This window comes from Prinia subflava, chromosome 7, assembly GCF_021018805.1.
Source record: "Prinia subflava isolate CZ2003 ecotype Zambia chromosome 7, Cam_Psub_1.2, whole genome shotgun sequence".
NCBI classification, from domain to species: domain Eukaryota; kingdom Metazoa; phylum Chordata; class Aves; order Passeriformes; family Cisticolidae; genus Prinia; species Prinia subflava.
The window spans coordinates 767,254-1,226,068 of record NC_086253.1 but is presented as its reverse complement, the minus strand read 5'-3'; the positions used below and the strand labels follow the sequence as shown (position 1 = coordinate 1,226,068).

The following is a 458,815-nucleotide window of genomic DNA, read 5'->3' as shown; positions in this document are numbered from 1 at the left end:
CAGGAATGAAAAACCTCCGGGATATGTCAGGAATGGGGAGCAAACAGAGACGCTCTGCGGCATTCCCTGAAAAAATAAAAAATAGGGATAATAAACCAAGATCTCCTTTCAAATCCACCCCCGGCTGGTTGGGAAAACATTTGTGTTTGTTTTATCCCGCGGTGGCAGAGATAAGGATCGGGGACAGGGATAATTTTCAAGGAATGTGTTCCTAATAATCAGTTGATATTTAAACATGCGATAACTGTCCTATTAAACCCCCTTCCCACGGGATTTATTGGATAAGGATTTTCCCGGGCTGCCATTCCTGGTTTTCGAGGATTATCAAAGCCATCCCCAAGATTAGCGAGGGGTTTTACCATTCCCGCATTCCCCTCATTAATCCATAAAAAATCTGCTTCCAATGATCAGCTCTGGATAAGCAATCGTGGCTTTATGGGTTTGGAATTCCCGTGGGAATTGCAAACCTGGAAGAGCTCCTGCCGGGAGATTCCAGGTGGAAGGGAAGGTTGGGATTGTCCTGCTCACCTGGTCGGGTCACCCCGCTGCTGTCGGGAATTTGGTGTCACGGCAGAACGGGATACAAATGGATGGAGAGAGAAGGACTGACAGGACACAGGGAACGGCTTCCACTGGGAAAGGGAAGGGAGGGATGGGATCCTGGGAAGGAATTCCTTGGGCTGGAATTCCCAGGAGAAGCTGTGGCTGCCCCTGGATCCCTGGCAGTGTCCAAGGCTAGGCTGGATCCACCTGGGATGGTGAGAGGTTTCCCTGCCCATGGAATGGGATGGGAACAGGAGGATCCTTAGGGTCCCTTCAATCCAAGCCATTCCAATATTCCCTGACACTGCAAGAGCAGCAAAGTGGGATTATCCCTGTGCAGAGCCCCGCTGGCAGGACAGGGGGAAGCCAGGAGAGCAGGAAAGGCCGGAATTCCACGGGAAGCCAGGAGAGCCACCCGGGGCTGTGTTCCTGATGAATCCAACCCCACTCAGAACAGAAATGATGGAATTCAGCAGAATTCCAGGGCAGAACCGGAGTTTTCACAGCCCAGACTCCGGGACTGACTTTCCCAATGATATTTCCCACTGGAATCCCTTGGGATCAATAATTTCCCGGCAATCCGTGAGCTGAGTGCCACAGCCACGGGTTAATTGCAATTAAGTCTCCACACTGGCGGCTCCCTCCGCCACCTCCAGGCCTCTGGAATTTGCTGCTGGCCCCGCTGGGATATGAATCATCCTCTGGAAATCCTCTGGTGGAATCGGTGTGGCTGGAGTTATCCAGGGAGAATCCATAGGGAATATCCTTGGGCAGGCTGGAGGGACCCGCTGTCCCTGCGTCCTCCCCCTGGGATTCCCAGGGAATTTTAGGGATCCAGGTTTTCCGGTCGGAGAGGTCAAAGCCAGGCCTTTCATCCCAGCTCAGCTGCAGTCGGAATCATCAGCTCCATCCTCAAAAGGAATAAAGGAGATCTCCAGACTCTGGCTCAGGAATATCTGGGACTTTTCCCAGGAATAGGAGCAGAGACAAATTTCAATCCTGGTGACAATTCCATGGCTCCCATGGGATCCATCTGCAATCCCAGCCACAACCCCCACATCCTTCACCCCGGGATTCCCAGGTTTTATGGGTTTTTTTCCCCTGAGTTTTCTGGGAAGACAGATTATCTGGGAACACCAGACCTTCCTCTCTGGATCAGCCTCAGTTTTGTCAGGATTTTTTCCATGGTTTTTTGGGATTGTTGGAAGATTTTTGCTGGAGATCCTGGGATTCTTCCGGCGTCACTTTGAACCCAAAATTCCTGTGCCTGGCAGCTTTCCCAGGGAAATCACATTCCCGCCTGGATTTCTCCTGTGGGAAACTCAGGAATGCCCTTGGCTTTCACAAATTCCTTTTTGCGCCAGCCATGGATTTTCCTGCTTTTCCATGCACTTGTGCAATCCCAAATCCAAGTCCGAAGGCTTTCTGCTCCCAGGCCTGTTTGGAAAGAGGGATGAAACATTCCCAGAGTTGCTGGATGCTCCGGGAAAGAAAATTTTCCCTTTCTCTTCCCATGGTTTGGGAAAAAAGGCTTGGAGCATTTTCCCAGGGATCAGCACTTTCCCAGGGTTCATTCCTAGGATAAATGATCCATTTTAGGATCCCAAGGAATTTTGTCCACTTGGACAAGCGAAGCCAGGAGCTCATCCGAGCCCGGCAACCTGGAAAACTCCTCTTGGAATTATTCCCAAATAATTGTTATAAACCACCAACAGTTTCTTTCTGCAGTCGGGACAACTCAAGATTTCCACTTTTTTTCCGGAATAAAAGGCAAAAGGCACTTTTTGATGGAGCACCAGGGTGACCTTTCCCAGAAAATCGACCCTGGGCAGCTCCGGTGACATTTCCAAAGCACAAAGCTCCAAGAAATCCATGGGGAGAGGAGCTGGAGTGACGCTGATTCCTTCGGAAGGGCCCTGGATCACCGGAGGCTCTTCCCGGTGACAGAGCTCTTCGTCACCTGCTCCTTTCCCAATTTTTTTGGCAGATTTTTTTTCCTCCAGATCTGCAGAAAAGAGAAGAAACTTGGGAAAACAAATGTTTGGGAGGGAGGTGGGATTTTTTTTTTAAAGGAAAATAGGATTCCCTAAGGTTGAGAAGCCTTTTCATGGCAAGAGACATTTCCGGCTTCCAGGGAAAGGTTTGGAGCATTTTCCAGTGGGAATTTTCTCCAATGGGGGTGCCTGGGGTCAGTTTTCCCGTCGATATCCATCCGTATCCAAGAAAGACTTGGAACTGAACGCTCCGGCCTCGTCGGGTGTCAGGAAATCCTGACTGTCAAATAAATCCCGGGAATAATTATTTTCCTTTAAAATTATTTATATTTGAAATTAAAGAAAGGAGGGATGAACGGATTCCGACGGCTCTTGGAATCCGTTGAAGGCAACTCCGCAACCACCGCGAGAACAGAGGCTCCATTGTAATTCCCGACAAATCCCGGCCCGGGAGCCAAAAGCAACAAACAGGATGTCAGGGAATGGATGTGGAAAGGAACCATGGAAATTGGCGGGAGAAACAGCCGGAGAACGACGGGAAGGGAGGCTTCGGGGTGAACTTTTTTGTTGGGAAGCAGGAAAAATGAGGAAAAAACTCCATCGTTTTTGGCTGGATTTGGAGCGGTTCTTGTGTAAGGAAGACTAAAAAATGTGGAATATTTTTTTTTTGTCTGAAAATGCCCTTGCTGGATTTTTGGGAATTCCAGTGATGGAGAGATCCCTGCTGGAGACACACCATGTCCCGTGCTGGTCCCCATCCCATTTTTCCAATGAAATTCCATGCAAAGAGAAGGAGATGAAGCACCTCCGGTTCTTCTCCTGGATGGCTGTTCCTGAAAAGGGCAGGAAAAATGGGAACGGAGGCAATCCCACCCTCATTCCGTGTTTAATTCCAGCTGGGAGCCTTGGCCGTGACGAGGTTTTATTCCAGCAGGACAGTCCCAAAAAGAGGGAATATTCCAGCCGGGAGGTTTAGGTTGGATATTAGGGAATATTTCTTCATGGAAAAGGTTGTGAAGCATCGGAAAAGGATCCCAGGGCAGAGCTGGAGCCCTCATTCCCGGGTATAAATCCATGGAATCCATGGATGTAAATCCACGTGGAAGTGGCACTTGGGGACACGGATCATTGGTGGCCTTGGACACAATCCTGGAGGGTTTTTCCATCCTTAACCATTCCATAATTCCAGGATCATGGAACCAAATCTTTACCTTGGACCAGCACAGAGGGTTTGGTGTCTCTTTAATTCCTGGTTTTCCCACCTCTTCTTCTCCCTAAAAAGCTGGTCGGTCTTTCCAGGAATATTCCACAGGATTTCATGGGTGAATCCCAAACTGCTGCGGGTTCCAGCTCCATCCTGGGGACAGAAAAAATCATGGAGTAAAGAAAAAGCTGGAAATGCTGGAAAAGCTGGAAAAGCAGGAAAAGCTGGAAAAGCAGGAAAAGCTTGAAAAGCAGGAAAAGCTGGAAAAGAGAACTTTTTCTTGGACACAAGGAAGGACACAGCCAAAGTCAATCCCGAGGGAATATTTCAAGGAAAACCAAGGTGATTTCTGTCATCTCAACCGGTAAAATATGGATTTTTTTTCCCCGTGCGAGCCAGGAGTTCATCCCAAAGGATATTTAGGCCACTTTTCCAAGGTTTCTCAGCTCTTCAGGGGTTTATGGGGAGTGAATAAAAATCAGGAATGAAGGAAAACCTCATTCGAGGAATGGGAGAAATCCTTTTTGGGCCTCTTGGATGAGGAACAGCTTTTCCAGGAGAAACCTTCCCCCAAAACTTAAATGGATTTTTTTAAAGGAACAAAATCCCAGAAATCAAGGGATTATTACAAAAACCAGGATACTTTTGTTAAAACAAACCCATTTCATCCCAATTGTTTGTTCCTTATTTATTCCTCTTTGGGAAAGGGGAACAGATTTAGTGAAGAATTCCAGGCTTTTCCAAGGTCTATCCCATAGGGAACCAGGGGAAGCTCTGGGGGGTCACTCCTCTGCAAAGGGGCTCAACTCCATGGAAAATATCCCGTCTCCATGGAATTCAAAACCTTTGGAATAACGAAAGGGATCATTTGGTCCTGAGGGAATGAAATTCCCCGGGATGAGGGAACTGAGCACTTCCAAGGAGCTCAAAAATCCTTCCAAAAATACAGCCCTGACCCCAAACTGGTGAAAATCATGGAAAAACCTCTGGGATTGGAGGTTTTACCCAAACTTTCCCTCCCTGGAATTCCGGGATGATCAATCTCACTGCTCCTTTGATTTCTGGATAACAGGGATAAATCGGGAATGGCATCCGAAATTCCTCCTGCTTCACGTCTTCCCACGGGATGGCTGCAGACAGGATAACTGGAATTAAATCCTCCTCTTGCCATTGGAATCACAGCCTGGAATCCCACCTGGAATCTATGGATAACAGCACGGAGATGCCTCAAGTGGGGGCTAATCCATCTCATTCCCGGCTCCTTTATTCCATTGGTTCATCCCGCTCTCTATCCAGGCTCGGGGCTTTATTTTTAGCTCCTGTGGAAAGCTCTGCTTTCTTTTCCTCACTGCTCCCACATGAAAGTCGGAATTCCGGCCTTATCCGCTTCCAGCCTGGGCTGCTCTTGGATTTTTGAGGGGCATTTGTCCCTCTCCTTTGTCTCCCACTTGAGTAATTCCTTCCAAATCTTCCCAAAGCAGAAGCATTCCCAGCTTGCTCTTTCCTTGGAAAAGGAAAAATCCCAACAATTCCAGTGTTATCCACGGAGTTGGAATTTTGAGGGGCACTTTTCCCTCTTCTTCATCTCCTGCTTTATCTCCTGAGTAATTCCTTCCAAATCTTTCCAAATCCTCCCAAAGCAGAAACATTCCCAGCTCGCTCTTTCCTTGGAGAAGGAAAAATCCCCAAAATTCCAGCATTATCCATGCAGTTGGAATTTTGAGGGTATTTTTCCCTCTTCTTCATCTCCTGCTTTATCTCCTGAGTAATTCCTGCCAAATCTTTGCAAATCCTCCCAAAGCGGAAGCATTCCCGGCTTGCTCTTTCCTTGGAAAAGGAAAAATCCCAAAAATTCAGTGTTATCCATGTCCAGCTTGGGATGCAGTTGGATTTTTGAGGGGCATTTTTCCTTTTCCTTTTTCTCCCAGTTGAGAAATTCCTTCCAAATCTCCCAAAGTGGAAGCATTCCCGGCTCGCTCTTTCCTTGGAAAAGGAAAAAATCCCAAAAAATCCAGCATTATCCATGGAGTTGGATTTTTGAGGGCCATTTTTCCCTTTCCTTGTCTCCCAGTTGAGGAATTTCTCCCAGTTGAGAAATTCCTTCCCAATCCTCCTGAAATGGAAGCACTTCCGGCTCGCTCTTTCCTTGGAAAAGGGAAAATCCCAACAATTCCAGCGTGGAATCCGGCTGGATCCAACCCCAGGCGCTCCAAGGAAACCAACCCACGTCGCACGAGGGAAAACACGGAGAACATCCCCGTTTGGGGGTGGGAACCTCCCCAAACTCCCCTTTCCCCAAAAATCCCGGAGCTCCGTGGGAGGCACGGCACATTCCCGCCGCTCCGGGCTGGGATCCTGATATATTCCTGGATATTTTTTTTTCCCTGGATTTCGGGACAGGGTTCAGGCAGGGGCCAAGGCCTGGATGTGTCAGAATGAGGGATGGCCTTGGGGGTCACCTCTCCTCTGGGCTCCGACGCCGCTTTTCCGTAGGCTGGGAAATTAAGAGGTGGGAAGGAGATTTATTCGTCCCCCCGGCCCCGTAGCTCCTTGTTAGGTTAAATTCCCTGATTTCCGGCTACAAAAGCGCTTGTTAAAATAATCTCCCTGGAAAAATTCCTCCGGGAGCGCTCCGTCTTCCCCGGCCCAGCGCTCCCGGGGAACGGGAAGGGCGCGAGGCGTGAGGGATCAGTGCAAAATCAAATTCCCAGGGAATTTTGGGAATTCGGCTGCTTCCGGGTGTTTCGTGCGGGATTCCAGGATCCCTGCTCCATGCGTCCTGTTTCTCTTTTGTCCTTTTTTATTCCTGCCCTCCCAGGCTTTTCCACAGGTGATTCCCATTAATTTTTTCCCTGGCTTGGCTCTGTCCTCTGTCCACAGCTTCCACCGGGATTGTCCCAAAAGGGCAGCAGGAAAATCCATGTGCTCAGCATCCCCTTTTTCCAGGCTATCAGGTCCCAAAATGTCTTTCATCCACCCTCTCATCCCTCAGACCCCAGTGGGAATTCTGAGCCCAATCAGCGACAAATCCCAAAACTGAGGATTCCTCCCTACATCTCCTCATCCCAGTCTTCTGCCAGCCCCATTCCCAAATCCTTCATCTTCTTCCCATTTTTCCACCCTCCTTGGTTCCATTTTCTTCCCACAAATCCCCCCCAAACTGAACTTGCTCCTGGGATTTTCCACATTCCTCATCCTGCTCTCCCTCCATCCCAAAGTTCTGGCCCCGTTCCCAGGTCCCAATCCAGACTCAGCCCCGGGAAGCTCCGTGAGGCAGACAGGACCTGAGAGCCCAGCCAGGATTAGCTCAGCCTCTCCACATTCCCAGGAAATCAGGGATCCACCGGTGCCTCGGGATGGGAGCGGCACAGAAGGGCCTGGATTGGGATCTCTGCCTTTCAACAGTCCAGACTTTTCCATGCTTTTCATGGGATCATGGAATGGTTTGGGTTGGAAAGAGCTTAAAGATGATCCCGTTCCACCCCATCCATGGCAGGGACACCTCCCACATTCCCAGGGGAATCCAAATCCATCAAACCTGGCCTTGGGCACTGCCAGGGATCCAGGACAGCCACAGCAAAGCTGGGAATTCCAGCCCAGCCCCTCCCCACCCTCCCAGGCAGCAATTCCTGCACAAGATCCCAGCCCAATCTCCCCTTTCCCAGTGGGAGCCATTCCCTGTGTCCTGTCCCTGCATCCCTTGTCCCCAGTCCCTCTGCAGCTCTCCTGGAGCCCCTGCAGGCCCTGCCAGGGGCTGGCAGCTCTCCCTGGAGCCTTCCCTTCTCCAGGGGAACATTCCCAGCTCTCCCAGAGCAGAGAGGCTCCAGAATCCTGGAATGGTTTGTATTGGGAGTGACCCTAAATCCCATCCCATTCCCACCACATCCATGGGTGCCTTCCATTACCCCAGGTTGTTCTAAATCCCATCCTTGGGCACTTCCCGGGATCCAGGGATGAGGAAGGAGCTCCTCGGGATTTCGGTGAGGCCACACGAACCCATCACTCCCCACCTTTCATTCTCCCCTTCCCTTTCCCCGCAGCCCCTTCCCAAAGTCCTGCCATCCCCTCGGGATGCCGGAACCAACCCCTCCCTCGTTTCCCAAACAAAACCCCAAAAAACCGGCGGCTCGGACAAAGCTCCCATTGTGTGCCTGGATTATCCCGGCTGCCGGAGCAGGGGGAAGAAATAAAATAATAAATAAATAAATAAATAAATAAAAACCGGGAATGCCGGAGGATGCTCCCGGAGCCGGGAGGGAGCATAGGGCGCACCCCGAGCGGAGCCCGCGGGGTCCCCGGGGAGCGGAGGGTGAGGAGCGGCCGGAGCTCTCCAGACGTTACCTCAGCCCCGCTCCTTCCCCGCGCCCCGGGGCCGCTCCCGGCGGGTCCTGCCGTGAGTCACGGCCCGCGCTCCCGACACGGAAAACCGGCTTTTCCTCCTTTCCTTTCCTTTCCTTTCCTTTCCTTTCCTTTCCTTTCCTTTCCTTTCCTTTCCTTTCCTTTCCTTTCCTTTCTTCCTTTCCTTTCCTTTCCTTTTCCTTTCCTTTCCTTTCCTTTCCTTTCCTTTCCTTTCCTTTCCTTTCCTTTCCTTTCCTTTCCTTTTCCTTTCCTTTCCTTTCCTTTCCTTTCCTTTCCTTTCCTTTCCTTTCCTTTCCTTTCCTTTCCTTTCTTCCCTTCCCTTCCCTTCCCTTCCCTTCCCTTCCCTTCCCTTCCCTTCCCTTCCCGCACCTTCCCGCACCTTCCCGCACCTTCCCGCACCTTCCCGCACCTTCCCGCACCTTCCCGCACCTTCCCGCACCTTCCCTTCCCTTCCCTTCCCGCACCTTCCCGCACCTTCCCGCACCTTCCCGCACCTTCCCGCACCTTCCCTTCCCTTCCCGCACCTTCCCTTCCCTTCCCTTCCCTTCCCTTCCCTTCCCTTCCCTTCCCTTCCCTTCCCTTCCCTTCCCTTCCCTTCCCTTCCCTTCCCTTCCCTTCCCTTCCCTTCCCTTCCCTTCCCTTCCCTTCCCTTCCCTTCCCTTCCCTTCCCTTCCCTTCCCTTCCCTTCCCTTCCCTTCCCTTCCCTTCCCTTCCCTTTGTTTTTTCCTTTTTCTTTCCTTTTCTTTCCTTTCCTTTCTTCTCCTTTTACCCTCCTTTTCTCCCCCTTATCTCCCCCCTTTGCCCTTTTCCTCCCCCTTTTCTCCTCTCAAATCCCATCCCCACCTCCCTCCATGGGGACAATTCCCAGGATTCCCGAGCCCCCCAGTAAAATGGAAATGGAAATGGAAATGGAAATGGAAATGGAAATGGAAATAGGAGCTCCCCGTGCCTCCTTCCTCACCACTGCCAATCCTTGGAAAAGGATCGGGAATTTCGCCCCGAGTGTGTTTTTCCAAGCTGAAGAGGCGAAGGCTGTGGAGAAGGATCCATTAAGGAATTTAATCTTTCCCTGAGGTCCTGTGGTTTGGGAAGAAGGAGGAATTCTCTGTCTTCTGGATGGATCAGGGTTGTTTTTTTCCTGTCCCAGCACGAAAAATTTAGGAACAAGCCCAGGATTTGCCTCCAGCTTTCCCTCTGGATATTTTCTCATTGTTCACATGCCCAATGAGCATCCATCAGGCTTTGTCATTCCAATCCATGTTTTCACCAGGAAAAACCGCAAATAAAAAACTCCAGCTCCCCCCCCAGTCTTCCCCCTCCGTTATTTAAACCAAAATAAATCAGATTTTGGTGCTGAAAACGGCAGGTTTGGGGCGGTCATCTCCCACGGAGAGCCTGAGTGGTTCCTCTGCTCCGCTGATTTTGGGATGAATCCTTCTTTTCCTTCATCCCTTGGAGGGATGAGCTGCCCGGCATCCTTTAAAGCAACATCTCTTTGCAGCCACAGCTCCAAACAATTCCTAAATCCTTCCACATTCCCGATGGGAATGGGGCAGCTCCCAGAGCTCCCCAGAACCTTCCTCCTCCAAGGATAAACCTGGCGGGAATTCTGGGCCTGGCGTTGCAAACAGCCTCCCTGAAGCTCCCAAAAAAGCAGGAATTCCTTATGGAAACCACCCCGAGCCTTTCCCAAATCCGCAGCGGTCTCGAACCGGGCGGCTCGGAAGGATCCGTCGGAATCACGGGCGCTTCCAAGAGGAACCGTTGGGAAGGGCGCCAGGAGCACAGCCTGCTCCGTTTATCCCGGTTTCCCTCGCCAGTGAGGGTGGCCCGGGGGGGACAGGAGGCCCCAGGAGGGGCTGGCGCCGCCCCAAATCCCAGATTTTCCAAAGGATTCCACAGAGAGGAACTTTCCATGGTCAAGTGGGTCAAGGAAGGGCACGTTCTGGGAAAAATGGACACATCCTCGGAAAAATGGGAATGTCCTGGGAAAAATGGGCACATTCTGGGGAAAATGGGCATGTCCTGGGAAAAATGGGCACATCCTGGGGAAAATGGGCACATCCTTGGAAAAGTGGGAACGTTCTGGGAAAAATGGCGAATCCGGGCTTGGGATTTTCCATCTTTGGAAAGGTGATGGATGAGGAGCTCTGAGCAGTTTTGTTCTCCCTGGTGGAGAATGGGGAAATCCTACAAAAAACTCTAAAAAAAGCAGCCGGGGCAAAACATCAACACCTCTGAGGTGGCCGTGCTCCGGGAGATCCCAAATCCCGGGAATTTGGGGTGTTTTTGAGGATCTGTCCCGATTGGATCCCACCAATCCCCTCACCCTACGGATCGGCACTAAAGGAGGGGAGAAGCCCCCGGCACTGCCAGCTTTGATGGTTTTATTGGAAATTCACAATTTTCCCACGTCCTTTCCATAAAATCCCAGCTGTTGGGTTCAGGGGATGGTGAGAAAAACCTCAGGGTTTGGAAAAGAAGGAAAAGGAGGAAAAAAAATGTCAAAAGAAGAGGAGGGGAAAATCGTGATTGGAACAGGAAAAAATCTGAAATTAATTTTTTCACGCTCCAAATCTGGAAGAAAAATAGGAGCTAAATCTGGGAATTCTGGAGGCAATCTCGGGATTGGGAGAGGGTCCTTTGGGTGAATCATCCCATTCCAAGGGCAGGGACGCCTCCCACAGTCCCAGGATGATCAGGAAGCGCAGGGGAATTTTGGGATGCCGCTCATCCCGGCTCCAGGGACAACAACATTCCCAGAGGGGTGGAGACACGGAGACTTCCAAGTTTATCCCCTTCCTGCCAAAGCCCTTTGGGATTTGCTGGAAACCTGGAGCGAGGGGAGGGGCCGGCGGCCTCGGCAGGTGGCGCTCCTGCCCTGACTAACGCTGGCAATTAGCAAATTAACCTAATTAGGCGGGGGTTGGGGCCCCACCGAGCAGGAACTTCCCTTTCAGCCAAGGGAATTCTGGAGGGAAGGGAGGGATGTTCCAAAGGCGATCCAAAGCAAACACCGAGGGATTCCCCTCCCTCACCATTGGGAAGTCGCTCTGGGATGACACATCCCACCCCAGGCTCACTGCTGGTCCCATGGTTGGCCCATTTGGAGCCCTGCTCCATCCCAGATTTCCTGCAGTAGAATCCCAAAATTTGGTTCCTTTAAGCCAGTGACTTCCTGTGCAGTGATCCCATGGTTTCCCCATTCAGATCCCTACCCAATCCCAGATTTCCCACAGCAGAATTCCAAAGTTTGGTTCTCTTAAAGCAGTGAATTGTGGTGCAGTGATCCCACAGTTGGCCTGTTTGGATCCCTGCTCCATCCCAGATTTCCAGAACCAGAATCCCAAAGTTTGGTTCCTCTAAGTCATTGAATTCCTGTGCAGGGATCCCATGGTTTCCCTGTTCAGATCCCTACTCAATCCCAGATTTCCAGCAGCAGAATCCCAAAGTTTAGTTCCTTTAAGTCACTGAATTGTGGTGCAGTGACACCACCACAGCCTGAGCTGGTGCCCTCAGGGAGGTTCCCCATTCCAGGATTCCCTGGAATTTTGTACCCTGGCAGTCCATGCACCCCCTCCCATGTTGGATTTTGGGCTGGGATCTTCCCATTGGATACCACAGAGCGGGATCCGGCACTGCAGGGCCCATCCCTGGTGCCCTTTCCCGGCTCGTTCCCCTTGTCCCTCACTCATTCCCGCCTGGCATTCCCAGAAAATGGGATCAGCTGATAAGGAATTCACTCAGGAGCTTGGTGTGGAATGGCAGGGAATGGTTGGAGCCCCGGGAATGAGCTGGGAATGGGCTCATGGAGGGGGAGGGTACAAAATCCCAGTGCCCCGTTTTGGGTACAGGGCTGGTGCCCATTCCCAGGTCATTCCTGCTGCTTCCACACCAGACTCCGGAGTGAATTCCTCGGGAGCTGATCCCACTGTCCTGGCCTCCAGGCAGGGGTGGATGAGGGACAAGGGGAATGTAGGATCCCCGGGAAAGATCCCAGCCCCAAATCCACCCTGGGAATGGACTGGGAGGACACAAAATCCCAGGAAATGCCTTGGTGCCCGTTCCAGCTCATTCCCGGTGGTTCCAACCATCTCCTTCCATCCCACACCAAGCTGCTGAGGGAATTTCCCATTAGCTGAGCCCGTTGTCCCAGAATTCCAGGTGGGAATTGCTGAGGGATAAGGAGACACAAAGAACTGGGCTGCTACTCCAGTGCTCTGATCCCAAAGGAATATTCCCTGTGCCTCAACAGTTGATCTCATTGTCCCAGAATTCCAGGTGGGAATTGCTGAGGGATAAAGGGTCACAGAGAGCTGGGCTGCTGCTGCAGCACTCTAATCCCAAAGGAATATTCCCCATTCTCTGATCCCATGGTCCCAAAATTCCAGGTGGGAACAGGTGAGGGTCACAGAGAGTTGGGCTGCTGCCCCAGCGCTCTGATCCCAAAGGAACATTCCCCATTAGCTGACCCCATTGTCCCAGAATTCCAGGTGGGAATGGGTGAGGGATAAAGGGTCACAGAGAGCTGGGCTGCTGCCCCAGCCCTGTGATCCCAAAGGAACTGCCCCCATTCCCCATCCAGGAGCTGGGAACCATCCCGCCCTGGAGACCCGGCAGGGAAGGGCACGTCCCCGTGCCCTCGGCAATGTCCCCGTGTCCCTCTTCCCCCCCTCGCGCTCCTCCTCCTCCTCCTCCACGCGCACTTGGAGGCGAGCTCCTAATGGCTCGCTGTTAATTAGCGTGAACTCTGCGTGCCCCGCGAGCACGCCCTTGCCTTTGTCAGCTAATTGGCCGGGCTCTCTCATCTATTATGTAAATAGCCCCGGTCTCCGCGGCGCGGTGTCGCAACGCTCCGCATTCCTGGGAGCCTGCGCTCCCGGTTCGTGGAATTGCGCTCCCGGCCCCGGGCGAAAACAGCAGCGGCAACAACAACAAAATAATAATAATAAAATAAAATAAAAAAAAAGCAGGCGAGCCTTTGGCTGGGCTTTGGGAGGCTCCAGAAATGAGTTCCAGAAGAAAGTGTTCCGGGCGGGAGTTCAGGGCATGGGCAGCGGGAGGAGGCAGCGGGAAAAGCTGGATAATCCCGGCCTTGCGTCACCTCCCGCGGCCCCACGCGCGCAGGTAGGGCTGGGAGCGAGCCCGGAGCTCGTCCCGTGTCACATCCCCGGGAAGGAGGGAGGGAGGAGCCGCTCTGCCCTTCCCTTCCCTTCCCTTCCCTTCCCTTCCCTTCCCTTCCCTTCCCTTCCCTTCCCTTCCCTTCCCTTCCCTTCCCTTCCCTTCCCTTCCCTTCCCTTCCCTTCCCGCCGGGCACTGCTGGGTCACACCTGGAATTCCGTGTCTGGTTTTGGGTCACTGCATTCGGGAGCTGGAGGGGCCGGAGCGTGGAAGGGATCTGGGAAGGGGCTGGAGAATTCCCGAGGGAGCTGGGAAGGGGCTGGAGAATTCCCGAGGGAGCTGGGAAGGGGCTGGAGAATTCCTGAGGGAGCTGGGAAGGGGCTGGAGAATTCCTGAGGGAGCTGGGAAGGGGCTGGAGAATTCCTGAGGGAGCTGGGAAGGGGCTGGAGAATTCCTGAGGGAGCTGGGAAGGGGTTGGAGAATTCCTGAGGGAGCTGGGAAGGGGCTGGAGAATTCCTGAGGGAGCTGGGAAGGGGCTGAGCCTGGAGAAAAGGAGGCTCAGGGGGACCTTGTGGCTCTGCACAAGTCCCTGAAAGATTGGAACCAGGTGGGAGTCGGGATCTGCTCCCAGGGAATAACAGGAAAAGAGGGAACGGCCTCAGGCTGGGCCAGGGGAGGCTCAGGTTGGACAGCAGCAGGAATTTCCTCCTGGAAAGGGCGGTCAGGGATTGGAATTGCCCAGGGAGGTTTGGAGTGCCCATCCCTGGAGGTGTTCATGGAATTCCTGGATGTGGCCCTCAGTGCTAAGGTGGGGATCGGGCACAGCTCGGACTGGGTGATCCTGGAGGGATTTTCCAGCCTTTTTGGTCCCGCTGCAAGGACTGTGCCTGGTGTCCCTCCTGTCCTGGGATGAGCAGAGCTCCTCGCCCAATTCCAAGGTCCCTCACAGCCTCATCCATGGAAGCTGCAGGTTTTTAAGGAAAGCTTGGCGAGGCTGGGAATTGTTGGTGTGACAGACCAGCCAAGGACTCCCTTCCCACCCAGCCCGGGAGACGCCACAGCAGGAGGAGGCTCCATCCCACGCCAAGAGCAGGGAGGAGCCGAACGATTCCCAAAGGAGATCCACGGGCCTGGATTTTTCCAAAGCCAACAAATTTTGGGGTTGGGGATGGTCTAAACGGGTTTTTTCCAGCGACCCATGTCCTGCAAAGAGGACAGTTTGGGATGGGAACCCGAAATGTCCCGGCCAAGCCATGAACGAGGTGGGTCCTTGGAATATCAGCCAATATTTTCCATGAGGGAGCAAAGGAGAGGGAGGAAAACTTCCAGAGGATATTTATTCCACAGACAGGCAGAGCTGTAAAACAAATGAGCAAAGTCCCTGCTCCGATAAATCCACTTAGAAATCCAAACCCAGTAGCAACAGGATAATTTATGTCCCACGGAGAGAGGTCCAGGGGAAGATTGATGAAGTCTCTTATTCGGGCCATAAATCAGATTCCATTAATGGAACCCATCCACAAATTTATAAACACAGCCCGGAGCCCAGGCCGGCCCTTCGGCTCCCGGGAAGGAGGGACTGGAGCAAAAAGGGGGCTCTGATCCATAAACTCCTTCCTGATAAATCCAGGAAGACAATCTGTGGAAAGATAGCGGGGCTGGATTTATGGCACCTGAACGGGAGCCAGGCGGGAGTAAATCTTGTGTGCCGGCAGAAATAAATCTGGGAACGTTCTCCTCTTCTCCCCTGTCCACTCGCAAATCCACGAGCGTTCCCAGCTCCTCTCTGCTTCGGCCTTCCTGCCTCCAGGCCCGGGAATGCCAGGAGTTACGGGATCATGGAATGGGTTGGGTTGGAAGGAACCTTAAGGATCAGACAATCCCAGCCCCATTCCATAGGCAGGGACACTTCCACCATCCCAGGTGGATCCGAGCCCAGTGTCCAACCTGGCCTCGGGCACTGCCAGGGATCCAGGGGCAGCAAATCTGGGAATTCCAGCCCCTCCCCACCCTCCTGGACAGGAATTCCTTCCCAATATCCCATCTCTCCCTGCCCTCTTTCAGTTTAAAACGCATTTTTGGGACAGGGCAGTAGAAAATAGGGCCAAACCATTTTTTTTTTGGAGCAATCCCTGCATTCCTGAAGTCCATTTAATGTCAGGCTCTCAGTGCAAAACCCCAAAAATCTGAGGAATTTTATCCAGGACCAGGATACTCGTCAGCACTGCCTCCTTATTGGGAATGTATCCCAAGGTGCTACAAGCCCCAGCGTCCAACCTGGCCTTGGACAATTCCATGGATTTGGCAGCCACAGCTTCTCTGTGCAGCCACATTCAGCAGATCCAGAGCCCTTCCGCCCTTCCCAGGGCAAGGGAAGATGTCTGAATCCATTAAATCCATTGGAATTCCTCGCCCATTCCCCACAACTCCCCTTTGCCCGTGTTGAGCAAGAGGCTGCAGCTCTGCTGGATCCAAAAACAGAATTCCAGCGTGTTCCACCAGGCAGGGAACATTCCCTGAGGAGCTGCTGCTGGCTTTGCCATCCCTTTTCCAAGCCCAGCTTGCAGCCGCTCCACGGATTCCTCTGGAATGGGGCGCATTGAGAAACGATTTTGGCCTCCAATGGGAACTCAGTTGGGATTTGTCTGGAATTCAATCCCGACGGGACACACGGGATCAGCTCCTGCCTCTCCCCAGGGATAAAAATCCCTGCGTTCCTTTGTGGGTGCCGCTCTCCGGGACACCAAAGGCAAATTCCGACAGCAGGATCGTCCCAAAGTGGGGGAGCTCGGGAGTGAGGAGTGGGAATTAAAATCTCCTTTGTGCGGGAATTTCGTCACCAAATCCCTGCCTGCCTTTCCCAGCTTGAAATCCATCGGGAATTGTCTGAAGCGCTTGGATGAGGTGCCCTCAGTTGGGCTTGGAATTCTGGGGGCGTTACCTGGGATCCAGGCGAGGGAATTCCACAAACAGTCAGAAAAATTAGCTGGGATTAAAATTTGATTTTTTTTTTTCCCCAGATCTTGGTGGAGCTGTGTGAAATTCCCTTTATTCCAAGGGAAATTTTCCATTATCTTCCCCATCCCCCTCAAAAAAAGGTCGATGTATTTTGGGAGACAAGCCTTGAAATTTTAATCTCTTTTAAATTTTTTAGGTTTTCTTTTTAAATTTTAAATTTTATTTCTAAATATTTTAAACACATCAACTAAAATAGAGAAGGGCATGAGGGAAGGAAATAGTGGGATAATGATGGAAAATCCATCCCTTTTATCATGGAATGGTTTGGGAAAGGACCTTTCTATTTTTAAAAAAGATCGTTGAAATATTTTAATCCTCATATTATTATGGAATGATGTTAAAATATTTATAATGATAAATATTGTTATTAAATAATAATAAAATAACAAAACTGCAGCAATGAAAATCTGTCCTTTTCCAAGAGATCCACGAATTTTCCACTCATTGTTCCTCATGGATTAAAAAGAGGTGGATTAAAGCCAAATTTGGGTTCTGAGAGGACTTTTAAAGCTCTGGGATGAAGCAACCGTGGCTCCTTCCAGATCTCAGACCTGATTATGGAAGATTATCCCAAAATTGAGGATTATCCAAAGCCAGGCTTAATCCCTGCCCTGATTTTGGAGGGATATCAGAGACTCCATCCCAGAAAAACTCTGCAACATCTCAGCCTTTCCCAACTTTCCTCAGCTCATCCAGGAGCTGCCTCCTTTCCCCCCTCCGGCATCTCCCAGCTCTCCCATTCCCCGTTTCTGGGTTTATTCCTGGATTTTGGGTGGTTTTCAGTCAATCCCTCACAGCCGTCCCAGGGCCAGGAGAATTCCCAGGATCTGGCAGGGTCAGGGATGGGATGAGGGCAGGGCTGACCTCTTGGGCTCAGGGAAGCTCATCCAGCGGCGGAATTCCAGCTCTGGAATCTTTGGGCCTGGAGAAACCAAGGCCACTCTCAGGGTGTGGAGAGAGGAGGCTGGGAAGCACCGAAATCCTGGGAATGGCGGAATTGTTTCGGTTGGAAAAGCCCTCTGAGGTCACGGAATCCAAGCAGCACAGCCACCACCGAGCCCTGTCCCCAAGTGCCACATCCACAGGGATTTCAAATCCCACCAGGAATGGGGGCTCCAAACCTCCCAGGGCAATTCCAAGGCCTGACCATCCTTTCCATGAAGGAATTTTCCCAATATCCACCCTGAGCCGCTCCCTCTTGTCCTGTTGTTCCCTGGGAGCGGATCCCGACTCCCACCTGGCTCCAAACTTTCAGGGAGCCACAAGGTCCCCCCTGAGCCTCCTTTGCTCCAGGCTCAGCCCCTTCCCAGCTCCCTCGGGAATTCTCCAGCCCCTTCCCAGCTCCGTCAGGAATTCTCCAGCCCCTTCCCATCTCCCTCAGGAATTCTCCAGCCCCTTCCCAGCTCCCTCAGGAATTCTCCAGCCCCTTCCCAGCTCCCTCAGGAATTCTCCAGCCCCTTCCCAGCTCCCTTCCCTTCCCTGGACACGCTCCAGCCCCTCCAGGGCTCTCTTGGCACCCAAAATTGTCCCCAGGATTTGGGACGTGGCCTGGCCACAGCTGCTGTGACCCTTTGGGGTCACCAAAGGTTGGTGCAGGTGGGTCCCACCCAAGGGAAAGCACAAAAAAATGGGATTTCTGCTCCATTCCAGGAACAGAAATCCCTTTTTTTTTTTTTTTTCTTTTGGGATGTGTTTTCCAAGATTCATGGGAAGCATCTGCTCTCCCTGATGTTTCTGCTTTGCTGGAGGCAGGCACCAAATTCCCTGTTTTCCATCCCAAAAATGTCCCTCTGACTTTCATCCATGGAGACAGCTCCTTCCGAAAGGACAAAGAAACTTCGGGACACCTCAGAAATCCAAGTGTGAGGAGCAGCTGGAGCTGGTTTTAGTTTTTATGTATCCCAGGATTGTAGTTGGGAATTCCTGGAGAAATTGGGGCTTGGGATTAAATCTTTACAGTCTTTTCCCAAATCATTCCATGGTAAAAATGATGGGGGGTTCCATTATTTCTTCCCCTTATCAATTCCTTTTTTTTTTTTTTTTTTTTTTCTCTGTTTTAGTTGATGTGTTTAAAACATTCAGAAAGCCAAAATCACGGAATAATGGAATTGTTTTAGTTGGAAAAGCCGTGGCCACCCCCTTGTCCCCGATGGAGGGACAGATCCTGTCCTCAGCTCCGGGCAGAGGCTTGGGCACAGTCGGAGCTCAGGAATTTTCTCTGATATCCTTTGGAAAGGTTTGTGTTGGAAAAGTTGGGAAATGGAAGAGCTGTTCACAAATCTGAGCAATGGGGAAGGTTGGAAGTGAGTTAAGAGCTGTAATTTTTAAAAAGAAATTATCCTCAAATATTAAATATTATTTATTCGTCCTCATTAAAAACACATTATCCTCAAACATTAATATTATTTGTCTTAACAGATAGGATTGGAACCATTTCTGGGTGAACACAACAGAAAAAACCTGTCTTAATGAATTAAAATATTATTTTAGATTTTATTTAAATTGGAAAATTAATCCCAGAAAATCCCGGTGCTTTGACCTTCAAGGGTTATCTCAATAAACCTGGAATGGCTGATTTTGGCCAAAAGTTAAGATGAAATTTGGGACCCTGAACCCCAGCAAGAAATGAGACAAAAATTTGGCCCTAATTAAAAAAAAAAAAAAAAAAAAAAAAAAAAAAAAAAAAAAAAAAAGGTAGCCAAGACTTTAATAGAAATAATAAATTCATAGAAGAAATAATAAAAAATAAAAATTAAAATGAAATAATATATTATCTATAATGATATATGATATGATACAATACATAATATTAATAATATTATATAATTAATAAGTATATAATATTAAGTAATTAATAATATTATTGTATATGTGATATATACAATAATACAATATAATACAATGCAATACAATGCAATACAATATAATTCAATAAAAATTAATACAATATAACATAATATAATGTGAAATAATACAACATAACAAAATACATTGTTTTATATTGTGTTACATTGTATTATAATATATTGTATTATATACAATAATATAATAAATTAATAAAATGAAAATATAGATGTATAAATTAATATAAATAACAGTAAGAGGCCGTGTGGCAATTCCCCTCCCGGGTGTTGCTCCCGTGGCTGCCGTGACCCAGCCAAACATTTTTCCATGACCCAACGCCCGTTTCCCAACCATTATCCAGAGGAAAACGCAAATTTCCGGAGGGAATTTCGCAATCCTGGCAGGGAGGTCGAGCAGGGCCAGGGCAGTTTGGGAGGTGGGGACTGGGCACAGAATCCTCTCCGGATTGCGCTGAGGCGGCCAAGGACAAGTTCGGACTCCTTAGGGAAGGCGGCGGAGTCTGGGAAGCTCAGGAAAGCTCGGGATTAAGAGCAGATAAGGCGGGTCCAGATCCTCGTGGACAGCGGGAATTTCCTGCCCTGGAGTGGCTGGAGCGAGGACAAAGCCCTCGGAGGTGGAACAGGGACGAGTTTTAAACCCTGGGACAGATGGGGTTTGGGGGAATTCCACCCTGGAGTCCGGGATATCTCCGAGGACAAATTGTCCTGAGAAAAAATTCAGCTGAGCTGTTCTGGATCCTCTCCGGGCTTGGAGCTGGATTTGCCTCTGGAGGAGGGGGAATTTTTGGGTTTGGAAGGGTTTCCTGGTGCCTGCAGGAATCGGTGGTGTGAGTCCGAAATCCAGTTTAACCAGCGGAAGGGTCCTGGGAGAACTTCTCGGGGATTTTGGGAATTCCGTAGGATGAACGTTCTCTTAGAACCATGGAATATCCTGAGCGGGAAAGGACCCACAGGGATCTTGGATCCAACTCCTTCCCTGCCCAGGATGATCCCAACAATCCCATCCTGTCCATGGGAGCATTGTCCAAACATTCCCAGAGCTCTGGCAGCCTCGGGAATGTGCCCATTCCCTGGAAATGGAATGTTCCAGTGCCCCAGCACCCTCTGGATGAGGAATCTTTTCCTGATATCCAACCTAAACCTCCCCTGGTGCAGCTCCAGCTGTTTCTCCCTGGAAAATTCAGAGTTTCCGACTCTTTTTTTTTTTAAGGAATGTTTTCCTTGAGAAGCTCCAAGCATCCAAGTGTTCTTCCCCTTTTTCCGCTGCATTTTTTTCCCAATATATCAATGTCCTATTTTCTCTTCCCAAAAAGGTGAAGCCCTTTTTGGCTGGGCCTATCCCAGGAAATGATCCATAAAATTTCCATGCTGGAAATGAATTTTCCCCCATCGTGAAGCCCAGGGCAGGAGATCTCCCAATTTTTTGGGCTCTCGGGGTTGTTTGGGATTGTTCCCTGCTGGGATCCAGAGGGAAACAAATCCAGAGGATTGGGAGCCTCCTCACAATGAGCATTAGGATTTGTCATCTGATTCCTGAGGGATTCATTCAGGGATTGAATTTTAAAAAGTGGGGAAAAAAATCACCCTGGATTGACCTGGATCCATTTCTCAGTCATGAACAGGCAGAGGCACCTCCAGGAATCTTTTCTTGAGGAAAAAAATCACCGTTTTTCTGGGATTTTGTGCTTTTTGGGTCAGGCCCTCGGCTGGTTTCCAGTGCCAGGAAATTTTCCAGCTTTTCACCAGCTGGGATTCAGGCCAAGGATGTGGAGTCGCTCCCTGCCCGCCTGTGCTGGTGGAAAAGAGCAGCTTTGAGGATGGATCTGAACTCCTGCAGGTGCTTAAAAAGGAAAAAAATTGGGATATTCCCTCTCCCTGGAGCCTCCAGATTCCGGATTCGTGTGGAGACAGCGGGGAAAAAGCGGATCTATGGTTACGGTGGGACAAATCCGGGGAAAGGTCACGTTCAAAGGTGAATTATTTGGGAAATTTTTGTTAATTATTTCCACTTTTTCCAGTGGCAGGAATCATCCCATCATTCCTGTCCCGTTTTCTGGCACAACTCGGACGGTGGCTGGTCCTCAGCAGAGCAGCCGAAAATCTGGGATGCAGCATCTCCTTCCCCCAAAGCCTGGATGGGAATCTTGAAGGAAAATGGAATTTTTTGCAGCTCCACCCGAGTTCCTCAGGGTTTTCTGACTTCCCGAGGGATGATCCTGGAGCTTTGGCTGTTCCCAGGAAAGCACCTGGATCCACTGGATGTGTAGGAATTAACTTGTGATTTACACCCATTTTTGGGGTGGTGGGCCCTGATTTTCACAACCTCAAATCAGCGAGAAGTGGAGATGTGGGGCTTAAAATGTGAATTTTACAGGAAAGAGTCCAAGAAAAAGCCCGAAAATAAATGAGCAGATGAATTCTGACAGTTCAGGACCTGCTGGAAGATCCGAGGGCTCAAGGGCTCCTCGTCCAGGAACTCTTGAAATGCCAGATCTGCTCACTGTCATTCCTGCTCCTGCTATTTCGGGATACGTGCAAAGATCAGGGAAAAAAAAGGTCAGAAGAACAAGGACGGTTCTGAAGCGCTGCTGGAGCTGGGGCAGAGCAGCTCCAGGGGATCCAATCCCGCATCAGGAGCAACAGGATTGTCCTGGGAGGCCTCCATGGGATCTGTCCTGGCTGGGACAGGATTTGGGATGAACATCTGCTCCCAGAGATCCCAAAAAAACCACGGCAGGGCTTCCATTTCCGGCATTCCTTCAGCTTCACCCTCCAATTCCATGGGCAGGGACACCTCCCACATTCCCAGGTGGATCCAACCTGGCCCTGGGCACTGCCAGGGATCCAGGGGCAGCCACAGCAAAGCTGGGAATTCCAGCCCAGCCCCTCCCCACCCTCCCAGGCAGCAATTCCTGCACAAGATCCCAGCCCAATCTCCCCTTTCCCAGTGGGAGCCATTCCCTGTGTCCTGTCCCTCCATCCCTTGTCCCCAGTCCCTCTGCAGCTCTCCTGGAGCCCCTGCAGGCCCTGCCAGGGGCTGGCAGCTCTCCCTGGAGCCTTCCCTTCTCCAGGGGAACATTCCCAGCTCTCCCAGCCTGGCTCCAGAGCAGAGGGGCTCCAGCCCTGCAGCAGCTCCGCGGCTCCTCTGGGCTCTCTCCATGCCCAAATCCCTCTTTTTTCAGGGAAGTTTTCCTTGTAGCTCAGCACGGCCGTGTCAGACCTCCCTGGAAGCCCTCACCCTTAAATTTGGGGGATGGAAAGGACTTTTCCAGGTCATCCAGAGCTGGGAACATCCCTTTGCCTTGGGGTCCTCCCCACCAGGCCTTGGCCACCTCTGCCAAGGTTCAGGAGATGATTCCTGGTTTCTCCTTCCTGGAGCTGCTCTGCCTCCTCCGCACGGAGCAGACACAACTTCCTTGGTCCCATTCCCAGAGCAGCAACTGCTGCCTCTGGCTCGGCTTCAAAGAGGCTCCGTAGGTGCTAAAATCCCACGGAGCCGGCAGGGATCGGAGCCCAGAACGGATTTTTTTTTAGAGCTGGGTCTCTGTCTCTGCTCTGAGGCTCTGTCTTGTTGCTCCTGGCGCTGGTGGGAGGCTCTGAAGGCTCCGAGATCAGGGGGATTTTTTTTGGGGAAAAAAAAGAGATAAGAGGCTCTGTGTGTTGTGTCTCCCAGCTGGTTAACCAGGCTCCAAGCAGGCTCCATGGAATTGCTGTGGCTTTTCCTGCCCGGAGAGAGGCCGGGTCACCGAGATGATCCTCGTTTGATTTCTTTCCCGTGTCGCTCCTCGGATGAGGATGGAAAACTCATTTTTCCAGTTGTAGGGAGGGATCTGGCGATGGAAAAGTGGCTCTGCTTCATCACCAGATCTTCCCTTCTTTTTGGGGGGGGTCAGTCTTCAGGAGAACGAGCTCTTGGTCTGGCACAGGGATGAGTGAATTCCAGGAATTCCCTGCCAGGAGGGGACAGCCGGGGGGGTCGGGCTCTGCTCCAGGAACAGGGACAGGAGGAGAGGGAACGGCCTCAGGCTGGGCCAGGGGAGGCTCGGGGGGGACAGCAGCAGGAATTTCCCCATGGAAAGGGGGGTCAGGAATGCAAAGTGCCCAGGGAGGTTTGGAGTGCCCATCCCTGGAGGTGTCCAGGGAATTCCTGGGGGTGGCACTCAGTGCCAAGGTGGGGATCGGGCATGGCTCAGACTCGGTGACCTTGGAGATCTATTCCAACCCCAATGATTCCATGAACCAGCTGAGCTCCCACACGTTGTTCCCGGGACATCCTGGCCTCCAAGATCCATCTTGTCTTCTTCATGTCCTCATTCCAGGGCAGCAGGAAAGGAGCAGTGGGGTTTGAAGGATCCCAGCCCCAGGTACATCCCATCCTGAGGGAACAGCGCCTGGACACCAATCCCGGGTTGCTGAGACAACCTTGCTGTGGGAGGTCTTCTCAGAAAGGAGAGATCAGGATTTAGAGCTGAGTTTAGAGCTGGGTTTAGGTCTAGTAAAGACCCGGTTTTAGATTTGAGCAGCCTGGTTTAGTGGAAGGTGTCCCTGCCCATCGCAGGAGTTTGGGATGAGCTTTAAGGTCCCTCCCAAGCCAAACCATTCCACGATTTTTATTTCAAGGTCACGGCCTTGTTCAGAAACCTTGCCACAAATTAAGTGGGAAAAAACTTTCATAATTTATTCTCCCCTCACTCTGAAAAACAGTTCGCTAATTTTATTTTCTTTATTTTTTTTCTTCTGCCAGCAACACAAACAAGGAGGGTTTGAGGGGACCGGGGAAGGGATGGACCAGGGAACAGCAGCAAGGAAAAGGTGAGGGAAGCAGCAGGAGCTGCCGTGCCCCAAGCAGAGCCTTGGAACCCTGCCCATCTCTGAGTAACACATCCTGAGTTATTTATTCCTCCCCGGAACCAGGACCTCCCGCGGGAGCCTCCACGGGAAAGATTTGCAGGAATTCTGGATACCTTTGCCCTGCCAGTGCTGGGAGTCCATCCCATGGAGGGCTTGGCTTGGGCTCCTCCAGGTCCCTCGTGGGTCCCTGTTAGAATGAATTCCCTTTTTTTTCCCCCTGTTTTAAATCCAAAGGGCCTGGAACACCTGAGGTCGGGTGCGGAGCTGATTTTCCAGCCCGCTGGGAGGGTGTGGGGAGGGGTTTGCCAGGCTTGGATGGAGATGGAGGATGGAGAGATCCAAACCTGGGAGAGACTCATCCACGGGGAGGAACATCTGGAGCCAAACACCCTCCCAGCTGTGCCTGGCTTCATCCCACAGGATGCTCATCCCATTCAGAGAGGAAGGAAGAAGCTGGTGGAGACGGGATGATGAGGACCGTGACCTGGGGTGGGGTTGCTGAGCCGTGGGTGGTGGAGATGGTGGTGGTGGATGGTTTGGATGGTGGTGGTGGACGGTTTGAGCATTCCAGAGGACATCTGGACCTGGCAGGGATCCCAGGGGACTGTCCCAAACCTGGGGATGAGCCCCGTGGTGGGGCTGGACGCCCCCACCAGCCCAGCCGCAAACAAACCGCAAATGCTCCATCTGACACTGCCAGGGTTTCCAGATGCTGAGGAGATTCCAAACGGGGATTTTCCCAACCTTTGCCACCTCAGACCACAAATCCTGGCCAGTATTTTTCAGCACAGGGTGAGTGCGGTCTCCCCTAGGACCTTCCAAATGGTTCCTCTGATTCAATTCCCCTGGAACTTTCTCTAGGATCTTCCAAATTGTTCATCGTGTTAAATTCCCAGAGAACTTTTCCTAGGATCTCCCAAGCTTCTTCTTGGATGCTTCCTCTTGTTAAATCCCCCTGGATCTTTTCCTAGGATCTTCCAAGTGGTTCCTCTGATTAAATTCCCCTGGATGTTTTCCTAGGATGTTCCAAACTGCTCCTGGAATGGTTCCCCTCGTGAAATTCCCTTAGAACATTTCCTAGGATCTTCCAAACCCTGCTCGGATGGATCCAGGGAGATGAACCTGCTGAGGAGAGGGACCCGAGCCAACAGCTGGGCAGAGGAAGGGTGCACACGTGCCTGGGAGAGGGAGAGGGCTTGGGAATGCGATCCCGATGCCGTGATAGTGTCCCCGTGGGAGACGGATTGGTCCGGGGGTGTGAGAAAGGAATATTTGGGAGCGTGTGGGTGTGAGGTGTGTGTGAGACTGTGCCTGCCTTTCCCTCCCCACACTCCGAGAACCTTTTTGGGGTGTCCGCACAGGCCCCAGCTCCCAAAATAATCCACTAATCCCAAAAAATTCCTGGTGCCCAGGTGTGTTTGGGGTATCCTAAGCCCTTTCCTCACTCCTCTTGCCATCTTCTGAGGAATGGAGAAGTGGAATGTCTCCAGTCTCTCCTCCACCACTTCCCATCACGCTCCCAGAAAGCCACGGAAGAGGCAACAGAACATCCGTGGGCAGGAGGTGACGTCACAAATGCCTGGAGAAGAGCGGGATCTTCCCAATATTTGTGTCATCGTGACAGGCGTGATCACTTCCCCCTTCCAGAGCGCTCCTAAACCTACGGAGCCCGGGATTCCAAGGCGAGGGCAGCACGCGGGGCACGGAAACCCTTTTGATCCCAAAAATGCCGGCATCCCTGCAGGGGGATCGGGATCCTCCAGCTGCCAGCAGTTCCCCTCGCCAGCCCCAGCAGGTGGAAAACGCGGGCTCAGGTCCCTTTTCCCTCCGGAAAGGGCCGAGCCACATCTCCCGCCTGGAGCCGCGTGGTGGCAGGTGCCTCCTTGCACCCTTTTTTTCTCCCTATTTTGGGAAAGCTGTCCCGCCTGGCAGAGGGAAAACCGGGATTCAGTGGGGTCAGCAAGAAAGAACAAGCAAGGCTGGCTGTGTTGGCACTCCGGGAAATCCACCTGGGAGCCGGTGGAGCGGCCGGAGCTCCAGCTCCCGCTCCAAGGGCTGTTGATGTTTGGAAAACGAAACAACCCCTGGTGCTGGCGGCTGGAATTCAGGTCTCCCCACTCCCAGGGGAGTGTCCCGATCCCAGGGCTCTGGAGTCATGCTCACTCTTGCCCTCTGGAGCTTCAGGCTTGGATTTGATGGATTTTTTTGTTTGTTTCCCTTGATGAGGAGTTTCTCCCCCCAAAAAAGGGGGGAGTGAGCACCTCTCCAGCTCTGCTGTCAGGAAGGGCAGGCAGGATTTGGAGGATGGGGTTTTTTTCCAGATCCTGGGAATGCTGGCTGGCATTTCAGCTGTTGTTCTGGAAGGGCTTGCAGGAGTTTTGCCTCTTATTCCCATTATGGGAATCTGCCAGATGTGAAGCACTCACGGACCAGGCCTTGGTGGTGCCACCAGGCAGGGACACCTCTGACCGTGTCCCGGTGCTTTGGGGTTGGGAATTTTCACTAAAAATGGTGATTTTCCCTGTGGATTTTGGTGCCCCCGGGGTGACACAGCAGGTGAGCCAGGGTGTGAGAGTGAAATCTTGGACACCCGTGGATAAACACGCCGGATTTGGCCGTGCAGACCCTCGTGGGGGAGTGTTCTTCACCGTGATTTATCCTGGCAGTCTCCAAAGGCAGCCAGCCTCCGGAGAGGCCCCTCGGAAAGCAGCGGGGCCTGAAGCCTGGCAGGAAAATCCACCAGACAGGAAAGCTTTGATATTCCTGGCGTTGGGAATGGCGAGCAAGGAGAGGCTCTTGCACAACTCCCACTGAGCTTGGTGCTCCCACATCCCCCTCCCGTTTATAAAACCTTTACAGCCGACCCCAAATCCCTTAGGATCTCTCTCCTGCCAGCTCTGTGCTCCCCCTCTGGAATCCCGGAGGGTCCCCAGCTCCGGCGATCCCCCAAATCCTGGTTGGGTCCCGAGCGTTGAGTCGGTGCCTGTGGGCAAATCACTTCCACCTCTGTAGGCTCTGGCTGTAAACCGAGGTTAATAACCCCAAATTACCAACCTGTGAGAATTAATGAGCTCAGCCCGGCTCGGCCCTTTGAAGGCAGGAGGCATTACAGGAGCGCCGGGCCATTATTGCCGAGTGTGGTTTTAATCTCGGCCTAGTTTCACTTACAAATTGGAGTTCTGCTCCCTTTGGACTGCGCGGCACTAATTAGACAGGGGAAGGGAGGAAATAAAGGTTTCCAGTGTTGGAAACCAGTTAATTTTAGGGTGCTTTGCTTTAATTGCGTCTGCAAAGACATTGGGAAAACGTGTAATGAGCTGAGAACGCTTGAACTCGGCTTTTATTGGTCCCTAAACTCTTGCTTCTGCTAAGTCACAAAATGCCAGTAAAAGAGTGGGGAACTCGACCTTTCTTTTATTTTCTTTTTTATTTGAGGGAGGGGGGAACGCGAGGTGAAATAATCCCTCCTCATCCCGTTTCACGCCGCCCTCCTCCTCCATAAATCCCGGAGCACTCCACAAAAGCGGGCACAGCGCTCTCCCCTCCCCTTTGGGAAACACGGAGCAGAGGGAGGTGCTGGGATTTGCCCAGGGTCACGTAAACGAGGCTTTGGCTCCGTGAGAAACACGTGGCAATTTAGGAAAACAGGTGGAAAACACCCCGTGGACACTTACCTCACTTTCGGGCTTGTTTTCACTTCAGCCAGCTCCGATCGATTTAAGCTGGGTTTGGGTTTAAAGCGGAGCTTTGCCGTGGTTTGTTGGACTGGGATCTGCCTGGCTCCGGCACAGGGAGGATGTGGAGCTGCTGGAGAAATCCAGAGGAGGCACCAGTGGGATTAGAGAGATGGAGCAGCTCTGCTGGGAGGAAAGGCTGGGAGAGCTGGGAATGTTCACCCTGGAGAGGAGAAGCTCTGGGGTGACCTCAGTGTGGCCTTGCAGGGCCTGAAGGAGCCGCAGGAAAAATGGAGAGAGACTTTGGACAAGGGATGGAGGGACAGGACACGGGGAATGGCTTCCCACTGTCAGAGGGCAGGGATGGGTGGGAGATCAGCAGGGAATTCTTCCCTGTGAGGGTGGGGAATAAAACCAGGAAACCCCAGGTGGAGCCTTTGGAGAAAGTGCCTGAAACAGCAGGATTGGGAGGGCTGTGGTTTGGTTTGGTTTGGTTTGGTTTGGTGTGTTTTGGTTTGGTGTGTTTTGGTTTGGTGTGTTTTGGTTTGGTGTGTTTTGGTTTGGTTTGGTGTGGTTTGGTTTGTTTTGGTTTGGTGTGTTTTGGTTTGGTTTGGTGTGTTTTGGTTTGGTGTGGTTGGTTTGGTTTGGTTTGGTTTGGTTTGGTGTGGTTTGGTTTGGTGTGGTTTGGTTTGGTGTGGTTTGGTTTGGTTTGGTGTGTTTTGGTGTGTTTTGGTGTGTTTTGGGTTGGTTTGGTGTGGTTTGGTGTGGTGTGGTTTGGTTTGGTGTGGTTTGGTTTGGTGTGGTTTGGTTTGGTGTGGTGTGGTTTGGTTTGGTGTGCTTTGGTTTGGTTTGAGGAGGTTTTGGGGATGAATTAGGGGCTGGAAAAGTGGTGTTTGTGGTTCTGGGCCCTGGCCGAGGGCTGGGAGCATTGGAGAGCCGTGGCCGTCCTCCCTCAGGCTCCAGAAAGGTTTGGGAACACCTCTGGAATCTGACTGTTGGACCAGTTTGACTGGGAGCTGCTTGGAGACGACGGTTTGGCTGTGGCAAAGGTGAAGAAGGGAAGGTTTTAGGGTAATTTATAGGAATTTGGGGATCCAGAGGATCTGGGATTTCTTTCCAGCTCTTCAGAGACTCCTGAGTGACCAGAGCGAGTTTGTCAGGTGTAAAGAGGGATCATGGAATGGGTTGGGTTGGGAGGGCCCTTAAAGCTCATCCAGCCCTTGCCATGGGACCCTTTCCACTATCCCAGGTGGATCCGAGCCCTGTCCAGCCTGGCCTTGGACACTCCCAGGGATTCAGGGACATCGCGTCCTTCACAGGATTTGCACAGAAATGAAGCAAAGTGAAGACGTCTTCAGATCTGCCCTTGCCTCTCCTTGTCCTCTGCGGGTCTCCCTTTGGGGTGGGGAATTCCCAGTCTGGCTCTCCTGGGATAACCCTGATGTCCCACGGTCCTTCCGGGGGGGACGGGACGTTGTCCTGGGAGACCTCGGCTGCTTTATGGCACCACCCTCACTCTCAGTTCTGATATTTCATAACTTCCAGCTGAAGGTTCAGCAGAGGTTCAGGGACGTTTCCGAAGCAGCTCCAGCTTTCCGTGTGTGGGAAGTGCGGTCACTTCATGGGAACGGTCATTTTGTCAGGCTTTTCTGGGAAAGCTGCCTTGCCTTTGGTCCTGAGACAAAGATCTTAGTGTTAGATCTTAGACACTTTTTATGTTTTGGGTTGTGTTAGAAATTAATTTCATTTTTAAGGCACCCAGAGCAGATCCTGAGGAGAATTCCACAGCTTGTTCCACATGGAGAAGGGAAAATTCCAGGGAATCCTCATAACCCCTGGCAGGGCCTGGAGGGGCTCCAGGAGAGCTGCAGAGGGACTGGGGACAAGGGATGCAGGGACAGGACACAGGGAATGGCTCCCACTGGGAAAGGGGAGATTGGGCTGGGATCTTGTGCAGGAATTGCTGCCTGGGAGGGTGGGGAGGGGCTGGGCTGGAATTCCCAGCTTTGCTGTGGCTGCCCCTGGATCCCTGGCAGTGCCCAAGGCCAGGCTGGACACTGGGGCTTGGATCCACCTGGGACAGTGGGAGGTGTCCCTGTCATGGCAGGGAGTGGCACTGGATGAATTTTGAATTCCCTTCCCACCCAACCCATTCCAGGATTCAGGAATTGCGGCCACCTGAGAGCCAAGCACTCAGCTTCGGGAAATCCCAGCAGTCCGTGCACTTCCAAGCGGTGCCATCCACCTTCTCCTTGGCTTTGGGAAGCCCGGGAAGGGCGCTCAGCCCCGCGGCAGCCCCGGGGCTCGTCGGGGCGGCCCCGCGGCTCTCGGTACCATGGACAGCGCTGGCGCCACTCGCGGGGACCCGCCGGGTCCCGGCCCCGGCCCGGAGCTCCTGGGGTCCCGTTGTCCCCCCTCTGCTTTGTGCCCGCCGCTCTTCGGAGGTTTTCTCGCAGGGATAGCTTTGTTTTTCCTGGATTAGCTATGGAAAATCCATTAAATCCACCTGGATTTCAGGGGGCAGGGTGGGTATCTGCACACCTGACATTGGCACGGGAGGGATTCTCTGTCTGCCGCAGGAAAAAAGGAGTTTTTACTTCAAAAGAAGGGATTTTTGACATCTTTAAATCCCCTAGGATTTAGTGTCCCTGTATCCCTGCAAGGTTGTGGAATGTGAGGAGGAAAAATCCATAACAAGAGGTATTTTTGGGAAAGGGGGTTCAGCTCAGCCAGGGAATCTATGGCTGCCCCTGGATCCCTGGAAGTGTCCACGGCCAGGCTGGACAATGCTTGGAGCAGCCTGGGATAGAGGAAGGAATCCCTGCCCATGGAATGGGCTGGAAGGAGGAGATCTGCAAGGTCTCTCCAACCCAAACTATTTTAGAACTCTACAGCTGCTTTCTGGAGGTGGGAATGTCCCAGGAATTCCCACTCTAAAGGTTTCAGGATGGGTCATGGAGCTGGTCCTGGGAGCAGAGGGAGGTTCCCTTCCCTGGAATCCCCTCGGCTCACCGGGACAAAGGAGTGCTGGGAGCAGATCCGTGACACCTCTCAGGTCCAACCGCTGTAATTTAATGTACAGAACAGCTCCACCTTTGAGCCCGGGGAGCAGAGAGTGGCTGGAGATTTAAACCCGGCTTAGCAGAGAGCACAAAAGGGCTTAACCTGCAAAAAAAGGGAGCTCGTTGCAAAATCTCCGGTGAGGATCCCACCTCCGAGCGCTGTTCTGCTCCAGCTGGGGTCGGGACACGGCTGCTGAGTGCAGGGAATTGAGGACATCAAAGCAGCAGCTCTGCGTCACCCAGGAGCGCTGGAATTCCTGAGGAACTCGTTCGGCTTCTCGGGAACGCGGGAGGGACTAAAGAGGCGCCAGGTCCTCAGCGATGCTGGGAGGTCACCCAGATCTCACCTGACAGGTTTTAAGCTGTAGATCTGGGATGAGTTGGACTTTTAACACCGGGCAGGCACTTGGCCACTCTGTGCTGCTGGGGGGGGAGTTTCCCGGGGGAATCAGATTTAAAGGGAAATTTGCGGATTTAAAGGGAAAATCAGCATCCGGAAATCAGTGGTTGTGGGATCTGATGGTTTGCCATGACCAAAATCCTGCTCCTGGCCACAGCAGCCTTGTCTGCGGCTTTAGTCAGGGTGGAGAGTTGGTTCTAAGGCCGAGGATGTCCATGGGGCATGGGCAAGGTGATTTTGGGATGTGTCAAGGCAGTGGATCAGGCACTGGAAGGATGTAGAGCCATGGAATTGTTTGTGGTGGAAGGGACCTTAAATCCCACTCAAACCCACCCCCATCCATGGGCAGGGACAATCCCACTGTCCCAGAGTGCTCCAAGCCCCAGTGTCCAACCTGGCCTTGGGCACTGCCAGGGATCCAGGGGCAGCCACAGCAAAGCTGGGAATTCCGGCCCAGCCCCTCCCCACCCTCCCAGCCAGGAATTCCTTCCCAGATCCCGTCTCAACCATCCCATCTCTGTCAGTGGGATGCCATTCCCCCTCATCCCACCTCTACAATTCCTGGCAAAGAGCCCCTCTCCATCTTCCCTGGAGGCCCCTCCAGATCCTGGGAGGACATCAATAAATATTTATTCCATATTTTGGGAATGCCTGGATGTTCCATCAATGACCATGTGGAACGTCCTAATTCCAGCTCTAGTGGGCGGTGTCCCTGCCCGTGGCAGGGGATGATCTTCAAGGTCCCTTCCATCCCAAACCATTCCATGATTCCCTGCTCATGGCCTTACTCTGGAGCTGTTTGGAGCTGGACAAACACAACCTCCTCGTTCTGAGGGGTTTGTCATCCACAGGGGCACAGAAGGGCTGGAATTTGGATTATTCCCGTTCTCCCTTGGGAAGTAATTTAGGGTTTGAAATATCCAAACCAAGGCATGGAAGAGGAGAATGAGTCGGATCTCCTGATCTGTCGGAATCCAGGACCCTCTGGATTAGGACAAGCAGAGCAGTCCAGCCCTCCTGAGCCGTGCATCGGTCCTGGATGTTGGGAGAAGATGGTCCCGGAGAGATTTCCTTCCCTGGATGGTGGGGCAGGGGTGAGAGGGGAGGTGGCAATTCTGGGATGGACGAATTCTCGGATTCTCCAATCCTCTGGAGCTGAGGGAACGGGCAGGGATTTGCCCAGGAGGACAGCAGGGAAAAGAGATGTGGAAAACCCTAAACCAGGAGGATCTCGGGCTTTCCGTGGAAGATTCTCCCATCACCTCCTTGCCGAGGAGTCTCCCAATTCCTCCCAATCCATCGGCTGCTCTTCCGAGGTTCCAGAGCTTTCCTTGGGTCCCACCAGGATGAGGCAATCCTGGATCCGCCACCTCCGTGGGACGTTGGGGACAGGCTCCCGGCGTGCCCGGACACGTCGCCCCAAAACTGTTCCTCCGTGCGAGTTTCCCACAGCCAGCGGAATTCCTGGCAGGAGCCACACCTGCTGCGAACTGGTTTAACACCAGTTTGTTAAACGGGAGAAGCCGATGGGGACTGGAACCCGCTGGAAAACGCCCGGCCCAGCCCAACCCGAACATCTGCACCCCGGGCAAAAGTTCCCTCCGAGGAGAAGGTGACAAATGTCACCTCCAGCCCTCCCAAGGGCCCGTTCCATGCTGGCGACCCACAGGAGGAATCCCACGGAGAATCCCAGTGCTGGCTTGAGGAGCTCTGCAGGAAGGGGATGAAAATTATTCCTCACTGGAAATCTGGGATCAATCCAGGCTCTGAAGCCCCTCTGGATGACTTGGGTGGGTTTGGGGTTTTTTGGCCGTGTTTTCCTGGCAACAAATCCGCCCTCCTCGTTTTTCACTCGGAACAAGTTTTTCCAGGTCTGGAAGTGTCCCAAGTGAGAGGATAAAAAAAAAAAAAAATCTCTCTCATCTTCTTAAAGGCTCCTGGGAACACCTTTGAGAGGTTTTAATGTCATTTATGCTGAGCCTGAAAACAAAACCTGGGCTGGTTTTGGTTTTAAACCAAGCCTGAAATTTAGGGGCAATAAGATTGAAGAGAAATGGGAATTCAAGGTTTAAAATCTTCCTCTCAAAAAATGGTTTTACCCCATAGGATCAAAAACATTTCTGATGATGGGTTGGGAAAATAGAATTAAATAAATGACACTTTCCTTGTCCCCTTTTCCTGGTCTGCTTTTTCCTGCTTAATTCTTCAATTTTCGATGAATTTTTTAGATTAAATTCCGATCTTTTGCAAAGGTTAAATTTTAAGAATTGGAATTAAGGATTCACTTCCACTTCTCCCTGTGGTCTCCACGAAGTTATCTTCCTTTATGGATTTTTCCTCTTGAAAAATGGAAGAGGTCAGGTTATTTGGGGTTGTTTTTAATCCTTTTGGCCACAGAGCAGAAGAATCAGGTGCTGGTGCCATTTGGGGTCTGGATTCGGACCGGTCTGGATTTGGATTGGTTGGGATGGTTGAGTTGCACAAGATCAGATTTAAATTTATGCTTTGAAGGGGTTAAAATGCACAAAGCCAAATTTCAGGTTTCCTGAACTGCCTGCTTGAGTTTTTTTAAATTATTCTCATTATTTATCGAAACAGAAGACAGAAAATGTGTGCATTTTTCTCTTCCACGTCTCCGGGGATTTTCCCCCTCCCTCCCAACCTGTTCCAGCCCCTCCTCGTCCATCCTGATATCAGCATTGCCGGCTGCTCCTCCTTTATTTATCCGGAACACAGAAATTCCCAGTCCAACCCAAACTTTGTCTATTTTTGTCTCCCACGTGACACCACAGGTGTCAAATCCCCGGAGTCAGCAGAGGCAGGACAGTGGAAGGGAGAGATCCATGCAGGGACAGGACACAGGGAATGGCTCCCACTGGGAAAGGGGAGATTGGGCTGGGATCTTGTGCAGGAATTGCTGCCTGGGAGGGTGGGGAGGGGCTGGGCTGGAATTCCCAGCTTTGCTGTGGCTGCCCCTGGATCCCTGGCAGTGCCCAAGGCCAGGCTGGATGGACTTGGATCCTCCTGGGATCATGGATGGTGTCTATGCCCATGGATGGGGTTGGAATGGGATGGGATTTAGGGATCTTCCCTCCCAACCCGATCCATTCCATGATAATTCTGTGATCACGCACTGCTCCCTCTGTGATCTCCATCAGGATTCCTTAGGCTGTGGGTGGCCAAAAGCTGGGAGAAGGCAGCCAGGGAATGTTTGTCCTGTGCTTGTCCTGCACCATCCCCTCCTAGTTTGGAAGAAGCTTAAATTCCAGCACTAACCGAAAAAAAGATGGAGTTCTTCAGAAAAGATGGAAAAGGAGTTCTCCTGGAGGAATGAGCAGACACGGCAGGGAATGGGACAATTCCCCATCCTGCATCCCAACAAACCCTCAGCCACTCGAGCTGGGGCGAATCCCGCTGCTCCCCTTCCTTGGCTCCCTTCGCCTTTGCCAAGAGCTTCCCTCCATGGTCTTGGGGTGGGATTTTCCACCTTCTTTTCCCCTTGGGAGATGAAGGAGGACTTTGGGATGCTCCATCTGGGAACAGGCCCTTGGCTGGCCTGGATTCTCCCTCACCTCCTCCCACCTGTGCCGTTGAAACTCTCCCAGACTTTGGCCTGGGGCCACCCGAAACCTCAGAGTGGCAAAACAGCGGAAAACTCCCGAGTGGAATCCCACGGGAATGAAAGGGAGGGGTCCAGAGCCGTGCAGGGCAAGGCACGGAGATCTGGAATGAGGATTTGGGATGCAGGTTTTGGCATAAGCTCCCAGAATTCTGCGGGATGCTGGATTTTAGGGAAACGGGAGAAAGTTCCGAGGCTGGGAGCTGCGGCTGCTGGAGCCACCTGCGTGTGCAGGGTTGGGGCTTGCTCAGATCCAGCTGCTGGGCTGAGTCACATTCCCAGGTGAGTCCCCTGAGCCAGCTGGGAATCTTCCCTTCCCGGTGTGCAGCTGGATCGGGAATGTGTCACTGCTGAACCCCCCTGCAGGTGAGCGCTCAGCCCTGGGCTTCACCTGTCCCAGGAAGAGGAGTCATCCCAGGATTTGAGAAACTTGGCATTGCCCAGGGGGGTTTGTGTCCTGAAGAAAACCCCTGGAATTCCGGAGTTGGTGCCAGGAGGGCTGGATACCAATATTCCCACTCCACGTGGAGTAAACCCCGCCTCCCACCACACTGGATCTGAGAATTTGAGTCGGGTTCAGCGTGGTCGTGTCCATGATCTGCCCATCAGGAATATCATTCCATGGAAACACCGGAGAGGGATTTTTGAGGTGGAGATGTTTGGATAAGCAGGGAAAGGACTTGTGGAACTTAAGCCAGGCCTCACTCCTGGCCCATCCCAGAGGACTTGGGAATGGTCCTTGCACCACCCAAGGAGCTCTGAGTTGGGTAAAACCCCCTGGGGGGATCAGATTTAATCATTCCTGGATTCACCTCCCTGTCTTTTCCGTGACCCTTCGGAATTCCAGCTCGCCCTGGCTCTGACTCATCCCTGTCTGAGCTGTGCCTGAAACTGGGTCAGGCTGGGACAGAGCTCCCCACGTTGTTTTCCCTCCTCCGGGCTTTCAGTGGGGAAAAACCTGGATTTGGGTGGGGAAAAACCTGGATTTAGGGTCAAAACCCAGGGATTTTTAACTGGAATTGGGATCCCAGAAAATAATCTGAGGTTTAAGAGCAAACAGGAATCCTGCTGGTGCTGGGGCAAGGGAGGAGAGGATGGAGAAGAGAAAGAATCGTGGAATGGTTTGGGATGGGATGGATCTTAAAGCCTCTGCTGTTCCAGCCTCATCCACAGGCAAGGACAGCTCCCACTGTCCCAGGTGGATCCAGCCTGGCCTTGGGCACTGCCAGGGATCCAGGGGCAGCCACAGCAAAGCTGGGAATTCCAGCCCAGCCCCTCCCCACCCTCCCAGGCAGCAATTCCTGCACAAGATCCCAGCCCAATCTCCCCTTTCCCAGTGGGAGCCATTCCCTGTGTCCTGTCCCTCCATCCCTTGTCCCCAGTCTCTCTCCATCTTTCCCATCATTTCCCTTCAGGTCCTGGCAGGTCACAATCCCCTCACCACCCAGGGCTCTCTGAGTGGGGTCTTTGCAGCTAAACTGGGGCTCCCAGGATTTCGGGAATGTGCTGGGACAGAGAAAAAGCCCCTCTGGATCTGAGACCTCCGGAAAATTCCAGAGCTCCCTGGGAACTTTGCTGGCTCCTGGTGCCATCAGCGGGGAGAGGACAACAAGGGTGGTTTTAAATGGGAAAAAAAAAAGAAAAAAAAAAAAAAAAGAGGTTGGTTTGGAATAAATGAAGAATAATTTCTTTCCAGTGAGGGTAGGTGTGTCCCGTGAGTGCCTCAGCAGCAGCAGCAGCAGCAGCGGCACTGGGGATGTTTTTGGGGGCTCCTCTGTGTGTGTGTTCTCAAAGCGCTACATTTTCATTCTATTTTTGGACATCTTTATTCTATTTTTGGACATTTTTATTCTATTTTCGGATGTTTTTATTCTATTTTCGGCCAATCACGCACATACGTGGATTTTCTACACCCTTGCCGGACCAATCCTAAGCTCACAATGGATTTACGAAGGCAAATGCGAATTCTTACAAAATTTTTGCAAATTTTTATTCCCCTCGTTTTTTCCCCACCTCTCTTTGATGGTTCCTTGCAAAGCTCAGGGTGGGTTTGGCCGCTCTCGAAACGCCGGCGGTGCCAAAATCCCAAATTTGCATCCCTGGGATGCGTGGAAGTGTCAGAGAGAGTTTGGGAGGTTTGGGCGATGCTCAGGAACTGGGGGGGATTTTTGGGGTGTCCTGGGCAGGGATGGATTTGATTGGAAGGATATTCTGCCGTGGATCATCCTTTATTGGGATTTTCTTCTGTGGATCATTCTTTTTCAGGATATTTTTCTGTGGATCACTCTTTATTAGGGTATTTTTCTCAGGATTATCATTTATTAGGATAATCTTCTGTGGATCATCCTTTTATAGGATATTTTGCTGTAGATCACTCTTTATTAGGGTATTTTTCTGTGGATTATCCTTTTATAGGATAATCTTCTGTGGATCATCCTTTTATAGGATATTTTTCTATGGATCATCCTTTATTAGGATATTTTTCTATGGATTATCCTTTATTAGGATATTCCTCTGTGGATCATTCTTTATTGGGGTATTTATCTATGGATCATCCTTTATTAGGATATTTTCTATGGATCATCCTTTATTAGGATATTTTTCTGTGGATCATCCTTTTATAGGGTGTTTTGATATGGATCATCCTTTTTCAGGGTATTTTTCTGTGGATCGTCCTTTATTAGGATATTTTTAAGTGGATCATCATTTTATAGGATTTTCTATATGATTTTCTTTCTATTTTTCTTTTTATAGGATTTTATAGGATTTTCTTTCTATTTTTCCATGGACTATCCTTTATTAAAGTATTTTTCTGTGGATCATCCTTTTATAGGATATTTTTCAATGGATCATCCTTTTTCAGGATATTTTTCTGTGGCTCACTCTTTATTAGGGTATTTTTCTGTGGATCATCCTTTATTAGGATTTTCTTCTGTGGATCATCCTTTATTGGGATATTCTTCTGTGGATCATTCTTTATTATGGTATTTATCTATGGATCATCCTTTATAGGATATTTTTCTATGGATTATCCTTTATTAGGATATTTTTCTGTGGATCACTATTAGGGTATTTTTCTGTGGATCATCCTTTTATGGGATATCCTTCTCTGAACCATCCTTTTTTAGGATATTTTTCTGTGGAATATCCTTTTATAGGATAATTTTCTATGGATCATCTTTTATCAGGCTATTTTCTGCGGACCCTCCTTTATTGGGGTATTTTTCTATGGATCATCCTTTAATAGGATATTTTTCCATGGACCATCCTTTATTAAAGTATTTTTCTGTGGATCATCCTTTTATATGATATTTTTCCATGGATCATCTTTTTTCAGGATATTTTTCTGTGGCTCACTCTTTATTAGGGTACTTTTCTGAGGATTATCTGTTTATAGGATAATCTTCTGTGGATCGTCCTTTTATAGGATATTCTTCTATGAATCCTCCTTTATTGGGATATTCCTCTGTGGATCGTTCTTTGTTGGGATATTCCTCTGTGGATCATTCTTTATTGGGGTATTTATCTATGGATCATCCTTTTTTAGGATATTTTCTATGGATTATCCTTTATTAGGGTATTTTTCTGTGGATCGTCCTTTATTTGGATATTTTTCTATGGATCATCCTTTATTAGGATATTTTTAAGTGGATCATCATTTTATAGGATTTTCTATATGATTTTCTTCCTATTTTTCCATGGACTATCCTTTATTAAAGTATTTTTCTATGGACCATCCTTTTTTAGGATATTTTTCAATGGATCATCCTTTTTCAGGGTATTTTTCTATGGACCATCCTTTATTAGGATATTCTTCTGTGGATCATCCTTTTTCAGGATATTTTTCCGTGGCTCAATCTTTATTAGGTTATTTTTCTGTGGATTATCCTTTTCTAGGATAATCTTCTGTGGATCATCCTTTTATAGGATATTTTTCCATGGATCATCCTTTATTAGGATTTTCTTCTGTGGATCTTCCTTTATTAGGATATTCCTCTGTGGATCATTCTTTATTATGGTATTTATCTATGGATTATCCTTTATTAGGATATTTTTCTGTGGATCACTATTAGGGTATTTTTCTGTGGATCATCCTTTTATGGGATATCCTTCTCTGAACCATCCTTTTTTAGGATATTTTTCTGTGGATCATCCTTTTATAGGATAATTCTCTATGGATCATCTTTTATCAGGCTATTTTCTGCGGACCCTCCTTTATTGGGGTATTTTTCTATGGATCATCCTTTAATAGGATATTTTTCTATGGATCATCCTTTATTAAAGTATTTTTCTGTGGACAATCCTTTTATAGGATATTTTTCAATGGATCATCCTTTTTCAGGATATTTTTCTGTGGATCACTCTTTATTAGGTTATTTTTCTGTGGATCATCCTTTTATAGGATATTTTTCTATGGATCCTCCTTTATTAGGATATTTTTAAGTGGATCATCATTTTATAGGATTTTCTATATGATTTTCTTTCTATTTTTCTTTTTATAGGATTTTATAGGATTTTCTTTCTATTTTTCCATGGACTATCCTTTATTAAAGTATTTTTCTATGGACCATCCTTTTTTAGGATATTTTTCCATGGATCATCCTTTTTCAGGATATTTTTCTGTGGATCACTCTTTATTAGGTTATTTTTCTGTGGATTATCCCTTTCTAGGATAATCTTCTGTGGATCATTCTTTTATAGGATATTTTTCTATGGATCATCCTTTATTAGGATTTTTTTTTATGGATCTTCCTTTGTTGGGATATTCCTCTGTGGATCATTCTTTATTGGGGTATTTATCTATGGACCATCCTTTATTAGGATATTTTTCTATGGATTATCCTTTATTAGGATATTTTTCTATGGATTATCCTTTATTAGGATATTTTTCTGTGGATCACTATTAGGGTATTTTTCTGTGGATCATCCTTTTATGGGATATCCTTCTCTGAACCATCCTTTTATAGGATATTTTTCTGTGGAATATCCTTTTATAGGATAATTCTCTATGGATTATATTTTTTCAGGGTATTTTTCTGTGGACCATCCTTTATTAGGATATTTTTCTATGGATCATCCTTTTTTAGGATATTTTTCTGTGGAATATCCTTTTATAGGATATTTTTCCATGGATCATCTTTTTTCAGGATTTTCTTCTGTGCATGATCCTTTTTCAGGATATTTTTCTGTGGCTCACTCTTTATTAGGTTATTTTTCTGAGGATTATCCTTTTATAGGATAATCTTCTGTGGATCATCCTTTTATAGGATATTTTTCTATGAATCCTCCTTTATTAGGATATTCCTCTGTGGATCGTTCTTTATTGGGGTATTTATCTATGGATCATCCTTTTATAGGATATTTTCTATGGATTATCCTTTATTAGGGTATTTTTCTGTGGATCATCCTTTATTTGGATATTTTTCTATGGATCATCCTTTATTAGGATATTTTTAAGTGGATCATCATTTTATAGGATTTTCTATATGATTTTCTTTCTATTTTTCCATGGACCATCCTTTATTAAAGTATTTTTCTGTGGACCATCCTTTTTTAGGATATTTTTCAATGGATCATCCTTTTTCAGGATATTTTTCTGTGGATCAATCTTTATTAGGATATTTTTCTGTGGAATATCCTTTTATAGGATATTTTTCCATGGATCATCTTTTTTCAGGGTATTCTTCTATGGATCATCCTTTTCCAGGATATTCCTCTGTGGATCATCCTTTATTAGGGTATTTTTCTATGGATTATCCTTTTTTAGGATAATCTTCTCTGCATTATCCTTTTTTTAGGATTTTCTTCTGTGGATCATCCTTTATTAGGGTATTTATCTATGGATCATCCTTTTTCAGGATATTTTTTTGTGGATCATCCTTTATTGGGATTTTCTTATGTGTATCATCTTTTATTACGGTATTTTTCTGTGGCTCATCCTTTTTTAGGATATTTTTCAATGGATCATCCTTTTTCAGGATATTTTTCTGTGGCTCACTCTTTATTAGGGTACTTTTCTGAGGATTATCGTTTATTAGGATAATCTTCTGTGGATCATCCTTTTATAGGATATTTTTCCCTGGATCATCTTTTATCAGGCTATTTTTCTACGGACCATCCTTTATTGGGGTGTTTTTCTATGGGTCATCCTTAATTAGGACATTTTTCCATGGACCATCCTTTTTTAAAGTATTTTTCCGTGGATCATCCTTTTTCAGGATATTTTTCTGTGGATCATTCTCAGTCCCCATCCCTGGGGGTGTCCAAGGAATTCCTGGATGTGGCACCCGGGGCTCCGGGCTGGGGTCAAGGGCCCAGCTGGGACTCGAGGATCTTGGAATTCTCTTCCGACCTCAGCGATCCTGGGATGGTGCCAAATGGGATTTTAGGGGAAATTGTTCCCTGTGAGGGTGGGGAGACCCCGCAATGGAATTCCCAGATTTGCTGCGGCTGCCCCTGGATCCCTGGAAGCGCCCAGGGACAGCGGGAGGAGTCCCCAGTCCTCATCCCCTGGGATGAGGCTGGAATGGGATGAGCTCCAACTCCCTTCCAGCCCAAACCATCCGGGAATTCCGGGATTCTCCCAATTCCTCAGCTGCAGCTCCTCTCTTCACTTCAGAGCAGCAAATAATTAAAATGTTATTATTGTTAATATTAATAATAATATATTATGATTATATTTAATAATAATAACAATAATAACAATAATAATAATAATAATAATAATAATAATAACCACTATAACAACCCAGACCTGACTCCACTGGTGGCACTCGGCCTCTCCCTACGGCTCGGATTTTATTCCCTGTGCCTTCGTGCTGGGAAAAAAACCCCAAAAAATAAAATAAAATAAAATAAAATAAAATAAAATAAAATAAAATAAAATAAAATAAAATAAAATAAAATAAAATAAAATAAAATAAAATAAAATAAAAATAAACCCACCAAACAAAAAAAAAACCTCAAAAAAACCCCAAAACAGACAAAAAAACCCACAAAAAACCCCCACAAAAAACCAAACAACAACAACAAAAAAAAAAAAAAAAAACAACAAAACACCAACAACAAAAAAACACAAAAACAAACAAACAAAACAACAACAGCAACAACAAAACCCCAACCAAAGGAAAACCTCGGGAGCCGTGTGGGGTTTTTTGGATTTCTGTCAGCAAAGGGAAGGAACGGAGCCAGCGCGGCCCCACCCGCCCGTAAATCTTTCATCCCCCGGGAGAGGAAGCACCGACACATCGGATTTGTGAGTCCCGGGCCGGAGCGGGGCCGCGCTCCTGATTCCAGAAAATTTTGGGAATTTGGGGAAGGTCAGGGAGGAGAGGCCGAGCCCGAGTCCCTTTGTCACCGCCCGGGTTTTGTCTGTCACGTAGGGCATCCTGTATAAGGTGAATTAACTCGAAAGCTCTTTGCTTAATTAGGTGAAAACGCCTAATTTGTTAATGCCTCCATATTCAGGTTTCAGGGAAAAGCAGGGAAAGAGAGGGAGGCTGGATTAAAGAGAAAGGAGGAGTCTGGAAATTAATCTTTGGTCCCTCGCACAACATAAATTTATTTATCATTTAGATAATAAATAGTGGTAAAAGCATTTGTGAAAGTTTTCTGATCCTGTTGTTCTTTCCCTTCCCTTTCAGTTATCCTCAGTTTTCCCTCAGTTACCGGATACACGTCAGGGATACAGCATTGTTGAAGTTGTTTCTTTCCCTCAAAAGTGTCCCTAAATCCCCGATTTTCTGGTTTTTGGGGATTTCTGTCCTGCGGTGCTGGTGCAGGGAGCAACTGAGAAATGAGGATGGGGCTGGGATTCAGGGAATCATGGAATGGGTTGGGTGGGAAGGATCTTAGGGATTATTTTATTGCACCCCACCCATGGCAGGGACAGCTCCCACCATCCCAGGTGGATCCAGCCTGGCCCTGGGCACTGCCAGGGATCCAGGGGCAGCCACAGCAAAGCTGGGAATTCCAGCCCAGCCCCTCCCCACCCTCCCAGGCAGGAATTCTTTCCTAAAATCCAACCTAAATCTTCCCCCCTGAGCTCAAAGCCCTCTCCCCTGGTCTGATCCTTAGGAAAAATCCCTCTCCAGCACGCACCGAACACAAAGGGATGACAGAGGGGGTTTGGGGGCACAGGGAGGTGGCAGAGGGGGTTTGGGAAGAGGGGAAGGGATCTCCAGCCCCTCTCCTTGGGAAAATCCCCGTGCTGCAGACAGGGAAGGCAAATCCCGGCTGTCCGTCCCTAAATCCACCTTCCTTCCTGCTCCTGGTGGTTTTGGGGGGTCTGTCCCCACATCCACCCTCCTCCCAACTCGTGGTGATTTTGGGGTGTCCATCACTAAATACACCCTTCTCTCAGCTTTTTGTATTTTTGGGGAGCCCATCCCTAAATCCACCTTTCCCTTGGGTTTTTGTACTTTAGGGGAGCCTGTCCCTAAATCCACTTTTCCCTCAGGTTTTTGTATTTTTGGGGTGTCCATTCCTCAATCCACCTTTCCTCCTGCTTTTGGTGTTTTTGGGGTGTCCATCCCTAAATCCACCTTTCTCTCGGATTTTGGTGGTTTTGGGGTGTCCCTTCTCCCAACTTTTGGTGGGTTTTTTTGTTTGTTTGTTTGTTTTGGTTTGGTTTTTTTGTTTTGTTTTTTTTGGGGGAGCCTATCCCTAAATCCACCCTTCTCCCAGCTTTTGGTGGTTTTGGGGTGTCCATCCCTAAATCCACCCTTCTCTCCGATTTTGGTAGTTTTGGGGTGTCCCTTTTCCCAGCTTTTGGGTTTTTTAGGGTGTCCATCCCTCAATCCACCTTTCCTCCTGCTTTTGGTGGTTTTGGGGTGTCCATCCCTAAATCCACCCTTCTCTCCGATTTTGGTGGTTTTGGGGTGTCCCTTCTCTCAGATTTTGTTGATTTTGGTGTGTCCATCCCTAAATCCACCCTTCTCTCCGATTTTGGTGGTTTTGGGGTGTCCCTTCTCCCAGCTTTTGGTATTTTTGGGGAGCCAATCCCTAAATCCACCCTTCTGTCCGATTTTGGTGGTTTTAGGGTGTCCCTTCTCCCAGCTTTTGGTGTTTTTGGGGAGCCAATCCCTAAATCCACCTTTCTCTCGGATTTTGGTGTTTTGGGGTGTCCCTTCTCCCACCTTTTGGTGTTTTTTGGGAGCCGCTCGCGGGCGCAGGAGGGCGGGCAGGTGAGGAAGGAGCCGCAGGTGGCACCGCGGATAAACAGAGCAATTAAAACTTTTACTTTTCCCTTCCGTAAGCGGCAGCCGAGCCGAGGCCGGGCTGGAATGCGGCTCCCGATTCCTGTTCCTTAATGAGCTCGGGGGCGGAGGTTTGCCGGAGCTGTCCTTGGAATGACGATTCCCACCTTTTCCCCGGGATAAACATCGCGGCCGCTCCTGGCAGCGCGGTGCCTTTGATCTGCGGGAGGGTTGGGAGCTGCCAGATAAGAAAGGAGATAACGAGAGGCGATCCCGGGGAAGGGCAGGACCCGCGGGGCTGCGGCCGTGACTCGGCTCTGACCTCCCGGCCCGGACTGCTCCGCCTTGTCCTTGATCCCGGCCGCTGGAAGCAGCCTGGAATGGTCCCGAGGGTCTGCTGGGATCTGCTCAGGGCATCCAGGAATTTCGGGATGGTTTGGGTGGGAAGGGATCGTAAAAATCCCACCCCATCCATGGGCAGGGACACCTCCCACATTCCCAGGTGGATCCAGCCTGGCCTTGGGCACTGCCAGGGATCCAGGGGCAGCCACAGCAAAGCTGGGAATTCCAGCCCAGCCCCTCCCCACCCTCCCAGGCAGCAATTCCTGCACAAGATCCCAGCCCAATCTCCCCTTTCCCAGTGGAAGCCGTTCCCTGCCATTCCAAACTCCCAGCCCATCCCGGGATGTCCCCACTGCCGGGGCTCCTCCGTGGCCACACAGAGGAGCCGCCGGAGCGGTGACAGAGCTGTGACATCCCTGCCCTGGTGCCACCAGGTTCCTGCTGCTGCCATTCCCATCCTCTCCTGCTCCCTGTCCTGCCTGGAACCGGCTCGGCCACTGTCACACCCCCGCCACGAACCAGGGGCCACAATGTCACCGGCCCCGAGGGAAGGAGGGCAAGGACAGGGTGACCCCAATGAGCCAAACCCTGGCGCTGCTCCAGGGAGCCTCCCTGCCACAGCCACATCCCACGGCCTGTGCTGCCCTGGATCCCAGGAGAGTCCAGGGCAGGGTTGGACTTTGGGGCTTGGAGCACCCCGGGATGGTGGGAGGTGTTGGGGATGGAATGGGATGGGCTGGGAGGTCCCTTCCAACAAAAACTGTTGCACCTGGAGAAGGGAAAATTCCAGGGAATGCTCAGAGTCCCTGCAGGGGCTCCAGGAGAGCTGCAGAGGGACAGGACACAGGGAATGGCTGCCACTGGGAAAGGGGAGACTGGGCTGGGATCTTGTGCAGGAATTGCTGCCTGGGAGGGTGGGGAGGGGCTGGGCTGGAATTCCCAGCTTTGCTGTGGCTGCCCCTGGATCCCTGGCAGTGCCCAAGGCCAGGCTGGATCCATCTGGGACAGTGGGAGGTGTTGGGGTTGGAATGAAATAATCTTTGAGGTCCTTCCCGCCAAAGCCATTCCATGTTTCCTTGTCTGTGGATGCTCCCACACCCTGCACTGAGCACCAGGTTTGGTGTTTTCCCCTGAATTTGAGGGATTGAAGCTGGAGTGGTTCCTCTTTTCCTTCTGGATTAATGCCAGGACCGGGGATAATGAATAGGAATTTAATCCTAAATTAATTTCTGTGTCTGATGTCCATGAAGTGTCTAAATAACAAAACTGGGAATTATTTCTTGGATTTACAGACTCTGGGCTGTTTCTCCTTTTGGGAGACACCTGAAGAGAAGCAGAGCTGTCACCCCATCCCAGGGCCAGAAAATTCCCAAAAAAGAGGGAAAAAATCAGCTCCTTCCACAGAAATCTTTGGGTTTCCTCCAGCTCCTTCCTCTCCCAGGCGTGGGATCTGAAAATCTGGGAACGGGCTAGGATCTGCATCCTTCAAAGGTAAAAAATATCCCAGGGAAGGTTGGGAAGAGCCAAGAGCAGCCCCAAATTTTTTTCTCTGCTGGGGATTTTTGAGGTGGGCCAGGGCCCCTCCTGACATTCCTGGTCCGTGTCCCCTTCAGGTCCTGGAAGGTCACAGTTAGGTAACCCTGGAGCTTCTCCAGGATGAACATTCCCAATTCTCACAGTCCTTCCTTCTCCTTCTCCTTTTCCTTCTCCTTTTCCTTCTCCTTTTCCTTCTCCTTTTCCTTCTCCTTTTCCTTCTCCTTTTCCTTCTCCTTCTCCTTCTCCTTCTCCTTCTCCTTCTCCTTCTCCTTCTCCTTCTCCTTCTCCTTCTCCTTCTCCTTCTCCTTCTCCTTCTCCTTCTCCTTCTCCTTCTCCTTCTCCTTCTCCTTCTCCTTCTCCTTCTCCTTCTCCTTCTCCTTCTCCTTCTCCTTCTCCTTCTCCTTCTCCTTCTCCTTCTCCTTCTCCTTCTCCTTCTCCTTCTTATCCTTTCCCAGAAAAATCCAGGAATTGAGACTCCAGGATAGTCCCGAGCCTGGGTTTATTTTTAAACCTCTCCTTAATCCCTCCTTGCACATCTGGAAGAGCAAATTTGACTCAGGGAGGAACTAACGGAGGAAAGTTGGCAGGAAAAACTCCCGGCTGGAAATCAACCCCTGGGAACTGGGAATAAATGAGGGAAATTGGGAATGTGTGCCCAGACAGGTCCTAAAAGGAAGAGGAACAAGAGGAGGATCTGACAAATTGTTCACTAATAATTCAGAATAATTCAGAATAATTCAGAATAATTAGGAATAATTCCAGCAGTGTTGTTTGCTCTTTGCTCCAGGGACTGGGCTTGCAGTCTAAATTTAATAATATTTTTAGGTTTTTAAATAACGTTTTATTGGTTTCTATTATATATTATATGTTTTATTGTTTTATTTATTTATTTATTTAAAAAATCCATCAGTATTTATAAATTTATTATTATATTTCTAGTATTTCTATTTTATCTAGAATATATTTTATGGTATTATTTAATTTTAATTATTGCATTTCTATTGTTTCTATTATTCATGTTTTATATCTAATATTAATTTATTATATATTATCTAATGTATATTTATTATATCTTATTACGTTTTTATTTTCTATTATTTCTAGTTTATATCCAATGTATTTAATATATTGTTCTTTATAGCTTTATTATTTTATATTATTTTCCATTATTTATATTTTATATGGCATATATAAATGTATATTATTAATATCTATAAAAATAAAATATTCATGTATTATAATATATATTTATAGAGAATATCAATATCTATTTATATTGTATATAACTAGATAATATATAAATATATTCTTTTTTATGTTTATATGATTTATATTATTTCTATTTTATATCTAATATATTTTATATATGATCAGTTTTAATTTTACTATTTGATTTATATTATTTTATGTATTCTATATAGAATATAGAATATCTATACATTATTATTCATATTTCTATTTCCATTATCTTATTCCTGCTATTTATTTATATTTTTAATATCTATCTTATTCTATCACTTACATTTTATATCTATTATGTAAATTATATATATTATTCTATTTTGTTATCTTGTTAATAATATTTTACTATTTCTGTTACATTTGATATATAATTTTATTTTCATATTATATTTGTAGACATATCATTTTATTTTTATATGTTATGTATTTTAATATATTTTTATTTCTTATTTTTATAATTTCATTCCTGTCATTTCATTCCTTCAGCCCCTTTAATATTCCAAGGGCCTGAAATATGAATTTTTTTTTTTTTTTTGGGATGAGGGTGATTTTCCAAGGATCAAGGAGCCGCAGGAGCCGGAGATAAGGATCAGAGTGACTCGGGCAGGGTGTGGGAGGCGGCTCCAGCCTTAATCTCGGCCTCTGTGAGTCAGACCCAGCCTCTGCCCAGGTCAGGTTAGGCCTGAATTTAAACCCAGCCTGGGCCAGGGGTACCCGAGGGTGTCCAAGCCGTGTTTAGGTCCTGGAATTCTGTGCTGGATCAGGACTTCCAAAGCTTTCTTCCAGTTAATGAAGGGAAAATAAGGAAGGGAAATTCCATGACCTTCACTGCAAACCCCATTCCAGGAACATCCCCGTCCCCATCCTGCTGCAGTTTTGTGTCCTGAACCAAAATCCCTCTTATCCCATGGAATGCTGGAGCCACTGATCCCAGGATTCTGGAGCCCCTCTGCTCTGGAGCCAGGCTGGGAGAGCTGGGAATGTTCCCCTGGAGAAGGGAAAATCCAGGGAATCCTCAAAACCCCTTCCAGGGCCTGCAGGGGCTCCAGGAGAGCTGCAGAGGGACTGGGGACAAGGCCTGCAGGGACAGGACACAGGGAATGGCTCCCACTGGGAAAGGGGAGATTGGGCTGGGATCTTGTGCAGGAATTGCTGCCTGGGAGGGTGGGGAGGGGCTGGGCTGGAATTCCCAGCTTTGCTGTGGCTGTCCCTGGATCCCTGGCAGTGCCCAAGGCCAGGCTGGATCCACCTGGGAATGTGGGAGGTGTCCCTGTCCATGGCAGGGATGAGATGGGATTTAAGCTCTCTTCCTACCCAATCCATGCCTTTATGTCAAGATCTCTGTGGCCAAGAAAAGCCAAAAAAAAAAAAAAAAAAGAAAAAAAAAAGAAAAAAAAAAAAAAAGGAGTTAGGGTTAGGTTCACTTCACCTGAACCAGGAATTCCACTGTGTTGACTTCAGGGCTGCTCCCATCCCTTCTCTTCCCCCTTTTCCCCTGGATCGCTCCTCCTGGAGCAGCACAGGGCTTCCTTTGGGTGACACTGGAGAATCCCTGGACGAGGTGAAACCCCGAGCGTGGCCACCTCTGCCGTCATTCCAAGGGAGGATTTTGCAATCCAAGAGTGGGTGTGGGATCCCTGGCCCGGCTCCAGCTCTGCCGATCCCATGGAAGCCTGGAAAAGAGGAACCCCAAATCCAAGCAACACCCCCCACCCCCTACTCTTGCAATTTGGGATGTGCCCAGTCATTTTCTGGAGCCTCTGCACTGTTGATTTTTTAGGAGGGGATGAGGTGATTATCCAAGCGAGATAAAAATTATGGGTGGATATCCCAGCGGTTTTTTTGGGATTTGTGCCGTTGTGAGCGATGGGAGGATGGATAAGCCGGGCTTTGCTGAGCTCCTGGCCCTGCAAATCCCCACAGTTGTTTGTGTGGAGCTCTGGGATCAAAGCCGCTCCGTAAATGGGAGTTATTAATAATCCTAATTATCGGATGTCACAGAATTGGTGCTGGGTGTTTTCCCATTAAAAAATAAAAGGAGAGGGATGGACCCCTTCCACCTTTTCCACGGGAATATTAATTTCATTTATAAAACAATATTAAGGAGTTGCCTGAAGGAGCCTGGAATTTGGGGCTGTTCCTGGGGATTTTATCTTGACGTGGAAACAAATCCCAAAGTCAAAGGGGAGAATTTTCAGGAGCTGGAATTTAATCACCATTCCTGACGTTTGCGTTGCCCCTTTTATTTATCCCGATGGGTCACAAATCATTCTCCAGAGCGGAGGAAGGAGTGGAGGGACGGGGGTGCTCCCATCCCGCTTGGATGGGGTGGAATTCGGGAATCGCCCCGTGCCAGCGGAGTGAAGCAACAGCTCTCTTGGGAGGTGAGGTCATGGGATGGCAGGAACCAGGGCTGGGAAAAGGCTCCTGAAGGAATTTGCCGCATCCCTCTCCCCCTACGTGCTCGTGGCTCTGTCCTGAGCCGTGTCCGGACTAGTCGGGAACATCCCGGGGGAGCGGGAGGAACGTCTCCAAACGAAACTGCAGCGGCAGGCGGGAGCAGACGGAGGAGCTGAGGCCCAGCCGGGAGCGGGAATGTTCCTCCTGGGAAAAAATAAAAAAATGGAATCTCCAGGCTGCCAGGCTTGGGATGAGCCTCCAGCAGCAGAAGTGTTAAATCCCAGGATCCTTCAGGTCGGAAAACCCCGCTAGGATCGAGTCCAACACAGCCAGATCCGCCACGGGCTTTTCCTGCAGGTTTCCTCCTCAGATCCCGGCCCATCCCGTGATTTTTTCCATGTGGAAGCAGCGCTGGCAGAGCGGCTGTGAATTCCAGGGGGAGCAGGAATGCTGGAGGATGCACGTGCACCTCAGGGAACAGCGTCCACCAGCCTGGAACGAGCGTTGCTCCCACGAGGGTCACTCCAGGCCAGGGAAGCGGGATGGGATCGGAGATCCACGGCGGGAAGGAAACGTCTCCCGTGGAAGCACCGTCCTCGGAAAATCGTTCAAAGCAGGGCTGGAAAAGTGGATTCCAGCATGGAAAACTGTCCCGTGTTGTGTGTGCAGGGGGTGGGAGAGCCACCTGGAGCCCCCAAAATCCGGGATGTGCCACGCTGGGAAGTGCTGGGGGATTTTCAAACCAAATTTCTGTGTCCATGGAGAATTCCTCGCCCTTTTTGGCCTCTGGAATGTCACAGAGGCAGAAAATCCAAAGTGCTGCTGTTCCCTTTGTCCCCAGATTCCCAGCAAAACCCCAGCCAGGCCTTTCCCTGGACAAATCCTCCTGTTCTCCCTCACCCTTTCCCTTGGCTAAACCCTCCCTGGTTTCAGTGGCTGTTCCCTCCTTTTTCCCTCAATTCCAAAGGATTTTTTTGCCCCTGTGATGAATCAACTCCTCAAGATCCACATGGGATCACCTCAGGGTGACCCTTTGGCAATCTGGGAATGAAATTTGGTGGTCTCCTGGATAAATCTTCCCATTATTCCCTTGGCTAAACCCTCCCGGCCTCAGTGGCTGTTCCCTCCTTTTTCCCTCAATTCCAAAGGAATTTTTTCCCCTGGGATGAGCCAACTCCTCAGGCTCCATTTGGGATCACCTCAGGGTGACCCTTTGGCAATCCGGGAATGAAGCTCAGTTTTTTCCTGGATAAATCTTCCCATTCTTCCCTTGGCTAAACTCTCCCTGGTTTCACTGGCTGTTCCCTCCTTTTCCCCTAAATTCCAAAGGAATTTTTTGCCCCTGGGATGAGCCAACTCCTCAGGCTCCATTTGGGATCACCTCAGGGTGACCCTTCAGCGATCCGGGAACGCAACGCTGTGTCCGGGCGGGATGGGAGGGAATCAGCTGGCCAACGCCAGATTTTTTGGGAACGCCACCTCGCCCTGGGCACACCCACTTTTTTCCAGGATCGACCTTCCCACCCGGGAATGTCGAGGGCGCGATGGCTGGCGCGGCGGGGCCCTCATTTTCCAGACAATTACGGGGAAGCGGCGTCCGCCACGTTCCCGCCCCGCTCCTTTGATGCCGGGAGATTTCCCGGTCCCTAATGACAGGACACAGAGCCGGGGTGGGGGGAAGATCCTCACCCTCTGGAATCAGCCCCCATTCCCTCATTCCTTTCCCCCTGTGTTTATGGATAGGGTTTGATCCCCTCCCCGCAGCTGCCGGAGCTGTTTTGAGCCTCGTTACCCGGGGGCCGTAATTAAGGCACCCTCGTTAATTATCTCAGGGGACACTCCTTTGGCAATTACAAGCTGGAGACCAACGATGGCTGCTCTCATTATCCAAAGGCTTGGGAGATGTTCAGCAGGATCTGCTGGGTGCTTGGGATTTGCTTTTTCCGTAGCTAAAACCACTTTTTTCCTTCCATATTTTGTGGTTTTTAGGGATGGATCAAAGCTAATCCTGCGTCTCTTTTTCTTTTCCCTGTGAGCAGCCAGGTGGAAAAGTCCATTGATTTTAGAGGATCCATTGGTTTTCAGTGGATCCCTCATCACCTCCATGGATTTTTTGTCTGTCCATGGATTTTAGTAATGGATTTAGTCCCTTTCCCTTTCCCTTTCCCTTTCCCTTTCCCTTTCCCTTTCCCTTTCCCTTTCCCTTTCCCTTTCCCTTTTTAAATTATTTTACTTTTTTATTTTATTTTATTTTATTTTATTTTATTTTATTTTATTTTATTTTATTTTATTTTATTTTATTTTATTTTATTTTATTTTATTTTATTTTATTTTATTTTATTTTATTTTATTTTATTTTGTTCTGTTTTACTCTGTTTTATTTTATTGTATTTTTTTGTTCTATGTTATGTTATGCTATTGTCTTGTATTATTTTACTTTATTTTACTTTATTTTACTTTATTTTATTTTATATTATTTTATTTTACATTTTTTCCAGTTCGCAGCATAACTGGCTCAGGGTTATTCCCTCACGAGCAGCTGTGGTGCCCTCACACTCCCAGAGGAGTTTTCAGGTCCACTCCGGAGCCACATTCCAAGGGCTGAGGGAAGAGAGGGAACCTTGAGTTCATGTCCGTGTGTGTTTGTGGAGCATGGAGCAGTCTGGACTTCCCGGACATCATCCTGGAGAAATCCACCCTGGATGAGCTAGGATGGGACAATCGGCGTTGATCCTACAGGCAGGAGTGGGATGGAGACCCTGGGAGAGACTGGAATTGTGAAGATTTTCCAGCAGGGCTTCTTCGGGAGGCTTCCGAGTTAATCCCTGTCCTCCAGATGGGATGAAACCTCTGGAAAACCCCAACAGGACCCTGCTGGCTCCATCCCGTGGAGCTCGATCCCAAAACCCAGGCGGGATCCTCCTCCTTGGACACTGCTGGAGCCAAGCTGGTGATCCTTGGGAGGGCTGAGCTGGAACAGGCTGGGCAGAGCTGGAGAATGAAGCAGAGATTTATTGAAAGGCCTTTAGGACACACCTTGGGCAGGACAAGAGCCTGGGCAGGGCTGCACCCAAGGTGGACCCAAAATGGTCACAAAATGGACACAAAATGGACACAAAATGGACACAAAATGGTCACAAAATGGACACAAAATGGACACAAAATGGACACAAAATGGACACAAAATGGTCACAAAATGGACACAAAATGGTCACAAAATGGTCACAAAATGGACACAAAATGGACACAAAATGGACACAAAATGGTCACAAAATGGACACAAAATGGTCACAAAATGGTCACAAAATGGACACAAAATGGGCACAAAATGGGCACAAAATGGGCACAAAATGGTCACAAAATGGGCACAAAATGGGCACAAAATGGGCACAAAATGGACACAAAATGGGCACAAAATGGTCACAAAATGGGCACAAAATGGACACAAAATGGACACAAAATGGGCACAGAATGGGCACAGAATGGGCACAAAATGGTCACAAAATGGTCACAAAATGGACACAAAATGGTCACAAAATGGTCACAAAATGGACACAAAATGGACACAAAATGGGCACAAAATGGGCACAAAATGGTCACACTCTCACGAGGTCTCACCCTTTGATCAGTTTTGGTCCATTTGCACTTTGGGGTTTCACTGTCCCATTGCAGCCCCAGGTGATGCAGTCCCATCCTTCCTGTTCCTCCCTCAGCCCCCCCTGTTTGTGCTTTTTGCCCTGCACACTTGTCCCAGCTGTCCTGGGTGTGCAGCAGGAGAAGGATTTGTTTTGTGTCCCTGCTGTGTGCAGAGCTGAGTGAGCCTGAGTGTGAGCTCAGAGCTGCCCCTGGGCACCACAGGGAATGCAGGGGAGGGAAAAGTGAAGGCATCAGTGGAAGAAATCATAGAAAATCTTGGTGGGAAGGACCAAGGATCATCCAGTTGGGAGCAATCCTTCCTTCCCAGGAGAATCCGTTTTTCCCTGGGTCTCCTCACTTGTTTTGTGGTGTTATCCCTGGAAAATTCTTGTGTTGGGTTTGGAGATTATCCAAAACAATCCAGAGCTTTTCTCGCCTGGGGATTTAGGCCAGGAGAAGACCCTGGGTGAGTCTTTGATTTTAAGGGATCCCCTGGCTGTAGGAAAAATTCCTGGATGCACCAGCTCCACCCCACTGATGGGAACTGTGGACATGGAACATGAAGATCTTTCCATGTTTTCTCTCCCAACGTGCAAATCCACTCTTTGGGAATATTGTAAGTGAGGGGAATTTGGGGTGGAAGTCACCGATTGTCCGTGTTGGGGGGTCAGACCCATTCCCAGAAATTTATCAGATATTTATCTTTTATTCACTGCGCCTCCGAGGGACTCTGGGGTTTTCCAGCAGGTTCCTGCTTTTCTTGGGAGTTGTGTTGGATGTCCGGGTTGTTTGGCTGCGTATTCCCAGATTTTGGGTCGAGCTTGGGGTCTCTCGGGCAGTCACGCAGGGTTTTCCTGGCATTCCTTGGGGTTTAGGGCTCCATGATTTGTTTATCCCAGAAATCACCAGCCCGTGACTTTCTGTGCCCCGGAGCCCTCCTGGGATTAGGGAATGTCATTCCAGGAGGATAAATGGTGCCTTGCTTAACCCTTGCAGGGACAACACAACAGTTCAGGGTTCCTCAACTTTCTGAAAAAGTTTTGGGAATTCCCGCTGGGAATTCCCATAAATCCCCAGCATCTCTTCCCTCCTCAGAACGTGAGCCACGGGCGGTGCTTTAACCAAGCCTCTTCCACCATCCTATCGCTCCAGGAGGGGGAACAGCCGGGAAGGAACCTGCTCCAGCATCCCGCGTTTCGGGGAGGCCGCGGTTGGATCGGACGTTGTTTGGGAAGCTCATTGATTCCAGGTGCGGAGCCACCGAGGGAGGCGGCCCCTCCCAGGAACAATTCCAGCTTAATCCAAAGCAGGACGCTGGGTTTGGATGGGCCGTAATTGCTCTAATTTGGGCAAGATGGGACTCGCTCGGCTCTCAAATCAAAAAGGAGGCTTCGCGTTTCATCCAGACATGACTCCGGTCATCCCAGCGCTCTCAAATCCATGAGTTGTTGATTTGGGATATAAACAAGGGGTGGGTTTGAAACAAACACGAGGGGAAAAGACGGAGTTTCTCAAACCACCCAAACTCCTAAAATTCCCTCTCAGGACAAATGGATTTCATCCTTTGACTGAGAGGAATTGCAGTAGGTTTTCATCTATAAACATATTCCCGTAATTGAATTTCAGGAGGGGAATAAAATCTCAGGCAGGAAAATTCCGCAATTTCATTTGGGTTTTGTTTCGTTCCTCTGACCTTAAGAAAGAAACGGAATTAATTACCCCAAGCAGCTGAAATTATGGGCCTGGATTTAATATGTTTATGTATTTTATTTGTGTATTTTATTTATGTGTTTATTTTATTCTGCTGCAGGTCAAATATACCCCGAGGGAATGGGCGGCCCAGAGCTGGAGAAAGGATCCCTCAGGATCCCTGCGGCCTCCTTGCCTCGACAGCCGTCATTCCTTGGCCTGGGATTTTCAGCCCCGTGTCCTGCTCTGCATTCCTGGGGCGATTCCTTGCAGGGAGAGGTGGGAAATGGGGGGGATATCCCGTTTTTTTTTCCCTTTCCTCCTGTCGTCCTTGACCTGGCACCGCGTCCTGCCCTTTCTCCCGCACGGATTGCCCAACTCTGGCGTGGCTTCGCCTCCCACGCCCCGCGCCTCCACACCCCTTTCATCACAATTCCACACCTCCTCCACTTCCCCGGGCTCCCACCCCAGCCGGAGCCAGGAGCTCTCCTTGTTTTTCACCCCTTTCCCCGCATTCCTCGCTCGCTGCATGTTTGGGACAACTCTTACTTCACCTGCCCTGCCTTGACTTGTGGCTTCCTCTCGGCACTGAAATCCCTTCCCACCCCTGCCAACACCTCTGGAAAAGCCATCCATCATGGAATTGTGGGGTGGCTTGGACTGGGATAGCCTTCCTGCCCGTGGAATGGGATGGGATTTAAGGTCCCTTCCCACCCAAACCAGTCTGGGATTCTGGGAAGGACACTCAGGATGATCGCCCCAGAATTAAACCCGAGGTGATCCTGGATCCAAGGAAACGAAACAAGTGCAGCACCAGGGATGGGGAAACGGAGCAGGATCACTGCAGCCAGGCTGTCCAGGGAAGGGGGAATTGAGGCACTATCCTTGCTCTGTCCTGGTTGGAATGTGGGTCCAGGAAAGCTCCCAGGTGACAGCCCCATCCCAGCAGAGCCTTTGTGTGAACCCCACCTTCCCCAGATCCATGAAAACCTCATCTGGATCCAGAGGCAGAGCCCCAGCGGGGCTGGGCTTCGGAAAAACAACAACAGAACAACCCCAAATCCTGATGGAGCACGGAAGAAAGCACAGGCGGGCTGGAAAAGGGCACGAGAGGGAGGGTGGGGTCACTCTCCACCTTCCCCAGGGCTTGGAGCACCCCTCAAATCCTTCCAGAGCCAGGGACTCCACATGGAGCCCAGGCCTTGGCAGAGGAGAGAGGTTTGATGGAGTCCCACACCTGAGGGCAGAGGGAATTTGTTTATTTGGAAACAAAAGTTGTTTTTCCCAATTTATTGGGGTTGTTTTGTTTTAGCCTCTGGGCCCTTCCAGTCCAGGCCAAGTCAGGGAGCAGGATTGGATTTATCCCTGCTGGGATTTAACCCTGCTTCTGCTGCTTCCTGGCAAGTGCAGGAGAAATAAAGGTCTTTTTCCATGGATTAAACCCAGAAAAGGCTCCTTAGGGTGCTGTCAAATCCTGCCAGCAGGGGATTCCCTGGAAAAAGAGGAGAAATCCAGAGGAAAGGGCGAATGTGCAAGGCCTGGTTCCTTCCCCCCAAAAAAAACCCCTGGATTGAGGCAAAGCCTCATCCTGCATGGCACAGACCGGGAAGGTTTCCAGGTGTCTCCAGAGCTTGGGATTTTGTATTTGTGTGGCCTCATTCTCTCTTTCACATCATCCCAGAGAAAAGAGGGAAAAAGGATGGGGATGGATCCGTGTTCCAGGCAGGAAAAGTGCTGAGCTTTCCCCTGGAGGATGCATGGATTTATTTGTTTTAATAATGTTACCAAATCCTTCCTTCCTTCCTTCCTTCCTTCCTTCCTTCCTTCCTTCCTTCCTTCCTTCCTTCCTTCCTTCCTTCCTTCCTTCCTTCCTTCCTTCCTTCCTTCCTTCCTTCCTTCCTTCCTTCCTTCCTTCCTTCCTTCCTTCCTTCCTTCCTTCCTTCCTTCCTTCCTTCCTTCCTTCCTTCCTTCCTTCCTTCCTTCCTTCCTTCCTTCCTTCCTTCCTTCCTTCCTTCCTTCCTTCCTTCCTTCCTTCCTTCCTTCCTTCCTTCCTTCCTTCCTTCCTTCCTTCCTTCCTTCCTTCCTTCCTTCCTTCCTTCCTTCCTTCCTTCCTTCCTTCCTTCCTTCCTTCCTGTCATCGATCCATCCATCCATCCATCCATCACAGAGGATTCCCAAAAAAAGGAAAGGAATTTGGAATATTCTCAAAAAAATTCATTTGGTTCTGGGAATTACGTCTTGAAAGGGAAGCAAAAAAATTCCATGAGCATCCCGAGGGCAATTCCATCACCTGATCTTCCACACTCGCAGCAGGTTCATGAGCCTGCAAAGCAAGGCCTGGGCTTGAGCTTAAAATTTCTGGGAGCCAAAGGCTGAGGGAAGAGGGAGATCCAGGTAAACATCCAGGATTTGTAGCTCCCTGTGTCTAAGGAGCTGAAAATCCAGGGAAAGTTTTGTCACAGCATTCAGTTTTCCAGGGACATCAAATTTGCTGCGCCAAGTCAGGAACCAGAGGAACTTCATCCGTGCAGGGGCTTTTTTTGGGACTCGCTCCAAGGAAATACCAAATCCCTCATGGAAAATCAAAAAATCAGATCATTGAGCAACAGATCCCTTGGATGAGCACCCCAAAACAGCCCTGGAAAACATTCCTGGCTGGAATGCCGAGCTTTTGGCTTATCATGCTGCTTTTTCATGGATCTGCCTCGTGACCTGGATTCCATTTGTCCCATCAGCTTGGGACATGGGAGAAGAAGGTGAGGAGAGGCCGAGTTCCAAGGCCAGAATCAAAGGAATTCTTTCCGAGGAAGGGCTCTCCGTGGCGCTGCTTCCAGGTCGGAGTCTCACTCCATCCCAGGGTTTCAGGAAAAGGGGGGGAACCCTGGGAAATGCTCTCATTCCAGAGGTGACCAGAGGGATGCAATGTTTTTTTCCTTTTTTTTCTCCTGTAGTTTCCAGTTTGTCACCAGGAGAACACAGAGGAGACCTGGAAAGGTGCATGGAAAGGCGACGTTCCATGGAAAAGCTGGATGCAGCGCAAATCCCGTGTCCAGGCAAGGCTAAGCCTTGCTCAATCCTTCGGGAATGTCAGTGTTCCTCTTCTCCCAGGTTTCACCCAGTCTCTGGATCCGGGATATGGCCACGAGACCAAAGGGCCGCGATTCCTGCGGCGATTCCCAGCGTGGGCGGAGCACGGGGACACAGGGAATGCCAAGGACGAAGGGATTTGTTAACGGTGCCTTTGAGCTGTTTTTCCTATCGAAACACGGAGACGAAAAGCTACAAATGATCGGGAATTCCGCCAAGGGGTTGCACAACCAGCGCTGAGGCAACGAGGCCGAGAGCGCGGCTCCGCTGGGCGGGAATCGCTCCCGACCGGAAGGACTCCGGGCCCTCCCAGAAAATGTGGTGGAGTGAATTCCAACTGTCACTCCAGGTGACAATTCACCGGGAAGAGGAGCCACCGGGATATTTTTGGAAGAGAACCTGGGACACAGGTCCCTCCAGGAGCCAGCTGGTTGCTCCATTGAGCTGGAATTGCATCCAGAACGGAACGGAAGGGAGGGAAGTGTTTTAATCCGTGAGATTTTTCAGTCTGGGAGGTGCAGGAGGCTCCCGAGAACCTTCTGGAAATGCTGGAGGGGTTAAATCCAGTCCGGCCTTTAGGTCACTGTGGAGGACAAAATAAAATTATAAATATCATTTTTATAAACTATAATTATAAATAAAATATAAATAAAATATTTAAAATATAATGATAGTTAAAATGTTATATTTGTAAATAATAATGAATACAATTATATAATATAAAAATATAAAAACATATAAGCATAAATATATATAATATTTACTTTATTTTTTCCAAGGAGAACCCTTTCCATGACCTCGGATAACTCTGGGCCTGCAGGAGAACTTCCTAAAGGAGCTGGGACCGGAACAGAAAATCATGGAATATTTGCATGGATCCATCCCTCTGGCAAAGCCCAACTCCTGGCCCAGCTCAAGGACACTTTTCCACAGAATTGTCTTTGTTTCTCCACGTCTGACCTCACAAACTCTTCTTCCCTATTTATTTTTTTTTTTCCCAATTTTCCCTCTCCTCTTGTGCCTTCCCGTTTTTCCCTTCATGTCACCAGCATGAAACAGCTCCGGGCTGGATTGAAAGAGCCGAGAAGCGGCAAGGAATCAAGAGGGATAATGGGAAGAAAGGCTCAACGGCTCTCCCGGGATTTCTCAGGGTTTCTCTCCAACTGTTTTCCGCGGAGTCGAAAGTTCAACCTCCCATTTGCTGGAAAGAAAAGGGGGAAAAAAAAGAAATTAAAAAAAAAAAATTAAAAAAACAAAAGGAGAGAAAGAAAGAGGACAAGCCGTGATGTGGGAATCTTTGGCCTGGGATGAAGATGGAAGGCGCCACTCGGAAAAGCGGAGCTCTTCCAATGAGATCCAGATGTTCCTCGTGTTCCTAAACACATCCAGGCCGTTTCCAATTAGCCTGGAATTAGAGCAATAATGGGAAACAAAACAGGGGCGGTGCTTGGGGTTGTTTTCCCTCGCTCTGCTCCGCGTCCTTCCCTCTCTGCCCCAGCTGGATCGGGAACGTTTCTCCCGCTGCCATCTCCCAGTCCCGGTCATCCCGTATTCCTCTTGTCCCTCCTTTCCTCATTTTCCTGGGACAACAGGATTTGGTCTACAAGTCCCAAGTCCAAGCTTGATGAGAACGGCTCGTTCTGCTCGTTTTCTGCTCGTTAGGAGCTCCTGGATAACGACGATTTCATGGAATTTGGGCGATTTGTTTGGTTTTTTCCAAACCAAGCCTTGACCAAAAGGTTTTTTCTCTGCTGTTGGATTCCTCATTAAGGCAAAAAATAGGGAGGGATTTGTCCCCAAATACTGGATTTTTGGAATTCCTGATTAGGGCAAAAACCAGATGGATTTGTCCCTAAATACTGGATTTTTTGGGATTCCTCATTAGGGCAAAAACCAGATGGATTTGTCCCTAAATACTGGATTTTTTGGAATTCCTCATTAGGGCAAAAACCAGATGGATTTGTCCCTAAATACTGGATTTTTTGGGATTCCTCATTAGGGCAAAAACCAGATGGATTTGTCCCCAAATACTGGATTTTTTGGGATTCCTCATTAGGGCAAAAACCAGATGGATGTGTCCCCAAATATTGGATTTTTTGGGATTCCTCATCAGGGCAAGAAAGAGGGAGGGATTTGTCTCCCAATACTGGAATTTGGAATCAGAAGTTGCCCTGAACATCTTTGTTTCCTCAATTTTTTTTTTTTTCCCAAAGAAGTCAGGGATTTTGTTGAGGGGTTTTGGGTGCTCCAAGACAAGTTAAGAGCAAAACCAAATTAAAAGTATCCCAAATCCAGCCCCTCTTTCCCAGCTTCCCCCCTTCCCTTTGGTAAGTCTGTATTTTAAGCCTTTTCCTTGGATTTTTTAGTGAAAGTTCCATGCCCAAGGCAGGGAATTGGAAGGAGATGATCCTCAAAGCCCCTCCCAGCCCAAATCCTTCCATGATTCCGAGATTTTATGATTTTATAGTCAGCAAATCGTTAAATTTGTTAATTAATGAAAAAGAAATCATGTGAGGTAAGTAAATAATACCAAACAAAATAATAAAATAATAAATAATAAGGATAAACAATAGAATAAAACTGAAATTAAAATAAAATATAAAAAATAAAATATAAACATTAAAATATAAAAAATAATAAAAATAAATAATAAAAATTGAAATAAATAATAAGGCAATTTGAACAAAAATTGACTACAATTTGAATTAAAATTAAAAAAAAATTAAATAAAATTTAAACAAAGTATAAATAAAATTTAGAAAATAAATAATAATAAAAAAAAATTAGGAGACAAATAAATAAAATATCATTACCACATAATGAAAACTAAATAATAAATGATAAATAATAAATATTTGAGGGTTTGGGACAGTCCTGGCAGGGCTCAGGTGGGAAAGGTCTGAGCATCCCTAAAGCCCTGCTCAGCCTCCAGCTGCTCCAGGTGGCTCTTCCCAAATCCCAGGGGAGCAATTCCTGGACAAGGGGTCAAGCGCATGGAGGAAACCACTGGGAGCTGGAGGCCAGGAATTCCAGACCCCCTCGGTCTCTTGGAAAATCCAAAGGAATTGTCCCAACCTGTCAGGACAAGGGGCAAGCAGAGGGTCCCACATGAGGTGAGGAGCTCTCCCAGATTATTCCCACCCTTGGGAATGTGCACAGAGATGTGGGGAGGGGGCAGAGCTGGGAACAGCAAGAAAGGGAAGTGGAGCCGTCGAGTTGATTTCCTCTCCATGGAATGTTGCATGGGAATGATGGGAGCACAGCCCATTCCTGAGACGGAGAAGGGTTGGGAATTTTCTGCCGGAAACCTGGGATGAGGGCAGGGGATGGCAGGGCAGGATTCTGCCTCCCAGAGCAAGCCAGGACCCCTTCCATTTCCAGAACGAGAATTCCCTCCCCTCCAGCCCCCTGGATTGGGCAGGATATCACAAACCACGTGAAACCCTTCAAATCCCACACGGAGAACATTCCCGGCCTGTTTTCCACGGCTCTTTCCATGTGGCCACATCCATTCCCCTTTCCTGTGTTCCTCAGCCATGCACTGAGGGCAGGCACCTTCTGAAATCCTCATTTTTCTTCCCTCCCGTTCCCGCAGGGGGGATCCAGCAGGAAGCTCCCTGCTGAGCATCTCCGGCCTTCCCAATCCCGACCCTCATTTATCAGGAGCTCAATCCCTTTTTTTTTTTCCCTTTCTCTCCTTCCAAAGTCCATTTACGGGAACCCGCAGCCTCCACATGGACATTGTTCCTCCTTTCTTTTTGGAGCTTCCTTTATTCCCCTGGAGAATGTTCCAGGAGACAGATGAATAAAATAAAACAAATGGATTCTGGATTGTTTACTTTTATTTTTCCTTTTTTTAGCTGCAATTTGTGTGTTTTAATTAAGGAAAGGGAACCAAACAATGGAATCATCCCATCAGCTCCTAAGTGTGCTGGATGGGATGTTCCTTGTGGGGAACATGGGGAGAGGCCTCCTCAAAGGAACAAACAGGAAAACTCCCTGGGGAAGCCACTTCCATGAAATCATCCCAGTTTGTCCCGGTGCGGCCCGGAACGCTCAGGTCCGGCTCCATCCCGATCCCGCGATCCTGAGGAGCTCGGGAGGGTTTATTCCCTCCAGGATGAGGCACCTGGACATGCTCCAGCCTCCAGCTGGCCCCGATCCGGGCGGCTCCTCGTTGGAACCCTGGATGCTGAGAATATCAAACTTTGACAGGTGGTGACCCTCAGGAGGGCACTGAGCCCGTGGGAACGGCTTCCAAAGCTGAGAGATTGCTGGAGTCCAGGGCACGTGGAGAATTAATTAAATTAATTAATTAATTAATTAATTAAATTAATTAAAGCGACCCTGGCTGGGACCCCAGGAAGGCGCTGCCTTTGACCTCGGTCCATGGGAAAAACCTCCAACACTCAGAGATGAACCACGAACAACAAAGGTTTGAAATAAATAGGAGTTCAGTTTGTCACGGGGTGAAAATGTGAACTTTTGGGTTTTTAGAATGGAAGTTGATGATAGCAAGAGGGAGCACCTTCTCCAAGGCACAGGAATTCCTCCTGTGCTGCTGGAGGGGACTTCCATGGGGCAGACCCGATTCCAGGTGTGGATAAAAGCTTGGGAGTCAGGAGATCCTTCCTGAGCTCCTGCACAGCCCTGGGTGGGACACAGAGGGGCTGGAGCGTGTCCAGGGAAGGGAAGGGAGCTGGGAAGGGGCAGGAGAATTCCTGAGGGAGCTGGGAAGGGGCTGGAGAATTCCTGAGGGAGCTGGGAAGGGGCTGAGCCTGGAGAAAAGGAGGCTCAGGGGGACCTGGTGGCTCTGCACAAATCCCTGAAAGGTTGGAACATTTGGAGTTGGGATCTGCTCCCAAAGAATGAGAGGAAAAGAGGGAACGGCCTCAGGCTGGGCCAGGGGAGGCTCAGGGTGGACAGCAGCAGGAATTTCCTCATGGAAAGGGCGGTCAGGCCTTGGAATTGCCCAGGGAGGTTTGGAATGCGCATCCCTGGAGGTGTCCAAGGAATTTCTGGATGTGGCTCTCAGTGCCAAGGTGGGGATCGGGCACAGCTCGGACTCGATAATCTTGGAGGGATTTTCCAGCCTCATCAATTCCATGATTAGGACAATCCTCCCCTGGCTCCCACGGGGATTCCCAGCTGGGCTGCAAATCCACACCTCCCAAACTCTTCCAGGTCAGTTCAGAGCCACAGCCATGGACAAGACCAAAGCTGCTCCCGCGGGCTCTGGAGCAATCCCCAGCGGCTCCGTCTTTGTGATGAGCAAGGGGAACTGTGGCTTTTTTATCTCCTTTTCCTGTTAGAGCCGGGATTAAACACTCTAAAGACGGATTTTGTGATCAGACTCAGATGTTTATTAATTCTTATCTATGTCACAGTCTCACAGGCTGTGAGTTCTGGCTAAAAAAGGGAAAAAAGGCTCCTGGCTCTTTCTCTGCAAGGCCTTTTAACCATAAACTGTTCAATTATGAAATGACACCTAAATTATTTTACTTTTAACCCAATAACCAAACACCCCTGGCCTGCAATGTGGATTTTTCTATCCAATTACAAAACACCACCCAGACCTGTGAAGGAGAAGGTGAAAAAGCAGGACTGGCCTCTGCCCTAAACCCTCCATCTTGCTTTATGTATATTATTTTATTCTAAACCCTTAAACTCTGAGTTTCCCACCCTGTGACATCACACACTGCTATCCAAACTCCACCCCCACAATCCCAGCGCTGTCACTCAATTTTGGGAGCCTTTTCCAGCCCTCAGGTCAGTGCAGTGTTTGCCTGGGGGTCAGTGCCTGGCAGCACAGCAAGCCTGGAATTCCCAGTGTCCAGGGTTCCAGCAGAGAATCCCAGTTCCCTCCATCCCTGCTGTTCAACCCTCCCGTCCGGAGCAGCGGGGGGCTGCTCTCGGATCTCACCCCCAGCCTGTCACACCGCGGCAGCCCAAGGGGGAAAAGCGACCTTTGGAGCTCCGCGGGAGCCGAGGAGCCGCTCCCGACCCCACTTCCCACCCAGCCCCTCATCCCGGCCACATTCCCGTCAGGATCGGAGACCGGGGCTGGCGTGAGAAGGGCGGGCAGGGCGCGCACAAAGCCTCGCCTAACCCGCCTGGAGTTTAAGGCTGGCCTTGAGCGGGGAGTGATCCCGAACAGGAGAGGTGGCGGGGGGAGATTCCAGGCTGGAATCCAGCTGCTGGTGCGGGAAAGGGTCAGCGCTGACTGTGGTTTTTATAAATTACCAAAAATCCCTGGGTTTTAGAGGGAGAGACGGGAGGATGGAAACGAGCCTCGTTCCCCAGCTAAACTCTCCTGGAGGTGACTTTGGGATGGGGATGAGGTGAAGTCCCGGAATTTTCCAGAGGTGGGGTTTGTCCCTTGGATCCCCCCTTTTCCCAACAACAACAAATCGGGAGAGGCTTTTGTTCCTTTTAAAACAGAAAAAACAGATTTTCTGCTCCACCCTTAATCCTTGGGATGTGTTTAAAGTTCAGTTTGCCCTTTGGTAGGCATCAAAAGAATCCAGATTATTAATTTGCGTTTTGATGTGGGAGATCCGGGCCCAACTGTGCTGACAGATCCAGGAATATCCTGGAATAACCGGGTCTGTCTGGGATCTTGCAGCGTGGAAACAAACTGAAGGAAAGGAGGAAAATGGTGGAAGTTTCTCTGGAAATTTCCTGTTGTCATCTTTAGGAAAAAGCATCTCTCTTGGGTAGATCCATGTGGGAGCCAAGCCCACCCTGATTCCCAGGATTCAGCCCCAAGCTCATATCCAGCTTCTCACAGCCCTGTGGCCGGGAAGAAGCAGGTGGAGATTTTTGGAGAAGGGCGTCAAGCTTGGCCTCTTCCATCCCTTGGAATTCTCTTTGCACCACAAAATCCACGGATTCTCCATCAGTTTTCAACTAACCTGGCACAGGATGCCCAGAGATGTGGATTTCCCACCCTTGGAAGTGTCCAAGGTCAGGCTGCACAGGGCTTGGAGCACCCTGGGATAGTGGAAGATTCCCATGGGAGGGCTGGAGTGAGGTGATCTCCAAGGTCCTTTCCAACCCAATCCCATTCTGGAATTCTTGGTTTAAAAGTCCCGTGCCCAAATTTTTTCCTGCCTTGGTTAGAAAAAGGGTTTGGAGGGACAGTGGCTTTTCTCAAGGATAAACGGAGTTGCTTGGGGCCTTTTTAAAAGTAATTTTCCAGCTGCAAAACATATTCCAAGGAAAGTTTAAAAGAGGGATCCCCAACACATGCTGCTCCTCGGAATGTGAATAAACCGGGAATGAACTTCCCGACTCAAACACCGCCCAGCACAGGTGGACCCAGGAAGAGAATCCGGCCTTTCCCAACCACCTCCTGATTGAGGGACCGTGATCAGCCCTCGTTAACCCCTATGCCCCAGCCCGGCCTAATTAATCCATTGGAAAAATTCCCGGCACCTCCTCAGAGAGTTCGGCTTGTGGCTCACCCCGGGGGAGCAGGAAGAGGAGAGAAAAGAAGGACAAATTCCAAATTAAATCCATCAAGGAGAACAAAACCTCAAGAGGACTCCCCAGCCAAACATTCCCGAAGTCCTGTTCCCGCTGGGAATTCTTTCCTGTTGCCCCCGATTTACAAGGGACATATGGAGGGTTGTTTACGCTCTGCTCCTGGTTTGTGTTCCTCCAGAAAGGAGGAATTCCTCCAGTGGGATTTGATTGCTTTCCTGTATCCCTCTCTCCCCCCACCCTCCGGGATCTGGTTTCGCTTAATGCGCCCAGAAGTTTCCGGAACAAAACAGCTCCTTGGATTTTTTATTTTTTTTCCCCTCTCTTTTTAATGGCTGAACAAAAAGTCGGCTCCTTTTTCCAGGAGGGTTCAGGCTGAGTCCCACTGTGTGGATCCGTGATTCCAGACTCTTCCCTCTTTCCAGGGAAGCGGCCATGGCTTCACGTGGGTGAAGAGCTCCAGCTACAAGCACCAGCCCGGAACATCCCGATGGAAACCAATCCCACCCATTCCTTCAGGAATTTTGGGTTCTCCAAGCCGAGCAGGACTCCTGGTCTTTTACTCCTGCTCCACAGATTCCAAAACTTCTGTAGAACAAGGTAGAAATCCAAAGGAATATTGTTCATGTAAGGAAAAAAAGAGGAATGTTTTTTGCTTTCCAAAAGATCCACACCACAGCTGAAGCTCCTCCAGGATTCCCTGAAATTCAGGTTGCATTCCTGTCCATGGATGATCCATGATCAAACTGTCCACCCAGCTTATTCCTTAAATTCCCAGACACAGAGGACTTACAGGTGTGAATTCCAATGCTGTTCCCATAGGATTTGCATCCCAGGCTGGATCCCAGGTTGCTCCAAGCCCCATCCAGCCTGGCCTTGGACACTTCCAGGGATGGAGATTTCACAGCATGGATGATCCATGAAAAATTCCTGGCTTTTGCCAAGGGGATTCCAAGGAGCAATGAAACTGGAAAATGTCATGGATTATGGAAAACATTTTCACTTTATGAAATTTTGGGATCCCTGCTCCAGGTCAGAGAAACCAAGGGCATGCAGGGTTATGATTCCAAGGCCTTTTCCATGTGTTTGGCTCCTCACAACACAGGAAAACACCCGGAAACCTCAGCTTAGCTGAGCCAGACTTACCTGGCAAGGAACAGATCCATTTTCACATGGATTTTCCCCAAATAGGACACCACGACGGTAAACGCGATCCCAGAACCACCCCTCAATCCCCAGGTGCAAAATCTTCCACTTTGGACACGTTTGTCTATAAAGCTGCAAATTTTTATGGGAAAAAGAAAAAGAAAAAAAAGGAAAAAAAAAAAAAAAAAAAAAAAAGAGGCTTTTTGGGGTGGTTCAATCCCTGGATACACCTTGGTAAGGGAGAGGGAAAAGCATCCCGTCCATCCCCGGATATCATCCCGCTCTCCAGGTGGGAATTCCCCAACAGAGGCCTTATTTTGTTATCAGAGTTCTTATCTGGTGAGTTTGAGGCTTTGGGAATGTGATAAATCCGTGGGATCAGACATTCCAGCAGAGCCAGTAAAACACCGGATTCCAGGCCAGGTAACACTCAAGTCCTACCTGTGGAAAAAAAAAACCCAAAACAACAGGGAATGGCTGAAAAAAGGGATAAAATCCCACTGAAATTTAGGGCAGATTGGCTCCTTTTAGAAAGGGGCAGCCTGAGAATTCAGAATTCATTTAAATACAGAACAACAAGGATGGAATTGCATCCCTTGGCTTGTCTGGTTTTTATTTACCCTCCCTCCCTTGGAAAAGGATCCCAGAGAAAAAAAAAAAACAAACCAAAAACAGGGAAACGAGCCCGATAAATGGACCATCAAGAGGAATAATTAGTGCAGATAGGAAAATTAAATCGAGGCAGGCACTAATCAGCTGCTCCCGCTGCAAGGAGGAGGCTGGGAAAGGAATTCAGTTCTTGGAGGAGCCTCCGAGGCAGAGCGGAAAGTCAGAATCCAGCTGGGCAGAAATCGGAGCGAGTCTGGGACAGGTGGGATTGGTTAGGGAAGGGCTCCCTCCCAGCCCGCCTCTCCCCCTCCCATTCTCCTCCCGGTTTTCCCTCCTGGTTGGAAGCTCCGGGAGCGGGGAAGGGAAAAAAATGTCCCCCTCCAAGCTGGTGAGGCTGATCCAGCTGGGAGCGGCCCTGAGGAACGCCCAGCTCCAGAGGGATCCTAATCCTGATCCTAATCCTGATCCCAATCCCAATCCCAATCCCAATCCAAATCCCAATCCAAATCCAAATCCAAATCCAAATCCAAATCCAAATCCAAATCCAAATCCAAATCCAAATCCAAATCCTTCACTTCTGTGGGGATCTCAGCACCCTCAGAAGGCCGATCCCAATCCCACTCCCATTCCTTCCCATTCCTTCAGTTCTGGCCTCACTTTCCAGACCCCTGATCCCAATCCCGATCCCAATCCTTCACTTCAGACAGGAATCCAGCACCCCCAGAAGGTTTATCCTGATCCCAATCCCTCAGTGCTGGCCTTCCTTAGGAGAGGGGAACTCGGCATACCCAGAGCCCTGATCCCAATCCCAATCCTGATTCCAATCCCAATCCGGATCCCAATCCCCATCCTGATCCCAACCCCAATCCCAATCCTTCCATTCTGAGGGGAATTCAGCACCCCCAGAGCCCCATTCCCAATCCCAATCCCAATCCCATTCCTTTGGTTCTGGCCTCACAAGGAGAGGGGAATTCAGCATTCCCAGAGCCCCGATCCCATTCCCAATCCCAATCCCTCCGTGCTGGCCTCATTAGGAGAGGGGAACTCAGCATCCCCAGAGCCCTGATCCCAACCCCAATCCTTCACTTCTGAGGGCCAGTGCTCATAAATCGGGAATTCCTACAATCCCTCTCCTTCCTAAGGAAAGATAACCTGGCTCCAAGGGAAAAAAAGGAGCCTGGAGAAAAGCTCCATAGAGCTTTTATTTTAGAGAGGATTTTTCTTTTCTAAATTCAAAGCTTTCCATAGAAAAATCCAATTCCTACCCAAAACAGCGTTGACTCCCTCAGATTTATGGATTGGATGAGGGGTGGGATTTTTTGGAGTGCTCCTAATATTGGTGGGAACAGCAAATGGGATTTCCCAAGGGAAGGGCAGGGGTTTATTTTTCTCTCAGTTTTTGGAACTTTTAAGGTGTTTTTTTTATTTAATATTAATATTCTGGGAATGTTTTTCTTCATCAGGGCATTCCTGATATATTCCAGAATAATCTGAAGGAATGGAAGGGGTTAGGGATTATATTTAGGCATGGAATGAAGGGCAGGAAAAAAGTGACCAATTTAAAAATCAAAATAAGCCAGAGGATTTCAAATCAAAATATTCCAAATTTGTCAGGTTTTTGCAAAGAAAACAAATCCAGTTATTCCTGCTGTGGGATTGGCAATTCTTCCCAGGATTGTCATGGAATGAGATAAAGAAACACACACAGGGTGGCGTTTCTAATGCAAACCATTCCATGATTCCATGATTCCATGATTCCATGATTCCATGATTCCATGATTCCATGATTCCATGGTTCCATGGTTCCATGGTTCTATGATTCCATGGTTCCATGTTTCCATGATTCCATGATTCCGTGTTTGGAAAAAGTGGTTCCCCAAAGGAATTTCCAATTCCAAGCACAGAGGAGCTCTGAGCCATCCCAAGACTTTCTCCTGCAATCTCCAACCTCCCACCTTTTCCCAAAGCATCCACGAGTTGTTTTCCAAGCCATTCTGGGATTTAGGAATGACTTGTGCAGTGAACAGTCCTAGAAAAAAAGGAACTGGGATAATCCCTTCCAATCCCAAATCCCAGTTTTCACTTGGAGAAGGAGCTTCAGCACCAATCCTTCCCTGAAATCAGATCTTGGGAAGGAATTCCTGGCTGGGCTGGAATTCCCAGATTTGCTGTGGCTGCCACTGGATCACTGGCAGTGCCCAAGGCCAGGTTGGATCCCTCTGGGACAGTGGGAATTGTCCCTTCCCATGGATGGTGTTGGAATTAGATGGGATTTGAGATCCCTTCCACCTCAACAATTCCACGATTTTCTGCTCCCAGAAAATCAAGGATCTCACTCCATCTTTCCATCTTTCAGTCCTTCAGAATTCCATGAGCGGAGTCCAGCCCCTTCTTTGAAACTGCCCCTGCTTTCCCTATTTTCCACTGTCAGCCTTCCAAAACACCCAAAAATCCCAAAAAGAAGAGATTCAACAACGCAAGAAAGAACACGCCCCGAGTTTAACACAATTCCTGAACAGAAAATCCCAGAATTCCACGGATGGGTGACTCCATCCCCCCAAAAAATCAAACGTGGCCCCGACGGAGTCAACAAACCTGGGAATCATCCCGGGGCCAAACGAGGAATCAGTCCAAGTCGAAAAGATCAGGAAAAGGAGCTCAAGGTTTGGGATCTGCCTCGAAAGCTCCGGCCTTTCCTACATCGATATTCCTGAGCAGTCAGGAGGAGATCCAGGATCATCCCGGGGTTTCCAGACGCAGCCGAGGAAAAAGGAGAGGAAATCCGCGCTGCCGCGGGAGAAAACCACAAGAGAAGCTCCGGATGTCTCAGTCATTCCCTGAGCAAATATCGGGAGCCAAAATATTCAGGGATTGGGTTCAAACCTGGCCGAGGGGGGTGAGTATTCCAAACATTTTCAGCTTTCCTGGGATAAACGGTGTCTGCAGAGGGAGGAGGGAATTTAGGGAAATTGGGACACCCCTGGCTCGGGTCAGCACCAGGAGCTGGATCCTGGCACAGCACAGGAGATTGGGGATGAACAATTCATTCACTGAGGGGGGAAAACAAAAAGTCTTCAAAAAATTCCAGGTTTTGGGCCCACCAGAAATATTTGCAGACTCAGGGAATATTTTCCACCCAAAGCCTGAAAATATTTTAAGGAATCGGGGTTTGTTTAGATTTATCTTTCCTATTTTTTCACTGCAACGCCTCAGCTTGAAACAGAATTTTGGGGCTAAACCTGAGTTTTAGCAGACTGAGCTTAAGGATGATCCCATCTCCCTGTGAACGTTGTGGGTCATATTTGCAATATGCGTTTATAACACCTGGGGCCTCGTCACTGCTGGAGCCGCTCCCGAAGGGCTCCTGGAGCAGGGAAAAGAAAATCATGGAGCGCCGGGTGAGGGTTTTGGTGGATTTGGTGCCAAAGGGACCAAAGTTTGTCCCAGTGCCAGGGAAAGGCCCCGTGGCACCAATTCCCGCCCGGCTCCTCCGGGAGCAGAGGCCTCTGGAGCCCCGATCCAGCGGAGGGTGAGTCAGGCACCGGCAGCGCATTCCAGGGATATTTGCCAGGTTTATTCCCTGCTCCTTCCCTTCCCCAACCCCTCCCCTTTCCCTGCCTTGGTGAGTAACCAAATCCTTCAATCCGTGCCTCTGGCACAGCCTGGATTTGGCAGGAAGCTGCTCAGGTGAGGCAGAGCTTTGACCTTTCCGTGCCTTTCCCGAGCTTTTTCTCCTGGAATATTTCAGATCAAGCCAGGAAACCTCCCGAGCGTGTGATCCAGCTCTTCCCTCATCCACATTTTGGACATCTCCCACATTTTGGATCCAGTCACGTGATTTATTTGGAGGATTTTGAGGACACAACGTTGTGATCCATAAATTCCAAGCAGAAACCTCTAAATAATGAAAAAAGAGATTTTTTTTTTCCCAAGTGTGGAAGTCAGGGAAGGTTTCAGATCCATTTTCAAAGTATCCACATTCCGGACACCGATAAAATCCTTGGGTATCTCAGTGCCATTATTGCTCTGGAAAGGAATATCCCATGGTCCAGGAAAAGAATATCCCGGGAGCATCAGCAAGCTTGGGATCTGCACAGCCAGGACACAAAGGGAAAAGAGAGGAAGTGGATGAAATTCTTGGAATGAAGGGCAGCCCAGAGAAGGATTGGGAATTGTCGCTGTGCAGCATCCCAGGAGCAAAACTCCATATCCCCACGGGATTGTAGGTGAGGTTATTCCAGAAGTATTTTTAGAGGGATAACTGATGCCTTCAGGGGCACTTCAAATCCACCCCTGAAGGGGGTGACGTTACCTGGACACAATTCCCTCCTCTGACAAGGAAAAATCCCAGGAATGTGAAGTGTGTGTGTGGTGGGGGGGTGGTTTCACAGAAACCTCTCAAGGATCTGCAGCTTCCTCCTCACCCTCCATTAAAAAAAGGGGGAAAAACACAGAAAGAAGAATTTTCCCAACCATGAAGTCATCGAAGCTCCTTGTTCAGGGTTTAAGGAATGTGGAATATTTACTGGCAGGGCAGGGATCATCCAAAAATGGAAGGAGCCCATTAATTACAGCAGTAAATGTAATTAATCCAGAGTTTCCTTAAGGTGCTTTTGAAAAGTATTCCCTTCTCCCTAAAAAGAGGCTCCAGAAGGGAATTTTGGCACCTGGCAGGAAAACAACCAAGGAGACACTTCCAAAATCCAGCTCCTCACTTGGGCTGGAGAAGAGAAATGCAGGGAAGGCACCGAGGTCATCAGAACAATTCCCAAAGTTCTGAGCACTGGGAGACACTCGGAAGGAGAGGGAGAGGAAAGGGAAAGAGAAGAGGGAATGGCAAAGTTTTCCTCTAGAAGGATCCAGCAGGGACTGATCAACACCAGGATAACAGATCCAGGCTCCTTGGCCTCACAGAATTCCAAGACTTTTCCTCCTTCCTAGTCCAGGAACTGCAGCCTAAAAGGCCTCATATTCCTAAATCCACTTGGGGCTGGGGAGGTCTCAACCAGGAGATTTTAACTGAATTTTGAAGGAAAACCCCACAAGGATCCAGGTTCCTTGGCCTCTGCAGAATCCCAAGATTTTTTGCTCCTTCTTTATCCTGAAAAGGCCTCACACCCCTAAACTGATGCGGTGCTGAGGGGTTTCAACCAGGAGATTTTAACCGGATTTTGAGGGAAAACACCACAAGGATCCAACAGGGATTGTCCAACACCCGGATAACAGATCCCGGCTCCTTGGCCTCGCAGAATTCCATGATTTTTCCTCCTTCCTAATCCAGGAACTGCATCCTAAAAGGCCTCACACTGCTAAATCCACGTGGAGCTGGGATCACCCAGGAGGGGTAAAATTTTAAGCTGGATTTTGAGGGAAAGCTCTGCAAGGATCCAGCAGGGATGGTTCAGCGTGGAACCAGGAAAACAGATCCCGGCTCTGCCCCTCAATCCCAGCCCCAGAGGGAAGAGGAGGCCCAGGTGTCCCTCCAGGACAGACACAGCCCCAGGCTGTGACTTCTGGAACTGCTCCCCAGCGAGGAGGAACCTCCGGCTCACTCCAACCGTGACAAGAGGAAAAATATCCGGCTTTTCCAAAGGGATGAAAGGCTCAAGGGATTATGGCCCAGCCTCCCGCTGCCTTTCAGAGCCGCTGAGCCGTGCGGGGATCGCTGTCAGCTGTGTTGGTTTAGTCAGGAGGCACAACAAAGCAGCCCGGCCTCCACCTCCAGGGAGGATTCCCGGATTCCCAAAAACCCGGCTCCCACCCGGGCCCACGGAGGTGGCGAACAAAAGAGGAGGAACCCTTTCAACTTTTGACCCTGCCGAGGGCTCGTGGCACGGGGCTGAGTCAGGGGCAGCTCCCGGTGCCACGCGTGCCTCTGCGCTTCGTCACCTCCTGCCACTGCTTGTCCCGGGTTCCTGGGAAGTTTGGCCCGTGGATGTGTCAGTCCTGCCCTGGCAGGAAATAAATTAAAGCCCTCAAGTCCCAAGGCCAAGTCTTATCTGTGGTGTCGGTCCACAGGGTGAGAGCAGATTTGGTAAATCCCAGAGAAGTTGCTGTGGATGCCCCTGGATCCCCTGGAGTGTCCAAGGCCAGGCTGGACATTGGGGCTTGGATCCACCTGGGATAGGGGAAGTGTTCCTGCCCATGGATGGGATTGGAATGAGGCCACTCAAACCATTCCAGGGTTCTGGAGTACCTCTGCTCTGCAGCCAGGCTGGGAGAGCTGGGAATGTTCCCCGGGAGAAGGGAAAAATCCAGGGAATCCTCAGAGTCCCTGAAGGGGTTCCAGGAGAGCTGCGGAGGGACTGGGGACAAGGGATGGAGGGACAGGACACAGGGAATGGCTCCCACTGGGAAAGGGGAGATTGGGCTGGGATCTTGTGCAGGAATTGCTGCCTGGGAGGGTGGGGAGGGGCTGGGCTGGAATTCCCAGATTTGCTGGGGCTGCCCCTGGATCCCTGGCAGTGCCCAAGGCCAGGCTTGGCACTGGGGCTTGGATCCACCTGGGATTGGGGAAGGCTTTTAGTGGAAGGGGTTGGAACGAGACGAGATTTAAGGTTCCTTCCGAACCATCCCATGATTTTGTGTTTCCAGCTTTTCCAAGCCTCCCAGGGAACCTCCAAGGAGCCCAATTCCATTCTTTATCACAACAACAATTTTATGTGGCGATCAGGCCATGTTTATGTTGAATTTTGGGTCACCCAGAGTCCAAGAGGGGCAGAAGAAAACCCTGAAAACACTTCCCAGCACTGACCGAGGTCAGGGGACACGGGAAGAGTCCCAAACCTCCCCTGAATGGACTCTGAAGGCTGCAAAGCTGCGGCTTATCCCAAAATCTCCCCGAAGCCGGTTTTGCTTCAGCTGCACTTTTGGTGTTTGGTGGTGTCTGGTCCCAGAACGTTGCCAAAGCTGCCTTTGAAGTGGAGCTGAGACAAGAAGCCCTGAGTCACCTCCCGAGGGACCTCCGGGGCGAGTGACATCTGCCAGGCTTAATCCCGACCTCGGGAACAATGGGGTGACTCACAAAGCTGAACTTTGCCTCACTCGCAGATTAGCCCCGGCCACCTCCTCGGAGATCCCAAACATCAGGGAGTTCCTGCCTCAGGGATGATTCAGAGCCAAGATTAAGGCGGGAGAAAGCCCCAAGCCAAGCGGAATTGTTGGCCAAGCTGAGCTCAGCAGGAAGGGTTTGCCTGGGCTCCAGGATCCCATTATCCCCCCATTCCCAGCCCTCGGGAGCTTTCCATGGAGGTGGAAAGGGCAGGAAGGAGCAGCAGGGCGTGGTGGGAGCTCACATGAGATAAGAGGAACTCGGAACCCTCTCCGTGAATCACACAAGGAAGCCGAGCCCTTCTGACCTCTGAAGCAAGCTCTGCTAATCCGAGCCTAAGAGCCAGCTCCATCCTGGGCCAGGCCCCTCCTGATTCACCCACAACGAACCCCTGGTTTTGATCAATATTTTCCAGAGAAACACTGGAAAAAAAGGAGTTCCTGGAGAATTTCAATCTTCTCTGACGAGCAACAAAAGGGAACAGGGCCCAAACCTTCCATGAATCCGAATTTCCAAGTGTTTCCCTCTTACAGCAAAAATTCCAACTTCCTCAAAGGCAAATTAAAAATAATTTACTCAACATTTTCATCCTTTGCGTGGAAAATAAAACCCCTCACACAGCACAAAAAAATCTCTATCCTTACCTCCATCAGCTGCTGCCATCACCCCATCCCTGACTCAGCTCTCCTGTATTGAAAAAAAAAACCAACCCACACAGCTGCAAACAAATTCATTCTTTCTTAATAAATCCCTTTAAAAGCAAGGCTGCTCATGCCCCACATTAATTAATTGCACCCAAGGTCTGCCCTAATTAGCTGCTGCTAATGAGACAGTCTCACCTGTCAGAGCTTTACCTGCGAGGAAGGGACACCTGGAAGCAAAAAGCTCAGCACAATCCAGCTGGGACCTGCTCGTCCTGTTCCACACCTCCTGATCCAGAGGGATTCGCTCCGTGTAATTCAGTTTGTGGGGAGGAGAAGTTGTTATTCCCCTGACAATTCCTTGGGATGGCAGGGCTGGAAAACTGTCACCAGGAAATGGCAGCGGATGTGACTTGGTGGCAGTGGCCAGGGGGAAAAAGTTATCCTCTTCTTTTTAAGGAATCACTCCTTGGCCACTCCCTTCTTTCCCTGCATCCAGGCTCCTTAAAATTCCAGTTTTCCTGGTGAAACAGCTGAGCTGGCTGCACTCAGCCTATCCCGAGGATCTGGAAGTGCCTCGAGCTCCGAGTTGCTCCAGCCGGGTGAATTTTACGGTCCCGGTGAGGTCATTCCCAAATCCCTGCGCCGCAGAGGTGATTCCCGCTGCCTCCTCCTTTTCTTGTCAGCCAAAAAAAGGACCCACAAAATCAGCACAAATCATCAATACGATCAATAATGCAACTGGAACGTTCTCCACAAAAAAATAAAATCCCCGGAGGTCCTTGGGTGGCAGGATCCACAAGGCTTGGAAATTCTTGGAGATGAAGGAATTATTGGGGTTGGAAAAGCCCTCCAAGGCCAGATGTGGCCGGTCCCCTCCTCATCCCCAGCCCAGAGCTCTGGGTGCCACATCCAGGCATTCCTTGGACATGGATGGATCTGTCCTACTGCCTTTGGATGTCAACTCCAGCCTAGATCCTTCTTTCTGAAGGTTGATCCATGCTCACAGCACTCCAGGAGTCATCCGGAATCCCTAAGGAACAAGGGACAGAAGGAGAGGAAGCAGTCCTGGGTTGGGCCCAGGGAGGTTCAGGTTGGAGATTGGGATTTTTTATTTTATTTTTTTCCTCAGAGAAAGGGTTTTCCAACACTGGAACAATCCCAGGGAAGTGATGGACTCACCGTGTATGGAAGTGTCTAAAAAAATGTGGGAATGCGGCACTCGAGGATGTGGGCTGGTGGTGACCCTCAGAGATCTTCTCCATGATTCTGTATTTGGAATAAGGAGACACAGACAGAGATCATCGCTGGCCTGAGGCACATGGAATCATGGAATCATGGAATGGTTTGGGTGGGAAGAGACCTTAAATCCCATCCCATTCCAACCCCATCCATGGGCAGGGACACCTCCCACTGTCCCAGAGGGATCCAACCTGGCCTTGGGCACTGCCAGGAATCCAGGGGCAGCCACAGCAAAGCTGGGAATTCCAGCCCAGCCCCTCCCCACCCTCCCAGGCAGCAATTCCTGCACAAGATCTGGACCCAAAGCTCCCGTTTTTCAGTTTGGAGCCATTCCCACTCATCCCACCGCATGGATCACGCTCCACACAACCCCTCCAGCCTGGGATTCCCATCCAGAGCCTTCAATCCGTGACCCTGCTTGTGTCAGGCCACCCCAAGGACGAGGAGCAGGGACAGGAAAACCTTGGGAATCGCTGACCCTTGGCTCCAGGTGAATCCATTCTCCCGCAGGAGCCTCCAACCACCTCACACAGCCCTGTGGATCCATGGAATGCAGCACGTTCCCTCCCTGGATTTTTGGATAATCCCCAGATTTTCCCGCTTTCTCCCTGCCTGTGACTCCGTAGCCTCAGCCCCAGCTCAGCCCCCACGGAACCACAGCAGAACAACCTGTGGCCACCCCAGTCCCCTCCTCCCTTCCCGGGAGCTCTGGATTCTATTCCCGGCTTCCCTGGGGGAACAAACAGTGGTGGCCGTCGGGTTTGTTTTAGGGTTTGCTGGAATTTCCTGGGGCTGGAGCGGGGTTAACCACGGCCAGCTCTTTGTGGCCGTGTCCTCAGCGTTCCCCATTGTTCCCTGCTAAGGTGGCGGGGCCTGGTTTCCTTGGAAGGCCGGGATGTTGCTTGGCATTCCCGGCCGGGCGCTCCACGGTGACGGAGAGGAGGAAGGAGAAGGAGCAGCCCTTCCTTTTTTAGGCCTGTGGCTTTGAGAGAGGGCCCGGAGTCACCGAGAGGTCACCCCGAGCTGGCTGAGACGGGGCCTTGGGGACAGCAGGAGGCTGGAGCCGGCTCCCTGCTTCCACAGCATTCCCTGGAGAGCCTCGCCGAAAAACGCCCGGAATCTCCCTCCTCTGCCTCCCTCCACCGGGGTGTTCCGAAGGGCTTTTCCCCCGAGGAAACATGGAGAAAGCCTTTCCATAAAAAGCTTTTCCCTGCTGGGGCGCGTCCGTGCTGTGTCCCGACCTTTTGCTACTGGAAAAGCGGAATTTCCCGGGCCCTGCCAAGAGCCCGTCCCTGTCGCGGCTCCCTGGTGGGAGGACACGGATCCTCCCCGGCCCCGCTCCGCCGGCGGAGTGGAGCTGAGCTCATCCTCGTGGGCTCGGATTTGTGCCTGCAGGGGAGGGAAGGAGCCGAGCACGACTCCGTTGGCTCCACCAGGTTATTCCAGCGGGAATTGTGTGATCCAGGGCACGGCAGGCCAGACAAGGAATGAGGGGATCTGGCTGCTGGGTTAAACCTTGGGATGGTTCGTTGGGAAGGGACTGCAAATCCCATCGCATTCCACCCCCTGGATACCTCCTGCTGTCCCTGGTTGCTGAAAAATTGGCTGGGAAGGAATTCCATGGAATCGTTGAAAAGTTTGGAAAAGAATTTAAAGTTCACTCAGTGCCACCTGTGCCATGGGCAGGGACACCATCCCCTATCCCAGGTGGATCCAAGCCCCAGTGTCCAACCTGGCCTTGGGCACTGCCAGGGATCCAGGGGCAGCCACAGCAAATCTGGGAATTCCAGCCCAGCCCCTCCCCACGCTCCCAGGCAGGAATTCCTTCCCAAGATCCCAAGATCCTCAGAGCAAAGCTCCTCCTGACATCTGCTCTGATTTTCATGATTTTAATCAGATCTGACTTTCATTTCAATGTTATCCCCCTCCCCTTCCCCAAAATCCACCATCACGGAATCTCCACATTCCTGGCTGGGGGGACAAGGGGCCTCTGCCGCAGCAGGCTCAGTCGAAACTCCACCTGTTGGGAACAACATCTGGGGAATATTTGGGTGCCAGGCCCAGGGATCTCTGGCTCTGTTGTCAGCAGGATCCGCAGGACTGCGAAAGAGGGAGTGTCACAACCCCGAGGCATGGCCAGTGGGGAAAGGGACCCTCCAAAAAACCAAAATCCCTCCAACAAAGTCCCAGAGCCCCCCAAACCAGCCGGGAGTGCAGGTTCTCCCTCCCAGGGGACACCACCAAAACCAAACCTCGCTTTAAAATCCTTTTCCCTTTCTGCTGCCGGGCCGGGCGCTGCTGTGTCCCACCCCTGGGAAGAGGCAGGGAGGATTCCTGCGGCTCGGCCAGGCCACGATCCTGGATAAAAATGGCTCTGGAAGCGAAGGGTGTGAGTCACCCGTCCCAGGGTCCGGCGGTGGCCAGGCCTGGCCCGGAACGAGCTGTTGACACCGCTGGGAAATGACTGCGAGCGAGAGCAGCCTCCTGTCTCTGCCTCCAGCACCCCTGACCTCGCCTTGGGATGTGCCTGCGGGACACATGAATCCCATTATTTCCCCCTAAAACCGCCCCTCGAGGGCCTCATTCCGCTGTCAGCCTCCACGCCCCTCTGCCCGGCTTCCCAAAAAAAACCCAACGGGGATAAATCCCGTTAAACGTCCCCCCAGCAGCAGGGCAGCTCGTTACCCCTGTGGTTAATTAACTCCTGGGGTGCTCAGCCAGGGAAGGTGCGACAAGGACAGAGGGGACCCCCCTGTGGGGGGAGGTTGGGCTTGGAGTCTTCTCCTGAGGAGTGGAGGTGCCCTGAGGTCCTTTTGGATCCTGTGGATTCCTCCTGAGGGAAAAGGAAAGGGAATAAAGAAGGGCTTGGGAAAGAGGAGTGGGAAAAGCGCCGGGTTCCAGTGCTGCAGAGAGGAGGAGGAGGAGAAGGGATCCGAGGAGGCGCCTCCTGCTCAGACCCAGCCCCAGGAGCTGCCACAACTCCACAGAAAACTGGGAAAAAAGGAAAAACAACAACAACAACCAAAAAACACCAAACACCAAAAAACCCACAAAAAACCAAAAAACAAAACAAAACAAAAACCCCCAAAAAACCCAAAAAACAAACCTGCCCTGTTTTGTTGGCTCCCCCGACAAAGCCTTTCCCCTGCCTGCTCCCAGAACGTTCCCAGTTGTCCCAGTCTGCTCCAGTTCTGCCCTCCGGAGCAGCTTTGGGCACTCCGAGTGCTGCCTCTGGCCAGGGCTGGAAATCATCCTTGGATTTGGGCAGGGAAGCAGGGCTGGAGCGCCCTGGGAAGGAGCCAGGCTGAACTTCAGGAATTTGGGTCAAGGCAGGGCTTGACTCGAGCTCCAGACAAGCTGAGTGTCCAAAACTTCCTGGGCAGCTCAGCCCCAGGGCCGGGAATTTGTTGGGAAGGGTTGGGAAGAGCAGCTCAGCCCCCCTGAAGGCACAGCTCCATCAGGAAGGAGGGAATTCCCAGGAAGGAGCTTCCAGCTGTCCCTGTCCCTGGGTGGGGAGGTCTGGATGTCCCATTCCTGCTTCTCCCACTCTCCAGAGCTTCGCTTTTCATGGAAAACACGCCAGGAGGAGAAATTCAGCCCTGAGCTGTCCAGGAACATCCAGAGCTTTGCCACTGGGATATTCACGCGTCACCTGAGCATTTCCCAGTTCCAGCAGCTCGTTCCCAGTTCCAAACTCCTCATTTTCTGGTCCTAACAGCCCATTCCCTGTTCCAAACTGCCCATTTTCCGGTTCCAAGAGCTCAAACCCATTCTAAACTCCCCATTTCCCAGTTCCAAGTCTCATTCCCAGCTCCAAATTCATCTTCCCATTCCAAAAGCTCAAGTCCACTTCCAAACTCCTCATTTTGCAGCTCCAGCAGCTCATTCCCAGTTCCAAATCCCCCATTTCCCAGTTCCAATAGCTCATTCCCAGTTCCAATCGCTCATTCCCAGTTCCAAGCCCGCATTTTCCAGTTCCAACAGCTCAAACCCATCCTAATCCCCCCATTTTCCATCTCCAGCACCTCATTTCCAATTCCAACGCCCTCAATTCCCAGTTCCAATAGCTCATTCCCAGTTCCAAGCTCCCATTTTCCAGTTCCAGCAGTTCATTCCCAATTCTAATTCCCCCCCATTTTCCATCTCCAGCAGCTCATTCCCAATTCCAAACTCCTCCCTGTGCCGGAGACGTGGCCAAGCTGTGCCACAGCCAAGCAAGGGACGATTCTTTGTCACCCCGGAGCCACAAGTGACATCAGCAGGGACATCACCGACCCCTGGATGCCACCACCCCCAGGGACCATATTCAGGCCCCACTTCCACCTAAAAAAATGGGGAAAAAAGGGAAAAAATGGAAAAGAAGAATTTTAATAAAAGGAAAAAAAAGGGATGGGGAAAACAAAATAAAAATTCTGGAGTGTGAGCTGGCAGTGACCTGTAAAAAAAAAGTCCCATCCAAACTTTCCCATCGAGCCCTGGAAATTTATTCCCTATCAAAGAACAGGAGGGATGTATCCCATTCAGAGGAGAGGCTGGAGCAGGGAAGAATTCCGTGGCTGCTCCTGTGGTGGATTTGTTCCCATTTGCTCCCTTCCTTTCCAACCCCGATTCACCCAATCCCTGTCCAGTGCCAAAAAAAAGAAATAAAAAAGGATAAAAGTCGTGGAGGAGGGAGGGGAATCTCCAATTTGTGGGAACTGCTGGTGCTGAAGTGGGAATGCAGGGAGGGGTTCGGATTTTCCCAGGCTTGGAGCTCGGAATTCTATTTTTACAGAGCACGGGAGAAAGAGGGGGAGAGGGATTAAAGCCGTGTAAAAGCAGGAAATCAATGGAAATGTCACCGGTTTCGGGAGCTGTTATTATTATTTATTATTTGAATCCTGTTAATTCCTTGGGGGATGCACAGTAGCTGGAACACCGGGACAAAAAAATGGGGAAAAAAAAAAACCCAAAAGAGCTCAGAAGGAATTCTGGGACACCAATGGGGTTTCCTGGTTTTTTTTTGCCTCAACGAGGTGGAAATTGCAGTGGAGGGATTTAAAAAATGGGTGAAATCACCCTGGAATTCTGCAGGGAATATCCTGGACACCGCTCACCTGAGCTGGGGATCCATGGAATCACGGAATGGAATTGGCAAAGCTGGAAAAGCCCCCAAGATGATCAAACCCAACCTTTGATCCAACACCACCCCATCAATCCAACCCCAGCAGTAAATGCCACGTCCAGGCGTTATTGGGGGAATTTGGAGTCCTGGAAATTTCCCGGAGCGCCCAGAAAATCCCTGGATTTGCCACAAATGCTCAGAGGAGCGGAAATGTAAATGGGAATGCTGCGAATTCTCCCCCCAAAAATCCTTCCCTGCGGAGGATTTGGGCTTCAGGAGGGATTTGGAGTGCACCAGGTTCTCATGGAGAGCCCAAAGGCAAACCCACGGCTCAGATCTTCCCATGGGAAAGCGGGATGGGCAGGGATAGAGCCGGAATCCATCCATAAATCCATGATCGGGGTTGATCCAAAATTCCAGCTAAACCCTCCCCTTGTGTGCAGGCCCAGCCGGCGGCAGACGATGAAGGAAGACCTAAAAGCTGGAAAACCACAGAGTTTTCCCATTTTCCAGCCTTTTGCTCATGTGACCACACCAAACCCCCTCCCCGGACGTGATCCGGATCCATTCCATAATTCCTGACCCAAGCTCCTCGTGCCAGAAGGAATTTCCTGAATCCCACAACTCCTCTTTCCTTGGAAATTCGCTTCTGTCCACTTTATCCCAAATCAAAGATTCCCAGGGTGACTCTGGGCACTGCAAAAAAATCCTGGGAAGGCCAAATAAATGTCAGGGAAAGGAGGGAGGAAGAGGAGTTATCTGGGATACAGTTTTCCCTTTGTTTCCAGGGAAAAAGGGGAAGAAAACTCCCATTTTTTGGCCATCAGCTGGATGAGAAGGTCAGCGCTTGATCCATTCTTTATCCTCATCTCTATGACGTGGGAATTGTCCTCCTTCATCCCAAATCAGGGCCAGGCTCAGATAAACACCACATCCTGACATTCATGGAATCATGGAATGGTTTGAGTGGGAAAGGACTGGAAAATTCAACCCATTCCCACCTCATCCCATGGCAGGGTCACCTCCCTCTATCCCAGGCTGCTCCAGCCCCAGTGTCCAGCCTGGCCTTGGGCACTGCCAGGGATCCAGGGGCAGCCACAGCAAATCCGGGAATTCCAGCCCAGCCCCTTCCCACCCTCCCGGGGAACAATTCCTTCCCAAAATCCCATCTAAATCCATCCTCTTCCAGCTTGGAGCCATTCCCACTTGTCCTATCACTCTGTGCCCACGGATGTGTCTGTGCCAGGAAGAAGAGAAGTTTCCTGGGAAGAGCAGAAGAAAAATCCCACTTTTTTCACTCCTTGCTCCTGCCAGATTATCCAGGAGTTCCACGGGAGCTCGAATCCATCTGCTCCACTCCAGTGGGTGGGAGAGGAACAACACAGGCTTGGATCCAGCCCCTGGAATGGGGTCTCCATCTGGGAGAGCTCCCAGGATTTTTGCTCTTGGCAGCAGCAGCAGCTCCCACTGGGAGCTGATGTTATCCCACCTCCTCCTGCCTCCCAGCTGGATCCTGGGAGCAAAGCGGAATTCGGGATGTGCCAGCTTGGCCGGGCTGGAGTAAATATTCCTGGGGCTGTGTTTGAGACTGGGGCTGGATTTGGTGTTGGAAACACAGGGATGGTTCCGTTGTTTTTCACAGATCCAGGATCTTTCCTGCTCCTCATCCCAGTGAGGGGGCCGGGAAGGGAGCAGGAGCCACAGCCATGACCACAGGGATATTCCAGAACATGGAATGCCAGCAGATAAACCTGGGGGGAAAAGAAGGAATGTGGGGCACATTCCAAGGGATACCATTTTGTCTTCCCAGGTTGTCAATTTTGGGATGGACCCTGATTTTCCCAGGGATGGGCAAACACCTGCTGGGATGAGAAGCTAGGAATGAAATCCTTGTTTTGTTTTTTAATGTGGACTTTCCTTTCCTTTCCTTTCCTTTCCTTTCCTTTCCTTTCCTTTCCTTTCCTTTCCTTTCCTTTCCTTTCCTTTCCTTTCCTTTCCTTTCCTTTCCTTTCCTTTCCTTTCCTTTCCCCCCTGAGTTTTCCCACCTTTTCCCTCCTGATTCCCTTCCCCATCCCGCTGTGGACTAATTCCCAGTGGAGGTTAAACCATTCCATGGGTGTTTCCCAGGGCTCCTTTTCATCCCAGCTTTCCTTCCTCCATCCTGCTCCCTCAGCATTTCCCGAATTCCCACCGTCTGGATCCGGGAGCCAATTCCTTGGAGGCAGGAGGAGATGGGAATAAAGATGGGATGTGCACAAAGGAGAAATTCCTTGCTGAGTCAGGGCCTGGGCAGCAAGAATAGATAGGAATAAAAAAAACGGTTTTTTTTTTTTAGGAAAATGTTTGTCTCCCTATTTTTAGGAGAGGCCGTTGTTTCCCTATTTTTAAACCAGGCTGAAGGAGCAAAATGAGAGGTTTTGCTCTAAATCCGAGGAGGAATTTTGGGATGGGTTGAGCTGCAAAAAAAAGCTGCAGTTTTGGGACAAAGCTGGTTCAGCTACGTGAGCTTTGCCATGATTTAAAGCATTCCGCACTCGGAATTCCTATGAAAGGAAACTCAGGATTGCTCCAGAAATGGGGAATTTCTTCTGCTCAAACTCAGAATTCCTATGAAGGGAGCTCAGGATTGCTCCAGAAATGGGGAATTTCATCTGCCCAAAGTCAGAATTCCTATGAAGGGAGCTCAGGGTTGCTCCAGAAATGGGGAATTTCTTCTTCTGCTCAAGGCCTCAAGCCTTTCTCCACTCACAGCCATATGGGAAGATGATGGAATATCCTGATGGGAAGAATCAGGAATCACAAGGATCATGGATCCAACTCCTTCCCTGCACGAGCACCCCAAAATCCCACCCTGGGCACCCCTGGGAGTGGGATCCAAACGCTTCTGGAAGCTCTGGCAGATTCCCTGGGGAGCATAAAGGCTTTGGAAAGCTCAGGAAAGGAACAATTCCAGATCTCCAGAGCTGGGATCACCCTCGGCTCCTTGGTGTTTCATTCATCCATGGGGAAAGCAAGGATTTGGAGCGGCCCAGGATGGTTTGGGCGTGCTGAAAACCTGTTTTTCATGGAATCACAGGGTGGGATGGTTTGGGATTGGAGGGACCTTAAATCCCATCCTATTCCACCCCATCCATGGGCAGGGACACCTCCCAGTATCCCAGGCTGATCCAAGCCCCAGTGTCCAACCTGGCCTTGGGCACTGCCAGGGATGGGAATCCACAAAACCTCTCCCTAACTTTGTTCTTCCTACTTTTTAAGGAAATCTTGGGAATTTCTTTAAGGAAATCTTTAAGGAATTTCTCGGCCCTGGATTAGCAAACCCTTCAAAACAGCCAGAGAAAGCAAGATGAGCACCTCAGGACAGAGGGCACAGAAAGAAAATTCCTTTGATTTTAGGCAGCAAAAGGATCCCGAGGGAAATGGGAAAGGGAGTCTGGGATTTTTTTCCGCCAGGACACGGCCAGGCTGTGCCATCTGACAGGGAATTCTTGGGTTCCTTTATCCCTGCTTTTCCCGGGCCCAACCCTTCCTCCTCATCTCCCAGTGTCCCTCCACGACAGTGACAAAAATAACCCCGGCAGGACATCGCTCCTTGGCTGTTCCCAGTGCCTGCATTCCATGGAATATTTGGATGACACGAGCCAGGTCTCACAGGGAACACCAAATCCCCGTTTCCACCCCCGGAAAAAAAAAAAAGAAAAAAAGAGGGATTTTCCCATAAATAAAGTTTTTCTGTCAAGCTCCTCCTCGGGGGATTCGACGTGCTCCTGGTCACCTCGGAATTCTTGGAGAGGAGTCCAAGTGGGACAAAATGAAACGGCTGGAAGGATGGACTTATGAGGAGAAAAGCTGGAGGAGCTAAATATGGAGAGTTTGGCTGGAAAACAGGGAAGGAGGACAACTGTCTGCGGATGGACAGAAATATCCGGGAGAGGGAGGAACTGCTTGGGTCAGACCGGCTGGGGAATAACCAGGAATCCCAGAATGGGATTGAGAAATGGAAAATGAGCGCTGGCCGGCAGGGGAAACATTCCAACCTCCTGGATTGGGGAACATCTGCTCTTCCCCCGGGGCTGGGGTGGGAATCCTGCTCCTGGAGGCGTTTGGAAATGGTCTGGAGCGCTTTTGGTAATCATCCTCGGGGCAGGGATGGGTTGGGTCCGGGCAGGACGCACTACGCGACCGCGGGAAGGGGCTCAGGGAGCAGGGGCTGCCCAAATCCGGGAAAATCCATGCAATTCCATGAGTTTTGGACTCGTGGAATGGCAGAATGGTTTGGGTTGGAAGGGAATTTAGGGATCATCTCATCCCATTACGGACGCCTCCCTCTGTCCCAGGTTGCTCCAAGCTTTTTCCAGTCTGGCCTTGGACTCTTCCAGGTGTGGAGCATCCACAACTCCTTGGGATATCAGGATTGCTCTCCATGCTGGCGGTCGCTCCATGAGGGTGTGGAAAACGAATTGCTTCCCTTCTCTCCGAGGCCCCTGGAAGTGAGGGAATATTCAGATATAAAGCTGGGAATTTTGGGGAACAGCAATAGGAATTTTCACCACCAGGATTCTTCTGTGCTCAGAGTTTGGACAAGGAAGTCATCCCAATTCCTGAAAAAATGTGGGAATAGCATCAGGGATCTTCATTATCAGGGAGATTCTGACATCTGGGATGCACCGTGGATTATCCCACCTGGAGGCCTGGCCTGAGGTTGAAACGGGCCCTAAAAAGTCATTTATGGCCTCAAAATCCCTGCCAAGGGCCTGGAGCATCCCGGAGAAATGAATCCAAACAGGAAACAAAAGTGAATAAAAAAAATCAATGGCAAAAGCTGGGGAAAAAAACCAAACCAAAGTAAAATAGGAATAAAATAGGAATAAGGATAAAATAAAGTAAAATAAAAATAAAATAAAGGTAAAATAAATTGAAAATAGGAAAAAAAAAAACCAGGAATAAAATAGAATTAGGAAAACTGAAAAGAGGAAAACATAAAAGAGGAAAACAATAAAAAAGGAGAAAAATAAAATAGTAAAAAAATAAAAAGAGGCAAAATAAAAAAAGATGAAATAATAGGAAAAAAGGCAGAAATAGGGGGAAATAAAATATAGGAACAAATAAAAAAGAGGAAAAAAGAGGAAAAATTGAATAAAACATAATAGGAATAAAATAAAATAAAAACTAAAAGAAGGGATCCCCACTGATGTGAGTAGAGCCCATTTTCATCCTTTCCTTGAAGATCTCCCTCCAATCCCTCCTGCTGACAGCAATCCTTGGCCTCAAGGGTTGTGGCAGATACAGACAGCTTGGAATTCCGGAATCCTGGAATAATCCGGGCTGGAAGGGACCTCCAGCTCATCCTCGTGCTCCAAGTGGTGTCAGATCACACAGGGCTTTTCCAGGCTGATCCCGAAGGTCTCCAAGGATCCCCTTGTGCCCTCCTCACCCTCCCCAGCACCTTCTCCAGGCCCCACCACCCTCCACAGTTCGGGAGTACTTGGCTGTACTGGGAGAGCCCCAAACCGGGCACATTCCCAGGAGGAAATCCAAAAAATGCCCTGTAAAAGAGGTTTGAGGATTAGAGTCAGGAACATCTCCAAAGTGCAGCTCTCCTCGAAAGCAGAGGAGAATCGTCGGGATAAGCAGGGAGAGAAGGACATGGAGCCCACCAGGGAATGGATTCTCCCAGTTCCCTGCAAGGTTTCCACCCAAAATGGAGAATGATGGGAATAATCATAGACAGAAGGCCTTGGAGCTCCCCAGGGAATGGATTCTCCCAGTTCCCTGAAAGGTGTCCACCTAAAATGGAGAATGATGGGAATAATCATGGAGGGAAGGTCTTGGAGCCCACCAGGGAATGGATTTTCCCAGTTCCCTGAAAGGTGTCCACCTAAAATGGAGAATGATGGGAATAATCATGGAGGGAAGGCCTTGGAGCCCACCAGGGCTGGATTTTTCCAGTTTCCTGTGAAGTTTCCACCCAAAATGGAGAATGATGGGAATAATCATGGAGTGAGTTCCCTTGGAGCCTACCAGGGAATGGATTCTCCCAGTTCCCTGTGGAGTTTCCACCTAAAATGGAGAATGATGGGAATAATCATAGACAGAAGGCCTTGGAGCCCCCCAGGGAATGGATTCTCCCAGTTTCCTGTGAAGTTTCCACCCAAAATGGAGAATTATGGGAATAATCATGGAGAATTATCATGGAGAGAAGGCCTTGGAGCCCCCCAGGGAATGGATTTTCCCACTCCATCCTTTCTTCTCCTTGTGGGAGAGTGAACTCTTTTCTCCGTTACAATATGGGGAGTAAAACAGAAGTGGATTTTTAATTGGAATCATTTACTATATTTACATCTGAGTTAAGTTATATTTTAGTATTCTGTTAATAATAAGATTAATTTCTGTGTGGTTTAGTTTAAGTATAGGCTAAGTATAGCTCAGCTGAATTGTGCTATTTTAAGTTCTGTTAAGTTCAGGCCCTGTTAAGTTTAAGTTACTTTTAAGTTTTGATAGGTTTAAGTTTTATAAAGTTTAGATGACATTAAGTCTATATCATACTAATTTAAGGTTTTACTCCATGTAAGTTTTATGAAGTTCATATAATTTAAAATTCTTTCTGCCGAAATTTGCTTAGGTATCGTTTGATTTTTAAATTATTCTAAGTTCTGTTAAAATATACTCATCTTATTTGCAAATTTAGTTATTTTTAGAGGCAAGACACTCCAACTGAAGCAGCTGTGATGAAATATCAGTGAAATATTGTTTGTGGATGGAGGAAGGTGCAGTGGGACCGTGGGGGGACCTTCCCACCACTCTGGAATTCCAAATGACCTGGAGACGTTGGGGTTTGCTCTGCACACGACAAAACATTCCTGCCTTGGGGTTCCTCCTGCTGCTCATCCCTTTTGGGGTTATCCAGCCTCAGCTTCCATCCCACGTTGCCATCCAGGAGGGCACCAGAGCAGGATCAAAATCCAACCAAATCCAGAAAAAAAAATTAATGAAATAAGGGGTTTTTTCAGGTGTTTTGGCCAATTTTTCTCCCTCCTGGAACCAGTTCCACCCCTCACCGGGACCAACCTTCTTCTGTCCTACACCAATGCCCCGCTCCTGGGTGTGGATCCCAAGATTTTGCCCCCTCCTTCCTCACCAGGACCAACCTTCTCCTCCTGTCCCACACCACTGCCCCGCTCCTGGGTGTGGATCCCAAGATTTTGCCCCCTCCTTCCTCACCAGGACCAACCTTCTCCTCCTGTCCCACACCACTGCCCCGCTCCTGGGTGTGGATCCCAAGATTTTGCCTGCTCCAGGAGCAGGTTCTCCTCCTCTTTTCCCCAGTCCCCTTCTGCACACTCGCAGCAAATCCCTCTGCACTCATCTCCCCTCCAGACTAAACAATCCCGGCTCTTTCCATCCTCCCGTGGAGGTCGTATTTTCCGGGCCTCGGATCGTTCCTGCTGCTCTCCCCTGGACCTGCTCCAGCTGGCCTCGGCCTCCCTTGGAATGCCTCGTCCCGGACTTTTGGGCTCCAGCTGAAGCCTTTTGGGATTCCTCAGCTCAGAGTTCGCGGCCCGGCCCGTCAGAGAGGGAGATTGAAGTCCCTGAGCCTGGATCTGGTTCCGAATCCGCGTCTCCTCCGTGCTTGGGATGGCGCTGCCGTTCCCACCAGGGACCATGGGGAATGCAAATATCCCAAAGGCTCCAAGGTTTGAGAGCCGACCCTGGACACGCGGGAAAAAGATGGAGCAGAAACTCTTCTCAAAGGTCCTCAAAGGGTAGCACACCTGGGGAATTCCCAGCTCCGTGTGCAGGATCGGAGGAGGAGGATGGGAATTCTGCTGTACCCAAATATCCCTCTTTTTACCTGGGAAGGAGGGGATAAAACAAAGGGAAATGAGTTTAAACTGACAGAGGAGAGAATTAGATGGGATCTGGGAAGGAATTCTTCCCAGTGAGGGTGGGGAGGGGCTGGGCTGGAATTCCCAGATTTCCCTGGATCCCTGGCAGTGTCCAAGGCTGGGTTGGACACTGGGGCTTGGATCTACCTGGGATGGTGGGAGGTGTCCCTGCCCATGGATGGGGTGGCAATGGGTGGGCTATAAGGTCCCTTTCCATGCAAACCATTCCAGGATTCTGGAGCCAGGCTGGGAGAGCTGGGAATGTTCCCCTGGAGAAGGGAAGGCTCCAGGGAGAGCTGCCAGCCCCTGGCAGGGCCTGCAGGGGCTCCAGGAGAGCTGCAGAGGGACTGGGGACAAGGGATGGAGGGACAGGACACAGGGAATGGCTCCCACTGGGAAAGGGGAGATTGGGCTGGGATCTTGGGCAGGAATTGCTGCCTGGGAGGGTGGGGAGGGGCTGGGCTGGAATTCCCAGCTTTGCTGTGGCTGCCCCTGGATCCCTGGCAGTGCCCAAGGCCAGGCTGGATCCACCTGGGATGATGGGAGATGTCCCTGCCATGGCTGGGGTGGCACTGGATCGTCCCATCCATCCCAAACCATTCCATGATTTTATGGTGTTCCCAACATCTCATCACTCCTCTGTTTTGCTGCCAGGCCCGGCAGCTGCAGCTCCATCTGGGAACCTGGAAAAGGAGTCCAAAATCCCATCAATCCAACCCCAAAGATGTTCCCGCTTCCCTTCATCCATAACAAGATTTGTCCTTGCTCAAAGAAAAACTGATTCCCAAAAAAAAAATCTCCATTTATTAACGGAACCAAATTGACACTAATTAATGATTAACCACTAATTAAAGATTAACCACGTTAGAGCCCCTCCAGGACTCAATGAAATGCAAGAGGGAACAAAGAGCTCCAAGGATGAACATGGAGATTGCTGTCAAATCCTTTCAGCCCCCTTCATTCCAAGTGTTTCACAGGAGAATTCCAGGCAGACGCATTTTCTACCCTGGCAGAGCATCCCTACTTAATCCTATTTCTTATTAAAGCAAATAATTAATTGGCTGCAAAACCCAATTCAATTTGTCTGTCCTTTTCTCTCCCCATTACAAATTAGCAGGTCCCAAAATGCTTTTTTTTGGTTTATTTATAATTAAGAGCTGCTAAATCCTCGGCTGTTTTGGCAGTTCATAATTCCGGCTGCGTATCCCTGTAATTTCAGTGCTATTCCAGTCTCCTTGCTTTCATTCCCTGCTTTTTATTCCATGTTTTTTTATTCTGTGCTTTTTATTCCCTTGCTCTTATTCCGTGAAAATGGAGGAATGCAGGGACAAGGAGGAATGAAAAGTAATTTTAGGATAACCCCAAGCCTTCCACACCCCATTCCTGATGGGATGATCCCAAAGATGACCTGGCTGGAGTCATCTCCGTGTGACACTGCCTGGATATTCCCTGTAGGAATCACCCTCTCCACCTCCTTCCTTTCCCTTTTATCCACGTCCAGCTCATGTCTCCCACTCCCTTTTCCATGGATTCATTGGAGAAATCCATCCTTTCCTGATCCCAGCTGGAGTTTGCAGAGAGCTACGACACAGACAGGGGTTCTCAGTGAGCCGCCCATTATCCAGGCATGGAATAACCTCCCATTCCCTCACCTGGAATGATCCAGGAGATCCTTGGAGCATTTCCTGGCCCAGCTCTGGATCCCGTGCTGGGGCAATTCCAGGAGTTTTCTCACCAGCTCTGCCCAGCTCTCGAGGCGGGATCAGGAATCCCATTGGCATTCCCATCCTCACTCCATGCACGCCTTCCCCTCCGATTCCTCCTGTGTGGGGGAAGATGAAAATTTAGCAGGAAAGTTTCACAGACACGAATGTTCAGCAGAAGGTTCTCTGGGAATGAAGGAGAGTTTTGACACAGAAAAATAAAAGATGTTCAAGTTCGGGATTGCTGAGTTAATTGTTGCTCAGCAAAGGTCGAGATGAGTTGGAAGGAGGTTTTGTGGCTGGAGCAAAGGATGCGTTCACCACAAACAAAGGAGTTTTTACCAAGCAGAAATAGGTCTTAAAAAGCAAAAGATACCATAGATTAAAAAAAAAAAAAAAATTAGCAAGTGGAAATAAAGTCTAAGGGTTTTCCACTGCAAGAAAACAGAAAATGGACCTTGAGTTTAAACTGTACCACAATATGGCAATGACAGAGTTGCGTGTGATGGTGGTTGGTTTTTATGGATTAAGATGTTCAACAAAAAAACCCTGTAATAATAATAATAATAATAGTAATAGTAATAATAATAATAATAATAATAATAATAATAATGCCTTGTAACCAGAGCTAACAGGGCTCCAGGCTTGCCTAAGCTGGAGCTGGCAGCCTTAGGCCGGGCTCTGTCACCTGCTGTGACCCAGGGCTGCCACAGCAAGTGGCGTTTGGGGAAGGAGCTGTCCTATGAACTTAGGCCAAGCCTAACCACCTTTCTGGATAAATGGAAGGGGCTGGAATGGGATCTTGGAATTTTGTCTTCCCAAAACTCCGTAGAGTGTGACTCACGAGCATCCTGAAGGGGAACGATGCAATTCCCAGCCTTTGGAGCGAGCCCTGGGAAGGCCGTGCCAAGGTTTTAATGGCAGAGGTGGTTTCACCGGGATAGCCCTGCCTCCGAACGAACCCCGCGCCTTTTCCCAGCCACTGGAGACAGGCTGGCAATTCCAGGCAATGATCCCACCGGGAGCCAGATGTCTGAGCCAGATTAGGTGATTCAGCTGCTGGAGGGCCTGGAGAAGGCAGCCGGGACCAGACACCCGGCTGGAATTTGGGTAAAGTTATCCCAGGTGGCACCGCTCCGCCCCACAAATCCCGTGTTTCTCCTGATGTGTCAGCACTCCCCACCCCTCTCCAGAGGATTTCCCAAGGAATTCCGTGGTGTCTCCTCTCCCTGCCCATCCAGGTTTTCCATGCTGGAGGAGCACAAGGATTCCTTGGGCAAAGTTTGCACTGTGGACACAGAAAACTCCAGGAAAAGTCCTGCTCCTAAATTAAGTCATAAATTATGGCAGCACTCAGAGGAAGGTGAGGCAGCTCCAGCCAAAAAAAAAAAAGCAGGAAAACATTCCCAGCCTGTTGTAGAACAAGGTGCTGGGAATCCACAACCATTGTGCTCATCTGTACGAGGCAACACTAGGATTTTATCAGTAAAACTTGGGATTGGGGATCATTTTGGAGCTGAAAATGGTTTTCCCCCTCTGCCTTTCCCCAAAAAACGTGATTTCTCAAAAAAAAAAAAAAAAAAAAAAAAAAAATCTCTTTCTGCTCTCCTTTTATCACCAAAATCCCAATAAAACCCTGGAGTGCCAAAGAAGAATGGAAGGAGATCAGCACCATTTTAACAATTACAAACCACGGAACAATGAACACCCCATGGATTTGGAGCTAAAGGATCTTTGAGGTCCTTCCCAATCCCATCCATTCCGGGGTTCTCCAAAACAAAACCCACCGAAAAGAAGAGTTTTGGGCACTTCCCTGCCAACATTTTCAGGAAAACCAAAGAAGGGCAGAATTTCTTTGCTCAGGCACAGAATCCATGGAAAGCCTCATTTCCAACTCTTTCAGCCCTCAGGGAATTCCATAATCCACCCTTTCCAGCCTCAAGGAATTCAAAAGCCATCCCGTCCAGGCCCAATGAAATCCCAAAGCCATCCTCTCGAGCCCAAAGGAATTCCGATACCCATCCTTTCCAGCTCTCACAGAATTCCAAAAAGAATCCTTTCCACCCTCAAGGAATTCCAAAAGCCAACCTCTCAAACCCCAGTGAAATCCAAAATCCAGCCTTTTCCAACCCCAGTGAAATCCCAAATCCAGCCTTTACCAACCCAAATGAATTCCGAAAGCCAACCTCTCAAACCCCAATGAAATCCAAAATCCAGCCTTTTCCAACCCCAGTGAAATCCAAAATCCAGCCTTTTCCAACCCCAAATGAATTCCAAAAGCCAACCTCTCAAACTCCAGTGAAATCCCAAATCCAGCCTTTTCCAACCCCAAATGAATTCCAAAAGCTGTCCTTTCCTTCCTCAAGTAGTCCCGAAGCCATTCCAGCCCCCAAACCATCCTTTCAAACCCCATCTCGGGGAGAAAAAGGTGAGGCAGATTCAAAAATCTCTCTCCTAAGCACTGAGCAGAAAAATTTGGAAAAACTGGGAATTTCCATCCCACTGCTGAGGCCATCCTCTTCCCAGACATCCCTTGGTTACAAGGTCACCCCAAAAAACTTGCCAAGGGCGTTGTCCAGCTCTCCATGGATAACCTGGCACGTGCCAGGAGCAGAATCCCCACGGAGCTCGTTCAGGAACGACTGGGACAATTCCTCAGGATTCCATTTGGGAAATCAAACCCATGAATGGCTCCTCTTCCAGCCCTGGCCGAGGCCGTGGTTTTCCATGGAGCAGGGAGGAGGCGCAGCCCTTTGGAATGGTCTCGGAGGGTGGGAATTCATCCGGGTTTGTTTTCCCAAGGCACAAATCCTTTTAAGTCACGGGTCCTGGGAGGGGCGGGGGGGACGGGGAGGGTTTGGGGTTATTTTTGGTCAGAGAGGAACAGCTCCAAAGTCATTCCAATCCCATTAAGTGAGTGCTTGGAAAGCCAAATCCCTTTGGGCTTTTCCACTCGGTGACACTTGGAGGAAGCAGAGGGAAGAAAAGGGTGTCCCCCCCCCTGCTCCGGATATTCCCTTCAATCCCACCATTCCAAATCCTGCCCCGGGATCCTCAGAGCCCACAGCACTTTGGGAAATCTGAGGGAATTTGCTCTTTTTTGGAGTTTAATGAAAGAACGGATAAGGGATCCCCTCAGCTGGACATTCCCTCACCTCCCTAAATCCAGCTGGGAGCACGGTGGGAATCCATCCACTCCCCTTCCCTGGTGGGACACATTCCAGGGCTGTGGAGGCGGGGCAGGGAGCAAGGATCCGATCCAGGTCTGAACTCCCACCTTCCCCATCACAAACCTCAGGAATGTTCTCCCTCAAAACGGGGCTCTCCTTGGATGCTTTGAGGAGACTGATCCAAACTCTGGCTGCTCCCAACAAACCCCCTTTCCATGGATCCTGAGGGAATGATTTCCATAACCACACCCGTAAATGGTGGCTCCACTGGAAACCGCCTCCCTCCAGGTGTGTCCCGTTTCTTATGGAGCAGCTTCCACTGACCTTGGGAGCTGGAACAGCTTCATGGAGACTCCATGGGGCATCAGGCAGGGACTGGGACATCTCCGACCCCACAGCGGGATTTGTCCCCTGGGGAGTGCTCAGCAGCTGGAGCTGGTGGTTCCCAAATATTCACTGGGATAAGCTCTTCTCCATGGGATGAGTTTGTATCCCAGCCTTCCTCCTCCTGCAGGGAGTCAAGGGTGGGGAAAAGCCGAGGGATGCAGTCAGAAAAGAAGCCAAATATTGGATCACCATTACCTTGGAAAACCGGTCTGGCGTAAGATCATGGAATCATGGAATGGTTTGGGTGGGAAAAGGCCTTAAATCCCACCCAGTGCCACCCCTGCCATGGCAGGGACAGCTCCCACTGCCCCAGGTGGATCCAACCTGGCCTTGGGCACTGCCAGGGATCCAGGGGCAGCCACAGCAAAGCTGGGAATTCCAGCCCAGCCCCTCCCCACCCTCCCAGGCAGCAATTCCTGCACAAGATCCCAGCCCAATCTCCCCTTTCCCAGTGGGAGCCATTCCCTGTGTCCTGTCCCTCCATCCCTTGTCCCCAGTCCCTCTGCAGCTCTCCTGGAGCCCCTGTAGGGACTCTGAGGATTCCCTGGATTTTTCCCTTCTCCAGGGGAACATTCCCAACTCTCCCAGCCTGGCTCCAGAGCAGAGGGGCTCCGGAATCCGGGAATTTGGATGGAAAGGGGCCTTAAAGCCCAGCCAGTGCCACCTCCTGCCACGTTCACAGACACCTCCCACCATCCCAGGTTGCTCCAAACCTGCCCAGCCTGGCCCTGGACACTTTCCTGGACTGGTGAGTTTTTGGGAGGCTTTCTTATAGCAGCAGTGGAGAAGAAAGGGAAAAAAAAAAAAAAAAAAACCCTAATTATTTTTTTAATTAAAATTAAAAATAAGCCACAATGCCAGCCTCAAAACATTTTTTTTTTATCATCTTTCTTTGAAGGCTTATCCATGAAAATAAATGGGAGAATCTTTCCCAAACCAATCCTCATGGTTTTTTGGGCCAAGCTGATGTAAATCGGGGGAAAGTGGGATAACAAAGAGGAAAGACAATTTTGATTTCCGTCATTATTTCAACGGCTACAAGAGCACCAAAAACCCCTCACATCCAAAGAGTCCGACCTCCAACCAAACCAGGTATCCCTGCTCCAACGAGAACTCCCAGATAATTCATGGAATTCGCTTCCCAGAGCCTCCCAACCGGTTTTAAACACCTGGGGCACCCCTGGACCGAACGACCTCAGCTTTGTTTCCTGGGTGATTCAACACCCAACAGCTCCCCAGGGAAAACATGGAAAACACAACCTATGGAAGCTCCAATGGAAGCTGAGGGACAGGGAGAGATCCTGGCCTCTCTTCCCAATTATTTTTATTTTTCCCAAGCTGTGGGGCTTGAGGAAAAACCCTCATGGGAGCATTTCCACTGCCAGGGAGATTCATTCATCCCGTCACCTCCCAGCCAGGTCTCCCCGGAATTCCCGGGAAAGCTCCCGGCAGTCGATTCCCATTTTTCCCAGGTTTTTTCCTGATAATTGCTCGGTGAATGACCCCTTGTTGGGGCCGCCATGGCCGGGAGGCCCTTCCACACGTGTGGAGCCCGCACTTCCTGACATCTGGTTCCAATCCAGCTCCTGCTGCCGGAGCTCCAGCGCCTCTTACCTGGGCAAAGGTACCGGGGAGCCGGAGTCGCCCCCGGAATTCCCTCCGCAGCCGCTCTCCCCGCCAAACTCATCCCTCACCCCAAATCCGTCACTCCAGACCTGGCGTTTCAGGCTCTGCGCCTCCTTTCTGCAGCTGTGTCTTCTCTTGGAAGCGGAAAAATTGATTAAAATTAATGAATGATCGATTTAATTAGGGTTTTGGCGCCTATTTTCTTTCCATCCCCCCTGGATTAACAGGATCTCCTGGATCCGAGCAGGATCCAACACCCTCCATGCAGAGGCACCAGCAAAGCCTCGAACAAGAAAAATCTGGGAATTTTGGGGACTTTAATCCCATCCATCAGCTCCAAACAGCCTGGAGACGTTTGAGGGATTCAGAAATTCAGAATTCACAATTCTGAATTTCTGAATTCCTCAATCACTGACTTGGAAGATCAGATCCATCCACGTGTCCCAGGATGGGATCCGTGCTTTTCCCGAGCCCAGGGAAGCACACACAGGAAGGCAGGGAACCAAAATCAGGGCGGTTTTTCCACAAAAACATCCTTTCTTCTGTTTTTTCCCACCTCGACCCAATCTAAAACAAATTCCAGCTGCTCCTCCTACCCCGTTGACTCCATTTTTTTCAGCCATGACCTAAAATTCCCATATTTTCTGCTGTTCGGTGTGTGAAGGAATCACAAACCCGATTCCCTCTCCCGCTGCTCCTTCTGCTGACCCATCTGCTCCTCCTGTTTAGCCTCGGGTGCCACCTCCCACATTCCCAGTGGGAATTCCTCCAGAGGAAATCCGTGGCCTGCCGAGCTGAGCTTTGATCCTCAGCTGCCAAAAATTCCCATGAATAGGAAAATGTGATCCCTGCAACCCCCGGAACCAGCGCAGGACTCCGGGTCCTGGAAGGTGGAATCCCCCAGTTCTCCAAGAGGGATTTTCCCACCCCAGTGGAGCCCAAAATGACTCCCAGCTCCAGGGCAAGGGGATGTTCCCATTATCCAGAGCTGTGGTGGTCACAGGTTTATCCCAAATTTTCCATGGAGCTACTCAGCCACTGTGGAATTCTGAAGAAGGCAGCTCTGGGAAGCGGGGCTGGAGCTGGGATTGTTCCTGGAAAGCTCAGAGCCATCCTGCCTCTCACTCGAACCTGGATTTTCTGGGAAGTGCCTTTGCCACCTCATTCCCAGCCTGCCACTGTCGGGATAACCTTGGCAAAGCCCCAGCTGGGCTCAGTTTTTCCACCTGGACACTCGGGATAATTGCAAAGCCCCTTTCTCTAACAAGGTGTTTCCAAATTCCCAGGGAAGAGGCCCCATGGAATTGCACAGCCCCTGAATTTTGGGGGATTTTGGAGATTCATTGGATGCCAAATCCCAAACCCTGCCCAGGAAAATGAGGTGTTGGAGAACCGGGAGGGGGTTTCAAGTTTTTCCTCCTTTTTTAATGGCTGGATTTCCTCAGTGCCTGCAGAACCCAAACTGCCCCTGGAATTTCTGTTCGGGCTCCTCTGGATCCCATCCAATCACAGCCTCTGGAAGTGGTGCTAAGGAACATCCCGGAGCTCCGAGTGCGGATCCTGCTGTTCCAGGTCAGAGCCTGGGCCGGGATCAGATGGAAAGGTGGATGTTGTGACTCAGCCCAAATCCCAGCTCTGCCTCCTGCGCCAGGAGAGACTTTCCCAGGAAGGAAAAGGGTGGGGTGGAAGCAGGGACCTGGATTTACCCAGCGGAGAGAGGGAAGAGAGGAAGGGAAGAGAAACCTCCAGGTCCAGCCTGTGAATGGAAAAACTTCCCAAACAACGCTGGGAGTTGCCTGCTGCGATAATCACAGCCAGAATTGAGTTTTTCCAAGGAACCGGAGGGGATTTTTGCAGCTGGACGAGCTCCTGCATCCCTGAATCCCCGCGCGCTCTCCCGGCCAGCACGGATCCCTTCAGGAAGCATCTCCCGGGCACGTCCGCATCCAGCGCCGCTCCCGGGCTGACTCACGCCCATCCCACAGGGCGGAAAACCGCCGGGAATGCTGCGGGCGCCCTTTGGCACAGCTGGCTCCGGCCGCTGCCCCAGTGCCCCGCTGCCCTCGGGGCGCGGCTGCGGCAGCGCGCGGCTATTTTGGGATGCCGGGATGGGGGGAGCCAGGCCAGGGCTGTTTCCCTTGGATACGGGATGGGCTGAGCCCGGAGTCGGGACCTGCAGAGGGCAGCAAGGCAGCACGGCCGCGGGATGTGCGGGATCCCGGTGCCCGGCACCGGAGCCCGGCTCCAGGAGCTCTTGGATGGGGGCGATCGGGATCCAGCTGCATCCCAAAAAGCCGTGTCCAGCCTCGCGTGCTCCCTTCCCAGCGGCTCCCTCGGGATCAGCTGGGATGGGGCCGGGCAGCCCCCGCTCCCTCGCATTTGGATTTGCAGCAGCGACAAAATTCATCCCACTGGGAAACATCCTAAGAATTCCTCTCCCCACGCCCGGCATCGCATGGATACCTTGGGGAGGTCTCTTCCCAAAAAATGGAGTGTGGGATGGGGGGATCCTGCTGCTGACCCAGGGTCGGGCTCCTCTCCCAGCCCCAGCACGCCACACCAGGACCCTCAGCCCGGGCACAAACATTCCCAAAGCAGACGTGGGACAGATGGAAATTCCCTTCCAGGCACTGTCCTGGGATTTATCAGCGCAGGAGGGCGGGAAGACCTTGGAATGGAATTCCCAGATTTGCCGTGGCTGTCCCTGGATCCCCGGCAGTGCCCAAGGCCAGGTTGGACATTGGGGCTTGGATCCACCTGGGATGGTAGGAGGTGTCCCCGGGTGGGAATGGGATGGGATTTAAGGTCCCTCCAATCCAAACCTTTCCATGATTCCACAACTCCTCTGGAGAATCCAATGTACAAGCACTGCTCTGGAGGGACCCACAGGAATTCTGTCAGCAGGATCCATTCTCTGGCTGCATCCTCACACCTGGAGCAGGAACATCCCAAAGGGCATTTCTGGGAGCCACGATGACATTCCCGATGCAGCTCCAGGCAGGATGTTGGAGCATCCCTGGAAGTCTCTGCACAGAATTTCAGAGGGTACACAGAGGCTCTGGAAACCCTGGCTGGGAATGGGCTGGAATGTTCCGTAATTCCCTGAGGTCATCCCTGCATGGGGGAAGTGGGATTGGGCCACCCAGAGAAGGACCAGATCCTGCAAACACCTCAGACTTGGGGATAATGTCATGGAATTGTGGAATGGGTTGGGTTATAAAGGACCTTAAAGATCCCGTTCCATGGGCAGGGAGACTTCCCCCTGTCCCAGGTGGATCCAAGCCCCGGTGTCCAACCTGGCCCTGGGCACTGCCAGGGATCCAGGGGCAGCCACAGCAAAGCTGGGAATTCCAGCCCAGCCCCTCCCCACCCTCCCAGGCAGCAATTCCTGCCCAAGATCCCAGCCCAACCTCCCCTTTCCCAGTGGGAGCCATTCCCTGTGTCCTGTCCCTCCATCCCTTGTCCCCAGTCCCTCTGCAGCTCTCCTGGAGCCCCTGCAGGCCCTGCCAAATCCTGTCACCCTGAATTAATTGATCCCAAGGGGCTTCCCCATCAATCAATCTCCCCCACCTCCAGCAGCAGGACGGCTCTGGGGACTCTCTGGATCCATTTTTCCTGCTTTTCCATGGACAGACACTGGTTAATTTTCTGGGAGTAACCTGATCCATCGATTTCCTCGCTCCAGATTTGTCCAGAGGCCCCTTTCCCGCCCCATGGAGTGCATCCACCCAGGGATGAGTGTCCAGCAGAGGAAATGTTCTGCTTTATTAATAGAGGCAATAACGGCTTAATGAGCTCCTGCAAAAGCCATTCCGGTGCTCCTGGGTTTAAACAAACTCCGGCAGGAGAGGCTCGGGCTGAGCCAGAGGCGGAGCTTTGGAATGGGAATGGCCGGAGTGTCCGGGAGCCCAGGACACCCACGACATCCTCCCCTGGGACTGGGATGGGGCTTTGTGGTCAAAGCCCGGCCCTCGGAGCGAGCCAGGCTTAACCCACAGAGCTGCCAGTCCTGCTTCCCAATCCCTCCTTTCCAATCCCTCCCCAATCCCTCGCTTTTCCGGCTTTTTCCCTCCTTCCCAAGCACCTTCCAGGCCACGGCACCGGGAGGGAAAATCCTGCTCCAGATGGATTGTCCCTTCCTGGGCAGATGGGGCGGTCACTGCAGGTCCCTTCCACTCCGGGTTATCCGATGATTCCTCCAAAATCGAATTTTTTGGGAGCTGCTCCCCTTTCCTGTCTCTCCTGCTGAGTTCCGAGCTATTCCCTAACTTTGTACGGATGAGCTCCACTGTTTTCCCGGGATCAGGGGTGGATCTGTTCTAACCCAACACAAATGTGCATTTATGTGGAAAAACGCTTCTTCCACACAGGAATTGTGTGGGATGCACACAATCCTACCTGGATTTACCTATGGAATAATCCTGGTGCTCCTCCAGGCCAGGCCCTCCTAAGCAGCTCCTAGACCCGGCCCAAGGCTTAGCCAGGAAAAGTTTCCATCTCTACCTCCCCTCTATTTTCCAACCTTTCATGGAATAATTTGGGTTGGAAGGAGATTATCTGGTCCAGCCTCCAAGTACACAGAATCCCAGGATCACTGAGGTTGGAAAATCCCAACTCATTCCATGTTTTTATGGGGATGATTCCATGAAAACCTCAGCAACCACCACCAGCCTCACAGGGATGTTGTACCCTAACTCTTCATTCCCTAATTTTGGGTGACTTCACTGCAGATTATTCCCAAAAAAACCCCACACAAATTCACTGAGACCTCAGCCATGGCCTCCGATCTTCCCTGACCCTCCCTTTCCCAGGTTTTTCCATGCAAACCTTTATCATTTGTGTTTCATCACATCAAAATTCCCACATCAGCTGCTGAATAAACGATCAGGAGATGCTCCAAGTCAGGGTTTTGGTGTAATCATCTCTCATAAAGGGAAATTTGCATTTGTAGCCTGGGATGAAATCAAAATCCTTCATTCCAAGCACAGAAGGAGACCTTGAACAGGGAACACTTGCCAGAAATCCATTTGCTATTCCAGCACTTTACATCCCGTTCGCTGTCACAATTTATCATTTTTAAAAGTCCAGATCAAACACCAAGGCCATCCAGGTACTCTGAATTATTATCCCAACACTTTGGAAGATTTATTGGGATTTATTTTAGGGTTTCAGCCAGTTTTTCCCAGGACGCCAATGAGGAATTGGATGCACGGAGAATTCCAAGCTCCTTTCACCCCAGGAGTCGAAAACTGGGGGGAGTGAATCCTCCATGGAATGGTTTGGGTGGAAAGGGACCCTAAGGATCATCCCATTCCCACCCCATCCATGGGCAGGGACAGCTCCCACTATCCCAGGGGAATCCAAATCCATCCAGCCTGGCCTTGGGCACTGCCAGGGATCCAGGGACAGCCACAGCAAATCTGGGAATTCCAGCCCAGCCCCTCCCCACCCTCCCAGGCAGCAATTCCTGCACAAGATCCCAGCCCAATCTCCCCTTTCCCAGTGGGAGCCATTCCCTGTGTCCTGTCCCTGCAGGCCTTGTCCCCAGTCCCTCTGCAGCTCTCCTGGAGCCCCTGCAGACCCTGCCAGGGGTTTTGAGGATTTCCTGGATTTTTCCCTTCCCTTCTAGAATGTTCTGTTTTATTCTGTTCCAACGCACCTTCCATGTTTTAATTTCAGCCAAGACTGGAGCACGGGGTCCACCAGGGCACCTAAAATACTCTGGAGAAAAACGATGCCAAGAAACCCCTGGAAATCCACCCCTTTCTCCCATCCCTCTCCTTGCAATAATTCCTGTAAATGTTATTTAAGGACACTGCAAGATTTTTAGCTCAACTTTCAGCTGAGCTCTACCTTGGAGAGGGCTGAGCCTGGAGATGTTCAGGTTAAATCCACATTTCAGGAGGACGCGAGGCTGCTCCAGAACCCCAATTCGTTTTGCAGGAGCCAAAATTCCCTTTTTGCGTTCAGAAGAAGGAAAAAAAAAAAAAAAAAAAAAAAAAAAAAAAAAAAAAAAGAGAGAGGGGGAAAAGGGAAAAAGAAAAATTCCCTGGATGCATTCACACACCTTTTCTTTGCTCTGACACGCAACCTTTCAAAAAAAAGAAACTTTCCGAGAGTTCAGCTCGAGTTAAAACCGAGGGAGTAACGTGAGCCCCGGCGCTGGCGCCGAGCGGAAAGAACACGGAGTGCGAGGGATGCAGCGGCTCCCGGGAGGCCGTCCCGACAAAAAACCTCTCCCTGCCGCTGGAGAGGGGCGGGAACGCCTCATCCCGCTCCAGGGAGAGGGGCAGGAACGCCTCATCCCGCTCCAGGGAGAGGGGCAGGAACGCCTCATCCCGCTCCAGGGAGAGGGGCAGGAACGCCTCATCCCGCTCCAGGAGAGGGGCAGGAACGCCTCATCCCGCTCCAGGGAGAGGGGCAGGAACGCCTCATCCCGCTCCAGGGAGAGGGGCAGGAACGCCTCATCCCGCTCCAGGAGAGGGGCGGGAACGCCTCATCCCGCTCCAGGAGAGGGGCAGGAATCCCTCATCCCGCTCCAGGAGAGGGGCGGGAATCCCTCATCCCGCTCCAGGAGAGGGGCGGGAATCCCTCATCCCGCTCCAGGAGAGGGGCGGGAACGCCTCATCCCGCTCCAGGAGAGGGGCGGGAACGCCTCATCCCGCTCCAGGAGAGGGGCGGGAACGCCTCATCCCGCTCCAGGAGAGGGGCGGGAACGCCTCATCCCGCTCCAGGAGAGGGGCGGGAACGCCTCATCCCGCTCCAGGAGAGGGGCGGGAACGCCTCATCCCGCTCCAGGGAGAGGGGCGGGAACGCCTCATCCCGCTCCAGGAGAGGGGCAGGAACGCCTCATCCCGCTCCTGCAGCTCCTGAGAGCCGTGAGGGACCCGTAAATTAAAAACAAAAACCCGAGCAGAGGGAGAGGAGGATCCCAAAAGGAAAGAACCTTCCCTGCTCCAGGGATGACAGGAAGGACCGGGAGGGGGCACCTGGGGCTGGGAAGGGGACAGGAACATGAACGGGACACAGGGGGGATTTTTGGGACAGGAGCAGTGATGAGCACAGCCCAAGGGTGATTTTGGGAGAGGAACACCCATAAACACAACCCAGGGGGGATTTTGGGACAGGAGCAACCGTGAACAAAATCCAAGGGTGATTTTTGGGAGAGGAACACCCATAAACACAACCCAGGGGTGATTTTTTGGACAGGAACAGCCATGAACACAACCCAGGGGTGATTTTTTGGACAGGAACAGCCATGGGCACAACCTACGGGGGATTTTGGGACAGGAGCAGACATGGGCACAACCCAGGGGTGATTTTTTGGGAGAGGAACACCCATAAACACAACCCAAGGGGGATTTTTGGACAGGAACAGCCATGAACAAAACCCAGGGGTGATTTTTGAGACAGCAGCACCCATAAACACAACCCAGTGGCAGCTTTAGGACAGGAACACCCATGAACACAACTCAGAGGTGATTTTTAGACAGGAGCAGACATAGGCATAACCCAGGGGGGATTTTTGGGAGAGGAACACCCATAAACATGACCCAAGGGGGATTTTTGGACAGGAACAGCCATGAACACAACCCAGGGGTGGCTTTGGGACAGGAGCACCCATGAGCACAACCCAAGGGGATTTTTTGGACAGGAGCACCCATGAACAAAATCCAAGGGTGATTTTTGGGAGAGGAACACCCATGAACACAACCCAGGGGTGATTTTTGGGACAGGAACAGCCATGAACACAACCCAGGGGTGGCTTTGGGACAGGAACAGCCATGAACACAACCCAGGGGTGATTTTGGGACAGGAACATCATTGAACACAACCCAGGGGTGGCTTTCAGACAGGAACAGCCACGAGCACAACCCAGGGATGGCTTTTGGCCACAGCCAGGACAGAGCCTGCAGAATCCTCCTCAGCAGGACACATCCCAAAGCAGGAAAAGAGCGGCCACAAAGCTCTGAAGGGAGGGAGAGCAGCCTCGGAGCCTCGGGCCGCTCCGCAGGGACCCGGGCCGGGGTTTCACGGTCACGTTTTCCAGCCAAGGCTCCGCTCGTTCCCGCAGCCCTCACTCGCCTGTGGATGTCACCGCTGGAAGCAGCATCCTGTCCTCCAGCGCTCCCGGCGCGGCGCGGGCTCCATCAGGGCGCTATTTATGGGCCAGAGAGGAAGGAGACAGCAGCCAATTACTTCGCTAATTGCCTAATTACCCTAAGCGCTCCCGGCCCGCCCCGTCTCCTGCTGCAGCTGCAGCTCGCACCCGCAGCTCGTCCTGGCACATCCCATCCAGAGCTCCCGAAAACACCGACGGGGTAAAGAGCTGGGAGCAGCTCCAGCTCCCAGAAAACGCCAGGATGTGGATTTATGGATTTGCCGGGGAGCTGGAGTCAGCCGGTCCCTCTGGAACCCGAACCGGAGGCGATGGGAGGGTGGGGACACCCCTGGCTGCTCCCGCGGCACCTGCGGGGTCATTCCCGCCCCGGGCATCGTGTCCTGCCCCGGGCATCGTGTCCTGTCCCGGGGATCGTGTCCTGCCCTGGGAATCATCTCCTGCCCCCGGGAATCATCTCCTGCCCCGGGAATCATCTCCTGTCCCGGGAATCATCTCCTGCCCTGGGAATCATCTCCTGCCCCGGGGATCATCTCCTGTCCCGGGAATCATCTCCTGTCCCGGGGATCGTGTCCTGCCCCGGGAATCATCTCCTGCCCCGGGGATCGTGTCCTGCCCCGGGAATCATCTCCTGCCCCTGGGAATCGTGTCCTGCCCCGGGAATCGTGTCCTGCCCAGAAACGCGAGTTTATTTTTAAATAAAGAGAGGATTTTTGAGCCCCTTGAAGACAGGAGCCTGCGTTAGTGAGTGAGAAGGAGACCCAGTGCCCGGTTCGTAGTTCGGTGATGTTGCCTTTTGCAGAGTTAGTTAAATTCCAGGCATGACAAAAGTGATGGAACCTTGCTAGGAATTCCTGGAGAGGACTGACAGAGCTGTTTGGATCCACTTCAGCCAGGGTTCCCCTTGGTCCGGGTCCTCAGGACCACGTCCAATCTCCAGAGATGGAGACTCCAAACATCTTCCACTTGATCCTAGTTTTGGCCATCCTCCCCATTAAAAAATTTTATTTTATTTTATTTTATTTTATTTTATTTTATTTTATTTTATTTTATTTTATTTTATTTTATTTTATTTTGGAATTCCCTGTATTTGGATCCATACCAGCCAGGGTTCACCTTGGTCCGGGTCCTCAGGACTGCATCCAATCTCCAGGGGTGGGGACTCCAAACCTCTCCCACTTGATCCCCATTTTGGCCATTCTCCCCATAAAAATATTTTTTTATTTTATTTTTTTGTATTGAATTTTTATTGAATTTCCTGTATTTGGATCCACATCAGCCAGGGTTCACCTTGGACACATGGCTCAGTTCCATGTCCAGTTTCCAGGGATGGAGGCTCCAAACCTCTCCCACCTGATCCAAATTTTTACCATCTTTCCCATAAAAAAGATTTTTTAAATTTTTTTTAATTTAATTTAATTTAATTTAATTTAATTTTATTTTGGAATTCCTTGTATTTGGATCCACATCAGCCAGGGTTCCCCTTGGTCTGAGTCCTCAGGACTGCATCCAATCTCCAGGGGTGGAGACTCCAAACCTCTCCCACTTGATCCAAATTTGGACCATCCCTTCCCATAAAAAGATTGTATTTTATTGTATTTTATTGCTTGCCTTTTTTTTTTTTGTTTGTTTTTTTGTTTTTTTTGTTTTTTTTTTTGTGGAATTCCCTGTATTTGGATCCGTACCACCCGGGGTTCACCTTGGTCTGGATCCTCAGGACCATCTCCAGTCTCCAGATGTGGAGACTCCAAACTTCTGGACATCTTCATCCAACACTCGACCCTGCCCCCTATAAAAACAATCAATCTCACATTTTTTATTGTATTTTGCAGTGGAATTTCCTGTGTTGGGGTCCTGTTCAGCCGGGATTCACTTTGGACAGGCAGCTCAGGGAATTCCCAGCCTCTGGACATCCTGATCCCTCAACCTGACCATCATCCCCGTAATTTATTTTATTTTAAGGTGGAATTCCCTCTATTTGGGCCCAAATCAACCTGGGTTCACCTTGGCCATGGGGCTGGATCCCACTTTATGGAATGCTCCAATTCCCAGGATGGTTGTCCCTGGAACCCCTTCAAAGGAGCAGCAGCTGCAACACGAGACCAAAACTTGGGAGCTCCAGCCCTTTTTTATTCCGGAATTCTAGAAAGGAGCCACAGGGATGGTTTTTCGTTCTGTTCTGTTTTATTTTGGGATCACAAAATACACAACATTCATTTTAATATGGGACACAGAATATTCTGTACATATTAAAACCCACGTGACTGCAACACAACCTCACACGGCACCAGTTCCCCAACGAAAAAACCCCACAAGTGCTTTTTTCCTTTTTTTTTTTTAATATTAAAAACAAATAGGATAAAACATTAATATTTTTTTCCCAGACGACGTTTACAATAAAGAGGAAAAAAAAAATCATATTTTTACTAAATAACAAATATTTAACAGCACAACTTTATCCTAAATATCTATTTTTGAATTATAACAAAAATAGCACTTATAATAGTTTATAAAGACAGACCAAAAAAAAAAAATTTGTGTATAAAATAATATTATAGCAAATTGGACTGTGCTAATTAAAAAAAAAAAAATCTGAGATTCAAAGTGCTTTATTCTGCAAACCCACTGCAGCAACTTTATTTTTTTAGTCAAGTTATATTAGTTAGGACTGGAACAACAAAGCCTGGCTTACTTCAGCCTGGATTAAATACTCCCCCACACAAACACTGTATATCCACGGGATGTAAATGGAATTTCAGGGACGGCTGCAGCTCCCATTCCCATCAAAACTCACTCCAGAGCAGGTTTGGTTCTCACTTTGGAACAACATTGGAAGTGAAAATAAAAATGTCAGGGATTCCCTGGTTCCCCGTGAAAAGAGGGACTGAGCCCTTCCAGAAAAGTCTGTCCGAGGGGTTTTGCTGGTCTGTCCAGGGGATTTGGCTTTAGCCAGACCTTCCATCCTGGCTGTCCATGCCCCTCTCCAGCTTTTCCCTTTCCCAGCCCATCCCCAAGAACAGATCCCGGATGGAAATGGGGGCACCCTGCAGCTCGCCCTCATTCCGTCCCCATTCCCAAATCCTACAAAAACCACGGACACCCCTCTGTGCCTGGCGCCTCTCCCCGGGGGTTTGCCCTGGGAGACTCCCCCTTCCCACCACGTCCAGGTTTGTGTTCTCCTTTGGGATTTGGATTCCCACCAAGCTCCTTTTACCACTGGGAGAGTTTTCTCTCCATCAGAGGGAACAAGGGAACGCCTGGAATCCCAGCAGGGCCTGAGCTAGCGGCGTTCCGTTTAAAAATTCCAGGCTGGAAAACTCTGAGCCTCTGCTCCAGGGCTCCTGAGACCTTCCTTTGGGAGGAACTTCCAGATCTCCTTTAGGGTTTGGCATGTTGGTCGCCACCCGGAAACAAGGCCGGGATCGGAACGGGAATCGGGAATCCCAGAAGATCGGGAGTTTTATCCCAGCTCCAATCAAGCCGTGCACCCCGGTGGGGAGGGATCACATCCCCTGGGATGCTCCGGGGGGGATTTTTTGGCAGCTTGGCTGACGGCATTCCAACCTCAAGCGCTTCCCTTGGCTCCAAACCCGCCTCCCTCCTCCTTGCCCGCGCCTCCGCTCGCTCCACACTTCCCGCCACCTTCCCAAAGGGGCAAAAGCACGACCTGCAAATCCACCTGGTGAGCCACACCTGCCCCTGCTCCTTCCCCCTGCCAAGCTCTCGCACTTCTCCGGACCCCTTCGGAGCTGAAAGCCAAGCTGCCCACCCCGTCTCCGTTCCCGGCCTCCTGGCGCTGCATTTTCCACCTCGGAGGGTTGGGATGGGACGGGAGCGGGGCTGGATGGGCTGGAAGGGCTGCCCCGGGTCACGGAGGGATCTCCCAAGCCGGTGTTTGGCTCCGGTTTGAAGCCGACGCCTGCCCAGGGGCTCGGGGAGCTTTTGCTCCACACCCTCCTGACACAACCCCCCGAATCTCCAACCCCACCCAGGAGCCTCTTGCATGCAAAAAACCCCAAAATAAAATAACCCCCCCAGCAAAGGGAGGGCAAGATACCTCTGGGTGGCTTGTGCTGGAGAGCAATTCTTCTGGGATGAGGGGTGGAAGCCGACACGGAGCCCTCTCCTTGCTGCTGAGCTCTCCAAAAATCCCCAAACACGAGACAAACAAACGCGCGCGTTGGCTGAACTCGAGAGATCACCTTTAATGCGAACGCCTCTGGCAGGAGCAGCCCCGGCGCCCCCCGAGCCGGGCTGGGGCTCAGGGGATGGTGCCAGCACCTCGTGGGGACAGCGAGGGCACCAAAATGTCCCCAGAGCCGTGTGTCCGTGCCCAGGGCTGGCGAGGAGGTGCTCATGGGCCGTGTAGCAGCAGCAGGAATCTCAAGGAGAGAGGAAAAAAAGGGCATCCCCTCCCCAGAGCCCCAAAACATCTTGGAAAATGCAAATCTGCCTCTCCCCCTGAGGCCTCGGGGATGACTCAGCCCCCGGGCAAGACACCACAGGAGGGTTTTTTTGGGAAGTAAAATGACCCCTCCTCCTCCTCCAGCCTGCCCCGGTGCCAGCGGGAGAGGGGCTGGGAATGGGCAGCGTCGTCTCCCCCAGGCCAAGGAAAGGCTCCAACGCCCTGGAACAAACAACTCAACCAAAGAAATGAAAAAAAATTTTAAAAAAACAAAACCAAAAAAAAACCACCTCAAAAAAACCATGAAAACACTGTTATCACCAGCTAATTTAACACTGTTAAAATAAAAGGTCAGAGGTCACCCCCGAGCTGCCCCGGGACACCAGACCTCAGATCCTCGGCTGATGCCCAAGCCTTTCCCGCAGTCGGGCCTTCTCCTCCTGGCAGCAGAAGTGTTTTATAGATATTTATATATATATATTTATAATATTTAGATACTGTGTATGGTCAGCCATCCCAGCTCGACTCAGCTTTTGTGGATTTTCCTCCTTCCCAACGGAACCAGACGACAACGCCGACGCCCCGACCTTCTCCGCGTCCCGCGGGAAGAGCAAAACGCTTCCGGCAGCTTCCCTGCTGGAAAAGCAGTCCCGATCCGGAGGTGAGCGCCGCGGAGAAGCTCCTCCTCACCCCTCTCTCCTCCCCTCCTGTCCATCCCCTCGCCCCCACCCCACCCCTGCGTCCCCCGGCCGCCCGTCCCTGGCGCCGCCGGCGCGGGCTCTACACGGTGGCGCCCAGCATGGCGTCTGTGCCCGTCAGGATCTCGTTCTGGTTGGAATCCAGTCCGAAGAACTTGACCTTGAGTCCGTCAACCGGGTGGACCACGGGCACCAGGGTGATCCTGGGGAAAGTCCTGGTGGCGAGCTCGAAGCGGCTGGTGCTGGCCAGCTCGATGGCCAGCGCCTTGAGGAAGAGCTTGGCCAGGTGCTTGCCCAGACAGGTCCGTACGCCTCCTCCGAAGGGGAGGTAGTGGAACCTGCCGTCCTTGTCCTCGCTCCGGCCCTGCCCGAAGCGGTCGGGGTCGAAGACGTCCACGTCCTTGAAGACGGGCGCGGTGTCGTGGGTGTCCCGGATGCTGTACATCACGCTCCAGCCCTTGGGGATCTGGAAACCCTGCGGAGAGGCGGGGAGGGCAGGAGGGAGGAACAGAGCGGGTCAGTCCTGCTGGAGAGGGATGGGGAGCAGGGGATGGGATAAAGGGATTCTGTTTCCACAGAATCGCGGAACGGTTTGGGACGGGAGGGACCCTGAACTCATCCTGTCCCACCCCCTGCCAAGGGCAGGGACACCTTCCACTGCCCCGGGGTGCTCCAAGCCCCATCCAACCTTGGACACTTCCAGGGATGTTTGATTCCACAAACAATCCAGTTTGGGTTGTGCCAGGCCGCACCACCCTCACGGTTTTCCTTGCTTATTCCCATTTCTTTTGGGTTTATCCCTTAAAGCGTGATGCAGATTTAAAGGAAAACCAGACAGCACAAAGAGATGCCAATCCTGGCTGTATTCCTCCCTCTATCCCAAGGATTCCCATCCATTTCCTCGCTGGCAGGAGCTGCCCACCAGGAACCCCGTGGTGCTGAGCAGCTTCTCCCGCGCCGTGCCCCACACATCCGCCAGCCCTTCCCAGAGCATCCCAGAGGATCCCACAGCATCCCACACCCCGCTGCCTGTCAGCACCACACACCCAACACCCACGTCGGGGCCCGGGCGATGAGAAATGGGGTGGATTTATCATCCCCTGAGCACTTTAAAAGGTCTCTGACTCAAACCGCTGCATTAGGAGGATTTACAGTGACAAGGCAGCTCCCGAGACTTTGTTTTGCTGGGAGGAAATTCCAGCCGTGGCGGTGACTAATCCAGCTGTCATCCGGCAGCCTGGAGATGCCCTTTGCCATAAACCTTTCCCCTGTCACACCCCAGCTCAGAATCTGGCGTCACTGTCACGAGCTGGCCTTTGAAGCATCACACCCGTCTGCTCTCTGACAGCCCCGGCGCATCCCTTGCTGCACATCCCATCCCTGCTGCAGCTGGAGCACATCCCATTGCCGGAATCACAGGATTGATTAGGCTGGAGAAGCCTTTGAGATCATCGGGTCCGAGCTGGGACCCAGCGCCGCCTCATCCCTTCAGCCGCGGCACCGAGCGCCACATCCAGGCTCAGACCCCTCCAGGGACGGTGACTCCACCACCTCGCTGGGTCCAATGTCCAACCATTCCTTCTGGGAAGGATTTTTTTCCCCTAACATCCAGCCTAAACCTCCCCTAGCGCAGCTTAAGGCTGCATCCCTTTGTCCCTTTGGTTGCCTGGGAGAAGGACTTAACTAGGCAGGACTTGGTTTCTCCCCTCGGAGGTCTCCTCTAAGCCAGGCTCAGGCGGGCCGGGCTGTTTTTGGGGAGCTCAGGGGCGCAGCACTACTCACGTCCAGCTCGAAGGTCTGCAGCACGGTGCGGTATCCGCCGGAGATGGGCGTGAAGAGCCGCAGCACCTCCTTGATGACGCAGTCCAGGTACTGCAGGCCGCTGATGTTGTCCAGGCGCAGGGAGCCCTCGCAGATGCAGCCGTTGTGCAGGATCCCTTTGCTCCGCAGCTCCTCGCGCAGCTTCTCCAGCACCCGCGGGTGTTTGAGCAGCTGCATGATCAGGGAGGTGCTGGCGCTGGCCGTGGTGGCGTAGGCGGCGAAGATGAGCTCCAGGGTGCCGTCCTGGGGGGCAGGAGGGGAGCGGGGGTGAGCACAGGGGGTGGGGCAGAGGGGACGCCGGCCTCAGCACCTCAGGGCACCATGGGGTGTTCTCCAGCCCAAATGTTTTCCAGCCAGGCCTTGGAGTCGTGGAGTGGTGGGGGTTGGATGGAACTCAAAGATCACCTTGTTCCAACCGCAGGGACAGCTCCCGCTATCCCAGGTGGATCCAAGCCCCAGTGTCCAACCTGGCCTTGGGCACTGCCAGGGATCCAGGGGCAGCCACAGCAAAGCTGGGAATTCCAGCCCAGCCCTCCCCACCCTCCCAGGCAGCAATTCCTGCACAAGATCCCAGCCCAATCTCCCCTTTCCCAGTGGGAGCCATTCCCTGTGTCCTGTCCCTGCAGGCCTTGTCCCCAGTCCCTCTGCAGCTCTCCCAGAGCCCCTGCAGGCCCTGCCAGGGGCTGGCAGCTCTCCCTGGAGCCTTCCCTTCTCCAGGGGAACATTCGCAGCTCCCCCAGCCTGGCTCCAGAGCAGAGGGGCTCCAGAATCCCGGAAGAGTTTGGGTGGGAAGGGGCTTTAAGGATCATCTCATCCCACCCCATCCCATGTTCAGGGAGATCTCCCACTATCCCAGGTGGATCCAAGCTCCAGTGTCCAACCTGGCCTTGGGCACTGCCAGGGGTGGAGCAGCCACAGCTTCTCCCCAAAACAGCTGCTCCAAAGTTTAGGATGCAAAGGGGCCAAGTGACCTGAGGGAGGATCACATCACAAAGCTGGGAGAGGGAAAAGTGGAATGTGGCCTACACAGGGAGATATTGGAGGGAGATGGATCCTCCTGGGTGATTTCCCACCCACCAGGGTGGATGAGGGAAATCCAGGCAGAGTTTGTGTCCCTCATTAATGGCCTTGGACACTTCCAGGGATGGGGCAGACACAGCTCGGTCACATTTAGCTGGAAGGTCACTCCTTGGACAGGAGATTCACACAGAACCTGAGGATCAGACAAAATCCCCAGGAGAGGCTCCTGGCATGGCCACGACCCAGCTGCAGGTCAGAACCTGCTGAGGGGCTCCTGTGCCCTGCAAAGGAGCACCAGGAAAAGTGGAAGGACCAAGGGATGCAGCTGATCGAGGCTTCTGTTGTGACCAGGGAGGTTCAGGCTGGACACCAGGAAAGATTTTTTTCCTGGAAGAGGGATCAAGCATTGGAGAGGCTGCCTGGGACAGTGACAGAGTCACCATCCCTGAAAGCGTTCAAAGACCGAGAGGATGTGGAATTCTGTGGTGTGGTTTGGTGGGGATGAACGTTGGATTCAATGATCCTGGAAATCCCTTTTCCAATCTTAACGATTCCATGGAATGCTTTGCAGAAAGGGCTGGGCACAACCAGGAAATCAATGAAGCAACTGGTTTGGATCCACCACACAGCACATGGTGGTGCTCCAGCTCTCACCGCTCACCTCACGTGTGCCCCAAAAATTCCTCCTTGGAGCATCCCACACTTTTCCCTTCCGGAAGGCCCTGCCCCAGGCAGAACAATCCCAGGGCGGCCCTGGGGAAGAGCTTTACCTTCAGCTCCTGCATGGTCAGCTCCTTGCCGTGCTCCTTCCCGCTCTCTATCAGGATGTCCAGGGCGTCGGCGTAGTCCTTGCCCTGCGTGTTCTGCAGCTTCTCCTGGATGGCTTTTTCTAGCCCCTTCTGCAGCGTCTCCCGGGCCCGGATTCCCTGTGGAGCAGGGAAAGTGCTCAGACCACACCAGCAGCACCTTGCCCATCCCAGGGGCCGCAGACGTGCTCGGGACAGGTCCGAGCCATAAAAGCAGAGGCTCAAAGAGGGGTGTGAAGATGCTGGAGGTGTCCCCTGGGCGGGAGGAGTAAAGCCAGAGTGGGGGAGATCACAGGAGGAGTAATCAACACCTAGGTGTAAATGATGGGTCTGGGCTGGGAGCCCCTGTCCGGCACCGGTTCCACAGCCCCCAGCTCCTCCTGGGATGCATGGAAATCCCTGGGAAAGTTGTCTCACAAAGGAAAGCCCATTCATCCCAAAGAATCCTCTTCCCGAGCAATTTGATCACCTGGTCCCAGTAAAGCAATTCCTACGGGAGTGCAGCTGCTGGGGGCTAACCTGAGACACACTGGGAGTGATTCCGGGCTCCAAGGGGATGGAATCATTCCCGTGGGCAAATAGCAGTAAAAAAACCTCAATACTGCAGAGGTATCATAAAAGGTAAATTTTGAGCCCCCATATTTCTGTTATCAAAATTCCCAGTGGGAAAAAAAATGGTTTTATGTCTGGTTTTTGTTGTGTTTTCATTTCGCGTCATTGATCAGAAAAACTGGAATACTCCAGGAATTAGAAGGACCTGTTTAATTTTGGGAATTAAAAGGATCTGGTTTAGTTCTTGGAATTACAAGGACCTGTTTCACTCCAAGGCCAGGAGGGAATTAAAAGGAGAAAGGCCTCATGAACTAAAAAATACAGGAAAATTGCCAAAGGAGGAAAACTGTGAATTAAACCTCGGCAGGCTCTGACTATTTTCTGTTGTCAAACCCCTCCAATAATCACCAAGGACCGGATTTCCCTCTCGGTCTCCTCCACCAAATCAGGAATCACGGCCCAGAACAGACTCCTCGAGGTCAGAGGCTGAGAAACCCCGCTGAGAGCTGGGAGAGGAGCGGATTAATCACCGCCCGTTAATGAACGTGGAGAACCCGAGCCCAGGCTCACCCTCCTGTAGCCGCTGAAGGGCAGGTCCACGGGCAGGGAGAAGACGTTCTCCACGAACTGCTGGTAGACCTCGAAGAGGCGGCCGAGCTCCTCGTCGGGGATGCGGAAGCCCAGCAGGACGCGGATGGCCATGCGGAACGTCAGCTTCTGCGCCTCGTGGTACACGTTGATGGGCTCGGGGTCGCTGCTCCACGCCCGCAGCGTGTCCTTGATCACCAGCTGGATCTTGGGCAGGTAACTCTCCAGAGCCTCGTGGCTGAAAATCTTGGAGAAAACCTACAGGGAAAAGCAACGGGGAGAGGTTTCTGCCGTGGCCCCGACAGCCTTGGTGTTCTCCGGGGTCATCGCATGTCCCGCAGGGAATTGTCACAATTCCCAACTCTTCATCCAGAGGCACCAATTCCTAAAAAAAAGCTGCCAGGAGCACCGGCTCCTCCCGGGATTCCCGCCATGGCCATCACAAGTGACGGGAATAACGGAGCAAAGCAGGGACGGGAGGAATTCCTTCACCCCATGTGTGGCAGGAGGGACAGGGGCAGCTTCCCATGTCCAAAGGATCCCAGTTCCGTTCATCCCATGGTCTGGATGTCACTAATGCACCTTTTCCGCAGGGATTCTCCAGTGTCCAACACAGACTAACACGATGGGAAAACACAACCCTCCCAAAGGGAAGCACCGACAATTCCTCCCACCTCTCCACCACCTTTTCTTCTTTTTTTTTTTTTTTTTAATGGATGCAAAATGAAGCAAAATGATTATTTTGGATCCTTTAGGACCTCTGTGGAATCTGGCTGAACTCCGGCGGGGGTTCAAGCGGGGAAGAGCCTCTGCACGTACGCAGAGGCCGCGATCGCCCTCGGCTCATTTCCTTGGGAAACCAGGGGGAAAAAAAATTCCTGATGTCAGCAGCCAGCGTTAATTTAAGCTCTGCGAGTAAACAGTGAGCAGGACTGGGCCTCCCCAGGTCCCCCACGCTAACGGCTCCTTACTCCAATTTTTTTCCTCCAATTTGGGCCCGGGCCCGCTCCGAGGAGCTCAGCAATGCCAGGAATGTCCCTTCCCGGCACAGCAGCGCTTTCATTCGGCATTCCCGCCGCATCCCTCCCCTGGAAAAGGCGGGGGGGAAAGCGCTGTTTGTTTATTTTTTATTAACCTACACACACGCACGGGGCAAGGACGCACACGCACCGCAGGCCTCCAGGAAAATCCAATTAAACCAGGATTCCAAGGGGGGAGCAGCGCGCCGGAGCCTCCACCGGTGGCCGCTTCCCGGCGGGAATGGAGGCGAGGTGGGGGGGCTGCCAGGCTATCAACCCGCCGAGAGGGGAGCGAAATCAAAGCCGCCCCCTCTTTTCCATGAGCGCCGGGCTCGCCGGAGCTGTAAATGTGAGAATTTCCTCCGCAGTCAGCACTCCAAGGGAAAGGTAATATTTTCCTGGCTGCGACCCCTCATTGCTAATGGCCGGCGTTCCCCGGGAGTTTGTTTGGTGAAAAAACACCTCTGTCCCCTCGCAGCTCCACAGGAGCCGCCTCGCAGCGCCCCGGGTCGAGCCCCGAGCAGAACTCGGCACGCGGCGGGGCCCGGCGCGGAGCTCCCCGTGGAAATCCGGGATGGATGGATGGATGGATGGATGGATGGATGGATGGGGAAGAGAATCCGAGCAGCCCAGCCTGGGGACAGGGAGCCATCCCTGGATGGCCGCACGGAGCCGAGGCATGAATGAATGAGAGGAGGAATCAATGAATGAATGAATGAACAGCAGGGAGCGGGAGCACGGCGAGGGCGCGGGACGGGGCGGCGGCGGCCGCCTCCTGCCTGCATCCAGAGCCGCTCCGGAGCCTGGAGAGGCAGCGACCTGCAGGCATTTTCTGCCGGGAAAAGCAGCTGCCCAGGAAAAAAAGGGCAGGAAAAGCTGGAGGGGATAAAGCCGAGACCCTCGGCTGCGTGGGGAAGGCGGGAAGGGGATGGGGAAGGTGGGAAGGGGAAGGGATGGTTGCTTTGTCCAGGAACAGGACACCAGGGTTTGATGCAGAGCCAGCACCCATGAGCTCTTGCACAGGGGTGGGACAAGGCCACCTGGGCGGCGCCGGCAAAGGGACACTGCTGTCTCCCCACCCAGCTCTCACCTGCCCTTCATCCATGCTGAGGAGCTCACAATAAGGACAGAGGCTCCCGGTGAATTTCCAAAACAGTTTCCATGCCTCAGTTTCCCCAGCTGGAAGCAGGGGCAATGAGGGGACAAGCTCTGCTTTGGAGCACCAGGTCTACATCCCTGCTTGGAGCCACCATCCCAATGGAGGCGGCCTTTGGGGGCTCCAGGCCTCGTCCTTCCCGAAGTACCTGGGGACCCCCTGCTCCCTGCAGAAAGGACACGGTCCCAGACGTGCCTCTGCTCCCAAAACAGCTGCCGTGGTGTGCGGGGCTGGATCCACACCCCTGGATCAAGCCAGGCTCCCAAGAGGAAAGATCCTGTCCCAAGGATTGGTGCGAACAGCCGGGAGGATCCTTGGGAAGACAAAACCGAATCCCTGTGGGACCAACACCAACCTGCCCAGCCTGACTAGGGGGAGCAGTAAGCGCTGGGGGATGAAGGGGATTTTTTTTCCTTTCCTTTCTCTGGAGCTTTTGGAGCTCTCCTGGTTCCAGGAGGCTCCTCCAGCTGGCTGCTCCCTGGAGCTCCCAACCACGTCCCGAGCCCCGGCCGCGCTGCTCCGTCCCGGCCGCCGCCGCGCTCGCACCACCTAATCCCACATGTCAGCAGATCCTTCCCCGGCCAGACACAAGTCTGGATCCCCTTCCAGTCACCTCCAGCTCAACCCTGCATCTTTCCAGTTGATTAAAAAGGAGGAGAAGGCAGCCAACTTTCCCCGACGAACCCCGGCGCGTCCCGAGCCTAAAATTCCTGCGCCCTCTAGTGAAGTCGAGCCGAGCGGCTCGGCTGCTCCAGGAGCGAATCCAGGCACAGCCGAGGAGAATCAGGGCAAGGAAAAGCTGTTCCAGAGCTGCCAAGAGGAAAAATCATCTCTAGGCTCGGCTTTGTTAACCCTGAGGTGCCACAGCCTGGGAATTTGCTCCGTCCAAGGGTGTTCATTTCCTCCACACACCCACACCGACGGGGATCCCACCACCCAGCGAGCCTGGCTGGAACCTTCCCACTCCGCCCAGCATGGAAAAAGGATATTTCAGGATTTATGGTTTTCCAAAGGCAGAAAATGCCGTCCTGGTGCCTCGGCTCCAGATCCATGTGGCAGCAAAGTGCCCCCAGTCCCAGCTGGAGAACGCCCCAGCCCCATCCTTAAACCACGGCCAAGGAGAGGGAATGTGAGGGAATTCTGTGAGCTCCAGCAGTGACTCCATGCGTGGCTGGGGTGTGGAGGGCCATGTTTTCCATGGATTTCTCCTTCCCACTCCAAGCCCCCGCGCCAATCCCTGCCTTTTGCCATCCACGATCTGCAGCGCCCTCGCTCCCACCTGGAACATCCTCCCAAAAGGGGGAACGGAGCTTTCCCTTCCTCCCTCCAGGAGGAGAATTTCAATTTTGGGATCAGCCACCTGCATCCCAATCCAGCCTAGAGCCGCTGGCCCGGCCAAAGCGAGGCGGGATGAGCCTGGAAATGTTTTCAGGAACCACTTTGGCACCTGCCAGAGGTTTGGCAGACGGGATACATTGGGAAGCATCCCGTCTCAGCCTGGATTTGTCCTAGTTCTCCCCACATTTCCAAAGACCAGGCTGTTTGTCCCAGGCCTGTCCCATCACCACGTTATCCCAGATCTCTGCCTCCCTCCAGAGCCCATTCCCATGCTCCAGCAGGATTGTAAACCGGAATATTTTTGGAGATGGTTCATGGGCAAGAGGCTGTCCTGGTACTGGGAATGTGAACAAAGGGAAAACACAGCAAAAAAGTTGGGAAGGCGCCACAAAAGGAGAGAAAATTCCAAAAAATCCCACTCCTGCCCGGACACTGAGGTCTGTTTGTAAAAGGTTCTGCCTTTGCACACAGCAAAGAACTGAATTCCTTTTCTCCCCTCTTTTCCCTGGAAAATGGAGCACACGGAAGGCTCCATCCTGGAGGAATCCAGGCTCCCCAACCTCCAACAGGAGTCTGGGAACAGGAGCTGGAGCTAAAAGGAATGATGTGCCTTTGCTAGAGGCGGTTGTGCTCAAATTCGAATGATTCTCAACAAATCTGCTGGAAAAAATGGAAGGATCACTTCAGATCCTTGGGTGGTGCACGCACCTTCGAGGGTTGTCCCTACCCCTGATTTTTTCCATGTTTAAAAAAACCCAAAAAGGATTATGAGAAACTCCAGCATTTCCAGTCAAGTTCAGAATAAAATTCTGCCCAAGATCTGCATTTCCCAACTCAAAAATCTCCACTTTCAAGAATCTCTCCTACAAATCCCCCACATGGCAGGGGAGACCTTCAATCCCAAACCCTTTAAGTCCTTGCAAGGCCTTGCTTTCGATCCCAAACTCTCCAAGGTTTTCCTTTCAATCCCAAACCCTCCAAGGCCTTGCTTTTGATCCCAAACTCTTTAAGGCCGTGCTCTCAATCCCAAACACTCCAAGGCTTTCCTTTCAATCCCCAAACCTTTAAGGCTGAGAGGTTAAAGGGGCTGTGGGGGAGAGCCAGGACCAAGCAGGACCCGCCTCAGCCTCCCAAAAATTCCCTTCCCAGTGAAATTCCATCAAGAAATTTCAGCCTCTCAGCTGAATTTATGGGGATGCCAAAAGGCACCGGGATCTGTGGGCTTTGGGATGCTGCTCCAAGCGTCCTCTCCCTGCTTATTTAGGGAGAAAAAGGAGGATGAAATCCACCTTGCGCTCCTCAAGGAGGGAGAACAATCCCACATCCATGGATGTCACCACAAAGAAATGGGAGCTGTGTCCGGAGAAAAGGGATCAGGAAGGTGGGATCAGCTGGCCAGGATCCAGCTGGGATCCCTGGGGATGGAGCTGTGGGGAAGGAGAATCCCACAAACCCACCAGGCTCACATTCCTGAGGGAATCATGGAATGGTTTGGGTGGGAAGAGACCTTGAAGCCCATCTAATTCCAGCCCCTGGGATGGGTCATCCCGGCTGGTGCTGGATCACTGCCCGGGGTGTGGATGGGAGAGTTTCCCTGGAGATGAGGAGGAGGAGGAGAAAAGCCTTCCCAGGCAACAGGGGAAGGGAAATATCGGGAGAAAAATCCAGGTTTTACTGACCTGATGCATTTCCCTGGAGCACAGAGAGAGGACGAAAGGGAAGGATCCCTATGGATTTAAGTGACCTAGAGACAAAGCCAGACTTAAGAAGAAACCAGTCCCTGGTCCTGTCAAGAATTCCAGAAACTGGGAACAGAGCAGAGCAAGAGGCTCAGGAGGGGATGAGCGGGGAATTCCCGATCTGTGGTGTGGCCACCTCATCCCAAAGGAATAAAAAACCCCTCCAGAGCAGGCACAGTCTCATGGCAAGAATAAGGGAAAAAAGCCTGGAAAATGGATTCCTCCAAGGAAATCCTGAGGATGGCAAGACCTCCATGGGATGAGCAAACACCTGAGGAGCTCCTGGTGAGGATTAAAGCTCCTCCAGGGAGGAGGTGACAAGGGCTGAGGTGACACCACAAGGTGACCCCAACTTAAGGCCACCCCCTAAGGAGAAGGGAGCTGGAGAACCAGAGAGATACTCCATGGAAAAAGATTCCACCTGGGAAGGGATGGAGAGCTCCGTTATGGACAGAGGGATAAATGGAATGTTACAAACCACAGCTGAGGAGGTTCCTTGGAAGGATGGAGGAGGATGGACGGAAGAAACAAAGGTTCAGGATGGATCCTGACTCCCTGACATTCCCGGGATTCGCTCCTGGTCCCTCTGGAAGTGGAGCCTGGATTGCAATTCCACCCAGCTCACAGCACTGAGGGGGGGCTTTACCTTCTCCGTGCCTCCCAGAACACCCAAAACCTCCCACCCTGGATGGCCCAGGAAGGTGGAAAATCCACTTTTGGGAATGTTCAGCTCCCGGGTTATCCCACAGCCGCAATCCTGCTCCACCAGCACGGCAGGCTCGGAGCTCGCGGGGAGTTTTGGGGTGAAATCCCCCCAGATCTGTGGTTTAGGTTTAGGAGCTCCTCCATTTGCCTTTTTTTCCTTTAATCTCTTGGAATCACTCTGGATTTACACCCCTGGAGATGACAGCACCGCTCGGTCTAAAGTCAAGGAGCCAACCCAGCCCTGGAATTCTTCCCCCGGCACCAGAGCAGGAGCCATCCTCCATCCATGGAAGGTTTTCCCTGCTCCAGAGGTTTTTGCCCATGGATTGAGGCTCCCAGGGCATGGAGAAGGGGCTGGAATTCAGCCGATTTGATGGAATTTTGGGAGCTGGCTCCGATGGATTGGGATGGTTTCTTTTCCACCGTGGGCACACGGAATATGCTGGGAGGGTTGGACAGATGTGGAAAAAAAATCCTAAAAACCCTAAAAAAACCCCTCTTAACCACCGCGGTCCGGGTTTTTTTGTAGGAAAAGTCCATCCCTGCCACCTCGCATCCCTCCTTCCTCCTCCAGCCCTCTCCCCCATCCCGACCCTTCCCTCCCCCCCAGCCCAGCCCACAGCAGCTGGTTTATATTTGGCCGTAAATTTACGGCCCCCTTTGTGTTCTTAATCCCCTCCAAAGCGGTTCGAAAGCCTCGGACCCTTCCACTCCGTGCTAATGAGCTCAGCACTTGCGTGCCTCGGAGGCAGAGCGTTAATTGCGGTGTGTTAATGAGCGGCCGAGCTCCGGACCCTGAGACAAACCAGGGCCGTCCCTGCTGGAATCTCTGGGTGTCTCCCCAGCAATCCCATGGATTGCTTGTGGTTTATCCCGCCTTTGCCTTTCTGTTGTTGTTGGTTTTTGAGCCGGCTGTGCCTATTTTGGGATGGCTCGGCCTGAGCCCGGCGCTCTCCTGGGTGATCCCAAGGAAAGGCTGATCCCACCTTTCCCGAGCGGATCCTGCACCGGGAATCTCCTTCCTGGCCCTGGGTGCTGCTCAGCCTTGACCTAAGCCCTAAAGGCCGTGTCCTGGTCATTCCCAATTCCCATTTCCTTCTCCACCGGGATCCCTTGCAGGCACAGCAGCGCTGAATTCCAGCTTCCCGCTGGGATTCGATCCCATAAAAGCAGGGACTGCAGGATCCCTAAGGTCAGGTTTGTTTTGCTCTCCCTACAGCTCCTCTCACCCCGCAATCAACACTCCCAAAACCTTTCAAGGGCGGGAATGGGAATTAAAGAGGTCACCAAGGACAAGACGGGATCGGATGGGACAAGGATGGAGGGAAGAGCCAGGGTGGGACAGGGAATGGCGGAGGTGGCGCCCTTGGGTGGCCAAAACACCACCCAAGGATGGGGAAACCACCACGGAGCAGGAGCTCCCATCAACCCTTCCCAGGGAGTTCCAGCAGGAGCTCCAATCCCGAGGGATGATATTCATCCGTCTTGGCATGGGCAGGGACAGGGATCAGCCACCAAAATCCCGGAGCAAAGACCCTGCTCAGGCTCTGGGGTCGCTCCTGTGAGGAACCCCGAGGAGATTCCAGACAAAAATTCCACTGTGGAGCTCCAGCTCCAGCAGGGGTGGCCCAGATCCTTCTCCTGCATCAACACAAACTCCATGATCCAGCCTGGCCGGGATAAATATCCCAGAAAAATGGGAAAGGAGTTTGGAGCTGCTTTCATTTACTCCTTGTACGCTGCTCTGATCACCCAGCTCTGCCTGAGGACATCTGCAATGAAGCCATTCCTTAATGCAGGAATTTTCCCTGTTCCCAGCCCTCCATCCCGCCCGACATCCCTGCTCCGGGCTGACTCCATAGCTGGAGGTTCATTTCCTAAAGCAGGGAAGTTTTCCTCCCTTTGTGGGAATTTCCAATGCCAGTGGCATCTGCAATGGAGCCATTCCCTGCCTCACATCCCTGCTCCAAGCTGATTCCATATCCTGGGATTCCCTCTCTGTAACTGCAGGGGGTTCATTTCCCAAAACAGGGAGGTTTCCTCCCATTTGTGGGAATTTTGACAGGGGAAATTTGGTAAATCTGGGGTGGGAAAAAGCAGGGAGCTTCCCCAGGGTGAGGATTGGGGTCCCTCTGAGCACCTCCTGCATCCCAGAATCCTTCACCAGCACCTACAGGATCAACGTTTCCGGATATTCTATATGGAATAGGATAACGAATCCATAAAGATCCCAAAAAACAGCTGGGACAGGGAACAGGGAAGAGAGAAGAGCTCCAACATCTCAATCATCCCACCCAAGCATCCCCTGGCGGATCCAGCCGCCGATCCCGGAGCTCCACCAGGGAGCTAAAATTCCTTGGAAAGCTCCACCGAGCAGCTGATCCCTGGCACGATCCCAGAACCCTCCTGCAAGAACATGTTGGGTTTGGAGCTCATCCTCACATCCCGGTGACAATCTGGAGAGCACGGATCGCCTGCCAGGGAGTGCTGGAAGAGGAGCTGGAAATAAACCCAGCTGCGTGGGGTTTTGGGGGGATGAGGGGGATTTATGGCCATGGGCAAGGGCTGGAGGTGATCCCGAGTGGTTGGGAGGGCAGCAGGGGTGGGTTCCACACTCCGCTTTCCCCAATTTTGGACAAAATCCTGTGCCAGGTGAGGAATTCCACCTCAGCTTCTGGCAAGATCAGGGAATTGAAAAGGAATGAGAGAAGGCTTGAGCTCGGAGGTGAAGCAAACCCCAAAATCTGGGAGGTCACCAGAAAACCCCACCACGCTCCAAACCCCATCATCGTCCACCTGAAAGATTTCCCGGGAATTCCTCTCTCCACGGAGCTTCCAAGTGCTCCAAACCTTTTCACGAACCTCTCAAGAGCGGCACCCTCACTGCGGGAATCCCCGGAAACCGGGGGATTCTCTGGAAAATTCTGCCTTTTCCGAGCTCCTTCCTTGGTTCTCTGGTGGTCAAGAAGAGAAATCAGGCTCGGTTTAAGATTTAAGCCCTGCCTAGCTCCAAATCCTTTCTCCCCAGAGCTCTGCGAGTTTCAGGGTGGGGAGACTTGAAAGCTGGACAACAAAAGCTCGGGTTTAGCAAAAGCTCGGGTTTAACCAAAGCTCGGGTTTAACCAAAGCTCGGGTTTACCGCGCTCCGAGGAGGCCGCACCTGACGGGAAGAGCTCTTATCTGCTCATCGGGATCCTGATAAGAGCAGCACGATCGATTCTCACCCCATTAGAGGCGGGCTCAGCTTATCTCCGTGCGCAGCTGGGGATGCGGCCTTAGGGAGGAGAGGATTCCCAAAATCGGGACCAGCCCAGGGCGGGTGCTCAGCTCCCAAAAGGCAGCGATTAGCAGGAGATGGAGTGAAGAAATCGGGCTAAAACTCTCGAATTCCAGAGCCGAGCCCCCTGGACTCCGCCTGGAGCGGATGAAAGAGAAAGCTCAAAGTGAGGATTAGCTCCAGGAGTATCCCAGATCCTGGGAAAGGAGTTTGTGGGAGCTCAGGGAGGACCGAGGAGTGGGAGAAGGAGCCGGGGTCGTCCTGGGACAGGGTTTTGTGGGAATACCTGAGCTCGAGAGGCTTTTGGCCACCCCTGATGCAGGAATTGGGATTTAGGAGTTAATTGGGATTTAGGAATGAATTAGGATCCTTGTCAGAATCACAAGTGATGCCAAAAATCTTGGAATTGTGGAATGGCTTGAGTTGGAAGGGGCCTTGAGGATCATCAATTCCCCTCCCTGTCATGGCCAGGGACAGCTCCACTGTCCCAGGGTGCTCCAAACCTCATCCCAGCCCTGGATATTTCCAGGGATCCAGGGGCAGCCACAGCAAATCTGGGAATTCCAGCCCAGCCCCTCCCCTCCCTCACAAGGAACAATTCCTTCCTAACACCCAACATCTCATCAGGATGCAAAGAGGGATTTTGAGGAGCACAGCGGAGACCTTTAGGACTCAGAACATCCCAAGAGCTTCGGGTTTCAGAGCTCAGGGTTGGCCACATGGTTTTTCCCAGTAGGAAAAATCCGGGAGTGAGGAGGAGAGAGGAAACCTCTGCCGGGTTTGTGCGGCTGGCACCGCTCCTGGCGGGGCTGGCACTGCCCCACCCGGCCACGGTGCCAATCCCAAACCCAGCAGGATCCCACAGAGGCCGGGCCTCCCTTCTCCATGACCCCATAACCCACAGGGATCCCACAGAGGCCGGACCTCCCTTTTCCATGACCCCATAACCCACAGGGATCCCACAGAGGCCGGGCCTCCCTTTTCCATGACCCCATAACCCACAGGGATCCCACAGAGGCCGGGCCTCCCTTCTCCATGACCCCAGAACCCACAGGGATCCCACAGAGGCTGGGCCTCCCTTTTCCATGACCCCATAACCCACACTCCTCCATGCCCGCTCCCGAGGCCGGAATTCCGAGGTTTTACCCGGGCCATAGCAAGGAAAGGGCACTGGAGAGGAGGAAAAAATAATCCAGAGGTGCAGGAGGGTGAAAGGAGCAGGGAATGGGCACGGAGACACCTTCAGATCTCTGCCTGATCCCGCTTAACCTTCTCTGGATAGGGATAAAACCCTTCCCTGGATAGGGAACAAATCTTCCCTGGACAGGGAATAAAAACCCTTCCCTGGATAGGGAATAAAATCTTCCCTGCATAGGGAATAAACCCCTCCCTGGATAGGGATAAAACCCCTCCCTGGATAGGGATAAAACCCATCCCTGGATAGGGAACAAACCTTCCCTGTCCAGGGAACAAACCCCCTCCCTGGACAGGGATAAAACCCTCCCTGGACAGGGAATAAACAGGAGCCAAGGCTGCCGCCGAGGAAAACGCATCATTCCCGAATCCCTGCACTTCTCCTGCCACCAATTCCCCTCCTGGATGGAGGCAGCCCCATCGCTATTCCCCTTCCTTGGAAAAATATCAGCATTTTTAAGGAAAAACCCCCAAAACTGGAGGGACTGGGTTGGTCCTGGTCCGGGGCAGGGACAGACACAGCGTTTTTGGTGGTGTCACTCCTAAAAATTGTGACTAATGGGTGTCATGTGCTGCTTGTTTTCCCGTCATCTCCCCCAGGAGAGAAGAGGGAAGGGATTTTTGGAGGTTTGGAAAGGATTTCACAGCCTCCAAAATAGGAAGAGCTGCTGGAGCCAGGGCCTGGCCTCGGGGCAGGGATGGGGACGGCCTGGTGTCCCCAGCAGTGCCACCAGCTCTGTCCTCACACGGCAGCCCTGGGGGGGGACACTCCCCCTGCATCCCAAACCATTCCCAGCCCGGATCCAGCCGGGAAAGAGCCGGGCCCCTGAGGGTGGGGTGTGACAGCCACGCCAGCACTGCCACCAGCCCCGCGGCGGGGGGGACACGGGGACAGTCCCCAGCTCTGTGGGGGCTCGGCACCCCCGAGCCAGGCTGGGGCTCTGAGGGGGGCGGGGGGTGTCACCCCAGGGTGACACAAAGGGGTCTCAGCACCCCACACTGTCCCTGGGGTGTCACCTCAGGGTGACACAAAGGGGTCTCAGCACCCTAACCAGGCTGATTTGGGGGTTCTAAGGGCGGTGTCACCTCAGGGTGACATAAAAGGGTCTCAATGCCCCCAAATCAGGGTGATTTAAGGGTTTTAAGGGGGAGGTGTCACCTCAGGGTGACACAAAAGGGTCTCAGCACCCCCAGATTGGCTGATCTGGGGGTGTCACCTCAGGGGGACACAGAAGGGTCTCAGCTCACCCCAAACCAGGCTGATCTGGGGGTGTCACCTCAGGGTGACATAGAAAGGGTCTTAACACCCCAAACTGGCCGCCCCAGGGGTGTCACCCCAGGGTGACAGAAAGGGGTCTCAGCACCCTAAACCAGGCTAACCTGGGGGTCCTAAGGGCGGTGTCACCTCAGGGTGACACAAAGGGGTCTCAGCCCACCCCCAGCCTCTGCCTCGGCCCAGCAGCCCCACCCTCATCCCAAATTCCCTGAAATCCGAGGAAGTTCTCAGCACCACGAGACCCCTCCAAGAAAAGCCCCTCGGGGTGTCCCTGCAGCTGGGGGGTGACACAGCCCGCGGGGTCCCCCCGGTGCCATCGCCCTTCTCAGAGCCCTCCACGGCGCCCCTGTCACGCGTGTCCCCATCGCGGGGGGGGCTCGGGGTGACACGCGTGTCCCCACCCCCCCCAGCCCATCCCGATGCACCTCGGAAATTCCTCAAGGGATCAGCGACACCTCCCACGTGCGGGGGGGAGTGGGAAAGGGGATAAAAGGGGGGGGAAAGGGAGTAAAAGGGGAAAAAAGGTAATAAAATGGAAAAAAAAAAGGGAAAAAAAAGGGAATAAAGTGAAAAGAAAAGGAATAAATTGGACAAAAAAGGAATAAAGTGAAAAAAAGGAGAATAAAGTTTTAAAAAAGGGAATAAAGTGAAAAAAAAGGAGGAATAAAATGAAAAAAAAAAGGAGGAATAAAATTTTTAAAAGGGGGAATAAAATTTTTAAAAGGGGGAATAAAATGAAAAAAAGGGGGAATAAAATGAAAAAAAAGGAGGAATAAAATGAAAAAAAGGGGGAATAAAATGAGATAAAAGGGAATAAAATGAGAAAAAAAGGAATAAAATATGGAAAAAATGGGAATAAAATGAAAGAAAGGGGTAAAAAAGCGGGGAAAAGAGGGGCCACCGACCTTCCTCTTGTGGCGGTGGATGTCGCCGATGGAGTTGGCCACGGTGTTGGGGCCCAGCAGCATCCGCGTGCTCCGCGGCCACTCGGTGCTCACCAGGTGGTGCTCCCCCATCAAGATCTTGCGCACGTTCTCCGCGCCCGTCACCCGCACCAGCGGCCGCCCCAGCAAGTGCGTCTTGAACACGTTCCCGTACTTCTCCCGCCGCGAGGACTGGAAGCAGGAGCCCTGCGGGGGGACCCGGACGGGTTGGGAGGGTCGGGGGGATGTGGGGGGGTCGGAATTTGGGGGTGTCGTGGGGGGTCAACCCCCGTGTCCAGCCCGCAGCACCGGCGGGGGTCGGTGCCTTCCTCCCCCCCTTCCTCCTCCCTTTACCTCCCCTGTCAATTTTAAACATATTCTGATTTTTTTCTCATTTTCCCCCCTCTCCTTCACACCTCCCCCCTTTTTCTCCCCCTCGCTTTTTCTCCCCCTCGCTTTTTTCTCCCCTCGCTTTTTTTCCCCCCTTTTATTTCCCCCTCCCTCCCCGCTCGGGCTGATTTTACTCGAAGGCGGCAGCAGCGCTCCGCCTAAGTAAATCTCCAGATTTCAGGGACTTTAATAACTTTCCCACATGCTCCAGGGGCTTTTGTCGGCGGAGAGGCGGCCGGAGCCGCAGCAATAGCGAGGGAGGGGGGTCCCCACCCCCCAAAAAAACCCCCCTGGCGAGCGGGGAGAGGCGCAGCGAGCGCCGCGGCCGCGCCGGCGGGCTGGGAGCGCGGGTGTTTATTTTGAAACAAAAGCGCGGTTGTGAGGTTCAGATGTTCAGGTGACCCTGTTTCTTGATCTGCGTAAATATAATTAAAGTCCTTTTTGTGGCATTAATAAAGAGTTATTTGTACACCATTTCCAGGGCAGCACAAAGAGCACCTTTATGCGGCGCAAGTTGCGAATGGAGTCCAATTTATACAAAATTTTTGTATTTTTAGCCCTGGACTCTGTTTGGACGGAGCCTGTGGAAAAGCGAGAAACCCTTTTCTGGTCCCCCTGTAAAAATCTGATAAATTTCTTTAAAAAATAAAGCCCTATTGAGAGCGTGCCGTTAACCCCTTCGGCGCCGGGGGGCGGCCGGCGGAGCGGGGCCGCCGTGGCGGGGCTTCCCCGGGGCCGGCGGGGGGAGGACACCGGGGGACGCCGCCGCTGTCCCCGCCGGGACCGGGCTGTCCTGCCCCGCCGCCGGCCGCGGCGCTGAAGGGCGGGAGCATCCTCCTTTGATTATTATAATTATTATTTTTATTTTTTTTTCCCCGCTGCTGGGAGGAGAGAGGGGGAAACCCTGGCGCGGCTTCTCCTCGGGGGTTCCCTCCCGGGATGCTGCGAGCTCCGGGGTGCCCCGAGCACGTCTGGAGGCTCCCCCCGGAGAGCCGGGCACCCCCCGCTCCCTCCCGGCCGCCTCCTGCCTCTCCTCCGCTCGGATTTTCCCCCCTTTTCCCCGGAATTTTTTGGCAGCCGCCCCCGGCCCCGCGGCGCGGGGGGATCCCGCTCCGCCCGCCGCTTGTCGGGCGTTTAGCGAGGTTAATCCCGGGTTAATCTCCCCATTACCTCGGCGGGCTTCCCCCGCCGCGGGAGCCGCGCCGGGAGCGGCCCCGGCAGCGCGGAAGGGCCGGGACGGAGCCGCGGCTCGGGGGGGACGCGAGCGGCGGAGCCCCCGCATCCACCCCGGGCCGCCTCCGCCCGCCGCCCGGCGCGACGGATTTCGGGGGGTTTTGGCAAGAAATGAGGCGGAGGAGAGGAGGAGGAGGAGGAGGAGGAGGGGGCTGGCAGCCCAGGGGCGATGCCGAGCGCGGGCAGCCCCAGCCCGGCCGCGCTCCCGCGGTGCCCCCGCGGCCGCTCCCCGGCTCCGGCTCTCCCTCCCCGGCTCGCCGAGAAGCCGCATGATGCAATCGGAAGGGAAAGAAGACGGGAGGGAAGGAAAAAAACCAAAAAACAAAACAACCGAAAAAGGTAAAGCGAGAAAAAGCCCTAAAAACACCCTAAAAAAAAAAAAAAACAACCCTATTAAAAAAAATGCAAAAGCGCGGTCGCGCCCCAGCTCGCAGCGAGGAGCGGGGAATCCTCCTTACCTGCAGGAGCCAGTGGAAGGTCTCTCCGATTAAAGGGAATCCCATGGAGCCTTTGGGGATTGGTAGCTTGCAGGATTTGTCGCGGGTGGCAGCCCAGCGGAGCTGCCACAGCTGTTGGGACACGGCCAGCAGCAAAGTCAGCGACACCAGGCACGCGGCGAGGGTAGCCAGTGCCGAGACGAGATCAAAACTTGCAAAAAGCATATTTGGAAAGAAGGGAGGAGGAGGAGGGTGGGGAGAGAGAAACAGCCCCTTGACAGGCGCCGCGCTCGCACCCACACACACGCGCGGGGAGAGGGGCGAGCGCGGAGCGCCCGCTCGGCGCCGCCTGGGGGGTCCTGGGGCGAGGGGGGCCCCGGCTCGCCCCCCTGGGCGCCGGCAGGTTGGGGGAAAAGAGGGGGAAAAGGAGGGTTTGGAGAAAAAAAATCGGGGAGGGGGAAAGGCTGTGGGTGCTGTGCCCCTCGCTGCGAAGTTTGGGCTTGTTTGGGGTAAACTTGACAGAGTGACACGGAGGGGAAAAAAGCACCACGAGAGGGGAAAGAGGGGGGGGAAAAAAAGGGGGAAAGCGGCGCCCCCCCAAAAATGGGGTGGGGGTGAGCGAGGAGGGAAAAAGGAGAGGGGGAAAAAATCGGAAAAAAAAAATAATAAAATCCTGGAGTGGCGGAAAAGAAAAAAAAAAAAAAGACCCCAAAAAGTCCAACTGCAGATGCTCTGGCGCTCGCTCGCTCGGAAGGCAAAGCCACACACACCAGAAGGAGAAAAAAAGAAAAAAAAGAAAAAAGAAAAAAAAAAGAAAAAAAGGGGAAAAAAGGTAAAAAATGAGAGGGGGAAAAAAGGAGCGAGATTTAAAAAAAAAAAAAGTTCAAAAAATCTTAAAATAATTCAGCCACGAGCTGGAGAGATGGAAGAATTAAATAGCTGTATATATGTATCTACACACACGCAGCGAGCCGGTTCGGTTTATAGCTCTATCTCTACATATATATAAATATCTCCCTATAAATACAGATCTCTCGCGACGCCGCTTATTTGGGAGCCCCAGACTTTTCACCAGACTTCTGTAAAGGAGGAGAGGAAGAAAAAAAAAAAAGAAGAAGAAGAAGGAAAAAAAAAAAAAAAAAAAAGAGGGAGGCAGGGCTGCTGGGCAAAGCCCCTCTGCACTGTTCGCTTTGAGGCAAAAGAAAGTCAAATGTGTGTTTATATAGAGGCGGGGAAGCCGGGGCTGGGCCGGCCGCCAGCGCCGCTGCTCCCCCCGCGCCCCCACCCGCACTTCAGAGGCTCGGGGGGGCCGGGCCGGCCCGGGGGACGCGGCGCTGGAGCGTGCGAGCCCTGGCGCGGAGCCCGCGGCTCGGTCACGCCGCTCTGCTCGGCCTCATCCTCCTCCTCCTCCTCCTCTTTCTCCTCCTCTTCTCCTCCTCCTCCTCCTCCCGCCGCCGCCGCCGCTCCTTCCCCGCCGCCGGCCTGCGGAGAGACGAGCGCGGCTCAGCCCCGCCGGAGCCGCACCGAGCACCGGGAGCCTCCCCAGCCCCTCCGCGACCCCCCGAACCCGGGATCGGCCCCCGATGTTCCCTCCGCCATCGTTTTCCAAACCCCCCCTCCCTCCATCCACGGTGTTTGATCCCATTGGGATTGTCTCCCCCAGTACCGAATCCGTGATCGTTTCCCCCTTTGCCACAAGCCCCCGGTGTTTGATCCTTGATTTTTTCCCCCATTATTTAATCCTTGGGGTCCTCCCCCCCCCCGATTATTTAATCCTTGATTTCGCACTCATTATTTAATCTTTGACTTTTCCCCCCCCCATTATTTAATCCTTGATTTCCCCCCCCATTATTTAATCCTTGATTTGTGTGCCCCCCAATATTAAACCCTCGATTCCCCCCCATTTTTAATCCTTGATTTATTCCCCCCAATATTAAACCCTCGATTTCCCCCCCATTTTTAATCCCTGATTTATTCCCCCCAATATTAAACCCTCGATTCCCCCCCATTATTTAATCCTTGATTTATCCACCCCCCAGTATTAACCCCTCGATTCCCCCCATTATTTAATCCTTGATTTAACCCCCATTATTTGTTCCCCGATTTGTCCCCCCCAATATTAAACCCTCGATTCCCCCCCATTATTTAATCCCTGATTTGTCCCCCCCAATATTAAACCCTCGATTTCCCCCCATTATTTTATCCCTGATTTGTGCCCCCCTCCACACCCCCAATATTTAACCCTCGATCATTTTCTCCCTGCAAAAATCCCCCCCATTATTTAACCCCTTGATCACCCCCCTCCCTCACCACAACCCCTCCAGTATTTAATTTTTGGTTATTTTCCCTATAACAGGGTGACCCCCCCCGCCAATATTTCATCATTGATTATCCCCCCAGTATTTCATCATTGATTATCCCCCCAATATTTCACCCTCGGTCATTTTGCCCTGGCAAAAATCCCCCCCTCCCCATTATTTAACCCTTGATCGTTCCCCCCTCACCACGACCCCCCCCCCCAATATTTAACCCTGACTCCCCCTCATGATGGTGGCCCCAAATTTAACCCTCAATCGTTTCCTCCCAGATTTAACCCTCGATCATTTCCCCCCATTTTTAGCCCCTGATATTCCCCCCCAGTGATCTCCCCCACATTTAACCCTTCGTGGGTGACTCCCACCGCCCCACCCCATATTTAACCCCAATTCCCTCCCAAGGATTCTCTCTCCCAACGATCCCCCCCTCCAATATTTAACCCTTAACGCTGCCCCTGGCAAAAAATTTCTTCCCCACGAGAGTTTCCTCAATTAATTCCCCCCTTTTGATGACTCTCTCCCCTAATTTATCCCTTAATTATTTTCCCCTGTCCGTGATTTCCCTCTCTGCCCCCACCCAGGTGCAGATTTACCCCCAAACCTGACATTAATTCACCCCAAGCATTGATTTCCCCCCCAATAATTCCTCCCCATTGATGTTCCCCTTCCAAAATTTCCTCCTGGGAATAATTTCCCTCCTCCCTTGATGATCCTGACCTCCCTCTCCTTTTCCCTGCCATTATTTCCCTGATTTCCCCCATTACAGAATTGCCCCCACCAGGATTTGGCGGTTTTGCTCTATTTTAAAAATTATTTTTATTTTATTTTATTTATTTTATTTTATATTATATTTTATTTTATATTTTATTTTATATTTTATTGGGGGGGGGTGGGTTTTCCTGCTCCCCCTCCCCGCTGCTCCCCAGGCCAGGCTGGGTCACGCCGCTTTTTCCAGGGGCGTCCCCACAGTCCAGGAGGCTCCAACCCTCCAAAATTCCCGCTTTCCCCCCTCCCCGGGATGGCAGCAGGTACCGGGCCCGCCGGCTCGCAGCCGCTTTGGCCGAGCATTTGCTTCACATTACAGGAAAAACAAAAGTTCTTTGAGTTCCCCCTTCTCCCTCGCCCCCTCCCCGCCCCTCCCCGGCGGGGTCCGCTCTGTTCCCGGTGGGAGCGCAGGGACGCGGGGCGCGGGTGTCCCCTCTCCCCATTTTTGGGGTCACCCCGAGGGGAGCCGGCCTGGACCCCCTTCCCGGGGGCGGGATCCCCCCGGGACATCCCGGAGCGGCAGCAGCGATCCCGATTCCCGCATCCTTGGATCCCCAGCCCCGCCACCCCTCCCCTATTCCCGGTTTATCCCTGTCCGGAGACCCCCCCCCAATCTCATCCCGCTGGGATTCCCGTCTCCACCGCGGCTCATCCCGCCCGAGGGTTCCTCCTGGTGCCCCCCGGGGTGGGATCCCCCTTTGGAGCGGGGATTCCTTCCCGGGCTGGCGCATCCCGGGCCGGAGCCCCCCGAGCCGGGCGGGCCCCGCGCCGCCCCCGCCCCGCCGCGCTCACTCCCGGCCCGACCGCCCCACCCGGTGGCGGCCGCGGGAACTGCAGGAGGCGGCAGGTGGAGGTGGCACTGTCCCCTCCCTGTCCCCTCCCCGTCCCGCCCCCTGGGCTCGGCCCCAGCCGCTTCTCCAGAGCATCTTCCCGAAACACCTTCCCCCAAACCCCTGCCCAAAGGATCTTCCTGGATCTCTCACCCAGATCTCCCCATCCCAAAAAACTCCCCCAAAAATCCTTCCTGAAAAACCTTCCTCAAAAAAACCTTCCTGAAAAACCTTCCCCCAAACCCCCTCCCAAAAAAACCTTCCTCAAAAATCTTCCCCCAAAGCGTCTTCCTGAATCTCTCACCCAAATCTCCCCATCCCAAAAAACTCCCCCAAAAATCCTTCCTGGAAAACCTTTCCCAAAAAAAACTTCCTGAAAAACCTTCCCCTAAACCCATTCCCAAAGGATCTTCCTGGATCTCTCACCCAGATCTCCCCATCCCAAAAAACTTCCCCAAAAACCTTCCTGAAAAACCTTCCCCCAAACCCCTGCCCAAAAAATCCTTCCTGAAAAACTTTCCTGAAAAACATTCCCCCAAAACCATTCCCAAAGGATCTTCCTGGATCTCTCACCCAGATCTCCCCATCCCAAAGAAGCTTCCCGAAAATACCTTCCCCAAAAACCTTTCTAGAAACACCTTCCCAAAATACCTTCCCAAAGCATCTTCCTGAATCTCCCTATCCCAAATCTCCTCATCCCAAATCTCCCCATCCCAAAGAACCTTCCTGAGAAACCTTTCCAAAATACCTTCCCCAAAAACCTTCCTAAAAAGCCTTTTTTGAAAAACCTGCCCAAAGAACCTTCCCGAAAAGCCTTCCCCAAAAAACTTCCCAAAAACCCTTTTCAAAAGGCCTTTCTGAAAAACCTTCCCCCCAAAAAAATCTTCCCAAAAAATCTTCCCAAAACACCTTCCCAAAGCGTCTTCCTGAAGCCCCTTCCCAAAATATCTTCCTGAAATTCTTGCCCAAAGTGAATCCCAGAAGGATCTTCCCAAAGCACCTCGCATGCTCCCGGTGCACCTTCCCAAAAATCCATCCCAAAGCATTTTCCCAAAAAAAACATTCCCAAAGCATCTTTCCCAAAATTTTCCCAAAGGAAGTTCCTGAAACACCTGCTCCCGGCACCTCACACCTTCCTAAAATGCCTTCCCCAAAAACCTTCCCAAAATGCCTTTCCCAGAGCTTCCTGAGGCCCCTTCCCAGAGCATCTTCCCAAAAATCCTGCTCCAAGCACCTCACACCTTCCCGCAGCACCTTCCCAAAATTCCTTCCCTAAACTCCTTCCCAAATGATCCCTGACCCCAGAGCCTGCCGCGGAAAACACCCCCTGGAATTCCCAGCAAAGGAGGCCTTCCCTCCTCCTGCCTTTTCCATGGAAAAATCCATGCCTGGGATGCTTCAGGCCTCCCCAAAAGCAGTGGGATTCCCGCCCTGAAATCTCCCACTTTTTTCCAAGTGTGTGGAAAAGCCCCTCCGAGGAGCAGGGATAGGGGCAGGGATGAGCCGCCGGCATGGAATTCCATAAGAATTTCATGGGAATGTTTAGTATTATTTTTCCCACTGCTGGAAATACAAGGAGGAGGTGGGAAAGCCTAAATATATAAATATATATATATATATATATATATTTGTGGGGTTTAAAGGGCTCCTCTTGGAGCAGATTCCCACCCTCCGGAGGCAAATCCAGGTTTTTCCAAGGTCAGACCTGGAGCTCAAGCCGGGTCTGTGGGATGCAACCGTGGCATTCCCAACTTTTCATGGAGCCTGGGGAATTTTAAACAAAGCCAAGGGGCCGTGAAATCGCGAATGGGGTGGAGAAAGCACCAGGGGAGCGACAATTCCGGAGGGGAGAGGGGCGACGGCAGCGCCGGATTTCCCAGCGGGAATGGGAATGCCGGGATCTCATCCCCCCCGGAGGCTGCAGCGGCTTTGGGGCTCAGGCACCCCCAAATCCCAGGGCTCAATCCCGCTTTTCCCACGGGCTTGGATCTTGGAGTCCAATTTTGCAACACAAGCAAGATCCTCAATTCCTGCCTTGGGAAAAACTGGGAATTTCGGTGCCAGGAGGGAACAACCTTGCAGTAGGAAAAGCTCCCTCCAGGCTCTCCCTCTGCCTGGGACATAGAGCACCCAAATTCCCTTTTTTCCCCCAAATTTCCCGGGATTTCCCATGCCAGGAGTGGGCAATGCTCTCCCTGCAGCTCCTGGAAATTCCCGTGCTGTTCAATTCCAGCTGGAGAGAGCAGCAGAGAGTCCGGCGGCTGCGCCCGGAGCAGCATTCCCGGGATATCCTCATTCCCGGGGAACCTGGGGAAGCTCTGCCCTCCCAGGCCATCCCCAAAGAGGTGCTGGAGTCTCTCCCTGCACGCAAAACCTCCCAGTGGGAATTTCCTTTCCCTGTTTTCCGCTCCCTGGCACAGGCGGCTGCACCCCCTCGGCCGCACGATTGGATTCCCTGAGAAAATTCCAGAGGCGCATCCAGGTAATATTCCTTTTTAATTCCATTTTTTCCCCCTTTCCCAAAATCCCTCCTAAAATCACCATTCACTTTTCTCCTTCCCCCAGGCTTCCTCGCATTCCCTTCCCTTTTTTATTTCCCCCCACATCCCAATTCCCCCTTTCCTTATCCAGGCAAAACATTCCCAAAGGGGAAATTGGGAAGAACTTGGAAGGCAGAGGTGGAATTTTCAATTTTCATCTCTCACCCTATGATTTTTTTTTCACCTCATCCCACATGTAATTAAAAAAATTAATTTAAAAAATCCCCCGATTCATCCAAATATCTTTAATTTTCCAGCCGGGATTTCCTGAAAATGATCCATTAGGAATGTTGATCCTGTTTTTTCGGTTTGATTGTGGGGTTTCATTTCCATTAATCAATATTAATTAATGTTTTTAGAGCTGATTTAATAATCGGGATGCACCACGAGCTGCTTTCCCGCTCTCATCCACCTGCGTAGGCGAGGCTCAGGAGGGCAGAATCCATGGAATTTTACATTCCAGAGGAATCCCAGCTCCAGCCCCTTTGGAACTGAACCACTGCCCCTTCCAGGCTGATAATGAGGAGCGGGGAAAACCCACCCCAATCCCGATACGAAAATTGGGGAATCCCACACTGGAAGTGACCTTAAATATCCCATCCCAACCCTGGGCAGGGACAACTTCCACAATTCCAGGGATTTATACCCAAAAATATTTCATTTTCAACTCATCCTCCAATTTTATTGAATTTTTGCTCCTAAATCTCCAACTGGATTTTTTTTTTTTCATCCAAACCCTCAACTGGAATTTCTGCATCCAGACTTTCAACCTGAATATTTTTTTTGCAGCCAAACTTCCAGCTAGAATTTTTTTTGCTCCCAAGCCCCCGACTGGAATTTTTTGCAGCCAAATCTCAATTTCTTTCCTTTACCCGCCCTCAAATTTCCCAGTTAATTCCTGCTCCTTCCTCAGTTTTGCTCTTTTCCCCCCCAAAACTCTGCTGGCAGAATTCTGGAAGCAGAATTCCGCCCGCAGCTGGGAATGGGCCCTCATCCCTGCTTTGGGGCTTTGCTGCCTGAAATATTTTTTCAAACCGGGCGCCTTTCCATCCCTGCGCTGAAATTTGGGAATTGTCATCGCCGCTTTTCCCACCCTCTGGATTAGCAAAGCACCGCCAGCCCCTTGGGCAGCAGGAATCCCGTGGGAAGGGCCGCGGATATTCCACGGATATTCCACGGATATTCCGCGCTTTTGGCAGCGGTTGGACGCGGCGGCCTCCCTGACCCCGAACCCCACCTGGAAAAAACCCCGGGAAGAAAATCCGGATTCTTTTCTCCACTCACCCCAACCTCCAGGTCCCAGTTGGCCCCGGCGGCCGCTCCCCACTCCCGGGAAAACCCGGAGCATTTTATAGCGTGGGAGCCGCCGTGGTCCCCGCCCACAGCGGGGAAAGTGCCGCTGGAAAATGAGGATTCCCAAGGATTCCCAAGGATTTCGGGATGATGACAATGTCAGGCTTCTCCCCCCACCCACCCCACCCCGGAGCCTCCGGCCTTGGCTCCGTCACCCCGCTCCTAAAATCCCTTTTGAAATTCCAAAGGCTCCGAGAGATTCTTCAATAGGGGCTCCCCCATTTTTATTCCTCCTGGGGGTTTTCCCTCCTTTTCCTATTTTTTTCCCCCTCTTCTTTTCCTTCTTTTCCCCCCCCTCTTTTTTTTTTTTTTAATTATTTTCCCCTTCTTTCCCTCCTCATTTTGTCCCTTCTTTTCCTTCTTTTTTTTCTCCTTTATCTATTTTTCTTTTTTCCTCATTTCCCATCCCTTTCCCCTTCATTTTCTCCCTTTTTTATTCTTCTTTTTCTCCATCATCATCTTTTTCTCCATCACCTTTTTTCTTGCATTCCCCTCATCTCTCCCTTCTTCCCCTTCTTCTTCTTTTTATCCTTTATCAACTTTTCCTTCATTATTTGATCTTTTTCCCATTCTTTTTTCTCCTTTCCCCCCTCATTTTTCTTTTTTCCCCCTCTTTTCTCTCATTTTTCCCTCTCTTTTTTCCCTTTTTTTCTCTTTTATTTTCCCCTTTTCCCCTCTTATTTTTCCCCTTTTCCCCCTTTAATTTTCCCCCTTTTCCCTCTCATTTTTAAATTTTTTTCCCCCTTCTCCCCCCACCTTTTTTTTCCATTTTTCCCCCTTTTTTTTCCCCTTTTTTCCTTTTTTTTTTTTTTCTGAAAAGCCTTCGAAACGCAAATGTTTCTGCCTGGAGTTTATCAAATTACATTTGGGGACAAAGAGCTAAAGTGCATTTTCTTGAGGGCTTTGACAATTGGGGGAGCCAGCAAGGAAATGAAAAGAATGACAGAAAACCAAAGGCTTTTGTCGGACGCAGATCGGGAAAAGCCGCCCTTGGGGGGGCCCTTTCTTTCTCTTTTCCTTGGATTTCCTTCCCACTTTCTTTTCCCAGGTGTTAAACTCGGGGCTGTGGGGAAAAATCCCTTTGGATTGGGGAGGTTGGGATGTTTAAATTCAGGGGTTTTCCCTGTTTTGTTTTGTTTTGTTTTGTGCTTTTTTTTTTAACAAAATGCCAGTGTTTCAAAGGAAAATGAAGCCCCTTTGGAAACGTGAAGCTCCGAGATAATGACCGGATCGCTCCAGGACTGGATGGGAACAGGTGATGCTTTTTTCCTTCCTTTCTTGTTCCCATCTGTCCTTTGTTCCGTAGGAGACCGAGGAGAGACAGAAACGAGATCATTTTGATATTCCCCCTTTTTGTGCATCCGCCGCTTCCCGAGGAGCACGGACGCGCCCGGGGCCCGCTGCGGGCACCGCGGAAAAACCCCGCTGGAATCCTGCAAAAACCCCGCTAAAACCCCACTGAAACCCCACTGAAACCCCATTGAAACCCCACTGAAACCCCACTGAAACCCCGCTAAAACCCCACTGAAACCCCACAGAAACCCCATTGAAACCCCACTAAAACCCCGCTAAAACCCCACTGAAATCCCACTGAAATCCCATTGAAACCCTGCTAAAACCCCACAGAAACCCCACAGAAACCCCACTGAAATCCCACTGAAATCCCACTGAAATCCCACTGAAACCCCACTGAAATCCCACTGGAACCCCACTGAAATCCCACTGGAACCCCACAGAAACCCCACAGAAACCCCACAGAAACCCCACTGAAACCCCACTGAAACCCCACTGAAACCCCACTGAAATCCCACTGGAACCCCACTGAAACCCTACTGAAATCCCATTGAAACCCCACTGAAATCCCACAGAAATCCCGCTAAAACCCCACAGAAACCCCACTGAAATCCCACTGAAATCTCATTGAAACCCCACTGAAACCCCACTGAAGCCCCACTGAAACCCCACTGAAACTCCACTGAAACCCCATTTCGCCCACCCATGGCTCTGGTCTCATCCCTGAATCCTGAATTTTCCTTCCTGAGCCCCCTGGGAAAACAGAGAAAAGGGGGGATGAGAGAAAGGAAAGGAACCAAACCAAGCCCCAAATGCCAGCCTCATCCAGAGGAAATTCCAGGTGGGATCTGCTGCCAAAACAAAGGGCTCGGTGCCTTTGGACACCAGCCTGGGGCTCCTCTTCCTCCAGAGACTCCCGAAATTCCCTTTTTCCTTTCGGGATCTTTTTAAAATTCCTTTTTTTTTTTTTTTTTTTTTTTTTTTTTTTTTTTTTTTTTGGCTCAAACAGCAAAATTTTGGGCCTTCCCAGACCCCATCCTGGGTGAGGGACCCCCCACCCACCTCAGCCTCCAGCACCTCCATCCCAAAGGCCAAAAGGAGCTTTAAAAACAGGGAAAAACCTCTGGAATGAGGGCCTGGAGCAAAGATGTCACCCCGAGGACAAGAGGTGGCCCAGAAAAGCGGGATTGGGAAGGGATGGGAGCCTGTTCCATGTGGAATCAGTGGGATTTTTTCTCGAAGCAAGAAGGGATTTTCTTCTCCATTCCCAGAAAAAAAAAGAGAGGGAAGTTGGTGAGTGAGGAAGGGATTGAGGAAGAGGAAGAAGAGACTTTTCCAGGTCAAATTTTTCCTGGTTTGGGGAAGTTTGGGGGGGGTTTCCACTTCCCTTAAGGACGTGGAACGAAGCTGAAAGCACCACGGCTCCATTGCTTCCCAAAATCCTTCACCCTCTTTCCAGCTGCTGCTGGGGCCTCGTGATTCCAAGGAAACACAACGGCCCCACGGAAATCCATGGGATAAATCGGGATGTCACTCCTGGGTGACGCTGGCCAGGTCACCCTTGGGATCACCGAGTTCCAGGGAGGGTTTCCCATTCCTCTCACAGAGTTTAGTTTTCCTTTAAGGAAAACTTGGAGAAACTTCCTTTGTTTTTAGGAAAACTCACAGGAACTTCCCTTCTTTTTAGGAACTTCCCTTCTTTTAAGGAAAAAAATTACAGGAACTTCCATTCCTTTAACAAAAACTCACAGAAACTCCCTTTCCTTTAAGGGAAACTCACAGAAACTTCCCTTCTTTTGAGGAAAACTGCCTTAAAATCAAAATCCATCCATGCTCCCAGTTAAAAATCAGGGAAATAAATTCACTTTTAGTTTGAGCCGTTTTCAGGATTTCCACGAGGCAAAACTCATTTTCCTACATGGAATATCCTGGATTGAAGATGGGAAGAGAAACTAGGAGATTTTTAGGAGAAAAACCCCATTTTCCTGCATGGAATATCCCGGATTGAGAACAGGAAGGGAAATCAGGTGATTTTTAGGAGAAAAACACCATTTTCCTGCATGGAATATCCCGGGTTGAGGACAGGAAGGGGAATCAGGATTTTGAGGGATGAGTGGGGTGCTGGTGTGGGATACCCGGGAGGTTTTGCCCCCTTTGAGCGCCCTTCACCCAAATAAATCCCCAAATGAGCCTCAAACATTCCACAAGGACACCTCGGGACGAATCCTTCTCCCAGAGATTTCCAGGGATCCGGGATCCGGGCAGGAAGCCGTTAACATTTGGGGGTGAGGAGGTACCTGCTCCTCATTTGCACTCATTAAGAGCCCGGGGTAATTAGCAGAGCCCTGCCCCCCGGCTGTCCCTCTCTCCCGCTCCAGGGATCGGGGCCGATCGGGTGACAGAGCAAAGAATTCGCTCTGAAAGAAGATTCATCCCCAGGGCCCGGCGCAGAGGCCTCGGAAGAGGCGGCTCCGAGCGGATTTGGGAGGCTCCCGCTCCGCCCGGGATGTGTCCGGGCTCTCCCGGCTCCTGCTGCTGCCCATGGAGCGGGAGATGGGGATGATTCCCAGGATGGGCAGGGATTTCATCCCGGCTGTGGCGTCCTTCCGGCCTCGGCGTGGGAGATGGGGCCTCCATGTTGGCATCAGTTGAGTGCCCGCTTCCGTGAGGCCTTTCCCATGTCCCTGAGGCCATTCCTGTCTCCATGAGGCCTTTTCCATCTTCCCAAGACCATCCCCATCTCCATGAGGAAATTCCTGTCTCCCTGAGGCAATTCCAACATTCCCAAAGCCATTCCCATCTCCATGAGGTCATTCCTGTCTCCTTGAGGCCATCCCCATCTCCTTGAGGCTATTCCTGTCTCCCTGAGGCCATTCCAACCTTCCCAAGGCCATTCCCATCTCCATGAGGGCATCCCTGTCTCCCTGAGGCCATTCCCATCTCCCTGACGCTATTCCTGTCTCCCCGAGGGCATCCCCATCTCCATGAGGCCATCCCTGTCTTCCCAAGTCCATTCCCATCTTCCTGAGGCCATCTCCATCTTTCCAAGGCCATTCCCATCCCCGTGAGGCCATTCCCATCCCCGTGAGGCCATTCCCATCCCCGTGAGGCCATTCCCATCCCCGTGAGGCCATTCCCATCCTCGTGAGGCCATCCCCATCCCTGTGAGGCCATTCCCATCCCCGTGAGGCCATTCCCATCCCCGTGAGGCCATTCCCATCCCCATGAGGCCATCCCTGTCTCCCTGGAGGTCTCCAGGAGGGCCGAGATGCTTTCCCAGATCCAGGATCAGGGATGGGAATTGCCACCGGTGCTCCCAGCTCGGGCTCGGCACCGGGATACTCACAAAGCACAACAGCCCCGTGCTGGGGGATTTAAACCCAGCTCCTGATCCTGAAATTCCAGATCCCAGCAGGGGTGTGGGGCCAAGGCAGGACCCACGGACACTCATCCCCTGGGATCAGGGTGGGAATTGCTGCCAGTGCTCCGTGCTCGGCCCCGGTGCCGGGATACTCACCAGGCCCGGAGAGGAAGGGCTGGCACTGCCAGGGAAGGGCTGGCACTGCCAGGGATGGATCCCAATGCTCCGAGCTGCCGTAAAATCCCCGGGATGTGCCTGTCCCGCTCCATTGTCCACCTCTGGCACGAGACGGTTCTCATTAAGGCCCGCAATTGATCTCCTGGCTTTGAAGGGAACAAGAAAGGAGGAACAAATCCAACGGGATCCTCCTTCCTCCGGCCCAGGGGAACGGGTCTGGCTTTAATTTCTTTCCCTTTTGTCGTTCCAGTCGGGATTTCGCTTTAACGACGCTGCCGTCCCCGTCCCTGTCCCTCTCCTTCTGCTCCTGGAGGAACAGGGAAGTCCCCCCTGTGCTTCCCATGCTCCCTCCCTTTGTTCTCCACGCTTGATTTATGAAAGGACGTCTCCCTTCCCAAATCCTTCATCTCGGGAGTCAAGGACCCCCAAAATCGGTGGTTCCCACCCCGGAGTTCAGAAGAGCCACGCTGGGGCTCCCTCAGACGTTCCTGGCTGGCTCCGAACATTCCAGATCCTGCGGGAAGGCGCCGGAGGGCCGCACCTTTGGAGCCGTCCTTTGGGAAGGAGCCGCGGGTCGGCGCTCCCCGACGGGTTCCATTTCCAAAATCAAATTCTGGAAATCGGGTTTTTCCCGGATTTTTTGGATCGGATTTTACCTGGAGAAAATCTGCTCCAGCTCCGGGAACAATTCACGCCCACACAGGTAGGGAGAGGGATCCAGCCGGATCGGTTTCTCCAGGGGATTCAATCCTGCGTGGAAAACCTGGGAGAGAGGACAGAAGTCCCCTCCTTTCCTGACCTCACTGCCACAAATCCCAGAGGTGCCCATGGAAAAGCTGCTCCGAGCACCTGGTTATGGCACCTGGAAAAAAAATGCAAGGATTTCGGGATTAAGGTGGGAAAAGGCATGGAGCATAATGGTCTTTTAATCAGCAGAGAGACCAAACTCAAGGTCTTTTAAGCAGAAAATGGGGTTTTTTTATTATTTTTTCCCTTGGCAGAGGCATCAAAAAGTTATTAAAAGGGCCTGGTTAAAAATCTCATTAATGAAGATGAACGAGGCCCCGGATTTGTTTTTAAACACTTCAAAGCCCTTTTTTTCCTGACCTCCCAAAGTGTGAGTGTGGAGGGGGATCTCAGCGCCTTCAAATGTTCCTTTTTTCTGGAATTTTACAGCAGCTTTAACCGATTTCAGCGCTGGAGCTGCTGCTGCTCAGCCTGGGAGGGAGAGCTCGTGCTGGGACATGAGGAAAATGCTTTTGGTGGTGCAGGAACATCCCAGGGATGTGGGATGGGCTGCCCTGCTTATCCCAACGCTCCATCCCACGGGAGATGGTCACGGCCGGGATGGAGCCGGGCTCCTGCTGCTGGGAGAGCCTGGGACGGAGCAGCTCCAGGGGATGAGGGATCTCAGCCCCCTAAAATCCCTGCTGGTCCTTCCCCACATGGAAAAATGGGAAGGAGGCAGGTTATCCCACCACCCCAGGATCCAGGCATTCCAGTCTGGGACAACCTTGCCAGGGAATCATGGAATGGGCATGGACACCCATGACATCAGTGCCACGGCAGGGACACCTTCCCCCATCCCAGGTGGATCCAGCCTGGCCTTGGGCACTGCCAGGGATCCAGGGGCAGCCACAGCAAAGCTGGGAATTCCAGCCCAGCCCCTCCCCACCCTCCCAGGCAGCAATTCCTGCACAACATCCCAGCCCAATCTCCCCTTTCCCAGTGGGAGCCATTCCCTGTGTCCTGTCCCTGCAGGCCTTGTCCCCAGTCCCTCTGCAGCTCTCCTGGAGCCCCTGCAGGGACTCTGAAGATTCCCTGGATTTTTCCCTTCTCCAGGGGAACATTCCCAGCTCTCCCAGAGGGGCTCCAGAATCCTGGAATGGTTTGGGTGGGAATAGTCTTTAAGAATCATCGCATTCCACCCCATCCATGGTAGGGACACCTCCCTCCATCCCAGGTGGATCCAACCTGGCCTTGGGCACTGCCAGGGATCCAGGGGCAGCCACAGCAAAGCTGGGAATTCCAGCCCAGCCCCTCCCTGCCCTGACAGGGAAGACTCTCTCCCTAAATCCAATCGAAATCTCCCCAATTTCAGTTTAACCCCATCACTCCTTGTCCTTGGGACCAGGTCGAAGGGGGTGAGCTCTGGGCCAAACCCTCAGCCTGCCCCGCAAACCCCCAAACCGAAAGAATCCTGAGCCCCCAGATAAAAAATATCCCAGAATTCCAACCCCCAAAATAAAAAAGATCCCAGAACCCTGAGCCCCAAAATAAAAAATATCCCAGAATCCTGAGCCCCCAAATAAAAAATATCCCGGAATCCTAAGTCCCCAAATAAAAAATATCCAGGAATCCTGAGCCCCCAAATAAAAAATACCCCGGAATCCTGAGCCCCCAAATAAAAAATACCCCGGAATCCTGAGCCCCAAAATAAAAAATATCCCGGAATCCTGAGCCCCCAAATAAAAAATATCCCGGAATCCTGAGCCCCCAAATAAAACCCACCCCAGCTCCTGCCCAGGCCGGGGCGGGAGGAGCCCGGTCCCAGATGGGTTTTTGATACACAGCCCCGGAGGAGCTCCCCGGTGCCTGATCTGAAGAAGGATGGCGTTAAAATCGCCCTCCCCATTGCCCGGCACTAATGGGGCTCGGCGCATTATTCCTATCAAAGTGCAATTTGCATTTACAAAGGGATCCCGGGAGGTGATGGATGGGGAAGGAATGGAGAAAGCCTTGTCGTGCTCGCGGCGCAGGAACTTCCCCGGCACCGGGCGCTTTTCCCTGCGCCTTCCCCTCCGCCCCAGCCCCTGACGCCGGCTGGAATGAGCATTCCGGCCCTCGCCTTTCACCCCGCAGCCCATCAATAAAAGCTGGAGGAGCTGGAGGAGTGGGAATACTCATTTATCTTCATTAGGACTCCGGCCAGCTCCTCTGATCACCGCGTCGGCGTCGCCGGGGAGAGAAGAAGCTACTGTTCCTTTTTCCCCGGATTCCCTGCCCACACACCCGGGCAAAGCGCTGGGATCCCACTCAGCACCTGCCCCGGGCGGAGGGAAAACGGGAATTCGGGGGGATTTCCCCTCTGTCTGCTCCTCCACGGGAGCAGAGCTCCGGGGGGGACAAGGAAAAGCGAATGAGTGCCAGGAGATGCCATCAGGGAGGGAGATTGAAGAGGAGGAGCCCTGTCAGGCAGGCAGAGGGTGGAATGGGAGTCTTGGGAATGATCCTGGGCAGGGCCAGGAGCTGGACTCGACGGTCCCCGGGGTCTCTTCCCACTCAGCACATTCCGTGGTTCCGTGGTCTCAAAGGGATAAAAGAAGCTCTGGCCCCAAAGCTCAGCCCCCATCCCAAATTCCCACATGCCCGGCTCGCACTGCCTGTTTGGAGGCCCCATTTTGGCTAAGGGGGATAATTTTGGGAAAGTCCCCTCATCCTCCCTGCCCTTCCCAAGGTTTCCTTCCAAGGACACACTGGAAGTCCTCTCAGATCCCTCCAGACCTTGCAGGGATGCTGAGGGACAGATCCGGCTGCTGCTGTCCTCAGGGATGTCACACGTCCCCAGGGATGTCACACATCCTCCCTGGACACTGTCCCTCCTCTTCCCATGAAGGATATTCCTGGGAGATTTTCCCGGGGTCATGGAGTGACCAGAGGTTCCAAATGCTTTCCGAAATCCATCGGCAGCTCCTGGAAAATTCTTCCAGTGTCTGTCCAGAGGAGTTCTCCTGGCATCTGAGTCACCTGGAATGGGATGACATCATTGAGGAATCCCGATGGAAAAGTGACCCCGGGACCTCGCTGCTGCCGGGGCATGGGGTCCATCCCACCTGTGCGGATCCATGCAGGAGGCACCTGCTCCAGGATGGCTCTTTGGGATTCCTCAGGAATCTCGGAGCTGGAGGCATCTCCTCCCGAGATCAAGGGCTTGGAGGGGCAGGATCTGTCCTGCCAGGGAGGTGACAATGGGATGGGATAGGATAACGGGGTGGGATAACAGGATGGGATAAGGGGATGGAATAACGGGATGGATCTCCTGGAAGTTCCTCGTGGCCTGGCACGGCCCAATTCCATGTCAGGAAAACGGATAAGGAGGGATGAACTTGGCTGATCCACTCTGGGCTGGGAAAGGGGAGTGGGGACTGAAGAATCCCTGCCTGAACCGGGGCATTCACTGTGAGCACACCAAGATTCCCAAACGTTTCTGGAAATGGGCTGGAGACGGACATTTCACCTGTCCAGGCTTCCTCAGTCACCTCACCCTGACTGAAAAGCCGCAGGTGAATCCCAGGCGGGAGCCTCACCCCTCACCTTCCAGCTCTGGGGAGATTCCAGGGATCCAGAGCCGGGTGAGATGAATCCCTCACCCACAATTACAGCAGAGAGCAGGATTTGGGGTCCTCAGAGCAGCAGCTTCCCAAGAATGAGGGAACTGGGTGCAATTCCCTCTCATCAGAGCTCTGATGGTTTTTCTCCGATGTTTTTCCCCCTCGGTTTCACCTCAGGCACTCTCCAGGCTCCAGCCCCAGCCGAGGTGACAGAAGTGTGGAGCCAGGGGTGACCCCTCAGCCCCGTCCCCAGCAGCAAACCCCCCCCGAGAGGAGAGAACGGATCCAGCAGGGAATTCTGGCACTAAAAGTGATGGATTGGGAGCAGTGCTGCTCTCCCTGCGTTTTACAGGCTGCTCCCACAGGAGTTATCTCCCCTGGTTTATGGGATTAACAACCACATCAGCTCTGCCCTCCCCACCCTGCTGTGCCTGGTGAGGATCCTGTTTTTGTCTGATCACCCAGGTGACACCGTTGAGTCTCACCCAGCCACCCTTGGCCAGATTTGGGCTCTGCTCCAGACCCACAAAAGGTCCCCAAGACCTGAAAATGTCCAAATCGCAGCCAGTATTTGTAAAAAGTCCTTCTTGTAGCTGAAATCTCATCTCGGGGCCTGAGAAATGGGAGAGAACAAACCAAAAACCCCAAAATTCCTTTTCCTCTCACCTGCCCTGGCGATCAGAGCTGCAGGAGGTCTCACACGAGGACTCCACGTCCTTCTCATGGACAGGAGCCGGGTCTGGGGGGTTCAGGCTGGATCTCAGGGAAAGGTTCCTCATCCGGAGGGTGCTGATACCTTCACTTTTCCCTCCCCTGCATTCCCTGTGATGCCCAGGGGCAGCTCTGAGCTCACACTCAGGCTCACTCAGCTCTGCACACAGCAGGGACACAAAACAAATCCTTCTCCTGCTGCACACCCAGGACAGCTGGGACAAGTGTGCAGGGCAAAAAGCACAAACAGGGGGGGCTGAGGGAGGAACAGGAAGGATGGGACTGCATCACCTGGGGCTGCAATGGGACAGTGAAACCCCAAAGTGCAAATGGACCAGAACTGATCAAAGGGTGAGACCTGGTGACCCTTTGTCTATTTTGTGCCCATTTTGGGTTCATTTTGTGACCATTTTGGGTTCCCCTTGGGTGCAGCCCTGGCCAGGCTCTTGTCCTGCCCAAGATGTGCCCTAAAGGCCTTTCAATAAATCTCTGCTTTATTCTCCAGCTCTGCCCAGCCTGTTCCAGCTCAGCCTTCCCAGAGCATCAGTGCTGGCACTGCCCAGGCTCCCCAGGGAATGGGCACAGCTCCAGAGCTCCAGGAGCCTTTGGGCAGCGCTCCCAGGGTGCCCAGGGTGGGATTTTGGGGTGTCTGTGCAGGGAAAGGCGTTGGATGGATGATCCCTGCGGATCCTTTCCAGCCTGGGATATTCTGCAGCTCTGGGATCGATGGAAATGAGGAGCTCTGTGCCCTTACAGGACACAGGAGGGAGGGACGGACGGGGGACAGGGACACGAGGCTGGGGAGAGGTCCCACCCCTCCCAGCCACAGAACCCTTGAGGTGGAAACACCTCCCAGACCATCAAGTGCGGCTTTTTATCTTCCTTTCTGCCAGAGTTCGGATTAAATGCTCAAAACGTTATTTTGCGTTCGGACTCGGATGTTTATTAATCCTTATCTGTGTTAAAGACTCACAGGCTGTGAGTTCTACTGCACTTCCACCTAACAAACTAAAAATGCCCCCCCCCATCTCTCTCTCTGCAAGGCCTTTTAAGCACAAACTGTCCAATTAAGAAATGACCCCTGAATTATTTTTACTTTTAACCCAATAACCAAACACCCCTGGCCTGCAATGTGGATTTTTCTATCCAATAACAAAAAACCACCCAGAGCTGTGAAGGAGAAGGTGAAAAAGCAGGACTGGCCTCTGCCCTAAACCGTCCATTTTGCTTTATATCTATTACTGTGTTCTAAACCCTTAAACTCTGAGTTTCCCACCCTGTGCTATCACACACTTCTATCCAAACTTCACCCCCACAATCCCAGCGCTGTCACTCAATTTTGGGAGCCTTCTCCAAGCCCTCAGGTCAGTGCAGGGTTTGCTGGGGTCAGTGCCTGGCAGCACAGAGAGCCTGGAATTCCCAGTGCCCAGGATTCCAACAATCGAGCCCAGCCCCGACCCAGCGCTGCCAAGGCCACGCAGCCCCCGAGGGCCTCGCTCCTGCTCCCTCCCATGGGTTTGCTCCTTCCCTCTCCCACCCATCCGGTGGGATCAGCAGGAATTCCCTCATGGGAAGGGCAGTCAGGCCTTGACAGTGCCCAGGGAGGTTTGGAGTGCCCATCCCTGGAGGTGTCCAAGGAATTCCTGGATGCGGTGTGGGTGACGAGGTGGGGATGGGGCACAGCTCGGACTCGACGGCCCTGGAGGGATTTTCCCACCTCAGGGATCCCGGGATTGTCCACAGCTGTAAGAACTCAGCACCTCTGGGAGAATTCCATGGAGATGGAGAATCCCATCCTCCAGGAGAATTCCATCCTCCTGGAACAGCAGCTGGAGGCCAGGCGGGTTCCCAGATCACCGAGGGTCCGAATTGTCTCTCCACATTTAGGTGGGAAAATCTGGGAGCTGAATCCTGGTGGGAAGCCCAGCTGGAACCTCCTCAGCAGGGACAGGAGGAGCCTCATGTTTGTCCCTGGGGTGGGACTGGAGGGGCCCCACAGCCCCTCACAGCCCGTCCCAGTCAGAGCCTCGGGTCTCGTGAGAGGTGAAGGTGGAAATCAGCAGGAAAAACGAGGGATTCTCCCTGGCTTCGCTCCAGGAATTGAGCCCTCCCTGGTGACAATCCCAGCTGCTCCAGGCACGGCCTTAACCAGCAAAAAGGGACCTTCTGGAAATTAAAAGAAAAAAAAAAGAAATTAAGAATAAAATAACGCAAATTAATATTTGCAATTAGAATTAATGGCTCTCTCTTAGGAACTGAGGGCGGCACGTTTGGAAATGATCCAGGCTGGGAAGAGCTGAGTTTGGGAAAGCTGGGCCTGCTTGGCCATGGCACATCTTCCCCGGGATCATGGAAGAGCCTGGGATCATCCTCCCGCCCCCAGGACACCCGGCAGGGCCAAACCGTCAGCCCCGAGATGACCTCCCCAAAAACAGGGAGCCAAATCCATCCCGCCCCCCGGGAATGCTGCAGGCACAGTCCGGAGAATCACCTGGGTAATGATTTAATAATTAAACCTTTCGGATAATTGGTGTCTGAACCCTGGAACGGCTTAATTGGCTGGGATAGACACAGCCCCGGGGCTTTCGCTCCAGCCCATCCCCGGGAAAGCATCCGAAGGCTGGGAATTATCCGGGCAGGTGTGAAATGGGGTCAGGGCTGGGGAAATCTCGCCCCGGTAACCCCACAAGGCCAGTCCTGACACATTCCCTGCTCCGTGTCCAACCCGGGATGGGTTTCCAGCGAAACCAGAGGAGGATGAGTCAAGGGATTGGGGTTTGGGTTGGAAAGGGCCTGAAAGATCTCCTCATCCTCATCCCGAGCCTCCTTCCAGCTGGGAGCCAGACCCCAGCCAGATCCTATCGACCCCCGCGTGTCCCCACAGGCCCAGGCCGCTCTGCTCTCCTGCACACAGAGCTCCCAAACCTCTCCCAAATCCAGGGAGCTCCGGAGCCACTCGGGAAAGCTGCGACTCCGCCACCCCCGGCTCTGGATGGGCGGGATCACCCCCAGGGATTTTTGTTCCCGGGGATTTTCTGCCTGTCTCGGGGGCCACGGTGGAGTTTTGATGGGGACGTGTTCAGGAGATGACCCTGAGAGCTGCGTGTGCCCAGCATTCCCTTAGGGATGAGCTGGATCTGCATCCCTTCTGCCTGGAGCTGCCTTCTCCCAGCCATGGAATGGTTTGGGATGGAAGGGACCTTAAATCCCACCCCATTCCCACCTCCTGCCACGGGCAGAGACACCTCCCAGGGTCCCGGGGTGCTCCAAGCCCCTCCAGCCTGGCCTTGGACATTCCAGGGGCGCTGGGGATGGATGAGGTGAGTCCAGGCCCTTGGGAACAGGAGGTTGGACAGGGCTTGGAGTGCCCTGGGATAGCGGGGGCTGTCCCTGCCACGGGGTTCGGGGCCTTTCCAACCCAAACCATTCCATGAGGAAAACAGAGGTGGGGGTTTCACCCCCGACTGGCTGCAGCCACCCTTCCACCTGGGAATTCATCCGGGAATTCCTGTGCTTCCCACAGCTCAGACACCTGAGGGATCGCAGCCCCCAGCTGGGAACGCTGCCGAGATCCCTCCTTGCACCCCCCGCCCCATCAGCTGGGCCACGGAGAATCCAAAGGGATCCAAACTCCGGGTTCCAGGAATTCCACTTGGATCACCTCATCAGCCCCCAGCTGGACATGGGCTTTGGCTCCCACTGAACAACAGAATTCCCAACCAATCCCACCAAGGACTGGATTCCCTGTTGGAGTTGTACATCCCTCAAGCTGTTGCCTTTCCACAGAATGGACAATTCCTTGGAGCAGGATCTCTCCGAGCAGGGAAGGGAATGGGACACTCAGGGAATGCTCAGCTCAGGTTCTCAGGCTCTTGGATCACGTTCTGCCCCAAAATCCCAATTTTTTTTACCTTTCCCTACATCCTGCCCACACAGCAGATGGACTTAAGGGGACTTATCCCAGTCTGTTCCCAGAAAGAGGCACTGGAGGGGTTTCACAGCCCAGGCTGCGGTGCCGGGGCCAGAAGAAAGGAAATTTCCACCTAGGAAATTCCAGCTGGGAATTTCCACCTCCAGCAGTTCCAATCCAGGGGCATCGAGTCAGCAGCTGCTGCGGCTCTTCCCACAGATTTCTGCTGCCTCCGATTCCAGTGGGGCCAAGGGCAGGAGAAGACCGGGATGAAGTTCTCTCACATCCCAATCCCTGGGAGCCTCAGCCAGGATTTTCCTCTTCCCATCCCAGGCAGGGGTGTCTGATTCCCACCAAAAGCCAATTTGGGTAATAAACCCGAGGCTCGCATGACCACTCCCCATAAAGTGAATCCCAGTGCCTGAAAAACCCCAAAGCTGTGTCCCAACAAGGAGAAAAATCGGGGATTCGGGTGGGTTGGGAATGCTGAGGGAGGAGCAGCCGCTCCCTGGCAGCGGGTTCATCCCTCAGAGTGGGCAGTTTTATGGATAATCACCCCAAAGCCGCTTTCCCCCCTTTTCTGTGGGCTCCTTGGGCTCTGAATCACGCTCCTGTGGGGAAGGGGAAGAGGGCAGGCCTGTCCCGACCAGCCCGGAGGCTGCTCCAGCCGGAGCGGGAGCGGGGCACACCCGGGCCCGCCCGGGAAAACCCGCGGCTCGGAAGAGGGAAAAGGTCAGAGCCGAGGGTTCGGGCAGGAGAGGAGCCGGAGGCTGCCCTCAGGCAGGGATTTTGGCACAGACACTCCCGGGGCTGGGATGGGGACGGAGCATCCCGAGAAATCCCGGGAAATCCGTGTTGGCTCCCGGTGCATCCCCCGGGACGGCTCTTCCAGGGGGGACAAACAAGACCACGCTCCTCCTCCTCCGGCGGCGGCAACAAGTGCCCGGGGGCCACCAGGCGAGGGGACTGCAGGTGCCACCGGTGCCTCGGTGCCTCGTCGGGGGCTCATGAATACAAACGAGCGCCCCGTGCCCCGCCGGGCGGTGTTTGACACTCGGCACGTCCCGGTGACAGTGAGCGATGGCCCCGGCCGGCCCCGCCGTGCCGGGAGATGAATGAGCGCCCGGCGGCCGCGGCCCCGCCGTCATTTGTCATCCCCCGCCCGCCTTTAACCTTCGCCATCGATCCCGCTCGGGCGCCGCCGGTACCTGCGCCGGGCCCCGGCGGGTCACGGAGCGGCGGCGGTGATCGATGCCTCCTCCCGGGTAATCGTATCCAGCGCCCGGCAGATATGGATGGGCTCCCGCCTTTGATGCAATCATCCAATTAGTGCCCCGCGGAACGCAATTAGCGCGGGGGGAGCCCTGCGTGCGGCCCGTTCCCACCCGGGATGCGCCGGGAAAAGCGCGCAGGGAAGGAGGAAGGTCCTGCTCATCCCGTCCCCATTTTGCCCTCATCCCCTCCATCCTGGTGCCACCTGGCCGGACCATCCTCGCCCTCTCCCGCCATTCCCGGTTTTCCAGCTGGGATCCCGGCTCCCATTTCTCACCCCGCACGCTCCGTGCTGCTTCCCCCTGGATCCCGGCCCGCCCTCCCTGCCTTATCTCGCTCCTTATCTCCGATCTGCTCCCACCCTTCCCTCAGACCCTCGCTCCCGGGAGCCCCTGTGGCCGCCCGCCCGTCCCTTCCCATCGCGGGTGTTTCCGGAGCCGTGGCAGAAGAAATCCTGGAATTACAGAGTGGTTTGGAAGGGAATTTAAATCCCATCCCATTCCAATCCCATCCATGGGCAGGGAAACCTTCCATGAGACCAGGGGATCCAAGCCCCAGTGTCCAACCTGGCCTTGGACAATTCCAGGGATCCAGGGGCAGCCACAGCAAATCTGGGAATTCCAGCCCCTCCCCACCCTCCCAGGCAGGAATTTTTTGACAGAAACCGATTAAAATCCCCCCAAATTTGGGCAAAACTTGGCTTCTGCTCAGGTCAATGAGGGAGGGAGGGATCCAACGCTCATCCAGGGATTTCCTTCCCTTTGGATCCCCTCTAACCCTGGGTGTTCCAGCAGCCACGTGTCCAAAGAAAGTGTGGAATTCTGTCTTTCATGGGATTTAGGGGTCGGGTTTTTCCCCAGGGATGCACAGAGCCAGACGAGGCATTAATGAAACAGTTAAATGCTGTATTTGTTTAATTGGAATTACACCAGGATAAATGTCCAACATGCTAATTTCTAACAGAATTGAACCTGTAAACAACCATGCAGTCCTTCCTCCAACCATTCCAGCTCCTTCTCCTCTTGGAATCAGTAGCTCTGCTAGCGAGTTTTAAGGAAAAAACAAAAACTCAACAAAATTCCCTTTAAAGTTAAACCTAATTTGCTAAATTTTCCCCTTCTTGTGCAACGACTTGTGCAAAAAAAGCTGTTTTCACCACCTCGGTTCCCAAAATCAGACCCTTGCACCCCAAAATCAACGGGAAAAGGCAGCTCCGGCAGCTGGCAGGGAGGGATGGGAGTCAGGGGGGTTTTCCTGGCAAAACAGAATCTGAGGGATGAGCCAAGGCAGGGAGCAGCTTGGACGGGACAGGATTCCAGAGCTGCCCATGGAATTTTTGGGAAGCTGCAGGTGGGGGTGGAGATTGGAGCAGCAGCTTTGGGGTGAAGGAAGCTCCCCTGAGCTCCCCCTCCCCATCCCGGTATTTTTGGGGGGAATCCCGGCCAATCCCAGCCAATCCCGGTGTGCTGGGGTCGCTTCCCGCTGATCCACGGCGTTCCCAGCGGAGCTGGGACCATCCCGGAGTCATTTGGGATGGGATTTGAGGGATTTGTGTTCCCTTGGAGCTGCCAGCAGTGGGATAAACATGGAATCGTGCCAGGCCCCATGGAGCCATAAGAAAAGTGGGATAGAGATCCCAAAAATCCCGCAGCACCCAGGGGTGGGACACAATTCCAACGGGAGTGTGGGACGGTGCTTGGATACTCCAAACCCCTCCAAGGTCCAAAAAAAAAGCCCCAAACCCAACCAGGACTGACAGGAAAAGCCCGGCAGAGACATCCAGGGGTGAGGAATCTCTGCCTGGGATTTGGGATCTGTTTGGAATCTGATCCCAACACTTCAGCACGAGGGATGTGACAGCAGCGATGCCCCAGAACGGCCCCGGCTCCATCCCAGCCTCGCTTCCCAGCACCTTCCAAGGAATCTGGGGCCTCCGTGACCCTTCCCAGAGCCCCTGCCCGGAATTCCACCTTCCCCAGAGCACCTGATCCCGGAAAAAACAACCCCAAAGCAGCAGCATCCCAACTCCTCCCAGCCCCATCCCAGCGGGAGCTGGCATTGGATCTGGAACAAAGTGCAAAAATCCCTGGGAGCAGCTGGCTTGAACTGCAGGCCCAGGAATACCCCAAAATCCCAGGAAAAGCCCTCCTTTCCCACCTCACAGCTGCTGATGGCTCAGGGAGAACATCCTACGGGTGGGTTGGGCTGCAGATTCCCACTTTAGACACCTTTTATAGGATTATTCCCAGCTCCCGGAATGCCTGGCAGCTCCTGAGGAAGGAAAGAAGCTTCTTGGGAAGCCAAATTTGGCGTTTATCATTTAAATATCATTTAAAATATCATTTTTTCCCCTCTGGTGCTGGAATATATCTGCTGGAGCCGGGAAAAATGACGGGATAATCCAATTTTCCTTTCTTACAAAATATAATCCACCAAGGAATGTTCAGTGGATGTGGAGCGAGGTGTGAGACCAGCGTTATTTATTTTGGGAAGGTGGAAATCTAGGATTTGGGTCCTGCCCCCGTTTCCCATCCCCCTTTTTAAATTCCCTGCAGTGACTTTTCCCTCCTAAGCAATTCCATCCGTGTCGGAGGACACCCATCATTAGGAAGAGACTGAGAGGGGATTTGGGATGTCTTCCAGGGTTTTCCTTTTTTTTGGGCAATCTGTTTAAAAGATTAATTTTGTTCGGAGGGGATGGAGCTGCATCTCCCCATCAGAACAAAAAGTTAATTGGGACCAGAGTCCCAAAATCCCATTTTTCATCCCGGGCTCTGACTGGGGGTTCCGGCTCTTGACCTCCCGAGATCAGGAACGCCCTGAGTCTCCCCCTGGGCTGGATTTGACTTTTCCAGCAGCAAATCCCGAGCGCCAGGAGCTGCTTTGGAGGATCCCAATCCTGGTTTCTCCAAGGAGAGCCCATCCCAGGTTGCTGCTCCTGGAATTGCAGCTCAGGGGGACGGGAGGGGAGCCTGGGGTGGGTTTGGGAAGGGTGGGAGCTGCCTGGAGCATCTGGAATGAGGCCTTGCCTCGGCTGTGCCGGGGATTTTTTGTGGGAATGCCTCGTGGAGTGAAATGTAGGAGGGGAAAATGGAATTCCAGGATAGCAGCACCAAATCCCTTCCCTGTATCCCGGGGGTTCTGCTCCTTCTCCAGCCCAGAATTCCCGTCCCTTGTCCCTCTGGGTCGTTTCCAGAGGTGTCTCCAAAGCCGATCCCTTTCTGGCCACGCTGACTCCAACCTTCCTTCACCTGCCGCTTTTCCCTCCATCCCTCTTCCACATCCCTCCAAGAGGAGTTCACAAGGAACCTCCGATCCCTCTCCAAAACCAGGGAATTACAAATTTCACCTCTTCTTAATGAAAACAATCCCTTGGTCCCTGCAGCTGGAGATGGCTGGGACAGCCCAAGAGCTCCAGGGGGTCATTCCCGACCGTGTTCCCATTTAATTTTGGGATTGAGCCAAAGGAACCTTCTCTAAATGAAAACCAACCCCAAAACCTCTGGATCGGTGCATCCAGAGGGTTGGGAATGGGCACAGGAGCAGCACTCCCAGGGCTCCCACAACCACCAGGGAGACTGGAATTCCCTTCAAGGGTTTGGGAATGTGGCTGGACAATGAGAGGAATTAGAGGCAAGAGGGTGACAGGATGAGAAGAGCGAAAATCCCTGTCTGGAACAGGAATTCTGGGATTAAATCCCGCTGGTGGCTGCCTGGTTTGAGCAGAGGGTTTTTGGGGATGTAGGGACAGGGGGAATTTTATCCACAGGCACTTTGGAGCAGCCCTGCTCCGTGGGGAATCTTCCACTGCCTCCAGGAGATTCCCACTGCTCCAGCTCCAACCAGGGGGACCCAGGGAAGTCTTCCCCATGGAACCATCAGGAGGAGAGGGAAGATGGGACACCAGCATGGGAAAGAGAGGGAAAAACCCCTCCTGGACACCGGGAGATCCCAGTGTGCCTTCCCTCCATCCCTGTGGAGCATCCATCCCCTCTGGATCCCCATCCCTGGATGTGTCCAGCAGCCCAGCCCCGGAGCGGTGCCACAGGACACATTCCCAGATTATCCTTCGGCTGTCCCTTCCCATATCTCATGGAGGAGGCCACTCCAAACCCTTCTCCATGATCCCAGAGCCCCTGGCAGGTCCCGGAGTGGAGCTCAGGGATGGTTATAGACATGTGGGAAAGGGTCGCGATTCCAGGGATTTGCAGACTAATGTGGAGTTCAGCCCCTGGAGGGGGAGAAGGAAAAAACCTGGGAAATCCCTTTTTCCTGCCTAAATCCAAACCACAGGACACGCTCAGGGTGACCCTCACCCCCCTGCCCAGAGAACCCAGACCCACGGCTCTTCCCAGATTTCTGTTTTCCAAGGGAATAAATTAACAAAAGGCAGGATGGTCCCTTCAATTTGGCTTTGAAAAATAACAAAACAAACCAACCCAGCCCGGGTGCGAACTCCTCCCAGGCTCCAAGAATTCCCATCCCTTCCTAAACCCCTGAAAATAGGAGTTTATCCAGGAGACTCCTGCCACCACCTCTCCTCCCGGGACTGTCCCGCCGGGAGCGCTTTGCCGCCGGGGGGAGGCTCCGCGGAGACTTTTCCAAGGCGAATAAAAAAATACAAATCTTCTCTCGGGACGGGATTCCCGAAGTCCGGGCAGCGGGAAGGGGATCCCGGGCCCCTCAGGAGTGGTGGCTGTTGATGAGGCCGCGCAGCTGCTTGGCCACGGTGTCGATCAACTTCTGCTTGTCCCGCTCGTTCTTCCGGAACTGCGCGAAAACGTTGTTCTTCCTGCTGGTGTCCCGCATCCTGCACGGAGCACAGACAGGTTATGGGACAGGGATCGGGAATGTCCAAGGGTCTGAAAGGAGGACATGGAATTTCCAGGTGATACATCAATTTTGAGGGAATTTTTTAGGCTTTAAACCCCTCCTAGACCTTGGGATCTCTCAAATTCCCGCTCCTTTTTATGGAATTAGGTGACAACATTGTTCTTCCTGCTGGTGTCCCGCATCCTGTACAGAGCCCAAACAGGTTATGGAACAGGGACTGGGAATGCCCAGCAGTCTGAGAGGAGGACATGGAATTTCCAGGCTCTATACCAATTTTTTGGGAAGTTTTAAGGCTTTAAACCCATCCTAGACCTTGGGGTCTCCCCAATTCCCGCTCATTTTTCTGGAATTAGGTGAAAACGTTGTTCTTCCTGCTGGTGTCCCGCATCCTGCACGGAGCACAGGCAGGTTATGGTACAGGGACTGGGAATGCCCAGCACTCAGAGAGGAGGACATGGAATTTCCTGGCTCTACACCATTTTTTTTGGCATTTTTCAGGCTTTAAACATCTCCTAGACCTTGGGGTCTCCCCAATTCCTGCTTATTTTTCCACAATTGGGTGAAAATGTTGTTTTTTCTGCTGGTGTCCCGCATCCTGCACGGAGCACAGACAGGTTATGGGACAGGGATTGGGAATGCCCAGAGTTCAGAAAGGAAGACATGGAATTTCCGGGCTCTACACCAATTTTTTGGCATTTTTCAGGCTTTAAGCCCCTCCAATCCCAAGCAACGCCACTTTGGGGTCTCTGCCTACTTCCCAAATGCAGGAAATCCTAAATCCTCCCTCTTCCAAACAGATATCCCCATGTCACCTTCTGTGGTGATGATGGAATTTGAGGAGGAAATTTAAAAAACAGCACGGAATCCACAGAATTAAAGCTTTTTACTTTAAACTTGCATGTACGAGCTGCAGCTCTAGGGGAGGCTGGGAAGGTCTGGAGTTGTGAATTTAAATTTTATAAAATATTCCAGGGAATCACGGAATGTTTGGGTTGGAAGGGACCTCAGATCCCATCCATTTCCAACCCCCTGTCACGGGCAGGGGCACCGTCCACTATCCCATTTTTCCCAATGAATAAATAATATAAATTATATAAATGTATATGATTTATATTAAATGTAACCCAAAAAGGTTTCCATTCCAGGAAGGGATCCAGCTGTTTGGAAGGAGCACGGTGTCTCCAGGAGATCTCCATAAATCCAGAGCCCAGCAGAGCAGGAGGTGGGATGGGACCCCACATGCAAAGCTGGGAGGGGGTTCATGCACTCCCGCATTCCCAGATCCACATTTTGGGGGGAACGGGGCTTGGGACACGCCCCAAGGGTGCTGGGAAGGGAAAAAATTCCCACCAGGATCAAAATTCCTGCAGCTCCTGAAGGCACAACCTCCCAAAATCCAACCAACCTGCTGGGGCTCGGCTCTTCCCAATTATCCCAATTTGTAAAAGATTTTCTGGGTAAATCAGATCTGGCAGAGGCTGAGGGCTTTGGATGCATCCCATAATCCCAGATTTTGGCTTTGGGGTCCTAGAGGAAGCGTTGAAGTGGGAAGCTGGCACTGGATCATCCCGAGGGTCTGGAATCCAACTGAGCACAACCCAAACTTCTCCAAACTCAGGGAACACAGACAAACTCCGAGGTTTTCCAGGCTTCAGTCTCCTGGAAAGAGCCACAGGGAATCTGAAATGTTCCCAAAAACAGCAGGCTTGGAACTGGAATCCCAGGTAACAACTTTATCCCAAAGGGGAATTTCCTGGGGTTACCAGTGCCCGGAGATGGAGCTGCTCTCCCAACAGGAACAGGAGAGCTTGGAGCACTTCCAGTCATCAAAACGGGGATTTGTTTGTTTTTCCCGATTTTTAGCTGGAGCAGGTCAGCAGCTGCTCCTCCAGGAGAACCAGGGAGCCACTGTGCCGACAGCAAAGGGAGTTTGGAGCTGCCCAGGTCCTGCTATCGTGGATTTGGGGACAATAATCCTCCCCTGGGGCTCCAAACAGCTCCAGCAGGTCTCCAAGCCCTTCCCCAGGAGAGCTGGGAGCTCTGCCAGGTTCCAGAGGGACATCAAAGGTGCTGGAAGTGGACCTGCACCTCTGGAAAGCTCTTCCTGTCCCTCTCCAGCCCTTCCACACACCGGGAATTTAGAGCGTTCCCATCCCGGTGCCTTTGGGGCCATCTCCCATCCCCTGAGACCTGCTGGGGCCCATGGAATGTTCTGGAAGCAGCGCACATTCCATGCAGGAAAATCTTGGGGTGTGTTCAGATGGCTGGGGAGGAGCTGGATGGATAAACCTCCGGATCAGGATGGAAAGGGATTGGAGCCCACAGCAAACCTGCAGAGGGGGGTCTGGAAAAGTCTGGGAGCTGCTGGGAGCTGCTGGAATCTCCAGACACCATGTGAAGGTGCAAGCTATTAACCATTATTAATTAATTAATTAAGTTGCAGATCCACAGTTCTTTTTCCCTGAGCAGAGCTTTGGGATAACTGGGAGCGCCCATAACAAACCCACAGAGGTGGATCTGGAAAAGTCTGGGAGCTGCTGGAATTTCCAGACACCACATGAAGATGGAAACACTGACATATTAAATATTGTTAATTAATTAAGCTGCCTACAGAATCCTGCAGGATCTGGGATGGGCTGTGCAGATTCCCAGTTTTATTTCTCCCAGTAGAGCCTGGGGATAACTGGGAGTGCCCATAACAAACCCACAGAGGTGAAGCCTGGGGAGGATGGGAGCACCTGGGAGCTGCTGGAATTTCCAGACACCACGTGAAGATGGAAGCACTCAAATATTAAATATTGTTAATTAATTAAGCTGCCTACAGGGCACAGAATCCTGCAGGATTTGGGATGGGCTGTGCAGATTCCCAGTTTTATTTCTCCCAGCAGAGCCTGGGGATAACTGGGAGCACCCATAACGAACCCACAGAGGTGGATCTGGAAAAGTCTGGGAGCAGCTGGAATTTCCAGACACCACGTGAAGGCAGAAACTGTAAAATATTATTAATGAATTAAGATCCAGGACAGAAAACCCTGCAGGATTTGGGATGGGCTGTGCAGATTCCCAGTTTTATTTCTCCCAGCAGAGCCTGGGGATAACTGGGACCCATAACGAACCCACAGAGGTGGATCTGGAAAAGTCTGGGAGCAGCTGGAATTTCCAGACACCCCGTGAAGGCAGAAACTGTAAAATATTATTAATGAATTAAGATCCAGGACAGAAAACCCTGCAGGATTTGGGATGGGCTGTGCAGATCCACAGGGCTTTTTTTTCCCTGAGCAGAGCCTGGGGATAACCGGGAGCACCCATAACGAACCCACAGAGGTGGATCTGGAAAAGTCTGGGAGCTGCTGGAATTTCCAGACACCACGTGAAGGCAGAAACTGTAAAATATTATTAATGAATTAAGATCCAGGGCAGAAGATCGTGCAGGATTTGGGGCGGGCTGTGCAGCTCCCCAGCTCCGTTTCTGGGGATATCCGAGGGCTCGAAGCCGGTCCCAGGATCCGCAGTGAAAGGAAGGGAAAGGCGAGCCCGGCGCTGTCCCCACCCCTGTCAACAAACACCACCTCGGAGAGAGCCGAGCTTTGTCTCAATTAATGCGGGAGGGGAAGGAAGCAGCGCGGTCAAAGCTCCTCTTTTAGCTCTAATTAGTGCATTTGGGAGGATCGGGTGTCGCAGGGCCCCGCTCCAGAGGCGCTCTGCGCTTCCAGCGCTTCGGGCTCCATTGAGAGCGGACAATCGGGGCCCCGCCGGGTGAGGGTGAAAGCCCGAGCGAGCGCACACTGACACCCGGGATATCCTGGGAGAGAGGGACACCGGGTGATAAGGGACACAGATAAGCACGGGAACAGCTTACAGGCCGAGCCGGGCCCGGAGGAATTCCCCGCGGGATGGGAGGCAGTGGATGCGCCCGGAGTGAGGAGCCTCGGGAGGGCTCCGGGGGGATGGACAGGGAACCCTCAGGGGGGATCCCTGGAGGGGTCCAGGGCCAGGCTGGACAGGGGGGCTTGGAGTGCCCTGGGAGGAGTCCCTGCCCATGGATGGGGGGGAATGAGATGATCCTTAAGGTTCCTTCCAACCCAACGCTTTCCAGGATTCTGGAGCCCCTCTGCTCTGCAGCCAGGCTGGGAGAGCTGGGAATGTTCCCCTGGAGAAGGGAAAAATCCAGGGAATCCTCAGAGCCCCTGGCAGGGGGGAGAGCTGCAGAGGGACTGGGGACAAGGGATGGAGGGACAGGACACAGGGAATGGCTCCCACTGGGAAAGGGGAGATTGGGCTGGGATCTTGTGCAGGAATTGCTGCCTGGGAGTGTGGGGAGGGGCTGGGCTGGAATTCCCAGCTTTGCTGTGGCTGCCCCTGGATCCCTGGCAGTGCCCAAGGCCAGGCTTGGCACTGGGGCTTGGATCAGCCTGGGACAGTGGGAGGTGTCCCTGCCCATGGCAGGGGGTGGGAATGGGATGATCCTTCAGGTTCCCTCCAACCCAGCCCATTCCATGATTTCCTGACTCTGTGAAATGACCCAGGGTGGGGTTTGGTGTATTTTAACACCACTGAGTGTGGAGCTGCTCTCCTGCTGTCCCACCGCCCTCCCGGCCTCTGCCATGATCCCAGCTCACTGCCTGCCCCATTCCCTGGCTCTTCCAGATGCTTCACGGCCACACTCCCGGATTTTGGGTGTCCCTTCAATTCAGCATTTGGCTGTGAGCTCTGAACAAACCTCTCCCTTTCCCATCTCGAATTCGCGGGTCACGAATTCGCGTGCACCACAGAATGACTCCGGCTGGAAAAGCCCTCCGAGATCACTGAATCCAACTGTACCCCAGCATTCCCACATCCATCCCTGACCCACGCCCTGAACAACCCTGGGATAACACAACCCTTAAAACACCACTGTAAGGATAACGCCAGCAGGTGCAAAGTCCTTTAAACCCAGCAGCTGCCCGGGTTTGGTCCCGTGTCCTCCCTGGTACCCTCCGGATGTCCCGAGGTGCTGTCACATCCCTTCTCCTCCCCTGCTGCAGAGGAGATGGAGCTTCCCCGGATCACCATGGCACGGAGGGAACCCCAAAGTTCACAAACACTCCAAGGTTGCTCACGGAATCAGAGATTCAGAGAAGAATTCAGGTTGGAATTCGGGACCTTTAAAGCCTATCCAGTGCCACATCCCGCCATGGGCACCTCCCGCTATCCCAGGGTGCTCCAAGCCCCGTCCAACCCAGCCTTGGATACTTCCAGGGATGCAGGATGCTGGATTTGGTTGGATTAGCCATGGAATCGGACCATGAGGAGCAGCTGGAGGTGATTTGGGGTCTCTCTCTTTCTCCTTGAGGAGGAGGTGATGAGTTTAGGGTTGGAGCCATGCTTCCAGAAGAAAATGGAAGCATGGAAGTGTCCCAGGCCAGGTTGGACAGGGCTTGGAGCACCCTGGGATAGTGGGAGATGTCCCTGCCCATGGATGGGCTTTGAGGTCCCTTCCCACCCAACCCATTCCATGATTCCACCAGGATTCCCCCCTGCCCTCTCCTCCGCGCAGGACCCAGCAGTGGAAAACGTCGAACTCCCACGTTCTTGGCTCGTTCCCTGTCCCACCAGCTGGAAAACGACCTGGGAGGTCTGCTGGGAGCAGAGTGGGTCCTTCCCGAGCCAGCTTGGAGCGCGACCAGCGGCGATCATGGGGGAGACCCACCGCGGGCAGGCCGGGCGGGGTGACAGGCACAGCAAATCCCGCTGGGCCCGCGGCAAATCCCGAGCGCGTCCGGGCGCCGTTCCCGGCACGGCTCCAGGCTCTGGGACGGAGCTGTGCGGAGCATGGGAACGACGGCCTCAAAGGATGGAGTGAGGAGCCCGCTCTGGCTCCACAGCCTGGGGCTCCTCCAGGCCCCATGGGATCGGGGCTCTGCAGGATCCCCACAGGATCAGGGCTCTGCAGGATCCCCACGGGATCAGGGCTCTGCAGGATCCCCATGGGATCAGGGCTCTGCAGGATCCCCACGGGATCGGGGCTCTGCGGGATCCCCACGGGATCAGGGCTCTGCGGGATCCTCGCAGGAGGGAGGCAGGAGAAACGGGAACAGGGACGAACAGGGAGGGAAAGGAATGGGAATGGAAAAGATAGGGATGTGTGGGAACAGGGGTAAAAATATGGACATAGAAAGAAACAGAAATGGAGAAATGTGGAAATGTAGAAATGTGGAAATGTAGAAATGTGGAAATGTAGAAATGTGGAAATGTAGAAATGTAGAAATGTGGAAATGTAGAAATGTAGAAATGTAGAAATGTAGAAATGTAGAACCAGAAATAAAAATAAATAGAAATAGAAATATAGAAATACAGAAACATAGAAATAAATAGAGAAATATAGAAATAAATACAGAAATAAATACAGAAATATAGAAATAAATATAAAAATACAGAAATACAGAAATATAGAAATATATGGAAATATAGAAATATGGAAATATGGAAATATGGAAATATGGAAATATGGAAATATAGAAATATGGAAATATGGAAATATAAATAAAAACACAGACAAAAATATAAATAGAAATAAAAATAGAAATAAAAATAGAAATACAGAAATATAGAAATATAAAATATATAGAAACATAGAAATATAGAAAAATTGAAATACTGAAATTTAGAAATATAGAAATATTGAAATTTGGAAATATAGAAATAGAAGTAAAAACACATAGACAGATATAAATAGGAAATAAAATATAGAAATAGAAATTAGAATACAGAAATAGAATAAAAATAGAAATCAATTTTAAAATATATACATAGAAATAGAAATATAGAAATATATAGAAATACAGAAATACAGAAATATAGAAATATACAAATACAGAAATATAGAAATACAGAAATACAGAAATACAGAAATACAGAAATATAGAAATACAGAAATATAGAAATACAGAAGTATAGAAATATAGATATAAATAGAAATAGAAATACAGAAAAAAGTATAAACAGAAATAGAGAAATACATAAATAAATAAAATTCAAAGTATAGAAACAGAAATAAAAATAGAAATGTAGAAATAAAAATAAACAGAAATACAGAAATACAGGAATACAGAAATACAGAAATAGAAAGGAATAAACAGAATATCCTCAGGTGGAAGGGAACCTACAACAACGTGGTGCAACTGCCCGACCACTTCAGAACAAAAATTGTTCATGGCATTGCCCAAACGCCTCCCAAACACTGAAAAATTCGGGATAGCCACTCCTGCCTGCAGCCCAGCACATTTCAAAGGATTTTGGAGCTGGAGGTTCATCTTTGCAGGGAGATTTTCTGGTAGGACAAGGAAAGCTCAGCTTAAGAGCCGATCAAGAGAAGGACCCGCAGCCGAGCCATTGAATTTGGATAATGTGGGATTCGAGCCACGGGGATAAAATGGGATTTTTCTATCTGAGCTCCCTCTGTCCACCCAGGGCCGGGATCTCTGCTCACAGGGGTGGAACGAGCTGCCAAAGCAAGATGGGGTGGAAGCTCTCCCGGGATTTGGGAGCCACACTCACTTTTCCAGCAGGACGAGGGCGGTGGTGGGGTTCACACGGAGGTACTTGCACGTGGGCTGCCCGTAGTCGGCCAAATACGTCGACCAATCCCACTGGATGAACAGATCCAGGAGCTGGAAAGGAAAAACAAACGGGGTCTGAAAAAGCTGGAAAAGGGAGCAGGTGTTTCCCTGGAAGCTGGCAGAGGTCCTGGGCCGGTGGACTTATCAATAAAAAAAAGAATGCAGGCTTTATTAATTTGTTTAATATTATTCTGTTGACATTTATTCATGGACTTGATTGTACTTCATTATTAATTTAGGAACATTAACATTAATTAATGCAGGGCAGTATGAATTTAGCCATTGAGCACTCCTGCTCTGTGATCCCTATTTTGGGGGATTTGAGGTCTGAGACACCTCGAGGACGTGGGTGACCAACAACCCCAGTGCCCTGACGCTCTCAGCTATGGCAGGGGGAAACTTTTGGGGTCAAAGTCACCACAAACCTCTCCTGGCCCCAAACAACCCCAGCGTCATTCTAAGCATTCCCCACGGATTTCCCGAGGAGCTCAGGGGGTTATTCCGGGTGAGTGCAGCTCCCCGGGATGGGAGTCCCAGGTGCTTTCCAGACGTCGGTGAGAGAAACCACCGGGCCTTGGCAGCAGGGCAGGGAAAAGGGATTAACTCAGCCGCCCGTGACGGTCCCTGCTCCAGAGAGCCAAAATTCCCACCTGCAGCCCTTCGTGTCCACAAACAACCCCGCTCCTCCCAGCTGGGTGAGGGACGGGCAAACAGCAGCCCAGGGTGCCTAAATGCCCTCTTCCCACACCATTCCCATCCTTGTTTTCCTCAAAAACTGAGAGCTGCCATGCCCTCCCCACACGTGGATCTCCTCACCTCAGCGAGGCCTTGGCTCCTCCACCCGCCCAAGAAAGCAGAGTCCAAGTTCCCTAAATGCCCTCTTCCCACACCATTCCCATCCTTGCTTTCCTTAAAAAACCAGGCGCTCCCAATGCCCTCCCCACACATGGATCTGTTCACCTCAATTAGACCTTGGCTCCTCCACACACCCAAGAAGGCACAGTCCAATGTGCCATTCCAATCCCTGTTTTCCTTAAAAAACAGGCGCTCCCCACACGTGGATCTCCTCACCTCAGCGAAGCCTTGGCTCCTCCACCCATCCAAGAAGGCACACTCCAATGTGCCATTCCAATCCCTGTTTTCCTTAAAAACCAGGCGCTCCCCACACGTGGATTTCCTCACCTCAGCAAGACCTTGGCTCCTCCATACACCCAAGAAGGCACACTCCAATGTGCCATTCCAATCCCTGTTTTCCTTAAAAAACAGGCACTCCCCACACGTGGATCTCCTCACCTCAGCGAGACCTTGGCCCCTCCACACACCCAAGAAAGCAGAGACCAAGTTCCCTAAATTCTCTCTTCCCACACCACTCCCATCCCCGTTTTCCTTAAGAACCAGGCGCTCCCCACACGTGGATCTCCTCACCTCAGCGAGGCCTTGGCATTCCCGGGATGGCGCCTTCACCTCTGCCCCGTCCGCGGCAGGTTAATTAAGAGCTCCTGCCGTTCCCCCCTCCCAAGGATCCCGCCTCGGAGCGCCGCTGTGACCACTCTATTTGGGGACAGGCTGCCAAGCGCGTGGACGTCTTCATCGCCCGCTCGGCGCGTCCCGGCGCCCACCGGGGCAGGCCGGGCCCGTCCCGCGGCCAGCGGCGCCCATAGAGGCCTCATTGTCCCCGCGTCTCCATGGTTTTCCTGGAGGCCCCGGCGCTGTTTAACAACGCATCCTGCCCCGCCAAGAAGGGGATTTAGCTCCTCCGAGACCTCCAGATACAAAACAAAAATGTGCAACAAGATTCTTTTTGACTATGTAGGTCAGGGCAAGGAAAACAAGCTGTCGGGAACAATCCCCCGGGCTGGCGGGGGGGATGGATTAGCCGGGACCTAAGAGGGCTTTTCCAGCCCGGGTCCCGCTCGGCTTTGTCCGGCGGGGCCTTTGTGTTGAACTACAAACCCGAGCTGAACATCGTTGGCAGGGGGTTTTTCCAAGGGGGCACCTTCGGGAGAGACAACCTTAAATATGATTTCACAGGCGCTTTTCAGGCGGGGCGCCGGGGCCAGGGCGCTTCCGCGGGGCTTGGCGGCCGCCGGGAGGGCTTGCATGGTTGTACAGGCTCAAAGGGAACCCCCACAACGCACCAAAGGCCTCTTGCTGGTGGCCCCGGGAGGCTGAACGTGCCTCGGGCAAATCCCAAACAAAGCCTGAACGAGTTCTTGTCATGGAAAGGGGGCGGCTGGAGAGTCCAGGGGCCAGGTAGCCGCTCCTGGGGAATGGGGAATAAGGAGCCAGGAGGAAAGGGGTGAGAGGAGGAAAGGAAATAGAAAGGTGAGGATTAGGAAGGGGTTTGGAGAAGATGGAATGAAAATGTTGGGAGTTGTTCGGGCAGAGGCTCAGGAGCAGTGTGGGAGCTCAGAGGGACACGGAGCTGCTCCCAAGGCTGGAGCCCCTCTGCTCTGGAACCAGGCTGGGAGAGCTGGGAATGTTCCCCTGGAGAAGGGAAGGCTCCAGGGACAGCTCAGAGCTCCTGCCCTGAGAGCTGGAGAGGGACTGGGGACAAGGCCTGCAGGGACAGGACACAGGGAATGGCTTCCCACCACGAGAGAAACTCCAGAGACCTGGAGCCATCAACAGCAGCTCTACAGGAGCCCAGGGGTGCCCAGGTGGCCAAGAAGGCCAATGATGCCAGCTCTGGGGTGGCAGCAGGAGCAGGGCAGTGCCCATCCCCTGTGCTGGCACAGGTGAGGCCACAACCTCAAATCCTGGGGCAGTTTTGAGCCTCACCCAACAACAGACCTTGGAGGGGCTGGAGCGTGAAAGGGAAGGGAAGGGAGCTGGGAAGGGGCTGGAGAATTCCTGAGGGAGCTGGGAAGGGGCTGGAGAATTCCTGAGGGAGCTGGGAAGGGGTTGGAGAATTCCTGAGGGAGCTGGGAAGGGGCTGGAGAATTTCTGAGGGAGCTGGGAAGGGGCTGGAGAATTCCTGAGGGAGCTGGGAAGGGGCTGAGCCTGGAGCAAAGGAGGCTCAGGGGGACCTTGTGGCTCTGCACAAGTCCCTGCCAGGAGGGGACAGCCGGGGGAGTCGGGCTCTGCTCCAGGGACAGGGACAGGAGGAGAGGGAACGGCCTCAGGCTGGGCCAGGGGAGGCTCAGGGGGGATATTGGGGAAATTCCTGCATGGAAAGAGCTGTTCAACCTGCTGGAGCCCCCATCCCTGGAAGGATTTGAAGGATGTGGGGACACGGGTCAGCCTTGGCAGTGCTGAGGAAAGGCTGGACTCCATCTCTGAGCGCTTTCCCCACCTCACCCATCCCGTGACTCCCAACGCTCCCACCTCAGCCTGGACCTTCCCGGAGCTCTTGCGGAGCCAGACCACCCCCAGGTGGCTCCCGACAGTGACGGATGGGCCGTGTACTTCCCAATGCTTTGCCCACATCCATCTTTTTTGGCTCGGCAGGTCCGAGGACGGCCGGGGCCGGCACCTTTGGCCCCGGCTGCCGGCGCTCCCGGCCCGGCCGCGGGTCGTGCTCCGGAGGGGAGAGGTCCTGCAGGAGGAAGCCCGAAGGCTCAGGGAGAGCTGCCTCCAGACGATTTATCTGTCACATAAATGTGGTTTTATTGGTTTTACTGCTTCAACTTTTCACCTCTGCTGCTAAATCTGAACGGGCCAAGGGGAAAGGGAAAAAAAAAAAAGGGAAAAAGCCGGCGGAGCGGGGCTGCCGCGGGTCTGCCGGGGGAGTTTCCAAATCAAATATGCAAATACCATTAATTCTTTAAACTGGAGTCTCCCTTTCAAGGCCATAAATCAAACTCGACAGCACATCCACTGGGGTGAGGGGAGGAGGGAAGGAAAAGGAGAGGAGGGAAAGGGAAAAAAAGAGGAGGGAAAAATTCAGAGGAGCTTTCACCACGATGATGTGGGAGGGGGATAAGATCAGGAAGGTGCAGATGTGTTTGGGGCTCAGGACCTGCAGCTTTCCCGGGTTCTGGGAACACCTTGAGCAGGAGCAGGGAGAGGAGCAGGCACAGCTTTATAAAAATGGAGAGGTGGAGGATGGTTTGAAAAAAACGCCAGAAAAAAGGTATTAAAAAGTACTAAAACTGGTTTTACACACATACACGAGCTTGTACTCAAACTGAAGCATGGAATTCAAGAGAAGGAAACGCTGGAATGAAAGAATTTAACTGGGAGCCAGTTCCCAGCCCTGTCCCAGGCTCCCCTAGGAAGAATTTTCCCCCCATTTCACAGAATCATGGAATAATTTAAACTGGAAAAGACCTTTCACATCATCAAGCCCAACCACCAGTTCTACCTCAAAACCACTTCCTTTTCACCCCCCTTGCAAGGTCACCACCTCAAACTCTCCAAAAACGTCCTTTTTGTGCAAGCAGACAGATTTTTATGCCCCTCGCCTCAAGCACAGGGCTGGAAGGTGGCTGCAGGAGGAAACCAGGCCGTGGCTGGGCTCCTCATCCCCCTCCAGACGCGAAGGAGAGCGGGGACAGTTTGTTCTGTCTGACGACAGCGCGGAATCTGGATTGAATCCTCCCGGCCAAGCCAGGAGGGCTGGAATGTGAATCCAAACTGACTCCAAACACGGTTTGCAAGCCCTGCCAGAGCTCCTGGAACCAGATCAAAGCCACCAGCGGCGTTTGCACGCTCGCACCTGTGTCACGGTCATGGAATCGTTGGGTTGGGTGGGAAGGGACCTCAAAGCCCACCCAGGTCCAACCCCGCCAGCAGGGACACCTCACACCATCCCAGGAGGCTCCAAGCCCCATCCAGCCTGGCCTTGGACCTTCCCAGGGATGGGGCTGTGACTGCCCCATCTGGCCCAGCAACCCCCAACAGGGAGTTGCACCAAAAGCTCCTGACCTACAGGAAATTCCCATGGGAATGCACCAATTTTCCCAGGAAAAGGGAAGGGATTCAACTGCAAAAGAGTCAGGCCTTCACCATGATTTTCCTGGCCTTTAGGGGTGGCTGCCAGGAGGAGGAGGAGGAAGGAGGAGGAGGAACTCTCCTCTCAAGGAGCCACGTGGAGAAGTCAAGGAGCAAAGGCTCCAAGGTGCCACAGGAAAGGTTTGATCTCCACACAAAATGAAATTCCTTGAAGTGATACCCATCTTCCACTGGGACAACTTCCCCGTGGATGTGGTGGAGACCTCACTGCTGGAGGTTTTTGGGATGCACAGGGCCGGGCTCTATCCATCCATTCCTTCTCCACACCAGGCTGGACCAGGTGAGCCCTCAAGGTCCCTCCTAACCAGGGTGGTTCTGTGATTCCATCCCAGGAAAAAACTTCCCTCTGATCCACCACCAGATTTCCACCCAGGGACAGGGCAGAGCACCGAGATGGATTTGGTGGGACTGGATGGATTTGGATTCCACCAGGGTGGATTGGAGAGGACTTTGCCAGCACCACCCCAGCAGATGAGATTCTGCCAGTGTTGGTGGGAAACTCTCCATAAAGAACTAAACCTTTCCTTCAACACAAGCCTGGATTAGGGGATCCAGTCCTTGTTTCTCCAAGCACACCCAGCTGGCTCGAGGTGGGGTGAGGTCCTCCTAGCAGTGGGGTTTTGGGGACACTCAGATCCCCAGGGGAGTGACAGTGATGCCACGTGGTTACGGCCAAGCTTTTGTGATGAGTTTTATGTCCCCAGGCCATGGAAAAGCTTGAATTCAGTCGGGTTTGGCGTTTTCCCAGCTGGAAGCAGAATTCCTGCCCTGAACCCTGCTGAGGGCCACGTCCATGAGCTGGGTCACGTCCCCGGGTGCCCGCTCTGGTTTTCCACGGAAGAAGAAGGGAATGTTTTCAGATCCAAGGTGAAAACAGCTCTCAAAAGCTCCATTATCCCTCCTTATCCTCACAACCTGATGTTCCTCTTCCCAGGGTTTTTGTACCTGGAATGAACAACCTTCGGCCCAACGCCTTCCACAAACCCGCTTTGATTTGTACGAGATCACACCTCGAACTCCAAAACCTCGGGATAAATTTCCTTTGAGAAGCTCCTTTCCCTGGCTGAACACCACGGCTCCTCAGGAACGGGGACAATGAGCAGCCACCCTCGTGTCCCACCTCCCTCCGCCTGGAGGACGGGACAAGATGCTCCAGTGGGATCAGGAGACACTGCTCAGACCCAGTCCTGCTGGGGACTCCCACGAAAGACACAAAACTATGGAAAACCAGTGGAAATTCCCAGTTTGTCCACGTCCACAACCCATCCCACCACTGGTGGAGCATCCCCTTCCACCATCCAGCAGGGAATTCTCATGGATTACGAAAACCCCAAGGAGCTTCCAGCAGCAGCAGCAGCAGCCACGGACAAGCACAGTCCAAATAATTTATCTTGGGGAGGTTTCAATTACGCCTCGTGGGAAAGGAATACTGAAAGAGAAAGAAATATTCCAACCCCTGGGAAGACGTGGGGTTTGGACAATAGCGTTCCCAAAAAGACGAGGCACCGGGAATTGGAACATGATGTTTGCTGTTGAATTGTGAAAGGCACGGAGCGGGAAATCGTGGCCTAAGTGGAAACAGGAGCGGATTTGTCACTGGTTTCACTGGAAGGGAGGATTTGCCCTGGGAATTTGGGGTCCTTTGGGCGAGGGGTTGGACAGCACCAGCAGGGAATTGGTGATGGACATGGAAAGGGATCCACACATGGAGCACAGGGAAGGAATATCTTGATGTAGGTGCTCCCCTAACCCTGGATTTCTGGGAATTACTACAGATCCAAGAGTCCTGCTTGGACCTCTCTGTGAGACACAACAGCCCCAAGTGACTCCTCCAGGTCTCCTGGGATGTCCCACCCGGGGATGTCCTCCTGGACAGAGGAGAACCAATTCCGAGCTCCTCACCTCACATTTAACTGGGTTGATCTCGCAAATTAAAAGCAGCAATTTATTTTTTTTCTCTTTATATCTGCGAAAGTCAAACAGTTCCTGGAAAAAATAAACCACAACAGGAGAGGAATCTGGAAGGACTTATGGCAGCCAGGACAGTTTGTAACTGAGAGAGGTCTGGGACCAACAAACCCCAAATCTGTCCAGTCTGGATTATTTTCAGCTTCACATTATTGCCTGTTTATAGGTTCTCGTACTCCTGATAGCCCAGATTTCCAGGGAGAGGGCTCCACAAAGCTTTTCTGCACAGAGAGATCTCCTGGTTTTCCAGCTGAAAACATTCATCATTTATTAGGAGGAAAACCTCTGGCTTTCCACCTCTGGCTTCCCACCTGCTTTGAAGCCACGCTGGAATTACACGGGGTTGACTTTTCTCCTCTTCCCGAAGGGATTTCTTGCAAGGGTCTCATTAAAAACTTTGCAGGAATTTACCTCAGAAAATTTGTGTTTCTGAGCACCAGGAGCAGCCGAGGAAGCTGGGAAAGGGGCTCAGCCTGGAGAAAAGAGGGAGCAGGGAGGACCTGGCTCTGCACAACTCCTGACAGGAGGGGACAGCCATGGGGGGGATTTGGGATCTTAACCCAGGGAACAGGGACAGGAGGAGAGGGAACGGCCTCAGGCTGGGCCAGGTGGGATAGCGGGAAAATTCCTTCCTGGAACGGGCTGTCCAGTGAGGACCTGAGCACCAGCACCACGTGTGGGGTGACAGCCCTGGAAAGTCCCCCCAAGCCGCGCTCAAGGCCTGGCTTTAGTCACCCCTGGATCTGTGCCCGCAGGGAAAGCTCTGCTGAATTCTAGGGAAATCCCGAGTTCCTCTCACCCATGGCACAGCCCCTGGAAAATCAGGAGAGCGAGGCCTGAAAATGATGTGGTGCCAAACCCCTGGGATTTTGGGATCGAACCGTTCCCAGCGGGAGCACCCGGACAGGGCGATTTTAGGAACGGCCACGGGAACAAAAGCCAGGCGGATCTGCTGGATTTAGCAGCCAATGTGCACTCCTAAAAAGAACCCCTTGGACTCATCCTGTTCTCCAGGCAGGTTCACGAGTCTGCAGGGAGGGCTGGGCCCGGGGACGGGCGGGTTCCCACCCTCCACGGCACACGGGGACAATACTGGGCGGGAGCCAGCGGGAATGAAAGAGCCTCGGAAGAGCGTTCCGCAGGGAATTCCGCTATTGAACCACGCTGGGCTTTTCCATTGAGGCGCCACAAAGGGGGATTCATTCCCCCCAGGCAGAGATGGCTCCCACAGCAGCATCCCCCGGATCGGGTTCTGGTGGGGCTGCACCCAGCAAGGATGGAGCCGGATAAACCCTCTGGGATCAGCATCCAACACCCGAAATTCGGGATGAGATCTTTGGGATTATCCGCTCAGGGTGTGGATGATTCTCCTCAGAGGCTGTTTTGAAGGTGTTTCAGGGATTTTGGAAAAGCTCTGGGTTGGGAGTTGATGGCTCCGTGCTCAGGTATCCCATTAATATGGAATTCCTTTTCCACTGCTGCATTCCAGGTGTTCATGGCCTTCTGGGTTTCCCTGCCTGACCGACACGTCCAAATCAGTGGCTCCAAAGAAAACATTAGGAAATAACATGGAAAATCCCAGTATTTCAGCAGCAGAGGATCCCTTAGTCAGGGAAGAGCGATCATGAGCACAAAAAAAAGCACAGAACCCCTAAAACAGGAAAGGGGGTTCAGAGGGGAGAAACTGGGAGTTGTCCAAATAAACCTATAGGAAACACCTCCAGCATCGTCCCAGTTAGGAAAAAAACCACCCCAAAAAGGGAAAAAAATATCACTTGAATGCCTCTTTTCCAGGAGGGAGCACTCCCAACTCATCGACGGAGAGCTCTGGGGCAGGGAGGGGTCAGTGGTGCCCATCAGAGCAAACCCAGGCACCTGCAGGGTGCAGGTGACACCTTTGGGGACAGACAGAGCCCAGTGAGTGCCACCAGCACCAGGCTGGGACACCCAGACCCCCACAAGGGCATTTTCCCTCAGAGGGATCCCACCAGCAGCGGGGAGCAGGGATGGCTGAGCAGCAGTTCCTCCTTTCCTCGGTGTCAGAACTCCGTGAAGTTTGTGGTGTTTGAACCAAACCTCTCCTGATATCCCTAAAAATCACCGGCACCACCCCCCGAGCCCCGCGGGCTCCACGCTCCTCTTTCCTGCTGCCGCTCAGCTGGTGCCAAATCCTCTGCGGAGTTGCATTTTTCTTGTGTTTACACGTTAAAAAAGGGGCTAAAAAAAAAATGGAAAAAAAAGGAAAAAAAAAATAGAGGAGGTGACCTCTTGCTCACCCCGGGCGGGCTGTGAGGAGCCGCCGCTGCCTTCACCTCCGGCTGAACTTCCAGATTATCTCAGCCAGGATTCACCTTGCACTGAACTTGTACCCGGAGCACGGCACAGTCACGGAGCCCTGATTAAACATTGCAGCACCACGGGGCCATAAATTTATACATTTAATGAGGATTAGCGGCGCTTCCTCCCGCCCTCCCCGGGCTGGGGAAGCGCTCACCACCACGGCTCGGACATGGGAAAGCTGGGAACAAGCAGGAGATGGAGCAGCTCCCGTGCTGTTCCCTGGGTACGGAATGTGGCAAATCCCGTGGGAGCAACCACGGAATGACCCATGGAGGGCTGGCACGGATTTCCACCCCAAAAAAACACCCCAGGAAAGAGCAGACCCGCCATGGGACGCTCCGGGAGCCCGCGTGGGTCCCTTGGCCCAGCAGGAAACCGTCCGCGGGCCGTGGCCTCCTAAACTCTGGCTGCCCTCTTCCCACCGAGCGCCGCATCCCAGCGCCGTCCTCCCGTCTCTCTTCCAGGACGGACGCGTGACGGGAGGCAGCAGCTCCCTCCTCCTCCTCCTCCTCCTCCTCCTGCTGCTGTCCCAGCTGCCACGGAGGGAACGGGAGAGCTCCGCGCTCGCCGACGCCGGCCGGGGTCACTCGGCCGCGCCAGGGGAGAACGTCTGGGCGGCGAAATGGATCCGCTCAAGTTCAAGTGCTTGGAATGCCTCCCTCTCTTTTTTTTTTTTTTTTTTTCTTTTTTTTTTTCTCTTCTAAGAAACTCAACTAATACATCCCTGCTTTTCCTGATAACTTCCTCCTTTTCCCTCGGAGGTTTTGTTTAGCAGATCCATTGTTCTCGGCCAGCCTTGCCCTGGGGTCCAATTTGAGAGCGTTCTCATTTTTCCCCCCTATGTAACCGATGCTTATTTCTTTAAGCTCCACTGTAAACACAAAGCACACGGCAGAGCCCTGGCCCGGCTTTGCAGGAGGCAGCCTCAGCCCTGGAACTGCTGCTCCGTGGGGTTGTTTTTTATTGGAAACAAAAGGATTGGGTCTCCTTGCTCCAAGGAGTCAAACACCTGCGGGATGCGGGAACCCGCGGGTGGTCCGGCGGCTCCGTGACCCTGCTCTGCTTCCAGAAATGTGGCTTCGCTAATTAAAGGCTTCTTGATTGCTCATTAGGGGCAGGGGTTGAGGCAGCGGGACCCGCTGGAGGTGGCCTGAAGGTCCTTGGGGTGCTCGGGGTGAAGAAGGAGACACCAGAGCTTCCCCATGGGAGGGGGGATGGCACAGGGGGACAAAAGTAAACTAAGATATAAAATAAATCCTTAGAAGAGGTGAGAGCATCTTGGATGGTCCAGGGACACGGCAGGAGATGGGGATTTGGGAAAGGTGGGTGATGAGGCCACCACTGACCCCTGTCCCCAAGGGCCACATCCACAGGGATTTGAAATCCCTCAGGGATGGGCACTCCAAACCTCCCTGGGCACCTCCAATCCCTGAGCCCCCTTTCCATGGGGAAATTCCTGCTGCTGTCCCCCTGAGCCTCCCCTGGCCCAGCCTGAGGCCGTTCCCTCTCCTCCTGTCCCTGTCCCTGGAGCAGAGCCCGACCCCCCCGGCTGTCCCCTCCTGTCAGGGACTTGTGCAGAGCCACAAGGTCCCCCCTGAGCCTCCTTTGCTCCAGGCTCAGCCCCTTCCCAGCTCCCTCAGGAATTCTCCAGCCCCTTCCCAGCTCCGTCAGGAATTCTCCAGCCCTTTCCCAGCTCCTGGAAAAGGTTTCCCAAAGTGGAAGTGTCCCAGGCCAGGTTGGACAGGGCTTGGAGCAGCCTGGGATAGGGAAGGTGAGGAGTGGGGTGGATTCAGGTTCTCTAAGGTCCTTTCCCACCCAACCATTCCATGATTCCACAGTACAGGAGGAGGGTTTAACATTCTCACTCACTCCAGGTCTGCCTGGGTGCATGGCCAGCCTCTTTCCCCCTGCACAAACCTCCTCCTGCGCAGAAATTCCCAAGTTTATTTGAACCTGTTCCCTTTTTGGTGGATCCAAATCATCTCAGAAACTTGGAATTTTCAGGGAACAAACATGTGGAGTCACAAACTCCAGCGGGGAACGTGCCATGCTTTTTGCAACCTGGAAAAACTCCTGGATGACCCAAGTTCAGCTCCTAATTAATTAGGAGCCCCAAATCCTGCAGGACGCACATTCCTGGGGTTAAAATGATGCTGAGCAGGAGCCGGGGCAGGATTTGATCCCGCGGCTGCATCCGCCAGACGGCCCCGGGCACGGGGAGCCGCGGCAGGATTTATGGATATTTGTGGGAGATAAAAGCAACCCAAGACGCTCCGGGAAACAAAAGCCAAGGCTTTTTCCTTGGAGTGTCACAGTAACCCCTGGACGGCCCCGCGCTCATTGTCACAGCCCTGGAAAGGTACAAACAAAGGGGACTCGGGGTGCCAAGAGCTGGAGCCGGAGGAGAGGAGTGAAATTCCCTTGGCGGTCACTTCCAGGGCAGAAATCCCGGGAAGAGGCGGCTCAGGATGAGCACAGGGAGTTCTCATCCCATTCCAAAGCGATCCCCGGGGGGGAAAGGAGACAGGGGAGGAGGGTGGAGTCCGGGATTGGGGAATTCGACACCAGGGCGGTGATGGGGGAAGAACAAAAAGTCACTTTTGGGGTTAAAAATGCACTTTAAGGACCTAAATGGGGCTGGAAAGGGAGAGTTCAGGTGAGAGCCGTACCCAAAAAATGGGATTGGATCCCGAAATTGCTGTCCTGGTTATGGAAAAGTCCCACAGGTGTTCCCTAAAATCTGATGCTCCTCCTGCCCCAGAGATCAGCAGCATCTCCAAGGAAGGTGATTCCCAGGATTTTGGGGAATTTGAAATGGGAAAAAACTGCTCTGGGGAGGTTGGATGAAATGTAGAAGGGTAAAAGAGAGAAAAAGGAAAATAAAGGAAAAGGGGGAAAAGAGAGAAAGAAAAAAAGTAAAAAGAAAGAAGGGAAAAGGAAGAAAAAGTTAAAAAAAAAAAGAAGAAAAAAAGTAAAGAGAAAGGAGAGAGAAAGGAGAGAAAAAGGAAGGTAAAAGGAAGAAGACAAGCAATAAGGAAGAAGCAAAAGAAGAAGGAAAAATGAAAATGAAAAACTAAAACCAAAAAAAGAGAAAAGCAACAAGAAAATGAAAGAAAGAGAAATTAAGGGGGGAAAGAAGGAAAGAGGGGATGAAGAAGGGAAAAAAAAGGGAAAATATTAAATATTAAGAAGGAAAAGAAGAAAAAAGGGAAAAAGAGAAGACAGGAAGTAAAAATAATAGTAATGAAAAAACACAAAGAAATGTAACGTAGATGGAATTTCAGAGGAGGAGGATTTGCCAAGGCAGATCCAAACTCATCCATGGAGCCCTCATCTGACACCTGGATTTGGGTACCAGAGTCTGGGATCTGCCACTGGGATTTGGGCACGGAATCAAGAGATCTGCCACTGGTATTTGGGAATCAGGGATCTGTCAGTGGGATTGGGCACTGGAATCAGGGATCTGTCACTGGGATTTAGGCACTGGAACCAGGGATCTGTCACTGGGATTTAGGCACTGGAATCAGGGATCTGTCACTGGGATTTAGGCACTGGAATCAGGGATCTGTCGGTGGGATTGGGCACTGGAATCAGGGATCTGTCACTGGGATTTAGGCACTGGAATCAGGGATCTGTCACTGGGATATGGGCACTGGAATAAGGGATCTGTCATTGGGATTTAGGCACTGGAATTGGGGATCTGCCACTGGGATTGGGCACTGGAATCAGGGATCTGTCATTGGGATTGGGCACTGGAATCAGGGATCTGTCACTGGGATTTAGGCACTGGAATCAGGGATCTGTCAGTGGGATTTAGGCACTGGAATCGGGGATCTGCCACTGGGATTGGGCACTGGAATCAGGGATCTGCCACCGGGATTTGGGCACGGAGCTCCCAAGCACGACAGAGCCATCCACTCCCTCCTCCCTCAGCCCCGACGGGCAGAACGCTCCGAACCCAGCACAGCCCCTCCACCTCCTGTGACCTCGGTGAATTCAACCACAACTAAGCCCAGCTCAACTTCAAGCCCAGCCTAAGCAGCCCCGCTAAGCCAAACCCCCTTTTCAGGGCATTTTTCACCATGGTTCCCTTGCCTCATTCCCGTTTTCCCAGCGCGTTCTCCTGGCAGGAAGGAGCAGCGGCCGGGCCAAGCCGTCTGCTGGCCCTTCCCTGAGCTCCAACAGCGGTGTTGGAGACAAATAAATTTGTCTTTATTTACCCCAAAACGTGTTTGTTTTCTCCTGCCCTTTTAATTTCGTTATTGTTTGATAGGAACATAAAGCAGAAGCCCCCGATGGATGCCAGAGGCTCCCGACCCAAGGGTTCCTTGGAAACTTCCTTGGGGTTGTCGGAACATTTCTGAGGGGTTATGAACTCCTTAAACAAACAGCTGAGGTCATTGTTAGTCACAAAAAGAAGAAAAGAAAAAAAAAAAAAAAAAAAAAAAGGAATTATTTCAGGAAATAAAAAAAAAGCAGGATTAAAGTTACAGCCAGAAGCTGCTCCCAGAGAAAGGAACTGGGATGGGGGATGGCAAAATCCATGGAGAAATCATCCAGGAACCGAGATCCTGGCACTGGTGTTCCAGCTGCCACTCCAAGCCACTCTCTCCTGGCTTAAGGATGTCAAATCCTCATCAAATCCTTCTCCTGGGACTCAGAAATCCCAACCACAACTCCAAAGGGAAGAGGGAAAAGGGAAAAGGGAAGAGGGAAGAAGGGAAGGGAAAGGAAAGGAAAGGAAAGGAAAGGAAAGGAAAGGAAAGGAAAGGAAAGGAAAGGAAAGGAAAGGAAAGGAAAGGAAAGGAAAGGAAAGGAAAGGAAAGGAAAGGAAAGGAAAGGAAAGGAAAGGAAAGGAAAGGAAAGGAAAGGAAAGGAAAGGAAAGGAAAGGAAAGGAAAGGAAAGGAAAGGAAAGGAAAGGAAAGGAAAGGAAAGGAAAGGAAAGGAAAGGAAAGGAAAGGAAAGGAAAGGAAAGGAAAGGAAAGGAAAGGAAAGGAAAGGAAAGGAAAGGAAAGGAAAGGAAAGGGGTCTGAGCACATTGGAGAAACAAAGGAAAGAGCCTCTTCTCCCACAAATTCACAGCCACAAGGAAGAGTCTGCCTGGCCGCCTCCACCCCAGCCCTCTCCCATCTCCTGATCCGTGTGGGATGGAATTCCATCCACCCCAGAGGCTCCACTGGTTCCATTTCCAACACCAGGGATACCAGGTGTTGCTCCCACCCCTGGGTGAGCCTGGGAGGTTTGGAGATCCTGGATCCGCTTCCCACCTCCAGCAGATCCAGCTGGGACATGCCAAATTCCCAGTCCCAGGATGAGCTGGATGCACCCCTGAGAACCCCACGGAGTGGAGAGATCCCTGTTTCATCCTGCTCATCCCTCCCTGCTGCTAACAAGCCTCTCTCCATCCTCATTTCTTATTCCTGCTTCCTCCCGCTTTTCTTCCAGCTTTGTGCCTCCCTTCTCCGTGTCTGATCCTCTTTTTTCCTTAAAAAACAAAAATTCCCTGTTTTCTGCACAGCCCCCAAACCCCCTGAGCCTGCCCAGACGTGAACATGAATAAAATACAGAGGGAATTCAAAAAGAGAGGGAAAATTAAAAATAAATAAAAGCCAAGCAAGCTCCTGGCAGGTGCTGAACTCTCCCTGTGCTCCAAGAGGAATTTTTCATCACATCCCATCACTTATTTAGGCTGTGCCTCCGTGACCTCCTGCATTTCCCTGCATTCCAAGGAGGCATCAGCAGCTCCTCTGCCCACCAAAATCCCAGCCCAGACCTTGGCTGGGCAAAAAAATCCTCCAGGAAAGCCAGGAAATAAAGAATATCTAAGGAATTGATTGTGTGACTGATCAATGGGAACGCTGAGCTTAGGAAAAATGCAAAGGAACAGGGAAATTCCTTGTGGATGGAGAAGATGAGGAGGAAAAGTCAGTGGAAGTGGGGATCCAATGGGTTTTTCATCCTCTGCTTGGTCTGATGCTGAAAGCAGCGGGGAAAAGATGGGACAGGCAGGAGGGAAAAGCAAAGCTGCTTTAAAATCACGGAAACACGGAATTGTTTGAGGTGGAAAAGATCCTTCAGACCACGGAGCCCAAGCATTCCCTGCACTGCAAGACCCCACTGCTCCACGTCCCCAAGTGCCACATCCACAGGGCTTTAAATCCCTCCAGGGATGGATATTCCATCACTTCCATGGGCGGGTCCAGTGCCTGGCCACGCTTTCCGTGAAGAAATTTCCCTAATTCCAACCTAAACCTCCCCAGTAGAAGCTGAGGCCGTTTCTCCTGGCTCTGTCCCCTGTTCCCCAGGAGCAGAGCCTGATTCCCACCTGGATTCACCTCTGTGGCATCCCAGGAAACCTCTGAGACGCAGGGATGGAGCTGCCCGGGGGGAGCCGAGCCATGAAACGCTCCAGGAATTAAAGAGGAGCAAATGAAGCCCAGGAAATACACAAAGAAGAGGAAATAAACCCCAAGGAATAAAGGTGAGCAAACAAAAGCCAGGTCTGATCTCGGAGATGCTGAGAATCAGCAGCTTCATGAAGAAATAAATTAATTATGGGAATTAATCATGGGAATTAAGGGTTGAGTGATTTCCAGAGTCATCCCGGGGCTCCTAAGAGCCACCAAGCCCTGAGATAAAGAAGAGCTCAGTGACCACCAAATTAAACAATTGTGGTTTTATCTGAATTTGTATCTCGGGATCAGTCCTGGATCCAGGGATGGGCCAACCTTATCCCATCTGAACCTGGTCCCATCTGGGGAACTCCCTTCCTGCTGGATTCTCGGGATGAGCCCCTCCCCAGGGGGAATCCTGGATTTCCCCTTCTCTCTGGTTTCCAGGAGCTGGGAGTAATTTAAATACCATCCCTCCATCCATCCATCCATCCATCCATCCATCCATCCATCCATCCATCCATCCATCCATCCCTCCATCCCTCCATCCATCCATCCATCCATCCATCCATCCATCCCTCCATCCCTCCATCCCTCCATCCATCCCTCCATCCATCCCTCCATCCATCCATCCATCCATCCATCCATCCATCCATCCCTCCATCCCTCCATCCCTCCATCCATCCATCCATCCATCCATCCCTCCATCCCTCCATCCCTCCATCCATCCCTCCATCCATCCCTCCATCCATCCATCCATCCATCCCTCCATCCCTCCCTCCATCCATCCATCCATCCATCCATCCATCCATCATCCATCCATCCATCCCTCCATCCATCCATCCATCCATCCATCCATCCATCATCCATCCATCCATCCATCCCTCCATCCATCCATCCATCCCTCCATCCATCCATCCCTCCATCCATCCATCCATCCATCCATCCATCCATCCATCCATCCATCCATCCCTCCATCCATCCATCCATCCATCCCTCCCTCATCCCCCTCACTCCCAGCTGCCGATCCCGAGTCCCGGTGATCCCAAAGTTGGATTTGGTGGCCTTGGAGGGCTTTCCCAACCTAACGATTCCATGATTTTGATGGGAAATGTGGATCTGAAGGATGAGCCACTCCAGCCTTCCCAGCTCCTTCTGTTATGGGTTAATTCCCCAGGAAAATGAGGCTTTCCTGGATATTTCTGATTTGGTTTAATACATAAAGGGGTCAATCCTTTCCCTAAAATCCAAAAGGGAAGGGAAAGGGAAAGGGAAAGGGAAAGGGAAAGGGAAAGGGAAAGGGAAAGGGAAAGGGAAAGGGAAAGGGAAAGGGAAAGGGAAAGGGAAAGGGAAAGGGAAAGGGAAAGGGAAAGGGAAAGGGAAAGGGAAAGGGAAAGGGAAAGGGAAAGGGAAAGGGAAAGGGAAAGGGAAAGGGAAAGGGAAAGGGAAAAGACCAGATTCCCTATGGATATCATTCCCAGGACAGCAATGTTTCTCACTTCAGATATTTTAAATTATTGAGAAAAAAAGAATGAAAAAATATTGAAAAATACTGAAAATAATACTGAAAAATACTGGAAAACATAAAAAGGAAAAAAAATAATTGGAAAAAAAGCTAAAATATTATAAAATATTGAAAAGCATTGGAAAAATACTGAAAAATATTGAAAAAATATTGGAAAAAAGCTAAAATATTACAGGATATTGAAAAGCATTGAAAAATACTGGAAATATTGGAAAAATATTGGAAAAATATTGGAAAAAAGATAAAATATAAGATATTGAAAAGCACTGAAAAAATACTGAAAAATACTGGAAAAGTATTGAAAAAATTGTTTAAATATTATAAAATATTGAAAAGCATTGAAAAAATATTGAAAAAATACTGGAAAAATTTGTAAAAAGATTGAAAAAGATGCCCAGCAAATCCACTGTGCATCTTCAACAATCCACCCCTTCTCCAGCCCGGCTCCCTCTGCCTCTTGGAAACCACTTCCCTCCCCACTGTTTTTTGGGATGCACAGTTATTATTCTTCCTCTCCTCTCCTTTGTTATCGCTCTGCTCTCTCCCTCCAGGCTTTTCCTCGGCCCTGTTGCTCAGTTTTTCTAATCCCTGCCCCTCGGAGGGAGGAAGCTGTCCTGTTTTCCTTGCTAATCAGGGATCTCTGGCGCTGCCCGCCAGGAGAGGCTCCCGGAGCACGGCGCGTTTCGGTTCAGCGCATCCCATCACAACACCGCTACCAGAGCCCACGGAGCCCCCGGATTTCCCGGGAATTGCCTTCCCAGAGCACGGCCCCAAAAGGGGGTTGGGTTTTTAGGAGGCACCAAAATTCCTCAGGAGTGCCGGGGTGGGACCCGGGGCAGAGGGTGAAGCTTGGAGGAGGTGGGGGGAAGTGGAATGGTGCTCCCAGCTGGGTTTTGGATATCCACGGGAATGGGGTTGGGAAGGAAGTCCATGAGCAGTGGCACCACCAGCCCACTGTGTCTGCTGGAAAACTCCTCCCAGGATGGGATTATCCTGAGAGCCCACCTGGAAATCCATCCCCAGCACAGGAATGACAAGGAACTGCTGGAGGAAGTCCAGAGAAGGGTCAGGAAGAGTGGAGCATCTTCCCTCTGGAGCCAGGCTGGGAGAGCTGGGAATGCTCCCCTGGAGAAGGGAAGGCTCCAGGGAGCCTTCCCAGCCATTCCCAAATCACCATTCCAAAGTCTTCCCAGACATTCCCAACTCCCCATTCCTGCAAATCCATCTTGATTTAAGGGCCCCTTCGGCCCTTAAGATTTTGCTGTGATTCAAACCCAGCATTTTTACCAAACCAAACATTTTTACCAAACCCAGCATTTTTACCAAACCCAATATTCTTATCCCTGTCTCAGATTTCCCCCCAAGCTCCTTCCCTGATTCCCCAGCGCCGAGAGGACGTTCCCAGGAGAACTCCAGACCCGGAGCCATCAGTGCCAAACCTGATCCCAAAATCGGCGCGACCTTGTGCCTGACGGGCTGCAGTGCTTGTGCACCCGCTCACGGTGATGTTTTACCCAATTATCAATAATTAATTGAGATTGCTGCTCCTCGGGGTGAGTCCCAAGAGGTTCCAAGAGCTCCCCTGATGGAAGTGCCACCACAGGGACACCGGCACGTCCCTCAGCCAACAGGCTGAGCCCAGCTGGCTGTCACCACCTAACAGCTCCATGGAACGATTCCATTCCAGCCAGGAGGCCACGGAGAAGGTAAAAAATTAAAACAGAACAAGGTCAAGGGCAAATTTAAAAAAAAAAATAATATAGAACCAGGTCAAGGAGAAATAAAAAAATTTAAATCAGGCCAAGGAGAAATTAAAAAATTTAAATCAGGCTAAGGAGAAATGAAAAAATTAAATAAAATCAAGCCAAGGAGAAATTTTAAAATAACACCAGAACCAGGTAAAGGAGAAATTAAAAAAACATAGCCAGGTCCATGGTGGTGGAGCTCCCACTGACACCAGGGAGCTCTGAACTTCGGGGTCCAGCTCCGTGTGGAGCTGGGGGTTAAAACACTGGGGATCCCCTCCAAAAATCAGGGTTTGAGTTAATTTCCTGCGCCTCAGGGCTCAGAGACCCGTCCGGGGGGACTCTCAGCCTTCCCCGCGCATCCCCGGGTGCTCCCGCTCCGCTCTCCGCGCTCCGCAGCCTCTGGAATACAAACGGCTCTGGCGGCGGGGATGGAAATGGGATCATTAAACTGAGACAACCGAGCTGAGCCCAGCGTGGTGAGGAGGCAGCACTGGCATTTCACCGATATCCGTGCACTGCCCGTTATCCTGCCGCTCCCGTTCCCGGGAATCCTCCGGCCCAGCCCCGCCAGCCGGGTGACGTTCAGGTGAGCGCTGAAGGGTGGAAGTGTTTAATTTAGGGCACTTCCCAGGACAATCGGAGCCACGGGAGATCTCCCGGATCACTTTCACTCCCCACCGTCCTTCGGGGAGAGTTTCCCCCCCTTTTTTTGCCGTCCACCAGGACAAAGGGGCCTTTATGGCGGTTTTTAGCCAGCCTGTTTATTTAGCGCACATTGTGGCCCAGCCGCTGTTGGAATATCATCCATTTCCCTCTCCCCGGAGAGATATTCCGAGGAGCAGCGAGGAATCGGCTTTAAACAAAAAGGCCATCTAAATATACAAACGGAGCAGAACAATGCCAGCATTAATTACATCCCGGGCAGGACGGGCTCCAGCGGGAATGCAGAGGCAGGGAAGTTCTCTCTGCACCATTTATTTCCCTCTCCGGGCACTCGGAGAGCGGAGCTGCAGCCGGGGATGGAGAGGGAACGAGAGGATGGAGGGATGGGGAAGTGTCCAACAAACCGGGAGCCAGATGGGATGAAAGCAGCAGGAGAAGAGGAGCCATGGGATTTGGAAGTTGGAAGAGAGGATCGGGAGCCGGGTCCTGCTTGGCTGGGGCAAGAAATCAACAGCAAAGGCAGGGACGCGTCCCACAGCTCCGGAGAAAAGGGGATTGGATCTGGAACTTCCAGAAGATCTTAAAGTCCTCCCCGTGGGGGATAATACGGAATCAAGGAATGGTCTGGGTTGGAAGAGACCTTAAAACCCGTCCAATTCCACCCCTGCCATGGCAGGGACACCTCCCACCATCTCAGGCTGCTCCAGCCCCAGTGTCCAACCTGGCCTTGGGCACTGCCAGGGATCCAGGGGCAGCCACAGCTGCTCTGGATAACCAATGGTGCTCCTTATGTGTGTTCCAGCCTTAAAGATTCTGGGATTATCTCCCCAGGGAACATGTCCTGGTTGTTCAAAAGCTGTGGGAATGTTTGTGTGGGAATGAAGGATTTGGGGAACACAACGGAAAACCTGGAAGTCTGAGTTCAGGATATTAAATCCGATATTCAAACAAAAAAAAAAAGGGACTTAGCAGGAAAAATTAGGAGAGTCTGCTGAGAAAGGGCAGAAATACGGGAAAAAAGGGAATATCTGAGTCATGGAATGTTTGGGTTGGAAGGGAACCTTAAAAATGATCCAGTGTCACCCCTGACATGGGCAGGGACACCGTCCCACTCTCCCAGGATGCTCCAAGCTCCAGTGTCCAACCTGGCCCTGGACACTTCCAGGGATCCAGGGGCAGCCACAGCAAATCTGGGAATTCCAACCCATTCCACTGTTCAACCAGCCTCCCACCCACTCCAAGGAGGAGCAGGGAATTCCTGCTGGAATCCCGGGCAGTAACAGCGGCAGAGCTCTGGGGGCCGCCGGGCATTTCTGGAGACAGAGGTGGCCCAGGGTTGTCCCCTTGTGATGGCACCAATGGCACGGTGAGGACTGTCCCCATCCCCCTGCACCCCTTGTGTGTCCCTGCTGTGGTGGGGTTGGCTGCTCAGCCATTCCCAAGGCTTTGAATTCCAGGGGAAAACCAGGAAGTGCCTCTTTCCCAGTGCTTGGAAGAGGAGTTCATCCGGCACAGACCAAGTTCAAGGCACCGGATCCGTAAAACCTTTACAAGGGGGCCTCTAGAAGATACCAGGCTCTCTTTTTCACGGAAATCTTGCTAAAACAACTGAAAAATCCTCTTCCCATACAAAATATCCTCCCTGATGCAGGGCAAAACGGGATTATTGAAGGGAATCCCAAGGATTTGGCCCTGACAGAGATAGAATCAGAGAACTGTGGAATCACTGAGGTTGGAAAAGATTTTTAAGGCCGTGGAGTTCCCCAGAACTGCCAATCCCACCATTAAACCACATTCCCAAGTGCCACATCCACAGGGATTTGGAATCCACCACTGCCCCGGGCTGGAGAACCTTTTTCACGGAGGGATTTCCCCCAAAATCAAAACACAATAATAATGCAATACATAATCAATAATTGATACATTTGCACCCCTGTATAAAGACATGGAGACTTTGGGTCAGAGCAATCCCAGGAGCAGGAATAATTCCCAAAAAATTCCCTGGATCCTCCCAACCCCTCCCTATGGCTTAATGACCTTTGCAGCTCATTAACATTCATTAATACTTCAGTTGCTCTCCTGCCTCATATTCCCCTTTTCCAGCCATTTTTGGCTTCATTCCCCCCTTCCCAAACCCGTGGTGGGAGCACGAGGCTCTGGGATGCCCGCCAATAATTTTGTAGGGTTTCTCATTCCCAAAAAATTGGTTATTTGGGGAAAAAACCCCGGAATTCTGCTCGGGAACAGGGAAGGTAATTAATGCTGCCAAGTACGAGAGGTGAGAGCACGAGGAGCCAAACCCCTCCAGAGCCTGGACAGCTGCAACGCTCCAGAGGGAGAAATCATCCTGAAACGGGATCAAAATGACACAATTCCAAAACTCTGAATAAAAAAAAATCACCTGTGCTCAACTGCGCCATCAATCCCATCAAGGAATTCTGCTGGCAGAGCGGGAAGAGGGCGAGGAGCCGAGGAACCCTTCCACGCCCTGAGTTTGCCACGTCCATCCTCACCCTCACCATCCTCATCCTCGTCCACTTGGCTTTGCAGGATTTCACAGCTTTCACTGGATTTGGGAATTGCCAAGGCACCGGAAAGCACCGGGGAAGTGACAAAAGCCGTTTTTTTGAGGGAATATTGGGAGTTTCCACGTTGGTGTGAGCTGAGGATCCCCGCGGGTGACGAACGCTCCCAGGAATCCCCGCCCCGCCACCCCGCAGCCGTGACCGCGCTGTCCCCCGGCCTTCCCCAAACACATCCCAAGGCTGGGCTTTCCAGCAGCATTCCCGGCAGGTCACGGCCCCTCTTCCCAAGCCAAGGGGTCCCAGGCTCCCTTTGATCCGCTGAGCTCTCCAAAGCCGGCAGCGAGCGGAGCGGAGTCAATAATTGATGGAGGTTTGCTGGCAAGAGGCTTGGCTGTCTGAGTTACCTTTCCCAGACCCCTCAGAAGTCATCCAGAGACACAAATCCATTGTTTCTGCCCAAAAAAATATCTGGGATAAGCCTTCAAGTGAACCAAATCCGTGAGCCAGGGTTTGCTTGCTCACGCTGACGGGAAAATCAGAGCAAGGGAAGGAGCGTGGGGAGCACTGCTGGGTCCTGAGGCAGAGCTGGTCAACCAAAAAAGTTCAAGGAATGAAAAATTCCCAAGAAGCCAGGCTGGGAGAGCTGGGAATGTTCCCCTGGAGAAGGGAAGGCTCCAGGGAGAGCTGCCAGCCCCTGGCAGGGCCTGCAGGGGCTCCAGGAGAGCTGCAGAGGGACTGGGGACAAGGGATGGAGGGACAGGACACAGGGAATGGCTCCCACTGGGAAAGGGGAGATTGGGCTGGGATCTTGTGCAGGAATTGCTGCCTGGGAGGGTGGGGAGGGGCTGGGCTGGAATTCCCAACTTTGCTGTGGCTGCCCCTGGATCCCTGGCAGTGCCCAGGGCCAGGCTGGATCCACCTGGGACAGTGGGAGGTGTCCCTGCCCATGGAAGGGGCTGGGAATGGGATGAGTTTAAGGTCCCTACCACCCAACCCATTCCATTATTCTATGATCCAAGCTGACAAAGAGAGGCAATTTTGGGTTTTGCAAGGTGTCCTTGACTGTTTCCAGGTGGAAGCGGAGGCTCTCTGGCTCAAGGTGTGTCACTGAAGGGCACAGTGGCACCAAGACAGCGTCACCTTACGTTGCTTTCCAAACTGGTGGAGCAGAAAGCGGCACCACTATCCCTTTGCCCAGAAATGCCACCAGAAACCCCTCACTGAGCTCCTGGCTTGGGTTTCCACCTCCACCAACAGCAAAAACCCAAACACTTTTCTCCTACAGCCTCAACCCATTGCTCCCAAAACACTTTGCAGGCACCGCCGGGCGCAGACTCCGCACGAGGCCCTGGGCGTTGCTGGGGGCTCTTTGACAAAGACCCTGGCCACAAACTGCTCCCCCTGACCCCTCCCGGTCCCCCCTGTCCTCCCTGGCCCTGTCCCACCCCGTCCTCGTGGTGCCAAGGCCGGCTCAACCCTAATTGACATCATGTGTGCACGGGGCTGTGCCGGAGACTCCCACGGCACCGAAACGCCGCGGAAAAATCCAACAATCGACCCCAAAACCGCCTTTTCCCTCCCCGCTCCGGCCTGTGCGGGAGCAGAACCCAGCGTGCGCCCGTTGTTAGGCCCAGTTTAAATATAGACCCAGCTCGGAGCAGATGAATAATTGCGGTGCTTAAAACGTCTGGCTAATCTTTAGCAGAGCTGCAATCAATCACCGGTGTCAGGCCGGGACGCATTTCTCGGTTTCATACACAAAACCTTCCTTCAAATGCAAACTATATCCACTTTCAGGGCCTGGCCCGCCTTCCCCATCTGATATTAATGGAGGAGCTCCCGGCATGGGGAGGCTCCGGGCGGAATTGGTTTGGATTTTCCAAAAAAAAAAAAAAAAAAGAAATTAAAAAAAAAAAAAATCCGTTCAGTCAGGAATGACAGTCCTAAGAAATGAAAAACCCTGACCTGCTGAAGGGGGGATTTGGATGGGTTTGGAGCTTTGGGAAGGAAAACACAGGGAACACGTTCGGCTGATCCTGCTCTTTGCTCGCCGACGGAGCAGCCAGGAAGAGCCAAGTCTCCGGCTGAGCCTGAATCCCTGGAGCACTTTGCGTCCTCCGGCCTTGTGGTCTCTCCTCTGGAAGTGCCTCAAAATGGTGGAATAGAGTAAAAATTACTGTGTTGCTGACAAATTGGACATTTTTATCAATTAGCAGCTGATATTCACTAATTTGGGGGTCAATGGCACGCTCTGGTCCTGGTCCTGGCTATCCCAAAGCGTTGCCCCTCTCCTGGTGGACAATAATCCATGTCCTGCTTTCCCAGGAGAGTATTCCTCGTGTTTTCCCAACTTCCCAGAGAGCAGCTGCAGTTTTTCCTGTAGCATGGGGCTCACACATCCCTCCTCGGATGGAAGGAAGCCCAAACCAAGTAATCCTTTAATCCTTTAAGTTAATTAATCTGAGCTCTGGCTGACCACGGCTCGACAGACTCATTTAGGGTGGAAAGGACCCTCTGGATCACCGAACTAAACCAGGAATTACACATGGATGGAGCACAGGGATTCACATCAGACCCGTCGTCTGGAAGAGCCCACTCTGCTCATCCAGGACATGGAAGAACTCAACCAGGAGAGCCAGCTCCAGTCTCCTTCTCCCCACCAAGAGCTGGAGAACACCTGGCAGAGCCTCCTGAGCTTTTAGAGAGTGAAGCTCACCAGTTATTCCAGTTTTTCAACCTCATTACGGCCAAGACAGAAGGGTCCTGACACCGTTTCCCAAATTAAATCAGAAAACCCTGGAACTGGCAGCAGTGGGAGCAGGAATTGTGCTGGTTCCTGCCAGCAGACCATGGTGCAGCACAGACTCCATCTGAAAATCTCTGCCTGGCAAAGTTCACGGAGTGTTTTGAAGCTGTCAAAACCCTCCAGGTTGGCTTGAGATAGGAAGGAACTCGATCTGATCTGGCCCTGAAGAACTCACAGGGGACAAGGGCAAGCACAACCCTCGTTAGGCACCTCCTGCCACTTCTTTCTCTCCAGAATTGATGATATTTTTACAATTTTTTCACTTATTGGGGGTTTTTTTTGTGGGCAGACTCCAAAAGGCAGAGCGCTGACATCTCCCAACAAGACCACGGGCTGCCCCAAAATTAAAACGTGCGAACACCGAAGGTGGTGATGGTATCTGGGGGCCCTTCGGGGGTGGAAAGTTGATAAAATCTGGTGAGTAATACCTGGATTTTTCATCAGCTGCCATGTGAGCACGAGGGGAGATGTGAGGTTGAGGTTTGCTCCTCCAAACACGATGTTTGACTCATAAAACGCTGTTTTCTTTCCTGGTTCAGCAACCTGGCTCTCCCCACCTGGGCAGGGATGTGGCCCTTGGGTGAGGTCAGGAATTCCTTCTCCTGATGTTTGCTTCCAGCCCCCCGTGCCCATCCCTGCCACGCTCGCTGGGCCGTGACCCAGAGCCAGGCTGATGTGGGTCACCTCAGGAGATAAAAGGAAAGACAGAAAATCACCCCAGCTTTGCTTTGGTTGGAGGGCAGTTGCCTGTGGGGTTCTGGAGCAGGTGGGAGCATTTTTGGGAGGTCTCTCTCAACTTATTATTCTACAGAATTCCTCTCCATTCTCCATCCCCGGAAACTTCCAGTGTCAGGTTGGACAAGGCTTTGAGCAAACTGGCGCTGTCCTGGCTCACTGCAGGCACAGATGGCCTTCAACCCCTTCCATGATTCCACATTCCAAACCATTCCATGATTCCACATCTGTACTCGTTTTTCTCCCCACCAGCAAAACAAGGAAGTAACAGCACCGTCACAAACCCAAGGAAAACCCTCGGATGCTCCAGGAACCGCCACCACCAAGGTGTCCCTGACCTGATGTTTGATATTCCCACCCACAAATCCGTAATCCAAGATGAGAACATCCCGGACTCCGTGGTTGGCACGGCCCGAGCTGCAGCCGTTCCGCGGAGGATTCGCGCTCCAAAAACAAAATGTTGGCTCCCGTTTTTGGCTTCCCCTCTCCCGCAGGCAGGTGTGAGCCCAGCCCAGCCTCCCCTGGGAGACACCCCACCGTGCGGGAAGCACTGGAGGCTGCTCCCCTTCCCCGCGGATCAGATAAGTCCTTGTGGGAATTTTGGCAGCGGAGCTCCGAAGACGAGCTTGGCCCCGATCCAAACAGTTGGAAGCACCTCGGAGGCAGGATTTGCCTGATAAGGGATCTCTGGCTTCCTCCTTCCCTCTGCCCCGGCACGCCCGTGGCTTTGCTGATCCCGTCACGCTCCTGCCCCACAAGGTCAGCGCCAAGGACGCGCTGGGGGAGCCGCCCGTGACCCCGGATCCGCGCGGGGCCGACAGATCCTGCGGGTCTGGACGGAGCCTGGAAGGGACATTTAGGATCTGGGAATGGTCTGGGGTGGAAAGGACTTTAAATCCCATCCAGTCCCACGGGCGAGGACACCTCTCACTATCCCAGGGTGCTCCAACCTGGCCTTGGGCACTGCCAGGGATCCAGGGGCAGCCACAGCAAACCTGGGAATTCCATCCCAGTCCCTCTCCACCCTCCCAGCCAGGAATTTCTTCCCAATATATAATTAGGAAATTTCCAGGGGCAGCCACAGCAAACCTGGGAATTCCATCCCAGTCCCTCTCCACCCTCCCAGCCAGGCATTCCTTCCCAATATATAATTAGGGAATTATCCCTGGGAAACAGCGATGGATTTATACCATAAAGGTAGAAGAGGATTGGGATAAACATCATTTGGTCTGCTCGAGGTTTCAGGAGGGCTTTGTTACACCTCACTGAGGTTTCTCACCATCCCTGGAGGTTCAAGGAGGGTGAAACGACATTCCCAAGGCAACGGCAGCAGAGCAAATCCAGAGCCAGGGAAAAGCCACATCCTTCTGTGTTTGTAAGGAACTGGAGGACCAAAACCTCCAGGAACCAAAGATCTGAATGGTGAATTCAGGGATCTGATAAACAAATCCCACATGCAATGCATGACCAAAGATATGAGTGGTGAATTCAGGGATCTGATAAACAAATCCCACATGCAATGCACGATCCAGAGGGATCCAGAGGGACCCACTCCACCCACTCCATAGATTCTCCTGGATATTCTCACTTCAAATGTAGGGCAAAAAGTGGATTTGTTCCTTCTGAAGCTTTTACCACCTGAACTTTCTGACTTGGGGCTGGTAGGAGATTTGGGCCGCCTCTGGAAGAGAAACTCTGAAGGACTCCAGCCGAAAGATCCCTAAAAAGCTTTCAACGTATGGTAGAAGCATTTTCCTTCTCGTGCAAGAATGGGACACTGGGATATTAATCACGGATTCCTGCAGCATCAATTACTGGGGTTGCAATGGTCAGGATCAAAATGAAGCAGAACCTGCCAGTCAAAACACTGAGAAACCTAAAATTCCTCCTGTCTCTCGTCCTTCACGATGATCCGGAGCTGCTCCAAGCTGACACCAGCGATTCCTCCAGGCTGTAATTCAGCGGCTCGCTCTGCAGCAAGGCCTCATTGCTTTGGAAAAACAGAATTTATTAGGAAGGCTCCCAGCCATCCACTCTCTGCCAGCATCCAAACCGAGAGCAGATTCTGCAGGGAAAGACCTGAAGTTTTCTCTCTCCTGCGGGGAGCTGAGCTGGGACAGAGGAAAACTCTGGGTTTGTGAGCTTTGGATCGGTGGGTCACAGGGAGTTTGCCTTGTGGGGGGATTTCCTCCAGCTGCTGCCATGGAATGACCCTGCCTATGGAATGACTGTCCCTGGAGAGGCTCTGCTGGGCACAGATTGCACGGCTGGGGGAAAACAGGCTGGAGGTTCCTGAAGAGGTGGACAGTGGTGGGATCTAATAGGGCCAAACTCCCTTTGAATGCCCAGTGTGGGGCAGCTGGCCCTGCCCATGGAATGAGGTGATTTTGAGGTCCCTTCCAACCCAAACCAGGCCACGATTCCACGATTTCACAATTCCATGAACAAAAGGCACCCAAAACTCAAGGAGCCGAGGCTCCCTGTGCTGGTGCAGCCTGCTGAAAAAGCCAGCGTGCTTGAGGTTGGACTTGGAGAGCTCTTTGCACGCAGTAAACACGAGGAAATTAGGGCAGGATGGGAGCAGGCAGATTGTAAATCCCAGCTCTGGTTTGCTCCCTGCTCATCACCCCTCACAGACGACCCCTTTCATTGCCACTAAAACCATTTGCCCGATTGTCAGCAGCAGCAGGTGGCTCGTGGTGCAGAATTCCTGAAAAACCAGCAACAAAAACACGTCGCCAGCAAGGGGCCTTTGGAAATCCGCATTTCTGGGGAAGTTTCCACCCCGTGAACACCACGGGAGCTCGATCGGGGCCCGGAATTCTTCTGCTTTCTGTTCTGACTTAGCTCTTGCGCCTGTGCCAGTTGACACAAGCGAGGGAGCGTGGGATGAGGGGTGTGGGGGTGCAACCCTGGAGGGATGTGGGGGTGCAGCCCTGGAGGGATGTGGGGGTGCAATTCCAGAGGGATGTGGGGGTGCAGCCCTGGAAGGATGTGGGGGTGCAACTGCTGCCCTGGGACTGAAGAAAATCCCCCCAGGAACGGCGGCTCTTGCTCGATGCACCCACAGTGCGTCCCGACATCTTCTGGGAAAGGCGCTAAAACCTCTTTGGTCCTTCTCTGTCACACGGGCGTTAGGAGAAGTTAAAGCCAGGAGCATTTTTAAACCCGAGAGGAGCATTTAAACCCGAGCTGAGGCGAGCATTTCAACTCCTGCCACCTCGGAACGTGCTCGGATTGCTCGTGAGGGGTGAACCTGGGGCAGTCCCAGGGCTGGGGATCCCCAGCGGGTGCCAGGGCAGGAGCTGACACAAACCCGCCCCATGTCAGCTCTCCCTCCCAGGGAGGACCCTCGGCGTGGCCAGGTGGGGGAACAGAAGGTGCCTACAGGGTTTTTCCTGCCGTCACTCCCTCGGCTCTCCGCTCGCGGCCGCGGGGCCTCGCCCTCCCGGGCTGCCGCCTGTTCTCGCCTCCGCGCGAGGCGGCCCCGGCCAAACGCGAGGCTCCCTAAAGCCGCCGGGTGGGTGCGAGCGGGCGGGCCCTTCCAAACCTTGCCCATTCTTCTGGTAATTCATCGATGAAAGGATTCCTCGCGCGTCAGGCAATATCCCCGCGGACGGACGGACGGACGCCTGGCTTGGGTTCTCTCCTTTCTCCCCCCTCGGTAACGTACACCTCCTCTCGGAGGGCCCCTGATGAAAAATCCCCTGCCGGCCCTGCCGCGCTGCCGGCGGTGCTGCTGATGGATCGTGTTCCTCTCTACCTGCTCAGATTAATCAGGTTACAGCTCCAGCCTGCCAACAAAGCCTGGCCTCACACCTCAGGCCAGGCCCGAGATCCAACATCCGAGTCAGGCGAGCGCTGCCCCGGCTTGAAGCCCAGCCTAGGAGCAGGGAGAGGCCTCTGCCATCACTTCAGGTGAAAGGAATCCTTCATCTGCTCCACGTCCCGCTTGTAAATCCTTTTGAAACTTCCAAACTGCGAGGCACGGGGCAGAGTGCCAGCCTGGGCGGTGGGAATTGAGATGGAGGAGCTCTGCTGCTCTAAAACACCATCAATGTGTGAGCTGCCAGGCTGTAAAACCTGCACAAAGCTTCCCCTCCCGCCCAGGCAGGGCTGCCTGCAAGTTTAATTTGTGTTTTTAATGACCTGAGACACTCCTGAGTGAAAGCTGGGAGAGGAACACTCCTAAACACGTCACAAATGCAGCGCCTGGCCAGGCAAAGTTTATCACTGGGAGTAACTCTCATCTCGCCAGAGGACAAGGCCCATAGATCTCCTTGGTGCTTAAACCCAGCTTAGTGGTCCTTAGGATTTTACTGCAGGGGAGTAAATCCTGGCTGTGAACTTGTCTGATGGAGCACTTCCATCACCCACCCACCCTGTGACCGAGCAGCAGCTCCAGCTGTGACCGAGAGTCCCAAACCCACCTCGGGAGATGGTTTAAAACAACGGGAACGGGTTGGTTTTGCAGGCAAAAATGGATCTGGGGGGTTTTAAAACAAGGAAACAATGTCACTGTTCTGCCACAGACACACGGACACGGACTGGGGTATGGACCTTGTGGTTGGAATGGCTGCGTGCTGCCCATTTGTAAATTCAATTGAAACCAAGGATGCCCCAGCCCTGGGGCCAACAGCAGAAGGACGTGGAGCTGCTGGAGAGAGCCCAGAGGAGCCGCGGAGCTGCTGCAGGGCTGGAGCCCCTCTGCTCTGGAGCCAGGCTGGGAGAGCTGGGAATGTTCCCCTGGAGAAGGGAAGGCTCCAGGGAGAGCTGCCAGCCCCTGGCAGGGCCTGCAGGGGCTCCAGGAGAGCTGCAGAGGGACTGGGGACAAGGGATGGAGGGACAGGACACAGGGAATGGCTCCCACTGGAAAGGGGAGATTGGGCTGGGATCTTGTGCAGGAATTGCTGCCTGGGAGGGTGGGGAGGGGCTGGGCTGGAATTCCCAGCTTTGCTGTGGCTGCCCCTGGATCCCTGGCAGTGCCCAAGGCCAGGCTGGATCCACCTGGGACAGTGGGAGGTGTCCCTGCCCATGGGATGGGATGAAAATGCTCTTTAAGGTCCCTTCCACCCCAAGTTCTTTAGGATTCTGCTCAGTGTTGGTGCTGGACTGGAGCACAGGAAGGACACGACCGACCTTCCACAGATTCCAGCCTTGCTTCATCCCCTCGCTCTGCTCAAACCAGAACCGATTGCTCAACTTCTCCTTCCTGGCTTAACCTTCACCAGACAACCAAATTCTGGCGAAATGAGGTAAGGGTTTCACCTGTGGGAACCACAGGCAACTTCTGCAGCCAAATTCCTCAGCAGAGCAGCTCCAGCGCCGTAATTGCGTTGTCACTCATCATCAATGTCACGGAGATTATTCAGCAATTAACACCAACTCCCGAGAACTGCAGCCCTGAGACAGAACGAGGGCGTCTGGAAAGGCAGAGATTTTTAACTCATTGCTTTTCCAACAAAATTCAGAGGCCGTGAGGCTCAGGCTACAATACTGAGACTCAAGCTCAAAAACTGAAATATGTTGTTGTAACAAATAATAATAATAATAATAATAATAATTACAACAATAATGAAAAATATAGAACCAATAAGTAAGAACCACTCCATGCTTTGGATTTTCTCTGAAAGAAAACCAGGAACTTCTTAAGGAATTTTCTTGAGCAATTCTGGCAGGTTTGGAGCAGGGTTGAAACTCAGAGTTCTCTTCTCACAGGTGAAAAAACCTGTTTCTTCCCATTTTCAGAGTTACCACGAAATTCAAATGTACTGGTTGGCAAAACTGGCCTCACTGTGGTATTTTCCTATCAATTCATGTGGCTGTGGAGTTTTTCGGGGCTTGCTGTTTTTTAATCTGAACCAGAAATCAAGGGACGAACTCCAATAAAGCCTCAAATCCCAGGAGGCAGGACACGCCCTCCAACAGCTCCACAAAAACCAAGGACAAAAGTTGCCCAATATCATCCAACCCCCGAGCTTCCCACCTCCCAAAATTATCTGTGGAAATTCCCTTCCTTCCCTCTTCCAAGCACCGCTGGGAGAACTCTTGGAAACGAGGTTGAGGGAGGTTTCTTCATCATTTCTTCTGCTCTTCGGCTCTGCTGTGTGACCTGGGGTGGTCGTGGCTCTCCCGACCCCTCACCCCAACCCCAGCGCGCCGTTTGCTGCAAACTGCAGCTGGATTTCCATTTTCCTGAAATGCCCAGAAGTAACGGATTAACACCGGCCAGGATTCCCCGCAGGAGCAGAGATTCTCCGAAAAGCTCCAGCAATGAAAGGAATGTGCAACGGAGCGACGGGGAGAAGAAGGAACGACTTCAAAAAAATTAATAAAAAAAAAAGAAAAAAGAAAAAAGAAAGAAGGGCCGTAACATCTGGCTTAGCTTAGCCTAAAGCTGCAACCAAACCACAGTCGCCTCGGCTCCGCCGGCACCGCGCTCGGGAAAAATCCCACGGCTCCGGGAGGACAGTTGGGAGCGGGAGCGGCGGCGAGGAGGCAGCGCTTGATGAGGTGTCAAGGAAAAGCGTCCTCGCTGAGACAGGGCCGATGGCACGGGGCTGGAATCCCCCGGGAATGTCGTGCCGGAGCGCAGCCGGAGGGTTCTGGTGAAGGTGAACGCGCTCGGCCCCCGCACAGACGTGGTCAGGCCTGAGGTGTTGACTGAGGAACTCCAAGGGTCCCAAAAGTCCAAGGCCAGGAGGTTCCTCTGAAAATCCACGTTCTCTGTCTCAGTGCTCCTTTCTTAACACTTTTTTCCAGCAATTACACTGGAAAAACTCACAGGAGGCAGCTCCAGCTGCCGGCATTACCACGGAATCATGGAATGGGTTGGGTTGGAAGGGACCTTCAATCCCATCCCATTCTACCCCATCCATGGGCAGGGACAGCTCCCACTGTCCCAGGGGGATCCAAGCCCCAGTGTCCAGCCTGGCCTTGGGCACTGCCAGGGATCCAGGGGCAGCCACAGCAAAGCTGGGAATTCCAGCCCAGGGTCTCCCCTCCCTCACAGCCATAAATTCTCTCAATCTAAATCTTCACCCTTTCACCTTAAAGCCATTCCTGCTTTTCCTTGGAAAAGTTCTTCTCCAGCCTTCTTGTGGTTTCCCTTCACACCCTGGGAGGTGCTGAAGATCTCCCTGAAGCCTCCTCTCCTCCAGGCTAAGGATCCATGCCTTGGAAAACAGTTCCCTGACTCAGAGAATCGAAGCCAGAGGAAAACAAGGCCACTGAGGTCACCAAAAGCAAGAGAGGGACACAGAACCACCTAAACTCATTCACTTTTAAGGCAAAACTCACAGCTTTAAAGATCAGCTAAATGAGCTGGGGTTTAACATAGTCCCAGCCTAATTTAAGACATCAAAAAAGCAAATTTAGGCTTGAGGAGCGGTTTTGGCAGGAGGAAACAGCACCTGAGGTTGTCTCTCTCAAGATGCTGTTCACACCTTGAAAGGCGACGGGAAAACATCGTTTGATGTTTACAAATTTGATGATGTCACTATAAAAACGGCCAAGGCCACCCAAACATGTTGATGAAGGCTCCAGCCCAGGCAGGATGAATGTGGCATTACAGGGAAATTTGGGAAGCACAGGAGAGCTCCTCATTGCCCCAGCCACGGGCGAGGAAAGCCGGAGCAGAGCTGGAGGATGTGGGGTGGGAGATGTTATCTCCAAAACAAATCCTCCAACCCATCCGGCGTTTCTGCCGTGTTTTCACCGTGGCATTCCCGGGGGTGTTGGTTTCTCTGGAAGGCAGCCCGGTGGTGCTGCCCTTTCCTTGGAAAAACACCACACTCCCGGGATTGCTGGGACTCTCCCTGAGCCAGGAGGGTGGCAGTAGCTGTGTGACACCTGGGGTGAAGTGAGCAGGCACGGGGTGGTGGTGGGAGGGCTCTGGGAACCCCAGAGACCTCCCGGATCCGGCTCTTCCCTGATCCTGCTGGTGGCATCTCCGGCTGCCCAGTCCTGCTCCAAAGCTGAACTCCCAGGGGTTACAGAACCAGAGAATCCTGGAATGGTTTGGGAGTGTTCCTGTCCACAGGCAGGGACACCTCCCACTGTCCCAGGGGATCCAACCTGGCCTTGGGCACTGCCAGGGATCCAGGGACAGCCACAGCAAATCTGGGAATTCCAGCCCAGCCCTCCCCACCCTCCCAGGCAGCAATTCCTGCACAAGATCCCAGCCCAATCTCCCCTTTCCCAGTGGGAGCCATTCCCTGTGTCCGGTCCCTCCATCCCTTGTCCCCAGTCCCTCTGCAGCTCTCCTGGAGCCCCTGCAGGCCCTGCCAGGGGCTGGCAGCTCTCCCTGGAGCCTTCCCTTCTCCAGGGGAACATTCCCAGCTCTCCCAGCCTGGCTCCAGAGCAGAGGAGCTCCAGAACCATGGAATATCAGACTGGAAGCTCTTGCACCATTTTCCTGCCCTTTGCCAGGGCTCCACCTGCAGCACTGCTGGAATTTGGGACAATTCCGGGGATCCAGGGGCACCCACAGCTTCTCTGGGCATCCTGTGCCAGGCCCTGCCCTCCCTTCCAGCCAGGAATTCCTTCCCAAGGGTCATTTGGAGCTCGGAGTTCCAGAGAATTCTCCCCAGAGGCAGCAGCACTCCCATGGGATGGACTCATGTCCATGAAATCCGAGTGCATCACACACAGAGCGATTTCCAGCCTTTCTGATGGAAGACAGATTTAAGCTCCCGTGCCAGAGCCAGGCTGCTGCATCCAATCCCTCCCCACCCCCAAAAAGCTGATTTCATCAAGAGATCCGATTGCAACCCTATCATTTACCCAAAAAAACCCAACCAAAAACGGGGGGGAAAAAAAATCCCTCCAGCATAATCTACTTAAAAACCCAAATCTCATTTGTAGGTTATTAGAGCTGCTCCCGTCTGTGACATCCGGGCACGGAGCTCCCAGGAATTCTGAGGAGTCAGAGCTGGTTTCAGTGGAGCGCTTGGCCAAGTTTCTGGAGGGCTCCTCAGCTGCCGTGGCAGCCGCAAACGGCTTCCCGAAAAGACAGTGGAAAATCTGGGAATAAAAACCCCAAATAAAATCGACGGCCCTAACGAGCTCTGGGCCGCTTTCGGGGCCGATCACTCAGCTCATTGTCAGCTCCAGCTCCAGCCTCCATCCATCCGTGTGTTTTCCATTTATCCCGGGCTGACAGGAGCAATAATCCCGGCTCTGCTGCTCCCTGCAAACCACCCAGCACACTTCAGGGGTTGCTGGCCAAAACGACCCTGTTCCATCCCAGATTTTCAGGGATGTTTTAGAAGAGGAGTTTCCAGTCCCACAGGAGTTCACAGGGAGAAGTTTCCCTCATTAAAAGGAAAAAAACCCAACCTTTTTTTTTTTTTCCCCAATTACTTCTTGGCTTTTTCTCAATATCCACAAATATCCACAGTTTTTGTGGAGGAGAGGAGGAAACTGAGGCACAGGGACAGTGTCCAGGAGTGGAGCATCATTCCCGTCAGCTCCACCCTGATCCCGAGGGCCTGGATCCCATCAGTGCCTTTGGCAGAGTCCTGGGGCCAGGCTTTGCTCCGGGGACTGGAACTCGGGACTTTCCTGCTCCATGGCTCCCACTCCAGCCTGGGGGTCCTGCCACGCTGGGCTCGGGGATTTGGGAATGTCTGAGGGAGAGGAGCAGCCTCTGCTCTCCAGAATTAATTATCAGGAACACTGGCAATGAATTCTTCAGGATTCCGGGCCTGGCAGGAGAAATCCCGGGAGAAATCCCTCTTCTTTTCACCTGAAGTGCCAAGAAACAAAACTCCTGCGGGAATTTCCTTCCCTTTCTTGTCCATGTCTCACTTGGGGATGAGATCTGCAGCTTCAGAGTGAGCAGTAATTGACATTATTCCCCAAAATCCTGCAATGGCTGGATTGGCTCCTCAACTCCAAAAGGCAAGGAAGGATTCCCTGACGGAACTGACCTGTTCCCAAACCCCAGCTCGGGTTGGGATCTGGGATGCTCAGAGAGAAATGAAGCAAATCCGACTCGTGTCAGTCAGAAACTGGAGCCCAACGAGTGCAGAACGTGAGGATTCCCTTGGAGCAAAGTCCCAGGGACTGGAACAGCAAATCCCAGAGGAGAAAGGAGGGAATTCAACCAAACCATTCCCAGTTCACACTTTCACCTCTCATTTCCTTCCCATTTCCCTTCTCCAGGCAAGGAGGCAATTCAGCCTCGGAAGATACAGAGCTGGTGCTTGAGCTAACCAGGGAAAAATCCATCATGGAATCATGGAATGGGTTGGGATGGAAGGGACTTTTGAGAACATCCTGATCCCAACCAGCAGGGACACCTCCCACTGTCCCAGGTGGATCCAGCCTGGCCTTGGGCACTGCCAGGGATCCAGGGGCAGCCACAGCAAAGCTGGGAATTCCAGCCCAGCCCCTCCCCACCCTCCCAGGCAGCAATTCCTGCACAAGATCCCAGCCCAATCTCCCCTTTCCCAGTGGGAGCCATTCCCTGTGTCCTGTCCCTCCATCCCTTGTCCCCAGTCCCTCTGCAGCTCTCCTGGAGCCCCTGCAGGCCCTGCCAGGGGCTGGCAGCTCTCCCTGGAGCCTTCCTTTCTCCAGGGGAACATTCCCAGCTCTCCCAGTGGGAAGTGGGGACTGAGCTGCTGACGGGGAGCAGCAGCAAACGAGGGAGTAAATTACAGCCCTGCACGGACTCTGCTTCCTCCAGTCTCCCCTTCTCTCATTATAACCTGATTTTCAGGGCTATTTTTGACTCCTGGCCCTGCCTAACGAGCTGCTGACTGGCTTGGCCACCTCCAGGCCGTGACAGACGGCTCCACACGCTGTGTTAATGTGCTGGAAAACACCCCTGGATGGATCCACCCTGGATGGATCCAGCCCTGCCCGACCCCAGCTCCAGGGAGCCCTCCCAGACCGGCTTTCCTTTCACTGCCTTGTGCCTCTCCCCACTATTTATATCCTGAGCGTGATCAGACGAGAGCAGGAATATAAAAAGTATTCTTTCCACAGCCCATGACATCACCTTTTCCTCTTGGAAAAGGCAGTAACTCCATACATTTTCGTGCACGCAGCCCCACACGGGCTCTGCTCTCCCCTTACAGCAGCAGAACGTTCCCGTCCGTGAAAATTAAAGGATAATCTATAGGAAAAATGTGCTACTGGAGAGAGGTTTGTGCTGGAGGCTTCTCTGCTTTCTATTAAGGGCCCTTTGGAAGGAGTTTCGAGTGGCTGAGAGGCAGAGGGGTAATTAAATGGCCTAAATTATGGCTTTAAACAGACAGAGGGCAGGGTGAGATGGGATCTGGGGAAGGAATTCCTCCCTGTGAGGGTGCCGAGGTCCTGGCAGAGAGGTTGTGAACTCCTCACCCCTGGAAGTGTCCGAGGCCGGGTTGGACATTGGAGCAACCTGGGATAGCAGGAGAGTCCCTGCCCATGGACGGGCGTGGGATGGGATTCAAGGTCCTTTCCAACCCAAACCAGTTTGGGATTCTGAGTTCCACAGGAACAGAAGGCTGAATTCCCCCCAGACCGGGGAAGGAGCCGTGCACACTCATCCCATGAACCTGCTGCTGCTGCCAGCCAGGGGAACCAGGTCTGACAGCAGCTCTGGACCCCTCCAAACCCAAATTCCCACCTCCATCGGGGCAGCAGGGGAAGGAGCCTGAACTCGGGGTGACCTCCAAGAAATCCCTGAACCTAAAAATATGACAGACAAACTGTTTCCACCGAGGGCTGCTATATAAAACCACCCCGGCTGAAAGCTCCTCTGGGCTAACCTCAAACACGAGGCGAATTCCAGCCCCGCTGTTTTCCTCTGGCATCCCGGAATGTTCGTCCCCAGGACAGAACTGGCTGTTCAAACGAGCCCCCGCTCCTGCAGAAGGGATTGTTTTCAAACACTTTGGAAAAGCAATCCCGCACTGGGGCTGCATTCCAGGCAGGATTCCCTCCCCCCTCCAGGTTTTAAGCATTAAGAGGAGCAGAGCAAGAACAGACTTTGTCCACTTCGCTTCCAAGTCGCCACAAATTAAAGGGAGAAAAGGCATTTTTTTGGTTTCTTTACAGCACGGGGGATCATAGAATCATTTAGGTTGGAAAAGATATTCAAGATCATGGAATGGTTTGGGTTGGAAGGGACTTTGGAGATGATCCAGTGCCACCTCTGCCATGGCAGGGACACCTCCCACCATCCCAGATGGATCCAAGCCCCAGTGTCCAACCTGGCCTTGGGCACTGCCAGGGATCCAGGGTCAGCCACAGCAAATCTGGGAATTCCAGCCCAGCCCTTCACCTTCATCCTAGGCAGGAATTCCTTCCCAAGATCCCATCTAAACCTCTCCTCTTTCCCTTCAAACTCTTCCCTCATGTCCTGCCCGTGTGGAAGGTCTCTCTCCCTCTTTCCCTTTGATCCCTTGGGGCACTGAGGGGCTGCAGGGAGCTCTCCCTGGAGCCTGGACACCCCGGCTCGGAGCAGTCCAGCCGTGGATTCCTGAGCCCTCGGATCCCCCAGGGGCCCGTAAGAGTTTAGGATGGAACAAACCCCGGCATCTGCAGGCTCCCTGCGTGGTTTGGAGCCGTGACTCACGGCAGGGGCTATTTCTGGTCACGGGCGCAGCGCGGCAGGGCCGGGAGCTCTGGGGCTCGCTTGATGTGCTCAACAAAAGATCCCAATCTCCCGTGGCTGCCGGTGCCCGTCCCCGCCTCGTTTCCCCACCGGCAGCCCTCATGTCAGCAGCCAAATTAAGGGATTACAGCCTGGAACATTTAACGAGATTAGATCGGGGGAGTGTTCGCTCCTCCGCCGAGGCTGCGAACAGCAGGATGGGGAGATGCCAACAGCCCGGGTCACACCTACAGCTCCTGCCCTGTCTGTCTGCCTGTCTGTCTGACACCACGCGAGACAAAAGGCAGGCTTTGTCTGACGGTGCTCAGCACATCGGGCTCCAGCCCGTGCTGAAAACACACACACGGCTTTAAATAAAATTCACGGATCTGCGGCAGCCGGAATTGCCAACGCCGGGAGCTCCCAGCCCCACCCCAGCACCCAGCGCTTTGTGGGATCACAGAAGGGTTTGAGCTGGAAAAGACCACGGGCAGGGACCCTTCCGCTCGACCAGGCTGCTCCAAGCTCATCCAGCCCGGCCTGGATTTGTGGGAAGATCCCAAATAAAAACCCCAGCTGAAAATCACAGGAATTAAAGTGCAGCTCACAAGAGCTCTCACCCCAAAACGCACAACGCTCCCGATTAAGCACCACAAACAAAAGCTCTGTCTGGCCAAACCAAGCCCAAATTTTGACCAATTAATCAGAAAAGACACGGACGGAGCCAGGGAGCTGAATTATCCCATTTAGGGGACTCAGGGTTTGCTCAAGCAAGAGGAAGGCTCGGGGTGACTCACAGGACCCAACCCCGCCATCCCCGCGGATCACCCAGAAAACACGAGCTGGGCTGAGGAAGTTGGGCCATTTAACACCAACTATTCCAGTATTTATTTATATTTTTATGGGCCACTTAACACCAACTATTTCAGTATTTATTTGCTTTTTTGTAAGTCAGAGCCGGTGCTCAGCTCTCAGCGTTGGGACTGAATTTTTGCAAACTTCAAACTGCAGCCAAAGCAACTCCAACATCTCCTCAAAACCTTCCTCCCTTGGACATCCCATGGATGGGAATCAGGGAATAAACACCAGGATGTCCCTATTGTTCCTGCACCACATCCATGCCGTGTGCTGCTCTTCCCAGGGATTCCAAAATGCAGCACTTTTGGGACTCGTTTGGCTTCAAAGCAAGAAAATCCTCAAAGAAATGAAAAGTTCAGCCCAGTGCTCTGCAAAGGGTCAGAGTCACGGCTGCTCTGGAGAAGGGAAGAGTCGGGAGTTTGCTCTGTCTGGGATGGGATTAATGAGGGAATTGCTGAATTATGGAATCATGGAATGGTTTGGGCTGGAAGGGACCTTAAAACCACCTCATTCCCACTCCCTGCCATTGGAGAGACACCTCTCAGTATTCCAGGTGGATCCAGGTGTCCAACCTTGGGCACTTCCAGGGATCAAGGGGCAGCCACAGCAAATCTGGGAGTTCCACCTCAGCCCCTCCCCATCCTCCCAGACAGGAATTCCTTCCCAAAATCCCATCCATCCCTGCCCTCAGCCATTCCTGGAGCTGCAGCCCCTTCCTGGTGCTCTCTCCCTCTGCACTGCCTGGACACTCCTGGAGTCCAGGGACTCCTGGACACTCCTAAATGATTCCATGATCCTGCAATTAAAGCCCATTAGGCTAATTGCTCTCTTCCTCCCTGTGCACCCAGCACGTGGAGCCCTCTTGGCTGATCCCACCATGGAGTTGTTCAGGATATGCAGGAAAACAGGGAATAATGAGGGTACTTGTGCCAGTAGTTAGTCCAAATTGCACTGAGGATTTCCAATCTTGTTAAATCTGTGACCTTTGGAGAATTTGTTCCATTTCCAGGATGAAGTGTTGGGTTTATCAAAGGGCAGGATACAAAGTCAATCTGAAGGACAGAAGCTCAGTCCAGGATATTCCTGGCTGGTTCATTTTGGGTGTGAAGAGCCACAGCCTCACGGAATTCCTGAGGCTGGAAAAGTCCTCTCAGGTCACTGACACTGGGCACTGCCAGGGCCACCACTGCCCCATGTCCCCGAGTGCCACATCCACACAGCTCTGAAATCCCTCCAAGGATGGGATAAACCCTTTCCATTCAGAAATTCTCCTAATACCCAACCTGAGTGCGACATTCACCTACCTGAGTCCCCTCAGCCTGTTGGAGACCACATTCCCAAATCCCAGCTCCCTGGGACGGCAGGAGCAGATCAGCAGCTGGGAGGTGAAGCTGGTTCAGCACAGCTGGGCTGGAACAAAGCCCAGCTCAGCCCCTGCGTCCCCCGGGAGCGGCGCCGTGACCTCACAGATGTGGACACACATCCGATTACCCACCCGTCACTCACGCCCGGGGGCTGGCGCCGCTGCAGGCCCCGAAAAGCCCCCGCCAGCTGCTGCTCCAGAGGGACACAAATCCCTTGGAACCCCGTGTCCCATCTACTCATCCTTTGTGGACAGCTGGGACACCTCCGGGCTTCTCCGACAGCGACATCGACACACCTGAGCGATCCCGGCGTCACCGGGGTTGGAAATGCCCTCCAAGATCGAGTCCAGCTCTTGCCCAGCTCTGCCCAGGCCACACTGACCCCGTCCCCAAGGCTTTGGAATCCCTCCAGGGATGGGGACTCCACCACTGCCAGGCCACCACTGACCACGTCCCCAAGGCTTTGGAATCCCTCCAGGGATGGGGACTCCACCACTGCCAGGCCACCACTGACCCCGTCCCCAAGGCTTTGGAAGCCCCCCAGGGATGGGGACTCCACCACTGCCAGGGGAGGTTTTGTTTCAATGCCTGAGGACCTTTTCTCCCATGGGTATTCTGCAGGAAATCTGCACTTTAACACCGAAATGGGTTTAGAGCACAAAACTTCCCACTTTCACCAGATCAACCTCGGAACTCCCTCAGCAGAACCAGCCCAAAAATATCCCATTTATAAGTTGAACAGCGGCTAAGCCAAGCCCATGTGCCCTGGAATCAGCAGAACCTCCAGGAATGGAAAATTACCATTTTTATCCCGGGATGGCAAGGAGCTAATTAATTGAGAATCCATCCTGAGATTCCATGAATCCCACAGGAAGGTTGGAATGGATCCCAGCACGATGTTCCTGGCTATACAGTGCCACCTTGCTGTCAACCCATCAGCGGAATGACGCCTGGTGCTGCTGGGTGGGATGGGCAGCACCTTCACCTCCAGTGACCCGGGAATGCCAGGCTGGAACACGACACTAAAATCATCTTTATCCCAGTTCTTGACCCATTCCAAGCTGTCTGCTCTCTGCTGGATTCTCCCACAGCTCCACATCCTCACCATTTCCGCAGTTCCTTTCCACCCCTCGAGGCACGAAGAGGGTGAGCTCCCTCTCCTCTGCCTCGTCCCCACCAGTCCCCTGCCCGTCCTCACTGACCTTATCTCATCGATTTCCCCCCTAATCCACGCGTCCAGCGCTCCGTGAACGCCGCTCAATATTTGTAGTCCTTGCATTCAACGGGAGGAAAATCGATGGGACCCTCTGAGAACAGATTGCTCTGGGATTGCGTGTCTGGGAGGGAATTAATCCCTCGTTCCTGAGGGATACGGGGGCCCGAGGCCGCGCCACCAAAGTCACCTTGGTGGGGAAGAGCCCCGGCGCTCCCGGCCCCCATCCCACGGCATTATCCCAGGAAGTTGATACAACTCCTTGGCTGGCGGAACACCCCGAGTTTTTCCAGGAGCTAAAGTTTCCCTGCCCTGAAATGATCCAGCTGCCCTCAAGGGGTCACGAGGAGGAGGATGACAGGGATGCACCGGGATAAAGTTTCCCGACGGCTCCAGAGGCACGAGAGCTCCACACAACTTCTCCGGCCACCCACCGCGCTCCGGCCGGGGATCCCATTCCAGGGAAACCATTCCAGGGAAACCCGGCGGCGCTTCCCCGTCACGGCAGCAACAGGAGCTCCCGGGGGGGAGCCTCGCACCAGGTGAAGGCTGGGGGAATGAAAGGCAGCTCCATAAAAGCTCCTTTATGGACAGCTCCTCCCGATCCCCCCGGAGCGGCAGCGCCCGGATCGCCGGGGCGGGTTGGGTTTCCCGGCTGGGGGTGTGGAGGTGAAGGGCACCCACCTCTGGCCCTCTCTGTTCCCGTCAGTCCCGCCCCAATCCATAGGAAAAAGGGGAATTGTGGGTCCTGCAGCTCCCAGTGGTGTCTGTTTTCCCGGCTGGATGAGCGACTGGAGTTACAGGGAAGGGATCTCGGGAAGGAGATCCCGGCTCCCACAGCACGGCCCCGATCCAGGGAGGATGGACCAGGGGCAGCCAGAGGGTGCTCAGGGGGAGCCAGAGGCTCCAGCTGAGTCTTGGAGGAATAAAACCCAACGGAAAACACGTTCCTGGCCCAGTGCAAGGTCCCTTGGGATGAGGTTCTCCATGGAGTTCCCAGGAGTGGCTCCTTCTTTTGCCATAAAACCCCACCAGGGCAGGCTGGAGCCACTCCCCATCCCTGGAAGTGTCCAAGGCCAGGCCGGAGCACCCTGGGATAGCGGAAGGTGTCGCTGCCCATGGCAGGGGCTCGGAATGAGAGGATCTCTGGGGTCCCTTCCACCCCAGACCATTCCCTGACTCCGTGATTAACGTGGGAAAGCTCTCCCCCACCTCATCCCCTCCTGCTCCCGACATCCACACCCGGCCCGAGCCCTGCCCAGCGGCATCCCGGGAACTCAACACCAGCCACGAGCTCCAAACCAACCCCGCTCCTCGCTCGGCAGCTCCTCACTCCCTCCCTTCGCTCCCTTTGTCTGGAATGCTCCCGGTGACCGAGGGTTTGGTTGTTTGTTTGCTTTTATTGTTCCAGAGGGCCGAGTGTCGACAGGCTCCACAATTCCCAGCGCCCAGAAACCCCGGCAGCGCTCCCCGCCGCCCAGAAGTGCTAACAGGACGTGTTTGCACTCCCGTTTGTTTTTTTTTTTGTTTGGAGGCTCTGGGGAGCATCCAGGCACTTTAAAGTCCTCCCCACGCCAGTGCATCCCTCCTGGATGGAGAGGGATGGCTCTGGAGCCTGAGCAGCCGAAGGGGACAGGGATCAGAGTGATTTTAATGGGACTGAACCACAAAGGGCTGGGTTTAAAGCAACACTGAGACCAGTTTAAACCCACCAAGGCAGGAAAAATCAGAGTTAAGGCTCTAAATCTGCTCTGAGCTCCTGCTTTTGTGTTTCCTGCCCTCTTCCCGTCCCTTTTCCGTGGAGCACAGCGAGAGGCAGCTTGGGTTTCCAGCCCGAGCTCTGGAGGATCCTTCCTTTGTGAGCCAGGCAGTTAACACTGATTTAAAAACAAATAAACTGCTCTGTGCGCCCTTCTCCAACACTGTTGGGATTGGGGCACTGGGAAAAAGGGAAAAAAAAGGAAAGAAAGTGCCCTGAGCCTGACAAGGAAGAAACAGAGTGGTTTGGCCAAGGTTCTGGAATGTCCTGAGGGATCCCTGCCGGCTCCCTGGGCAGTGTCTGCCCAACAATCCCACAGGGAGATGGGCTGGAGCGAGGGAAAACTGATTTACACATCATCCCTGATGGGTCTCCAACGTGGAACTGCATTCCCGATGGGAATTCCGGGGAGGGTGAGCAGCGCCAGAGGTGTGGAACCCTGGAAGAGCAGGGCTGGAGCTCAGCCTGAGCTGCAGGAGGTCCCAAAAGAGCTCCCCAAACATCTCTTGGTACTTCTTAGATGTCTCCCAACTGCCCTGGGACAGGTTCTGACCAGATCCAGCTGGTTTTCCAGGGAAAATGCCTCATTCTGGTGTCACTGCCTGGGGTGAACACCAAGGCACAAAGATCAGGTGATGCTGGGAGCAGGAAACAAAGCCAAAAAAGGGCCCCTCATTGAACCCCTGCGGGTTTGGATCTGATCATTTTGGTTTCCCTCCGTCTTCTTCCTGTTTCTTCACCTCTCCCAAGAGTTTTTAGGGAGCCACGGGGTGGGAGAGGGGGGATGGAGACAATACTTCAGTGAGGAATGCTGCCTTCTCCCGAGGGAAAAGCAACAGGAAAAGAGGGAGCGGCCTCAAGGTGTGCCACGGGAGGATCAGGTTGGGTGTTAGGGAAGATTCCTTCCTGGAAAGGATTGTCCAGCCCTTTAACTCCATAAATCTGCAACTTCACAGATTTCCAAAGGTAAATTCATTCCAGTTATGGATTGAGAACACGAATCCAGGCATTTCTGGAGAGGGAAATCCAGCGTACAGGAGGTTTCTTTGTGCTAACAAAATCCCCCTCGATCACCTTGGAGAGGACACTCAGCCACCCCTGAGATCCACCAGGAATTAAATGAAGCTTTGCTTTGCCTTCCCCAGGCAGCCTGGCACTTAGAACAGCCGGGATAATTTGGGTTTCTGGAAGCAGAGAGCTGCGACAGAGGACGAAGGTGGTAACATTAATAATAATAACAATAATAAAAACAACTTCTGGGAAGATGATTTGGTTGTGGATGCCTGCAGAAGCCTCCATCACACTCAGGGGTGTTAGGAGACAAAATATCCTTTAATTAGCAGTAATTAGCTGAGCTGGAAGTCAGGCACCTGCCCTTGCTGCTCTCCAATATCTCTTCAGGGCTTCACGTTTGCACAGGAGGCAGCAAAAGGGGCACTTTTCGATGGCCTGTGGGCACCACCTTAATGAAGGTGATTAATAACGCTGGATAAATGATCCAGGAGATATCAGTCAGTGTAAGGAACTTGGAGGGGAGCCACAGCAGCAATTAAGAGCCTGGAGATAGGATCTGAACATCCTGGATTTCAGGGTAATGATCCACCCAGCTCCAACCTCTCCTTGCTGGGAAATGAGGACTGGGGCTGACACTGGAACCTGCGTCCTCACACCTCTGTTTCCTGGGTGCTCGAGGTGTTTGCCAGGGAAAATGCACGGAATTCTGGAATTCTGCATTTCCCTTGGCACATTTGGGAGCTGCAGGCAGGGATCCAGAGCTGGAAAAAGGCTTTGGATCACCGGGCTGGACAGGACAACGTGGCAGAGGCCACAGAAAAAGAGGTTAAAGAATTAAAGTGTTGTTAAGCAAGGACAGGAGCCACAGGAGTAAAGGAGGCAGGAAAACAGGGAGGATGGGAGAGGTTGGTGGTTGGTTGATGATCTCGGAGGTGTTTCCCAAACTGAGTCATTCTGCTCTGACTGTAAAGTTAAAAAGATGCAAAATGCAAATGTTGCCTTTCCACGGCAAAAACGTCCCCTGCAAGGGGCCCTGAACACAGAAGGTGAGCAGAAACCCAAAGGCACAACCTGAAAAACCAAGGAGTCATGGAATGGGTTGTGGACCGTGGAGATGATCCAGCTCCAACCCTCTGGGATGGGCAGGGACACCTCCCACTGTCTCAGGGTGATCCAAGCCCCAGTGCCCAGCCTGGCCTGGGACACTTCCAGGGATCCAGGGGCAGCCACAGCTTCCCTGGGACAGACCCCAGTGCTCAGACCTCTCCTTGGCCGGAGCAGAGCGAGGGAACCCCAAGAAGTGCCCGAGCTGCAGACAAGGCAGCAGAGGAGAGGGCTGGAGCCACGGGAGCAGTTTGGGGATGAAAACCAGCGAGGGAAAGGAGCTCAAAGCCCTCGTGAGTCACCTTCAGTGACTCAGGCGAGCTCCTCTCCCCGCGGGAGCCCTGCAGGGATCCCACAGGCAGGGACACGCCGGAGGAGACGCCTCGGCGGGACAGCCCGGGGGGGGATTGACCATCCCCTCGCGGGCTCTCAGCTCCCCGTGCATCTCCCAGCACAACCAGCTGGCAGGGATCAGCCAAACCAGTCTGCTGGGCAGGACGGCTCTGGGCTCACCCACAGTCTTGTTTTCGCTCTGCTCCCCAAACGTCTCCTGGCTTTGCAGGGCTGGGGAGGCACATTTAACTGCAAAATACAAAAAAAAGCTGAAATAACAACCCAGGGCTTCCTGCCTGCTGGGAATGAACCTTCAGGGCATCCTGGATGTGAATGGAGGGATTGGCTCCACCTTCCCACCACGGTGACAGAGCTGAGAGGTGGCCAGAGCCACCAGTGTCACCAGTGTCCCCAGCCAAGGGGACCTTCAGCCCAAATTTCCAAGGGGCTTTGCCTCAGCCACCACCTGGGGATGGAAGCCCTGGAGCACAGGGGAGCAGCGGGAGACAGGGATAATTCTCCTGAGTGGAAGGAGATGTGCCAAGGTTGAGTCCAGCTCCTTCCCTCGCCCAGGACCCCCCAACAGTCCCACCCTGGGCACCCCTGGGAGCATTGTCCCAACGCTCCTGGAGCCGCGGCAGCCTCGGGAACGTGACCCTTCCCTGGGGAGCTGGACACAATCCCAGGCCTCCAGTGCCTTTAGAGCAGCCAGAGGGGCTTCCAGAGCCCTGATTTATCAGCTGATACTTGATAAGAAGCCCGGCTGGCTGCCCACCATCCCAGCACAACCGGAGCTCCCCGCGTGACCTCACACCCGCTGCTCCCTCCAAGGGAGCAGGTGGTTCCTTAAAACCAGGCACGGAGCCCAGGAATCCAGGCTTCTGGAATGTGAGGCTCAGGGATGAGCTCACACTGCAGCTTCGCTCCTCTATTTGGCTTTTTTTTAGATAAAAAGGTGTAGGACTGAAGAAAACAGGAACATCTGGTGACTGCACACAGCGCAGGAGAGAGAGGAAAACCCGGGTGAAGTTATGGATCCCCCTGGATCCCCGGCAGTGCCCAAGGCCAGGTTGGATATTGGGGCTTGCAGCACCCTGGGACAGTGGGAGGTGTCCCTGCCATGGCAGGGGTGGAATGGGATGGGATTGAAGGTCCCTTCCCACCCAACCCATTCCATGATTCCGTCACAGAGCAGGGATGGAAGGGAATTGTGTTCCTGAGGGGATCATTCTTTTATTAAGTGTCTCTATCAGGGGTAATAAGAGAAAAATGAACACATCAGAGGGAGAATTCCCATTCCCAGCTGGCCGGGCTCCAGAAGGATCCCACAACAACCACAGCTGGATCCCAACACAGGGAAAATACACACAAAGCCCTTCCCATGGGACAAGCAGTAGCGGAATCATGGAATGGGTTATGCTGGATGGGGCCTTAATTCCCATCCCATTCCCACCCCATTCATGGCAGGGACACCTCCCACTGTCCCAGGGGGATCCAAGCCCCAGTGTCCAACCTGGCCTTGGGCACTGCCAGGGATCCAGGGGCAGCCACAGCAAAGCTGGGAATTCCAGCCCAGCCCTTCCCCACCCTCCCAGCCAGCAATTCCTTCCCAAGATCCCACCTAAGCCTGACCTTAACCTGTCCTGACCTCACTGACGGGGCTTGAGGAGCTGATGCTGAACTCAAACCCCCCAAGTCTGCATAAAGCCAAGCAGAAGAACGCGGGGGGAGAAGAGTGGAACGTCCCCGTCCCCATCCCTTGGACATCCAGGGGGTCCCACCTGCCCTGCTCCAAACAGAGCTGGGGCTGGCAGAGGAAATCCAGCACTCAGGATTTGCAGTCCACTGGGCAGAGGAGAGGCTGGAGCTCTGAGCACCGAGCACGTTCCCTCCCTGGAGCCCAGAGCGAAATTCCTCAAGTGCTGCAGATTTTCCTTGGAAGGCGGCCACGAGAGCTGATCTGGCTTCTAGGAGAGACCGGCGTGGCCAGGGACTGCAGGGACCTCCCAGGCCAGCACAAACCCCTCCTCCTGCACCAGCTGCCTCACGACAAACCCATGAAAACCAAAAATTAAAATGTGTCCAGCCCTGGGGAAAACAGGGAACGATTCCACACGCAGGCTTGGGAATGACCTGAGAGCACCTGGGGATCTCCAGAGGTATTTGGACACTCAGGGGTGTTTGGTGAAGATCCAGAGGAGCTGATCATTTCAAATTTCAGCAGGGTTATTTAAGGGACTGAATTTATTTCAGATTTCTAACATCCAGCACTGAGTGTGCAAGAGCAACGTTTTAACTGGAAGGGGGAAAAGCAAATATTCCTTCCTTGTAAACCCTTAAATATTTGAGTCCACTCCTACAGAAGGACTGGAGATGGGAGTTGGTTTCCTTTATGACTTCATGAAGGGTATTTATGGATTTACAATTGTTCCAGAATAGGAAATCAAGCCCCACTTTACATTTCTGTCTGCTCAAAATAGTGATTTCCATTCTCTGGGCTTGACTCTTCCTCTTTTCCAGACAGGGGTGGAATTGCTCCCAATTTCCTTGGGCACCAAGGGAAAAGCAGGATTTTGATGCACTAAACTTGAGTCTGCTGCTCTGAAGGACAAACCCTGACGCCTTTAAATAGTGACATCTTTTTGGGGTTCATTTCCACTACAAGGATCTGTACCAAGGCACAAACCAAGTCACCACATTTTCCTATCATTTCATATTTTATTAATTTTGGTCATTCCCTTAATCATCCCCCACTACTGTGAAATTTTTCTCAGATTTACAAATGTTCTGTAACACACAGATTTACAAATGTTCGACTCCTACTGAAATAAGCTGGGAAGGGAAATCTCTTTAATTTCCCTACTGTGGAGAATTTTTGCCCAGCCATTTTTCCTCCCCCCTTCCCCCAGCCGGGTCATTCCATTTAAATCAACATTGTGGTGACATTTCCCAGAATCATGGAATGGTTTGAGTTGGAAGGGACCTCAAATCCCATCCCACTCCACATGGACAGGGACACCTTCCACTATCCCAGCCCCAGTGCCCAGCCTGGCCTTGGACACTTCCAGGGATCCAGGGGCAGCCACTGCTGCTCTGGGAGGCCTTGGGCTCCATCCCAGTCCCTTCCCACCCTCACAGAGAGGAATTCCTTCCCAATATCCCATTTAATCTGCTCTGTTTCTGTTGAATTTCATGGCATAAAAGAGAAAGAATGCCAAGTCCAAAAAGGAAAATTTCAATATGAGTCGAAGAACAATGAAAGATCTTTATCCATGAGCTTCCCACTTCTCCCTGCTCCCAGCTGGAGCTGCAGCCCAACAAGAAGTGCTGGGAGTGTTGGAGGTCTGGTGGCCTTGGATGGAGTCTGGTGACACTTTCCAACATGCCACCAGGTCAGGCCATGGGCAGGACCAGGGAGTGGGAACTGCCTCATCTTTCCAGGTACTGGGTAACTCAGGGATGGCTCAGCTCTTCTCCATCAGCTGTACAACACCTCGTTTGTCCCCTCATCAATCCCCATCCATCATCCAGGAGATCCAGGACCTCCCATCCTCACCTGGAACTTGTGTCTGCCCTCCCTCCTTGCATATTCACCTGGAATAGTGAATATTCTGGTGGAACCAGAATCCTGGAATGGTCTGGGTGGGAAGGGATCTCAAAGCTCATCCAGTCCCACTGTCCCGGGGTGCTCCAATCCTTGTCCAACCTGGCCTTGAGATTCAGGGGTGCTGCTGTTTCTAAACGCAAGAACAAAACTCTGGGCCACCACCCAATACAAAGACGAAACCTCCGTGTCCAAAGACACCCACTGGATGGAAGAGGAAGGGCTGAGGAGGCTCCTGCTCCTCCTCCTGCTCCTCACCCGAGCTGGCTCCCTTTGGTTTTCCACTCAAGAACAGCACAAACGTTTCACCGACTCAGCCTCGCCGAGCCGTTTTCAGGCGTTTCACTTTTCCAGGATCCCCAGCCTCCCCTCCAAAATCCCGGCATTCACAGCCCGGTGCCTGGAAGAGGCCCAAGGCCTCCACGTTTCCTCACACCCAGGAGGCCGCGGGCCGCAGTCAATAAAGTGCCAAGGAGCTAATGAAGATAAAAGTGTCAACGCGGCCTGGTGATAACGCACACCTCTCCCTCGGAGCTGCCGGGACCGCTCTGCAAACAAATTTGGCAGTTCCTGGCGGGCCCGGGCCCGTGAAGCGGCGTCCTGACGTTATTAAAGTTAACAGAAGTGTCATGGGATGACAGATGGCTCCCCGCACATCAATTGGATTCTGAGGAGCTCTCAAACCCTGGCGGGCTGAAAGCAGCTCCAGCACGAATCAGAGGCAGGCGCAAGATCATCGATACAAGGGATTATGCAGATTTAAGAAATACCCTCGGCACCCGAAAGTTTTCAGAATGCAAACGACGTCAACCCCGCGAACAAGAGGCACTGCATCATGATGGCAGCAGGGACAAAGCCAGGGGGGTTTAACAGACAAAAAAAGATTGTTTTAATAGGAGAGGAGCATCAGTCATTGAGTCTTACTTCATTCAGACTTTCTCTCCAACCCATCCATCTTCAGTGCCAAGAGATGACAGGACCACCTCACTTTTCCCCCCGGCCTAGTGTATCAATAATGCCCATTTCTCCCCAAACAAACGACTCCCCAGAATGGCCCTTTTCCCAAAATTGGCTGCCAAGCCCCACAAAGGCCTCAGTACCTGCTATGGTCAACTTGGCTCCAACGGGGCCCCCTCCAGAGGTGGCCACCAACGGGTGGAGCCTTCCCCAACCATGGTCCCCAAGAGCCACTTTGTCATTCCTGGCCGGGGGGGTGGCCGAGACGCAGAGGGACACGGGGAGGGACACGGGGAGGGACACAAACGGGCACGGACACAGGGGAATGCAAATCCCTCTGCCCTCGCAGGAGCCTCCGTGGGCATTCTCCGGGAACAAAGGTCCCCGAGGCGGGCGGGCTCTGCATCACTGCTCTCTCTGTTCCCAGCACCTGCTCGGCACCGGCCGCCGCGCCGCCGCGGTCCCTCGGCAGAAGCCAACGGCAGCACAATGGCCCCGTTGGCCAGGGTCAGGCCTGGCTTTCTTCCTCGCCCCCTTCCACCAGCCCTTTTCACCTCCACCATCTCCAGGAGCGCCCGGCGAGGAGGTGGCTTCGAGGGACGAGAGGAGGAGGAGGAGGAGGAGGGGGGAAATATAGGTCTCTGGCGTAAATCACTGACGCCGTTTCCCCTCCTCTCCCTTCCCTTAAGACCTGATGGTCTTCAGTCACACATCTTAAAAGCAAAACAAAAAACAAAAACACAAAGACTTACTTGTCTCAAGTCGATGAAGGCCAACTGCAGCGTGTCCCCTTGGAACCCAGGCACTGGGCCGGATCTGGCAAACTCTGTGGGAAAGAAAAGAGGATAAAAAGCGCCTTTAACTAACCATGGACAGGGAGATTGGCAGACGGATGACAGGGAAGACAAGAGAGGCTGGGGGAGAGGAGGACCGCGCTTCTAAGGAGTCATGTCTCCCTCCCTTCAGCGTCTTTGTTCGCCCTTCAAAATTCGTGTCATCAAAACACCATTAATTCCACCGTCCTGACAGCAAGGAAACTGTACTAATTCGACCTGAAATTTATTCCCATGAGCCGCACTGGGCTTCAGAGTATTTGTTTTGTGAACGGACAAACAACTCGCCCAGAAGAAAGGGGGGGATGGGGGTGGAAAAGTTTTTCCTCTCAACACAATAAAATCTTCAGCTGTGAAACTCTTTTCAGTTCCGAAAGCTATTTATATTTTAGGGCGCTGAAGGAATTTTCTAATTTCACGCCTGTCACCAGGCTCCATGAGCATTCATCAAAAAAATATGCCCGGCCGCGTCATTAATTATCAGGCAGCAGATTATTTGCATGATCTGGTGATGGCGCCTCTTGGTCACCCCAAACGCGGAGAACCGCGGCCGTTGGGTGGCATTTTTATTTCTGGTGGATGAAGACATCTGACAACTGAATAACGTTGGCTTCTAAAGCGAAGAGAATATTTCCAGGGCCACATTTATCTCCTTCCAGGCTAATCTGGCCAAAATTCCATACTTTGGTTGTTCATTTCTCTCCTAATCCATTCTTTAAACCGAACCTAAAACCGCTGAAGGGGCTTGAATGGATCCATGTTGGGGGACCTTGGTTCTTCCATGGCATTTAGCAGCTTTTCCTTGGGAATGCATCCGAGGGTGTCTTTTGAGGCTGGTTCTGCCCAACTTCACTTCATTTTCACCCTCTGCAGTTACAGCTTCATCTCTGCTCCCCTCACAGCCTCCCGGCACTGAGGGGACTGGGTTTGTGAGGCCACAACTCAACGTCACCGAAGGCTCCAGGGGGAGCATCTGCCTGGGGCTGGGTGGTGTGGCTCCTGCAGGCACTGGAGGTGCAGGAGGAATGAAATGTTTTCTTGGGATGACGCCAGGTGTGATGGCAAAAAGGGAGAAAGGAGGGAAAATAAACACCAAATCCAGATTTTTCAGTTATATGGCCCACCATCGCCCATCTAGCCTGGTTTTTACCCTACAGGAACCCTCCAACAGCTCCTGAAGCTCCACAAAGATGAGGATTAGGGATGGTCGGGCAATATGGAAGGAGGATTTTGCCTTTTGTCCCCATGAGTAATCAGAGGTACCAATGGACAAAGCCATTTCATGTCAGGTGGTCTTCGCCTCGAACACTCGTCCTCCCAAAAGTTTTCCTATTTCCAAGCCAACGCCACAAAATCAGGACCATAAATCATCGCATTCCCATTTCCAAAGCTTTCCCAGAGCAGCCCAATCACAGAGCAGCCCCGTGGCTCCAACAAGAAGAGATTAATGAGTGAAACACCAGGATTCAGTCCTGCCCCTCAACCGCCTCATTTCGGGTTATTAATCAGCTCCCGTGCTCCACCTTCCATTAAAACCTTGGGATGGAGAACATCCTTCAAGCCCGACACAGGCACCTCCAGGGGCACAGGGGACACCTCTCCGACTCTGCTTTTTAATAGTCTGGGATGCCAGAAGAGCTTTGAGATTGAAACCATCGCTCATCTTTGCAGTGATCACTCAAGTGACAACCGCTGCAGGACAAGAGCAAACAGGGCTGGGAAATCATTGCTTTCCTCTGAAGTTACGAGTCAAGAGGAGCAATAAAAAAATAAAAAAGAGCAATCATGGACGTGACTGTTTGGATTTTGGCTAGAAAAGGCACAAACCAAAGTCAGCAGGAACCATCGGTGGTCGTGCCTTTGGAGTTTTGCACAGGAGGGGACTGGACAGGAGGAAGTTCCTCCCTCTTCCCTGTGAGTGTGGGCAGGCCCTGGCACAGGGTGCCCAGATTTGCTGTGGCTGCCCCTGCATCCCTGGAAGTGTCCAAGGCCAGGCTGGACATTGGAGCTTGGAGCACCCTGGGACAGTGGGAGTTGTCCCTGGCCATGGCACAACATGGGACTGGACGATCTTTTAGGACTCTTCCCACCCAAACCATTCCATGATTCCTTGAGATCAGAGGTGCTCAGCTCCAGCCAATTCCACTGACCAATCCCGCAACATTCCGGGTGCAAAGATCCCAAAGTGACTTCACATGTGTCCCTCAAAAACTGTTTTAATTAAATCCCAACCGCAAAGGCATTTTAATGTAGGTTTGCTATAAAACTTGACTGCAGCTTGCCTGAGCCAGCAGGGAGGGAGGATCAACCCAAACTCCCCGACTCTGATCTGCAAGGGATAAATCATCTTTACACACTGCCTCTACACCCCACTGTCCCATCTGGAACAATTATCCCGAAAGCCACATCAATCCTGAAACACCTCACTTTGGAAAAGAGCAATACCTGAGAAACTGAGAATGTTTAGAAGTGAGAAAAGGTCCTTGAGCACCTTCTCAAGAGGTGAAACTCCCCTGGGCGGCTCAGGGTCAGAGATGGCCCCAGGCTGAGGAACCCAACCACGATGTCCCACCCTCCAAGGATGGGGTCACCTCATGTTCCTGATTACATCTGGAGAAATCCTGGAAAAGAAACCCTGGAAGGACTGCGAGGAGAGCGAGTTTCTATTTTGGATCAAGGGCCTCACAGCTGTTCAGCATCTATTTAGGAGCACACACTGAGCTGGGAAATGTAAGATCTTCCCCAAAGCATGAACTTGAAATCCTCATGAGAAAATGCCTGTGATTGTGAATGTTCTCACAAGGCTGGTGAATTTATCACCACTGTCAGCTGCTTGTGAGCAACCCAAGACAGATTCCACTCCAAGGCAGATTTCATCCCAAGGCAGATTTCAGCCCAAGGCAGATTTCAGCCCAAAACAGATTTTATCCCAAGAGAGATTTTATCCCAAGAGAGATTTCATCCTAAGAGAGATTTCATCCCAAGACACGGCTGCTCCTTAGCAGCTCACCTTTAGCTGTCTCTTCCCATTGTCTCTTCCCACGGTTCCCTGTCTATGGAGGGGTTGGAATTGGGTGGCTTTTAAAGTCTTTTCCATCCCAAACCAATCAGGGATTCCTAAGGAACTGGAGGAAGGCTGGGAGAGTTATGGAGTGACACTGCCCTTCCAAACTTAGGATGGTCACACATGGAGCCAACACTGATTGAAGCTGCAATTTTCATCAAAATACTGAATTAACGATGCCCTGGAACCTTCTAGAGCAAGGTGACCCTGCCCATGGCTGGAACAAGATGGTCTGTAAGGTTCCTTCTGTCCCCAGACAATCTGGGGTTCCTAAGGAAGCTGCTGGATGGGATTGGGAGAGTTAGAGTGACACTTTAAAACTCAGGATGGTCACTCATTGAGCCAACACTTAAGTGAACAGCAATTCTCATCAAAAGACTCATCAACACATTAACAAAGTTCTAGAACCTTCTAGAGCAAGGTGTCCCTGGCCAGGGCTGGAACGAGATGGTCTTTAAGGTCCTTTCCTACCTGAATTCTACAGTTCAGGGATTCTATGATTGACATCCAGGAAGTGAAATGGCATCCAAGCTGATACTCTCTGTGTCCCAGAAGAAATGATTTAGGATATTCTTTGTGTTCCAGAAGAAATCATGTAGAGCTGGTATTTTTCATGTCCAAGAAGACACGATGTAGGAGCTGATGTTTTTCATATCCCAGGAGAAAGGAGAACAGGAATTCGGCCCAGACACTCGGAAAAGCTGCCGCAGCCCCGGGCTGCAGGAATGAATGCAATGTTTCCCCTGGGCTGCTGGAGAAGGAGCTGCACCTCCTGTAATCGCAGGTCACACTTTACATACCAATGCCACCAACCCATTCTGAGGGAGGAATGAACAAAGTCTCGGCGCAGAAAAGGAGGAACAAAGACGGGAGCGGAGCTTTAGAGCAGAGACACAGCCAGTTCTTCTTGGGTTTAATCTCTTCAAGCAGATTTCAGGATAATTTTCTCGGAACAACCGAGCGCAGCGTTGGCCTCGGTACTGTCGGGTTCGCTCATTGTGCTGTCTTCACGACCAAGGCAAGTGGCAAACACAGCAAGCAACCTACAGAGCAGCCCCTTGAGCAGAAAATCACCGCAGAATAGAGCAGATCAGTATGCGGCTGTTTGTACAAAGCATTTAGCCAGGCTAAAGGTTTGAGGGGTTTGTGTTCAGGCCAAAAAAGTAATGTCTTTGCAAGGTCTACAGGCTTGGGCCACCCAGGGCAGGTCACAGGGGGACTCCAACCTCCCTTCCAAAACATTTCACTGATGAAAGAATCAAGGAACAGGAACCGTTAAGCCCTTTACAATGGACAAAGAATAAAGAGTTCAAAGGCACGGCAGAAAAGAGACATCCACTGTAAATTAATTAATTACAGCCAACGGGGGGATCTCCCTGTGCCCCCGGCACGGCTGCGCACGCACGGACAGGGCCCTGCGCGGATTGAGCGGTAAAAACGGACACAGACGGTGACTTCATCCCTCAAAAACGTCATTTCAGGGCAAGATCTCCTCTGAGTCACACGGGACTCGTGGTGGCACCTCTGAGATGAAGGCTGAAGCAGCTCCCAGGGAAGGGAACATGGACCGATCTGCTCATGGGCATGGAAAAGATCTGGGGAATCAACCATCTCAGGATTCCTCAAGGAAGGATTCTCGGGATAAAGCCTTGGAAAGCTGTCCTAGAAAAGCCAAGTGATGGGAAGGATGGAGAACTTGAAGTCATCTTCCCGGGATAAAGCCTTGGAAGGTTGTCCTAGAAAAGCCAAGTGATGGGAGCTCCTTGGATAAAGCCTTGGAAGGCCGTCCTAGAAAGGCCAAGTGATGGGATCCGTTTGGATAAAGCCTTGGAAGGCTCTCCTAGAAAAGCCCTTGATGGCAGCTCCTTGGACAAAGCCTTGGAAGGTTGTCCTAGAAAAGCCAAGTGATGGGATCTGTTTGGATAAAGCCTTGGAAGGCCGTCCTAGAAAATCCCTTGATGGGACCTCCTGCTCAGTATCCACAGGAACGAAGTGACACCTTGAGGACACTGAGGCCGAAGAACAAATCCATGCATGGACTCTGGAGAAGCTCACAGGTGGGAAAAAGGGAGAAATGCTGGGTAGGAATTGAGGCACGAGGAACAGAGGGAAGATCCCAATTCCCACATTGAGCTTCTCCCACACCATTCCCACACAGCTCTGAAGCTGTTCCCCATTACAGCCCGAGCTCTCAAAGCTCGTTCCCAGCTGGGTAATTTTAGAGAGCTGTGGGAAGAGGGAGGAGTTACCCAAAACACTCTGAACTGGGTCAGATTAAAGGAAAACTTCTCTCCCTCCCCATCAGTCTGATGGAACAAAGATGGGCCTGGAGTGCTGTGGCTGCAGAGGAAGGAGTGGTGCCAGGGCTGAGGAGCACCCACAGCCCAGGGAGGGACTCCTCAGGGGCTGACCATGAGATGTTTTTCAAGTTGAAGAAAAAGAAGCTCTTCAGAAGGATGTTGGAGATGTGTGCCAAGAAATTTGGAACAGAATCCATAGGACTGGCTTAAGAGTCGGGTCATGGATCTCCAGAGGTTCCCAAGGTGCAGTGGATGTGTCCTGGCAGATGTGAAGGTCTCAGATCATCAAATTCCAACACCAGCAAATGTGAACTGTGCCCATCCCACCATCACCTCAAGAGGCTGTGGAATTTCCATCCCTGGAAGTGTCCGAGGCCAGGCTGGGGGTCCAGCTTGGCCTTCCAGGGATCCAGGGGCAGCCACAGCTTCTCTGGGCAACCTGTGCCGGGGCCTGCCCACCCTCCCAGGCAGGAATTCCTTCCCAAGATCCACCCATCCCTGCCCTCTGGCAGTGGGAAGCCATTCCCTGTGTCCTGTCCCTGTTCCCTGGCTGTCCCCTCCTGTCAGGGACTTGTGCAGAGCCACAAGGTCCCCCTGAGCCTCCTTTTCTCCAGGCTCAGCCCCTTCCCAGCTCCCTCAGGAATTCTCCAGCCCCTTCCCAGCTCCCTCAGGAATTCTCCAGCCCCTTCCCAGCTCCCTCAGGAATTCTCCAGCCCCTTCCCAGCTCCCTCAGGAATTCTCCAGCCCCTTCCCAGCTCCCTTCCCTTCCCTGGACACGCTCCAGCCCCTCAGGGTCTCTCTTGGCGGGAGGTGCCCAAATCTGTCCCCAGGCCCTGGGGCACCTGTGGGGAGGACATTCCTCTCCTGCTCTGTTCTGCTTAAACCTCTTCCCATCTCTCCACTGCAACATTCCCATTTTCCCCCAAATCCCGGTTTTTCCTGGTGCACCAGTTAGGGATATCCTAACTCCAGCACCACAGACTCCAATCCCTGACGGATCACAGGTTGGAAGAACATCTGGGAATTCTTCAGATCATGCCAGGGGAGAGGATGACTCCAGCACCGTGGACAAACCCCGGCACTTTCCCCAAATCCCGGGATTTCCATGTGAGAAATTCCCAGATAAGGCAGCCAAGAAGGAGGTGGGAACGGATCCACGTGGGCGCATTTTGGGACAACCTGCTGGGATGGAGAATTCCAGCTGGGTGTGTGTCTGGCTGATCCCCAGGAGAGGGGCTGACTAAAAATAGGGCATTTCATGGAATTTGAAAGATACGTTTTTAGGGCGCTTTTAATTTCCCAAAAAGCAGCAGTTAAAAGGAACTTGGAGGTTATGGAATTGCTCATTTTATGATTTGAGGATTGTAAAAACCCCTCAGCCACTGCTGGAATCCGTTATGGAGATGGGAAACACTTCCTGGAGTGAGAACAGCCCCATTTCTTTGGGATTTTTCGGCTGTCACTTCCAAATCTGGGTTGTTACATTTGATTCCCACTGCGTCTGAGGTAGAGGGGAGGTGGAAAAAATATATATTTATTAAATTATATGTTTTTATATGCATTTATCAGTTCAAAAAGAGCAGAGCAGGGCATGTGGGAATTAAAAAAATCCCATTGCACTGTAAATCCTGGATTGTGGATGCATTCTGGGAGACAAGAAGCCCTGGGAAAAAATGGAATGCCTTTCCTGTAAAAAGCATCACCTCCTCTATTTACAGGTCCCAAAAAATCTTTGGGATTTTCTTCCCCCTCTCTGGGGTTTTTTTGCTTCTTTTTAACCCAGCAGTGGCTCCTAAACTGAACCATGCTGAGATGAGTCCCACTGAGACTTCCTAGGCAGCTCCTTTAGGCTGTGCCTTAGTCCAGGCCTAAAAGGGGGGGAGAGGAGATTCGAGGAGATTCGAGGAGATTCGAGGAGATTCGAGGAGAGGAGAGGAGAGGAGAGGAGAGGACAGGACAGGACAGGACAGGACAGGACAGGACAGGACAGGAGAGGAGCCCCGACAGCCAAACCATCCCAGCCAGGGCTGCAACCAACACCTGCCCAAAACCACATCCCAAATCCCCCCCTGGGCTTCCCCAGAGCCACCCGTGCCATCCCAGCACTCAAATCCACGGAAGCTGCTCCCAAAAGCCTTCCAACACCCTGGGAAACACCTTCCTGCTGGGAAAACCCAAGATGTTCTCCCTGACCACCCAGAACCCTGCACTCCTCTGGGATTTGTCCAGCTGGAGACTCCGTGGCCTCCCCAGGACAAAGCCATGGAAAACAGCTTGGATTTTTCCCAGGCTTCTCTCATCACCAGCAACCTAAAAGGATTTTTACGGCGTGGCTGCTCTGCTCTTTTCACCTCTTTCACACCAAAAATGCTGCTGATTACAGGGATATCCACATGACAGGTCTGGCCCTTGGTGTCTGTTTAGTTCACTGTGTGTCCTCAGTCCTTCCTTTTGGAAGATGAGAAAACCAATAAAAAATGAATAAATTGTATTTTCTGTGTTTTGAACACACCAAAAAAGCACAGATTTAAGGAAAGGGGAGATTTAAAGAGCAGGTGAGGGGTCCCATCACAACCTCATCTTCTTGCCAAGCACCACAGAATCCCAGAATCCCGGAATCCCAGACTGGTTTGGGTTGGGAGGGACCTTAAAGAGCATCTTCATCCCACCCCTGCCAGGGCAGGGACAGATCCCACTGTCCCAGGTGCATCCAAGCCCCAATGTCCATCCTGGCCTTTTATTTCCATCCTGTTTATAAATTGGGAAATATTTAATTAACCCCAAAATCAGGAGAATTCATTTAGCTTGTTTTAAGTCTAATATTTTCAATATTTTTCACCTCTCCTGATGTCAATTGTGTTTATAAACAGATTTACTTCTAATGTGTATTGGATCTGATTCTAATAAGGAGAAAATTATCTTCATCACCTTCAAACTATGCCTAACATACAATTAAATGATTTCCTTCCTTCACCTCACCTCTCCTTAAACCAGATTATTTCTTCAGCATTCAAGGACAAAACCTTAATAAACTCCAGCACCAAAACTCTGCAGCCCCGTTCCCTCATCATGGCACTCACTGGAAGGGCTCCAGACAAACATAAAATCCTATTTTAATGTGACAAATGCAAGATAAAGCTGCTGGATTGGGCAAGGTTTGGGAATCTGGGGGGAGGAGGATGGAGGCAGAGGCACGAACTGGTGCTGTGAGGATGTTGAGATTCTCATCTGTGCTTTCGGGTTAAAAAAGGCTTAAAAAATCACCAAAAACGCAAGAATAAAGCCCAGCCTTGCAAACTGAAACCTATTTTCTGAATATATCACTTCCCTCTTGGACATGGCTCATCCCAAAATTCAAACCTTGATGGGTTTCTGCTCCAAAAACCCCAGACTGGAGGGATTCCCGGGAGCAGCAGAGCCACCACCGTGGGCATGAGGGGGGACAGGTTTTGCTGCTGGAAAGGAAAAGGATTTTGTCTCTTCTGGGGCTGACAGTGATGGATGGGGAGGCTCCAGCTCCAGCATCCATCTCCATTCCCTGCTCCGCTGGCACCTCGGGACAGGGCTGGGGACAGTCCCCGACCCTGCTGCTCCAGGATGTCTGAGAGCTCCCGGGATGGCTCGGGCTGCAAAACAACCGGAATTGCAGGAATTGTGCTTTTTCCACCCTGCTGTGAATCCCACCCGTCCTCCTTGGCTCTTCCCTGAGAGCTGCTGCTCCGTGATCCAGGGATGGGGAGGAAAACTGCTGCGTTTGGAGCGTTTGCAGCCAAAAAAAGCAGGGAATTATTAGGGATGACAAAGGCTTCCCGATATTCCCAGCTCTGGTGCCCGCCCCTCGGCAGACACCCATGGGAACACAGCTGCTCCCGAGGCGCTGAGGGGACACAAAAGTGGAATTTGCAATCAGGAATTCAGCAGTGTCAGAAATTCGGGGATCGAGAAAAATCAGGCACTGCAGGATCTGGATGGGAATGGTTAAACTGGGATCCTTCTCCCAGGCTGGGCAGCTGAGGGCTGGAAAATGGCAAGTGGATGCTAAAACATGGAAAAACCCTTGCTGGAAACAACAAAATTCCTGCTGGGGGATCGTTCCCAGCAATGAATGTAATCTCAGTGTTGATGGGGGCAGCTGGAGTAAAATCTGGTCAGGGAAGTGTTGGATGAAGGATGGAAGAACCTGTCTTGCAGTGGGATGATGAACCCAACAGAGCCGATGTCACTGAGTCACTCCCGTCCCTGGCAGTGTCCCAGGCCAGTGTGGAGCTCCCTGGGACAGTGGGACGTGTCCCTGTCCATTCCCTCCCCATCCCTGGCAGTGTCCCAGGCCAGCGTGGAGCTCCCTGGGACAGTGGGATGTGTCCCTGTCCATTCCCTCCCCATCCCTGGCAGTGTCCCAGGCCAGCGTGGAGCTCCCTGGAACAGTGGGACGTGTCCTTGCCCATGGAACTGGATGAGCTTTGAGGCCCCTTCCCACCCAAAGCATTCCAGGATTCTGTGACGAACACGAGACATCCCGACCTCCACCCCACCCAGGAAAGCCAGAACGTGGATTTTGGGGGAAATGTGGAACTGATCCCGGGCTCTTACGTTCGCACTCCTCCACGTCCAGGTTGAACTGGTGCAGGGCCCCCAGCGTGAGCTGCCGCACCTCGGCCTCCAGCAGCAGCTGCAGCAGCGACGTCGAGAGGTGCTTGCAGGCCGACATGCAGGCGGTCTGGGCCACCTTCCCCTGCGGGACAAACGGACACGCGTCAGCGGGACAAACAGACACGTGTCAGCGGGACAAACAGACAAGTGTCAGGGCCAGCGCCACCCAGACACCGGACAGCTTCTGCAGGCTGGACCAGCCCCGCGGTGGAGCCAGCACAGAACTGCTCCAGAGCAAAAAAACCTCCTCAGGCAAAGCCAGCACAGAACTGCTCCAGAGCAGCCAAACCTCCTCAGGCAAAGCCAGCAGAGAGCTCCTCCAGAGCTGCAAAACCTCCTCAGGCAAAGCCAGCACAGAACTGCTCCAGAGCAGCCAAATCTCCTCAGTTACAGCCTTAAAGCCAGCAGAGAGCTTCTCCAGAGCAGCCAAACCTCCTCAGGCAAAGCCACCAGAGAACTTCTCCAGTGCAGCAAAACCTCCTCAGTTACAGCCTTAAAGCCAGCAGAGAGCTTCTCCAGAGCAGCCAAACCTCCTCAGGCAAAGCCAGCAGAGAACTTCTCCAGAGCTGCAAAACCTCCTCAGTTACAGCCTTACAGCCACTGGAGAGCTTCTCCAGTGCAGCCAAACCTCCTCAGGCAAAGCCAGCAGAGAACTTCTCCAGAGCTGCAACACCTCCTCAGGCAAAGCCACCTGAGAACTTCTCCAGAGCTGCAAAACCTCCTCAGGCAAAGCCAGCAGAGAACTTCTCCAGCTCAGCCAAACCTTCTTGGTTAAATCCACCAGAGAACTTTTCCAGCCCAGCCAAACCTCCTCAGTTACAGCCTTACAGGCACCAGAGAACTTCTCCAGCACCACCTCCTCAGTTACAGGCACCAGCACAGGACGTCTCTAGATCAGTCCAAACCTCCTCAGTTACAGCCACCAGCACAAAATGTCTCTAAACCAGCCAAACCTCCTCGGTTAAATCCACCCCAGAACTCCTCCAGCCCAGCCAAACCTCCTCAGTCAAAGCCACCAAAAAACTTCCCCAGCCCAGCCAAACCTCCTCAGTAAAGCCACCAGAGACCTTTTCCAGGCCAGCCCAGTGTCCCTGGTAAAGCTACCAGAGAATTCCTCTAGACCAGCCCTGCCCCCTCAGTTAAAGCCACCAGCACAAAACTTCCCCAGCCCAGCCCACACTCCTCAGTTAAAGGCACCACAGAACCTCTCTGTCCCAGCCCAGCCTCCTCAGCGTGTCCCATCTGTGATGGGATCTCCCCACGGCGCCCAACGTCACCACTGCCCTCTTCCCTGGGAATCCCCTCTGGAACTGGGGAATTGGGAATTGGGCTCCGGGAAGGGTTAGGCCTTGTTGGGTGCAGCTGGGAGAAGCTCCAGTGCAGGAGAGCTTTGGGGGAAGAGCTCAAGGAGCTCTCATCGTGTCCTAACACGGGAAAACAACATCCCAGCGATTATCAGGGATTCATGGAATGTCTGGGTGGGAAGGCCCATCTCATCCCATGGGCACCTCCCGCCATCCCAGCTTGCTCCAAGCCCCAACCAACCTGACCGTGGACATTCCCAACCCCAACCTGACCCTCTCTACGGCAGGTGGGTCTGCAACAGGAATTAAACCCATAAAAACGGGGAAACCCTTTGGGACAAGAGCGGGATTGTGCCCAGACCCTCGTGCTGACACCACAGGGAATGATCCCGGTGCCTGCGTGCACAACCCCACGAGGGAGGGTTTGGATCACGGTGCTGCCCTGAGAACAGCTCCAGCAGGAGATTATGTCCTCAAACACTCACAAAGGGCTCTTAGCACACTTTCCTGACACCCAGGCGTGGCTTAGGAGCTCTCAGTGACTCTTACAAGGGCTTTACAAGCTGTGTTTAAACTGGGATTAAATGCGGCGTTTACGCCGCGTTTTCCAGCTCGGCGTCGCCGGTTTCGTTATCACGGCACGGCAAGGTTTGATGTCTGTGCCGGCAAGGGTTTATTCCCTGCAAAGTTGGTTTGGATCTTCAGGCCACATCCATCTTCAGCAGGAGGGGAGAAATGTTTGTTTTATTTAAAAAAGGAGCCGAGCCGTGCGTTGCAGGGCAGGGTGCTCCATCTCCCGCCCACCGCCGCTCCCAGGCTCCGCAGCGTCCATCACTCACCTCCCAACAAACACCTGCACCAAAATGAAGATGAAGCATGGCAGCCATAAAGTTTAGCAGAGCTCTGGGGTTTTTTCTTTGCTTTTCATCATTTGTTTGTGCTTTCCTGACACGCTGGGTTATTTAAAACCCCGCTCGTGCCCATTCCTCATCTCCGAAAGCTGCGGGAAGTGCGGCGCTGCCCGGCCGTGATTTTTCTTCATTACTTCCAACAGACACTCGAGTTTTTGCTGTGGTCGAGGAGTTTTGACAGAATCAGGAATATCCTGAGTTGGGAGGGACCCACAGGGTTGTGGATCCAACCCCTGGCCCTGCACAGATCCCCCCAACAATCCCACCCTGGGCACCCCTGGAGCGCTGTCCAAACACTCCTGGAGCTCCGGGGCTGTGCCCATTCCCTGGGGAGCCTGGGCAGTGCCAGCACCCTCTGGATTAGGAACCTTTCCCTGAAATCCAGCCTGACCCTCTCCTGGAACAGCTCCAGGTGTTCCCCAGTCCTGTCCCTGTCACAGCTGCCCCTCAGGAGGAGCAAATCCTGATGAGTCTCCCCTGAGCCTCCTCTGCTCCACCTGGACATTCCAAGTGCCCTCAACCCCTCCTTGTGTCACTGAGATGTCCCAGATGGACACAGAGGATGGGAAATCAAAGCTCTGCAGCCAAACCCTGGGACTCTGCTGAGGACAGGGGACAGGGCTCTGACTCTTCCTGGAAGAGCAGGAGAAATCCCTGGAGTAGCTCATGCTCCACATCAGCGGGAATTCACAGAGCGTTGTAACCCTTGGAGAAGCCTTGGAGGTCCTCACGCCCAGGTGAGCCATGGAATGGTCTGGGTTGGATCTTAAAACCCATCCAGTTCCATCCCATCCATGGGCAGGGACAACTCCCACTGTCCCAGCTGGATCCAACCTGGCCTTGGGCACTGCCAGGGATCCAGGGACAGCCACAGCAAAGCTGGGAATTCCAGCCCAGCCCTCCCCACCCTCCCAGGCAGCAATTCCTGCACAAGATCCCAGCCCAATCTCCCCTTTCCCAGTGGGAGCCATTCCCTGTGTCCTGTCCCTGCAGGCCTTGTCCCCAGTCCCTCTGCAGCTCTCCTGGAGCCCCTGCAGGCCCTGCCAGGGGCTCTGTGGATTCCCTGGATTTTCCCTTCTCCAGGGGAACATCCCTCAGGATGAACTTCCCAAGCTTCCCACGTGCTCACCCCTCCAGCCTGTCCAGGTCCCACTGCATTCCCTCCTTTCCCACACCCCACACAAAGGAAAAACCCCAGGAAGGTTTTCTGTCCCTACCGACCAAACTTTCAGAGGAACAACCCTGCCACACCCCAGCAGGGGTCGGATCAGCCTCTGGAGGTACCTGAGGAGGGACCCACCCCTGCCCTGGGCACCCATCCCTGGTCAGGAGAGAGCGAACGAGAGGTGACCCCACGAGTGGGTGAAAACAGCAAACAGCTGAGGTGAAATGTCACTGAATTAACCCCAAACGGGGAAAATGGGATGGGAAAAGCAATTTCATCATCAGGGCTTGGCAGCACCACCTCTGAGAGGCTTCTCCGGGTAGAAGGGGAACTCCAGAATGTTCCCTATGGGAATGTTCTCCCAGGACTTATCACAGAGATGGCAAAGGGAATCCAAACAAGCCCAGAGCAGCTTCTGGCTCAGCTTTTCTTCCTTCTGCCTCTTCCACACAGGATTAGGCCAGGCCTAAAAGTGTTTCAGGTGCAGATGTCCACTGTCCTCGCTCTGAACCTGAATCTTCTCAGGCCAGCTGAGAACATGACCTTTTATTTGCATTATTCTTTGAACACCTAAAAATCTTTTCTTTTAAAAACACTCAGTTCTTCCTCTCAAAGAACACATGGATGCCTCACAGTTTAGATCCACTATTACTCAAAGAAAACCAGAAGTATGTGGAATTATTTTTTTCTGCTTTTTAAGCCTGAATCCCTTTTTTCCCTTATATTTATTATCAGAGAACTCGGAGATGCCACAGGAGTTTCAATCACGGTGTTAAATGTCTGCTCAGAGAACAGAAGGTACCACCAGGGATGAGCAGCAGCTCCTGCCCTGGGCACCGAGATTTAAAACCCTCCCAGAATTTATGGGTTTCACTCCTTATAAATAAGACCCAACTTAATCCTTTCCTGCCTCACCCCTGCGCTCCACGAGTTACAGCAGCTCCTTATAAAGTCAGCCGCGGCTTGTGAACATCAATTTCAGGCCATTTCCCCGGGAATACAGCGGGAAATCTGCTGGATAAGCAGCTGCTGCTGACAGGAGACAAACGAGCGCGCGCCCGCTGATATATCAGCGCTAATAAGCTGCTGCTGCGGCTGAAGGTTGTTTGTATTCCCGCCTGGAATGGCTCGGGCTGGCAGGAATTGAGCACATCCTCCTGCCACACATGCCCACCTCGCCCCTTTGGAGCTCATTTATGACAGAGTTCCACTTCACAGCGCTTGGAGGGGGGGAGCTTTTTCCTGGTTGTTTTTTTTTTTTGGTTTTCCTGTGGCGCTGGAAGAGCCGGACTTGCCTGGCCGGCTGTGGGATGTGCAGAGCTGAGCCCGGCACGGACGGGTTTGCCACAGCCCCAACCCTCCCAAGATTGCTACCCACCCCAAAAATATTACCTGCCCCAAAATAATTACCTGCCCCAAAATCGTTATGCACCCCAAAATCGCTACCCACCCCGAGGTCTTTACCCACCCTGAGATTGTTATCCAACCTGAGATTGTTACCCACCCTAAATTCATTACCTACCCCAAGATCAGTACCCACTTGAAAATCGTTACCCACCCGAAAATCGTTACCCACCCCAAAATCGTTACCCACCCCAAAATCAGTACCCACCCCAAAATCCTAAACCCACCCCAAAATCAGTACCCAGCCCAAAATCTTTAACCCACCCCAAAATCCTAAACCCACCCCAAAATCAGTACCCACCCCAAAATCAGTATCCACCCCAAAATCAGTACCCACCCCAAAATCAGTATCCACCCCAAAATCAGTACCCACCCTAAAATCTTTAACCCACCCCAAAATCCTTAACCCACCCCAAAATCATTACCCACCCAGAAACCATTTTCCACCCCAAATTCATTACCCACCCCAAAATCATTACCCACCCCAAAATCAGTACCCACCCCAAAATCTTTAACCCACCCCAAAATCCTTAACCCACCCCAAAATCAGTATCCACCCCAAAATCCTAAACCCACCCCAAAATCCTTAACCCACCCCAAAATCAGTATCCACCCCAAAATCATTACCCACCCAGAAATCATTTCCCACTCCAAATTCATTACCCACCCAGAAATCATTACCCACCCCAAAATCAGTACCCACCCCAAAATCGTTCCCTGCCCCGAGGTCATTCCCGCCGCACCCTCGGCGGCGGTGCCGGGAATTGTGCCCTGGCAGGACTGGGAGGCTCCGCGGTGTCGCCGCTCCCGGAGAGCCCCGGGGCTGCTCGGAGGAGCCGCCGCGCTCCGCCGGGACGGCTCCGGCCCGCGCCAATGCCCTGACGATTGTCGGGCGTGTGGCAGAAGCGGGGCACTCCCAAAGGCTGTCCCCGTGCCAGCGCCCCGAGCCAGCTCCGGTGGCGTCCTGATCCCGGCTCTGGGCCTGTCTGGATTTCAGGAACAACCTGCCCGGACACCTGGGTCCCTCCTGCTCAGGAATGATTTGTCCAAAGGGTGGGATGGGATCTGGACAGGGAGCACAGGGCAGGAATGCCAGCCTGAGCTGAGCTCTGTGCAGGGAAAAGGGAAAACAAACACCTCAGAGGCACCAGTGCTCATCACCAATGTGGCAGAAAACCACAGAGCCTCAATCCACGGGAAGCCATCCCAGGAACAGCTCTGTGGGGTCACTCAGCATTTCGGACCTCTGCAAGTCCCAGCAAAACCTGGATTTGCACTGGGAAGAACCGGGATCACAGGTGAAAGCTGACAGATCTCCATGGCCAAGGTTCCCAAACGCCTCCTTGGTCCAAGCTCAGTCAAGCAAAGCCATTCCGAGGGTGTCAGCCCAGGGAAATCCATGGATTTATTGTTTTGTGGCTCAATCTGTTTGTAACCAGATTCCTGGCAATGAATCCCTCTGTCTGCAGCTCCTGATGGAACCTTGGGGTGATGACACCTCTCAGGGTGACACTGCCCTCCCTGTGCCACCCAGGATCCCTCTGGACACACAGGAAGGATCCAGAGGGTTCCCTGTGGCTCCAGGTGATGCTGCCCTCCCTGTGCCACCCAGGATCCCTCTGGACACACAGGAAGGATCCAGAGGCTTCCCTGCGGCTCCAGGTGACACTGTCCTCCCTGTGCCACCCAGGATCCCTCTGGACACACAGGAAGGATCCAGAGGGTTCTCTGTGGCTCCAGGTGACACTGTCCTCCCCGTGCCACCCAGGATCCCTCAGGACACACAGGAAGGATCCAGAAGGTTCCCTGTAGCTCAGGGTGACACTGTCCTCTCTGTGCCACCGGGGCTCTCTCAGGACACACAGGAAAGAATCCAGAAGGTTCCCTGCGGCCATTCCAAGCACTGAAAGGGAGGAGCCAAGCTCCAAAGCTCTCCCAGAGATGCTCCAAGGAGCTCCTAGCAGAACACCCCAGCACAGGATCACCGAGGCTGGAAAAGCCCTCCAAGATCACCGAGTCCAGCCTGAGACGGGACCACACCTTGTCCCCGTCCTGAGCACTGAGTGCCACCTGCAGGGGTGGGGACTCCAAACGTCCCTGGGCAGTCCCAAGGCTCCATCTCCACGGGCTAACCCCCACCAAGTCCATCCCACTTGAGGAGATCAGCCACGAAATCCTCTCCTTCCATCCATATCCCACACCAGGGGCAGCCCCGGCCCCGCTGCCGGGAGCGTTTGTTTAGGAACGGCCAATCTGTTCCCAATTAGGGAGAGGAAACGCCAAGAGGCTGCCTTGTTAATTAAGGAACCCGCTATCAAAGAACTCATTAAGCGCTACCAAAATGGAATGGTTGTTCAAATAAATACCCATTAATCTTCACGTGCAATCAGGAGCGCGCTGCCAGTCCCCACCGCCCCGCAGGAGCACCTCTGGCTGCCGGGGAATCACGGCACGGGGTGGGCTGGAAAGGTCACCCAGGCCCACCCCGACACCTCCCGCTACCCCAGGGGGCTCCAAGCCCTGCCCAGCCGGTCCTTGGGCACTTCCAAGGATCCCTTCTTGCACATCCCCTGGCCCAAACCAGGTGGGATGCGGTCCCTGAAACCCAAACCCAGCTCCTGGTGCAGATCCCTCCCTGCTCCGAGGAATTGCTGCAGCCTTTCCGTGGAAAACAAAGCCTGACAGGCTCCGAGCGCTCTCAGAGTTTCCAATTATGTTTTTCTGCTACCAGCAGAATTCCTTCCTCACCCGCAACAAGCATCGGGACTGATGCGATTAAGGATATTTAGACGTGCAAATCCAGGGACTTCAGGCAGCACAAAAGCCGGCCAAAAACTGGGAGTTCTTTGGTATTACATGTACCATGTTCTATAAACACAAGCTGTCCCATAATTTCAACACCGAATTTCCTGACTTTCCCAATCCATACGGCAGCGCTGGGGATGTTTTGCAGAGGACGGGAACGTGACAGGGAAATAATGAGCAATTGTTTGGTAGCACAAATCCCGGGATAATCCCAGTGGATCCTCCCTCTGTGGCCACTGATGGAGACCTCAGACCCCGCAGACCTCCCAGGGCTCACCTCCTGCTCCAGAAGCTTCTGGCTGCCCCAAATCCCCCCAAACTGGGGGCAAGATCAGTAAATCCGCTCTGGAAATTTTTCCTGCCTTGCTTGTGCTGTCCTGATTTGCTTTTTTTTAAAAAAAACAACCGTTCTGCACTCACTGAAGGTGGCAGAAAAAACCCCAAACCATCACCCAAAAACATGAACGCTTCCCAAAGCATCAAAACAAATGAACGACGAGTACTTGTAAATTTTAAAAATATTTCGAACAGGTTTACTTAAAAAATAAACCCTTCCTTAATTGCCCAGAAGTCCATTTTCAGCTGGACCAAGCGGGTTTTCGTGGAGGTTTTTGGCTGGATTTTTTCTTTCTGGTTTGTTTTGGGTGTTTTAAGCTTTGTTTTAGTTCGAAAAACCACACAAAACCAAACATAACCTCTACCAAAAAAACCAACAAAAAAAAGACAACCCAAAAACTGTGGATCTGCACTCAAGATCCTGCAAAGAAACGGGTCCCAGGACAAAGAGGTCCAAAGGAACCAGGGAGAGGCCCAAGCAAGGACACACCAAGCCCAGCTGATGTTTCTGGTTGGTTCCCAAGGTGACCCCGAGCTTGGTGGCCTCCAGAGATGTCCCCTCAAGGCTGGAGCTCAGCTGGCACCGATCCCCACCGTGGCCACACCAACCTCTAGGGCTGCACCCCAAATAAACCCAGTAGGTATCAAGAAAACTGTTAATTAATTAATTCTCCTCACTCAGCTTTGCAGCAGACTCATTAAGAACAAACCCCTTTTTATCCCTATTTTTTTTTTTACGGAAGGAGGGCAGGAGCAGAACAATTCCTGGTTTCCAGCTGTGGCCAGGCTCGGTCACTCCTGATGTGACACGTGTGGGACACGAGGGGTGGCTGGCGTGGGGCCCTGAGTGACTTCAGCCAGGTTGGACCCCTGGCTCCGTGGGGTCATCCCAGGAGCCGAACACCGGAGCCACTGTGTGGATTTACGGGGCTGGAAAAAGGGGCCGGAGCCAAGTCAGGAGGTGACGCCCACGTGGGTTTGGGATTTGCCAAGGAAAAGAAGAAGGGGGAAACCTCCCAGCCAAGGTTGGCTGGTGGGTCAGGGCTCCTGGGCACACGGAATGGCTGCTGGAGGAAGGGATATTCCTCATCTGTGATCAACAGGGTGCTCCTCAGCCTTGGATCCATGGGATATTCCTCAGCCTTGGACCAATGGGATACTCCTCAGCCTTGGATCCATGGGATATTCCTCAGCCTTGGATCCATGGAATACTCCTCAGCCTTGGATCCATGGGATATTCCTCAGCCTTGGACCAATGGGATGTTCCTCAGTCTTGGATCAATAGGATGATCATCAGCTTTGGATCCACGGGATCCTCCTCCACTTTGGGCCAATGAGATGATCCTTAGCCTTGGACCAACGGGATTTTCCTCAGCCTTGGATCCATGGGATGATCCTCAGCCTTGGACCAATGGGATGTTCCTCAATCTTGGATCCATGGAATACCCTGAGCCTTGGACCAATGGGATGCTCCTCAGGCTTGGATCCATGGGATACTCCAGATCTTGGACCAACGGGATGCTCCTCAGCCTTGGATCCATGAGATCCCCCTTGGAGCTCCCAATGCCCAGACTCCAGAGAAGAGGCGACGTGTGCACACACATTTCTTTGGGAAGGAGTTTTGGATTCCGTCCACACTGGGACACATGGAATGGCCAACGTCACTGCCACCGTGACAGCAGCGTCCCTCCCAACAGCCCCACCATCCACCCTGCCACTCCCAGCTGGGACAGGCTGATTTCCAATCCATGCCCCGATTTCCCAGGAATGGGGATTTCCAATCCCTCCTCTGCCCGGGATCTGCCATTCCAGACGTGATCCCAGGAACTGGAGTTGTTGGTTTGGGAGGAGGATGGACGCTCTGGGAAGGATGGACCTCAGGCTGGGCACGGCAGGCTGTGGTCACCCATGGAAGAACCCCTGGAGCCATCAGCAAATCACCAGGTTTCAGCAAAGTTTCACCACCGGAGCTTTTCCTGAGTAAAACTGGGATTTTGGCCCTGACTTTGACCATCCCTATCTCAGTTGAGGAGACAATGTCCCATCATGGAAGATCTCAGGTTCACCATGGAAAACCTACGGAGAGCAGCACCAATTAACCCAATTCCAGGTGGAATTTGTCTCCTGCAAAGACCAACTCAACTGGAAGACTCCAAAGAGCCAAAAGTGGAGCTGCTCCAACCAACCTGGAAGGCCCCATCTCCTGCCTGACCCGGGATCTCTCCCAAATTCCTGTGGAAGCTGAGCCCATTTCCACGGCTGCATTCCAGAGGGGTGGAAAAAACTCCATGGGGTGTCCTTTGCCAGAGGCAAACATTTCCCACCTTCATGGTATTTTGGGAAAACAGGATCCGGCAACAGGACCAACACATGGCAGAGCTGAGCTCCCACCAGAAGCTCAGGGGCAACCAGACAAACAGGAAAAAAAAAAGGAAAAGGGGAAAGAAAAAAGAGAAAAGCAAATCCAGCAATTATCCTCACCACACCAAAAATAAACCAGCCACTGCAGCCCGATACAAATCCCTGACATTCCAATAAAAGAGGAAGAAAACCTTGGCTGTGTCCAAGATGCCCAAGGTCAACAGCTGGAAGTGTTTTGGTGGGAGCTGGGGGAAGCTCAGGGAAGAGGGAAATCACACTGGGGGTGATGATCACAACCAGCTCCCGCAGACAGGGCTGAAAGGGGCTTTCATTAAAAATATTTAATGCTGGTTTATCCGGTTTGGGGCTTTTGGGGGGTCTTTAATAATTTGTGGAACAGCCAGCTCCAAGGTTTTTCCTCTGAAGGAATCAAGAGGTCTTGGAATCATGAGAAGTCTGAGAAGCAGAGGCAAAAACACCCAACAGCAAAAGCACAACTCAAGGAGTAAAAATCCAAGGAAACAGAAGATTTCATGATTTCTGTCTTCTTCCTTGTTCAGCATCCAAAGGCAGGGCAGGATATTTTTAATTACAGGGGTTTTGGGAGTCAAGAACATGGGAATTGTTGGGTGCAGAGCCTGGATCACCCAAAATGAGCCGGAGCATCCAGCTGCTCTCCGGGCTCCTGCGATGCTGCAGGATCTCCCCAAGGACCTCCACACCAGGCACGGGTGGGAAAAATTCCTGCCAGCCCAGGTTTGGGTGGGACAACATCACACCCTGAGAAACTCCAGGAAATATTCTAGGAATTGCTCTAGGAATTACAGCCTTTATCCTGGTTTGCCGCCGAGTTTAACTGCAGACACTCAATAACCACAGAACCACCTGATCCCAACTGTTCCACCAGGCTGGAAGTTGAGACTGGCACCAAAATCACAGAATCCTGGAATGGTTTGGGTGGGAAGAGACCTTAAATCCCATCCATTCCCACCCTGCCATGGCAGGGACACCTCCCAGTGTTCCAGGCTGCTCCAGCCCCAGTGTCCAACCTGGCCTTGGGCACCGCCAGGGATCCAGGGGCAGCCAGAGCTTCTCCTGGAAATCCATTCCAGGGCCTGCTCACCCTCACAGGGTAGAATTCCTTCCCAACATTCCATGTAAATCTCCCCTCTTTCAGCTTGAAGCCAAAGCGTACACAAGGAACGTGAAGTGGCCTTTGTTTTTTGGTCCTGTCCGTGTCTCCCGGGGCTCTCTCCTGGTCCCCGTGCCCGGGATCCCAGGATCCCAGACTTTCCAGCTCCCTGATGCAAAGCAGAGCCGCGGCCCGGCCGCGATCGGAGCACGCGGCTCCAAACTGGAACAAACGAGACCAAAAAAAAAAAAAAAAAAAAAAAAAAAAAAAGAGGATGAAAAAAGAAAATGGACATATTTCATCCTCCTCTTTTGTGGCTTTTATTTTCTTTTGTATTCACTTTGGGAATAACATTCTTTCCATTGGGAAGAGCTTGATTTTCCATTAAATACAAAGCAGCTGCCATTTTGGAAACAAAAAGCTGATTAAATACAGATTCTTTTTTTATTTTTTCCCTCGCTCATGAAGAGCAAGAACCACGTTTGTTTCTGCTGATTTATCGGGGCAGAGCTGCCAATTACGGCAGCAGGAAAACTTAAAGAGAGGGACTTGAATCGCTCCATCTTCCCGAAATAATTCCGTAATTACAATTCGACGTCGGAGGGAAAAGGAAAGATCCAGAAGCTTGGAGCGCTCGTCCTCCCTCGGGGACGGCGACGCCGGGGGTTCCTCACCCTCTGCACACACACAGGGATGCTCCAGATCCCCATTTACGCAGATCCCCGCCCGTCGGGATGCCGGGGAAGGGCTCGGCACATCGGGGTGACGCAGCCACTGCCCCACTGCGGGCCCAGATGTTGAACAGACTGGAAAAAGGGATGAGCTCCAAGGAAAAATCCCAGCCCTCCCACTCCATTGCTCCTCCATGAGCCAGCAAGGCTCAGTCCAAGAGCAGACACAAGTGACCAGCAGAAGCAGCGTCCGAACCTTCAGCTCACCTTGTCTCTTCCCAAAAACTGAATCGTGTCTTAAATTTCCGTTTCAAAATTGATTTATAGCTAAAAACCATAAGGAGAAGATGGATAAAACCAGGGAGAAGATGGATAAAACAGACAGATGGGGAAAGCTGTAGGAATTAGTGACTGGTTTTTAATTAACCCATCAGGTTCTCCTGATTTGTTGCCCTTCAGAAACCAAACAAAAATCTCCAGAGGATCAGGAGATTTCCATGAGATTTCTACGAGAATTCCACAGCGATCTGCACTTTGAGACATTTTTCCCACTCCTGCCATTCCCTCTACCCAAGGCTGTAAGATCCAGGGAAAACATTTGTGGAAAGGGACCCTGTGGTGGTCACAAGATCATCTTCACCCTCACTGGGGCATCAGCCACGGCTGGTGGCTCCAAGTGACGACCCCGAGCACCCAACTTTTCCATGCACCCTCAACTCGAGCTCTGGAAGCTGTTCATGGACGTCCCTTTCCACATTCCCAACTTAAGAGCCTTGGAAGGGCAGAGGATGGAACAAGAGGAAAGCAGGAAATCACAATTCCTATGATTTCCCCTAAAGGAAAGGGAAAATCTTTTTCCTAAAGGGTAAAAGAATCCCAACCCAAACTTTATCTCCAGGTAGGATTTTTGGAAGGTCCAGGCTGAGGCTCTGGAGCAGGAAGGAGAAGGCACATTTGGATTCCATACACCAGGGCTGGAATTTCGGCTGCCAAATTCCCTGTGCCTCCCATTCCTTACGGATGGAGGTGCAGGCAAGAGAAGGCATCCAACAGCTCCCTCAATCCCAGTCTGGAAAACAAAATTCCAACCAATGATACCTACGGAAGCACGCCCTGGTTTAAAGGATTTATAGGATCGGGCGTTTTGGCTTCCATTAATTTTCCAACTGCTGAAAGCAGACAAGGAAACCTTGGAATTGCAGATAACCTGGCTTAGCCAGACTCGAGTTTACAGAGCTCCCAGGTTAATCAGGGTCAGCCTGCCCCATCCAGCACTACCAAATCCATGGGATTTGGACACTCTGCTCCTTGTTTTAAAGCACCACCAGCTCCTGTTCCGACCCCTCCATGCTGATAAATATTTGGGATTCTGGAGGCACTTGGGAAACCAGGAATGGGCTGCTCCAGCCCTCAGTCCATCCTCTCCCCTTCAAGGCATCCCTGTTTTACTGGAATTTTGCTGAACATTCATTCAGGCCAAGCAATCCCCTAAAACACTCAGATCCCTTCTGGCGTGGAAAGCCCCAGGCATGGAAGGTTCCGGATGCTGCTCATGCCCTGTCCATGCCTGCATCCCACTTTTTTTACCTTTTAAACTTCCAGGATTAGCCACAAGGACCTCCCACCGGACAAATTAAACTCAGCTAAAATTCCTCCTTTATCCTGCTACTTTGCACGATCCCTTTTTTATTCTTCCACCTCTTCCGTGATTTATTCCCACCAATTAATCCCAAGTAGGCAGAGAACAGAGAATTAGGAGGGATAAAAGGAAAACTGGGATTTGTTGCCGTTAAGAACCAGCCTGACTAAGAGCAGGCTGGCAAAGCCCCTCCATATAAAGGGATTACTCCATCCCTGACCCTTTCCAGGGGAGCTCCAGGTATTATTTTCCATTGATTTACCTTAATGAAAGTAATGCCCCCCTCTCCGTAGGAAGCTGACTCCAGAGCTGTCTAGGCACTGGATCCAATTAAAGGAATAAATACATCTGGCTTCCAAACAGCTCCAAGCCTGGAAAAGCCAGAGGGAAAAGGGCTTTTTGCATCCCTCCCTCTCTGGCTGCGCCCTGAGGACACGGCGGAGGATGCCTGACATCCAACACCGCTCCTGGAAAGCCCCGGCTGCAGGGAATGCCCGGAGCATCCCGGCTGCTCCGCGGCTTTGACGGGAGCCAGCCTGGGATCGCTCTAACGAGGCCCTCCAGGGGCTGGCCTTGATTTGAGGCCTCGCTGTTGACTCAGAAACTCCTGCAAATAGTCCAGGCTTAGCCAGGCTCAGCTTCCAGCGAAAAGGGGCACAAGCATCCCACCGGAGCAGGGAACACCGGTCGGGATTCCCATGAAGAGCAAGGAATAAAGGCTGGGAAGCAGAAGCAGGGTCCAGGCTCTGACTGTGACAGCCCCGCAGAATTCCCAGGCGGGTTCTGCTCCCTGGGATTGCAGCCGTGGGCACAGAGGAAACAAGGTGCCTGCCCAGCACTCTGTTTGCCGTCTGTCCCTGGAAATGCCGCGCGTTCTCCTCCCGCGCACGGAGCAAGCGGAGATGACAACGATCACGGGGGGCTGCTGAACCAGAGGAAGGTCTGGAAGTCTCCTTGGCCTCGTTTTGGTGCTGACTGGCCAAGCCCAAACTGGGAGATGGCACACGTCAAGAATCCACATTATTCTCTGGAGAAAACCACGGAATCCCAGAATGGTTTGGGATGGAAGGGACCTTAAAGATGATCCAGTTCCACCTCCTGCCATGGCAGGGACACTTCCCACTATCCCAGGTTGCTCCAAGCCCTGTCCAGCCTGGCTTTGGACACTTCCACTCCTGCCTGAGGGAAGGCTAAGTGGTCCAATCCCTCAAAGCAGCAGGAATTTCCAGCTGGAATCCCCATGGGGAATTTCTCTGAACGAGGAGCACGGATTTTACAAACATCTTTTCTCTTTGGAGCAGAGTGTGAGGACCTCATCCAGGTTTCCCTAATATCAGGCACTCCCCCTAATTCCCTGCAGATTTAGGAATTCTGGGGCGATAACAGGAGCCATTTCAATGCTCTAAAATCCACAATTTAGTGACCCATTGGGAAGGAAACCCTTTCCTTTGGTCTCTGATTGATCCCAGAATGATTCATCCCGTTGATTTCAGATCTCAGTCCATCTTTTCCTTCCCTGCTGGCTGGCACAGAGGACCTGCTCTGGTTCAGCTGCCCCCGGGCCCGGAGGTGGGAGCGGAGGCGCGGGACGCAGCGTCCGGTACTCACCGACATGGTGGAGTGGACATCTGCCCGTCCCTACAGAGGACAACAGGAGGTCAGGGTCAGAGGCAGCACAGGGCAAAGCCACAGCACACGGGCAGAGAGGAGCCCAGGGGTCATCAGAGGAGCCCACAACCCCCCCGACGCTCCAACGGCGGCTCTGACACCGGGAAAGGATCGGGAAAGGAAAAAATGGGGCTCCTGGGAGCTGCTTGGAAGAGGAGGAGGATAAAGTAGCACAAGAGCAGCTTTGTTGTCATCCTGTCACAGGATCCTGGACCCTGAAGACCATCCTGATCCAAACATCTCCCACTATCCAAGGGTGGGAGCCCTTGGGTTGCTGAACCAGAGGAAGGTCTGGAAGACTCCTCGGCCTTGTTTTGGCGCTGATTGGCCAAATCCAAACTGGGAGATTGCACACGTCAAGAATCCACATTATTTTCTGGAGATAACCATGGAATCCCAGAATGGTTTGGGTGGGAAGGGAGCTTAAAGATGATCCAGTTCCATGGGCAGGGACACCTCCCACTGTCCCAGGTGGATCCTGCCTGGCCTTGGGCACTGCCAGGGATCCAGGGACAGCCACAGCAAAGCTGGGAATTCCAGCCCAGCCCCTCCCCACCCTCCCAGGCAGCAATTCCTGCACAAGATCCCAGCCCAATCTCCCCTTTCCCAGTGGGAGCCATTCCCTGTGTCCTGTCCCTCCATCCCTTGTCCCCAGCCCCTCTCCTGTCTGCCCTGCACGTCACCATCCCTGCTCCTCAGCCACCCCACCTGCAAGAGGTGACGGATGTCAAACCCTGGCAGTGACAGCCGGGATCAGCTCCAGCAGGGCTTGCTCAGCTCTTCCAAGGGCCAGGGGAGTTATTTAAGCACAGGCTGGGCTTGTGCAAACCCCGAGGTGACTCTGGTGCTCCCGAGATGTTTTCCTGATGGTTATTTTCCACTTGGGTCCCTCCCAGCGCGGCCGAGGCTGCGGTCGGTGCAAAGTTCACGGCATTTCGCTTCCATGCACAGGGCCTTGGCTTATAAATATTCCAGGGGGATTTGACTTTTCAAATAAAAACACAGGCAATCGTTCTCTTTGGAAAGAAAATAAACACTTGCAAAGCTCCTTCTACCAGAGCAAGAGCTGCCGGGGCCGTTCGCTTGCGAGGGGGAAGAGATGCCAAGAGAAGGCAAAAACCGTCACGGCCCCAGCTGAAATCTGTGCCTGCCATCTGGCAAAAATAAGCAGAAAAGGGGAAAAAAAAATAGGGGAAAAAAAAAATCCCTCTGCAGAGGGTTCACACTGAAGTGCTCAGCGGCAGAGGTTGGATTTGTTGGATCGCTGAAAGATTGCTTCCCCTTCCCAGGTCAGCCTCACCTCTTGACCTGCCCCCATTCCCTTCCAAAGGAGGTTATCGAGATACAAGACCAACAGAGGATTAAAGGAAACTGAAAATAAAAACAAAACACCCCCCCCTTCCCCCAGCCCCGCTCCCCTCCCCCAAGAAAACATCCTTGCTTTGTTAACCTGACAGTTCAGGGGAGGTGTTGACACAACCCTCCATCTCTGAGGAGCTTAATGTCAACAAATCAGTGTGTTTGGAGTAGCCCTGTCAATGCCATTTACATTAACTTGTCCAACAAGAAATAAAAACAACAATCAGCCATCAAAGACAAAAGGCTTTTTCAGTCATTCTTTGCAAAGTCTTAGGCTGGAAATGTTCATTTTTGGAGGCCGTGGCCCTTTGCTTGCTGAAAACCAGAAACCACCTTTTTTTTTGGTGGGTTTTTTTTTAAGGCTCAAAACACTTTTTGTACTAAAACACTTTTTGTTTTTTTACCCTTAGGAATAGGTTTTTCTTTTAAAGGAGACTCGAGCATCCCACACTAACGAGCCCCACAGCAGCAGCAGCAGGAACCGACTGTCCCTGGTTAACGCAGGAAGAGGGCGGCCCCGGGAGCCAAACGTTAATTATGCTTTGATTCCCATCAGCGTTCCATTTGCTCCCAGACATTTTTGGGCGCTGAGTGGAGCGTTCTGGAATTGTGGCTCCAAACCACCATGACCGTCCCATGCAGCCCTGGCACGCACCAAAACCCCGGGAAGCTCTGGGTGAACTTCTCCTGCCCCCGCGGCACCGGCGCGGGCTCGGCGTCCCCGGGAAACTGCAGCATGCAAAGGAATCCCAGGGATTCCCAAAATCAAGGGGTTCCCATCATCTCCCACAGTGCCTGCTCCAAAGAAAAAAATTTGGGATTGCAAAGCCCAGAAAAAGTGGAGGCTCTTTAGGCTGTTTCACCAGCCAGGAGTTTGGGCTGGGTTATTTTTGCTGGGTGCCCAGAGAAATGGTGGAGGCCTCATCCCTGGAAAAGTTCAAGGCCATGGCTCTGGACAGCCTGATCCAGCTGAAGATATCCCCCACAAAATGCAATGTGCAAATAAATCCCAGGAATTCCCAGTATGAACTGGTCTTCATCATCTCCCACAGTGCCTACTCCAAAGGAAAAATCAGGGACTCAAACTCCTGCTACAGCTCCAGAGAAGAAGTGGATTCTTTAGGTTATGAGCCAGGATTTTGGGCTGGGTCATTTTTCCTGCTTGAACTGGGTGCCCACAGAGGTGCTGGAGGCCTCACCCCTGGAAAGAATCCAAGGCCATGGCTCTGGACAGCTTGATCCAGTTGAAGATGTCCCCCAGAAAAGTACAACATGCAAATAAATCCCAGGAATTCCTAAAATTAAGTGGTTTGCATCATCTCCCACAGTGTCTACTCCAAAGAAAAAATTTGGGATTGCAAAGCCCAGAAAAAGTGGAGGCTCTTTGGGCTGCTCCAGGGTTTTGGGCTGGGTTATTTTTGCTGCTTGTGGGTGCCCACAGAGGCATTGGAGGCCTAATCCCTGGAAAAATCCAAGGCCGTGGCTCTGGGCAACCTGATCCAGCTGAAGATGTCCCCCAGAAAAGTACAGCATGCAAATAAATCCCAGGAATTTCCAAAATCAGCTAGTTCTCATCATCTCCCACAACGTTTACTCCAAAGGAAAAAATTAGGATGGCAATTCCTGCTTGAGCTCAGGAGAAAATGGAGACTCTTTAGGTTATGAGGCAGGATTTGGGGCTGGGTTATTTTTGCTGGGTGCCCAGAGAAAAGGTGGAGGCCTCATCCCTGGAGAAATCCAAGGCCGTGGCTCTGGACAAGCTGATCCAGCTGAAGATGTCCCTGATTATTGCAGGGCTTGGAGCAGGTGACCTTTAAGGGTCACCTCCAACCCAAACTGCTCAATACAATAATTCTGGGATTCCCAAGAAATAGGGGAAAAATTCAGCCTAAAGAGGGAAACACGAGCCCAAATCCCAAATCCTGGCTCGGATTCCTTTCAGCCCCTCCCCAGTGCTGAGTCCCAAGGATCCTCCAAGGCCCCTGAGCTGCCCTGGGGCCAGCTGGAGCCGTGACCCCAGAGAGGTTTTCCTGCAGCTCCGGCGGGACAATGGGATTATCAGCCCCGTCACGGTGCCTTTCTGCAGCCTCAGGACTTTGGGCTCCCTTCTTTTCCGTCACGGGGCTTTTTGGAGCTGGAATTTCAGCCCAGGAGCTCCGACATGCCCGGGCTGAGGCTCCCTGGTGGGGAGGTGGAGGTGTCATTCCAAAATGACAAAAGGCAGGGGAGCAGCAAAGCTGCACCTTCTGACACCAGGGAAAACACTTTGCACTCGGCCAAAATCCCATAAATCCAGCAGGGATCAGCTCTGGAAAATGGGGGCGTTTCCAAACAGGACAGGAGAACGGGAATGTGCTGCTCACAGCAATGAGGGTGCTCCTCAGCCCAGGGTGGGCACAGTCCTGGAGCCACTGGCAGTGTGGAAATCCCGGATTTTATGGGACCAGGCTGGAAACTCATCCCAAACAGGGCAGCAGCTCCTCTCAGCCCCCAAACTGTGGTGCTTTATTTCCAATCACACCTCTCGTGCTGATGGATTGGGATGGGTTTGGATCAGCTCCACCTTGTCCCCAGAACCCTGAAAATCCTCCCACAGCTGGAATTCTTTTTGGAAATGTTCCTTCACCCCTCTCACTCTTTCCTTCCACACCTGATGCCCATCCCACATTTTGGGTGCTTTAACAGACACCTCCATCATTTTCTGCATCGCTTTGGACAACACCTTTATCTCCTGCAGCAAAGCCCAGGAATTTCGGTGTGCTCCTAAATCAATCACAGGGAAACTCTCCTGACCCCTACAAGGATGAAAACTTGACACCAAAGGGTGTGGAGGCCTTTGGGATGCAGCCTGCTCCTTCCTGGGTTGCTCTCACCCACAATTTGGGTGATCCACCAGCAGTACAAGGAAGAAGCTCCAGTCAATGTTAAAAAGTCCCAAACCTGCAGCTCCCACAGAGCTTTGGACCAGAGCCAGACCAGGCTGAGGTGCCTCCCCTGTCTCCCCAGGCTCTGGGGAGGCTCTGGAGCTCAGGGGCTGCCCAGCAAATCCTCAGCTTTGGGCACTTTCTAACCCAGCTCTGGAAGACAAAAGGCTGTCTCCATCCGTCCTGGTGCTTTTTAGACCAATTCAAGCCCTCCCAGCCTCCAAAGCAACCCTGACTGGCTCCAAAAGGAAACATTAATATTTAAGGAAGATAAATCACTGCTGGCCCACCTCATAAATCACTGTGGGCATCCCCCCCCAGCTCATCTCTGCTGCTTCATGCTCCGGTGCAGAGACCAATCTCCCTGTCAGATTCCATTACTGCCTCCTGAGTATTCCCAGCCTGATGGGTGGAAGGCTCCAGGTGCTAAACCAACCCACAGCTCCTTTTTTTTATTGTTTTTTAAGAAGACATCCAGCCATTTCCAGCCTCTCCTGGCTCCGGAAGGCACCTGCCACAGGACACCTGCCTGGGGAGGTTTGGGACAAACCTGGGAGAGGCATCAAACCCTCCCCACCCCTCTGCTTCATCCATCAGTTTATTTACCAGCCTGTCCCACGGGTAACAGGCTGAGAAAGAGACTTCTCCCCACCACAGGGGAGCAGGGCAGCCACCCCCAGTGCCTGAGCTGCTCCCAGAGCTTCCCCTGGGACAGGGATGCCCACAGACACCCCCAGCACAGCTCTGGGGGGCTGGGACCCCCTCCCAGAGGAGAGCCCCAGGGCACAGAACGAAGGGAGCAGCCCCTGGGGAATGTGAAATCTTCCCTTCCTGTTTACTCCCAGCTCGTGGAAGCAGCAAATAAATCCCCGTTTTTGTAAAGGAAGCAAGATCTGAAATTGCTTTTAGAACGACCACAGGGTTCAGGGGATTTGCTGTTTCAAAATACCTGCTGGTCCCAGCTCCTCCCGAGAGTGTATACACACAGCTCAGGACAAATCCCATTTACAGGAGGCAAAAACAGCTGCTGGAGCAAAAAGGAACCTCCCTGGTGATTGGATTTTTCCTACCAATGAGGCACCACTCAGCTGACTGCAAAAAGCAACATAAAGCACATTTCTGATGGCAACAGCAGCGTAAACACAGGGACTTTAGGCAGCAGAGAGAAGGAAGAAACATATGGTGCCTTCCAAGCGAGCAGCACTGGGATGGGAGGCACCAGGGACTTGGAAATGCAGCTGTAGCTCAAGAAATGCACCCGTGGGCTGGATTTTCTGGGAGAAAAAATCCTGGATGCCCATTAACTGGAAGTTCAGATATCTAACATACAGGTGGGGAGTAAATCATGATCCTGCTGCTACACGGTGGGCTGGGATAGAGCCTCAGACCCGCAAATAATCGGGACAGTCCTGCTGAAGCCCAGCACCTCCCTCTGAAGCCAGAATTTCTCCCACACCCTCCCCAGCCCTGGGCCCTGCTCCCACCAGTCTGGGGTCCCCAAGAGAGGGGCTGGGTGGGCAGGGGCTCACCGGGAGGTGGGTGAACACGGCGAAGGTGCTGCGCAGGAAGGCGATCAGGTCCACCAGGTAATCGCTGGCCCTGCTGCCCGGCTCCGGCGCCGTCCAGTCGTAGTCGGCCAGCTGCACAAACTGGTCGATCTTCTGGTTCAGGTTGGTGTAGATCTCCTCCTCGGCGGCGTGCCGGGCGTCCTGGGAATGAGGCAGGGCGTGGGACGGGGGCTCTGCACCACCAAAATCCCACAGGGGATGGGGGCTCTGCACCACCAAAATCCCATAGGGAATAGGGACTCTGCACCATCAAAATCCCATAGGGGATGGGGGCTCTGCACCATCAAAATCCCATAGGGGATGGGGGCTCTGCACCATCAAAATCCCATAGGGGATAGGGACTCTGCACCACCAAAATCCCACAGGGGATGAGGGCTCTGCACCACCAAAATCCCACAGGGGATGGGGGCTCCACATCATCAAAATCCCACAGGGGATGGGGGCTCTGCACCATCAAATCCCATAGGGGATGGGGGCTCTGCACCACCAAAATCCCATAGGGAATAGGGACTCTGCACCACCAAAATCCCACAGGGGATGGGGGCTCTGCACCATCAAATCCCATAGGGGATGGGGGCTCCGCACCATCAAAATCCCACAGGGGATGGGGGCTCTGCACCATCAAAATCCCATAGGGGATGGGGGCTCATCTCCATCAAAATCCCATAGGGGATGGGGGCTCCGCACCATCAAAATCCCACAGGGGATGGGGGCTCTGCACCATCAAAATCCCATAGGGAATAGGGAATCTGCACCACCAAAATCCCACAGGGGATGGGGGCTCATCTCCATCAAAATCCCATAGGGAACAGGGACTCTGCACCATCAAAATCCCACAGGGGATGGGGGCTCTGCACCATCAAAATCCCATAGGGAATAGGGACTCTGCACCACCAAAATCCCATAGGGAATAGGGACTCTGCACCATCAAAATCCCACAGGGGACGGGGGCTCTGCACCACCAAAATCCCACAGAGGATGGGTGCTCATCTCCATCAAAATCCCATAGGGGATGGGGGCTCTACACCTCTGAGACCCCACATGGGATGGGGGCTCCACATCACCGAGACTCCATAGGAGATGGGGACTCCACACTAGTGAAATCCTACATGGGATGGGAGCTCAAAACCACTGAGACCCTCTGTGGGATGGGGGCTCCACACCATTGAGACCCCACATGGGATGGGGGCTCCACACCATTGAGATCCCACATGGGATGGGGGCTCCACACCACCCTCCCACAGGGTGGGAGCTTCACCCAACCCTCAGAGCAGGGGGTGCCCCAACCCTGAAGCTCCAGGAGGACACCACGAGGCTGCTGCAGCCTCAGGCTGGTGGGACAGGGACCTCCAGGCTGTGGTGGGCAGGATCAAGCTGGATTCTGCCCCTGACATGACCTGAGGACAAATCCGGAGGAGGTGGAGGAGAGATTGGCTGTGCTGGGGGGAGCCTGGTGTTGGTGACACCAAGGCTGTGGCTCAGTCCCTGACGATCCTTGTGAATATCCCATGAACATCCCAGAACATCCCGGGATTCCGGGACAGGAGAGGAACGTCCCCTATGGAAACCCCAGCAAACCCAGCGCAGGGCTGGGGCTCAGAACAAAAACGAGGGCAGAACACTCAGCTTTAGGCCAAAGAAGGGGACAAAGCCAGGATGGACCTCCCTGGGGACACGGGACTGAGTGACCCCACGGCAAAGCCTCGCCCAACCCATCCCGGCTGCTCCCACCTCTGGTCTCCACAGGACACAACCCAGACTTCACCCGACCAGATCCTCATAAAGCATCTGGGTGAACACTCCTTTAAAGGCTGGAAAATCTGGGAGTTTCTGCCAGCCCTGGGTTTTAGGGGATAATGCTAAAAGGAGTGGAGGAACGGAGAAATAGAAATTCTGGGAATCTTTCTCCTGGGTGGAAGAGGAGCCTGGTGTCCATGACACAGCACTCCAACAGCACGGCGAGGACTTATTTCAATAGGAAACAAATTATCATGCTTTTGTTGAAAATCCCCTTAATCCTTTAGCTAATTAGGGCCTGTAAATTAAGGAGAAAACCTCCCACGGTCTCGACAGGAGCAACGATGGCGCAACCTTCCCAAAACAGGCTGGAATTATCCCGAATCATCCTCGGGCTCGGCCCAGCCCCTCCTCCAGCAGGTCCCACCCGGGGCGGGGTCTCACCTTGAAGGTGGTGGTCCCGTAGAGCTTGGTGGTGTGCACGGTCTCGGGGAGCACGTTGGTGATGTTGGTGATGAACTCCTCCAGGAACCTGCAGGATTTCTCCAGGTGGGTGGTGTTGATGATGATCTGCACGAGCTGCGAAGGACAAGGAGGGTTCCAGCCCCGCTGCCAGGGCCCTGCCAGGCAGAGGGGTGCCAATGCCATGGAATTTTCACCCTGGCGTGAAAAGCTGACGCTGCGCAAACACCCCGAGCTTTGCTACGGGCTCCGGGCTCTCCTCCTTTAACAACACCTAAATCCAAGATAATTTGAGGGGGAAGCATTTCCCATGACAGCCACTAATACCACGGGAGGCGATTTTTGTTTTTTGGGAGGACTTTCCTACATTGAGCTGTCACTCAGGGCTCCCCAAAAAAGCTGCCAGGACACATCAGGAGGCTCCTGGCTGCCACTGAACCCGAGAAATGACCCAAACTTGAGTGACACCGAGCAGCACCACACGGGCCCCGACAAAGGAACCAGGAGCTTGGGCCTGGCAGGTGTGGGGTGAGCAGAACGCCCTGGGCTGGTGTCACTTCCTCGCTGGAGCGTGGTGGGGCTGTCTGGAGCCACCTCCCGTGCAGGAAGGGTTGGGAAATGCTCCCAGATCTGCGGGAGGTTGGGTTAATCCGGGATTTCAGAGGCACAGGAATCGCCAAGTGACACGGCAAAGGTCCCAGCAGTGGCACTGCTGGCACAGAAGGGGGGTGGTGACACCTGGGGAGGTTCAGCCTGGACTTTGGGAAGGAAAAGAGACACTGGAAAGGTGCAGAACTGGAACAGGGTGTGCAGAGAAGCTGTGGGATCTCTGGGAGAAAAGAGGAGCTGGGAAGGGAAAGCCACGGCTGACACGATCCAAGGCAGCAATAATTAAACAAACAATTATTAACTCCTGGTTTAACACCAGCACCCAAAGTCCCACCTGTCCTGGCAGCCAGGTGCAGATTTACATGGATTAAAATGATCAGAAACCTGATTTAGTACAGGAAAAAGGATGGACCACGGAAAGAAAACCCCAAATTAGGGCTTGTGCTGCAGCAATGGGCTGAATCCACTCAAACATCACCTGAAAATGAGGATTGCTCCCCCATCCCTCACTTTTCCCTCTTGGATTTTCTCTGGTCCTCCCTGAGGGCCTCCAATTTGAACTGATATTTGGAACATTCCCCAAAACACAGACAGCAAAATTCACAACCAACAGCAAAGGAATCTCTTCACCTTACACAATGTAAAGCTCCTTGCTTTGGAACACCACTGAGCACTCCCATTGCTTTCCAGGCAAATATTTCATGGATTGCTCCAAACCAGCACCTCTAAGGGTGCCTGAAGGAGCTCCAAGGGACCTCCTGCCACCCTGCCCTGGAATCACAAATCCAGGAATGGCTGGGCTTGGAAGGGACCTCAGAGATGATCTAATTCCAACCTCAACACTTCCCCCTATCCCAGGTGGATCCAAGCCCCAGCTGGATCCAGCCTGGCCTTGGGCACTGCCAGGGATCCAGGGGCAGCCACAGCAAAGCTGGGAATTCCAGCCCAGCCCCTCCCCACCCTCCCAGGCAGCAATTCCTGCACAAGATCCCAGCCCAATCTTCCCTTTCCCAGTGGGAGCCATTCCCTGTGTCCTGTCCCTCCATTCCCAAGGGAATGCACGTCCCACCTCTGTCAGGCCAACGTTTTTCCTCTTGATGACATTCTGTAAACAGTTGCTCAGGGTCCGGGTCAGCAGCAGATTTGTGGATTTTCTGATCATGTCATCGACTTCCGTGGAGCTGCGAGGTGAAATTGAGAGAGGAATTTGCAGGATGCTCCATGGGAAGCAAAATCACCGGGAATCCTCCTCATCCTCCTCCCCGACTCCCCCCTGCCTCACCCCTGAGCAGCCGTGCAGCACTCTCAGGAGCTGATGGTTGAAATACATCAAAATACATCAAAATACATCAAAATACATCAAAATGCAACAGTTTAGGCCTTTTTATCCGTGTTTCAGGAGGAAAGGTGGATTAACACCTGCAAATCCCACATTCCTCAGCCTCCCATCCAAGAGGGGCTGACCCATCCCGAGGAAGAGCCGTCCATGGCATCAGCACAACCCGACCCCCAGCACAGCACAGGGGAAAAGATCTCCAATGGGGAAACCCCGAATCAAATCCCCCAAAATTCCCCTCTCAGCCCTCTCTGGGCTTTGGGACAAAATCACAGAACCATGGGATGGTTTGGGTTGGAAGGGACCTTAAAAGAAAACTGGAAAAATGGCAGGAGTGAGCGAGGTCAGGGGGAATGGGTTTAGAGGGACACACAGGCAGTGATCCCTGGATTCCCACACATGGGCTGCTCAGCACAGCACAGCTCCCACATCCCAGAATCCCAGAACGCTCTGGGTGGGAAGAGACCTTAATTCCCATCCCATTCCACTGCATCCATGGGCAGGGACACCTCCCACTGTCCCAGGCTGATCCAAGCCCCAGTGTCCAACCTGGCCTTGGGCACTGCCAGGGATCCAGGGGCAGCCACAGCAAAGCTGGGAATTCCAGCCCAGCCCCTCCCCACCCTCCCAGGCAGCAATTCCTGCACAAGATCCCAGCCCAATCTCCCCTTTCCCAGTGGGAGCCATTCCCTGTGTCCTGTCCCTCCATCCCTTGTCCCCAGTCCCTCTGCAGCTCTCCCTGGATTTTCCCTTCTCCAGGGGAGCATTCCCAGCTCTCCCAGCCTGGCTCCAGTATTGGAACACCAAGCTGGAAGCTCCTGAACCCCATTCCTGCCCTTTCCCAGGTGTCTGGAACAGCAGCACTGCTGGAATTCGGGGGTTCGGCCCCTCCAAGGTGCTCACGGTGCCACCTCTCCTTTCTCAGGAGGTTCTGCCAACCCACCCTGCCAGAGGCTCCCTGGATCTGTGCCTGGCTCTGGATTAGCCCTGGCAGCAGCAGGAATTGTCCCCTGCAGGGAGGGGCAGGAGAGGGAATTCCCAAGGGGAAGGCTGGGACGTGTCCCGGTAAATGGAGCCCCTGACCTTTGGCTCCTTCTCCTGCTCCACCTGACAGAGGAGCCACGTCCCAAAGCCAGGACTGAGGTGGGAAACAAAGGCCAACCTCAAAGTTATCCCAGGAGAAAGGTGGGGAATGTTGGGATGCTGCAAGTGGGGGTGGGAATGGGTTAGATGGGATTCTGGGAGGGAATTCCTGGCTGGGAGGGCAGTGAGGCCCTGGAATGGAATTCCCAGCTTTGCTGTGGCTGCCCCTGGATCCCTGGCAGTGCCCAAGGCCAGGCTGGACAGGGCTTGGAGCAGCCTGGGACAGTGGAAGCTGTCCCTGAACTTTCCATCCCAAGTTCTTCCAAGATTGGGGCTTTGTTTGCAAAAACCCCAAGCCAAACCCAAGCCTGATAGATTAGACCTGATCATCCTCCCACCCACGGCTTTCCAGAGGTACTCCCTGTTTTCCAATGGGAAATTCCACTGGAAGAAGCGTGGGGATACTTAGACAACGTGAACTCAACTTGTGAAAAAGGCAAAGAGCTGCGGAGATAAAGGAACTTTTCCTGCTCTGACCAAATTGACAGAGCCAATAACAAAAATTCCAAACCCTACAAACCCACCCGGAGCTCCAAACTTTCCCTAAGTGAACAGAGTCCCACACAGAGGAGAACGCTCCCGTCCAACAAACACGAGGAGCTGCTTCAACAAAATAATTCCTGGGGAGGGGGGAAAAGAAACCAAACTAAAATGGGAGCTGTGCTTTCTGCCACAGGCTGTGCTGTGCAGGAAAAGGCTGAAGGGAACTGTCTGGGATAATGACAGCCCCTGTCCCGCATCCCCTGGCAGCTGTGGTGACCTCCAGCCCCTGTGAGTGACGGGCTGACCCCCAGCACTCCGGGGGGCTCCCTAAATGACAAGGCCAGGGGAAAAAAAAAAAGGAAAAAAGGCAAGGGAGGAGAAAAGGGAACTCGCTGCCGGCTTTGTAGCCAAGCTTCCTAATAAAACCTAATTCAAGCTGTCAGGGTGAAATGAAGAAAGTGTCAACAGGGGTTTGCAGAGAAATATTCCAAATGTTCGGCTCCGAGGGGCGGAGCGGGGCTGCCCTGCCCCCGCTGCTCCGGGAGGGCTGGAAAATCCAATGTGGAAAGGAATTTTAATAACGGGTCCGGAGGGAGCGCCGGGAGGGACCCAGGGGACAGATCTGCTCCCTGCCCTGCCAGAGCCAATCATCCCGGGATGGGGAAGGGCTCCTGGGGGAGCAGCACCCGCCGGGATGGGCCCTGCAGAGGGAGAGGGGCTGTGGGGACCCCGGGCTGGGGAGGAGACGCTGCCACCACTGCAGGGCTGGGGTGGAACACGGGGAGAAACTCCTGAGCTCCCAAACCCGTGAGGGCCACGGCTCTGCAAGGGAAAGGGCCTCTCCAAACGGGCATTCCTGGCTCCAAGGAGAGCAGGGAAACCCTGGAGCAGGCACTGGAAGAGCTGCTGAGTTCCCAGGGCTGTCCCAGCTCCACAGCAGCAATGGGGTATGCATGGAATGGGCTGGGATGGAAGGGACCTTAAATCCCAACTGGATCCAACTCCAGGGACAGCTCCCACCGTCCCAGGTGGATCCTTGGGCACTGCCAGGGATCCAGGGGCAGCCACAGCAAAGCTGGGAATTCCAGCCCAGCCCCTCCCCACCCTCCCAGGCAGCAATTCCTGCACAAGATCCCAGCCCAATCTCCCCTTTCCCAGTGGGAGCCATTCCCTGTGTCCTGTCCCTCCAGCCCTTGTCCCCAGTCCCTCTGCAGCTCTCCTGGAGCCCCTGCAGGCCCTGCCAGGGGCTGGCAGCTCTCCCTGGAGCCTTCCCTTCTCCAGGGGAACATTCCCAGCTCTCCCAGCCTGGCTCCAGAGCAGGGGGGCTCCAGCACTCTGGATTTATTCCAGCCAGGATTTATTCCAGCAGCTCCAGTGTCAGGTCACGGCCAGGATGTGAATCCCCCAAGGAGGTGGAACTGCCCCATTCCAATCCAAGCTCTCGTTTGCCCAGGGAATGGGAGCGAGGATGAATCCTTCAATCCTTCCAGACAAACTCTTGTTCTCCATTTTCAAACCTCTCCTGAGCTGCCAGCGCCGCCGGTGCCAGAGCAAAGCCCCAGCTCAGGCTCCTGGCAGAGCCCGCTGGGTTTCAGCCTCACACACGTACACACAGGGGAAAGGAGCATCAAAGCACCTCGGGATGGAGCAGGGAGGGTAAACACACGGAATATTTTGCAGGCTTTACAAAAAACAACCAAAAAAAGTCACATTATTTGTATATAAACTCCCTGAAGAAACGAGGAAAACAAAAGCACGAAACCAGCAGCTGAAACTCGTCCCTGACCAAAAATCCAACCCTCAGAGCCTTCCTGACAACACTTCCATGGAACCACGGAATTCCCACTGCTCGGGGAGCAGTGAGGGGAGGCCTGGGGGGGTCAGAGGTGTCCCAGCAGGTGACAAGTGGCCACCATGACCTTGCTCCAGACACCCGGGTTCATTTATTAATTAAAACAACGACACAAAAACACCTTGGAGGAAAGAGCCCCTCAATTCTCACACAACTGGGCTCATCCTGGGAGTGTGGAATTCCCTGGAAGTGTCCAAGGCCAGGCTTGGAGCGTCGTGGGAGGTGTCCCTGAGATGATGCCCAGAGCTCCTTCCAGCCCAAACCACCCTGGGACCTCTCCCTGCAGGAGAGGACGTGGCCAGCCAAGATCCCACTGCTGCAGGGCCACCTCCAGCCTGGACAGGGCCCGTCCAAAGGGTGAGGGAGAGAATCCATATTCCAGTTCAGCTCAGCTCTCTGAGGGAAAACGCTTCCCACCTGAGGTGCAGGTCCTCGGAGAACTTGAGGCAGGCGTAGATGAACTCCTTGATCTGGCTGTAAACCTTGGGCACGAACTCCGAGAAGGGGAACTTCTTTGGGAAGGGTTGCTGGAAAACACGGGGGAGAATTCCAGAGGGAGGGCTCTTCCCAGCAGGCAAAGGAACCCTGGGATTTATCCCGGATTTTGTAAACCCTTCAGCCAAGGGGGAGAGCAGATACTCACAGCCGGCACCCGGGGCAGGAGGGGTTTGGGGCCATTCCCTCATTCCCTTTCCCAACTCCCCTCCCTCCTTGGGAACACCTGGAATTCTGCCCCTCCATGCACGAGGTGTCCTCCTGCTCACCTCCCCTGGGTGCTGCCCAATGATCCCAAACACCAGAGCAAACGGATTTTCCAACACCAAATTTTTCCACTTTTCACGTCCAGCACTCCAAGTTGGGAGGTGCAGGAGCAGCCCAACCCCAGGACTGAATTTTGGGGCAGGACACAGAAATCTGAACCCCTGAGTGGGATCACCAGGGTTGGATTTGCTGCCTGGGATCACCAGGGTTGGATTTGCTGCCTGGGATCACCAGGGTTGGATTTGCTGCCTGGGATCACCAGGGTTGGATTTGCTGCCTGGCAGGTGTGGAGCACGAGGCCAGGCAGGATTTAGGGGACATCTGGGACACACTTTGGTTTTCCAAGCACACACTCGTGCAAAGGCCAAGATCCACCACTTTTCTGGGCTCTTTATCTCTAATTACGAGACTAAACCCAATAAAGGTCAATCCCAGGGTCCATAAAATGGGAATAAAAGGCCAGTGGAAGTGGGTATTTCTACCTGTGTGACAGAACACCTGAGAGGAACACAAATCACACCTCCCTCATCCACACCAGGAGAAATGCACCCCATGGGAGGAATATTTGTTCTTCCCATTGTTTTCCTTTCTCTTTCATTGTTAGTTTGGGCTGGGTTTGGTTTTTTTTTTTGATCCTTTCAATGCCCACAGAGCCTGTGAGGTTCTCCTGCCCCGGCAGCCAGGCCAGGCCCTTCTCCCCATTCCAAGATTTACCTTTTCAAGTTCAGCATCCTGGAATGGGAACTGTCCAACGATTTTCTTATAAACGTCTTCACTCGACACCGGGATGGGGCTGTAGTTGTCTGAGTCAAGGATATTTCTGGGAAAAGAAAAGAAGAGTTAGGGAAAGTTTTCCTGCCGGCTCAGGAGATTCCCAAGGGCTGAGGCCAGGCTAAGGTGTGATCCCAAATTCCTGCAGCAGCAGCCAGGGATACCCCAAAGCAGCCACAGCTCGGGGATGGAGCGAGGGCACAGAACATGGAATGGTTTGGGATAGAAGAGACCTTAAATCCCATCCCATTCCCATGGCAGGGATACCTCCCGCTGTCCCAGGTGGTTCCAAGCCCCAGTGTCCAACCTGGCCCTGGGCACTGCCAGGGATCCAGGGGCAGCCACAGCAAAGCTGGGAATTCCAGCCCATCCCCTCCCCACCCTCCCAGGCAGCAATTCCTGCACAAGATCCCAGCCCAATCTCCCCTTTCCCAGTGGGAGCCATTCCCTGTGTCCTGTCCCTCCATCCCTTGTCCCCAGTCCCTCTGCAGCTCTCCTGGAGCCCCTGCAGGCCTTGCCAGGGGCTGGCAGCTCTCCCTGGAGCCTTCCCTTCTCCAGGGGAACATTCCCAGCTCTCCCAGCCTGGCTCCAGAGCAGAGGGGCTCCAGCCCTGCAGCAGCTCCAGGGCTTCCCTGGATTTATTCCAGCAGCTCCACGGCAGGGGTGGCACTGGAAGGGCTTTGAGGTCCCTTCCCACCCAACCCACTCCACGACTCCATAAATAATCCCTTACAAAATCCCACGCAGGAGCCAGCCCTCCTCAGGGAGTGCCGCCCCGGGTGTTCCCTCGGGAGCCCTCACCTGAACACTGCTGCCCATTTCTTGAGCAGGGTCTCGCTGTACTGCTCCTGGATCTCCAGCAGCAGGTCGAAGAGCTGGTTCACGGGGAAGCCGTAGCCCTGCAGGGCAGGAGGGAGGCAGTGAGGCCACCACCGTCCCCTGGGGACTGAACAGGGCCCGCTCTCCTCTGGCACCAGCCCTGGTTTGGGGGTTCAGAGGGCGCTGAGCAAAGGGAGAAGCCCCCAGGGCTGCCAAGGCCCCAGGCTTGGTCCCTGCACTGGCCACAGCAGGGCCAGGACAGGAGCTGGGCCAGCCCAGCTCAGGGCTGGGAGCTGCACAAGAAGGGGCTCGAGCCCCACGGACTGTTATGTTTTAATTTTTTAAATATATTAAATAAATTAAATGCAAAGGGTCGGTGTGAGATGGTGTTTCTTGTTCAGACTCAGATGTTTATCAATCCTTATCTCTGTTACAGTCTCACACACTGTGAGTGCTACAGCACTTCTACCTAACAAACTAAAAATGGCCCTCATCCCCCTCTCTACGAGGCCTTTTAAGGATAAAATGCCTAATTAAGAAATGCCACCTCAATTATTTTTATTTTTAACTGAATAACTAACCACTTGTGGCTTACAATGCAGATTTTTCTATTTAATGCCAAAACCCCACCTAGACTCACGAAGAAGAAGATGAAAAAGCAGGACTGGCCTGCACCCTAAAACTTCTATTGTGTTTATATACATATTACTGTACTCCAAAACCTTAAAATCTAAGTTTTCCACTCTGTGATATTGGACAGTCTTATCCGAACGGCACACCCATAATTGCAGGTCTGTTATTTAATTTTTGCAGCGTTTCCTTGGGGGTCAGTGGTCCTCAGTACCTGCAGCGTGTCAGCAAAGAGCACGATGAGGTTCTTCAGGTCCAGCACCAGCCCGGGGTCGGAGCAGTAGGACTGGAGAGGGGGCAGAGAGGAGAACAGGGCTGTGAGTGAGGGGAACAGCCCTGCCCTGCTAAAAACTGCCCCTGCCCTGCTAAAAACTGTCCCTGCCCTGCTAAAAACTGTCCCTGCCCTGCCCTGCTAAAAACTGTCCCTGCCCTGCTAAAAACTGCCCCTGCCCTGCTAAAAACTGCCCCTGCCCTGCTAAAAACTGTCCCTGCCCTGCTAAAAACTGCCCCTGCCCTGCTAAAAACTGTCCCTGCCCTGCTAAAAACTGCCCCTGCCCTGGTAAAAACTGCCCCTGCCCTGCTAAAAACTGCCCCTGCCCTGCTAAAAACTGTCCCTGCCCTGCTAAAAACTGTCCCTGCCCTGCTAAAAACTGCCCCTGCCCTGCTAAAAACTGCCCCTGCCCTGCTAAAAACTGCCCCTGCCCTGCTAAAAACTGCCCCTGCCCTGCTAAAAACTGTCCCTGCCCTGCTAAAAACTGCCCCTGCCCTGCTAAAAACTGTCCCTGCCCTGCTAAAAACTGTCCCTGCCCTGCTAAAAACTGTCCCTGCCCTGCTAAAAACTGCCCCTGCCCTGCTAAAAACTGTCCCTGCCCGGGGAGCAGCAGCTTCCCCCAGGCTGCCTGGGGAGGCTGTGTCTGCTCCCTGGGCCACCCCACAGACACCCGAGGTTGTGCCCAAGATCTCTCAGGAGCTGCTGGGAGGCTTTGGGTAGCCCCAGAGACACCTGAGGTTGTGCCCAAAATCACCCAGGAGCTGCTGGGAGGCTTTGGGCAGCCTCAGAGACACGTGAGGTTGTGTCTAAAATTGCTCAGGAGCTGCTGGGAGGCTTTGGGCCGCCCCAGAGACACCCCAGCTTGTGCCCAGGAGCTGCTGGGAGGCTTTGGGCCACCCCAGAGACACCTGAGGTTGTGCCCAAAATCACCCAGGAGCTGCTGGGACGCTTTGGGCAGCCCCACAGACACCCGAGGTTGTGCCCAGGAGCTGCTGGGACGCTTTGGGCAGCCCCACAGACACCCGAGGTTGTGCCCATGATCTCTCAGGAGCTGCTGGGAGGCTTTGGGCTGCCCTAGAGACACCCCAGGTTGTGCCCAGGATCTCTCAGGAGCTGTGGATATCCAGAGGAGGCGGCTGGCCCGGCGCTGTCAGCGTGGCACAGCCTCTCATTCAATATTTACCGTGTTGTGTCTGACGGTAATGAAGCATCCCGGGCTCCATCCGCAGCCCGGGAGCAGGGAAAAACTCGCGGGGCTCCAGCTCTGTTCCCACTCCAAACCCCCCAGACACAGCTCAGGGTCCCCAGAGCCGCCCCAGCCTCCCCCCAGGCTGCCCAGGAGCGGCCAAAAAACCCTCCCCGTGCTGAAAAATGTGAGGTTTGAGACAGAGCCTGCCCAAATATAGAATGAGAGAGCCCAGGCTGGATTTAAAGCTCGCTGGAAACTCCAGGAGGAAGGGCTCCATCAATCAGCGGGAAGGACTGGGAGACACACGTTTTCCATCTCCCTGTCCAAAAAGGAGAGTCAGGAAGAAAGATAATGCCCCGGAGCATCGCAAGTGATTAAAGATGTCCCTGTCTGCGGCGAGGAAGAAAAGCCAGGGATAAATTTGTCTGCCTTGGAAGAATCGAAACAGCCTCGGCGAGGTGAGACCCTCCCTGAAATCCCAGTTTGGGATGAAGCTGAACTGGGAGTGCTCGGAGCAAACGGTGGCGGCCACAAGGTTGGGAAATCACGGAATGTTTGGAGATGGCTGCAAAAGCCCCCCTGGCAGCCACCCCGAGAGCTCCTTTTGGCACCACTTGAAACGACCCGCGTGGCAACAAAGCTGGCAACGCCAAAAATCCCCCGTGGGGCCTGCCTCAGCCTCCTGCTCCCAGAAAATCCCACTCCAAACGAAAACAAACACAGGTTTGCAGCCACTGCGGGGTGGTGCTCACCCCCTCCTGGCACAGGAGCTCAGGGGGAAGGAGGAAACTCTCCAGTCACCGGGATGGGGATGGAACACCGGGAATCTTCTGGGGTCCCTCAGGCAAGAGAGATCCAGGGGCAGGGAATGGTGTGGGTGGAAAGGACCTTCAAACTCATCTGGTTTGAAGGACCAGGGTCCTCCAAGCCTGCTGTTCACGTCCATCTCTTCACCCAAGGTGCTCTTTGCAAGGTGCTCCTGGGGTTCTCTCTCCCTGAATTTCATTTCCCAGCCCATTTCCAGGCCATTTCTCAGCCATGAAATTTAAGGGATCAAGATGCTCTTTAAGGTCCCTTCCAACCCAAATCACTCTGGGATTCTCTGATCCTGTATCAAACAAGGTCACGCCTCAGTGTGCCAAAAAGATGTTCTTCTCCTCTTAGTTTTTTGGGAAAAATCAACTTTCCAGTCACCTGGATGGGGATAAAGAACACCAGGAACCTTCTGGGGTCCCTCAGGCCAGAGAGATCCAGGGGCAGGGAATGGTGTGGGTGGAAAGGACCTTCAAACCCATCTGGTTCCACCTCCCTCCACTGGACCAGAGTCCTCCAAGCCTGCTGTTCACGTCCATCTCTTCACCCAAGGTGCTCCTTGCTCTTTCCTGGGGTTCTCTCTCCCTGAATTTGGTTTCCCAGCCCATTTCCAGCCCATTTCTCAGCCATGAAATTTAAGGGATCAAGATACTCTTTAAGATCCCTTCCAAGCCAAACCACTCTGGGACTCTCTGACCCTGTATCAAACAAGGTCACATCTCAGTGTGCCACAAGGATTCTTTCCCCCATCCCAGTTTTTTGGGACAAATCAACTCCCTCTGCTGGTGCTCCTCAAAAACCATGAATGAAATCACGATGAAAACACAAACCCACTGTTTCACTCTTCAAAACACCGAGTTTGGTAGGGAAATTCGGCCAACCAAGAGGCTAAAAAAGCTGGAAAAAAGAGAATTATCTGCGTGTCTGTGTCGCTCCTTTAAACACTCATCGGAAAAGAGGGAAAACAAAGGACCTTGAGAAAAAAAACAGAATTGCAGCACGTCAAGGACAGTCAAACAACAGCTGAGCTCCCCGGGCTTTACTCACGGAGTGAGTCCTCAGGGCGGCGATGGTTTTGGACAGGGCCATCTCCCACAGCTCATCGAGGTAGGCCCGGTTGACCAGGCCCTGGGTGGTGTGCAGGATGTGATCCTCCACCACGAAAAACCTGCCGGGGCACAGAGCTCCATCAGAAAACTCTGAATTTGGGAGATCCAGAGATGCCCCCCAGCCCCGGAGCCCCGAGGCAGCTCCAAACCAGATCCAGGCAGCTCCAAACGCTTCATTCCCTCATTTCTAACAGCACTGGGCTCGAGGGTGAGGTAAAACCCTCCAGTGCCACTCTGTGTGTGCACAAAGGCAGAATTCCCCCTCCACGAGCTCTGTGCCTCGTTATTCCACAGGAACCACGGATTAAACTCCGCTCCAGCCAGCAGCAATCCCATCACAACTGGGGAAAATACTCAGACTGCAGGGAAAATGCTTTATCTGCAGGGAAAATGCTCAGACTGCAGGGAAAATGCTCAGACTGCAGGGAAAATGCTTTATCTGCAGGGAAAATGCTTTATCTGCAGGGAGAACTGCTTCATCTGCAGGGAGAGCTGCTTCATCTGCAGGGAAAAATGTTCTAAGTACAGGGAAAAATGTTGGAACTGCAGGGAAAATCCTCTCTCCCACCCAGCTCCAGCACGTGCTCCCAGCCATTTCCAGACAATCAATTCACTCCAGTCTCCAGCTATCAACTCTGCTGCTCCAAAAGAAAGTGTTTTCCAGGGAATGAGGGTGAGACTGGATGTTTTAAAGGGCGACACACGAATTTCCAGGTGTTTTTTCCAAGGAAATCCAAGGAGCAGGGAGCTGCAGCTCAGATGGAATTTGTGGTGGTCAGAATTAGGTACTGGAATTATTCCCATTATTAACAAAGCCTTTCCTATTTTTATGGATCAGCAGCCTTTGGAGTTCTCCTCCTGGAGCTGGGTTTTGGAAGATTTTTGCCAGATCTGGGGAATAGAGAATCACCTCCTTCAGCAGGAAAATAATTAAAAACTAATTAGCCAATATTCCAGAATCATTAAGGAAGAGGGCCCGTTCATGTCATTAGCGGGGCAAGAAGATGCACATAATCCACAGGGATCAGTTATCCTCAGATTCCCAGAAATTCCCAGAAATCCCCAGAAATTCCCAGAAATTCCCAGAAATTCCCAGAAATCCCCAGAAATCCCCAGAAATTCCCAGAAATTCCCAGAAATCCCCAGGCTGCTCAAGAGCTGCAGGTCCCTCCCCGCTCCCCACCAGTGACACAGCAAAGCAGCTGAAATTCACTTTACAACACTTGAAAAAAAAGCTCAAGCCACCTTTTTTTTTGCCCTGTTTTGGCTTCAAGGACCACCAAAAATACCAACATTCCCTCCTCTCCCGTTTTTTTTTGGGCTCCTCAGCAGCCCAGGACTCCCATTTTTAGCAGGGCCGTGTCTAAAAGGAACACCTACCCTACAATTTGGTTGAAATACTTCCTGTAGCCATCCAAAGTTTCGTGCTGCAACGAAAGGGAGAGGGAGCAGAGGTTAAAAGCCAGGTGGCCTTGGGCAAGGGGAGGTTTTAGGGACGAGCCACGGGCGGCAGGAGCTCAGGGATGACATTCCAGGCCAGACTGACCATGTTGGAGGGAGGCTGCAGCACCAGCCGCGCTTGTTTTCTCCTCTGCTTCCTGTAGTAGCTCTCAAAGGTCTCCCGGGCTCCCTGGAAAACAGGAAAGGGTCACTGCAGCGGTCAGGATGTGCAAGGAGAGGTCACTTGGAATATAAATCATGGAATTGCTGAGGTTGGAGAAGCCCTCTGAGATCAGCGAGGCCACCCCAGCACTGCCAGGGCCACCACTGCCCCTGTCCCCAAGTGCCACATCCATGGCTTTGGATCCCTCTGGGATGGGCACTCCAAACCTCCCTGGGCACCTCCAATCCCTGAGCCTCCTTTCCATGGGGAAATTCCTGCTGCTTCCCCCCTGAGCCTCCCCTGGGGCTGTTCCCTCTCCTCCTGTCCCTGTTCCCTGGCTGTCCCCTCCTGGCAGGGACTTGTGCAGAGCCACAAGGTCCCCCTGAGCCTCCTTTGCTCCAGGCTCAGCCCCTTCCCAGCTCCCTCAGGAATTCTCCAGCCCCTTCCCAGCTCCCTCAGGAATTCTCCAGCCCCTTCCCAGCTCCCTCAGGAATTCTCCAGCCCCTTCCCAGCTCCCTCAGGAATTCTCCAGCCCCTTCCCAGCTCCCTCAGGAATTCTCCAGCCCCTTCCCAGCTCCCTCAGGAATTCTCCAGCCCCTTCCCAGCTCCCTCAGGAATTCTCCAGCCCCTTCCCAGCTCCCTTCCCTTCCCTGGACACCTCCAGCCCCTCCAGGGCTCTCCAGAGCTGCCCCAGCAGTGCCAGCACAGGGGACGGGCACTGCCCTGGCCCTGCTGGAGCTGACACATTTCATGTCCAGCCTTGTGCTCCTCCAGCACAAACGTGGAACTTTCCCTCCCAAATTCCATTCAAGTACCAGAGCACACAGAGTTTATCTGAGAACAGCCCCCACTGCTCATGCCCAGCTCCCAGCGCCCCTGTGCAGGTCTGGGATCCACAGGGATGTGTCCAGCTGCTCTCTGGGCCATAATTCGGACAAATATTGGATTTGTTGATCCATGAAACAACCACTGATGGTGTCAGCAAAGAGAAAGAGGGGCCAAAAGACACCAAAGACACAAAGAGGAGGAATTAAAGGCCAGGTTGGGCAGGGCTTAGAGCACCCTGGATGGCTGAAGATTCCCTACCCATGGATGGGCTTTAAAGGTCCCTCCAACCAACCCCCCTGGAATTCTGTGAATTCCAGAATGTGTTTTTGTTGGGTACAGCCCCTGAGGAGACCCCTCCATGGGAATCTGAATTCGAGAATGTGTTTTTATGGGGTACAGCTCTTGAGGAGACCCCTCCATGGGAATCTGTGAATTCCAGAACAGTTTGTGTGGGGTACAGCCCTTGAGGAGACCCCTCCATGGGAATCTGTGAATTCCAGACCTGTTTGTGTGGGGTCCAGCTCTTTAGGAGACCCCTCCATGGGAATCTGTGAATTCCAGACCTGTTTTTATGGGATACAGCTCTTGAGGAGACCCCTCCATGGGAATCTGTGAATTCCAGAATGTGTTTTTGGTGGGTCCAGCCCTTGGAGACCCCTCCATGGCACTGGGAGAAATGAACTCTGGAGCTCATTGCTGTGACTCCGAGTGTCCAGAGGATTTCCATCCCCACAGCTGCACCCTCTCCATGGGCTCCCCCTGGGCTGGGCTCAAACAGCCCCTCTGGGGGGGTCTTTGCACCCACCCAGGCTCCATCCCAATCCCGGGGATGCTCAGAATCCCGGGATCTGCTCCCCTGCCCCCGGGCCCTGCAGCCCTGGAGGTTCCATCCCTGCTGCTCCTCCACACCCACCCTGTTTTCTGTCTGAAACTGGATCACAAACATCTCAGGGAAGGGACAACGTCTCGCTTTGAACTGTTGGGAGCCAAGGGAGAGAGAGAGGAAAAAACCCAACAACAACAACAAAAAACGACCCAACTGCAGCTCATTTAGAATTCACAAAACAAACAACATGCAACAACAAATATCACCTGAGCGAGGCACCAGCTGTCAACCTGCTCCTCTCCAGAAAATGAATTCATTAAAAGCAAAACCTGATGGTAATTTAATGATTCTCCAGCTGTTGTGGCATTATACAACCAGGCTGCCGAGGGCTCGTGAGGAGCCATAGCCTGACTTGCTCCTGCTGTTTTCCAAGTGCTCCGGCAGGAATCAGCCCAGGGATGTGCCCAGAGCTCTCCCACCGAATTCTACCCTGCCCAAAGGTGTCAAAATCCACCCAAAAAACCTTTTTTGGTGCTAAAATACATTCCCAAAACCTTCTAAGGTGCTCAAATCCATCCTGAAAATGTTCTTAGGTCCTAAAATCCATCAAAAAACCTTCTTTGGTACTCAAATCCATTCTCAAAACCTTAGGTCCTAAAATCCATCCCTAAAGCTTTCTTAGGTGCTCAAATTCATCCCCAAAACTTTCTAAGGTGCTCAAATCCATCCTCAAAACCTCCTGAGGTGCTAAAATCCATCCCAAAAACCTTCTAAGGTCCTAAAATCCACCCCCAAAACCTTCTAAGGTGCTCAAATCCGTCCCCAAAACCTTCTTAGGTCTTAAAATCCATCAAAAAACCTTCTTTGGTACTCAAATCCATCCTCAAAACCTTCTAAGGTGCTCAAATCCACCCCCAAAACCTTCTAAGGTGCTCAAATCCACCCCCAAAACCTTCTAAGGTGCTCAAATCCACCCCCAAAACCTTCTAAGGTGCTCAAATCCATCCCCAAAACCTTCTTAGGTCCTAAAATCCATCCTCAAAACCGTCTTAGGTACTCAAATCCATCCCCAAAACCTTCTAAGGTGCTCAAATCCATCCCCAAAACCTCTTTAGGTGCTCAAATCCATCCCTAAAACCTTCTAAGGTGCTCAAAACCACCCCAAAACCTTCTTAGGTGCTCAAATGCATCTCCAAAACCTTCTCAGGTCCTAAAATTCACCCCCAAAACTTCCTTGCCACTGTGCCTGTGCACTGCAAAGCAATGTGCAGATTTCTAACGTGGATTTTGTCCTTGAATTCTGCTTTTTGTCCTGGCTGAGTCTCAGGGGGGCTCAGGACGAGCAGCTCCCAATCCATGCCGGGCACACCCAGCCACACTGGAAAATGGGGATCACAAATCCCAGCTTCTCCCCTGTAATCAGGTTCAGGATCAACCTGAATCTACGAGAAATTTGATATTTTTTGGGAGATTTTAGAAACGGAAACTGAGAACCAACATTTCCCTGTCAGCTCCCAAAAGCTGTTTCCCCAAAAAAAGGGAAGGATCCCGAGGCAGAATCAGGGATCTACAGGTGAGCCCCAGAAAGAGGAGGATCATTCCAGGTTTTATCAAACCAAGAGAGAAAATCAGGTGATGCCTGAAGTCAGTAAGTGATAAATTCTGGGCAGGGGGCAGTGATCTCCCTCTGAGCCCCTCCCCAAGGCCTGAAGTTGGAGATTCTCGGGATCCTGGTGTTGTCCATCTCCTCTCCACCACGGGAAAAACAAGGAAAAGGGGATTGTCCCCCTCCCACGCCTCTGAGGGCACCAGACTAAAGGGATTTATTAAATTCCCTGGGGCCTTGAAGTGATCCCCCCGCAGAGAAGTGATCGGAGCTGGGCTGGACGTGCCCCACAACAACCTGACCCATCCTTGGCAGGGCTCTCCTCAACCCCGCAAGGTTTTTTGGATGCCACCTCCCCATTCCAACCCAAGAGTGAACTGCAGCAGAAGGGAAGGAGCAGCAAAGGCCTTTGAAACCATCCCTCTGCCCCTCAAAAAAAAAAAAAAATCAGAGAATCCTATTCACATTTTAGCAGTTTCCCGAAAATTTATGGCACAGGGACCTGCCAGCGTGACCAAAGCCATCCCCCCATGGCACTGCTCCCTGGGCTCTCTGTCCTGAGCCATTTTTGGCTGCCCCAGGAATCAGAGACTCTCTCACACCAATAAAAAACTCGTCCTCCCCACTTCTCTCGTGACCCTGCTCCCATTTTTCATCCTCCCAGTTCCATCCCTTTCTCCTCAGTGCATTCCTCCCTCATCTCCCCAGATATTCCCATTGCTCCCTTATTACATTCTCCTCAAAATGGGAAATATTTCTTCCTCTTGGTGGCAGTTTGAGCTCAGACCACCCAGTTTCCACCATTTGATCTGCTCAGGACTATTCAGCTCCTCAGGTCTCCAGATAATCCATTACTGCTCCCAACTCCACGCCTGAATCCTGTTTTCCTCTGGATGAAAAACCCAAAAAGGCAAAACAACCAAAAGAACACATCGACCACACCAGGAATATCCCAGAGCCAACCACGACATCCTGGATTTTCTGGGCTACCCACTGCAGCTCCAGGTGGGATTTGTGTTTTGGGGCAGCTCTCCTCTCCCAGTCCGAAGGAGAGAACAGGAGGAAACGGCCCCTTGGGAAAGTTTAGGTTGGCTATTTGGGAAATTCCTTCATGGAAAGGGTGGTCAAGCCCTGGAAGTGCTCAGGGAGGTTTGGAGTGCCCATCCCTGGAGGATGTGGCACCTGGGGACAGCGGTGGCCTTGGCACAGCTGGGTTCCATCCTAGAGGGCTTTTCCAACCTCAGCCATTCCATGGAACCCAGAGGAGCTGCTCCTTTTCCACTCACTTTCAATTCCAGTCTCACCCAGCTCCCAACCCCTCGGAGGGGGCCGAGGAATCCAAAGTGCCCATTCCTTGTAATCACCGGCCCAGGAAAAACCCTCAATAACGCCTCACATTTGTAAAATTGCCGGGCAGAGCTCTCCTGCCCAAATTAGCCCCGGAGTTCACAGAGTTGGCAGGGAGAGGGGGATAATTACCAGCGGGGATGAACACCACAGAAGGGAAAACAGAGGATAATCACAAGAAAGCAAAAACAGCAGCTGAACAAACCCAAAAATGTTTCGGGATTCGGGAGCTGAGAGCCAAGCTGGGCTGGGATCACACCAGGAAAAATGAGCTCCCGGTTTCATTCTCCAGGAATGATGAAAATGCCCAGGGAAATGGGGCTTTGGGAATTCGGGTGACAATGGTTTGGAGCACAGTTCCTCCTCAGCTGCAGCAGAAATGCACCTTGTGCACTGCATTTCCCACCAGGATAACACAGGGTATCCACAACCCAGCATTCCCATGGGATATCATTGCCTGAGCCATCCCAAACCCTTCCCCTCTGGAACATCATTAATCATTCCCTAAAAATTAGTGAATCCTCTGAGCCCTGCCATTAAAATCCCATCACAACAACAGCAAGGAAGGGGATGTGCTACAAGGAAGATTCCCCCTTGGAAAACCCAGGTTGTGCCCGTTTATTGTGGATCTGTTGACACCAGGGAAAGAAATCCACAGAATCCAAGGAAACAGCCCAAATTCACCAGAACAGCCCAGTTTTACATCCACTGGAGAAGGTTTTTGTGCCCCCCAGCCCCAGAGCAGCTCAGCCCCATCCCTGCAGCTCTGGTTTAAATAATCAGGGATGGATCTGGCTTTAATTCCGTGCCCGGAGAATCCTAAACCCAGCACCCGCCTGGATTTATCCACGTAACACCACTAAAATCATGGAATGGGTTGGGTGGGAAGGACCTCAGAGCCCCCCCAGGGCCACCCCTGCCATGGCAGGGACACTCCCACTGTCCCAGGCTGCTCCCAGCCCCCGTGTCCAGCCTGGCCTGGGACAAGCAGTGAAGCTTTCCATGGGGTCCATGACAAGTGGGATTGGGAATAACAGGAATTCTGGAACCTGCTCCCCCCACAGCTCCACCAAAGACCTGCAGGAACACTGGGTGAGGTCTCTCCACTTTGCAGATGTCCCCAAACTCGGTGAAAACGTGACAGACTCAAGGCAGGGCCAACATCTGGAGAAGGCTGGGCAGGCTGGAGGAGCAGCCCAACACGGTGACATCCAAAAGGACAAATTCCAAACTTCCCTCATGGAAAGGGAGAAGCCCTGAGCCCCTCACAAACTGGGGACCACTGGTTTGGGAGTTCCTCTGCGGATAAAGATGGGAATTTTGGGCAGGCAGGAAGTTTTACCACAAGGAGAACAATAAAAATCCTTGGGATAGGTTGGAGCAGGGTGCTGATGACACCAAGGCATGGGGGTTGATCCCCGGGTCATTCCCTCCAGAGCTGGATCCTTCCAACCCAGAACATCCCGTGATTCCGTGAAGCAGCAGAAAAAATTCACCAAGCTGGGTCCTGATCTCCATCCCTGGAACCCTCCCAGGCCAGGCTGCACAAATCCCTGAGAAACCCGGTCAGATCTCCCAGCTCCAGGCAGGAGGCTGGACTGGAGCCCTCCTGAGGTCCCTTCCCACCCTGGGACCCCCAGGTGGCCCCAGCCCTTCCCACCCGGGACCTCTGGAGCCTCTGAGCATCCCCCACACCACTCACCCCCAGCCTGGGCCCAAGCGCCCTGACCACCAACCCTCTGCCACGTTCTGGGAGGAGAAAAGGCCAGATTTGGGGCCAAAACCCCATTTCTGGGGGGTTTGGGTCACAGTTGAGGCGATTCCAGTCTTGTTCCAACAGAACCCTGGGTTCCCTTCCCCTCCCACGGTGAGCAGAGCCCTGGGCTGTGTCACCCTCACCAAGACAGCCCCAGCCCAGGGCTCCTTTCAGATTTACCTGCAAGTGCCAAACACCACATTCACACTAAAAACTCACTCAATCCAACCTGGATCCCACCCCTGCTCCCCCCACACAACCCTGGAATTCCACGGGAATACCCCAAACCCAACCCCGACTGCTCGACAGCTCAGAGCAGCAGCTTGCACGGGACAGATCTTATCACAAGCAGCACAGAGGCTTTAAAACCTTATAAATCACCACTTTTTACCCCAAAATCGGCTGAAACAGGCAGGGTTTGGGTTTTTTTTTTAGGGTCCAGCACTCGAGCAGACACCAGGAGCTTCCCACCAGCGAGGAAGGAGCTGCCAAGAGGAGCAGCTCAGCAAACCCTCCCGAGATGTGTGCAGATAAGAGGAGCCCTGGCACAAAGAGCCCCACTGCTCCTGGAAAATGTAAATATTCCCAAGAACCCTCACGGAGCACATGGAGGCGCTGGCAGGTGCTGGGCAGGGAGAGCCGGGATCAAAAGGGAGGCTCCTGCTTGTTGACTGTAAACACGCCCTCGATACCGAAAACACGGAGATGAAGTGAGCGGGGATTGCGTGGGGGGAAGAGAGAGAGAGAGGCTGGAAGAGGATCGGGGCTCTCTCCACCCAGCCCTGACCTCCACCTGCAAGAAGCAGCAGCCACCCGTTCCTTCTTCCAGCACCAAATCCCAAATTTCACAGGGAATTCTGCACTTTAGGTGCTCCAGGGCTTGGCCCCTTCCTGATTTAAGGGGCTCGGAGTCATGCACTTAAAAATAAATTCATGGGGACCTGGTGAAGAGGAAGGAGGCCAAGAAGCACAGGCAGAGGGGATCCCAAAGGAAGGGAGTCTCCAGGGTGAGGAGAGGCTGTGGCTCCCTATCCCAGGAGGTGTCCAAGGCCAGGCTGGACAGGGCTTGGGGGTGGTGGGAGGTCACCCCATGGCAGGGGGTGGCCCTGGATGGGATTTAAGGTCCCTTTCAAGCCAAACCATTCCATGATTCCATGAAATCCCTAACCAAGAACCAGGCAGGGCCTCAGAAACCCCACCTGGAAGAGCCCGTGGAAGATCCAACCCTCCCTTCCCTCTCTGCCATCCCTGGCTTGGCTAAGCCCATTTTAAAGCAAACTTTGAATACAACAAAAATTTACAGAGAAAAAGCAAGAGGAAAGAAAAAAAACGTTTGGAATCTGGGTCCAACACATTCCATGACCTCTCCAGATCCACTGAGCACGAGCTCCTGGCCAGGGCTGCTCGGGACAGCAGGGAACACATGGACAAGGAACACAGGGACAGCAGGGAACACACGGACAAGGAACACAGGGACAGCAGGGAACACACGGACAAGGAACACAGGGACAGCAGGGAACACACGGACATCAGGAGATCAGGGAATCGTTACAAACCCAATTCTCTCCAGGAGGAATCATTTCAAACCCAAATCTCTCCAGGAGGAATCGTTTCAACCCCAAATCTCTCCAGGGGCAATCGTTTCAACCCCAAATCTCTCCAGGGGCAATCGTTTCAACCCCAAATCTCTCCAGGGGCAATCGTTTCAACCCCAAATCTCTCCAGGGGCAATCGTTTCAACCCCAAATCTCTCCAGGAGGAATCGTTTCAACCCCAAATCTCTCCAGGGGCAATCGTTTCAACCCCAAATCTCTCCAGGGGCAATCGTTTCAACCCCAAATCTCTCCAGGAGGAATTGTTTCAACCCCAAATCTCTCTAGGGGGAGATGCTGGAGGCTTTGCCTCAGCTCTGCTGCAAAAGCCACCGCTCGTCCCAGCCCCTGGCTCAGCTCCTCCCGCTCCCCACCGGCCATGGAAGAGTTAAGCAGAGGGAAAAGGTGAGATTCCCCCTTTTCCCCCTTGCTCGGAGGCAGACACCCAACCCCTCCTGTCTGCTCCTTCCTCCCAGCAGAGCAGGCCATTACCCGGCCCCATTGTTCCCAGCCCTGGATATGGGAAGCAATATCCATTTTCCATTTAGACCAGGGCAAAGCCTTTAATTTCAGCCTCCTGCCTGCAGCTGGAGTTCCCTTTTAACTGCTGGGCCGCGGGAGTGAAGACAGTTTTATATGGAGGGAAACGCTGCAAAGGCCACTTTAATATGGTCACATGTGGGAAGGGGGAGCTTTTCCGAGGGCCCGGTAATGAGGGGCAGCGGGATATTGCACTTCCCATCTGGCTGCTCTGCACAGCAGGGAAAAGGCTCTCCTGGCTTTTTAAGGACAGGCCCCGCCGCAGTAAAACAAAACACACCAAGAAATAAATAACAAATGAAGCGTGAGGAGGAGATGCCCTCTAATGTTCGAGGCCGGCAGCACATCCCTGGCATGGGGTGGAGGGGAGGAGTGGGAGAGCGGGGTAGGGATGCGGGAAAGCGCCAGGGTTTGGGGGATCCTGGAGTTTTGGGGTCCCAGGGCTCTTGGCTGCTTGGCCACGGCCACCAGGGTTTGTGCTGGTGTGGCCAAGGAGTGTGGCCCTGCAGTGACCTGGGAAGGCCCTTCCTGTCCTGTCCCATCCTGTCCCATCCTGACCATCCCATCCCGTCCTGTCTGTCCCATCCCGTTCTGTCCTATCTGTCCCATCTGTCCCATCCTATCCCGTCCTGTCCCGTCCCATCCATCCCATCTGTCCCATCCCATTCCATCCTGTCCCATCCATCCCATCTCATCCCATCCTATCCTGTCTGTCCCGTTCTATCCTGTCTTGTTTCATTCTGTCCCATCCCATCCCATCCCATCCCGTCCCGTCCCGTCCCGTCCCGTCCCGTCCCGTCCCGTCCCGTCCCGTCCCGTCCCGTCCCGTCCCATTATCCCATCCCATTATCCCATCCCATCATCCCATTATCCCATCCCGGCTGCTGCAAAGATCAGGGGGCAGCACTGGAGCAGCACAAACGGGCTGAGGAAGGGGCCTGGCTTTGGGAATGCAGCGCTCATCCATGGAACACCTTCCCAAAGGGCTCCTGGAGCAGCCGCTCCTGGCCTAGCCCTCTTCCCCAGCTCCTTCTAATTAGGCGTTAATTGACCGCCAGAGCCCTCCTCCCCAGCTCCTTCTAATTAGGCGTTAATTGGCCGCGGTTTGCACAACCTCTGACCCGGGGTGGGCAGCAAAGGAGGCGTTTCCACCCCAAAGCAGCATCCCAGGAATGCAGAGGGCTCGGGTGGACACCAGGATGGGAAGGCTGGAGATGAGATCCCTTCCAACCCCAACCATTCCAGATTCTTCCCACTTCAGTCCCTTTCCAGATGCTCTGCTTTTCCCACAAGCAGGAAAGCCCCGTTTGCTGAGAAATGGGACATTTTTACAGCCTGTGTGATACAGGGGAGGAATCCACTGTCCCCACTTAAATCCAAGGAATTCAGAGAGATCCTGATGCTGGTGCTCCCCAGCTCCCATCCCATTCTGACCTGGTGCTGCAGGAGAGCAAAAAAACCAGGATTTTCCCCTTCTTTCCAGGGAATCACCATGAAAGCAACAGCTGGAATGTGGGGACCAGGAGCAGAAAGCCAAATTTTGGACACGATCAGGGTTTCTCCTCTTTTTGCAGGACAAAGCCACCAGTGACAGCAAGCTGCCACTGGCAGCAGGATGTGAAACCAAGGAATTGAGGATTGGAGGGGGAAAAGGAAAGCCTGGAGGGAATAAAATTGCCAGAATTGCCTGTTGGGGTTGGTGGGAGGGTCAGGGAGCTCCTGTCTCCAAATTCCAGAGCTGACACCCCTGGAGCCAGCTCTGCCCCCAAGGCCAAGCAGGGCTCTGACGTCTCCCATCAACCTCCAAGGATGGAATCATCCTTTATCTCAAAAATAAATATTAAAAATAAATAAATAGGGATTTTATTCCTTGGTACTGTAGGAGAAGAGGTGTGGAACTGGGAATAAAAGATACTTAAATTCCTCACTTTGGGACAGAAAGCTTTTTCCACCTTCCAGCTCATTCCCATTCACCCACCCGGGTAAGACAGGGAGAACCATTCCCAGGATGCAGCAAGCTCTGCAAGCGTTTTAACCTCATTTCCCTGAAAATAAAGAGCAGAAAATGGAATTTCTCCACAGGACAAAGCCTCTGAGGCAGAGCAGAGGGTGCTCAGGAGATACCCCTGCCCTGCCCGCACCATAAATCCATAAATGCTCCATTTTCCCGGGAAAAACCAGGCCGGGTGCTGCTGAAAAATAACCCAGCAATGGCCAGGACAGGGAATTCCAGCTTTTCCAGCATTGCTCTCAGCAAATCCCAGAGTCAGGGTGCCCCGAGCCACGGGACAGGTCTGGGGCTGGAATTGGCTTGGATGGATTTTTTTTCCCATTATCCAAAGGGTTCCCGTGCTGTGGAAACTCCTGATGTCCACAAGAACTTCATCGAGTCCAACCATTCCCAGCACTGCCAAGGCCACCACTGTCCCATGTCCCCAAGTGCCACATCCACATGGATTTTAAATCCCTCCAGGAATGGGGACTCCACCCCTGCCCTGGGCAGCTCCAAGGCCTGACCGCCCTTTCCATGAGGAAATTCTTCCCAATATCCAAAGGAAGCCTCCTCTGGCACAGCCTGAGGCTGCTCCCCCAGCCTGTCCCTGTTCCCTGGGAGCACGGACTGACCCATTCCCTATTTTCTGATCTGCTCTGTCCCAACCCGGGCCAAGCTCTGGCATCCCAGCTGCAAGGGAAGTGCCGTAGGGAGGCACAAACCTCCAAATCCAGGGAATTTTAGGGATTTTCAGGCTGAGGGAGGTTCTAACATGACACACAAGTGGCCACAGGGAATCTTCTGAGCAATCCAAGATGTGAATTCCACTTCAACCCCATTTCAGGGGTTCCAGTGGGAACAGAGATGTGTTTTTCCTGGAATATCAGGAGGGAAATTCCGTGTCCTCGGTGCTGCTCAGTTCATTTAACGAGGGCAGTGCAGGGGTTCAGTCGGGATCGTTTCTTTTGTTCTTCCCCTCAGCCAGAAGAGCTTTTCCTCAAATCAGCCCAAGCCAGGAGTGCTGCCCCAGTCCAAGCTGGATTTCCCACCCCTTCATCCCAGTTAAAAACTTGGATCAACAAGGGCCAGCCTTTCAAACACCGAGTTTGGATTTATCACCCCAGTTCTCCAAACCAAAAGAGGTTTGTTCATCCAGCAGGAACAGAACGGCTCCAATTCTTCACAGGATTTCCCTCAGGGTCCTTTTGGGATGTTCCAGCTTCCCCTTTTGAACAGCTGGAAGGAGGAAAAGCTTGGGAAGCGCTGGGCTGGGCCAGGCCAGAGGGACATTAAACCTCTCTGGGGTGACAGCTCCGGCATTCCCAGCCACTGCTGCTCCAGAGGGCTGGAAAAGGACAGGAAAAAAGCTTCTCCCAAAATTCAGATTATCCCCTCAGGTTATCCTGAGGGGCAGCAGCCAGCAGAGGGTCCCTGGCAGGGCAGTGACACCAGGGGCCAGGCAAAGATCCGCTCCTTTTCCTGATTTTCCACGCCTTGGATTTTGTTTTCAGCAGACAAAATCCATGGAGGAACAGTGGATGTGTCCAGAGTCCATGGCATGAGCAGGACCAGGCACAGATCCAGCCCTTCCCAAATGGAACAGCTCCTGCCACTGCTCCAAGGATAAATCCAGAGCCTCTCCTGCCACTGCTCCAAGGAAAAACACAGAGCCTCTCCTGCCACTGCTCCAGGACAAATCCAGAGCCTTCTCCTGCCACTGCTCCAGGGACAAATCCAGAGCCTTCTCCTGCCACTGCTCCAGGGACAAATCCAGAGCCTTCTCCTGCCACTGCTCCAGGACAAATCCAGAGCCTTCTCCTGCCACTGCTCCAAGGAAAACTCAGAACCTTCTCCTGCTTTTCCACAAGAGGCTTTTCCACGTCAACTTCATTCCCGCTGAAAACTTCCCAGCAACCTGAGCACCCCCAGATCCACCAATCCCACACTGATCAGCCCTCCCTGCTCCCAGATTTCCCCAGGGGAATGAGCAGGGCCTAAAATCCACTTGAGGAACTGGCAAGGAGCTCCTGGGCTGCCCAGGGAAGGTTGAGTCTTTCAGGTGCTGCAATGAAAGCAAAGCTCAGCCCCTGACTTATCCCACTTGGAGTTATCCAGGATTAGGCCCCTGCATTCCAAACGCCAAGAGATTCCCAAGGAAAGGGGCATGGATTTCAGAAGAAAGATCCTAAAAAGGGTTAGAGCAGCCTTCTGTACCTAAAGGGGCTCCAGGAGAGCTGCAGAGGGACTGGGGACAAGGGATGGAGGGACAGGACACAGGGAATGGCTCCCACTGGGAAAGGGGAGATTGGGCTGGGATCTTGTGCAGGAATTGCTGCCTGGGAGGGTGGGGAGGGGCTGGGCTGGAATTCCCAGCTTTGCTGTGGCTGCCCCTGGATCCCTGGCAGTGCCCAAGGCCAGGTTAGACACTGGGGCTTGGATCCACCTGGGACAGTGGGAGGTGTCCCTGCCCATGGATGGGGATGGGGCTGGGGATGGGATTTAAGGCCCTTCCCACCCAACCCATTCCATGATTCCAGCACCCTCAGAAACACCTTCCCCACACAGGATCCCAGGTATTCACAGGGAACACCCCCCACGCATTCCTAGCAGCCTGGACTGAATCTCCACAGCACAAACCTCCCGTGCCTTTCCCCCAGCCTTTCCCTCAGTGCAATCCCTCCCGGGGACCCAAATCCTTGGATCTGGAGCTCCAGCCCCTCCCGCAGCTGCGGGGCGAGGCTGGCCCGGCCGAGCCCCGTGCCCGGCACGGCTCCGGAGGATCCCGGGGTAACAATGGGGGATCTGTCAGAGCCCGCCCGGCACCGGCCATCATCTGTTTCCCATCACTGCAGCTGACCTAAACTCCACGGGCTGAACAAGTAGCCTGTGTTTTTCATCTGGAAAACTCCACAGGGCCATTCCCGCTCTGGCCTCTCCCTCCCCTGCTGGAGCCAGGCTTTGGAGCAGCTACACAGTGATGCTGTCGACAGAGATCTCCTCGTTATCCCCAGCAGCAGCACCCAGCGTTTCCAGGTTGGCTTTTCAGTCTCCTCCCATCCCAGGTGCCCTGCGAGGCTGATCCCAGCTGGATGTGCCTTTCTCCTCCACCTCTCCCCTGGGAAAATCCCACCCCGACACTTCCCGGTGTAAGAACGAGCGGAGCCGGCTGCCGGCCCCGCGCCTGTTTCATGATAAATTTAAAATCCATTAAAACTTTATCAGGAACGAGCTGCCAGGGAAACAAGCGGATTCAGGACGGGCCCACAGGGTCTTCCACGCGAGCAGAAAGGCCCTGGAGGGCCCTGCTGGAGGGGCAAGCTCCGTGTGCGGGCTCTGGGAAGGAAGGCAGGGATCGCTCACGAGCCTGGAAGGGAGGATCGACCCCCAGAGTGATCAGCAACCCTCAGGGCTCCCACCCGTGAGGGGAGAAGGGATAACCTCCAGTGAGGGGAAAAAAAAGGGATGAGTCCTCGAGGAGGAAGAAAATACAGGGAAGAGAACACACCCTGCACCAAATCCCATCCTTTTCCCACAGTGCTGTGAGGTTTAGGCTCCAAAAGAACCGAAAAGACCCCGAAATGGGGAAGATTCCATGAGAAGATGTGAGGTCAGAGCCCTTTGTTTTCCCTCTCCCTGCATCCCCTGGAGCCTCAGCTCGCTACCACAGCTCCACCATGAAGTGTTTGGGTTGGAAAAATCCCCTTTGCATCTTTATTATTGTGTTCTCCCCTGGCATAACGGGGAGAATGCTCAGGGAGCAGGGAGAAATAAATCCAGGGTGAACTCGTAAATAAACCTCCTGTTCCCAGCACAGCCAGCACGAGCTGCACCCTCTGCACTGGGTGTCCAGCAGCCCCTCCCCAGCTGGGACTGTGCCCCTTTTTCAGGCAATAATCCATAAAAACTGATCCAAACAGAGAATTCCAGCTGAAGGGATGCTGGAATCGCACAGGTCACACTGTGAGGAGAGGGAAGCACATCCTGGATGTTGAGAGGGGAATGGCCATGGAATGAGAGGACTCTGGAAGGGACGGGGCACCCACACAGACCTGGACAGGCTGGAGAGGTGGGACAGTGACAGGACTGACCGGGACAGTGGGAACATCAGGAAGGCCAAAAAACCAAGTGGAAGGGCTGGCACTGGGGTCAGGGCAACCCTAGCACAAATCCAGGCTGGGACGAGAAGGAGGGGATGAAGAGCAGCCCTGGGAGGAGGGTTTGGGATGCTGGGGATGAGGCTGGAATGGTCCAGACCCCCCCAGGCCCGGGCTGCTCCAAAGGAAAGGTGGGAATTGTGTCCTTGTGCCCTGCTCAGGTGATTCCCCACGGGCAGAGCTGCCCCAGCCCTGGGGCCAACAGCAGAAGGACGTGGAGCTGCTGGAGAGAGCCCAGAGGAGCCGCGGAGCTGCTGCAGGGCTGGAGCCCCTCTGCTCTGGAGCCAGGCTGGGAGAGCTGGGAATGTTCCCCTGGAGAAGGGAAGGCTCCAGGGAGAGCTGCCAGCCCCTGGCAGGGCCTGCAGGGGCTCCAGGAGAGCTGCAGAGGGACTGGGGACAAGGGATGGAGGGACAGGACACAGGGAATGGCTCCCACTGGGAAAGGGGAGATTGGGCTGGGATCTTGGGCAGGAATTGCTGCCTGGGAGCGGGGCAGGCCCTGGCACAGGGGTCCCAGAGCTGCTATGACTGCCCCTGAGCCAATTCCAGCCATTTCCAACCATTTCCAACCAATGTCAACCAGTTCCAACCAGTTCCATCCAGTCCCAACCTGTTCCAGCTGGGTGCAGGCGGGGCCGTGTCCCTGGGTGTCCCCAGGCCCTTTGTGACACAGGGGCTGTGCCCTGCCCAGGCCCTCTGTGACCCCGCAGCCCTGGGGACACTGCCAGGAACGCCCCTCCCTCGGGAGCCCCCAGAGCATCCCCAGCCCCTCTGAGGCTCAGGATCACCGAGATGGCGGAGAAGGCAAATCCCAAATCCCAGCCCAGGAAGGGGCAGCCGAGCGCCCGGAGGAGGACCCAGGTGAGGGAGGGGACACAGGGGTGGGATGGGATGGGATGGGATGGGATGGGATGGGATGGGATGGGATGGGATGGGATGGGATGGGATGGGATGGGATGGGATGGGATGGGATGGGATGGGATGGGATGGGATGGGATGGGATGGGATGGGATGGGATGTGCCAAGGACTGCCTCCCACGGCTCCTTCTGCCTGTGGGTGGGACACAGGGAATCATGAACGGGACACTGGGAATCATGGGTGGGACACTGGGATGCAATCACAGATGAGACACAGAGAATAACAGGTGGGACACGGGAAACAAACAGAGACAGGACACAGGGAATGGCAGGTGGAGACACGGGGAATGGCAGGTGGGATACAGGGAGGTAAAGGTGGGACACAGGTATAGGTGGCACATAGGGAACAAACTACAGGTGGGACACAGGGAACAATCACAGGTGGGACACAGGGAATGGCAGGTGGGACACTGGCAGGTACAGGTGCAGGTGGGACACAGGAAAAGAACCACAGATGGGACACAGGGAACTGCAGGTTCCTCTGGGACAGAGGCAGGCAGAGGTGGCACACAGGGAACAAACCACAGGTGGGACACGGCTGCAGTGGGACACAGGGCCAGTCATGGCACGAGGCTGCCAGGGCCACCCAGCCCAGACACCCTGTGGGACACTGGGAGCCACCTCGGGAGACCCCTGGAGACGGCACCGACCCTGGGCCAGGCGCAGTGACAGCAGCCGGGGCCACCCTCAGCCACCCTCTGTCCCCGCAGGTGGCCGTGCCCCACGCCAGGCCGGCCCGGGAGGCGCCGGTGCCCACCCGGCCCGTGCGCGGCCCCGCCGTCCACCGGGCCCTGCCAGCAGCACCCTCGGGTGCCGCGCGCAGCAGGGCCCCAGCCAGCACCCCGCATGTCCCCAGAGCCCAGGACACCCCCGGGCCTGCGCCAGGGGACCCTGGGGACAGCCCCGAGCCGGGCCAGCACAGGGTCAGGGTGGCCCGGCTGACCGAGGCCGGGCTGAGGCAGCTGGGGAGAATCTCCAGCTCCGAGCGCATCCTGGAGTGGCTGGACAGCACCCTGGCCAGCGGGGCCGAGGCCATGGCCGAGCTGCAGGGAGAGCTGCACGAGGAGCTGGAAGGGGACTGGGAGTCCGAGCAGCACGAGAGCAGCTAGGGTGGAAAAGGGTCTGAGGTCATCGAGTCCGAGAGGACCAAGCTCCACCGGGCCACGGCCCCCAGGGCCCGTCCGGCCCCTCCCGGGACACCTCCACCGCTCCGAGGGACTCCTCGCCGTGGACAGGCAGCACTGGGGGAACTGAGGAGGCACAGCCTGCCCAGGACAAACCGAACTACAGGAACTCCCACGGAAATTCCCAGGAAAAGCCCTTCTCCACTGGGACAGGCTGCTCAGAGCAGCTGTGGAGCTCCATCCCAACGGGACACGGAGCTGAGAACCCCCTGTAGCTCCGAGGGGAGCTGGACACGGTGACCTCCAGAGGCTCCCTCCACCCTCCATCCGTGGGACTGTGAGGACGGGAACACCTTCCCTATGGAGCTTCTGGATGTGCCCCAGGGATCACAGGACCATGGAATGGCTTGGGTGGGAAGGAACCTTGAAGACCACCCAGTTCCACCCCCTCCCACAGCCAGGGACAGATTCCATATCCAAAGTTTCTCCAGGCCCCGTCCAACCTGGCTCTGAGCACTTCCAGATCTAGAAACGAAACGAGGATGAACCTTCCCACCCAACACCTGTGGAAAACACGTCCTGGAGCATCCCAATAAAGAGTTTTTACACAGATCCGCCCTTGTCCTTTGGTTAACACCTGAAACCATGACAAGATGCAACAGGAGCAGCTTTTCAAGCCTCTGGTTTCCCCAACAAGTTCGTATCCCGAAGGATTCCGCGGGCTTTCAGTCCCACACCACAACCACGGCCGGGGCAAGCCGGAGTCGGGAGAGGAGATTTAAGGGAAGAGCCAAGCCCCTGCTCCCCACACAGCCCCTGCAGGCTGCCAGGAGACGATTCAGCCCCCACAGCAAGGTGAAACCCAAAGATCAGAAGTCCCCCAGAGCTCCAGCCCCCACCTCCAAACCATGAAAGAGCCGCTTTTCTCCGCAGCCAAACCCTGCGGATTCCAGAGGATCCACGGAAAACCCTCTGCGAGGGCACGGCCGCCCTTGGGAACATCCCAGCTTTTGTGCACAGGGATTATTTCGGAGCTCTCCCATCCATCCCCTTCCCCACAACGTGACCCCGAAACCCCTTTTTTGTGGGAGCTTCTCCTTTGCCGCTGCCCCGGCCGCTCCCGGAATGCGCCGGCAGCGCCGGCTCATTGTGCAGCCCCAGCCTGGCTTCCAGGTTTTCCTGAACAAAGGACTGAAACAGGGGCCACGTGCGTCACAAGCCCGTCCTGGACGCTGCTCCCCCTTTTTTTCCTGCGCAAATATTTGTAAACACGCGGAGAATTCGTGTCCAGCCGGCTTCGGGACCCTTCATAAAAGCAGGGATTTATTGCAAACAGGATGGGAATCATTTCCCAGCTCCCGGTGCTTATAGGGCTTTAGGATGGGAATCATAAAGAGCAGGAAAACAGCGGCTGCAGCTGGGCTCCGAGCCCTGCTGGAGAGGACAGAGCAGGGGGGGTGTGAATTTACAGCTCCAGAGCCCCCCACAAACACCCTCCCGAAAAATCAAATAAAGCCTGGGGTTTCTGGGCTGCACAGGAGAATTCCCCGGGGTTTATTTGTGGATGGAGGTGCAGGGATAGGCTGAGCTCAGCTGAGCTGAGCCCAAGGGTGTTCCAGGGGTGCTCAGCCTGGAGAAAAGGAGGCTCAGGGGGACCTTGTGGCTCTGCACAAGTCCCTGACAGGAGGGGACAACTGGGGAGGGTCAGGATCTGCTCCCAAGAGAATGGAAACGGCCTCAGGCCGGGCCAGGGGAGGTTTAGGTTGGAAATTTGGGAATATTCCTCATGGAAAGAGTTGTCCAGCCCTGGCAGGGGGGACTCCCCATCCCTGCATGGATTTCAAAGCCCTGTGGATGTGGCACTTGGGGACATGGGGCAGTGGTGGCCCTGGCAGGGCTGGCCTGGGTGACCTCAGAGGGCTCTTCCAACCTCAGCAATTCCATGATTTCATGATCCGAAGCCTCTCCTTGCAATCTCAGAGTTCCCCTCTGGCACTACCTCATTTCCCACCCAGAGTCCTCCCTGCTTTTCTTCCATCCATGTCCTATTCCTTCCATTTTTCCATGATTCCCATAGCTGGAGCCAGTGCCAGTACGGGCAAGACCCGAAATTTTAGGGATAATCAGGAAAAACTGGAAGTGCTCGCCAAAGTTGGGTTTGGGTCTTTAAATGTCCCCAAGAAGTGGCACAGAAAGCCTTCTAGTCATTTTTAGGAGCCAAAGTAAGCCCTAAATGTGGAAAATCAGCGTCAGCCCAGCGGGACTGGGACAGCTGGGGAAGGAGAAGGCTGAGGAAGCACATCCAATCCTGGATTCCTTGGAAAATCACAGCAGAACAGAGCATGGGACAAAAGACAGAAGGAGGAATTCAAATTAATGAAACAGGGAAAAATCCACAGAGGGTGGTCAAATGTTGCAGCAGGGGTGCAGAGAGGTTGGGCAGCCTCCAGCCTTGGAGACCCTCAAAATTTACATGGAAAAGGCTCCAAGATTCCTGATTTTACTTTGAATTCAGCAGATTCTGAAGAGACTTGGACCAAGCCTTCCATGAGCTGTTCCAGTCTGAATTAGGTGCCCCTGCCATTGGGATTAGATGGGATTTAAGGTCCCTTTCCAACCCAAACCATTCCATTATGGTGTGAATCCATCCCCAGAGGATGAGAAAAGAGTGGGAATTCACAGTTTCCCTCCATGCTAAACTGAGTTTTACCTTAGAACACAAATGTTCTCCGGGGAAATTCCTTCCAAATCACTTCACTTCCGCCCCTATCACTTGTTATTTTTGAGATATCTCCCTTCTGGACACCACCACGGAGTCCTCCGGGGCAGCTGAGGCGTTTTAAAAACATTCCTGGGACCCTCCTGAGCCCCAAAGCCCGGAAACAGCAAATCTTGGGAAGAGCCTTCCCACGCCTGCACAATGCCAGGAGCGGGGCTGGAATCAGGGTGGTTCAGCTGGAGCCTGGGCAAGGTGAATATTCCCAACAAAACCCCGATAGCCTTGGAGATCCCTGCACCCAGCAGCTCCAGAGTGGCTAAAATTCCTTAAAAAAAGAGCCTGGAAACCAGTGGGGAAAGGTGAATGTTCAGAAAGGCTGAAAAAAATTATGGGAGGAATTCCAGAACTTTCAGCCCCTGAGCTGGGACAGAATTCCAGGAGAACGGAGCAGAAGGGGAGTGGAGAGAACCACGACATATCTAAGCAGGAATTCTGCTGGCACAGCAGGATTTGGGGATCCTGGGAAAGCAGAGGGTGTCCCTGACCTCAGCCAGGATTTAATGTGCTTTTCCACAAAATTCCCAAACCTAAACGTAGATGTCCCTGCATGGACAATAATTACTGGGGTGGTCGATTCCAGAGGGTTGGGATCAAGGAGGGGCACCCCAAATGGAGCTGGTGACAAGTGGGGACCACGGCAGGGCCTGTCCTGGGACACGTCCAGCTCCACTCTGGTGGCTGTGACCCAGAGGAGCCACAGAGCGACTCCCAGGAACTCCTCAGTGACTCCAAACTGGGGGAAAAGTCACAGAAATATGGAATTCTTAAGGCTGGAAAAGACCTTTAAGAACATTGGTCCAAATACTCCCCTTGCACTGCCAGGGCCATCACTGACCCCTGTCCCCAAGGGCCACATCCACAGGGCTTTGAAATCCCTGCAGGGATGGGGACCCCTGCCCCAGGCAGTTCCAAGGTTTTGTCACCTTTTCCATGAAGGAATTTCCCCAGTATCCCCCCTGAGCCTCCCCTGGCCCAGCCTGAGGCCGTTCCCTCTCCTCCTGTCCCTGTCCCTGGGAGCAGAGCCCGACCCCCCCGGCTGTCCCCTCCTGGCAGGGACTTGTGCAGAGCCACAAGGTCCCCCTGAGCCTCCTTTGCTCCAGGCTCAGCCCCTTCCCAGCTCCCTCAGGAATTCTCCAGCCCCTTCCCAGCTCCCTCAGGAATTCTCCAGCCCCTTCCCAGCTCCCTCAGGAATTCTCCAGCCCCTTCCCAGCTCCCTTCCCTCCCCTGGACACACTCCAGCCCCTCCAGGGCTGCCCCAGCCCTGGAGGTGCCCCAGCAGTGCCAGCACAGGGGACAAGGGCAGGACAAGTTCCCAGAGAGATTCTGGAGTCTTGAAAGTTTTCAGCACAAGATGGGATAAAGCCCTGAACAGCCTGGGCTGATCTCAGAGCAGCTTCCATGGAATCATGGAATGGTTTGGGTTGGAAGGGACCTTAAAGCTCTTCCAGCCCCATCCCGTGGGCAGGGACACCTCCCACTGTCCCAGGTGGATCCAAGCCCCAGTGTCCAGCCTGGCCTTGGGCACTGCCAGGGATCCAGGAGCAGCCACAGCAAAGCTGGGAATTCCAGCCCAGCCCCTCCCCACCCTCCCAGGCAGCAATTCCTGCACAAGATCCCAGCCCAATCTCCCCTTTCCCAGTGGGAGCCATTCCCTGTGTCCTGTCCCTCCATCCCTTGTCCCCAGTCCCTCTGCAGCTCTCCTGGAGCCCCTGCAGGCACAGGAGGCTGCTCTAACCCTTTTTAGGATCTTTCCTCTGAAATCAGTGCCCCTTTCCAGGGGTCCCTCCCTAGGGAACGATCCCCTGAACCACAGCACAGATTCCACCCATCTCCCCCAGTCAGGGCAAACAGAGCTGACCACTGAGAGCAGGACAGGACTGAGGGAACCGGGATGGAACCAGCCCTAAATCCAAACTCCTGGGACATTCCCCTCGGCTGTGCCAGCCCTGGGAACGCTCTGCTGCTCCCCCTCCTCTCAGCTGATGAGCACTCTGCATCCGGGCTATTGCAGGAAAACCTCCCTGGCTCAGGGCTGTGGATTTTTTTTCCCCTCCCCTCTCCAGGTCTGTTTTCCAAGCAGGACATTTCCAGCGCTGTGATCCCATCGGGCCGATCCCGCTTTGATGGCGGCCCAGCGCCTCCTCTCCCGGGGTAAGGAGGTCACGGGGTCACGGGAGCGCTGTGACAATTCCCAAAGCTCCCCGGGCTGCCACCAGGGCCCCGCCAGCACGTAGGACAGGGTGGTTATCGCAGGTCACTGACACCGGCCCGCTCTAATGGCTTTTCCTGTGCCCTTATCAATGCCGCGCACAAAGTGGCTCCCCCCAGCCTTCCCCTGTGATCTCAGAGCTCTGTTTACGGCTATCTCCCCGCACCAGGCACCAGCCCAGGCAGCAGGCGCTGAGAAATGCCAGGACACGGCCACGGGACAGGCTGCAAAGTGCCTGAGATGGACAAGGAGTCACCAGAGACTCGGGACAGGGAGTGTTTTTTCCACTCTGCTCCTTTCCCCTCTCCCCCTCCCAAAAAAAAAAACCCAAAGTAAAGTTTTTGCGTTCCCAAGGAAAACTTGACAAGGCCGAGCTCTGGAACAGAAGAACCACAGAGATTCCACGGTGGGATTTGTGGGATAAAAGGAACAAGTGGTGCTACAAAGAGAAGAAAGGTTTGGTTCCATCCGAAAGGCAGGGCTGGGTGGCTCTCGCTGGTGGAGCTGTGGCTCCCAAAGAGCCTCCCCCGTGCTTGAAAGGAGAACTGGAATTGTTCTGCCCCCTCTGGGAAGCACAGATGGTTTTGGTGGGGATGCTGAGCCCCCCTGCCCGACCCCACCCCAAAGCAGCAGCAAAAGGAGGATTCGGGCAGGCAGCACCAGCAGCATCACACTGGGGAGAGGAATTCCAGAGATTTCAGTGCAGGGCTGCCAGGAGAATCCAAGGTGGGAATTCCACGGGCTCACCTTGAGCCCAGGGACCCCTGAGCAGCAAAACCTTGGAATTCCTGGGATAACTCCCAAGGAAAACCTTGTTTCTCCTCCCAAGGCTGTGCTGGCTCCGCACTAAAAGATACAAAACTCGTCCTTCCCTAAAATTCCCAAGGAGAGCTGTTCAGAAAGGATACAGACTATCCACCCTGACAAGATATTCCTACGTGGCTGGTTGTCAGTAAAACAGGGGGTTGTTATTAACTGTACTTTTTCTTTTTTTAACCTTTTTAATGCATTTTGTGCATCAAAGCAGCTCGAGGGTTGGGGGAGAGGCAGCACAGATAAAAATGTCAGTGGTGCGATAGGACAAATTTATAGCAAATCCCTGCCAGCTCCCATTTATCTAAATTATCCACCTCTGAATGCTCCAGAAATCCTTCACCAGCTCCACTTTTCGGGCTGTTTTCACCTCAGCTCCCTTTTTCTCTCTGCGTTGCTGCCTCTGTTTTTGGACACTTGTTCTTTCCCCTAAGATGACCCCTTTGTAGCTGGGATCAAAGAGCTGGGAGTGTCAATCCCAGTGTCCTCAGGAACATGTGAAGAACCTCAAAGTAATTGGGAAGCAATTAGCACAAAGCTAACAGAACCCACCCCGCCGAGGCAGAGCCCAAATGAGCACTGACAGGCACCAGCCCCGCTCAGGGAGGAGTTACGGGCACTTAAATCACCCTCGGCTGCCTCCCAGACAACTTTTTTTTGGGAGCACCTTCAGCACAGCCCACTCTGCCTTCAGTTTTTTTGGCTTTTTTTTTGTTTTATTTCTCATTCCTTTCTGCTTTGGGTTCGCTCTTTGCTTTGTGCCCCGCTGCAGCTCACGGGAAAGATGAAACACAGAGCTGCTTTTCATTTTTGTGTTGTGTAAAGCGGAACAAGGCAACCCAAGGCACCCAGCAGCTGCTGAGATGCTCCTGCAGATAAACCCGGCTGGCCCAGGCCTCACCTCTGCTCGTTTATTTTGGAGACCCATCAAAGCAGCCCCAGCCCTGCGCAGGCTTTGGTCAGATTGGTCTGTGGATCACAATATTGCATTTTCAGCTCCTCTGGCAGGGAGGGGATGGAGCTGGAACCACCAGCCCCGGGCAGGCTGCAGGTGAATGTCCTGAGACAGCCCAGGGCTGCTGAGCTCGGCTGGGCTGGGCTTAGCGCTCAGGTCAGCTCAAAACAAGCCAGACCTCAGCCAAAGCTGGGCTTAGGGCTCAGGTCAGCTCAAACCAAGCCAGACCTCAGCCAGGGCTGGGCTTAGGGCTCAGGTCAGCTCAAAACAAGCCAGACCTCAGCCAGGGCTGGGCTTAGGGCTCAGGTCAGCTCAAAACAAGACAGACCTCAGCCAGGGCTGGGCTTAGGGCTCAGGCCAGCTCAAAACAAGACAGACCTCAGCCAGGGCTGGGCTTAGGGCTCAGGTCAGCTCAAAACAAGACAGACCTCAGCCAGGGCTGGGCTTAGGGCTCAGGTCAGCTCAAAACAAGACAGACCTCAGCCAGGGCTGGGCTTAGGGCTCAGGCCAGCTCAAACCAGCCAGATCTCGGCCAACTGACCCTAAAATCCCTGGATTTGCTGTCACTCCCTCTTCTTAAACCTTTCACTGGTTTGGGATGGAGGCACCCTAAAGATTTTGGGATGCTTTATCCCAGATCCCAGAGATCCAAACTCCCCCCTCTCCCATCTCTCCCTCAGGACAGCGTCAGGCAGCCCCTTCCTCAGCAGGAAAGGAATTGGGGTGAACAATCCCACAAAACACCCCAGGAGAGCCTGAAAGGGCACATCCTTACTGAACAGGACCTGGGCTGGGCTTAGGGCTCAGGATCAGCTTAAGCCAGGCTAACTGATCCTAAAATTCTCATGCCTTGGATTTGCTGCCTCTCCCTGAATCATTCACAAATTCCCAGAGAGGTTTGGGATGGAGGCACCCTAAAGAAGCTGGGATTTTTTTGTCCCAGATCTGCAGAGACCCAAACCCTTCCCATGCTCGTTCCTCCCTCAGGACGGCCTCAGCAGGAAAGGGATTGGGATGAACAATCCCATAAAACATCCCAGGAGAGCCTGAAATGGCTGAACAGAACCTGGGCTGGGCTTAAGGCTCAGCTTAAACCAGGTCAGACCTCGGCCAACCGACCCTGAAATTCCCAGGACCTGGATTTGCCCCCGCTTCTTAAATCATTCACAAATTCCCAGCGTGGTTTGGGCTGGAGACACCCTAAAGATGTTGGGATGTTTTGTTTGATATCTGCAGAAATCCAAACCCTTCCCATGCTCGTTCCTCCCTCAGGACGGCCTCAGGCAGCCCCTTCCTCAGCAGGAAAGGGATTGGGATGAACAATCCCATAAAACATCCCAGGAGAGCCCGTCCTGCCCCGCCGCCGCCACCACGCCAAGGTCCAGCTCTCAATTAACCCCCGCCTGACCTTCCTTCACTTTCTTTCCCCCTGCTCTGCCCTTCCTGACAAAGTTCAGCATTTCCTGGAAAAGTCTCCGTGCCTGTTGGATGTTGTCCTTCGCCTTGGTTGCCGAGGGAAGGATTTGTAGGATTTACAGGTGCCTGGCCCCCTCTGGAAGCCCATGACCGTGGGCTGACCCCCCGGTACAATATGTGAACTCCTGCCCTGCTGATAAGGCTGCCAGATAGGAGCAGGAGTTTGCAAATAATCCTTTGGGAATTTATAAGCAGCGCGGCCATAAAACCGAGGTGACTGGAAGGTCGATTTCACTAAAAATAATAAATATCTCAATGTTTATTCAACGTGAGCCTTTTTAACTGCAGGCCAAGCTCTGAGATAACGCTATTGTAAATGACAAATATTGGGAGTTTTGGGGAACTATTACATTATGATCCTTCCGCCCGACGCTGCCGGGGCCGTGCCCTCGGTGCTTTGCAGGATCTCTGACATTGTTCCACCCGAGCTGAACCTAGAAAGCCAGGCCAGGATTCAGGCCCAGGTCAGCAAAAGGGCAGTTTGCTGCTCAGGGGATTTTTTTTCTCCCTAAAATCCCTTCCCTAGAGCTCTGCTGGGATTTCTGCTCGTTGTTCATCCCCATTCCCGTTTGTAGGAATGAACAGAGGAACGGGAGCGGGAGCTGCTCCCAGACCCCCTGCCCTGGCTGAACCTCTCCACGGAAAACCTGAGGCTGGAAAACTCCTCTGGCACTGAATGCAGCCGTGCCCAGCCCTGCCAGGGCCAGCCCTGCCCCGTGTCCCCGAGGGCCACATCCCCGCAGGGACGGGGACTGCTGGAAAACCCTTCCCACAGGGGAGTTTTCCCAATATCCCACCTGAACCTCCCCTGGCCGTCCCCTCTCAGCCCAGCCCTTGTTATCCCCGTCAGGGCCTTGGAGGGACACCTTGCAGGGACACCTCATAGGGACACTTTGAAAGGACACCTTGTAGGGACACCTTGTAGGGACACCTTGTAGGGACACTTTGAAAGGACACCTTGTAGGGACACCTTGTAGGGACAACCTTGTAGGGACACCTTGTAGGGACACCTTGTAGGGACACCACCACCCGGCCCCCTGCACCATTCCCACCTCCAGAAGGAGACAACCCCACCCAGATCCATCCCACGGATCTGGCCACGGATCCGCTGCTGCCCCTGGCACATTTCTGAGGACCGGTCCCTGTTTCTGATTGAAAAGTGAAGCACCAAGACCACAAAAAACCCCCAATGCAGAAACAAACCCGTTTCTGTCACATGAAACAAAGCAATTCCATGTCTTGGCCTTGAAATCCATGGAATGCGACCATTTGGAATGTTCCAAAGTGCTCCATCCACCAGCAGCAGCTGCTGACCCTCCTCAGAACACCTTTGTGGGCACTCACGCCATCAAACCCATAATAAATCCATATTGAATCCAAGTTAAACCCATATTAAATCCATATTAAATCCATACTAAACCCATGGCAAATCCACTCCCTCGTGTAAACCAAGGCATGACAGCCCCTCCATTCAGATTCCCAATCCCATTTCCATGATCCACGTTCCTCCCTGAAGGTTCCCCCCATAAAGTGGCACTTCCAGCCCCCCCAGCCTTCCAGCCCCCTCGTAATTCCCAAAGAACAAACTCCTCCCCTCCTGGAGAGCTGGGATGCTCCTCCAACACAAACACAGCCACCCATTCTGGGGAGGGGAATTTCTCATTCCAAGAAAACCTCACGGCAGCGTGGCCAGATGACCTAATTATGAACAGATGAACACAAAAAGATGTTTTATAGGAACGGGGCTTCTGACAGCTCTTTTCCTTCAGCAAACTCGTGTGGATGGCTGGAGATGCCGGGAACTGGGAAACAATTCCCTGTCCAGGCTGGAAGGGAGGGAAGCTGGCAGCACAGAGCCCCTTTCATCTCCTGCCTGGGATTTGGGCTGCCCAACCACAAGGCAAGAGCCCCACGACAGCTCCCGGCTCCAAAGGCTCTGGAAAAGGGATGCAGGTTCCTTGGAATGGCACAGTCAAGGCCTGGATGCTGCTGGAAGCATCCCTGAAATCCAGAATTGGAGGGTGAATTCCAAAGGTCCCTAGAAAGGGATGAGGCTCCACAGGTTCTGTGGAATGGCACAGTCAAGGCTTGGAAGGATCCCTGAAATTAAAATTTGGAGGGTGAGCTCCAAAGGCCCTGGAAAGTGGAAGAAAGTTCTTTGAAATGGCAGATTCAGGGCTTGGATCCTCCTGGAAACATCCCCAAATTCAGAAGTTGGAGGATGAGTTCCAAAAGTCCCTAAAAAGGGATGAGACTCCACAGGTTCCTTGGATCAGGAGATTCAAGGCTCAGGTGCATCCCTGAAATCCAGAGCTGCAGGGTGAGCTCCAAAGGCCCTGGAAAAAGGGATGAGACTCCACAGGTTCTGTGGAATGGCACAGTCAAGGATGCATCCCCAAAATTAAAATTTGGAGGGTGAGCTCCAAAGGCCCTGGAAAATGGAAGAAGCTCCCTAAGTTCATTGGAATGGCAGATTCAGGGCTTGGATGCTCCCGGAAACATCCCCACATTTAGAAGCTGGAGGAGGATGAGATCCAAAGGCCCTGGAAAAAAGGGATAATGTTCCACAGGTTCCTTGGATCAGGAGATTCAAGGCTTGGATGCTACTGGAAGCATCCCAAAAATTCAGAGTTGGAGGATGGGCTCCAAAGGTTCCTTATCTGCCTTCCTTATCAATTATTATTTAAAAAAACCCAATGTGTTCAGAATTCCATGGAATTCCACGAGCCAGCCTATGGAAACAGGAGCTCCCTGGCTCAGCTCTAGAACCATTTTCCATTAAAAAACGAGCCCCTGGCACAACCTGTGGGAATTTTTCCCTCAGGAATCTCAGAGTGATCCGGGCAAGGGGTGGGTTTGGGGAAGCCACTCCTGCCACACAGAGCTGGGAGGGCAGTGAAGGTCTCCAAGGTGCAGTCAATGATCCATTCCTGAGGAATTCCTGCCCAAAACTCTGCAATTTCCATGGAATGGTGAAGTTACTGCGGCCAAAGAAGAATTCTGGGAGAAAACAGCATCAGAACCCAACCAATTCCTGCCCAAAACTCTCCCATTTCTCAGGGAATAATGGAATTACTGCATCCAAAGGGGAATTCTTGGAGAAAACAGCATCAGAGTCCAAACAATTTCTCCCCCAAAACTCCTCCATTTGTACGGAATAACAAAGTTACTGAATCCAAAGAACTCTTGGAGAAAATGGTATCAGAGAATCCAACCAATTCTACCCCCAAATTCTCCCATTCCCACAGAATAACAAAATTACTGCATCCAAGGAGGAATTCTTGGAGGAAGCACCCTCAAAATCCAACCAATTCCACCCCAAAATTGTCCCATTTGATGGAATAATGAAGTTACAGAATCCAAAGAATTCTTGGAGGAAATGGAATCCAACCAATTCCACCCCAAAATTCTCCCATTTCCATTGAATAATCCATTTTCCTTGGAGTAAAGAGCATCAGAATCCAACCCATTCCTCCCCAAAATTCTCCCATTCCCATTGAATAATTCATTTTCCTTGGAGTAAAGAGCATCAGAATCCAACCAATTCCTCCCCAAAATTCTCCCATTTCCATGAAGTAATGAAGTAAATGAATCCAAATAATTCTTGGAAGAAAACAACACCAGAATCCAACCAATTCCTGCCCAAAACTCCCCTATTTCCATGCAATAAAAAAAAGATAAAATAATAATAAATAACAAATAACAAATAATAATTAAAAATTCCTGCATCCAAAGAGGAACTCTTGGAGGAAAATCAAACAACCAGGAAAGATAAATGTTAAAAATTCAGGATTTGGGACAGTCAGAGAAAATTCCCTTTGCAGGGAAGGGAAAATTATTCCCTCCCCAGGGCAGGAAAACCCCGGATTCACTCACCAGGACGGAGTAGATGTGGAGACATCGATAGACCGGGGAGAAATCCACCAAATCCTGGGCTCCAGGCACCTAAAACAGGGAGGAAATCCATGAAAAACGAGGGAAACGCACCCAAATTCCACGGATAAGGAAGTAAAAATGCAAAATATTGAATTTTGGGTGAGTGGAGCGCTAAAATATCACAGATAGACCACTGAAATCCTAAAATAATCGTATTTAAATACATTTGTCACTCCAGAAAATCACATTTAGGTGATTTGGAAATCAACCACCTAAATGTGGTGAGTGAAACTCTAAAAAAATCAAATTTAAATCAGTGTTAATTCCAAAAAATCCCATCCAGGTGAGTGCAACTCACAAAAATTTCATTTATAAATAAACAGAACTGCAAAAAAAAAAAATTAAATATAGGGGAGTGGAATTCTAAAATATCACAGACTGAAATCCTAAAAAACCCCATATTTAAATACGTTTGTCACTCCAGAAAATCACATTTAAGTGATCTGGAAATGTGGTGAGTTTCATTCACCTAAATGGGGTGAGTGAAACTCTAAAAAAATCAAATTTTAATCAGTGTAACTCTAAAAAATCCCATCCAGGTGAGTGCAACTCACAAAAATTTCATTTATAAATAAATGGAACTGCAAAAAAAATTTTAAATATAGGGGAGTGGAACTTTAAAATATCACAGAGAAGACAACTGAAATCCTAAAAAAATCACATTTAGGTGAATGTCACTGTAAAAAATCAAATTTAGGGGAGTGTAGCTCTAAAAAAATTAAATTTAAATAAGTGTCAGTCCAAAAAAAATCCAATCCAGGTGAGTGTAACTCATAAAAATTCCATGGATAAACAAGGATAACTGAAAAAAAATTAAATATGGGTAAGTGAAACACTAAAATATCACATGGAGAGAAGGGAAATCTTAAAAAAAATCAAATATAAATTAATGTCACTCTAAAAAATCATACTGGATAAATGAAACTATTAAAATCATTTAAATTGTACTTTTTAAATATGTTATACAAAAATATAATTGATTAAAATATTTTATCAAGAATTACATAAATTGGTGTCACTCCAAAATGCCAATTATAGGTGAGTGTCGCTCTAAAAACTCAAATATAACTAAATTCCACTCTAAAAATGACATTTAGGTGAGTTCAACTCTAAAAAATATCTCATATAAATGAATGCCTCCCTAAAAATTCACATTTAGGTGAATGAAATTATTTTAAAAAATCACATCTAAATCAGTTTAACTTCAAAAAAATCAGTTTTAGGTGAATGTAGATCTAAAAAATTCAAATATTAAATAAGTGTCATTCCAAAAATCCACTTTTAGGTGAGTGTAACACTAAAAAAATCAACTATAACTAAATTCCACTGTAAAAAATGACATTTAGGTGGCTATAACTCTAAAAACAATCATATTTCAATTAAAGCCACTCTAAAAAATCCCATTTGGTGAATGAAATTGTAAAAAAATCACATCTAAATCAGTTTAACTTCAAAAAAATCAATTTTAGGTGAGTGTAGATCTAAAAACTTCAAATCTAAATACATTCCACTCTTAAAAATCGCTTTAAGGTGAGTGTAGATCTAAAAAATTCAAATCTAAATACATTCCACTCTAAAAAAAAAAACCTTTTAGGTGAATATAACTAAAAAAAAAATAACTTTTAGGTGAATATAACTCTAAAAAAAATAACTTTTAGGTGAATATAACTAAAAAAAAATAACTTTTAGGTGAATATAACTAAAAAAAAAAAACTTTTAGGTGAATATAACTAAAAAAAAAAAACTTTTAGGTGAATATAACTAAAAAAAAATAACTTTTAGGTGAATATAACTCTAAAAAAAAAAAAACTTTTAGGTGAATATAACTAAAAAAAAATAACTTTTAGGTGAATATAACTCTTAAAAAAATAACTTCTAGGTGAATATAACTAAAAAAAAATAACTTTTAGGTGAATATAACTCTAACAAAAAATAACTTTTAGGTGAATATAACTAAAAAAAAAAACTTTTAGGTGAATATAACTCTAAAAAAAAAAAACTTTTAGGTGAATATAACTAAAAAAAAATAACTTTTAGGTGAATATAACTCTAAAAAAAAAAACTTTTAGGTGAATATAACTAAAAAAAAATAACTTTTAGGTGAATATAACTCTAAAAAAAATAACTTTTAGGTGAATATAACTAAAAAAAAGTAACTTTTAGGTGAATATAACTCTAAAAAAATAACTTTTAGGTGAATATAACTAAAAAAAAATAACTTTTAGGTGAATATAACTCTAAAAAAATAACTTTTAGGTGAATATAACTAAAAAAAAATAACTTTTAGGTGAATATAACTCTAAAAAAAATAACTTTTAGGTGAATATAACTCTAAAAAAAAATAACTTTTAGGTGAATATAACTCTAAAAAAAATAACTTTTAGGTGAATATAACTCTAAAAAAAATAACTTTTAGGTGAATATAACTCTAAAAAAAAATAACTTTTAGGTGAATATAACTAAAAAAAAATAACTTTTAGGTGAATATAACTCTAAAAAAAAATAACTTTTAGGTGAATATAACTAAAAAAAAAAACTTTTAGGTGAATATAACTCTAAAAAAAAAAACTTTTAGGTGAATATAACTAAAAAAAAACTTTTAGGTGAATATAACTAAAAAAAAATAACTTTTAGGTGAATATAACTAAAAAAAAATAACTTTTAGGTGAATATAACTCTAAAAAATTCAGATATAACTAAATTCCACTCTAAAAACTCAGCTCCTCAGGACCCCTCAGCTCTCCCCTCCCTTTACTCCTCCAGAACCAGGAGCCCTCCTGATGGTGAAACACCCAGCAGTGACCCCCGCTGGATCCCGAAATCCTTGGAAAAGCCCTGGGAATCCCTGGGCAGGGCAGCTCCCCACCCACCGGGGGTTTTCAGGATCTCTCATCCCTCCACACCCTCTTGAAAGCAGGCAGCGTTTTCCAGGAATTTCAATCCGGGATCAAAGGGTTTTGCCCCGCTCGGATCCAGGACTCCAACTGGAACGGGCTCCATGGAGAAACTGTTCTGATAAAGGCTGAGAAAATCGGGATTCGGCCAAAAAAAAGTTTGATTCCCCCAGAGAAATTCCGTCAAAGCAACAATTCCAGGCTCTGATTTTCTGGAAGAACTTCCAAGCCCACACACAGGCTCAGGAAAAATCGGCTGGGCCACCCTGCACAGCTCCCATCTCCATGGGCAGCTGCAGAATTCCCGATCCAGGAACTGCAGCACCAGGCAGGGACAGTCGAGTCCTTTCCACGGGGAGGTTTGTTGGAAATAAACACAAATCCCCCAACTGTGCTGGGGTTATATGCAGGGGATGAATATTACATTAAAATTATTTTATATTATAAAATATGCTAATAGTAATTTTTAATTATATTACTTTTGCTAAAATAATTATTATTTTATAATATAATAAATATTATTTTATAAATTATTTTAGGAAAAAAAACGAGCTGAGCTCTTCTGCACATGCAGCTTTGTAAAAGAAGAAATATCAATTCAATTACTCCAAATCTTCCCAGAATATCCACTATAGAGCTTGGAATATATGGAATATATGGAATTCCATCCAGCAGAAGGACGTGGAGCTGCTGGAGAGAGCCCAGAGGAGCCGCGGAGCTGCTGCAGGGCTGGAGCCCCTCTGCTCTGGAGCCAGGCTGGGAGAGCTGGGAATGTTCCCCTGGAGAAGGGAAGGCTCCAGGGAGAGCTGCCAGCTCCTGGCAGGGCCTGCAGGGGCTCCAGGAGAGCTGCAGAGGGACTGGGGACAAGGGATGGAGGGACAGGACACAGGGAATGGCTCCCACTGGGAAAGGGGAGATTGGGCTGGGATCTTGTGCAGGAATTGCTGCCTGGGAGGGTGGGGAGGGGCTGGGCTGGAATTCCCAAATTTGCTGTGGCTGCCCCTGGATCCCTGGCAGTGCCCAAGGCTGGGTTGGACACTGGGGCTTGGATCAGCCTGGGATGGTGGGAGGTGTCCCTGCCCATGGACAATTTCCTACTCCCATCCTGACAATCCCTTTATCCAAAGGCAAACCAGGACAAAGGCCACGATTTGGGTTATGGAGCAATGTTTCCATGAGGGATGGATGTTCTCCAGCAGCACCAGGAAGGTGCTGGGACAGACTGGGGTGGGCACTTCTCAATCCTTGGCCTCTCTGCTGAGCCTGGCAATGGGAATAGGGACAAAACCACAAAACAGCCGAATTTTGGGACACATCCCACATTCTGCAGCCTCCTCTGCACCTTCAGGACATCCCCATGAGCAAGGAGCAAACCCCTGAGACCCCACAGCCACCCCACAGTGCCCACTGTCTCTGGCTTGGCGCTGCACTGTTACCTCTTCCTCCTCATCCTCATCCTCCACATCCAGGATCCCCGAATCCTGCTCCGACATGGGGCTGGTGTTCTTCACCTCCAGCTCGGAGCTGGCGCTGAATTCCTTCTTGGATTTCTTCCCCCCGCCAATCCTGGGCTGCTGGGACACGATGTTGTCCAGGTTCCTCTGCTGCTGTGCCTAGGAGAAAACACAGATTCCACCTGGGATTTCACTTGGATTTCAGGCCTGGAAGGGGACAAAGGGGGCCGGAGGCGCTGCACACTCAGCGGAATTCCAACACGTCGCCTTTCCCCCAGCCCAGATATTCCCAGATCCGTCTGCAGAGCAGGCCAGGGATTATGGAGCAATCCAACCACGCTCCTGCCTCATTCCCAAATCCCGGCCCCGTGCTGGCCCGCGGGCCATGTGGTGACTGTCACAGTGAGCAGGGACCGCCTGAACCTGCTCCAGGAGCCTCAGCTCCGGCCCTGGCGGCACAGAACATTCCACATCTGGGCCCCAGAGGCTCCTGAGAGCGTTTGTGGGAGCCCGGGAGGGTTTAATTGCGCGTTGTTGATGTGCGGAACGAGCTGTAAAAGGTGCTCGAGGAGAAGGAGCTGGAAGCGCCGGGACAGGGAGGTGGGAAGTTATTCCAGGGATTTTGGGGTTGTCTGGCAGCTGAGGTCATGCTGTGCCCTCCTGGAAAAATTCCCTGTTTTTCCTTTGATATGGAGCACAGTACTCAACAGGAAGAGTGGTTCAGCCCCAGTTGCTGAGGAGCTGATCCAGTTCAAACCGGAGGACACGGAATGGGAACAGCACGGACACACAACGGGGCTCCAGGGCCACATCCCAGCCAAAAGCAGGGAAAAAAGCCAATCCCAGGGATGTGGCAGTGCTGGACACACGGGTTTGTGTACTGGTTTAACTGGAAAATAAACACTGGGAACACCTGGAATTTATACAGATTTAGACAAAGATTTAGAGGATTCCTCCCCGTATTTTGCTGTGGATTTTTTATGTATCCGAAGAAAAGTGTGTGGGAATCATGGAATCATGGACAGGATCTTAAGGATCCTCTCATTCCATGGGCAAGGACACTTTCCACAAGCTCAGGGAGCTCCTGGACACTCTGAAACCCCAGGATTCTCTGAGGTGGCAAAAGGGGCCCATCCCCTTCCATGTGGGAATGTGATAGATTCAGAAATACAGATCCAGAAATCCCTGGATTTCAAGGGAAGCAGGAAAACCATCAAACCTGTTAGAGACTCATCTCTCAGCAACACCAAGGGAGAAATAAAACCTTTTAAATTACTATTACAAATCCCTAATTACTAATTACTTTTGCTACCTGAACTGCAGAGAGCACAAAGCTTTATCCGTGTGGAAGCCTCCCAGATTATTTCCTTTTCAACACTTGGAAGTTTTAACATCCCCCCAAAAATAATTCGGGAGCAGCTTTGATTTTTGCCAGCCTCAAAATCCCTTTGGAATCTCTTTTTGGGAAGCAAAACCCCACCAGGGACTGAGCACTGGAGTAATTCCTGCAGCTGAGGAATACTGAAATCCAAGAACAGCACGAAGATCTCATTCCTTGGAAAATCTAGGCATGGATATCCCATTCCTTGGAAATTCCACCTCAAAGTGCTCCTCACCCCGAGCACACACAATCAGCTCTGAATTAATTAACAAGCCAGGTAATTGATAACAAAATTCAGAGTACAAAGCTGCCCCTGGAGGTGGATGTGGAGCGAATCCTTGGATGGGGATGTGCTGTCCTTGTGGGATGTGTTATCCCACAGCACAACCTTGACCTCTAGTGGTTGGAAAGCAGGAGTAGCCCTGGAGTTTATTTACTCCGAGTGCTCCTCCCAGCTGAGCCAGGGGACTCCCAACCCATCCCTTCAAAACCCCTCTTCAGGGATGAATCCCAACAATGGGAATTCTTGCAACAAAGCCCCAGAGGGAAAGGTCTGGGCGGACACTGCCCAGGACCCAGCTTTGCTCCCGGTGTCGGGACGCGAGGCCGATGGGGAAAGGGGCTCTCGGACTTCAGAGGCAGCACTCTATAGAAAGGCCTTGCAACATCCCATAAAGGGAATTAGGACTTCAAAAAGGGGCAGGAACGTTCTGTCCTTCAGAAGAGAACACAACAAAGGGTCGGGCTCGGGCCCACCCTCGGGCCCGCCCAGCGCGGCCATCAGTTTCCCAACCAGGCCTAATGAAGTTATAACCCTGAATCTGCTGGAAATTCCCCCAAAAGCAAGCCCGGCGCGCTCATTAAACCCTCCAGTTTATGTAATCCCTCTCCTTCTGCAGAGGGGAGAATCAAAGAGTGGGAAAAGGCGAAGTTTTGGACGAAGCCCCGAGCTGGACACGGATCATTAAGCAGGGCGGAGCGGGCCCGGAGCGCACAGGCGGTCATGGGAGAGGGAAATGTGGGATAAGGAGCTGGAGGACGCTGCTGCCAGCCCTGGACTCCTCTGTTTCGGCATGAAACACGCGGGATTTCAGGCTGGACACGGAATTGGTGTCACCAAGGATCCGTGGAAATGCTCCCTGAGAATCCCCGGCCTTGGTGCCACCTCTTTTCCAACAGGGATTGATCTTCCCTCATCCAGCTCTGCTGTGGGAGCACAGCAGGACGTGGCCAGGTGTCAATATTGATAAGATCCAAACCAAATATTGATAAGACTTCATAACTTCCAGTTGTTTAGAAATCAAGGAAATCTGTCCCTCCGGCATCGCTCCAGGACAAGGAGCCCCACAAGGAATTTACTCCCCCATGCTTTGATTTTGCACTTCTCATGCAAATAAACTGATTTATCACGAGAAGAATTTTGATCTGGATTAAAGTCCAAGCACCAGGCTGGGAAAATCACAGAATCCAGGAATGGTTTGGGTTAGAAGGGATCATAAAGTTGATCCCATTCCACGTCCCAGGCTGCTCCCAGCCCCAGTGTCCAGCCTGGCCTTGGGCACTGCCAGGGATCCAGGGGCAGCCACAGCAAAGCTGGGCACCTGTGCCAGGGCATGCCCACCCTCAGAATAAAAAAAAAAAGGAATTCCATCTCCAGGAGGGCATTCTCAACCTCTCACCCCTGGCAGGAAACAATCCGGACTGAGGTGACCCAGAAGTGAGAAATATCAAATTTTCTGCAGCCTCGTGGAGTCACCGAGGTTTCGGTTTCACCGTGAGGGAAAGGCAGAGCTGGGGGAGGCCCAGAGGAAGCAGCTCCGGAGAAATCCGGGATTATCCTACAGAATTCCCACCCCCAGCTCGCTCCCAGCACCTCCCCGGGCCGGGGTGCAGCAGAACAACCCTTCCATGGATTTGCTGCGGCACAGGAAGGATCAAACCCGACCTGCAGAGGGGTTTGGGGGGTTCTGCTCCCCACAAAGGGCCTGGAGGAGCCCAGGGAAGAGGCCCCACATCAAAGCCCTCGGAAAGTGCCTCAGAGTGCCCTCGGAAAACCGATGGGCCCAAAGCCCTCAGGGGATGACAAATCCAATCCAAAATCCCCCCACCCTTTGGTGTGGTTTCCATGAAAGTGAGGCCACTTTGGGGTTATCCTGTGGAATTGCCTCTGTCATCCAGGACCATCAATCCCGGCTCACTCTGCTCCATGGGAACATAAAACAAGGCAGGAGAGCCAAGGCCTGTTCACAGCTGATGCTGCATTTGAGAATCAAACACAAAGTGTGCATTGAAGTTCCCTCCAAGCACAGCCACTTCCCTGATCCTCAGCAGCCCAGGAGACCAGGGGCACCCCAATCACTCCACCAGGGCAGAATTCCCAGTTCCTGACAGGAATTCTCTTTCCAGACGGGCTGGTAGGACAAGCAAAGGCACCTTTCCCCCTCCAGGGCCAGGCCCGGGTCAGTGACCCACGTCTGTGGACTGAGGTTGTCATCGGGCACACGTCAGAAGACTTTCAGGAGACCTGGGACAGTGGGAGGTGTCCCTGCCCATGGCAGGGGTGGCACTGGATGATTTTTAATGTCCCTTCCAAACCATCCTGGGATTCAGAGCCCTCAACAGGAAGGACTTTCCTCAGCATTCCCAGATCCATCCTGAAAAAACTCCTGCAAGTTTGCAAACAGCAACTCCACCTTCTTCACCCCCCACAACCAAACCCACCCAACCGAGGCAGAGGTGAATTTTTTGGAGCTGTGTTTTTCATGGTTGGGGTTTTCAAAGCAACTCAACTCCTCGAGATCGAGTGACCCTGGCCACAAACCTGCACCCCAACACCATGGAGTGATTACCAATGCCATGGAGTGATTCCCAATGCCATGGGATCATTCCCAATGCCATGGGCTCATTCCCAGTGCCATGGGATCATTCCCAATGCCATGGGATCATTCCCAATGCCATGGGATCATTCCCAATGCCATGGAGTCATTCCCAATGCCATGGGATCATTCCCAATGCCATGGGCTCATTCCCAATGCCATGGTCTCATTCCCAATGCCATGGTCTCATTCCCAGTGCCATGGAGTCATTCCCAGTGCCATGGGAGCATTCCCACTGCCATGGAGTCATTCCCAATGCCATGGGATCATTCCCAATGCCATGGGATCATTCCCACTGCCATGGGATCATTCCCAATGCCATGGAGTCATTCCCAATGCCATGGGATCATTCCCAGTGCCATGGGATCATTCCCAATGCCATGAGCTCATTCCCAATGCCATGGAGTCATTCCCAATGCCATGGGATCATTCCCAGTGCCATGGGATCATTCCCAATGCCATGGGATCATTCCCAGTGCCATGGGATCATTCCCAATGCCATGGGCTCATTCCCAATGCCATGGAGTAATTCCTAATACCATGGGATCATTCCCAATGCCATGGGATCATTCCCAATGCCATGGGATCATTCCCAGTGCCATGGGATCATTCCCAATGCCATGGAGTGATTCCCAATGCCATGGGATCATTCCCAATGCCATGGGATCATTCCCAGTGCCATGGGATCATTCCCAATGCCATGGAGTGATTCCCAATGCCATGGGCTCATTCCCAATGCCATGGGCTCATTCCCAATGCCATGGAGTGATTCCCAATGCCATGGGCTCATTCCCAATGCCATGGGCTCATTCCCAGTGCCATGGGAGCATTCCCACTGCCATGGAGTGATTCCCAATGCCATGGGCTCATTCCCAATGCCATGGGCTCATTCCCAGTGCCATGGGATTATTCCCAGTGCCATGGGAGCATTCCCAGTGCCATGGGATCATTCCCAATGCCATGGAGTCATTCCCAATGCCATGGGATCATTCCCAATGCCATGGGCTCATTCCCAATGCCATGGGATCATTCCCAGTGCCATGGGAGCATTCCCAGAGCAGGCCAGGGACTCCTCCAGGCTCTGCCTCCAGAGCCACCCTACGGAAAAGTTGTTTCCCCACCTCCAGGAGGAAGGAGCTCCTTTAAAACTCCAACATTGTTATTTTTATACCTTCACCTTGTTTTCCGCACCCGTTCTCAAACACTTGAGTCTCCCCTCACCTCCTCTCACCTCCACCCACCAATATTTACTTTTGAGCAGAATCTAATTAGGTTTTTCCTGATGAGACACGAGATAAGGCCCGGGGAGCAGGGGCTGGTGATTTAAAGGGAGCGATGATTTAAAGGCTGGCTTTGGTAGTTTTGATTAGTTCCTGCTGGGATGGTTTTACAGACCCCTCTAATGGGCTGAGACACCGAATTTTCAAACATCATTTCCCGATATCCCTAGGAATGGGATACATATTCCTTAAACAATCTTAGGGAAAAAAAAGAAGGGGGAGAAAAAAAAAAAAAAAGGCAGCAAAGCAGACTGGCTACGGGGGTAGGAAAAAAAGAACATTAATAAAAAATGACAGTAGGGCTGGAGCCCTGCCAGAGAGCCATTCCAAAGTTATAAAATCCCCCTGGGATCAGATAAAAGCAGGGATTATTATTGCAAGGTGTAAACTCAGCACACGGCCGCAGCTCCTGCTTTGAGTTTGTCGGCGGGGCCGGCGCTGGCGGGACGAGGAGGGGCTCGGCCTCTCCCGCTCCCGGTGCTAACTCGTTATCAGAGCAGACAATTTGTTGGAGGTTTGGCTGACAAAGCTCTCCCTGGGCTCAGGAAACGAGGCCCAACCATGGGAGGGTTTTTTTGAACTCCCTTCCAGGCCGTTAAACAAAAGGAGTTTGGAAGTGCAGCACTGGACGGGGTTGCTCTCCCCAGTGCCCCGCACAGACTCAGCCTCAACTCCTCACTCCTCATTCCCTAAAATGTCTCTTCCACCTCGGCACATCCAGAGCTGAAATCCACCTCGAGTCTGGTATTCCTAAAGATCAATTTTCCTCAAATCCAGGTTTTTGGCGTCGAGTATGTGATGAGGAAAATGCAATTCCCCCTTTGCTTTGCTCTCACCCCATGATTTACCCTCAGCCCCTGCTCCTGCTCCTTTTCCCAGCCTGGATTTATTCCAGGCCTAATTCCACAGATTTTACAGTTCAATGTTCCCTGGCCAGGACAAGGGCACTGCTGTGGCAGCAGGACCCCACGGGATTCCCAACAATTCCTGCTTGTGCTGCCCTGGATCCCTGGCAGTGCCCAAGGCCAGGTTGGACACTGGGGCTGGAGCAGCCTGGGACAGTGGGAGGTGTTGGGGTTGGAATGAGATGGGATTTGAAGTCCTTCCCAACACAAACCATTCCAGGGTTCTGGAGCCAGGTGGGAGAGCTGGGAATGTTCCCCTGAAGAAGGGAAAAATCCAGGGAATCCTCAGAGTCCCTGCAGGGGCTCCAGGAGAGCTGCAGAGGGACTGGGGACAAGGGATGGAGGGACAGGACACAGGGAATGGCTCCCACTGGGAAAGGGGAGATTGGGCTGGGATCTTGTGCAGGAATTGCTGCCTGGGAGGGTGGGGAGGGGCTGGGCTGGAATTCCCAGCTTTGCTGTGGCTGCCCCTGGATCCCTGGCAGTGCCCAAGGCCAGGTTGGACAGTGGGTGGGAGATGTCCTTGCCCATGGAACATGGCACAGGGTTAAGCCCATGGGATGAGCTCAGCCCTATTTCCATCCTCGGAGTTCACTCAGTAACTGCTTTAATTCAGATTTTTATACTAAACCAATTAAACCTCAGCTGTTTTGGGGGGAGGCTGCTCAGCCCAGCACTGGAGAAGGGAATGATCCAGACTCTCCCTTGCAAGGAGAAATTTATCACACAAGGCTTGATAAAAAGCCTTGGGCAACCACAGCCTCCGGGTCAGCTGCGCAAAAAAAAAAAAAAAAGCCACTTTTTAAGAAGCCCTTTATGGCCGAAGTGTTGATTTACACTTCTGTGGGATCCAGATCTGCGGGCAGCTTCAAAGGGAGCTCAGCCGTGCAATTACAAAGTTTATTTATCACATTTACGCACGGCGGAGGAGCCGAGAAGGAGCTCGGGGGACTGGAGAAGCAGGAGGAGGAGGAGGAGGAGGACGGGTGTTCCACAGGGAATTTCAAACACATGAAAGTCCTCGGCCCGACAACTCCACAGCTCGGGGCTCCGCTCCAGCAGCCCCAGCTCCTGGGCAGATAAATGGTTTACAATTTATCTGAGCTGAGACGGAGCTGAGATTCTTTGATCCGCTCCTACCAACGATTCCAAATTCCTTTTCCAGCTGGGAGCACCCCTGGGTGAAATCCCCCAGCCCGGGGCTGGTTTAGCTGTGCCCGAGGAGGCTCCTCTCCCCCGTGAGACACGGCCGTGACTCAGAGCTGCCCTGGAAACTCCCACAGGTCGGGTTAACCTCGCCTCACTCCTAATTGGGACCCAACCAAAGCCCTGAGTAAGAGAGGGAGCAGCAGAGGAATCACAACCAAATCTGGTCACAGGTGAGAGGGTCTGGAATGAGTCAGGAGCTCCCAACCGTGCAGGGCCTGGCCTTGGGAGCTCTCCCAGGAATTGGGATTGTTTTCCAAGCCAGGCTTTGTTCCAACACGCTCCCTGACAAGCAGGGATGGCACAAGGAACAGGCTTTGGGGTTGGGGATTTTTTCCAGTGAAACTGTTAAAAAGGAGAAATTCAGGCAAAAGGCTTTGTTTCCTCAGGAAAAGAAACAGGAAAAGGGAATGAAGCTGGAGAGGAGAGGGGGGAGTTAAAGGGACAAATTCAGGCTTTGACTTAAGGACATTCTACCAGAGAATTGCAGAATTACAAAACTGGGCAGTTCATGGAATCACAGAGCAGTTTGGGTTGGAAAAGCTCATCCCATTCCAGCCTTTCCACGGGCAGGGACACCTTCCACTATCCCAGGTTGCTCCAAGCCTTTCCCTGCCCTTCCTGGGGCTCAGTGCTCCCCCAGTGCAGCTCTGGGGCTTGGAGTGAGCCTGGAGCACCAGGAGAGCTCCTCCTCAACCCAAAGGCACTCAGGGAAACTCCAGGCCCCAGCATCACCCCCAGCATGGAAATATTCCCAGCTCCAGGAGCTCCTCAAACCCCCTAGGGACTCTCCAGGTGCTGTCCCCACATCTGTCCTTGCCCAGGGAAGGGGGGACCCTCACCCCTCTGGATATTCAGGACAAAAGCAGCCATGGATTAGATCTCACTGAAGGGGGAAGGTGCTGGGCTGGCCTTTCCAGGCTTTGATCTGGGGGGAATTCTGGAAAACCATCGGAGTGTGCTCAGCTTGGAGCTGCCCCTGCCTGAGCTCCGACACCACACAGGGGCCTGACTCCAGCCACAAGTCTGAACTCCCTGATTCCAACACTTCCCAGGGGTTTTCCTCCCCTTTTCCCTCCCCACCAGCTGGGAGGCACAGCCACTGGAAGCTGCTGGTTTCCTGAGGAGCAGCCTGCCTGTTATCCCCGTTTTCCGTGGCAGGAACTGCAGTGGGAGCTGCTCCCTCAGCCACAGAGCAGACAGGGATTGGCACCCATGGGTGCTCCACTTTTCCTTGACCAGCTGACCCCCCCAAAGCTCCCCAGGGAGTTACCCCGGCCTGGCTGGGATGGAATCCTTGTATCCCGATGTCCCTGGCAGTTCCCAAAGGGCTGCTCCACACCCCCGCCCTGGCCTCTGGCATCTGGAGATAAGGTTCCTTTCAAGATTCTGCTTTTGTTTCCATTTATCAGCTTGGGCTGGGTTTTTGAAGGATTCCCAGGGACTGGCCACGGTCAGAGCGCCTCTCTGGGATGGTCCTGACTCTCCTGGAACACACAGGACTCCGTAAATCCCAGGAAAAGCCCGGTGTGGTCAACCCTGGACAAAACAGGATTCTGGCTTTTCCACAGGACAGCCTGTAGGTCTTTAAAAGAGATCTGGGAAGAGCTGCAGAGATCCTTTGGATCTCTCTCAGGTCCCAGACCTGCAGCCAGAATCTCCTCAACCATTCCACAGGATCCTGACAGGACCCATTCCATGGCGGGGATCTGGGAACAGGGTCAGTGGCTGGGGACAGAAATGGGATCTGGAATGTTCCTCGTGCCTGGGAAGAGCCTGCTGGGCTCAGGCTGTCCTGACACCCTCATGCTCCTGTTTTCCATGGCACAGGAATGTTTTTCCAGGGATAGGCCATGGCTGCTCCCCTGAAGTGTCGTGTGCTTCGGAGCTCTGGACCAAAGTTAAATCCTCATGGAATGTCTTGGGTGGGAAGGAAACCTCAAAACCCAACATGTTCCACCTCCATCTCAGGTGGTTCCAAGCCCCAGTGTCCAGCCTGGCCTTGGGCACTGCCAGGGATCCAGGGGCAGCCACAGCAAAGCTGGGAATTCCAGCCCAGCCCCTCCCCACCCTCCCAGGCAGCAATTCCTGCACAAGATCCCAGCCCAATCTCCCCTTTCCCAGTGGGAGCCATTCCCTGTGTCCTGTCCCTCCATCCCTTGTCCCCAGTCCCTCTGCAGCTCTCCTGGAGCCCCTGCAGGCCCTGCCAGGGGCTGGCAGCTCTCCCTGGAGCCTTCCCTTCTCCAGGGGAACATTCCCAGCTCTCCCAGCCTGGCTCCAGAGCAGAGGGGCTCCAGCCCTGCAGCAGCTCCGCGGCTCCTCTGGGCTCTCTCCAGCAGCTCCACGTCCTTCTGCTGTTGGCCCCAGGGCTGGGGCAGCTCTGCCCGTGGGGAATCACCTGAGCAGGGCACAGGGACACAATTCCCACCTTTCCTTTGGAGCAGCCTGGGCCTGGGGGGGTCTGGACCATTCCAGCCTCATCCCCAGCATCCCAAACCCTCCTCCCAGGGCTGCTCTCCATCCCTTCCTTCCCCTCCCAGCCTGGATTTGTGCTGGGGTTGCCCCAGTCCAGGAGCAGCTCCAGCCCCTGCCCTGATGAACTCCCTGAGGTTCTGTCCCAGCTCTCTGGAGTGACCACCCCGCCCAGCCCTCATCCCCTCGTGTCCATCTGTCCATCTGTCCATCTGTCCATCTGTCCACTCCCTGTCTGCCCGGTCTGGGATGCTGTGTGGGGCAGAGCCAAACGCTGGGCACAGACCCCGCTGGATCGTGTCAGCCCTTTTCCCTTTTCCACCAGAACCTTGGGAGCAATCTGGGCAAGGATCACCGTGGAAGGCTGAACCCTAAAACCCACAGAACCCAAAGAGCCCCCAGGCACATCCCAGGAGCAGCAGCACCTCCACCTTCAGGAGATTTTAAAAACTTGATTTCAAAAAACAAGGATAAATCCTTGCTGGAACAAAGCCCTTTTCATTCTGTTTGGGAATAACCCCTCTGGTTTTTTTGATGAGAAACCCACAAAGCAGCTGCCAACGGGGCTGAGCCACAAAGAGCGGCTGGGCTGGGGGAGAACAAAATGGCTTTTTCAGGAATAATCATCTTCCCCAGGATCCCTGAGCTTCAGGGAGCAGCAGAAGAAAGCAGAACATGACTTGGTTAGTGCTGGTTTTAATTAATCACAGAATTAGCCAGGCCCTGCCTCCCCCAGCACAGTGACTTTAAGGAATATTTAATCCCAATATGAGAAGTTTCAACTTTACAGAAGAGCTTCAATTTCATTTTCCTGCCTTCGCTTCACAAAGATCCCTCTGATAATGTGAAATATTCTGTTGATAAATACATTTTTTTTCTAAGCGCTGGGGCGTGAGGGTTGGGGATTTAGAGAAGAGATTACAGCAGAGAAAAATGAAATTATACATTCAGCACTCAGCACTGCTCTCCAAAACCAACTCTCCCAACTGAAACCACTTTTTGTGGTCTTTTTTAACATAAAAATGAACTTAGTCAACACATTACATAATTCTCCTCTCCCACAGTATGTTCCCAGGATTTTTCTCCCTGCATCCATCACTAATATTTCACTCACACCACAATTTTTAGGACTGAACCTAAAAAGATTTTAAGTCCGCGGCAATAAATCAAAACCTGATCTCATTCCGCTGCTGTAAATTCACTTCATGGTCACCCTTGAAAGCACCACAAGTTATTGTAGAATTCAAGTTATGCTTTTAAGAAAAAAAACCCAAAAACCTCTGCATGTTGTGAGTGCTCCAACCTTACGAGTCCAGCACCAGGGATATCGAGCACGTCCCAAACCCGTTATTCCCTGGGCATGATCTGCCCTCTAAAGGCATCTGGGGAAACTACAAAGAGCTTTTTTGGGCATTCAAAAGCCCTGGAAGGGTTGGATTTTCCTTTTCTTTCCCTCTCCTACTGTCCCAACCACACAGGAGGGTCCTGGGCTCAGCTTAGCCAGGCTCAGCCTGAGCTCAGCCCAGCCAGGACCGTGCTCAGCTCAAGGAAAACTCCACAGGACAGAGCCTGGATCTCCCTCTGTGGGCACTGAGGGATGAGCACCAGGCACACCCAGGACTCAATCCAGGCCTGATTCCGTGGATTTCCCAGCTCAGGACTCCCTGGGCAGGACAAGGGCATCCAGCAATTCCTGTCTGATTCCCGGGAGTGCCCAAGGAAAGGCTGGATGGGGTCTGGAGCACCCTGGGACAGTGGGATGGGATGGGATGGGATGGGATGAGCTTTGAGATCCCTTCCAACACAAACTGTTCCACCTGGAGAAGGGAAAACTCCAGGGAATTCTAGAGTCCCTGAAGGGGCTCCAGGAGAGCTGCAGAGGGACTGGGGACAAGGGATGGAGGGACAGGACACAGGGAATGGCTCCCACTGGGAAAGGGGAGATTGGGCTGGGATCTTGTGCAGGAATTGCTGCCTGGGAGGGTGGGGAGGGGCTGGGCTGGAATTCCCAGCTTTGCTGGGGCTGCCCCTGGATCCCTGGCAGTGCCCAAGGCCAGGCTGGATCCACCTGGGACAGTGGGACTGGATGAGATTCAAGGTTTCCTTCATGACCAAAACATTCCATGAACATCCCAACCAGCAGTAACTCGGGATTTATGTAGATCCCGGAATCCCACAGCCACTAAGGTTGGAAAAGCCCTCCAAGATCCCCCAGCCCCACCTGTGACCCGTCCCCACCCTGTCCCCACAGTGCCACCACCCCAGGGTGGTCTCAGCAAGAACTGCCTGCCCTTCTCTGGACTCCACAACGCAATCCTGGCTCAAAAATACCTTTAAAAATATTAAAAGAATCAAATCCAAATGATCCCAACCCCAGTGCCAAGGACAGGATTCCCAGGATCCAAACTCCCAGCAGAATCAGCAGAGCCACCCCCAGCCCTTCCCTGGCCACCGGTCTGGATCCTCCCCACCTCCTTTCCAGCTCCCAGACTTCCAAATTACAATCCTGCTTTTTAAGAGCCCAAAATAAACAGCAGCTTGTACCAAGAAAAAGAAAAAAAAAAAGAGAATTAAAAAAAGGGCAATTAGAAAGTCAGAATTCCTCCAAGTTCTCGTTAGTAAAAGTTTTATATCCCTCCAACATGTGGCACTCCAGGAGAAAAACCTGGCAGAGGGGAAAATGCCCTGGTCCACCTTTCCTGAACACAGCAGCGTTTCAGCCTTGGCAAAGGTGGTTCCTATTAGGGGCTTTTTTCCATTTGAAATTTACTGGTTAATTTTATGGAAACAAATCAAGGGAGCTGCGTATTATAAACCTATTAGGGATAAAAAACGTAACTCTGCAAATAAAAAACCCCGGAAAAAATCTCACACCTCCCCTCCAGCCCTTTCCAATTTTCGTTTATGGGCCTTTTAAAAGGGCAAAGTGGAGCTGGGAGGTCTTCCCTGAGTCCCCACGAGTGCCACACGTGTGGCATCCCTGCCCAGCCCTCGGGAATTACAGCTTTATGGAGCCACCCCCTCTGCCAGGTGACCAACTCCACCTGCTACTGAAACAGGAAAAAAATCCCTTTTTTTTTTTAATAGGGAATGTTTCTCTCCCTGCAGGACGGGGCTGGGGAAGCTGAAGGACAAAATTACAAAGGGTTTTGACTGCTCTGCCTCCATCTGGAGTTAATGGGGCTGCACCTGCTTTTCACAAGGTGTGAACGTGACCCCCCAAAGAGCTCAGAGGCTCCAGCAGCGCCTTGATCCAAGGGAACGGCGCGGAGACAGATCCAGGTGGGAAAAGGGCTGGGAGCAGAACATGAAACCCTCAGAGGTGGGAGAGCAAAAGGCCACGAGTTTGAGCCAGGCAGGGGCTGGAGCTGCTCCTGGGTCAGGGAAATCCCAGCACAAATCCAGACTGGGAGGAGAAGGAGGGGATGGAGAGCAGCCCTGGGAGGAGGGTTTGGGGTGCTGGGGATGAGGCTGGAATGGTCCAGACGCCCCCAGGCCCGGGCTGCTCCAAAGGAAAGGTGGGAATTGTGTCCCTGTGCCCTGCTCAGGTGATTCCCCACGGGCAGAGCTGCCCCAGCCCTGGGGCCAACAGCAGAAGGACGTGGAGCTGCTGGAGAGAGCCCAGAGGAGCCGCGGAGCTGCTGCAGGGCTGGAGCTCCTCTGCTCTGGAGCCAGGCTGGGAGAGCTGGGAATGTTCCCCTGGAGAAGGGAAGGCTCCAGGGAGAGCTGCCAGCCCCTGGCAGGGCCTGCAGGGGCTCCAGGAGAGCTGCAGAGGGACTGGGGACAAGGGATGGAGGGACAGGACACAGGGAATGGCTCCCACTGGGAAAGGGGAGATTGGGCTGGGATCTTGTGCAGGAATTGCTGCCTGGGAGGGTGGGGAGGGGCTGGAATTCCCAGATTCAGGTTATTTTAGGCAATCGGGTGACAGCTGAGGAAGAAAATGATGGGAGACAAGTCCAGGCAGCCACAAAAACACCCTCCTGCCTCGTCCCAATGAACGTGCAGCACTGCTGGAATTGCCCAGAGCTCCCAGGAATGGATGCAAGGAAGAATCCCACCTAAAAATGTCTTTTCTTCTGCCCCAGCACAGTGACTGGCAGAGCCCCTGTCAGAACAACCCCAAAGACTTGCTTCTGCAAATAATCAGAAAAATCTTCAAGGACCTGGAGCCTCCTCATCCTGCAAATAAATTCCGAGCAGCCTTTTTCTTCCCTTTCCAAGTGGAGTGGAAAAGAGAGATCCTCCCTTCTCCCAAACTCTTAATAATGCTCTTCAAACGCTTTGGAGATGCTTCAAGAGAAAGCACTGAAGAAATATTAACCAGGATTTCATCCCCAAGCCTTGGAGCTCATTTCAGGGCCGGCTCCACATTCCAGCCCCATTCCCTGTTCCCAAATCCCTCCTGCTTTAAGGTGATGGGTGCTTTAAACAGTCGGGAATCTCAGGAGCTTTGTCCTGCAGAGACTCTAAATCCCTTTTTCCCCCGCTTTGGGAGTGGAGCCCCAGATTTTCCACAGTCCTGGAGGGATATTCAGGAAAACTTGGCCGTGGATGATGCCCCTGTGCAGCCCTGGAGCCTGAGAGCTCCTGGAGCCTGACACTAATGAGAAATAAGGAGCTCCCAGCGCAGCTGCCATGCGAGGGAACACCAAAAATGTGCTCCTAATTTCTCGCTCAGCCCCAAAGATTTGCGAGGGCTTTTGTGGAGCTACTGCAACGAGTTAGGAGTGATGAAGTGCAAGGCTGCGGCTCCGGCCAAGCGGCGGCGGACGCAGACACTGCCTCGTTACTGCCCCGCTAATTGAGCTCCTGCCCGGCCCCGAACGCCGAGGGAGCAGCAGGGAAACGTCTGGGGCCTTTCCCTTTTCCAGCCATCCCTTAAAAAACACTTCACAAAATCCCACTGTGCCACGGGAACCGGCCCGGAACGTTCCGGGGGATTCTCGGCCCAGCTCGTTCTTCCCCAAGGTGAAATGCAAACCTGGGGAGAGTTTGGGATGTCTGGATTTAGGGAAAAGCTGTGGAATGTAGGAAATAGGGACTTTCCAAGGGCACCTTGGAAGGCAGGCTCTGGCTCTTGTGGTGCCTCCGGGGAAGGAGGAACAAGGATGGATCCAGGTAAATGTTGGGAGAGCGTGAAAAGAGGAGCTCATGGAATTCCACAGGAGACTTCAAGGATTTTATCAAGGCCTGGACAGGCATTGGAGCACCCTGGGACAGTGGGAGGTGTCCCTGGGCATGGAAGGGGTGGAGTGGGATTTGAGGTCCCTTCCCACCCAACCCATTCCAGGATTCTGGAGCCCCTCTGCTCTGGGAGAGCTGGGAATGTTCCCCTGGAGAAGGGAAGGCTCCAGGGAGAGCTGCCAGCCCCTGGCAGGGCCTGCAGGGGCTCCAGGAGAGCTGCAGAGGGACTGGGGACAAGGGATGGAGGGACAGGACACAGGGAATGGCTCCCACTGCCAGAGGGATGTGTGGGATACTGGGCAGGAATTGTTTCCTGCGAGGGAGAGAAGAAACAAATCCCTGCTCCTCTGAATGGATCCCACATTTTCACAAAGACTGAGAAAATTCTCCTCAGCACTCCACAGCTCAGGATTTTCCCTCACTCTTTATCTTTAGCCCTGACAAGAAAATCCTCCAACCATTCCCTTTCTACCATCCCCACGAATCCCTTCCCTGATTTTAGGAACTCCCCCTCAGTCAATTCCCAAGAGTTCCATGTCAGGGAAGAAAAGCTTCCTCAAAATCTTTGCAAAGACACCTTCACCCAAAAGAAGTGAAAGAAAATTCTTTCCCAATGGCTCTTTTTGGTTTTTAAGGCAATCACTTTTTGGAAACAGGATTTCACCCCCGGATTTCATGGAGAGCTCCCTTTTCAAGGAGAGGCTCACAGCTCACCCTCGCTGCAGGAGGATCCCCAAATGTTGTTTTTGGGAGCCAAGAGGAGAAACACCAGAGAGGGACGGGAACAACATCCCACACAGATCCCACCAAAAAATTCCTGCAACTCCCTATCCTGGGGAAAAAAAACCCCACGGGACAATTCATTTGCAACTGGAAAAGTCAAGTGATTGGAAAGAAGAAAACTCCTAAAAAGAAGAAGCAGCAGAGGAAAAAGAAGAGATTCCAAAATAGAAGATTTCAAAGAAGAAAAAGATGATTCCAAAGGAGAAAAAGACGACTCCAAAGAAGAAGAAGATTCCCAAGAAGAGGATTCCAAAGAAGAAGATCAAGATGATTCCTAAGAAAAAGATGACAAAGAAGAAGAAGATGAAAATGATTTCCAAGAAAAATATTCCAAAAAAGATTCCAAAGAAGATTCCTAAAAAGAGGATTCCAAAGAAGAAGAAGATTCTGAAGAAGTTTCTGAAGATTCTGAAGAAGAAGAAGAGGTAGAAGCAGAAAAGGTACAAGAAGGAGGAGATTATGATGATTTCCGGGAAGAAAATGACTCCCAAGAGGAAGAAGGGCCCATGGAAGGACACTGTCCCCTCACCATTCCCAAGGGACATGGAAGGCGGTACCTAGGCCCTATTCCAAGCATCCCTTGGGACACCAGACAGGATTTCTGCCCCTTGGCAGCTCCTGCCCAGCCTGGAGCCAAGAGCTGGAGTAAATCCAGGTTTAAAAATAACCCTGGGATGCAGCACCACACGAGTGGGAGGGACGTTGGCTGCTCTCCTCATGGGGAGGAAATTCGAATTCCAGAGTGGGAAATGTGGAACAGGAGGAAAACTGAGGGTCCTGGTGCTCTGGAGGGGCTGCTGAGGGAAAGGATCAGTGAACTCTCCTGAGGGCACCAACTACAGCCTGGCCTAAGGAAAAATTCCCTGAGCAGGGCTTAGGCCTGGCCTAAGGGAACGGAGAGACCTGGAGAGAGGGAGAAGTGGGAATGTGGAGTGGTGCAAAAGTGAATGCACACATCAGGCACCACCAGGGCCAGGAACGGGAGCTGGAGCTCAGGAGGGCAGAGAGGCCACCAGGGAGGAGAGGGAAGATCAGGGGCCTCCATCGGGAGGGACGGAAAAGCCGCTGAGGATGTGACACAACCTCTGGAGACACGGGGACTGGACTGAGGGGTGAATGAACACTGGGAAAGACCCAAGAGAAGAGGAAATATCTCAACAAGTGTGTGAACTCCAGAGGAAGGAGAGGTGGGGTTCATCCACATCCACACACTGCAGCTCCAGGAGGAGCGGTCAAACACCATCGCTGTCCAGAATTCAGGACCTCTGAAAACACGCTCAGAATGTCCAATTAGATGTTGGAATATCGTGCTCTGGAGAGGATGGCTTTGAGAATATCCGGAAAAATGCCTTATTTCATAGAATCCCAGACTGGGCTGGGTTGGAAGGGACCTACGAAGGTCCTTTAGTCCAAACCCTGCCGTGAATCACATCCTGTCCAACCTGCAGTGTTCCCAGGGATGGGGCACCCCTCAGTGGGCAGCCGTGCCAGGGATTTACCACCCTCATTTCAGGAAGTTTACTCTTTATATCTCATGAAATCAACTTTCCTCAGCCCCTGTCCCTCACAACAGGCCCTGCCATAAAATCCGTCCCCGTTTACGAGGGTATGACAATCCCCACTCCCGGTTTCCTGCCCGGGAAGTTTCAGAGCTGGGGTTGGGCAGGCTGGGATGGATCTGATGGGACACTGGGACCCCACGGGGCAGTTTCACACAAGGCACGGCAGGCTCTGGTAAACAACTCCTGTGGTCTGCATTGAGAACAGATCTGGAGGCAGGAGAAGGGGCCCAGCAGGGGGGATTTGATCTGATCCATGACCAGAACCATTCCCATGCCCCAAGCCAGCCCTTCATGGGCTGACCGGTGAAGCAATCCCCCACAATTGACTCCTGCCATAAAGGGAGCCTGTTTGCCCACAATCCTGGGATCAATAAACCTCCTCAACAGCCACATCAAACGCCTTTCATCCCTTCCTCCCTCCAGAAAAGGTGGCAAATCCGAGTGACCGATCCCACTGACCAAAGGGGCCCCGTGCCCACGCCTTGGGATGGGCGCCCAGCCCCACCACGGAGTCCTGGAAAACAAGTGACTGCAGCCCTCACCCCAAAAGCTGTGGCTCATGGCCTCGGCTTTGTGGGTCCTCTGGAAAGAGTTACCAAAGATAAAACAATCTTTCCATCTTCTGATTTAAAAGGGACTTCTGGGCAATGTCTGTCTTAAAACTCAATATAAATTTGCATTTCTCCCTGGAGGCTCCTCGTTGCAAAGGGTTCCCATTGGGCTTTAACAATGCCCCTGCCCTTTTTTCGGGGAACAATGACAAATCCTCGTCCCCTTGATGGATGCTCGTTCCCTGCAGAAGTCAACAGTAAAAATGTGAAGGGCTTTGGAGAGTCCACAATGCTCCTACCAAATTCCTCAGGCTCCCCCAGCTAGCCACGATTAAGGACTCGGCACAAGGAGTGAGGATGTGCTGAAAGAGATCCCAATCTCACCAGAAAAGTCATCCCAGGTTCCACCCAGCTGAGCTGAGCAGGCCTTTGCTCTTCTGGGGGGCTTTCAGCAGAGATCCCACCCTGAGTTTGGCAAGATCCGCCCGCTGCAAAGGGGGAGCTCCAGAGGGAAACAATGAAAGGGAAGGGAACGGAGTTAAGGCACTTCGGAGCCTGAGAAGTCACTCAAGCGTTGCTCAGGCAAACTTCAGAGAGGCATTCATCTTCTGAGGCAGCCACCAGGCAGGGCCCTGCCCGGCTCTGGAGCTGCTGCCATCCTGCTGGGAGGTCCTGTCAAAATTCCCAGGATTTACAGAGCCGGGGGAAGATAACGCTGAGCGCCGGCATCGCCACCAGGAACAACTCCACAGAGGCAAAACTCCTGCCACCCACTGCCAGCCCTGGCACCAGCCACAGGTGGCACCTCAGCTCCAAACACCCTCCAGAGGGTCCGGGAGATGGGGAGACTCCAGGGACAAAGGAGAAATTCCTGCAGACCTGCAGGAGGGATGAGAGGTTCTGCAGAGTGCTCAGCACCAATCCCAAAGATCTCCTGGCACAAAGGGGGCTTGGGCCTCAGCAGAACCAGAATGGATTGTGCTGGACCCTCAGGAGTCATAATTGGTATTTGTTGATAATTACAGACACTTCGTGAGCAGATCAAAGCCACAATTCCGAATCAAGGAGACCCAAACACAAATTTCTGCTGTCCCTTGGAATAGGCTGGGTCCAGCTGAGGGCTCAGCCCAAGATTCCCACTTTGCCACCCCTGTCCCTCAGGAAAATGAAACCTTGTTAAAATCCAGCAGGAACTTCCCACCCTTAACTGCACATCCCCAACATCCATGGAAAACAGACTTTGCCCGTGGCTTTCCCACCTGTCCCACACCAGAACTGCCCCAGGAGCAGCTGAAAAGCCGAATTATTCCATGGATTTATCCCATCAATGGCTGGGATTGGTCACGGGGAGCAGACCGAGCTTTGACTCCGGCGATTTCCCTCTGCCCTTGCCCCGCCTTCGGAAGCGCGGGAGCGATTCCCACAGTGAGGATGCGCCTGAGCCTCCCGTGCTCCCGGAATTCCTTGGCCTGGGCAGGCTCTGCTGGGCCAGGGCAGCCCCAGGAGAGCTGGGGTGGCTCAGGGGACAATCTGAGCCACGGGGGACCCGTGGGGACAAAGCTCTGCCCCACAGCAGTGGCTGCTCCCGGCCAAGGGCTCTGGGGGGGCACAGGCAGGGAAGATTCCCAACTCCCCAGCAAGGAGATCCCCCTGATCAACATCTACAGGGAATCATGGAATGATTCGGGTTGGGATGGACCTTAAATCCCACCCGGTGCCACCCCTGCCATGGCAGGGACACCTCCCACTGTCCCAGGGGGATCCAACCTGGCCTTGGGCACTGCCAGGGATCCAGGGGCAGCCACAGCAAATCTGGGAATTCCAGCACAGCCCCTCCCCACCCTCCCAGCCAGGAATTCCTTCCCTAGATCCCATCTCAAGCTGGTTTCTTCCACTTTGAAGCCAAAACTTGGACATCTCCCCTCCCACCCCACCTGCCCAGGGTTGGATCAGTCAAACTCATTCCCTGGCTCATCCCAGGCCAAGCAGACACCACAATGATCCACGGAAATCATGAAAGCAGAACAAAAATGGATAAATGGATAAACTCCACACTTTCTCCTCTCATCCAGTATTTCTTTGCAGCAGGAAAGGTTCCCCATCACCACCGTTTGTCCCAGCACCTGGTTCTTCCCAGAAAGGAGGATTTTCCTTGGACATTGGGCTGCACTGCAGGAATATCCTGAAATATTCCTCAACCTCCAACTCTCAATAAAAAACTTTAACCCCAAATGTTTAACCGAGGCACCTTCACTTGTATAAACCAAAAATTACAACTTTGACGCAAAACTCGGCGGGTTTGTTGTTGGTTGTGGGTTGGGTTTTATGACAGCAAATAAAGATCGCACCAGGTAAGAATAAAACAACGAAATTCCCAATAAACTCAAAAAAATGACAACCCCAAGGAGCGATGGGGAAGGAAACTCTGCCCAGAAAAAAGGAATTTCTGCGGCTCCCGCTTTGAAGAGTTTTTCACATCCCTCTCTACAGGATCAGAGCACTCAACTTATATAAAACAAATGTACAAACAGGCTGGGAGCGGCTTTGGGAAGTGTTGGGAGCAGAAAGGAGGAATTCCCACGATAAGGCAAACGGGAGAAGCCATCGGACACGGCGACAGAGGGATTCTGACACCCCATGCGCAGTAGGTTTTAATTATATTGTAATAAGGAGCTATATATGTGCATTTCTCATGATTTACTAGATGGCTTCTTTAAATTCGAAGCCAAGCTATGTTTTTTTGGTAGTGGTTTTTTGTTGTTTTTTTTTTTTTTAAGAAAACCCCCCCAGTTTTTAAAAAAATAATTAAAAATAGAAACGGCGCTGCAGCGAACATTTGGAAAATTTTTCAGAGTCGATTGTTTATTGGGACTCCAACTGATTTTAATGAAAAATATGGTTATGATTTGAAAAAAAAAGCAGCACTTTTATGTTCTGCATAAGGAAAAGGCCCTACAATGCAACCTCCGGGGCACTTCTGGAATCAAAAAAACTTAAATCTCAAATGGTCGCCGGGGCTCGCCGGCCAAACCCCCTCCTGGAAACCCCAAAGATGTGGGTTCCAAAGCATGCCAGGCATCCACAACAAGTGAAACTGGATGCAGGGAGGTATGTTCCCAACGCTTCCCTCTGTTTCTGCTGAAACTGGAACCAGATGACCCCGCTGTGCGAAGGGGTCACGCAGCAGCTGCAGCGCTGAGCGGCGGCGGCGGCGCCGATCGCTCCCATCCCGCCGGGGAAGGTCACCCCGGGGGGAACACGGGATCCCCGAGCACCCCAGCCCAGCCCAGCCCCGGGGGGAATGTGGGATCCCCGCGCCCCCCGAGCATCCCAGCCCAGCCCCGGGGGGAACACGGGATCCCCGCGCCCCCCGAGCACCCCAGCCCAGCCCAGCCCCGGGGGGAATGTGGGACCCCCGAGCACCCCGAGCACCCCAGCCCAGCCCAGCCCCGGGGGGAATGCGGGATCCCCGAGCACCCCAGCCCAGCCCCGGGGGGAACGCGGGATCCCCGAGCACCCCAGCCCAGCCCCGGGGGGAACGCGGGATCCCTGAGCACCCCGAGCACCCCAGCCCAGCCCTGGGGGGAACGCGGGATCCCCGAGCACCCCGAGCACCCCAGCCCAGCCCCGGGGGGAACGCGGGATCCCCGAGCACCCCGAGCACCCCAGCCCAGCCCCGGGGGGAACGCGGGATCCCTGAGCACCCCGAGCACCCCAGCCCAGCCCCGGGGGGAACGCGGGATCCCCGCGCCCCCCCAGCCCAGGCCAGCCCCGGGGCTTGGGGAGCTCAGGCGGGAGGGCCCTGGGGAGCAGGAATCCCGGGAGAGGTGCGGGACGCCCCACTGGGGCCGGGAGGGTGGAAGAGACACTCCGGTCCTTCTCCTGGTGGGATGCAGATCCGGGTCTCTCTCTCTCTCCTGGGGGTTCTCCCACTGGCCCTTCCCTGCTCATTCCACTCAAAAGCCATCCCAGTGTGGCTCTGTGGGGTCACAGCAGAGGTCTCAGGTGACCCTGGTGGGACCCGGCCCAGCCTCAAGCGGTGTCGCCTTCACCTCCTGCAGGAACTCGGGCTCCCCTCCCCTTTCCCAGCTCACCCACAGGAAACCAGGACACCTGCAAAGATTCCTCATGGAAAGGGAGCTCAGGCCTTGGCAGTGCCCAGGGAGGTTTGGAGTGCCCATCCCTGGAGGTGTCCATGGAATTCCTGGATGTGGCACTCAGCGCCAAGGTGGGGATGGGGCATGGCTCAGACTGGATGATCTGGAGGGTTTTCCAATCTCAGTGATTCCAGGATTCTGGGATTGTGTTAAGATGGGATATTAAGGGGAAATCCTTCCCTCTGAGGGAGGTGAGGCCCTGGCACAGATTCCCAGCTTTGCTGTGGCTGCCCCTGGATCTCTGCCAGTGCCCAAGGCCAGGCTGGACACCGGGGCTTGGATCCACCTGGGATAGTGGAAGATCTCCCTGCCCATGGAACCAGATGATCTTTAAGGCCCCTTTCCCCCAGACCATCCCATAATTATCTGATCAAACAAACCACACCAAGCTCAGCAGGAGCCATCCCAGAGTTTGAGATGTCACCCCCTCATTGCAGAACCACCATCCCCTAAAAATGCCACAAACCCCGAAATCAGCACCCCCTGGGCCAGTGCCCACTTGGAAAAATTCAGTTTCACAACCAGTAGTCACTTCTTCTCCCACTCCTTTTGACAGCTGAAACTCCAATAACCAGGACTTGATTCACAACTGTGCAAAAACATATATAAATATATAAAAATTAGGAATAAAGCAGCACCACCAATAGTCCACACAAACACAGCATCCACACACATCTCAAGGAGGACCAGTTCCATCAAGCTGAAAATAATTAGGAGGCAAATCAGTGGGGAGAAAGAACGTAATCAGAAAAATATGAAGCCTAATTGAAAATTGTTTAAGAACATTTTAACGAGATGCTCCAGAAGCCACAATCCCACAACTGAGCGGGGCGGCCACGCTGGTTAAAAGGCAAACCTGGCGCAGATGGGAGTTAAAGAGGCCATAAAAAAACAGGGAAAAAAGAAAAAGGGGACATGACAAATGGAATAAAGGGAAAAGCTCGGGCTGACAAAGGGAAATGTGGTGTTAGGATGTGCAGGGGCTGATAGGAGAAGCAAGAGAGGCACGGGGAAACCGCTGGCTGCTCAAGTTTATCCCTGACTTCTTCTTTGGGGGAACATTCCAAAAAATCCAATGGATTCTTCCTCTGAAAGGGGAATTTTTGGAAGTGTTCAAGGCCAGGTTGGCTGCAGCAGCCTGGGATGGCAGAGGTGTCCCTGCCCACGGCAGGGGGTGGAACGAGATGGGATTTATGGCTCCTTCCAACCCAAACCACTCAGGGATTCCATCTTTTTCCTTTTTTTTCCCTGAAGAACTGGAATAAAAAATCTCAATTCTGTGAACAGCTGGGAGAGGTCCTGGAATCACAGCCATGGAGATCACAGATCCCCTTGGATTGCAATCCAGTGGCAGGGAAAACACATTCTGGATGAGCAGATTGTCCAGGTCAGGTGTACAACCATGGAAATGTTGGTGTGACTCTGTCTGAAGGACTGGACTCAGTTCTGACATCCAAATTCCAAAGGTTTGGTAGAAAACCTCTCATTTCACACCCCAGCAGATGCCCAGACTGGAAAAACTGGAGTTTTTCCATTGGGAAGATGATCTTTAAGCACAGCAAAGGTTAGTGAGCTGTGAGTCCTCATCCAGGGAACTCAGATTTGCAGTTTAGTGCCACAAAATCAACCCCAGGAGGCCAAAGAAGAGCAAAGAATTGGGAATTAGGTCCAGGTTATTCTCCAGGAGAGGGAATTAGTGACCAGTGCAAAGTACCTGAACATTTGGAGAGAGCAGGAGACTGAAGAATATCCTGGCAATTATTTTCCACTGATTGAATCTGCAATCCTTTAGGGAATGAAGGGAATAAATATTAATAAAAGAGAGAACAGCAACAAAGCAGAAAGACAGAGAACAGACAGGCAAGGAAAATTCCTGAAAAAGAGAAGCGGGCAGAGAGCTGACAAAAAAATGGGATTAAGGGATTTGTTCAACTGGAGACAGCAAGGAAAGGGAAATTAAACCCAGAACTGCTCCACCTGGCAGGACTGGGCTGGACAGGAGGGACAAGGCCAAGTGCAAAGTCTGTACCTGGGTCAGGACAACAAAATGGGGCTGGGAGAGAAGGGATTGAGATGAGCTGAGGAGAGGGGTTTGGGATGCTGGGGATGAGGCTGGAATGGTCCAGACTCCCCCAGGCCCGGGCTGATCCAAAGGAAAGGTGGGAATTGTGTCCCTGTGCCCTGCTCAGGTGATTCCCCACGGGCAGAGCTGCCCCAGCCCTGGGGCCAACAGCAGAAGGACGTGGAGCTGCTGGAGAGAGCCCAGAGGAGCCGCGGAGCTGCTGCAGGGCTGGAGCCCCTCTGCTCTGGAGCCAGGCTGGGAGAGCTGGGAATGTTCCCCTGGAGAAGGGAAGGCTCCAGGGAGAGCTGCCAGCCCCTGGCAGGGCCTGCAGGGGCTCCAGGAGAGCTGCAGAGGGACTGGGGACAAGGGATGGAGGGACAGGACACAGGGAATGGCTCCCACTGGGAAAGGGGAGATTGGGCTGGGATCTTGTGCAGGAATTGCTGCCTGGGAGGGTGGGGAGGGGCTGGGCTGGAATTCCCAGATTTGCTGTGGCTGCCCCTGGATCCCTGGCAGTGCCCAGGGCCAGGCTGGATCCACCTGGGATGGTGCCAGGGAGGTGTCCCTGCCATGGCAGGGGTGGAATGGGATGAACTTTAAGGTCCCTTCCATCCCAGTCCATTCCATGATCCCATGAAATGCCAGAGTTTCAAGGCCCAGAGATGAGAAAATTGTCATTGTTACCCTTTGAGCAAACCCAGAGCTCAGAACTGACACCGCTGGGCCCTGGCTGGGCTCAGTGTGCTGAACTCCCAGATTTTGTGAACATTGAAATCTTCTCACTTCAAGTGAGTTTTCCTGTAAAAATTCTTGTGCTTTTCAAGCTGCCCAAACACCTCGGTCTGGAGCGAGAACAGACAGAGAGCCCTTAACCCTGGAAATGGTTTGGTGAGGAAAAAATGTAAATACAGAGAGGAACAAAGAGTGAAAACTCAGAGAGGGGCACCGAGGTCACATCTCATCCCTCATGGCCCCAGCTGATACCAGCCGTGGGATCATTCCCAAAACAAATCCATGCCCGGGACAACCAAAAAACCCTTTCTGACTCAGCCAAGCCCGGATGCCCAAGGCCACCCTCTCCCTCGGGGTCAGGCTCCTCCGTGAGTCACAGCTTGATTCCTTTTCCCGTAAGGCGGCGAGCTCAGCGCTCCAAGGATTTCCAAGTTCCATCAGGATCCATAAACACGTTCTGCTCCATCCAGGAGAACATTGAACTTGGCGGCACCGCAGCCGTGGCCGCCAGTCAAGAAAAATCCTCTCTGGAAGAGGCAGAAACGTCTCCCAGGAGCGAAAGGAAGGAGGGCTGGAAAATGGGCACCTCCCGTGAGCGCAGCCACCCCTGTCACAAACACAATATCCATAAAAAGCCGGTAATTATTCCCTATTTCATTAACGGCTCGTTAAAAGCGCCGAGCTCCCGGACAGCCTGGCACAGGGAGGCACCCGGGATTAGCAGCTCACCCAGGGCCACACAGGGAGCGTTATCAGAGCCCAGATCACAGCTCTGAACCCTCGGCTGCCCCAGCTGGAGCTCAGCCTCCCTTCCCTCGCAGCTCCTCCCGCCTTTGGAAATTCGGTCTTTGCCACAAGAAGGAAAACAAGGCGGGATCTGTGTTCCTGCATGGAGATTTGGGATTGCAGCGCTCAGGGACTCCTGGGTCCCAAAGGATGAGAGCAGGAGATTAATGCCCACCTCCAGGTCAGGAGGGGGATCATGGTGCTCAGGCAGTGCTGGATCCCAAAGGATGAGAGCAGGAGATTAATGCCCACCTCGAGGTCAGGAGTGGGATCATGGTGCTCAGGTAGTGCTGGGTCCCAAAGGATGAGAGCAGGAGATTAATGCCCACCTCCAGGTCAGGAGTGGGATCATGGTGCTCAGGTAGTGCTGGGTCCCAAAGGATGAGAGCAGGAGATTAATGCCCACCTCCAGGTCAGGAGTGGGATCATGGTGCTCAGGTAGTGCTGGGTCCCAAAGGATGAGGGCAGGAGCTGGCACTGATTAATGCCCACCTCGAGCTCAGGGGCTGTGCCTGGAACTTGGAGCTTTTAGGGAAAATGACTCACTGGGATTGCGGAGGTTTTCCAGGGATGATGCAGAGGCCACCACAAGCCCGCATGGATCATCCCTGGAGGTCTTTACTCCACTCCCAAACCCACAGCCCAGCTTTGACCTTCAGCCCCTCAACCCCTGCTGCTTATTTTTAACTGTGGCTACGATCAGTGTTCTCCAAACACAAATCAAACTCCCCTTCTTCAGCAAATCAAACAAATTAAATCCCTCAAGCCTCACAAATCCTGTGTCCAACACTGATAAAGATTCCAATTTATCATATAAATATAAAATCATAAAATTTTATGATCCTAATGATTACAAAAATCAGATTAAGTCCCATCTTTGTCCAGCTCCAGCGAGGTGAGGACAACCCCTGCACAAACCCCAGAGCTCAAAGGGGAACGGTTCTGCTGCCTGAAGCTCTGCAGGTGGAACCAAACCAACACCAGCCACAAGGACATTCCAGAGGGATTGCTCAGGACGTGGCTCCCTCGGAATCCTCTGCCTGAACTGCTCCATTCCACATCCTGCAAGGTGCAGCAGCTCAGGAGGAAAGGGCAAAGGACTAAGCAAAAATTGCATTTAGAAGATGCCACTCCCTGCAAGGCTCAGAGAGGAAAACAGCTCCCTCTGTTCCTATATGGATTTTGGTCATAAGAAAATCCACTCATTTAGGACATCCTAAACTTATTGAACTCCATCCTATCCAGACACTCTGTGTACCCTGAGGTGTCTGAATGAGCTCCCCTCCCCTCCCCAGCCTGCAGCGCTGCAGCCAAAAAGGGAGAGCAGCCCTGCGGAAGGCCACGGAATAATTTCCTGCTAATTATCCTCATTCCCTGCTCCCGGGGCTGCTCCGGCCTTGCAGCCAATAAATAAAACCTTCAGGAGCAGCACTGAAATCCTCCAGAAAGCACCGGACTGAGGAGCGCCCTCACCTCTGCAAGGGCTTCCTTCATCTTTCCAATAATCCCACTGAAGCCCAAACCCTTCCCTGGAAACCTGCACAGGTTGGGATGAGGGATGGGAACAGAGCAGGTCCCTCCCTGTGACCCCAGCAGAGGCTCCAACCCAGGGGAGGGGAGCCAATTCCCTAAAAAACAATGAATTTCCATTTTAACCTGACTTTTAGGATCCCAGGGAGGCAACGTGAGATGGAATTTCTCCAATGACATCGTCACCAACTTTGATATCAGATGTAGAATAAATTCCTGAACCCAATGTGAATAAATTCCTGAACACCTTCTACAGCTCTGAGGGTTTGCTGTTTCCAGCCTCGATTTATGTCCCAGCCTCACCTCATCCCCAATCCTGCCAGTCCCCACCAAATATCCAAGTGGTAAATTAGGAAAACACAAATAAAACTAAACAGCATCAACAGTTCTGAGTGAGCAGAGCCTTCACGAGCTCCTTGGGTAACTCCTCATGAGGTCCATGAGCAGTTCCTCACGAGGTGCACACGAAAATCCCTCACCAAGAGCAGAACCCCCAGCCTCAATCCATGAACACACACGGGGTGAGGGCAGCACCCCATGGACTCCCTGCCACTCCTGGGGTTGGTGGCACAAAGCCTCAGACCCTGATACCTTCACTTTTCCCTCTCCTGCATTCCCTGTGGTGCCCAGGGGCAGCTCTGAGCTCACACTCAGGCTCACTCAGCTCTGCACACAGCAGGGACACAAAACAAATCCTTCTCCTGCTGCACACCCAGGACAGCTGGGACAAGTGTGCAGGGCAAAAGCACAAACAGGGGGGGCTGAGGGAGGAACAGGAAGGATGGGACTGCATCACCTGGGGCTGCAATGGGACAGTGAAACCCCAAAGTGCAAATGGACCAGAACTGATCAAACTGTGAGACCTGGTGAGCATTTGTCCATTTTGTGCCCATTTTGTGTCCATTTTGGGTCCATTTTGTGCCCATTCTGTGCCCATTTTGTGCCCATTTTGTGACCATTTTGTGACCATTTTGGGTCCATTTTGTGTCCATTTTGTGTCTATTTTGTGCCCATTCTGTGCCCATTCTGTGCCCATTTTGTGCCCATTTTGTGACCATTTTGGGTCCATTTTTTGACCATTTTGTGACCATTTTGGGTCCATTTTGTGACCATTTTGGGTCCATTTTGGGTCCATTTTTTGACCATTCTGTGACCATTCTGTGACCATTTTGTGACCATTTTGGGTCCCCCTTGGGTGCAGCCCTGCCCAGGCTCTTGTCCTGCCCAAGGTGTGTCCTAAAGGCCTTTTAATAAATCTCTGCTTTATCCTCCAGCTCTGCCCAGTCTCTGCTCCAGCTCAGCCTTCCCAAGGCACCAACCCAGGGACTGCTCCAGTGCAGCCACCACGGTCAACAGCCTCACCCCTGGGCCTGGGGACAGCAGGAGGTGACCCAAGGTCACCCCAGGGGTTGGACTTGCTGATGTGGCACTTGGTGCCACAGTCTGGGTGACAAGCTCGTGTTTGGTCCTGGGCTGGACTCAATGATCTCAGAGGTCTTTTCCAGCCCCGTGAATTCCATGATTCTGCATGATCCTGGAGGTCTTTTCCAACCTTTCCATGATCCTACGAGAAGCAGTGCTGGAGGGCAGCAATGAGGTGACCCACACCAGGATTTACCAAATCCCAGGAGTCCACATTAAGTTCTGGAAAATTTCCTGTCTGGTTGAGTTTTCCATCTGCTGCCAAACAGAGCCCAGAGATTTCTATTTGCATCCTGGTATTTGGCAAGGGCAAGGAACATTTCCTAGCGGGAATATGAAAAAAAAAAATAAACCTTCCATTCACACTGAAACATCTCCTGGACATCCCTGTGGGCCTAATTCCCAGAACGCTGAAATCCAAACCTCCAAATGGGAAAAATACACTGATTACCTGCCAGGAACCTCAGGAGGGGCAAGCCAAGCCCTAATAGCAGCCTGTGCTCCCATCTGGCATCCACACAGCAGCTGGGAAAATGTCCCTGCTCGGAGCTGGACCCGCTCATCAGCATAATTGCCTCGGAATTAATTAAATGTTCCTCCCTGCAGCTGCACAGAACGCTCACGTGGATCACTCCCTGATGGCCCTGATGATTCCCTGGAATGGATGCGACCATCAGACCCAATTCCATAAGAGCTGGATTCCGTGATCCTTGAGGGTCCCTTCCAGCACTCTGCGTGTGAAGAATTTGCATCTAAATATTCAAATTTTAGGCTAAAATCCTGAATATTCGTTTCAGAATTGTGAATGCCAATTCACAGCAAGAGTCTTTAACCCCTCAGAATAATTAAAATGTCCAAGGGGAAGAATGGCTTCCCACTGCCACAGGGCAGGGATGGATGGGATCTCGGGCAGGAATTGCTGCCTGGGAGAGTGGGGAGGGGCTGGGCTGGAATTCCCAGCTTTGCTGTGGCTGCCCCTGGATCCCTGGCAGTGCCCAAGGCCAGGCTGGACACTGGATCCACCTGGGATGGTGGGAGGTGTCCCTGCCATGGGATAGGGTTGGGATTTAAGGTCCTTCCCAACCCAAACCATCCCGGATTCTCGGAGATGGGAGCTGTGCTTGGCTGAGGAGCCGCTGTGCGTGGAGATTTGGGGATGCTCCAGAGGTGAAACGTGTCCTTCTGCAGCCACTCCCCGTGACCTCGCTCCCCTCTGGAATTCTTTCCATCTTCACGGTTCCTTCACGTCTCAGCTGTGACTCTGAGCAGGGCCCTGGAACGTTTGGAACGTTTCGCTCCGAAATTGAAACGTTTTGCTGCTCCTAATTAAAGCAACTCCTGATGATTGTGTAAAACCCCGTCCCAGGCCTTCACACGAGTTCCTCGGGGCCGGCTCCGCTCGAGCTCCGTGCCTGATCACCCCTGGAGGAGCAGGAGCTGTGGGTGTTGAGAGGGAACAGCCCCGGCACCGCCAGGGAACCCGCAGGGAACACAAGCAGGGCTTTGATCCCAAGGCAGCCCCAATTCCCCAGCTCGGGACTCTCCGAGGGCGCTGAGCAGACAGCAGGGAAGGGAAGGAGCCTCTGGAGAGACCTCAGAGTTCGTGACAGCGCTGTCACAGCTGCCATCTCATGGAAGCCTGGCTCCGTGGAATTCCCGGCACAGAAATGGGATCCAGGTCAGCACAAGCCCTTCCCTCTCATCCCCAGAACCTCCCCGGGTCCTTCAGGCTCCTCCAAACTGGGTCACTCACGGAAGGCAGAAGGAGAACAGGCTGAGATGCAGCCAAGGGAATGTGGAAAGGACCTGGGGCCGATGGAAGATCCTGGCACGCTCCTCGTTTTCCCTCACAAGGACAACGTGGAAATGGAGCTGCACAACCCACAGGGTCACAAATGTCACTTGTGTCCTGGAATTCTTTTAAGCCAGGCTTGGGACATGGTCCAAACCTGTGAGCAACCACTGAGAGCTGAAAAACCCAAGTGGGAGCTGCAGCAGTGGTGGAGTTGGTTCATGGATAAAATGGGAATGTAATGGGATGATCCCAATTCCTCAGGCGCTTTAGTTCAGGTCTGGTGGCTTTTTGAGGAATAATGACCCTCCTGACCCCATCAGGAATCTACAGGAAGTTCAGTGATGCCAGGGAGCTCCTGCACACTCAGATCCCTTCATCAGCTCTTGGTTTTATATGTGGTATTAATTCATCCCAGTTTAACTGGACTGAGCAGGATTGGCAGCAGAACACCAGGAAAACGAGGGGTGGCTGAAGAAGCACCAAGTTATTCCTGAGGCTGGGCATGTGAAGGAAGAACCTGGAACTGGATTGTGCCAGTGGGAGAGAAAGGCAGTGGTGGAGGAAGGAGAAGGAGAAGGAGAAAGGAGAAAGGAGAAAGGAGAAGGAGAAGGAGAAGGAGAAGGAGAAGGAGAAGGAGAAGGAGAAGGAGAAGGAGAAGGAGAAGGAGAAGGAGAAGGAGAAGGAGAAGGAGAAGGAGAAGGAGAAGGAGAAGGAGAAGGAGAAGGAGAAGGAGAAGGAGAAGGAGAAGGAGAAGGAGAAGGAGAAGGAGAAGGAGAAGGAGAAGGAGAAGGAGAAGGAGAAGGAGAAGGAGAAGGAGAAGGAGAAGGAGAAGGAGAAGGAGAAGGAGAAGGAGAAGGAGGAGAAGGAGAAGGAGGAGAAGGAGGAGAAGGAGAAGGAGGAGAAGGAGAAGGAGAAGGAGAAGGAGAAGGAGAAGGAGAAGGAGAAGGAGAAGGAGAAGGAGAAGGAGAAGGAGAAGGAGAAGGAGAAGGAGAAGGAGAAGGAGAAGGAGAAGGAGAAGGAGAAGGAGAAGGAGAAGGAGAAGGAGAAGGAGAAGGAGAAGGAGAAGGAGAAGGAGAAGGAGAAGGAGAAGGAGAAGGAGAAGGAGAAGGAGAAGGAGAAGGAGGCACTGGCTGAGCATGTCCTGGATGCGGCTGCAGCAATCAGAGAATCCCAGGATGGTTTGGGTGGGAGGGACCTCAAAGCCCATCCAGGGCCACCCCTGCCACGGGCAGAGACACCTCCCGCTGTCCCAGGGAGCTCCAAGCCCCATCCAACCTGGCTTTGAGCCATTTTAAACTTTCAGTTCAGCCTTGACTGGATCAGTTACCGATCCCCATTCCCTGAAGATGCACCAGAGATCAAACAGGAGCTGCTGAGATGGGGAGACCAAGCTGCTCTCCATATGGCCCAGGAAAGGGCCCTCCATAAATAGCAGAGCGGGAAGCGAGGTCTCCTTTAGGAACATCGCTGATGCGAAGTTGGGTTTGTTCCCAGCTTCAGAAGTAGCAGAGGAACAAAAGCTGGCTGCAATTTATGGATGCACTCTCTTATCTCTGCCTTCCCAGGGCGGCCTCACGTGAGAGCGGCTCCGGAGCCTGTGGAAAACACGAGCTGAGCTCCCACCCCGGCAGCCCCCGGGACTCAGGGACCTCCCCCGGCCCAGCTCTGGCAGGAATCAACAGCTGAGCTGCAAATCCAGGATGGAATTCCAGGAGATTCCAGCCCTCTGCTCCACCTCGTGCCTCCCGCTGTGTCCTGCTCTGTCCCCGTCCTCTCGCACACCCAAACACCTCCAAGCCTTTCCAAAGGGACTCCCTAGGGAAGTCTGGAGACCAAGGCTCTGCAAGGCTCTCCTGAACTCTTCAGGAAGTCTGGAGGGAGCTGGAATGGCTCCCCAGGGAATGGGCACAATCCAAAGGCTGCCACAGCTCCAGGAGCGTTTGGACAACGCTCCCAGGGACAGAGGGGATTTTGGGATCAGGACCAGCACTGATGATCCCTGTCATGGATTCTCCTCATGGCAAGGGTTGGAATCAGGTGATCTTTAAGGTCCCTCTCACCCCAAACCATTCCATAATCCCCTGATCCTTGTGGGTCCAACTCAGGACATCCTGCCCAAGCTTCTCACTGCTCCATATGGAAAAATATTTTAGGGAGAGAATGGGGAATAGGAATTCTTTAGTGGAGGAGCTCACCTGCTGCACCTGCGTGAGCACAGCAGAGCTGAGATTCACAAAGTTCTGAGGCTGGAAAAGACCCCTAAAATCAGCAATTCCAAGGATATTCCAGAGGTGATTCATCTCCCGGGATGGGGACTCATCCAGTGCTCCCGGATAAGGAGCAGGAGACGTTCCCATCACCCCAAAATCCACATTCCGGAGTGACAGAAAACACAGCAGGAGCAGCATCCTCAGAGAAATGCCTGGGATGAACTGACAGCTGGGCAAGAGGGAAAATCGGGGAAAACACAAACCCCACAAACCTTTGGGCTAAGAAAGGCAGCCAGGCAGCCTGGAAATTCATGGAGAGCCAAAAATCTGCAGAACACCCCGGTGCCCTTTCCCTGCACAGCCAGAGGTGGCGGGGACAGTGGGAAGAGCAGCAAATCCCAGGAATTTGGGGCTGGAGGGATGAATTCCCCATCCCAGCTCGTGCCTTTCCACAGAACAAAGATGGAGAGATGGAATTGTTTTTCCAAGGCAGCTGCAGCCCCAGCAGTGCCTGGAAGAGGCTCCGTGTGTGGCACCATAAACACACAGGACGCTCCTTGAAGTGAGATCCTGCAGGGAATTCTGCTCCCAAGGCACGCGGAGTGAGGAGGCTCCCATGGCTCCGGCTGCTTCTTTGGGATGGATCCCGTGAGCCGCCCTCCAGCCCGGATTGGATCTCTTTTCCCTGAGGAATATTTCCCTTCCCGGGTCAAAGGCAGAGGCAACGCCAAGCCCTGACACTGCTCCAGAACCTCTGCGTGACAGAGGGGGCCGTTCCCAGCATGAGGGAATTCCCTGGATGAGCCCCTCGGAAAGGCAGGAGTGTGACCCCGGATCCCGTTAGGGCTCCTGTCAGCAACCCCACAAACCCCGCTCCTGAACCAGGGCTGGGCTTTCCCTGCAGACACGGGGGAGCGAATCCCAGTGGGAATTCCAGGCAGCAGGAGCCTCTCCCGCTGCCAGCATCCCGAGGATCGGGATGCCCCCCACGCTGCCAGCACAATAAAATCCATCCATGATCCCATCCACGGGACACTCCCCTTCCCAAACTCCCGGCTCCTCTCTGCCTTCCCTCCCAGCTCCTCCGAGTGCTGTAACATTCCAATTTGGGAAGCTCCGGGCTCCCAATCCAGCGGCTGCTGCCGCTTCCCATCCTCTGACAGCCCCGGCTGGGTTCCTGTAAACACCTCCCCAGCACAGCCATTCCAGGGGGGTTCTGAAGTGAGGAAAACCCACGAGGGAAATTGGAATCCTGTGATCCCGGCCAAGAGCGGAGCGGGAGCTTCCCGAGGCACCCCCAGCTCCCGCTGCCCGCCCGGGGAAGGGAGCAGGGACGAGGATGGGAGGTGGAAGGAAGGCTGTTTAATCTCCTCTTGATTCCCAATAATTATTTAAAGCTGCCAGGGCCCTTGTTTTGAAAATCCCACTGTGTGCACTCCATATATCCCGCTCACACTGACACGAGGCATTAGAAAATTCCAGCTCCATCAAAACGGCTTTCGGGCGGGTTTCGCTGCTCTGGACTTTCTCAGGCTGCAGACAATGCAATAAAAGCGCTCCCTAAAACAATATTCCTCCGTATTTTAACAGCACAGAGGAAATATTTCTTCTGTTCTGGCTGTTTGCTAGGACCAAATTTCCAGCCAACGCCAGATTTCAGCTGTTTTCCAGCAAGGCTCGGGAATTCGGGATGCTGGAATCAGCAATGAGCTCGGGAGCTTTAAGCACGTGCTCAATTTCCCCTGAAGGTGACTCGGGCACGCTGAGGGCCTTTCCTGGACAGGCCTGGTTTGCTCAGTCAGGGCATGGAAAAGAACATAAAAATTGAAAATACACTTTAATAGTGACTGAGGGTTTCTCTCCCGACCGAAAATGAAAAATTAATATGGATGTGATGGTGTTTTCCTTGGTCACCGCCGTGTTTTTCCAGTCCTCTGCGTGTTATTCCAGGCCATTTTATGGAGAGGCATTATTTGCTCAGCTGAATTATTCCCACTTTATCCCATCTGATTCAGACCTTCATTGGATTTCTGGACAATGGCGGCTCCTTGTCAGAAATCAGAGGGGATTTATGGAGATTTCTTCTGTAAAAGTCATTTTTGCCAAGGTGCAATTGACCTGAAATTCATTTTTGATTTTAGTTTTTTTTTTAGCTTGTGGACTTCCAATCCCTAGAAGTGCCCAAGGCCAGGTTGGATGGAGCTTGGAGCAAGCAGGAATCACCAAATTAGGAAGTTTTAAATAAAATTATTGGGGTACTGAGCAAACCAGCCCCTTCAGAGACAATCTGCACCGCAGGGCGAGTCCCACAGCATGCTGGAAAAGCGGGAATTCTCCCAAAACCACCCTGAAATCCTCAGCTAAGGTCGGGAATTGAAGGCTGCTCTGGAAAAAGCCCTGGAGCTTCCCAAGGATGGACAGATGTGGAGCAGGGCTGGGGGAATCTGCTAATTTGGCTCCTGGTCGGGATCACCGGGGTCAGCAGCAGGAACCCAGAGGAAAATGTCAACAATCCCGGCCTGCTCCGGGGGGGAAAGGCCTTGGAAAGGCTTCTTTTTCCCTGCCATGTGTCTGGTTTTACACTGTTGGTTTTGGCTCTTCCAAGGGAAGGAAATTAAATGAGCAGCTTCTTTTTTTATCCTTCTGGAATCCTCCAGAGGAGAGAGGCCGAGCCCAGGCTGCAGGAGGACGCCGGGGCCTTTGCTCTGGCCACACAGTTTTTGTCAGGGCTGGTGTAGAATTCCCAGTCCCTCCAGAATGATTCCCTGCAGCTGTCATCACCCACACACCAGGTTCCCAAAAAAGGCTCCAGCCACACATCTCCCTCGGGAAAGAGCACGAGGATGCTGCAGCCTGGGAGGCAAAGGGCAGGAGGATGTCCCTAAATCCCACCCTCCCAGATGCCCTCTGTGGCCTCCCCTCCTTCCCAGAATCCTCAAAGCTGGAAAAGACCTCCAAGATCACCAGTCCAGCCATCACCCCAGGATTCCAGCCTGCTGTGCTCTCACAATTCCAGTTCTGAGCCCGTGGTCCAAACCCTCAGGAGGTTCTGCCCCAGTTCTGCAGCTGCTCCCCCACAGCCATGGCTAGGTAAGGCCAGGAGATGCTCCAGGTATTCCTGCAGCACGGAATTCCTGCTACTGGGATGGCTGCAGCAAACCCTCCCAGCTGCCTGGGCCCGCTCCAAGAAAAGGCTGAGTTAGAATTTCCACGCCAAGAAATTCAATTCTCACTGCGGGACCGCAATAAAGAACTTTTAAAGGTCTGAGACACACGGAGGAAGCGGTGCAAAGACAGGGAAAAAGGGGAATAGGACGGTTCAAATTCCCAGGAAAGCAGGAGATAAGGTTGCTTTCCAAGCTGGAGTCAAGAGGTCTGAGCTACCAGAAGTCATCAGAAGCAGCAGGGAGCCAGACAAGGTGCAGAACAACCCTCCTTGGACAGAGGAATCCTTCCTCTTCCAGGAGAAATGCAGCAGCGATGGTTTTCATTTAGAACCGTTCACCTTTGTGGGAGCCAAGGCAGAGGCAGAGCCTGGGATTTGGGAACAGCCCCAGCTCCCTAAAAACCCCCGGCAGCCTTCCCACTCTCCTTTCACTCTGCCCTGCCGTGGTTTCTTCTGTTCTGGCCTCCTTCCTCGACCTTGCCCTTCCTAAATCCCAACTCCTCATCCCCTCGTCTGTCACCTCTCCTTGTCTGGCAATTCCTGCTGGGATTTCTCCCTCCCAGCAGCCCAGGAGGACGGGGCTGGTTCACCTCTAAATCCAGAATTGTTACGTAAGTGCCCCTGGCAGGAGCGCCGTGCTCCGTGCACGGGGTCGCTCGCAGCAATTTGGGATTTTAATAGACATCAAAACAGGAAAACATTCCCAGTTATGCAATCGGAGCCGTGATTGAAACCAGAAGCAGCCACCAGCTCCCAAAAAAAGAATTGGGAGCAGCCAAGCGGTGTCCACAGAGCTCAGCACTGCTCCTCCCTCCCTCCCTCTCCATCCCAGAATTCCCACCATTTGTCTGGAAGCAAATCCACTTCCCTGGGACAGGGCCTCTGCTGCTGCTCTTGCTCAGCGGCTGCTTCCCCATGGAAGCACCTCTGAAGTTCCTCTTCCAACAGGGACCTTCCCAGCTCACCTCTGCTCCTCCCAAACCCTCCTGCAGTATTCCAACACTTTTCCTGGCTCCAGGAATCATTTCTGAGCCTCCCAACCTTTCCAGTTGAGAGCACGAACAGCCCAGGAGCCGATGGTGAACTCCTCCCTGCTGTCCCATCACCTGAGCTCTCGTTTCCCAAACACCAGGGAATTCTCTCCATCATTCCCACTGCTCCCTCCCTCTCCATCCCAGAATTCCCACCTTTTGTCTGGAACCCAAAGCCCTGGGACTTTCCTGCTGCTCCTGCTCAGCAGCTGCAGCTTCCTCATGGAAGCTCCTCCGGAGTTCCTCTGCCAACGGGGACCTTCCCACACCCCCACCCTCCTCCTCCCAAATCCTCCTGCAATATTCCAACACTTTTTCAGGCTCCAGGAATAATTTCTTGGGTTTAAATGTTTCAGCTGCAGGGCAGGAACAGCCCAGGATGAACTCATCCACATCATTCTCCCATAACCTAAGGAAAACTGAAAGGCTCTCATTTCCTGAACACCAGGAACTCTCTCTCTGTAATTCCCGCTTTTCCAGGCCCTCCCTGCTGTCAGGACAGTGCCCAGCTCCTGGAACAACGGGATAGAGCCGCTGGGCCCTGCCCCAGTCAGGAATTTCAGGGATTACAGGAGTTCCCTGTGTTTCAGAGGCGGCTGCAGGAGGCAAACGTTCCCAAACACCAAAAATCAGGGAAACCAACAAAAACCGGTGAAGGAATGGGAGAAAACTCCAGGATTGGCTTTGTGGCTTCTTCCCACGAGGACTGAAACAGGAACAGAGAGAGGGAGAAAGGTCACTTTAGTGGGATGGGGAGGTTTGGAAAAGCCACAGGAAGGGGATGAGCCCAGGGCAGACAACAACGGGTGGGAAATCTTGGTGTCCCACGGCCTGGATTTAAAACTCGGATCAGCACCGCATTCCCAAACCTCTGGAGCCAGCAGGGTTTGGGTGAGGAATCAGCTGCTCAGGGCCTGCAGGGTTTTTGGGGAGCAGCAGGACGAGGAGAGGACACCGTGGGAGGATCCCAAGTGTCACCTGAAGGTGACACCAAGCAACTGCCAGGCCATCACCATCCCTTGGGACACGGAATTGGGGAATCACGGAATGCTTTGGGTGGGAAAGAACCCGAAAGATCCTCTCATTCCATCCCCCAGCCATGGGCACGGACACCTCCCTCTATCCCAGGGTGCTCCAACCTGGCCTTGGACACTTCCAGGGATCCAGCCACAGCTTCCCTGGAAAACCTGTCCTGTACTGGGTATCCCAGCTGGATATTTGCATCAAGGAAAAGCAAGCCTGAGAACTTTTATGAGATCCCAGAACGGCGTGGCTGACAGGAATCCACAGTGCAGGAGCCAGGAGAGCACTAGGGCTCAGAACTCATCCAGTGCTCGCTGAGTATCCCAAACCTCACTTTTACATGGATTTTCCAGCTCCTGTTGAAGCCCCAGCCAGGAATGATCAGACCCAAGCCCTGCAGGCAGCACATCCCTGGGGTCCTCACGCCTAATTAAAAGCTGCACTCAACACTCTGTGCAAACAGCAGCTCAGGTTATTCCCACACTCCCATCATCCAACCTAGCACAGAATTCCAGGGAAAAGGGGTTTCATCCACTGTGCAGTGCAGAATTTAAAAGGAAACACAAGGAGCTCTGCTCAGAGCAGGTTTTACCCCTGAACCTGCCCCGAACTCTTCTGGGACTCCTTCTGCAGGTTGTCACCCCTCAGTGCCCACACAGGGACAGTCTGAATGTCACCACAACACGGGGCCTGCCACCAATCATCCTCTGGAATAAACGTGCAGGAATTCCACAGGGAATCAACAGCAAACAGGGAGACAAGGCAGTTGTTCTTTGGGATTGGAAATGGAAGGTTCTGGGGTTGGAATGAGCAGAACCAGGCGCAGAGGCTGCTCAGTCATTGTGCTGTACAAGCAGTGGCTGGAGAGCTGATCCTCAAACCATCAAATGGGTTCCTGCTGCAGCCCAGGCCTCGTAAACAAACTCATTATGCTGAAAGGAGTAAACAAATAGTTGGCACTGAGAGCAGAGCTCTTGCACAACCTCACCCCAGCCCCTGCTCCTGCACAGCCCTCCGAGCCCCCACGGCACCGGGGACAGCACAGGGACACTGCAGGGACAGCGCTGGGACACTGCAGGGACACTGCAGGGACACTGCAAGGACACTGCAGGGACAGTACAGGGACACTGCAGAGACAGTGCAGGGACAGGGCAGGGACAGCACAGGGACACTGCAGGGACAGCGCTGGGACAGTGCAGGGACACTGCAGGGACACTGCAGGGACACTGCAGGGACAGTACAGGGACACTGCAGGGACAGCGCTGGGACAGTGCAGGGACACTGCAGGGACACTGCAGGGACAGCGCTGGGACAGCGCTGGGACACTGCAGGGACAGTGCAGGGACACTGCAGGGACACTGCAGGGACACTGCAGGGACACTGCAGGGACAGTGCAGGGACAGCGCTGGGACATTGCAGTGACACTGCAGGGACAGTGCAGGGACACTGCAGGGACAGTGCAGGGACAGTGCAGGGACAGTGCAGGGACAGCACAGGGACAGTGCAGGGACACTGCAAGGACAGCACAGGGACAGCACAGGGACACTGCAGGGACAGCACAGGGACAGTGCAGGGACAGTGCAGGGACAGTGCAGGGACAGCACAGGGACACTGCAGGGACAGCGCTGGGACAGCGCTGGGACACTGCAGGGACACTGCAAGGACAGCACAGGGACAGCACAGGGACACTGCAGGGACAGTGCAGGGACAGTGCAGGGACAGCACAGGGACACGGTGGGCTCAGGCAGGCCCGGTGCTGCTGGATGTGCTGTGCCACCAGCAGGAGCTCCCAAATCCCGCCAGGCTGGCGGTGCCAGCAGGGCACTGGATCCAAACACGCCCAGAGCCCTGGAGGAGCAGCACTCAGGGGTTCATGAACTCTGCTCCGGGCTGGTCTCTCAGGGTGAGCACCCAGAGGAGCCACGGCGCCTCCAAAAGCCACACAGAGCCAACCCTGCCCCATCAATCCACTCACTGCCCAGAACTGCTGCACGAGCCCTGGAGCTCCTTCCCCAGCTCTTACTCCATGGAAGGAGCTCCAGACACGTTATCCCAGATCATTCCTGGGCACTCCTCACCCCTGTCCCAGGCCTGTCCCAGGCCTTTCTCCCTTTCACTGCCCCACCAGCAGTGACGGGGTTGCTGTCACCACTGCCAGCGCAGGGCTGTGTGCCCTGTGGCTGAGCAGGGACAGGGACAGGGACAGGGCCCTGCTCTGGCTGTGGCAGCGTTCCCTGGCTCCCTGCAGGGCACAGCATTCCCTGCACCTCACCCCGGAGCAGGCAGGAGCAGAGCCAGCAGCCGTGGCACCACCGAACTGCACTCCTGTGGCAAAGGCCTCTGGCACAGAACAGGAAAAGGGAATTTCTGAGGAGCTCATTTCCCCCTCCTGGGCCTGCATTTTATTCCCAGTGCTGGTGCTGCAGGTCTGGAACATCCAAGGGGGACTGAGGAGGGGAAGGGACAGAAAACTGCCCCAAAAAACCCCGCTGGCACCAAAACCAGAGCCAGAGAGCGGTGACAGAGCCCTGTCACTCACTCCCAGAGCTCTGTGCCATCTCCCAGCCCCTCCCCAGGGCAGGCCAAGCTCCAGGGGCTCCATCCCCGGGCGATTCCCTGCTCCAGGGCTGGCCCGTGTCCCCCGCCCGCCAGGTCCTTTATCTCGTTACTCTAATGCAAACAGACTTCTGTGAGCTCCTTCACATCCAGCACTTCACCAGCGCGGCGACCGCAGGCCTGGCAGCCGCTCCCCCGCCTGGAAAGGGAACAAACTTCCCAATCATTTCTAAATAACCATTTCAAGAGCACAGCTTTTCTTCTTTCATCCCACAAAAGGCAGAAATTTTGCTCGGGACCGCAAGCTGTCAACTTCCCAGCAAACCCCAAATCCCACTTAACTCTCTATTGTAAACAGTGTAGTATTGCGCTCCCACATCAATAAATAACATTCCTGAAGGAATTATTTCTGTGTTTGATTCACATTTGTTCTGCATATGCCACTGAGCCCAAGGTATTCCCAACGTTCGACTCCTAAAAGCCCGGGCTCTCAGAAGGGCCGCGCTGGGGCGAGCCCTGCCCGGGGACTGCGAGAGCCAGGATGAGATCCCAAAGCCAGGATGAGATCCCAAATCCAGGATGAGATCCCAAAGCCAGGATGAGATCCCAAAGCCAGGATGAGATCCCAAATCCAGGATGTCCTTTGTGGCCCCCCCACGACTCCTCCATTGCAGGATAAAAGAATGAAACGGCTCCAAAGAGCCTCTCAGAGGGGCTGCAGAGCTTCAGGGCCCAGAGGGGGCTCTCAGGGGGAGCCCTGGTGTCCCACGGGATCTTGGCCCTTCCTGCCCTGCTCCACAGGGACCAGGGTGCTTGGGAGGAGGGTTTATGGTGCTGGGGATGAGGCTGGAATGGCCCAGCCCAGACCCCCCAGGCCCAGGCTGCTCCAAAGGAAAGGTGGGAATTGTGTCCCTGTGCCCTGCTCAGGTGATTCCCCACGGGCAGAGCTGCCCCAGCCCTGGGGCCAACAGCAGAAGGACGTGGAGCTGCTGGAGAGAGCCCAGAGGAGCCGCGGAGCTGCTGCAGGGCTGGAGCCCCTCTGCTCTGGAGCCAGGCTGGGAGAGCTGGGAATGTTCCCCTGGAGAAGGGAAGGCTCCAGGGAGAGCTGCCAGCCCCTGGCAGGGCCTGCAGGGGCTCCAGGAGAGCTGCAGAGGGACTGGGGACAAGGCCTGCAGGGACAGGACACAGGGAATGGCTCCCACTGGGAAAGGGGAGATTGGGCTGGGATCTTGTGCAGGAATTGCTGCCTGGGAGGGTGGCGAGGGGCTGGGCTGGAATTCCCAGCTTTGCTGTGGCTGCCCCTGGATCCCTGGCAGTGCCCAGGGCCAGGTTGGATCCACCTGGGATGGTGGGAGCTGTCCCTGCCATGGGTGGGATTTAAGGTCCTTCCCACCCCAAGCATTCCATGATTCCATGATCACAGACGGGCAAAGAGCAAAGCAGTTCCTGAGGGCTCTGAAAGACTTCAGAATAAAAAGCTACAATAAAGCACCAGGAGAGAGGGATGAAGGTGGGAAATGGGAGAAACTTGGGTTCCAGACACCCAGAAATTATCCCAAATCCATTCCCATGGATTGGCAGGAGGCTCCTCACATTCCCACAGGAGTTTCCTCACCAAACTCCCAGGTTGGATGTTCCAGAGCCACCAAGACTCTGCATGAGCAGAAGCCTCAACCCCACTGAAATTCCTCCCTTGGAATTCCCAAATGGGAGCAGCTGAGGAGCCCTGACAGGGATGACCCCTGTGGAAAAGAGGGATCCCTGCAGGCCCCGGTGCCCGCCTGCTACCGGGACAGAATCCGGGATTTGGGATGTGGGATTTGGGATGTGGGATTTGACCATTTCAACTCTCCACAGTGGGCGTCTGTCTCGCTGCACTAACAAAGAATTCCTCGGGAAGATTTCGGCCTCGGGAAGATTTCGGAAACAGAAGGATTATTTAGCCACCCACACACAGGCAAAATTAACCAGTCATGGAAATTCAAGATAATAAATGCCATAATTTTGCCTTTAACTTCACCATTTTTTTTCCTCCCCCCCCCCAAAAGTGAATGTTTCTAATTTATGAAGAGAGAGAAAGAGGGGGGGAAAAAAAGAATAAAAAAACCCCTTTCATTACTTTGTTTTTCCATGGATCAGAGCTCCCCAAATATAAGGAATTAACACGCTAATGTAAACACCCGTCTGCTCGTGGCGCTGGAACAGATTTACCCAGGCACTACAAAAGGCTGCCCCTCACTGATTACCAACCCCAACCGGAGACTTTGTGTATAAAAACAACCCTATAAAGCCTTTTTTCATCTAAATGAGAAAATGGTTGGGCTCCATCCTTCCCCAAAACAAAAAGGCTGGAAAGGATGAGCTGCACCTCCGGAGATCCCCGGGAGAGACACCGGGAAAGGAGGTGGGACCTGGAAGGGACGTGGAGCCTCCCACTGGAGCCACGAGCACCAGGCTCTAAGGAAGAGAATTCCTGGAGCCCCGGGCACTGGGAATTCCAGGCTTTCTGTGCTGCCAGGCACTGACCCCCAGCAAACACTGCACTGACCTGAGGGCTTGGAGAAGGCTCCAAAATTGAGTGACAGCACTGGGATTGTGGGGGTGAAGTTTGGATAGAAGTGTGTGATAGCACAGGGTGGGAAACTCAGAGTTTAAGGGTTTAGAACACAGTAATGTATACATAAAGCAAGATGGAGATTTTAGGGCAGAGGCCAGTCCTGCTTTTTCACCTTCTCCTTCACAGCTCTGGGTGGTTTTTTGTATTTGGGTAGAAAAATCCACATTGCAGGCCAGGGGTGTTTGGTTATTGGGTTAAAAGTAAAAATAATTTAGGGGTCATTTCTTAATTGGACAGTCTGTGCTTAAAAGGCCTTGCAGAGAGTTAGAGACAGAGGCATTTTCACTTTGTTAGCCAGAACTCACAGCCTGTGAGACTGCAACACAGATAAGGATTAATAAACATCTGAGCCCAAACACAAAATCCATCTCTGGAGCGTTTAATCCTGGCTCCAAGAGAAGAAAAGAAGATAACAAATCCATAGTTAATGGGGATGGGAAGCAAATAAACGAGGGATTTGGGAGCACGGGAGCTGCTGAGGGAGCTCCTGAAGGATTGGAGGCTCGTGACTCCTGGATTTTGGTGTCTGGGCAGGACGAGCCCCAGCAGAGCAGGCTCGGAGATCCCACAGCTCTCCAGCAGCTAAGGACAAACTTGTTCCACATATTTCCTTCAGCTACAGCATTCCAAAGGCTCCCCTGGGCTTCCCACAGAATCAGAAAGGTTGGGAAAGCCCTCTGAGGTCACAGAGTCCAAGTTTTGTCCCAATACCCCGTCCCCACTCATCCCTAGCCCAAAGTGCCACATCCACTTATCCCTGAACACTTCCAGGGATGGAGCCTCCCCCCTGCCCTGAGGAGCTGTTCCAGTGCTTGCCCACTCTTCCAGCGGGGCAATTCCTGCTCAGATCCATCCCCTCCCTGCTAATCCCTTGGAATTCAGCCTCCCAAGAACCCAAAAGTGGCCAAATCCTGTGTGACAGCCACACAAGGGACACAGCAGTCCCTCGACTGCAACCTCCATATCCTGCACTCCGCAGCAGAGGATTCCCCCAGGACACACTCCTGCCTTGCCTTTCCTTTCCTTTCCTTTCCTTTCCTTTCCTTTCCTTTCCTTTCCTTTCCTTTCCTTTCCTTTCCTTTCCTTTCCTTTCCTTTCCTTTCCTTTCCTTTCCTTTCCTTTCCTTTCCTTTCCTTTCCTTTCCTTTCCTTTCCTTTCCTTTCCTTTCCTCTCCTCTCCTCTCCTCTCCTCTCCTCTCCTCTCCTCTCCTCTCCTCTCCTCTCCTCTCCTCTCCTCTCCTCTCCTCTCCTCTCCTCTCCTCTTCCCCATTTTGCAATATCCAGAGTGACAAGAGCCAAGGGAAGAGCAAAGCTCCTGGATGAGACTGGAAAAACAACAGGAACAGGAGCTGGATTCTCACAGACACCAGGATGGAAGGAGAAACCACCTCAAGAGCGGCCCTGGGATGGTGTAAAACAAAATAATCCTGGCTCCTACACAAAGCCCAAGTCTGCCTCCAATGCGAGGTCTCCAAGCTTCCCCATCCAGCCCCCTTCACTCTGAAAGGAAGAATGATTTAAAAATGGTTTTTACTAAAAATAGGCTGATTCAGTCCGAGGATTCAGAGGAGGGAAGTTCAGGCCTGGCTCTGCCGTGGTTTGGGGCAGGAGGGATTGATTGCTCGGGCTGCAGCGCTCCTTGGGCCCCGGCTGGGATAATCCCGCGGCTCCCAGCCCACTGAAGTGGTTTCCAAGAGCTAAAGCCTTGGATCAGCCTGTCAAACCCTGGGAAAACTCTGGGAAAGCCAGAGTGAACACGCTGGAAGCAGGAGGCTGCCCTTCAAAGCCCAGAATTCGTTGCACACACCAAATTAATAACGTGCAGTGGCAACCCCGAGCTGCTCTTCCCCAGCCCTTCCCGAGGGCCCCGCACCACAACTGCCCCACAGCCCTTGCCCTGCAATTAAATCCCAAAAGAAAGGAAAATTCCTGGTGAAGTCTTGCTTTTCACACTCTAAGTGCACTCAGGACCAGAGTTGTTTGGTTGTGATGACCAAATCCCTCTTTTTCAGCACAGGAATGTGCCACAGCATGTCCCACGGGAATAACCCCAAATCCCATCCCCGATGCCAAGAATTGGGAATTCCTCTGCTCCTGTGCACACACCTGAGTGTTCAGCTGGAATTCCTGAATGAGGCACTCGGAATGCAGGCAAGGAGGAGTTGTTGGGCTGTCAGGACAAAGGAAATCCCAAATTTCTTGACCCAAGCACAGTGATCCAAGCTGGACCCTCATGGCCACAGCAGCTCCCTCATGCTCCAGGAAAACCAGGGAAAAAGGGATTCCTGCAGCTCCAAGGGAGTTTCTGCAGGTTCATTGGATGCCAAGATGGAAAAGGAGCTGTGGGCTCCTCACCGGTCCCATCCCTGCTCTGGATGTTCCAAGGCTGAGCTGACAAATTTCCACCAAATCAGCCCAGAGCTGCCCCCACAAAGAGCCATCAGGTGAGAGAGGACAGCAAAACCCAACCGTGCACATCAAAAATGAGACACTGAACTGTTCCAGAGCCAAAGGGAGCAGCTGCCTCGCTTTGTCCCACACCCATGTCCCTGAATGTCCACGTCCATCCACTGTGTCACCTGCAGGAGCAGCCTGCGGTCACCCCACAGCCCCCAGCAACGGGAAGAAATCAGAGAAACCTCTGAGGAGGGCAAAACCTGCAGTGTCTTACACAAAACTATCACCTAAATATTCCACAGGGTTGGGAAAAATCCAAGGGGTTCCCAGCAGCTGCCGGGTGGATCCAGTGTCAGTGTCCCTGAGCATGGAGAACGCTGGGGTGGCCCCCAAGGATGGGACTCACTGGGGAGCCTCTCCCAGGGGGAATGGGCAGGAGAAAGGACAGGGGGACACCAGCTGTGCGCCCAAAACCATTCCAGCTGGCTGCAGGAACTAATTATATTAATTAATTATTAATTACTATTAATTACATTTATTATAAGTCAATAAATAGCAGAGGGGTGCTCCTGGCAGAGGTGGATACGGCACTGGTGAGCCCTGGGGAGATGGTCACCAACCCTCCTTCCACCACCATTGCCTTGGGAATTCAACAGAAGTGCCCAGGAATGGGAATTCCACCCCAAACTTCATCCCTGGACACAGCCTGGAGGTGTCCAGGGATGAGGGGACCAGGATGTCCCTGCTCCACCTCCATCTCCACGTGTTCCCTGCCTGCCTGTGGGGATGGTGGGAAAGGGCTGGAGCTCCAAGGTGGGATCAGGGGATGTTCCTGAGGATTCCCTGCTCTTGGAGCCCGTCCAGCCTGGGAAAACCTTGCCCGTGTCTCCTGAGGGTGCTGATGGCCCTGCAGTGCCTGAGAGGAGTTTGCAGCAGTCTGAAGGGCATTCCTGAGTCTCAGGTGCCAAAATCTCATCTGTGAGCCCTCCCTTTGGAGCTGATTTTCCTTTAGATCTCGGAGCTTCTCCAAGTCAGGGAGAAAACAAGAGCACCGATGTTCCAGGTGGTGAAAAGATGGATTCTCACCCCCCATCCCCTCCGGAGCCAATCTCATCCAGCAGCACCTTCTGGAAGCTCTCCAGCTTCAACCACAGCCGCTCTTGAGCCTTCCAGACACATCAGCCTCACCTTCAGAGGCAGAATCCCTGCCCTGGCTGCAACCTTTCCATCAGAATCCCAAAAAGCAGCAGAAAGCATCTCCAAAGGCCACAGCGCTCCGTGAGCGAGCCCAGGAAATGTGGAAGGCATTAAAGCCTCACTTTCCCTCAGCAGAGAGGGAACACGGACCTATAAACAACGCCTTGGAGGCTTTTCAGCAGCTCCATCCACACAGGGGCCCTGTTTTACGATGATTTTTTAAGTCAATCAGGGATCGGCGGGGCCAGGAAGCCGTAAATTCGGCATAAAAGGGAGACAAGCAAATAAATGCTCCAAGGGAGGGGGGAAATGGGAATCACTGAAGGTTTCCACAGCGCTGTTTGTTTGTGATAAAGCTCAGCTGTACACAAGCTGTCCCAGCCTGGTGGCATCTCCCTGCAGTGCCACCACGGCGAGCGAGGGGGTCTGTCAACGTTTTATCAGCAGTGACTGCTCCCAGGGCTCCACGAGGCACAAAAGCTCCTTCTCCTCATCCTCGTGGCTGCTGGGGAAGGGAAGGCTCTGACTCAGAGCAAATTATTTGGATTTAAAAACCACAATCACCCAGAGCGGGGTTTGGTGCTGGGGAGAGGACGTGGCACCCAAAATCTGCAGTTCTGAGGGGAAAATGCCTCCCAGAAAAAAGCACTTTGGGATATATGGAACGAACTAGAGAGTCCCAGCATGGATATTAAGGCTTCATAAGCCAAGAACTGATAAAATGAGGGAAATAATCCAATTAGCCAGCAGCAAATTCGTCCTGTCCTTGTTTCTATATAAAATAAAAGCCCAGCGTAAAATTAAACCTTAAAGGCTCCAAGGTGGGCAGAGCCTTGCAGAGAAAATCCCTGGAGAGCACCAGGAGAGGAGGAAGATGGGATCAGGGAATAAAGACAGAGACAGCCTGCAGTGGTGTCCAGTGCTTGGCCACCATCCCACAGGAACTGCAGGGCTGAGCCCCAGCGCCTGGGGACACCTGGAGCACTCCCAGACTGCAGAGCTTCCCCAAAACAGGGCAGAGCCAGAGCCAGGGCCGGGCCACGTGCACCCTCCATAAATCCCATCATCCCTCCCTGGGGGATGGAATTTTATTGTCCCTGCTCGTGGAGGAGCTGATCCCAGTCTGCCTGGACGGGATAAATCCGCATTCCAGGACAGTGATCTCACTGGGGACCTCCCCATCTGAGGCCCTGCACACCAAGCTCAGGGCATGGACACCTCCAGCACCTCCAGCACGGTGACCCCAAAGCTTCCCTGAGACCTTCATTCCTCCCAGAGAGGGCAGGGAGGGCTGGGCTGGATTTCCCAGATTTGCTGTGGCTGCCCCTGGATCCCTGGCAGTGCCCAAGGCCAGGTTGGATCCAGCTGGGATGGTGGGAGGTGTCCCTGCCATGGCAGGGGTGGCACAGGATGGGATTTAAGTTTCCTCCGTGGTTCTGTGAAATCCACATCCCAAGGACCCCATGGAACAGTGGTGGCATTCCATGGGACAAGAATGGCACTGCCCAGGGAGGGAAGCCATTCCCTGTGTCCTGTCCCTCCATCCCTTGTCCCCAGTCCCTCTGCAGCTCTCCTGGAGCCCCTGCAGGCCCTGCCAGGGGCTGGCAGCTCTCCCTGGAGCCTTCCCTTCTCCAGGGGAACATTCCCAGCTCTCCCAGCCTGGCTCCAGAGCAGAGGGGCTGCAGAATCCTGGAAGCATTTCCATGCCCTCCTCTGGACTCATCCCAACAGGTCCTCTTGACTTTTCTCATTCCAGGCTATGAGATGCCTCCAAAGTGACCAGACAGAGGGTTGAGGCTGCTCCAGCCTTCCAGGTTCGTGTCCAGCTCCTGAGGCCCAAGGAACAGCTCCTTTCCCTGTGCAGTTTTTCCTGGGAATACCCCACGTGTGCATCCCTGGCCCCCCCAGGAGCTCCCCTCCCAAAGGAGCTCTGCAGTAGCTGCAAACACAAAACTCTCCCAGCTGCAGCTGCAGCGACTCCTCCACAACCCCTGGAATGGGACACGTGGAAATCTCCCCTTTACGGGCCCGGTGCCCCTCTGTAAAGCAGCCAAGCGGGCACAGGTGGCTGATAAAAGTGGGCTTTAACAGCCACACTTGCAAAAGAAATTTATAAGAGTGAGCAAAGCTCGCAGCCTTTTAATTGCATGTCAAACCCTGGGCTCCGAGAACGAAACCAGATTCCCTGCAGGCTGTGCCAAGTGCTTCCAGATATTCCGTGTCTGGAGCGGGTCCCGCTGCCACCAAGGGGTTAAAACTCAGCCTCTGAGGCCAGGCAGGCTTGGAGGCAATGCCACCAACCCTGAAGGAAAGCAGGGAACGTTTCTGCCAGCTTTGTTCCAAATAAAAGGTTATTAGAAACAGCCCCAGCCGCTGTTAACAGGAACAGCCCGACAAGGAGACGTTTACAAAGCAGCTGAACTTGTAAATAAATGGAATTAATACCCAGCAAATTCCTTTGATCCACAGGACACGAATTCCCTTTCCCTGCAGATCTGCTCATTAACAGCTCCATGTTCCACTTGTGTCACTCGCCAGCGATTCCAAAGGAAAATATTTCTGGTCACAGAGAGATCTCCTCCAGCTTCTCATGTGCCAAGGGACTTCTTTCTGGTCACAAAGAAATCTCCAGGTTCTCCTGTGCCCAGGGACTTCTGCTCACAAAGAGATCTCCAGGTTTTCCTGTGCCCAGGGATTTCTGCTCACAAAGAAATCTCCAGGTTCTCCTGTGCCCAGGGATTTCTGGTCACAAAGAGATCTCCAGCTGCTCCTGTGCCCAGGGATTTCTGCTCACAAAGAGATCTCCAGGTTCTCCTGTGCCCAGGGATTTCTGCTCACAGAGAGATCTCCAGGTTTTCCTGTGCCCAGGGATTTCTGCTCACAAAGAGATCTCCAGCTGCTCCTGTGCCCAGGGATTTCTGCTCACAAAGAGATCTCCAGGTTCTCCTGTGCCCAGGGATTTCTGCTCACAAAGAGATCTCCAGGTTCTTCTGTGCCCAGGGATTTCTGCTCACAAAGAGATCTCCAGGTTTTCCTGTGCCCAGGGATTTCTGCTCACAAAGAGATCTCCAGGTTTTCCTGTGCCCAGGGATTTCTGCTCACAAAGAGATCTCCAGGTTTTCCTGTGCCCAGGGATTTCTGCTCACAAAGAGATCTCCAGGTTCTCCTGTGCCCAGGGATTTCTGCTCACAAAGAGATCTCCAGGTTCTCCTGTGCCCAGGGATTTCTGCTCACAGAGAGATCTCCAGGTTTTCCTGTGCCCAGGGATTTCTGCTCACAAAGAGATCTCCAGGTTTTCCTGTGCCCAGGGATTTCTGCTCACAAAGAGATCTCCAGGTTCTCCTGTGCCCAGGGATTTCTGCTCACAAAGAGATCTCCAGGTTCTCCTGTGCCCAGGGCATTTCTGGTCACAAAGAGATCTCCAGGTTCTCCTGTGCCCAGGGCATTTCTGGTCACAAAGAGATCTCCAGGTTCTCCTGTGCCCAGGGCATTTCTGGTCACAAAGAGATCTCCAGGTTCTCCTGTGCCCAGGGCATTTCTGGTCACAAAGAGATCTCCAGGTTCTCCTGTGCCCAGGGATTTCTGCTCACAGAGAGATCTCCAGGTTCTCCTGTGCCCAGGGATTTCTGCTCACAAAGAAATCTCCAGGTTCTCCTGTGCCCAGGGCATTTCTGGTCACAAAGAGATCTCCAGGTTCTCCTGTGCCAGTGCATTTCTGGGAAGTCCCAGGAGGGCAGCAGCAGCAGCAGCAGCAGCAGGAAGAGGACACTCAGGGAATTCCTCACTCAGAGGCAGCTGTGGCTGCTCCATCCCTGGAGGTGCCCGAGGCCAGGCTGGAGCACCGTGGGGCAGTGGAAGGTGCCCTGCCCGTGGAATGGGATGGCTCTCAAGGCCCTGAAGCACGCCAGGATTCTGGGCTCCCTCTCAGCCAGGTGCTCACAGACACTGATGTTAAATATCAAACATCCCCCAAAGTCCAGCCATGCAAAGTTTCACATCCAGACCAAAGGCAGCGGCCCCACAGCTCCCTGGAGCTCCTGGAGATTGGGATCTGCCCTCGGGACCCCTCAGGGCTCCTCCTGCAGGAAGGTGTCCCCAGGGGTGGCACCCCCAGGGCCAGCCCCGAGCCTGCCCTGCGGCCTCTGCAAACCCCAACACGCCCCAAGCACCCCCAGGGCCACCCCCAGCACTCCCGGGGCACCTCGGAGAGCCCAGGGAGGAGACTCCAGCAGAACCCTGGTCCCAGCTGATCCCAGCCTAGGCTGCGCCTAAATCCCGGGATCATTTCGGTGTTTTTCTCTTTCTCTGCGCTGCAAGGTGGAAGTGGGGGACAAGGACACAGCAGCAATAAATTCAGCCAGCCCTGGGTGCACAGAAAGGTGACCTGGCCACTTCCCCCCCTTGGAGTCAGCCACAAATCCCTGCAGAGGACCAGCCCTGGTGCAGGACAGGAACACGTCCACGTCAGGGCAAAGGAGCCAAGGAACCAAACCACAGAGAGGGAAAATTCCCCCAGCTCTTCTCCGGGCTGTCACACCTCCCCATCAGCAGCTCCTAGCGAGGATGACAAAGCAAGGATGGATTTTGCAAGTTCTTATGGAAGGTGGATGGAAAGGAACAACAGAGGCTGCAAAGAGGCAAAATAAAAAAAGGAGAGGAAAAAACTGATTTGGATTCTGTTGGAAACGGGGAAAAGTGCTGGAAAGAGGAAGAATCCAGGAGATGTGAACCCTCATGGACACACCAGCCAGTGGAGAAAGGGAGCGTTGGTCCAGAGGGCAAATTAGAGTTCAGCATTCCCTGAAAACAGAACCAGCATTCCCTGAAAACAGAGCCACCATTCCCTGAAAACGGAGCCACCATTCCCTCAAAACGGAGCCACCATTCCCTCAAAACGGAGCCACCATTCCCTCAAAACGGAGCCACCATTCCCTCAAAACGGAGCCACCATTCCCTGAAAACGGAGCCACCATTCCCTGAAAACCAAACCACCATTGCCTGAAAACAGAGCCACCATTGCCTGAAAACAGAGCCACCATTCCCTGAAAACCAAACCACCATTCCCTGAAAACCAAACCACCATTCCCTGAAAATGGAGCCACCATTCCCTGAAAACTGAGCCACCATTCCCTGAAAATGGAGCCACCATTCCCTGAAAACTGAGCCACCATTGCCTGAAAACTGAGCCACCATTCCCTGAAAACTGAGCCACCATTCCCTGAAAACCAAACCACCATTCCCCAAAAATGGAACCAGCATTCCCCAAAAACAGAGTCACTGCACCCCAGCTGGGACAGGGCCAGCCTCAGCGTGACCCCATTGCCATCCCCTTGGCAGCCCCAGGGTGAATTCCCTGGGGACTGCAGCCCTTCCCTTTCCTGGGATTCACTCACAGCCCAGGGAAGGGCTGGACAGAGCTCCCCCCGTGGGAATTGGGAATTCCACGGGAGTGACATTCCCAAAGGGGGTTGGTCCTGCTGCAGGAGGTTTCAGGCCCCTCGAGCTCAGGGGCCGGGGGTGGCACAGGGAGTTTGGGTGCCCAGCTGTGACCCCGGCACAGCATCGGGGCTTTGCCACATCCACCAAGGCTCTGGCAGCTCCAGGTGAGGGCCTGCAGACTCTGGCGTGGCTCTGGCACAGTCCTTGGCACGGGAATGGGGTGGGATTGAAGGTCCCTTCCCACCCAAAGCATTCCCTGACTCCACGTCTGTGGGACACCAGGAATGCTCCCAAACCTCCCCTGATTTCCCACACCTCAGAGCCCCAGGGCAGGAGAGATCAAACCCCTCCACGTCACCAGAACCACCCCTGGGATTTCTAAGAGGAGAAATCTGGGGAAACCCAGCCCCTTTCCAAGGTTTATGGGCAGCCACACCACAAGGAGCAGAGAATTCCTCATCCTGGCAGCAGCATCCTGATGGAGCCCCTCCAGGAGATTGCTGAGGTGACTCCAGCACCTCTCCTGGCAGGGCCGTGCTGCCCAGAGCTCCCCCACACCAAACCAGGCACAAACTGAGCCTCTGTGGGGTCAGCCTCAGCCCCAGAGCCACGGGAGCCTGGTGGATCCAACTTCCCAGCCCTGAAATGAAACCCAGGAGAAGCAGGAGCAGGAAAAATCACAGTGCCCAACCCAAAAATCCCAGTGCAGGCTGGATGAAAGGAGGGTGAGGATCCTCTTTCCCATCAACAAAACCCCATCAACAAAACCCCATCAACACAACAGCAATTCCTGATGGCCCAAAGGAAGGAGCAAGGAGTGTTCCTGCCTCAACCTGGCACTTTCCCTTTGCCTAATTATTAATTCTCAATTATCATTCTTGGAAGATGTCCAAGGCCAGGCTGGATTTGGTGTGGAGCACCCCGGGGTGTGGAAGCTGTCCCTGCTCACAGTAAGGTTGGAACTGGATCATCTTTAAGGCCCCTCCCAACCCAAACGGTTCCATGACTGGAAGATAAAGGATTTATTTCGAACATCTCTGGATTTTGAGACTTTTGAAAGGTCTAAAAGGCAACCACACAGAAGCTGGGCCAGCACAGGATTGCCCTGTAGTTAAACTTTGGATTTTGTGGTGCAGCCGTGCCCAGGGAACGCGGATCCACTGCTGGATCCCGCAGGCCCCACGGCCGCTCCTCGCCCAGACGCTGAAATTAAAAAGGCCATGATTTAGCAGTTTCATTTCTGAGCTCATAAAAGGAATTGAGAGGGATGCCCATTTATTAATGAACTTCCTATGGAGTATAAATTTTCAACGCAGACTTAAAGGCACAGAATTCCTGTTAAATAAACAGTGAAACCTTCCCAGAACGCCAGGAAACGGGGAATAAAAAGCTCTTTTATGACAATAAGCACATTTGCACTGCAGTTCTGTGATGTGGGAGGGAGCAGAGGGAGAGCACGAGGAAGGGCAGGGGAGCAGAACCTGCTGAGATCTGCACAAAGGCCTCAGCACCTCCCCAGATGTGTCCTGCACTCCCAGACGCTCCCGGTGCTTTTCCCACCCACCCCACTCCCACGGCGCCGAGGGATCACATTCAACCTCAACCTCCTGGCCTGATGTTTCACTCCAGGAGCCACTTCAAAAACCCTTCCCAGCTCTCAGATCATTCCCATCTCCTCCTACTCCTTTTTCCTGTAGTTCCCATCCCAAGACAGCCCCGGTAGCACTCGGGGTCCCAAAGTGCGGGCAGGGGGGTGACAGAGCCCACAAAATGCCACCTCCTGGCTCAGGGACTCCTCACACCTCATCTCCAGGGCCCAAGGAGTGAAGAAAACCCTGAGGTCCCAAACTTCAAAGGTTGCACTTGATGATCTTGGAGGCCTCTCCGGGCCTGGCCGGATCCGGGCCGCGGTGCCGGGAGCGGAGGCTCCGGCTCAGGGCAGACACTCGGGGAGGTTTTGTCTCAAAAAGCTTCCAGATCAAACACCAGTGGCAAGCCGTGGATCCCCTGCCCAGAGAGGGCTGCTCAACACTCTTAAAATAACACATTTTGGGGCCAAGGCTTAATGAAAAACTAGCAGGGGCTTCCAGAGCCGTCTGAGGTTTTCATCCGGTGCAGAACAAAAGCTCTCCTGCCCGTTTTCCTCGAGGAGGCTCTGCAAGAGGTTAAACAGAGGATGCTGAGGGCAGAGCCCAGAGAATTCCCAGTGTCCATCCAGCTCCTCCTCGCCAGCAGAAGGGGATGCCTGGGAACACCTCCCAAATTCTCAGAGTGTTTAAACCAAGGCACCTCAGAGCTCTGGCAGTGACACCTCTCATTTCCCCAGCGGGACACAGCATCCCGTGGGCTGTGGGAGCCTCTTCCCAAAATCCTGCACGCCCAGCCGTGGCTGCCCATGTCCCTTCCCGCCTCTCCAGCCCCAAGGATGCATTTCCTCTCCTAAGACTTTAATATCCCAAGCAGACGAGCAGCAGGAGCCAAGATTAAGAAGGTCTCGTTCCTAAATTCGACTGGGAAATCAAATTCCTGCTTCCCAACCTGCCCAGGAGCAGAAACCCCCATCCCAGCATCCCCACCCTGCTGGGGAAATCCTCCTTTGACCTTCCCAAAGACTCTGCTCTGCATCCAAGCCCAGAAAATTCCCAGTTTTTAATAACCAGCCTTGTTTTGACTCATTAAGGCAAACCCCCGGAACAGGAGCTGGGAGCAACGGGAAGTTCAGCTCCGAGGGTGCCTCTGGAAATCCCAGGACACAAATCCCCCTGGGCCCCATCCATACAGGCCAGGGGTGTCCAGAGATGGGAGGGCTGAATTAAAACCTTCAGAGAAACTAAAATACGTAAATCCACCCAGACATGAGGCAGAAATGCAAGGTTCATTTTAAATAAATAGAGAATTTTTTGAAATGCCTAAAGCAAGTAAGAGACTGAATTAGTTAATAAGAAAAGGACCTAAAACCTTGTTTAAAGTTCAGCAGCTTTACCTTTTACAAAGTTAGTTAAGCTCTAGACATAATGAAAACAATGTAGCCTCGCTAAGCATTCCTAGATGGAACAGACGGAGCCATAGATGTAGAATTTGTGTAAGAAATTACGAGTACTTTCACACATCAATCAGCTCAGGATAGGGCCAGCAAGACTGTAGCAATGTCATGTTTTCACCTGATTGGCTAAAAACAGAACAAAATGCACTGCTGTGAGATTGGCTAAAAACAGAATAAAATGCACTGCTGTGAGATTTTCTAAAAACAGAACAAAATGCACTGTTGTGAGATTTTCTAAAAACAGAACAAAATGCACTGCTGTGAGATTGGCTAAAAACAGAACAAAATGCACTGCTGTGAGATTGGCTAAAAACAGAATAAAATGCACTGTTGTGAGATTGGCTAAAAACAGAATAAAATGCACTGCTGTGAGATTTTCTAAAAACAGAACAAAATGCACTGCTGTGAGATTGGCTAAAAACAGAATAAAAAGCACTGCTGTGAGAGGGCCAGGACGCCCACAGAGCAGATTACAGGTGCAGATGGAAGTCCCCTTCTGCTGGGGATTTTATGCTGGAAGGCCTCCTGCACGCTGGCACGGGCTGGAACACCTCTGCCTTCACCAGGCAGGAAATTTAACCATAAAGAACTTTAAAACCCTTCACTCTTCAATGAGGACGTGCTGAAAACTTGACACCGGGGCAGGACAAGTCCCAGCCCCTGCTGGGCAGGAGCTTCCAGAGGCCCCTGCTGAGCCCAGCCCTGGCATGGGCACAGCCAGCCCACGTGGCAGGGGACAAATCCCAGCCAGGGCTCCGTGAGCTCTGGGAAACACGGGATGCTGCCGGAGCGGTGACACCGGCACGGGGACATTTCCTGCACGGGGACACTCCCTGCACGGGGACACTCCCTGCATGGGGACACTCCCGGCACGGGGACACTCCCTGCACGGGGACACTCCCGGCACGGGGACACTCCCTGCACGGGGACACTCCCTGCACGGGGACACTCCCGGCACGGGGACACTCCCTGCACGGGGACACTCCCGGCACGGGGACACTCCCGGCACGGGGACACTCCCTGCACGGGGACACTCCCGGCACGGGGACACTCCCTGCACGGGGACACTCCCGGTACGGGGACACTCCCTGCACGGGGACACTCCCTGCATGGGGACACTCCCTGCACGGGGACACTCCCTGCACGGGGACACTCCCGGCACGGGGACACTCCCTGCACGGGGACACTCCCTGCACGGGGACATTCCCTGCATGGGAACACTCCCGGCATGGGGACACTCCCTGCACGGGGACACTCCCGGCACGGGGACACTCCCTGCACGGGGACACTCCCGGCACGGGGACACTCCCTGCACGGGGACACTCCCTGCATGGGAACACTCCCGGCATGGGGACATTCCCTGCACGGGGACACTCCCGGCACGGGGACACTCCCGGCACGGGGACACTCCCTGCATGGGAACACTCCCGGCATGGGGACATTCCCTGCACGGGGACACTCCCGGCACGGGGACCCAGCTGAGCCCAAAGGGACCCCACAGAGCCAGAGCGACTCCAGCGTGACCCAGAGCCCAGAAACGCCAGGGATGATGAGGATCATTGGGAACAGGACCCAAAGCGTTTTTGGAATGTTGTTCTGGGCCATCCAAAGGCCACAGGCAGTGGGAGATTGGGAAATGTCCCCGTGTCCCCTGGAGAGCTGGGAAGTGCTGGCTCCTGTGGCTCTGGAGAAATGTGGTTGTGTTAAAACAGAACCTGGGGAGCGCCAGGATTTCCTAACAATGCTGGAATCACCTCGTGCCACACATCCCCCTGATCCCCAGCATTCCCAGGAAACTGCTCCAAGTGCCTTGTGCTCCACAGCCCAGGGACAGCCCCTTCAAGGGGACAGTCCAGGCTGTGGGGCAGTCTGTCTCAATTCATCCTGGATCACCCTGTCCAAACTCCCCCTGGATCAGCCTGTCCCAGCTCCTCCTGGATCAGTGTACCCCAATTCATCCTGGATGAGCCTGTCCAAACTCCTCCTCATCAACCTTTCCCAATTCCCCCTAGATCAGTGTATCCCAACTCCCACTGGATCAGCCTGTCCAAATTCCTGCTGGATCAGCCTCTCCCAATTCATCCTGGATGAGCCTGTCCAAACTCCTCCTGATCAACCTTTCCCAATTCCCCCTAGATCAGTGTATCCCAACTCCCACTGGATCAGCCTCTCCCAATTCCCACTGGATCAGCCTCTCCCAATTCCCCCTGGATCAGCCTCTCTCAATTCATCCTGGATGAACGTATCCCAACTCCCCCTGGATCAACCTGTCCCATTTCCTCCTGGATCAGCACATCCCAATTCCTGCTGGATCAGCCTGTCCCAACTCCTTCTGGATCAGCCTGTCTCAGTTCTCCCTGGATCAGCCTGTCCAAACTCCTGCTGGATGAACCTGTCCCAATTCCCTCTGGATGAAGCTGTCCAAACCCCGATCCCCACCTCTCCAACCCCAGCTCCATCTGGTGATTCCCACAAACAATCCCCTGCTTTTCCTGCCCCTCTGGAAAGGCAGTGCTGACCATTTTGGCCGCCCCCAGCACTGGATCCACGGCCTCCTTTTGGCCGCGTTGTTTTTGGCCCCTCACGCAGCAGCTCCATCCCCAGTGGCCTCCTCCACATGCCCGGCACATTCCAGCCCGGAGCGGGATAAGGAAGGCCGGCCCGGATATCGGCACGTGTTAATGGGATGTAATTCAGGCCTGCAGCTCCCAGCCCTGGAAAAGAAAACCCCACCAAAACCCAGACACACACGCAGGTTCACGGGGCCAAAGTCCAAGCGGAGTTCAAGTGCGTGCAGCTCCTTTCATCCGCTCCAGGCCCCGGCATTAACGACGGGATCTGGAACGCGGCGAATCCCCCGGGATTTCGGTAATGAAACTCAGCCTGGGACAAAGCCCAGGAGGGAAGGAGGGCAGGGAGAGCTCCTCGGTGGGGCCCGGGGATGCCTGGCTGGGTCCATCCCAGGAGGGGCCGGGAGCTCCGCGGTGCCGGGAGCGCGGCGCTGCCGGCCAGGCCCTCCCGATTATCACAAAATGAAACGTTCAGCCCTTGTCAGCGGCAGCCTGGCGTTTGTGATGTTACAAAAACCCCATTTCCTCTCCCATTGTAGCGAGGCCTCCTCCGTTCCCGCTGGTGAAATCAAACAATTTTGAAGGAATTTATATGATCCTAATTTAAACCGAATGCACGGAGCTGCCAATCGCGGCTCCCTGACTCTCCGGGCCTCCCGCCAGCTCCGCGCCTTTCCAGAGCCCTGATCCAGGGAAAACACCCAGCCATCCCGGCCTGGGGACACTGGAGGGACACCCTGCCCCAGTGACCCCCCAGCAGCAGCTCCGGAGCTGCAGCTGCTCCTCCTCCCCACCCTGGAGCTGCAGGGCGGGCACAGCACCTTGCTCCCATCCCAGGATCGCTCCAAACCGGCTCCTCCGAGGGGAAGCGGCACACGGAGCTCCCTCCCCAGGGCACAGACTCCAGCCTGGAGACAACTCTGCCTCCACAAAGAGTGCAGGGAAAGCTTCCTAAAGTCTGCACATCGCTCCCATAAAACAGCGGGAAGTTTGGATTTGGAGAAGCTGGAAGATGCAAAATTCCCTGTATCATCCATGGGAAAACTAAAGACAAGGGGCTCCAGGAGAGCTGCAGAGGGACAGGACACAGGGAATGGCTGCCACTGGGAAAGGGGAGATTGGGCTGGGATCTTGTGCAGGAATTGCTGCCTGGGAGGGTGGGGAGGGGCTGGGCTGGAATTCCCAGCTTTGCTGTGGCTGTCCCTGGATCCCTGGCAGTGCCCAGGGCCAGGTTGGATCCACCTGGGATGGTGGGAGGTGTCCCTGAACATGGATGAGATGGGATGGGATGAACTTTAAGGTCCCTTCCATCCCAAACCGTTCCATGACTCCATGAAAACCATGCACAAGTTGCTCCCCAGCTCTGTTCCCCACAGGATTGAAGAACCAACTGCATTTCCAGGGAATTTGAGTGACCCCTCACTCCAGGCTGCTGCCACTCCCTGCCCCCATCCCTGAATTTGGGCAGGGCAGGAGCAGCCAACCCCCACCACTCTGGATTGGCTTCTCCAGCTGGGAATAGTGGGAGGAGGAGGAGGAAGAAAGGCTGGAATTGGTGAGGAAAACACCAGGAGAAGCCACAGGATTCCCTGGAGAGATGCACGGAGAAGGAACGGAGCCACAGGAAAAGCAGGGACGGGAAGAACGGGAGGAGCAGCACTGGGGATTGGGAAGGGATGGGAACAAAGGCACGGAAGTTTCTCCAGCCAGAAGAGCAAAAAAGGTGCTGCAATGCCAGAAGTTTCTCCAGATTTTTCACCTAAAATCCACAGATGTGGCTGGATGTCTCCATCCCTCCTCATCCATCACGTCCATCAGCACCGAGCCGGGAGATTGGAATCCTCTCCCAGAATCCTGAACATGGAAACTACCAGACAACACCTCCACCCTGTGATTTATCACCTAAAATTGATAAATATCCTTCAGGGGATAAAAATGATTAAATAATTACATAAAGTGTTCCCTGCATTAAATGGACACCAAAAAGAAAAGGAGTTCCTGTTCCTTCCCAGCCACAGGGACCAAGGAAGGATCTTCCCAAAGATCTTCAAAGGAACTGAAGGAGAATTTTTGTAGGGAATTCTGCTCTAGAAATTGCTGCCTCAGGTAAATCCAGCACCTGGAGCCCTCCCAGACATCACCCCCGTGCACATCTGGATGTACATCTGGACTGAGAGCAGTTTCTGCACCTTCAGGAAGTTTAATCTGAATAAAAAATCTGCTGAACTCTCAGATGCCAATGAGCCCCTTCCCACAGCTCCATTCCATGGGGAAGGCTGAGTCTGCCTTCCCAAGAAACCAGGAAGGAGCTGGGAAGATGAAAATGCACTGAAATACAGGGAATTTAATTAATAAACTCCTCAAGTTCAGGTGTTTCAGAGAAAAGTTGGGTTTGTGAGACACAAAATTGGATTTGTCTCTGCACAGAAACACAACAGAATTCCATCAGCTCCTGGGGAATTCCAGCCAATCCTTCCCATAACCCAGCATTCCCAGGCATCCAACACCACCAGGGGAGGATCTCACTGCCCATGGCAGGAACACCTCACTGCCCCTGAATTCCTGCAAATCTGCAAAACCCTCCTGAGGAGCAACTCCAGAGCCTCTCCAAGCTCTGCTCCCCGGCCAGGTGAGATGAAATCCAAATATTCAGAGGGAGTGGGAAAGGCAATTTCTGATTTAAGGCACACCCAAGGATGTTCAGCTCATCGGCTCATCCTCCACAGACACAGCCACCAGAAAAGGCAAGGGAGGCACAAGACAGGTTTGGGCAGGATTTAAAATCAGTTTAGGACTCAAAATTAATGGAATTGCAGAGAACAAACTCTGCCTTTTTTATCCCAAAACCAGGGAATCAACCCAATGTCCCCAGGTCTCCCTGCAGCACCAATTCCCTGTGCAGGGAAGTGGAAAATACGAGTGGAAAATGGAGTTATGGGGAGCTACAGCCCCAACTGCACCTCCCAGACTGCCAAGAAACCAAGGAAAACTGCAGCTGGGAGAAGCCCACGACCCAACAGATCCTCACTTCTCAACCATCTGAAACTCAGGACAAAACCCCAGCAGCAGCCAGGGAAGGAACAACCACTCCTCACCCACCAACAGAATTCCAAACTCCATCCGCTGCCTCGGCTTGGAGAAGCAGAAATTCCACACAACCAATGAACTCCAACTTCTTCCCAAAAAAAATGGGTGTCTTGGGTTGTAACCAGCAGTGTGTGTTCTATTTGCCAGCTGTTGAAACCGTTCGGGGAGGAGTTTTCTTTATCTCTTGTATAACCCACCCCTCATAACTCCAGGGGGAGGGGACAGGTGCCTTCTGTCCATGGGCAGCTGTTAAACCAGCTGGGGCAGGGCTCTTTATCCCTTCCAGGACCCATCCTCCCTGCAGGGGATCTCTGCTGTCCATGGGCAGCTGTTAAACCAGCTGGGGCAGGGTTCTTTATCCCTTCCAGGACCCATCCTCCCTCCAGGGGATCTCTGCTGTCCATGGGCAGCTGTTAAACCAGCTGGGGCAGGGTTCTTTATCCCTTCCAGGACCCATCCTCCCTCCAGGGGATCTCTGCTGTCCATGGGCAGCTGTTAAACCAGCTGGGGCAGGGTTCTTTATCCCTTCCAGGACCCATCCTCCCTCCAGGGGATCTCTGCTGTCCATGGGCAGCTGGTAAACCAGCTGGGGCAGGGTTCTTTATCCCTTCCAGGACCCATCCTCCCTCTAGGGGATCTCTGCTGTCCATGGGCAGCTGTTAAACCAGCTGGGGCAGGGTTCTTTATCCCTTCCAGGACCCATCCTCCCTGCAGGGGATCTCTGCTGTCCATGGGCAGCTGTTAAACCAGCTGGGGCAGGGTTCTTTATCCCTTCCAGGACCCATCCTCCCTCCAGGGCTGTCCATGGGCCATCGAGGCTCCCTGCAGGGCTGATCCAATTCCATCATCCATGGGAGATGCTGCACCCAGGGGAGGAGCCCGGCATTCCCACCTGGATAAACCCTGGCATTCAGAGCCCAGCACAGCCTGTGTGCTCTGCATTCCCACCTGGATAAACCCTGGCATTCAGAGCCCAGCACAGCCTGTGTGCTCTGCATTCCCACCTGGATAAACCCTGGGATTCAGAGCCCAGCACAGCCTGTGTGCTCTGCATTCCCACCTGGATAAATCCTGAGAGTCAGAGCCCAGCACAGCCTGTGTGCACTGCATTCCCACCTGGATAAACCCTGGCATTCAGAGCCCAGCACAGCCTGTGTGCACTGCATTCCCACCTGGATAAACCCTGGCATTCAGAGCCCAGCACAGCCTGTGTGCTCTGCATTCCCACCTGGATAAACCCTGGCATTCAGAGCCCAGCACAGCCTGTGTGCTCTGCATTCCCAGAGGAACACCAGCCCCATCTCACCCCACTGCACCTTCAGAGGGAACTGCCCCTGCTCCAGGATCACCTCTGCTCCCACAGAGCCACAGCTGCACTGCAGGAGGATTTATCTGGACTGCCCTCAACACCCTGACCAACAGGGGGTCAGGTCTTATCTCTGTCAGGGTTTCTAGGATTTTTTTTTGTTTGCTTGTTTTTTGTACTACTACATTTGTATTTTTAATATTCCCAGTAAAGAGCTGTTAGTCCTATTCCCACACCTTTGCCTGAAAGCCCCTTAATTTCAGAACTATAACAATTCAGGGGGAAGGAGTTTACATTCTCCATTCCAGAGCGAGCCTCAGCTGTCCCTGCAGCCCCCTGTCCTTCCAAACCAACACACAGAATTCCAAACTCCATCCGCTGGCTTGGAGAAGCAGAACTCCCACACAACGAACGAACGAACCCCCAACCTATCCCTAAAATAATAATAATAATAATAATAATAATAATAATAATAATAATAATAATAATAATAATAAAAAAGGGGTGATTCCCCCCAAATCCCACCTGCTTCATGGCGGTCTCGCCGATCTTGTCCGAGTGCTTGCGGATGCTCTCCAGGAAGTCCTTGAGGTCGGACATGGAGAGCTCCTTGATCTCCTCGCGCAGCCGTGGGATGTTCTCCACCATCACCTGGCAGAAGCGGTAGTGGCTCACCTGGGGCAGGAACGTGTGCTCCAGGTGCTCCAGGGTCTTCAGGGCTGGGTAGTGCCTGGAGAGCAGCAGGAGGAGCAGGGTTTGAGTATCAATTTAAGCGTTTTTAACAATTATTTTTAGGTTGTTTGGATATTTTGTGGTTTGTTACGTTTTCCTGAGGGTTGTTTGCTGTTGTGTAGTAGGGGGATGATGTTGGGTTTTAGTTCAATATGATCTAAGGTTGGGTAGTGCCAGGAGAAAGAGCAGGATTTGATTATCATTTTAAGGGTTTTTAACAATTATTTTTAGGTTGTTCAGATATTTTATGTCTTCCTATGTTTTTTGGGGGGTTTACTTGTAGGTAGATGGGTTTTAGTTTGATTTCGGTTAGTGATGCAGGGAGAGGTTTGATTTGGTTACTTTTTTTTTTTGGTAAGAGAATTTAAATTTTGAGATTTGGGTTTTTTTATTGGTATTTTATAACAAAATTATTTTGGGGTATTTTGCTAAGTTGATAAATTAATCATTTGTTATATACTGGGGCACCAATTTGTCAGAAAAATCCTTTTTTAACTCAAAGACGGGGGTTTCGAGAGGCATTTTTAAAGATTTTATTCCATTTACAGTCCCATTAAGAAGAGTAAGATGGTACAGATGTTACAATCCACGCCATCACAATCAGAAGCCAAACTATTTCCTAATTCCCAATCCAAACAAGCATTTTCAGCCTGTCAGCTTTTCCCACACAATGCTGCTAATCCTTCCAACACCCATCACCCGTTATTTTACCCCACCAGCTCTTGCTACAATGCATCTTTCAGGGTTCCAATTCTCCAGATCTGCTCTGTTTGCAGGGCCATCCTCTGAGAGCTGTTTCCAGTTAATCTCTCTCCGTGTCTGTCCAATTCCATGGCCTAAGTCAGCACCCCTTACCCCAGAGTTTACACACAGATCCAAACTGCAGGAACTGGGAATTCCAGGCTCTCTGTGCTGCCAGGCACTGACCCCAGGCAAACCCTGCACTGACCTGAGGGCTTGGAGAAGGCTCCAAAATTGAGTGACAGCTCTGGGATTGTGGGTGTGGAGTTTGGATAGAAGTGTGTGATAGCACAGGGTGGGAAACTCAGAGTTTAAGGGTTTAGAATAAAATAATAGATATAAAGCAAAATGGAGGATTTAGGTGCTAGTCCTTCTTTTTCACCTTCTCCTCCATGGGTCTGGGTGGTGTTTCATAATTGCATAGAAAAGTCTGCATTGCAGGCCAGGGGTGTTTGGTTATTGGGTTAAAAGTAAAAATAATTTAGGTGTCATTTCATAATTGGACAGTTTGTGCTTAAAAGGCCTTGGAAAGAACTAGGAGCCATTTTCACTGTCAGCTCAAAGTGCTCAGGGTTTGTGAGACTGTAAGAGTCTCTGTCTGTCTGTCTCTCTCTCTCTCCCAGGAGAGCTGCAGAGGGACTGGGGACAAGGGATGGAGGGACAGGACACAGGGAATGGCTCCCACTGGGAAAGGGGAGATTGGGCTGGGATCTTGTGCAGGAATTGCTGCCTGGGAGGGTGGGGAGGGGCTGGGCTGGAATTCCCAGCTTTGCTGGGGCTGCCCCTGGATCCCTGGCAGTGCCCAAGGCCAGGCTGGGTCCCCTGGGATGTGGAGGGTTTGCAATTGGGTGATCTTTGGGGTCTCCTCCAAACCATTCCAGGATTTTATGGTTCCATCTCTCACTGCTTGGAGACCACACAGAGCCAAGAGAATTAAGTCAGGGGTAAATAAAAAGGTCTGATCTCTCCAGAGCCCTGCAGGACCAGGAGGGATCCCTGGAGCCAGAAATTTTGGGGTTTTCCACCATTTTCCACACATCTCAGCCACGGCAGAAAGGTTTTTCTGTCCCTTCCCTAAATTCCCACCCGTGGAACAGAAATCCTCTCTCTCCCCCCTGATCATTCCTCTGGGATCAGCTCCAGCTCCTGGCCATGGATTCTCCATTTGGGAAATGCCTGAGCTGCTTTAGAAACATCCCCAAACTCCTCCTGTCTGTGGAGTTTACTCCCCCAAACACAACCCAATAATCCCAAACCCATCCCTGATGTCAGGAACCACCCTGTGGCTGCCCATCCTGAAATGATCCATGTGAAACCTGGAGGAGATAAAAAACAGGGAATCTCTTGTTCTGTGCCTGGTGAACGGAGCCATCACATCCAGGCAAAAAAAAAAGGGAAAAAAAACCCAGCCAAGGCTCCCAATATTCCTTAAATGTGGCTTTCAGCATGGATTTGTTTCTAAATGAACCAATGCAAATAAGGGAGGGGGAAAATGGATGCAATTCTCAGCTGCAGCTCCTGGAAATGCTGTCTGGAGGGAGGGCATGGAGCAGCTTGTGGATTCCCTGCAGGAATTCCCAGGGATTAGCCCCAAAAACAGCCCCAGGACATTTGGAGAGCCCATCCCTCCCCTGGGAAGAGCCAGGAGCTGCTGGGAATCCCAGAGCAGGGACGGGATTGCTTTTCCAGCCTGGCACCCAGCAGCAGCCACGTTTTCCCCCTTCCAGCAGCTGCTCCATGCCCCATTTGCCACCCCAGGGCTCAAAGAAACCAGGAATGCTGCCAATATCCCAGATTTTCATCCCTCAGCAGCCCAGCAGATGCAGGGTGGGGAAACTCCTGGATTTACAGCCCAGCATTCCTGAGGCACCAAGCGTTGAGGAATTATTTCTGCAGCAAAAGAAGTTTTCTCCCCAGCTTCCACCATCTCGATGTTTCCAGCTCTCTGGGCTCCCCCCACGTTCCCTGGGGTCTCTCAGGTTGTAGTAAGATTTGTATTCTGGCATTCATGGAATAAAATTCAGCTGGTAACATGCATTGGTTGAGCTTCCAGAAAAAACCAAGGAGCATCCACCATAATTCCCAAAATCTGAACCTGCTGCCATCCCAATTCTCAGCTGTACCGTGGGCAGGGCTGTGAGGGAAAGCAGCCAAAACCCAGGAAATTTAACTTGGAAAGGCTGGATTTGAATGCTGAGATTCCCTTCATTACCCAGCACCAAACAATTCCATGGACTCTTCCCATAAAACCCCAGCTCAGCCCCAATTTACCTCTTGGATTTCATCTGCTCCCGCAGCTTGCTGTACATCTCCAGCACTGGGAAAAGAAGGAAAACACAGCTCTGAGACAGGAGCACAGAGCTGGGAATGAAAGCAGCTCCACAGGGAAGCAGAGGAACCTTGGGGATTGAAGCAGAGAGCTCCAGAGGCGAGGAGGGAGGGAGGGGAGGTTCCTCACCAGGGAGACACAGCGTGAGCTTGTCCACCGTGGCCGAGATGTTCCTCTGCTGCAGGCGGCACTGCCTCAGCTCCTCCATGGCCAGCAGCAGCTGGAAAAATGGGAAAAGATCCCTCAGGACCAGCACACACCCCCGGGCTCTGCTGGAACCCGGGCACTGGGAATTCCAGGCTCTCTGTGCTGCCAGGCACTGACCCCAGGCAAACACTGCACTGACCTGAGCCTTGGAGAAGGCTCCAAAATTGAGTGACAGCTCTGGGATTGTGGGGGTGAAGTTTGGATAGAAGTGTGTGATAGCACAGGGTGGGAAACTCAGAGTTTAAGGGTTTAGAACACAGTAATGTATACATAAAGCAAGGTGGAGGGTTTAGGGCAGAGGCCAGTCCTGCTTTTTCACCTTCTCCTCCATGGGTCTGGGTGGTGTTTTGTAATTGGATAGAAAAATCCACATTGCAGGCCAAGGGTGTTTGGTTATTGGGTTAAAAGTAAAAATAATTTAGGGGTCATTTCATAATTGACCAGTTTGTGCTTAAAAGGCCTTGTAGAGAGATAGAGACAGAGGCATTTTCACTTTGTTAGCCAGAACTCACAGCCTGTGAGACTGTAACACAGATAAGGATTAATAAACATCTAAGTCCAAACACAAAATCCATCTCTGGAGCGTTTAATCCTGGCTCTAACAGGAAAAGTTGATAACAAACCCACAAGTGTCCACCCCAAGGGCAGGATGAGGCCAAGCCCTGCTCAGATAAGCAGCGAGCTCAGGGTCAGGCAGCTCCCAGCAAGTGGAACATCCCTGAATTCCCTGGATTTCAACAGAGGGAGCAGCAAAACCAAAGGCATCAAAGCGGCCTCGGAGCACATCCCGTGGATCCCAAAACATTATTGCCCATTTCAGGGATCTCTTCCAGGTCTGCTGGGTCTCAAGGACAGGATGTGGCTGCTCACTCCCAGGGGATTCTCCTCACCCCAAAGCTAACAGGGATTTCTCAGGGCTGAGGCTCCAGGAGAAAACCTGGAGATGTGGGCAAGGGAAAAACCAGGATACAAGGCCAGGTTGGACAGGGAATTCTCCTGTCCCAAAGCTAACAGGGATTTTTGAGGGTGGAGGCTCAAAAAGAAAACAACCTGAGATGTGGAAAAAGGAAAACAAGGATAGAAGGTCAGGTTGGACAGGGGATTCTCACACCCCAAAACTAAAAGTGATTATTCAGTGTTCAGACTCCAGGAGAAATCCTGGGGATGTGTAAAAGGGGAAAACAAGGGTACAAAGCCAAGCTGGAAAGGGAATTCTCTTCATCCCAAAACTGAAAGTGATTATTCAGTGTTCAGACTCCAAGAGAAATCCTGGGGATGTGGAAAAAGGGAAAAACAAGGGTACAAGGAGGGAATTCTCACATCCCAAAAGTAACAGGGATTTTTCAGCTCAGGCTTCAGGAGAAAATCCTGGGGGTGGGGACGAGGGGCAAACACGGATACAAGGCCTGGCTGGAAGGGAACTTCCCTCATCCCAAGCTCAAAGGGATTTCTCAGCGCTCAGATTCCAGGAGAAAACCCAGGGATGTGCACAAGGGACAAACAAGGCCAGGCTGGAGAGGGAATTCTCCCTCCCATCCCAATCCAGGCTGCAATCCCAGGGCTGGATCCATCCCTTACCTCTTTCCCTTCGTTCTGCAGCTTCCGGTTGGTGTCGGTCACTTGGTTCTGTGGGAATATTGGGAAAACACAAAGCACATCCCATAAATCAGGCCAGGATTCCTGCCCCCACAACAACCTGGGCACGAACACCCTCCCTGCCCACGGCTCCACGGAAAAGCTGTTTATGGCTCATGGAACAGCCACAGCCACGGGGGACAGATCCTGGGGTTCTCCTCTTTGCCACTGGAGAAAAGGGAAATTAAGGAATTCATTCAAAATGCTGGGGTTTTCATGGATCCAGTCTGGAAAGCTCCAGTTTTCAGCTGAGTGGGGGAGGAATGAATTCCCTTCACCATCACCAAATCAATTCCACTGAGGTTTTAGCTCCTTCATATCCCAACAGGAAAGGATTCTTTACCAGGAGCTTTTCCCTAGAAATAATTATTTATATTTACAGAAATCCTTAAAAAACTTCCTTTGGGATCTCCCTTTGGATGGATCCCTGCTCCTGCCTGGTGTAAGATATTTTTATATACTCAGGATAAGAAAATCTGTATTTTTTCTGAATTATTCCACCAAGCTGGGGCTTGGAGATGAAAAATTTCCCACTTGGCAAACCTGAGGATTCCCTGGAGTGGGAAGAGCCCAGCCCCTCCCAGCCCCAGCAGGACCCACAGGAGAACAAAGGGAATTTTGGGGCCCATCAGGATGGAAAATCAGGAGTTCTCCCATTCTTTGGGCAAGGGGTAGGAAGAGAACTTTGGGAATTCTCCTGAGCTCAGGCAGGGAAGGGTTGGAAACCCTGGGACAGCAGGAAAAACCAACACAAACTTCCAAGCCAACATTCCCAACTCCAGATCTCCAGCAATGCAGCCAATTCCAGAGGGAATTCCAGCAGGACTGCTCAGGGTTCTGAGATTTCACATCACTCTCAGATTTCCATGCCACAGATTCCCTTTTTTCCCTAAAATCTCCTTCTGCAGCTCCTGAAGCTGGAAATGTTCATTCCCAGGCTCGTCCCTGTAAAAGGTTCCCAGTCTGATCCAGGCTCTCCCCACAGTGGAGCTGCTGCTGCATTCCTACCCCATTTCAGGAACAAATTCCTGCCTATTTCCCAAAGTTCTGCTCCTTCTGGAAGCAGAACCATTCCCAGAGTTTGGAAAACACCACGAGCTGGGAGACAGAGCCCTCAAAGCACCTCCAGGAATGGGAGATCTCACAAATCCTCCCGAGAGCTTTGCCTCCTTTGGAATAATTATGGAAACAAGGAATTTGATGGAATTCCACCCCAGGGAAGGAAAGGCAGGAGGGGCAAGATGGGGATAGAGGAGCAGGAGGAGCTCCAAGGGGGATTGAGAAGCTAAAAACCATCCTGGAGCAGAAATCCAGCGGGGAGCAGCTCAGGGAGCAGGGAAGGGCTGTAGCGTGTCCAGGGAAGGGAAGGGAGCTGGGAAGGGGCTGGAGAATTCCTGAGGGAGCTGGGAAGGGGCTGGAGAATTCCTGAGGGAGCTGGGAAGGGGCTGAGCCTGGAGCAAAGGAGGCTCAGGGGGACCTTGTGGCTCTGCACAAGTCCCTGCCAGGAGGGGACAGCCGGGGGGGTCGGGCTCTGCTCCAGGGACAGGGACAGGAGGAGAAGGTGGATTTTGGGAAATTCTTGGAAGGGGCTGCCAGCATTGGAAGGGGCTGCCAGGGAGGCAGAGGAGCCTCCATCCCTGGAAGGGTTCAAAGCCCAGCGGATGTGGCACTTGGGAATGTGCTTTGGAGGGATCATGGTGGTGGCTGGGCCTGAAGACCTTGAACAACTTTTCCGACCTTATCAATTCCATGGTCCCTCAATCCCTCTCCTTTCTGAGCTCAGCAGGTCACACACAAGGGGAACTTTGGATCCATTCACATAAAACTGATTCAGGATCCCTTTTTTTCCCTATAGGAAAAGATCCTGGGCACCCCCCTGGCGCAGCCTGCAGCAGGAAGGTTTGTGGTGCTTCCAGCAGCAGAATCATCCAAGCTCACTGCTCTCTCTAATTCCCACACCAGCCCTGGTGCTTTTTAAACTTCCCAGGGTGGAAGAAAGGAGTTATCCATGATTTCCCCTCCAGCATCTGCATCCCATCTCTCCCGTGCTGCAGTAGCTCCAGCTCTGCTGGCTCCCTGCCCTGCCCAAAACCTGCTCATTTCCTTTATGATGTATGCAGCTTTTACGAGCAGGAGCCCAGCATCTCTTCCAAAGATTATTTGATTTGCTCAGATCCCGAAAATCCCACCAGGAAAAAGGAATCCGTGTCGGGTAATTTAAAACCTCTCCTAAAGCGAGGCCGGGGAGTTTGGTGTCCAAATCCCAGCGAGCCCAGCTCCAGGGAAGGCAGGGCTGGAGGGATCCCTGCACGCCCCCGGGGCCGGGGTGGGATTGCTCTGGAGTCTCCAGGCCTGATGGGTGTTTACACAGACCCCGTGCAGCTAAGATGGGCTTTGCAGAGCTGGGCTTTGCTAAGCCAGGCATGCAGAGGAGGGCAGACAGGTGGCACAGGAGGGGGGAGGCACCGGGAGCGCTCCAGGGATTTGTGGGATGGCCAAGCTGTTCCTCCACCCGGAGCAGGGGGCTTGAGAGTCCCTGGGACCATTCCAGAGGGGTAAAACACCGGGAGAGAGGAGCAAAGGGAGCTGGGGAGGGTCCTGGGAATGGAGCAGTGCTGAGGTTCTGACCAGCCCCCAGCTCATCCGAGCCCCCCGGAGCCGCCGTGCGACACACGAGTGACACAAGGGGACACTTCCACCTGGAGCTGGGCTCTCCTCAGGGACAGCAGGGCCATTCCTGCAGACACGCAGCCAGGAGCGGGGCAGAGGAGGAGGGAGCAGGGAGGGCCCCGCTCCAGCTCCTCCCGCATTCAAAGCTCGGCCCCACGGAGAAAAGGCCGACATCAAATGGGGGATGAATGGCTGGAAGCGAAGGCGCTCTCAGCACTCGATCCACAGAGGATTCCCCGGGGAAGGGCTCACAAAGAGGGCTCAGAAGGGACTTTCTGGGGATGTTTTCGCCATGTGCTGTTTTATGGATCGCACAGGCGAGGAAATCAAGGGAGATCCTGAGGGGACAGGGAGGGACTTCACAGTGAGCCACCAACAAAGTGGCAGAATGGGAACCAGCTCCGAGCAAACAAACAATGTGCAGTTCTTGGCTGGAAACAATGGCTTGGAAAAATTAAAAAATAAAAAAAAGAGTGAAAAAAAGGACTTATTTCATGGTCATTCCAATGGATTCATCCTGCAACGCATTGCTGGATGAATTCTGCTGAGGACATCCCTCAGGAAGGTGTTCCTGAGAGGAAATCCCTTTTTGGGGTAGACTTGGATGTGCAGAGTAAGAATCCTGCTGGGAAATGCCACAGGTAGCTTTAAATGAATAAACAAACGTGCTAAAAGCAGCACTCAGCACCCTGGCTTTGAGCGCTTCCCTTTCTTCCAGAAAATTTCCTTTTTCTGACGGATTTGGTGATTTAGAACTTCAGCTTTTTCAGTGCCCACAGAATGGTCTCCCACACTCTGAACACCAAGAAAGCCCTTCCCAATTCCCAGGAAGGTCCTTCCCACCAGGACAGGCTCCACTCAGCCAGAAAATCTCCCTGTGCTGCTTCCTGGGAATGAGCCACAACTTTTTGGGAGCCACACGACTCAGCCCCATTCACTGAGTGACTCCTGGGAGGGTTTTGGGATTTCCAGCCCAGGTCCCACCTTGTTCCTGCAGGAAGGGACAGCCCAGGTGCCCCTCCCTGCCCTGCCTGGAGGAAAACCAGGAGGGTTTGGACACTCACACAACTCCCCAAATCTGGAATATTTGTATTTTAAGGCACAGGAACCAGGCTTGAACCCCAAGCCCAAACACCTCCAACCTCCTGGTCCCTTTTCCTGAAGCCTCTCCAGTTTCCTTCCCGCCCCTCCTTCCACATCCTCATCCTACAAATGGCTTTTTCCACACATTACTGAGCACCTTTCCAAGAACTGGGCAAATCCCACCTTTCCCTCATCTCCCTGCACAGCTTTAAAGACCACGAGGCTTATTTTAGCCCAAGAAACTGGGATCAGATCCACGAGGAGAAGCACTTTCCCTACGGAAAACAGGCTTGGCTTTACATTTCTTGCTGCTTTTAATGCACCACGCTAGTCCAGGTTTGGCCAAATAATTGTTACATTTTTGACGACCAACCCACTGCTCCGGGAAGAATTAAAATAAATATCTATATATAGAGAGAGTTTTTTTTTTGATAGAATGTTCTGGATGAAAGGAGAGAAGATGGACGTGGCTCCAGAGATTACTGAGAAGGGGCCACCGAAAATGAGGTGCCCGGGGCGGTGTCGGGGCAGGGTCTGCTCTCACCTTGAGTTTCTGGGCCTCGCCGCGCACCTTGAGCAGCTCGGTGATGGAGTCCACGAAGCCCTGGTAGTGGAAGTTGCACATCTTCTCGATCTCGCGGTCGTGGTTGCGGATCCGCGCCTCCAGCTTCTCCATGAAGCGCCCGTGCTCCTCCCCGTCGTACACCGACCTGCGGGGACACGCGGGGACACGCGGATCAGCGCCCGCCGGGAACGGGGGAGATCCACCGGGAACGGCGGGAATTCAACAGGAATCCCAAAATTCAATGGGAACGGCGGAGATCCAACGGGAACGGCGGGAATTCAACAGGAATCCCAAAATTCAACAGGAATGGGGGAGATCCACCGGGAACAGCAAACATTCAACAGGAATCCCAAAATTCAACAGGAACGGGGGAGATCCAACGGGAACGGCGGGAATTCAACAGGAATCCCAAAATTCAACAGGAATCCCAAAATTCAACAGGAACGGCGGAGATCCAACAGGAACGGCAAACATTCAACAGGAACGGCCAAAACTCAACGGGAACGGCCAAAACTCAAGAGGAACGGCGGGAATCCACCGGGAACGGCCGAGATCTGAGCACAGCACCCACCAGGAATGGTGGAAATCCACCAGAAATGGCAGAAATCCACCAGGAACGGTGGAGATCTGAGCACAGCATCCACCGGGAACGGCAAACATTCAACAGGGATCCCAAAATTCAACAGGAACGGGGGAGATCCACCGGGAACGGCGGGAATTCAACAGGAATCCCAAAATTCAACAGGAACGGGGGAGATCCACCGGGAACGGCAAACATTCAACAGGAATCCCAAAATTCAACAGGAACGGGGGAGATCCAACGGGAACGGCAAACATTCAACAGGGATCCCAAAATTCAACAGGAACGGGGGAGATCCACCGGGAACGGCGGGAATTCAACAGGAATCCCAAAATTCAACAGGAACGGCGGAGATCCACCGGGAACGGCAAACATTCAACAGGAACGGCCAAAACTCAACAGGAACGCCGGGAATCCACCGGGAACGGCGGGAATCCACCGGGAACGGCAAACATTCAACAGGAATGGCCAAAACTCAACAGGAACGGTCAAAACTCAACAGGAACGGCCAAAACTCAACAGGAACGGCGGGAATCCACCGGGAACGGCCGAGATCTGAGCACAGCACCCACCAGGAATGGTGGAAATCCACCAGAAATGGCAGAAATCCACCAGGAACGGCGGAGATCTGAGCACAGCATCCACCGGGAACGGCAAACATTCAACAGGAATCCCAAAATTCAACAGGAACGGGGGAGATCCAACGGGAACGGCGGGAATTCAACAGGAATCCCAAAATTCAACAGGAATGGCGGAGATCCACCGGGAACGGCAAACATTCAACAGGAATGGCCAAAACTCAACAGGAACAGCCAAAACTCAACAGGAACGCCGGGAATCCACCGGGAACGGCGGGAATCCACCGGGAACGGCGGGAATCCACCGGGAACGGCAAACATTCAACAGGAATGGCCAAAACTCAACAGGAACGGTCAAAACTCAACAGGAACGGCGGGAATCCACCGGGAACGGCGGGAATCCACCGGGAACGGCGGAGATCTGAGCACAGCACCCACCAGGAATGGTGGAAATCCACCAGAAATGGCAGAAATCCACCAGAAACGGCGGAAATCTGAGCACAGCACCCACCAGGAACGACAGAAATTCAACAGGAACAGCGGAAAGCCACCAGGGATGGCCAAAATTCAACGGGAACGGCCAAAATTCAACAGGAATGACCAAATCTGAGCACAGCACCCACCAGGAATGCCCAAAATTCATCAGGAACAGCGGAAATTCAACAGGAATGCCCAAAATTCACCAGGAATGGTGAAAATTCAACAGGAATGGTGAAAATTCAACAGGAATGACCAAATCTGAGCACAGCACCCACCAGGAATGCCCAAAATTCACCAGGAACGGGGGAATCCACCGGGAACAGTGGAAATTCAACAAGAATGACCAAATCTGAGCACAGCACCCACCAGGAATGCCCAAAATTCACCAGGAACAGGGGAATCCACCAGGAACGGCGGGAATCCACCGGGAACGGCCAAGATCTGAGCACAGCACCCACCAGGAATGGTGGAAATCCACCAGAAATGGCAGAAATCCACCAGGAACGGCGGAAATTCAACGGGAATGACCAAAATCTGAGCACAGCATCCACCAGGAATGCCCAGAATTCACCAGGAATGCCCAAAATCTGAGCCTGAAATTCACCAGCAATGCCCAAAATCTGGGCCCAGCATCCACCAGGAATGACCAAAATTCAACAGGAATGCCCAAAATTCACCAGGAACAGCAAAAATCTGAGCACAGCATTTACCAGGAATGTTCAAAATTCACCAGGAATACCCAAAATCTGAGCACAGGATCCACCAGGAATGACCAAAATTCACCAGGAACGGCAAAAAGTCTGAGCACAGCATCCACCAAGAACAATCAAATCTGACCCCAGCATTCACCAGGAATGCCCAAAATTTACCAGGAATGGCGAAAATCTGAGCCCAGCACTCATCAGGAATGTCTAAAATCCGACCCCAGGAACACCCTCCTGGGACAAAGGGCCTGGTCATAAACCAGGCACCAAACTGGGGTAAAGAATGTTTCTATTCCAAGTCTTCTTTACATTTTCCCACCATTTTGTGTTCCCTGAGAGACAAATCAAACCCAAAATGTTTCTATTCCAACCTTTTTCCCTTTTTTCACCCATTTTGGTGTTCCCTGAGATACCAGAACAGGCCACCTGAAATGTTTCTATTCCAACACTTTTTTTTCACCATTTTGGTGTTCCCTGAGAGACCAGAACAGCCCAGGAGGACCTGAAATGTTTCTATTCCAACCTTTTTGTCTTTTCCCACTGTTTTGGTGTTCCCTGAGAGACAAACCAAACCCAAAAAGTTTCTATTCCAAATACTCTTTATGTTTTCCCACCCATTTTGGTGTTCCCTGAGAGACAAACCAAACCCAAAATGTTTCTATTCCAACTTTTTTGTCTTTTCCCACCGTTTTGGTGTTCCCTGAGAGCCCAGAACAGGCCAGGAGCACAAGAAACAAAGGTTTGCCTTTGAGCTGAGCCACCTCTGCTCCCCCTGGAGAGAAATCCCTCCTGGAGAATCCTCTGGACGTGCTTTGGGCTCCAAGGGTGAACGGGACAATGCAAACAGGATCTGCTCAGCTGCCAAAATCCCCTCACAGCCCCAGTTCAACCCTGTGGATAAAGGACAGCAGAGCTGCTGGGGATATCACTGCAGGATATCCACAGCCAGTACTGGGAGTGGGAAATCCCGGAATTCCAGGATTGTTTGGATTGAAGGGATCTTAAATCCCAATCCCCCTCCACGGCAGGGACACCTCCCACATTCCCAGGTGGATCCAACCTGGCCTTGGGCACTGCCAGGGATCCAGGGGCAGCCACAGCAAAGCTGGGAATTCCAGCCCAGCCCCTCCCAGGCAGGAATTCCTGTCCACGATCCCAACCATCCCTGCCCTCCTTCAGCTTAAAACCAAATAAAAAGATGGAAGTTAAATCCCAATTTTTATCCCTCAAATGTTTCCCTAGAAAGCAGAGGGACCATGTCACACCCTGGGAATTCCGGGATTGTTTTCCTGGTTTTTTACAGCAAATGTGGATATTTTTAATGGATTGTGGCAATCCCACCCTGGGAAGTTTTGGCCCCTAAACCTGAACTCGCTCCCAGTCCAAGAGTAAAGTTTGGAGTGAGGTTTGTGGATCCGAGCTGTGTCAGGTATTAGGGCCAAATTAGGGACAGAGCGGATTCCAGGCAGCCTTTGGAGAGAAAAGATGGGAATGAGAGAGCTGAGCAAGCTGTAAGAATAAAATAATTCAAAATTATTAATCACAGAAGTGAGGAGCAGTGCTCCAGAAAGAATCAGAGCTCCAGGAACCCAGGTGGACACAGGAATTCCTTTTTCCTGTGGCGGGATCTGAGCTCACCGCTCCCTTTGGAGAATCCATCCCTGCAAAGGCCTCAAATAAACAGGAAAAATACCAAGACAGAGCTAAAAAGCGGCAGAAAATCTATTTAATTATTATTCTTTCAGGCCATTTCAGTTCTGCAGCGTCAGAAAAAAATCCTCAGTGGCAAAACAACAATGCCAGAATTTAAAAACCTCTTTAAATTCGGTGTAAAAGAACCCAGACACCCAGAGCAGGTGATGGGGAGGGTATTGCCTTCTCCTGGTTGGTCTAAAGGTGGAAAAAAAGAGACAAAACTTCCTCAGATTCCAGGAGAGGCACCACTGGAGTGATGCTGGTGGATTTCCCTTCACGTTTGGTGGAGTTTTGGCTGCTGAAATGTGAAATTTGGAGCCCGAGTGCCATCTAGTGGTGCACGGCCTCTTAGCAGTCCCACCAGGGACTCCAAGGATTCTCAGCTCAAAGAGGAGAATTCCAAGAAAAAATAAAGGTGGATAAGTTGTGTTTGCATCCAGGGAGAAACTGAAACAGTAAAAACCCCACAGCAGCGATGACGTGTTTGTGTTCAAAGGCAAATTTGGGGTTTACCTCTGAAAATGGGGGAAATAGACACCTCAAAATTCTTTAAAATGTCCAGGAAAAATTCCCTTTGGAGGTGGCAAAGCTAAGAAATAAATGTCTGATGACTAAAACCCTTTGGTTATCAGAAATTATATTATTTTGTTCCTTTTTAGCCAAACTTTAGTGTGGAAAACACAAAGTTTGGTGTCAGACAGGAAGGAAACACCAGCATGTGATGGGAACCTCTTTCCCTTCTGAGGCCTTTTTATCCTGCTTTTTCAGGATAAACCAGCTCTGAGTTTTCCCTTCTGAGCTCTCCTGATCCTCCAGGATCCTTTTCCAGGAAAATCCAACCCTGGACCTTCCCTTTCTGAGCCCTCCTGATCCTCCAGGATCCCTTTTCCATCTCCCTCCAAAACACGAGAGAGCACAGGGAAGTGCCAGACCAACCCCAAGCACTCCAAAGCTTGGACATTCCAAGGAAAATGCAAAGCTGCAGGATGGACATTCCAAGGAAAATGCAAAGCTGCAGGATGGACATTCCAAGGAAAATGCAAAGCTGCAGGATGGACATTCCAAGGAAAATGCAAAGCTGCAGGATGGACATTCCAAGGAAATGCAAAGCTGCAGGATGGACATTCCAAGGAAATGCAAAGCTGCAGGATGGACATTCCAAGGAAAATGCAAAGCTGCAGGATGGACATTCCAGCACTTGGGGATGGTTCTGCCTCTGGAATATCCTCCCACAGGAGAACTCAATGACCCCGTAGTGACTCTCAACTCCAAATAATCCACATTAAACACTCATTTTGATGGTGCAAAGAACAAACCTCGCCCCTTCAGCACCCCAAAATCCCAAATTCCCCCATCATCCTCATCCTCCCCCCTGGTTCTGATGCAGATCCAACTTCCTGAGCTGACATCAGTGCTGGAAAACCCTCCTGGAGCCCCAAATCGTGGCCCCGGGAGCAGGGTCACCCCTGGCCCTGCCAGATCTGCTCACTGGCACCTTGGTCACACATTCCTCCTGGATTTCCCCTCCATGGGACATTCCCTGTTCCTGCCCCAAACCTTGGGATCCCCCACCCTGCTCTGCACCCCCAGGAACACCTCAAACACCAAACCCAGCCTGCAGCTCCATGGAACCCTCCTGGAATAACCAGGAATGCTGGAGACATCCAGGGTGATGCACAAAACCCACTCTAAAAAGAGAATTATCTGCAATTTGAATTTTTAGTCATGAATAATCCTGACAGCACAACACGAAGCGACAGGAGGAGGAAGAAAACAAGAATAAACAAGAACTAAGCTCAGTTCAGGCTGTTCCTTCTGTTGGTTTTAAGAACAGGCTGGGACAGAGCTACAGAAAACCATCCTGGAGGCTGCTTTTTTTTGTTTTATCCTTCTTTGCCATATAAAAAAATATTACTGGTCAGAAAAGCTGCTCCACAAAAAGGCTTTTGATTGAAAAAGTCTGATGGCGAGGGGCTGTCCCACATGTACTTATCTGGTCAATCCAGAGCAGGCTGTAATTCTTCCCTGAAGCTCTGCTCACTGACAGATCTCCCTGCTTTAGGGCTTTTAAGTGCACTCACTAAACAAAACTACGGAAGAGGGCTTTGAAATTCCTTGGATTGGGTTGTTAAGTTTCACAATTTCAGCTTCCATTAAAAATCCACTTCATTTGGGCTTTGGTTGTTGGTTTGTTGTTTTTTTTTTTTCTGAAAGGTCAAACTGGAAAAAAATCTTTCCAGGAAAGCCACAAATGGATCAGGAGCTGCCACGTGCAGCCTGGAGCTCCTGCAAAGTTTATCCCTCAAAAAAGGGGCAAAGCAAAGCTGGAGCAGAGGGAGCAGAAACGGGATAAGGCAGACAAAGATCCCAGCCTGTGCCAAGGGGGTCAGAAAGTCATGGAATATCCTGGGATCCACAGGGATCATCCATCCAAACCCTGACCCTGCAGACACCCCAAAACCCCAGCCTGTGCCAGGGGTCAGAAAGTCATGGAATATCCTGAGATCCACAGGGATCATGGATCACACCTCTGACCCTGCAGACACCCCAAAATCCCAGCCTGCGTGCCAGAGTCAAAAAATCCTGGAATATCCTGAGACTCACAGGGATCATCCATCCAACCCCTGACCCTGCACAGACACCCCAAAATCCCAGCCTGTGCCAGAGACAGAAAGTCATGGAATATCCTAAGGCCCACAGGGATTGTCCAGTCCAGCTCCTGACCCTGCACAGACACCCCAACAACCCCATCCCGGGCACCCCTGGAGTGCTGTCCAAAGGCTCCTGGAGCTCTGGCAGAGCTGGGAATGTGCCCATTCCCTGGGGAGCCTGGGCAGTGCCAGCACCTCTGGATGAGGAACCTTTCCCTGAGATCCTAAACCTGCCCTGAGATCCTAAACCTGCCCTGGTGCAGCCCCAGCCATTCCAGGGTCCTGTCCCTGTCCCAGAGATGGGAGCTGCTCCTCTGACCCTGTCACATCCCAGGGCTCTCCCTCTGCTCCAGCTGCACATTCCAACCTCTCCCCCCACGGATCCTCAGGTGCTTCTGCCCTTTCCCAGCTGGCAGCAGGTGAGGGGTGGCACGAGAGGAGCACGAGGTGTGGGGACTCAACACCTCCCACCCCTCCTGCCCCACCAGGTGTGGGTGCTAAATCTCCCACCCCTCCTGCCCCACCAGGTGTGGGTGCTAAATCTCCCACCTTTCCTGCCCCACGAGGCCCTGAGTGCTCCCCGGTGTCCTCAGCCACTTCTCCACTCACAGCAGCCAGAATTGGGGAAAGGAGGGGAGATCTGGGGGGAAAGGAGGGGAGGTTTGGGGGTACAGCTGAGAGAAAACTCAAAGGGACACTGAGGTCAGGTAGAAATCAACTTCAGCCATGGCCAGAGGCAGGAGGGGACAATCCCAGAGTGGTTTGGGTGCGAAGGGACCCCAAAGTCCTTCCAGTGTCCTTGATGCCTTCAGTTTTCCCTCCCCTGCATTCCCGGCCCTGCTGCCCAGGGGCAGCTCTGAGCTCACACTCAGGCTCACTCAGCTCTGCACACAGCAGGGACACAAAACAAATCCTTCTCCTGCTGCACACCCAGGACAGCTGGGACAAGTGTGCAGGGCAAAAAGCACAAACAGGGGGGGCTGAGGGAGGAACAGGAAGGATGGGACTGCATCACCTGGGGCTGCAATGGGACAGTGAAACCCCAAAGTGCAAATGGACCAAAACTGATCAAAGTGTGAGACCTGGTGACCATTTGTCCATTTTGTGCCCATTTTGGGTCCATTTTGGGTCCATTTTGGGTCCATTTTGGGTCCCTTCTGGGTGTAGCCCTGCTCAGGCCCTGTCCTGCCCAAGGTGTGCCCTAAAAGTCATTTTAATAAATCTCTGCTTTATTCTCTGGCTCTATTCCAGCTCAGCCTTCCCAAGGCATCACCCCCCTGCCACGGTAGGGACACCCCCGCACCCCAGGGTGCTCCAGGCAAGGCTTCCCCACTCCTGGCAGTGCCCCAGGCCAGCCTGGACAGGGCTGGGAGCACCCTGGGATGGTGAGAGGTGTCCAGGGGTGGCACTGGAAGGGCCTTGGGGTCCCACAGCATTCCCAAAGCATTCCCTGATCCCATCAATCAGAGCAGGGGGTCTCCAGCAGGGCTGACCCCGCTCCAGGAACCCAGAGAAATTCAGCTGGAAATGCAGAGCAGGGAAATCTGCAGGGATGGAAGGGCAGAGCTGGGGACAGTGCACCACCAGTGGCTTTTGGTTCCAATTAATAGAGGAACAAATTCCTGACTCTGCTGCGGACTTCAATTTTCTTTTTTTCCCCCCTTTTAAAACTTTTGTGGTGGTTTTGAATCCCTCTGAAACATTTTCTTCTCGTTAAGCTACATAAAAGCATTAGCAGTTTGTTTAATCTTAGTCTAATAAACAAATTAACTACTGAGCACGGCAGAAAAATAAAAATAAAACGGTGACTTCAGGAGTGGTGCAACAGCTCCATGGAAAAAAGGGCAAAGGAAGTTTTAAGTTTTAAGATTAATGCCTGGTTAGGATGGAACTGGCAGGAGTTTAAGCCTCGTGATTCCAAGGTTTATCCAATTAGGACCCGGCATCAGCACTGCAAAGGTTTCCTGCTGAGGTGGTTCCACCTGGGTTACCTGGGGAGGGAGGGGAAAAGCCAGAGGAGAATTCACTTTTTGTTTCCATTTTGCCAATTAAAGAGAATTGATCGAAGCCCAAAACTCAAACCTCCAAAACTCAAACCCCCAAAACTCAAACCCCCAAATGTAAGCCCAGAACTGAATTGAGGCCCAGAACTAAAGCCCAAAATCAAGCCCAAAATTTAAACCCAATTTAAACCCCAAATTTAAGCCCAGAACTGAACAAAAGGCCAGAACTAAAGCCCAAAATCAAGACCTAAATTTAAACTCAGAATTTAAGCTCAAACCTTAAATTCAAAATTTAAAGCCCAAATTTGAGACCAGAACTGAATTAAAGCCCAGAACTCAAGTCCCAAATCAAGTTCAAAATTTAAATCTCAAATTTAAGCCCAGAACTAAATTAAAGCCCAGAACTAAAGCCCAAAATTTAAGCTCAAAATTTCAACACAAATCTAGACCCACTCTGCTGTGTCCTGTCACCCACACAGGTCCACACTTACACCAAAAAAACCAGAAAATGCAATTTTTTTGTCTCTTTTGGAAGATATAAAATCTTCAACCCTACCTATTTGCACACGGATTTGTCCTACTCACACCCACAGACATCTCCCTCCCCAGCCGATGTCCAGCTTCCAGCAGAAACCATTCCAGTCACTGTAAAATTCTACAAAATACTGGGATGCCTCATTATCACCCCCATTATCGCCAGGCAGGAAGCACAGCAGCTGCTGTAGAGCACCACTGAAGCTGATTTTTGCCAGGATAATCCCGGTTTTCCAGCTGGGAACACCTCTCCCCCAGGCAGGAGCAGCCCCAGGTGCGCTCCCGCCGCTCCAGGGTGGGAGAATCCCCACAAACCACATCCAAGCGCTCCTCAAAAACCGCCCCGAAGCCCCCGGGACCGCTCTGGCCTCAGCCAGGGGGAGCTTTCAGCAGGGCTTGCTCCGGGTTTGTGCTGGGCCTGGCTTTCCTCCGCGGTTTCGGGAGGAAATTGGGAATCCGGAGGCAGCCAGGGGACGATGGTGGTGCCACCAAAGCGGGAGCGCCAAGGAGCGGCAGCCAAAGGCAGCGGGAGGCTGGAGCGACTCCAGAGGCTGCGGGGGAGGAAGGTCAGCACGGGTCCAAGGGAAGGGCAGGAGAAGGATCAGGAATCCCAAGGGATCAGGGGAGGAAGGAGAGAGCCCAAACTGCGCCCCAGCCACAGCTCCTCATTTACTGACCCATGGAAAACCAAAGGAGTTGGGTTTGGATTTGAAGGGAAAAGGCTGAGGAGAACATGGGGAGCACAAACCACGGGAAAAGTCCTCTGCTCTAAAAACGTGGAATGAGCAAGGTTGGAAAAGCCCCCTGAGATCCTCCAGCTCATCCCAAAACCCAGCACCACTGTGCAACAAACCCTCCACGGGTTCCCCTCCAGCCACATCCAGGGAATTCCAGCTCCAACCCCTGACCCCCCTCCAGGTGAGGATTCCCAGGGCTCCGGGGCCTCCTCTGGACCCTCTCCAGCAGCTCCACGTCAGCCCCGGAGCTAAGGGAAGCCTCATCCCCACAAACTCCCCCTCGCAGCCCTCCCCAACTCTCCAAGCAGATTATTTTACCACAGAACAATTTTCATGTCTATTCTCGCTGCGTTATTGCCCAATAAAAGCTCCTTCCCGACCAACAAAGCTCCTTCTGTTGTCTTATGCATTGTTTAAACGAGTGGATTTGGATTCTTTTTTTTCCGGAGCGTTCTTGGCTCAGGGTCTGGCCCCCTCCTCTCTGCTGGGAAGAAATGTTGTCACAGCCTCCAGCAGAGGCACAACAAATCCTCGGGACGTGCCCAACGCCGAACGCTCGGCACAAAACTCATCCCAGGGGATGGTGGAGGATGGAGCCCTTCCAGCAGGGACAGCGCCGCCGGCATGCAGGGCTCTGCTGACCCAGGGCTCTGCTGACCCAGGGCTCTGCTCGTGAGGGCTCTGCTCGTCCAGGGCTCTGCTCGTCCAGGGCTCTGCTCGTGAGGGCTCTGCTCGTCCAGGGCTCTGCTCGTGAGGGCTCTGCTGACCCAGGGCTCTGCTGACCCAGGGCTCTGCTCGTGAGGGCTCTGCTCGTGAGGGCTCTGCTGACCCAGGGCTCTGCTGACCCAGGGCTCTGCTGACCCAGGGCTCTGCTTGTCCAGGGCTCTGCTCGTGAGGGCTCTGCTCGTCCAGGGCTCTGCTCGTCCAGGGCTCTGCTCATGAGGGCTCTGCTCATGAGGGCTCTGCTGACCCAGGGCTCTGCTCGTGAGGGCTCCGCTCGTGAGGGCTCTGCTTGTCCAGGGCTCTGCTGACCCAGGGCTCTGCTGACCCAGGGCTCTGCTCGTCCAGGGCTCTGCTGACCCAGGGCTCTGCTCGTCCAGGGCTCTGCTCGTCCAGGGCTCTGCTGACCCAGGGCTCTGCTCGTCCAGGGCTCTCCGCTCCTCCAGGGCTCTCCGCTCCTCCAGGGCTCTCTGCTCCTCCAGGGCTCTCTGCTCCTCCAGGGCTCTCTGCTCCTCCAGGGCTCTCTGCTCCTCCAGGGCTCTCTGCTCCTCCAGGGCTCTCTGCTCCTCCAGGGCTCTCCGCTCACCCAAGGATTTTCAGGGGAAGGCAGCAGCATCTTCCCGCCTGGCACCGCAGCCCTGTCCCAGCAGCTTCCAGCTCCTTCCCCAGGGGGATGAAGGTCAAGCCGAGGTCTCCCTCAGGCCAGGAGCTGCCTGGAATGGCCCTGGCTGCCAGTCCCTGGTGTTGGGAAGCTCCTGCTCCCAGCAGCAGATGGAGCCAGTCCATGGTGTTGGGAAGCTCCTGCTCCCAGCAGCAGATGGAGCCAGTCCATGGTGTTGGGAAGCTCCTGCTCCCAGCAGCAGATGGAGCCAGTCCATGGTGTTGGGAAGCTCCTGCTCCCAGCAGCAGATGGAGCCAGTCCATGGTGCTGGGAAGCTCCTGCTCCCAGCAGCAGATGGAGCCGTGCACGCAACCCTGGGGGGAAATTCCTCCCTGGCAGCCCCAGGAGCGCCTGCCCGGCCCACACGGCATTCCCGGGATCACAGCTGGGATTGGGGGGACCCTAAAGCCCACCCCAACCCCCACGGGCACCTTCCAGAGCCCCATCCAGCCCTGTCCCACAGCACCCAAGGACAGCGAGGCTCCTGCCCAAGCTCAGGATGCCCTTGATCCATCTCATCCAACAGGAATCCAGCAGGGGCTCCTGAAGGAGAGGCCCCAGCGGAGATCCCCAGGCAGGGACAGGAACGTTGTGATTTTCTGAATTTCCTCCTCTCCTCAGCACAGCCTCAGCCACTGCACACCCACCCTCACCTCCAGCCCTGTCACTGCTTCCAGCACTCACCGTGTGCCAGTCTCAAATTGGAGGACACAGAGCCTGGAACTGGACAGGACGGAGCAGGATTGAATCCTGCAGGAAGGGGTGGCTGGATGGGGTCTCCAGGATCCCAGGAACAGCAATAAATAGAGAAAGAAATAGGAATCAAAAGGTCTTGGAGGACCTTGTGTCTCCCAAGGACTCTGAGGACGGGCAGGAATAGGAATAAATAAATAGGAAGAGGAATAAATAAATCGGAGGCCAGGACATGCTGGAATCCACGTCCTGGAACTCTCTGGGATCCCAGCCTGGGACCTGGAGGGGACCAGGGCTGCGGGGAGAGGCCAGCCAGGACACCCCAGCATCACCAGGGATGTGGGGTTCCACGGCTGAATCCCTGCAAGGGGTTTCAGGAATGAGAATCCCTTTGGTTCCCTTGGAGAACACTCAGGTCATGAACCCAAAAGTAGAGAAGTTCTGCAGGAGACCTCCTCAAAAACCCACCTGACTTTGGGGCTTCCCCAAAGAGAAAACTGGGAATGGCAGAAGATTTCCCGTGTTTTACTCTCCTCCTGTGGTTCTCCATCATCTCATTTCTCCAGGCTGACTCTTCCCCACATCCCCAGGACTGGGCCATCGAAATCAGGGATGCACAGGACCAGGGGATGATGAATTTCCAATCAAACTTCCCAAAAGCTTAATCAGAGGAGTGTTTAAAGAGCCACATCCTCAGGGAGCAGAGCTGGACTCAAAGGCAGTGGATTTGGGATCTGTGAGGACCAGAGGAGGCCAGGACTCACATTCCCATGGGAATATTTGTGTCTGTTGAAGAGAAGAACAAAAATGGGCTTAAACTACCCAGGAGAAATAGGTTAAACACTGGATAGAGCTTCCAGACTGTGACAGGGCTGAAATCCAGGAGGGATCATCAGGGAATGTTCTGGAATCCCTTCAGACTGATCTCCCAAGGAATAAGCCAGGAGGACACAGAGGAGGAGCAGCCTCGGTGCGTTTGCTGCTGCAGACACCAAACAGCTCCAGGCAGGGACAGGATTCTGGAGGTGGCTTCTGCAGGTCCTCAAAATCCTGTTTTCCACAGTTTCAACTCCAGAGGAGCTGGAGCTCCTCTTTGGAAACCCCCCTGAGCCTCACCAGTGCTCCCAGGAGCTGAAAGAACCGAGAGCTCTGACTCCAGGAGTCAAATCCTGCCAGGTTTCCCAAGCTTTTCTGAGGACCCAACTCAACTTTCACTGATGGACACAGGCAAATCCCCATTTCCCTCATTGGGAAAGATCCAGGCTCAAATCATGGGATGGTTTGGGTTGGAAGAGATCTGAAGGATCGGAAGGATCAGCTCAATCCAAGGGCAGGGACACCTCCCACTATCCCAGGTGGCCCCAAGCTGGCCTTGGGACACTTCCAGGGATCCTGGGGCAGCCACAGCTTCTCCGGGCAACCTGTGCTGGATGAACATTCCAGAGTCTCCCGAGGAGCTCTGGAATGCCAATAAAACACTTTCACACCGTAAATTAGTGGAAAAACAGAGCCCCCATAAAGCCACAGCCACCTCAGGAATGGGATCCAGTTCTTCCTTGCCAGGCAAGACGCAAAAGGAAATGAGGTCTAATTCCCCTAATTAACAATGTAACAGAATAATAGGAATGTCCCTATTAAAGAAGGAATTTCAGATGCTCAAAGCCATTAAGAAGAGCTTGAACAAACCCATGTCCAGCTTCCAGAAGAGCCAGGAATGGAGGGAACAACCCCAATCCAGTTCAGCTCCAGGTCACACAAGGATGGGGAGAGGTGGCCACGAGCTGAACTCCCAACTGCCCTCCCCTTTTGGGGTGCAGCTTCCCAAAGAGCCGGGAATGGAGGGAACAACCCCAATCCAGGGGAAGCAGAGCAGCTCCAGGCCACACAGGGATGGGCAGAGGTGGCCACGAGGAGCTGCCTCCCCTCCTCGGGAGGACAATGGAAACAATTCCCGGGACAAAGGCTGCGTCAGGCGCTCTGCAGCTGCAGGGACACTTGATTCGAGCCATGTGTAGGCTGGGAACGCTCCGAGAGCCGGGCGAGAGAAGCTGCAGCCCGTCCAAGCTGGGCAGCGTTCAGGCAGGGATGAATCATCCTCACCGTGCCTGTAAACAAGGCTGCTCCATCCCAGAGAGGAATCCACGCGTCCAGAAGGGAGCCCAGCACCGAGCGCGGCCACATGCGGCTCCCGGGCCTGGAATTCTCCCGGCACACGTGGACAATCCTCGGGAGAAGTGTTGAAATCAGGGGGCGGGCACGAAGCCACAGGAATGGGAGGGCGGGGAGGGAGCGGCACAAAGGCTCTGCTGCCGCTCTGCTCTGTCCTGGGGTGGGGGACAGGGGGACACTCGGGGACAGGGCACGGAGCAGGGACAGGGGGACACCAAGGTGGGGACAGGGCACGGAGCAGGGACAGGGCACAGCCGGGGACAGTGCGGGGACAGGGGGACACCAGGGTGGGGACAGGGGGACAGGACATACCGGGGAGGAGACAGAGGATGGGGCACAGCGTGGGGACAGGGGCAGAGGACACACTGCAGGGACAGGGCACACCTTGGGGGGGAACAGGGGACAGGACACATGGGAGCTTGGTCAGCTGTGGGGTTTGGAATTAGGGACAGGACACACCGGAGCAGGATCGGATGTAGGGTTTGGAAGGGGACAGCACACACTGGGAGGGACAGAGCAGAATTGGATGTGGGGTTTGTGACAGGGGACAGGACACACCGGAGCAGGATTGGATGTGGGGTTTGGGACAGGGGACAGGACACACCGGAGCAGGATTGGATGTGGGGTTTGGGACAGGGGACAGGACACACCGGAGCAGGATTGGATGTGGGGTTTGGAAGGGGACAAAGCTCAGGGGGATCAGCTGCTCTGCTCTGCTCTGGGGGATTCTCAGCCTGACCTGCAGTGGAACCCCAGGGTGTGGAACCACAGCGGTGTCACCTTCACTGGGAACCTGGATGGGAAGGAAATTCCAAACCCAGAGCAGGCAAATCCCAGTCAGAAAACACACACAGAACATCCCACGCTGAACAAAGCACCTTGGATGTGTCTGGATCCTGTGTCAGTATGGCTGGACCTGATCTCCGAGGGCTTTTCCTACCTAAAAACCATTTTATAACTCCATGAACCCTCGATCCACTGCCACCCCCCTGAATCAAACAGCACCACAAGGAAAGCAGCTCAGTCCTACCCCTCCTTTTCCAGCAATGCTGCTTTTCCAAGGAGCACTGGCTGGCCCTGAGCACTCACTAAGGAAAGAATTCCCTTTTCCAGCTATGCTGCTTTTCCAAGGAGCACTGGCTGGCCCTGAGCACTCACTAAGGAAAGAATTCCCTTTTCCAGCTGCTACCTGCACCGGGAAAGGGGGAAATGCCCTTGGCAAGACCCACTCGAAGGGCTGGGGTGACCCTGAGACTCCCCAGGCAGCTGATCCAAGGATTTCCCTCCTTTTCCTTCCCCAGTCTGCAGGAATGAGTGCCCTGGGGAATTCCCTGGGTGCTCCCAGCTGAGCCTTCATCCCCATCCCATGGGAATTGTCACCCTCCTCGCTCCTCCTCCTCCTCCCATCTCTCCATTCCCAATAAATCACTATATTCCTTCCAGGGAACTTAAGGTCACTTGGTTTTTTCTTCTGTAGTGGCAAAGGATCCTGCACAAAGAGAATTTCTAATTTTAACCAAAAGTTTGGGGGAGAAAAATCACCCACACCCAGCGGCACAGCACAGGGAAAACTGGGAAAATAATTCACATTTATGTGCAAAACATCCCGGATGGTCCTGAGGGCGGTGTCTGCTCATCCTGGGGATTTGAAAAGCTCAGGGGACCCCCAGCACAGACCCAACCAGTCCAACCCCTGCAAATTAATGAGGGATTGTTGTACTAATGAGAGAGGAGGTCCCAGAGCTCCCAATCCCACACACAAATCCCAAAAAGGAGCTGGAATAACTTTAGTCCCAACCTGTTCTGCAAAGCCCAGCGAGAAGCGAAGGCTGGGCTTGCTTAGGCTGCAGATTGAGCCCAGCCCAGGTCTGAGCTCAGGCAGAGCCCCCGTCCCTGAGGGTGGAACATTTCCCACCCCAAAGGGCTCCAGGGTGATTTTCCCTCCTGAATTCCCTGCTTGGGGCTGGGGGAGCAGGACCTGAGCGACCCCAGCCCCTGGGGATGCTCTGGGTCACAACCGAGCTCCCTCCAGACCCACCTCTCTCCACATTTATTCCATTTATCCCCAGTTTTAACCAGGATTTCCAGGCTTTTCCCTCAGGGAGCTCCACAGGGAATCTCAGCTCACCACAAAGATGATCCCACAGGAACATCTTATTCCCCTGCCACTGCCGTAGTGGTTTTACATTTGTTTGTTCTTGTTTGCTAAATTTAATGTAATTTGGGTGGTTATCTTTTTTTTTTTTTCTTTTTGTGAGACAGGATTAGGAGAAAAGTACAGTAGGTTTAAACTTACAGGTATAGATTCATTAACACACATTAAAGGAAAAAAATGAGAATTAAAATGAAATTTTTAAAATACAGAGCCAGCACACCGCTCCTACCACCTCTTTCCAAAGTAAAAATTAAAAAAAAAAAAAAATTAATAAAATAAAATAAATAAAATAAATTTTAAAAATTAAAAATTTGCCAAAATTCCTCTAATATCTAACCCTAGATATTCACAAAAGCAGATCATTTCTCTAATAACTATATTAACTATAATTTTCAAACCAAATTACTAATTACTTTAACTAATTAGTAACTGGTTTGAATTAGCCTAAAAATTAACCTGAAAAATCACTTCCCCATGTCAAACCACCACAGCCCCACAAGGGGAGGACACTTTTTACAACTTCATATATAAATATACAAATATATAAATATATAAATATATAAATATATATATAATATTAAAAAAATAAATCTATATAAATATATAAACATATAAATATATATAAATACCAAGGTATTTTGGGGGGATTTTGGCCGGTTTTGCCCCGGTTTTTTCCCATTTTCCCCCCGTTTTTTTCCCATTTTCCCCCCGTTTGTGCCTCTGACACCCCAGCCCTTCCCCAGCCCAAACCCCAAGGCAGGGCAGAGCTGGGGCCCTGCAGGAAGAGGCCTCCAAAGGACCCCAGGAGCAGCAATAAATGAAAAATAAATGAATCAAGAAATAGGAAACAAAAGGTCTGGGAGGAGCTTGGGTCTCCCAAGGACCCTGGGAATGGGCAGGAAGAGGAATAAATAAATAGGAATAGGAATAAATAAATAGGGATAGGAATAAATAAATAGGGATAGAGATAGGGATAAGAATAAATAAATAGGGATAGGAATAAATAAATAGGAATAAATAAATGGGGATAGGAATAGATAAGTAGGAACAAAAATAAATAAATAGGAATAGGAATACAAATAAATAAATAGGAATAGGAATAAATAAATAAGAAGAGGGATAAGAAGAGGCATACAAAAAGGAATCAATAAATAGGAATCAATAAATAGGAATCAATAAATAGGAATCAATAAATAGGAATCAATAAATAGGAATCAATAAATAGGAATCAATAAATAAATAGGAATAAAAAGGTCTTGGATGAGCTTGGGTCTTGCAAGGACACCAGAAATGGGCAGGAATAGGAAAAAATAAATAGGAAGAGGAATACAAATAAACAAATAGGAAGAGGAAAAGGAAAAGAAATAAATAAACAGGGATAGTAATAGGAATAAATAAATAGGGATCAATAAATAGGAAGAGGAAGAGTAATAAACAAATAGGAATAAAAAGGTCTTGGCTGACCTTGGGTCTTCCAAGAACCCTGGGAATGGGCAGGAAGAGGAATAAATAAATAGGAAAAGGAATAGATAAATAGGAATAAATGAATAGAAATAAATAAATAGGAATAAAAAAGTCTTGGTTGAGCTTGGGTCTCGCAAGGAGAGGCAGGAGTAGGAATAAATAAATTGGAATAAATAAATTGGAATAAATAAATAGGAATAAATAAATAGGAATAAATAAATAGGAATAAATAAATAGGAATAAATAAATAGGAATAGGAAGAGGAATAAATAGGAATAAAAAGTCTTGCCTGAGCTCTGCCACTGCCTTCCACATCCCCTGGGGTCTGTTCTGCACCCACCTTGACTCATTTCTCCTTGAACTGCCTTCATCTAATTAAAGAAGTTCATTAGCCCAGTTTTCACTCTCATTAACTTGGCCCTTTTGTCCCTCATCACTTTTTTGTCATTTTGAATCTCTGGGATATTATTTTTAGAGGATTTGGGCAGCTCTGGGAAATCAAGAGCTGCTCCCAGGACGCCTGGAAGGGGCAGGAGGGAATCCAGGGAATTCCAGGTGGGATGAACATCCCGAGATGCAGCCACAGCTCTGAGCACCCCAAAACCAACTGGGAGCTACTTTGAAATCCAGAATTTGTTATTCCATGCTGGGGCTTCCCAGGGTTTATTCAGTTGGGCTTTTACCCCACTCCAGAGTGAGGAGCTGAGAGGAGATTTTAGAAATAAATTCTAAGTCATAGTCTAAATTGTAAGTCATAGAAATTACATGTAAACCATGGGAAATAATTGTAAACCATAGAAATTAAATGTAAATCATGGCAAATAATTGTAAATCATAGAAATTAATTGCAAACCACGGCAATTAATTGTAAATAATAGAAATTAATTGTAATTCATGGCAATTAATTGTAAGTCATAGAAATTAATTGTAAACCATGGCAAATAATTGTAAGTCATAGAAATTGATTGTAAACCACGGCAATTAATTGTAAATCATAGAAATTGATTGTAAACGACAGCAATTAATTGTAAATAATATAAATTAATTGTAGACCATGGCAAATAATCATAAATCATAGAAATTAATTGTAAACCATGGCAAATAATCATAAATCATAGAAATTAATTGTAAACCATGGCAATGAATTGTAAATAATATAAATTAATTGTAAATCATAGAAATTAATTGTAAACCACAAAAATTAATTGTAAATCATAGAAATTAATTGTAAACTAAAAAAATTAATTGCAAGCCACATCAATAAAGTGTCTTGAATAAATCAGCACATGGGATGGATGAGGACAGGAATGAAATGGAAAAGGAGATTAATTGGATCATATTTAGGAAGCAGTGCTGTTCCAGCCCCTTTCACAGCAGGCACAGCCCAAGGACTCTCTCTGCGCCCTTCTGCCAAGCCCTGGGGCTCCCAATTCCCTCTGCTCATCCCGGGATAGCCCCGGATTCGGCCACTGGATGGCACCAGAGGAAATCCTAAATTTTCCAGTCTGGATTCAGAACTCCGGGAAAGTAAAACCCAAACGCTAAAGGGAAGAGCCCATGAACAAGGTTCTGGAAGGAAAATGTGGATTTGTTGGAATGTGACCAGAGGAGCCCCAGAGCTGCTGCAGGGCTGGAGCCAGGCTGGGAGAGCTGGGAATGTTCCCCTGGAGAAGGGAAAATCCAGGCAATCCTCAGAGTCCCTGCAGGGGCTCCAGGAGAGCTGCAGAGGGACTGGGGACAAGGGATGGAGGGACAGGACACAGGGAATGGCTCCCACTGGGAAAGGGGAGATTGGGCTGGGATCTTGTGCAGGAATTGCTGCCTGGGAGGGTGGGGAGGGGCTGGGCTGGAATTCCCAGCTTTGCTGTGGCTGCCCCTGGATCCCTGGCAGTGCCCAAGGCCAGGCTGGATCCACCTGGGGCAGTGGGAGGTGTCCCTGCCATGGCAGGGGTGGCACTGGGTGGGATTGAGGGTCCCTTCCCAAGCACTCCATGATCCCATGACAAATGCAGGCTCTGTCTCCATGAGGATATTCCTGCACCCAGACTGTGCAGAAGGGACCCCAACCCTCCCCTGCTCCAGGCACAGCATCCCACAGCCCCCCCAGGGGAGATCCCAGTGCCCCAAAGCAGCCCCTCCACCCCAACCCCAAATCCCCCACGGGCCGTGAGAGCAGCGACCCCAAAGCAGAGACCCCAGGACAGAGACCCAGAGCACCCCAGGAACTCCAGAGCACCCCAGAGCACCCCAGGAACCCCAGAGCAGACACACCGAGCACCCCAGGAAGCCCAGAGCACCCCAGAGCAGACACCCTGAGCACCCCAGGAACCCCAGGGCAGACACACCGAGCACCCCAGGAAGCCCAGAGCACCCCAGAGCACCCCAGGACAGACACCCTGAGCACCCCAGGAACCCCAGGGCAGACACCCAGAGCACCCCAGGAACCCCAGAGCAGACACACCGAGCACCCCAGGAACCCCAGAGCACCCCAGGAACCCCAGGGCAGACACCCTGAGCACCCCAGGAACCCCAGAGCACCCCAGGAACGGGCTGGGAGGGAGGGCAGGATGGGCCAGTGGGGTCTGGTCACCCCCAGGCTGCATTCCAGGGAAATCCAGTCCCAATCCATTCCCAATCCAGTACCAGTGCATCCTGCCCTACTCAGCCCTTCCCCAGGCCAAGGGGACAGGGCCAATCCCCAATCCAATTAACAGCAGCCAGGGTTAATCAGGAGCCAGCACTTGCCAAGCTCCTGGATTATCCCGAGCCTCCGCAGGCACCCGGAGCAGCCCCAGGGGCACAGAAATCCCAGGATAAGAGGGGAGCAGCCCCGGGAAGCCCCAGGGGCACAGAAATCCCAGGGTAAGGTTCACCCCCGGGACACAAATCCTTGCAGACAGGGAGGGAATTCCTTCCCTGCCCTGGAATCTGCTGCAGGGCACTTCGGAAAACTCCCCTGGCACTGCCAGCCTGGACTGCCCATCCCTCACCTGCTGCTCCCCAGGAACTAAAGCGATTCCTGCTTTTCCTTGGCATCCCTGCCTGCACACAAAAATCCCATTTCCAGCCCTCAGCAGGACATGGCCATGAGAAGAATCCATGGGAGCCACAGCCACACTTATTTCTGCTTCCCACAAACCACCTCTTAATTCTGAGCAATTAACAGCCCGGACTGGCCACAAACCAGGGCCAAAATTAAATAAGAATAATTAAAAGCCAGGTCAGAGTGTCTTTAAGCACAGCCTGTGGCAGGAAACACCGTGATAGAATCCAGTTCTGCCAAGGATCCAAGGAAAAAGGATTTCCTCAGTGGTTTGAAGGTCCCACGAATGCCAACAGCATCCAAGAGGATCTGAAATCCAATTTATGTGTGCTGTCATTAGCCCAGACAGCCTCACCACTGGAAACCTTCTTTAAAAGCCCCTGCTGAAAATTCAGCACAAATCCAAAGGGAGCTTGTCCTCAGAATGGGCTGGGAATGGGCGCAGCCTCCATGTGCAGGGAATCCCAAATTCCCTGAAAACAGCAGCAAACCCCAAAAACCAAATGAATTTTCCCACAGGGAGCCCGGGCTGGTGAGTGCTGCTCCATGGGTGGAGCCTGAGCTCACCCAGGGATTGGGAACGCCTGTGACTGCTCTGGAAGGATTTAGGGACAAAGAATGAAAAATAGTTAATATCATTCACTTTTAATAATAAATTTACAATTAAATAAATTAAAAATAATTTTTAAAATTAAAAATACATTTTAATAATAAAGTTATTAATAAATTAGTAATTTGTTATTAAAAATAAATGATATTAAAGATATTTCAGGCCAGTTTTCCAGCCTGACATGGGCTTGGTTGGTTGGAGGGCTCAGTCCCAGGCTGAGTCATTTAAGAGCAGGAACTGATCCCTGAGGTCCCTCCCACCTCCAAACCTCCCATGATCTGGAAATAAATAGGAAATATCCCCCAGAATCCACAGACAGGGAATATTGGGTTAAACACTGAGGTGTTCACATGAGTTAAACCACTGATGGAACCCTGGGTTGGATTCATGGAATGCTTTGGGTTGGGAGGGAATTTAAATCCCATCCAGTGCCACCCCTGCCATGGCAGGGACACCTCCCACTGTCCCAGGTGGATCCAGCCTGGCCTTGGGCACTGCCAGGGATCCAGGGGCAGCCACAGCAAAGCTGGGAATTCCAGCCCAGCCCCTCCCCACCCTCCCAGGCAGCAATTCCTGCACAAGATCCCAGCCCAATCTCCCCTTTCCCAGTGGGAGCCATTCCCTGTGTCCTGTCCCTCCATCCCTTGTCCCCAGTCCCTCTGCAGCTCTCCTGGAGCCCCTGCAGGCCCTGCCAGGGGCTGGCAGCTCTCCCTGGAGCCTTCCCTTCTCCAGGGGAACATTCCCAGCTCTCCCAGCCTGGCTCCAGAGCAGAGGGGCTCCAGCCCTGCAGCAGCTCCGCGGCTCCTCTGGGCTCTCTCCAGCAGCTCCACGTCCTTCTGCTGTTGGCCCCAGGGCTGGGGCAGCTCTGCCCGTGGGGAATCACCTGAGCAGGGCACAGGGACACAATTCCCACCTTTCCTTTGGATCAGCCTGGGCCTGGGGGGTCTGGGCTGGGCCATTCCAGCCTCATCCACAGCATCCCAAACCCTCCTCCCAGGGCTGCTCCTGGGACCCTTTCAATGAAGGGATCCTTTCCCCTGCACTCGCAGAGCTCTGAGCTCTCCCAACCCCAGCAGCTCCAGGCTCTTTCCCTTCCCTGGAATCCAGCACAGACCAAACAAATCCCACAAATCCATGGATGCAGCAGCACCGTTCGCTCCCCACTGCTCTGAGCTCCCCCAGCCAAGATCCCCAACTCCCCCCGGCTATTCCCAACTCCAGCAGCTCCTTTGGGAGCTGTTCCTGTAAAACAGGAGGGGCTCAGCACAGGAACATCCCCATTCCCAGGGACGGGAGCAGCCCTCCGGGATTCCTGGAGAGCCGGCACTCCCAGGCGGGTCCCAGGGCAGGAAGCCGGGGATGCTGTGTCCAGCTGATAGTGCACCAGGAATTTTAAAAAGGCTCCATCTCCTGCCTCAGGCCTGCAGCCAACTCCCTTCAAAGCCCTCGGGTCCCCACTGGGAAAATTAAGGAGAAGAGGGAAAAAAAAAACCCCAAACCAACAACAACAACACGTGGGAAACAAAGGAATTCTGCACGGAATTTGTGTCCTGCGGTGCCGAGCTCCTGGAGCCGCTCTCAGCCCTGGAATTGCTCCTTATCACCAAATCCAGGCGTTTCCAGGCCATGGAGCTGCCTCCAACACAGAGAGCAGCCAGCAATTGATTCCCAGAGCAGGAGAATCATCCTGAACCCATCCAGGAATCCCTCTCCAGCCCCCACGGCGCACACAGCTCAGTTCGTGGGATTTAAACCAGTTCGGAATTCTGGTTTCAGCCAGGGAAGGTGGGAGGGGAGGGGTGCTGGAGCACCGGGATCTGCTCTGCACTCTCCAAGCGTTTGTTTCACGGATGCTTTGGGATCAGAGGGAATTCCCTGGGGATATCCCAGCATCCAAGAGAAGGGAATTCTGCCCAAACCACATCATCAGGAAATAACTCCTCTGACCCCAGAGAGTTTTCCCCCAAAATCATCTCCCAAAGCCAGGTCACCTCCAAGCAAAGGCGGACACAGACAGGAGCCACTGCTGAGGGAATTCCACAATCCTATGGAACTCATTCCCCCAAACCCTATCCCATGGAGGGAATTCCATAATCCTATGGAATTTATTTCTCTAAGCCCCATTCTATGGAGGCAATTCCACAGTCCTATGAAATCCATCCCGGCAAGCCCCATCCCACAATCCTATGGAATTCATTCCCCCAAGCCCCATCCCATGGAGGGAATTCCACAATCCTATGGAATCCATTCCCCCAAACCCCATCCCATGGAGGGAATTCCACAATCCCATGGAATCCATTCCCCCAAACCCCATCCCATGGAGGGAATTCCACACTCCTATGGAATTCATTCCCCCAAACCCCATCCCCATGGAGGGAATTCCACAATCCCATGGAATCCATCCCCCAAGCCCCATCCCAGTGGAGATGAGGGAGCCAAATCCCGTTCCCATCCCGTTGCACCTCTGGCCCGGCACACACGGTGCCCTTCAGAGCAGTTCCGGTGCTTTCCTCGAGAGGAAAAAATAAACTCCGGACTTTTCCTGTTTGGGAAGTGGGCAAAGGGAAAACACCGCAGGACGCTGCTTCCAGTTGGGAAAAAAACCTGCAAAAACCCCGGCCCCAGGCACAGGATGTGCAAAAATAGGGCTGGTGACAGGATCGGGACACTGAGCACTCCTGAGACCCACCAACTGCCTGGAATGGGGAAAGGGACCCGAGGGAAAGGGACCCGAGGGATCCGAGGGAAAGGGACCCGAGGGATCCGAGGGATCCGAGGGAAAGGGACCCGAAGGATCCGAGGGAAAGGGACCAAAGGGATCCGAGGGAGAGGGACCCGAAGGATCCGAGGGAGAGGGACCAAAGGGATCCGAGGGAAAGGGACCAAAGGGATCCGAGGGAAAGGGACCCAAGGGATCCGAGGGAAAGGGACCCGAGGGATCCGAGGGAAAGGGACCCGAGGGATCCGAGGGAAAGGGACCCGAGGGATCCGAGGGAAAGGGACCCAAGGGATCCGAGGGAAAGGGACCCAAGGGATCCGAGGGAAAGGGACCCGAGGGATCCGAGGGAAAGGGACCCAAGGGATCCGAGGGAAAGGGACCCAAGGGATCCGAGGGAAAGGGACCCAAGGGATCCGAGGGAAAGGGACCAAAGGGATCCGAGGGAGAGGGACCAAAGGGATCCGAGGGAGAGGGACCCAAGGGATCCCAGGGAAAGGGACCAAAGGGATCCGAGGGAAAGGGACCAAAGGGATCCAAGGGAAAGGGGGAATTTCAAGTATAATATCTAATTATATATTAGATATACATTTATATTTTGCACATTTAATGTGTATTATATATTTTTATATTTTATCTGGGTTCTGTATATTAGGTGTCCTATATATTTATATTTTTATACTGCTGTGTATAGCATTATTTCTATTTTATAATTTAATTGTATTATGTATTAATATTTTTCTATTTTACTGGTATATTATATTTTTATATTTCATGTTCTTAATATCTATTTGGGTTTTAATATTTTATATTGTATATTTATATTTTATATCTTTTACGGATATTTACATATTTATATTTTTAATAACTACATGTATTACATCTAATATTTTTCTATTTTAACCATTATATAGTTTATATGGCTTATGTACACTGTATTTTTATTTTTATATCTTATGTGCATAACACATTTATATTTTTATAATTTTATGTGGATTGTATCTATTCCATTTTATTTCTATCTATTATATATTTATTTTTATATATTCTATATATGTTATTTCTATATTTTCTGTATATATATTTACAACTTACATGTTATATACCAATATTTTTATTTTATATTCCACATGTTTATATTTTTACAATTTTATGTGGATTGTATATATTTATATTCTTACATAGATTAAATACAGTTAATATCTATTTAAATATATATTTTATATATTTATATGTTTTATATAGATATTAGATACAACAGCTGGAACACACCAAATTTAGGGATTACCCTAATTAATCATCAGCTAACTAAGAAATTAAAACTGAAACAGCAAAGAGGAGAGGAGGAAAAGTTCCCACATGAAGGATTTGCAGCAGAGACCAAAACCATTTGTATAAATTAAAATACCAGTGGCATAAATTAAAAAATCAGGGGTATAAATTAAAATACTAGTGGCATAAATTAAAAAATCAGGGGTATAAATTAAAATACCACTGGCATAAATTAAAAAATCAGGGGTATAAATTAAGAAAATCAGTGGCATAAATTTAAAAACTCAGTGGCATAAATTAAAAATCAGTTGAATAAATTAGGAAAATCTGTGGCATAAATTCAAACCCAATTGAATAAATTGAAATGTGGCAGTATAAATTTAAAAATCGGATGTATAAATTACAATATCAATGCTGTTAAACCCCTCTGGCAGGTGGGAGCAGAGGGAGCCCCGTTGGTGTCCAAAGCCCTCCTGGAAAAGGAAACAACCCCAGAGCAGGGAAATGCCTGGAATTCCTCAGGATCTCAAAGCTGCAAATCACAGCTAAAAATAAAAACTCATCCAAAACGCCCTGAACCTGTCTGTGCTCCCAGGGACTGAATCCCATATTCCACACGGGAATCTGGGAATGTCCCAATGGAAAGAATTCCATATTCCACATGGGAATCCTGGAATGTCCCAATGGAAAGAATTCCATATTCCACATGGGAATCTGGGAATGACTCCATGGGAAGAATTCCATATTCCACATGGGAATATGGGAATATCCCAATGGAAAGAATCCCATATTCCACAAGGAATCAGGGAATATCCCAATGGAAAGAATTCCATACTCCACACAGGAATCTGGGAATATCCCAATGGAAAGAATCCTATATTCCGCAAGGGGATCCGGGAATGGCCCAGTGGGAAGAATTCCATATTCCACAAGGAATCAGGGAATATCCCAATGGAAAGAATTCCATATTCCACACGGGGATCCTGGAATGTCCCAGTGGGAAGAATCCCATATTCCACACAGGAGTCTGGGAATGTCCTGGTGGGCAGGAACCCACAGGATCGTGGATGCAGCTCCCAGCCCTGCAGGGACATCCCGAAAATCCCAGCCCAGGCACCCCGGGAGTGCCCCTGGAGCTCCGGCAGCCCCGGGAATGGGATCATCCCTGGATTCCTGGAATGCAGCACGGAGCTGTTCCCGACCCTGGAATGGTTTGTGTGCCATGGAACAGAGAGACATTCCAGGGAATGGCACACAGGGAGCACCGGGAGATGCTGGGAGCACTGAAATCCCCCAGAGAGAGTGGGGAGAGAAGGACCTGACAGAATCCATGGAATAGTTCAGATTGGGAAGGATCTTGAATCCCATCCATGGTCAGAGACACCTCCCACTGTTCCCAGGGGATCCAACCTGGCCTTGGGCACTGCCAGGGATCCAGGGGCAGCCACAGCAAAGCTGGGAATTCCAGCCCAGCCCCTCCCCACCCTCCCAGGAAGCAATTCCTGCACAAGATCCCAGCCCAATCTCCCCTTTCCCAGTGGGAGCCATTCCCTGTGTCCTGTCCCTGCATCCCTTGTCCCCAGTCCCTCTGCAGCTCTCCTGGATTCCCTTCAGGGACTCTGAGGATTCCCTGGAGTTTTCCTTCTCCAGGGGAACATTCCCAGCTCTCCCAGCCTGGCTCCAGCCCTGCAGCAGCTCTGGGGCTCCACAGTTTAACCCCAGGCAGAAATAAATCAGGGTTTGTTGGGATTCCCTCTAAAATCTGAGGATGGTCAGGGAGCAAAACAGGCTCTGAAGCACCAACACCCCTCATTTTTTGCCCTTTTGAGCCCATTATTATTTATTATTTTTTAGATTTTCCAATAAAAACTCAAGCCCTGCCTAACGAGCCCAATTTAGTGCAGAATTCAACAGAGCATCCTGCACACCAAACTTCTGGAGCACACCCAAACCTGAGCATCAGCACCAAAAATGAGGAAGAAAAAAATCACTTTGATTTTGGTCTTAACCTGCAGGACACAAAGCTCATCCTGAGAAAGACACAAAGATCCATTCCAGAGGGAAAACCTAAAAAACAAAGCTGCATCCCACACCCCAGCTGTGGGAATGATTTGGAATTAGATGTTCCAAAGCCACTGCCTCACCTGGATCTCCAACAGACAGAGGATTTGAAGGAAAATAACAAAACACAATTTTATTTCAAGGTCAGTTTGCACGGATTTCTATTATTAGGGAGACGCAAACAGGAAATAATTCAATTTTGCTTCCCAGAAAAGAGTATTTAGTCATGACTTCACACCGCCATAAATTTAGGTTAAGAAATAAAACCCAGAAATGAAGACTAAGTGTAAAAATTAAACATTTGATGGGCATCAGGCCCAAAGAGCTGCTGCGTTTTTCCTCCCACCGCTGATTTGAGCCCCCTTGAGCAGCACAATAACACTGAAGGCATTTTATAAAAACACCAGCAGCCCTCCTGACGTGTTCCACCCAATCCCTGGGTGTGCCATCCCTGGAGTTCCCCTCCAGAGCCTATTTTGGAATTCTCTCCTGGGGAGAAGCGGGAGGGTTTGTCCGGCAGGGCTCAGCCATGGCAGGGCAGCAACAGGAACAGGCACTGGAGCTCTGCTCCCAAGGAACAGAAAAATGGGAGAAACACGGGAGAAACACAGGGCAGGGGGGAGCAGGAACTGGGGCTGGGTCTGCAGGGAGAAATCCAACCCCAGATCTTGGTTTAAGAGAATTTCACTGCAGGGAAAAAGGAGGAAGAGGAGAGGGACTGGGGACAAGGACTGCAGGGACAGGACACAGGGAATGGCTCCCACTGGGAAAGGGGAGATTGGGCTGGGATCTTGTGCAGGAATTGCTGCCTGGGAGGGTGGGGAGGGGCTGGGCTGGAATTCCCAGCTTTGCTGTGGCTGCCCCTGGATCCCTGGCAGTGCCCAAGGCCAGGCTGGAGCACCCTGGGACAGCGGGAGCTGTCCCCACCCATGGCAGGGTTGGAATAAATGAACTTTAAGGTCCCTCCAAGCCAATCCTAAGGATGATGAGCAGGGAAGATTAAAGGGTCACTCTGGGATTTTCTGTCCTTACTGAGGGAGCTGAGCATGGACTTTCTCTTTCTCCCAAAGGCAGCTCCTCCCTCCTGCAGGAAGATCCCACCGCATTGGTTTCCAAGCCAAGGCTGGAGAATTCCCTCTGGATTGAAAAGCCCCGAGGTTCCTCCATTCCTGCTCCAACACTTGAGCACTCCAGTTCATCCCAGTGCACAACATCCCAGATCCCACTCCTGGACCTTTTCCAGGCCTCACACCCAATCCTAACCCCAGCCCTGGATCCTGCAGCACATTCCCAGTGGGGCATCCCCACACCTCCACAGCATTGGAAAATACTGCTTCAACCCTTCCAGGAGATTTTATCCACAGCTCAATTCCTTGGGATTCCAGACCACAGCCAGGTCTGCAGCCGTGTCCATGCCCCAGAACCCTCCCTGGAGCTGCTCCACACTTCCAGCAGCTTCTCCTACGCTGGAGCTCTTCACCACTCAGCAGGAGAGGGGAAAACCCTCCTCAGCCTCCTCCTTTCCCTTCCTGTTCCTTTGGAATGGCAACGAGGGAAAAAAAAGGGAAGAAACAAACACTTGGCTTCTCAGCGAAGCTTTTATGGGAGAACCTGGGAAATATCTTCCCATCACTGACAGATTTTAAGGAGGAGGATTTGTTTGCTCTTTTTGTGAGCCTGCAACACAAAGCCCAAAGCAAGGGCAGAGCTGAGCCCTGGTCCCATCTCAACATCCCACATCCCTCTCCCTCAGCACCCTTTGCCCTGGCTGGGTGGTGAGGCAGAATTATTAAAACCAGGATCAGTAACAGGTCACTACAAACTCCACAGGATTCCTGGGATGCTGTGGGAGGTTCCCTGCCCTGGCAGAGGTTGGAGCTTGATGCTCTTTAAGGTCCCTTCCAGCCCAAGAAGCAAAATTCCCTCTGCAGACTCAGATCTTTCCTTCGCTGCCCTTTCAAATCCCAAAAACACCCAAAAGGCAGGGATGGGACCAGCCTCACCCCCAGCTCCCTGAGGATCCCTCCCCTGCTGCTCCCTCTGCTCCAGGGCTGGGAGCACCACCCTGGGGTTTGTCCTGCCAGCCCCGAGGCCACCACAGCAGAACCCGTCCAAATTCCCAAACCAAAATGGATTTGGGAGCAGAGAGAGGAAGTTCAGCTGTAGGCACACCGTGCATCCTCCCCTGCAACATTCCCAACAAATCAAGGAATGGTCCCCAGCTGGAAAAGACCCACAGGGATCAACAAATTCAACTCCTGACCCTGCACAGGGCGACTCCAACAATCCCACCCTGTCCCCGAGAGCTCTGTCCAAATAAATCTTTACCATGACCTAAAGCTGCATCTAAAGATTTATGAAAGGAGGTCCTTTGGGAGAGCACAGCCACAGGAAATCCTGTGCAGCCTGGGCTCCTGCATTCTGATTTTTCAAGGAATTCTGGCCCTGGGCGTGGAAGCACCTCGAGCAGGACAGTGTCCGGCAGCAGGGTCATACCAGGGCAGCTGCTGGGTGACAAGGGACCGCTCTGGTGGCAGTGCCACCCAAGAGAAGCCCTTCTGGTGCCTCCTCCAGCCCACAGAGAGCAGCACAGGCAGCTTGGACAGCTGCTCCAGAATCACAGAACCCTTACAAGAGCTTTAAAATCATCCAGTCAACCCTGAATGCAGCAGCACCAAGGCCACCACTGCCTCATGTCCCCAAGTGCCACAAAGGCAGCTTTGAACCCTTCCAGGGATGGAGACTCCTCCATCTCCTTGGGCAGCCCCTTCCAATGCTGGGCAGCCCTTTCCAGGTGGAATTCCCAATATCCACCCTGAGCCCAGCCTGAGGCCGTTCCCTCTCCTCCTGTCCCTGTCCCTGGGAGCAGAGCCCAACCCCCCCGGCTGTCCCCTCCTGGCAGGGACTCGTGCAGAGCCACAAGGTCCCCCTGAGCCTCCTTTTCTGCAGGCTCAGCCCCTTCCCAGCTCCCTCGGGAATTCTCCAGCCCCTTCCCAGCTCCCTCGGGAATTCTCCAGCCCCTTCCCAGCTCCCTCGGGAATTCTCCAGCCCCTTCCCAGCTCCCTCGGGAATTCTCCAGCCCCTTCCCAGCTCCCTCGGGAATTCTCCAGCCCCTTCCCAGCTCCCTCGGGAATTCTCCAGCCCCTCCCCAGCTCCCTTCCCTTCCCTGGACACGCTCCAGCCCCTCCAGGGCTCTCCGGAGCTGCCCCAGCAGTGCCAGCACAGGGGACGGGCTCTGCCCTGGCCCTGCTGCCACCCCGGAGCTGGCACTGGGTGCCAGGAGTGCCACACACCCCCACAGCTGGCTCCAGAGGGACACAGGGACATCCCAGCCCTCCAAACCCCATCCTGGATCTGGGATGGGCACAGGACCCAGCTGCAGGGCACCACTCCAGTGTCACCTCTGGTCCCCAGCCCGATGGAAGCAGAGCCACCCTCAGGATTCCCAGGGAAGGGATTCCCAGGGAAGGGATTCCCAGGATTCAGCTCCTCCAGCAGCTCACCCTCCCCATCCCTGCTGGGGTCACCCACAGAGCGTGGGGTCACCCTCCCCATCCCGCTGCTGCTGCCTGCCCCAATCCCAAACCCTTCCCACAGGGAGCCGTGCCAGGATTCAGGGATTGGGTTTGCTGAGGGATTCTCTTCCCTGGGGATAACCCACAGTGGGAAGTGCTGCTCCTCCATCCCTCTGAGGTGTTAATAATGGGATAAAACACCCAAACCTCGCTGGGAGCAGGGATAAAACTGTTCCCACCCCATAACCCAGGGATAAAACTGTTCCCACCCCATAACCCAGGGATAAAACTGTTCCCACCCCATAACCCAGGGATAAAACTGTTCCCACCCCATAACCCAGGGATAAAACTGTTCCCACCCCAGATCCCAGGGATAAAACTGTTCCCACCCCAGATCCCAGGGATAAAACTGTTCCCACCCCAGATCCCAGGGAATTACAGCAGTGTGGGGTTCCAGTGCTTCCCTACCCAAAAAGGGAATTCAAAAGGAGCAGCTCACAGCATTAAATGCTGGTGGGTGGCAGCAAAGCCATTTCTGTGCTCTGAGGTAACTCTGAAAAGAGAATTTCAGCAGTCACCCCCCTCACCCGGGTTAAACTGGAGCAGAGGAGAATTTCAAGGAATAAAAAGATGGGAAAAAAATCCTACCCCGGAAAATTCAAGAGGTTGGATTGGAGCTAAGCACACGTGCAAAATTAAAATTATCCAGAAGCAGAGCCATGTGAAGAGCTAATTAGTTAATATCAGAATAACAAGGAGCTCCTTCAAACATCAGGAGCAGGAAAGCTGCCAGAGCAAGGGAGTGGGAGCTTTCCTTAAACTCCTCTACGTGACTGGGCAAACTAGAAATAGGATCTTTTTTTAATGGAACAGTTAATAAATATGTAAAAAGCACAATAGAGCCAAGGAGACAAGAGATCCTCTGGGTGGCATTCCCACATTTTCTCCAGCAGGACTCCCGGAAGGAGCCAGACTTGTTAATCAGAGGGATGTGGACACCCAAATTCACTTGAATGTTGAAAGCACTGTGAAAATCCCAAAATAAAATATACTACTGATAAATCTAATTCCCAGCTTCCCAGTGCTTTTCCACCAGGGAGGAACATGGAGCTGACGTTCTGCAGAGGACACGGAACCAATCCCTTGGATGGGCTCCAAAGCCAAAAAGCTGCAGAGATGGCAGCACTCAGGAGGATCAGGTGACACGGGGACAAGGGAAGTGTCACAGGGACACTCAGAGGGGACAAACCCTTTAAACCCCCCAGTACCGAGGGGGCAGCAGCCCTGGGGAGGGGGACAGCAGTGCCACCAGCCAGGGTCACGATTCAGGGAAAGGGAGAACAAAGAGGGAAATGTCCCCGTGTCTCTGGCCACAGCTCCTGAGAAATCTGCACACCCCAAATCCGCACACCCCAAATCCGCACATCCCGAGCCCTGGGATCCTTCCGGAAGCATCCCTGAAAGGTGAGAGCCCAGCGAGGAGAGGCAGCGACAGCAGCAGCAGGGATAATGAGCCAGCAAACAGCTCTGCCAGCAGAAACACGAGAATTCATTAAAAACCTGCCTTGGAAGGCAAAGAAACAGAACAGGAGAGAGTTCAAATTCCTCCTAATCCTGTGTGACAGCCCAAACCTGGTCCTAGTCCTGCGTGACAGCCCAAACCTGGTCCTAACCCTCTGTGACAGCCCAGACCTGGTCCCAGTCCTCTGTGACAGCCCAGACCTGGTCCCAGTCCTCTGTGACAGCCCAGACCTGGTCCCAGTCCTCTGTGACAGCCCAGACCTGCTTTTACCCCTCTGTGACAGCCCAGACCTGGTCCCAGTCCTCTGTGACAGCCCAGACCTGCTTTTACCCCTCTGTGACAGCCCAAACCTGGTTCCAACCTTCTGTGACAGCCTAGACCTGCTCCTAGGAACCAAAGTCACCAAATTCCAACCCTACAGGAATGCCAGAACTCATCACTCTGAGGGCTGCAGAGTGAAAGGATTCCACTCCTCCATCTGAGGCAGGATCATTCCTTGGATAAAGCTCTGGATGCAGGAGCATTCCTGGGATTTTCTCCATCAGGAAACACTTCCCTCATCTCTCCTAAACCCGGGCACACTGCAGATTGCAGCCCAGAGCTCCCCTGCATCCTGTCCCAGCCCCTGCAGCCTCCTCCCAAAGGTTGTTCTGCTCCTCTGGGACACGGATTCCAACCCTCAGCCTGTCCCACTGCCAGCCTGGCCATTTCTGGGACACAGGGACAGAAATCCCTCAGGGCCCTGTGCCAGAAGGGCAGGGAGGACGGGCTGGGATCTGCAGCCCAGCTCCCACTTTGCCACAATTCCCTGGGAAGATGAGCTCAGCTGCCAGCTCAGGGTGAAATACTGCAAAGTCATCCCAGGGACAGCTCCAGGGCCATCCCAGCACAGCAGCACAGCCCAGAATTCCAGGGAATAAAAGCTCCCTTTTAGCTCATCACCCCCCAGCCCTGCTCTCCCATGCCTGTCACACTCAGGGTGAGCAGGGAATCAACTCCCTGAGCTCCCAAATCCCACAGAACAGGAACAGGGAATATTTGCCAAGCTGCCCTCCAGCAGTGATTCATGACATTCCAGAAAGGAATGGGTGAGAAAGCCCAAGAAAATGCAGGGTATAAATAATGGAGCAGGGCAAGCTGTTCCCTCTGGATTGCAGGGCTGGAGAAAAGGGCATTACAGGGATTCACATCTTGGAGCTCTGGCAATTCCAGGGATTCACATCTTGGAGCTCTGGGAATTCCAGGGATTCCCATCTTGGAGCTCTGGCAATTCCAGGGATTCCCATCTTGGAGCTCTGGCAATTCCAGGGATTCCCATCTTGGAGCTCTGGCAATTCCAGGGATTCCCATCTTGGAGCTCTGGCAATTCCAGGGATTCCCATCTTGGAGCTCTGGGAAGGACAGGGATTCCCATCTTGGAGCTCTGGGAAGGACAGGGATTCCCATCTTGGAGCTCTGGGAAGGACAGGGATTCCCATCTTGGAGCTCTGGGAAGGACAGGGATTCCCATCTTGGAGCTCTGGGAAGGACAGGGATTCCCATCTTGGAGCTCTGGGAAGGACAGGGATTCCCATCTTGGAGCTCTGGGAAGGACAGGGATTCCCATCTTGGAGCTCTGGGAAGGACAGGGATTCCCATCTTGGAGCTCTGGGAAGGACAGGGATTCCCATCTTGGAGCTCTGGGAAGGACAGGGATTCCCATCTTGGAGCTCTGGGAAGGACAGGGATTCCCATCTTGGAGCTCTGGGAACGACAGGGATTCCCATCTTGGAGCTGGGCACAGAACCTCAGCACTGGCAAGGGGAAAGTACCCATGAAATCTGGGATAATTAAAGGACATTCCTGCAGGCAGAGACAACACATTGAGCCAGCCCTGTCTGCATCTTAAATGCCAATGATTTTCCAGGACAAACTCCTGCTCCTTTTTCAGGAATTGCACCAGGGATGGGAGAAAAGGGGCTCTGGGAATTACAGGGATTCACAGCTTGGAGCTGTTTGCAGAACCTCAGCAGTGGTGAGGAGAAATTATCCACAAAACCTGGGATAATTTAAGGATACCTCTTCAGGCACGGAGGCCAGTGCTCCACACATTGGGCCAGATCATAAACGCTGATTATTTCCCAAGAAGAAAATCCTGATATTTGTTCTGGAATCACAGCAGGGCTGGGAGCAAAGGGGTTCTGGGAATTACAGGGATTCACCAGCTCTGTCTGGAGAACCTCAGCACTGGTGAAAAGATCCATAAAACCTGGGATAGTTCAGGATATTCCTTCAAGCAGAGATAACTCTGCTCCACACATCGAGCCAGACCAGTCCAGATCAGAAATGCTGATTATTTCCCAGGAAAAATTCCTGATTATTTTTCCTCCCCACCAAAAAACCTTGGGAGCTGCACAGCACCAGCCTGAGCAGAAGGGAAGGATAACACAATTCCAGCAGCACTGCAAGGGGCTGTGCTTTAAAACCCACTTCATTATGGACACACCAGGCTGCTTTTCAGGAGGGAAAAATCAAGATTTGCGATATTTTTTTAATTTTTTTCAGATTCCCTGTGTGGGTGGCAGGCAAATGGGCTGAAAGATCTTTCAAAAGCTCCTGGGAGGTTTTTATGAGCAGACAATTTACAGTTGTTGCAGGCGGCTTCCTGAGCGAGCCCTGTGGCCAGGGCTCCATGTCTAGACAGCCTCTGCTGCTCCTCCTCTGCTGGGAGTTGATATTCCATGAATTACTGCCCGGAAAAAAGGGATGGGGCTGGTGGAGATGGGATTCACACAGTCCAAAGTCTGGACCACTCAGTGCAGTTTTAGCTCTGAGTTCTCAGCGTGCAGCCTCAGGGGTTTTACAGATCCTGGGGTTGATTTTTAGATGATTTCCATGCCTGCTGTGCCTGGGACCCTCAGGAGCCACTTCTGAGTCCTGGCATGAGGAAAGGAAAATCCCCTTCATCCCAAAGCCAGGCCAGGCTCTGCTTCCTCTCTCCCACCCAGGGCTGGTGGACAAAGCCCAGGGAAGGCTGTCCCAGGAGGGATCAAAAAACAAAACCAAAAAACTCCCAGGGGTGGGAAAAGGGACACAAAAAATAAAACTAATAACTCCTGGCGGTGGGAAAAGGGATGCAAAAAACTCCCCAAAAAACTCTCAGGGGTGGGAAAAGGTACACACAAACCAACCAAACAAACACAAAACTCTCAGGGAAAAGTGACAAAAGCCCTGAGTGAGCCCCAGCAGTGCCCACGAGCACGGAGCAGGAATGAGCCGGGTTTGTGTCTGCCCAAACTTCCTGAACTTTTCTAAATCCAGCAAAACTCAAGTCCTGGCTCTGTCCCCCACAAATCCCTCCCTGCCATCCCCACACTGCTCCTGCCTGGGCTGGGAATCTGGGATTCCCCATCCTTGTACCACAGGCACAGCTTCCAGCTTTGGAGATGCTGGGACCTCACAGGGGATGAGGAGGAATCCCAGGACTTCCAGGGATGAGGAAATCCATCCCTGAGTTTCTGTCCCAGGGAAAAGCCTCCGTTTTTACATCCTGGATGCCACAGGAACAGGACTGTTCACAGAATTCCAACTTTCTGCATTGGAAAATAGAGGAGAAGATAACCCTGAGAACATTCCCTGTGCACAGCATCAGCCCCAGCTCAGGAGCCAAGAATTGCTGCCTGGGAGGGAGGGCAGGGGCTGGGCTGGAATTCCCACATTCCCTGTGGCTGCCCCTGGATCCCTGGCAGTGCCCAAGGCCAGGCTGGGGCACCCTGGCACAGTGGAAGGTGGGTGGAACAGGATCATCTTGAAGGTCCCTTCCCAAACCATTCCAGGATTCCCTGATCTGTCAGACATTCCAGACCCACAATCCTAAAAAACAAATCAAGGAATGAGGACCTGGAGCTCGCCTGTTGCAGCTGGCCACAGGGAGGGAATCATCCAGCAGGGAATGATGCTGGAGCAGGGAATGGCTCATGGGAAACACCAGCCCCAGGCACTGCCCTGGAGGAGCTGATGCAGGAATTCGGGAGCTCAGCTTAATTCCAGCCCTGCTCTGATCCGCTCAGGAGCTCATCCCCATCCCAGGCTCCTTTCACTGCTGGCTCAGCCCTGATCCCTGCACACCCACATTTCCCAATGCAGAGTTTCAGATCTGGGATTCCCTATCAAAACCCAGCCCCGCTGAGTAATCCCCATCTGAGGGACAACATTCCCGCTTTTCCAGCAGGGCACTGGGAAGCAGCAGCCCCAGCAGGGCTGATAAAGCCTGGAGCTCCAAGGAACAGCCTGGAAAGCAAACACACACCTGGAAGGGAACAAAACCGGGGAGGAGCTCCTTGCACTGGACACTAAAGCCACCAAATCGGGCAGGGAGTAACAAAAATCACCTGGAAATCGTTTCCAGAAGACACAAAAGCCAAGGAATCAGGCAGAAAATCACAGGAATCACCTGGAAATTGTTTGCAGACGACACAAAAAAATCCTCCAAGTCAGGCAGGGAATTACAAGAATCACCTGGAAATTGTTTGCAGAGGACACAAAAACCACAGAATCAGGCATGGAATTACAAGAATCACCTGGAAATTGTTTCCAGAAGACACAAAAAGCCACCAAATCAGGCAGGGAATTACAAGAATCACCTGGAAATCGTTTGCAGAGGACACAAAACCCAAGGAACCAGGTAGGGAATTACAAGAATCACCTGGAAATCATTTGCAGAGGACAGAAAAAATCCTCCAAATCAGGTAGAAAATTACAAGAACCACCTGGAAATTGTTTGCAGAGGACACAAAAGCCACAGAATTAAGCAGGGAATTACAAGAATCACCTGGAAATCGTTTGCAGAGGACAAAAATCACCAAATCAGGCAGGGAGTAACAAAAATCACCTGGAAATCATTTCCAGAGGACACAAAAGTCACCAAATCAGGCAGGGAATTACTAGAATCACCTGGAAATCGTTTGCAGAAGACACAAAACATACTTAAAGTCAGGCAGGGAATTATAAGAACCACCTGGAAATTGTTTTCAGAGGACACAAAACCCAAGGAATCAGGCAGGGACTTAAAAGAACCACCTGGAAATTGTTTGTAGAGGACACAAAAACCAAGGAATCAGGCAGGGAATTACAAGAATCACCTGGAAGTCCTGCGCCTTCCCAGCCCCTAGCACTGCAGAACCCAGGAAAGGTGCAGGGACAGGATCCACAGCAGGGATCACTGAGCTCCCAGGAAATCCCTCTGAAAGGACCAATTCCTGCAGGAACTGAGGAAATTCCTGCTGCCAAGGAGCTGCAGCCTCTCAGGGAGAAGCAGGAGGATTTTGCAGTGAGTTTAAAGCCCAGAGAAGACACAAAAATATTGTGAGCACACCTGTGTGCCTCCCAGGGCTGCTTTAACTCATCAAATGTTGATAAAAAAACCCTCTAGAATTGATCAAAAGCTGCTTAAAAATCCTTCATCAAGTTCCCAAAGCTGCCAGAGCAGCCTGAGAGCGGCCCAAGGGCTCCCCAGGGCTCGCACAGCTCAAAGTGTTTAAACAGAGAGGATTAAGAAGTGACTTAATCCGGGCTGAACTGGAGCCAGAGGTGACACCAGGTGTTAAAGGACACTGCAGAGGAGCACAGGGAAGGAGAGGCAGCAAAACATCCCCGGGGTGCAACCAAAACCTGCTTTGAAATGAATTTAAAGTCAGATATCACCGGGACAGATCCCAGGGGAAAGGGGTGAGGTTTTACCCCCATTTTATGGGGCGCCATAAGAAAACCCCACTGTCCCCCACCTCACTCAGTGACCAGAGCTAGGACATCACAAGCCAGCGCTGATTAAAAATAATACAGATTTTTTTTTATAACATATAATACAAAAAATAATACAAAGCCCAGCTCAAGGGGACAGAAAGAGCAACAAACTTCAATTAACATAAAAATGAGAGCACTCGGGTGTCACAGTCAGCCAAGAGCTGGTTTTCAGCTGGGAACAGTTCCTCTCCCCTAAAAGATTTTCTGACCCTGCAGAATTAAAGGATTCTTCAAAACCCAGACCAACAGCAGGTCCAAAATTACTCTGTAAAACCAGGTGTAAGGAGAGAGAGGGGAAAAGGGGAATGGGAAGGAAACAATTAGAAGCAGTGGGTGTAATTAGGAGAGGCTGAAGGGCAGGAAAGGCACCGTGGCTTTGATTCCAGGAGCATCCCAGGATCCCTGGGCTGGGTGTGCTTCAAACCCCACAGCCCCAGCTGGGCACAGAGCCCTGGCCGGCGCTTCCCTGCTCCCAGTTGGGTCCCAGTTCCCGTCTGGAGCACCCAGAGCCCGAGCAGGGCTCCAGGGAATCTCCTGGCAGCGATTTGAGCATTTGCCGTGCGCCAAAGCCCTCCCTGCCTGCGGGACACGAACCCACCCAGGCAGATCAAGGCTGGAGCTGCAGCTCCCACCGGGACCCCTCCGGCCCCGGGAGTGTCTCCCAGGAGCCAGGGACCCACAAAAGCCAAATTCTGCACCAATAAAAGACAAATTCTGCAACAAAAGGAGGCAGGAACTGATACAAACCCAATTCTGCAAACCAAAGGAACCAGTAAGAGCCAAATTCTGCAACAAAGGGGGTCAGGAACTGACAAAAGCTCAATTCTGCAAACCAAAGGGGTCCGGAACCGATAAAAGCCCAATTCTGGGAACCAAAAGAACCAATAAAAGCCAAATTCTGCACCAATAAAAGCCAAATTCTGCAACAAAAGGGGTCAGGCATAGATTAAAAAAAAACAGTTCTGCAAACCAAAGGGATCAGGAACCAATAAATGCCAATTCTACAAACCAAAGGAACCCGTAAAAGCCCAATTCTGCAAACCAAAAGAACCCATAAACGCCCAATTCTGCACCAACAAAAGCCAAATTCTGCAACAAAAGGGGTCAGGAACTGACAAAAGCTCAATTCTGCAAACCAAAGGGACCCACAAAAGCCCAGTTCTGCACCCGGGCACTCCAGCCCGAGCTCTGGGAATGCTGCTCCTGGGAGGGAAGCCAGCCTGGCTCCTGGACACACAATTATTCCATGATGCCCACAAGAAATGAGTCACCTTTAAAAAAAAAAAAAAAAAAAAAGTTTCCATCATCCTCTTTTCCTGCCTCTCGTGTTCACCCTGAGCTGGTCCAGTTTAACTCTGCCATCCTTGATGATCGTTAATTCTAATTAAACATCGCAACATCCAGCAGTGAATGAATAAACCCCAAACCTCTCTCAGCCCAGACATTCTCCTGTGGGAACGCAAAGCTCCACATCAAACCCAACTCCACAGCTCACATTAATAACAAGGAACGAGATCAGCTGCACTTTGTCCTCCGAAGTGAAAAAAACCCCAAACCCACCCACACTCCTCACCGTGGCAGTTCCACCCACCCAAGGCAGTTTCTGCAGAGTAATAAATCTCATTCCCACATCCGCCACTGCTCGGGTTTACCTTGAGAAGCTCCGGGACAGCTCCGGGAAGAAAACTGCGAGAAGTCCAAATAACCGAGGGCTGGGCAGTGCTGAAGTGAATGCAGAGCTCTGCTGCTGCCCAAATCCCAAATTCCCTCCAGCCCCGTGCCAGCGCTGCAGCATCGCTGCGAGAGCCACGGCTCCGAGCCGGGAAAGGGCCCGGGAGCGCACGGCTCCTGTCCCAGAGGGGCTAAAGCCGGTCCTAAAGGCAAAGCCCGGCCCAAAGAGCGGCTCGGGGAAAGCGGAGGCGCAGAAATGAAGGGGCAGGGTGGGAAGGGAGCGGCCCCGACTGCGCCCACCTGCGCTGATTCCCCACCGGCAGCACCTGCGGCTGCGAGCCCGAATTCCCTGGGGACCGAACCGAGCCCGAACCGAGCCGGGGACAGGCACCGAACCGAGCCCGAACCGAGCCGGGGACAGGCACCGAACCGAGCCCGAATTCCCTGGGGACAGGCACCGAACCGAGCCCGAACCGAGCCGGGGACAGGCACCGAGCCGAGCCCGAACCGAGCCGGGGACAGGCACCGAGCCGAGCCCGAATTCCCTGGGGACAGGCACCGAACTGAGCCCGAACCGAGCCCGGGACAGGCACCGAACCGAGCCCGAACCGAGCCGGGGACAGGCACCGAGCCGAGCCCGAATTCCCTGGGGACAGGCACCGAACCGAGCCCGAACCGAGCCGGGGACAGGCACCGAGCCGAGCCCGAACCGAGCCGGGGACAGGCACCGAGCCGAGCCCGAACCGAGCCGGGGACAGGCACCGAACCGAGCCCGAACCGAGCCGGGGACAGGCACCGAGCCGAGCCCGAATTCCCTGGGGACAGGCACCGAACCGAGCCCGAACCGAGCCCGGCACAGGCACCGAACCGAGCTCCGGGACAGGCACCGAACCGAGCTCCGGGACAGGCACCGAACCGAGCTCCGGGACAGGCACCGAACCGAGCTCCGGGACAGGCACCGAACCGAGCCCGGGACAGGCACCGAACCGAGCTCCGGGACAGGCACCGAACCGAGCCCGAATTCCCTGGGGACAAGCACCGAGCCGAGCCCGGGACAGGCACCGAACCGAGCCCGAACCGACCCCAGGACAGGCACCGAGCCGAGCCCGGGACAGGCACCGAACCGAGCCCGAACCGACCCCAGGACAGGCACCGAGCCGAGCCCGGGACCCCGCAGTTGTCCGTTCCACCCCAGTCCGGCCCCTGCTCTCCCGATCAGCCAGGGGCTGGAATCCCCTCTGCCCACCGCAGGGTAACACACGCACCTGTGCTCAGCAAGCATTCGGGGCGGATTCGAAGTTCTCGGGGAAACTTCAGCATGACTTTAGGGGCGGGGAAGGATGGATGAGTTATCTCAGCATCTCAGGGCAGTGATGCTGACTGGGTCCAGCACGACAGGGCTCAGGTGAGGATAACCGATCTAAAACACTCCCATTTTTGAAGAAGCCGGGTGATTCCTCATCAGCCGCAGCCTTTAGCCGAACCCCCAAGAAGCCCGCGGGGCCGAGGCTGCCGTGCCCCCAAACCAGCCCCCAGCGGGGCGGGGACAGCGCGGAGCAGGGCAGCGCCCCGCACGGAGCCGGGCTGGAGCCGGGGGCAGCGCCCCGCACGGAACCGGGCTGGAGCCGGGGGCAGCGCCCCGCACGGAACCGGGCTGGAGCCGGGGGCAGCGCCCCGCACGGAACCGGGCTGGAGCCGGGGGCAGCGCCCCGCACGGAGCCGGGCTGGAGCCGGGGGCAGCGCCCCGCACGGAGCCGGGCTGGAGCCGGGGGCAGCGCCCCGCACGGAACCGGGCTGGAGCCGGGGGCAGCGCCCCGCACGGAGCCGGGCTGGAGCCGAGGGCAGCGCCCCGCACGGAGCCGGGCTGGAGCCGGGGGCAGCGCCCCGCACGGAACCGGGCTGGAGCCGGGCTGTCCCGGGGGCTGGAGCCGGGCTGTCTCCGGGGGGCTGGGGCAGGGCTGTCCCGGGGGGCAGGGGCAGGGCTGTCCCGGGGGCTGGAGCCGGGGGCCGGGCTGTCCCGGGGGGCAGGAGCCGGGCTGTCCCCGGGCAGGGGCTGAGGCAGGGGCCGGGCTGTCCCGGGGGGCCGGAGCCGGGCTGTCCCCGGGGGGCTGGGGCAGGGCTGTCCCAGGGGCTGGAGCCGGGCTGTCCCGGGGGGCTGGGGCAGGGCTGTCCCCGGGGGGCAGGGGCAGGGGCCGGGCTGTCCCAGGGGCTGGAGCCGGGCTGTCCCGGGGGCTGGAGCCGGGCTGTCCCGGGGGCTGGAGCCGGGCTGTCCCGGGGGCTGGAGCCGGGCTGTCCCGGGGGCTGGAGCCGGGCTGTCCCGGGGGGCAGGAGCCGGGCTGTCCCGGGGGCTGGGGCCGGGCTGTCCCCGGGCAGGAGCCGGGCTGTCCCGGGGGGCCGGAGCCGGGCTGTCCCCGGGCAGGGGCTGAGGCAGGGGCCGGGCCGTCCCGGGGGCAGGGGCGGCACGGAGAACAAAGGAGCCGCCGGCAGCCCGAGGGTCCCCGGTGCGGACGGCACCGCGGGGCCACCCGCGGCCGCGAGTGACACACACCGACAAAGGGCACCGGCGGCTTTCCCACGGCAACGCCGGCACAGCCCTGGGACACCCTGCGGACCCGCCATCGCCGCGGGCTCCGCGGAGCCGCCGCTGACAGGGGCAGGACGCCGCGGTCCCCCCGCGGGGCGCGCACCTGAGCGTGGGGCCGATGCAGGCCGTGTCCGTGCTCTCGATCTCGCGCAGGATCCGCTCGTGCTCCGCCGCCGTCTCCAGGCTCTCCAGCTCCGCCATCTTCGGCCGCTCCATGGGGCCGCTCCACCTGCCCGGCCCGGCCCCGCCCGGCCCCCCCGCGCCGGCAGCGGCACCGCCGGGGCTGCTCGGCCCCGCTCCGCCGCGCCACGAACCACGGGACATGTAGTGCGGGAGGGGCCGCGCCGCGCCAGGAACCATGGGAGATGTAGTGCGGGAGGGGCCGCGCCGCGCCAGGAACCATGGGAGATGTAGTGCGGGAGGGGCCGCGCCGCGCCAGGAACCATGGGAGATGTAGTGCGGGAGGGGCCAGGCCCGGGCCGCCGCTCCGCCCAGGAGGGAGGGACGGAGCAGGAGCGGCCCCGGGACCGGGGGAGGCGGCGGGGGATTGGGCGGGGGTGACACAGCCCCGTGTCCTCCCCGTGAGTGGACACAGCCCCATGGCTGTGACACCTCCGTGAACGGCACAGCGCCGTGCCACAGTGCCCGTGTTGTACCCCGGGAGGGGATACAGCCCCACGGCAGCGACACCGTAGTGACATCCCAGCAGGAAAGGACCTGTGTCCCTGAGCTGCGCAGAGGCGGCCCCTGCTCCTCCTGCCCCCATCCTGGCCCTCAGCGCCATAAACGATGTCACCCCCGCCCTGGAAGGGTGACTGTGAGCTTTTCCCAGAGTGAAAATCCCGCTGTGAGAGCCGGTGTGCATAAAGGAGACAGGAGTCCGCAGCTTTATTCGGGTAAAATCCCGCTGTGAGAGCCGGTGTGCATAAAGGAGACAGGAGTCCGCAGCTTTATTCGGGTAAAATCCCGCTGTGAGAGCCGGTGTGCATAAAGGAGACAGGAGTCCGCAGCTTTATTCGGGTGAAGTGAGAGAGTTCACCGGGCACAGCCCGCGGGGTTTTCTCTCGAGGTTTCGGAGGGCTCAGCCTCCCTTTATCCCAAACAGGTGCCTCTTCCTCTCCCCACTGCTGAGGTACCGGGAAGGTGCAGCTTTCCCAAGGTGTTCCACATCCCCTCTTGAACCTGAGGGACCTCTCTCTTCCAAAGTTGGGAAACTCCGGCTTGTGCAGACCCGGCTGTTCCAGAAGTCGGACTGTCGGGGCTGTGTAACAAACCCGCGGCTTGGAATTCACCCTTGTGAAAAATGTGAAATGATTAATTCATGTTCTTACAGTTAATGAAATATTATTGAAAACTATAAAACTGTATATATGTGTGTGTTGTATGAAAATGTAAGTTTCAGGACACCTTGTAACATTTTGTTAAACCAAAGTTACGACAAGGCAGGCGCCACCCCTGAAACTCCCATTCACAAATAGACAAAAGGTTTACGGGAAACCGACAGGGAAACCGACAGGGAAACCGACACGGAAACCGACAGGGAAACCGACAGGGAAACCGGCGGGGAAACCGGCAGGGAAACCGGCAGGGAAACGGGCAGGGAAACCGGCAGGGAAACCGGCAGGGAAACCGACACGGAAACCGGCAGGGAAACCGGCAGGGAAACCGACAGGGAAACCGGCAGGGAAACCGGCAGGGAAACCCAACGGTCCCGACTACTCCCTCTCCCATCATCATCCATATCTCGACCATTCATCAGCCATAAGATCTATAGAAACTGGACATTAACATTTGAACTGAGAAAAGAACTCTTTCCAGCCTGGTCGGAGACACCCTTAGATTTGAATAGCTAGCCGGGAAACAAAGGGAAATATGGGGAAATATTGCCGAGGGCAGAATAAAGTGTATAAAAACCAAGCCCCAAACTGGGAAAATCTGTGACCCGTAGGAGAGACAGCAGACGGCCAGGTTCTGTGTCTCACGGTTCACCCTTGGCATTTTCCCGGGAAAAACTGTCAAGTATCTCTGCTGTTGGTGGGTTTACCGAAATTCTGTAATTCGATCTTTGTTAATAAACCAAATTATTATTTTAATTGGAATATCGTATTGGCATTTATAACAACCCTGAATTCAGGCACTGCTGCTGGTCTGTCTGGGGAGCCTGTGCGGGCTCTGGGACAAACCCGCTGCTTGCAGAGACCCTGCGCCGCCCCTCCAGGCCGCTGCCAGCCCTCCTCTCCCCACGGCACCGTTTGTAGGGACACGAACCCGCACCTGCCCCGTCTGAAGGGAGCTCTTGCAGCCCTGACCCGCCCCAGCCTCTGCCCAGCGCCGCAGCCCGTGAGCCGCGGGCTCCAAGGACACAGCGGATGGAAACAGCAGCGTCCTGCAGGGCATGGCAGTGTCAAGGTCTCCTCGCTGCCGCTCCCGGTGCGACTGGCGCCCTTTGGAAGCCGCTGCTTGTGGCTGTTATCGGTTTGTGTCGGGAAAATGCCCCGCAGTGTCCCGTTCCCAGCCACGCCTTATCAGGTGCTGTCCTTGCACGGGAATGCCGCAGTGGGATGGGGAGCAGGAGGCCCAGACCGAAGGGTTCTGCCTTTGCTTTTGTTCTTTTGCCTCTGGGGTGTAAATAAAAGACTCCAGTTGTGGGAGCACACCTGGGCCTCCCTCGCTGCTGCTTGTCAAGGTTTAAGCAGCTGGCTGCTGCTTTAAATAACGTGGAATTATGGAATGGCTGGGGTTGGAAGGGACCGTAAAGATCACCTCATTCCAGCCTCCCTGCCAAGGGCAGGGACACCTCTGTTGTCACTAAATGAAATGAGAAGAGGATAAAAGCACTGCCCAAAGTGAGGCACTAGGACTGGAACAACACAGGAGGGGTGAGGAGAGCCTGGTGAAAACTCAGAGCTGTTAAGGTTGGAAAAGACCTTCAGGATCATTGAGTCCAACCATTCCCCAGCACTGCCACCACTGCCCCACGTCCCCAAGTGCCACATGCACAGGGCCTTGAGATCCCTCAGGGATGGGGACTCCACCCCTGCCCTTGGCAGCTGTGCCAGGGCTGGACAGCCCTTTCCAGGCAGGAATTTCCCAATATCCCCCCTGAGCCTCCCCTGGCCCAGCCTGGGGCCGTTCCCTCTCCTCCTGTGCCTGTTCCTGGAGCAGAGCCCGACCCCCCCGGCTGTCCCCTCCTGTCAGGGACTTGTGCAGAGCCACAAGGTCCCCCTGAGCCTCCTTTTCTCCAGGCTCAGCCCCTTCCCAGCTCCCTCAGGAATTCTCCAGCCCCTTCCCAGCTCCCTCAGGAATTCTCCAGCCCCTTCCCAGCTCCCTCAGGAATTCTCGAGCCCCTTCCCAGCTCCCTCAGGAATTCTCCAGCCCCTTCCCAGCTCCCTCAGGAATTCTCCAGCCCCTTCCCAGCTCCCTCAGGAATTCTCCAGCCCCTCCCCAGCTCCCTCAGCCACTCCTCACCACACTCGTGTTCACTCCGAGTTCACCGACTCTCCCCATCGCTCCCCAGGCACGGCGTCACTTCGGATGTGACACCAGGGAGGAAATGTGTCCCCTGCCAGTGTCACCACGGGATCTATAGAAGCGTTCTGAGGGCCAAGAATCAAAGAGACACATCAGCAGTGGAAGGGATGGGGATGAAAAGAGCAGGGTGGATCCTGATCTGGGGCTGGATCGGGAGCTCCTCCCAGGGAAGCACTGCAGAGCCTGCACAGCTCCTCTGGAGACTCCACAGGCGAGCCGGGCATCCCTGGGGAAGGAGGGCTGGGGTTCCAGGAATCCCTCCATGGAAGCACAGGGGCAATCCTTGGGGAAGGAGGGCTGGGGTTCCAGGAATCCCTCCATGGAAGCACAGGGACAATCCCTGGGGAAAGAGGGCTGGGGTTCCAGGAATCCCTCCCGGGCAGCACAGGGACAATCCCTGGGGAAGGAGGGCTGGGGTTCCAGGAATCCCTCCCGGGCAGCACAGGGACAATCCCTGGGGAAGGAGGGCTGGGGTTCCAGGAATCCTCCCTGACAGCACAGGGACAATCCCTGGGGAAGGAGGGCTGGGGTTCCAGGAATCCCTCCATGGAAGCACAGGGGCAATCCTTGGGGAAGGAGGGCTGGGGTTCCAGGAATCCCTCCATGGAAGCACAGGGGCAATCCTTGGGGAAGGAGGGCTGGGGTTCCAGGAATCCCTCCCGGGCAGCACAGGGACAATCCCTGGGGAAGGAGGGCTGGGGTTCCAGGAATCCCTCCATGGAAGCACAGGGGCAGTCCTTGGGGAAGGAGGGCTGGGGTTCCAGGAATCCCTCCATGGAAGCACAGGGGCAATCCCTGGGGAAGGAGGGCTGGGGTTCCAGGAATCCCTCCATGGAAGCACAGGGACAATCCCTGGGGAAAGAGGGCTGGGGTTCCAGGAATCCTCCCTGGCAGCACAGGGACAATCCCTGGGGAAGGAGGGCTGGGGTTCCAGGAATCCTCCCTGGCAGCACAGGGACAATCCCTGGGGAAGGAGGGCTGGGGTTCCAGGAATCCCTCCCGGGCAGCACAGGGACAATCCCTGGGGAAGGAGGGCTGGGGTTCCAGGAATCCTCCCTGGCAGCACAGGGACAATCCCTGCAGGAATTGCCCCTGGAGGAGCAGCCCAGCGGTGAGGGAACCGCCCCAGAGCTCAGGGAGCTGCCTGTGGCCATGGGAATCCATCCCGGGCTCTCCGTGGGGCTCGAGGTGACATCTGAGGTGACATCTGCGGTGACATCCAGCAGATTAAGCGATGTTATCAATGATTATTATCACTGAAATTAGCGGGGTTTGCACTGTGGGGACTGAGCCAACATTCCTGCAGGCAGTGGCTCTTCCTGGGATCGTCAGACGGGTTTGAACAAGGTTGGGAACGATCCGTGATGGGTTTAATTCCATGTGTGACCAGGGCCAGGCTAAGTTCCGAGGGCTGGCCCGGTGCTGTCACAAATGAGATCTCAGGAGCTGGATCTGCCGTGAGGAGGCTGCGCAGCCCCCGGAGAGTGTGGTACAAAGGGAATTTAAAATCACAGAGGGGGGAATTTAAAATCACTGAATGGTTTGGGTTGGGAAGGACCTTAAAGCCCGTCCCATTCCACCCCATCCATGGCAGGGACACCTCCCACCATGCCAGGTGGATCCAGCCTGGCCTTGGGCACTGCCAGGGATCCAGAGGCAGCCACAGCAAAGCTGGGAATTCCAGCCCAGCCCCTCCCCACCCTCCCAGGCAGGAATTCCTGAGATCCCATCTAAATCTCTCTTCTTTTAGTTTAAAACCATTTCCCTTGTCCTACCACTACCTGCCTGTATAAAAGTTGTTCTCTCTCTTTTTTATAACCCTTTAAGCCCTGGAAGGCTGCAATGACTTTTCCCTGCTCCTTCTCCTCTCCAGGTGAACGCTCCCATCTTTCCCAGCCTGGTTCCAGAAGTGTTCCGATGTTCAGATGCTTTGTTCTAACCCTCCAGACATCTTTGGTTTCCTCCTCTGGCCTGGTTTCAGCAGCTCCACGTCCTCCCCAGGGCGGGGGCAGCTCTGCAGGTCTCCCCACGGCAGGGCAGAGGGGCAGAATCCCCTCCCTCAGCCCCTGGCGCTGCTGAGGGTGAGCCCAGGACAGGAAATCAAATGGTCCCCAAAAGCAAAACCCACAGGAGTTTGCTTCTCCTGCCCGATGCTGTGTGACCACCAGCAGCCAGCCCTGTCACCCCGAGCCTCATGTCCAGCTCTGCTCAGGATAAAATGTTCCATTCCCTAAGAAAAGCTCCGCTCTTTGTCCCCAGACATTTGTCACCTTCCCATCAGCATTCATCGGTGCTGTGTGCCTGGGATTTGCCATTGTCGTTTGCTGCCACACAAGCTTTGTCCCGTTTGAGAGGCTGTCCACAAGGAGTTTATTCCTTTGTTTCTTCTCCCCAGTCACTCCCATGACCACGCTGAATGGGCATTGTTGGGATTTATTCATCAACTCATCGGGCACGGGTGCAGCAGAGATGGCTCTGCCCAGCTCATAATCCTAAAAAATGAGGTTGGCTTTGCCTGACAGATTCTATTGGCCCTAAACCCGTCTGGCTGCCATTAACCCTGTTATGTTCCTTTAATTTCCTCCTAATGAAGCTCCAAATAATTGGATTTTATGGAGCTGACAACAGCCTGGTAATGCTTTTAAATCTCCCCCTTTTCATTACTGACCTCGCAGTGTTTTCCAGGCCTCCAGAACTTCCCTAGTGGGCCAAAACTTCCTAAAAATCAATGTGATGGGTCAGAGAGCTGGAGAAGCCTCGTGTGCAAGTTCCTTTTTGGTTCAACAATCAAACTGTCCATGACTTCCCAAATCCAGGAGCAGCTGTCCCAAATCCCTGCAGCAACACCATTGTTGGAATTTATTTTCTTTTTTGTTTTTTAACTCCACAGCCTCTTGTTTGTTGTGTTTATTTGGGAGTTTCATTTTGTGCCGTGGTCTGGTCAACTCCTGTAACATCTGCTGGCTTTTCTCCTTCCTTTTCCACTTCTCCTTCCTTTTCCACTCTCCTCCTCTCCATCCAGCAGTGACAGGCAGGCACGAGGCCAAGCCAGGCTTAAATCTGGTCTCTCCAGTGCCATTCAGGAAAATATTTCCCAGTGGAATCACGGGTTTAGCCACAAATCCGGGAATTAACGGTGGAAAGAAAGGATCAAACAAGGCCAGACGGAAAACCCCTCCTGCAGGGACTCTCAGGGATTCTCCCTGGGCAGCTCACTCCTTTTGGGACGTGGGCTGGAGTCCTGGAGCTGCTTCCTCCATCTCCAGCCTCCTCCTGCCCTCCCTCCTGCCTCTCCAACCCCAGCAGCTCCCTCAGGGTTCGCTTTTCCTCCCGGGCAAACTGCGGGATCCCGGTGACAATCCCGGTGCAGGCTCAGCCCCGAGCCCGCCGCTGTTTGCTGTGGGGGAGCAGCAGCCCGGATTCCCTCCGCAGGACTGTCCTTTGGCAATCCCGGGGAATAAACACATCCCTGCTCCCGCGGAGCCCACGGCTCATCCATCCCTCCCTGCGCTGCCGCCGCGCCCCCGGAACGCGGGGGAATCCCTGCCCTGGCCGGGGGGAATCCCTGCCCTGGCCGGGGGGAATCCCTGCCCTGGCCGGGGGGAATCCCTGCCCTGGCCGGGGGGAATCCCTGCCCTGGCCCGGGGGGAATCCCTGCCCTGGCCCGGGGGAATCCCTGCCCTGGCCGGGGGGAATCCCTGCCCTGGCCGGGGGGAATCCCTGCCCTGCCCGGGGGAATCCCTGCCCTGGCCCGGGGGGAATCCCTGCCCTGCCCGGGGGGAATCCCTGCCCTGGCCCGGGGGAATCCCTGCCCTGGCCCGGGGGAATCCCTGCCCTGGCCGGGGGAATCCCTGCCCTGGCCCGGGGGGAATCCCTGCCCTGGCCCGGGGGAATCCCTGCCCTGGCCGGGGGAATCCCTGCCCTGGCCGGGGGGAATCCCTGCCCTGCCCGGGGGGAATCCCTGCCCTGGCCGGGGGGAATCCCTGCCCTGGCCGGGGGGAATCCCGTGGCCTGGCCGCCCTTCCCGGGAGAAGGGAAAGGGAAAGGGCTGGGCTGGAGCAGCCGCAGGGCCCGGGGCTGCCGCTGTCACTGTCACCGCGCCACACCCCGGGATGCCACCCACGGCAGGCAGCCGCAGTTCCAGAGGGGATTGACAGCAGGGCTGACTGCCTGCGGTTCCCTGCCTCCACGGAGATCCATCCACACAACCACACAATATTCCAGTCTTCCAAATATTCCAGATACTTCTGCAGGATAACTCCACATTTTCCACTCAGTGCTTAAAATCCTGCTCTGCTTTACATTTAAGGACTTCCCAAATGCTGGAATCGATTTTTAAGCCTATTATGTTTGCAGAGTTCCCCAAATCCCTGTTTGGGATGCAGCTGGATGCTCCGAGTCACAGCTTCTGTTTTCCCATGCAGTTTTATTCCACCTTCTCATCTGAATGCAGGAAATTGTTATCTTGGGCAGACTGAAGATGGATTTCAGCCGTGGAGTTCTGGCTTCAACCTCTGCGAAGGATTTTTCAAATCTGAGTTCCTGCTTTAATGAAATACAGCTCGGGGATCTCTGGTGGAAATTTGGGGTGAAGATATTTTGACAAGCTGTGCTGGGGTCTCTGAAGTGCTCCCAAATCCCACAAGGAATGGCTTAGCTCTGTCGAGGCAGGATTTGAAGATCTAGGAGGGGAATTCCCACTCAAGGGCTGCTCCATCTGGGAATTCTGTGCTTGTGGCTGCAGGATGGCAACAGAGGGGTCCCAATTTCTGAGCAGGAGGGAGACCCCACCTCTCATCCCCAAATCAGGAGAGATTTCCTCCCTGCAGGCTCCTCTTCTCATCCCTGCTGCGGCTCCCAGCCCATCCCGCTCTCCTTCCTGCCACAAATCCAGCCGGACACAGGCACAGCCAGGAGCACCCGAGCCGTGGTGTCCTCTGGAGGTGACACACTGAGCTGGGGACACCAGGGGGACCCAAAGCTCGGGTGGCCTTTGGGCAACTCAACCAACAGCAGAGCTCAGGAGTGAGGCCACACCCAGCCCTCCTGCAGCCCTGGGGGCCACGGTGACAACAGGCAGGGTGACAACAGGCAGGGTGACAACAGCCAAGGTGACAACTGCCAGGGCCACCTCAGGATCCACGGCCACAGTGACAACTGCCAGGGTGACAACTGCCAGGGTGACAATTAACAGGTTGACAACAGGCAGGGTGACAACAGCGAGGGCCACCTCAGGATCCACAGCCACAGTGACAACTGCCAGGGTGACAACTGCCAGCCCTGCCCTGCTGCAGAGCCACAGCCACAGTGACAACTGCCAGGGTGACAACAGGCAGGGCCACCTCAGGGCCACAGCCACAGTGAAAACAGCCAGAGTGACAACACTTCGGGAGCCACAGCAGTGGTGACAACAGCCAGGGCCAGCTGGGGTGGCTGCCAGCCGTGCCCTGCCCTGCTGCAGTGACAGAAATCCCCAGGGCTCCTCCTGAAAGCCACCAGTGCCAGTCCTGTGCCCCAGGAATTCAGAGCTGCTCTCCAAGGAGTGCTGGCAGTGTCACAGCAGGGCAGGGTGACAGCAGGGCAGTGTCACAGCAGGGCAGGGTCACAGCCAGGCAGTGTCACAGCAGGGCAGGGTCACAGTGGGGCAGGGTGACAGCAGGGCAGGGTGACAGCAGGGCAGTGCCAGCTCCGTGGTGTTCCCACTGCCCTGGGATGGGTTTCTCCTCTTGGCTTCCCCTGGAAGGGGCTGCCCTCAGATCCCTCTGGATTTTCCATGTCACTGACTGATCGGCCCTGGAACACGTTCGTTTCCCAGGGCAGGGGTGGAGCCCCCATCCCTGCAGGGATTGCCAAGCCCTGTGGATGTGGCACTTGGGGACACGGGGCAGAGGTGGCCTGGGCAGTGCTGGGGATGATCCATGATTCCAGAGGGCTTTTCCAGCCCTCAGGGTTCTGTGATTCCTGACACCAAGTGCTGCCTCTCTCAGCTGCAGCCCGAGCCTGAGCACTGATGGAAGTTTCAGGGATTTCCTGCCCTTCCCTGTTCTGGGTCCAGCTCCATCTCCTCTGTCAGGAGGTGCCTGTCTCGTGTTGTCCCAGCAGCAGAGAATTCCCTGGGATCTGTCCCTGTCACCACTGGAGCTGGGCACGGAGCCTGGAGTGCACTGAGTGCACCAGTGCTGCGTGAGAGGGATTTGGGAATTTTAGGGATTGACCTTCCCTGGGAGGGTGGGGAGAGGCTGGAATGGATTCCCAGAGCAGCTGTGGATCCCTGGCAGTGCCCAAGGCCAGGCTGGACAGGGCTTGGAGCAGCCTGGGACAGTGGGAGGTGTCCCTGCCACGTCAGGGGTGGGATGAGATGATCTTTAAGATCTCTTCCAACCCAAACTGTTTTGGGATTCTGTGGTAATTTCTCTCATCTCCAGTTCCAGCTCTGGGCTCATTTGGTCACCAGTTCCCTCTCACTATTTTTTTTTTTTAAATTTAATTTAGTAGGAGCAACTTTTAGCAGCTAAAAATAAAATCCTTCCCAAACCCTCCCTCCTGCTTAGAACCACAGAATGATTTGGCTTGGAAGCAACCTTAAAGGCCATCCCATTCCAAACTCCTGCCACGGGCAGAAACACCTTCCAAAGGTAATTCCAAGTCCCCCTGAACCCTGCAGGGGTCAGGAATGTCCTGATGGAAGAACTGGGCTGCTGGAAGGAAAGTCCAGCCCATGGTGCCCATCTCCAGCTGGCCCTGCCCTGTGTGGGTGCCAGGCTGGAGGCAGGGCAGGAATCCTGACTGGAGCTGCCAAAGTGGGGAACTGGCAGTGACTGAAGCAACTTCTGCCATCAGGAAGCTACTTGTGAAAAAAATACACATTTGCTGTCTTATTTTTTTGCTGATGATCTTAATTTCGCCGAATGTGTAAGATTTGCTTTAGCAAAACAAATACCGCTCTTGGGTTTTTGCCACGCCATGAATTTTTCATGCTTTATTAGAGCGCTGGAGGGTTCCAGCCCAGTCTGTGGCTGCTTAATTGGGTGAAATCCCTCTCCATTACCTGCCTGGAACCATCTGGCCTGGGCACTGAGCAGCTGGGAATCCAAGCCCTGCTGCCAGCTCGTTCCATACAAACCAGGTATGCCTCCGGAAAAACCCTCCCTGAAAGTTGTCTGTGCCTTCAGGCACAGAGATATCGATTTTTTAAACGGATTTTAGGGCTTTTTTGTGATCAGAAAGGGCTTTTACTCCCCAGTAAAGTAGCAGTGCTGGGTGCCAAAACTCGGGATTGCAGAGGGAAAGGAGAAGGATTTGTTGGGTGCAGCCCTGCAAGGGTGGCAGGTGGGGACAAGGCTGGGCAGGGACAATAAAAGGGAATTTACATTCCCGGGAAAAATAGATTTTTTTTTTTTTTTTTTTGTTAAGTATTAACGATGTCATTAAAGAAATGTTCGAAAAATATATTGAAAAAAACGAGACGGGGGAATGGCCGCTGTGGGCAGGCGAGGCCCGGCGCTCCAGGGACGCAGCACATTACCAGACCTGGTCCCGTTCGCGCTCCTGTTGCTGTTCCCGGTCCCAGGCTCAGTGCCGGTCCCGGTCCCATTCCCGTTCCTTCTCCCGGTCCCGGTCCCGGTCCCGGTCCCGCCGCTCTCTCACGGAAGCCGCAATCCCTCACAGCGGCCGCAAGGGGGCGCCCGCTCCGGCCACGCCCCCCGAGAGCGCCTTGGGCCGAGCCCGCCGGCACCGACCAATCAGAGGCGGCGGCGCTGCCCGCGCGCTCGGAGCGGCCATTCACAGAACGGCGGGGCGTGAATGGGGCGGGTCACGTGGGCAGGCGCGTTCCCACGCCCCCTGCGCTGGTTCCGGGATGGAGCCGGGACCGGGATCGGGACCGGGAAAAGGAGCAGGAATGGGATCGGGATCGGGGCGCTGGGCCGCCACCGCCTGCGTGGTGACCGGCGCTTCCCGCGGCTTCGGCCGCAGCCTGGCGCGGCTCCTGGCGCCGCAGCTCGGGCCCGGCTCGGCGCTGCTGCTGCTGGCGCGCTCCGCCGAGGCGCTGGCCGAGCTGGCGGCCGAGCTGCGCCCCGGGACCACCGGGAGCGGCACCGGGAGCGGCCCCGAGCTGCGGGTGCAGTGGGTGGCCGCGGACCTGGGCTGCCAGGAGGGGCTGCGGAGCGCGGGCGCTGCCCTGCGGGAGCTGCTGCAGGACGCGTCCTTCGGCCGCCTGCTGCTGGTCAACAACGCCGGTAACGACGGGCTGTCCCCGCCTGTCCCCTCCGCCCCCGGGGCAGCCCGGTCACCCCCGTCCGGTTCCGGCTGAGCCGGGCCTTGCTCCGGGCTAGGGGTGCCAGCAAATAACCCGAAAGCGCAGAGGAGCTGCGGGGGTTTCGCCCTGTCCGGGTGCTGGTTTATAAAGGAATTAATTATGGGGGAGGTCCCTGGCAGAGCTTGGCTGCTCTCAAGGTTTTACAGTGGCATAGGGACAGTCGGTGCCCCTCCTGCACCTTCCTATCCCCAAACCCAAACCTTCAGACAAACTTGCAGCCCCACCTTGTGGGTCCTTCCTTGCGCCTTTAGTGCCTTCGGTGCCCTTTGTACCCACTATGGCTGTGAATCACCCGTGGGTGCCCACAGGGAATGGGTGCTGCAGGATTTGGGTCTCTGCTGGCACAGGAGCTGCAGGTGGCCCCGTGGTGGCCCTTGGGGACACTGCACTCTGGGCTATTTGCGGTGGCAGAGGGGTGGCAGGGCAGGTGCCTGTCCCCTGGCACTGCTGGGGCAGTGTGACCTCAAATGGTCTGGGCTGGGCTCCTCGGGCCGCTGTGGGTCCTGACAGGGGCACAAAGCTGTGGAAGTGTTGGGAGGGGAGTGTGGCAGGCAGAGGGATCTGTGGTGTGGTTGATCCCATCTGTACCAAATCATTTTTCCATCTTTCTGGAAGTGTCCAGGGCCAGGCTGGACAGGGCTTGGAGCACCCTGGGACAGTGGAAGGACAGTGGAAGTTGTCCCCTCCGTGGCAGGGTGGGGACTGGACATTGTTTGAGACCCCATCCAACCCAAACCATTGTGATCCCCAGGCTCCTTGGGAGACATCTCCAAATCCTTCCTGGACCTCACCGACCTGGAGGAGATCAACGCCTACTTCTCCTTCAACGTCAGCTCGGCGCTGTGCCTGACCTCGGCGGCGCTGAGGGCGTTCGGGGCGCGGCCAGGCAGCGTCAGGACCGTGGTGAACATCTCATCTCTGTGTGCCCTGGAGCCGTTCCCCAGCTGGGCCCTGTACTGCGCCGGGAAGGCGGCTCGGGAGATGCTGTTCCGGGTGCTGGCCCTGGAGGAGCCCGGGCTCCGCGTGCTCAGCTACGCCCCGGGTGAGGAGAGCTGCTCCCGGCCCGTATTCCATCCTCTGCTGCCTCTGGGAGTGGGGATTGCTGCAGCCCAGCCCTGCCCTGCCCTGCCCCACGAGTTCCCTGTGCTGGATGCAGAGCTGGGCACAAACAGGCAGCTTTGCCATGGGATCGTGGAATTCCAGAGTGGCTGGGGGGGAAGGGACTTAAAATCCCATCCCCTGCTGCGGGCAGGGACACCTCCCATGATCCCAGGTGGATCCAAGCCCCAGTGTCCAACCTGGCCTTGGGCACTGCCAGGGATCCAAGGACAGCCACAGCAAAGCTGGGAATTCCAGCCCAGCCCCTCCCCACCCTCCCAGGCAGCAATTCCTGCACAAGATCCCAGCCCAATCTCCCCTTTCCCAGTGGGAGCCATTCCCTGTGTCCTGTCCCTCCATCCCTTGTCCCCAGTCCCTCTGCAGCTCTCCTGGAGCCCCTGCAGGCCCTGCCAGGGGCTGGCAGCTCTCGCTGGAGCCTTCCCTTCTCCAGGGGAACATTCCCAGCTCTCCCATTTTCCCATTACATTTGCATTTGCTATAAACGTGTGAGTGTTTACAAAGGACATTCCCCTGTTCTCCAAAATCTCTCTGGAGGTTTCTGTGGGGATGCTCAAGGGAGCAAACAGAGTGTTTTACCTGGAACAATCTCTCTGGATCCATTTCTGGATGGGAAATCCCAGTCTCCCTGCAGGGAGTGTTTCTCAGAACCTGTGAATTGTTGGGCACTCATCACCAGACCATGAACTGCAGAGGGGAAAAAGAGCCCTGGATTTTCCTTTGTCTTTAAGTGATTTTTTGGGTGATTTTTCTCTTTTCCTCAGGGCCTCTGGACACGGACATGCAGCTCCTGGCCCGGACCCAGACTGGAGACCCTGGGCTGAGGCAGCACTTCCAGAGTATGCAGGAGAAGGGGCAGCTCATCGACAGCTCCGTGTCAGCCCAGAAGCTGCTGCGGCTGCTGCAGGAGGATTCCTTTCCCTCTGGAGCACACGTGGATTTCTACGACATCTGAGCTCCTCCACCTTTGCCTCCCTGCTCTGAGCCTTTTCCTGGTGCCTCCAGCAGGACCTTGTTCAAATCCTGGGATTTGGGAAGCTTTTAAAACACCTCTGTGTGCCTTCTAAATGCCCCTGGCGCCCTTTTGGGGTTGGGGAGCAGCTCCTGCCTCTGAGCCCTCGCTGGCAGGAGCTGGAATCCCTCAGCTTCCAGGGATTTGGGAGCAGAGGTGGATTTTCCCATGGAATGGCCCTGGAAGGCTCAAACTCCCTGCCCAGGAGTTTGGGGCAGGGCACACGAGGCTGGGGCAGAGCAGCCAGCAGCAGGGTCGGAGCTGTGTCCCTGTGTGTCCCCTGTGTCCCACAGGGGGAGGTCCCCAGGGAGCCCTTCCTGGGGCTGGGGTGGTGATGTCCCCCTGGAGCTGTGTCCCTGTGTGTGTCCCCTGTGTCCCACAGGAGCAGCTCCCCAAGGAGCCTTTCCTGGGGCTGGGGTGGTGATGTCCCCCTGGAGCTGTGTCCCTGTGTGTGTCCCTTTTGTCCCACAGGGGGAGGTCCCCAAGGAGCCTTTCCTGGGGCTGGGGTGGTGATGTCCCCCCAGAGCCCCGATCCTGTCCCCTGCTCACCGGGGGCTCCCCCTCCTCCTGCGGGGCTGGGGTCATTCAGAATTCTCTGTGTTGAGATGCAGCAAAGCCTCTCCCGGTGTTTTTTTCCACATCACCAGGAGAGGGAGCTGGCCTTGGAGGAAGTGGGAATTTTGGGAGCCTGGCTGGGGTCACCAGCTCACAGGAACCTGGAGCAACGACACAGCCCTGAGTTCCTGCCCTGCTCCTGTGTCAGGTTTTGGGTCCAAGTGTTGCTTTGGGGCTTCAGCCCCTTCCTTTTAATTATTTGTGGGGGGTTTTGGTCATTTTTCCATCAGATTCCAGCAGGCACAGACACACAGAGACTTTTCTTCTGGAAAGCTGATGCAAAAAAGTTGTTTTGAAGCCCCTGTGTGCCCTGGAAATGCCCAGTGCCCCTCTTTGCACCTTCCACCCCAAGCCTGCAGCTCAGATTTTGATCCCCTGGCTCACCAGTCATTAAAAGTTCTAAAATCATTACAATCATGAGGCATGTCTGCTCCGGGGTTTCAGGGGTGAATTCCTGGCGGGGTGGGAGGAGGATCCTGGGTCAAGCACTGGCTTCACCCAGCAAGGCACCAGAATTCCCCCCTGGAGTCGTGTCCTCCCCTCTCTGAGCCCTTTCATTAATTCTGTGTCCATTTAATCCTGTCAAGCTCCTAAATCCCTGCTCCCCAGCCAGCCCTGCCTGGTTTCAGCTTTCCTGCCTGCCTGGGAAACTTTCATTAGCAAAACCCCTCTGCTGCTCCCAGCCCTGGCAATGGCAGCGTTGTTCTGGGATTTGATTCCTGCTGGGGTTTATGTGGGCTGGGAACCCTCCCTGCTCTGGCTGCTGCTGAAATATCCCCCCTCTCCTCCCCTGCATCCTGGTGGGTTTTTCCTGTCCCCTCTTGGGCAGGAATATTCTTTTGGGATCTGGCTCCCTGCATAAAATACCCTCAGAGCATCCCAATATCCCATCTCTTCCTGCCCTGTGGGCATTCCCTGTGTCCTGTCCCTCCATCCCTTGTCCCCAGTCCCTCTGCAGCTCTCCTGGAGCCCCTGCAGGCCCTGCCAGGGGCTGGCAGCTCTCCCTGGAGCCTTCCCTTCTCCAGGGGAACATTCCCAGCTCTCCCAGCCTGGCTCCAGAGAGGCTCCAGCCCTGCAGCAGCTCTGGGACCTCCTCTGACCCTGCTGTGACAGGTCCATGTCCCTTGTGCTGGGCCCTGGATCATTTTCCAGCCCCTTTTCTCTCTCCCCACAAGAAGCAGGAGCAAAAATCCATCTTGGACCCCAGCAGGAAACTCCACATGTGCTCCAAGGGGAGCCTGCCCACCCCAGGCACATCCCAAGCACAAATCCCGTGGATGTGGGCATGGCCTGGGGCTCCCACTCCTGGATTTCCCTGTTAAGGCAGCCTCGGGCTCACAGTTCCATGGAGAGAGTTTGTCTCTCACACTTTGTGCTCTCCTGGATGTTTAATTTTGGGGGTTTCACCCCCTCAATGTCCCCATTTCTCTGTGCAGCTCTTTGGTGTCGGGACCTCTCTGTGATCCCCAGGGATGTGCTGGGTTTGGGATTCCCACTCCAGGAGCAGAGCTCTGCCTGGGGAGAAAAGACAGAGATGTTTTTGGGACATCCCCTGGGTGTCACCATTCCTGAGTACCATCATTCACCAGGTACCAACATCCCCTGGGTGCCAAAATCCCCTGGGTATAAATATCACTCTTGGTGTCACCATTCCTGGGTACCATCATTCACCAGGTACCAACATCCCCTGGATACCAAAATCCTCTGGGTGCCAAAATCCCCTGGGTATAAATATCACTCTTGGTGTCACCATTCCTGGGTGCCAAAATCCCCTGGGTGCCAAAATCCCCTGGGTGCCAAAATCCCCTGGGTACAAATATCACTCTTGGTGTCACCGTTCCTGGGTACAAAAATCCCCTGGGTGCCAAAATCCCCTGGGTGCCAAAAATCCCCTGGGTGCCAAAATCCCCTGGGTACAAATATCACTCTTGGTGTCACCGTTCCTGGGTGCCAACATCCCCTGGGTGCCAGCATCCCCTGGGTACAAAAATCCCCTGGGTGCCAAAATCCCCTGGGTACAAATATCTCTCTTGGTGTCACCGTTCCTGGGTACCAACATCCCCTGGGTACAAAAATCACCCTGGTACCAACATCCCCTGGGTGTCAGCATCTCCTGGGTACTCAAATTCACCAGGTGCCAACATCTCCTCAGTGCCAACATCCCCTGGGTACGAATATCAGCCTTGGTATCACCATTCCGTGGGTACCAACCTCCCCTGGGTACCACCATCCCATGGGTACCGTCATTCACCAGGCACCAAAATCCCCTGGGTACCAAAATCCCCTGGGTACCAAAATCCCCTGGGTGCAAATATCATTCTGGATACCAAAATCCCCTGGGTACCAAAATCCCCTGGGTGCCAGCCTCACTCCGGGTGCCAGCATCCCCTGGGCACCAAAATCCCCTGGGTACCAAAATCCCCTGGGCACCAAAATCCCCTGGGTACCAAAATTCCCTGAGCACCAAAATCCCCTGGGTACCAAAATCCCCTGGGTACCAAAATCCCCTGGGTACCAAAATCCCCTGGGCACCAAAATTCCCTGGGCACCAAAATTCCCTGAGCACCAAAATTCCCTGGGCGCCAGCATCCCCTGGGCGCCAGCATCCCCTGGGTTCCAGGATTCTCGGTACCAACATTCCCTGGATTCCGGTGTTCCCTTCCCGGGGCACCCAGCCGTGCCCCCGTGGGTGCTGTGCCGTGCAAAGGCCCAGTGTCATGAGAGCTTTCATTTCCCTCTCCCGGCGCTCTCCGTCACCAGCGGAGGGCGTCCCGAGACCGGGGAACGGAGCCGGCCGGAGCGGGAATGGCTCTGGAGAAGCAGCGGGATGTCAGAGGGGATGGAGCGGGACTCGAGCCCCCTCCTGCCTCTGCCCCATCCCTTGGCCACTTATTTTTTAATTAAGGATCCGCGTCCCGGCGCCGGGGGTTTTGTCAGAGGCTCGAGTAGGGGAAATACCAAGGGTGTTAAAAAATGGAGGAGTTTGAAGCTCTCCAGAGCTCTCCTAATTCCAGAGGCAGGAGCTCACAGCTCACCTGGGCAGGTGGATTCGTGTGTCCCCACGGGGAGCCACAGGAGCGCTGTCTCCTGGGCTGGGGATGAACCCTGCAGGTCACCCCAAAATGAGCCACCCTCTCCTCCATCCCGGCCAGAGCCAGGGATTCTGCTCTCCCCGCTGGGAACCAAGTGGAGCTTCCAAGCCCAAAAATCCTCCAACCCTGGGCTGTCCCTCCAGGCAGTTCTGATTCCCCCCCAAATTCCACAGCCTCCCACCCGGCCTCCTGCAGCAAAACCTTCGTGTATTTTATCCCTTTTCCCACTTTTCCTGCTTTTCCTTCCCCCTGAACAGAGAGACAAAGCTCAGGAGCTGTGCAGGTGCCTCCCCGGGTGAAAACCCCCAAAAATGCTAAGAAATCCCGTGCTGGCCTCCAGAGCAGTGTGGGGCACGAGGGGAGGGGTCTGTGCCCTGCTTTGGGGTGACACCGCCCTCCTGAGTGGCCCCACGGCCCCTCCCGAGCCCCCTCCCCATGCCGGGGACACACTGTGCCCTTTGTGCCCGCACTGGGCTGGGCCCAGCTGGGTCAGGCAAGAGCCAAAGCCGGGGCTGGGTTTGGTTTCCCCGGGTGTGAGCAGGGCCCGGGGCCAGCAGCGGGGCTGAGCCCCTAAATCCCCCCCAAAGCCGCCCAAATGAAACCCAGCTCGCCCCCTGACCTCCCAAATCCCGGCCCTGCCCCGGGCCGGCCCTGGCTCAGCAGGGAGCTCCCCTGCCCTCCTCGAAGCTTTCCCGGCACGGGGGGAAGGCGACCTTGATTTCCCGGTGCCAGAAATGCTGAGCTCGCCGTTCCGCCGGGACACCGAGTGCCGGGCTCCGGGCTGCCGAGCAGCGCCTGCCTTTGCCCGGGGCCAAAGGTAAAGGAGCTGCTGCCCCCCGCAGCGGGGGAAAGGGCTGCCCACACAGGGACCCCCGGCCTGCCCAGCCCGGGGATGCCCATGGAGACACGTCCGGCATCCAAAGGCTCCACTGCCACGAGCCAGGAGGGTTTGGGATGCCTTGGAGCTGGGCTGGGATGTGCAGGGGTGAGCCTGAGAGTGTTGGAACAACAAACCCCTTTCTGCGGAGCTGGCAGGGTCCTCATGGAGTGTCCTCCTGGGGACTGAACCCCCTGCACATCCCTCTCCTGGCCCTCCAGCTCCCAGCACAGTGACCCATTTTAGCCACATCCCCTCCTCACTGTCCCCTGGCTTTGGTGGCCTCAGAGGCAGCTCCACCACGGGGGATTGTGCCCCTGAGGTGATTCCCCACGGGCAGAGCTGCCCCAGCCCTGGGGCCAACAGCAGAAGGACGTGGAGCTGCTGGAGAGAGCCCAGAGGAGCCGCGGAGCTGCTGCAGGGCTGGAGCCCCTCTGCTCTGGAGCCAGGCTGGGAGAGCTGGGAATGTTCCCCTGGAGAAGGGAAGGCTCCAGGGAGAGCTGCCAGCCCCTGGCAGGGCCTGCAGGGGCTCCAGGAGAGCTGCAGAGGGACTGGGGACAAGGGATGGAGGGACAGGACACAGGGAATGGCTCCCACTGGGAAAGGGGAGATTGGGCTGGGATCTTGTGCAGGAATTGCTGCCTGGGAGGGTGGGGAGGGGCTGGGCTGGAATTCCCAGCTTTGCTGTGGCTGCCCCTGGATCCCTGGCAGTGCCCAAGGCCAGGTTGGACACTGGGGCTTGGATCCACCTGGGACAGTGGGAGGTGTCCCTGCCATGGAACAGGATGATCCTTGAGGTCCCCTCATCCCAAACCCTTTGATGAGTCAGGTCGTTAATGAGTAACGAGGGCCCTGGGCCAGCGAGGAGCTCACAGATTAACCCAGCCCAGAGCAGGGAGCAGAGCTTTGTGGTAAAGTGTCCTGTCCCAGAGAGCTTCCATGCCTTAATGAGTAATTAGTTAGTTTGCTACGGAGATTAATGGGGAAGCACTGCAGAAATGATCTGTGATTAATTAAACCACCTTGAGCTGGTGCAGGCAGAGCAGCTGGAGTTGAGCTGGGCCTACGGCTGGATCCAAGCTGGGACTAGGGCTAGATCTGAGCTGGGACTAGGGCTGGATCCTGGCTTTGGCACCTCTGCTGGAGCTCGTCTGGACCTACCAAACCCACCAGGGGCTGGAGCAGGCTCTGCAGGCCAACAGCCATCCCCATCCCATGGATGGATTTTCCTCATCCCACTGGGGAAATCTGCCAAAAATCGATTTCCCCCTGTTTTTTCCTGCACCACCCCAAAGCCAGACTCTGTCTCACCCAGCCAGGTGCCTTTCAAGCCTCCCTCCCTGAATCCTGGAATCCCAGAGTGGTTTGGGTTGGAACGGACTTAAAGCTCATCCAGTGCCACCCCCTGCCCTGGGCACCACCTCCCCCTGGCCCAGGGTGCTCCAGGCCCTCTCCAGCCTGGCCTTGGACAGGGCTGGAGAATCCACAGCTTCCCTGGGCAGCCTGTGCCAGACCTCACCCCTCACAGGAAGAATTTCTTCCTGAGACTGATCCAAATTCCCCCTGATTCGGTTTGTTCCCATCACTCCCTGTCCTGTCACCGCAATTCCTGATGAAATCTCCCTCCAGGCTGAAGCCAGGCTGTGGCTGAGCTGCTCCCGTGCCTCCTCCAGGGTTTGGGGACGTTGTGCTGTCCCCAAACTGCCTAATCACTGTCTCCTTCCTTGGCCAAAGCCACCAGGACAGCCGGGCACATCCATCCTCCCCCTGTGCCACAGGAGTGCCACACCTGCACTCCTCATCCTCCACCCACCCTGAAACCTTCCCGCGCTGGCGGCTCAGCTCTTCCCAAACACGGGATCATCCCAGAGAATCCCGGTCATGCCCATCCTGCTGGGACCCCGGCAGGCTCTGGAAGATCCCAGCACTGAGTTCAGACAAAAGGGTGAGAAAGCTCCCATCCCTCCCATCCCTCCTATGCTGATGGCTCAGCCCTTTCCCAAACATGGAATAATCCTGGAGAACCCCTGTCATTCCCATCCTGCAGGGTCTGGAATATCCTCAGTACTGAGTTCAGGCAGAAAGGGTGAGAGAGCCATGCCCATCCCTCCCATCCCTCCTGTGCTGATGGCTCAACACTTCCCAAACACGGGATAATCCCAGAGAATCCCTCTCATTCCCATCCTGCTGCAAACCCAGCAGGCTTTGGAAGATCCTCAGCGCTGAGTTCAGACAAAAGGGTGATCACGCTCCCATCCCTCCCATCCCTCCCATCCCTGCTGTGCTGATGGTTCAGGATAGCACGGGATAATCCCGGAGAATCGCTGCCATTCCCATCCTGTTGGGACCTCTGGAAGATCCCAGCGCTGAGTTCAGACAAAAGGGTGACCACGCTCCCATCCCTCCCATCCCTCCCATTCCTCCCATCCCTGCTGTGCTGACGGCTCAGGGATAATCCCAGAGAATCCCCGTCATTCCCATCCTGTTGGGACCCCTGGAAGGCCCCAGCGCTGTGTTCAGGCAGGCGGGGCGCGCACCCCGCGCTGCCCCCGCGCCGTGCGGGACCCCGGGGCTCTCCCGGGCCGTGCCCGTCCCCGGGGCTCTCCCGGTCCGTGCCCGTCCCCGGGGCTCTCCCGGGCCGTGCCCGTCCCCGGGGCTCTCCCGGGCCGTGCCCGTCCCCGGGGCGCTGCCGGGCCCGGTGCCCGCGGCGTGGCGGAGGCGGCGGGGCCGGAGCCGCATTGGCATTCCTGCCGCGAGCGCACTTGTCAGCCGAGCTGTCAGTGCCGCCGTAATGGGGCCACGGCGGTCACCCGTGTTGGGAGTAAACACAGCCGAATCCGAGAAAACAAGAGCAGAGCCCCGAGCTCCCGGCACGGCTGCAAAGCCCCGCCGCTCCCCGGGGGGGTGCCCGGGCTCCCCCCGCGCCAAAACCCCCGGCGGGGATGGGGGGCACTGCCGGCACCCCTGGAATGCGGCTGTGGGGATGTGGGGTTACAAAGGAGCTCTGGGGGACACGCGTGGCCTGAGCTGCTCGGGGACACGAGGCGGTGCAGCCGCAGCTCGGTGACTTCAGCACAAACGCGGCCCCGCTCGGTTCTGGTTCTTTGAACTTAAAAAAAAGGAGTTTTGCACATCTCGGAGCTGCCCTGAGCCTGTCAGGGGGACCTGTTTGCAGTGAGGGTCCAGCCCCTTTGTCACCCTTCAGCATCCCACGAGTCACCTCCAGCCCTGGGCTCCTCCTGCCACCCTCGGCGGTGCCACCAGCGGGGACACCTGGGCCAGGTGGGGCGGGGCCGGCGGGGCCCGGCACGGGAGGGTGCGGGGCTCGCACAGGGACCGGGGGTCCTCACCCCGAGGAGGAGGAGGAGGAGGAACAGCCGCTCTGGGAATCGTCAGCGCCGCTCCCTCGTTTGGGAATATTCCCCCAACTCTCGAACCCTCCTAACAAAGGGCCGGCCGCGCTGAAAAGCCGCGGGTTTGGGACAAAAGAGGGAACGGGGCGGCCGAGGGCAGAGCGGGCACAGCCCCGCCGCCTGCTCCATCCCTCAGCCCCCAAATCCATGGAATGCTGCGCTCCCCGCTCCCGGTCCCCGGCGCGGTTTGTTCACAGCCACAAACCCTAAAAAAGCTGCAAACGCCACCGAATATTTCCTGCGGGCGGGGAGGGGAGCGGGGCAGTTTTTATCCTCCTCCAAACCCGGCGAGAAATGTTGGGGTCACTCCTCCTTTGAAATCCCCCGCGGCCTTTCTTCCCATTAAACCGGCTCCCAGCTCAGAAGTTTCTTCCCCACCCTCCCTCCCCCCGTTTTTTGTTGTTTTTATTTTTTTAATTTAATAATAAAGCATCTCAGATCTCGGAGCTGCAACTCATCTCACACCTAAGCGAGATTGCGTTTTGCACAAGCCTTTCAGCTGTTTTCTCAATCTCTCCTCTGTCTCATTCTCAATTCAGGCAGTTGCTATAGGTATGTTTTAATCCCCAGCATGGTAGATTTTAATTAGTCTTTGTACAGATGGCCAATTAACATTCATTACTTTTGCCTTGAGCGATTAATTATGAGTTTGGATAGAAGGGGAGATGCAGACAGGAAAGATGGGCAGGTGAATAAAAAAAGGGATTTTAATCAGAGTTTGGGAATTTTTTTTCCTTCTGATTTATATATATACACACACGCACATGGAAAGAGGAGGGAAAAGAGGCGACACGGTGCGAGTTACATTCCCAGAGAGCCCCTCCAGGCCTGGAGCCGCGGGAATCTCCAGCCGGGGATGCTGCGGGCTCTGGGGCTGCGATCCGGCCCAACCCCGCGCAGGGATGGAGAAAGCGCCCCAGGCTCCCCGTGCCCGCCCCGGGAACCCGCATCCCGAGGGATTTGTATGCCCGGGCATCCCGAGGGATTTGTATGCCCGGGCATCCCGAGGGATTTGGTGCCCGGGCATCCCGAGGGATTTGTGTGCCCGGGCATCCCGAGGGATTTGGTGCCCGGGCATTCCGAGGGATTTGGTGCCCGGGCATCCCGAGGGATTTGTGTGCCCGGGCATTCCGGCGTTGGGGCTGCAGCGATGCCAGGGCTCTGGGGACAGCGGTGACACAGCGCCAGCTCCTCCGGGCCCGGGCCGCGTCTCCATGTGCAGGACGGGCCCCGCGATTGTCCCCTCCCGAGCCCCGGTGACACGTCGCTAATTCTTCCTAATTGATTTTTCACGCCGGTGGGAGGGAGACGGTGACATCCAACAACAGAGCGCCGATGTCGCGGCTTTCTGCGGCATGAAAGGGGCCGGCAGCTCCCCTCGGAGCGCGGATGCCTCCGCCGGGGCTGGGTAGCCATGGTGAGCCGTGCCCGCGCCTTTCCCGGCCGCCAGCGCTGCCGCTGCTCCGTGCCCGCCGTGCCCGCCGCTCCCGCGGATATTTCGGGACGCGGGGCTGGCAGGGAAAACAGCGAAGCCCCTCGGGGCCGTTCCGTGCCCTGCCGTGCCTGGCACGGGGGGCGGCGGGCGCGGGGTGTGGGGACAGCGGGGCGGCTGCAAGGGCCCGTCCCCACGGCTCCCGTGGAAAACGGGGATGTGGGAGGGTGCCGGGACAGGGACCCGTCCCGCAGCGTCCCGCAGGACTCGGGGGAGGCTTCCCGGGAGCTTCGGGGCTTGGCCCGGGAGGTTTCCCGGGATCGGGCAATCGGGAGCAGCAGGGAGGGCCCGGAGTCCGCCCGGCACCGCGGGGATGTCACTGCTGTGTCCCGGCACGTGGCGAGGCTGGGGACGGGTCACCTGCACCCTGCCGTGCTCTGGGGATGGCTGTGTCACCTGAGCCCCAGAGGGGTCCCAGGGTGGATGTGCCACTGCATCCTGGAACAATCCCTGGATGGATGTGCCACTGGATCCTGACACAATCCCGGGGTGGATGTGCCACCTGCATCCCAGTGACACTCCTGAGTGGCTGTGTCACCTGGACCCCAGTGTTCCCAGGGTGGCTGTGTCACCTGGATCCCAGAGCATTCCCCATGTGGCTGTGTCACCTGGACCCCAGAGCATTCCTGATGTGGCTGTGTCACCTGGACCCCAGAGCATTCCTGATGTGGCTGTGTCACCTAGATCCCAGTGTTCCCCATGTGGCTGTGTCACCTGGATCCCAGTGTTCCCAGGGTGGCTGTGTCACCTGGACCCCAGGGTGTTCCCTGGCTGTTTCCCCACCCTGGGCAGAGCTCATCCCCCCGGTGGGGCTGCACAGAGCTCTGGGCAGAACTGGCTGCCCTGGAGCCCCAAATCCAGGCTGGGCACCCAAATCCAGGCTGGGCACCTGCCCAGGGTGCTGCTGCTGCCAGCACCTCCCCCAGGAGCTGCACCCCGGCCCTGCCACCCGCAGGGATCGGCGTGGCCTGGGCCAGGCCGGCCCCCGGCCCTGTTTGCCGGGAGGACACGGGTGGGACACACAGCAGCCCACAGGGAGGGCCCCAAACCCCCCCAGCACCCCAGGGCTCCCTGCGGGCGGGGCAGGGCCCAGGGGCAGCGCGGGAGGCCGGGCACGGCTCCGTCCCCACCTGCAGAGCCGTGGCAGGGTATGGCCCTCTGGAAGTGTGTGCCATGGAAATGTGCACATTTCCTAAAAGCAATATGGAACAGCTAAATATACTGCTCACAAATCTGTTTACACTAATAATGGCTGGGAGCCTGCCATCCATATGACTGCACGGAACCATTGATTCAACAGAAACTCGCTGCAAATCCCTTGCAGGAGGAAGGAACTCACGGCGCTTTACATCGCTGCTTTTCCCTCTTGTTTGTGTGGGGGTTTTTTGGTTTATTTTTTCTTTTTTGCCTGCTTGTGGGGGAAGGGGAGACGGGGGATGTCGGCACCCCTGGCACAGCCAGGCTGGCAGCGGCTCTGCCCATCCCTGGCCCCTCTCCCTCTGCACAGCCACGGGGACGGGCACCCTCAGCAAACCGGGATTTCTGCAAGCGCCGGAGCCGCCTCGGGGCGAAATGAACACAATATTTACCCATTTCCCACCCAACGGACGGGGCCCAGGCAGCATTTTGGCGCCGCGTTCTTTCCCATTTTCGGAAAAAAAAAAAAGGAGAAAAAAAGAAAAAAGAAAAAAAAAAAAGAGGGAAAAAACCCCCTCCGGAATTGGCAGCTCGTGGCGTATTAATGGAAATGCTGCAGACTTGGCTCCCGCTCACCTCCCCAACATAATGTTAAATGGCAGCAAGGCACTATAGCAGTCATTTACATATGGTGCTTATAGACGCCAAACTTATTAACACAATAAAACTGCTGCGCCAGGAGCTTTCCTGCCTATTTTTCTCCTGGAGAATGTCAGTGTTGGAAGCACCTATCCGCCTCGTATGGAAACACCCGGGGCTGCCTTTCATATGGCACCGGCAAAATAAATAAATGACTCAGCCAGGGGCCCCCTCCGACCACTCCCGGAGGGGAGAGGGAGGGGGATGCGTGGATTGGGGAGGTTTGGGGGTGGGGGAGATCACTGGAATTCACCAGGATCCGCCAGAAACCCGGCAGCACCCCCTGGAAAAGCACATTTCGTGTTGGGGGCAGCTCCACGCCAGGGTGGCCTTTAACCCCCACGCTCTGAGGTGTCCCCAAGGTGTCCCCAAAGCTGGAAGGGACAGCCTGAGTGATTCCTAGAGGGGTTTTCCTGGGTGCCACAGGAACAGCAGCCCTGGTGTCCGGGTGCTTCCATTCAGGAAAGCAGCAGAATTCCCAGCCGTGGTTTCGCTGTGCTGGGAAGTTTGGTGTCCGTAAGTGACATTTGCAGGTGGCAGCTGCGGTGTCCCAGTGCCATTTAGTGGGGTTTGGGGAGGGGAGGGCAGCCGGGCCTGCTGATCCCCCCTGATGTGACCCTGCAGGGCCTCCCCGGGGTTTTGGGGGGACTCTCCCGGGATCCCGGCAGCCACAGCCCCTCTCCCTGTGGATTCCTGGAGCTGCCACGGGTGCAGTCCCGCAGGGAATGTTCCCTTCCCGCGGCTGGCATGGCAGTGTCACACAACCATGGCAGTGTCACACACACCATGGCAGTGTCACACGGCCATGGCAGTGTCACACACACCATGGCAGTGTCACAGAACCATGGCAGTGTCACACACACCACGGCAGTGTCACACAACCATGGCAGTGTCACACGGCCATGGCAGTGCCACACGGCCGTGGTAGTGCCACAGAACCATGGCAGTGTCACACACACCATGGCAGTGTCACAGAACCATGGCAGTGCCACACACACCATGGCAGTGCCACACGGCCGTGGCAGTGCCACACGGCCATGGCAGTGTCACACACACCATGGCAGTGCCACACACACCATGGCAGTGCCACACGGCCATGGCAGTGCCACACACACCATGGCAGTGTCACACACACCATGGCAGTGCCACACAAACCATGGCGGTGCCACACACACCATGGCAGTGCCACATGGCCCTGGCAGTGCCACACGGGCATGGCAGTGTCACACAAACTGTGGCAGTGCCACACAGCCATGGCAGTGCCACACACACCATGGCAGTGCCACACAAACCATGGCTGTGTCACACGGCCATGGCAGTGCCACAGAACCGTGGCAGTGTCACACAAACCGTGGCAGTGCCACACGGCCCTGGCAATACCACACACACCATGGCAGTGCCACATGGGCATGGCAGTGTCACACACACCATGGCAGTGCCACACACACCATGGCAGTGCCACACGGCCATGGCAGTGCCACACACACCATGGCAGTGCCACACGGCCATGGCAGTGCCACACACACCATGGCAGTGCCACACAGCCACTGCTGCCACCCCCCAGGGACCAGCACACCAGCCCAGGGTCTGTTTGGGGCTGGGGGCCGGGTTGGACCCTCACTGTGGAGATTCCAGGGCCTCCAGGAGCCCAGGGAGGGCCGTGCCCCGGTGTGTCCCCCCGGCAGTGATGCCACCCCTGGAGCTGTGTGTGGTGCGTGTCCCCGTGGCACCAGTGCTGCTGTCCCCGGTCCTGTCATGGGCAGGAGGTGCTGAGGCTGCCCCAAATCCGGGTGTTCCAGAGCCTTCCATGGGCCCTGCTGTGGGACAACCAGCTCAGCACAGCCAGGCAGGGGACACGGGGCCCCCAAGGCCAGGCACGAGGTCAGGGGAAGGTCCCCAAGTGCCCAAACTCTGCGCAGCACCAGACACTAATGGGGTTTGGGTGGCTTTCCCAAAATCCCTGTCCCTTGCTGGGCAGAGTGACCATAACTGTCCCTGTGTCACTACTGGGCAGGGTGACCAGACTGTCCCTGTCCCTGTGTCACTGCTGAGCAGGGATGACCAGAGCTGTCCCTGTGTCACCGCTGGGCAGGGTGACCAGAGCTGTCCCTGTGTCACTGCTGGGCACAGTGACCAGAGCTGTCCCTGTGTCACTGCTGGGCAGAGTGACCAGAACTGTCCCTGTGTCACTGCTGGGCACAGTGACCAGAGCATTCCCTGTCCCAGGGGCAGCCCGGCCACCAAGGGCTGGGGGTGTCCCAGCTCCTGGAGTGGCCTCCTCAGGGCCAGGGCCACCTCACAGTCCCCTGGAGGTGTCCCCAGGCTGGAGATGATCCCATCAGGAGCTCGATGTCCAATTTTTGCAAGGACCTGGCTGCTCAACCCTGTTTGCTTGCAGGCTGGGAATTCCTGTTCCCGACCTGGCTGCCGCCACCAGAGCCACAGCCGTGTCCCCTCCGAGGGCCCTCGGGATGTGCCACCCATGAGTGTGCCCAGAGCCCAGCCAGGACCTGTCCCAGCAGATCCCACCGTGCCCGGGCGGGGTTTGGAGAGGGGAGGGGGGGTGCAGCACCATGGAAGAGCCACCAGAGCCTGTGGGGGTGGGTGGGGACCCAGCAGCCGCTTTCCCTGCTGGAATGGCCTCTCCCAGTCTGGAACTGGGGGATCTGGGAGGCTTCCTGCTCCTAGACTGGGGTGGGATCCTCCATCAATCAGCCTGATGCCATAATTGATCCATGCATCCATCCATGCATCCATCCATCCATGCATCCATCCATCAGGCACAGGGTGGGATTGTTGTGTGTGTCCTGTGCAGGGCCAGGAGTTGGACTGGATCATCCCTGTGAGTCCCTTCCAGCTCAGGATACTCCGATTCTGTGATCCTGTGATCCTCTCATCCGTGCATCCATCCCTCCATGCATCCCTCCCTCCCTCCCTCCATCCATCCATCCATCCATCCCTCCCTCCATCCATGGACCAGGTGACAAAAGCCCCTCAGCCAAGGACAGTGAGGGGGGTGACAGGAATAACCTGCTGGAAGCCGCTGGCTTCAGGGACGACTTATTCCAATCCAGAATATTCCCGAACCAAAGAAAAAATTAAAAAAATAAATCAAATAAAAGCCAAGCAAGCAGGGAAAGGGCCCCCTTAACCTCCCAGCCCTAAATACGCCCCCGTTACCCCGTTCTCCCCCTCAGGGCTGCCCGGATGGGCGATGAGCAGGAATCCGGGCCGGGCAGGAGCTGTGCCCACGGGAAGAGCGGAGGGGAAATGATGGGAAATGATGGGAAGCGATGGGAAACGATGGGAAACGATGCAGCGCTTTGAAGTCTGGTCAACTTTTAACGTGGCGGCCGAGCCGTGCCTGCGGCCGCGCTCCGGGCCCGGGGCTGGTTTTCCACTCGCGCCCTTTGATGCCGGGGCCGCGGCGTTACCGATTAACGAGGGGACAGCACCTGCCGGGGACAGCGCCCGCTGCGGGGACAGGCACGGGCGCGCCGAGAGCCCGCGGCTGCGGAGGGACACGGGCACAGGCTGGTCCCGCTGTCCCTGGGCCACCCCAAACACCCCAAAAAGGACCCCCTGCCCCCGAGCCGTGGGCGGTGTTCGGTGCTTGTCTGTCCCTCTGTCCCTCTCCTTCCCCGCTCTTTCGTCTGCTCCTTGCAGGACCCCCCGGTTGGATTTTAGACCCAGCTTTTCCCCTCCTCACCCCCGATCCCGGTGCAGCCGCCCCTGCCCGGCCGGCGGCTCTTTGGTTAAAAGGGAAAATGGCTTTTCCCCCTTCCCGGAGCTGCTCCCGGCCGGGATCCAGCGGGAAGGGATCCATCCCGGCTCCCCTCTCCCGGGCACGTCGCGGGTAAAGTTTTCCTCTCGATGAACCGGGGGCATCTCCAGCCCGAGCAAGAGCCCCGCTCGGCGGGTCCGGGGTTATTCCCGAAGGGATAAAAATCCTTCCTGAGTTATCCCGGAGCTGGGAGCAGGCCTGGGAGCAGAGGGGAAACAGAAATGTAAAGATAAATTCTGGGCTCTCGGTGGTTTCAGCGCAGCAGCTCCCGGTTCCCTCCGGAGCATCCGAGCAGCCTCGCCTGGACACTGAGCCGGGACTGAAAACCACCGGGGCGAGCCGGGGGAAAAAAACCCCAACAAATCAGGTGAAGGGTTTATAAATTCCCAAGAGGGCGATTCACCCCCAAGACCGAAGCTGCTCCCTCCCAGAAAATGTTCCGGTGGAGCCGGGGCGCCGAGGGGAGATGCCGGCGGCGGGGATCCCATGGGAAGCAGCCGCAGCCCGGCCGCCTTTCCCGTTTTCCTCCCGCAGAAGCCGCTGGAATCGAGGGAGATCCGCACGAAACGAAATCCCGGCCCCGCGCCGCGCTCCGGGGCCGCGGATCCCGCAGCGCCCGCTCCGCACCCGCGGCCGCCGCAGGGCAGGGGCGGAGGGGCCGCGTCTCCCCCCACGCCAGCCCCGGGGGCAGAGAAAAGGTCGAGGGAAAAAAAAAAAAGAGAGAGAGAGAGAGAGAAAAAGGGAAATGAAATTGAATTCAATTGGATTAAATTGATTTAAATGAAATTCCACAAACCGTCCAGAGCCGGGCAGAGTTTCCGCGACTGAGCCGAGCTGTCCCCGTGTCCCCTTCTCCTTCCCGATGCAGTCCCTTCCCCATCCCTGTCCCTTCCCCTTCTTCCCCAGCTCTTCCCCTTCCCATCGCCGTCCCTCCGCGGGTGTTCCCCGCTCCGCTCCCGCCGCCCTCTCCGCCAGCTCTCTCACCCAACTCCGCTTCTTTATTTCCACTTTTCCTATTAAAAAAAAAAAAAAAAAAAAGGAAATATATATTTTAACCTATTTATAAAATATTTTAAATGTCGATTATTTTTTCCCCCTCTCTCTCTCTCTTTCTTGCGGAAATGAAAATATAAATAAAAAACGCTTTGCCGACGCTCTCGCTCCATTTTTAGGCTTCCACTTCTCTGGGATTTCGTGTAATTTCTCCTTTCCTCCCCCCATCCTTCTCCCCGCAGCCTCTTGCGGGAGCGTGTGCGCGCAGAGCCCGCGGGCGCGCAGCAGCGCTCTCCTCTCCGCGGGGGGAAGGATCCCGCGCGGAGTATTTCGATCCAGCCAAGTGGAAAATAGACTTTCAACCCCCTTTGTGCGGGAGGGGAGGGCTGGCCCCCGCCTCCGCGGGCCAGCAAAACTCCGAGCAGAGCCAAACTGCGGAGTGAACTCGGGACTGGCCCGCGCAGGGGCTGCGCGCCCGCGCATCCCCCGCGCCGGGGCACAACCGCCCAAATTGCCGCTTATGGGCAGCTTGGACTTCTTTTTTATTTTTGTTTTTAATTCCCGGCGCAGGATCGGAGCCGTGGGAAGAGGTTTCGGCCGGGGGAAGGTCCTGCCTTTGGAAGGGGTTCGGCGGAGGGGAGCGGAGCTTGCGCGGGGGCGGGGGCGGAGGCTTCACCTGTGCTCCCCCCGCGGGCCGGGGCTCCGCTCCGCCGCTGCGGGCAGGGCTCGGTTACTCATTTAAACAGGGAAAAAAAAAAAAAAGAGGAAAGAAAAATCAAGAAAAAAGAAAACCGAAAGAAGAAGAAAACCCGAGGAATTTTAAAAGATTTTTAAAATTATTTTTTAAATTTTTTTTAAGGCAGAGGGAACCCCCCCACCCCCGCAGCCGGAGCCCCTCTGCCACAACTTCGCGGCGCGCCTGCGGCAGCGGCTCCAGTCCAGTTTTTCGGGCGCTCTCTGCGTCCTTTTGCCTCCTCTGCCTCCCCTTCCTCCCCTTCCTGCCCCATCTCCCCCTGTCCTCCGCTGCCTCTCCTTGTCCTCCCCTGCCTGTCTCTACCTCTCCCGGCCTCCCTGTGCCTCCTCTGACCCTTCCTGGCTGCCTGCGTCCTTCCCCGGCCTCCTCGTGCTTCCTTTTGCCTCCCGTGCGTGTCCTCACCCCCTCTGCCTCCCGTACCTCTCACTGTCCGTCCTGCCTTCCCCATCCCATCCCAACCCATCCCTACCTTCTCCTGCTCTGCCATCCCATCCGCACTTTCTCCTGCTCTCCCATCCCATCCCGGCCCTGCTCTCCCATCCCATCCCATCCCACCCCTGCATTCCCTGCCCTCCCCGCCCCGGCCCTGCCTCCCGGCCCCGCCGCGGGGCTCAGGTGAGGCCGCCCCTCCCGGGCCCCGCAGGTACCGCCCGTATTTGTAGCGGCCGCCCGGGGCTCGGGGCTGCGTGGGCGCCCGCGGGCGGGCGGCGGGGCGGGGGCGGAGGCAGGGAGGGTGCGGGGCGCGGGCCCGCGAGTGTGAGCCGTGCCCAGGGGGAGGTTTCTTGCACACGCACACACACACACACCGCACACACGCGCGCACCCGCAGGACCGGCCCCGCTCCGGCCCCCCCCGCTCCCGGCTCACACCATGTTCCAGCCGTCCGCGAAGCGCTGCTTCACCATCGAGTCCCTGGTGGGCAAGGACACCCCCCTGGGCCCCGAGGACCCCCCGCGCCCCGCCGCCCTCGCCTACCCCGGCCCCGCCGCCGCCGCCGACGCCGCCGCCTTCGCCCCCGGCTTCCAGGGAGCCGCCGGCCGGGCCCTGTACGGCAGCGCCGAGCTCGTCTTCCCCGAGGCCGTGGGGCACCCGGCGCTGCCCGTCGGGCCCCCCCAGCTGGGGGGCTCGGCCCTGCCGCACCCGCACCCCTTCTTCGGGCCGCAGCACCGCGACCCGCTCAACTTTTACCCCTGGGTGCTGCGGAACCGCTTCTTCGGCCACCGCTTCCAAGGTGAGCGGGGCCGCGGGGGGCGCGGGCCGGGGGCTGCCGGCGGCCCCGGGGCTCGGGGGGCCCGGTGCGGGCACGACCTGTTGCTGCCGTGCCCGCACGCACGGCCGGGGCCCCGGGAGCTCCACACCGGGGCCGGTGCTCCGAGCAGCCGCTGCTCCGAACCCGGTGCCGCTGCTCCGAACCCGGTGCCGGTGCCTCGGCACGGCCGCGGCCGGAGCGCTCCCGCAGCCCCGGGCAGAGCGGGCAGAGCCGGGCAGCCCCGCGGGGTCCCGGCCGAGCATCGCGGAGCTCCGGGGGACGGGACCGGCGCCGCCGCCTCCGTGCGCAGCCGAGCCGGGAATTTGGTTTTCTCCTTCCCGGGAACGAAGGGAAGGATTTCGGTGCGGTGGATCTCGGCTGCGCAGAGAGATGTTGTTTGGTTCTGTAGATTTGCTCTCGATTCCTTTTCTTCTCTTTATTTCTTTCTTCTCTTTCTTTCCTTCTCTTTCTTTTCTTCACTTTCTTGTTTTTCTTCTTTCGTTTTTTCGTTTTTTCTTTCTTTCGTTCTTTCTTTCCTTTAATTTTCTGATTCTGTCTCTATTTTTTAATCTTTATTTTCTTTCTCTCCGTTCTTTCCTATCCTCTTTCCTTTCCTTCTTTCTTTATCTGCGTCCTTTTCTTTCCTTTTTTTCCCCCATGTTTGTTATTTTTTTCTGATTTTTTATTTTATTTTTTTATTTTCTTTTTTTTCCTCTCTCTCTTTTTCGCCTCTCCGTTTCCCCTGCACCGCCGTCCCCTCTGTCCCGCCGCGGTGCCGGGGGGTCCCGCAGCCCGGATTAGTTTTATCTGCTCGGCACCAACCCCTCGCTCGTCCCCGGGGCTCCGCCGGGGATTGCGGCCGCTGCGGCGGCGCCCGGGGGCACCGGCGTGGCCCCTCGGCCCCGGGAGCGGCCCCGGCCGCGGCCCCGCGGGCTCCCGGCCCCTCGCAGCCCCGGGCCCGGCCCGCCGCTCTCCCGAGCCGCCCCTCTGTCCTGCCTTCTCTCGCCGCCTGTAATTTTCTTTTTCTTCCCTCGCTTTCGTTTCTTTCTGCCTTGTTTCGCTCGCTCGCTGTGCAGCTTTCCTTCTCTCATTCGTTATCCTTCGCTTCTTTCCTTCTTTTTTGCCTTTCCACTTCCTGTCTCTCTTTCCTTCTCCTTTCACTTTCTTTTCCTTCTTTTTGTCCTTTCTATTTCTTTCCCTCTTTTTTACTGCTTTCCCACTTTTCTTCTCTTCCCTTGTCCCCTTTCCTCTCTTTCTCCCCTCCACTTTTTTCTCTCTTAGTTTTCCTTTCCTATTTTTTCCTGTTACTTTCCCAGTCTTCCTCCTATTTTATAATTTCTTTTTCTCCCTGTCTCAGTATTTTCTCTGCCTCCCACCTTCTCTTCCTCTTTCTTTCCCCTTCCTGCTGCTCTCCCCGTCCATCCGTTCTCCCTCTTTCTCTTTCTTTATTTCTTTCTCTCTCTCCCTCCCGTGTCCAACCCCACCGCGGGGCTGAGAGCAGCCAGGAGGGAGAACGGGGATCAAACGCCGCGATTTGGGGATGGGGGAGGCTCCCCAAACTCCGCAATTCCCCTCCCGGTGCCCTTCCCGTGTGACAGGGCCAGGCGGCCGCCCTGAGCTGTGTGTGTGCCCGCAGGGAGCGAGGTGTCCCAGGAGAGCCTCCTGCTGCACGGCCCCTTCGCCCGCAAGCCCAAGCGCATCCGCACCGCCTTCTCCCCGTCGCAGCTGCTGCGCCTCGAGAGGGCCTTCGAGAAGAACCACTACGTGGTGGGCGCCGAGCGCAAGCAGCTGGCCAGCAGCCTCAGCCTCTCCGAGACACAGGTACTGCCCTGGCTGGCCCAGCGTGGCCCAGCGTGTCCCACTCCTGTCCCAGCATGTCCCGGATCCCCAGCCCCAGTCTGGCAGCACCCCCAGACCTGCAGAGTGCTCCTGTGTGAAATCCCAGCCGGGGCTGCCCAGGAGCCCCAGACCCCGTGGGTGCTGCCGGCTCCCCGGGGCAGGTTTGGGGTCTCTGTGGGGTTGGGACTGGGGTGTTTTAGGGGAGCTGTGGCAGGGAATGCAGCTCTGGCGCCGTCCCGCTCTCCGGAGCGCTTTCCCGGTGTTGTTCCTCGCTGGCTAGGGGTGTTTTGCTCGGGAGCAATTTATAGGTTTGAAAATCCCGTTAGGAAAGGAGCAGCAGCCTGAGGCTTCCCTGGGAAGCTGGAAAAGCGCGGCTGAGCCGAGCAGCTCTGGGTCTGTGCACCAACACCCGGAATTCAGCACGGGTGTGGAGACGGTGCTGCCACGGGCGCTGGTTTAGGATGAGACTTCCTGGGATCAGAACTGACAGTTCCCAGGGATTTAGATGCAAGGAGACACAGGAGAAGCACAAGGATGAAAGGAAAAGTGTACAGAGCTGGGGGAAAACGAGCGAGTTGGGGCTGACATCTCCGTGTGTCCGAGCCCGGTGTCCTGGTGAGCTGTTCCCAAATGCTCCAGGGGAAGGAGCGTTATTTCCTGGGATATTCAGCAACTGAGGGGAGCAAGGAAGTTTTGCCCAGATTCTGGTGAGGTGTTTGGGCCTATGTGCTGAATTAACTGATTTTTTAAGCTTTCATTTAATTGGGAAATAAAGCTGGAGCCGTGGGTGTTCCCTGTACCCGCCTGGCTCATCCTTGCCCAGGCTCTGCCAAGCAAAACCTCCAGACGCATCCCTGGGAAGTTCCTGGGAGGAAAATGTCACCGGCACGGGGACAGCGGGGAGGAGCAGCTGTGGGTGTGGGGCAGCAGGGACAGAGCCCCCAAATCCCGAGGGTGTTGGAATCCCAGGGATTCAAACCCCCTGTCCCGACCCCGCGGCTCGCGGGGCTCAGCGCTGACTCCGGCTTGGGTCCCTTCCCACTGGAACGGAGAAAAAAGGGAAAAAAGGACAAAACCCAAAGGTCAAAGAACAACCAGGAACTTGTCGGGGTGGAAAGGGCAGCGGTGGGGTGCCCCAGGGGGAGCTCAGCCATTCCCTGGCCTTTTCAGCATCGCCTGGAGCCTAAATCCAATAATGCCATTTATTGGGGAAACGCAGCGGCACCGAACCCGAATCCCAGGGAGATTTCCGAGCGCAAAGAGGCCACAAGGATATTTTTAATTTTCATTTTTTTGTGTGTGCTGCAGCCTATTTGGCAGTGAGGTGTTTCCCTGATTTTGGGAAGCTGCTGCTGGCGGGGAGCAAGCTCGGGGACAGCGGGAGGCAGCAGCAGGGCCGGGAAAGGCTCCTGCGCTTCCCGCGGATCCATCCGGGAATGGGCACCCGGCAGCGGCGCTTCCAGGCAGCAGGGAAACATTTCCCCTTCCATTCTGGGGCTTTGGGAAAAGAATTAAAAAAAAAAAAATAATCTGGTTTAATTACCTGGAGGGAAGCAATCCCCGTGTGCCGAGGGATGGGATACAGGGATACAGCCGGGTATTGCGATGGGAGAGTGGGACAGCCACTGGTGGCTGTGCCAAACCCAGGATATTATTATTATTATTATTATTATTATTATTATTATTATTGGTAGTATTATTATTACTATTATTATTGTTATTGAAATATTTGGTGATCAATCCTGCATGGGATCAAATTTCCATGGAAAACCAGCCTGCTTTATCCATGAACGCATCCCGGTGTGCCACAGGGGTGTTTTCACCTGGAGCCCACACCCGAGCCCCCAGTTTGGGGAGATTTATCATTTTTTCGCAGATTTAACAATTCTCAGATGGGATTGCAGGTCATGGCTGTGCCTGGCCCTAATTCCCAGGCGCTTTTCCCCCTGGAAAAGGGAGTTTTGCCCTTTGGGCTGTGCCAGCTCAGGGTCCCCCAGCCAAGGAGCAACACCTGGAGCAGCCCAGGGGAGGTGAGAAGGGTTCAGGTCCTGCCCAGCATCAGGAAGTGCCTTGGGATACGGAGTGGGGACGGTGCAGGTGTTTAACCCCTTCCCAGCCCTTCTCCTGCCACGGACCCGCCTTAATTCGGGATCAGGTCGGAACAACAGGCCGGGAACAGCAAAATCAGAGGGACTGGGGGAGCAAAACACAGCTCAGGGCCCTGAGCAAATCCAGGTGTTCCATGAGTGGGATCAGGGTGGGGAAGGGGCCGGGAGGGCTCCGGAGGGATTGAGGGATGGTCTGAGCGAGAGGAGCCGCCCGCGGGTTTGGGTGTGATGGGGACATGGGGTGTGACAGGAGCCGGGCGTGCGGGGGGTTCTGGGCAGGGGGAGTGCTCGGGATGAGCAGGGATCCCAGACCCTGTGGATAATCCAGGATCAGCAGGGATCCCAGGCAGGGGCGGTGCTCGTGATCAGCAGGGATCCCAGGCCCTGTGGGTGCTGTGGGATCAGCAGGGATCCCAGGCCCCATGGATTCTATGGGAGCAACAGGGATCCCAAGCCCTGTGGATTCTCTGGATCAGCAGGGATCCTGAGCACTGTGGGTGCTTTGGGATCAGCAGGGATCCTGAGCACTGTGGGTGCTTTGGGATCAGCAGGGATCCTGAGCACTGTGGGTGCTGTGGGATCAGCAGGGATCCCAGGCCCTGTTGGATCAGCAGAGATCCCAGGCAGGGTGGATCCTCTGGGATCAGCAGGGATCCCAGGCCCTGTTGGATCAGCAGGGATCCCAGGCCCTGTGGATTCTCTGGATCAGCAGAGATCCCAGGTAGGGTGGGTGCTCTGGGATCAACAGGGATCCCAGGCCCTGTGGGATCAGCAGGGATCCCAGGCCCTGTTGGATCAGCAGAGATCCCAGGCAGGGTGGATTCTCTGGGATCAGCAGGGATCCCAGGCCCTGTGGGATCAGCAGGGATCCCAGGATCTGTTGGATCAGCAGGGATCCCAGTTCCTGTGGATTCCCCAGGACTGGTGTGCCAGGCTGGGATCCGTGTGCTGGCCACGGGATGAGCTGGGGGCACCGTGCTGTGTCCTGTGGGGTTGGGGAGCGCCTCGCTGTGCCCAGAGCTGGGGGCACCAGGTCACTCCACCTCCCATGGGAGCTCCTGGGCTGGGAAGGCGCTTCCCTGGATTCCTCTGGTGCAATGGAGCCCAGAATTCCCAGCAGAGCCACTCCACCCCCGGCAGCTCGTGGGGCAAACCCCACTGGGGGCCTCAAATCTGCGTTCCCAAAGCAGAGGCCTGTCCCTGGCTCCTGCCACAGGGAAGTTTGGGATGGTTATAGAGTCTCCATATATCCTGCTGTCCCCTCCTGGCTGTGGGGTGGTGATGGAGTCACCGTGTATCCCAGTGTCCCCTCAGAGCTTTGGGATTTTTATGGAGTCTCCATATATTTCAATATCCCCTCCTGGTTTTGGGGTGATTATGGAATCCCTGGATATCCCGGTGTCCCCTCCTGGTTTTGGGGTGATTATGGAATCCCTGGATATCCCGGTGTCCCCTCCTGGTTTTGGGGTGATTATGGAATCCCTGGATATCCCGGTGTCCCCTCCTGGTTTTGGGGTGATTATGGAATCCCTGGATATCCCGGTGTCCCCTCCTGGTTTTGGGGTGATTATGGAATCCCTGGATATCCCGGTGTCCCCTCCTGGTTTTGGGGTGATTATGGAATCCCTGGATATCCCAGTGTCCCCTCCTGGATCTCTCCCTGCAGGGACAGAGCAGCCCTGGACAGGGGCTCAGGGCCGGCTGGGAATGGCAGCCGTTCTGTGATTAATAATTAATAATTAACAATGAACGGAGCGAATGCCTGGGAACCACAGGAGGAGAAAGATGCCCAGATAGAGCAGGAGAGTGCCCCGGTGCCAGTCCTCCCCCTGCCCCCGGAGCAGTCCCAAACACGAACCACAGGAGTTCTGGGTGTTTTCAGGAGGAAAGTCCCGAGGGACAGGGGGACAGGAGAGGTGCAGCGCTGCCACTGGGGGTGGTGGCACTTCGGGTGACACTGGCACGGGCGGTGTCACCCTGTGACAGCGGGGCTGGCCCCTCTCTGTCGCCATCCAGACCCGTCCCGGTGCTCTCAGCCTTTCCCGGGGAAGCTCCATTGTCCCCGGCGTGGCGGTGGCAGTGTCGCCTTGGGGCCAGGGCTGGTTCCCAGGTGCCATCGGCATTCCCGGGGCAGGGCAGGGGGTCCCGGTGGCCCTCGGGGCGCTGCCCGGGTGGGAGGTGCGGGGAAAGGCGGAGGAGAGCTGTGTTTGGGGCAGGACAGGGCTGCAGGGCCATGGGGACCATCCCCACCTGCAGGAGAGGTGACCCTGGGGACAGAGCCAGCCCCGGGCGCGGCGGGGGGACCTCGGCACGCACAAACAGCCGGCATGAGAGGGTTAACTCGGGAAGGGATAAACCCCGGGCTCGGGGTTCAAAGCAATTACTCGGGAGTCGGGATGAGGAGTCGGAGGGGGCAGCTCATCCCCAGTGCCCACTGTGAGCTTCCCACGCTCTCCCACCGTGGCTGCGGCACCGCAGGGCCCGGGAGCTCCTCCAGCCGGGATCAGCCCGGTTCCCGCAGCCGGGAATCCCGGGAGCCCGGTCCCGCAGGAGCCGGCAGAACCGAGCCGGGCTCCGCCGCCGCTCGCCCGCCCCGCTCCGACCCCGCCGCCCCCGGGCAGCTCGATCGCTCTGTGCCTCGGCTCCCGTTCCGTAATTTGGGATAAGGCAACTTCCCTGCGCCCGGAGGGCCGCCAGCTTTAATTAAAGTTTGCAAAGCGCTCTGCGGGCTTGAATGGGAGGCGCCGGCTCGGCATTGTTCCCTTGGGAATGCCCCGAAGGTAGGAAAGGCAATGGGTCGTGTCCCGGGCGGGGCCAGGACACGTCCCGAGCCCGGGAGCCCTTCCCGGGACAGCCCGAAAGTCACGGGCTGAGCTGGGCTGGGCTGCTGCGGCTGCAGGGAATGCGGGGCCGGGATGGGAATGCCGGCCCGGGATGGGAATGCGGGCCCGAGATGGGAATGCGGGGCCGGGATGGGAATGCGGGGCCGGGATGGGAATGCGGGGCCGGGATGGGAATGCGGGGCCGGGATGGGAATGCGGGGCCGGGATGGGAATGCGGGCCCGGGATGGGAATGCCGGCCCGGGATGGGAATGCCGGCCCGGGATGGGAATGCCGGCTAGGGATGGGAATGCCGGTTGGGATGGGAATGCCTGCCCCCAGAATGGGAAGGCCTGCCCAGGGTGGGAATGCCAGCCTGTGCCGCACCGGGAGGGCTCCGGAGCAGGGAGCAGGCGGTGCCTGTGGTTGGTGCTGAAGGACAGGGAAAGGCCAGGCCGGTGCTCCCGGGATCGGCTGAGTGGTGCCAGCGGCTGCAGGATCCGAATGGCTGCAGCGGGAGGAGGCTCAGCCTGGGCTGGGCTGGCAGCGCCCCCGAGCAGCGGCACCCAGTGCTGCGGGCCTGGAGCCAGGCAGCGTCCACAGCCCGCCTGGGGCACCCTGGATCCCGCCTGGGGCACCCTGGATCCCGCCTGGGGCACCCTGGATCCCGCCTGGGGCACCTTGGATCCCGCTTGGGGCATCCTGGATCCTGCCTGGGGCATCCTGGATCCTGCTTGGGTCATCCTCATCCCACCTGGGGCATCCCGGATCTCTCTTAGGGCATTCTTATTGCACCTGGGTCACCCTCATCTCACTAGCAGCATCCAAATCCTGCCTGGGGCATCCAAATCCTGCCTGGGGCATCCCAGTTCCCACCTGCAACATCCACATCCTGCACTGCTGCCTGCAGCGTCCCACCCCACTGCCACCATTCACCCACCCCACTGCCATCCCTCACCCCACAGCCCTGCCTGCAGCACCCAGCACTGCTGCCTGCAGCACCCAGCACTGCTGCCTGGATCATCCCACATCCCATCCTGCATCCCTGCCTGCAGCATCCCACCTTCCCCACCACTGCCTGCAGCATTCCCACATCCCTTACCCCATCCACCTTGCTTCCTGCAGCATCCTGCATCCCTCTCCGCTGCCACCAGCATCCCTCCTCCCTGGCTGCAGCATCCTGCAGCATCCCTGCCTCTGCCATCCCATATCCTGCATCCCTGCATCCCATATCCTCCATCCCTGCCTCTGCCATCCCATATCCTGCATCCCTGCATCCCATATCCTCCATCCCTGCCTCTGCCATCCTGCATCCCTCCGTGCACCCCTGACCCGTGGGTGCCCTCGGCATCCCAAGCTGCCTCCTGTCTGTGCTGCCCTGACTGTGCTGCCCTGTCCCTGCTGTCCCCTGTCCCTGTCCCTGCTGCCCCGTTCCTGTCCCTGTTGCCCTGTCCCTGTCCCTGCTGCCCTGAACCTGCTGTCCCCTGTCCCTGCTGCCCTGTCCCTGCTGTTCTGTCCCTGCTGTCCCTGTCCCTGCTGCCCTGTCCCTGTCCCTGTCCCTGCTGCCCTGTCCCTGCTGTCCCTGTCCCTGCTGTCCCCTGTCCCTGTCCCTGCTGCCCCGTTCCTGTCCCTGTCCCTGCTGTCCCTGTCCCTGCTGCCCTATCCCTGCTGCCCTGTCCCTGCTGCCCTGTCCCTGCTGCCCTGTCCCTGCCCCACGCCCAGCCCGTGCTCCCAGTGCTGGGATGGAGGCTTTGGGGCTGGATCAGATTCCTGCTGAGGAGGGTGGGATCCCAAGGACGGAGGCTCCGCTGCCTCTCCAGGCTCCTGGGACAGCGTTTGGCACCAGCACAGTGGAAAAGGTCTCCTGAAAGCTCAGTGTGGTCAATTAATGATCGATAATTGTAATTATAGTCCTGGCTGGGAGTGTGGGGATGGCTCCGAGTGCCACCCCGGTGGTCCCTGGAGCCACGGCCTGGCAGCAGTGCCAGCTGGAGCAGGGCTGGCTTTGGCTGCTGCCACCCTCCTGTGCCCACCCAGGCACAGCCCAGCTCGGGTGACAGGCCCTGGGTGCTGTAAGGAGCGTCCCCGTGCTGCTGTCCCATGTCAGGGGTGTCACTGAGTGTCCCTCACCCCCCGGGGTTTCTCCAGGGCTGCGAGGTGGCAGCAACCACATCTGTCCCCTGTGTCCCACCTTGCCACGGGAAACTGAGGCAGGGCAGGGTGGCCGTGGGGGCGCTCCTGGAGGGACAGGGACAGGAACAGGGATGGGGACAGGGATGGGAACAGGGATGGGGACAGGGAGAGGGAGGGGCAGGGACAGGGAGGGACAGGGGGCAGCAGGGACAGGAACAGGGACAGGGATGGGGACGGGGACAGGGACAGGGACAGGGAAAGGCAGGGCCAGGGCCAGCGTGGCCGCCCCCCGGGGAAAGCCGAGCCTCTCTCCCGGCTGCAGCTCCGCCCTGTGCCGCGCCAGCCGTGCCGTGTCCCACCCGCCGTGTCCCCCGTGTCGCAGGTGAAAGTGTGGTTCCAGAACCGGCGGACGAAATACAAACGGCAGAAGCTGGAGGAGGAGGGCCCGGACTCGGAGCAGAAGAAGAAGGGCTCGCACCACATCAACCGATGGCGCCTCGCCACCAAGCAGTCGAGCGGAGAAGACATCGACGTCACCTCCAACGACTAAGGCAGGGCCAGGCTCCTGGTGCGGCCACCATGGCGAGGACCCCGGGGCAGGCAGGGGGGACACCGGCGGCGGCACCGACTGCACGGACTGTCCCCGGACTGTAGGGACGTGGCCCGAGCCGCCGCCGCCCGCGGCCTCGCCGCCCGGGGGTCCCTCGGGGGGGCTTTCGGGGAGCCCCGGCCCGGCCGAGCAGGGAGAGGAGGCTGCCAGGGCGGCCCCGGGACCGCGCACCCTCCTCGGCGCTGGAGTCCGTCACATCCAACCAACGCGTCCTACCACAGGCTCCATGTCCCGAACCCTTCTTCGTTTGCCTTTTTATTCTCGTTTCCCTCCATTTTCCCCCTCCCCCGTTTCCTCCGTCGGTTCGCTGTTTGGGTTTTTTACCGGTTTATTTTAATTTATTCTCCCTCCCCGTGCGGTGTGCGTGCGTCCCCTCCCGTAGGTAGCGGCTGTAGTGAGTGTTACTGCGTGGAAATAAAGGAAAAACTGCTGCGAGCCCACCTGAGCACCTGCGGGCAGGGCGGGACAGCCCGGCCCCCGTGGGATGGCGATGGAGGGCGCTGGGGGCACTGGGAGGCACTGGGAGGCACTGGGAATCAGTGGGAGGCACTGGGAATCAGTGGGAGGCACTGGGAATCAGTGGGGGACACTGGGAATCAGTGGGGGGCATTGGGGGGCACTGGGGGGCACTGGAGGGCACTGGGAATCAGTGGGAGGCACTGGGAATCAGTGGGGGGCATTGGGGGGCACTGGGGGGCACTGGAGGGCACTGGGAATCAGTGGGAGGCACTGGGAATCAGTGGGGGGCATTGGGGGGCACTGGGGGGCACTGGGAGGCACTGGGAATCAGTGGGAGGCACTGGGAATCAGTGGGGGACACTGGGAATCAGTGGGGGACACTGGGAATCAGTGGGGAGCATTGGGGGGCACTGGGGGGCACTGGAGGGCACTGGGAATCAGTGGGGGGCACTGGGATGCACTGTGAGGCACTGGGAATCACTGGGAATCATTGGGAGGCATTGGGAAGCACTGGGGGGCACTGGGATGCACTGGAAGGCACTGGGGGGCACTGGGAATCAGTGGAAAGCACTGAGAATCACTGGGAGGCACTGGGGGGCACTGGGATGCACTGGGGAGCACTGGGGGACACTGGGAATCAGGGAACAAGCGGAGTTTGGTGGCTCCGTGGCAGTGGGTGAGGACAAGAGTGACCCTGGGGTGTCACAGGTATGTGGGGTGTCACTGGAGGTGTCCCCATAGGTCCCACAGGTGTCACAGGTATGTGGGGTGTCCCCGGGGGTGTCCCTGGGGATGTCACAGGTAAGTGGGGTGTCACTGGAGGTGTCCCCACAGGTCCCACAGGTGTCACAGGTATGTGGGGTGTCACTGGAGGTGTCCCCATGAGTCCCACAGGTGTCACAGGTCTCTGGGGTGTCACTGGAGGTGTCCCCATGGGTCCCACAGGTGTCACAGGTCTCTGGGGTGTCACTGGAGGTGTCCCCGGGGGTCCCACAGGTGTCACAGGTCTCTGGGGTGTCCCTGGGGTGTCCCCATGGGTCCCACAGGTGTCACAGGTCTCTGGGGTGTCACTGGAGGTGTCCCCATGGGTCCCACAGGTGTCACAGGTCTCTGGGGTGTCACTGGAGGTGTCCCCAGGGGTCCCACAGGTGTCACAGGTCTCTGGGGTGTCACTGGAGGTGTCCCCGGGGGTCCCACAGGTGTCACAGGTATGCTCCCCTCCAGGAAGGGCAGCTCCACACCTGCACAGGGATTGAGTGTCGGGAGAGCTCCTGAACAGCTCCACTTCCCCCAGGAATGTCCCCTGCAGGGGTGGGACAGCCAGGCTGGCCCCACTGGGACCCCTGGACAGGAGGGGCTCAGGGGTGGGGGGAGTTCAGGGGAGGAAGGTCAGGAGGCCTTCCCAGGCTTCCCTGGATTCTGGGGGAAAACACATATAATTTAATACATATATATAAAATACATCGATATAAAACACACATATATAATTATATATAAAATTACGTACATATAATTATATATATAGAACTACATGTATATATATGTATTAAATTAAATGTGTTAATATAATTGTGTTTAATATAACATTTATATATAAATAAAATAATTATATATAACATTTAGCATATATATATACACGAACAAAACATATACATGCAAATGCATGTATAATGTGTATATTGTGTTTTATAAGTTATATTTTATATATATTCATTAGTGCACACACCATATATTGTGTATGTAGTACGTATATATAAAATATAGATTGTGCTTTATAAGGCCTATATTATATATAATAATATCTAATTACATATTTTAAAATATATCAATTTTCTTATATATTTTATTATATGTACTAGATGATAATTATATATATTATGCCTATAATTATACATATCTTTATATTCTAGCGTTATACAGGTTTTGTAAGTGTTTATGTATAATTATATACAAACACACAAGATCCACAGTTCCCACTGTTGGGAAAGCCCCCTCCCCACATCCAGGGAAAATCATTCCAAGGAAAGCCCCCATCCCCGCTGGAGATCCAGCCCATAATAACCTTGTCCTTAGCCAAGACCCCTCCATCCCACCATTCCCACTGAATTCCACACGGGCTGGGACACGGCGAGGGTTTGATCTCTTTTATTCCAACAGATCCGGGCGCTACACGGGAGCCACGGGCCGTGGCTGCGCAGGGGTTAAAAGAGCCGGAGCCTTGCGGGCCCCACGGGTCCCAGGGGTGTCCCTGGTGTGTCCCAGGGGTGTCCCAGTGTGTCCTGGGGTTGTCCGGGGTGTCCAGGGTGTCCTGGTGTGTCCCAGGGGTGTCCCAGGGGTGTCCCGGTGTGTCCCAATGTGTCCCAGGGTGTCCCAGTGTGTCCCGGTGTGTCCCAAGAGTGTCCTGGGGATGTCCAGGGTGTCCCGTGGGTGTCCAGGGGTGTCCTGGTGTGTCCTGGTGTGTCCCAATGTGTCCCAGGGGTGTCCCAGGGTGTCCTGGTGTGTCCCAGGGTGTCCTGGTGTGTCCCTGGTGTGTCCCTGGTGTGTCCCAGGGGTGTCCCAGGGGTGTCCCGTGGTGCCCACCCCCCTGGCAGCTGCCCCCTCGCCATTCCCGAGGGATTCGCTGTCAGGGGTGCTCAGATCCAGGGATGGGTTGCCGGGTGTGGGACAAGCCATAAAAAGCAGGGAAAAGCCCAAAGTGGTGTTTGCTAAAGGGGCCTGGGGACACACCCAGAGCTGGGGACAGCCACCAGCGGCAGGACTGCGGGTCCCACCCCGGGAATGTCCTCAGAGCACCCCTGGTCTGTGCCCAGCCCTGTGCCAGGGGTGCCAGGGTCTCACCAGCCCGGGAGCCATCCCTGGCTCTGCATGTCCCTCGCAGCCCTCCGAGGGGAGGGGACACCGCATCCCTCGGCCAGGTGACATCAGTAGGGATGTCCCAGCGTCTCCTGTCCCTCCCAGCATCGGCCAGGTGACCCCACATCCCAGGTGACATCCTGCCAGGACCTGGGCACACCCCCGGATGGGCAGCAGGAAAAAGAACAAGGGAAAACGGAAGGAGCTGAGCTGTGCCCAGGCTGGGAGGTTTGGGACACGGGTGGCACCACCCTGGGCTTGTCCCCTGGTTGTCCCCGGCCGGCTCAGGGAGCGGCCAACAGACCCATCCTCCAGGAGAGACTCAAAACTTCTCGCCGGCACCTTTCGCTGCAACCTGGTCCTCATTATTCCTTAATTAACATAGCCAAGAAATCAATTAACCGCGACATTTCTAATTAAATACGCGGGGAGACGACGCTCTCATTATGATTCTCTGCCGAGGTGAACGGCTCGATGTGAGCGGCGGGCTCCGCGCCTCCCCAATTACAGGAAACCGGGAATGCAAATGCTGGGGGCTGTTCCCGCAAACCCCGGGCTCCGCTCCGTGCATTAGGAGATTAATTAGCGATTAAGGGAACGTGCAGAATGTTATCATTAGCGGTGGCGGGGAGCCTGCCTGGCACCGTTTGCTTTCCTGGCTCCGTGTCCCCGCCCCAGCGCTGGAAGGGGCCAGGGGGTCATTGCAGTGTCCCCATCGCTCCTGCTCCGGGCAGGGACAGGAGCATCCTCTGCCGGGGCTGCCCCAGCCTCCAGGAGGGAGCCAACCCTCGGCTGCCTGGAGTGAAACTGCCCTTGGACATCCGTGAGGGTCAGGTTTGGGTCTGCTGGTCTTTTCTGCTGCTTTGAGATGGAACTCAGCGCCAGCTCCAGCAGCAGCCGGGTTCAGCCGGGGACGTCGCCATCTCGGTGTCCCCGTGCTGGGACACCCAGGGACTCTTGGGTTTGGGACCACAGGGCCACCACGAGGTGCTGCTCATGCAAACCCCTCGTCCTGCTCGTCACCAAGCCGGGGACAGCGAGGGGACGGGCAGCAGAGCGGGGTCTGCAGAGCCTGATTGTCCCCGGGGAGGGTCGTGGGTTTGGGACAGGTGGGGACAAGTCCCAGGGTCTCCAGGGCCACCTCCCCAGCCCAGACCTGCAGCGACTGTGGATGGGGCTCGGAGCACCCTGGTCGGGTGGGAGACCCCCTGGCAGGGCTTTGGGATGGGATGGGATCCCAGGTGCCTTCCCACCCAAACCATTCCAGGATTCCGTGCTCCCAGAGGAGGCTGGAGGAGGGAACCGAGCCCAGGACGTGGCGGCTCCCCCCAGCTCCCAGCAGGAGCTCCTGCCCAGTGCCTTGGGAGGGGAATGGCACTCGGAAATGGAAAATGGGAATTTGGAGTGGCACTGGGACAAAACGTGGGAGCCAGCACTGCTGCCAAGCTGCCCGAGGCTGGCGGGGGTAACCCCTGGGGAACGCCTGACTCAGGCCCGGGATGTTCCTTCCATTCCTCAGCACAAACCCTGCCGAGCTGACTGAGTCCCATTCTGCTGCCACACAAAGCCAAACAAGTCTGACGGGGTTTGTGCGGGCAGACGACAAATCCAGACTCATTTAGGCCCTTTGATTGTCACTTGTTTGACGGAGCAGCTGCCTTTGAGCCGAGGCACGCTCGCAGCACAGCTCCTCCGACATGCCCCAAGCTGGTGCCGGCCCCTCCCGCAGGATCAGGCCCCCTGCATTCCCTGGCTTCGGCAATTCCCGAGCCCTTTCTCCAAAATGATTCAGCCCCTAGTGACGATCCCCGCATGAACGGGATGAGCACCCCCTGCTAATCACCCCTGCTAATCACCCCTGCTAATCACCCACCCGCGCAGGCGGAGCTCTGCAAGTGATGTGTGTGCCGGGGGAGCATCCGCACCCGCTCCCACCCCCGGGAAAACCGGGAGCCGGCCCTTTCCCGAGGCAGAGCTCCATCGATCCCTGCTCCTCCTGGGCTGTCTCCTGAAGCAGCACAGGCAGCAAAGCCCGGCCTCCTTCCATCCACTGGAAATTCCTTGCTCCAGCCGCGGAGCCAGCAGGGCCCAGCTCAGACCAAACCTCGGACCAAACCTCGGACCAAACCTTGGACCAAACCTTGGACCAAACCTCGGACCAAACCTTGGACCAAACCTCGGACCAAACCAACCCAAGCCTCGGATCTGTGACCACCAGCAAACCCAAAGCAGCGCTCCCTCCCCGCCGCACCTCCCCGGGATCTCACGGCAAGGCGCAGCCTCCATCCCTTCCTCCTGCCCCCTCCTCCCAACAAAAGCCTGGGGTGAGGCAGCTCCGGGGCAGAAGGGCTCTGGCAGAGCCCGGACCCGGCACAGGAGGGGAAGGCTGCACCCAGGGCAGGGAGCCCTGTCCCCGGCACAGGAGGGGAAGGCTGCACCCAGGGCAGGGAGCCCTGTCCCCGGCACAGGAGGGGAAGGCTGCACCCAGGGCAGGGAGCCCTGCCCGGCACAGGAGGGGAAGGCTGCACCCAGGGCAGGGAGCCCTGTCCCCGGCACAGGAGGGGAAGGCTGCACCCAGGGCAGGGAGCCCTGCCCGGCACAGGAGGCTCCGGCAGGGGGAAGGCAGCGAGCTGTGCCTCCGGCAGCAGATCCCCTTCGGCTCTGCGGAGCCCCGACGGCAATTTCAGCCTCCGAGGAGCTTTCCCCTGCTCCACGCAGCCCCACGGGCGTGGTGCCAGGGGGTACCTGCGCCCCCAGCACCCCACAGCCATCCCAGCCCTGTGCAAAGGGCCTGTCCCAGGCTCCCGGCTCAGCCCCGCTGCCCTCCAGGCTGGGCACTGCCAGCCTCCCCCTCTGGCTGCTGCGGGAGCTGCCAGGGGCTGCCAGTGGGACAGGGGGCCATGGAAGTGTCCCCAGGACAGCTGGCACCTCCTGGCAGCCTCCCCAGATCCCCTCTGGAGCGTACATTCACTCATCTAGTGCATTAAAGGAGCTGCAGGGCCAAACCCGGCTGTCCCGGCCCTGGTGCAAACCCAGACCAGCCCCGGGGCCGAGCCGGGCCCGCTCTGGGTTTCCAGCGGGGTTTGGGACCGGGCGCTGTCCCAGGGACAGCAGCTGAGAAGGGCCCGGGGTCGGCCCCTCCCGTCCTGTCTGCTGGTGTGCAAATCCACAGCCTCCATCCCTTTTGTGCAACTGCTCCTGGTTTACACCAGGCCAGGGCAGAAGCAGCCCTGGGCTGGCCCCGTGCGTGGCTCCCATTCCTGCTGTGGGACCCCACACGGGGCGCTCAGGCCTCCCAGTTCCAGGGATTGCAGTGAATCCATCAAATACATTCTGTGTCAGTGGTGATTTGGTTTCCCCTCTCCCCCCACCCTCCCCAGCCCCACAAGAAATCTGAAGGGTGAGAGCCTGTGCCAGCCCAGCACCACCACGGCTCTGTCCCCACGGTGATCCCGAGGGACCCTGCAGGGACATCCCCAGGGATCCTGCAGGGACATCCTGCCCCTCCCCACAGTGATCCCCAGGGATCCTGCAGGGACATCCTGCCCCTCCCCACAGTGATCCCCAGGGATCCTGCAGGGACATCCTGCCCCTCCCCGCGGTGATCCCCAGGGATCCTGCAGGGACATCCTGCCTTTGGAATGCTCTGCTGCTGGCCCAAAGGCTCCAAGGGAACCTGAGGGAGCCCCTCAGGGGTCAGTTTTGGGTGTGAGACACGGAAAGCCAAACTGTGGCCCCAAACCCAGGGAGGGCAGGACTCGGTGCGGTGTGGGGGTGACTCAGATCTCCCCTTTAACCACCCAAAGCAGAGCCACT

General features: G+C 53.4%; 3 protein-coding genes across 8 annotated transcripts; 1 reads left to right on the top strand and 2 right to left on the bottom strand.

Moving 5' to 3' along the window:
• Positions 1-109,156: 109,156 nt before the first annotated feature.
• Positions 109,157-130,271, bottom strand: LOC134552559 (cytochrome P450 26B1). Its single transcript, XM_063401245.1, has 6 exons — positions 128,606-130,271; positions 126,507-126,731; positions 113,880-114,155; positions 112,722-112,877; positions 110,893-111,174; positions 109,157-109,585 (listed from the first exon to the last, which is right to left on the bottom strand). The coding sequence occupies exons 1-6, from the start codon at positions 128,807-128,809 to the stop codon at positions 109,193-109,195; spliced, it is 1,536 nt and encodes a 511-aa protein (XP_063257315.1). The 5' UTR covers positions 128,810-130,271; the 3' UTR covers positions 109,157-109,192.
• Positions 130,272-147,501: 17,230 nt separating this feature from the next.
• On the bottom strand, positions 147,502-410,429 carry EXOC6B (exocyst complex component 6B). Of its 5 annotated transcripts, none has more exons than XM_063401249.1 (22): positions 410,200-410,428; positions 367,477-367,642; positions 363,123-363,170; positions 361,467-361,557; positions 361,280-361,325; positions 358,061-358,265; positions 295,190-295,366; positions 290,800-290,868; positions 261,951-262,034; positions 261,785-261,831; positions 260,343-260,463; positions 257,237-257,308; positions 256,375-256,472; positions 255,517-255,622; positions 254,458-254,567; positions 250,296-250,407; positions 248,600-248,734; positions 246,380-246,559; positions 225,112-225,253; positions 215,077-215,150; positions 163,812-163,924; positions 147,502-148,426 (listed from the first exon to the last, which is right to left on the bottom strand). In XM_063401249.1, exons 1-22 carry the CDS (start codon positions 410,418-410,420, stop codon positions 148,405-148,407), a joined length of 2,439 nt encoding a protein of 812 aa, XP_063257319.1. In that variant the 5' UTR covers positions 410,421-410,428; the 3' UTR covers positions 147,502-148,404. The 5 variants fall into 5 exon arrangements, with proteins under 5 accessions (XP_063257319.1, XP_063257316.1, XP_063257320.1 ...); XM_063401246.1 differs by lacking the exon at positions 147,502-148,426 and adding an exon at positions 152,331-156,252 and having other exon boundaries at positions 410,200-410,427; XM_063401250.1 differs by lacking the exons at positions 147,502-148,426; positions 410,200-410,428 and adding exons at positions 152,331-156,252; positions 408,778-408,955.
• An 11,017-nt stretch (positions 410,430-421,446) lies between these two features.
• Positions 421,447-425,101, top strand: SPR (sepiapterin reductase). Of its 2 annotated transcripts, XR_010080899.1 has the most exons (4): positions 421,447-421,864; positions 422,696-422,986; positions 423,825-424,371; positions 424,550-425,101. XR_010080899.1 is itself a non-coding variant. In XM_063401244.1 (3 exons), exons 1-3 carry the CDS (start codon positions 421,486-421,488, stop codon positions 424,013-424,015), a joined length of 861 nt encoding a protein of 286 aa, XP_063257314.1. In that variant the 5' UTR covers positions 421,447-421,485; the 3' UTR covers positions 424,016-425,101. The 2 variants fall into 2 exon arrangements, 1 of the variants encoding a protein (XP_063257314.1); XM_063401244.1 differs by having other exon boundaries at positions 423,825-425,101.
• Positions 425,102-458,815: the final 33,714 nt, after the last annotated feature.

Excerpts from the sequence above, each read along its gene's own strand:
- EXOC6B (XM_063401246.1), bottom strand. The coding sequence starts at position 410,420 with ATGTCCCGTGGTTCGTGGCGCGGCGGAGCGGGGCCGAGCAGCCCCGGC. Across the intron at positions 215,151-225,111 it reads GGACGTGGAGGAGTGCGAAC|AGTTTGCCAGATCCGGCCCA; the intron begins GTAAGAGCCCGG and ends TCTTTCCCACAG. Across the intron at positions 163,925-215,076 it reads CCTTCATCGACTTGAGACAA|CTCCTGGATCTGTTCATCCA; the intron begins GTAAGTCTTTGT and ends TTTCCTTTCCAG.
- LOC134552559 (XM_063401245.1), bottom strand. The coding sequence starts at position 128,809 with ATGCTTTTTGCAAGTTTTGATCTCGTCTCGGCACTGGCTACCCTCGCC. Across the intron at positions 114,156-126,506 it reads TCCACCGCCACAAGAGGAAG|GTTTTCTCCAAGATTTTCAG; the intron begins GTCGGTGGCCCC and ends TTTTCCCTGTAG. Across the intron at positions 111,175-112,721 it reads TGACCATGCAGGAGCTGAAG|GACGGCACCCTGGAGCTCAT; the intron begins GTAAAGCTCTTC and ends CCTGCCCCCCAG.
- SPR (XM_063401244.1), top strand. The coding sequence starts at position 421,486 with ATGGAGCCGGGACCGGGATCGGGACCGGGAAAAGGAGCAGGAATGGGA. Across the intron at positions 421,865-422,695 it reads GCTGCTGGTCAACAACGCCG|GCTCCTTGGGAGACATCTCC; the intron begins GTAACGACGGGC and ends TGTGATCCCCAG. Across the intron at positions 422,987-423,824 it reads CGTGCTCAGCTACGCCCCGG|GGCCTCTGGACACGGACATG; the intron begins GTGAGGAGAGCT and ends TCTTTTCCTCAG.